The 462,845-nt window shown below is 41.4% G+C and overlaps 11 protein-coding genes and 3 long non-coding RNA genes across 40 annotated transcripts; 4 read left to right on the top strand and 10 right to left on the bottom strand.

The window, feature by feature from the left end:
* Positions 1–15,146: 15,146 nt before the first annotated feature.
* HOMER2 (homer scaffold protein 2) lies at positions 15,147–70,002 on the top strand. Its single transcript, XM_080607726.1, has 9 exons — positions 15,147–15,350; positions 36,294–36,450; positions 52,999–53,130; positions 59,252–59,344; positions 60,760–60,899; positions 62,448–62,604; positions 65,139–65,249; positions 68,295–68,375; positions 69,722–70,002. The coding sequence occupies exons 1-9, from the start codon at positions 15,256–15,258 to the stop codon at positions 69,908–69,910; spliced, it is 1,155 nt and encodes a 384-aa protein (XP_080463852.1). The 5' UTR covers positions 15,147–15,255; the 3' UTR covers positions 69,911–70,002.
* LOC308201020 lies at positions 65,262–83,558 on the bottom strand. Its single transcript, XR_013956000.1, has 3 exons — positions 83,384–83,558; positions 78,157–78,269; positions 65,262–66,439 (listed from the first exon to the last, which is right to left on the bottom strand). It is a non-coding gene; the product is annotated as an uncharacterized lncRNA (long non-coding RNA).
* Positions 83,559–84,989: 1,431 nt separating this feature from the next.
* WHAMM (WASP homolog associated with actin, golgi membranes and microtubules) lies at positions 84,990–98,794 on the bottom strand. The gene is made up of 10 exons (XM_080607618.1): positions 98,210–98,794; positions 95,974–96,147; positions 94,513–94,663; positions 93,815–93,984; positions 92,782–92,947; positions 91,632–91,819; positions 90,092–90,178; positions 89,912–90,007; positions 89,092–89,551; positions 84,990–86,317 (listed from the first exon to the last, which is right to left on the bottom strand). Exons 1-10 carry the CDS (start codon positions 98,750–98,752, stop codon positions 86,031–86,033), a joined length of 2,322 nt encoding a protein of 773 aa, XP_080463744.1. The 5' UTR covers positions 98,753–98,794; the 3' UTR covers positions 84,990–86,030.
* Positions 98,795–98,915: 121 nt separating this feature from the next.
* On the top strand, positions 98,916–122,318 carry FSD2 (fibronectin type III and SPRY domain containing 2). 3 transcript variants are annotated; one of them, XM_080607615.1, is made up of 13 exons: positions 98,916–101,469; positions 103,407–104,185; positions 104,267–104,362; positions 105,389–105,622; positions 107,014–107,036; positions 107,990–108,111; positions 109,183–109,338; positions 110,414–110,548; positions 111,015–111,168; positions 112,449–112,582; positions 114,784–114,916; positions 118,401–118,577; positions 120,856–122,318. In XM_080607615.1, exons 2-13 carry the CDS (start codon positions 103,448–103,450, stop codon positions 121,106–121,108), a joined length of 2,355 nt encoding a protein of 784 aa, XP_080463741.1. In that variant the 5' UTR covers positions 98,916–101,469; positions 103,407–103,447; the 3' UTR covers positions 121,109–122,318. The 3 variants fall into 3 exon arrangements, with proteins under 3 accessions (XP_080463741.1, XP_080463742.1, XP_080463743.1); XM_080607616.1 differs by having other exon boundaries at positions 98,916–101,780; XM_080607617.1 differs by lacking the exon at positions 118,401–118,577.
* LOC308200970 (uncharacterized protein) lies at positions 122,175–132,417 on the bottom strand. Of its 3 annotated transcripts, none has more exons than XR_013955966.1 (4): positions 126,079–132,417; positions 125,344–125,411; positions 123,206–123,426; positions 122,175–122,935 (listed from the first exon to the last, which is right to left on the bottom strand). XR_013955966.1 is itself a non-coding variant. In XM_080607619.1 (3 exons), the coding sequence occupies exons 1-3, from the start codon at positions 126,609–126,611 to the stop codon at positions 123,383–123,385; spliced, it is 645 nt and encodes a 214-aa protein (XP_080463745.1). In that variant the 5' UTR covers positions 126,612–132,417; the 3' UTR covers positions 122,175–123,382. The 3 variants fall into 3 exon arrangements, 1 of the variants encoding a protein (XP_080463745.1); XR_013955967.1 differs by having other exon boundaries at positions 123,294–123,426; XM_080607619.1 differs by having other exon boundaries at positions 122,175–123,426.
* A 1,430-nt stretch (positions 132,418–133,847) lies between these two features.
* Positions 133,848–263,919, bottom strand: PDE8A (phosphodiesterase 8A). Of its 2 annotated transcripts, XM_080607614.1 has the most exons (23): positions 262,456–263,919; positions 172,288–172,344; positions 169,632–169,822; positions 168,620–168,676; positions 166,140–166,197; positions 164,560–164,648; positions 164,252–164,330; positions 162,543–162,680; positions 157,040–157,128; positions 155,751–155,802; positions 155,608–155,650; positions 154,533–154,610; positions 153,210–153,280; positions 152,398–152,562; positions 149,753–149,801; positions 149,366–149,501; positions 147,052–147,250; positions 144,024–144,241; positions 143,022–143,154; positions 137,201–137,365; positions 136,093–136,222; positions 135,202–135,324; positions 133,848–135,119 (listed from the first exon to the last, which is right to left on the bottom strand). In XM_080607614.1, the coding sequence occupies exons 1-22, from the start codon at positions 262,714–262,716 to the stop codon at positions 135,215–135,217; spliced, it is 2,568 nt and encodes an 855-aa protein (XP_080463740.1). In that variant the 5' UTR covers positions 262,717–263,919; the 3' UTR covers positions 133,848–135,119; positions 135,202–135,214. The 2 variants fall into 2 exon arrangements, with proteins under 2 accessions (XP_080463740.1, XP_080463739.1); XM_080607613.1 differs by having other exon boundaries at positions 133,848–135,324.
* Positions 263,920–263,965: 46 nt separating this feature from the next.
* LOC308200971 lies at positions 263,966–272,613 on the bottom strand. 4 transcript variants are annotated; one of them, XR_013955969.1, is made up of 4 exons: positions 272,577–272,613; positions 271,044–271,192; positions 264,922–265,060; positions 263,969–264,763 (listed from the first exon to the last, which is right to left on the bottom strand). It is a non-coding gene; the product is annotated as an uncharacterized lncRNA (long non-coding RNA). The 4 variants fall into 4 exon arrangements; XR_013955968.1 differs by having other exon boundaries at positions 263,966–265,060; XR_013955971.1 differs by having other exon boundaries at positions 263,967–265,060; positions 271,044–271,166; positions 272,577–272,588.
* A 31,246-nt stretch (positions 272,614–303,859) lies between these two features.
* On the bottom strand, positions 303,860–328,451 carry GATM (glycine amidinotransferase). Of its 2 annotated transcripts, XM_080607605.1 has the most exons (10): positions 328,434–328,451; positions 317,489–317,609; positions 316,465–316,683; positions 310,603–310,798; positions 309,635–309,825; positions 308,251–308,388; positions 307,835–307,999; positions 306,959–307,022; positions 306,727–306,843; positions 303,860–304,858 (listed from the first exon to the last, which is right to left on the bottom strand). In XM_080607605.1, exons 4-10 carry the CDS (start codon positions 310,697–310,699, stop codon positions 304,746–304,748), a joined length of 885 nt encoding a protein of 294 aa, XP_080463731.1. In that variant the 5' UTR covers positions 310,700–310,798; positions 316,465–316,683; positions 317,489–317,609; positions 328,434–328,451; the 3' UTR covers positions 303,860–304,745. The 2 variants fall into 2 exon arrangements, with proteins under 2 accessions (XP_080463731.1, XP_080463730.1); XM_080607604.1 differs by lacking the exons at positions 317,489–317,609; positions 328,434–328,451 and adding an exon at positions 317,126–317,282.
* Positions 328,452–330,071: 1,620 nt separating this feature from the next.
* On the top strand, positions 330,072–332,798 carry LOC308200966. Its single transcript, XR_013955965.1, has 2 exons — positions 330,072–330,843; positions 332,465–332,798. It is a non-coding gene; the product is annotated as an uncharacterized lncRNA (long non-coding RNA).
* A 142-nt stretch (positions 332,799–332,940) lies between these two features.
* Positions 332,941–346,866, bottom strand: HDC (histidine decarboxylase). 2 transcript variants are annotated; one of them, XM_080607591.1, is made up of 13 exons: positions 345,125–346,866; positions 344,140–344,295; positions 342,472–342,644; positions 341,796–341,909; positions 340,285–340,407; positions 339,289–339,423; positions 338,212–338,355; positions 337,896–337,962; positions 336,901–337,063; positions 336,708–336,798; positions 335,475–335,573; positions 334,694–334,795; positions 332,941–334,490 (listed from the first exon to the last, which is right to left on the bottom strand). In XM_080607591.1, exons 2-13 carry the CDS (start codon positions 344,258–344,260, stop codon positions 333,729–333,731), a joined length of 2,094 nt encoding a protein of 697 aa, XP_080463717.1. In that variant the 5' UTR covers positions 344,261–344,295; positions 345,125–346,866; the 3' UTR covers positions 332,941–333,728. The 2 variants fall into 2 exon arrangements, with proteins under 2 accessions (XP_080463717.1, XP_080463716.1); XM_080607590.1 differs by having other exon boundaries at positions 344,140–346,866.
* A 141-nt stretch (positions 346,867–347,007) lies between these two features.
* On the bottom strand, positions 347,008–366,752 carry GABPB1 (GA binding protein transcription factor subunit beta 1). 4 transcript variants are annotated; one of them, XM_080607606.1, is made up of 10 exons: positions 366,438–366,685; positions 361,205–361,305; positions 360,422–360,529; positions 359,405–359,572; positions 358,744–358,938; positions 358,297–358,408; positions 357,827–357,940; positions 354,596–354,781; positions 353,669–353,784; positions 347,008–348,771 (listed from the first exon to the last, which is right to left on the bottom strand). In XM_080607606.1, the coding sequence occupies exons 2-10, from the start codon at positions 361,208–361,210 to the stop codon at positions 348,619–348,621; spliced, it is 1,158 nt and encodes a 385-aa protein (XP_080463732.1). In that variant the 5' UTR covers positions 361,211–361,305; positions 366,438–366,685; the 3' UTR covers positions 347,008–348,618. The 4 variants fall into 4 exon arrangements, with proteins under 4 accessions (XP_080463732.1, XP_080463733.1, XP_080463734.1 ...); XM_080607607.1 differs by lacking the exon at positions 361,205–361,305 and having other exon boundaries at positions 366,438–366,752; XM_080607608.1 differs by lacking the exons at positions 361,205–361,305; positions 366,438–366,685 and adding an exon at positions 366,692–366,743.
* A 2,960-nt stretch (positions 366,753–369,712) lies between these two features.
* USP8 (ubiquitin specific peptidase 8) lies at positions 369,713–394,790 on the top strand. 13 transcript variants are annotated; one of them, XM_080607582.1, is made up of 24 exons: positions 369,714–370,048; positions 372,771–372,911; positions 373,690–373,811; positions 374,895–375,000; positions 375,580–375,700; positions 376,471–376,641; positions 377,390–377,534; positions 378,146–378,231; positions 380,852–380,996; positions 381,509–381,566; positions 382,339–382,483; positions 382,808–382,970; positions 384,573–384,717; positions 384,907–385,127; positions 386,269–386,865; positions 387,610–387,699; positions 388,335–388,415; positions 388,805–389,067; positions 389,670–389,882; positions 390,442–390,652; positions 392,035–392,271; positions 392,944–393,086; positions 393,477–393,609; positions 393,841–394,790. In XM_080607582.1, exons 6-24 carry the CDS (start codon positions 376,538–376,540, stop codon positions 394,024–394,026), a joined length of 3,366 nt encoding a protein of 1,121 aa, XP_080463708.1. In that variant the 5' UTR covers positions 369,714–370,048; positions 372,771–372,911; positions 373,690–373,811; positions 374,895–375,000; positions 375,580–375,700; positions 376,471–376,537; the 3' UTR covers positions 394,027–394,790. The 13 variants fall into 13 exon arrangements, with proteins under 13 accessions (XP_080463705.1, XP_080463708.1, XP_080463709.1 ...); XM_080607583.1 differs by lacking the exon at positions 374,895–375,000; XM_080607585.1 differs by lacking the exon at positions 375,580–375,700.
* Positions 394,610–403,297, bottom strand: USP50 (ubiquitin specific peptidase 50; the record flags this gene model as incomplete). The annotated part of the gene is given in 8 exon segments (XM_080607566.1): positions 394,610–395,537; positions 396,568–396,619; positions 396,621–396,698; positions 397,106–397,233; positions 397,737–397,944; positions 399,336–399,627; positions 399,630–399,697; positions 403,257–403,297. Coding segments are annotated over 8 exon segments (1,059 nt in total). The 3' UTR covers positions 394,610–395,345.
* On the bottom strand, positions 402,238–457,210 carry TRPM7 (transient receptor potential cation channel subfamily M member 7). Of its 2 annotated transcripts, none has more exons than XM_080607574.1 (40): positions 457,077–457,210; positions 435,601–435,680; positions 433,390–433,428; positions 432,679–432,877; positions 431,452–431,665; positions 430,722–430,846; positions 430,269–430,440; positions 429,493–429,667; positions 428,166–428,289; positions 427,233–427,305; positions 426,872–426,972; positions 426,049–426,183; positions 425,817–425,870; positions 425,270–425,410; positions 424,603–424,737; positions 423,703–423,983; positions 422,990–423,218; positions 421,665–421,820; positions 421,375–421,518; positions 420,579–420,707; positions 419,367–419,651; positions 417,763–417,937; positions 417,064–417,196; positions 416,250–416,434; positions 415,406–415,538; positions 413,803–414,941; positions 412,063–412,139; positions 411,108–411,167; positions 409,698–409,779; positions 409,223–409,293; positions 408,683–408,720; positions 407,968–407,993; positions 407,598–407,648; positions 407,445–407,510; positions 406,540–406,823; positions 406,103–406,185; positions 405,573–405,778; positions 404,857–404,908; positions 404,656–404,762; positions 402,238–403,757 (listed from the first exon to the last, which is right to left on the bottom strand). In XM_080607574.1, exons 1-40 carry the CDS (start codon positions 457,077–457,079, stop codon positions 403,627–403,629), a joined length of 6,093 nt encoding a protein of 2,030 aa, XP_080463700.1. In that variant the 5' UTR covers positions 457,080–457,210; the 3' UTR covers positions 402,238–403,626. The 2 variants fall into 2 exon arrangements, with proteins under 2 accessions (XP_080463700.1, XP_080463701.1); XM_080607575.1 differs by having other exon boundaries at positions 414,226–414,941.
* Between the last annotated feature and the right edge of the window lie 5,635 nt (positions 457,211–462,845).

Here is a 462,845-nt window from a genome sequence, read left to right as displayed (position 1 = left end):
GTTTCCATGATGTAGATGTTACAAGTCTTTACATTGCTGACGATTTTCCACATTTCCTAAGCCAGTAATTTTAGATTTTTCAAACAGAGCATTGTCTCTTATGCTCTGTATTACAAAAAAAAAAAAAAAAAAAAAAAAAAAAAAAAAAAAAAAGGACATTTTGTAGGACCCTTTAAGATAACGATGGTTTTATTGTATTTTTTTGTATAAGCTCAGGGCCCCTGCTATGCTCACAGGCACTAGCAAAGCATAGAGACTGATAATCAAGTACATCATTTTAAAGAAAATACCCCAGCAACAGTGATAGCGGCATCCAATTCTCCAAAATTGTTAGACCAAAATAAGTGCCCTTTGTTTGAAATAAACAGAAATAATTACAGTCTGCTCTCCTGCATGACCTATAGCAGGAGTGTGTTGTCTCTTGTGGAATAGAAATGATGACCTCAATCCAAACAGCCTAATGCAAATATCTTAGCCTAGTTCTAAGCCAAACTAATTGTCATTGCTGCTAAAAAATAATATATTTTAGCTTATGTTTTCCCCACATAATCCCTGTTCTACTGACTGCCCTTTTAAACTGGGCAGAAATAAGTAGGGTTTTATTTCTTCCCCAGACATGTTTCATTTTGACCACTGGATATTGCAATTTCAGGTGTGTCTACAGAGGATTTCATGCATAAAATTCATAAGATGATCCTTAATACAATGGTAATATTGTTTTGAGACTCTAGTCTGCTGTTTCATGGATTACATTTTTCATTAAAAGAGAAAACTTATTTTAATATTAAACTTTTAATTATAGACTTGAGTCATCCATACATTTAAGCACATGCATAATCTAAGCACATATAAATGTTTTGAAGGCATGCACTGGTTGTAAACACCGTGAGCAGCATACTTCAGAAATTATAATTTTGCTAAGGTGCTCTGATCAGCATATTCCACATAGGAGAACACTTGCAGGGAATGGCTAAATCAGAGTAGTTCATATATATATATATATATATATATATAATTAAGATATTTGTGCTTTGGATCTTTTTCATGACGTGCCTTTTTGCCTGCTATAGGTTATAACATCAAGAAGGAGATCATAATCTGGGCAGTTTCTTAAGATCTCTTGTAGAAGTAATACTGAAGTTCAAACCGCATGTGAAAAAGCCAAAGTGACAGGTGATTTTTAAAGGAATAAAGACACACAAAAATGAATATTGGCACCAAGTAGGGCTCTCAACACCCACTAAGAGTTTCACATCACACATACCTACATAGGTGGCCAGGTACTTAAAAGGTCTAGCTCCAAGTGTTGTCAAGACTGAGGGCTTGATAATCCACTCTTGCAGTCTTTCTCCTCACTTCAAGCCTCTCTGGGTAATTAATGTGTTGTTTTAGTACAAACACAATCTCGTAATCAGCATCTCTGAAGTCTACTGTAGTGTGATAAAGCCTCAAAGGTTTTGCTTTTTTCTATCGATTTCATTATGTTAAATGTAGTACTGTTAGAAGAAGCTTTATCTTCTAATTTTTAAACTAAGAAATGTTCCTTTCAGCCTATTGGAAATTACTGGAGCTTTTGTACTGTGAATCTTTCTGACGAACAAAGGAACGTACACTAAAACTAGCAGACTCTTGTCTGCCCTGAAACAATGGGAAATTGCAGTTCTTTTTATAATTGTTTAGTATTGATAACTCTTACTGTTCTGTCACAAGACTTTGTGATTGACGTTTTACATAAATCCCCAGCATTGGGACTCACGTGTTTTCATTATATTCGGCTTTCATTTAAAAATTTATTTCTAGCCCTTGTTATTATGGTCACTTTTGGGGAAAAGAAATAAGTCTTTTGTACAGGAGAACCATCCCATAGCAAGAAGAAAACAGGAAAAAAATTATTAAAGTTTTATTTGTTTAAAGTCTTACATTTTTTACAATTTTTCACTTCTTTATGACTAGGTTGATTGCTTTATCTCAGTAGAGGTTGACAGCTGCAGCATTTTTAATGAAAAGTTAGCATGTATCTTGGTAGCAGGAAAAAAGGAGAACTATATTTTTGAACATTTCTATATCTTTAAACAGGAGGAACCCTTTTAATTCAATGTTGATATCTACCTGGAGAAATCAGCTAAGGAGTACAACATCCCTTGTAATTGTGGCCTGTCTGATCAAGGAAATTTTTTTCTATAAACAAATAGGAAGAGAAACCTCCATACACTGCTATTGATCCCGCTGTTTTTGTCTGTCTGTGTGTTTGTCTTTAAAAAACATACTGTATCTTATATTAGGTAATATTTTAGTGAAAATTTATCGTCAAAACTCTGATTTTTTTTTGTGTGTGTGTGTGTGCTGAATCTGTTCAGTGATTTCCTGTTAGCTAATTCCACACCACCACGACCCCCTTTTTTTTTTTTCCCTTTATTTTCTCAGTGTAACTGAAAGCCTGGTTTGTTTGCACAATAAAAACTGACTTCCCCAGATAATTCATTCTAGGAAATGGTGATGTCTGGCACTGTTAGAGAGAGCAAGGCTTTGTGTTCTGGCTAAAGGCAGGTACAAAGGGTGCGTGTGGCAGCCTTGTTATTGATTACACATGAAAGGAAAGCTGTGTTCCTGTGCGTGTAAGAGGCCATAAGACCACCAGGGGACATCTGAGTAACTAATGATGGTCAGGTATTTGCTGGATCATTCCTTGCACTGAGAGATAGGTGAGCAGAGATGCTCCTTAGCCGATCTCTAGAAATATTTAGAGTTGTGCTCTTTCTCTGGACCCTCCTGTGCTTGGAAGATCAAGTCTCATCATGGGGTATTATTCCTGTGGCTGGAAAGGATTATTGCCTAGATGAATCTCACTTAAATAACAAGAAAGACTGAGATATAACAGCTGTTGCTGACAAATGCCTCTGAAGCCCGTGCAGTAATTCTATCAGATCTCTGCCTTGCCTTTGCTGTTATATTGCATGGTGTCACTGAGCTTCAGAGTGCCTTTCACACACCTCCATATGGTATTGTAAAGCGAAGTCCATGAAGGAACAGACTGCACCGTTTCTGCCAACTTCACTAAACTTAATACAAGAAATGTTTCCTTCCCGTAACAATGACCTTTAAATGTTAACTGCCTAAAAAAATAACATTGTCCTTTTTTTTATGAGAATGGTAAAATGCGAGTCCTGGTGTTTGATTGTGTTACAGAATAGCCATTTTGCTGCTGTGGGGCCCAATTCCTTTGCATTAAGCTTACAACAGCGTAACTCTTGATTAAAAGGAATTTGTTCCTAATTTACGGCAGTATGAAAGGAGGCCTTTAATTTTCTTAAGAGCTATTTCTGTTATCAGTCTTTTAAAACTTGCAGTCACATTAAGTTATATTTCTAGCATGTTGTTCTTAAAATTAATGCAGAGGTGGTGTTATCTGACTGTCATTTATACATATATATATATATATATACAAATTAAAAATCACTACATTCTAGCTGCCTTCTTTTATCTTCACCTTTTAAACTGACTAAGCCAGCTGTGCCCTTTGGGGTCTGTAAGAATGAATCATTTTTATTATTTTTGCTCTCTTAGACAGTAATTACAGAGTAGTATGCTGTCTCTGTTTTTTAATATTATGGTGCCATTTTAATCCATGGTGCAACACCATTAACTTCAGCAGAGTTACACGAGAAATGAATTTGTCCCCAGGAGGCTTTTCCAAACGCTCAGTTCTTTCCTTATGATTACCCAGAGGAACGGACGAGAAGGCAAGACAGAGGGCCCTTTGATAGGGGGAATGTAGTTCAAAGGGAAGTCTTGTTCCTGCCATTCATGGTGCTCCATATGTTCCTCATTTGGGGTGGAGGTGGGTTAGACCCCGCGGAGGCACGCATGCTGTGGCTGAAGGGCAGGCAGGGGTTTTTGCGTAGCACATCTGGTGCACAGGTTATGTTCTTTCCCAGACGGAGGTACCACGCAGATGGAGAACGGTGGGAGGAATATTCTGAAAGCACACTTGTGTGGAATTGTTTGAAAGTCGGAAAATGGCGTCGCCAAACGTTAAGGTATTAAACTCATCCTAATCGTCAGACTGTCTGAACTCCAACCCAGCCGCTTTTTAGATGTCAAGCAATCCTGTGAGTGGGGAGGTATGAATCAGTGCTGCCATGGATTTGCCTATTGTAAAGGTACTTGCAAAATGTAAAGGAGGTACTTGCAGAAGTTTCTAGGACTGGATTGTATTCATACTCAATTTTCTGTTGTATTTTGATATCTCTTTTTAGTTTGGGCTCATTTCTAGTGCTCCTCTCCAGTCTGATACATTTAAATCTGCTGCAGTGAAATGCCGGCAAGTAAGTCAGATCCAAGTTAGCAGCACCTGGCTGAGTTTGGAAGGGGAGTGCAGGGAATTTCCTCTTCACTGGCGGGGGGCAGTGAGGGACAGGGAGCAGGAGCTGGACACAACAGCACAGAGGGTGGGGCAGGGACCCATCCCACAGCCCCCCAGCAGCCCAGAGGGACAGAGATGTCTGTGGGGACGAGACAAACCCGAGGCCAGTCGGGTGCTGCAGCACCCCTGTGAGGGGACCGGAGCCCAGGGCTGAGCTGGGCCCTAGGCAGGGGCATGGGGGAAGTGCTGGGGGGGGGGTGGTCAGGGCAATTAAGGCCTGTCAGTGCACTTGGGGCCCTGACATGCACATCTGGTAATGATTTGTGTTGTGTTTAAATCAGGGACTCGGGCCCTTGCAAAACCTAGGGTCTGGCAGAAGGAAATGGTTATGCCTTTTTAGTAAGCGTCTAGCATTTCTCCTGGGTTTGATGGTTTATGCAGTTTGCGTGTTGCATGGCAATCAGCTGCCTGGGACACAAAGCCAAATATTCAGCCTCCAAAGGGGATACCCAGGTCTCCCATTGTACCCCTGAGCTTACCAGGACTCTGTTAGTTAGCACAGAACTTGTCTCTCTTCTTTCTTGTCTTCCCTTTGCACATACGGAGACGTCTTGAAAGTTCTCCGCAGTTCCTCTTAAGGTTAAGGGCCATTAAAGAAAGCAAAGGCTGAAGTATAGGCCAACTTTATACTACTTCAAGTCTGGAGTGTATTCTTAATCTGAAGTAATTTAAAAAAAAAAAAAAAGTAAAACAGTATTTCTCTGAGAGACCGATTTGTATCGAGGCCACACCGTGCTAAAGCAAGATGTGGTGTAAAGCAAGTGCATTAGCTGAGCTGAGCTGAGGAGAAGCTTGCAGGATCTGTAAAGCTGGACAGAGGGGTCTGCTCCTTGCTCTGCCATTGCCTCACCTCTGCGCATCGCTCACCATATCCGTAATTTGGAAAGTGTGGCAGAGGACATCTTCTTATTTTATGTTTGTACAGTGCTGGAGCAGGTCCCTGACTTGGGGTCTAGGTCACCACTACTACCAGCAGTAATAACTCACCCTCCTGTTTCTAAATTAGGACCGTCGATCATTCCTTCCAGCAGACAAGAGTTCCTAATCTTTCAGGAGACTATGCCGTGGCTGCCACCCCCTGCGTCCCCTCCTGCCCTCGCCAAGACCTCGGATGTTGAAGCACATCGTCCTCGCCTGACCCAGCGCAGCTCTAAATCCTTCTCCATCTTTGCCCCTGGACTTGTGGCAGTTTCCTTTCCTGGAGCATTTCCACATTACTGCTCTTTTCCTGTCCTCCCAATTTCAGGTCTCTCTCTAGCACTTCCTTACATCATTTCCATTTCTTTCCCATCCCTGCACAGCCCGCAGAAGCTGTGCTATGGTGGCAACCCAGCTGATCAGCTTGCTAGCAGTCAGCTGAACGCTGCTTTCTAATGTTGGTTGGAAACCAGAGCATGCTTACTACTGAGGAGTATAAACTTAAAAAAATATAGAGATGTTACCTTGGGAAATGCAAAGCTCTGATAGTGCCTCTGATGGAGGCTCATTAAAAACAAGCCCAGAAAAGCTCACGCTTATATGAAACCACACAGTAATTTTGGGTGATACTTTGAATGTGATTGTTTCATGTTACACTATGACTGCTCATTTTAAGAATAATACACTGTTATTTTCTTGGTCTTAAATGCTGCTGTGGGGGTTTCACAAACTTCCTGAGTAAAAACTTTAATTAAAAAGCAAACGTTAATCTCCAAGCAGTAGCATCTGCAGCATATTGCAAGCTAAGGCTTTGCCAACCTGAAAATCTAAGCAAGATTCTAATTAAATCAGGGGGAAAAAGAGATGAACTAGATATACGTTTTATTTAGGGATGGCGGTTACATAAGGTAGCCAAGATCTCTCAGTTGCTATCTGATGGGAAATGCTGCTGCCAGATCTCACAGGCTATTTCCTGGGAGAGAAGCCCTTGTTCCACGGGTTCCGAGTACTGTTTTGATGCTGTCTTCAGCAGGGCTGGGACATCGCTGCGGCTCTCCGCTTGGCTCAGAAGCCACGTCGGTCCTGCTGAAAGCTGCAGATGATCCGGCAATGAAGCAATGCGACAGCACGGTGTGAGGAAATGCCATATTGCAAGTGGTGCCATCTTTCCAGTGAGGCACAAAAACAAAGTCCTGACTATTTATGGTTATTAAAGGTCCCAGCACACCTTTTGAAAAGTAGGGCTCTTAATCCCAGCGTGCTGGCCAAAATCTATTTTCAGAGGTTCCACTCTGGCTATCAGCATTTCTTTTATTGTTCCAGTTGGATAGAGTCTTGGCCTTTGCATCCTGTTCCAAACTGGGCTCCTCTCTGTTTTGGAACAGCTGACATTTTCCAGAGACAGCCACACCGTAGCGGTGTGTGAAGTGATCTCTACATATCCCTCACTTGCCTCACTGGAATGGAATGAGAATTAATCAATTATAATTAAATCATGATCCCAATGAAGTCAAAAAAAAAAAGGTATTTTTCCTCTGGCATCGTGGGGGCCAGGTTTGCCCCTGTGTGACTATTATTGTTTTGAGATTCCTGCATGTAAAATCAAATGAAAATGCAAAGCATTACCTTGTTGAAGGTGTCTGTGTAGTGAGAATTCCTCTAGCTAGAGAGCAAAATGCATCTTAGAGGCTGCTTCCTCAAGAGTATAGCTACTTGTCGCAGCAGGCGTTACAGTGCAGGAAGAAATTCCAGTCTGCCGAATGTGGCTTTAAGCACGTGGTGTTGCTTGGCTGGCATTTGTGGCTTTGCATGTCCTATGCATTCAAAACACGCTTTGTTATGCTTTCAGAGCTGGCTCCTGCTCTTTCCCCAGTTCAGCTAATGCTATGGAATCCTGTTGCAGAAAGCACGTTCCTAAAACCACCAAGAATTCAGCTTTAAATAGGGGAAGAAAGTTGATACTGAGTAACAATAACTGCTGGTTATTCTCTGTGACCAAATGTTAATTCTTGTGGGCAGGGGAACAGAGGATCTAAATAAAAGTAACCCTGGCTAGATTCCTGAGAGACTGCCGAGTATTTTCTGCTTAGATCTTTCGTTGCATACCACTTATGATGTCACATTTCAAATTGTAAATCAACTTTCAGTGTGGACAAATCATGTCACTGAAAAACGTTTTTGCAGGATCACCCAGCTTCTTCCACGCAAATATAATAATAGTATGTCTCTCATGCAAATATAGGAAAGAGTGGTCATGGACTATTTTGGGAAAAGATACTCACCAGATGGACATAGAGAGAATATTCAGTCAGCCACTGAGGAGCAGAAGAACAGTAATAAATATTATTAAAGTCAGATACGGATAAAATTAGCCTACCCCTGCAGGAAAACTATCAAATTAAACTTAGAAAAATGTTGGTACATACACAACATAAATCTTGTGCTCTTCTGCAAATGAACAGTAAATGAAAAATAGAGGATATGTGTCATCCGGACCTTATAGCGTTGACTTAATTTCATTTTCTCAAGTATGCAGAAAAGGTTTTGATGTGTGTATACTAGTACTTCTCCGCTGGCTACAGATAAATTTAAAACAAAACATCTGAAGTGCCTAGCTCAAAGCTTTTCCGGAAGTGTCCTGGCCTCCCTCCCACCAAGCCCCTGGAGTTAGGCTGAATTCCATAACTGTGTGCTTGGTGTCGCCTCCTGTGCTTGTGCACTGCGGTCCCTCCCCTGGCTCCAAAGCCTGAACTGAACTATGGTTGAAAAACTTGATATGATATTAATAGACGCTGCTGCTGCTGCCTGCCATCCTTTCGGTACTTCTTCAAAACCCAGCTAGGTGCTCTGGATCTACAGCAGCGCTCTTCCTAGTGATTCAGCTATAAACATGTCCCTAAAATTTATTTTATTTTATTTTTAATATTTGCAAGTGAATACACATTTTGCTTTTTTTTTTTTTTTCCCCTTTTCTTCCAAAATCTGGATTTTATACACCCCCTCAAGGACTATGAAATTTCTCTAGAAAAGTGGAATCTGTGTTTACCATTAGAAGTGGGCACTTTTTAAAGTTCCATGTAACTAGCATTACACAAACTTGGGTTTAAGTGTGTTGACAGATAGTGTTTTCTGAGAAGCCAGACACAGAGCTGAAAAAATCCAATTGTGTTTGTTTAACAGATTGGTAGAGTTTATGTATTTATCCAAGTATTGTCGCAGAATGAAGTTATGGTGCTGGGATTAGGAATGCAGAATCTCCTCTTGAGCTAGTTTTTTGAAGGGAGGACGTATCGCCCAGCTTACCACCTAACAGCCTATTTTAAAATGCATTTCCTCATTAAAATGTCCCTGGCATCTTTATTTGTGGGAGCTGTATTCTCATTGTTCTTTTGTCAAATAACTCTTTTTTACTTTTTCAGATTTTAATTGTTAGTGTAGCAAAAAGAGAACAAATTCTGCATGAGTTGTGGCCTTCTGGTTTCACTTTTATTATTGCCTAATTATTGTAGCTTAGCAAGACATAGGGAAAAGGACTAGTGCAAGCCAAGGTCTTTAGTTGTATTTGAAAGTGGTGTAAATTAAGCCCAGTAGAGTTTTTTCATCCGTTTGTTTGCTTTGTTTTGCTTTGCTTTGTTTTGTTTTGTTTTAATGCATTTTAGAAGTATGGAAGTGTTAGCCTACCTCTTCAGTGCACTTTAATTGCTTTTCGTAGGACAGTCTCTTGGGAAAAAATCTCAACACTTTTTCAGAGAGTGGTGCAAAATAGGGCTTGTATGGTGACAAATAGTTTCCTTCACAAATGAAAGTTGTCCCTGCCTGTGAAGGACACTCATAGCTAATTTCTGTGAACCAGTTTTGACTTCCCTGAAATCAAGATATTTTCCACAACTGGAGGAGGGAAATCTTGTGCTGAGGTCCTATTTGTGTCCTTATGGGCTTCTGAGAGAGCTTTGGGGTTCTCACCACTATACCTCAACGGCCTGTATTTGTAAATAGGTTTGAAATCCCCGTGGCCCTTGTACTGCTCAGTGCTTAGGGAAATACATACAGAAGAGGGATCCAAATACCTCTGCCCACAAGGAAATGTATCAACTTTTATCCAGTCATTGGGCATTCATGTAAATCAATCAGATGTCCAATGTACCCATGGAAAAGTCTAGCTTTCCTGGTAAGACAAGCAAGGAGCTGATTAAGAGGCTAAGTCCGCTGATGAGCAAGTTCTAAAGAAACACCAAGAATGAAGTATTTTACACCAGCGGCCTCTCGTCCCTGCTCCTGGCCCCAGTCACTGACCCGCACCCGCCACGGCAGACACTGCTTCATGCACCGCAGCGCAGCCGGGGCATCGGAACGGGCTAATTAAAAAGGCAGCATTTAAAATGCCACTCCGTGGTTGCTTGGAAATGTAATCCAACTTTGGTATTATTTTCGAGCTCGGATTTTTGAATCCAAAATTCCATGTGACGGAAGAGATGGGTATTTAAACAGATGTCTGCAATTTCTTTAAAAAATAGAGATTGAGTTACAGATGGTAAAAAGGGCCTGAGAATTAAAAACTCCTGAGCTACAAGAAAATTTACATGTGAGCAAAATGGCTTGCTGAAATGAATGGTCCTGCAATTCTGCATGTTTGAAAATTAAGCTTCTTTCACCAAAAATATGAATATATTTTCCTTGCTGTATTATCTGCTTCTCAACTAGTAGCCTTGGCTGTCACCATCATCATCACATCCAAGTTGCAATGTGAAAGTCCTGCTTCTAACAGACAAGGCATATAGTTGTTTCCTTCTCTTATCTCGTACAAATTGGCCTACCTGGACCAAAAATTTTGATGTGAATCACCTTAAAAATAAAATTAATCTACTCCATCTGCATATCCGGTTCCTGATTGCTCCAATTTCCATTTTATAAGTTGCAAATATATGGATTTTTGTAATGTAAGCCTGGGAGGAAACCAGAGTCATCATTTGTACTTGCAAGTGAAATAGATTTTTTTTTCTTCTGGTTTTAAAAGGAAAACCAAAATAAACCTAAGTGAAGAAGCTAATGACTTCTAAAGTAACATATGAAATGCAAGATGCTGCATATTGGGAGGAAAAAAAATGAATGTATTAGGGATAGTGTAGAGGAGCAATTCAGGATCCCACTCATCAGCTGAGAGACCTGTTCATTACTGTGAACTTTCTGAAGATCTCCACTCCTGTGCATTTGGGATAAAAAGAAAAACAAAGAAAGAAAAAAAAAAGCATTAGGATATATCTAAACAGGAACATAGTCTCAAATGCAAAAGGTAAGAAGACTGTTACACACGGTGCTCCTCACCTACCCTATCCAGTCCCAGTTTGTCCATTGCAAACCCAGCTCAGATTAGCACGATTTGAGAGGAGGGTAGCAAGAGCCACGAGGAGCAGAAAAAGCCATCGTTTGGAGGGTGACCGACCTTCCTTACTTTGCAGTGGAGTGGACATAACCAACATGTCTACATCAACGAACGGCATTAAGAAGGACAATTGGGAGCATCTATTTTCTCTGTCTTTCCTCATAAGGATGAAGAAAAAGGTCAGTTAAAGGGAACAAGGCATGCTCCAAGTGGGGGCCACCTTTACTACACAGTTCAGTGCATGCTCCCAGATGTGTCCCAGGCTGGATTTCTTCTGGTAGAGCAAAGTACTGAGGATGCCTAGAGGATTTGTCCCAAATTGTTTATTGATGATGACAAAGGTGTCTGACTAGACTAGAGTTATCAGAAATTCATCAACTTCATACAATTTTGCAGCCTTTAAGACTGCTGGGTACTTATAGCCTGAGACCTGTGGCGGCTGGTAGGGCATTATTCTGTTTTTGGCAGCTTTGTGGATGTCTTTATGTCTTCTCTCTCAAAAATCCTATTTTTTATTGTTTTTCACTAGCTGTATATTTGTCTTCATTGAGAAGGCAGCATCTACCAGAGTGTGATGATGACAGCTTTTTGCATTTACATAAAAATCTGCTTTAAGCTGATATTTGCATATTTTACAGGCCAACCTTTTTGAAAGTTAGATAGAAACCGCTTGTATACCTTCTATTACTACACTTAGACAGGAGCTTCCTGGCACCAAGTAATTATACATACAAGAATAAATTGCAAAGAATAAGAAGAGAACGTTCAGCCTACTCTTTTATAGATGATTGACAAAACGCTTTTAAAAATGGCCTTATCCTTTTTGCTTTTAAAGACACAGAAAGCAGTCCTAAACGATTGCTCTGGGATTATTTTGGTTTATGTCTGGAGGACAGTGGAGAGGAGAACTGTTTTTGCCTTAGAAATCACATGAATATGTCAGCTTTGGGTTTTCTTCTGCCTTGCTGGAGGACTTGTAGAAGGTCTCAGATGTTTATTGTGAGCTCTGACATTTTAATTGAAAGGACAGGAGTGTTGATTTTTTTTAAACAAATAGATCCCTTTGGATTCCTTGTCCAAATTATTTATTAGATATTGGGTTAAGTAGGTGTTAACAAAAATCATAAATCGGAGCGTTTGCAACAGTCTAACTTAAAATTCTTTCTTTTCTCAGTTACTCATCTTTAAAATTTCATATCCAATGATATTATAATTCCATTAATTCTCCAGCCATCTGGGGATGTTGAAAATTAATTCTCTGTTTCAAATGTAAAAATGAAGAATTCCCCATAGCCTTCTTTGGTTAAACTTCTGGATAACATTTAAAGCATGAAAATGGTTGGTTATTTGTCAAAGGAGGGAAAAAAAAAAAAAGAAGGAAAATGGCATGGTTCTGTTATAGTAAAAAAATGCAGATTTCATCAGTCTAGTTGAAAAAAAGAGAAAATCACAGTGTTGAATATTTTATTTAATACTATCTGCTACGGGAAATAGGGAGAAGACTGTCTTGAAGTATAATAGTTCAAAAAGACTAAGCAGCAGTTTTCCTGAAATAAAGTTATATATAAAATAAAATAGAGTGGCAAAAGATGACAATAGTGAAAGCCAAACAAAAGGAGAGAACAGAAACACTGAGAGAGAGGAAGAGACCTGTGAGCTTTTTGCCTTTCACAATGCAGACTGGGTACATACGCTTGGTTGCTAGATCAGCTTTCTGAAAAGGATATTCACCCTGTATCTAGGAATCAAAAATTATATCTTTAGGAGGCCCGTGGGAATAGGAAAAATTTCTCGTCTAAAGAAGTTACATCCATTTACAGAATGGGGACCTATTTATTGCTCAGCTTGAATCGTACTGAGGGATCCTGTGCCTTCGGTACTTGGAGTCTTCCTGAACCATGGCACAGCAACAAGAGCACACTTGTGAATGCGAAATGAGAACCGAATAACATCATGTACACATCCTGCGCTGGAGGCAAATCGGAAGTGAAATATCATGTTGCATATGAAAGCTTAAGAACTAATTAATTTTGATAGCATATTTATAGTTTTGTTTACAGAGATCTCAAAATACTCTAAGAAAATGGAAAACTACATCATACGAAAATCAGACGAATCAATGGGAACCATACACAACTTAGGACTATTTGTAGCAGTGCAGGAGTTAGGATGGAATCAGCTGTAGAGCAATCACTTGATCCATTACTGATAAGGTTAAACATTTTGCACGATACCTGGGCCTCATCCAGGTCCATGACACTTTTGCCATTGACTTCAGCTGGGGACAGGACTTCATCCTCTGCTTGGCAGCCACAAGAAGACACCAGTGTGCTACACTTCATAAAGGAGAATCTCTCATCTGTTTGGGGCAACAGAGGGAATTTCAGAAGAAAGTGTGCTTTGAGAAACCCAAATATATGCAGAAAGCTGGGGTTAACTCTCTCTGCTAGACAGCATAGCTCAGGATCCTTGAGAAGATGGGTCCACAACTCTGTCTCTTCCAGAATATAGATCTGAAAAGAGAATAAATCAAGGTTTACAGGTGGGCAAGACCTTAAGAACAAAGGCAATATACAAAATATGTCGTGTTCATTTCACAGCCAGATAAGCTTCCATAAGCTTAACCCTTTTTTTTTTTTGTAGCTGGGGATGAAAATGCACTTCAGTGCAAGATTGGAAAAGACTAAAACATTAGAAAAAGCTAAGAAGCTTCAATTCCAATTTCCAGTTTCCATCTTATCACGAAACATGCAGTAAGTGCATTACTCCATCTTGGTCCAATTCCATCGGATATTTCTAAGTCCCACACAGTGCTGGTTCATAACACACAGCGTTCTGACGCTCACCAAAATGAGCTAATAAGCCAGAGAGCACTAAGACAACTTCTCTCTCATGCGTGGTAGATGGAATTTAACGAAATGAAGTAAATGGTGCAAACCAGTGAGACAAACTCATACGACTTCTGGTGGGAGTTTTTTTCTACAAGATTGCCTGCCTGCTGTATTCTCCCCTCAGAGAAAGCCAGTCCTCACCATTTCCCCACAGAGAGGGAAGCGGTTCTGTCAAAGCAATATTCAAGGCTACAGACCATCATGAACGTGAAAGGATTATCACTTCTCCCATTACTATCCAGGGGAAACTCAGCGGGCAGAGCAGGACATGTGAGGTCTTCAGACTGCAGGCATTAAGCACGGATCGAGGTCCCCTTCCCATTGCAACTTGAAAAAAGCGCAGGTATGCTGGAGAGGTGCCACCCCACAGCCCGGGGAAACAGCTGGGCCGCTTCACAGCCCTTTGTAAACGTATTCACCCTGCTCTTTTTCCCTACTGCATTGACTTTATTTGAGCATATAGGATTGAAATTCTGTTTTGGTGCTCCAGGCATCAGGAGACATCCAACAGTTGGCTGTCAGAGAGCGAGGCAGCTCCATGGTGCGTAGCTGGAAGGTGTTAGGTTGCCGGTGAGGTTTTCCTTCCCTGATGGTCCCCATGGGATCCCCAGCTGATCCTGGGCATAACCCCGGTGACTGCGCACAAGGTTAAAGCACGCAAACGTAAAGCCTGCCCCACAGCTTCCAAACTTTCTGTGAAAGAAAGGATAAATCTACGCGAGGTAATAGGAAGATGAAAGTAATCCCTCTTGATGGCAAGGTATTAATTATAACTTTGTGTGGGAGAAGTTAAAATCCTCCCTGATGTGTGGATGGGGCGCCTTGTCCCCAGCAGAGAACAGCGGTGTCTGCGTGGTGAGGACCGGCACGAGCAGGGCCGTGGCTTTTGTATGATTTTGTATGATTCGTGTCCTGTGACAGTGCCACGGCAGTGTCACCCTGCCGGTGGGGCAGCCAGGACACGGCTCTCCCACGGTGATGCCATTTTGCCCTCGGTGGGAAGGAACCGTCCCAATTTATCGTCATAAAAATCACACGGGGCGGCGGGGCAGGAAAGGGGGGGAGTGGGATTTTTTCTTCGCTTCCCTGGCGAAAGGGATGAAAAGAGCTCAAAGGTGCCCCCCCCCCAGCTGCGTGTCCCCCCATTCCCACCCCCAGCAGCTGCGGCTCCCGGCAGCCGGACAGCGCAGCCGGTGCTCGGGTCTTCCCCCCCCCCCGCCCCGGCACTTCCCCCAAACTTTTCTCACCACCCCGGCCCCCCCCGGCCGGTCACCCCCACCCCAAACCCACCCCGCCCCCGTCCCCTTATCCACGGGGGTGGGCACCGAGAAGCCCTCGGGGGTTCCCCCCGCTTCATCCGCTCCCCCCGCCGCCGCCTGCCCATGCCCGGGGCCGGGGAGCTGGAGGGGTCCCGGGGCCGGGGGAGGGGGGGGGTCCCGGGGGGCAGCAGCGAGGGGGCGGCGGGAGGTTGCTCGGTGCCGCCGCCGCCCGGGAGGGAGGTTATGTAAGGGGGGAGGGAGGCGGCGGCAGGAGGAGGAGGAGGAGGAGGAGGAGGAGCGGGAGGAGCAGGACGCCTCGCCGCCGCCTGCCGCCGCCGTGCAGCCGCAGCCAGCCGGGAGCGGGATCGGGAGCGGGGCGGCCGCATGTGCGAAGTGGGGACGCGGCCGCCGCCGGCCGCCGAGCGCGGGGAGCCGCCCGGGGGTGCCGCCGCCCCGGCCGAGAGGTGCCGAGACATGGGGTGAGTCCGCCGGGCCCCCAGCGCCCCCCGCGTCCCGCCCCCCCCCCCCCCCCCCGGCTCCACGCGGGGGTGCTCGCCCCCCGCCCCGGCCCCTCCGCAGGTGCGCCCCGGCCGCTGCCGAGCCGGGAGGCGGCGGTTCGTTAAGGCAATTAATTCATTAAGCACTTAACCGCCCGGCCGGGGGGCGCCCACCCGAGCCGCGCCGGCGGGGGTGGGAGCGCAGCGGAGGGGAAAAATTTAAAAAAAATAAAATGAAAATAAAAAAAATACAACCTCAGCTCGGGCACGCTGCTGGTGGCCACATGCGGAGCTGGGGGGTCCCGGGCAGAGCCGGGGGGGCCCGGCGGGGGCAGCGCTGCCGGCCCCGGGGGGCTCCGCGGGCGCGCTGGGGTCGTGCTGGGCTCTGCCGGGGCTCCCCGCCGGGGGGGGGCCGCCGCCAACTTGCCCGGACCGCGGGAGCCGCGCGGCGGTGTGGGCAGAGAGCTGCCCCGCACACGCACCCCTCCTTTCTTCCTCCCGGAGAATCGAGCCTGAGCTTTCCGAAAATCAGCCGTGCCTTGTTCCCAGCCTCCAAGTTTAATAGGGGGCAAAAACCGCTCGCTGGCGTTAGAGCAGTTCGTGAACTGGACGGTGGGAAGGGGGGGGTTAACGTGGTGCTCTCGGCTGGACCTGCATGCGGGTTACAGACCCATCCTCTCGACCAGAATGTCTTGGGGGATTCCAAACCCACACGTTTAATTTGCTTGATTTTTATCCTATTGCTGTCCCTTACACCTTTTCCTTGCCTCTCCTCACCCCCCTGTGGCAAGGAACCGTTCTCCGCTTTCTGGGCATCCTCATGCTGCTCCCAGCTGTGCAGCCTCCCACTCGAGATGCGTTGATTATTGTCAAAGTGCTACCATTTGAGACGGTGTGGATAAATAATGAATTAAAATGCCACGCATGTGCCTGAATCGGATACCCAGCAGCACTGAATAGGAGTGCAGGGGCAGAGGGGAGAAATAAGATCCGAAGAGTGTCTCCCGATGTTTCACTTCAGGATTACGAGGGGCTTTTCTTCATTATGTGAAGTTCCAGTGGAAATAGCAGAGGTAGCGTTACAGCTTGGGGTTGTGGAAGGAAACACCAACGCCTGGCTGGAGCAGCGTGGCCCCGCTGAGCCCAGGCTGGACAGAAACATCCAGCCCAAGGGAACTCGCCCCCATTCTTTTTACCCGGGTGTCTCTAAAAACAAATAGTTTTGTCGTTGTTGTTTGATCCGGCTCTGTGCTGGTGGATGAGTGCAGCTGTGAAGTTTTGCTGTGGCGTGGAGGGAGCCACGGGGCAGGTGGCAGCAATGCCCTGGCCCTTGGCTCAGCACAGTGCTGCTCTGCCCGCGGAGCTTCCCTGGGGCCCGGGGGTCTGGAGTGCCCCGGGTGTGCTTGTGGCTGCACCCCTGTCTGTGCTGCCCTGCTCCACGGTCCGGTTCGATACCCCGATGTAACGTGTTTGACTTCGATTGAGTTGTTTCAGCCTGACACCGGTGCTGGGGAGGAAGATCAAGCTCCTGACACCATTCATTCCCGGGGCTTCAGCGTGGGTTGTACGCACTCGTACGCTCTGTATGGAGTGCAGGCGAGGTGTTTGCTGGATATACATTTTGTAAGTGTCTTCCGTCGTTATCTCACCATCCACATTTCCGATATAGAGAACTTCAGAGTCTGCCCGTGCAGGTTACTGCAGCAGGGGCTCAGCACACCTGACGCAGGAGCCACCCCTTGTGTCCTCCCTGCTCCACCTCCGCTGGCAAATCCTTTACCTGGGTGTGCTTCAGCCTTGCCTTCTGTGAAATGGGCACCTTTGTACTCGCCTGTCCCCGTGACGCACTCTGCGATGGGAGCACGGTGCCCAGCCTTTTGTATCTGAAGGAACAGGTTTTGTCCCAGGAATTCCAGCAGGATTTGCTTCCTGGGCACGCTCTGGTGTCACATAGGCAGGTTCTCAACGAAATTGCGACAATAACTTGACTCTTAGCACTTAAACGATTTTTTTTTTGGGGGGGTGACCATTGCTAATGATTCATTTAAATGCTGCCTATGGATTTGGCAGTGACTGATGGTGCTATGAAACCTGATATAGCTACTTGAGCTCAGCAAAGCTATTTAAATTGCTTATTAGCTGTGAGCTGAGCTATTTAAACTGTTGGTTTAGTTCAACTTAGGCAGCAAGGTAGTGTCAAGTTTTACAAAAGTCATTTACATGTTTGAAAAAATTAATGCATGTAATTCAGTGGATGTGAAAACAATATTTTTTTTTTTAAGGTGTTTAGGCAAAAAAGTCTGCCTCAGTGCTCATTAAAGTCAATGTGAAGGTTCCTGCTGACCAAAAACCATTGTCTTTGGGTCAAGCCATTGTTTGAGCTCTCACTGTACTAATGTTTACTTTGTAGAAAAAAACTTTTTCTAAATCACCGCTTTCTTCTACCCAACATATCTGGCAACTGTCCTTACCTCAACAGTACCAGGGATTAAACTTTAGCTATTTAAATAACCACAATGTAACAACAAATTTCCCATTGCAGAGGCTTTATTTTGTCTGAAAATAGCTTGAATTGTGTCTTGGTGTTGCAAACAAAGTGCAAACAAACCCAAGAAAATGGCAAGCTTGTCTAGGGCTCCGATTTCCGTGAGCTGTGCATACTAATCTAATAGCCAGCATCTGATTCAATTGACCTCAATTTAAGCAGTATAAGCTAACTTTCTAGTTAGAAAGATGCCTCAGACTTAGTTATTAGATGATTTTAAGGAGGTATTGGCTAGTTGCTTCCTCTGTGCTTACATTCTTTTACTATTTTCGTTTCTTTAGTGTCTTTGTATTTCCTTATCTGTCAGTGACAAAATATTTCTTGTTATGAGGCATGTGACAAGTACCCAGTTTGGATTAGATGTGGAAATCACTGCTGCTGAAGCTGTTATTTATATTATCTGTTGGATTAAAATTCCACTAATTTAAATATTCTCTAGCAATAAATTTGAGTTTCGAATCAGTTTTTATAAATCACATCAAATGAAAATCAGGCCTCCGACTGTTAGAAATTACTGCAGAAAGCTGCGTACCGATGTAAAAGCCGTATGAATGTGTATGTATATGTGCCTGCTATATAGGTTAATGATGAATTAGCACACATTTCTTGTGGCTAGTGAGAGCTGCTTCTCTGTGCTGCTTCTACAGGGGCTAACGTGGTGTGCTAGCCCTGGCTGGCTGGCAGCCCCCCAGCCCAGCAGGTGCCTCTGCCTGCCCCAGGTGGGCTGCGGGCCCCCACCTCCCCCAGGAAGGTGCAGAAGGTGAGTTTCCAAGCCTGGCTCCAGCGATGAAGTAACCTCGTCTTAAGGAGACTTCTGGACCCATGAGCAAAACTCTGCCCCTCCTGTAGTGTTTATCATGAAAAGGTACGGTTGGGAGCCTATATTTCTGAGAGCAGTCATATGTAATGCTTTTATTATGCAGTGACATTTAAGAGCACCAGGGAAGACTGCCTTGCACTTTTCCCTTCTGCTGTTAGCAGCAGCAGTGTCCATCGGCCAACGGATGGCTGCAGCCATCCGGGGAACAAAGACAGAAGGGAGGACGAGGAAAGAAAAAGGTGACAGAGGCAAAAGATGCAATGAAATTAGTGTTATGGGAAGGCATTAATTTTGGACGCTGTTCAAGCTGGCCTTTCCCGGTACCAGCAGTACTTTAGATACCATGGTGATAAGCTTCGCCTGAGACGCTCCATAGCGGGGAATGGCGTGTTGCAGAGGAAACTCACCTTGGCCTTCATCCAGCTCCCGCTGGGATCCACGGGAGTCTCGCGCTGCCTCCCTCCCAAGTTTGGCTGAGCCATCTGTCCCCAGGGAATGGGGGAACAGGGCTGGATGTGCCTGAGCAGCCACAGCACTGCGCTCCCAAAGCAACAGCACCTGGCTGCGACCGCAAAGCTGGTGTCCCTCAGACAGGGCTGGGGCAAGGCAGGCAGCCCAGTTGGCGCTGTGGGACTATTTTAGGGGGTTTTATGGTCTGCAGCTTCAGTTCAGATCCTAGCATAGCTCAGGGGGGTAGATTACACCAGGCAGCATCCAACTGGTGATCGTGTTGGTGTTCAAGGAAAGAGACTGGGACCCGACAGACGCTAAGGCTGTCAATCGTGGGATTTTCGAGGCAGCTTCCTGGGGATGCTTGGTTCTTCACAGCGTCCGTTCCTTATGTAGCTATTCCCATTTTTTTGCAGAGTGGGTATAAACGGCTGCTCTTCTGATTCAGGGAATTCAGCATCTCTGTGTGCAGATCGAGGAGGTGTTTGTACAAAATCCAGTGGAAAAGTCAGGTCCAGAGAGCTTTAAGTTCTGAAGCTTTATCTTGAGTTCACTGAAATGGATGGGAGAACTCAGTTGACCTCAATGGTGTTTATAAAACCTGTTCTCTGTAGCTCCTTTAACAAGTTTAACACAATTTTAATAAGGTTGGAGGGGCAGGGAGCTTGGAGACCTGGGGTGGAGACAATTTGGATAGACTGTGATAAGGATTTATGTGTGCACAGAGCTGGTGTGGTGTGGAGCTCAGGTGAGAGCAAGCCTCTCATGCTGGAGCTTTTCACCCAGGTTTGCCATCAGGCAAGAGCCCTTGTATCTTTATGCACAATTATCTGAGGAGTTTGTAACACTGCAGATAAATGCACATAACTGAATTAGGACAAAAATCCCATGGGTGAGTAAGAGCTGAGGAAAATGAGAAATTGGGAGAAATTGCAAAACAAGCTAATAGAGGAGCAGGAAGAAATGATGAATGAATGACTGCCATGAGAGATAGACAGTGGGTTTAGAGATAACTTCAACAAGCTCCAATAGGAAAAATCCACCAGTACCACAACTGGTTCAAGTGCCTTGGTGCAAATTTCACCAAAATTTGCTCAGGTAGTCAATGTTGAAGAAAAGGTGAACAAAAAGAAAACTTAATGCAGAGAGAGCGATCGTAGTCGTTTCTCTCAGCTACTAGCCTAATTAATTACTGCTGTTAATTTGTTTGTCACTTGAGAAGAAGCTTATAAATAAAATATCCTCCCCAAAGTTGGGATGTCCCTCAAGCCCCTCTTTCTATTTGAATAGAGGATGGTGAATAGGTCTCCTGGTAACAAAAGCATCATTTGAAATGTTAAAAAGTTATTTGATGTTCAGTTCCTTTAAACTGAAAGTTGTTCTAACTGGTTCAAGGTCTGACAAATTGTCTTAAATTGTTTGAGCACATTCCCAGCATGACTGAAAGGGGCAGAGAGGAGCAATGAGTTTGCTGAGAACCCAAGAGCAAGGGCATCAGCCTGGTTTGGCAGCGTGACTTTCTGCATTGCTTTTTATTCATTCTTTTGGCTGTATTAATGCAGTGCCTACAATAAATAGCCTCACCCCTGAAACTATATTTAAGGAAGCATAAGCATTTTGAATCAGCCGTTGGTTTTCCTGTTGACTTTTTGATAGGGAGTTTGCTGAGTGGGAAGGTCTTTGGTGCTGAAGCTTGCTCTGTGGTCAGATCCCTGCCTGCTTTCACCTTGAATGCCATCCATCACCTTTGTGCACTGCAAATACAGCACGCGGCTTATTTATACTGTGCTTTGGTGGTGGCTCTTTAGGATGTAAATGTGCTTAGGGAACGTATTTCAGCAAAGTTTCTCCCAATAATTCAGCTCTGTGCTGTAAATAGCTGACAATCCTGTTATTAAATCTCAGAATGTGGCAAGGCAAGGGCACTGCCTTCAAACAAAGACAGGAAGCATTTAAGCTTGAGCATTAAAGAAGCACTTTTAATGGCAAGAGCAATTAGGTAGGGAATAGGCCATTAACATCAGGGGAGGTTACTGCTGCGCCACAACCACACATCACCCGGTGCAGGTTAGGGACGGCGTGAGGAGGGCTTGTGTAACAGCTACTCATGCAAAATGTACAAGATGAGATTGGATGATGCAGTTGATCTTTGATTATATTTTTGATGACGCATCCTAGCTGCTCTCTGACTGCTGGTAGGAGAAAGATTTGCCCAATGCTGCTGGCTTGGATGCTCTGTGCTTAGCTCATGTGTGACACGAGTGGCTGGCTGCTCGCTCCTACTGACGTAGCAGCTGTTAGGGGCTATCGGGCCCTCTTGCATCACTGGCAAATGCTTCGTAATGGTAATTCTGCCACTGGGGTCAGGATTAAAATGAAGGAAATACTTTAAATAATTGATGCTCTGGGCATTTTAGGATTTGTTTAAAAAAAAAAAATGGTGTTGCTGGATGACATCACTAAGCGGGACAGCCTGCTTAATGACTCATATGGGAGCAGTAGGCTCTGCTGTGTAGGTGTTGTAGGATTTGTGGGCTTCATGGTGAAGGCTGGCAAGGCTAGGAGCTTTAGCTGCAAAACAACTGTGGCTTTATCATGGAGAAGAGAGCAGATTTGACACAGGGGAAAGAGGGCCTGGCAGTGGAGGTGTGAGCAGAAGTGGCTGCTGGTTACTGTGCAAAGCCTGTTCCCTTCTGTGGCAACTCATCCTCCTTTCCTGCCTCCCCCACACGCCAGTCTGATGTTATTTATTTGATGCAGCTTATCAAAATGCAAGATTGTAAGAATTTCTGAAGTGACAAACTGTTTTATTTCCGTCTGGAATTCTCACCGCAGCCTACAGGATTTAGAAACTCGAACCCTGCTGCAATTCAGAAAGAAATTTTCTGTAGAAGTTGCACTCCTCTGCCTACACATCCAGGGGCCTGAGAGAGCCCTCTGGAGCTGCTAGATGTTGCTTCCCATTAGGATTGCATTATAATAATAATAGGAGTCCTGCCACTGCGTTCTTATCAGACCAGGTTTAGTACATCAATGCAGCAAGACAGCAAAGGCCTCTCTGGAATACATTCAAGAATATGTAGCCAGATTGTACAATATTTTTTTCCTAAAGCTACTTCTAGTTGCGCTGAGGATCCTTCCTTGTGGACTGTGAAATGGTGTGTATAAGTGCCTACTGTGTAAATATTTGTTGTTTGCCTCTATTTCACACTTAGCAGTAGATCCTCAACAGATATGGAACACTGTATTTGGGGGAAAAAATATGAAATTTAAGTCTTGCAAGACTCAGAAACATTAATTTCATCATGTGGAGGTCTGAGCATCTTAATTTCAGTATTCATTACTGCTTGTTCCTGCCTTGGAAGAGGGACAGATAGTGTAGCCAGAGCTGGGAGTATTCAGCAAGGCTTTTCCTTCTGGAAACGTGGTGCTTCAACCAAGATGCACACGCTCTCCTTCGTATTAATTGCATTGCAGTGACTGAGTCAAGTTCTTTGCTTCTGGTGAGTTGCTCTATAGTCTGCAACAGCAATGCTTTATTGTTGCCTGTTTTATTGGGATTTTGTATTCAGGCTTCCCACTATAAATCTGTTGCGCACATCTAAAATGTCTCCCTGCAGTTGTTTAAGTGGGAACATGTGATCTGTTTTGTGATATTGAAAACTGTCAATGAGAGCATTTGAAAAAAAGAAAATAATAATAAGGGGGGGAGAGATGCTCTGAGCTGAGCCGTGCAACATCTCACCCACCAGAGCCCAGGGCTGCGCAGGGGCCGCTGTGCTGTGTGCAGGGTGCGCAGGGAAACGCAGGAGTGGGACACCCGATTACTGTCCCTATCGGTGATGGTGATGCCCAAAGATGAGGCAGGAACCCTGTTCTGGTAGGTAGCTCAGGCACTAGTGCAAAGCTTGCTGGTGCTACAGCTTAGGGACCTCGTGTTAGTTATACATTGATTTACATCTGCCTGCTCTCTATGTCCCCCTGCCTTGGTGTTGTCCCCTGTCTAACCGGGATGTACCTACATACTGCACCTCCAGGAGAGGGGTAAAGAGGTGCCCCCACCATACACCTTCCCCTTACGCCAAACCCCTGGCACCAGAAAGCCCGAACACTCCCAGACCTGCCAGGAAGCTTCTGCATAGAAGAGGCAGCCCCAAGGAGCTCACAGGGGAGATCAACAGCTGCCCTTGGGTATACAGGAGATAAAGGCATCTTTGGACGCTATTTATGTACACGTATAATCCAATGATTGTCATACTAATCCCCTCTTCCAGCTGGAAGAGGGAGAAATTTGTTCTTTCGTGGGACAATAAAGGAGATTTAGCTGCCTTAAATGTTATGGCACAGAGGTGAACAAGAGCTCTCCCTTCATGATTATTTTATCTTGCGTGCTTGACAGCTGTCTGTCACTTGTGTATAGTCCATTACAGGAGACAGCCCTGTTTCTGTTGTGCGTTTATAGAGGTGGTCTTCATAAGCTTGTATTTAAGGGATCTTCCGAGAACGCTAATACTTAAACAGACTCTAATTTGGTTTATGGTCTTTTTCAAGACAGACAGAAATTGGCTTGGCTGAGAACAGGGACTTGACACTTCATTACACCCACCCAAATTCAGGGCAATTCAGTTAAAAGCTTCAATCTCTTATCTCAGGCACAAGGAACCACAACAGCTGTGGGCAAGGGTCACGCTGCACGCTCCAGGACGGGAGCTGCTGGTTCGGGGAAGTGGCCTGGGGGTGGGCGGCGAGACTGGCCTCCTGCGCACATGCGAAGTCTGCGTGGGTCTGTGCGTCCTCCGTCAGCCTTCTCTCGGTGCCTCTTCCACCTTCCTCTGTGCTTCAGAGCAGGCAAATGGGCTTTTGTGCATAATGTAAAACCCTTTCTCTTTTGAGAGATCCGAAGGACAAATAACATCTTTAAAGTTTCCGCACAGCCCCCTTCACGTTGCGATGCTCAGAGACGTTCCCCAGATGCAGACAGTTCTGAGCAGCTGGTTTTTGAGGCCTTCAGAACTGCACATCACGGAAGATGCATCAGCTCTCAAGGACTTCATTAGCAGTACCCAGCCCGATGCTCCCACCAGGCTCTCTCACCCCGCTTCTCCTCCCCAGGCTTCTCTGCAATGCCCGTGGTTTTGCAGAGGGTTTTGCAGCCCTCTTTGGCTGCACTGAGCCCCTCGTGATGCCCGGGGTAACCACCTCTCCCATGGCTGTGGTCACCTGCTTTTCCCTCTATGGAGAAGGTCTGCTCTGAATTTTTGGTCTCCAAGCAGTAACCCTGCGTGTGCGTTGTTTAGATCTGCTTGCAAGAACTTCTCTCCATTGACTTAGAAATTAGCATTTCAAATTCTGTGGGGGAGGAATTGCCAAAGTTCTTATATTTTAAGCTTCAAATTAGAGTATTAGAGTTTGGAACGGAATCAAAATATCTAATCCACTTTGCATTCCCTGTTTGATCTTTCCTTTCTGCCTTATGAATTGGCACCATTGTCCTTAGGAGGTACAGCAAGATAGTGCTACTCTGGGAGGCTTCTCCCACGAAATACAAAAGCAGCGTTGCACTGATTTACAGTGCCCTTTCAAATAACTGTTAGATTAGCATAGATGACACGGGGTTGTACTGGAAAGAGTTTATGCTCGTCAGCTCCATTATTGAATGTCCTCTGAATTATTGGCCAGAGGAGAGAACAGGCTCACGGCGGCTGGGCACAGCTTGGACGGCTCAGTGTTGCCTCGTATTCCTTAAAAGAATGACTGATTTATGGGAGTTAAGCAGGCTGGTCCATGCTTTGCAGCCCAGATCTAAGTTTCTTGCCCTCCCTTCCATCTCTGTCTCCATCTCCTTCTGTCTGTCCTTGCTCCGTGGTGCTGCTGCATCTGGCTCCCTGTGGGGCACAGCCCAGCCTAGTGGGGCAGCAGCGTTTTGCTGGGGGGGCCACGTGGAAATAAAGGCAGCCAATTGTTTGTCTAGGGAGAAATGAGCAATTGAAATTTTTTTTTTGGCTGCTGCTTAAGGGTAGTAAAGCTTCCCAAAAGAAAACAGTGTTTAGAGATCTGTAATAGAGGTCTGATGAGACAAATCGATCGAATTCCTGGGGTGCTAAAGTGTGAACGTGCAAAAAGCCTAGTAAGAATTTCTCACCAATTGGCACCTTATCTGCAGCGGCTGCGTGAGCAGTTGATCCATGCTGCATGCTAACACCAGGCACTAATTTTAGACCACAGGGTCTATGAAGAGCACAGTTCCCAGCTCTTTACTTGCTATAATTTACTTAAGGCAACCGGGAAGCTGGTGCATGCACTTTGTCTATTCCAGCAAGGGAGGCATCTGCCTCCGCTAGCAAGAAGTCTCATACCAGGAGAGCACACTTGAAACAAATTGCTGTGTAATACAAGAGATGATTTTTAATCTTATTTTAAAACAAATGTTCAGAGTTCAATTCTGAAAATGAAGAAAAAATAAATAAATCATTGGAATTGTGTAATATGGCTTATTATTCTGGCATAAAAAGCCCATCTAGAATTTATTGAGCTGATTTTGCTCACATTTGTTCGGTATAAATAAGCAGTAACTTAAAACAGAGAGGATCAGCTCTCCTGCGTGCACTCTCCTGTGGTTTTGAAGGGTGAATTCGCCGCCACTTAAATCCTATAAAAGTTCAAAGCTCTACAGCTGAAGTATTAATAAAGGACATGGCCGTAAGCAGGTTGTGTCATCGGGGATGCGTGTCGGCCTGACGTATCATCCATGGAGTGCTTTGTTTGCCTTTGGTAAATGTGATGAGCTCCAGGCTTTGTGCTGAAGTGGCACTGGCGAACTTAGCCATGGTTTATCTGCCTGGCACTGAGCGGGATGAGCCTCTGCTTGCGATCCGGCCAGTCGGGGTGGTTTCACAGTGTTGCTGGAGCATGATGCTGCCCTCTCCAAGCTGGTTCCTCTCTTGGGAGCAGGTATGAGACAGCTGAATGAATGCAGTGCATGTATGGTCTTCCTGCAGAGACCTTGCTTCTATGTGTGGGGCTGTCCTCTGCGTCTGCATGGGCCAGGTGGCTGCCTTGAAAAATGTAAGGAAAAGAACACCAGTGTGTTTTAGACCAGAGAGAGAAGGGTTTGGAAAAGTAAGTACATGTACCAGTGCCGCCAACTCTCAGGGCAGCTGGAATATCAAGCAGCAGATAGTGGCAGCTACGCAAGGGCGATGCCGAACAGCTGCAGTGAGGCATGTTATCCTCTGGCTGTAGCAGCAGTGCTGTATCCGGCTGGGACCTGGTGCACCCGGGTGGTTTCATCAATAACAGCGTGATGCCCGCCGGCATCGAGCCTGTGCCGAGTGGGAACCCTGGGAGGGAGCCTGGCCCTGAGCACCAGCCCTTCCAAGCCAGTTGTTTTTGTCCCAGTTCATGGAAAAAAAAAAAATCTCATTCCTTTACACATTTTGGTAAGTGTTAATATGCTTTTGGTGCAGTGGAAATAATTGCCATATGGCTGCAAGATTTGCCATCTGTCCAGAGAGGCTGAAATGCAATTAGTCCATGTAGTCCATTTATCAATCCATAAGTGACAATATTCACAGTCCTGGCAACTTTGGTTGCTGACAGAATCAGCGCTTGTATAGGCCTACCTGTCTGCCCTTATTACAATCAATACATAAATGAGATGGAAAAAACCACATCATTCAGCCATGCCCTTCACCCCTGACAGAAAGGTAAAGAAGTCTGCACTGATGTAAATGAAAAATGGTATGCCTTAATTTCAGGAAGTACTGATTTGATTTTTATGTCCAGTAGGCCTTAATTTTAATAAGACAAAGCCAGGTTTTCTTGCAGTCTTTCAGTCAAGAAATACCAAGAGGACAGAGTGTGTCAACAGGGGAAAAAATGGCTATTAAGTGCTTTCTTGTTGTATTAACTTAGCAAAAGCTAAATGTTAGCAACATGAGAAACATGATCATTAGCATGATACATGGCAGCGGGTTTTATTCTTCCAATGGTTCTTGTTCGCCCCCCAAAAAGTGAGAAGATGGCTTCTCAGCAGAGGGAATAAATTCTGCAGTCAGGTCAAGGCTTTCTTATTTCTAAACCACAAATGCTCTGGCACTGTGAGCGGTCCGACTTCTCACTCTCCTCGAAGCTCAGCCCTGGCAGTGGTATGGATTGGCTTGGCCACGCAGAATGGCTGGCCTCTTCGAACCTTGGGTTAATTTGTAATGGCCTATGCACATCCAAAAAAAACCTTGAACAACTGATCTGGTTTACATATTATCCCGACACTTCTTGGACTGTTAGTTTATAACAAGAACGTGTGCTGCACTTTGTTCTACGGATTGTCAGCGAGCCCACGCTAATTTCTGCGACTCTGCTGACATAAGAATGCCATTTTTCACATTTTTCGCATCATAACCTGTAGTAATGTAACCTGCATCACGCGATCACTGGAAGAATGCTGTTGATGGAATTAAATCCTCACATAGCCCACACCTCACATAGCCCATGAGGCCTGGGGCAGAGGCACCCAGAAATCCAAAGTGTCGAGGGCTTTGGAGCTAAGGGAGTGGGACTGTGGGGATCTCAAACAGGTGGCTGTTGGGTTCAGGAATTTCTGGGAGGATCTTCTCCCAGTGTTATCCACAACACCGTAGTGTGCTCCACTGCAGAGTTAGAAGGTTGTAGGGGGTTAGTTTTGTGGTTTTGCTGATGTATTTTTGAAGGGGGTGTCTTTGTTGTTGTTGTTTTGCTTTATAGATGCTGTTTCTCATGCGCAACTTGCTGGTTCTGGTTTTCAGATTTAGTACTTTTTCCTCTCTGATGCTCAGGAGATTTCCAGAGGTTCTTCAGTATTGTTCTGGTTTTTTTATGCCAACAAATAAGTGTACACTTCTGAGATCTGTACTGTAAATCTGGTGGCAACAGATAGCTTTGTATTGGTAAAGATTAGATTTATCAGTGAATAATATTAGTTTCTAAATGTTTGAATTCCCTTTGTATTTTTAACTTGAAGCAGATAAAATATGCCATTCAGTGATCTCTAAGGCGAATGCGCTAGCTTTAAGAAGTATGCTCCTCTGCTCTTTAGAGAGGTGCTGTTGCATGCCAGCAGCAGCCAAAACGTTATGATCATTGGCATTATACTATTGAAATTCCCCAAGAAAGGAAGCCTGCCTTTCCCCATGTAGTCCAATTTAACCTGCACCGAGTGGAGGATACTCTCATTGGCAGCACTCGCTCGTGTCCAGCACCTTTCCATTCCAGGCTGAGCGTGGTGGATGCACTCAGACCAGTCTTTTCCGCTTCTCACATGCAATCTTTGGTGTTCCTGACTGCATTTGGTGATTTTGTTTTTGTCTTCTGGATGGCTTAATCTGGGAGGAGGTTGTAACGACAGACCTGGTGGAGCAGGGCAGCGCTGTTGCCAGCCCGCTGCTGTTCCTAGCACGGGCAAGCTGAAACACGTACCCAAAGCCCTGTGTGGGCACGGGTTTGCATCTTCCTAATCCTTTATAGACCAAATTGCTTATTCTTTAATTGCCTTTAATTTTTACATGCTTCAGCTTCAATAAAGGTGTGAATCCCTGTATTAAACCACCCATGGCACCTTTTTCATGTCCTCCAACAAAGCACCTGGCCATGAGCGTCCTCTGCGCTTCCCTGGTGCTTTGGCAGCGGCTCCAGTCACAGCGTGTACCCGGCACAGGGCCTGCACCCGGCCCCGGACAAGCAAAGCCTTATCGTTTTCTGCTGGTGTTATGCTTGGTGGAATTCCTTATTTGCCCCTTCAGGCAGCAGGTCAGACTTATCCAGCTTGTTCTTTAAACAGAACTGATAGGCTCCCCCTGCCCCCTCCAAGTTTAAGTGGAAGAAAAGCCTCAAGGGAGAGCGTTTGAATAGGGGATGGGAAAGGATATCAATAATTACATGTGTGGATTAGTGCACGGAAGAGTTCTTCTCCAAGGATCTGCTTGGTGCTGTGGTGTGTAAGATAATGGGGAGTTTAATCACATTATTTTGCAATAGTGAGGCTTTGATTATGCTGCTGATTAAAATCACCTTTTTTGGATTGGTGCGCAGATAACCTCATCTGCCGTTTAAATTCTTGTGATGTGGGGAAGGAAAACGTCCTGAGCACGAAGATGCTGCCCTGCTGGTGGCAGTGGGTTTGCTTGCACAAAGACACGCATGGTCTTTCACTCCAATGTTGTGTTTGTAGGTACAAAATATTTTGATTGTATATCCTCTGATATTTAACCTCTATTTTTCAAATGGACACCAAAGAGCACACACAACCTCAAAATATCCCTGACCTTCTGAAACATAGAAGGCATCTTGTAAAGGATTAATAATAATAATAGAGAGTGAGGGATTTTCCTGCTGGCTTACAAATGCAAAATAAATCACTCTTCCTCCAGCATTGTCTGCATTATTTTCTCCTCCTTGATAATTTCTCACCACAGTAACACGAGAGGGGTGCCAATCCATAGCGGCTGCATAATGCAAGGCCGGGGGATGCTGGCTGTCGCTTTCGGGTGCTGCTCAAGGAACTTGGCGTAGGGCACGTCTGCAGCAAGCTGGCTTCATCCTCCTCAGCTGGAGCAGTTGTGGTGCACGCACGTGGCTCTGCGAGCCGTAAGGAACAGGCGGGTGTCTCCTGCCTGGGCGGGAGATGCTGGCATCGGGGTGAGGTGGGGAGCCAGTCTGCCTCCCCCCTCCTACAAAACTGGCCTCTCCGCTCCAAGTTTTATACTTCCAGTTTGATCGAAGTCTCTCACTGAAATGCTACAAGGGGAGCGCTGTGCTATGGAGGAAGCTCTGCTAACAGCATTGATGCTGTTGGGGCTGAGGTGAGCCCCAAAGATGTAATTTTTAACCTATCCAGAGAAATGTGAAAGCTTCTGGGGGTCTGTTTATGTGCTGACACAGCCTTATTTGTCAACAAAGCTAGGAGGGTTTGGGTCTATCCTGGCAAAGGGGGTAAACAGAGTACTGTTATTTCCATTTTTTCCCAGTTTTATTAGCTTTGAATTTATCCCTGTGTACACAGGAGGCTGTGTAAACATTTCTAGGGGTGCAAATTTATGGAACCTCTTTCAGTGCCTGCTCAAGAAGGATCTGTGAAATAACCAGAGTAGCAGGACCAGTTTCACACATGCCCGAACTTGTTTTTTATTTTCAGAACAATCTTACCTATAGTGGAGTAGTTCAGGGTCTTTTCAGTTTCTATCCTCTGTGTGTGTTTATTCACGGACTGTCTTAAAAGGTGAATAATCATCTGGAGATAGCCCAAAAGTTAAGTGTGAACTTTTCCACTGCCCAAGCTAAGCCTTTTCGTTTATGTATTGACTTCACAAAGGCATCATGGTATTGTGAGAGCTCCCAGATGTTACAGCGACTTTCACACTGAGAGCTTTTGTCCTGAAGACTTATTCTTTTGGACTTACTCAGCTGTGAACCAAAAATGAGTTTAATTAACATCTGTACTTTTGACAGAAAATTCCTCTTTAGCTAGCTATTTTTTTTCTTATTTTTTTTTGTCTAAGTAACTGGAACTATTATGTTTCCTACAAATGTAAGAAGCACTTTTGTTAATTACATTGTCTGTTGAAATAATAATGCCTGTAAATGAAGGGAGCTAAAAAGATGTCTTTCTTTTGCATGAATTTAATACACTTCTGCAGGTGCAAAGATATCAAATCTAGCATAAAGTGGGCACTAGAGAGTTATGTCTGTAGTCATTTGAATAAGTTGCACGACCTTGCCCTTGGTTAGCACTGCTGCAACTTTGTCATCGCAGTCATGGTGAGAGAGAGAGAGAGAGAGAGGTCTGCCTACAGACCAGGGATTTCAGCAACTGCAGGATTGAAAAGAAGGACTTTGGGTAAATTTATATATTTTTAAATATTTTTTTCTCATTCTTTCCTTTTTGGGGGGGCAGTGTAATTTCTGTGCTAATAGTCTTGTTTTTCCAAGAATTGCTCTGTCTGCACTGTAAGTGACCACAGTCCACCCTGCGGCTCGGCACTGCCAGAGGTGCAGGGCTTGGGTCCCATAGCACTGAAAAATGCATTTGTAGGGGTGCCTGCATTTTCTTACAGGCAGAAAACAGCAGAGCCAAAGCTGAGTGCAGCTGTCCCCTGCTAGCCCTGCCTGTCGCTCTGGGCCAGTTCTCCCATCCACTGTGCACAACAGATACTCTGATTTTCTCTCTGCCCTGACACTGCCTGGCCTGTTTTGCTCAGGGTTGCTGCTCCGTCCTTCCAAGTAATTTGTGCGATGGAAGTTGCTGTGTTTGAAGGTGTGTTTGCATTTCAGGACCAACAGGAGCTGACCAGGTGCAGGAAAGTGTCCCACCAAGGAGCAGACCCAGTTTGCAGGGCAGTCATCCTGCCACCCCCAGCCTCTGAATTGTGCGGGAGCCATTGTTAAAGCCACCGGCAGCGTCCCTCTGGTCTGCGAAGACTGCTGGTTTTTACAATAGTCGCTTTTGTTGAGTGGTGAATATTCAACTATTGATTTAGATTTTTCCACTCATGTAGTCAAAAACTTCCCAGGGTGAGAGATCTGCTACCAAACCACCCTCTGATGTTAGCAATAGCAAAGCTGCGGAGAGGAAATGAGGCGATTTAATTTTATTTCCAGGCTCGCTACTGGCTCTGTTATCCCGGGATGCCATCTCGCTCTTTATGGCTGCTTCCTCAGGTGTAAAATGGAGCCATTACCACCTGCTTGCTCCGTGCTACCAATTTTGCAGTCTTGCACGTTGGAGCAGGCTCTCTGCTCCTGATGGCTATGTGTGCTGGCAGCCAGCATCCGGACTTGTGTGTTGCATCTGATGAGATTTGACTGACCCGAATTAATTAGCACATGCCAATTTGGGAAGGTAGTGAGCTTCCTCGTTTCGTAATGCTGGTTTGCTGATATCGCATCTGTAAAACATCCATGCTTAGCTTTTGCCTCTGCCCAGTTTTTTGCTGCATTACCTGACGGTGACAATGCATGCCTGAAAATCCCAGCTGCTTTTGCACGGAGAGCATGGCAGCACCGGTTAGTTTTTGGACAGCTGAGTCTTGCAGAGGTGTGTAAACAGCTTTATTTAAAATAAAGCAAAAATACCCCCCCCTCCACCTGCTATTACTATATTTAAGTGAAGGAAGAGGTGCCCTGCCCCATGTACCTTGCTCAGAAAGCTCGCAGGAGCTCACAGTGGGGACACCAGAGGGTCCCTGTCCCCTGCTGGCAGGGCGCTTCTGGTCACTGACCCCGTGGTGATGGACACTGAGTGTGTGGTATCTTGGGGCGTTGGGCTGCTCGTGACATGTAAGGAGGATGCACTCATGCTGACTTGAGCACGTGGGGCAAGGTTAGCGGTTCGAGCAAGGACAAAGTGAGCATCAGCACTAAGAAACTAATTCGTGTGGTTTTCCACTGCCTGGAAAGACTGCTTGGAGGACAGCCGGGCCCCTCTGTGTTTTGAACAAAGACAAATTCTGTGTGCCGATTACGTGTGACGATGTGACTGTAACTCCATGTACTTTTAGGGGCACTTGGAGGCTTCTGAGGCCATGGGGGAGCGAGTGGAGAGCTTTCTGCTCTCAGAGTGCAGGATGGATTGGTTCGGGTTTGTTTGGGACTGAAGGCACCGTGTTCATCAGGCTGCATTTAACAAATATATTTTTTGTATGATGATCAGTTGCAGTGATGGGGGGCATGTTGCAATGTAGGATTTTATCTTTGTACCTACTTTTCTTCTTTCTTGAAAGACCCTCATTATCTATTGCTCGTTGTAGCAAATCACTGCAGATCTGTCAGGCGGTGTAAAGCTCGGCGCGTGCACAAAGGTGGCCCGTAGCGGGAAGCACCACGTTCCAAAAACTCTACTCTGCCGCAAGGTCTGGAGGCACGTACATCCTCCACCCCATGTAAGCTATATGAAGATGTATTTAAAGGAGCTCGTCACACACTCGTAAAATTTGGCATGGTTATATGTTAACAGAAAGTGGCACTGTACCTCACTCAGCTGTGGATGAAGTTAGTTAGCTTTAGAGCCTTAGTTTTTGCTTTTATAATTCCTGTGAAAAGGTTAGTGACATATTCCTTAATTAATGGAGAATGATTGCTCATTATGTGAGGTTTGTCTCACATAACACAAGGATGGAAATTAAAAGTCAACTAAAATAGATAAAACCACGGCTTGAAAATTATTATCATATTTATAAAACATGCCAGCCACGTGTAATAATAAAGCTTATCAAAGTGCGTTCTCCGTCTTAATCTGCGTTATTAAACAAAGACCCATTAACTATAATTTAGGTCTCCATTTGCTAGATTTCAAGCTGCTTTGCTCGAAACACTGGATATTACTGTCAAATAGATTTCTGAACAGATTTTTTCTAAAGAGAAATTTATTTAATCGATCATTAACAGATTTGAGATTTTAAACATTCATAAATTCTCTGTTTTTTGATTTACACCTCGCATTTTGGGTGCCTGGCAGAGCCAGTGCTTCTCACCTGCACTTTCACATCACGACCAGGTTACAGGGGCTCACACACCAGCTGACATTGCCAACATGTCAAGCTAGCATTGCAGCCATTTTTAGCATAAAACTCGATAAATCTTGGCTAAAGTGAAAAGGAAAGAAACTGTGGAAAACAAAGTCATTCCTTAGTCAGGGAAGTGCTTTCCTGAATGTCAAAGTTTGCAAGTAATGTGGTGAGGCATTGATGGAATAAAGCATCAGTCTGGAGGTCTCCAAGGCCATGGTTTAGTTTAGGAAACAAACAAAAAAAAGGCTAACAGCATTTCATTGGAAAATTGAAGTTTTACAGTTGCCTGTGTGTTCTCCACTGGCTTCTGGCATCGCTGACAGCGCAGTGCAAGGGGAAGCCTTTGTCGTTGTTGAATAATCATAAGGATTAGAAATATAGTCGGCTTTTGTCTTTAGCTTTTAATGACAGCAACAAATGACTGGATAGATGGCTATCTCAAGTCCTGAATGTTATTATCCATTAATTTACCCACTCAGATGCATGTATAAAGCCCTCACTGCCAGCAGTAGCTGCTACAAGACTCCTGAAGGAATGGAGATAGATAGTTGTTCCCTTTGTTCTGCATTTGTTATCTCCAGATTTACTTTATATGGTTGCTGCTGCTGCTTCAGAGAGGCCAGGCGTAATTTTAGCAGTATTTTCTGGTATTGTTAAGGTGAATTAACAGAAATGTGTATATAAAGTTGTTTGTGAGTTGGGCTTTCAAGAAGGAGAAGTCTGAAACTTTTGAAAGTTTAGGCTGTGATATATAGGTCATATTGCCATTAGCAAAAACAATTAATATTACAATCCACTACAAATACAGAGCTAAGTAGAAGGCTAAATAAATTCAGAATTATTCTTCACTCAGAGAATGTACGTATTTTTTAGACCAAAACAGTAAGTAGCTTGGGGGAAACCTCCCTTGCTTAACCCTGTGTAATGTGTGATGGAGGTATCTAAAACATATTACGGAGCCCTGGCCCTGCTTTTCTTCCAGCTACGGACTGCAGTGACAGTAGCATGGGAAACAAGAGGCAGATTCCCTGCATTACTGGTAAGGAGGAGCTGAAGTAAATGATGCTCCTTCACAGCTGTGACATGACAGTCCCCTTGTAATTTAAATAGAAGTATTTTACGGTTTGGCACAGCTGTCTATCTAGAAGCATGCATGGCAGCCCCTGAAAAATGTAAAACCTTGCATATGTCTTGCAAGGAAAAAAAAATGTTTCGTTTTCTCCCTTCTGAGGCATTATGGGGCTTTGCAAGATCACACCAGCCTTCCTGAGCTAGCTCTGCAGTTAGATTGTTTCATCTGTGTGATGTTTATGAATTGCTTCCCTCAATTTTATTTAAAGTGTAATGATCAAGATTGTGCATGGTGTTTTGTACAGTTCCCACATACAGAACTTCAGCTTGTTATATTCTAAAAAACGTAGAGGTGGATTTAAAAGGAGCTGAAGATTGTAGAAATTAATAAAAATATAGTTCCAAAATGATGGGACTGAGAATAACAGAAGAGAATTATTTACATGGATATGAAAGACTGACTTGTGCGAGAGAGATCATCTGGCCTTTCACATACCTATCTTCATTTGCTTTGTGCAAAATTCAGCATGGCAGCCTTCTCAGTTTGCATGAGGTAAATATTTGTGGGAGCTAATAATGGAGTCTATTGCAGTACGGTTGTTTTTGAATATTGTCAGAATTCTACTAATGATAAAATATTTTGTATGTGATAAGAAAATATCAAGTGGTACACTTTATATATACCATTATATACTGTAGCTTTTAAGAACAAAAAGCATAAAAATATATACCATATATATTTATATGAACACGACGTCTTTATTTGCAGTTCACTTTTTCTAAACTTGGATTAAAGGTAATAACTTGAGGTGAATTTAGTTTTACGGCCTTTGAGTAAGTCTTAATTCCGATCTGGATGGCTTGGTGTGTATCACCAAGTTCTTGTTCTTTCAGTCCTGCATCCTCTCCGCTCCTACATGTGGTTTGCATTGCCACGTGTTCAGGGTGGAAACACTGCTCACAAAATGTTTTTGAGGAGCAGCGCTGGTTAGGGCTGGGGTGCCGGGGGCCTTACCTCAGCCCTGGCACGGCCCCTTGCACTGGCAGGGCCTTGGGCCTGTTTCTTCCCCCCCTCGCTCCCCAGGCAGATTAACTGCATTTGCATCTGATGAGCTTTTCAGGCACATCCACAAAATGGTGCAGTTCTCAGGACAGAGTTAGTACTTCAGGAATGGCACCCTGCCTTTGTTTTGGTAGCATCGGTGGTGCCTCCGCGGAGGGGTCCTGTCTCTAAGCAGGACCACAGCTCGCAGCGAGGAGCAGCAGGAGGAAAGCCGGCCGTGTGGGGTTTGTGGTTCTTAGGAAAATGTGTGGATGGGGAAGGAAAGCTCACATGTGAGTGTCCTTTCCTAGAAATAAGTGTTTGGAGGAAAAGGTGGGTTACGCAGCGTAACAAGAGGAGGAAAAATTGGCCTTGCGCTGCCTGGTCAGGTCTGGGCTTCCGGGACATTTCATCTTCCACAGACTCATGCATCCATTTCTCCTGTCCCTCCCTATTCCAGAGAACAGCCCATCTTCACCACCAGAGCCCATGTCTTCCAAATTGACCCCAGCACGAAGAAGAACTGGGTCCCCGCAAGCAAGCAGGCTGTAACTGTTTCCTACTTCTATGACAGCACGAGAAACAGCTATCGGATTATCAGTGTGGATGGAGCCAAGGTAGGAGGCTGATGGTACCCCGATGTGTTTACTGTGTGGAGAGGATCGTGGACGTCAGCCCTGGCTGGCGATAGACAGCTAGATAGATGGGCTGCATTGAACACATAAGTTCATAAATACTCGCTTTTTTTTTTTTATATATAAACCATTGTGGACAGTTGTAGTGACAACTGAAAAAACACAGAGCAACTTAAAAGTGATTTTTCCAAAATGAATTGACCTAGACAGGATTTTATCACCGACTAGTTTGACTTCAGTCCTAATGAGCCAAGAGCTTTAACTGCCAAAATGTTGTCTGTAGCACAGTATCTAAACACACCACCTGTGCTAGGTAGATAACACTGTGGCCTTTTTGGTGAAAAAATGTTCTTTTTAAGGGGAACAAGGAGACAGATATGTGTAGACAAGAGCTTTTGATTTAAATGCCAACTGCGTATTCCCTTTTGCATGGTTGAAATGTTTACAGGTTAGCACTTAATATTCTACTGCTTTTGCACTGAGGTTCATCAGCCTTGGGTGACAAATTAGGCATGTAGACATTCCCTGCCGTCCATGCTTTTTCTCTTATTTTGTTTTGCATTCCCAAACAGTGTGCTGAGGTATTTCCTGCAAGAATCCTGGTCACTTGGGTGGAGTGGGTTGCTCAGACAACCATTTTACTACCTTTAGCACCTCCTCCCTCTGATTCGTCCCTCCAAACTAACTTGTAAGGTGACCACTTTCACGTAGTAGATTGCAAAAGCGTAAGGTAAAACATTTCACTCTTGTACAAAAATCATTGGTCATTTCTGTCATTTCAGCCAAAGCACAAAATACAGAAAAATGAGATAAGTTTATAGCCTGCTCATCTGTGTTCCTGTTCAAATGAGGGTGTTTAAAATGTCACTATCCTGGGAGAGAGCTACCTCAGAAATCATCCCTCAATAAACTGCTTATATCTGTCATGCCTACTTCACATGCTTGTTTTTCCAAATATCCCCTGTGCTGCATTTGGTTATATATTGGCTTATAAATCAGCCAAACCGCCTGTTGAAATTGATGGTGATGTTCCATAGAGATAGGTACAGCACGAATACATTGCCATCGTTATGCTGTCAGTGCCAGCGTGCTCAGCTCCAGAAAGTCCCTGGTTTGCTGGGGAGCGCCCAGCCCTGCGCAAGCTGCTGGGGTTGTGGGTGTGCATTAAGAGCAATTAATGAAAAGCAAGCAATTATTGCTGTATGTGTTGGAGTGGGGGGGCTCAGGGCAGTGCATGCCCTCAGCCGGAGGGTCCTGCCCAGTGCTGCAGGGCATCCAAGCTCCACTCCTTCATCAGCCCAAAAGAAGGAACCAGTCCCCCCGGTCGCATGTACCCCAAAAGGCGGAGAGCCTTTCCCCATTAAAATTCTCTCCTGTGGCTTCCCAAGCGAGAATCAGTCACTCGCCACATGAATTATTCGTCTTGTATCGAACCTTTGCTGATTAAGGAGCAGGTTGAGAAGAAATGGTGCCTCCACGCTTGCCTCTGGAGAGTCCTATTGCCTGACGTGTCTGTTTAAGAGCACTGATTTGGAAAAAGGACGGTGTTTGTACCCAGCTAATGATAGAAGTTGCTTTTTTCCCCTCAAACAACTATTGCTTAGCATTGTGACCTACTTTTCTAGTCCAAAATGAAGCCTGGTAGGACTGTGAGGAAGAATATAGGCAGTGCTGGTTGGCTTTGTCCTGCTTTCCATTCATCTCACTTATTAGAATAGAGTCTTCGTGTGTTGGCAAGTATCAGGCAGATTAGCATCGCTGCAGGCAAAATTATCCCTCTTTTAATGACAAAAAGCCGAAGCTCAAGTGAAAGGAGGGACTTGGGCCTGGAGGGAAGGTGGAGATGAAGGACACATATCTCTTACAACTCTCCATCCTTGTCTTGGCTGCAAAGTGGCTGTTCTAACAAGTGTGGGACAAACACACGTGATGCACACTGGATTGAAGAGAAATCTCATTTAAATCCAACTCAGATGCAGCTGTTGGATTCTTTTTTAACCTTACATTGACTTAGATAGCAACAATAAAAATAAATTAAAATTATTAAGAATATTGGGTGCTTCACTTAAACATTGTTCTTGCTCAGTCACATAAGCTTCAGGCATTCAGCGTGTTGCCCTGGGCACTGCGTTGAATTGCAGGTGTGCAGAATAAGATGGGGCTGCCAAAACCCTCACTGTCCTACAGAGCACGGGGCAGGCTGCATGGCGTGCACCAAAGGCATGCTCAGCACCCTCCTGAGGCTCCGCCAACCTGGTGGGCTGTGCTTTGTGCATGGTGACAAAAAAGCCCTGCTGAAATGCCTGGGGAGTCGAGCAAGGAAAAGTGGCTACCCAGAATTCATAATAGCTTTTACCACTTTAATTCCTCTCTGGTTCCAAGGCTAGGAGAGAATGGGTTTTATAATTCCTACATCTTTTACAGAAAAACAGGTGCTGTGGACAGTAGATTACAATTTATAGCAAAAGATTTCACAGATAGGATAAATGCATGCACTGGATGATGTTAATCAAGATACCATTACCAAACAAGGGAATACATTACTGTATCTTTTAATTACATTATAATTGACTTGTATGCTGTCGAGAAAGTAATTTCATCATGATGTTTTAAGAAGTTTCCAGCCAGAGGCTGTATAAAGTGCAGCATAATGAGTGCTGGAGGAAATGATACACTAAAATGCAAGGGCACACACTGATCTGGAGTTAATGAGACAGCCAAGAGACTTTACCATATGAAAGTCCCCAGCATTGTGGGCAAAAGTCAAACCTGTTGAAAAATGACAAACTGTGGCAATGATACAGGGAGAACATGAACTCAGAAGTGCCTGGATGCTCTGCAGTGTGTGGGGGAAGCCACGTGCAAGGCTCCTCATTAAAAGTGACCTACATTATGCAGCTTTTTAGAGGTGAAAAGGAAGTTTGAAAGCATGGAAATTGCACAGGCCGATATCCTCTGTCATCCTCTGAAATAATGCATGGCAGTGTCCTGACCGGTGAATCTGTTTGTTTTTATTTGTTATGAATTGGAAGTATGCATTATCCAAGCCAAATAGATGAGGGAGAGGATATGAAACTTGTTTCCATACAGAGTTTGAGAAAGAAATGTAATCCTGTTGCACCTCAGAAACAAGCTTCTGCCCTCATTTTCAAATGTTCTGAAGTTATATGCCTATAAAACCTGGGATTGCAATAGCATTGTTTTTATATTTTGAAAATAAGTTCTTAATAAGGAACACACAGCTATCTTTAAAACTTAATATCCAGCAATAAACTTGAGAGTGGGACATTTTGAGACAGCTGCAACAAAGAAAACTGAGGCAGGAAGAGTCATCTCAGGTGCCTGTCTGAAGTTGTTGCTATGGGATATTTAGTCAGATGGCCAGAAAAGAATCAAAATTGGGGTCAAAAGACTAATAGATTGCAAAAGTAGTTTTGGTAAATACATGACACAGAAAGAAGGGGTTTGTGTTTCAGAGAAAAAAAAGGTCGACTGACACTCATTCCCAGTTGCTGGATGATTTAAAAGAATTTATTACCTAATGATTACCTAATGATTACCTTGAATATTAAAGATCAGCCACTAAGTTGGACATAATAGTGCTAAAGTATTGAAGAGAGAATAAGAAAAATTGCTGTGCTGGGAAAGCAAAATCAGTGGATCTATTTCTGAAGTAAATTGCAGTCAGTAAGAATACAAATACGGGCCAAATTTTGCCAATCGATATTCATATACTGTTACCCAAATTGAATACAGTACACGACACAGTACGGTGAAGCTGTTTGGTTGTTAAGTGGAACGTATGCCCTTACATTAGGATCTGTCAGGGCACATCCTGACAAGAACGGCCAGTGCGTTTTGGAGAGCAGAGCGAAGCGTACGGTGTCAGAGCCCCAGCAGCTTTTGGTAGCTGTTATTTGGGCCAGTAAGAACGGATGATGTGTAAATCTGCTAATCTTTGGTGTATTTCTGGCTGTCTCAGTTCCTGTACCAGGCCTAATTGGTACCCAATGTAATAGCTGCTCCACCCCACCTCATGACCATGCTTTTTCTGTACATGCGAATGGAGGCTGGCATCCTCTGTACATTTATAGGAAATTCTGAATTCTACCAGTTCTGTACGCAGAGATTCAAAACAAATAATTTCCTTTGCCCATGGAAATGAAATTATTTTAAGTCGGAGTTGTTAAAAATATTCCAGGGTACTTTGCCAAAAGGTGACTCTTCGATTTAAGGAGCTTTCCTTCACAGGGAAAAAAAAATGCGGGGTATAGTAACATGGATGAAATTCCTTCATTTGGCTAGTTTTTGTGTGTGTGGGTTTTTTTCTTGCATTGACGTAAGTTCAGCCATTAAACCAGTATCAACTGTTTCTCAGGAAAAAACTAACAAGTAATTTAGATATTACAAAGTTGGCACTGAATTAAAAGCAGGCTTCTGGCAACGTGTGCCGTGCAACAGCGCTGCACTGCTACGGTAGCCTTTAACTGTACCTCTAAGACCTCAGGGATGTGATTCGCAAGGAAGAGTGGTAGGAACAACCCCGACAGGGGTTGAATCACATTCAGAGTGGTGAGTTTCTGGTCCCGTGCTGGGTGAGCTGGCAGGAGCCAAGCAGCAGGCAGGGGCATCCAGGGCTGCGGCAGGGCGAGCGCGGGACCTCCCAGCGCTTCTGCAGCCTTCACAGCGCTTGGCTCCATTGTAAGCAGATAATGAGTTGTGTAATTTGGTACTGAAATGATCAGAGGGTGTTTTACTGCCTTGGGTAGCCAGAGAGGTAAAAGAATGTTAAAAGTGACCTCAGAAGGTGAAGTGTTCCCTCCACCTCTTTCAAAGCTCATAAAGAAATCCTAAATTAAATGTTACGATTTTGAAAGGTGTGTGTGAGCAAATATGTGTTTTGTCAAAGGGACGGAGATTCTTTTATTTCCCGTTTTGCCTGCCCTAGTTTTACACACTGTCACTGCCTGTCACCCGTGTCGTGTGCTGCCGGGGTCAAGCTGGCTGCCCGGTGCCTGCCAAAACGCTGAGAGGCCCTGCTCCTCACCCTGCTGGCGGTAGTACTGGTGGGGCTGTCACTTCCAGAGAGACCCTGCTGGTAAAATCTGGTTAAATTAGCAGAAAATACTTCTTATTCCATCTTCACAAGGCTTTTTTTCACTGCTGAGTAGTTGAGCTGGATATTTCTTTTTTTTTTTTTGCAAAAAAATGTATTTTTTTTTCTGCTGTGCTCTTCTTGCCCTTCATGTCATTTCTTCCAGGCTTCTTTTGTGGTTTTCCCAGAAGAATTGCTCACCATAAAATGGGGGGCATGAGCTCCATCCTACTTATACTTCTGACACTGAAAACCAACATGAAAAGGCCCTTTCATCAAGAGGGCAGCATGTGACACTTGCTACTCTTTGAGGAGCCCCAAAGGCGCATCCCAGCTCAAGAGGGACACTGCTGGGGTAAGGCAGAGGAGAGGTGAACGGGCTTTGAGCTCTGGAGCTCTGAGTGATGCAGTGTTCCTGATCCAGAAAGCTTCACGTGCCAAGAGATTTCCAGTACTGAACTAGCTCAGTACTCTAATACAGAAAAATGAGTGTATTTGGTTGCTTTCATCTTCTCTTTATCCCTATCATAGTATGTTAAGTATATCTTGAACTATTGCAACTAATTTCAACATGATCATTAGCGCTGGAGATGATCCTGGAGCCATAACAGGGTAATTCCAACAAATGGAACTAATCAACCCCCACATAAAAAAGAAGAACATCTTTTGAAATATGAAAACACAGTATAAAACAATTGTAATGCATAATTCTGTCTTCCAGTGTGCACAGTTTGTATGTTATGATAAACATCTTGCTGCTTTTCTGCTAGTGAGATGACTAGTAAGTGAAAACATCAGTTGTGGCTTTATGATCTTTATAAATACGTAAATATAATATAGACAAGTACTTTGTAGTTGAGACAGCAACTATAATCATACCTGTACATACATATTAAACTTCTGCAAATCCGTATTAGAGCCTTTAAAATGATTTGATGCCATTTAATCCACTGCCATCCGATCAGCTTGCTTGGTAGGGCAGCTGCAGTAGGGCTTTTCCCACTTCAGATTTCCAAGCAGGAGCTGGAGGTGGGTGCTCGTCTCCCAGACACCTCCTAGCACCAACTGCACCACACAAAGTACTTTGGAAGAGATGCCTGAACAGTCTCTAGCTGCTTCTCACCATCCCTTTTGGGCTTGTTGTTGCTGTAAATAATGAGGCTGGATGGGGTTGCTGTCTGAGAGGCAGATGCTGGTTTTGTAGCGAAGTTTTCGTCAGTTTTGTGTGATGAGCAGATTAAGAGCAGGAGATCATCTGTCCTGCCCTGCGTCATAGCGCACCAGTCTAACCCTAGCTGTGGTCTCTTTCACTCAGCAAAACAATTCACAGTAAAGAATTTGTATTTTTGCTGTGCTGGTTTTAACATCTATTTCCCAATTTCATTTGAAGATGTAGAGTTGTAGTGAGCTTAACTTCCAGATTTGTAGCATCACAGTGAAGGGCTTCAGGAGGGACTCTCAGTTTAAGGGAAACTTGCCACCAAACACGAGACACAACTCGTTCAGCCTACAGCATATCTGAGAGAAATGTGAATTTTGGGGTGACACCAGGAAAATGCCTCTGATAATCTGTCAGGCAGTGAGTCACTAAGCTGGCAGATGCAGCATGCGAATAGAAAACAAAATGCACATTTAAAAATGAAGATAAATAGCTATGTGCAGCCAGCACACCGAGGTGTGCAGTGGGTCCTTCTGTTGCATAAACCAAGACTTCATATTCTTAAACACTTCTTTGAAATAAGAGTGAATGAAATTAAGGTAAAATGACAACCCCCAGCGATCTTTAAATATTTGTGTTATCTATGTTTGTAGTGTGCCCCGCTTTACTAAGCTACTTATGTTTTTGTTTCTCTCTAGACATTAAAATACCTTGAGAATATTTTCTTTGAAGTTTGGTGGTGAGGAAATACAGCATAAGGGAGAAGCGGAGCTGTCAGCCAAGCATGGGACTACCCACTTGCATCATCCTTTATTTGCTTAAGGTGATATCAAATATTCAGAAATTCAGGCTGAGGGGACGTGCAGGGTTTCATAACTGGTAAGACAGTACTTTGCCTCCAGTTGTGTCTGCAGAAAAATTTTCAGCGGTTGCCAAGACTGGTTTGGATAGGTAGAGCTTGTAACGTTGGGTGCGCTTGTTCAGGCAGGTCCTTGAGTGAGGGGGGGGGGGAAAAAAAAAAAAAGAAAAAAGAAAGTGCTGTTAAGGCTTAACTGCAGCAGTTATTTCCGAATTGCTAATACCAGTGGAGATGAGCTGGGAACGGAGGGAAGCATTAAAAATGTTTGTGCAAACAAGACCTGGGGCTGTGAGTGAAAGAGAGCTTGTCAGAAGCTGGGAAATGGAGCAAAGTAAATACTAGGAAATGTGGTGGGTCCCCTGAGACCGCATCAGCCACAAGTCCTGAGCGCCTGCTGAAGGTGTGTTGTGGTTGGAGCTGTACAACTCGTATCGCTTCGATGTTTCTCTGTTAATCTCTTTCCAAGTTATTACATTTGAAATGTGAAAAATCCTCTGCTCATTGTCTGGATTATTTCTGGAAGGAAATCCTTCAGAAGCCAGTTAGTAAGCTGAGGAGAACAGATAACACAGTGCTGGCAACAGCTGTACCTTTAACAGAAGAATGGAAGCACATCTGCCGCTGCTTGATCCTATCTGGCTGATTTTCCTCCTAGCCTCTACCGTGCATGCATGTGCCACCGGCCCCGTGGAGAGAGCACACGCAACTGAATCACAGCATCAGTGCTGCGGAAACCTTCTCATAAACACAATTTATTACTCTTTAAAAAGTAAAAGTTAGAAATCCATGCCAGCAGATTTCTTGTTGCACCAGCAAACAGGGAGACTTCTGTCTTGACTGGTTTTCCCTTTTTATAACCTCTCCATAAAATTTCTTGGAAAAGCTCTGTTTCAGGTCACAGCCCTTGATTTTAGCAGAGCTTTTGAAGAATCCGTAACAAATTTTTTGAGAAAACAATCCATGACTGTAATGAGGTGAAAACTGAGAGGAAAAAAAACACAAGATTTTTAGTAAGATCATCAGCACTGGCACAACATGGAAGAGTTTGCAGAAGCTTTCCCTTACCTTTTTGGTTTCATTAGATATACAGAGCAAAACCTTGGGGATAGGTGAGTTTTTACCTCATAAAAGCTTTCATACTTGCTCACCAAAACTCAGGGAGCGTGGTGGTGCTCAGCTCGGGTGCAGGCTTTGCAGCGTGCTGCTTTTTTCCTCCAGAAGCGATGCTGAGGGGGTTGGTGCCCGGAGGTGAGCTGAGCACATGTTCTGTCCCCTTGAGCTTTCCTCAGCTTCATCCCGGAAGGACCTTGCTTGATTTGTTACAAGAAGCTCTGCCTCCTCTGCATTATATTAGGGACTTCTGTCAAGAATTGCAATGAATGCAGCACTCGTTAGCTGTTGGTTGACTAATATGAGATTTTTACTCCCTCTTTTTTTTTTTTTTTTAAGTTCAGCTACTGAAAGTAATAAAGGATGATTTCTATAAGCTGTGCTTTATGAAGCTCTAAGGATTGCTTGTCCAATGAAGCAGCTGCATCAATTATTTGTTCCCTTCTACCCCCTGCTGTAGTGCCAGAGGTATATAATACTTGGAAATCCCCACTCTGAGAGTTAACGTATCAGACGTGCTAATCAAGTCATGCCAGATGGAGTTTATAAATAAACTACACTGCATTGTGTATTCTTAAAATTTAAGCATCAAACATAATTCAATGTAACATTTTGCTAGTTCAAAAAATATAAATAAATAAATAAACAAACAACAATGAAGCAAACAACAACAGCAACCAAAATACATATCGCTCCTTCCTTGATTCTGGATTGTGGGGTTGCATCCAATGGCAACAATGTTGTTAGTTGGAAAACAAGGAATTGTATAAAAGACTGTCAACCACTAAAAATGAAATGACATCCAAAGTTGGTTCTCCCTGAGGAGTGAACAAAATGATCTCACGAGCCCCAGATAACCCCCACCTACCTTTATTTTCTAACAGCAAAATAAGCGGTGAGCCATCTCTGAGGACGCAGAAGGGTTTTTATTTTACATTGTCTCATGACTACCGCATATCTTCAGTTAGGTTAGCGTGTTGTTCCTAAGTGTTGCCAGACCTGGTTGCCCATGTCAGACTGTCATCTAGCCGTGACCGCTTTTGTGTGCTTTAGAAGATGCCAGGTAGATCCTGTCCTCTCCCAAGAACAATGTACCTGTTCTTCGTGGTCATTCCTCATGCCAAGGGACACTTTTCTCCAGATTTCAGCAAGGCAGTAGTAAACTATGTCATTGCTGACTGCTCACTGGGGTGTGTGGGTTATTAATCAGAATAGAGGAGTTTTTAAGGATGCCACTTGGCCATGGACTTGTCATTCTTCCCGTGTCATACTGCTCATATCCTACATCCCTGCTCCAGGCTGCTGGCTTCTCCTTCCCAGACATCATCTCAGCCTTGTCTTTAAGTAGTATTGGTCATCTTTTCTTTGTCTGACTCATTCAGTTTCTGCATCTTTAACTACTCCTACCTTGTGCAAGTGCTGTTGTGACACATAAGCACTAGGACAATTTGGGATCCTGGGACAAGTCATTTCTGACCTCTGCACAGGGGCCTTCAGGTTGAAGAGAATCGCAGGAGGATGTTGTGAGGCAGCTTCAAGGATGCAGACAATGATGTGTGCTTAAATGCTTCGTGTAGGCATTCGGTGATACTCTACACAAAGACTAGATGCTTTATTAAATCCTCAAAAGCATGAATGTGATATAACTATGTATTTTTTGTTGTATCTAACTGTAGATAATGTAACCTTCTCCCCTACCCTATTTGTAGTCACCAGGAAAAAAAAAAAAGGATCTCCACTGTGTTCTTCTCCAATCTCTGATAGGTTAGAAATCTTTTTTCTCATGTGAAAATAACACACAAGCATATTGGTCTGTACATTTTATTAAGCGTTGCATGAAATTCCTGGGTAACAATTTGTTCCAGAGCAGAGGGTCTGAAAAGCCTTGCTGTAGCTTTGCTTCATGAAACAGCTGCTGGTGCTCTGAGTCGGGTGGGTGGATGTGTGTGCTGTGCCGAAAAGGAAGAGAAATTCTAGTCAGATGTCAAAGCAAAAATAGGAGATTTTAGAGATTTAGACTGGGTGGAGGAGGTGGGAAACCAACTCTGCAGAGATGTTAATTACCTCAGGAAGAAAAAGAGCACAATGGAGTAGGTGTAGCAGGAGATTTGCTTAATAGAATTCACATCACTGTGAACCCACTTTTGTTGCATTTAGACAGGTTCTTGGTGAGGACTTTACAACAGAAATATTTTAATAGAGGAAAAACAGTTATTAGTCTTTTTATCTGGGGGGGAAGGTATTTTTACATCTCTTTTCATAAAGGAGGCCAAAAGCTACTTCCACATCCAAGTCATGCATGTTTTTTGTTTGATTTGTTGCCTTCTGGGGTTAAAAGTGAATTATGCTGGGGATGGAAGGTGGATCTCTAGGGGAAAAAAAAGCTAAATGCAGCTGTAGAAACGTCCCTTTTCCACACAGAGCAAGCAGCAGCAGCAGCACGTGAGAGGTGTTACTCACAAAATGTGAATCTCCTCTCTGTAGGGGGAGTTCAGGCTGAAAAGGAAATGCTTTGGACTGCAACAAGTCCTCTACAGCTTCTGAGGAGCCCTGGCGTCCTTCTGGTCGCGGCGTGTGTGAATCGCTGCGCTTCCCTTTCCACTCCTGCCTCCTTAGCACTGTGCAGTTATGGAAGCTTTTGAAAGCCATGGATGGGTGAAATACTTGCATCCTGGTTAACTGGGTAGAACAGAAATTCTTGAAAAGCAGCGGCTGGCCTGGCCTGCCAGCACTGTGGGGGTACAGTGCTCAGTGGCTGGAGCAAGAGGCTGGCAGTGGGTGTCCCGGCAGCTCCAGGGCCCCCAGTCATGTCCAAGTGATGCAGTGGAGCAGGAGGAACAGAAACACTGAGAATTTCAGTGGTCTTTTTAACATGTTTATGATGCTTCCAATCTACTAAACCCCTACCCTCAGCCTGTCCCAGGTGAAGCACCACCTATGTGGCAGATGCAGCAGATAAAGCAAAGCTAGAACATGTGCAGATGCTGCTTTCTGTTTTCCCATGCCTTTTTTTTTTTTTTTAAGGCCCTTCTACAAAGGCTTAGCAAATAGGGTGGGGAGAGAGATTTCATCATATCTGCTGGCCCTGATTTGTAAAACAACCATACTTAATCCTCCTGCGTTACAGGTTCGCTGTTTTGGCCAAAGGCTGTTCTTTCCTCCGTCCCAAGTTCTTGCTATGAGTGTATGAGTTCTTGCTATGAGTGTACCAAGCTGGTGAGGGGTCTGGAGAACAAGTCTTACGAGGAGCAGCTGAGGGAGCTGGGGTTGTTCAGCCTGGAGAAGAGGAGGCTCAGGGGCGACCTTATCGCTCTCTACAGTTACCTTAAAGGAGGCTGTAGAGAGGTGGGGGTTGGTCTGTTCTCCCACGTGCCTGGTGACAGGACGAGGGGGAATGGGCGAAAGTTGCACCAGGGGAGTTTTAGGTTGGATGTTAGGAAGTACTTCTTTACCGAAAGGGTTATTAAGCATTGGAACGGGCTGCCCAGGGAGGTGGTGGAGTCACCATCCCTGGTGGTCTTTAAAAGACGTTTAGATGTAGAGCTTAGCGATATGGTTTAGTGGAGTACTTAGTGTTAGGTCGGAGGTTGGACTCGATGATCTTGAGGTCTCTTCCAACCTAGAAATCTGTGATACTGTAATCTGTGATCTTTGTGCTTCTCCTGGTCCCCTCTGGTAGAGAGACTGAACTGGGGACGCTATTTTCCTTTTAGTAGTGCTGTCCTGGTTAACAGTGCATGTGTCTGTGCGCTAGCTTTGTAGGACTGCAGAGGAGAAGATCTGACACCTTGGGGTCACAGCTGAGCAGTTTACTTATGCAATCTGATGTGCAGGTGCTGCTACAGACTGCAGGTTACTTTTTTTTTTTTAATTTGGAAGGAGACAAAGAGCTCTAAACACCACACAGGTTAGCACCTTCCTCTTGATGTGATTTCACTCGTGTAACGTGCAGTTTCTGCCTCCTTAGGCCAGCAATACATTGGTGAGAAGACATTGCATGTAAGTCTGGAAGTTGTCAGCGGAGATACAAAGCATGGTAGATAGCAAAGGATAGTGCAAATCATGGAAATGTAGGTGGATAAATTCTATAAAGGAGTTGCTGAATGTTTGGGATAGAGGGAGAATTTCTCAGCAAATCCACCCCATCTCCTTGTCTTCGCATCCGGGGTCACAAAGCACTTCTGATTCGTGTCGACTTGGTGAGCTGGAAGAACCTGCTGAGCCTGTGATCGCTGTAGCCAGAGGACTGGCAGCTTCCTTCCCTCTTAATTCTGTTTTTAGACTGAGATACATCTTTACTGAAGATTAGCAGCCTGGTGGGTTGGGGAAATTAAATTTCACAAGGGCTGCAAACTGGAAAGCATATATTGAGAGGTGTGAAAATGAAACGGGGAGGTTTTAATGTAGTGACTTCTTAATGAGTAGATACTATGGTCTTGAGCCTCAGGGCTTTTCTGGAGGTGAGGTTACTTCAGAGTAACAGCTGATGTGATTTTAAAGGGGAAATTTCAGAATAATTCCTAACTTGGCACTATTATCCCAGAATAATCATCAGTGCGGTGTTGTGACACAGGGAGTTTAGGAAGGGACCCTTTAAATACTCGAGGAGTCCCCTAAAATAAAAGGCGGCTGTGTATATATACACTGCTCATAGGGTATGAGCGGTGTGAGCTGCCAATAACAATTTTTCTTCTGCACAGGTCATCGTGTGACCTCTCTGCTTGATTTATTTGGCAGTTTCTCTCCGTGGGAAGGCAGCAAGATGGGTCTGTTACAGCCTCCGAGTGTTCTGCTCTCCACCAGCATATTTGCATTGCTGTTATCTGATGAATATGCCCGGTGTGTTCCTAAACGTCTGGAGTCATTGCTGGTTGATGTAGCACTACCTTGTACTGTGAAAATTCTTCAGTGTCATCTTTAAATAAAAATTTAGATCTGTCAGGATTGTTTTTCTCCCAAAGGAAGTGAAATTAGTATGAGATTTTATTTGGCTCGTGCAGACATATCAGGAATGTTTGCCATCTGATACGCTGGCATCTAGATGAGAGCATAGGCAGATTTTTTTTTAACCACATGTAGACAACGCAGTCAGTGTGATGAATGAGTTTATTATTCTGTAAGGTGCTTATTATATTATGCTCCCCTTTGCCTTTGTCTATAGGGAGAACTCTTTAACCGCTTCAGGGACTGACTGCAGTTGATTAGAGAGCTGCTTGGCTTTTGAATCCATTCCCCTGGATGAAAGTCCACAAGTTTATCCAGTTTTCTGATGCAGCTGGAATCCCGACGTGTGTTATAGGAATGAGGACTGACCACAAAGCTGTCTCATAAGAGCACATTTGAATTGATGAGTGGACTCTTACAGGATTATGGTAATGGATTGCAGGTAGGGGTGGACAGGAGCCGGGGGGGGGAGGCTTCTTCTGCCAGGAGCAGCTTTCAGACAGTGCCCTTGCCCTCCTCCGCCATTCCTCTCAGCTCCTTCTTCCTTTGAAAGACGAAAATTCTGGCTCATCCTTCCATCCAAAAAGGAGACTTTCCTGCTGTGGTTGAGCACCCTTGGTGCGATGGCCACAGACGCCTCCCCTACCTCCTCCCCAGTCTGGAAATGTTGTTCTGGAGAGAGGGAGGAGTGGTCAGGAGCATAGCCCCCACTCTTGAGAGGTTAGCAGGTTTACAGGTGAGGAACTGAGTGCTCCTTCAGTTCAGCGTTACAGCATCTTCCTGCGAGGGTGGTGGGGTGACGATGGGGAGGAGGACCAGGTGGGCAAGTGCAGTGTCCCCCTTCTCTGGACTGTTCCTGTGCAGCTCTGAGTTAATCTCCTAAACTTTTCCTTAGGTTTTCACTTGTCTGCAGGAGTGCAGGATGTCTGGAGTGCCTGACTGACAGAGAGGGTTTGAAAAAAAGGTAGAGCTGGCTTCCAAGCAGTTTCGCTAATTGCAGCTTATTATAAATTTAACAGATGAACTGTCAGTTTCTTGAAGGTGTGTGATCACCACAACCTTTTCTTGGATTCTGCGCTGGCTATAGAAAAAAAATTAACCTCTAAGGTGCTAAGCTAATGCGCTTCATCTCTGTGCTCAATAAGATGTTTCACGGTTTACAATTTGCAGGCTTCTTTATTCTTCTTATCACTTCTATGATAATATTGGGCCGTGGTCTAAGTGATCTCTTTGGTGTGTTTTTTCTATTTGAATTTACTAAATTATTATTTTAGGAGGTATGGAAGAATGTTGCTGTTCTCAGAGGCTGCTTCTCATGGAGGACACTCTTGCCTTTCAATGAGAGGTCATTTTATTACTTTTTTTCCCAAAGATGGCTAATTTGATAGGCACAGGAGGACTGAAATAATACCTTTTATCACTTGAAATTTCTGGGTATTTTAGAGCTTCTAAAATAAATTCAGTAACTCAAGAAAGCAAGCATGTTTAAGTAGTTCATCTGTCTGACGTTAGATTTTTGAGTATACATATAGTACTTTCTTTAAAGTTTTGGGAAAACATCCTGATTTTTCTGGGTTGGTGGTAGCTTTCCCTCCCTTTCTTGTGACTCATTGTATCATACAGTCCTCCTATCGTCATCCTCCCTTTGAATTGTCAAAACCATACATAAAGTCTTTGACAGCTTTGATTTTCTTTTAATTTAAATCTCTGCAATTGCGCTTAGATTTTATATTGGCTGCATTTCTGCTGTGTGACTCAGCTAGAACAGAGCACATCTGGGCAGCTTTCTTTATGCCTCCACCTATGAGACAGCCACCCAAAAACAGGTTTCGTCTCCAAAAGCTCATTTCTATACGGTATGTGTAAACCAGCACTGGTTGAAGAAGTATCACCTCTCTCCCTTCTCGTCCCGATTCTTCCCATGAAAAAAACAAAACAAACAAACAAACAAAAAAAAAAATCACCACCCTACTTCAGGAGCATCAGCCACCTGGCCCTGCTCTGCTTTGATCCTTTTGGTTGAAGCTTTCAGCGACAATGTTTTCAGACTGCTTTTGAACTTGGTCTGAAGCGACTCATTTTGCATGAAAGTCATTACCTGTGCTCGTGGCAGGATGTTTGTTGGAAAGTGACGGTGCAAAGCAGGGGGAACCACTGAAGTTGAACAAGTTCTAAGGAAGAAAATAAAAGCATCAGCACAGGGGTCAGAAGTTAAGGAGGGGATGGAGGCAAGGAACGCTCTTTCTCTGTTAAATTTAATTCACACTTTTTGCTAAATGTAAGAGAGAGTTTAAGAAAAAAACTGCTCAGAATACATAGTAAATGATGTTGCCAGGATACTTCCTGATCATGTTAATTAAACTGTCCCACGGTTTTGGCTTAATTACTGCATAATTTGCATATTGGAAATGATGGTGCGCGTTACCGAAGAAAGCTTGTGTTCTGCTAGGAGGAAAAACATTGTGCAGAAATTCATTTCCAAGGGAAGGAGTCTCTAGACTCATATAACGATGTATCTGGAAAATAAAGTTACGATTTTTGATAATGAACTGGCATATATCTCATTCCTTTTTGTACGATTACATTTGATGCTTTTTCTGCTCGGTTCCTGAGAGACCTTGTCCCAGTGGCCTTCCTCCTGTTGGCTATTTCTTTAATTACAAGATCCAGTGCTGCTTTCAAGGCTGCTGAACCAGATATTAGTTAACTTGTGTAAAAGTGGCAGAATATTTATCTTGAAGACGCCCACATTTGAAACTGCATATGCATTGTTGGTGACGCACTTTATAACCCTCCCAAGTTAAGCTCATTGTTAAGCTATCAGTTTCTCCTTGTCTTGATTTTTTTTTTTCTATTTCCCACATGTGTCTGGCATCCTACATGTGGAGGCCTGAGGCCGGATGGGGAAATGCAGAAATATCTCCTTGCTTCTCCAGTTCGGAGGCAGGCGCTGCTGGTGGGCACCAGGCTTGGCGCCTGGCCAGGCAGTGGCAGTGGCTGCATGCTCCCACACTGAGACTCCAGCTTTGAAATGCTGAAAAAAAGTGGATTTTGAATCTGCATTTCTGCCAGGGTGGTTTTATACCTCCTGCCCCTGCTACTGCTTTGTGTTCAGTGGCGTTCCTGCAGTGGTGTTAAACTGCAGGACCATGATGGTACTTTGGAAAAAGAAGATAAGAAAAGATCCAAATTCTTACATCCAGGAAGACGATATATGAAACTGTTTGTTTCGGTAAAAATTCTTTGGAATGCAGCAATTTCCCAAGTCAACCTGCTAATTGCTTTGAATGATGTTGTTGCTAGGATATACATTTCCGATGTGGCTTCTGCTTTTTAATCCTTTTTTGATCTGTTTCTAAACAGGTGATCATAAACAGTACAATCACACCGAACATGACCTTTACTAAAACATCACAGAAGTTCGGTCAGTGGGCGGACAGCAGAGCAAATACTGTGTTTGGTTTGGGCTTTCCCTCCGAGCAGCAGCTGACCAAGGTAACGGGGCGCGGGGAATTTCTGCACAGGCTATTTTGTTTGCTAAGAGTGAAGAATTGCATGTATCCATCCCACCTCTTCCAGACTGGATGTTTCTGCATGTCCTTTTCATCCATGGAAGTTGAGTATTTCCTATATTTTTCTAGCGTCTGTATGTATAGAAGCAGGCTGTATTGCAAACTTCATGGTCAAAACCATAAATTAAATCGGATCACTGACAGCAGTACTGCTGTGGTGATCTTGATCTCTTGCCCAGTGTGGCTGAAAGCATTTGTGTTTCCAGATGTTTGCAGAAACAATCCAACTCTGAAGTATTTTGTGGCATCTCCCTGGCCTATTTGCTCATTTCTGCAGAGAGCGGCACTAAAAGCAAAGTGAACCACCCCTGTCCTGGGACTGCTGGCATTCAGCCATTGATTTTGGCCCAAAGCTGCTGGATCCTGGCGCTGGGCAGGGGATGGTGGGTGTGGGCAGAGCTGGGGGATGAGCAACCAGGGAGCTGGTCTCAAGTGTGGGACCAGGGCTGCAGCCCCCAGAGCTGCAACCCCTGGAGCTGCACCCTGACCTTGGTATTAACGCAGCGCTGCTCTGGGACAGGGACTGGCTGCAGCAGCAGGCTTGGAAAGTGTAGGGCTGCCTCTTGTAATGAATAACCAGCAGTTCAAAATACACTCTCTGTCATTAGATTAGTGGTCTTGCCAAGTGCTCATCAAATGGCTGAGATGTTTTTTTGTTCATGCAACAAAAAAGCATTACTTATCTAGCACATAGCTGACACTTGAAGCATGGCTACTTGGCACCAGGTTTTAACAGTTAACTAAACATTGTGTCCTTGGGCATGGCACACAGTCTCTCATGCTGCTGTCCTCTTGCATGCTTTGATTCAAAAGGAAGCCTGAGAACAAGAAGTTTCTTGTAGTGTCTCAAATAGCAGAGGCAGGCCACTGCAATTCAAGGAAGACTTTTAATCAATTGAATTGCTACAGGATTTTATTATTCTAAAAGTATCTTACCAAGTTCTTGCAATTTCCAAATAACTGGATTTTTTTTTCAAGCGTTTCTTAAATGCAAAGCATAGTTTACTTTACATGTTATTTTATTTTTGGACTTGAGACGTCCATAAAGGTGGCTTGGCAATAATCTGCTATCCTGGGTTGCTAAGGCCAGCCTATCAATCACATGCAGAACTTTCTAAAAAAGGAGATGTTGGTGACAGTTATGTTTTATGATTCTTAGACTTAATCAAATGCAGAGGAGTGCTCAGTTCACCTGTGGATATTCTCCATTCCCATGACAAAGAGACATTTATAATAGCTAAATAAGCAGTATGGGAATATGGGAGGGTTAAAGTAGACATAGGGCAATAGTTGGTTTTGAGTAGCAGATAAGCATGATACAATGCCACATTTGGACACCAAATGAAAGAATTAGCACCTTTGGAGGTCCTTGCACCCTAATGAGAGATTTTGCCATATTCTCCAGGACTGTCCAAACACACACCTAGAATAAGTTTAATGCTGGTATTAGAAATACCAGCCACAATGCTGGCCACTACGATGTGGGCAGACAGGAACGGATCTGATAAAAGTACTGTGTGGGCACAGGGGCCTCAGGAGCAGCTGTGCTCCCCTCCGGATCCATTTGCACATCTATTTGCACGGTGTGACCTGCTGAAGGGCCTGTTGCCAATACTACAGCCTTCTACTTGCAGGAAAAGCTTTCAAAACCAGCAGAAAGACTGTTTCTGGCCAGAATATTGAAGAGAGATGGCTTAAGGGGCACTTCTGAAAATGGCTTAAAATGATCTATTAAAAAAAAAAAATCTGACGGCTGTCTGTCTGGAAAATGTTAGAAAATCTGTCTTATTACTGCCATGCAAAGCAATGGGACAAAGATATCCCTTATCATCGTGCTCCTCAGTTTAATTATTAAACCATTAGTACAAAAGATCAGAGACGGTGAAGAGATTAGAGAAGTATAAGTGTATTGGGAATAGTAAAATCAAGTTTCATTTTATTCTGATGTCATTACACTCATAAAAGATACAAATAAAAGCTTGCCAGCTTTACTGGAAATAACTGAAGCTTTTAGCCAGGAGTTAGGAGGACATGCTAAAGCTCCTCTAAACCAGAGATCAATAGCCTGGCTTAAAATAAATAAATAAGTAAATAAAACTGAAGAATATCTGCTGAAAACAATGAATAATAATGAGACATGAGAAGAGGTTAGCATGCCTAAAAACTTCTGCACTTTCAAGCATATTGGCTGGCCTAATAAAAGATAATGCCTCTTTCTAATGCCTTGCCTCCCTGGAGACACTTAAGCATTAATCCATACCTATAGGGACAAGCAGTTCAAATTAAACATGAGCCATTAATGAAAACTGCTTTCAGTGACCTAGTAACCTAATTGCCATTCACATTGACCGGGAGAGTCCCAGTGTTTATAGTTAATGTCCTGCTCGGGGTCCTTTTCCCTCCCTCCAGCACCCACTGCTCCTTTCCCCCTTCCTGCCCCATGCCTCAAAAAGGTCTCAGGACATTACTCAAATGTTGCTACATGAAAATTGAAGCAGGAATCAAAACAGAATTAATGGTGCAGCTGGCCGTGATGAAGAGGCAGGGCTGATGCTGTAAAAGTAGTGATGTGTTTTGCACACCAAGCTGTTAAGCAAAATTTCTGCTATCAGTCAAGGTGCTTTGGCACAGACATGATAATCTGAGGAGCTGAAGGTGGCCAAGGGCATGGGAATGGAGATTTATACAGGTGAGAAGCCCAGCAAACTCAGACTTTGCACATCATAAAGTAACAGCAGACGGCTTCTGGGAAGCACCAGACCTTAAATTTTGATTGATGCATGCGTGTTTTACGCGTGCGGCATGCGGTATTTGCCCAGCAGGGCGCAGGCAGCCCACCCTCGCCCCCAGCCCGACCGTGCTTGCAGTGCCCTTGCTGCGCTGCAGCAAGCTCCCGGCCGCTTTCTGCAGCAAATGCTCTCGTCCCCTGCTGGTCTGCCTGGCACTGAGATATGTATGGGACTGCTGCGGGCGGGAGCAGCTGCTCCACGTGTCCGACACCACCACAATTTGTCAAGAGGAGACATAAATGCCAGATCAGGAGCTTAAAATTTACATGCACATAAATAATGCTTCTTAACGTATCAAATGCTAAGAAGGTCTCTCGCTATATATATATTTCTCCAGGTGACAGGCTGGCTGCAGATTTGAACAGCTTTTAAATAATCCGTGCAATGCACAGTAGCATCTTTGAGTCCCCACTAAATTTCCCTGGCCAAGACTCATAATCACACAGCGCTCTTGTGCTGCCATGTCCTTGGACTGAAGGGCTTTGCAAGTGTTGGGAGCCGCAAATCCATTCTGCGGCTTGGCCTCAGCTTCCTAGGGCAATGGGAGATGCATCAGTAGCCATGATGGGCCACTGACGTGGTGTTTGGCTGGTGTTTCTCCAACTCTGGTCTGTCTTCTGCTAATTCTGGGGAGCTTTGTCTGCCTGAGGACAGGGTGGAGGAAAGGCAAAGTGAAGGGAGCAGAGAAGGAGAAGGAGTGTGATGATTTCTATAGTTGATTTGGGATATTTACATGTGCTGTTTCCTCTTGAGACCACAGTTTTCATTTACAAAATAGAAGACTTTCACTTTTTAAACTAGGATTTCCCATTTTAAAAGCACTCTCTGTTGTTGCAGCGGTTTGATAGCTCAAAGCCAACTGACACATGAATTTTTTCATACCAATTACTTGCCAGTTATTTGCATTTGGGGCAGAGCAAGTCAGTTACTGGAGAGATGGCATCTTTCTGATTTCTGCCAGTGATCAGATACTGTGGTCCTGCCATCCCCCTCACAGACGGCCTCAGGATCGTGGTGGTTTCCGGAACATCTGCTCTGTCAGTGTAGCAATTAGTGTTGGTAACGCTGCACAAGTTTGGGCTGTCACCATCGTGTTTCTGCGCTCAGCAGAATAATCAAGCGAAGGCCTTTAATTTCATAGCAAGCCAAGTGATCCTCTGTAGCTTTCAAAAATAGACTGTGAGTAAAATCTAGCAGTTATTAATTAGCCAGGAATAAAAAAGGAGCAGCAGCAGAACTCTTCATGGACTGCTTCCAAATATATGGGGTAAACAAAAAACAGAGACGTCTTTCACTGCAGATTCTGCTACAGAAGTCTTTACGTTATGACAATGATAAGAATTAAGGGTAATATTTTGTCTCTTAAAGCCAAAGATCTGTCTCTTGAGTTGGTGAAAAACCCACCTACTGGTGCTTGTTTCTAAAAGCAGATGTGTTAAATACACGTGTTGGTAAACCCGGGACATGACTGAAATCTATTGTGCAAAGAAAACTTCATCAGTTTTATATTGAAGATTGGCTTTGTTTAGCCATATACAATTTTTATTGTGGAACTGTGTAAAGCTGTCCTTGTCTTCGTGGCTCACATTATGTTTCACAGCAGTCTCCCGTGTGCTTTATGAAGATAGTTGCAAAATACAATTTTTTGATAGATCACTTCCAATTCTTTTTGTTTTTCATACTTCATATAGACCATGAAGAACCTTCATAATTTTTTCATACTTGCCCATAAAGATTTATTGTAAAGGAGAGACTCAAAAGAGCTCTTTACTATTTGCAAGAAACCCAAGTGTAGAACTTACTGTTGGCACCGTATTTTAGAAATAATCGGTACACTGTAGCCGTTTTGTCACAGTAGGAGATATTTTATGTAAAGTTGGAATTAAATCATGGAAAGCCAAAATGTAAAGTAGATGTTCCTAATGATCTTTATGGAGCTACAGATGTAGTCAAGTCATTTGTGTGTGTAGGGACTGCACATGCCAACAGATAGCAACTAAATACGTTGCATATGCAATTCCAGCTGTTGTACAGAAGACAGCTGTATTCAAGAGCTCCATCTTCACTTATAAGCATCATTACAGACTGTACTCCACAATTCTTCATAAGTGACACCTGAAATTTCACTTGGCTTTGAGGAAGTGCTTGTTCGTGTGATTTAAGAATGTAATGCATGTGTTTGTTGGAAATTTCCACTCTCTGTGTGCTGCACAAAATACAGGTACCTCCACATGTATGTACGATTTCTCTTAGATCAGTTGGAGAAGATTGATTTTATCAGTATTTATAGTCCCAGTATTTTACTGAGAGAGAGCACGCTAAATACCAGCTGTAAATCTAAAAGGTAGAAAATGAGAATAGTAAGTGGATGATTCTTCCCATTCCTTGACTATGTAATGTGATTTTTGTCAGGCTTTTATTTACAATCTTGTTATAAGTGTCCCGAATTATCCGAGGATATAATGTCAGTCTGAGTGAGCTCATTTGCATTCTTTAATTTAATTGACTTGCTCTTAGGAACAGAAGACTGATAATAATTCTTTTACCCAAATATGATTCTATGATCTTATATACTAAACTTGAAACTATGGAATCGTATGTCCTTTCAACTATCAACACTGAGTGAGACAAAGAAAGGGGAAGAAATAAAAACCACATCATACCAAGGGGCACCAATAGCTCCTTTTTCTCTGTGGGATTTTACTATGGTCACCCAGAGCTGCAGAGATGTCCCTCTTTTAGAAACAACAGTGCTGTTCCTTTTGGAAGTACCTCCATGCCAAAGAATTAAAATGCTTTTTCTTGCCAAAAATTTTAAATTATCAAAATTAGTTGTTCACTTCTGGAGATCTATGAACCATATCAAGATAGTAATCTGAACAGTTTAATAGATGGTAAATCATTTTTTAAATCATAGATGGTAAATCATGTCTCCCACGTGCCTGGTGACAGGACGAGGGGGAATGGGCTAAAGTTGTGCCAGGGGAGGTTTAGGTTGAATATTAGAAAAAACTTCTTTACCGAAAGGGTTGTTAGGCATTGGAATGGGCTGCCCAGGGAAGTGGTTGAGTCGCCATCCCTGGAGGTCTTTAAAAGACGTTTAGATGTTGAGCTTAGTGATATGGTTTAGTGAAGGACTTGTTAGTGTTAGGTCAGAGGTTGGACTAGGTGATCTTGGAGGTCTCTTCCAACCTAGACGATTCTGTGATTCTGTGATTCTGTGATTTTAATAAGTATCTTTTATGCTTTTTCCAGTTTGCAGAAAAATTCCAAGAAGTGAAAGAGGCTGCCAAACTAGCAAGAGACAGATCTCAAGAGAAAATTGAGACCTCAAGCAATCATTCCCAGGTTTGTAATTTATCTTTAATACCTGTATGGATACAGGGTAAATAATTTAAAGCTAAATTTTCTAATGGACTGTACCAGCCTCTGGCAGCAAGCTGAGAGTATATCAAATGAAGATTGCCAAAGGTAATTGTCAGCTGCTGGACATTAACATTGTCAGAGGAATATTTTTCATCCATCCATGCTCTTTGCCTTCATTTAAATGTAATTTTTTTCAGCAGTTCTTGAAGTGTTATAACTTCTTTAATAACAGGAGAAGCTGTACATCCTTCGATTTGTACTGATACAAGTAGTTTGGGTCACTAGAAAGCTCATCAGCATAGTTCTGCAACAGACAATAAATAAGATTTATTGAGGTATTCCTTTTTGTCATGTCTAATCTACTTTCGTAGGAGTTCAGTTTGCCAGTGCGGAGGCTTGTTCATGGCCATTGTGTGTTTCATTGCCTAGATGTGATTAATTGAAAGCTGTGGTGCAGAAACAGGCCATGCTTTAGTGAGTAGCTGGAAGAAGCTTATGTTGCAATCTGTATAATATACTTTTTTAGGCAGCACACCTCAATAAAGCCAAGTGCCTCTGTCCAGTGAGAGCTGGGTTTCTTACAAACTGAGGAAATTGAGTGTTGTCCCAGTCTCTCTGTAATCAATTTACTGTAATTTCATGAGCACTGCATTAGCCAAGAATGAGCCCTGGTTCAGTGGGAGCACTTGGCCTGTGCTGGTATTTGGAGGAAGGTTAGATTAATTTTGTTCAGGAAATTCAGCTGTATGTTTAGAAAAAATATGTTGAATATTCACTCCTGCAACCAGCCTCCTTGGTGGGGTCCCCAAGTACAGCTCTAAGAGGCTGACTTTGGATACTGGTGTTTTTTAAAGACTTTGGTCATGGCCTTTATGGTTCTCTGCTGGTTCTGCATTCGTGGTCAGCACCAAGCAGTATGTGAAAGTCAAATATTTGGAGTAGCAGTATCTTGTATATTTTTGTTTGGTCTTTGTGTGCTTTCAGGGGTACCATATTGTTTCATTGTCTTAAGAAACACAAACAAACAAAAACCCTTTAGAAACCACAAGACATTTCAATTAAAACATACAAGATTTTGTATTATTGTTATTATTATTGAACATTTGAATCTTCTGTTTTGTGCATCATTATCATTCTCTCATCCTGTTTAAAGAGAACAGTTTTGCAATTCTTATGGAGGACATTATCTGTCCTGCTCACTCATACCTACTTGCACTGACACATTGACCTGAAGGACCCTTTTTTAGCTGACACAAAGGAAAGCCCACCATCCTCCTGTTGCATGTAGCCATTGCATGCAAGTTGTGCTGCCTTTGGGCTGAGGCAACCCAGGCTGTTTTGCAGGCTATGTAGGAGGCAGAAAGAAGCCCCCTGTTAATCTGGGTGTTGTGCTACAGGAATCTGGACGTGAAACACCATCTTCCACCCGAGCATCTAGTGTGAATGGGACAGACGATGAAAAGGCATCACATGGTGGTCCTGCTGAGACACATCTCAAGTCTGAGAATGATAAACTAAAAATTGCTCTAGCCCAAAGGTGAGGTTCCTTTAATACCTTAATTGCATCGAAATAGCATGCTGTAATTATCTGATGGCTAATGGTATTAACAGAAATTATTCAAATGTAATTGCATTAATTTAAAATGATGCAGCAGAATGAATGAATGAGCAGATTTTAGCAAGTACCTCCCGGTGTCTGATTGGGAGATATTTACTTTTTTCCTGCTCTGGTCCATGATGAGATTAGATCTCTTCCACTCTGGTGATGCCAACTCATACTCCACCTTTGCAGAGTTTTAGAGCTACAGAAATGACACCTAGGAGCAATTACTAGTGGTAACATGGGAAACCAGTCTGCTCTTCCTCTTTGAGTTTGCTATGTCTACTTCAATGCAAGTAGATTGGGATATTTAAAATTGTTAAAGGGAAAGAGCTCCACCATAAAAAGTTGAAGTGAAAAATATAGTTTCACTGGGCTGCTTAGAAGTCTTAGGGGGATGTTCCTGAAGCTGCAGACAATGCCTCTTGAAGTCACATATTTTGCTATTTACTTTGATAAATTATTGGAAATACTGAGAAGCGTAATTTGCTACCACAGTGAAAGCACAGGAGACAGAATATGCAAAGTTGTAACATTAAAATATTGCAATGCTCTTCTGGGATCTTATTGCCTTGCCTGCCTCTTGTGTGTGAATGGAAAGAAAATACATCAGGATCGAGCTACTCTTATATAGCCTTTTAAAAACTAAGGCAGCAGTGACATGAGCAGCGTTACAGAGTGACCAGCTCTAAGGCTGCACATATTACACTTAAAGTACGTCATCTCTTTATGGACATTTCAACAACCAAACCTGTTTGAAATCGTAAGGCTTGCTCATTCTTCCCGCTGAAGACACCTCCACAGGCACGCAGCAGCTGGTGTGGGAGGACTTTCAGAGCCTCCATTCACTCCTGGATCTCTGGCTCTGCACGGTAGCTTGAAGCTTTTGGGGAATGAGTAGTTTCATTCTCCAGCATTGTGTAACACTTTTCTATTTAAGGCTGAGCATAAACAGTTATAAGCAGTTACATGTGGTGTCCACCCCTTGACGTGGCCCATGCTGAAGGATCCCAGCACTGCCTGACAAGGGGTAGCGATGCCCTGCTGCGAGCTCCCATGCACCCAGGCCTCAAGTGCGGCTGGAGTACGGCGAGGCACATGCGGCTGAAGCACCACAAGGCACAGCTCTCACCTCCACAGGGCAGCAGGGAATGTGCTCAAAGCCAGGGTAAAACCCCTGCTTGCAGACAGCAGAGATCCCAGGTGATGGCTTAGCTCAACAGCCTGCCTTGGCTGCAGGACTGCTGTTCCAGAAGCACAGGTCTCTGTTGCTGGGGTTGGTGGATCCCTCTGTATTGCCAGGAGTCAAATCAAGGCTTATGTTCTCCTTAGGTGGGTAATCACTAGAGGCAGTTACATATATCTGAGGATGCTTGATGTTATGTCAGCATACGTGTGCCGCCAGTGGGTGAGTTTGTAGACAGGCAGAGAGTAATAACACAGGATTAATGCTCAGTGCACCTAATGGCGTCCTGTCCTTCCCAGTTCCTCCAACGTAAAGAAGTGGGAGACAGAGCTGCAGACGCTGAGGGAGAGCAACGCCAGGCTGACCACGGCGCTGCAAGAGTCGGCCGCCAGCATAGAGCACTGGAAGAAGCAGTTCTCAGCCTGCAAGGAGGAGAACGACCAGCTCAGGAGCAAGGTAGCCCCGTGCTGGCTGCAGCGAGGGGGTGCCAGGGTACCCTCATGCTCTGTTCTTTGTCAGCGCCAGCAAGCCAAGGCGCAGCGGTTTTGTTTGATGGGAGTAGCCAAAAATAGTGCCAACACTGAGATGCAGCCATCAGGTTCAAATTTGTGGTTTTTAAGATGTGGATACAAATGTCTGTTCTGGAGAGAAGGTGTCTGTAGTGAGAGCCTTAAATGAAATTGGGAAAGTTGTCTCCAGGGCACTTTGAACGCTGTTATGTGCTCCCCTTGTCTCACCTGGGGCAGAGCACGCACATCTCTTTGGGTTAGTTACTCCTTTCATTACTCTTTCTCTAGCATTTCTGCTGCTTTGTCTCTTCATGTGTGTTGGGGGACAGACGCTGTCTTTGAAAGGAAAGCTGTCCGGGGGAGCTAAGGCAGCAGGCAGGGGAGTTCAAGGGGCTGGGATCAGCAGGAGGACACGTGCTGCTGCGTCACATGGAGCTCCCAGCCTCTTGGCTTGAGCAACTCGGTGTCAGCTGGGTTGCTGGCCAGGGTGATAAAGGTGGTAAAAGTAGGATTACAGCTGCATACGTCTTTCAAAGCTCACTTCAACGCTGCCAGAGGGTGAGTGAGCAGAAGGAATGGTCATGGCGTGGTTACCCACATGAGGCCAAGCTGAGAACCACGCAGCAATAAAGCCAGGCCTGGCAGTGGGCAGCAGGGACAGGAGCTGCTGCAGCAGGGTGCAGCCAGGGCTGGGCTGAGAGCCCGGTGCTTCGGTGCTAACGCTGAGCACATGTTGTCCAGAAACCTGCAAGAGGGCATCAGCAAAAGCCTACTCCCCTCCATTATAGAACACATTTCTCAGTAGTGTAGCGATAGGAGTGAGCATCAGCTGAAACAGAGAACAGCTGAGAAGTTTAAGTTCAGATTTCTAAAGCTGCAATTTAGAGTATTCCCTGGCACTGCTCCTCAATAACACCGTGCTGTCTGCCAGGAGCCAGTGACAGCCCCACATAGTGATGGCACCAGCCTGAGCACGGGGGAGCTTGGTTTCCAGGAGCATCACTTGCAGGGATCACTTCACTCTATCCATCTCAGACTTCTTCAAAAAAGCTGCATCCTTTCCCTGTCTGCTTATGTGGATCTCCGGGATGTGGTGTAGAGATCAGGTTGTATCAGTCTGCTGAGGATTTTTGTTTGCTTAGTGTTTGCTTTCAAGGAAGGAATTTCATATCTTTTTGTATGTCAGTAGGCTGCAAATAGTATTTCAGCAGTGACCTGGGCTGTCTGTCAGCACTGAAATTCCCCACAAAGCAACCTTTTCCCCAGGCAGATATTCTCTGCCTATTTGCGTGTATTTTAGGTGTGCATAGTGGTAATTCAGAGATCAAATCGGAGCTATGTTAGCTGATGTTACACGAACAATATTAATAGCGAGATGATTTGGGTTCCTCCATCCAGCTTCTTTTTGGGTAGGGGAGAAGTGAAAGCCTGGAACAGCATGTTGTAAGAAAATAGCCTAAGTTGCAGTGTAGCTTTTTACTTTTCTGTATGGTTGCAGAGAGTTGTCCCCACCAACATTACCCAAGGAAATATGCCGCTTCCCAGTAGCTGTAGCCGAGATATGAAGAGATTATCAAAGCACCACCTTGCTACAGCTGCAAAGTCACCACGCCAGAGACTAGCCAGACCGTGCAGCAGCACTGTTTGTACAACACACTGTCTCTCTGCATGCAGAGAGGTTTTTCTCAGCCTTTCCCCACGCAGGTCCCTCCTCACCAGGCACTCACATCGCCCCGCCGCAGTGCCCTGGGAAGCTCCTTCCCCTTCATTAACTGGGTCAGCACTTTTTGCATATTGCTCTACCTTCAAATGAGTGAAGTTATAATCCCAAAGCAGTGTGAAGCTAAGAATTAAAATACACACTTTAATGAGCTGGTCCATCAGCCTGTGGGAAGTGCAGCTCCCAGGAGCGATGTCTGGAGAGGGGGAAAAGGAGGCACGAGAGGAGTAAAGCTTGTCCCTGGGCGATGGAGCAGCAGGGCAAACACTGCTCCCACTTCTGCCAGCAAGGGTTGGATGCCCTGTCCCTCTTACTGCAGCCAGAATGACAAGCAAACCCTGAGGAGGCCAAACTGGGAGTGTAGGAGAGATTTCTTCTCCTTTCTATGTTGAGAAGGCCCACCGTTACCATCCTGTGCAGGTTTCACAGAAATGAAGTGCAGATTTTATCCCCAGCCCCACTTAGATTAGCAGCTCAGTGTTTTGCACATCCTTGAGTAATTATATGAGATACTGTGCGTGAGAGAGTAAACACAGCCCCAGGGCTCCCTCATGGATGTGTACATGGACTCTTTCTAAGGCAAGAAACGATGATTTTGTTGCAGTAATCAAGTGCTATGATCTAGGAAACAGAGCTATGACAGCTAAATTTGTCCACGCTTCCCTGTGCTCGGTGGAGCAATGCTTGTTCACATCAGCCATGATCTGCCCCAGACTTTCAGAAAACTGACTATTTCACCTGTTGTCTGACATTTCTTAAAGATCGAAGAACTAGAGGAGCAGTGCAATGAAATAAATAAAGAGAAGGAGAGAAATGCACAGCTAAGCAGACGTCTCCAGGAGCTGGAAACAGAGCTTCAAGACAAAGAGCTGGTAAGTGCCATGATTACAGAACGCACATATGTTTTATAGTTTGAATTGGTCTGTCTCCTTCTCACTATGGATGTAGATTTGTGAACTGACTCACCTACAGCCAGAAAAAGTCCAACGTCTGGGGTGTTGCCTGTTTCTAGATTTTCCGGGCAGAACTCTTCAGCAATAGTTTTCCTCAGGTCTTTGTTTCGTGATGCATTATTGCTGTGACAGGACACTATTTTGGTGGTTTCTGTATGCAGTGCTTTACTCCTAATAGAAGAGCTGGAGTGGTGAAACGAGTTGCCCCAAGCCAGATAGATGTCCGCTGAGAATAGTTTCAGTTGCCGGTGCCTGTGTACTGTGTTCCCTCAGACATCAGGAGCAGGGGGACCTGTCATTAAAAAGACATCATTTACAAAGCTATTTGGCATTTGCGTAACAGATCCTCTTTTTTTTTTTTTTTTCTTCCCCCCAAATGGCTCCTGTGCTTCAGCTTTGCCATTTTACAGTCTCCTCTGATCTCAAGACTAATGCCGGGAGTGAGAAATTCAGATTCATTTTGAGTACCTCAGTTTGTCAATTTTGACGTACAGGGTGGTCATTTTTCTAAGGAGATTGATGTTGATGGCTTGGAGCCCCTGAACTGTGGGGAAAATAATGGGATCCTTGTCTTTTCCTTCATTACAGTGACCAAATGCTCTGTGCTGGCTGAAGAGAAAAAGCTGTCAGCAGGTGCAGTAAAGTTTGCCATGTGCCATTACAGCATCTCAGCTGGTGCTCTTAAAAGCAGTACTGTTAAGGGGCTTTAAGATGGCACAAGGAAATAGTTTAGGGAGATGGATTTTGATGCACTGTTATAAATATAATATGGTTTTCAGCACCATATTTCAAAGGAAAATGTCATGCTTTCTTCCCAGCCTTCCTGTGGTAATAGCATGTATAATAACCCTTATTTGCTAGCATTTTCCTCAAGATTCACATTTATGTGGTACCAAATGAACCAGAAAATCAATTGACTTGTGAATATCACAGCCTATCATCCATTTACACTGGCAATATATTAACTTGTTTTCCAACTGCATACTTACATTAGCAGGTTCTTGATTAGTTCTAAACCACCCATAAGCGACCTTTTCATGGTTTGCAATTCAAACCAGCGTGAAGTCCGCTCACGGATGTTGCCGTGTGGGAAGAACTGCTGATATTCTCTTCATGTAGGAAATGAGGAGAGAGAAATGTAAAGACATGAGAGCGAGGACAAAACTATCTATTGAAATATTTGTATAGACATATATATTGTATACCGTATACCATATGCCATATACCATATATATAGTGTATATATATGCAAATGCATACTATATATAGTCAGTATACAGTATGATAGTGTATATATTATAATATATTTATATTTTAATGTGAGCTCCCGGGTATTATGTGTATATATACATATATAAATATATATATGCACATGGGAACTTATACCTCAATATAAAAAGTAAATTACACTTTCCTTCCCTATATCAGTGGCTGGGATATTGCCTGGCTATAATTGCTCTTACATCAGTTAAACAAATTATTCAGTGCAGTTTACAAAAAGAATCTATTGTATTAAGTGATGTGTCTTTTTATGTGAATGTAAACTAATGCTGGAAAATTGGGAGGAAAAAATAAAAACATTTGGATTTGGAAGTAGAGAGTTTCTCAAAAAGAAACTAATTTATTCATGTAATGATGCTTTGGGCAAAACATAGAATCATAGAATGGCTTGGGTTGGAAGGGACCTTAAAGCTCATCAAGTTCCAGCCCCCCCCACAATAGGCAGGGATGCCACCCACTAGATCACATTGGCCAAGGCCCCGTCCAGCCTGGCCTTGAACGCCTCCAGGGATGGGGCATCCCCAGCTTCTCTGCACAACCTGATCCAATGCTTCATTGCACTTACAGTGAAGAATTTCTTCCTAATGTCTAATCTAAATCTATCCTCTTTTAGTTTAAAACCATTCTCCCTTGTCCTATCGTTACCTACCCAAGTAAATAGTCCTTCTCTATCCTTTTTATAAGACCCCTCTAAGTATTGAAAGCGTTACTGTCTGGCTCTGAGGAAGAGCATGAATTGTGTATCGTTACACTCGTATCATGCTGTAAGTTCACCTGTTGGGAAAGAAATTACGTTTCATAGCCAAGAAGTCTGCCTTCCAGAAGGCAATAGTTTTGCCGTGCTGTGTCAACACACACGTATTTGCTCTTGAGACCATGACCCATGTGGGCAGAGTTTCTGCAGGAGGATCTTTCACTTTCTTCAAGGCACAGAGTTTCTCTTGAGCCTGCAAACGTGCTTTTCACTCTGACAATCCTTCTGCAAAATGCACAGGCTTTCTTAGAGTCTTTCCCTGCTACCCGCTTTGGTGGTGTTCATTTGTGGTGTTAATGTAGTCAGCACTCTTAATTTCCGCCAGAGACACGGTCTCCTCTCAAGTCACATTGCTCTTTTCATGAACTCCTTTCAGCTAGTCCTCTCCATTTTGATAGCAGTGCCAGAATAGAACACAAATTTGGGGAGGTGTTGCTCAGTGCTATGCGACAGAGAAGAGCCCATCACAGCTGTGCTCTGTAATGATGCCGCTCTACATGCAGTTCATAATTTCGCTGGCCTTTTTTGCTGCCACATATCATTGAAAATTCATGTCTAATTTGCTCTTTGCTACCATCTATAAATTGCTTGTAGCATTACAGCACTTCAGATTTCCCTCCTATTGAATGTATCTTTCTCATGGATATGTGTTTTAGATTAAGATTTCATTAATATAATTAATGGCATTCATGCTAGATATTGGATTACATTGTCTGTTGTAGAAGAACAAAGTCAAAAATATAGCAAAAAATGTATTATAGCATAAAATTAGCATGTGTTTTTGAATGCAGACATGCTATTTTGATTATTTTACGTCCAAATACTGTGCTGAGTACAATAAAATATGCAGAGTCCTTTCATATTCTCAAATTTTCATTATGTTTTAAATTGAAACTTGCATTAATTATTTTTCTTTCATGTTTTCAAAGGAACTGGAAGAGCTCCGAAAGCAGGGTGAAATTATACCACAGCTAATGTCAGAATGTGAATCTGTATCTCAACAATTACAGGTACAGTTTAGCAATGAAATTAATTATCGAATAGTTGATTCATCTGTTTTCTTTCTTATAACTACATGCTTTTCTCTGCTCAGGCTTCAAGGTTTGAAGGCAAAGAGTTCCATTTTGCAAAACCAAAAAATGCTAATTCCTTGCAAAATCCACTGTGCTCTTTCCAGCACAGGAGTAAATAAATAACTCTGTTTCTTTGCGTTGCTGTTTGCACAAATTTGTTCACCCAGGTTCATGTTGCATCCATCTCCTGCCGATTCCAGGCTATTCCCCATCCTATATTTCCACTACTCCATGCTGGTGGAGCTGCCAGCAGCTGCCTGTGCTGAGCAGCACACCAAGACCCGTGGCTAATCGCTACGGTGACACCAGGGGAGGCTTTTAGGAAAGAAGCAGATGAGCATAGCTGCGTACCACCAGGGACAAAGTCCCCAGGATGCCGCATTTGCCTTCTGCATGTGTCTGCCTCATCGCAGCACCGCTGGCTGCAGCAGGGCTGGAGGTGGTCACACCCAGCGGGGCTCAGGGCTTGCCACGGCCAACACTTGTTAGAGTCGGGGCTTGCTCAAAGTGCAATAAATTAATACATGGAAGGAGGGCAGATATAAGCAGGCTCATGAACGAAATCACATCCAATCAATCGTGCCACCGCTCTAATAATCTAAGTGATGTAAAGTCAGTCAGAAGGCTACTGAGGGGTGGCAGGTGCTGCAGATGGTTTGATTCAGCGTGGTGAAGTATGATGCCTCTGGCTTTTGGGGAGAGTAGGCATGTGCCTACACTCGTGAAATGGAGAACAGGCAGGACAGCTCAGGAGCAGGAGCAAAATACAGCAAGGGAAGTGTTACTGGGCTGCCCCATAGCATGCCTGAGCTCTCGCACAGAGGCGATGCAGAACTTTAAAAAAGTACCACTAAATCCCAAAGTACTGAATAAAGCAATATTATTCCTTGGGCAGTCATTTCTAAAGCTTGTCTTTGAAGGTTAAACCGCCATAGATAATTCTGTATGTAATTGCTGGCACAGTGTCTAATTCTGCAAGTGTAGCAATGACAGAAATATATGCACACTGTGTGATTTAAATCCAGCTGAATTTTAAGATATCAACCAAATGACAAAATCTGATGCAAAGCATCTTTTCCACTTAATGTGTCCTTTCCTGCGTGGGCTTTTTTCCCCTTTAATCTGACTAGCACTTGTCAGTTGCTTCAGAGGTGCTTGTGTTAATCAGTTTGCAGAAGTTGAAGCAAACTTTTCTGATCTGGTGCCATTTGTTGCTTTACTCTGTTAAATGCTGTTCATTGTTCTTCTCCATGATTCATCTTACTGTCTTTTTTGTCTTTAAGGATGCTGAGAATAAGAACAAAGATCTTGAAGAGAAAGTCAGAACACTAAGGACAGAAGTTGAAGAGAGCAAACATAGGCAGACCAACCTTAAAACTGAATTAAAGAATTTTTTAGATGTACTAGACGGGAAAATAGATGAATTACACGATTTCCGACAAGGACTGTCTAAACTTGGGGTTGACAACTAGATGGCAATAGATTTTTGTAATCTAGCGTCTGGATGTTTGATGTTTTGTTGATCTCAAACGTGTGTTTTACGAAATATAACTAGAATGTTCCACCTGTTTGCATTATTTTTGTACATAGAGGCTGAAAATTTGCTGTGGGTTATTTTGGGTTTTTGTTTTTTGTTTGTTTGTTTGTTTGTTTTCCAAACCAATCGTGCTGCTCACTGAATTCTGTTGAGATTAGAAACTTTCTATATTGCTGCTCCGGCTTTGTGGGGTTGGGAACAGGTAGAGGGTTCTGTCTCAGGAATCTGGAACTAGATCTACCTTAAAATGAATATGCAGTTAGTTGTTGCAGGGAAATTTATATCTTTCTTAAGGGCTGTTGCAACCATAGAAACAGAAAACAAGTCTTTTTCTTGTCCGGACTATCAGCGCTCCTAGCAACATACACTTTTATTCCTTGGCGGAGCAAAGAGAAGATTAGATGGAGCTCCTGCATTTTGTAAATCAACCTGGTAAAATGCGCCTGTGATGAGCTGCAGTCAAGTGAATCACTTCACACGCATGCCAGTATCTTTAGGGACCATGTCAATCAGGCCTGATTCGCAGAAAAAATCCGGAGGATTTCATATAACCTTCAATTCAGGTAGCATGTGCTTGCCTGGGTCCACGCAAAGTTAACAGTGTAGAAATGAATTCCAGCTCTTACTTCAAGCCAAGCATCTTAACTGGTAGGAGAGAACAGCTTCCCTTGCTTAGCAAGATCATCTCTCTTTGGCCCTCAGTTTTGAACCTGTATAGTTCAGCCACTCTGTGTATCTGAAAAATGCACACCTGTGTCTTGGGACCAGATATTTATTTTGGAAGGAGTCGTACTGCTGCTTTGTATGCAGGGCACATGCACCTCTGTGCACCTTGATCACTGCTGTTCAGCTTCCACAGTGGCAGATCAGGAGACATTGATGTGAAAAGCGTCGTAAAGTTGGTAGGAAGGGTGTTACTCAGAAACAGCTTCCTGCTCAGGAGACTTGCAGGTAATGACTGCATGAAACCCAAAGTCTTTCTTTCCTATGATTTCTGCACTCCCCCCTCAGGGGAAAGGGGGTGGGTGTTAGTCACAAAGTTAGACTGTCAAAAAAAAAAAAAAAAAACAAAGGCAGAAAGGGTTGTAGTCTCTCACTGATTATTCAGCAGCTCTAAATACATTTTGAGTAATGCAAGGTCGTACATCAGGTTCCAGCAAGAAGGACAGTCTCTGCATCACCAACTGATGTACAGAGGACCAGGGAGGAGAATTCAGCCTAAGTTTTGCTTTTATCCCTAGGACTGCCGTCACTTTCTTTCTTTTCTTTCTCTGTATGCTTGTTTGAGATTCTGTTTACACAGCATCTGAATTCATTCAGGACAGAACTTCTGTTTAGGGGATATTATTTATTTATATCAGGTGAAAGCTTGGTTAAGCATCTGGTTAGTGCATTCCAGCAGTGACTCATATAAAATCCCCATGCCATGCTGTTTGCATATTGTTTTTAGGTTTTTTTTGTTTGTTTGTTTTTGTTTGTTTTTTATTCTCAGCACATCTCTATTTTAAAAGTGACCTTTAAAAGACATGTGGGTTATACATGAAACATGTATTGAATAATTTTTGCACATGGGCATATAACCCACATGCTGGAGATAGGTTCTGTTTGCAATTGTCCCTTGAATTTTCATTTCACCTGTTACTGTTGTGTTATCATCATTGCCTGTTGTTTAGACTGGAGTTTTTTGTATTTTTGCTTTTAATCCTTTTAAACAACAGATGTGAAGCTAGGACCTTTTACAACCAGTATGACCATTTAAGTCTCTTAAAAAAAATGCTGTAGGCTGTTGATACTTAAAAATAAAAATAAAAATCAGGTACATAGCACGTAGGAGTGTGAAAATTAGACTTTGCCAGCGTGGAATATTCAACAGTTGCATAATGCGGGGTTAGATCAGACTTCTCAAAACTGAAAATGACGTCAGAAACTGTGTGTGGTTGTGAGCAAGCAATCTCCGTTTTTAGTCTTCTTATTTGATAGCAAGTCAGACAGACTCGATCATGTAACAGGCAGCTCGTCCCGCTTCTCCTCTCCTCCCCTGCTGCTGTAGAGCTCCCTTGCGCAGCCGGTGCCTGCGTCAGCTGGGAGCCAGGAGACAGCCCCGTGAAGAGCTGCAAGCAACGCAGGTGGTCGGGGCCTCCCGTCACAGCGCTCATTGCTTTCGCATGGAGGACCCTGCTCCATCTTTTGCTTCCTTTTTGCCGTTGAGTGATCTTAGGGTTTTTGCTCTGGTTTTAATATAAAATACACTTTTTCAATGTCAGTCTGGTTAGAGGGGTGCAAAAGACCCTGTGAAAAAGCTATTTTATTGAGGTTAATCCAGATTCTTTTGTTTTTCTAGCTTTAGTCAGGTCTATCCCAGATTCAGTTCATTAGGAATGTGTTAATCCACTCTTAAATTGCAGGAAAAGTGTTTCTATGGGATTGCGTCAATCTAATAGATCAGGTTTAATACCAGCATGTTAAACCAGTGCATAGCTGTGACATGGGCAATTATTTTTGGCTGCTTCATGCTCACTAGAGGAACGATAAGGGATGACCTTCCAGGAATCCCTGGGCTGCCTCTCCTAGTCTGACCCCAAATGTCTGCTCTCTGTATCTGCTCTTGCTGTGATGTTGAGCTGTCAGGAATGCCTCTGCACAGCTGTATGATGTGGGAAACTCCAAGCATGTTTCCATCCTCCAAGCACCCAAGGTCTTGCTATAATCATCCCCTTTCTCTCTTTTTCCTTCCCAACCGCAGGAAGTTGAGAGCTTCTATGTATAACCCCTTTACAATCTCCCCGAAGCTCTGTATTTTTAACCTTTCCCTCTCTTCCATTCTATTTTTCCTCTTCTAAGTACAAAAGCACAGTGGCGGGGCATGCGCCAGCTGCAGCTCCTCTCTCCAGCCCCTGCCCCAGGGCTGGAAGCCCATTGATCCCACTGTGTGGGAAATGGGGGTACAAAACACCATTCCTTCCTAGAAGCTCTGTGAAGGTCTGGCAGCAACCCCCTTGTGCCAAACTGTGAGCCCCAGGTGGTTCCTTGGGACTTGTCCTGGCATCAAAATGCCTCCCGTCCCCCGGCAGCATCCTGCAGGCATGGCTATGGCTGTGCAGGAGGAGTTCCCCCAACCCACAAATGTCTCCGAAATGGCCTCAGATGCTGCCAACAGCTGCTCATCTCCCCTACCCAGTACAGAGCTTGTTTCTGTTCATTACTGCAACTCTGCAGCACTGTGCAAACCCAGATTTCCCCATGCCATCACTGATGAAGAAGGTTAGCTCTACTTCCATCGAGCCTAAGCGGAGGTCTCTTTATGCGAGGCTGAAGCTCACCTTGAGCAACCCTGGATTCACCTTCCAGACGCAGGTTTCTCCCTCCGAGTGGTTTTTGGCAGGATATCTCCTACCTCAGCTGCACGGTTGTCGTTGGCAAAAGCCTTGTGCGTGGCACACCGAGCGCCAGCGCCGCCGCCGCACCGCTGCCCGCCAGCTGTGTCCTGCCCTGGTGGCACCCACAGGCTGGTGGCTCGGGGAGCAAACATCCGTGCTGACCTCTTTGGACACCCGGTTAGAGAGTGTCTGTCTGTCTTCTGTGTTTTCCAGTGAGATATTCCTTTGACCTGGTGTTAGAGCTGCTGAATAATGTTGTGTTTTGTTCTTTTTCTCTCAGTTCTGTGGCCAAAATAAGGGATAAACTAAACAGTTCTACTAAAAACTTCAAAATGTTCAGCGACAGAAAAACACCTTGAGATAATTGCTGTCAAGGGGAATAAACTGCTTCATCAAATGCTAAATAACGTATTTAGCATTTTGGAAGATGACCTTAGCCGAATCATTGGAATAAATTATTTCAAAACAAAAAAAAAAATTAAAACCTTGTTTCACACACCAAAATAAAACAGTTTGACCTTTTGCTTTTTTCCTATTTGACTGAATCTTTATTTGCTGAATTTGAGTCAAATTCACAATTAGTTTTTTTTTTTGCCCTAAAAGTGCATTTTCAGCAAAGTCAATACTTTTCAGTGTTTTTCTGTCTGGGTCTAATTGGCATCTCTTTTACTAAGTGAACTAAGTGCAAGAAAACCATAGTTTTTGTAAGTAATTCAGTGCCTCCTCACGCTTTGTGTATCTGACCTTTCAAAGTACACTCTTCTTTTCAAATGGTTTTACACTAGGTGTGCAGCAAACACATGCTATTTAGGCAATACCTTTTTTTAATACAAACATCTGATTTTATTTTTAGTGAGAAACGTAGTGTGAACTTTTTTTAAAGCAGCTCGATGAACTGAAGAGAGCCAGGAGGGTTTCTGCTATCCATGACATCCCGTCATCACTTCCAAAGCACCACGTCCCCTCCAAGCCAGGCACAAACTGTCCCTGTGCTTTGTCACTCTTCTGTCACAACATTTAATTTTTTCCCTGAGTGTTCGCTTTCTCCCCATGGCTGCCTTATTCATTTCTGGTCACCTCTGACTGCTCCCCAGCCAACAGAGGACAAGTCCCCATCTCTGCCACTGCCATGACCTGGAGCGTGTCCTTAGGCTCTTCCAAACACAGCCCTTCAAAGGCATAATGGCTTCTAACAAATACAGCATTGTCTTCCTTAGCCTATGGGTTAACCAAGATAACGTCACCGTCAGGGTGAGGCGCCCCATTCATCTCAGTGCGTTACAGAGGCTGAATCCAAAGGAAAGAGGTGTAAGTTGCTTAGGCAGCAGCTGAGTTTGCTGATGGTTTTATCAGAGCTTCAGTGAAGGACGTGCTCCATCCGCAGCCCCAGACTGTCTAGGTGTAGGATGGCCACTGCCGAGCAGTCGGCCCCTCCCGCTTTGTCCGGGAAGTTCTGGGCTTGTGAAGCCTGAAAATATCAAAAAGTCTTCAGCATATCAGAAACATTGCGATGCGGGGAATGAGAGGCGAACACCCACCCACAGCCGAGCAGCACGAGAGCCTAGCAGGACCGATCAAACAGTGCTGGCTTACACTCAGAAACTTTCCATCAAGCACACGAAGAGCTGTTGTTGTCCCATGGGGGCTCTGCAGTGGGACGTTGAGAGAGGCAGGGAGGCAGGTTCAGCCCTGGGGGAGCATCTTGTGGTGGTGGGCACGGTTTAGCAGCTGTAAGACACAGAGCTACCCTACGGTCACACTTCTTCCCATGACTTATGCTCACCACACAGCTATGTGTCAGGCAAAGCAATACGTAGGCACACGGTGTTCAATCCAGAAGCAGGTCCAAGCGGAGAGTCACGAGACCTGTGGGCTGACCCACACAGGTGGCTGGGATGACACACACGCAGTCCTGAGGAGCTCTCAGTGCTTTCTACTGATTTTTAGAAGATAAACTTGACCGTTCTGTGAAGTCTGCTTGTCTTAAATAATGTTCTCTATGGTAAACAGTAAGACACCTGAAGTGAAACACACAGTCAGGAGATTAATGGTAAACGTGACGTGCTTCCAAAAGGAGGCTTCTCCTGCAGGCTGCAGGGCAGAGCTGGTCCTGGCCGGGGGCTTTGCTTGGGGTATTCCGGGATGTCTCACAGTTTGACTTTCTGCTGTGTTTTGTGTTTGCTCTTCTCTCTCTCTTTTTTTTTTTTTTTTTAAACAGACAGCCTAAACTCAGTCTTCAAATGAAGGTGCCTATACCTCCAAAAAGTTTTATATGCATATTTTGAAATAGATCACTTTTTCCTTTCTGTTCATTTAGTTACCTGATAATAATGGCACATACAAAGACAGGCACTTGAGAAAAATCTATCTGCTATTGTATTTTTGTTGAACACTGGTCAGCAATAATTATTTTAGCCATATACTAGCTAAAAAAGACTGATAATGCAAGTTTTGTGAACTAAGCTTGTAAGTTTGCAGTACATTGATAAACCTGGGTGTGTGAAAAGGGAGTTATGCTCAATAAAAGAGTATTTTGCAGCATTTAGATGTTTTCATTTAATTGCCTAATAGTGATCATGAACATAATATTCTGTAAAACTCATCATGAAGAACAAACAAAGCACATCGATTTTAACATAAATATATCCCTTGTAGTTGAAAGTTCTGGGAATGTTTTAGTGTGGTCTGCTATACCAAAATATTTAGATTATTATGAGATTTTAGTACTGAAGATAAACATACACCCTGTTTTTACTGTTTCAAGTAAAGTTTAGTGAATGACTGACAATTTGTTGATATACAACTGTGGGAAAACACTGCAGTGCTCTAAATGTACATTTTTCTTTGGTTTTGTTATATTTAGTATATGGTTTAATGAAAACTGAAGTGTTTACTACAGTTGGATCATTGTAAAAACATCTCTTACCTCGTCATTTTGTCTGCTGTGAAAAAGTACTTTCCTCCTATTATTTTTTCTCAAATTGGCCATGGACAGTCATTGTTAACATTTAGACTCCTAGTAGCAGTAAATGCTGGGTTTTATATATATAAAAGAAAAACTTGATTTTTTTCTTTATGAACTTATTATACAACTTTGTGATTTTTATCTGATTTTATTGTAACATAAAGTTGTTTTATGTAAAAATATATAGTTTAAGTAAAATCTCTTGTCTCGCTGTCTTCATTGACTTCAGAAAATGAACGTCCTTTCCCTGAAGTGTATCAGGTGGTTGTGACGCTGAACTCAAGGTAATCCTGTTATTTAATAAGAAGAATGTGATTTTGATCTATACATATGCTATAGTGCCTTAGATACACCCTCTTTAAAACCTTTTTTCCATGAGGTGGCGCTTAAAAGCCTTTGTCCTCTTTCACTTCTTTCAAACTGTTAGCACATCCAGGGCTGGACAGGTACATGCATGCTACACTGGAAAAGTAGTTTCTAGAAATACTGTGGCATGGAATTTGGGACTTAGTGCGTGCTGAGAAAGGTCTATCAGTAGAAGAAGTCTTTTTGTCACCGTTTTTGGAGGATGCTCAGGACCGAGCATACCCCAAGCCCCATGGGAGTCCCGTAACAGATGAAGCAGCCGCAGGGGCAGCCAGAGCTACTCTGGCATTTTCTTTGGAGGGACTAATAGGACTCAGAATTAACTCTTTGCTTTGAAATTAGGGGTGTTTTGACATCAATCATCTTCTCCATCAGCATCCAGAGGTTAACAAGAGCCCTCTCAGAGGAGTTTTTCCAAGGTCCCCACTGGTGTCTGCTGACACAGTCCTTGTTCAACAGCCCATCCCTGGGGAGAGGGTAACACTGCAGTGCAGCTATGTACATAAACATGCTCTCAGCATCGTTGTATTCATTGTATGGAAACGGTGTTTGCTGTCTTGGCATCAGCCCAGGCTTTCCCAAAGGAATTTAAAAGGCTTGAAGAATGTTAAATGGATAAGGCTCATTGCGCCTTTGTTACTCTGGGTTACAAGGTTGCAAATGTCAGGCTTGGGGTGAGCAAGAAGCACATCTGCCCCTGACCTTTCACCAAAGCTCTTCTACAAGGAGCCATCAATAGCTCTGACAAGCAGCTCAGCAAACTTGAGCAGTCTATGAGCTCTGAAAGCAGCTTATGTGTGCTGCGGTAGAATGCAAGTGGTCAGCGGGAAAGGCTGCTCCTCGCTGGCTGCTTGGCGTGCAGGTGATGAACGCTTCCAACAGAAACAGCCAGGCCGGAGAGCCGTCAGGGAAATCAGCTGCTGCGTGCCGATAATCCCTTCATTTTCACTTTTGACTGGATTCGTATCAGAAAGCTTGGAGAGCCTCCAAAATGGGGTTTGTACCTCTCAAGTTATTCATTAAACAGGTTTTTGCCTAGCTATGTGGTATCGAGCTGTGATATGCCACCTTGGGATTTCTGATGAAAATACGAGTGAAGGTGAGATGAAGTTTTGGTGTAATGTTTGACACATCAGCAGATGAATGACTTAGTAATACGTGCTCCTGGTATTCACTGCGCGCTCCCTGTATTCATTCAGCAACACAGGAAAAGCTTAAACTCTAACATCTTTCCTTTCAGAGGGAAAAACCACCACACCACCACCGGGAAGTGCTGTATAAAGGCAGTGTGTGTGGGGCAAGACCGCCAGGCAGGAGCAGGCTTGTACTCTGTGTGCCACATGTAACTGGTGACAGAGCTGGACTTACACAAAATCCCACGTTACCCTGTCCAAACACTTTTCATCTGCCACACTTTTCATCTAAAGGTATGCCTGCACCGAACAAGGGCAGGGAACCCAAGGTGTTAATTACCTGTTGTTCTCATCACTGTTTCCAGACTTCAGAGGAGACCTGGGTGTTGCTCACGCACAAATCCCATCCTTCTCACTGCCTTTCTGAACATCCTGTGGATCCTGCACACTTCCCTGCAGTAGAGACCCTCTGTCAGTTTATAAGTAGCGAAATGTCTGCATTTTCATCTATTTCTTTTTATCTCCTAAGTAGTGTCCAAAAGCTAGTAAATCATTTTAAAGATTATAAATATCCTTTACCTAATCAGCATTGCTAACCAGAGCAGAACAGCACACCAGTGAGCCTAACGTGGAACAGGCCAGCCTTGTCCTGTGAACAATTGCAATGTGTGTGTGAGATATCAATGTATAGCAGCAACGGCTGGAGAGGTAAAGCCAGGCAGTGAACGCAGCTCTGGCCCTGCCCTGCAGCTGTGCTTCAGCCACTGCACTGCCTGGAGCAAAGCCTAACCACCCCTTACAAACAGCAGAAACTACCCTACCGGGGGCCCTGCCAGATCTGATTGCAGTTGGCAGCACTGAAGGCGGCAATCCAGCCTCAGAAATGAGCTCTGTAAAGGCCAGGTGGGCAACCTGGAACGCCTTCTGATGGCGTTACCTGACACGCATCACAGCAGCGTGGCCATGTAGCTGTCCCACGTCCTGGCCTACAAAGGTCTGAGGGCTGGTGAATTTTAAGAGCTTGGTTAACCTTTACAAGGCAAACACCTCCAAGCTTATTGCAATCACGCATGGCTGGGAACATCTGCCAGACCGTCGCAGCTGAGTGGTACTTAACTCGCACCTCTGCCTGCGAATCCTTCAAAGCCCAATCTCCTTGCTAGCTCCCCTTCAGGTCTCAACACCTTCCTTTGAAATCAAATACATTTCAATACCTTGTCAGAACAGCTCAATCTATCTAGAAGCGCTGTCTGACATGATCTCTAGATGGAAAGCTGTTGACTTTCATTTGGGGTGAAAATAAGAAATCCTTGTTGCCGCTCGGTTATATTAGTGACAATTTGGGGCCCAGCCTCTTTAAGGCCCCATATGCACAGGAGCAGCAGCTAAAAACATTTTTCTGAGTCAATCCAGCCTGAACGGAGCTTTGGGGCCAACTAGGTTGCAATGCACAAGGCCTCTTTTAACAAATGCATGTTCTCGTGCGCGTGTGGACCAGCATCACCGCGCCAGTCGGCACACCGACCTCCTCCCCTGTTGGGACGGACACCACAGTCTGCACAAGGGCTTACATGCCCTGAACAACATTTTGTGACAGTGGTCTGCATCTAATTATTCACATTTATGAGCAGATGTATTCATCATTACATGAAGGACATTGATTTGAGTATTTTTTTTTCCTTTAATGTGCTCTTCACTCCTTAGTACTGGCAGTCTGCAAAAAAAAAGAAGTCTGTGTCTTGTTGTAATCAAGAGAGATCAAGCTCTTGCTTTTCTCCCAAGTTTCCATCATTGAATATGATTTGTTGCATATGCTTTGGATTGTGTTTAATGTATGCTGGCTGGAGGGAATTCAGACATACAGGGAATTACAAATAACACCCGGACAAGCAACCTTTTTGCATTATCATGTCATACTGAATTGTATCAGTTTTCAAAGCAATTTATTTTCAGGCTTTTGCCATTTATTTCATTGCTGCCATTAGCAACGGCTTTCATTTTTCGGCAAGTGCAGGTTTGCATTGTTCATTAGCCTGGCAATGAATGATGCCAAATGAGATCCTGGAGTTTCATGAAGAAAGAACCCAAGAAAGAAATTATTTATGTTGTTCAAATCCTGCTTATATACAGCAGTGCTGGGTGCATTTATAGAGATAATCCCTGGCTCTGAAACCTGGGAAAATGCAGTGATTCACTTCCTCCTTACGGTGCAGAGGTCCCATGGTCATCAGCACAGTCATTGCAGTGGGAGGGGAATAGCTTCAGGACAGTGCTGAGACACACACACAAATGCTGTTTAAAAAAAATAAAAAAGAGGCAGTGACACATTGCACAGCAGCATTGCTCTTCTCCATTAAATTGAGATTTTGTATGCCTTGTTGGTACAAACGGAAGATGAGGGGGGTCCAGGGTCCTGGCCCCTCCGTCAGGTGGGATGTCCCCACCTTAGGGAAGCACAGCTTCAGCTTTCCTGTTTTTGTATCTCACAGGTGGGAACTGGAGACCTGCCAAGGTTTTGAACAAATGCTGGACAGCTTTCTTCAGAAGCAGATATAGATGCTGTTATAAATTTGATTTTTCGGTCATTTTGGGATACAACCAGCATTGCTGATCAGGTCTCCTCTTTCAAAAAGAAACGTAAATGCATGGATAAAGTATTACTGACGTACAAGTCCCTGTTTTTTGTATTTGATAAAAACGTGAAGGTGAAGGGAGTGTTACGTGTGTAAACAGATAACACTGAGCATGAGATCCCCAGGGGATGCAGGATGCTGCCATGCTTCATGCCCCAGCTGTGCTTTCCAGTCTCTTTTTGCTGTTTCCTTCTGGCTCACGATGTGGCCAAGCAGATGACAAACACCCCCCCTCCTCAATGGTGAGTGTTTCTTCATAGGTGAGGCCAGCAGAGGAGGCATGTGTTGAGGGGTTTCTCTAGACGTCTGGTTCTCCTCTGGTCCAGATGTCTCTTTACCCAGCTGAAGGTTAATTATAGCTGTACAGATGACTGCAACCCTGCCAGAAAGCCACTCACATCGCCATGGGAAACAGTGCTGGCAGCGATCCTGCAGGGACAGAGGCTGGTCCGGTGAGGCAGGTGCCCTCACAGGGCAGGCAGCGGCCTTGTCCCCAAGAGTCCCCACGATCTGATTCCCACAGCGTTTACCTGTGAAAAGCACTCCTTTGGGCACAGCAGACAGAATGTACCTCTGCTTTTCCCCTCTGTGTGCCCGGCTGCAGACTTGTGTGTTCGTGCACACTTCTCAGCATATTTATTCTGAAGTACTTGGCCTGACGGCTCCGGAGGAGGGGACGGCAGCAGAGTTTCCGTGTAGGCTAGGGGACATGTAGGCGCTCGATCCCTTTTTGCCGTCACCGCTGCTTAGCAGGAAGAGACCGTGGGACGGGCAGTGACTCACTTGCTGATGAATATCGATTCGAGCATCTTTCCTGGAGCAGGACAGATCTGCTTCGTCACCCCAGCACCTGTAGTGCCCACTGCTGAAGGGCCAGGACCCCGTCACTGGTCCTGGTGCTCCCAAACCCGCCTCTGTGGGAGGCGGATGGAAGCTGGGACGGAGTGGGGGGGGTGGCTGCTGGTTCTGAGCTAGCCTGTGCTTTTGAACAGACATCTATAGGGTGGTGTTCAGAGGAAGGCAGGACATATTGCCCTGGGACAGAGGGCATTTGCAAGTGTTGTTATGACATTAAGAGTGACTAACTGAATCAAACTGGGATCAGACCAGTCTCCTGGTAGGATGCTGAGTGCGTTTTCCCAGCTGCAGCCCAGCCGGGAGGGAGGGGATGGTGGAAATCTGCACTTCCCTGGTTTCAGGATAATGAGCTGTTCACCATCAAAACAAAAGCCATGCAAGAGCATTTCCCCACACTCCACATCCTTTGGCTATCAGCAGGGCAGCTCTGTGTTTTGCTGTGGCTCGCTGCTCCCTTTTCCATTGGGATGCACTTGTTCAGGGCTGGCTGTGCTCACCTGCAGCCCTCTGCCCAGGAGGCTGTTTTTTGCCCATGTCCTCTGCTCTTTGCTGGAGATGTAATGGTCCCTGGGAGGTGCCATCACCCCCAGCCAAGGGCTGAAGCCAGAGGATGAAGCCCCAAAACTGTGGCAGATAAACCTGGAGGATTTGCCTGGGAGATGATCAGAGGGGAGCTTGAGAAGGGGCTGGGGAACTGGGGCAGGAGGGGGTGTCCGATGGAAAATAAGCAAGGGTAGATTGTGGTTAAATATATTTTCTGAGCACTTAGTGAATTGTTTTTAATGCTAGAGCAATGGCTTGCTAAGGATGGCTTGTTTTACACAGCATTTTCACTAGTAGCTGAGCTGTTAATGTCACTGCTACCTGAGCAGATTTAATTCTGCTGCTTCTTGCTTTCAGCTTAGCATGACATGCTGAGAATGAAAATCACACGCTTTTTCACCAGGAAAAAAAAATGCCATGTTCTGGAGCAGCTTCCAGTGTGTGCTCCCTCCACAGGGATTCGGTCACATATTGTTCTGAGCTGCTTCCACTGCCAGGCTCTGCCGTGGCATTTATTAAAAGATGCCTTCAATACCATTCACCTTTTATCATCGCTGTGGATTTAATTGAAATGATGCATTCCTCTTTCTCACAATACCACGTTATTATGGCATGCAGTGTGCAACTGTTCTCTCTGATGCAAACAGGAAGTTTGGGGATTAAAAATGCTTTTCAGTTGAAAGCATGCGTAACCTCAAATCTCATTTTTCTCAAAGGGTGCACACTTATCTACCCACCTCTTCCCTGTAAAAAAGGACAGCAGCAAGAAGCATTTTTCATCTTTTTGTTTTCCTAATGAATGCTTTCATACTGATCAGCTTTGTTCTTCTTGCTCCAGGTGTCCTGACATACATCTGCATTTTCTCATTTTAAGGGATAAAAGAAGTGACTGGAAGTGGGCGAAGGGGTTTCTGGGGCATGAGGGGCAGCAGGAGACCAGCAGCAGCAGCACCAGCAACGGGATTTCGGCCTTTGTCCAGCTGTTTTAACAAGAAGGCAGAGAAAGGCAAGTGGCTGCAGCTGTCAGGCACAGTATGGCCCTCTTGTTCTGCCTGCAGTGATGATCAGTCTTAAAACAGGCTAAAGAAGCAGGTAAATTCAACAACCACACCCTGTCGGATCCATCCATAAGGCAGTGAAGCCTTGGAGATGCCCAGTTATGGGTTGGAGAAGTGACACCGAGCCGGCAGACATTGCTCGATACCATCAACCCGGCTGCAGGCCCCGGGCCATTCAGAGCCATGGGGGCATGGGCACACAGGCTGCTCCCCGGCCTCTGCCAGCAGCACAGCTTAGAAATCAGCTGCGGGAAGGAGGAGCGCATGGTCTGAATGGGGAGAGTCCTTGGGGGTCTTTAACATTGGGTGAAGCACATTACATACATCAGTATCAATTGCCAAATGGTATTAAATGAATCCAAGGAGGCTCTTTGAGCTGAGACTACATGCACAAACTAAGTGACATCCTTCCTTAAGACCCCATTAGATCAGCCTCTGGATCACTTCGGGGTGTCCACATTCAGCCCTGACTCACCTAATGCAGTATCATTTTGCAGAAGAGTCCGTACCCAGCCCGAGAATCAGCCCTGTGTGCTGCCGGGGGCTTCTTCACAGAGGAGCTTCGTGAGGAGGAGCTTCGGAGGCGCTGGGTGCCGGCTGCGTGCGATCCTGCTCGTGCTGCGATCAAAGCGCTAGCTGTCAAAGGGAAACTCTCTCCATCAGACCAAATAGTCTTTGAATATATTAACTTTAAACCTCCCTAAAAATACCGCCAGCAGCTGCCTGGCCTGCCTATGTCTAGTTTGAGAGCTCACAAGCTGCCGGGACACTGACTGATTTGTAGGAACCAATTCTTTGCCTCCTTGCTGGGCTACAGCAGTTCTGTGCGCTATTAACCCTTTAAAGCCAGACAGCTGCATTTCTCAGGTTTAACAGATGGTCAGGGCAGACTATTCCCACTGAGAGGGTCCATTTACTAGCCCCGGAGGAGATGCTTTAAGAAAGGTATTACATTTCAAGAGCTGTCACAGCAGTTCTGAAGATTAATATTAATCCTGTCTGGCAGAGCAGCCCGTCACAGAGCCAAGCAGCCACCCCACTTTCTCCACTTTTTTGTCCCTGCATGGTGCAAATAGCCCGGTGCTAGCAGCACGGTACACATCACAGTCACAGAGAGCCAGAAGATAAATCTGAAAGTACTTCAGTAAGAAATCTTTTTTGGTCCTCTTATATTGGGGCATCTCAAAGAAAAGCTGCTGTGGCTTGGCCCTGTGGAACAAACCGAGCCTCACAGCAGCAAACACACGCACGGCCGCAGGGCGCCAGCGTCCCATGGGCTGCAGTGCGGCAGCAACACCAGGAACAGGCCTCAGGGCTTGCTGAAAACACAGCAGATTTGGAAAGATATACGTCGTTCTATTTTGTTTTGTCCCTTTCTTCAGTTCACCCTTTCCACAACCACACCTCCAAACATGAAGCTCAAGAGCCTGTATCTCATGTAAGCTTGAGGAAGAGCTCTCCATGTTCGCAAGAAGTTCTTGCTCAGCTTCATCCTACTGAAGGATGAGATTTTGTCCTCAGTCCTGTTCTGTGTGAGAAATTCAGCACATGGGATGCTGAATTCTGTGCCATAAAATACCCCTGCCCCTCCCCAGCTCAGTGAGGCCTTCACACCCAGCTGAGCTTGGCCTTGGCACACGGTGGCCCTGTGCGCACCAGCTCCCCTCTGCAGGCATCACATCAGAGGTGCCTCGTGCTGATAAAGCATAGGCCTGTGCTTCTGCTGCCACTTTTGTCTGCTTGGTTTGGTGTTAGTGGAGAGAAAAAAAAATCTCACTCCCAAAAAAGCAGGTGACAAAATGGTGAAAAATGAATCCCCACCTGTTGCTCCTGTCACAAAAATTGCTGCATTTACTAATTAAATAGATCCATTTACAGTAAAACAGGGATAAGGCACCATATTTGCAAACTTGCTATTGATTTATATTTCATATTTCAGAAAACAAGGGCATTTACATATGCTATTAGCATAACAACATGGCTGCTGTACAGTTGACATTATCAAAATCCAGAGTACTGTAGTGCAAGTGAATTTTATGTCACAGCAGAATCTGAAAATGAGAGCACACTGAATCCACTTCTGTCAGGATATATTTTTATTAAGGGTCAGTATAAATTCCAAAAGAAATTGTGAATAATTTTTTTTAACTAATTACCCAAAATAGAGCCTTCAAATGAAATGTGGTTGAATTTTTAAATAGTCAGGTTCCAGGCACAATACAAATAACTGTCATTTACAAGGCTATCAGGTAATTTAAATTCAGAGTAGCTAAAAACATGTATTGACATTCTCAGTGGAGAAATGCAGCTCTGTTTTACAGGGCTACATCCACAAAAATATTATATACAATATTTTGGCCTTCTCCCACACCAACAGTTCATTGCAGCTGCAAATGTATGAAAAACACTTTGCATCTAGAAACACTACATTTAAGCTTCTGGCTAAAAATTAAACTTTTTAGTAATTACTACAGTAGTTTTTATCTCAAACTTGATAGTAATTAACCCAATCAACACTGCTAAGCTCCTTTGTAAGCACACAACATGACCATGAGCGGAGTATCCAATGTAGTTATTTGAGTGAACTGTGTTAGACAAGCAACATTTTAAATAAATTTCTGGGCAACAGAGGTAGGAATGAAAAATTCTGAATTATGCTAAGTGTTCTGGTCTGCCTTTACCATCACATGTTGTGTTATACTTTTATATGACAAAATAGATTTTCAGTTTCATTTCTGAAGAGTTTTGTGTAACCTACAATGTAGTAACAAGCTAAATAATGTATGTTTTACTCTAGTATTTTAGCTGTCTTCTGACGCGGTGAAAATTCTACATACTTGAGCCAGAAATATCAAATAATGCAAACGTATTTTGGAATATATCTCATGCAAAAATAAGAATCTTGCAAGCATAATTTGGAGTATGATAACTCATGCAAAAATAAGAATCTGTAGCTCCTGTAGAAAACTATCAGGATCCTTTTACTCTACAGAAAATTTTGCACCATGAGAACACATACACACACAATCACACTTCTTTCATTTTGAAAGATACATTCTTCTACAGTGTGCAAAATGAGACCAATACTCTGTTCCAGTCAGTAGTCTGTTACTTTAAATTGGTTAGCTGTCCCATTCTCCATTATTCTGATCATTGTTTTCCTCTTCTTCAGAATCAGCAGACATTTTCTTAATTCTCTGGATGGCTGCCTTAATGCTTCTCTCCAGATCATTAGAGGATCCGTTACTGACATCTTTCTCAGTATCTCGATTCACTTTTCTTAGTTTAACTCCCTGCCGTATGGCAGAGAGGATGCTGTCTTTCACAGAGGCATACGGATTTGACCGTTCCACTTTGCGAAGGTGAACTTCACCACGTTTTAGAGAAGCCAAAACCTCATCCATTGTACCTGCAACAGATAAGTGTAATGTTACCAGAAGAAAGACCAAAATAACCACGCTTAAGAGGTAAAGAACCCTACCGATGTGCTCAGGGTTATTCCTCTCATCTTTACTACAGAGAGGAAAAAGAATGGTCCATTCTGGCACAGACTCTTACAAGCTTCCGCAATGCCAAGCTCTGGAACTGAAGAGTTGAACCTTTGTATTTTGAACTGAGAATCCAGCACCTCTTCAGCATAATACAAGGTTGTGCACTAACAAAGAATCATATACAAAGGAGAATGCTTCTTTTTCGTCATAAATTTATGGGCTTTCAAAAAAATTACTGAACCAAAAAATCTCTTGTACTTTGTATTAGAAACAATCTACCATTCCTACTAGTTTGCTCAGATGCCTGCTGAGTCTGTCAATTGCATTTTTGCTCAGTCAAGAGAAAAATGAAAGGATCTGAGTAGAAGAGCTTCAAACTACACCACTGAAGTCAGTAGGAGCTAGATCAGGCCCTAAGCAGGCAGGCAGCTCTTTTCTGTATGGACTTAAAAAATAATTCCCGTTTTACAACACGATTTAAATCTCAGGCTGTGTTTCTGAACTTCATACCATAAAGAACACCACATTAAGAAAGCTTCTACTTGGTCTCTTAATACATGGTGTAATTTGTGGTTTACTCCTTTTGTTGGATTCTTTGTTGCTAGCGCCAGACTGTCAGACAGGGAAGGCAGTTTCCCTGGACAGCAGTCGACTCCTACAGCCACAGGTCCAGACCATCTGTGCTTCACAGCTGAAAGTATTTTTGTCATGCGCAGTGCGCAGAGGGTTATGAGATTAACATCAAGCACTGAAAATAAAACGTTCTGCTGAATTCTGTGGTACCTTCAGAGTGATAGATATGCCAGAAAAGGATCAAACAAAGATGCACAAAGTTGTCTTGAAAAGCCTTCCAGTAAGTTAAGTCTTAAACCTATTAATTGAATGGGCTGCATGGTAAAAGAGTAGTCAGACTAACAAGTAATAAGAGACACTGCCTTTGGGAAGTATGATAACACATTAGACACTATTTTCAGCACCAGAATATGAACCTCTCCTGGCTTTTCATGTGCAAAGACAAGAGTAGCCAACGTGTAACACAATGTGTTCACAAAGCTGTCGCAATATGTTCTTATAGCAATAATTTATCAATTACTATTACACCAATTAACATGCTGTTTTTCTTCATAAAATGTGTATGCAACTTACTGGATCTCTCCAATGAGCAAAAAAGTATTTTTCTTATCTAAAATTCATGAAACATCAATGCTAGGCTGTGAGTGGTAGTAAATATTAGCTACTATCAAGGCTGTTCCAGTAGCAGTCAGAATACTCTGGTGTACAACTCCTGTTGCTCATCAAAGGTTTTTATGAGCATCTGTGGTACAGTAATCCCATGGACCTCTCAGCCTGAAGCTAACACACTGATCCACTGGATGCACAGTGGTTTGTCATGGTAACCTGACTGCATCTCAGCCCTTCAACTGCTTGTACTTCCTCACACCTTGGAAGAACTAAAAATGCTGAACTTTCCTCGTTGTTTCTGCCTGTGGTTTGCCTTTTAACTGAGGGGATACAAAGGCTGCTTAGATGTATTGTGAACAGTCTGAAAAGGAAAAGGAATGTACTACATTTAAAGACCCGCTTCAGTCTAGTATAAGCTCTACTGTGAAAAATGACAATAAAAAATTGCTGCCTTCCAACTTAGATCAATCTGCCTGACATAGTAAGAATATCTGCTTGCTTTAGAGGCAAAAATAAGCCTGTTAGCAGGATGTAACCAGCGCAGCCTTGAGAGGCTGCTGAACTCTATTCTCATTCAAACTACTGCGTTTCAATTGCAGAGTTCAGCCTTCAATTATACCTGCAGGATCTTACTAACAAAGCAGAGGTGTAACAGAGCAGAATTTTTGCCCTAGGAATGCAAGTATGCCAAAGCTATCCATCTGCCTTTCAAATCCTGGTTGAATTCTGCATGAATTCTCTTCAGAAACCTTTATTTAGAAACAAAGCAAACTGTAAATGGACACAGGCTGTGCATACCTTAGAAATGCAAGCAGCCCAGCTGCTAGCTCTGTAGTACGGAAATCACAAACACTAAAGAATAGCCTTAGCACAACCACAGATTTACCCACAGTAGTCCTTCTGACTGGACTGGACAGGTGATTAATCCACCATCAAAATGACACATTCATTTCAACTGCTGGAAAATTGTGGTAAGAGTAAGTCTGATAATAAAGACTGCTTCTCATCAGCATGAGTAACATAAATCCCCTCTCTCCTTGGAATTTCCTCTGACACCTTTCTACCTATTACACGTGTGGGATCATGAGAAATACAGGTCTTGAATTAAGATCTCCTCAGAATTAGTAGTGCTGTCATTAAGCATGATTTAATCTAACTTGTAAGGCTGTACTTTACGGATGTCAGATTACAGCAGAAAATCAAGTTCAAGCAGGGTAAAAGATTGACCAGAATGCCCAACTTGACAGCATTTCCCAAAAACACTGAGTGACACACTCTGGAAGTCAGGACCCTCGTGAAGCACATCAAACTGGATCAACAAATCAGTTACTCATTCAGGGTCCTGAGTAACAGTCAGTGTTATTGTATGTGGTCTCAATCAAGGCTTTCTCAGGGCTCCATTCCCTTGAGTGAGGGTGCACACTACTATTGGCCAGAAACAGAGGGAGGGAAAACTGAAAAATACAAACAATGAAAAATGAAAAACACCAGTCAATGTGAGCCTACTTACCTATGCAATTATTTATAGCCCTCATGGATGAGTCATCCTGTTTGTGCAGTGCAGAGCTTTCTGCAGGGCCATCAGCTCTAAGGGGAAGTGGCTTGTCCTCTACTGGAGATCGTGTCTTTAAATGGAGAGGTAAGGGAGGAGGTGGGGGGGGAGGTGGTAGACATGGCGGTGGTGGAGGGGAGGATGGAGAGACCACCAACTCTTCACTGTCCTTTTGTTGCTTTGATTCACCAGCAGTAACAAGAATTTGGACAGGGATATCTGCTGGAATATTCTCCTGTGGAGCTTCTGATGCTTTGGTTTCTACTATCAGCAAGCTCTTTGGCTGCTCTGGTTCTGGCCTTGTTCTTGATGAAGGTGGAGGGCACGGTACTGCAGCCCGTTGGGTGACACTTCGTGGCAACCCGTGACTGAGAGGTTGTGGACAAGATGTTTTCAGCACAACATGAGCTGGACACTTCTAAAAAAACAAATTGTAAAGCAGAGTCATATCTCCATTGGCTTGGCCAAAACAGCATCTCCAAAGAGACAAAAAGCCACAGAGCACAAACCCGTACCACTGAAGGAGAACACTGAACACTGACCACATTTAAAAGAACATAAAGGTATTTCTTTCAAAGTCATTTCCTCATTTCTATTCTTTGCAGCAGGCTCTGCACCTGGAAACTACTTCCTTAGTGGACTGAATCCTCATTACAGGCAATCCTTTCAGGCCACCCAAACAGTGGTCTCCGATTTGGATCATGCTCACTTGTGAGCTATGGCTACTTTCTGATGTGTTCTGACACCATTTAGGACTACTGCAGCTCATATTACTTACCTCCCTGAATGTCTTCAGCCTCTCCAGTGTTTTCTGACGTTCCTGGCTTATCCAAGCTTTTTTCTTTTTCTCCTCCTCTTTTTGCTTATCTCTTTTCTGCATTAAAACACAAGTAAGTGAGCATTTATGTGTGAAAACAAGCAGCTACCAGGTCCTCCAAGGCTGCTATTTAGTACTCACTATCTGTATGCTGTGATGCTGCAGGAAGCGTTTCTTGCTCTCTTCTGCCTGTTGCAGTCTCTGTCGATGGTTTGCTTCACACTGATCCTGGCAGAACAGCAAAATTCATGCAGTGCTTGGTCAGTTCACGTTCACCGTGTGCCATCTGTGCCACTAACTCCCATGCACAAGCCACTAACGATGACCAAGGCCAAGTGCTTGGCTGTGCCATGAAGGATGGCTAAGCTCAACAGGTGGCAGATGTGAGACCCTGAAGGTGATTTACGTGGGACTCCTTCATGGCTAAAGCCAATGAGATTTTTTTTATCCTAACTAATGAGAGGGTTATTCATGCTCCAGAAGGAGTATACGCAGATCTTAACAGATCCCTCTGTCTTACATTTAGACTAAAAAAAAAAAAAAAGGCAGCAACAAACTGAAGAAATTTCACCCAAGTACCACCTAGAGGAATGGGGCACTAAGACATGAGAAAGAAGGCAAGAAGGAAGTTAGAAGGGCACTGCACAAATACAGGGCTACTTTCCCTCTGTCCGTTATCTGCCATAGCTCTTATGTACAAAGGTGAGGGAAGCAAAGGTACGTGAAGCACAACAAATGCCTAACAGGGGTACGTTTTGTTAGTAACAAAGTGCCTCAGAGAAACTGCAGGCTTCAGGATTTTCTCCAGGAGTCGCTATTTGTCACTGTACAGAGGGGAATTATCCACATGGCTGTGTAAGCATTTGCAAATCATCTGGCATTCGGCTGTAGTGTTATGTAACCAATAGACAGCAATTAAGTGAACGAAAACAGAAGCAAAGGAAGTGTCTGCCAAGGAAGCAGTTGCAAGCAAGAGACAATGATCATTCACAAAGCATTTCCAGTGTCATTCCCACTTTGTCCGGGGCTAGCAAGGGGCAAATGGCCAGACAGACTTGAGCTTAAACTCTGCTCTCTGCCTCAGCAAAACTGTGCAGGTATAAGGTAAGCCCAGCTCACTGGGAAGGTTCATGAGAGTCAACTGTGATCTCAACTTGTGTCTTCCTACTGTTCTGCTTCAAATAGGAAAAAAGGGAAAAAAATGCCTTTTGCACAGAACTGAGAGGCTGGAGAGAGAATTGCAGTAGTCATATCTCCCCTTCCCTCTCATTCAAAGGTAACGTAAGCATCGCTGTGTGGGTTGTTCTGTCAGTGCAGCTTCCTTCATTGCAGGCCAGGTTTTCTCCTGTGCTGCAACTGCTTTGTGAAAGGCTGCCAGGGCAAAGCTCCAGCTGGCCACAGCAGGGCTTTGCACGAGGTTCAGCTCATAGGGGAACACCTCCTGGGTCACCCACGTAAGTCTGTGCTCTCAGTACACTTGAGAGGCACTTGCACCACACAGTGGAGAGTAAAGTTGGCTTAAAATCACATTGCCCCTCTTTCTGTTTAGGAGGCCTTGGCACCACTTCACGTATCGTCTTGAACGCTCCACCCAAACCCTTGTTGATTCCAGTCCATCCCTCGTGAGTCAACACTCATGACATCAGCTACAGAAAATGCACATCTCCAGGACTGCATTTACTTTTTTGTTCCTGAGGTAGGCTCTCCTCGCACAGACAGTCCCACGCTTTGTCTCCAACTGCTTAATCTTCTGCCTCAGCATCGTCATTTCTGACAAGTTAGCGTAATGTTGTTCCATTGTCTGTTCAATGACCTTGAGCTCCTCAGGATTTTCACATGTATCATAGTAAACAACTTCATCCTGTTTCTCTAGAAAGGCATTTGGCATTTTTTTAAAAACCCAAAAATTGCCACAGTTATTTAAACATTTAAAGAACTAATGACATTTTAAAAGCCACTGAAGGCAGTGAGTTGGTTATTAGAAAGTGTAATGCTCCAGAGCCGAGCTTGGTCCTTCAAAGTCTTACGCAAACACGTCATGTTACTCACAGGGGTGCTTTGCAGGATCAAATTTATGTTGTTAGCATTTGCTGTTATTTAGCTTCCTCTTTCAAATGTCTCTGTGCGTTAACTCCTACCTTCACCGACTGGAGTTTTCCTGGAAAACTCCAGACTGTTCTAATAAACACTGGGTGACTTATTTTATTATTTACCAGGTTTTAATTATGCAACAAGCAGGAGTGATGTTTACCTCAGGGCGTACACAGTAATAGAGAATTCATAGAGCAAGAATAAACATAAACAAGACTGATGCCTATTTTTGTCATAAATATGTTATGAACAGACACTTAAACGGGAATATAAGCAGCACTCAAGTAGCATCTAGCTACAATCACTTCTTTTTGTCATTACAGAAGTATTTTGCCATTTCTACATGTGAAATTACAACAGACTTGTGAAGAAATCAGGACCCATTACAGCAGGTCACAATTTCCACAGTTTCTATACAAAGATTCTGTAAATACATGATCAGTAAACGTTTTCAATGGAAGTTACTCCACATGCCAAACCAGTGAGTGCATGCATTTATCACAGCTGCTGTTAAGATGAGCTATCAGTACAGCTTTCTTTTTGAAAACTTGTGTTATCAATTAAGTGTCAGAAGGCCAAATAATAGATGCTACAGAACCTATGTTTTCCAGTGATGCTTTCTACTAGTGAGACTTAAGTAAGAAAAATATATATTTTTTTATTATATTATACAAAGACAGAGCTGTCATACCACCACTCCTGTGTTTTGGATATGTCCTTAAGTATTTCTTTAGTCTTACCTTTGATCTGCCTCCTTAAAGCATCCAACTGTACAATGAGCAGCATCTCTTCATGTTTCAATACCTCAAGCTGTACATTATATAATTCTAGTTGGGTTTCATAGTAATGTATTTCTAGCTCCTCCACCACAGTTAGATTCTCTTCTTTTTCATCAAGGTTCTCCATCTGTACAGCCCCAAATAGAAAAGCATTAATAACAAACTAAGCACACGGGAAACAAGCACACATGCATGAGTTAATCTACACAGATACCCAAGTATCTGCACAGAGCCTGGCCTAACTGGTAGCTGCTTAGGTGCTTTGGTAGGGAAATAACGTAACATTAGAAAAGGATTGGAGCAGAACTCCAAGGAGCAGAGTCTCATTAGCCTAAAATTGCAATTTTACCTGAAGTCTACCACAAAAGACTTGATTCTAATCTGCACAAATAACATTACTACTACTCTTGGAAAATAAAAATCAGGTATTTCTAGCAGCAGTTAGATAGCATCAAATAGGAAAGATTAGAAAATTAAAATTAAGTAAATATCTCAATTTTGAAGTGTCCACTGAAGATAATAGCTGCTCTTTATCTCCCTAGAACTAACGATTTTAAAGGTTAGTGCCATAAATGCTAACACGATACTTGAAATGTAATCGTTTATCTTAACCTTTCCTAAATGTCTTCATGTGTGCAGGAGCAATATAAAAAAAAGAAAATGGAAACAAGCATTTTTTTCGTAACTTAAAACCATGCTGAAAACCATCTAGTTCAAGCTGTTTGCTTGTTAAATTAAAAATTTATTTTTTTCCCTAAACTGTGCAGAAACACTAGGTTGTTATGGCTTTAATTTTGAAGTATTTACGCATATTTGGGTCAGCTCTGCAACCCTGTAAAATGCTACGCATAGAATGCAGGTGCTTTGCTGAAAGAGGCCTTTCTCAGCTGTTTCATAGACAAGGAGTTTGAAAGTCTCCCCATGACCTCTTTGGTAGATTTTGATCAACCTTTCACAAAACGTTGACAGAAAGGGAGGCTTTGCAGGGTCTTACATTTTTCTGAATGGCAGCTCTCTTCTGTTTCACGCATAGTTCTCTTGCCCTCAGATGCTGAAGGGTTTCTTTAGCTAACATACATTTCAGGTTTTCTAGTCGTGGCAAAGCTGATGCCCAGGTGGCTTTACCAAATCTTTCCTGATCTTCTTCCATCTGTTTCTGCATTGCTGCACATTAAAACATTGCAATAAGATGAGAGAAATGCAGTAAACTAACAACACTAGCGCATTTCTACTATAGCTGCAATAGTAAAAGTGCTGATGCTGCTAAACAATTTCTGAATCTCCTTTAGAAATTACAAGAATAAAAGATTGAATTTATGATTTTGTTCATGTAAGCAAAATGTTTCATTGTAGCACAGACATGCCGTAAGAGCTACACAGTGATCTACTCAGTTAACACACTGAAATCCTTGATGCTTGTACACCAAGGGTTAAAAGCATGCGTGTTTTTTGTTTAGAGATTTGCAGCTGTAAAGTCTCAGTCCTTGATAATGTTTGTGTGAAAGCAAAATGCAAGGTGTAAATCAAATCGGTTAAATGATGTAAATCTTAGGTGAATGTTTCTTTATTAACCTGGACACTCAACGTAACATCAGGGATCTGCCAAGGGAGACTAGTAAAGGTGCTAAGAGGAGCTACCAGTACCGTAGATCAAGTATTTAGGAAACCTTTTGTGTAAATCATTCTGATTACCTGCCAGAGCCTTTACAGTTTCCTTGAAGTAGTTCACAGTTATATCCTGAATGGAGCACACTGCATTCTCAGCTCGCTTAGTCCATTCTTCAGCATCTTTCTGCAAAGCTGCTACTCTTTTAGGCCCCAAATTATCATACTGCAAAGATTTCTGCAAGGAGACAGAATTCTCAGTTATCAGCTGGTTACCATAGTGGTGCAGCCCACATTATGCTGCGCTGACAGACAATTCAAGCAAGGCACAGCTCAGTGGCAAACATGACCTTCTCCTCACCTGCCACAAAGTGAATCACTGCTCATGCTTGTGCATTACCCTGTTCCTCATTCTCTGGTTAACTCAGAACCTTTGCTCCCTAACCATGACTTTAACATTCACTTTCGATTAGTGAATTGGGTTATTTAAGAAAAATACTTCTTAAAATATTTTTAAACTACCATCTTAAAAATCACGACCAACAGAAGTGGTTTAGTTGTTACTAAAAGTAACCCAGAAACACTCTTCTACGTGCAATGTTCTCTTCTATTTTTCCCCCACGTGTTGACAGCACTTCACACTGTCAGGTTCTCCAGCTTGGCAGACTTTCACATGGGAACAGGGATAAAGAAAAGAAACATAAGAGTATTTTCAAGTCCAAAGAGAGCACATGGGTACAAGACTAGTATTCAAATCCTTCTTTTTTAAAAAAATCTAGATTTCATGAGCCTAAGCACCCCTTTGAATTATTTATATAGAAGCCAACTTTGTGTTTCATCCATTCCAATTTTCATTTTACAGCATACTTACAACAGTTCAGCTCTTTTCTGGAACATTAACAGCTCATTTAAATTTGAACAGACCATTTAAGGAAAAATCAAAATAGTAGCTGGCACTCTTTTCCAGGGATATCATAACTTTCAGTATGTGTTTCCAGTTTAAGATGCACATAAAATTAAATTAACAAAGTGGTAAGTCTGAGTCTGTACTTCTAATAGGCTGTAGCAGCAATAGAGAACTGCTTTGGGTGCTAAGGTCTCCCCTGCCTTCTGTTCTCCTACCACAGCTGAGGTAATGTGGTGTCCCAGCACTGGGGGGATGGCATTCTCAACGTCACAAACTAATCCCACTGAACAAAGGCTACTTATATCTCTGTAAATTCAGCTCACCAAAGAATAACCCACAGACAGGTGGGGAAGTTTTCCTTTAAAGTCCTCAAAATGTAGGGAAGGGGAACACTGGTGGAATATGGTTGCATTTCTATTCAAGCCAATACCATGGACTCTGAGATCTCCTGAGAGTGGTTCTACCCTAACTTTGAATTTCTATGTCATGTTTGGTGGATTTGCAGAAGGGGGGGGGGGGGGGGGGGGGAGTAGGTGAAGACAAAACTAGAGAATTTTAAATAATTTGAGCCTAAACTGCTCCAAGAGCAGCCGATGCCCCGCTATGTAACTTGGCCTTTCACTTGATAAGGGCAGACCCACCAGGATTTCCAGTTTGTACAGTGTCGCCAGTTCTCGCATATCTCTGAAGGGCTGCAGCAAATACTGGTAGAACTGCGTCGCCATGGTTACCAAATCCTGATAAGCTTCGTCTTCTTCTTCATAAACCTTCATCAAAGCCACCATTGTGTCAGCACTTTTATGCTGCTGGAGAACCTAGGGGGATAAAAGGTAAATAAGAGTTGGCTGGTTTGCATTTGTGTGTGCTGACTGCCGACGAGCTTCAGTGGAAAGAACCTGCTGTTTATCTCTGGATGGAATAGGCGAGGCTTCCCAGCAAGCCAGGCAGTCAGTAGCCACCCCCAGCGGGAAATATCATTAACACCACACTCCTAAGGGCGCTAATTGCTGCATATTGCGTTAGGAGACTGCAAGGAACATCAGGCATGCCAGGAATTCCAGTAGCTGCGTGCAGGTGACTTGGTCACTGCTTTTTGGAAACATGAGTGGTAAATGGGAATTCTGCAGACTGGAAGGACAAGGAAAGTATTCTTAAACTAGTTTTTGCATCTCTTCCACAATTACTGAATGCCTGCTAATGAGTTTCTGGATCCCAAATTTCATACTTGGCAATGGAAACACCAGACTGCCATCTAAAAATAATAATTCAGAACCAGATTCCTACTCCTGATATAACCTGCAGTTAAGTTCCTTTATCATTTGCACAATTTGTGATAGCTTTCTCTAATCTCAGTCCTAGCAATATTACTTTGTAACCTGTAATCCTTCCAGTGAATGACTCTCTTTCTGACACATCAGTCCCCATCTGAGATCTTTATCTGCTCCTTTGACAAAAACGAAGTTGGGAGCTTCCCCTCAATTACTTGTGCTTATTGGCACCAATCAAAACTTCAAAAACCTTTCTTTGACAGCAGCTGCCAGAGACCATGGCGCACTACACACCAGGACACGGTGAGCCAGCTGGAGGAGCACAGCTGAGCTCCGCTGAGGAACACAGACCTTCCTGAAAGGACACTGCTTGCTCTACAGCTCCTTACGGGAAGGGAACAGTGGGTGCTTGGTGCTACAAGTGGGGGAAAAAAGCCTCAGAAACATGGGCTTGATTGTGCCTCAACTGAAAAGCACTAGAATTAAACTATCACCTTTGCTCTTGCCCACTGGGTCTGGGTAAGAAAGATCGCAGCTGCAAGAGTCCCAGCTGCAGAGCAACCTCCCCAGGGAAGGTCTGTGGAAGCAAGCTCAAGGGCACTGCCTGCCCATCCCCTCCCCAGGCCCAGTGCATTGGAACAAAAGGATACTAACTGCAGCATTTCTGGTAATCCCAGAAGTCCTGTGGCCCCTCACACATTTCCAGGAGCCCACGGTAGCTCACAGCCCCAGGGCTCACCTGTAGCAGTTTACCAAACACACACAGCATCAATGCCTAACAGAAACACAGTGGTTCACTTTCTGGTTCCCCTAGTCCAGCAAGCAGTGAGGGTCATGCTGCTCCTGGAGGATGTTTATAGTGCACAAAGGGAAATTATTTGTGAAATGCACAAGTCACCTGCTGGGAAAGGAGGAGCTTATGGTATCAAAGGGAGAAAGGGCTAACAATTAGTTCACACAACCGTCAGGCCAGACTTTGGCACTTAAGAACTCTGACCACAAAACACCTATCTGGCATAGGCCCGCAGCTTGGCTTGGTTTTAATGAATAACTTGACCAAGAAGCCCCCAGTGAAAGGCATCACTGCAAAGAGGCTGACACCTTCATAAAGAGGTTAGAGAGCTATGGCACGATTGTACTTTCACTTCTGGTTGTCATTCCACTCAGTGCACAACACCGCTGGATATTTTTAGCGACGTGTTCTTGTTGGAGCACTTGCAGCTTAAGCAAGCCCCCAATGCCTTACACTCGCTGCCGGCTGAGCTGGGTTATTCCCCACTTAATAAAGCCGGGCTTGCACAGAGCGAGGACGCTGTCCTTGAGAGCGCCGCCTTAGTGGTTCCTGGGCACCCGAAGTGTTTGTGTAAGCACTCAGCCGAGCGCTGGGCAGGCCCAGGAGCACGACGACATTACAGACACCCCCTCGCTCCCTCCCACCACCCCATCGTCAGCTGGAGCACCCAAGGCTCCTGCAGCTGAGCACCACGCCCGACCCCACGGCTCCACCACCGGGGTACGAGCACCGGCGAGCCCCGCTCGGGGCCACCCCGTGCCGGGAAGCGGCGGCCCCGCTGTCCCGATCCCCTTCCCACCCCCGTGGGGCCCGTACCCGCCGCAGGGCCTCCTTGGCCCGGGCCAGGTGCCCTCGCAGGGCCTTCCCGCGGAGCTCGCGGAGGCTCTCGAAGTACTCCTCGTCGCGGGGCCGCTCGGCGGCGAAGAGGGCGTCCAGCAGCACGCCGCCGCCGCACAGCTCCAGGGCCCAGCCCAGGTAGCGCTCCAGCGCCCGGCACAGCTCCTGCGCCTCCGCCTCGTCCGGCGCCGGGGCGCCGCCGGGGAACAGCACGGCCCAGAGCCCGCCGGCGGAGCGGGGCAGGGCGGGGAAGGCGGGCTCCAGGCGCGGGCACACGGCCGCCAGCTGCCGGTGGACGCCGCGCAGGGCCGGCGCCGAGAAGAGCCCGGCCCAGCTCCGCGGGGCTTCTTCCCCCTCCTCCGCCGCCGCCCCCGCCCGGCCGTGGCAGGTGACGGCGAACGCGTCCTCCGCGGCGTTCCAGCCCACCAGGAAGCGGAGCCGCGGCGGCGGCTGCGGCGGGGCGAAGGCGGTGTCGCGCACGGCCACCCAGCCCTCCAGGCTGTCCGCCCCGGGCTCCGCCATGGCGCCGCGGGGCCCGCCGGAACCCGGCCCCGGCCGCCTTAACCAGGGGCGGTGCACGGCGCGCCGCTCCCATTGGCGGGGCGCCGCGAGGGGGCGGGGACTAACGGGGTGGGGGGGGGCTACGGGGAGTGTGGGCGGGAACTCCGCGGGGTGGGCGGGGCTTCGGGGGTGGGCGGGGCGAGCGGCGCCTCACGCAGCGGAGTGGGAATAAATAAATAATGGCGGGCGAAGGGCTGTGGAGTGAGGGCTGAGGGATAGGCGTGTATGAAGGCACGGTGTGTGGAAAAAAACACATAGAATCGTTACGGTTGGAAAAGACCTTCAAGTTCATCTGGTCCAACTGTCCCGCTACCACCAAGATCACCCACTAAGCCATGTCCCTAAGCACCACATCCAACCTTTCCTTGAACACCACCAGCGACAGTGATTTCACCAGCTCCCTAGGCAACCCGTTACAATGCTCTGACTACTCTATTATTTTTATTAAATATTTATTATTATTTAAAATAATATTATTATTTTATATTATTTATTATTTATATTATTTAATACTAATTATTATTTAATAATATTTATTATTATTTTACTATTATTTTATTAAATAAAAATAATGATAAGAAAGTTGGTTTTTTTCGTGAAAAGCAGCGGGCAGAGCACATCAGCCAAGTGCGAGGCAGCACCACCACCTTCCCTCAGGGAGAGGGGAGCAGGTCGCACCTTAGGGGCCGCCGCCATCTTCCTGCACCTCTGTGGTGTCAGTTGTTCACTGCCCTGGCCACAGCCACAGAAAGCCGCCGTGTGCCAGCAGTCTTCTTTCTCTACAGCCACCATCCCCCAAATCTCTCTTCTTTTCTTCACCAACACAACCCCACACTCCTTCCCTGAGGTGCAAAATTTGAGGCGCCCAGTGGCTGAGGCCACACACCGCCTCCCCACACTGAGGCTGCCCTGGGCGGGCTCCCCGCTCCCGTGCAGGCTGGCAACTCTGGGGCTTTGTCTAAATCCAGTCCCAAAAGATGGTCCCCCAATACTGGAGTGCCAAATGAGGCCAGGTCCTGTAGAGGATTGCTCCTCAGCTTCGCAAATACCCCACCCTTTCTTGGCAGTTGAATGACTTCAGGAGGATGGCAGCGTGCATTGGCCTGCTCCAAGAAGGCCCCATGAAAGGACCTGCAGGCCTCGGAGGGGAGCGGGAAGTGAAGCGGCTTTTTGTCTAGCACATATCTCTCATTCTGGCATTGTGTGCAAGGCTGAATTTAATTTACGGTAAACAAAATGCTATGTGCTAGTCTTTGGAAGTAAAGCTGACACTACTAATTTTTCAACAGATGAAGGCCTGTGAGATTTTGTAGATGAACAGCACAGAGGCATAAATAAGTTCCCATCTGAAAAATTAATAAAATCTGTCTGACAGCATAAATGTTAACATTCCTGCAAAGGCGACATCAGTTACGTGAAAACATCATTTCTGCTCTGATCTCACAGATGATAGAGGCACTGTCAGCAGTAATGAGATCATGACTACATGGATAATTAACTTGTAATTCCTTTCTGAAACAGCAAACAATTGCATGGCTAGAAATGTGAGGAAATGACACGAAGTTTAATTGGAATGGAGGAAAACGCAGAGCTCTGTCAAGATGCAATAGACATTTCCTATTGCACTGTCTCCTGAGCTCAAGATGTATACACCGCAGTGTTCTCAAACACACTTAAAAGTCTGCCAGCAAGGTTAGCTCTCCAGCAAGTTCACAAGCAGAAGGTTTTGTATTCTGGACAACTGCAAGGGTTGTGGATTGCAGTGGGTACATAGAGCTCAAGTAATCGCAGTAATCACAATAATCAGTAATAATATATGTCTTATTTTTTATTGGGTGAACCGCTACTGAGCATAGACTGAAGTGTTACGTGCCTGTGAAAACCCTCCCCTGGCTTGGCCATTAGCCATTTTCTTCACTATAAATAGCTTTACAAAGGTCCAGCATACACATATGGGGTTTGGATGATGTACATGTGCAGGTGTATGGAACACTATGATTTCTGTGTTTTTCTAAATTCTGGTGGTTTTTCAATTTTCTTAGATATGTTGTCTAGACTCTGATCTTGATTCCAACTCTAATCAGTAGTAAAGTTTCTGCTCATTTAATACAGACTTTCGCCAAGGGCAGCACACACTTACATTTAACTGTTCAGCAATGCTGTATGCATCTGTCTATCTGTTTGAGTTGGTTTGTGCAGAGTGCACAGTCTGTGTATCTGACACAAGATAACCTGCCTAGAACCACAGCCTTGGAAATCACATCTAGAGTCAGTGACTGCACTCTGCTGGGTTTATTAATACCAGCTCAGAAACTGAGAGGGTGCTCTGGCTTTAGCAGGGGGTGTGTACGCATGTTCCAAGTACTTCAGGTCCAGGAATCACACGGAACCTTCAGAGCTGTTTCTCAGTAGATGACATTCATCCTGGTGACACTCAAGTAGCATGCTGCTGAAGGACAGCCGGGGCACATCTATATTTGTGCCATTGCTCATTGCTGGCATGTCCCTATCTGAGGAAAGAGGCGGTCTAGGGTTACTGCAATAAGTCTTCCAACTGCAGTCGTAGGAAAGTGGCAGGGAATTGCGTTTGTGTGAATTAATTTTTACTAGGGGAAATAAATGTGAAGTTTGATGTCATCTGAGCTATCAGAAGAATTTATGACGTCTTAAGATAGAAGGCAAGTTTTTAGGTAGTAACATTGTTTGCTGTATATTTCTGATAATTGACGGTGACGGACTTAAACATTCTTCACTGTAATTGTATCTGTCTCTGTAAACTGAGTAAACACATAATCTGAAAATCTTATTTAGGCAGCAGGGTTCCAGACAAGCTTAATTATGCTCATTCTAATTTATGTAATTTAATTTCATTTTGGTAGGAGAAATATTTGTTAATTCACTTTTCTAGTTAGTAGTAGCTTCTAAGGGAAGCCTTGTTGTTACAATTATGGGAAAAAAAGTCTTTCGGGGAGCCAGACAACATTTTCTGGTATGTTTCAAGACGTTTTCTCTGTTTAATATGTTAGAATTTGCATGATTTATTTTATCACCTTTACCATAAATAGTATTTCTGCATAACGTCAGTGTTTTTTATCCAGTAAGATATTGCTAGCTCTAGAATTCACATTCATGTTTGCAGTGCTAGAAGACAACGGTGAACTTCTTTGTGTGCTTTCTTACAGCCCCAGGAGGCTGGACTGCTTTCAGTCATTGATATCAAACCGGAGTGTGGAAAGTTTCTTACCATTTTTCACTGGTTCAAAAAGTTGCTTTCTAATAAGTCACTGAATTTGTTGACTTTGTTAGCTAAGTAATCCTCAAGAATATCAATAAAATATTGATGAAATAAATTTGAGGTGACACCAAGTACTTGAAACTATACAGACTGTGAAAAGTAGTTTGAAAGCAAAGCTTATGTGAAAGCTTCTGCAGAAGCTCTGATAACCTTGTTGAGTGACTGAACTTTGTGTTTTTTATTTTCTGTGAGAAAGTGGTTTCAAAGCTTTTATCTGTTTCGCTGAGTTAGAAATAGATATAACCATAGATTTCTTAATATTTGGCTGAAACGTTTCCATGAACTCTGTTGATTGTAGTAGCAAATTTCTAGGAAAATGGACCTGAGCAGTTTTGTATCCACAATTTTGTTGAGCAGCGGAGGGCTGTGGGAACATTGCAGCTCTGACAGAGCACCAGGTGGTCTCCCTGTACTAGCATTATTTCATGCACTGTTATTAATAGTGGGAGGGTGGGAAGGAGTGGGCTTGGGGAGTCAGCGTTAAGATTGCCTGTGTACCTTTAATGTTGTCCCACATGCATCTGCTTTATCATACAGCTTTGCATTTCACATCCACGTGCTCTTTTCACACCTCCCACGTTGCACAGGATGGATGAAGTGTGCAAGCTCCAGGTCAGAGCAAACTTCTCTCAATTCAAGGGTCAATGGCCTGCCTTGCTTCCTCTATGCTTTATCATGGGGATCATCACTGATCTTTTTCTGTGAACTTCATTTATGAAAAAAAAACAAACATTTTCACAACACCTGTGAACCCCCAAAGGGCAGTATGTATCCCTGTTTTATAGAAAGGTTTGGAGACCAGGAGTCAGAATAAAGTTAAAAGAAACGTCAAGTTTCAATTTCAAGAATGATCACTTGAAAATTCTAGAACAGGAATTTTCAGGTCATTTGCTAATGTATTATGGGGCATTTGTGGTCACAAGAGAGGGCTTCCTACAGGATGCCTGAGTGACAGTACAGAAACAGTGCTTGCCAGCAGCTGAAGGGTGAACAGACTGCAAACCAGCCCACCTCCGACTGCATAAGACACCTGAAGCACAGTCACAGTGTTGAGCTGAAGACAGGACTACTCCACAGTTAGGAAATTGGGTGTCAGGGTCACAGACGAGCCACTCAGAAAACACAGGATACACACCAAAGACACAGAGGCAAGAAAAGCCAAGCATCCTGTTAGGAAATTATGCTTTGGTTTTTCCCATGAATAATTCCAGGCCCTGAGCAGTCCTCAGACAAACCTATTCCATCAATACATTTTTAAGCAAGAAAAACTCATGCTTGAAATCAAAGTATGTAGCTAAGGATCTTTATTTTCTTTTACAGGACTGAGACTTGTCATCTCAAAAGCCTCACTGAGGATACCAATGTCAGCCAGATCTGGCAGTGCAAGACAGTATGAAACTAGTGGCCAGCTGCCTGGTCATTCAGGTTCCCCACCAATTGCAGATTCTAGTGAGACTGAGGCTGAAGGCTTGATATTTTATCACATGGATCTTTATGGATCAAAGGAAAGGTTTGATATCTTTCCCGAGGAGCCATCTGGTCAAGCAGACAGATCTCGGGGGAATAGCAGAAAGGAACCTGCATTGAGCAGTGAAAAAATTCAGCACTCACAAGAAGCTGGATATGACTTGGAAAAGGAGGTTGCAGAGCTGGCCAAGATGTATGGGCTTGATGAGGATAAAGAAAAAGAGCTTGCGCTTCTTGGAGGACATCTGGAGACGGTGGAGAGAAGATGGCCACCGGCTCACACACAAAAAGCAGGATCGCAAGGCTCTGTATACAGTGCGTCAAAAAGCAGCTCTCCAGTAAAAGATCAAAGTACCAAGCAACAGGGACTTCCTGGCGAGGCTTCTCAAGATGAAGATCAGAGCAAAGCCATAGCAGAGGATGACGCCGAGAGCCACATGTGGTCCAGAGAGGGGCTTAGCAGCGGTGGCATGTCAGATGAGCGGAGCAGCCAGGCTGTCAGCGAGGAGGAGGAAACAGCAGATGTTTTTTGCTCTACCTGCAAGACGCCAATCCGAGCCTTTGACAAACTGTTTGGTGAGCACAGAGATCATGAGGTGGCTCAGCTCTCCAATGCCGTGGAGAGTGAGAAGGTAAGACTAGTACAAGTGTGCTGTGGTGCCTCTAAAACAGTGGTTGGACATGCTGAGACTCATGCTGGGTTTTTCTGGTAGGAGGAGATTCATAAAAACATGTGCAAATTGGAAGAACAGATTGCTCAGATAGAAAACTTTGCCAGTCACTTGGAAGAAATCTTCATCACTGTAGAGGTAAGGCATTTCTCCTTGGGCTAACACTTTGGTACTGGGGCGTGAACGGATTTAGCAGAGTCACAGTATTCAGTTGTTAATGGGGTAAGTAATTAGAGTACCAGAACTCAGAGTTATCTTGGGGTTTGCCTAGACTGAGGTACTCAGGAAAATTCGTCCTAATTGTTTTTTTAAGTGGGCTGGTAAAACCACATTAAACCTTTACACAAAACTTGCATTCAGAAATAAAGCCATACCCACCCAGGTTTTCTTAGTTTTAAGTGGCCAAGGACCTGTGATCTAGCTAATCCATCCACAGTGCTTTGTGCTCACTTGGTTTCATTTACAGATCCAGGCAAACCCTTGGACCAGCTGCTTCGAGATACAGCACTTCAGGGGTTGTGCTCCTGCGTGGCTCATGTCAACTTGGCCCTGGGGGAAGGGGTCCAGCCGGTAGCAAGTCAGATTGAAGCCGTAACTCAAGGCACCTACTGTCTTTTCTCTGCTGCATGTGGCACAGAAGGACATCAGTGCCTGAGCAGTGGGCAGCTGCTGACAATAAAGCCTTGCCTGCTCCTTTAATCTTCCTTCCTAATGCTTTCTCCAGCAGCAAGTGAAGATATCAGCATTAACTGCTCAGCTCCCCCACGGTGAATCCATGGATCCCACTGGGTTGCCATGGTTTCTTTAGTGGAAGGATTTGCTTGATTGTGTAGGTAGAAATACAAGGGAGATTATGGCTAGGATCTAGCCCAAGTTGTGCTCCCTGGGCTTAGGTTGGAGACAGTTGCTTTGCATCATTGTTTTTATTAAAATTTCTGATGCTCTTGTTATGTCTGGAACCAAATCCGACAGTCTGTTGTTCCTCAGTGGGGGAGAAATATTAGAATGAACACCTGAAATGCAAGTTAGTCAAATAACACCTTCTGTGTACTGGCATTGCATCACTGTCAAGGAGAATTTTAGGCAGGCCTGAGAAACATTTTTCACTGACTGAGTTATGGATCGGGTCTGATGCTGAGGAACAAACCCCCAAATGCCTTGCAGGAGAATTTTGGGAGGCAGGAGCAGAACTTCGAGGTGCATTACAACGATGCAGTGCAAGTGCTTGCTCAGAAGTACGAAGAACAGTTGGAAGCTCTGGGGGAAGAGAAGAGGCGGAAGCTGGAAGCATTATATGGGCAGCTCGTCAGCTGTGGGGAACATCTTGACACATGTAAGGAGCTGACAGACACAACCCAGGAGCTTTACCTGGAAAATGACAAAGCCAATTTTATGAAGGTAAAGAGCTTTGATTGTCAAGGCCCCTTCTAAATGCTTTTTGCTGCTTGCAGGTGGTCTACAGCAACTTTATTGCTAGAGAGTATTTGGGGTTCCCAGTCTGCGTGCTGTTACTGCTCTAGGTGCTCGGCATGGGGGCATGGACTTGGTGGGGCAACACAATGGGGCCAAAATGCAGCGGCAGCAGAAATTTGTCATTTGGATATGCAATGATTTATGAGTCTTGCTGGGGTTCGGAGAGAAGATAGCTCTAAAAAAACTTGCCTCAGGAAACTCTGGAAACACTTAGCAGTGTTCATCGCCCCACGCAGGCTCAGCTCCCTTGCTCTGTTTTGGGCTCACAGGAAGCAGGCTGATGCTTCCACTTTGGAAGATGTTTCTTTTCCTTGCTCATTTTGTTGGACAGCTCAGCTGAACAGGAGGCTCCAAACTAAACACATTATGAGCGCCTGCAAAGTGACGGATGAATCCCACTGTTGAGGAGGTGTCAAGAGCTATTTCTCTTAGCAGGTAGAAAAATAATAGGGAAAAAAATAAAAATAAAATTTTCACTGCTGATGAATGATTGCTCTAATGCGAACTGTCCTGTAACTCGGATGAGTGGGAGTATTTCTATAGCACAGTTACAGCAACTTCTGAACTGGACAGTAAACGAAGCTCTCAAGCACCTCCTGTCCATTCCAATGGAAGGACTTGCAGGGGCAGCCCAACCTGATGAACTCTTTTCATGAGATGACTTTTCCATTCCTCTGCATCTCTGGGAATAACCTTATTTTCTCCTTATCTCGTAAACAGTTCTACATCATCCATAATAACCACTGTTCCAATCTTTCAGGGTGTGGGGCTGAGGCTCCCCTCCCCAGCATAGCACCAAGTGGTGAATAGCTCTTGCTCATGAGCTCTCAGCTGCTTAGGTCCTCCAGGGACTGTATGTCAGTCTTCGAGAGAAATTGCTGCACTGACTGCACATCAGTGCTGGCCTTTGGTCTCTTGGGATGTTCCTGGTGTGGCCCTTGGCTGGGTAAATTATGGTAGCAATGCTCATACTACCTCCAGTACAGACAATGTTCACAATGTTATTTTCACCAACCGTTGTTGGCTTTCCCTGGTGGGCGATTGAGGAAGGAAAGAGTCTAGAGTCTAGCTGGGCAGATGCTGCTCCCTGCCTGATGCTGCGTGTTGTCTTACTGTAAATGCCCCATGACCTGTCCATTTGAATGGGCTGTTACAGAGAGCTTTGCTCCTAGAGCTGTGCGAGAGCCAATTAGCTCACCCTAAGGGCTGCATTTGGGACATATAAGACAGGTCAGCAGCACAATGTAGTCTCCTCTGGCCTGATGCAAGAAATATATCTTTTCTTTCTGTAACACACACTCTCTTTTTTTCTACAGGCAGCAGTAACCATGGTTGACAGGTAGTATCACAGTTTGGGATTTCGTGTCACATTTCTTCTTGCTAATTGGAGCTGTTATTGTAGATATTTGCATGTTCTATATTCCCTTCAGGCACACAGATTTTAGCTAAGCTACTAGAGCTACGGAAACCTTTAGTATTTCTTGTCTAAACTGCTGCAGAAGAAGTTGCTCTAGGAAGTTCAACACTCAAAACTAGTTTTGAGCCAATTTCAAAAAACTCGGAGAGTTAGAGCATGAATAAATCACTGTTTTCAGCTGAGTCATAAGGAACCAATTTCAATGACTGAAAAACAGGATTCTTAAAGATCTTGATAGAAAGGCCCTGGATACCTGGATACCTGCCTAAAACCAATCACCCGAAATAGATTACTAACAAGCTAATTTATGCATTAATATAGAGGGGTAGAAAGTCAAGCTGTGAGTGCTCAAGGCAGATCATGAAAGATGTTGAAGCAGTTGGAAGAAATCTTAAGCAAGACTACATAATTTGCAATATATATATATTTAAATTGATTGGCATACATTTTGAAAACATACAGAAAAGATACTCCTTTTTTTCAAAGTTACAACACCTAAACCCAAGAGATCCTGAATTGGTAACAGAGTCATCAAAAAAATGAGATGAAAGTCAAGGAGCAGAGGGGCACTAGGGGAAAATCTCACGCACCTGCTCTGTGGCAGCACAGGCCACGCAAAGCATGGTCCCTCAGTCCCATCTGCATCCAGCTGCTTGCGTTTGGCATCTTGGACACTGATCTGATGTGGCCACACACCCAAGCAAAGGGCATGGGAAGGCTGAGCTTTAAACAGCTATGGAAACATTGTTTTAAGGAAACAGATGTTGATTTTGATTGATGAGCTTGCTGTTCCTGTCCTCTAAACAATAGATATCATAGAATGGTATCTCCAACACTGTGGTGCTTCTAATTAGACATTTTTTCTTATGTTATAGACTGGAAGAATTCTTAAAGAAAGAAGTGGATTTAGAGCTTTCAACACTGCCAGAATTTGAAGAGCGCATCATAGATTTCTCAGAAGTTGAACAACTAATGAACTCTATTAATACTATTCCAGGTACTCTTCCTATCTGATTATTATTTAAACCTATTTACATTCAATTAAGTATATGTATTAAAAAGAATTCTATCACTTCTTTTAAAGGAGAACTGCAAAGGCAGAGTTAGCTTCTCCCTAGCTTGCCCTCTAGATATTTTTAGTTTGCCTATATATGCAGAGACTCTGGAAGCTATTTCTGTATTTTTTTTCACTTGTTTTTAGTATAAAACTACCAGAACTTTCTAGTTCCCTGCTTTTGCTGGATGATTTCCTAGAGGACTCACAAAGCCACCCACCTTTTTGAGGAAGGGTCAGGCATGCTGAGCTGGTGATAACTTGTCTTTCCTTGTAGTTACTTGAATAAAGCAGAGAGGGATACCAGAACAATACCAATTATACAATCTCTCCAGCTTCTCTCAATAACTAGATTTCAGTGCTTTGTTTCTCTGCTATTTAGTAAATGTTTTCCTGTCACCCACGGGAAACAAAGCAAAATCCAAATAAATTCCTAATGATAAAAAAAAAAAAATGAAAATTTGAGAGAGTAAACCTTTTCTGGCACACCACAAATAGTCAGAAATAATCAGACAATATGCATTTTTTTCCTGCCCATACACTGTGGTTTTTAAAAGTAAAATAGCATTTGCCGCTTGCTCACTTGTGCTGCTGACCCTTTGTTGGACAGCTTTTCATTTGTCTTTCCTCCAGAGGATCTTCAGCAGCAGGGCTGGCCCCCAGGGGTGCAGTGCCTGTTAGATGCTGCTCTTGCAGGGCTGTACTAGCTGGCTGGGGAACAGAAGCTCTCAGAGACGGGGTGGTGAAGTTTACAGAGAAAGAGTGAGCTGAGGTTTTTGTTATTTTGTTGTTCTGATTTTGATTTGAAGAAAGATGAGTTTGTACACCAGAGACCTGATGATCATCTCCAGCTATTTACTGGGTCAGCTCCTAACTCTTCTCCATGTGAGAGGAATGTGACTCCACTCAATGCCTAGGCTTTGTGTTTACGCTTTTGTGGGAGAAGTGTTTGCTTGTCAACAACAGATCATGCTTCACATACATTCAAAAACCGATCTGTTTTCCCCTCTGCAGCTCCTTGTGCCCCTGTGATCAATCCCCAGGCTCCCAATGCAGCGACTGGCACTTCACTGAGAGTTTGCTGGGGCCTCTTCTCAGATGACACTGTCGAGTGCTACCAGCTGTGCTACAAACCAGTGAGCAATGAGAGGCATGGTGACGAGCAAGCAGGTACAGGAGGCTGAGACCCAAGGCGAAAACCTTGGTCCCCACTGTCAAAAACAGCTTGTTCCAAAGTGCCTCCGGACCTTGCTGTAGCAATCAGTTCACCTTCAGTGGCTACTCTGTCTGCCACCAAAATGTCATATATGCCACCGCAGCTCCTGCTTCCAGCTTTGTTACACTTTCCCTGCCAGGTCTGTCGTGCTGCCAGCTGCATCAGGACCCATCGCAGGAGCAAAGACAGGACCATGGGAGCAGCTGGGATAGCAGGAGTGGGAAGGAGGGGCAGTGGATGCAGTCAGGTCCCAATAGAAGCATTTCCTTTCCTGAGGGGCAGACACTGCAGCAGACACACATACACCGCATCCAGTGCAAAGCACGGTATTTTTAGAAAGCAAATCATCCTATTATCGGCACGCCCACTTAAACCCCCACAGTCATTTTACAGTTTATCTCAATGCTAATAATAGGTTGCAACTCCCCAACACCCACACACCCAAAAAAGAATCACAGAACCATTCTAAAATGTCTCAGCTTTATGATAAAACTGCATTTTCTAATAGTAATGTTTCAGAACCTTTACTGCAAACACCCAGACACTTCTCAGATATAAGCGGAAGCCTATACAGTGCCAAATGGCCAGTTCAGAAAGAAAAGCAGAACTGTACAAATTTTATAAAACAAAGAATGAAGAAGTTAGTATTGAAATTGCTTCAGCTCTTGTCCACTGCTGGGGAGAGCTGAACGGATAGCATCCCCAGAGTGGTAACGTGCAGGGTCTTTTAAAAAAAATAATCAGTGATGGGTGGTTGACCTACCTTTCAGTATTTTTTGTTTGTTTGTTTGTTTGTGTTTTTTCTTTTTTCTGAGTGATGTTGCTCCTGCAGAAGCTGATGCATTATCCAATTTTTCAGTTCTTAGAGGAAGGCATGGTGAAGCAGCCAAATCAGAGTAGGGAGCAAAGGAGCTCTTGAACTCATCACACAAAACAATAAACTGCAACTCCCATTATTTGATGAGGCCTTGGGGAAGGGCAGGTAACTGTAAAGACACTGTAAATGCTTTGTTTTTTTTTCCATTTCAGAGCATGTGCTAAAAGTCAAAGAAACTTACTGCACCATTACTAATCTCTTGCCAAATACACAATACGAGTTTTGGGTCAGTGCTTTAAATGCTTCTGGCATCAGTCCACCAAGTGAAAGAGCTGTTTATGTAACAGGTAAATGTATTTTGCTCATATGACTATGGGATCTTCATAGTGAAATCCACGGTAGTCTCTGGACTTTATGTCAGTAATGCAGGTCAGAGTGAGACCTTGAAGCACTCATTCCAGAGTCCTTTGACATCTTAGAGCAGAGAAGGGATGAACTTTTATGGCAAAGATAAAAACAATGACAGAAATAGAATGAGCATGCATAGAGACAGGTTATACATCCCTTTTCTGACTAATTATCTTGGAACCTTTATAGTCCAAATGAAGTTTTTGAATAGTACTGTTAAACACCCTGCCTGCTGTTTATCGTTCATGGGGGAAGCAGATTTCTTTAACCATATAATATTGAGTAAGCAACTTTGCTATATGTTTTAAAAATCTTTCAAGCATGCTTGTTGCAAATGTCTTCAAGCAAGCTTGTTGCAAACATCTTCAAGCAATTACTTAAATTGCTCTTTTGCCTACTTTTTAGCTCCTTCACCACCTATAATTAAGAGTAAAAAGATACGAAGCTGTGAAAATGCAGCACTGGTGTGCTGGGAATCTAGAGACATTAACCCCGTTGATTCCTACATGGTCGAATTGTCCAAGCTGACAGATGAAGAAAATGACGACACTATTACTGAGTGAGTCACTATTCTATCAAGTTTACAGCCTGTAGAGAGTAAACCATTTAAAGTCATGTGATATCAGGTAGCACTAAGAAAGGACCCTTTGGTCAAAAGCCTAAGACAATGTGTTCAGAAATGTGCAAGCCCAAGGATGTGCAGAACAACCTCTGGGGAACTGTGGACCATACAGGGCTGAAGAAATGAATTGTGCCACAAGAAGCATTTTAGTACCTGTGATTTGATTTGCCTGGGGTAGGGAGTAGAAAATCTCCATTGTGATTAGGAAATACCAATACTGACATTATCAGTAACAGGATCAGGCACACGTATTCAAGCTTTTGATTCTTAAAAAATGTATTGGACTAAAGTCAGCCCCAAACTACTTGGCTGTGGAGGTTCCAGAGTGGCACTGCAAGGAATAAGCAGCTGGGTTAGTTCTGCATTTCAGTATCTCAGCGTATGGTGAAAGAATACATCTGTGAATCTGCTCTTCCTTTTTTCACTATGACTTAGCCCAGCCAAAAGGAAGAAGTATATAAAAATCATAATATCCTATCACAGAAGTCTAGCTCTGTTACAATGGCATTGAAATATCCTTTCTCTCCCTGAAAAACAAGCTGTATATGTTAGATCATCCATTAACTATTAAGTATATGGGAAATTTAAATGGAATTTAAATAATTAGATGCAATTGTAAGTGATGGTTGTGTGAATATTTCATAACAAATTATTTAAAAGAACTTGATTTCTGTGTTTGGACGCTATCCATGAACAGCCTGTGGTATTTTTTCAATTTTACTCTCTGCTGGAAATGGTTTAAGGACATTTCCCATTTTAGAGTTGCAGAAATATCTTTCCATATCAAGCTTAAATATAAAAATTCAAGTTATGGTGCCTACTTGTGAGCAGTCAAATGAGATAATATTTTCTCCCTATCCTCTGTTTTGGCAGCAGCTTCTGTTAGGAATTGGATGTGACAACTTACAAGAAGCAAAGTTAAAATTTGTTTTACTTTTGTAGGAATTCACCTTTATAAACATTCCTTTCAGTAAACTTAATTGTATAATTGTTAATGGAAAATGAATATACAGGGCATGGGGAAAAGCGTAGAAACAAATGTAAAAATCTCAGAGTCTCTCTTACCGCTGGCAACTCTTACTAGAAAAGCTGAAATCTTGTTGAAGGTTATAAGAGAAGCCGATCATGTAATTTCTTCTCTGTTGTTCAGAAAAATAATCTCAAAGGCCCACCTTTGTTCTCTACCCTATCATTTTCCTCGGATTTATTTTCTATAGATCTATTGTTGGGATTCCTAACTGTGAAGTCCTAATTCACCTCCAGCCAATACAAAGCTATCGCATCTGTGTTAGAGCCTTAAACCTGGGTGGTTCCAGTGAAAGAAGTGAGCCTGTCCTGATACACACCACAGGTACTGTGCAGCTTGGATAACTCCCGCAGCTTGCCATAGCATCTACTCTCCCAACAGAAAGCTTCCTGCTGGCTCCAATGGTGTCTGGATCAGGTCCTAATCTCTTACATCTAATTACGCATCTGGTAACGTTTTAGAAATGAAAAAAGTCTTTTCGTAACAATAAGTGCATTGCTTTAGCTCTGTTATTCAAAAACATTTTTTTGCCCAGTTCATTTGAGACTTGAAAATTTCTAATTTCTAAACATTTTAAAGGAGTAGATCAGCCCAGTGCCCCCAGATATCACCAGCTCGCCAACTACTGACACACCAGGGAAGAAAGCTGAGGTGTGATTTCAGTTTACTTCAGAGATTACCTTGAATGCTGCTGCTGGAAGGTATAACTGAGGCAGTCAGCACTTTCCAGAGTAACGTGGGTATGTGAAGCCTTCCTGTGTCTATATTAGCACATCTCCTGCTTGGCTGGGGGAAGCTCTGAAGGCTGATTTCTTTATTTGTTGGAAAAAGGTGGTCCATCTTTCAGCTGGAAGTTTTGGGTTTTGGTAACTGTCACAGTATTGTATTATCCTCTCTGCTCTTAGTGCCACACTGGACAAGCATTAAGCTTCTCTGCCAAGGGGAAGTTGGAAGCCCTTGCACCTCCCAACCTCTAATCAGAGCTCATTTTAGTGCCTTATAATTACAGACACCCATTTTCATCTTTAACATTGCTATAATGATGCAGCAACTTCACTGGGGTGTCTCAAACCTCCCATGTCACTCACAGATGCACTCACACCGTACCTGTCTCTCTTTTGCACTTACCTCATGTGTGAGATTTGCAAATTTTGCTTATTCAGCAGGCTGACCACACACCCATGCAAGACGTTAGTCCCCGAACAAGCTTTAACACAGCTCTGGCTGCATTTCAGTTACACATCTGTCTGCTACATGTTGGTGACACCCCAGAAAAGAAACAATCGCTCTTACATCCCCAGAGAGGAGGACTCATGTTACTATTGTTTGTGTCTATTTTAGCTACTCAAATCAAACTCAGTATTTGAGATTACCATTTTTGCTAGCACAGCATATGTTTGTTTTCAGCAGCACATGCCTATAATTGTGCTGTCAGTTTGTGTTGTATTTGCTTTGAAGTAACTGCACTTTGATTACAATGATTTAATTTGGGATTAGCACAGAGAGATTTATCTTCTCAGAGCCTACATTATGTAAACAGCCGATGCACATTGTTCTGTCAGCTGCAAGCGCACACCTCCAGCGCTGGGAATGACCTTTGGTTCCTCCTTGCTGGGGCTGATGCACAAACACGAACTACCAACAGCATCTGTGATGCCGGTGCCTGCTCAGCTGAGCACCGTGTGCCAGACATGCTTCATGATGTCTCCAAAGGTGGCGAGGCAGAAGTGCTTTCATCTCGGGCTGGCGTAGCCGACCTGCCTCTCTGAGGGCTGCTCTGAGGAGGAGCTGCTGAAGCAGGAGGGGTGCTTGCTGTGTTGGGCAAGCAGCTCTCTCCCAAGCCTCACAACTCCTGGACAGAGGGGGGCACGCATTGCTGGGGCGTTGTGGCAGCTTTCGCAGCAGTCCCCTGCTGGGGAAGGCTCTCAGAGGGCTGCTAGCATCAGTCACATCCAGCCCGCGCTCCGTGAAGACAGGTGGGTGGGGGAGGCTGAACTGGGTGGCCTCTGGGGAATGAGCCCCACACTGGGGTGCTGCGTGTGGCACTTTTGTAGTCATCCCTCCTCTTCAGTGTGCCCAGCGTTTACGTGGATGAGTGGGGCCATGGAGAGGCCTTTAAACCTCTGCCTTTTCCTTTCAGTGATTAAAAATATATTACTTCAGCTCTGAGGAAGATGACAGAATTGGACAGTCTGTTGCAGGAAGGAGCTGTCATCTCTGAATAGCTGCTTCCTGTGAAATGCCTGCAGCTTTGAGCCTTGGCTGGATTTAAAACTAGGCTAAGGCCCATTTTCTGCTTTTCACAAGGCTGTTACTAAACAGTGTTAAGCTGTAAGTTGCTCCTTTAACACCCGTTTATTTGAAAAATCTGAAAATGGACAACCTTGTCCTCTCAGAGTCAGCCAGATTCCTTCCAGAATGCTGTTAATCTTTCTGTGGATCCTAACATTTCCTCCACACCCTTGCTGCAAACCACAATGCCATAAGGAGTTGCTGGAGTTCTCAAACATTCTTCTCCCTCGCAGGCACCTACTTCTGTCTTAATGAGGACACAGCCCATCCTTTATTGGCAATCCTAGATGATGGATTTACAATTGCCTGTGATGAACTGGAAAACCTGGAGTGCGATCTGCCCGTCTATGATAACAGCTTTACAAGGTACACAAAATTATTTCAGTTGCAACTAATGTGTATGGTTTGTGGCTGCTTCACACACCCCTACCGTGAATTTAACTCCACTAAAAAGGTGTGCTGGTATTGCAGCTCTTCTCACCTCCAAGCCAGGCACCGATCAAGTAAAACTTCCAGACCACGCAGTAGATTTTTCCGTCTTGGTTTTTGCACAAATGATTATGGTTGTCTTCAATTTTAGACAACTGTAAACATATCCAGAGGTATTTTTAAAGGACTATAAAATACCTTTTAGAAAATCAGATTTATTTTAACCTACGCCATATCTCTTTGTGTGATGTGTGCACCAACTTCTCCCCATTTAATTCCTTACAAAGCCCAAAGAACCTAGATAAATGTCACCAAAAAAAATAAATCAAAACCCATTTACTCTTTAAAAATCTTAAAATAATCTTCGTAATTATTAGGCTCTCTTTAATTATAGTGATTTAGCACTTGCAGATTTCCAAGACTCGAGGAGCTGCCACTCTCTGCTGGCTGTTTCTCCCTTGCCCCTGCCCCTTCTTCTGCAAGCTGCCAAGGTGATGCAGCCTTAAACATAATGTGCATGAGAGTCTGCCCACCCTTCCTTGGTCTCATTTGCACACATTGTGATCTGGGAGCTGTTTTCATAGAGCTCTGTTCAATGGAAGCCACTCAATGCATCTTACATAAAACTTGTTCACTACAGTGAATACTACAGGACAGGCAGAAAAAAAATAAAATTGCTGCTTTGGGCACCTGAGCCTCTTCTTTGAAAAGGACTTGTGTAGTACAGAGCACAGGCATTTTTAAAATAAATGCCAGGAAGTGTCTAATGGAACATGGAAAATAAGGAGGTGATAGCCAACATGGCTTCACTGGGAGCAGGTTGTGCCTGACAAATCTGGTGGCCTTCTACGATGGGGCTACTGCATTGGTGGAAAGGGGATGAGAAAGCGACATCATCTACCTGGACTTGTGCAAAGCATTTGACACTGCTCCCCATGATTATCTTTGTCTCTAAATTGGAGAGATGTAGATTTGCTGGATGGACCACTCGGTGGGTAAGGAATTGGCTGGATGGTCGCACTCAAAGAGTTGTGGTCAACAGCTCAATGTCCAGGTGGAGACCAGCAATGAAGGGTGTTCCTCAGGGGTCATTGTGGGGACCAGCACTGTTTAACATCTTGGTCAGCGACATGGACAGTGCCATGGAGTGCACCCTCAGCAAGTTTGCTGATGACACCAAGCCAGGCTGGATGGGGCTTTGAGCTACCTGGTCTAGTGGGAGGTGTCCCTGCCCATGGCAGGGGGTTGGAATTAGGCGGGCTTTAAGGTCCCTTCCAACCCAACCCACTCCATGGTTCTATGGTAATGGGGCTTTCAGCAGCTGTCACTGATTTTGTGAGCTGAAATCTCTCTCCCTAGTTAATCTTTGGAACTTAAGCATCCCATGGAAGTCAATGCAAGTTAGCAAAGAGGATTACAGGTGCAGACAGCCACAATTACGTGTAAATCTACTTACATGTTGGGCACCCTGAGCTAAATTTGAACAGGTATTATGCACCAAAGCAAATGCCAAAAAAAAAGGAGAGGGATACAAATACTTATTCCTTGCTGAAAAATATGGCTGAATTGGTCAACTCTTTGCTTAGCTCATGTTATTTGGGCCTACAGATTTTGGTTTTGAAACAGAATTAGGCCCTTTGCCATTAAAGTGAGAGCCTCATCTTGCCAAAATGCAGCAGTTTCCAGTCAGCACCACAGAAACAACATAGAAGCAGCACAGGCATCTGCAGACACAGGGCCATACGTGCTCACAACTCAGCCCCTTCATGGAAATGCAATGTCATCATGATGATCCTAAATGGGATTTCATCCACCCTTCCACAGGGTGCTTTTATGTTTCACATAAGCAGCCAGAGCTGGCACTCATCTCATTCTGAACTCTGAGGCTGTTTTTGATGCCACTGTGAACTCTCAGAAGCCTCTCTCATGCCCAGATGCTGTGAAAAAAAATAAAAAAGCCCTCAAGTTGAAATGACTAATGTCCACACAAGGAGATTATGTAGCAAACTCTTCTTACTAAAGTTTACACGATCTCCAAAAGGCTTATGTGTTTCCTAGCCACAGCAGCTCCTGCAGTCTGATTCAGGTTTGCCTTAGTGGCTTTGCAACCCTCATTACTATGGTAATATTTTGTTCACAGATGTTTGCCCATCCATTTTGCATCATTCCTTTTCAGGCTGTAGCAGCACAGCCTCTCTCAGGCTCAATTTCAGCAGCCTTTAAGCTATTCCCAGGACATACACATGCACTTCTAATGAACTGTACACTTACATGATTGCTGCCGGGGTGGCACAAAGTACAGCCCACCCTTGCTGTGCCTGTTGTTACACATCAGGCCCTCAGCATGCTGAGTGCAGTTATTTCTCGGTATTACCTGGAGGTAGATGAGCTGAGCCAGCAACATCCTTTGTCTCTCTAATTTACATCCTCAGACAATCCTACCTCAGAAATATACAGGCTGTGACTCCACATCCAAAACTTTAGGTGTGTTTTGAAACCTGCTATGCCCTTTGATGCAGCAATGACAGTTAATAGACTATCCACTTCTTCTGAACCAAAGCTGGGGTGTAGTCTTATAGGATTCATGCTGCCCTCTTAAATTGAGTCGGGGTGCTTCAGAAGCATTTGCCATGGGTTCTTTTGCCTGGTTTTCTTGCTTCAGAAACTGTTTTTGCAGACTTGCATCTTCAAAGGCCCCGGCTCCTTTGACTCTGAGGCTGTTCCCATAAAACAAGCTGAAGGGTCTCTGTGGCATGTTATCTCTGTCAGTCCCTCCCAGACATCTTTTTAAAGTATCTGTTTTACATGGTTCCTGTCATAAAGGATAGCAGACCGTGGTTCCTACCCTTTATGATAGAAACCACAATCTACTGTCAAAACTTTTAATTGCCCAGGTACCGAAGCATATTCCAAGCCCTACCACCACGTCCAATTCTTGGTGGTCTATCTACCCACAGCACAGGCTGGTCTCCCCGTCCCCAGCTGCCCCATGCTGTTACAGTGCTCCATTCCTGATGGTGGGTGACAGGTAAAATTTCTTCCCAGCTTGTTTGGGAAGAAAACACAATGTGTAGATTTTTTCTCTGCTACACTGGGGTTCACCAGAGCACTATTCTTTTCTAGCAAGTAAAAACTTCCCAGACAACCCAGGCAGCACAGGATGCTATTCTCCCTAGTCCTGAAAGTGCCCAGGGCATTCATTCGTACAAAGCCGCCCAAAGATAAAACAGGGTTGGTGTCACAAAGAAACCTGTTAGGTCCTCAGCATGTGGACTTCACTGTCTTCAAAAATCCACACTGCACTAAGGAAACAACAAACATTATTTACTGGTATGCAACATCCAGGTATATTACATAGCTAAGCATTTTAAATAGCATTGCAAAGAGTCCCTGCCAGAGCATATTCCTGTCTCTCTCTCAGGTGTATTGGGATCCTGGGCAGTCTGATCCCATTCCCAGGAAAGCATTACTGGGAGGTGGAAGCTGAGGAAGATACGGAGTACAGAATTGGTGTGGCTTTTGAAAACACTCCAAGACATGGTTATCTGGGGGCAAACAACTCATCCTGGTGCATGAGGCACATCATCACACCATCAAGGTAAGGGCTGTTGGAGGCTACAGGTCTCCTATGGGAATACCTCCTGCATGTACACCTGCAGACAGAGCAGCAGAGAGCTCGGGCTTATAGGGGTGGCCAGAGATCTTACACCAAAGTCTCGGCCAAACACTTAACCAGGGACCTGTGATTATTCCACCATTGGCACTGTAATCTGGTGTTGGATGGATACTGGAACCTTTAAGCAAATCCTACCGCTTCATGACATTCTCACGAAAGAGGCAGTCCCAGGAATAAAAATTTGAACAGAATCTGCATTACAGAAGTTAGCTATAAAGGCCTTGTTATAGGTCACTGAAACCCCAGTGGGAAGACAGCCAGTAATAAATAGATCCATGCCACTTAGAAAGTACAAACCTAGCTGAATCCAGCTGTATGCACCGTGTTTTGACCTCTGTTCTCATGGAGGTACTGAACAGCCGCACCTGCATGCAGAAATGCCAGCTGCCCCTTATGCTTCATCTGGGACCGCTGGCTCTCCCCTGGACAATGACAACTGAATTAACATCATTGCCGTAGAATCTCATGGGAGATTCAGGCACCTGTGAAGGACCCAGGAACAAGTCACAGGCATCCCTGAGTAACTCCCATAGCCTGTCTGAACGCCACTCAGCCTGCATGATTTGCCACTGTGGTGCTGGCTCCCCTTGAACAGGACGCTTGGGCACCACCTGAGTGCCCCGCATGCTCACTGTCAGCAGATGGTAATGATGGCACAGCGTGGTTCCAGAGCTTCCTGTCCTCACCAGCTGGTATACAGAGAGGCTTTAGATGCAGCTCAGCTGGCGGGAGCACACACTCCCAGGTGCTTGCTGCTCACAACTCCCCAGCCATCGGCCTGCTGCACACCCAAAGTCCTTAGCAGTGCTGGCATTTGCCTCCCACACAGCGAGAAGTGCTGCTTAATGAGAGGGACTAAACCCACTGAGGTTAATGACTCTTCCATACGCTGCAGGAAGGCTAATTTGATTTCCTTGCTACATTGAGCTAAGAGGTACATTGAGGTTTGCTCTTACTCTTCTGAAGCAATGAGCATGGACTTCAGGGAAGAGAATACAGAGCCGGGCCATTGCTCAGTTTGAGTCACTGTCATACCCATCTCTACAGGGAAATTTTCTCAGGTTTGAGCAGTGTGGGTGGAGGAGGTGGTTAGTGAAGAAGCTGGCCCTTGTGAAATACCAGATAACTCACTTTAGCTGAATAAATCTTCTCACTTCTGCTCAGAAAGGCACACATTCCCATAGAAGTCTCATATTTTTGGTTGCAGCGTGCCACACTAGGGAGAGCAGATTGAGTAACTGTTACAGGACCTCAGCATTACTCAAACAGTGATTACATATGGAAGAAGAGGTCTACCCTCACGACAAAGCAGTTATGTACAGTGCACCTTCATGGCCTCCATTAATCCACAGCTCAGGAATCATGATTAGAAGAGGTCACCCTCTAGTAAATGAAGACTGGAAATTCCCCATCTACACCCCCCCTGGCTGAGGAGGGAGCTGTCTTGTAGGAAAAGCAGCCAGAAACATAATTTAGACAACAGGGTTTGAAAAATGAAATCAAATAGTCTGGAGGATGCCGAGCCACGCTCTGAGTCAGTCTCTGCCCGTGGGATTACACTCCCTCATTGCTGCTGCAGACGTGGGCGTGAGCAGTTCCCAGTTCCTGTGCCTTTGGCAGGAAAGGGGGCTCGGTACCACAGGCCCCAGGGAGCAAGTGGGCAGCACTGCAGGGCCTGGAAGGATGGCTGAGTCACCTCATCAACTCTCCTTGGCTGTGCCTACAGCTCTGGAGCTGCAAGACTGAGGAGACAACAAGTGTTGCTCTGGGGCAAGCCTAACCGGCCTGACAGAGCACAGCTCCTTCATGCAGTAAGGGACGACTTCAGATAAAACCTAGTAGAGAAGAAAAATGAAGTCCCACAGCGTGCTCTGACCTCATCCTTTCCCAAGTGTCACCACCCAGCCGTTTGCAGCCAGCTGGGAACGTGAAATAAAGGCCTGTCACATGGGTCAGGCACGCAGGTCTGAGCACTGAGGGATAAGGTCGTGTAGAAAAGCAGCACTCGCCATCGGCAGGTAAACAGCCATTGCTCAGCACAGGGGCAGTAAATACGGGGCACACAGGAAGGATGGGACTGTCCATACCACGCATGTGAAGTGGGAACAAACCCCCTGCAACATGCCTGCGTGCACAAAGTGCTTCCTTTTGAGAAGCCAGGGTGCCCTTTGGTATTTCTGACTGTGCTTCTTGCCTACAGGCACAAATACGAATTCCTGCACAGCGGGATGACACCAGACATCAGAATTACCATTCCCCCCACAAGGATTGGCGTCCTGCTGGACTATGAGAACTACAGACTGTCGTTTTTCAATGCTGATATTGCCCAGCACCTTTACACGTTCAATTCACACTTCCAGCATTACGTCCACCCCTGCTTTGCTTTGGAAACACCTGGTATCCTACAGATACGTACTGGCATTGCAGCACCCCCATGGACAGCCCTCCCATAAGCCGTGTTCCTCTGCTGCCACATCTACATACAGCGTTGAGAAATGCCCTTTTTCAGCATTAACTGCTCAGTCGCACTCCCTATAAACCAGCTCTCTCCTAAGACAGACAGCAAAATATCCCTGACCCAAACAAACTCCCAGGCCTAAGCCTTAGACAATTCCTCTCGTCTTAGGCAACATCTCAGCAGAAAAACATTAGTCAGAAGATCCATCAGCATCCTGGAGCTGTTCTCCAAATTACTGAGGGATGAAATGACTACCATCCTTCCCACGAGTGACACTGTTACCAAGCAGCAGTGGCAACTGGATTACTGGTTCCCCCAATACCCATTTATGCCTGGGGAACTCCCTTATTCCACAGCAATCGTAAACTCCACTCTTGTGTCTGCTGAAGAGCTAAAAATTAACCGAAAAGCAAAAATAGCAAAACGCATAATCACTGTACAGCTGCTAGACAGAGCTGAAAACACTCCAAGCACGAAGTTGATCTCACAATCAAGTATTCTTGCCACTACACAGTCTGTGACACGAGATAATCAAAAACGCCTCCCTTGTGTGTGAACTGTTAGTGCATACCATACACAGTAAGTGGATTGAAACTGTGAAGCTTATTGAAATACTCAACCATGCCCTAGTCTCAAATATTTTACATAAATAAGAAGCATTTTGTAAGAATGCTTTTTATAAGGGAAAAAACAAAAACAGATGGAGGTGTTTTGCAGTGATTGGTTGCCCATATAGAAAAGTCTAAAGCACCTCTTTTTAGCTTTTTTGTTTGTTTGATGGCCATGCTCACCCCTGCCTTGGTATATCCTCCACACTCACAGATCTTTTCTCCCCTCAGCACTGAGAGCTTCTGACCTCTGATGCCGTGTCCCAGAAGCCCAGGGGCTCCAGTGTAGGCTGGAAGTAGCAGTCCAGCACTCAACTGAAATGTCCTTGTTCAGACTTCATTTCCAGACACGAGACAAGCACTGCCCCTCAAGCAGGCTTGTCCTGCTCTAAGCAGCCTCACTTGTGGATGTCAAAACTACCTGAGTTCAAACAAGACTCACTAACACAGAAAGAAGCTTTTCCATAAATTTATTGTACATTCATTACAAAAGTCATTGGTTTGAAATTTCCATTCTAGGGGTTAGTCAGGAACAGGTAGTCCCTACAATATACAGGGTCCATATGAATAAACAGAGCCTGGCAAAATTTAAAGAGACTTGGTGTAAACTGTGTGCCAAAAGCTTGTCTGTTCTTTCCTAAACTGCTGAGAGAGAAGAAATGCGTCTCGCCAAAACAGGCTTTGCAGAAAAACATGCAAACAGGAGCTGAATATGCTGCTATGGCAGGATTAGTCTCTTGAGTATCCATTTGTTTTGCAAGCCACAAAAGAAGATGGGTTTAGCAACACTGAACTATGCAAGTATAGCTTCATAGCCTACCAGGAATTCACAGATTTCCAAGGCAGAAAGGGTTGTTATGATTACCCTGTCACACCTCCTGTGAAGCAGTCCAGAGAATTTCAGTTGCTGTTTCTTGCAGCGAGCACAACGCGTGTCTGCTAGAGACAGGTGACTCAGCGAGCAACCACCACCAAGGCAGAGGGCACAGGGTGGCTGACACTGTAAGGCTGTACCAGAGAACAGCAGCTACAGTGTACAGCTCTGCCAGTGGTGAGATAGCACCACACCCCAAGTTGTTTTAACGCTATTTTTTTCCCTTTGGATAAAAATGTGTACCTTGATTCTGTGTCCAACTTCCACCCACTGGAGCATGTTTTACTTTTACCTGCCAAAATCGAGCACCACAATCTTCTTTACAATCAGAGGGAGACACCTGAAAGTAAAACACACAAGTGTCAGAGCAGGGGTATTAGGATGTCTGAACCCCCACCCACCAAGAACACCTTTCCTGCAGACAGACTGCCACGTGAACCAAAGGGTTCTGCTGAAAGCACTAAGTCATGGTGTGAACAGCCCCACCACACCACTCCCCACCAAAAGCTTCCGTCCCAGCTGTTCAAACCACTCCGTATTCTGGCACCAGGATTAGCTGTCCACCTCAGATGGTACAAGAGCCCCGTAACTTGGGTCCCAGGGGCCTCACCATCATCTCACAGGCATGCCGCAAGGACACATTTGATGAGTCAAACATGAGGTACTTGGACACCGCACAAGTGGGACTCTAAGGGTACCAAACAGCTCTGTCATCATGTTGCCAGCTCGATGAATCTGCTGGAGGTCGCAGGAGCAGCCTGCTTAGCAGAGCGTGACTCAGTGGTCATCACCAGGGATGGTACAGGACTGCTAAGGCAGCAACAAAAATATCTGAAAAAAAGAATAAATAAGCAATAATCAGCTGCCAGGCTGAAAACAGGATAGGAAATGAGTTTGCATGTTTCTGTTTAATAAAAGATTCACCTGTCAGCTGTAACCCAAGCATTTCCTCTCTTAGGAATCCTAACCTTGTCATTTAAATATTTATTCAGCGAAGAAAAAGGCATGAACAGTTTCAATTTTTTAAAACTGTCACTGTAAATCATCATTGTATGTGTCCTTTACAAGAAGGCCACCATTTACACTGCAGGTACTATTGATCTGAGCAGTAATGCACCCAAGCTGGAACCACAGAATATCCTGAGCTGGAAGGGACGCACAAGGATCATCGAGTCTAATTCCTGGCTTCACACAGGACCACCCCAAAAAATCAGACTAAATGTCTGAGAGAGTTGTCCAAACACTTCTCGAACTCTGGCAGGCTCAGTGCTGTGACCAGATCCCTGGGGAACCTGCTCCTGTGCCCAACCACCCTGTCAGTAAAGAACCTTTTCCTAACACCTAGCCTCAACCTCCCCTGATGCAGCTTCAGGCCATTCCCTCAGCATGTTCACATCAACCTTGTATTTCTGTATAAGTCCACCTGACAGGGAGATGTGCCGAACATCTGTTAAGGGCCAAACCCTGCACAGAGCTGGAAGCTGTGCTTCAGAGTAAAAGCGGAGTCCCTTAGGAAAGCCAGAAGGCACTAACAGGTCCTGCACAGCACCCCAGAGAAGACTAACACCAAGCGTATTCTGTTTAGATGGAAACCTGGGTAAAGTGCTCGTCTTGGAGAGCTGTGTTGTCAACTGAAAGGGATCTCAGATGACGCAAAACCTCTTCTCATCCATGGCCTACCTACAGACACTGGCTCACTGCTGAACTAGACCACATGAAAGGACAAAGGTTCATTAAAAGACAAGTTGCCTTTGTCTTTGATGAGTTATGTGCTGCAAGACACATTCTTCCTGATACCTGTTGGCATTTTTCTTTCTGTTCATTTCATTACATGCACTTGCTGGCACACAGAATAAGTTGTCTTCAGTGAAGGATGGGGGCTCATGCCTAAAGCTCTGGTATTGGCCACCTGATTCCCACAGGCTGGCCCCAATCTGCAGCAGTGATCTGCGCATCCCTGCAGAGGTTGCAGCAGCAGGAGCTGCCCAGAGGCTCTTGGGCTTAGAACAAGCTACACCCAAACCCCTTTATGGTGGGCAAAAAGACCAGAAGGCAATGCTGACCTGGCCTTCTGTACCTAGGGAGAATCATCATATTTGGTTTGTGGTAGGCTTCTGTGCAGAACAGCAGAGAGCAAGGCAGAAAAAATATAATAAAACCACAGCTGGCTGAAGAGATTAAGAAACAGAATCTGAGACTTTGCTGCAAGCATCTCTTGAAATCACCAAGCTGGCCAGAGTCATTCTCCCTCCGAGCACAGTTACTTCTGTGCTGACCAGAGGGCTAAGTCAATAGCAGGGTTCTGCAAGAAATCAAAGTGATTTGTTTTCTGGACTGCTTTTAGGCACTCCTTCCAGGGTTCTCTCAAGGCACCTTGTTCTCCCAGTATCCTGTAATAACACAGAAGCAGCACAGACTAGGTAACACAGGGACTGTGGCACAACAGGGACTTGAAACCACACTCAGGAGTCTTGGCCTCATGCAGAAAACAACAGGGTTTCCTCCTCTGGGAGAAACCACCTCCTAAGACCCAAGGTACCTTTGCATCTAGGGGTATCAAATATTTAGGATCACTTTTTCCAATTCCCTTCTGTCCCCTCTTGATTTAAAATACCAGTACACATTGTTGCCACTGGAGGGCATCGCACCAAGCCCTTTTGCAAGACTGCACTGGTTAACAGGTTTACGCCAAATGACGAGGGCTAAACACCCACTGCGACAAACAGAGTTAGTTTTCAGACTGGTTACCATAATCCTTCAGGGTGTCGTGTCCTTCATCACCCAGTCCCGGAGCCACGGACAAATGAACCCACGGGCTGTGAGCAAACACAGGTGAGAACATCAGAAGTGTAAGTGCAACAGCAGGCAACACAGCAGCCCTAGAACGTGGTGTGGTGTGTTCTATTCAAATCAAACCCACCCCGCGTTTTCTATACAAACACTTGCCTTTTAACCTGCTGTGATTACCATGAAAAAAAAACTTGTAGGTAGAGGAAGTAGGTCCTGACTTTATCTCACAGGCAGGCCTTGTTCTTCCACCGTTTATTTTAGGAGGATAGTATCAGTGGAGTCAATATAATGTCACTGGCTCCACTTTCTTAGTCCTCCAGCTAAAGCTCTGTAGGAAACTCGGGGCAGTCTCAGGGTGCGACTGGTCTCTTCTAGAGGAGGCTCCGGAGCCTGGCCGCACAGCCCGCCTGCCTCCCCCGGCAGGCAGCTCCCCGTCCTTCCCTCAGGCCCAGCGGCACTGCAGCAGCCCGCGTGTTTCCCAGCGGTACCGGCATCGCTCACCAGCACAGCACCGCCGGGCAGCCCGGCACCGCGCAGAGGCAGCGCCCCGCTTCCCGCTCCCCCTGCCGAGCCCCGCAGGTGTCCTGGAGCCGAGCCGGTCCCTGGGCAGCCCAGCCGGCACCGCTGACTTTTTTGTTGCATCTCCTCTCGGTTGCGTTAAGGCCGACGGGCTCACCTGCCCGCCTTCCTCACCTGCCACGGCACCGAGGCTCCTCCGCCAGCCGGCGGCACGCGGTCCGGGGGCAGCGCGGAAATGGCGGCCGGGAGCCGGGGCCCGTCACGGCGGCTGGGCTCGCCGAGGGCCGGGGCAGCCCCCGGAGGCCGGGAGCCGAGCGGGGCAGGCCTGGGCTCTGCCCACCGCGCCCGCTGCCGCCGGGCCCCCGCCGCCGTGAGGGGTCCGGGTCCCGCCCGGCCTCGCCCCGCGGCCGGCGCCGCCGCCGCCATTTCCTGAGGGCCGGGCCCCGCCGCCACTTCCTGGCGCGCCGGGGGCGGGGGCCGGGCCCTGCCGGCCCGGAACAGAGCGGGCTCTGCCTCCGCCCCCCTGAGCTGCCCTGCCCGGGGACCCAGATTTTTTTAGGAGGGGGCCGTGATTTTAATTTATTTGTTTTTAAAGAGAGTTCTGCGCCGGCAGCCCCGCGGGGCTGAAATGCAGCGGCCAGACTAGCCCTGAGTGTCGCAGGGCCCGTTTCTCGTTCTCCGTAACAGCCCCCTCCAAACGCTGCCATGTCGCATAGCGCCTGTCTGGTGGCAGAAGGGCCAGGCGCTGGCCAAGTTCCCGATTTATTCCAGCCCCTGTGCCCACAGCTCCCCCCAGTCCGTGAGGACACTAACTGCGCATGTAGGGCTGGGCCAATGGTGCCATCTGAGATGCTTTGTTTGGAGGTATTTTGGAGGCATTTGGTTTTCTCTTGATCTTAAAACAAAATTCCGTGTGTTCCAGTTGGAGGCTTTAAAAACACATGGTCAGGAGGGGCCCCGGACCCTTCTGCACCTCCTGCATCTGTTGCACACTGACCCGACAGCTGCAGGAGTACACGTGGTTAATGTGCCGGCACACTGAGGGTCAGATAGGCCTCGTGGCTCCCTGGGTAGTAAAAAGCTTAATGAAGTGAACATTGAAAGCCCTCACCATTTATAATCTGAGTTATAAAGCTTTCTTGTAGCCTCCCAGGCCAGTTCCAGGCAGGAAAAAACAGCCATGGGAGAGCAAGCTGAGGGGCAAGGCAGTTTCTAAGGCTCAGCACAGAAGCAGCTGTCACGCATAAGGCCAGGCCGCTGGGCTTCGTGCATGAGTTTTTATCCTTACACAAAGCAAAGAAATAGCAGTAAAGAGCAGTAGCCATAAACCACTTCTGTGGTCTCCATATTCCAGGGATAACAAAGCTCTGCTTGGCATCAGCAAAAGAAAAGCAGATTGCTCATCAGGCTTTTCTTCCAAGCAAAGTAAACACTGCCTACTGCCTTTCAAATGGCTTACCAAAGAGCAGTATCTAATCAAAGCCTCTTTCAAACCTGGGCTAACTACTGTTTGTGCTATTATTAACTTGAGGCAATTTGGAGGTAGGGGTCTTTGATTCCTCTGACATGAAAGGTTTAAAGAAGAGAAGGAAGTCACGGTATCGACCTGTGATGCCATGGCATACAGATAAAAGCCTAGCTGGCATTTTTGCCTGCAGAGCCTCACTATGACTTCAGGGTAGCTCAAGCCTGATTTATAAACTGCAGTTTTCCCCCTTGGGTCCCACAGAGCACAATCTTTCCGCCTCACCCACACCCCACAATGGCAGAGAGAAGGAGGTGGAAGTGTGTGGTCTATGGTAATGATTTATTAAGCCCCAAATTTCTGAGCAGGCCCAAAGAGATAACATGTATTGACATACAGGAAAGGACACTTAAGGAGCACTCTGACTTCCTCACCACCCATCAGATGTAAAATAAAGCCTTTGTTCCCAGTGCAGAACTTCACAACAACCATTTTAAATTCAGCGTCACAATGGTTATAGACTGCTCTTGCTTTGCATTCCTCTGCCTATGCATTAACCCTAGAGTTAATATCTGGCTCTTACAAAAGTTAAATAAGCAAACATCAAAGGATAAACAAAAATACAAATAAATTTACATAGGTCAATTTAAATTAGAAATTGATACTACTTTTTTCTTTTGCGGCATGTCATAAAGCAACCATCAGCTTTCAGGCTGTGCTGTGCCCTCTTGGTCCCTCAGTGGCTTTCTGCATATTGCTAGCGTATCTTGGCAGACTCTGGGTCAAGTGCGTTGTGGTTCCAACCTCCCAAGGGCCTCACATGATTTTAGTCCTGTGAGGTGGTCCCTCGCCCCCTAAAAAGCCTTGCTGTAGTCAAGGATAGCAGTGAGCCTAGTTTTTGCCAGACCTCAGGGAGCAGCAGCTGATCAGAAGAGGTGGAATGTGTTTGAACTTTATTCAGCCACAGCACTGTGGCATTTCAGATACAGACTATAATAATAGGGCTGCATTTGCAGTCTTGGGGCAGACAATTCAGAAAGCCATAGTGATAAAAGGAAGTGGATTTATGGGTAAAAAATAACACTTCAGAGGCAGAACATGAACTGAACTAAGCCAATGAAAGAGAAATATGATTTCACTGAAATCAGTACCTTAGGAAGGTTTTTTCTTGAAAGTCCTGAGGCGGGTCTGCTGCTCAGCAAATGTTTCTGTGTGACACTAAGTGGAAAAAAAAAAGAAAAACCCTTTTTTCAGATCACCTTCTAGAAACGCTATTGAGTCTTGTTACAACAAAAGCAGCACAAATACCACTTTGCTAATACATACTGAGCCAGATTTAAATATGTCACTGATAATTACTTAACAAATATTGTTAGGTTTGTACTCTATGGTGGTTCAAAAGAACATTTGCTTATTTAAAACGGTTTATTTTAAAACAAGCCTTTTTGTTTTCTTTCTTTCTTTCTTTCTTTTTATTCCTGGCATGATAGAGTGCAGAAAACTTTCTGCTTTCTGACCTTGGCTTGTCAGCAATTTGTCATAGCAGGGGACAGCATATTTGCACTGCGTCTGCCAGCATGGATTTTCAGGGGCTGGGAGAGGCTGCTCAGTTTTAGGACTTGGTTGCATGGTGAGGAGAATTTCATTCTGTTCTGATAATGTCCTGAGAACTGTCTATTCATGCAGTTGGGTGCTTTCTCCCTCACTATGCCCCAAAACCGTCTGATATGATGCATGCCATTCCCAGCCCAGGCACTGGCTCTGTGTGTCGGCTGGGCACCTTGCCTGGTTCTTAGCACTTACATTCACACTGTATCATTGCAGTCTTACTTACGGTAAACAGTGTCTGAAATAGCTGGCACCACCCACCGCTGGGGACAGGCGCTGGGACACGGTGTGCACACAGTGGTGGCTCTGGGCTCTCCCGTGAGCCTCGCTGAAGTTCAGCGAAGGTGGTGAGGGAGGGCGAATTTCTGGCTTCTCAGGAGCTCCGACCAGTATCTCTGTAAAGCGTCCGTGGCAAACCATTACGAAATCACCTGCTTTCCCAATTTCTCTTCTTGATTTTTTTTTTGAAAGTCAGCACGGTTAAGCCCAGAGCCCTCAGCAGGAGCCCAGCACCCCGCAGCTCCAGGCCAGAATTTCCCATGGGGTGGGTGCAGACAAAGCACTATGCTGCCCTGCAGCTTGTTTTACCCACTTGCAAGAGGGCTGTGGGGGTCTTCTTGTAAAGTACTTAGAGATCTATGAAGAAAAAAGAATTTTCTTATAAAGGAAAAATTTAATGTAAAGAAAAATATTAGTAGCAAAATAACATCTAATTTAGGCAAAAAGGGACATTTCCTGGTGGAAAAGCAATACTCACACATTCCGTGTTGAAAACAGTAAGGGAATTTGGTCAAACATCTATTCCATCTTCAGACTGAAGACAAAACCATGCCTCCTGCCAAGGAGCTAGGGAGCTGCAGGATCACTAGCATGACATCGTACTGCTTGGTTATAAAATGCGCTGCACAACGAACTTGGCACTCAGCGTGCTCAGGTTGAGCTGAGAGCTAATGTAATGAACTCTAGGGAAGGATTTACATCAAATACTACTCAGGAATATTAAAGACAGACAGGACCAACTTCTTACTTGAATAATTGCACACTTGCTAAATTCCTCCTTTCATTTCAAAGCCAGGCAATCACCTTCCTCACTTCCCCTCTAAAACTATATATCACTGTGCTATTCCTCGACCTCAAGAAAAATCTATGTGATTAAAGGAAGAAGTAACTTGTTAATTACCATGGACTGAACTAAGATTAGTTTTAGCTCTAGCAATGACTCTTGCCACTCGAGGGGGGGAGCAAGCAAACCAAGAAAGGCGAGATTCAAATTTCAACAAGTGTCCAAGGCTGCTTGTATTTGCTAACATAACCCCAGAGGCAGGGATGCCTGCAAACACTCCTAACTTCCATTTGTGTGTGGGAGAACAATGTAAAAGACCTTGCATACACGTCCACACTGCACGCAGTAGCAGTGCACTGCTCACAAGCTGCTTCAGTTAACTAATGCGCTCTCCTGTCTGTTGTTACCAGTGTAAGGCTTTCAGCCAATATGGGGTATTTTCCCTTTAAGTTGTATCAGAAAAAGAAGACTGCATTGTGCTAACAGTTGTTGCAAGCAGCAAGCGTCCGTTTGAACGGCAGGATTTAGTCCTAGTGTTAGGGCTGTGTGTTTGAGGGAGATCCACAGCCTGTGAAAGTTGAGGGAAGTACTTCTAGCAAATGGCGTCGGAAGAAAAATGGAAGACAAAGAAGCTGAGAGGGAAAAAATGGAAGATCAAAACATGAGAATCCTCTCCCTGGCCTGAGAAAGACCTACTGTTACTCCACAGGCTGGGCTTGAAGGTACAGGATCTCAGATGCATTTAGAAGTCTCAAGCCCATTTTGCTTAGTGGCTCTGAATCCTCTGGCCTTTTCTAATTCAGTTGGCTTGCTTGTTAAAGAGGATGCTAACATAACCAGACAAGATTTGCAAAGCTGAATTCGCTGAGGTTTGCTTGGGAAGTGTGGGTGGAGATCCTTATAGATGTTAAATAAGGAAAAAAATGAAAACATGAGACACTTTGCCCTAGTAACATTCAAAGCAGGAGTGACAGAAAACATTTAGTGGAGATACAACAAAGAAATCCTTTGCCTACAGAACCATAGCTTCAGCAAAACAAAAAAATATGTGAAGCACCTGGACATCCCCTTTGTTCTGAACCTGCAGCACAGGCTGCAGAGGGACATGGCAGTAATTTAAAAGCTTGTTTTCTGCATCCTAACATCATGTAAGGATGAAATGCAATCCATCCCACTATCATTTAACGAGCACCCCGGGACCACTGTACCTTGGAGGCATGATGTCACAGGTCAGCAGAGAGATTATTTGTTTTGAAGCTTGTGAATAGCTCTGAGACTTCATTTCGGAGTGCTCCACTCAGAGTCATGACTCAAACCCTTCTGGTCTCACAGAAAGACACAACTGGCTACAGTTTCCCTGTGCTGTCTCTGAGCATCCTGTGAGGGATTAGTAGATAGTTAATTTTATTATCCTTTCTGCTCTTTCATGTAGGAAAGGCTTTGTCATTGCTTGAATTCCTTCATGTTCATGACACATTTTCTCAAGCATCATATCAATGATGTCTCCATTGAAACAAGCAGAGACAGCTACCAAGAAAAGCACTGAAACAAAAACCAAGACATCCATTTAATTTTGCGTGATTTTTAATTTATATAGAGCCATTGGGAAAACTAGTATGAAATCCAGCCTGAGACCTGTGACAAGTTGGCTATGCACAATACCTGCCTGGTTTCTCCTTTGTAAAAAGCAGTTATTACCCAGAATTTTATACCTATCCCTTGAAGGGACCAAGATATTCATCTCAGGCAATTTTCTGAAGTACCAACTTTTTTTTTCTTCTCCAGATCATAATAGTTCCAGACTCACCTGGAAGCAACTAAATTGATACCCAGGTTTAGCAGCAGTATTGCCTGAATGAAAATATGCAACACAAAAAACAGCTAACAATTCTGAATGGTTCATTTAATGCTCAATTGCTGAACCTTATTCAGTTTTAAAACAAGCTGTAAGATTAAAGCCCCAGAGGTGAATAAAAGAACTCTCCATTATCATGTCTACATTGGAATTTACTCTTGTATTAGCATTAAACCAAGAATAAAGGAAAAGCGTAGATTCTGTATAAGACTGCCAGACTGTCTGAAATTGGGAATAATTTTAAACATACTCTTCCAGTTCCAGTGTTCCCCTTCCACAGTCAAGGACCATCAATACATCAATAAACTCATGGTTCCTGTCCCCAGCAGAGCTCCAACCCTGGGTGCCAGACTGAAAAAGCAAAAGGGATGTAATCCACTGAGACACTCAGTGGGAAGAGAACTTGGGTGAAGATCAAGCATGCTGGTTCCAGACTTTCTTTAATTATAATCTGTCCCTGGCAACAAGAAAATTTAGATGGGCAAGAGAATGAACAGAGCTGCATTCAGTGGCTGCAAATTACTGTTTTACATTAAGTGAATTTATTGTACAGCAATACGGGCATAAATCTAGCTGATACAGAGGGCTGATTAGCACAGCTCTACACTCCAAGTAATGGCATTAAAGATGCAGTGTGAATTTCAGGGAATTAATCATATTGTTCACATCTTTTCAATGATGATTCAGCAGGCACTTTTATAGCAGATTAACTGCTTTTACCATTCGTTAATACAACCCAGAACATTAACTACCCTTATGAAGAAAGTTTTTTACCCCCTTCCTGAAGGCATTCTCTGGACTCATATGCTGTTACTTTTCCTCTCCTATCCTCTTTGCAGCTTGTTAGTAGAGATATTGAAGGTCTGATGCAGCTTTCCTCTAATGGAGCCAGAGTAGTTTTTTTCCTTGAACTAGGCACAGGAGCCTGCATGCAATGGAAGAGATTAACACCAGGTGGCAAATTACAGCTGATTACAATAGATTCATGTATATGGAGACACAGTGTAATGCTGCCAGGAAAACAACACATCTGGCAGCTAACTCACCCTCTACTTGCATGTTTCCTTTGAAAAGAGGATAGAGTGGTTTGTTGTTGTTGGGTTTTTTTAACCTTCAGTAATGATTGTCAAACCCCTGGAAGATCGACAAGGACCCCGTACCCTCCATCCAACTATAATCACTGAGATATTGGTATGATCTGGATGTTCCTAGGCAGGGTCTGAGCCCCACCAGATTTGGCAATATGCAAACATCGATAAAATAAAGGGAATTAGGGAATTGCCTGCTGCCCCAGCACTTAACCCAGATACCAAGTAGGAAGGGAGAACACACAAGTACGGTGAGGGCAGCACTGACAGAAAGGCACGATGCAAACACAAAGAGCAGTGAGCTACAAATAGTAGTATATCATGAATATCATCAGCTAGGAGATGAAGGAGAAACACAGAAACAGGTAACAACTGGAGCGGTCACCTGTTCCTTTCTTACCTGCTTTAAGGCTCCTGCTGCTGCAGCCCCTGAACTGCTCACCGTCCACCTCTCCTCAGCTTGTGATTCTTAAGGAATGGTTCAAAACGTCCCTTCTATAAAATCAGTCAATTGCCTCTGAACTGACAATAGTTAGCAATTCCTTCAGTGCTTTTGGAGTGGCTTCCTGCCTACTGGAAAGGCTGACAGGATACTCCTTCAGTCCTTCAGTGGAATACAGCACGGCACTGCTTCTAGCTGTGTACAGTGTCTAAGTGCACAGAAGGGTTTGATAGGTTTGCCAAGGGCAGGCCACAAACAGAGGGACTTGCTAGCCATACACCACCTTTCATCACCCTTATTGCCAATCCAACTCCCTCAACTCCTCCCTTCCCCAGACAGCAGTTATTTTAAAAAGGATTTCATGCATCTGTTCATCTGCAAACTACAAAGTACGTATACATTTCAAATGAAATGGCTAGGACTTTGACAGTTCTTAAAATATACATTTTATTATTTTCTGGTGTTTGCTATGAAGGTTTCATTCAAATTGTGAAGGTACACAGCCTTTACAAACTTGTTGAGTTAAAGGTTTTTGTTGGAGGTTTTATGTTCTGTTTCTTTCATGGCAGAGGAAAATACATACACTATAAAATGTTGAAATTCATTAGATGTTTAGTATTACCTCTTCATATATGCTGTGGAATGCTTTGTAGAAATACTATATAAAATAAGGCAGACTTTGACAGGGAATTCAGTCATAAAATTTCATGGGAGAAAACAAAAAGTTCCAACATATTATCATCTTCTGTAGCCAAGGGAAGATCAGGTGGTCGTCACTGGTTTGTGGGAGAACTACTGCAGTTCTGGTGCTCAGACAGTATACATTTCTTGTTTATTCTACTATTCTCAAGTGAGACCTTTGCAATAAAACTTATTTTAATTAACATAAATCAGACAATATTTAAACATACACATCTATCCTTACAGTGCAATAAAAATGTATCATTGTATAGTATTTTGTATTTGCATTATGAAAATAAAAGGTCTGTACATCAATTAAATGTATATTAATGAGTATGAATCATGTAAATTTGTAATGCATCTAAAGTTGGCTTTGGCTTTTAAGTATTTATAAATTCATAGAAAATATTGAACATCTAACAAAATAAATAAAACATATCATTTTAATCATAGATGCTAACGATCAACCTCAAAAATTCTTGTGTTATTTTTTACATTTGCTACTAAATTTCTTAAAGAGAACTCACTTTCAGTAGTGCTCAGAAGTGAATGATTGCACCTTCTGTGATGTGAAAAAATAGAGTACATCTATTTTTCATAGATCAAAAATTCCTTCATGGAGAGTTGCATTTTAAACGTCTGATTGTTCTACGTAACTGTCTTAAGTGCTTATAAAAAGCATGTAGCTTTCTCATAAAAGCTGTGAGTCACTATTAATAGATATTTTTCACTTGCAGAATTGAGAATTATGCAAAATCTTCTGGTGAATGTCCTTTTTTTATGAGAATTCTTCAAGGTCTTCCAGCTTCACATACTGGTTTGAAGACAGCACAAAAATATGTTCACTAATGAACCCTCTTCAGTACGAGTACTGCAGCAATCCAGTGTAATTCCACTTGATAGGCTTATTTCATTGGAGTCCACACATGGTAGTTTGTGGAAGTCAACTGCTGACCTCATGTTCTCTTGAATTTGAAAGTTCCCCAAGTGCACGGGCTAGCCTTACTGTAATACTGAAGAGACCAAAACAAATCTCAAATCACATGAACAAAAGTGAGCTTGAATAAATATGCATCTGGTTAGTAAATTACACACCATAGTCTAATTGCTATTCTGGTGGTGGTGGTCGAAGACTCCGCAGCTTCCTTTCATCTAGTCCTTTCCAGTATTTAAAGTTATTATCCAGATGCTGCATTAAATTTGGCAGGTCTGCAAATGCTAGGGAAGAAAGGGCAGAGTGTATTTAGTTTGCAGAACTGGAACAGTCACATGATTCTGTCTGCTTAAATATCACTTGAAATGTCTGGGCAACTGTGTTAAGTAGGAAAGCTTAAATCTGTCATACTGGTACTTGAAATGTTTCTGGCTTTATAGCTCTCATCACTCATGTATCTTCCCAGGCTACTGAGAACAATTCTGTGAGTCTACTTAATACGGGTATTGCAAGCACCAGCAAAGGGGTGCAGTTTTGCAGGAGGGGCATAACTAATTATGCCTGTAATTATACTACTTTATCGAATCTCAGTCACGTCATGATCTGGCATTCAGGAGAGTCACATTTCTGACCACTTTTACCATGGAGGCAGCACTTGGAAGGAAATAGCTGCTCCCCCAAGCAGTTTCCAGACTGTAGAAATTTGTCTTGAAGAGTAACTGATATTAACACAGACAAAATGATTATGCCTAAAGTGCTATCAAAGAGAATGTGTTCTGTTCTCCATTTACAGAGAAGCAAGTTTTAAAAAAAAAGAAAGTTAAAAACTGCCTGAAACTAATATATTAAAGAGAAGCCACGAGAATATAGTTTGTAGCAGTATCAAAATACTTCTAAGCAATAATGAAGCTATTAAGCTTACTTGAACTGTAAAAATCTTTCCTTTTTCTCCCATTTTCTTTAGGAGCCATAAGAAAGCAATTTTATATCACAGTACTTTCAAATGCTTACAAAATGCTTCTTGTCAGGAAATACAGCAGAGTTTCACTTACCGTCCCAGGCATCAAACATATCAGTGATGAAGTAATCGATGAACGATATTTGTGACTTGGGGATGCTGCAAGTATTTCTGTCAAAAACTGGCATGACAACAGGTAAACCTTGTCTCTTTTCTTCATCAGTCTGCAAAGAACACTCTTGTGATTATTCCACGACACATTACATTAATGGATTCTTTTAGCAGCAGATTGTTTGACAGCAACTAGAGCATGCAACTGCTAAATAAACAGAGAAACCTCAAGAAATCTGAAGAAGCAGCAACTTAATCTTAAGCACCTACTTGCACAGGTTTCAGCCAAACAGTAGCTGAATAGTGCCTTCCAGTGTTTTGCACAAAGTGACATTTATCATCTGCATTTACACACAAAGCTGTCCTTAAGTTACTCTGTGCATTACTAATTGAAGTTATGACTGCTTCGGAGCTAAAACATGCATATCCATGGTCAGACTCTAATAGAAGAGAATTCTGTGCAAATAAGAGGTAGCAAAGTATCTTTTTTATCCTCTTTTTTTCTTTTTCTTTTTTTTTTTTTTTCCCATGGAGGTACCAAGGCCCAGTTTCAGTATTTGGTCTGTCACCAGTAATAATGAATCTGCCTGCCCCATGTTCTCATCTTCCTAAAACCCTTCTTCAGCATGGTTTACTAAGGTCTTAGAGTATTTTTTGTAGTGAGTGCTGCTCCCATGCTAACACTAGAACCTCGTAATCCTATTCTTGAGACATAGCCTGCATGTGGGTATTTAGAAGGCACCCTTCCTCTGCCTTGTGATGGGAACACATGCAAGCAAAATGCACACACACACACACAAAAAAAAAAAACCCACAACCTCCAAACTGAACAATTTAAAGGCTTAAGTTTTTCAAAAACTGCATTATAGTCTTGAAGAATTTGCATTGTAGATGTCAACTTTCTTCTGTCTGAAGGTATCTAGTATTGGCATGAGTAATATCCCATCATTTCAGATTAAAACAACCAGTATTTTTCAGATTGCTTAATGCACGCTTAGATGTTTTGAAACATTGGCAGTATATGCACGCTTCTATTTGTTTTTACAGAGATGCTCACCTGTAATGTCAGCAGCCCTTTTTAGCTGCCTTACCTGTGCAAAGTACTCCTCAGAGATGCGTCCAGCCCACTCTATACATTGCTCTATGGGTCTGCATGGATTGGAAATGTCTGCACACTTTATCAACATCCGTTTGATAAGGATACGGTTTTCAGGAGACGTGAGAACAGTTTTGATTGATTCTCCATCACCATTATTCTGTAACATTCGAGAATTAAAAGCAATCCATTAACAAAAAACTGTTAGCTGTTACTCAAAAGCTTTGTGCCTTGGGAATGTTTTCAGCAGATCCTATAGGGATCAGTCCTGTTACTGACTATCATATTTGATGTCCAGCTGAATTTATAGGGGGATTATGAAAGTTAGCCACAGCTCTGAGCTAGCACCGAACTCCAGTTTCTGGATTCATTCACTGTATTTGTGACAGATCTCTTGGGCATCTTTGGGCAAGTCACCTAATCCCTCTATGCCCTACCTGCCTCTAAAAGTGTGGAGAGGATCCATTTATCACTGCACACATAGTGATGAGCACTATGCAGGCAGAAAAATGTAATTCTCTGCTGAAATGCAAGGATTAATAGACTTGCACATTAACAGTGGAATAGCTGGTTTAACAAAAAAAGAACTGACACGACATGCACAGTCGTCCTCTGCATGCAAATCTCACCAGCATGAGCATCGATCATTATGACAGCGCTGCTGCCATTAGGAGAGCCAGATCCCACACTGCCTCTCAGGTGTGCTCCTCGTTCCCTTCCACTGCAGCTATGTTAGCCCATCAGTCTCTGACCTGACTGGGCATTTTGCTTTCTGAGAGTTTATCGGTATTAAAGCAATATATTAAAACCATGCTTCTGAACAGCCTCATCTTTCCTCTGCAAGTCTAGGAAAGGTTTCAGCCCACACACAGCTTATATTTGGTTCCCAGGCTGCACATACAAGCACGTCAACAGTACTCTATATTTGGAGCCAGCATACAGCTAATATGAGTAAAGGTTCCAAGGATCCAGATTGGAAGCTATTTTCTGTGGAGCTCTGATGAAGTGAGTTTCCAAAGAACAGACATTCAGGATTAAAATATCTTAAAAAATCGCATCTAAGGACCTTATTATTACCTGACTCTTTCAGGATGAGTAGGTACAGAAATTTATAAAGTTTCATCTTATACTTGGAAAAAAAAAAGAAGTGAAGCAAGGAATATACTAGACTTCTCTAGCACCCAACAAGTTTTTGGTCTGTAGTCAATGCAGTGAAGGAGTCACAGGAATAATAGCAAGAACAATAAGCCACCAGTTTCTGCAGCACTTTGCACAAAGAGGGAGATACTAGCCAGCTTCTACAAAGCAGCAGAAACATTCTGATCTTTTATTAGGACATATTTTTCAGAAGAAAGTTCTTCTGAGGAATAACGTTCTTTCTGAAGGAAGAAAATAATAATTATTAGATTATTAATTGTCATTTGGTAGGCTACTGGTTCAGAAACATCAGCTCCACAATTCCTACTGAAATGAGACTCTCAAACCAATTCTTTTCCCTCATTTTTAGATATGCAGAAGGGAAAGTACAGGGGAAACAAAGTGAGTTGCATACATCTCCAAATGCATAGGAACATGAGGCAAGAGAAAGTCAACATAAAGTAACAGAGGCTCCAGAAACAAAAGCAATGTGTAAAAACTAAGGACTGAAAATGAGTAGAGATCATTCAGCTAAGGGTAGTAGAGAATATCCTCCTAGGTAAACCACCAGGAATCAAGAAAGGATGTTTGCTTCCGTGATCCGTTCAAACCAAGGGCACAGCTCTACTTGCTGGATGCGGATGTCTTGGGAATAAAATGTGCTAACTGTGCTTAGTCCCAGCATCCTGCTCAGAGTGCAGAGGTGTCTCTGCATGTCAGATGTTGGCTTCCTGTCATAGGCTTAGGTGACATCATGAAGGGAAATGGGAGGATAAAGGATGCTGGAGCTGGAAAGGATTTTTTTCAGTTTATGAAACAAAAGAAGAAAGGAAGCAAACAGAGCAGCTTCTCAGCATGGCTCGTTGAACAAATATGTACAAAAATAATAAATAAAAAAAATAATAAGTGGAACTGTCCCATTTGGAACACACGGTTGGCAGCTCAGCCTGCAAACATTACACTGAGTCACAGCCATGACTGGAAATCGGGCCAGGAAACACACGCTGCCGCTGCAACCAGATATACGACCAGACTTGAAAGGGGATCTGTCAGTGTTGTTCTGCTAGTAACAAGCACAGCAAATGATTGGTTTCACCCACTCACCCATTACAGGCCTTTTAATAGGAACCTGCTGAACTGAGAAACTCCCAACTAAAAGAAGGAAAACATTTTGCTTCTTGAATTCGATAAAAATTATATAGCCTTTGTCTTTATACCCAATTTTGGGCAGAATTTGCTGTGAATCACAAATGCTTTGTGGGGCAGATTATTTCTCTGCAGCCCCTGGCCCTCAAGGGCAGAATCAAACTTAGTTTGATTCCTGTATGTCACTGTCCTTATTTTTACTGCCTGACTGTACAGGCCCAGGCAGCAGCAGCCATCCAGCTCTCCGTAACAGGCAAGGAGAAGAGTGTGCCTCTTTGGACAGACACTGCTGCTCAGAAAGTTGCCGCACCCCACGCCTTGAGGCTGCGAGGGGGCTCAGCGCACTGGGCCAGGCCAGGCCACAGCCCTCCAGCAGGACGGAGCACCCCAGAGCTGCACACCCAGAGTGGCGTGCTGCACCCAGCAGCAGCAGCCCCCTGCTTCTCCTCCGTGTCTCTTCCTCTCTCTGGGAACAGGCCCCCAGAGGGGCTGTGCCTTCTGCATCCCTGATGGCTATAAACACGAGCCTCTTCTAGGCAGTTCTGTAGGTAAAATTACTCCTGCCTTCGTGGATGGGCTAGATAATCTCTTCGCCCCTTCTACATTGCCTTCTACATTGCATCCCCTACTTCACAGGTTTCTGCAACTCCTTTTAGTCCTCCTTCCTCATCACAACAGCCATTATCTCCTCCTTGCTTCTGTCAGATATAACCATTACTCATCCTCCTTTCTTCCCCCATCTACTCCCTTTTTACTCCTTTTCTTTCTGACTGGAGAATAGCTCCTTAGTGTGCCTACATGCCAGGCTAAACTGGGGGCTGAGCAGGGCTGCAGTATGGTAGCACTGGGATGAATAAAGGAGCTGCTAAACAGCTCCTTCATCTGCAGACTTGTGTGCAGAGAGAGAAGTGCCCTAGCTTTTCCTGGCTAGCTCACTTACTTGTAATCTACAAAGAATTACTCCCCCTTCTTTTTCTCTTGTTTGTTACAATCAAGGAACCGAGCAGCGAAACATTTACCCTTACAATTTTCCATCCATTTTGCTGGCTTTATGTTTCCATTAAACAATCCTGAAACAAAAAATGTTTATCCAGCATCCAAATATATGTATTAGCATGCTATTTCTTACAATCGTTCAACAACAACAACAAAAAATCTACATCTACAGCTATGGTTGTAGGCTAGCCAGCAGACTGATACTCCACATCAAAAGATTTTGTTTAATACTGTCCATAATTGCCAACTGAAATTATTTGGTTGAAGTTTCCCCACCAGGTATCTACCTCATGCAGATTTTTTTTTTCTTGAAAATTGCAGTTAAAAATGATTTGGTGGCTTCTAAATATGAGATTGGGGAAATAAGGTCTTCATGCTGATGTTAAAAATTACTGCTGTTTCTCACATCTTCATGAATGAGGACCTGGAATTCAGTTAGAGGAATGGTTTTGGGTTAAGCCAGTCACCGTCTCTGAAAAGCTGCTGGACATGTTACAAATTTTGGAAAAAAAAAAAAAAAAGTGGTTTGTGTATATTCAATAGGGACTGCTGGAGCCTGGGTCTGAACAAGACTCTTGCTGCAACTGTAGTTCTTGGCTGTGCCGGATCAGACACTGTCCAAATCCAGGTTTTATAACTAAGAACAGGGAGCCTCTCTCTCCCTTATTTGCAGTAAACAAAACCTGCAGAAAAACAGCAGCAGAGAAGAGGAGGTTGTTGCCTGCTTTGAATGCAAAAATGGAGAAGGGAACAAGTAGAATGGCATAAAAATCCTGGGAGCTGTGAAAGAGAGAGCAGACGAGCAAGCCAATACCGTTGGAAGAAGGGAGGAAGGCTGAAACAGGAAAGATTTCATGAGTGCGAGAACTAGTGCAGGGAAAAGGAGGGAGAGGCAGAGCTAGTGAGAAGCCAAGGATCAAAATGGTGGGTGAGAACTGAAAACGGCATGACAAGACAGTGGGCAGTGAAGAGACTCAAAGAAGTCAAAGAAGAGTCAGTGAAAACAGAATCTGAAGATAGAATTCAGGCCTGAATGTACTGTAATGGGCATATAAATGAAGCCGCTACTTTGAAGAGATGGTAGTCCTTCCATTTGGTAACCTCTGACAACTTTACAATTTAAGCATGTTTTTTCACTATTTTTTCTGTATTTGTAAAAGGTAGGAGACCAACTGTGATAAGAAAGGCTTAGCTATTAAATGATGAATCTAAGGACAAACATGCACAAACTAGTTCTGGTCTTCTCTAGGTGCTGGTAGCAGTGAGCAGGCACTTAAAGTGTAGGCATGTCCTAGGTGGTGAACAACTACACAAGGTCCAACACAGCACCCACAGAAGTCAACAATATTTGTCTGTGACTTTAAAACCTTCTGCAACATAGAGCTGTCTGGGAAAAATACTTCACAGCCACAGAATTAACAGCCTTTCTCCTAGTTTAGTCAGTAAAACCAGTATCCTACTGGGACTTTGTCTCCACATTCATGTAGTTCTCATTAGCATCTCTGGGTGCCAAGAACAAAGCTAATTCTAGCATATACTCTTGTGGACAAAGGTACTTTCCTACAATTAAGCTGAAGTCTGCTTCTGATGGGTAAGGAGCAAGATCTGTCCCTCTCCCACCTTCTGATAATAAAAAGACTGCCCACCCCCACTGCACACAACAGTCATAAATGTGGCTTTCTAAAAAAACATTGTAAGAAAACACAGAAAACCATTACAGCTCCTGCAGGACATTGCCACTGTTGCAAACTTTATTATAACCATTTCTGAAAATCTTCTCTTTGCAAAAACCATTCCAACAAAATTATATGCTGCTCTTACTGGCAAAAAAATCTGCTGGTTGAAGCTGTTATTGAAACTGGTGTGGTTTTTTAGAATGAGTTCCTAACAGGCAATTTCATTGTGTCCATGGGGTTCCAGATGGTTATTGATTATGTCTATATGATACATAATGCCACCATGATCTATTTTAAAGATTAAAAAAGAAAGTAGGCAGAAAACCCATGAATGCTGCCAGGCAGCACTGAAAGCTGAGGGCCCTCATTTCCACAGACTGTGCCATATGGCAGTCAGTATACCTGCCCGTATGCTGCACCACCAGTGGTTCCCGTTGTGAGTGAGGGAGTAATTGAGCTTCTGTTCTGAGACAAATCTTGGCCCCTTTGCAGAAATGGCCAAAAAGAATGCGAGGTCTTGCTGCTAGCACTCTCCCCATGGGAGTGACTGGGTTCATCAAAATGACATTTTTAACAGGAACATATACAGGCTTCTGGTCCCTAGTACATGGCTGGTTCTCATAAAACGTCATAGTGCTGCAATATTAATAGGAACCGAGTGAGTCCCACTCATCCTCAAAATGGGCGATGATGACATTAAGTAGATAGGCATTGAAACCCAGAGGTGAAAGACACATTTCTAACCTCTCTTTCTCCATGTTTCTCATGAAATTTCTCGGAATACCACATGGAGATTTCCTACTGCCAAGGGTTCCCAGTCCCTGCTTATTCATTTTAAGGAAGATTTGCAGTGTTGCTTACCCCATTTTCTTCTAGCGCTGCCAAGGGTTTATTAATGCTGTTGACAAACTTGTTGACATGCTCAAAGTGCTTTGTCATTTCTGTTGCTAAGACCATGTCAATAATGGCTTGGCGAAGGGTTCGATACTCATTCCTGTTTAAAGAAGGAAACAATTAAGAATGTTGGCTGGTTCACAAAGGGCTGCTTGCTAAAACAAGTCTAACAAAAATGCTAAAGACCATTTGTGCTGCTGAGAGGTGTGAGGGGAAGAAAGAATAGTAAGAAAGGCTTGGGTAGTTGCATCTATGCTGGATGAAGTACCCTTTGGTGTGCAGAGACATATATGCTAGAGGCATGACTGGATCTCTGGGAGAAACAGCGTAGGAGCTGTGCAAAAGCAATGGCACCAGCTACTCAGGAGGGCTGCCAGGACACATCACACCGGTGCATTCCCAAGGCTTTTAACACAGACACTCAACCACAGCTCAAGCTCCTGCCAAGTTTCAGCAATACTTTTCAGCTGTATCTTGAATCAGCCAAGGCAGTGGTCATCCTCACCCTAAATGTCTTTCCTGTTCTGTGCTGGAAGGAGAAGAGCAGGTCCTTCACTATCCTTCCCATTGCAACAAGACATTTAATGTTTTAGTGATTCTTCCTGACTCTTTCCATCTTTGTTCTACCCAGCAAACATACATCCACTCAGCCATAGTTTATCTTCAGTGTCCAAGAATACAAAATGGGACTTTGCTAACATCAGGGTTTACACTGTAAGCTCCTTAGACAAGGTCTGTCTTTTCATTCACAGGATTCACAGGAGAAACTGAAACCATGGAATGACTCCTAAGCCTGTGCAGGACAGGCAGAAGTACTGTACTGTTTTAGAAGCAAACTTTCACAAAGGCTACATACAGTTATCCACAAGGCATGCTCTCCTCTAGGATGCTTGTTTGCATTATCTTGTACTACACAGAAGAAACCAAGAGATGTTAGTGGGCAGACAAGGACCCTGTGTTTAAGCTCACCTCTCCATGTTTTTAAATATATTGCATTTGTCATCCCGGGTGGTGAGCTGGAAAGCCAGGGCAGCATGATGGCTCTCCAGCACTGCGGTGTCATTGTAGAGAATTGCTAGCTCACTGCCAGCATTGCACAGGAAAGAATTTGTTCTTCCTGGGTGATCCACGTCATGGACTGTGGCAGCAATAAGTGCGGCAACCTCATCAATCGGATCCAAGGTTTGCTGAAAATAGAAAGATGCTTAGTTTTCCTGGCAGACTCATTAGAAACCCTACTCTGTCCATAAAGGTTAAGCCAAGTTGCTAAGGGAGAAAAGCCAGAACTCTGCAGATCAGTAAGGGTCAGATGTTCTAGACAGAGCAATGGAAAATTCATTATAAGCTTCACTGAACACTGCATGACTTTTTAAGTCATTTTGTTCCTCTTGAATTTTGCCTTAGCCACACCTTTCACAAAGCACATCAAATTAAATAAATGTGAAGTAATAAATTAGTTTGTGTTTTCTAACAACACATAAACCACCTTCACTCAAGTTAGGGAAATACCCTTGGAAAAAAACCTAACACTGCTAAATATAATTCTATTTCCAACAGACTCCTTCATTTCTTTTGGAAACTGAATGTGTCCTAATCATATTCCACGTATGTGTTGGCTAGGTTTGTGATTTGTAAAGAATAGTTCACATACATCCAGTTCTATAATAGCGTCCTGAGGCTACAGCTAATATGAGTTCTGTGAAGAATTCCTGATGGTTTATATCCATGGAAAAATTACGTGACATTGTTCTATGCTCGCTGTATCAGATTCAGATTCTTTTACCATGCTGCACTCCATGTTTTCTGTCTACTTGCACTGGTTATTGCTTTATGTCTAGTTACAATTACCCTGTCAGAAAACACAAAACTATTTGATTTTTAAGGTTTTATACTGTAAGTTTTAATACTGTACTAATAGCATAGAGGAGAAAAAACACCAAGGATCTCAGAAAACTTTACTGTATGCTTTTTGAAACTATCCTTTATGCTGTGTTTACGCTGCGCTTTTTGTGAAGGACCATAAATACAAAGCACTTATGTTAAAAAAATTTAATAAAACGAAAGAGACATGAGCAGAATTGTTCCCAGCTGACTCTAGATGCAGGACAGATAATTTCCAGTCCAATTAGCTTGAGTTAAGGTCCAAATTTTTTACTGACTTTGATTGTACCATTCACAATGGTCAGACTTTTCACTCATACTTTTTCACTCAGTAGAAAAGACTGTGCATACCTTATTTCACTGTGTGAAATTAATGCAGTGACTTTGATGGAGAAAGGATATTATTCACTGAGGACTGCAAAAAGGTTCTTGTAGAGAAAAAGAAAAGGCAAAGAAGTATTTCTACCCTAGGTTCATAGTTACCATTGTCTGAAATACTATCTCCTGTGTGTTAGGTTCTTCCTTCTTTCTTTCAGCAGCTGCTCATGGGATTCTAATTTTGAGGTATAAAGTTAGGAAAGAGGGATTTTAGAACAAGTTCTCCTGGGAAGGCCACACTGATCTCAGTCTGGCTGAGAAAGACTCGTGTAGATGGAAAGTGGCAAGAAACTGGAGAATACTTGACCTGTAGGGCCACAGCAATTATCTCATGCTTATTTCCTGAGTGTGACATAACAAACTTCAAAGGGATTTACAGTACCTTTACCTCTGACTCCAGGTCAAGGATTCTAACTTTGTCATGTTAACTCTGTGGCACAGAAGTGGAAATGATTCTGAGAATACTGCTTCAATTTGGGAGCCAGAAAGTTTTCCCAGACAAGAACTGAGTTCAATTTACTAAAAAAAAAAAAATCTCTGTGTGATTCTGAGTGGCAGAATCTGGCCTTCTGTATTTAACTTAAGTTGAACTCTGGACAACACAAAAGCAGCTGGGCTGTAAATCTGAGAAGATAAAGAGAGAATCTTGAACTTTGATTCTACTCCTTCTGTTGCAACATTTTTTTTTCTTTTGCTATGCCTACAGAGGAATGGAAATAACATTTTTGAAAAGGAGGAGGCAGTCATGCTTCTGTGGCATTGAAATGATTCCAGATCTCGTCTGCTTTTCATAGATGTTCTTGGGAAGACCAGTTAAACCTCTGGTAAATAAGGGACTGCAAATATCCTGTGAAGTTCTATTCCCACTTGGCATATGGTATCTGTGAGTCAGCCTCTGGAGAGCACACTAATAAGCTGCAGCTCCAGGTTAAGGGACTTACTACAATTTTAATGAGCTGTCAGAAGCTTGTTTACAATCACAAATGTCTCAGCCGAGTGCCCGTCACTAGCACTATCCTTAGGCAGGCCAATTCAGGGTAGGAATTTCTATCTAAAAATGCAACTCAGAAATACGTACTGCCACTCCACTGCGTACACTTGCAAGCACTGTTTTAATTCCCCTTCTCACACTCCAGTCTGCCCTCTGGGTGTGTGAGAACAAAGGCTGCTCTGATTTATTCTGCTTGTCAGAGGCTCTAATACACCACTGGGCATTATGGTACAAGGAACTTCAACAAGTAATCTGTTTCAACAATCTTCTCCAACGCAGTCTCTTTAAGCCTCAGGGCATCTCGTCCAGTGGGTAATACAGCTTTGGAAGCACCAAAAATATTTTACGGCCTATATTGTCCTGGGAGTCTTTTGCAAAATGACCATCAAAAGGCATACGAAATGATGATTGATTAAATCTGTATGTGTGGAGACCATCACAAAAATAGTGTCATTAGCTCATCTATATGAGAAAAATTAACTATACCAGGAATTTTTGTTTTAAAAGGAGGTTCCCTTATTCTGATCAAGAATAGCTCAATTCCTGTAATACTAGTATCTATTCTTCCACATATACTACACAACAGATCCTAGAACTTGTGTAAAGCAACCCAGTTCTTTGACCTCAGAGCTGCCACATGGGTTAGCACTAAGTAGACATATGGGTCTTGGCATCTTTTCTGAGAGGTCTTGCTTTAATCCCACCTGTACTTCCCACCTACACCGTTTCTTAGAAATGTGGACTCACCTTTACTCTTTCTTTAGACAAGAAATAAGCAGTGGCATGTAGCACATCTGCTGAATGAGTAGAATTATGATAGGAGTTGGAGGAATGGTAGTTAGCTTCAATAACTTGTAACCACGACCTCAGAGTTGATTCTGAACAGTTTAGGAATTCACAGATTCCAAAGCGAGCAAATATTTTGAGACCCAGATAAACCAAGGGCCTGTGGAGAAAAACAAACGCAAAGTTTTAAAACAAATGAGGTTGAAAGCACATTACATAGTGTGAATAGTATGAATCTATACTTTTTTTTTTTTAACCAACGACATGTCAGGTCAGTATCCAGACTTGCTTGTTTCAGAATTGCAATCCAGATCTGTAGAAACCTTCCTATCACATGCTGACTCTCAGAATATGCCAGTTCCTCACACTATCAGGAATATTAAGCAGGCTCTGTATTTATGCTGTACTCCATGTAGCAGCACTTTGGGGCTTGGGGAAACTATGCTGGATAAATGTAGACTGCAGCTAAAATGAGATAAATTATTATGTACTAAACACAGAACATTAGAGGAGGGAGGTAATCTTACTACTGCCAGTTTCCTAAACTAGCTTGTTTACTGTTAGGTTAAGTATATCTATACTATACATTGCTGCAAACAGTGTTATTTGTGTTCTGCAGAGCTGCTCCATTTCTTTCACACCCTCCACTTGAAGGTTTCCATTGCTCGTTGACTTTGTATGCAATAGAGGATGAGATATGGAAGCATTCTGGAAGTAAATGAAAACAGGTGCTGGCTGGGATTTCGCTAAAGTGAGATCTCCCTGACTGCTAGATCGTTAATACCACATGTACCACTGCCAAAGATCTCTCCAGGTTTCTGTGTCAGGGAACCGCAATGTCTAGTGTAGTAAGCTTAGATTTAATGAATTATCTTGGCTTACTACCATATGTCTGCTTAGGCTTGAAGACAGTACTAATAACATATTCATGGTTGTGATTCATTGAAGATCACCTTAATTCCCTTAATAAATGAATTGCCTTTATTTAATAGCAGCAGGAAGCAATCCTAATTATAATATCTTTAGGCAACAAAACACCTCCTTTGTCCTCCTGTGGCCTCTTCAAACCACTAAGAAAAGATAAACCTGTCTGGTCATCTCATACATGTTACCTGGGATATTTAATTCTTTAAGTTACTGCAATGTGCATATTAAAATTTGTAAATCACACTGACTACGTTAATTTTATTTTTCAATCACTGTATCTATAATACTTTATCAGAAATAAAAATGTGGAAAAAAAAGAACCTAAAATAATGGTGCAAATTTCTTTATTTACAAAGAAATTTAAAGTTGTATCACTTTAAGGAAGAAAAAAATTCTGAATGTTTTCCATCTTTTTGGCTCAAAAAACATTGCCTAAAATTGAAGTGTGTATGTGTTAATTAAATACCTTCGTGTCTTGTTTAGACATTGTTTTTCAAAGCTCTCATGGATCTGGGATTTTGATGGGGGCTTAAGATAGTCAATTCATTGCAGAATCTAGCCTCCAAATTACAATCTCACAGAAGATTTAAGCTAAGACAAACCATTATACATGAAACTAGACCCTGAGGAGAATTTTTGGTAGGCATCAGGAAATAAAACCAAGGATTTAAACAAAAAGATTGATTTACAATCATAGTGGGAGCACTTGCTAATGAAGTACAGACTATCAAAACTTTTGGAAATGTCTGTGATGGAAATTGGTATGCTTTACTTTTTATCAGTAAATATTCTTCAGTTAATCTTATACATAATATGTAGCCTACTAAGTTTTTAGAATAAAGAAATTCCTTTGATCCCAGAAATGAGAATTCTGCTGAAAAGCTGTATTTGAACTGTCCAGGAACAAAAAAATACCCGCTTACATAAAGAGAACATAAATCATGGTCTGTAACAACTGATCAAATTAGGACCAGTGTGTTGTCTCTGTGTGTAGTTGCACATAATTTGAATTTGAATCCCCACAAGATAACAATTTGATTGACAGAACTTTTCTATTTTCGAAAACAGAAAAGGAAGGCTTGTAAAATGATGTTGCTTTGTTATTATACCATATCAAAGATACATAATTTTCACTTATATCGACTGGGAATCTACAGGAAAGAACATATGATGAAGCAAAAATATTTAATCAGTTCATATACAATGAGAAAATTTCAAACATTTGACTTTGAAAATATAAGTAATTCCATTTGAAAAGCAAAGGTAGAGAAATTGAAGAGCTGATTACAGGATGACATTTAAGTCAATTTTCAGCAACTTGAATTTATGAGCCCTTGAGTCTACTGACCTTTTATGGGTGGCAGCCTCAAGTTCAAAAATATCAAAATCCCAGTGTTCTTCATTTTCCATTGCCTGTGTTATCCGTGGGGGTATGTCATTGAGGGAGATTGGAGAGATCAAACTGCCAGCGACCTGATGAGTTTCTGTTGAAGAATATATTTGCAGATCACTATTAATAACCTCAAGATACACTACTATTCATTGTACATGCTTTCTTTTCTGTACAAATGCCTAGCAGGTCTCATTTCTGTAAAGCTCAGTAATGTGCAGAAAAATGTTTATAAATATAAATAAAGTAAAAACAATGCTCATAAAAAGAACAACTGATCACTTTGCATATTTCTTAACTTTTTTAATATGCTAACATCTAATTAAGTGCCAAATTAAGACTTACGTTTTGCTGACAGTATGTATTCATTCCCTGATAATCTTCGCAAACCATCCTGTTCAATGAAAGTTGAGAATTAAATGCAGGGTATTGTAAAAGAGGTATATACGATGATGACAACAAATAGTAGCACAATGACATTAGAGAACCCTGATTACAACATATCATAGTCATCAAAACTGCCTCTGCTATATCTGTGTGCACTGTTAAGATTTGCCTGTTTTACATACAGCTCATAATGGATGAGAAACTGCAAGAGGTAGGATACAATATGAACTTTGATAGGTGCAAACTTGAGTATCTCAGGTGCAGACAGAAGTCTGGAATTACAGCTTCACATCCACCCTTGTTTGGACAACACAGACACCAGGTCTGGGTGTATGCCACAAACCAGACACCGTATGTCTGTATACTTCCCTTCAACAAGCAAAGGTGGGTGGTGGGAGGGCACAGATGGAGACATGTTTCTGCTCTCCTCCCCCTGGTATTGACAGATCAAGTCACCTCAGCAGCATAAGAATCTTGTGATTTGTTGCTGGGATTACAGAGCAACAAATTACTCTGGGCTTCCCTTCTATCAAAGAACGTGTGCTTGTGTATTCTCCAGCTCAATGCCTCCTAGGTGTAATTCTGGCATGATGCCTAATGTGAAAACTCAGCCAAAGGATTAAAACTAACTGAATGATCCATTTAATATTTACCTTTCTGCTCATAATTCTAAATGCTGTGGCTCAAATTCCGCCTCCTCTTTTGATGTATACTGTTAAGTTACCACACATCAATGTTTAGCTCATGATGTAAAAAAAAAGGTTATAAAAAAAAAATCAGTCTTTCTGAATGCAACTCCCTATGCTATGTACCCAAAGCATAGCTGAGGTAAATGTGGATGCTGTATCTGAACATGCAATGCCTGCACATACAGGAACGGTTACAACTCATTTTTATTTTTCAAATTTGGAAGCAAATTAATCTGAAGTTCTGAGATATAAAGGAAAGGGAGTACTACCACTCTAATTGGCTCAGCGACTCTTCAATAGCACCACTGTGAAACAAGGATTTGGTACGCCAGATGCTGTGCATCCTTTAGACTCAAAGATTATTTTTTTAGGAGTTGAAATAGCAGGTGTAATTGTATCTGGAAAATCCATCTTTGAACTCCAAATGCCCTTCCCATCATGAATTCTGTGTAAGAGTTCAAATCCAATAACCTACTGCTTGTCCCCTACAACTCAGATATAGCTTCTGAACATGAAATGGAATAATAAGATTCTGGTTCCCTTTGCTGGAAAAAAATATTTCTCCCAGATCATTTTAAAACGCAGCATACACCATATACCCTGAAATGGGTTTTCTCAGCTTTTCTATTGCTCTATAAAATATCCTTTGTTTTATATTCAGTAAGGATTTTGTATTTTGTAATTTTGTTACCTGCATGTTCTGGGACCATGGACTGAATTACAAGCAGAATACAAACGTATGTAAAGAACAAACAATCTACAAAAAGGAGTAGCCAGCTAAGTTTATGGACTGCATCGTCAACAGGAGAAAAGATTCACTTTGAGACTCTAATGCATTGCCATTCCAACAATATTTTTATGGTTAATGTAACAATATATTTTGTCTCCTGTGCTAGTAAATTCAACCCTGTGTGAACCATTCTGATCTTCTGGAATTCTTGAAGTCTCTCATATATTTCTCCTCATTAGACATTTGCTGTGTTATTGTACAAGGCAAAAATATATTTAAACGCTTTCAAGACTTTAATGGATACTGGAAAGTTGTCTTGAGCATGAAATCGTAATAGCCCAGAGACATCTCTGAAAAGCTCGCATTTTGTGAGCCTTTTGCATCCAACACGCTGTCTTCTTTTTTTCCTGAGGTAGCCTTTTATATGCAATCTACAGACTAATGGGAACACATATCCTGGAGGCACAGGTAACATTCAGCCAAGTTCATCTAGTTATCAAAAGGAGGGCCACACTCCAGACTGAGAAGGTTTGAGTTCAATTCTTTGCTTTGCTACATGCCCTTTGTTCAATTTTGGGTACAATGCTTCTTTTTCTAATGTCCCTGTTCCTTTTTAGATAACATAATAATATATGCTGCCTTCTTCAGTCCTTTTTTTGCCTTATTTATTTAAATTATGAGTTCTGTGGAGCATGATTTTGTTTTCGTGTGAACATTCATGTTCTTAGCTCAAAGCACTGATCTTTCCATGAGTCTCTACAAATTCAAATATAATCCAAGAAATAGCAACTCAAAAGCATTTTCCATTCTTCTGAAAACCCATACTTCTTATTTATACACTTTTTATATAGTCCATTCTAATCCTAATTAATAAATATACATGTCTATCTGTCTTTCTTTCTTCCTCTCCCATCTATACATTTCTAAAATGATACACATTGGAAAAAGAGTGTTTTTACTTCGCACTTCTAGTGAAACTAATGCTTCAAAGGGACTGGCCAATTTCATTCTAGAGCTACATTAATAAAGGGGGTGGGAAGAAAACACAAAAAAGGAGTGAGCAGTTTTTAATGAAAATTTGGCGATTTTAGGCAAAGCATCTGCCAGATAATAAAGATCAAGTAACCAGGAATATCAGGCAGCAGAACATTAATCAATAGCTGTTTGTAGCAGTATATACTTACTGTCATCAACCCTCCAACGAGGTCACTTGTATGTGGATCCTCGTCTTTTGTTCCCAGTTGTGGAGAGTACAATTCAGTGGTTCTTAATATCTCCAAAACTCGGTCTAAAGCTTCTGCAACTGGCATTGGACTGCTTTCTTGTGCAGCATTGATGATGTTTATTACCTAGTTTAACATCAAACATGATTTGAATTTAAAAGTAATTTAAGAAAGAACAAACACTCTCATCAATTATTATGGAAAACTCATAGCAATTAAATCAGATCTAAAACTTCAATCCACATGTGGGGAATCAAAGTGAAAGGGATGTTAATAAAACACTGATATTTACGACTACCTTTAGGAACAAGATAACAGCCTTAAAGACAGCAGCCTTATTAATACTTTCCTGTTCAATGCACAGCCCCAAAATGACTCTGAATGGATTCAGCGTAACCTTCTTCCATTTGCCTCTGCCACTTTATAGAAGAGCTGATTTTTGACAAATCCCTGAATGGTTTTAGAAGGCAGTTTATAATGCGTAAGTAAGAAGGAGGAACTCCAGTCTCCTCCTCCACACAGGCAAGAATCCTTCAAAAGGATCATGCTGTGGGCTGGCCACAGGGAGGGCACTCTGCTACACAGCCTTGGGAGAACTCAGTTCAAAGCATCTGTTTTTTGGAGCTCCATCAGTGGACAGGTAGAAGGGGGGAAGAAGTTGCACTGGAGGCCAACACTGCCTTGCTCCTCAGTCTAGATGCTCTGTTGGAGCCTTGGGCCATGGTATTCCAGTACAGCACAACTGACAATAGCCAGCAACAGTTGCACATTACCTTGGTAATAGGTGCTTCAATAGTCATGGAATGTATCCTGGCCATAGAAGAGTGCCTCCTTTGTGAGCTGCCTGCACGGGAAAAAAAGCAGAATTAGTATCCTGAATCCAGTGACGTGGCATGACTGGAGGTTTCAGCCAAGAAATCTAGATTCATTTTCTGAACTGCTTAACCTGCTGTGCCCTTCACAAGTGATCTACTATAGAATGCATACACATGCTTGTTATGCTGGAGACACACAGGTGCAAAAAGATGCCTGCTGAACCATTGCTATCCAGATTAGAGATAAGTAGCTGTAACAGCCTGGCAAAATCATGGCTTTGTTCTTGTATTTGAACTGATTAAAATATTTAAGGAAATACTGAGTTAAAAGACTATATAGATGTGTGTGTGCATAAACTGGCAGGCTCATGTAGGTAACAATTGCATTTAGGTTATTATAAGATACAAATACTTTTCCTGCCTGGTTCAACATGACAAGTCATAATGAGTCAGCCACCATGCTGAGGTAAATCAGTGAAGCTCTTATGAAGTGAAGAAAGCTATGCCAAATTAAAATAGCAGAAGTTCTGGCCCCTCATTCATTGAAAATTAAAAAAAAAAAAAAAAAGTTTTATTTCAGTTAGCAATTCTGTCTTTGTAGAGGAAAGGCCCCAAAGGGATTTTTCTATATAATTATGTTGTGCACCTATAAAACACAGACAGATCTCTGCTACTTCGTACTGAACACCTCTTTAGAAAAAGAATCAATGCTATTCTTCATACTGGGGCATGATTGTATTCTCACTGCCACAGACCTCCTTCCATGTTTCACTAGTGCATGCTCCCTACACTGTAACGATCCATGCTTTAGCAGAACCATGCAAGTATCAGGAAAAGTTTTCAATACGTGACTCATCTATCAAGGTTGGGGTGCTATGATGAAATACAGTACAATACAGTGCCAAGAAAACAAAACATTTAAGAAAATTTACATCATATTTTTACCGAGAGAAGAGGTAAGAAATGCAGTCATTTGTTAGGTTTAGAGTCTGCCATTTGTACTTGGAAGTACTTCTATTGAATCTCTTAAGGTCTTCCATGCACAATGATAGATGATAGCCTTCCATTCTTCATTGGTTCAAAAAATGATTCAAAGAAGTTCAAAAGAAGAAAATGGGGCTGTTCCACAAATATAAAGTTGTTCGTAGACCAATGACTTGCTATTTTTTTAGTATATATATATACACATATATACTTATCTGTATTTATATGTGTATGCGTGCATGCATATAAAAAATTGAATATATGTTGAAATGAAAAAAATCTGCTTGTTTAACATACCATCACTCCCTCGTGATGTTGTAGATCTGACATCTAGTGATCCTTTCCTCCTGTCTTTGTGTCTGGAAGTCTGAATATCTGTTGAGAAAATTATATTGTACGATGACATAAGCTCTGCCTAAGATGTATGTTAAAGGAACCGAAACTCAGAGAAGGCCTCACAGCAGCTGAGTGACATTTAGCAGAATGCTCCAACAGATGAGGGACAATTAAAACTCATTTTTAAACTCTTGCCCAATTACACTGTCATTGTCCCAGTCATGCATTCTGACAAAACATGGCAAAGTGTTTTTGCAGAATGGATCTACCAGAGGGAAAAGTTCCGCTCTTGACACAATGTATGTGTACTTGTGAATACAACTTATGCAACACACCCGAGTTCACTCAAGTGACAACTGCCACAAAGAATTGTTGTCCCAAAGTACAATACACACTAGTAAACTAGGCAATGCATTCCAGATCCCTGACAGACTCCAACAGATACAGATACAACCCGTCCTACCAAGACTACACTTAAGAAGTACCTGTGGCATGGATGCCAAAGATATCTTAACAGCAGTGTTGATACGTGGGATGAGGATGAACAGTAGTGGTGGTGATACTCATTTCCTTCCCCATGGAAATACTCCACAGTACAGTTAAAAGCAATGCAAGCAGACATGCCGCAAGCTATAGGTCAGCTGTAGCAACATGCTGACTAGACAGCATCCTTGGTGTCTTTAATTTTGCCACAGGGATCCACTACCTACAACTGAAACATGACACCAAATCCAGCGATACCACAACACCAACCTGGGGCTCTCTTATTGCATTTTTGAGGGTGGGTTGCTTTAAAGCATTTCTAAGACAAATGTGGCAGGTAGAGAGAGCTTGTATTTATTTTGCTGCCTTTTGAGATGGATTCCCAGTTTACTGCTAGCTAAATAGTACTGTTCAGACTGTCCTTAGCTAAGTACTACTGCTCAGACTCGGACTATCCTGTGCAGCTGTGGTTTTCAGTCACATTCTGGCAACTGGCTTCTTTCTTTCCCCAGGTACATTTTCCATTTATTATGACAGAAGAGATGTGTCATACCTGTCTGAGATTCAGCCTGAACACGTTCACATGTCTTCTCCGCCTACAAATCAGTATGAGAAATCCAGTTAGTCAGAACTTTTCCATTATTTTGTAGTATTTAGGGCTCAAACTAAAGCAAGCATATCACCATTTTCACTTACCTTATTGTTGTCATTGCACAGTCTACTAATTGACACATAGTGTCTAATCTTTCTGCAGGCAAAAAACAGCGTGTTAATTCCCATCCAAACCTCAGCTCTAATTCAGTGCTGATACACAAAATGGGTAATAGCAACAAATTAATATAAGACAAATCCTGTTCTGGCAGGAAGGCTAGGTAGGGAATGGAAAAAAGAACAAAACCAAAACCAACCCACAGTTCTGCTGCAGGTGATAGGGAATACAAAATGGAAACATCCTTTGCAAAGATTGTTCCTTCCTCTTTCTCCCTGCCCTCCCAGCTTCTTTTGGGCAACTGTAGGATGCTTCAGGTATGATATAACTGAAAAAATATGCAACAGTGCAGTCCAAGAACTGAAACCTTCTATAGGATTTAGGGACAGGGCAATCAATCTGAAAACTAAATCTTTGATTAGCAGGGAACTTTCTAAGCCAGTTTCAAATGAGCTTAGATTTCTCCTTAAGTAACAATGTACACAGTATATATTAGTTTTACAAGTTTGGCATAATAAGCTGGAAATGTCCTCACTCTATTGATGGAGACTAGGGAACATGAATTACTTCCAAGGGATGAAATCAACCTAAAACACTTTTTTTTTTTTTTTTTAAAGGAAGTAACTGCATGAAGAAGCTGCATTTGGCCTCTCCTTCACATTGACACAACTTCCTAAAGAAGTGTCTCAGCCAAGTCTGGAGATAATGCACAGTGCTTTTAATTAATGTTTGTGTTGCCTTAAAGGGATTTTTATACTGCTACTGCATGTGATTTGATCCACTTTCTTTCCCAATATCATAAAGATGTACTCATCACAAATGTACCAACAACTAACATATACCTGCATGCTCCAAAATGCTTTACCTGGGGACCAAGACATGCTTGAATTTGGACCAGGATCAAAGCACACAGTAACCTCATCACAGAAAGACACCTGACAACGGCCATGAGTACGTGAGGGACATGCTACAGGTGAACAGTAGAACAGGATGTAGGTTCTGGTGCTCCCCACACAACACACAGAAAGAGTCACAAGTGAGCACATCTGGATCTCTGGCTCCTTTCTAGGGAGAATTGGGAGAATTTCACATTTCTTGTACAAAACATGTAAAGGTGATTTTAACCCAAGGAATTAAATACAGAGGTCTGACGCTCCCTTCTTTGTATAAGTTTCCTTTATATTGGGATAGATAATCCAATGCCTGCTGACAGTAACTGAACTCTGAACTGAACCTTGATTCACACCTAAATCATGGCTTTAGCATTCATACTTACCCTCCCTGTCCGACAACAGGTAATATCTTCACATTTTGCTGTATGCTATCTCCATTTTTCTTTTTCGCATAGTACATTCCTTGCCATTCCTGAAAAAGGAATTCAAGCAAAAGGAAGTTCAAGATGTAATAAGCAAACCAAATACGTTCTTCTACATATTCTCCTTCATTTGGCAACTTGGAGAAGTGAGATAAAACAGGAAGAGAAGCTATAGCTTCATACCTTTCTTCACTGAAAACTGTTGTAAAATACAAAACCTAAGGGTACCCCCGTAAAGGCAAAGAGTACATCAGAGGAACATGTGACAATAAGAAGCAATTTGATGAAGATGATGTTGGTTCAGAGGTTATCTCATTCCGATCTGAAGTTACCACAGAATTCCTCAGAAATGTCTTCTTGATACCCTGGCATTTTATTTACAAAATCAAGTGATTTAAGTTCCAAACAGTCCTTGCATACAGCATAATTTAACTTCTTTTTTTAAACAGTAGCAGAAAATCTGAGCATCCTTTGTTACTCTTACATAGGGTGGTCATCCTTCCAAGTCTAACAAACATATGAACACATGGAAGGGCACTGGATTTTGATCTTTGGCATTGTAACAGGTGGCATTTTCTGAAATCCCAGAGCACGTTGGGGTCACCTTCACCAAGAAGACTGATGGTCTAGCAGAGAAGTCACATCACTCGTTAACATGAGATATATCTGTAACTTAGAGAGCTTTGGTATCATAATGCGTTTACTTTCCACACTGTCTGTTCAGTCTCAAACCACGTCAGAGATTTATCCTGTTTTTTTTAAGCAAAAAAGAGCTTAGAATAGCTACTGGATTCTGCCTTCCATCTGCTGACCTTCCCTCTAAAAGCTCTTTGCTCTCAGGATAACATTGAAGTAGACAATTTTTGCAGTATCAGATTGTCACTGCCAGTATCTTTTTTTTTTTTTTTTGATAAAACTCAAATGGAAAAAGAAAAAAAAAAAGGCGGAAAGGAATTTCTCATTTTGTTGTAAGGAGTCATTTTTTTCCTCTGGAAATGAGACATTTCTTTCTAGTGCAGAATGTAAATTTTTCCAAATCCTCATCTTTTCTTTCAAATGAGGCTCAGAAAATGACCCTTCTCCCTTGTTCAAGGCATCCTTTTAAGCGAAATATTGTTAAAAAAATCAGTTTTGTTATTTAAAGATTATAAAGCCAGAAGGCACCATCACGGTCCATCACCCGGCCCCAAACGAGCTGCCTGCAGTGGAGCCCACACCGCGCTGTGAAGCAGCAGAGCTCCCGTGCCCACACACAGGTGGAGCTGAAGGCAGCTCCAACAAACCCTTCTCCTCCTTACCCCTGTATTTCCCTCCAAATGCCCTCAAGACATCACTGCTGCTTCTCAAACTGTGCTACAAATGCCACAGCAAAGATATGCAACCCAGCACTGACAGACATCCCCAGGTCTCCCCTTACGTGTGGTGCCCAGGCAAGAATTGCCCCCTCACAGGGCTATTGAGGACATTTCAGGGAAAACAAGTTTGGAAAGCCCGGGTCTCCTCTGCTCATTTCTGGTAGCAACACAGCAACCTGAAACCTTCCAGCTGTGCCAGTCTCTTGTAACCTGGCCATTGACAAGGCTTACAGTCTTGCCTACGCATTTCCATCCCTTGAGTAGTTGTTGGTGTTGTGTTTTATTTAAAGCTGCAGATTTTGATCTGGGCATCTAATAAATACCAAATGATTAATAATTAATGAATCCCATATTGCATATTCACTTAATGCAAACTACCCGTGCCAGTAGCTGTCCCTCAGCTGAGCTCAACAGGCTTTAGTTCAGATCTTACCAATGTATGTGAAAATACCTTCACGAGGCACCCGATACATATTTATTTACACTGGACTGACAGATCTCACAGTCAAGCGGGCCAGAGCCCAGGTACAGAGAGAAGAGTTTTGCATCTATGCTAATTGAGCCAACAAATAAAGACTCCTGCCCGCAGAGAGCTGCATGATGACAGGCTGTGCAGAAGAAAATATGAAAGGCTTTTCCAAGGAGCTGTCAGAGAGAAGCACTGTGAATAACAAATTAGGAAGCAGACATAATATCTTCTCCTGTGAGCTGCATGAAGAATACAAATGAAGATAAGGCAAACATCACAAAATTCCACACTCTCATAATTACAAGCATGCATATCAATAGCTTCTTGACAACCAGGATGAGGCAGAGATGAATGATCGATCTCTAACCCAGGTAATAAAGCCAGAATATGCACAAAGGGGTGAAGTCATAAGGGACAGATTGGATAATTCTTGCACTGAAAGTGCATGCTTTTCAAAACAGGTTCGAGTTATTCACCAATGTGCTCTTCATAGTCAACAGATAGATTTTTCAACTTGTGAATGTCTAAAACCTGTGAAACTGTGGCAGCGAACGTGAGAGGGAAAAGGTCAGCAGAATTCCAAAAAATAGGAGGCCCAAGCCAAGCTCCTGCTGGTATGTAAAGTTCTCACAGGGATGTTACTTAAACATATTTTAAGAACACCATATGCTCTCACAGAGCCTCTGTCAGCAATCCAACAGAGAGGAGCTGCTTCACAAGATGTGCTGTCAGTCAAGTCATTTTATGGTTACGGTACTGCCACACAAATACAGTCATCAGTCATTTCTGCACAGCCTGTCAGGCTAGGCTCAGATGCAAAGTAAAAACCATACATAGTAAGAAAACAACACTTTCACCCCTTATACAGTATTCTAAAAATCAATGCTGTGATTTAAGACTTCATTCAGAAGGCCCTGGTACGCATCTATCCACCAACATCATTCATTCATGCATGACAAGTAATTCCCTAATTCAGCTTTCCCTTTCAGTTTGGGGGACACTAGACAGCAACGTTCAGCAGGCTCCTTGTCGAAAACAGAACAAACTAAATTAAACACAAGGTGTCATAAAAACAATTGCACAGAGCGTAACTCTGAGTTAGGAAGGAATTGCCACAGACCTTTTTTGCAGAGCTTGATGACTCCCCCACTCCCCCTGTAAAGACAGCTATCTTGCACACCATTCCCAAGGAGTGAGAGGAATTGCATGCCTTGTCTGATTTATCGATAACTATCTACCTCACTTTAGAAAAAGTGAAACTGAGTTAAAGATCTTTGTGTCAAACTGCAGAGATCAGAGGAAGCGAGAACTCTAGTCAGAAACAGCCCTGCACATTTCATCTTAATGGATGTCACTTGAATCATAAAAGGATGAAAAAGCACAACTTGTTTTTTAACTCAAGTATGGATACGTGAAAATGCCTTTCAATAACATCGGCTTCTTGCAAATTATAGCCAGTTATAGTAACAAAAAATGAACTTCCACTTTTTTTTTTTTTTTTTTTTTTTTTGCTAAGGGAAACAACATCCTGACCCACAAATCCCTATGCATCGTGCAATTAGCAATTTTTTGTGTATAATGTCTCTCAGCTCTTGTCTGGATACACTGAACTTGCTCACAGCATGATGTTTGTCAGCACAAGAAGGGAAATGCTGCAAGAGTTCATCTTCCCAAATTCCATGTAAAGACTAGATGTAGATTTTCTACAGCTTAGTTTTTCTAAAGATCGGCACATCTTACTTTCTATTATTTTTGTTACAGTACCATGTTTATTCAAAAACAAACAAAAAAAAACATTGAGAGGAGAATATCACAGAACACAGCTGGCTTTTTTAGTATGCTGTAACCTATGGTAACCAATATATAGTTGACTGTAATCAGAAGCAGACTTTAATTTAGGATATAAAGTAATCACAAGCCTGAAAACAACGAACAGACTAAATCAGAGTGATCCAGACAAAAGTTAGGCATTGCTGAAAATGCTGTAACACCTTGTCACAAATCATTTCAAACTAAAGCACCTTCAAAGGACTGCAGTATTTCAAAAGTTGTTCCGCCCAGTCAAGCTCTACTTGCAAGTACTTCCTGTAATAATTTCATTTGTAATACATTTTTCTATTAATATGTAGATGTGAGGCTACATAAATTGCATACTACAAAACATTCCAAAGGGAAATACGAAAACGTGCAAACAGATCATAGCCAGTTAAAACAGTTTAAGCTGTTCCAGACAGACAGGTTTTAATAAGTAGTATTTCATTAGCCATCACAGTTGGAAGTCCTAGAGCCAAGAGTGAAATATGTTGCAAGGAAAGAGATAGATCAGGGTTAGATTTCTATCATTCATAGAATGAAATATGTTTCTATTATTAAAGACATTTTTATCAGCACACTAAAATATTAAGAATTTGATCACTTCATATCTTGAGAATTGATGTTGTGGTTTTAAAGCCTGACATATCTAATGTGTTTGAATTATAACTTAATAATATATACTCCCTCATAACATCGGTTTTGTATTACAAGCATTTACTGAAATAATTTTGGTCAGGCAACAAAGGTACAAAGCACCGAAATCCAAGCTACTGTCTATTGCTTGGATCTCTTCCAAAAGACCAATACACACAGAAATGAGTTACACATTCTTGTTGAAATGCACATACAATCTGCATCCAGAGCGCAGGTTTTGGTAATGAATGCTTGCGTTAAGTACACAGTATGACTCATCACAACTTTGCATTGGTGCTTTTGCATCACTGCCTGGATACACGAGTGCCATGATTCATTTTAGCATCTCCCTGCACTTTGTCAATACTATGGTGCTTCCCAGCACCCAGTGAGCACGACCCAATTAGTTATCCTGACTCAGGTCTGAGCGTGGACCATGATGCATCTACAAACACACCAATTCCCCAATCTTTCTATTACCTCCATGGTCTCTATACAAGGCGACACGTTCAATGACACCAGAAGCACTTAGAGCTCGTTGTCAAAACAAGTGAAAGCTCCTAGATGGTCCTCACACTGCAGCCACAACAGTCCCAAGGGAACATTGTGGAGCTACCAGGCAAACAGCGATGCCTCTCTCTAGTGACCTCACTTGAAGCCAGCTGCACTTTCTCATGTACTTTCTTGGTGCAACAAACATTTCTAATGGAAATCCATTAGACAGCTCCCATGTCATAAGAGGATAAAAAGTATTGGCAGCTGACACCACCTATCATTATCAAGTGATATTGAAAATGTCTTTTCTGATACTTTCACATTCTGAAGTTGCAGATCAGCTTCCACATTTCACGTTAAAATACTTCCATGTGGTTCTTTTCTCATTTGCATCTTTCTGGATAACATGTGCTTTTAGACCGATTTTCTTTGGTATGCCTACACCTTTTGCTATATACAGCATATATTATGAACAAACACAGCAAGCCAATAGTTTTCATAAAACATGTAGCTCGTCCAAACAACTAAAGAAGAAGCCCTTAAAAATGAGCATTTTTCACTTCCTTGTCTTGCTTGAGTAATCAAGCTGCAAATGCTATATTGGGCTATAAAGATGCAGGTTATGTCATGTGTCATCCCTGGACAACAGTAACTTTTACAAATAGCAAGTGAGAAGCAACACAATGTCATTACTCACCTTTCCTATCTTTATGCAGGAATTAATAGTATCTAGGAAATCAGCTTTTTTTTCATTTATAGGCACTTCTGTTAATTCCTTTCCTATTAATTCACCTATTTGATAGCCCATCACTGTTTCAAATGCAGGATTGACGTACTGTGAAATAAAAACAAACCAACATTCAACAGAATACTTAAAACACAATAGAATCCCTTTTTGTCTATTTGCTAAACTTAGATGTCTCTTTCCTAACCTGAAATAAATCTCTGTATGCATTGTTCCTGAAAGAGATATCTAAATGTTTTTTCTTTGTGGAGAAAAACATGAATGTCCATGCTAGAACAGTCATGCAGAGTGTGTGCATGTGAGCAAAGAGAGGGAAAATATGGAACCAGCTGAGTATTGCACACCTATTGTTTTGACAGACAACATAAAACCCTGAAAAATTAGCTTTTTCAGTTCTCAAACCTAAAAAACTCAAACCTACCTCAGCGTTCCTAAAATTCACAAATTAGATGGTGGGATACCATAGACACATTAAACTTATCCATTGACGAATTCTTTGCCTTCTTGTGTGCAAGAGCCAACCACCATCACTCCCCTGTCCAGGCAAAGCTCAGCCAAACTGACTGGAAGAAGTGCAGTCTGAGAAAGCAACTTTCTCTCTCAGCTGAATGCTGCATTTCACTGTAGTTTTCTGGCCTTTGCTCAATGAAACTAAAAACTGGTATCTGTATAGCCCACACCTTCATGACTCTCACTAGCTGAGTTGTAGACACAGGACCCGTAATAACGGGATCTGAACACCTCATAACGTTCAATGTTTTGATGTGACAGATATGGAAAGGGTGCCACTGGATGCTCTCTGCTCCTAGCATTTCTCCTCTAGCCTATTATGGAAGAAAGGCCTGCCTGCTGGAGCTCCAGGACTCTTGCACATGTCAGTTCTTTTATATTCTGTCTGCAGAGTAACAAAATCTGGTCTGAAAAAGTGTATTTCCAAACAACTTAAGGATATGTTCTGTTCTTTTTGTAAAAGGGATGTAGAAAACACATCCTTCAGTGAAATTGCCATTGTCAAGATTTGGGTCAAGAGGGTACAATTTATATGCACGCTGTAACTCCCAGAGGCTTGGACTCAAGCTCTTTACTAATAATAAAACCATTCCTCACAGCCTTCATAGTGGAACTAACTCCCTTATAAAGATGATGTTTCTCAGGACTGCAGACCTAAGCACAAACTCTTTTCCATTTTTAAGCAACAATTAAATTCAAAAACAGTTGGTCCAAGAATTCTGATTCAACAAACAGCATCAGATTTATGAAAATAAACAGATAAAACTTCTTTTCTACCTTTATTTAGATAGTTAAACGATTTGGTTTGCTTTTCAAAAGCATCAGATTAACATACAATATTTTGGGGGAAAGAATGTAATCAAGTTAGCAGCTGCATTCATTTATGATGTATATAAAAAAAAACATTAAAAAAAAAGTAAATTCTTTTTTTTTCAGAAACAACTGTCCCTTAAAATTTACCTGATTTATGCTAGATATATTAAATGGAGAAAATTCTACTCTACAGCTAAATTCACTCCAACCTGATTAGAACCATTAAGTTAGGTTGGATTCTTGCACCATAAAAAAGAGTAAATATAAACGTGAATGAAATAAAATACCGTCAGCCCGCAGAGCAATTTTCTGTACTTATAAAAATAACTGGAACAAACCTGTATTACATGGTCTTCACTTGTGATCTCAATGGCTTCTTGACTTTTCTCTAATGCTGTGAATAATGAATTACAAGCCCTAGAGACAAAAAAATGACATCTGATTAGCTTTAATCCTCATAATTCTTACTGCATATGCTAATAAACTATTATAATTCCATACTAAATAAAGTTGTACTTTAAGGATTAACATATTTTCTTTAGCTAACTGACATTCTATAATTATCTACAGTTCAGTAAAATGAATGCTCTTGTAAGGATATGGCTGAACTGGAAATTTTTGTTGATGATGTTTTTGGTAAAATTACCTTAGTTTGAATTGTGCCCGCACCTCTCCAAATTCCAGCTGAATTAACTCATTGTAACAGGCCATTATATTGGAATTTTCTACATATCTCTGCAAATAAAATGTTAGAAATATTTCATTAGTCACATTTCTGTACTCAAAGGTATGAGGCTCTGTTTTCTTTTGCTTGATAGAAGATTAAAAAGGTGTAGAGATATGCCAAAAAATGAACATGTTGTAATGTAAGCAACTTGGTAAGATTACTTTCCGTAACTAGTAAAATTTTTCAGGTTACTGCATTTTGAAAAGGTGACAGAACCGCACAGCAATGAGGTTCAGACAAGCTGTTTATTCTGTGTAATTGTCAGCAGGATCAAAAGATAAGATAATCTACTTTTAGTGAATTTATAAACTTTCATGTTATTTTTTTAAAATAACAATCAAAAATAACATTGTGTCTCTGGTCAACAAAATTTAGGATTATTATGAGCTTCAAATTACTAATATTCCAATACACTGTATACATATAGGAAAGCAAAACTTCCCCAAAAATGTACCTGTTACTGGATACAATTATTCATTTGGGGCCCCATACAGCAAAGATCCAAGTATCTTTTCTCTGATGCTTTTTTGAAACTTCTTGTTTTTACCACGTAGAAGCCTGAGTGTTAAATCTTTGCTCATGATAAACTGATATAGACATTGATTTGGGGAACGGGAGGGTGGAGATTATCAAAGATAAGCCACCACATCAATGCTGCTAAACAAAACTTTGTGCTTTTCCATTAGACCAATCTCCAAGGCTCTGATCTATAAATAATTCAGAACCTGTGTTGGATTACTTCTGTGCCCACTGGAATGACTTTGTGCATACAAGTACAGTTGTTTTCAGGCTTTAACACTTCCTGTATTAGGAAGTTTTTACTACAAATAAGTAAATGGGTCCAGATGGACTGTGATGGGACAGGAAAAGATCCAACGAGCATGCAACCAAAACACTCTGAATTACAGTGGTAAATCATGCATATTTTTGTTCCATTGTCAGCTTAATGCAATAAGGAATCCACTTAACTGACACACTAATAATCACCTTTCCTGCTTAATTGGAATAGTTGCCAAGGAACAGATTCAATGTAATACTTTTCAGGTGCCTCCAAACAATAGATAATAGCACTTGACAGTGTCTGAAGCCTGTTTACAGATGTGAATTGGCATTTGATAGAAGAGATTTCCCACAGCACATTCTGTTGTTCACTGCAAGCTGCTCTTTGGTCCTGCTAGAGTAATTAGTCAATTTTGTCAATGTCATACATTAAAGCAGAGCATTGTATACTTATTTTGAAATAAGTGTATACTGAAGAAATGTCTCGGTAACACTTCTGGTATACCTAAGAATGTCCACCTACCTTGTCAGCATTATTCTATTTCTAACAATGTACAGTAGTTCAGAATTGGAAAATATGTAAGAATGAGAAGCATGAACAAGATCTACAGGTTGGATTACTGACACAAACAGTCATTGACAGCCACACTTCAGTATAGTTTCTTCCATGACAGTTCTGGAATGTCAGAGCTATCTAGCGGATTATAAAACATACATACCCTTGTGAAGCCAGCAGAGATCAGGGGCAATATTGATGACTCTTCACGATCAGCATGCCTTTTAAAGAAGGAAGATAAAGTCAGACATCATTTTTGTAATCAATTGAAACCCCAATTTGACAAGGCATTGACATACCTGCACACCAAATGGCATATTAAATGCTAGTACAGCTAGATCCTTACAGGTCATTACAAACATTTTTTTTTTGTTTATTACAAACTTACATCTTTGGCACAGATAAGCCAATATGTTATTTTCCTGTTTTTTCCTATTTGTAAGTAATGAGCTTCTTGCATCACAAAAAGTAATTCGCAAGACTGTTGGACTGTTCCTTCTTTTTTGTATTGGATTCTTTGTTGTTTATGCTGTCCCTAGTGAAAGATACACCTGAATGTTTACATGGCCAAAGTTTTAAGAAATCACTTGTTATTTGTATATACCAAATATTAGGTAGACAACTCAAGATGCCTGAATGAGGATGGATTTTCTACTGTTGATTACCCAGCACCTGCTAGTAGGTTACTTCATGATGACATACTCCTAAAATGAGATACCTGAATCATTCTGGAAAACTTGGCTATACTAACTGTTAAAAGACGCTCAAACATATGTGAATGTATGAATGGAATCTGGAGGGAAGGTCATTATGCTAGATTTCTGTAAATGAGCAGATGGAAGCTGGTCAAGTTTAGCAGATGGCACAATAGCTTTTATTTATGTTTAAAATTTTGGATCTTATGGCACCTCATTTTTGTTTTCCATGCACTTGTTTCCTGTGCACAAAGTGAATGATGCCTAGTAAAGTACAAGGTTTGCCCAAGATTAAGCAGAGAGACAAAGGCAGGTGTCAGAAAAATTATTTCCATTCCTCATGCCAGCTATCTGATAACGCTGCCTCCCAAAAGTACAGAGAAAGAGAGCAGGCATATTGCAGGGAGGAAAAAAAAATAATAAAAAAATGACAACACCAACAAGTGAACTGTAGGAAACTGAAGGAAGATAATCCTCAGAGAGAAGCCCTTCCATATGCTATTGGCTAAATGTCAGCCTTTTTCACAAATATGCTTCTTGCAGAATGGAAGAAAACGTGTGAAAGTTCTCACTCTGTGAAATCCTAAATGGCAACTACAGAAGGCATGTGTTTAGCACACAGGAACTTGAAACAATCAACTTGGTCCCAGTGAAAGGCAAACTTACTTCTGAAGTTTCCACTAGACAGGGATACCAGACACATCTGAAAAGTTTGAGAACTGAAGCTTATGAGAACTTGTCACTGCAGGGATCTATTTATCTTGTCCCAACACACAATATGAAAATTTTCAAAAGACAAAATGAATTGCAGAGAAAAAAACCTTTTGAGCAACTCCCTAATCGTGAGTGAGCAAGCCCACCTTCCAATCTCCTAGCTTTTTGAAAGGATTTGCTGGCCCACAGAACCACAGGTGTCTTTCTCTCTGATGTACATGAAGAAGCTCTTGAGTTCGTTTGCTATTTCTCTCCTGCTCCTTTTCTTCTCTTTTCTTTTGTATTACTTTGATGACAGACAATTCTGAATGCAGAAGCAACAGTTTTCATAGTCATAAGACTTTCTCACATAAAAACAATGACGATTATATTCACAATTGAGTCCCTTGAAATGTTTAACTAGGGTCTTTTGTTCCCTAGAAATGGTGGTGGAAAACTGCATTGTTAACAGGAAATTTCAACACCTCAGATTTGGATTTGGAATAAAAGTTTTCTGAGAAATGGACAGTCTCAAAATTGTATTTGGAGGAAATTATCTAAAATTCATTTCAAGTTAAATATATTGCATTTCTTCTACTTCTACACCTGTACAGTCTAAATAAACTCCACACTTATTTAAAGATATATAAGCAGTGTGTTCAAGAGGGAGGAGGAGGAAAAAAGCATATGCACTCCTTTATTGCAATGTCTTAGCAGCCTATTTTATTTGCAGAATTTCCATGGTCAGATGCTACTTGTCACTGCTCAAATCGTTCTGTACAATGTTTTTTGGTAACCCAACAGATCTTCTGTTTGTGCTGTGATCAATCAGATTGAAGGACAGATCAAGAGAGGTTCAAAGTGTTATTCTTACTAATACCAAAATACAGATCTATGAGACAGTTCCAGAGTTCTGCAAATGGTGTTGCAGAGGTTGTTTGAATCATGCTCCTAAAACCTCCAGTTATTAGGAGAGGGGAAAAAACAAACACCAAAACCAAGTGACACCTCTCTAGTAAAAACTAGAAATCAAAAATCCTGTCCCAATCCTGTAGCCAACAATGGTGAAAACTCTATATGATATAATTACATTATCATTAGAAAAGTAAGAGGTTCTAATTCAGTTTTCAGTTTTAATTCTAAGTTTAATTCTATTTCAGTTTTAATTTTATTTTTTTTTACTGTAGCATTTACATTTACAATGATAAGATTCACATTTTGTTGATCAGATTTATAAGTAAAGATGAGCATTTACCTTCGTACTACACCAATAATGACTGTATTTTCTGAGGGTTTAGTTGTTCTGATAGACCTTTAAATAAAAAGCAAGATCATTTAACATTTTTTAAAGTTCACATTTCAGAAACCATGAATGTACAGAACCTTCCTACAGTACTTTACTTAAAATATCTCACTAATTTAAGGATTATTTCACTTTACTCTGGGACAGAACGGTAAAAATGTAACAAGGCAAACAGTGCTGCTATATAGTCCATGACTGACAAAGATCTTACCTAATTACTTTATTTCAGCAAGGACAAAAGCCTCTGTCCCAGTGCCCTGAACCTACCACACTCACCCATGGTACATAATCTGACCCCATCACCCACACCCCACAGACTGTTATTTAGTCTAGACACATTCCCAAGGGGTATTTCACTGGAAAGTCATTGAAACAAGGCACCATTGCCTGTCAAACCTCTGTGGAGACACACAGAGAAGCAAATCCTTTTCCCCTTTTTTCATACTTTACAGCAGTTTGTGAAAGTATTTTTGGAGTCAGTGTGCAACTTTACTCCTCATAACAGATTTTCAGATGTTGTAGGTATGAAAACATGCACACAAAACATTGCCTACTTGCATCTGGAGTTACTCAACAGCAAGTGACATTTCAAAAAATTCAGAATGTTAATGAAGTGAATGTATTCATTAAATTGCCTGTGGTGGCACATGACCTTTGCAGTTAATTTGACGTGTGAACATGGAACCAGGTATTGGAAAAAAACACTTCATTATGGCAACAAATTCACATGCTGTGGCTCCATGCCAGACCAAGCTTCAAATGTCCTACCAAACAACTAAAAATGCTGCTAAAAATGCAACTAAAAATCATAATCACAGCATTGAGATAACATTAATTGATGCTGCACATGAACATTTGTCCAAAACCCAGCAACATTTCACAGGTTTTATAAAAGCAAAAAAAAACACTTTAATGATTTGTTCACTATATAGCTATGCATTAATTAGACTGAAGTGGTGCTTACCTGCATAATGCTTCTGCATCGAAGTATCTGGAATGTCTATGGTCAATAATGATAATTTCATGGTGTTTATCAAGAAAACATTCTAGCGCAGATTCAGGTGTCCTGGCAATATTACATCGAAATCCAGCTTTCTCACAAGCCCAACAGAACCCGTTACTCTGGTTATCTTCTTTGGCAAACACTAAAAGTACCTGGTTCAAAGACAGATAGTGAATCACTACAAACAATTCTTACATATATAGTATTCTGTGACTTATGTCCTTAACAAGTTTTTTAAAGCTACTTCCAAGGCTTAATTCATTGTTTTTAACATAATTGCTTCCTACAGACTACTGTTTTTTATAATTGTCTGTATACAGTTTTTTCAAGTGGATAAAATATTCTGCCAAGCCATCTGTATCCACATGGGATGAAGTGGCACTCTCTTCATTAGCTGCAGAGAGAGCTTAGGCAATCAGCTGAGACAAGATGCCTGTTTTTCAGACAACGTACACAAAACAACAGTGAGTCTATGTTTCTTCTGTCAAATTTCTACCACACATCCCTTTTCTTGTTTTTTTTTTTTTTCTTTTTTTTTTCTTTTTTTTTTTTTCCCTTCTTGCCAGGATCATACTCCAGCAAAACACTTGGATTACTCACCGGAGCATGCTTCACCTCATGTGAATTAATACTTAACAGTGCTTCAGTGGCATGATGAAAATTGTGCTTTCCTTTTCATCTCAATCTAGTTTCCCAAAATACTGGAAGCAGCCCACTCTGTGGGGCTTCTGGGAACTACAGACAGGCTGGTCAAGATGAACTCACGCTGGATGGAAATACCTCTGAACATGGAGTACAACCCCGCGCAACTCCTATACAAAGCTTGCCATGGAATATATATCACCCAAGGAGATTACCATGGCTGAAATCCAGAAATGGAAGACGAGATCTATGATCTGCTGTATCATAACCTATTGTGTAATTGCCAGTAACGTTACTCTCTCTGAGTCTCTTTAAAATCAACACAATGCCCACATAATTCAAAGTATGAGAAGGCCCAATTCCTTCTGAAATGTGTTTCAAATTCTAGGATGGAATACACTACAAAAGATAAACATGAAGTCTACTAATTAAGACTCCCACTGATGTGATTGTACTTTGCATCATGGTAATATTTTATAGAGGAAAATGTATTTTGTCTGAAAGAATACGGACTGGCAAAAAAAAAGATCTATGTTAATGCTGCTTTTGTGGATGACTCAGTATATGCAGCCTTTTGGGAAAAATGGATAAACCAAACCAGCATTTGGCCTATTGTCTCAGGACACAAATCTTTCAGTAATTTAATCAAATTGCACTTAAATATATGCTTTGGTTAGACAATAATTTGGAGCATGTGCAATGCATACCACATCCCACTGCCACTTATCTTCTGGGTGATTTTAGGAATTCCAGCACTGGTTACACTTTGGACCAGGTTGGTGGAATGTCTACCAGTAAATCTTAACGTTTCCATGTAGTGCATATTTTTGTAAGAATGAAGGACTTAGTTCTCATTTACTTCAGATTCCTTTTATAGCAACCTACTTTGTTAACCTGTTTGCAAAAACATGTCATAGTTTGGGCTATATTTAGTGAAGTTAATTTATAACACACTTAGGATTGGAAGAATGGTTTTCAGCAATAGCACAGAGCAGTCAGCAGATCTTATTTGTATACTCTGCTTGAAAAAATGTGATGTTGTCTAACTTTTCTTTCCCTTATACCTGGTCAGCTGTATTACAAGGTTTAACTAGAAGAATTAGAGACTGGCCCATGACTGGACAGAAATCATACAGCCATTAATAATGATAAAGAAGGCAGAAATATTCAGTGAACATTTCTGATTTATACGTGGGAAAAAGTTGAATTAGGCTGTCCTAGTATTTGATGTTAGGTGATAATAGTGTCTACTACAATAGGTCAGGAGGATTTTGAACTGCACCCCAAGACACATTTTCAAATAAGCAGGTCCAGATAAATTTCACCCAGGAGTTTTGTCATTACTGATTGAAGAACATTTTGGATTATTAATACTTCAGTATGCCTTGGGATACAGGAGAATTTTCAGAGGATGTTCAAAGGAGTCATGTATCTGCAAACCTCCTACCCATCCCAGACTAAATAAGGGGACAGCTGGCATATGACATATATTAATAAAGAGATAAAAGGAGTATGAAGTAATGCCAGTCAACAGCAAAAATAAAAAAAAATATGCTTTGCCAAGATCACTTTGTATCTTCTGCGATGATATTGCAAGTTTGGTTAACACTGGTAATAATGCTGGTGTAATAAACCTCAGCAGAACGTTTAGTATTGTTCTGATGAGATTTTGATTAAGAAATGACTACCAATAAAATGCAAAACATGGAACATACTAAATTGATTGCAAGCTAATTGATAGCAGAAATACCTGTAGATAGCTCTATTTTTATGATTTAAGACGTTTGGAGAAAAGAATTAGGCAGGACTTTTAGTATGCACAACAGAATGCTGTGATAAAAATCTGTTAGGTACACATGTATCACTTGACAAAAATGCTGTGAAGATCTCCATATCCAAAAAACTCCAGTCACATGTTTTTTTTAAGTTAACGTCTGTGTGTCTTAGAAATTAAGATTTCAGTTTCATCTGTTACCTGAAGTTGATCTTGATGAAGTCTCATAGGACCAAACTGCACATCTGTTACTGGCGCCTAGAAAAAATAAAAGGGAATCTTCTTAACACATACATACCTGTTACAGAAGACATTTTTTATTTACCACTGTCACACAGATATATTGCTGTCATTATGTGGCTGCTTCTTCTTGACTGTCTTGTTCTGCTTTTGTAAATTTATATGCTGAGCTGTGTTAACACGGTTACGAATCAACAAACTATTCTCCAAATCATTTTTAATTCTTATTTTAAACATAGTAATGGATTAGTCATGAAAGTTTTGTAGACAGATTATGTTTTATCATCTGTATCACACCAGCTGTTCTGCAGAATATGGAAGTGTTTTAAAAGCTGCTTTAAAAAAAAAAAGTATAAAAAAGCATCAAATATACAGGAGAAAGGCAGAAAAACATTGCTCTTACAATTTCACATGTAACAGGTGCCCAAAAGTAATACAAAACAACATAAATTTAATTTCTACACAGGTGCTGTGCTTCATGCCCTCCGTCCTGCCCAGCCCACCCAGGGAAGGTGTCAGGATGCAGACATTTGTACTTCATGTTGCATGCATTCAACTTGACTTTCAAAAGCCCTGTAAAAATGCTGTTGCAGTATGCCCTACTTTCTGCATGCCAGTGATTTCCACATTAGATACTGCTCAAGTAATGCAGGCAAACAGTTTTGCTTAGGATGCAAGAACTGATCTGGGATCTTTCCTTCTCATGTGTCTCTTCAAGCTACAGAGGTGAACAGCCGCGAGTGCTTTTTATCGCAGCAGTTCTCTGACACAAGCCATCGTTAGGTACCATTGGCTGGACTGCAAGCTTGAACATGAACAACTTTCCAAGGGGGTTGGAACAGACTTTGTAAAGCAGTCAAACACATAAATAGACTGGAGACTCTAATAAGATTGTGTAGGTTGGATTCTTTGGGAACTCCCGCTAGGCAAATAACTGCACCTTCGTGTACTTAAGTAGTTTTCATCTTGTCTGAGAAATGAAAACTAGAAATTAGGAATAACAGTGCTCCTGATTCAAAAAAGGGAAACAGTGTCCACCCAATGGCCCTTGGAGTTGCACAGACTCTTCAAAGATAACTGAAGTAAAAAAGCAGGAGAAAATTACTGTTAGCAATGCAGGAAACGGAAGACCTCTCCAGGTTTAGATGTACAAAGAAAAGATCTGTTGAGCACAAAGGTGTAATTTTTACATTCGTTGCTCTTCAAAATGAAACCACACTTGAAGATCAGATTTATTGCTTTGCACTCTAGAATTTTTCCAATAAGTAATTTTGAAGAATTGTCACCACATGCCACAGAAAAAAATCTTCTTGAATTACACGCTCTATTCTTTCTCTGACCTTATTGCTCCATTGCTCAGCCCTCGAATTTTCTTATCTGTGATTTTATTTATTTGTCAACTTGGAAATCATCAGGGTAACATTAAAAGAGCAAGAAACACGAATCAAAGAAAAAGGGCAATGTAACACCTGCAAAACCAAGCCAGGAACCAGCGTTTGCCTGCGTTATTTAAAAGGGCCCCAAAAAGCTGACTTTAAAATGACACAGGGGGGCTTCAGATTTACTCTCAGCCATTCTCAATCAGACTGGCTTAGTTTAAATACTCTCTCTCTGATCAGTTTTTCTAATTTTAAGACCCCAAATCTCTCCTCAGTTGGAAAAAATCACACTGCTTTATTCTCCCTTGTGGTCCATCATCCAATTATTGCAAATCTGCACCAGAAAAAACAGAAAATGCTTTTGCTGACAATGCACAGAGCAGGAGGGAATCCAACCCTTTTTACCACAGCGTTACTGGTTTTGCAGCACTGACAGCAGTAACGATTTGTTCTCAGTCAGTGAGATCAGCAGGAATGTCTGAAGAATACAGAGGGAGCGTATCTATTGAATAAGAGATGCCTTTTTACAGCCACTTCTCTGACCATAACCACACTCTAAATTAAATTTTGGAATATTTATTTTGTACTCTCCAGCTGCCAGCAGAAAGCAGCAAGTGTTTTCAATTCCACTGAGAGCTGTAAGGACCAGACCCAGAGCTGAATTTTACTGCAGTCTGGGGGTATTTAAACCCCAGGTATCAGAGCAGGGCACCCTCACGCTCTCAAGTCCTAGTCCAAGGGAAGAGATGAGATAAACACAGCATTGCCAGTTCTTGCTTTTCTTGTTTCTTTCTTTTGAAGTGATTGTGACTGACTGTTCATCAAAGCACTTAGAGGACAGGTGATCTGACCCAGCACAGACCTGAGCATCACCTGCTCCCACCGCAGCCATGCATCACTCAGCAGCACCGCACCCAAGGTGCTGAGTTTAGAGCAGGTACCGCCGTGCTCTGCTGGCACCCCCTGTGCAGCCTCGGACATGTGCCCTGTGTCCATCCCACTGCCTGCTTGTACAGATGAGCTCCCTTAAGCAGCCATGTCATGTGTAGCTGTGATTAGAGAAGTGCGCACACGTGCAGGCAAATCCTGCTCAGACCCAACACAAAACCAAGTTCCATGAAGCCACGCTACAAGGTTTATTCTGCAGGGAGTTCACAGAGCCTGGAAAACACTTCTAGGCCAGCAACCTGTGGCCATTCCTACACTGAAAATGTCCATGTATGCACCACTGGAGCTTAAGTTACAAGCACTGCCCAAGTGAGAAACTGCCTTGTTACACGTTAACTTGCTGTCCTGAGTAGAAGAAAAACCCTGCTCTGCATCTCAGCTGGAAAATTTTGGTGAACTCCAGTTAATTCTTAATCCTGTTGAAATCTGTTCAAATACCTTGATTAATCATTTCAGCTTTTTTGTATGCTGCTGGTAGCGCTGAGAAGCACCATGCTGATTAAGTGCTGTGTCAAAAAATCAAGGCTTCAGCAAGGATTAGATGAAACTCAAATATTGGTGAGCAAAATGAGCTTTTTAAGTACAAGCTCATAACAAAAGCAAACCCAGCCAAAGCTCACACATATTGTAACAGCACAAACACATCTTTATTCACTCACACATTTTACTACTTCTTCCTTGAACTTTCCTGCTTGAAAAAGAAAGACCTAAGTACGTTTTCAGATTGGCAGACATGACTTATGCACATGACAGCCCTCCAGGCATGCACAAATCTGTCAGAAAGTGCATGAGAAGGCAGAGGTACAGCCAGTCATAGGTTCTTGGAGCTGAGACTGAGCTGGGCTGCTCACAAAAGAGCCGCTGATGCAAACTTCATGAGTAACTAGAGCAGACGTGAATGTGGCAGGAACCAACTCCAGGCCACTTCAGTACCCTGACTACCAGCACAGGTCTTTTGAAAATCCTTCCCTGGCCAAACAGCCTTAGAGGCCAGCCTGTAACTTGGAGCCAGGGACCAACTCAGAGGGTCATGCTACAGACTTCTGACAGCTTTCGGAGCACAGCCTGCTCTCTTTGCAGCTCCACCTTCAAGCCATCCAAGGGCTCTGGCTGGTGCTAGAGCTCTTGGTCACAGTGACATCTAAATGCTTGAGTAGTTTCTAACTAACTAATTCTCAAGCTTCTGAAAACCAAACCTTTTTGGCTTCATCTGTGCTTACTGCAACAACAACTGCAGCTCAGTTCCTCTAGATCTGGGGAGAGAGAGATGCCTGTAATAGCAGGCTGCAGGTCAGCAACTACTAGTTAGCTTTAATTGCAGACAGCAGCTCAGCTACTGCAGCATCACATTTTACACCCTCTGCTTAGAGAGAGCAGATAATCAACTCCAGCCTACTTTACATGCTTACACACAGGAATTGCAGCCATTTCACATTCTCTGACCTGCTGGCTAGCACTTGTTTACCCCCAGATTTTTCTTATTTAAACACTGTATTTTAAGTCTGTCAAACCAGACCAGGCCCTGCACAAGGTGAGATCTGTCCCAAGACAGCAGCAGCAGCCATAAGCACAATACCTGTCGATGGGGAGGTCGTTCTGCTGAGTGCCACACGCAGCTCAGCGCTGCCTACAAACTGTCTGCATGTTGTAGCAGCTAAATTGAAAACACTGCAATTGCTCATAGAAATATTTCATGTTTCCAATGTCCAGAGATAAGAGCATGTTTGGTAAACAAAAACAACTGAAATAAGCTTAAAAATACAGACCCAAACAACTGTGACTGATCTGATTAAAGTACAACGAACTCGACATTGACCTTATATAACCCGGTAAAGTACTTCTCACCATGAGTCATTCACATTTTACCAGAACAGAATCTACAGGAACGCTCTGGTCATGGTTGCTGGTGTTTTGCTTTGTTTTTTCTTTTCTTCCTACATCTAGAAAAACCTTAAATGAGTTTGCCCAGTGAATAAATGTACTAAGGAATAAAGGGTAGAAATAAAGCCAGCTTGATCCACACACTCCCTATGGTGATAAACTGCCTGGTTGGAGCGTGGGACACATCAAAGCAGCCTGCATTCCACAGGTCTCATATCTTGGCTTTCTCCAAAATGCCTCTCCTACCATTACCAATTGGAGAGGAGAGCAAACCTAAAAGGGCAGAGTCAGCCCTCCAAAATCCCTTTGGCCATTAACTCCCATACAGTACTCCTGCTCTGGTGGGGCAAACACATTCCTTCTTCAGGGTGATTTCCTTAAGTCACTTTTTTATGAAGTTTTTGTGGGATGTTTTAAAGCAGAGCCGTGGGCAGCCCGAGGTAACCCTTGTCAGAGCCAGCACCACTTACTGGGCTGTCACGGGGAGCTGCAGGGACACTTGCTGAAATCCTCCTCTATGACCCACAACCGCTCCAGCACTTCCCACCTACTGCAGATGGGGCTGCGCAGGTGACAGGCGTGACTTTTCGTCTGGGCATGTCATCGCCACATGCAGCCCTTGCCTCCTGCTAGCATCCCTCCCCGAAGGGCAGCTGGAAGTCCTTCTGCTCCTGCTGCTTTTCTCGCCTTATCCAGGTTAGAGATTGAGGGAGAAGATGCGAAAGCTTGTGTTTCTGCAACTGACTTGAACAAAGAAGTGACAGAAACTTCTGCTGAATGGATTGCAGATGGAAACTGCTGCTGCACAGCTGACATCTAGGTTTAGAAAGCAGACAATGAGAAGTGAATTCCCGTCAGCAGTTTAATACCAAGTAACTGCCTGTTCAAATAAAGACTTCAACCTTAAAGCTCTGACTCATTATAATGTATAACACAGATAACTACGATGATAAGATACAAGACTCCATCACTGGTCTTAATGGACTACTGCCAGAAAAATTCATCATTTTAGATCAATATTTTAACACATCATAAAAATATATTTTATTTAGTTTTAAAATATATACTTAAGCTTTGTACATACACTAGGTGTGTGATATAAATCAGCATGACTTGACTCACTGAAGCAAGATTTGACAGTCTTGATCATAAAAACATGCTCGGAGCATTAGGACTGTTAACATAATCTGAATTTTGATTACTCGAAGAAATAAAAAAGGATTAATTTTACAAAGGAAAAGGTATCCTTTTTCTCAACCTGCTGTGCTAAGCAAAGATTTATCACCCCAGAGAATGAAAGTTCAAGTAAACTCACAGATTTAGACCATATCTCGAACTTTAACTGACTTGGGATCCATTAGTGGCAAAAATTGGAAGTCTACGTGATAATATCCTTTCTCAAAAACTTTAGCCAAGAACTCTTAGATGCTGAAAGACAGAAAGCAGCCCACTGGATATCAGCTGACACGACTGAGCCCAGGACGTTTTGTAAGTCTTCATCACTTTCTGAAATATATAGATATTAATCCAATTCATGATCATTTACCTACGTCTTTCTCACTGGAAATCTACCTAAGTAGAGAATTTAAGCCTTAGCTTCCTATTTTCCATGCACACTCTGCTAAACACTTAACATCACTGCTCTAATGCTCCTCGCAGACCTTGACAGCATTGTTTTGTTACAACAGTTGGCATCAGTGCAAGTTATATACAATGCTAGCTGAGCAAATCTTCCTAATTGTTTACAGCATAAAATGAGTTTTATAGTCCATGGGTTGGATTCCAACGTAATTGAAAATTCAGAGTAATTCCACCAAACACAAGGAGAATATGTTGGATTTACTTCAGTGTAAAGGAAGTGAGAGTCTGGCCCCATAGAGTTTGCTGTTTGGAGGCCACAACGGTTAGAATGAAGAATAGGAGGGAACAAAGCATCCAAGGTTATCTGCCTTTGCTCAACAGATTCAAGGACAGAGGTAAGCCAGGCTCTTAAAGACCCGGAGCTGTACGTAGTCAGCTTATTCTTTGCTGAAATACAGAGACAGAGTTCTGAAAGGCAACTACAATCTACCAAAACCGCTGTTCAACCTAAATGAAACCTGTTAATTCCAGCCCTTGATGTTTTTTCCTATTTTTGTTTCATAAAAGATGTAGACAAATGTCACAGAGTCACTAATTTACATAATGTAGCATTCTGACTCAGTGCAATTTGCTTTGATAAAATCTAGCATTTACATTAATCTAAATCTGGTTCCCACTGATGCATCTCTGTCAATAAAACAATACAGATTTATATCTGTATTTCAGGGTCTGAAGATCACCTGAGGTTCTGGTCTGATGCCTTTTTTTTTTTTTTAATCTATTTTCAGTTTTATATTAATTCCTGAAAGAATTGTTTATGATGCTGCCATTTAATGATACAATAGCCAACGTAAGTGATGAGATAACACACCCTCTGTTCTCTTAATCCGCTTCTGAAGTTTTAGTAAGAGTTGTGAATCAGTTTTACATAAGTTAGCTCTTGGGAGCCAAACTCTGGCCCCTGATTCACATGATTAGGAACAGAGAATTTGGAGAGCTTGCAGTTTTGTGAGAAGCTTTATTGAGCGTAGAGAGTTGCCAAACTCTCCAGCCAGCCTGCTGACCGTATCAGCCATGATACCCACACTCAGTCCTGAGCTCCTGATGACACCTTCACCACTCCTAAAATCCACCCCTGTTCCAACCAACAGTCTGGAGGTGAGCTTGAGGTTCTCCCAGGTCCCAAGAAAAAGTTAAGAAGGAGATAGTTACAGGAAGCTGGGACTCGTATATCAGGACAAAGCACTAAACATTGTGACTACTCTAACATCACCAGGGCATCGAGCCACTGGAGCTCCTTGAGACTTCACCTTCTCCAGAGATCTGAATCAAGGTTTAATTGTGAACACCCTGACAGAGGCCCCTGAAAGAATAACACATGCCTACTTAAAGTCAGTACGACCAACTGCCTGTCAGTTCTGGAAAGTACTGTGATTTTGGCTGTTGGTCTTGTTGCAAAAGAAGCCTCAACATTTTTGGTGAAACAGCCCCACCCGGGAGAGGCAAGGCTGAGGGGAACACTTCTGATGTTTGGCTGTGCCCTGCTTCTCTGCGGTCTACAAATGCCAGCCATGATTATATATGTTTGTTTGTTTGTTTGTTTGCATTCTGGATCTAATTCGCCACTGCCTTTCTTCAGTGTTAGCCCAAATGCAGTAAGTAAGGCTAAATTAGAACAAAACTTGAGTAATACTGTCATGAAATCAGCCTTGCTGCCTTCTGGCACACTTTAGACACAACTGAGAACTCTTGTTTTGTGCCTTTTATAAAATCTCCCTTTACTCGTTATAAGAAATTACTATTGCCACGCTGCAAGCATGACACTATCAGAAGTGAATCATTCCATTACTTTGGGGAAAAATTAATGATGCTGTCCAAAAGGGACTTTTATTCTTGTTTGCAATGTGGTAAGGCCTGGGTGGCCTCTGGCCCAGACCAGTGGCCCACTGTGGTAAACTTCGTACAGTTACAAACAAAAAAGCAGCCAGTAATCTCTACCATTGTTAAAGGTCAGAACTTTAACACAGAACATGGCAACAACTCTGGGGACTGCTTCAGCTTTTGCAGGATATTTAAATCAGAACTTAAACGTCGTTATCGCTTAGCAGGCCTACAGCACTATTACACAGATCTCAAACCTGCACAGAGGCCGGAAACCATCAGTGTTTCCATTTTTACATGCAGAGGACAGGAGACACTGAGAAAGAGCCTCAGCCCACCCCAGGCCCGGGCCTGCTGCCCCCCTCTGCGTGGCCTCAGGTCGCCCTGCATCCTTGCCAACAGGCAGAACGAGGCACCGCTGACACTGGCACCACCAGACAATACCTGGTATCAGGAAAACACCCACTGACTTCCAAAATCCAAAATGATAGTTTCTGATACTTCAAACACCATTTGGGTTATGACTCGGTAGCCCCAGTATTCCTGTAGGTTTTTAAGGCAACTAGATACAACGCTAGCAAGGTGGCCATGCAAATCTCATGTTAATGTACTTAAGATTCCTCACCCTTAATGTACCACATATAAAAAGGGACTGAATAAATCACAGTCAAGGAAGAAAAAGAAAGAAATCTATTCATGAATCTACAACACTTTTTCTACCCAAAGAGAACGATGTTGAATGGAAACCAGATCTTACACCAAAAGCTATTCAAATACAGCAGGTTGTATTTGCTGTAGCATCTATCCAATCCAGAGATCTTTTATAGATCTGCATGATATGCACAAGTACATTAGACTTGATGTCATCTTTTTTTTTTTTTTTTTTTTTGCATTAGAATATGAAAAATGTGAATTGTGTGCTCCATAACAACCCCGGAGATGAGAATACCCTGGTCTGTGCCCCATGGTCATCATTTGCCTCATCATCAAATGCCTTTATGACCAACTAGCACTGAGTTCAAAATGCCCTAAACATTCACCATCTTACAATCTGAGATGGCTCGCTGGGGTCTTCACTCAGGCTCCCCGCTTTCTGACTGAAAGTTCTTCAGGAAGTTCTCCATAAAGGCCACATACGCACAAACCTTTGCCTGGAGGCTGTGAGCTTGCCCTGCATTGGATCCCTGGAATGCTCACTCAACTATAGCCAAATATTTCAGTGTGGTAAGGCCATGCTGTAAAGCATTTGTACTTATATCCTGGCGCTAAAGAGAAAAACAGCGGCTTAAATGACCTGGCTTGTACTTTAGAAGAAATTTTTAAACCCTGTAATAATGGTTTGCTATACATAGGTTGCAGAAATGGATGCCTTTATCAAGGCAAAAAAAGTAGTAAGAACATTTTCAGCTGTTCAAAGCCTAACATGGTTTTTAAGCATATATCTTTTTGGAGAGTTCAGCTTAAGAATGTGCAACATGCAGAAAGTGAATTGCTTCAGATAAGAAAAGAGGACATCTACAAGGTATTAGCACCTAGCTCTATGTTTAATTTGTTTTTAACAAAATTCAACTGTCAGATTGAATACCCAGCACTCCAGAGAGAACATGTCCTCCAAAGGCAGATATCCTTGGTATTTTGGGGTTACCTCTCTGGGAAGCTACCTTGCGGCAGCTGAGCAGCATGTGTGGGTGGATGTCAGACCTCTGGAGCTACCCCCAGCAGCTATCCCCTTGTACCCCAACAACTCAAAGACTGCTCTCTTTTCCCTTCTGCAGTCAGGACCAGCCTCGCTCAATCTCACAAAATGTTTTAAAGGCAGCCCCGTAAAAACGTGCATCTAGAAATTCCCAGAGGCTCAGAGGCCTACTTCCTTGCCTCTTTACCCCTCACCTGACACAAGTCTGGCTGCTCCCCTGGCAGGGAGAGCTGTAACGAAGCTCTGGGGACAAGCTAGTCCCTTACACACTGCTGTCTATGTAAGTGGCATGGATATTACAGTTTCAGTGTGCTATCCTCTCACATCTATTGGCAGAAATAACCTCTACACAAATGTAAGAACTAGAGACTGAAAAGAAAACGGTCTTCAAGTCTTGTGGTCTTAAAGAAATTTCTTAAAGAAATTGGTCTTAAAGTCAAGACAAACGATCAGCCAAGACAAAACCAAAGCATTAAATATGTTGGGGTTTGCAAACAAATAAATCCAGCATTGGCTTTCCCAACATCTTTGTCTAACTCAAAAAGATCTCATTCACCTACTGCTGCCTCAGGTGTATTCATGTTGCAGGCCAGCTGCAACATTAATATTTTCCATCCCCACAGTTGTGCAGACGCTTTCATACAAATACTACATTCTTTAGACCCAGAGGGAAATTCTTGCTGCCTGCACTTTCGCAGTTGAGCTGCACAGCACTCTGGGAGACTTAAATACGGCACAGTAGTTCTATTGTTTAATAACATTAAAACTGCTTGTTCTCTTGTGATTCTGCAGAAGCCAAAAGATCCTGGAGTGTAGCAGTAAGCGCTAATCTGTTCTATACCTATCAACCAGTTTTCTTCTTCCTAGTGGCTCCCACTTGTTGGTTTTATTTTAGAGATGACTACAGACACATCAGGATACAATAGATCTCCACCACTGTCACTGTGAGGTTTATGTTTCTCTTTACACATATGAATTTCATTGGCATTTTTCATTGAACCATCTGGATTTAAACAGACTCAGCTGACTAAGAGGAAATTCCAGTTTATCAGGAAGATTTCCAATTGCTGTTTCTTTATGTCAAACAAACCTTTCATGCCTTTATCTACCAACACTGTAATTGCCACAAACAGACCAAGTAAAGCAAGAAAGTACAGTACAAAAATAGCATAAACCTGTCAGTGGATCTGCTAGACTTTCAAGAAGATCTCTGTTTTGTCCTAAGCCTCCACTTGTTGAGGAACAAACTTGCTTTTTGTTGTCATTAACAACCCACCGTTCACACTGACATGGTGGAAGCCATGCAGCCCCAACAAATTTAAAGTCAGAGCAAAACCACATCACACAAAGAACACAGGTAAAATCACACATGCAACAGGCTGACAGCACATCCTGCCTTCTGGGAATCTGGGCGTTCTCAGTTACACGACTTAAATTTCCTCATTGAAAGGCATACCTGAAATTTGAAATTGTGGGAAAGGACAGTTCAGGCTCTACTGACCATAATTTTTTCTATTTGCTGCCAGCCATTATCATAAAAAAATACATCTCCCAAGCACCGTCAAACAGCCTGCAACAAACTTCTGTCAGATCACAGGTAGCAGGTTGAGATTACCCCTCCTGACTGGCTGAGATCCGCACGCAAGCCTGTGTAACTGCTAGCTTATCTCCCAGATCTCCAGTGCTGGCCTAGAGCTCACCTTGGGGGCCATGCAAACACGTGCCCCCGGTGTCCAGCAGATCCACAGACACCCGTGCTTCCAGAGTGCCCATGTAGCCCATGTAGCACTCTGGAAGCACGGGTGTCTGTGGATCTGCTGGACACCGGGGGCACGTGTTTGCATGGCCCCCAAGGTGAGCTCTACCCACCTCCAGCAAGCACCAAGGCACTTGTGCTCTGTGCAGCATCCTGCCTGGGACTGTTCTCAGCGACAGCAGACACAGGCTCTAGATTTCACAGTCAGAGTAATGACAAAGTCAGTGGGGCAGAGACCAGTATAATGAAGAGAAATGTCCAATAATGATAGTAAACATTTCTGTATTTTTGTTTATTGAATCAAGGTTTGCCAAGCTGAATGCAACTGTCTATTAATAATTGAGAAAACTACAAGAGATGTTCTTGGCACTGAAACCTTTTCTAAATAGAAAACGTTCTGTCCAATATAGGACAGAAAACTTGAGACTGCAGGCATGTTCAAGGTATCTTTTAAATGTAACACTAGGAAATTCACAGTAGTGTGTCCTTTTTTCACTCTTCAGCATTAATTTTGCTTGTTCACACCAATGACTACTCCAACAGGTTAACTCCAGGTTTTATATGGAAGAAAACAGAAAAATGTATTTATGACTGCTGGGGATCCTTTCTTTCTTTTGACCACTAGGAACTTTACCAGCTGAGGGGACGAGTGACTGCTTTCCTCTAATACAGATGCCTCTTCATTTCTGAGGACCTACCGGGTAGCCTGAAACCTGACACGGGCCTTGTACTTGTGCCTGGTTCAGTAACACACAGTGCTTCTGCCAGCCCACAGGGCTCGTTGGGTATTACAGGCTCAGTAGATGGGATCACTTTTTTTTTTTTAATTAAGTACAGTAGAACCTTTTTACAGTTATGCCAATCTAAACTTTGCATGTCTTTACTGAAGTGTTTTTTTCATTATAATCAGAATTACAATTAGGCAAAATTGGATGCAGCAAAAACACTTTTCATTCTGGTTCTGCTGTAAACAGAATTTCACTATCTAGATTTGTGGTAGGTACACTCCAGCACTCCATTTTATTTAACTAAAAACAATGTTTAAAAAATTTAACTGTATTACTACTTTTGCTACAAAGCAATCTCCACACGTTCTGCCTACGAGTAACTTTTCCTTTCCAAATGAACTGTTGGATATACCAAAGGTGACACTGCTGGTATAAAATGAGTTAGTATGGAGCATGCTTTTCCCTCTAGAAATGCCTAAGCGACCAATATGTTACCACCTCCCTTGAAGTTGCACAGGACCAAAGCTGTGGCTACAGAGCAGAGCAGCCTCCCATGGGGCAGCTCCCTTTTAATCAATGACCCTTAAAGCTGCCCCTGTAGTCGATGACTGACAAACAAATTCAGCTAGGTGTCAGATATCCAACAAGGTAAAGTCTTGCTCACAGTGAAGTTTGTTGACTACACTACTGTTGGAAATACTCACTCTGGGTATAATATTTGTATTTCTCAAAGTACAAGAGCTGTAATTGTACAAATAATAATATATAGATGTTGAATAGCCTTACATAAATTGTTTCTTCTGTTTAACCTTGAGATTTCTAGGGAAGAGGGACAGCATTTGGAGATACCCACATCAGATCCTTTCGTGTGTTACAGGACGGCAGTGAAGCTTTCAGAGAGCATTGCTGCAGCGCCAGATTTTCAAGGAAAGGTCTGCAACACGCAGGAAGAAGAGCACAGGCCAAGACAGAAGGTGAAAAAACACTGAATAATCTATAACGTAAACACATGCATTGACTGCACAGGTAGCTCGCAAACTAAACAGATGCACAGCTAACTGCACTGTAAAATCACTACCACTTAAGAGCAGAGAGCTAGAGGTGGATAAGAGGCACAGCTGGTCAAGCAGATATGGGCCCTTCACGTGCCATTTGGACAGCCAATTTAAAATGCCCTAGGATGTAGCTAGGAGGTCTGGAATCTTTCAGAGTTTTTTTCCCCTCAGGTTACAGGTCCTCGTGCCCTGGAGCAGGCCCTTGCAGCAGCTGCGGAAGAGCTGGGCTCCTCTGCCACATGCCACTGAGCTCCATGCAGCATCACGTAGCGGCATCCTCATTTCATTTGTTTAACAACAATGAATTAGGAGAAGGAGCCCTCTGAAAGAAAGAAGCTCCACGTGGTCCTTATTTACCAGAATGGTGTCAACTTGTACAAAAAAAGGTGATGAGTTGTAAGGAAAACTGGCAGCCGTCCAAAGACAATCTCCCTTCAGATACAAATTCTGGCATCTGACAAGATGGAAGCTCGTTTAATCTATTCTGCAACTGTCCAAATATGTTTCCACCCTGGTCATTCTTTCTTTCTCACTCTGGTAATTTTTCTAAGAAAGTATGCTTGGGCCTAGGCGTTCTGTTGCGAGTGAGAGCGCTTCATGCCAAAGAACAAACAAGAGAAAAGAGACATTAAAGTCCTGTCTGGCGACACCATTAACAAGTTCACAGTCACCATTTCCTTCTTCCTCCCCTGCACCAAGTGTTTCTTCCCAGACAGTGATCCAGACTGCTGATAGCTCTGGCAGGGAGCTTTTACCAGAAATTTTAGCAGGAAATGTTAATTTGCAAGCCTCGGTGTCCTCCCTCAGGGAAGAGGGACGTTACATCTGCAGAGCCCAACTGCGGGGACGCAGAGCTCCTCTGACCTGCCTGCGACGTGCGAGAGAGAAACTTCTGCGTGGCTCTAGCAAAGCTGAGTAAAAAACCAACTGCACTCATTTGTTTTCTTTTTCCTTTTTCCCCCAAGCAATGAAATACTAGAAGAATGTCCAATGCACACAGAAAAATTCTATTAATGAAATATCCAATTTAGTGTAGTTTCATAGCTTAACTCTGAACTCAGACTGATTTCCAGGACCCAAAGCCTAGCTGGGAACTTGCAGGCTTGGAATTTTAAAAAACAACTATTTTGCTTTGTGTAAAAACTCTACATCTCTATAAATCAGTGTAATGGTAAAAAGAACTTGTGTGAAACAGTAAATATAACACAAACTACTAACAAATTAGATATTAGGGATAAATAGTTTTCTGGACTAAAGTGTAACATCTTAAGTGAGAGAAAGGAAAAGACAGACTCACTTTATGAACAGTTCCAGTAAGGCTACAGTAAAACTACAGGTTGCTTGCAAAATTAAAAAATAAACCTATAAACTCATTGAAAAACGATGCAGATAGGACTCTTGAAAAGTTTTATTACTTAGATCACCTGATTTCTTTTTCTTCCCCTATGAACTTTGAGCATAAGTCTGTAATTATTATAAGTGCAGGAGAGAATAGTGTTTTCGATTAGGAAAGCTTTTATCAACCATGAGAAGTTTCATTTGATTTGTTTTATGTGTTTGTATGTTCCTCTGAGCCAGGACAAATGTTCTTACCACATTCATATTTGTGTGGTTAGCAGATTTTTCTGCATCTCTTTTGTCCTTATCCTCCAAAGACAAAACAAATGTTGTACTGCTGAACGTTGAACTTTGAAATTTTTGTGCTGCATTGCGACAGTAATATATTTTGACTAACTATATGAGCCGCTAACATGTACAGTCTAGGCAGCTGCCATGGAACACCAAAGGTCTACTTTTTTTCTTCACTGCTAACTTTCAACCAATGTGGTACTCTGGATGACTTCAGAATATAGTATGAGTTGCATAATTTAATCCAGTTATATTTCTAATACAATTTTGCTAAGAACATTGAAGTGTATTTCAACAAAACAAACCTTCCATAGAACAGCAGGAAAATATTAGAGGTGGCATCAAACCACTGACCCATTAGATATAAATTACTCACAGCATGTTCCCCACAAAACAGAGTAACAAAATTTGCAGCCCGTAATATGAGGCTGTACCCAGAAATACTTTCCAGATGAAACAAGCAAGATTTGCAGTGGTTTTGTGACACAATCAGCAACTTCCTGCTATTGGAAGAGAGATTATCTAGTGCATTTGGTGCTCTGATTCTGCCTCCTTGTACACCTCCTTTTCCTAGCTGAGTGAGCCATAAAACCTGACGAGGATGCTCATACAAACATAAGCCCCATCACTGCTCTGGGTGTCCTTTCCTCTCTGTGCAGCTAGCTCTGAATGTTGAACTTCTGAATTACTTTTGTTAAGTAAATCTAGCAAATACAATGACTACCAAGCATGTGTGATATTTTAGCCCCATGGCTCTTCCTTATTCTACAAAGATATAGCCCTGTCGGTGTTACCCATGTACTCTTAAGAAGTAACATGTGGCTAGCTTATAAGCTTATAGTGTTTAAACTACCTATGACTGATTTCTATTTATTTATTCATTTACAAGAGAGGCACATCTATGCTAGGAATAATATTTTTCTGATATGGGTGACTCTGGTCATATCCCATGTATTACATTTCTACTTCAGACAGAGTTTTAGGGCAGAATTTCATAGTGTTTACAACAACTTAATAGCTTGTTTTGCTTTAAAATTCAGATTTATACTTTTAGCTTTTTTTTTTTTAATTTGCATGGCATTTATTCAAGGTAAAGTTTCTTATGCAAGAAGCAGCATTTCACATAGTCTGCAGCAAGAAACACCTTCTGATAAGTACAGACCTATTTTTGCAGTACAAGATAGTATATTTTCTTCCTGAAATGTTCCATTATTTGCAGTATTTCCATCGTGCAAGTTTACTTTTATTTTCTTTTAAATTCAGTTATTAGTGCAGTGCCTATCAGTTGTTTTCTTGATACAACTCTCCCAGTCTTATCTGGAACTCTCCCAGTTTCATCTGTTTGGAAAAACTGTGTCCCTTTGACTGCAAGCCACTGGCAATGGTGAGCATTTGTTTCATTCTCTGTTCTGTCGTCTAAGACAAGACTGAACAACTGGAGCCTCCAGCTGATTCTATCAGCACTCCAGGAGTCAGAGGCAAACATCTGGAATTTATTTGTTAGAAATAAAATAAATGACATCTTTTCAGGAGTTTTAGCTTGCACCTGTACTTATAAATCTCCTCCACAAGGACAAGTTATGAATAAATTCAATCCAGAGCAGGAGGCAGAGGGCTCTTTTGGCTCAGCCCCAGCGGAGGGCCCCAGGAAGGACAGCACCGAGGTGCCCTGCAGGCAGTTTGCTCAGAGCTGCTCTCTCCCACCCAACAATGAGCAATGTGCTGCATTAGGCCTCCTGGGGCCCGCTGGGTTTCCGTGCACGCATCCTGCCTGCTCTGTTCGACTGGGTCAGGGGGTCCCTGATCTCCTGGTCCCCTCTCCCCAGTGGAGTGCTCCATCCATGCTAGGAGTTAATTCCAGCTTTGCTGTGGGAGAAACGTAGCCCCGAAGGTCATTTTTGTTGCCTGTAATGCCAAGAGTGGTTCCAACTTCAGCAGAAGCTGCAAAAGGGAATGGAAATGAGGAACTAAGGGAGGAATTTAAGAGGACAGTACTGCAAAAACAGAGTAGTAATGGGGGAGCAGAGGTCAAAAGAATCAAACACCACCGCTGTTATCTGATGGGAGGGCACAAAGGTACAGGATGAACCTCTGAAAATATGCAGAGGAGGGAACAGGGAATACACAGAGAGGAAAAAGGGCAGCAGAGAAACAAAGAGAGAGAAGCCCCTGCCAATTGTTTGGATGAAGGTTACCTTTGCCTAGGCACTGCACTCATTGTCTGCAGCCGTCTCCTTTCCTGCTGCTTTCCTGAGCCTCCCTGAGCACAGACAGTGCTCGTTCCAAATCGGAAGGTGACTGATGTGGTCCTGTGCTATGGGCAGGTCCACACGAGGGACTAGATCAACTTCTCTATTTTTGCTTGTACAGGGTACAAGGTCTTCATTGCAGGGGTTTAACAGCCTGAAGTGAAAGCTGACTGCACCTCATCCAGCTTGACCTGGCAGACTGTCTTGGAGAAAATTCACATTTAGGGATTGGTAAGATCTCAGCAATACAACCCCATTGCAAATAGAACCAAACACCTGGGCATGCAAAGCAAATTCACACAAGTTTACCCATGGCTGGGTACCGCAGCCAGTTCATTTCTCCATACAGTGAATATGGGGCCCCACTAGTGAAGCAAGATGCTGCAAGAACAGGCACTCGGTATTGTGCAGGAACTAGCTATATTCCTTTCTGACCATAAGGGCAGGCAGAAGGAAACATCATTTTTGTTTCTGCAGAGACCCAAACATGAAGAAGTCAGAAAAGACCAAGAGAACACAGCATTGCTGTGAGGTGACAGCCCACACACTCCGCAGTCAGTACTTCGATTACATGGACTGAAAACATCAGAGAGACACTTCAGCAAAACTGAATCTAGTCATGAAAGCCATTAAACAAACAAACAAAGACAAACTCAACCACCCCAGTGATGGGCTGGTTCCTACAGATGACTCTAGCATACCCCGTTGGTCTGTTAGTCATCAGATGTTCCCTGACTTTTCCACTGCTCTGTAGGGCAACTCCAAATGTTTTTTTTTTGTTTGCTTTGGTTTGTTTTCTTAAATAAAGGACATTAGAAGATTCCTTACAAGAACTGCTTTCATGAAGTGATCAACTGCTCTTAACCAAGTACACAAGACGTTTGGGGAAAAGAAAAATAGTATCTGGAGGTGGGGTAATGCTAAGCCAGGGGAAACCATTTGCAGCACAGCAGACCTACAGAAGAGCTCGAGAAGCACAAGAGTCAAGCACCATAAGGCACACAGTGTGCCCCATTTTTGCAAAGGTTCTTTCTTTTTTTCCGATAGATACTTCCTCTTGCGGTGCATGACAGGAGGCTAACATGGTGATGCTGTCAGTATTATCGAGTAAAGCTGCCCAAAGCTCCATCTGCAAGAACTGTTGAACTAAGGTCTGCATTGCTCATCACTGGTTCTCGTCCAAGGGGAAGTTAATAACCCTGTGCCACCGGCCAAAAACCAGGCAAACCAAAAATGTAAGGGGATCAGACCCCTGGCAGAGCTTCAGTATTCCTGATCTCAGCAATCAGACTCCGCTGCACTAGCTAGCAGGGGAACCGGCGATGCGTGCCTTGCTGACAGTTCCTCAGCATTACGGCACAAGCAGCTTCAGAGTCAACAGTTTGCAGAATGTTTTGCACCACCTGGATGGAGGTGGTTTCACACATACATCATACAACACCAAATTATAAACCTCCTCAGTTATAAACCTGGCTGCTTCGGGAAGGAATCTATTAAAACAATTCTTACAACTCAATTAAAACAAAAGCATATTCACGACAGAATAAAGTTAAAAAGAATAATAAATCTAAAAGCCATTGAAAAAGAAAATTACTGTAACAAACATGGGGTTTTATCACTGCTCATCATTTAAATTGTCAGCTTTATCCTCATGGCAAGCAGGCAGCTCTTGTTCACAACTGAACACCTACTTTATTTATTTAGCTATGCTGCATTTAACCTTACATCCTGTCTGCTGGGTGCATCCGGCTCCACAGATCTCCATGCAGCGAAGCCTTAGCATAAGGTGGGGGAGCTACTTTCCACAAGCCAAAAAACAGGAAATTTGATGACATTGTTCAGTGAGCAGACGTCAGCAGAGAGTGATACAAAAGAGTAAACAACTTCCTAGCAGCAGCAGACAAATGGGCCGGAACTACTGGAATCCTGTGATGTCTGGTGTGTTTTGCATGAAAATTACTGTCTCGATGAAAGGGAGCGATCTTCATCCGATGCAAATTGGAGCTGCTCCCTGGAAATCAAGGAACCACACACCAATTTGGTCTGTTTAAGATCTGACCCCAAATCTTTACCTTTCTGATCATGAAAATACCATTTTTGAGAGTTCACATTGTTAATATTCTGAGTATTTTGTAAATATTCTTATTTTAAAGCACAAAAAGCTGATGTGAATAAAAAGAATAAATTTCAGTGAGTGTATGGACGGCAGTATCAGAAATGCAGATGCCATTTCCTTATGATCACGTTACTTTCAGTCTTACATATATTACAGTAATGACATATAAACATATATTCTTGTTAAAATATTGTGATATGAACCAAGCCCAGCACTCTGCCAATGGAACGGAACCAGTAGGTATGACATCTCCTTTCTGTATTTCAGTGTTTGCTTTGTGAAATCTTCTCTCATATTTTCCAACTATGAGCAAATGTCAAATATGATCCAAAAAAATAACCTCTCGGTTAGGTGTATGACTCAAACCCAGGTTACAGCAGGCAGAAAGGAAATGTAGGGAAAGACATTTTTGCTCTAACTGAATGTCATTCTGCCCATCTCTGTCCAATTTAATGATCCCTTAACTGTAAAGAGTGATATCTGACCATTGACCACAAATACAGAGCTTCACTATTGCATCCCAAACAACTACATCAATAAAAATTGTATCCTCTGGACAAAATCTTTTCCCTACTCAGCTACTGTAAAGAGACCAGTGAGGCATATTATTTTTCAGTTCTTTTACGTTGCCTTTTAAGCTATTCCTTTCAAAGGGTGGACGCAGAGAATCGAGTCCTATTCTAAACAAGTACGTTCTTAAGAGGAGCTCATGATAAACAGACTAGGAGGCTTCTGGGGGTTTTATGATCTTGGAAGATTTGGGGATCTTACCAAAAATACACAGGAATGTTCCCTGGGAGGATGCAATTCAGTAAGTACAATCCCAGGACTCTCCTCTCATCCAGGTATCCCTCCTAGCCAAAATATAAACAGAATAGACTCCTAAGATTAAAATTAGCAGCTAAATTTAGAGCTGTCCATGAGACTGCCTTACTCTCAGTAAGAGAGAGATGGAACAACAGGAAAAAGCCAGATGCTTCTCAGCGCTCCTCGCCAAATTCTCCTCTCCTTGGAGACACAAGAAGTAATATGTAATCCTGGGGAGGAAGACACACCAATAACCATGTCAACGCTGCAGTCAAATGACAAGGCAAACACACTGGGCCAAATCTATCTGTAATGTAACTCTAGTAACTTGAGCAGACTTTGTTCTTCCTAAATACTGGCAAGTGGCCATAGGCTAACAAACGGCTAGACAAAAAAAAAACAAAAAACATAACACCCAAACTGCTACAAATGCCTATAAAAAAGAGCAGGTCTACAAAAAAAGCAAAGCAAAACAAAAAGCACCAAAAAAAACCAACAAATTGCTTCTTATTCCTCACTCTACTTACATCACAATTTTCCTGGTTTCAATTAATTTGTGATTTGGGAAGAGTTACCACTAATTTGCAGTGTTTTGCTTGAGTAAGGGAAAAGAGAAGATACTGTTCCTTCAGACTTAACAAGTAAATGTGGGCAAGCAGTCTGGGACAGGCGGGCACGCCACGAACCCATAGGTTTGGTCGCATTTGCCAGCCCCTCCAGGCTGTGGTGGAAGCTCCTCACGGACCTCTCGAGCACCTGGCTGGTAGTGGACAAACAGTGAGCACTGTGCAAGCACGGCCTAGGCCACTTTCCCAGGACATGCCACTGTGCAAGCAGTCACCAGTAACAGCATGGGAACTCTCAAGAAGCTTACATTGGCTCGCGGCCTACGTTAGTACCTCTAACAACTCAGCACGTCCTGACTGGAGACTGGATGTTATGTGCCCACGTATCCCACTTCAGATCTGGCTCACTGAAGCCTCAACCGCTCTGCTCAGAAACACGCCTGTAACGAAAAGCTTTGGTGGTGGTTTCTTCTTTTAGGCGATGTGCACAGATCTGGCCAGGCATGGGAACACATGCAAGCCCACAGCCTCTGGAGGCCGAACGGGGCCTAACCCTGCCCAAGGCTGTTGAGCCGCATGAGCTCACTCCAGTTCTCTCATTCTTCCCTGGCTCCCCAGTTTGAACATAAAAACCAAGGGCTTAGAAAGCAAGCTCCTGTCTAACGCTGATCACACACAACTGTCCTCTAACTTTGGTTACATGATAATGTTTAAAAATATACGTTACTAGCAAAAACTTCCAAGAATAAACAAATCGATCTGGAGGAATGCCAAAATATTTATCAGAGAATGACATTCACTTGGGTGTGACAACAAAGTCAAAAAGTTAATAACTTATCTGAAGACCAGGTTTCTGCAAAACCTGCCGGGCTCTAGGATGAAAACATTATTTTACTACAACTCCCTTTCCATATTTTCTTTCCATTACAGCTTACGGCTAATAGATAGATATGGAGAGAGACCTTGCTCTGACCTGCAGCAACAGCAACGATGGTGTTGTGACGCAACCGAGTGGAGTTAGATGGCTATACAAGCCTGTCATCCACATGCCACTCTTATTTAGGGCCTTCCATTGTTAAGCCCTGATTTATATCAATAGAGGTGAGTGTGGTGACCAAGGGCAGACAGCACGTGGTTTTGAATATAAATGAAAGTATGGCATGCTATTGTGTGCGAGCACAGAAACGGGAGCAGCATAGGAAGGGTGGGTGGCTGCGCCGAGCCATCTGCTGATAGAGCCTACTGTCTGCTCAACACGGGGCCGTGGAAAAGGGCAGCAACCTCTGCAGGACCTCCCTCCCCGTTCCCGGTGGCCCGAGGCTCTGACCGCCAGGTACGGCCAAACGCGGGGCATTCTCCTGTCCTCTCTGCGATGCCACACTGCTGAGACTGACCCTGCAAGCCAGGCCACCGCCTCCTGATCTTTGCCATGCAGCTAAATGGAGATCTCCTTTTGCCTTCTGTGTCTGGAATATATGTCGTTATCACCTTTGTTTAACTGAATTTCTACATATTGGTTAGTTTCGTGGAAATGTATTTTGGAACTATACTTCTGCCGTGCAGTGTAATGGCACTTTCTAACCAGTTCAAATGAGTAACAAAAAACTAGTCTAGGTTTATGGGAGAGTTAAGCTGGAGGCCACTAGCTGTGGTATTTCCCCCATTTTACACCTATTTTGAGTTACTTTACATTAAGTTACAAATGGACTAAACTGAAATGTTTTCTGATATAAAAAGAGTGCTTGTGAGGAAAAAGCGACAGCTCCAAGGGTTAGATGCACCTACCACTCGCCATCCACAAAGGGGAATGTGTTTCTTACGGGCTCCCTGCACAGTGCTAAGCTTTGTTTCTGTAGAGATTTTGACATATGGCCGAAGTTAGACCTTAAATTAGAATATTCCTCTTTGAATTGAGAAATGATCTTTCTGTCCAAATGAATAGTGTATTCAGTGTGAATAAAGCTTCTGCTATTGCACAGCTCATCTTATCTACTGATGTCATTTCCTTAGTTGCTTCTATAATATTAATAATCACCATATAGCCAAAGAGGTCATATACTAGGAATGTATACTTTAAAATTCTTCGACATTGCAGAAAAGTTTGAACAAAAAATCTATGTTTCTGGCTGGATGGACACACTGAATGACTGCCAGGAAATGACGTTATGTCATTTAAAGGTGGGGATAAAGAAACCTGTCTACTTAGGGAAAAATACCCCAGATTGCAAGAAAAATACAAGAGTTGAAGATAGAAAGGAAAATCATTAATGAGTAATGAACCTAACCTCCCTTAAAAAGCAGAAAAGGACCATAAACAACGTAGTCACATCAATATAACCAAAGGATCACATGAAAATCACAAAGATATGATTTATGGATTCAGGATGTTTCTGATGCAATTCTTGATGATCCTCAGTCTAAAATGACTTTCAGCAGTGGCTTCTTTTCTCCTGAGCACAGTGGAAGAAGCTGCCTGGACGCAACATTTTCAGCAGTCAGTCCCTAGTTGCACAGGCACCTCAGTGATTCCCTGTTACCTACCCAGCTGAAGAGCAGAGGAAAGAAAAAGTGCCGGCGCCACCTCTTCAGAGCTCTGCCACGGAGGTGCACCACAGAGTGAGCACACCGGGCACATGCGGAGACCCTGCTCTGTTGGAAACCGAGGAGCTCATGGGACTGTCTGACCTGAGCTGCTGGCAGCGGAGCGGGCTCTGGGAGGACCTGCATGATCCAAATCATTCCACACTCTTCTCTTGAGCTTTAACAGGCTATCCACACCAAGGATATATATATATTTGAAATATAAAGTATATTTGAAAAATAAAGTTTATGTTTTAAAAAAAAGATAACCAAGACATTCTTTAGCATCTTTGATTTATAGAAGCCCTTCATGTCACCACATATAATTGTGCATGGAGCATATCTCTTCTTGAAAATTACTTTCTATTAACAAACAACTGTTTCTACATTGAAAGTTTAAAAACTGCTTAAAATTCTACATTAAAAAATGTAAATTTAAGGTGGTCTTTTACATAGACACTCTGACCTTTTATATATTAGAAGTCATTCTCTAAGGTATTTCAGAGCACAGAAATACTACTCTGGGAAAGACCAAGATACCGACTTGACAAAGTCTTTATAAACCAAGCAGTTTTAGACAGAATTTTCTTCCTCATAGTAGCTTGGGTATGTGTTCTCCCCTGAACATATTCTTTTCTCTTCACTAGCGAGTAGCAATGTTACCAGATCTAGCATCTTTTTAAGGGATCTCACAATATTTAATCTTTTCCTCAAAGCCAGAGTTGCAGTTCCTGGGGCCATGTGACTGCATGAGATTGCCAGCTTTCCTGGCAAAAAAAGGTTACTTTTACCTCCTGCAGCTGCAGAAAAAAATAAGCTCGAATTTTTAGGATTGAAGCAATTCAAACACCAAAACAGTAAGGAGAGAGAGAACCAAAGCGTGCTTGTACTTAAAATAGATTCATTTCCCATACCCAGTGCATTTTTTGACTGGAATAGAGATTTTTAATTCTCTGGAGTTGGCAGTACTGCACCACTGCAGCAGAAATAGGTCACAACTGCTGTAGGACTTTGATCTGAGCAAGAAAGGCATTAAGCACTAAGCAAAACAGGGTAAAAGGGCAAGGATCAGCCTGATTAACTCCTGTGCCTGAAGTCAGACCCTCCATCAATATTCAGAAATCTGTTTTCAGCACCCAGTTCCCAAATACAGGGCTGCCACTTTCAAAGGAGACACGGAACAGGAAAACGAGCATTTGGAGTATCACACGGCCTTATGGTCCTGGACAGACAAAAGTAACCTGGGCTAGCAAGTAGCACAAAACAAAGGTCAAAGGTGGAAAGCGCTGGTTCCAGTGCATGCCCCGCTACAGCAGCAAACACAGAAACAGGTATAGCCAGCACAAAAGGTAGCTGGAGACTAGAGATCAGCCTGCACATGGCGAAGAAGTAAATTAATAATTTACACTACAAGAAAAGCTTGTCCTTTCACAGGGCAGAATGTCAAATCACAGAGCTAGAACGCATCTGCAGAGGTTATCTAGATCGTTCTCTGTCCTAAGGCAGGATTCATTCAGTTATGTCACCCTTAACTCATATTTGCCTAAGTCTCTTTTAAACTCCATGACTCTCAGCAACCTACTGAATTGCTTCACTGTCTTCTCTGTTTGGAGCTTTTTCCAATCTACCAAACTCCAATATTCTCTATAATTAAGGCTCGTTATAATATCTCTTGTCCTATTCACCATGGACATGAAAAATTAATCATTCCCTTTCACTTTGCACAGCCTTTTGCAGATCTGAAGGCTGTTTAGTTAGTGGAAGTAAAGGACTTGCTACTTTTCCTTTAAGTCCAAGCATTTAAAAAAAAATAAATTAAAAACACACAAAAAGGTTGTAAACACTCATGGTAGCTGTATAAACGATGACTTGTGAGCAGTAGCTGGTCTAGCTTGAACACACTTTACAGGGATTGCAGGAGGGATGCACACGCACACAGAGAAGCAGCTGGGCACAGAAAACATCCTGGAGCATGATGACCCCTACCAGTTGGATCCCAATTTCTAGGAAGTGCCTAGAGAGTACAGGCACTGACTTCCATGGAAGCGCTTCTGTTGAAAACAAAGGCCCTGCACCTCCACAAAAGGACTGTGCCCAGGGCAACACACAAACACCTGCTCGTCTCTTATTAAAACTAAGAGAGTTTTAAAGTTTGTGCTTGTCTGCTTTGCTGAATCACGGCTTGGTGTTGTACACAAAGGAGGCTATAATACACATTCATTTTCAGTCTGACAACCTACACATTATAGGAATTATACAAATTACATCTTGTTCTTAGGATTGCACTTGGACCATTTTTGTCAGTCCCCAAAGAGAGAATTTCACTGGATGTTTATTACAACAGCTGGGATTAACAATGTGCTCTAGTAAAGACACTAGAAATCCTAGCAGGAGGTAACTGTATAATTACATTTCTCACAGACTTTTCAGAATGAAATACAAATCTCAGTTAGTGCTTACTGACATCTCCAGAGCACGTAAACTCATAAAAGAAGTTTTCATAGATCTATTAAAGGAAAGAGAAAAGCTTACTGGAAAACAACAAACTGGTCACACTTATCTTACTTAATTTGAATGAGGCTCTGGCAGACCAGAAAGTATAAAGGAAACAGTTGTGTAATGCTTCATGACTGCTTAGAATGGAAAAATGCTTCTTCTTTTATCTTGGCTTGTTATAAGGGATTGGGTCAGAGTACAACACGGCTTAAATGGGAAATTATGCCTATGATCAACTACAGTTTTTAAAAGTTGTGTGCACACATTGTACGGTACCAGGGTAGCTTTGAATCATGTTGAAAATAGAATAACTTCTATTTGATAGGAAGTTGTGGCTTTAACTTTAGAGCAAAAAAGCAATAAATTGAGTATCAAACTTTCTTGCAACTGAGACGAGGAAGACAGAGTACGTATTCTCATGGGAATAGGAAATAAATTCAGCAACATCTATTTGATTCTGGTAAATGCATACGCCATCTCTTTGTTCTCTGACTCTCCATACATTAACTGACAAACAAATTAGCAGAAAATTGTCTTTCCCATCAATTTACAAGGCTTCCCATCTCCATATATCTCAGCTCCTGATATGCACTAGCACTGCAGCATGTCATGGAGGCTGTGAACTTCACCCAGACGGACCTAAGTGGGGAACGCTCTGCTGTCGTTAAGGTCACTGCAGCATCCCAACCCAAAAGAATCGGGGGCTTCTGTTCTGAGCACTGCCTTAAGTCTCAGCCTTGCTTGGGAGCCTAGAGACATGTTGTTTCTCAGCGCAACCTCCCTGACTGTTGCACTGGTTGTGTTCCAACAGATGCAACAGAAACAAACAGTGAACATAGTCCTGGCCCGAACAGGCACAGCTCTCACAGTCTTCTGCCTGAGCTGCACCAGCAGGAAACTCTGCTCTATACCATAAAAATAGGCTTTGAGTTTTTCAAAACAATATGTTAGCCTTCCCATTGTGATATTATGCCATACGTTTCACGTGCCAGACATAAAAGTCAGGGTAACACGTACTGAGATTTTTACAGCTTCATGCCAAGAACACCCCCAGTGCTTTTGCTCTCGAATCTTGCGCTTCTTGTTAATTTAACTTGAACTCCGTGTCTTTTGAGGCAAGAGTACTGCAGTGCACCTACAGTTTATTGTTGTTACCTCTGCTCAGACAGACCTTATTAATAGGCAATATAATATTACATCAATGACTGTGAGCACCGGCAGCAGTAAAACTGACCCAGGTGAGGACCTGCCCCTTTTTATACCTTTACTTAGGAAGTTGCACCTTTCACAGCTGCAGCTGGCTGAAGTACATTTCATTGCCAACGGTTTTCTACATGTTCCAGCACTAAAAACTCAAGACTCGCAAACAGATGACATTGAAATCACAATACTTTAAAAAAAAAAAAAAAGGCAAGAAAAGCAACAATGGCAATGCATAGGCTTAGCACAAATCTCATCATCTGTTTACACTGGCCATCTCTCAAACCACTGGCCGATATTCGACTGCTTTTGCAATTATTAATCCCAAGAACCCAAATTCATTTAAACGTGAATGACTAGATTCTGATACTTTCTCTCCTGCTGTGCAGATCCTTACTCCTTTAAAAGTCTGGACAAAATAAAAGTGTCCCAATTAGCAATCTGATTTAAACTTTAAACAAATCTGGAAATTTCAATTCCAAGTGAAACTGTAGCAAAAATCCTTCACATTTAACTCTGCATTCACCCCAGCATTTCTACCAGAGCTGAACAAGCAGTCGGCAAATAACCTCGTGTAGGACCAGATCTTCAGGCAGCCACAGCCAGCTGTCGCTGCATGGGACTCCAGTGAGCTGCACAAACTTACACTAGCAAGAGGCCATGTTCAGAATACAATTTCTAGTGCCTGTGTGTGAGCGAACCCTTTTTTTTTCTTTTTAAACTTTTCACATGACTTAGCAATTACATTTTGTGCAGTGCCTCCAGACCGGCAGGCTGCATTGGGTTGGGACCCTGCACAAACCTACAGCAAAGCCGGTGCAGTGAGGGGGGTCCCTGCCGGGTCCCTAGCAGCTCCCCAAAGTGCCCAACCCCCCTATTTGACTGGGACAAGTCCTGTGGTGATAGTGCCCTTCCTGCTGGGGGGCAGGTGGCAGCCCAGAGGAGAACGAGGAGTGGGATCTCTCAGGGAGGCAAAGCAATGTGAGGAGTTATCTCCGACCAACATTTTAGGGATGACAACTAATTTCTACAGGAACAGTTGTGGGCCAGAGCAGATCACACTCCAGGGCAGACCAACAGCAATCAAGTCTTCATTCCAACATCTTGTAGACATCTTCTTGGGCCCCAGAGCGTTGTCACAGGTAACAAAGGCCTAAGGCTGCCCTAGGGTTAATGCATCCCTTCCCAATTCAACATATTCTCCACTTGGACATTGTTCCTGTGACAGATGAAATCCATCCCTTTCTTTTCTTTGTTTGTCCTCAGACAATAAAGAAATCTCACAAAGGGTCAAGCCGCATCATCCCTGTTGCCAGCTAACAATTCCTTATCGCCATTACTCATTTATAGTGTTTGTGTTTTCCCCTTGCCATAGCAACGACGCAGCCCGCTACAAAGAGCCTGCACGAAATAAATCAATGGAGTCTGCGGCCCGGAGAGCTGCCTGGCTGAACAGCGGTTCGTGTCGAGGGGAGAAGGTGGGGGACAAAGCCTGCTAAACATTATCATACCCGAATCACAGATTTTTATCGTTCATACGCTAGTAATTGGCAAGCGCGATGTCCAAAGAAAACTGGCTAGTATAAAATCTTACAGGGAATATAATACGAGGAGGACATGCATGAGATGGTCATGATTATTAATCATCATTGTAACATTAAATGTTGATATTACACGTAAACATCAGAAATTTGGCCTCTACATCAGTGACCCTGCAGTCCATGAGACACAGGCCTTGATCCCTCCTTATACCTGTGTCCTTTATTCCTACGAACAGCCCTGCTGCATGAGATGTAAGACTTGCTCAGTCAAAACTTTACATGATAGACAACACAGATTCAGGAAAAAAAATGTACTAATGGTACAAAACACTTTAAGGAAAGCACAAAGGATATCTAGGCCAGTTTCATTCACTTCGTTTTAGAGCTTTTAACCCACTCTCCCTGTTTATTCCTCTCCTCAAATATCAAGCTTCACTACAATTCTCAAAATATATTTACTGTTTTAATTAAGAAAATCAGGATGCTGATACACTAACAAAAATGTCCAGAAACAGAACCTTTAAGATCCACAGACATTTTAATTTAAACATAGATGCTCAGTGCCGCGGACATGCCTGCTGGTCCTGGAGGTTGTTCACAGGCCGTGTGTTATGCACACCGCGTAGCAGCCCTGGGGATCTTCCGTGCCCTGCTGGGCACTGCAGTTGGCACACAGCAGGCACCGCTGTTTATGCGATGCACAAAGTCCCCCGGTGCCTCCGCAGTCAGCGGCACCTAACCAGCACTTACCAAGTGGTGTAACGATCACAGTCTTAGATGAGGAGACCTAAACCAAGCCTCTCTTTGCAGGGTTTGGCTCCTTCTAACAATCCTTACTGCTGTTTGTGCAATAGGAAAGCCTCAAGTGCCTCTGCAGCTTTGCTCTTCCATCGGCTCCACTACTCATGTTTATTTGTACTGCCCAAATATCCAAGAGCCCTCTTCATAGACTGGGATGTGGTTGTGCTATATCAACACAACAAAATGATGGGCAGCATCTTACAGAGCAAATGTAACACATGGAGCAAACAATGGAGACAAGCAGGGTGCAGTACAAGGAAATAACACTGGCCATAGTGGAAGGCAGTGCTTCCAGCGGACCAGGGACAGACGCAGTTAACTGGGTCTAGCATGGCTGCTTCTGACACCGCATCCATCAGCAACACTGGCAAGCTTTTCAGAACAGTGAATAAGCCCAAAGAATATCCAATGACAGAACGATCTGGATTTCTGATGTGAAGTGTCCTTCCTCCCTGCCGTTTTCCAGCTTCCACTGTGTAAGCCTGTGAACAAGTTTACAGACTGAAGGCAGAAAGGATACATGGCTGCTCTCTATCAAAACGCTGGGGCAGAAAAACAGCAGGAGGGAAAAGAACAACTGATGCCAAAGTAAAACCTTAGCACAAGAAGAAATAGGTATCAACTCACCATGAGTAGGTTTAGGCTCGAAGTAAGGAGGATTAGAAACCTTCAGAAGAGGAAGGATCTGGAAGAGCCTTCTAATAGAACAGGGAAAGGCTGAAAAGTAATTAGCTTTGAGATGGTACAGGATGCATTTATGAAAGACATTTAATGCTGTGGCTGACCATAATAGCAGAGGAGTGACCTCCACGACCCAGGTCATCCCTCCTACTCCAGTAATTGTCTATGTCCCCAGAACACAGAAAAGGCCAAAACCATGTTTGTTCAAGGCCCCTCTGCCGATCTGCTCATTTTGTCCTTAATCCACTGCTCTACGAGCCAGTGGAATAGTGAGCAAGTCGTGTGGAAAAAAAAAATGTTAATCCAATAAAATGCATTAAACAAAAATAGAGTAAGTCAGGATATCAAAACCAAAATGTGTTATACTTGAAATTCAACTTTTTAAATCTGCCATCCCCAGCTCCAAAGCAGAAAAATGCAAAAATGATTGGGGATTCAAATCTTCAGGTTTTATGTTTGGCATTAAACAGGTCATAAAAAAATATTGACTTTGGCTCTTTAGGCCTTTAATACTTTAAAAATAATTACAACCATGCCCTGACTGAAAAGTAATCTCAGAAGTCAGCATGTGAATTTAGGGTTTTGAAAAAAAAAGCAACTGCTCAGCAGCGCACAGAGCTCACCCCAAAGAAAAGGAGAGTGCAGGCTGCACAGCCATGCACGGCCTCCAGCTCAGGGTGCCTCCCGTTTTGAGAGCCTCAGGTAACAATCCTACAGCTCACGTACAAAGGGGACATAAATTCAGTGCTTACTTCCTTAGCTGGCCAGGCAGTGTGACTCTCCATTTTGCTGCTCGGCACACATGACACTGCACACTCCATGACAGCCTGCAAGATCTGCTCTGGCATGGCGAGGCAATCCTTGGGGACCTCGGGCTCCCTGCCTGCGTGCTGCTGATGCAGCCTTGCTTTACATCTGCTCAGCTCAGCTAACCTGCCTTAACACTGCCATGGCTAAAGAGAAAATTCATCAGAATTAAAGATTCCACAGAAACCAATGAATTCGGCATCAGTAAAATTCAGTTAAAAAAAGATTTCATTTTTTTCTGTTTACAAGTTCTGTGAAGCCCCAAGTTCAGCTTGCAAACTTCACATAAAGGCACCCAAATGCCCTTTAGAGCTAAAACAGACTCCCACTGTCTTCAGCGCAGTCAGTAAGCCCAGTGAGCATGGGATAATTCGGCACCTATATAAACCTGCCTGAAGTACTCCTGGGTAAAAAACGTAATTAATGCTTAAGTCCTTCTTCGAGATCACCTTATCCATCCTGGAGTTAACACCACGTGGGAGTCTTATCTTACTCCCTCTTACTATTTCATTCAAAGCGCCGACTGAACTGCAGGCTTAGGAGCACCCAGCTTTCAAAACTGTAGTAACCACCTTCAATCGAGATTGTACAAAGTAACCTGCTCGTTAGAGTAACCTGCTCGTTAGAGTAACCTGCTCGTTACCCCTCAGCTACAGCAGCCCACTCTGAACATATCCCCCGCATAAAGTCCTGCCGCTGCCCTTCCCAATTTCAGGCATTTGTAATATTGTCAGCTTTTGGAAGAGAAGTTGTGCTGGGTTTTGGCAGCAAAGTAGGAGAGAAAACAATTTTCAAGGACTTCCCAATGTGAAAATATATGCAACTTTTAGTCAGTAGAAGTCCAGTCAGGGATGTGGCAGTTTAAAGTCTTCAAAAGATGTAGTTATAAAACTTGTCTGTTCACTTCTCCCATCCTCATGTTCTTTTCTGGTAGCTGTCAAGCTGGTTCAGTAGCTGTAGAGCAGTTGAGAAGGAATCTATTGGGTGAGAACACCCATCAATGCTATTTCTTTTGCTATAAGTACATTAATATTATCATATTAACCTTATCACGCTGTGTTATCAGACTGAAGGCATACACTTGCGCACAGCACAAAACTACCAAAACCTTGTTACACCATGGAATGAACATGCCGATACAACAAAGCAGTGTAAATGTTCTTCACTGGTCAAGCACAAGTAAAGGGGGATACCCCACGGCCCCGTGCCGCTTAGACCATGGGCAGCTAGGAGAGGAACCTTCCCGTTCCTCGCCTTGCCTCAGCTGGAGCCTCATGCAGCTCGGCGGGGCCTGGTGTTCGCACAGCGTCTCTGCGGGTCGCTTTCAGCCCCGCAGTCCCAGCAGTCCTGCACCCCCTCCAGAGCCCTGACACCTCCTCCTGCCCCCTCCAGCTGCAGAAACGAAAGTCTCGGTAATGGGCCCACTGCGGCTCCAACCACGCGGATGAGAGCTCCTTCTCTTAGCTCGTCAATCCACCTCAACACCCCAGCTACTTGGGCTGACTCGTTCTTTTGTTCCCCTCCGAAAAATGACTGCCTACAAACTCCCGCAACCAGTTCACACCTTCCCTTCTGGCAGAGAGGAAAGCGGCTTTCAGGCACAGGTGTCGGCGGTGCCGCTCCTTCTGCCTGCCCCAGTCTCTCGTGTCTTACTTTACAAGGGACTCTCCCTGGCCCAAAGCAGCGTACCATCCTAATGGCAAGTCCCTTCAGGAAAAAAAGCAGGTTTTACAGTTTAAGGCTAAAACCTCATTTAGAGAAGAACATAACTCCTTCTCTTCCAGTGCAAGGAACAAAGCACAGTCTATGGGGTGCAAGGGAAGCTTCACTGGTCACAACTCTTCCCTTTTTTTGGCCATGAACATGTCTCCAACTAATGGTTTCTGGCAAAATGTAGCTTGAACACCATGTTACACTTTTACAAAGATTACTATGTTATTGTTTGGCAAAGCTTTTAATTGACTGCTAGATTATTTTTAATGAGCAGGAAGTAAGACAAAATTTGCTACTGAATTTTACTTTGAAAGACATTTTTTTTAACATGCTTCTACATTTAACTGGCACACCGCATTCAGTGCAAATGCATGCACACGGCAGCAAACACCTTTCCTGCTAGCAAGGAAGTTTTGTATTGCAGTTATCACAATGCAAATGGTCATAAATTTCCAGAAAAAAAAAGGCACAAGCAAGACAGGAAGCAGAGTCATAAGATGTAGGGCATGGCTCTGAGACTGAGCAATAAGGTCCAGAGCCCAGCTCAGAATGGGAAAGCACTAGGTAATGGATCACAAATTGGTGCAGTGGAGGAAAAAAAAAAAAAAAAAAAGGAAAAAAAAGCTTTGGACTGGTTCCTTTTTAACCCAGCCGTAACTGAAGCAAAGTCCACGTTGCCAGGCCAGGGGAGCAAAGGGAGGAGTCTGACACAACTGCAAGGCAAGCCAGGAGCTCAAACATCCCCGGACCTTGGAACCACTTGCAAAATCCTTTAGTGCTGCAAACCCCACTGACCATACTGAGCAGCACAGACTTTGAATCCCTTCACACCTTGTCTAACCCTACTGTGACCAGTGTCCGGACCAACTTGCCATCCTAGGTGCCGGCAGTGTCAAACAGTACGTTCGATAGCACAGATTTCTCCCTTCCCCTCCCCCTGCCTATGTATTATCAACTCCGTTTGACTCGTTCACACTGGGAAACAACAAATAAACAAACCTGAACTTCCCCTTGAAAGAGAGGACTTCTTGTAAGGAGCCCTGGGAATATGAAGCAGAGGGACCAACGCTGGGAAGACCAGTCCTTTCCAAAAGCACACAGAAGCAGACAACCTGGAGACAATACTAAAACCCTGAAAGATTTGACTCCACAGACATCTCTCTTAGGGAAACAGGACACTCGGACACGGCAGAACACAGATTTTTCCAGTTTCCTCCATATGTACAAGGCATCTGCCCTACTGGGCATCCAAGAAAGCCACCAGGACAATAGGAATCTTTACTTTGGCAGAAAATGGCACATAGCATATAAACAACATGAAGACTAAGATGCGAGCTGGCCTTCCAGGGTTGCGTTCGTTATCCGTGACTCCCATACATGGCTGTGTGTTATCTTGCTTTTGATTTAGTTACCTTTACCTCATTTTTAAGGGTTTATTTAGAAAATTCTACAAGGCAATAAATTACTAAACATCTAGGGGACCTGAAGAAAACTGCACACAAAATGCCTCATTTACAGCACATATTCCGACTCCTGCTGTCTACTGTATGTGATTTGTTGCTAAACCATATAGATTCTGAAAACTTCTGCTCTGCTATTTAATTTGTCCAACAGAGCCTGTTTTGTTGACCTCTGGGCTCCCTGCAAGGCCTGTTTTCCCAGACTCTCAGAGGGATGGATTGAGCTGGCTTGAATGAGGAGTGTCATATTTACTGTGGGCTGGGAAAAGATGAGGGCTTTGCTTAGTGCTGACATGTGTCAACTTCAAACCTGTAATAAGTGCATTTTTAGAAACAGAATTGTCTGTAGGGTTTTGTCTGGAGCTGACTGCGTTGTATCACTTAGAAAGAGGCACAAGAGGATTGTGAGGCCACATAAAACTGGATTATGACAGTGAACCAACTGGGCATTAGGAGTAAGCTAATTAGAAAAGAAGAATCTGCATGTACACACACATCTCGCTAATCAGTGACTGGGAAAGAAAGTACTGAGAAAATATATGGCAGCTAAACAGGATTTTAACTTGATATTAGAAAGAAAAAAAGACCCTTCCTTCAAGGACAAGCAAGCAGGAAAGCAGAAGATATGGTTGGTAAGAACAGCCCTGCCACACAAACAGCAGGGCTGGGCTCACCTAAGTTCGGGAGAGACTACGGACCTCAGTCATCTCAGACCCCAAAACAGCCACCGTAACAGCAGGAGCCCTTGGAAACCTGCATGGCTTCAGGTGCAGCTCCCACAAGATGACACTTTCCTGTTGATACGACTTCATGTTCATAAGGGATCCGTCACAGTGAATCCCGGAGAGAGCTAGGGATCTGTCACAAATCCCAGAGAGCCAGTGGCACCACAAATTCCTGAGTGAACCATGCTGACGCATTAAAGACAAAGAGGAACAGAATTATATATCTCTGCAGAAATGTCCTGGCCAGGGAGCTGCACCCAGATTTCCCTGGCAGTTTGCTGACACTCATGGTGTTTACACACTAGGTTTTTTCTGCAAAGCTACTAGGTTCTCCCCTCAGACCAGCAGTGCCTTGGAAACAGTATACAATAAACTACCTAACATTTTCCTTCTTTTTCATTTTTTAATGACTGAGGACAATAGCTCCTTAAAGCACAGTATTAGGCCTTTAAAAAAATTGTTCCAGGCTACACAAGAAGGCTTCTTAGCATGCTGAGCAGCACTAACACCATGATCCTACACCCAGTGATACCTGAAAACCAGAGTTAACATGGGATATAACTAAGCAACAAGAAAATCTAGCCCTGGTGAAAGCAGTAAAGACTTGTAAATTGACATCTAACACTCGGCAGCTGAAGTCACCTCCCTAAGCTAGAGTCTAGGCGTACAGTTGCAAGGTTCACATTGCAACAACAAACATCATCCCAAGAGAAGGCTCCGACTCCTGGCTTTGTACCATTCACAACCCACTGGTGCTGTGTTCGTACGGCTTACAACGTCAGCCGAGACCCAGGAGTATTTTCACTCCAGGGGCCATCTGTTATCCTCTGCACAACAACCACTATTAACTCATTGTCACTGGGAAATCATTTACTTAATAATACATTGAGTTGGCTGTTCTTGCTGCAGAAGAAAGGCGTTCCATAAACATGATGAAGTATTTCCAAACTTCAGTATTCACCGCTGGCTTCCCTGGGTATTCCAAATTCTTTGCGGATTTTTAAATCTTCTCTTGTGATATAGACTTTTGGGAAGAAACGGTTTATTAATAGTTTGCTTGTGGTCTTGACTAGACCTGAGAAACAAAAAGATCAAATCAGTATTTCCCAAACTACTTCTCAAAGTAGAGGAGGAAAATAAGAGTGTTCCCATGCTATGCCAAAGACCGGCTGGAACTGAGTTCATTCTAATGGCAGAGATTTGCTCCCTTCACCTGCTCCCCGTAAGGTTATTTACTCATGATATGTTCTTTACACACTGGGGCCCTTGATCCCGCAAACACTCGTGCACTGGGTAGCACACTTGATCTCGGTGGGACTCATTCACAGATACAACTCGAGGGAAATCAGGGCCACAGCGGCATTACTGAATGCTGCTGGAGTATAAAGCCTGCAAAACCCAAAAAGACACAGCGCCAACCAAAACCCAAGGTGGAGCAGCTCCCTGACTGCTGACCGAGCTGCGCATCTCTGAAGGACTAGAAATGATGCAATCCTGACATTTCCATTACTTTACAGCTGCACTTCTAACTGGAAGGGCACGGTGGCAAAACCAGATTTAACGTAAGCAATGTTCCTCAGCACCCCTTTAAAAAACAACACGAAGCCGAATAAACAATTCAAGACAAAATAATAATCTGAGCTGACTTTGCAGTATTGAACTTGCTTTCAAAACCAGTTTGTGTTTTTAGAAAATACTGCGGGTTCTGTACTCTCTGTGGTATTTCCAGCGGACACAGCTCTTCCTGTGGTATTAGACCTGGCACTGCCACAAGAACTTTGCCCCTGATTGTCTCAATGAAAACACCACAGAAAGGAACACTTTCCACGACTGACTGAAAACATCTAGAACGCATATACGTACAGAGATACATTTATAGATATAATTAGGAAGGGGAAACAAAAAATCTGGAAAACAGATGAAAACGCAATGAACAATTTTACCAAAATAAGAGGGGGGCGAAAAATGAAACGAGGATTTGAAGAAGGATTTTTGTTTGTTTGTTTGTTTTTGTGAGAGATTCCAGTCAGGCTCAAAAGCTTTGCTCATTTTTAGCTGGTGGATTGGAGCCAGAGCCTCTCCTTGGCTGTGGCTCAATTCTGCTCTATAGCTCTGATTCACTGAACCCTAGGCTTCAGCTGGGGGAAGGGAGAAGCGCTGGTGCTGCTCCGGCGCGGGAGGCAGGAATTGGAAGCGCCTGTTGCCCACCTTCTTCCTCTCTTCCCGCTGCGGCCTGGGGTCCCTCATTCCTGGAAGCCGTTCAACTATCCTGCCTTCCAGACGGAGTTACCAGCTCATCTAGCCTGCCAGGCCGCTTTTGATGTGCGAAAGCAGACTCAAAGGGGACAAACCAGATTATATATAGATTATTACAGCACTTCAAATGGGTTCCGATAATGTCACGCTCCTCTGTGTGCTGGTGCAGATGCCCTGAAGGCAGGAGCCAGATACCTTCCATACCCTGAGAGGGAGCGGGGAACCTCAGGTACACTTCCTGACCAGAGGCTGGCTTTTTTTGTCAAGTACAACCAGCGCTTGGCAGCACAGCCCTGGCAAAACACCTCAACCCCTGCCAGGAGGGACCAGCTCCGTGGATGAGGGGGAGCTGTCCTTGCTCCTGCATGTCCCCGTGCTGGGCCACGGCCCTCCCTGCAGAGGCTTACCCGCAGGTGGGCAACCTGCCTCCCAGGGGCTGCTCGGGGACCACGGGCTGACACATGGGCCAGGAGATGGCTTTGCAGCTCAGCTGGATCCAAAGCGATGATCTAAACTCTGCAGCCTTCATTCAACCATTTAGTTACCCGAGTCACACAGTTCCCCCTGCGAGCTCAAAAAGAACACATTATAAAGAAAGAAAATTTTAAAGGGAAGCAGGTCAGCCAGCCAGCCACGCACCCTGTGGGGCACGTGGCAGGGACATGCAGAGATAGGCAGAGCTCAAACAGCTAATTGCAAATTGCTGCTACTACCATATTATTCATGCAGCATAAATGCTGTCAAGTAACAAGCTTTATGGGAACAGACTCTGATTTCTCTAACAATGCCAGAAAGTGGCTTTGTGGCTAAAGGCTGTAAATTAAGCATTGTCAGGGTTGACAGAAATATGTCAGCTGTCAGCTGCACCTAGCAGAGGAGAGGGGCTATGTTTAAGACCGTCAGGCTAATTCTGCAAATATGGCTGAGTGCTGCTTGGGACACCATGAACAAAAGAGAGCAGGAGGCACAGAGGTACAGCTTGGTGGCCAAAGGACATATGCCTGCAGGCTATGCTTGCAGAAGCCCTGAAAAGCTCTTCCTCGAGGTCAGAGTATCCAAAACCTAACACTGCTCATCTAAGCATTATCCTCCTTTTGGTACAACTCTCAAGCAGTGGCTGAGAAGCAAACAGAATCCACACTCTGTGCACATGGAGATTTCTCTCTCCAATGATACTCTCCATTAAAGAACCTCTTCTCTTCCTTTATGCCTCAGTGCTGCATACAAAGCGTAAAAGTACAGGCTGTGGGCATTAAGCAGGCTTTGTTTCCTTCAACGGAAATAATCTAGAGATTTTTTCATGTTCATTTCTGACTGCATAAATGTCTGAGCTAGCTCCGTTTTGCTGCGCTCTGCAGTAAGCAGCATCATGACTCCAAAATGCTGATTTACAGCTTCTCATTCAAGAAGTCTTGAAGATGGGAGTCAGATATTCTGCTTTCTGGTGTTTATCCCCATCCAAAATGAATCTATTCTTAACAGTCAAGCAGTAACGACAAGAATACAGACACCCCAAGCAGGGAGTTTCAACAGAGAATTATCATCCCTGAACCTTCAGCAAACTCACATTTGTATTACTGCAAGGTTCCTGATGAGGGACCTTTCTCAGACCCTCCCAAGCCAGCCTCCTTTCTATCGCTTCAAACCAGCAGCATGCAGCCCTCCCACTCCTGCTGATCAAAAAGGGCCAGAAGTGTCTGCATAAAACGTCGGCCAGCAAAAATAGACTGTAACAAGCAAAAAATGCAACATTAAGATTTGAGTTGCAACATGGTGAGAGCCCATCACTCCAGAGCAGTAGCTAAGCAACAACAACTCTGGTTTGTTTTGAAATCTATATGAGGAATAAAAATACCACCAAGCTTTAGTAAAGCCGCCCAGGAGAGGCATCTCCTCCTCCAAAGCAGCGCGGCGGCAGCTTCCCAGCAGGTGAAGCCTGCAGCGAAGGCAGCCTGGTCTGCACCCACCGCTGTGCCCCGAGGGCAGAGCTCGGCAGTGGGCTCTCTGCTCCCAGACCCCACTCCTGCTTCAGAGCAACACCTCGGCCCGAAGAGGGACCACCACCATGCAGCACTGCTAAAAGAAAAGGCACTGGCACGCCACACGACAGGCTCACCCAGGCCAGCATCTCCACTCCAGCAGTGAGGGATCAAGGTGCATGGCTTGGGTGCATGGCCAGTCTCTGCTTCCTGCAGGTAGAGGCTCGTCCCACAAGCCTGTGGCTTGAGGGGTTCCCCCAGCACAACACGAGCTGCACATCTCTGTGACAGTACAGATGAATTTTCCTTTTGCTGACTCCTGTATTCAGTTCTTGGATCTACGTAAAATTTGGTCATCTGCAGCATCTTCTGAAACTGAGTTCTAGCTTCATGCAGTGCATGAAAAAATGTCATCTTCGTTTTAAACCTGCCATCTCAAAACTTCCTTTGACAACCTTGTTCCTGGCCTTTTTTTTTTTTTTTTTAATATATATATTAGGCTGTCAGAGTGTATATTCGTGTGGATGAATGTACAGGTCTGTGAATCCACAGCACTCTTACAACCAGTATTGCCAACGCTGTTCCACCAATTGCACTACTGTCAAACCAGAGAACGGTCTTAGGACCTCCCCGCTGCCCATTCAACATCTCAAGCAGCAATGAGAGACTTTTACTGAGAGCAACACGAAAACCATGTATTTAAGGTAGGCCTGCTATTCTTGAATAACCTGTTAGGAAGTCGAAAGCCTAGAGTCCATTCACTAACAGAAATAAAACCTCCCCTGGAAGTGATATGAGCTTATATTTACTGAGTGGCTTAACCAAAGGCAGATGGCTAATTAACTTAATGAGCACTACATTAAAACCAGGAAGTTCCAAATACCTGTCAAACGTATTTGTCAAAGGAACATTGTCCTTTCCAAAGCCAAATGTACTCTTGTATCCATGAAAAGCTAAAATAAATTAACCCTCAGGTAAATTCTGATGCAAGAACTCTAAAACAGCGCCCAAGATAGGACAAGTGGCTTACAATATCACACGACAAAGAAATGAAAAGTGCTATGGAACTGTTTAAGACAGTACTGACCACTTTCAATATTTCAAATGACAGACCCTTTGCCAGCAGTTGGCAAGACCAAGACAAGGCACAGACACAAAGTCAGAGCAATGCTCCTTGCTCCTAGAGCCCTGACCTCTTTAGATGCTGATTGGAAGGACAAGGGACACAGGGAAAGTCTGCAGCTCTATGCAAGCATACCAAATCCTCACCGGTCCAAGCAGAACTCAGTTCTACTGCTAAAAATATCACAGAATCCTAGAATCATCAAGGTTGGAAAAGCCCTCCAAGATCATCTGGTCCAAGCATCCCCCTACCACCAATGTCACCCATTGAACCATGTCCCTACGCACCACATCCAACCTTTCCTTTTCCAACCTTCTACATACTACTAACTCAAAAGAAACATGAATCCCAAGGGATGAAGATCCCTACCAGACCCATTACAGATAGGAATAAGAAATGACCAAACAGTCTGCAAAGGCTGCCGCTGTGCTAGCCCTGCAGGACTCCTCTGCCGAGCACAACCAGGGCAATTCGGGGGAGCCAGGGTCTCTAGCAATGAGCAAGTTACCATCTGGAATGGCCGCTTCGCCTGCCAGGAGCCTCAGCACGCCTGCTGCCATGCAGCAGCAACCTCTCCTACAGAAGGGAAGGAGACTTAGCAAAAGATAACAGAAGAAAGTGGGGTTAGCCTACTAACCTCTGAAATTCGCATATCCCTACTGAATTAGATGACAAACAAACACAAGTGATTTCAAGGTAGGTTCATAATCAAATGATTACTAGGCTGAAGTTTTCTTACTGAACAAATACGGGGACGATCTTTATAGGTCTTTAAGCACATAATGACCAGAGAGGCGATTCAATTTCCCGAAGCATCCAAGCAAGTCACACACGCATTAAATGAGTACCACTGAAAATCCTAGTTGGTGTCCATATGCATTTTGGGAACCTGTCAAAACCTGTCCCTTAATTCCTCATGTTTGATTTCATACATTTACTGAAATCCTTTTATCACTGGGCAGTTTTGAATTCCCTGATGTAATATAAAGATATCTGACAACTGAAAAAAAATCATTTTCTTTGCCTTTTACATGGATGTAACTATCACTATCACTGGAAGAGAAGAACCTGTCCCAACATTAATAAATAGTATTCTCCCTTTGTCATATGAGTGGAAGAATATTGTGACCTACTCTGTCAACATTTGTAAACACATTTCATCCAAATCACAGAGTAAGGTTCCAACAGATAGACCCAGGAAACTCCCTGTTACACCAGTGCAGCATGCAATGTCCTCCCTGAAGCAGCAGTGCAAGTCTGGAGGTGGAACACCTCCCTGGAGCAGGCACAGGGCCGTGCAGGCATTGTGGAGAGGTTGCCCCACTCCTGCCAGCTCTTGTGGTGTCCGCAGGGTAACTCCTTGCAGGTGAGGAGAGGTGAAGGCTGAGAACTCCCTGGTGAAAGAACTGTAGGGGCAGAGAGCAAAAGAGCCCCCGGGAGGAGAAATGTGAAGAACCAACTTCTGAAATGGAGCTCCCAGGGGGCTTATGCACCTCCCTGCACTCAAGCCCCTGGCAGGGATGTCCAGCATGCAGTTTGTGTAGTTTGGTCCAAGCAGGACAGAATGTCAACTGTTTCTAGGGCCCAGTTCTGTTTCTTACTGAGGTCAGACTGTGTTCCCTCTGCTTCCAAAAGGAGCTAGACTGGATCCTAAGTGATTTAAGTCGCACACATTTTTCAGTACTCCAGCCTGTCTTTAAGGAAGCAGAATAGATGTTTGAGCACCTGAAAAAGTCTTGCCATAATTGTTGTTTTCCAGTGAAGACAAATTTTCTGCCCCCATGGCACAAGCAGAACACCAAGTCACTGCTGTTGCTAGTGTGGGTTAGACTGAAAGTAGTGGATGAAGACACAGCTAAAATGAAGTTAACAGTTTCACTGTGATGGTTCTTCAAACAAGCAGCCATTGGGGCTATGCCCTTCTCATTCCAACAGATGGAGACAGAGACCTTTGGGTTTAAGCGTCATGTCTCAATCTCAAAATCTAAATATTACAAATTTAGATATTACCCTAGTGTATCCATGCTCATTCACAGAAGCTTTAGACTCTCACATAACTTTCTAGCAGAGGAACATCAATAATAAGAAAATCAGATCCGTTCACAGGGTTATGTACAGAAATAAAACGGAGGAGTAAACTAACCAAAATTCATATCTTTTTTTTCCCGCTCTCCTACGGAAGATTACATCCAGTCAAGGTCAAAAAACAGTGTTAAGAAGCAATAGGTTTGCTTAAATTGTATTTAAACAACTTAAGTAATAACACTCTCCTGAGTTCTGGGAAACAGCCTGACACTTGGAGGAAAAATCCCAGGTCAAACATTTTCACTATTTATTGTACTTTAAAGTTTTGGGTGCTCTTTGTGCTTCAGAAGTGCTGACCATGCAACTGAAGCTAGCGAGGGCTCTGAGGTGCTCTGTACTTCAGAGGAGCGTGTCATGTCCCCAGAATATGCTGAGTTCCCAAAATTAACCTTGTGAAGTTAGCACAGCAAACTATGGAAATATTCCAGTAGGTCCAGTCCTGTTGGCATTGACTTCTTATGGACTCCAAGCAGACTGCCTTTCTCAGCAATGCAGAATTCAGAAGAAACTGTTTTTTTCTGGGTCGTGTAAGGTTACTGAACTCAAGATACCCTTCAAAATGCATTTGTCTCATATATTTGTTTAATTCAGCCCCCTCTCCTTTTTCTGGGAATACATAGCAAATGTACAATCATTTGAACCATGACATCTCCCCATCCTACCTCCATTCTGAAGACATCTGTCTAAACATTTTCCAAAGAATTGCAATTCACTGTTATTGCAATGCACTATTTCTTTTTCCCCAACATGATCTTTATGCTTCCAGCTCCTGACATTCACTGTCGCAGTTGGCATGCTTTCCTCCCTCTGAAGTGTTTCACCTTCAGGAAACATCCCAGCTCCTCTGGCCAGCAGGATAAGAAACCTGCATTGGTTTCTGTACTTGGTTTGGTGAAACAATGCACAGCACTGCCAAGTTTCTAGGCTGCCCACTTGAATCTCAAACCTAGGACTACATACTACATACTTCGGACCTATTCCACAACCCATAAAGGAAGCAAACAACAGAGACGGTTCTCTAATTAAAAAAAAAAAAAAAAGTCTAAATCAGTGTGGTTTTGTTTGTTTGTTTGTTTAAAGGCAGGAAGACCCTGCTTTAAAACTGTTTTGTCCTGAAGATAAAATAAAAACTTACAGGTGTTTACAACATCAGCTTTACAATCAACTTGCAAAACTAGACAGCACAAATTGTGTCTAAATTGCAAAACTAGACAGCACAAATTCAGTGTCTAAATCTGTCCTCTCTCTCTTCAGCAGCTTCAAGCTCTGCACTTGCTGACTGCTGAGACGTTGTCACTGGTTGGCCATCTTGACTGTCCTTGCTTTTCTTTGTCCGGCTTCCCTGCCTCCTGACTCTTCTCCACTCCGCCCTGAAGTGAACTGCTAAAATCTCCTCTGAATTTCTCCAGTGGTTTCCTGTTATTACTGCAAACTCAAAAAGCTTCTTCCTCAGTTACAATACTCTGTATGTTTTCCACACCAACTACATCTTTGCTCCCTCCAACTCCTCCCTTATCATTGTCCCTGCTATTATTTTCTCAGCGTTGCATCTTTCGCTTACACCCAGAACAGCTTCTCACTTCTCTTCAGCAACCTTTTTCTCCTAACCTCATCAGCTGGTCTGTTTATCCAGGACCATCTTTTTTCTTTTCGCTCTTTACTCATTAACCACCAATACTCTAATCTTAACACACTTCTTCATGGCTTGATTTTGCCGCCCTACATTAACTTCTAAACTCTTCAAGACAAGAATCACATCTTGTTGTTTGTTTCTGGAGCATAATTTCAAAATACGCAGGGAAGAAAAGGTTGGAACAAATAACCCAAATGCCCCAGGAGTTTCCTGAAGACAAATGGATTGAATCCAAGAGGGAGTTCTACTTTACGTGAGAGCAAACAAGCAGCTACAAAAGAAAAAACAGAAGATACTCTGTGAAGGCAATCACTAATGCAGTCACACAGTTACAAGAAGAAATTGTGCGTGGAAGTAGTTTTACTATTGCAAACAACTCAAAGATGTGCATCTTGTGTATTTCTCAATTGGCATAACTGTGCTATGTTTTTTCACTGAGATGGAAATAGCACAGCCTTAGACATCGCATGAGACAGCCACCTCCTGCACAAATCAGTGTTGCCAGCCTTGAAGCTGACCATATTAATAGGGAAAGAAAGGATGTAGGTTAACAGCTTCAGTGTTAACTTCAGTGTAAAACTAGTCCCTTATTTCCAATTTCTAACACTAAAGTGTTGTTGCATTTGGCAGATGCCGTCCAATTTGATGCTTATTTTAATGGAGTGACCACAGAAAGCCAAAGCAATGGGAAACAGCCTGAGCAAAATTCATCACCGTCATGAAGAAATGCAGTCAGTCTGGAAGCTCAGTCTGTTGTCTTTCTCCGGCAACCTTCTAGTTGTTATCCAGACTGCCATTTCACTAGCACGTTTTGCTTGTTTCCGAAGGCACCGATGAAAAATGAAGCTGCAAAGGTTAATAAAGGTACGCACAATGTTTCACTAGGGACAGCTGCAGCTCGTCTAAACCTGCACTTACTCTACCGCAGTCAATGGAGCAATAACAGTTCTCCAAGGCTGAGGCTTTGCCTTCAAAAGTCTACATGGGCTTTTTTCTGCACTCTATTTCATGCCAGAAAGAGTGTTGATTGGGCAAATCATTCAGAGTACAGTTGTACCATTCAAAACCAACATAAACCGATGAAGAAACAGATCAAACAGAAAAACAAAGGTGAGTATAAGCAGACAACCAACCCACTGCCAAACGGAACCACCAAAGATTGCGCACAGCAGAGCTGTAAAACGTGCGAGATAATAAGCGTGATGCAGCATGCTGGAGAACTAGCTGCAACTCATAACTAGGTTGTAATGTGCTGACTTCAAAAACCCCTCTAGAAGAATGAATCATAACAGGTTGCATGCAATCACTCATGTACAGAGACTACAGAAATATTAAGCTTTCATAAACCCTTTGAAAATATCTGGAAAACAAGTCAGGCAATATTTAAGTAAGGCTATAAAGAAAGCGCAGAACCAGTAAGTCATATCAAACTGTCACACACGCACAATAAAGACTCTGAAAATACGCTCGCAGATGACTTCCTAAAAAGACAAGAGATCAAAACCAGCACTTTGTATTTTACTCGAGTAAAGATTAAATAGATAGCAAATTCTACAGGGTAGAAACACAGCTGTTCGAATTCGCCTTTTTTTTTTTTTTCTAGTCATAAAATACCACACTGCTTCTGCACAGGAAAGAATGTAACTCCAGATAGAAGCAGGGTTACAAATGTCCGGAGGCCAAATGCTTGGAGAGATCAAACAGACTCCTCCATCCCTTCCTTGGTCACTCAACAGGCTGCCAGCCCCTGGCTTCTCGACAAACTCCAGAATGACAGCGAAATATAGATAAAATCTGGTGCACTGCATCGACCCCCCCCCGCTGCGATGCAGGACGTTGTGCAAGCCCCCTCCGACACTGCAGACTTCCAAAAGCGCGGGAGGTGCCCGGGCGCAGCCAAGACCCGAGGTAGGGTGAGACCGCTCGGTGCTGAGCCCCGCTTCGCACCCAGCTCCCGGACCACTCACCCGTGACACAAACATCTCTCACAGACGTCAGGGGCATGGGATACACGCAAATTTTCCTCATATACAGCGCACACACCACCCCAGCGACTAAACAAGCATGAAGTGAAGCGCATTTGGCTTTCCCCGTAAGAAGAGCGAGTTTAAAAAAGTAGGAAAAAGAGCAGTCAGGGAACTGAGGAAGCCAGGGTTCAAGTTCTTGGTCTACCACAGAGTTTCTCTGTGACCCCAGCTGAGTTGTTTATTCCCTGTGTGCCTGAGCAATGGCTCCGTGGGTGGCTCTGAGGAGAAATACGTTAAAAACTGTGAGGCATCTGGATATGGGAATACCCAAGAGCTCTCGAACTGGCATATTTATACAGACAGAAACCACTCCGAGACAATAACTCAGACAGCAGTGAGTTACAAAATAATACATGCATTAATCTTGACAGCAAACGTTGAAGTAAGCATGAGCAAAGGAAAATATTAGAGGACGCAAGAACTGTGATGATTTCCCCCAGCTAATTACACGGTCTGAGAACTTAAGGTATTTTCTTACAAATGTAAACTTTGTTTTTTTTTTTTTTTTTGTGAGGGATTACAGCTGCCCGTAAAAGCACGGAGCAGAAACACGTCTGTGCACGGCGTCGTGTCTGACCTGCAGGAGTGCAGTGTGAGGAATGGGCACTCACCCCTGCAGATGCACCCAGCTTTAGGCAGGCAGATGCTGCTGTAAAGCTCCGGAGCACGAGTTAACTCACTTCCTAATGCAAACGCAAGCTGGCTTGTATAACCTCTGCCCGGCAGTTAAGAAGAAATCATAATTAATCAAAGACAAGAACACGACTCTCATTCTAGAACCTCCTAGCTCTTCTTGGGATTTTTCTGTTGAAAAAAGCCAGAATGTTACACTTCACCAATGCAAACCAACAAGTTTTAACTTTCTACAGCTTTTCTTTTAACTGACCAAAATACTTGTTTGACAATTACTTTCCTAAATGTGAGAAATATTTTAAGTTTAAATACTGTAGCTTGCCATGGTATAAACAAACCACAGGTAACTTCTTTCAGAAGTAAATTCTAACTGAAAAAAAAGGATGGCTCTTACTTGGAGCACATTTCCTTTCACTCCTCCCGCTAGGCTGATGGGGCAGTTTTGAAGAAAAATCACGACAGAGAAAAATAGTGTGTGACTAACTTTTGCGCCCTGCAAAGCAGTTAAAGCTTTTTTTTTTTTTTTTTTTTTGTTAAAATGTATACATTGGTGCTAAAGCAAAGGATATTTTCCTTGATATTTTCATCTTTGCTCTTCAGCCAAAGGAACATGATGTTAAATTCTGTGCAAATATAGCACAAACCACAGTCCTTTGTGCATGTTCTTGAACTGTTTCAAGAAGCCCTGGAGATATCACACATTATCCCATGATTCAAAGCTTTAACCTTGAGGGAAAATACACAAAACAACTTCAGATTTTTTCCAACTCAATACAGCATTGTAAATACTATAACAGTTATTTGATAAACACAATAGAAGGGTCTTTAAAGTGAATACATCTCGTTTGCCATGTTTATAGTAAATGACTCAGTAAAAACTGTTTTAAAATGCAAAACACCATTAACTACTCCAATATTTTTACTGAATCTACTCCTCTGTGTTGTCTGATTTCATTTGCTTTTAAGAGAAATCTAGCCACGTTTCCATTTTAAGAAACAGATTATAAATTTGTTTACTAAAAAATGCTTTATATTTTCTAAAACTAAATAAACTTATTTCAGATCATCTTTGATTGATATAAAGAATATTTCAAATGAAATTAATTTGTTCCAAGTGCCTAAAATAAATCTAAGGGTTAATACAGTGAAGAGCTCCTGTAGCACAAAGGAAGGGGGACGTATACCAAAGCCCTCCCTTTGTGCTTATGCCACTTGTACTGGATGGTGTGGATTTATGTGATGTGCTACATCAAACAACCCATAGAATATAACCTCTTACTACAGTTTAGTTTGCATTTCACAGAAGAGATCCGATTTAATGATAAAATTTCCACTATAAAACTACACTGAGATACCTGCAAATAGAGTACTAGAATATTTTTTGACATGGTGCCTCATTTTTTGTAAAGAGTCTTAGAAATTTTAAAGGGTAAAATATCTCCCCTCTTACTATGTTGCTTTCCGATGCACTCTTTTTGGGTAGAAAATATACCAGATTCTTCAGGAACCTTAAGGAATTTAAAGTTAAATGTCAATTTTCATTTCATCATCATTTACTCTGGCTAGAAACAGCTAAATACCAAATTCCCTTTTCCTGCCTTATTCTGAAAATTAACTTTCAAAAAAATTACAGAAGTTGTGGCAAAGATACAATCATCACATCTTCAGAGAAAAAAAAACAACCACACAAAAAAACAAAAAACACCAGACTGGTAGCCTGAAATCATCACTGCCACCCTTTGCTACAGCATTGTGAACTCTTTGGGATTATTGACATGGAAAAATACCTTTGTAGAATGTTTTCAGACACCTCTTATTCCTGTAAATATCGAAAACTAAGCATGTTTTAAACTCCTATTCTGCTGGGATATCTGGGAGTCAAAATATGCTAATGTGACAATAAATTTCAGGAAATTCTTCCTTCTGCATCATTTTTTCAGTACATCAGATAAACCCCTACACTTCACATGAAGAGGAGCAGGTAACCTCAAACAGAACGGGAGCCTTTTCTACCAGCCCGAAGCCTGTCACAGTCAGAAGGAAACCACAGCCGCCTGCGGCCTCGGTGCTACCTGGCCTGCGGAGCCACGTCCAGCCTGGGACAGCAGCAAACACCGGTGCTGTTGCAGGCCTACACCAGACAAGGGATTCTGCTCTGTGAGATACTGACCCTTCAGTGGCAAGGAAGAACGGCTGCCTACAAACCTTTTTCTCCTGCAGCATCAGCCTCCCACTCCGGTTATGTTCCAGCAAAACTGGGAAACTGCCAAGCAGCGTGTCAGCACACTGCTCCAGAAAGAGGTTTTCTGGTGCTAGTCTTGGACACGGAAATTATTCCCCAGAAAAGAACATCACCATGGGGCTCACCTCAGTCAGAACTAATAGGGCTGAACTTTTATTTCTTCCTTCACTTTCCACATGACTACACAGCTATCGGGCAATTTCCTCCATAACCTGGGAAAGAAGAACGTATTTGTGAAGTATCTGGGAGGTGCACACACATTAGCTGAATGGCAAATGCCTGAAACAGATGGGTGGTGCCGGATTAGCCCTGCCAGCAAGAAGGGATGAAGTACAGCAGCAGGAGAAAGAGAAGGCCCAGAAGACTTCGCCAGGAGCATCACCAGCCCCACGTCACCCGGTGCTCCTGAGGCGCCCTGTGCAGGGAGGCCCAGGACACCGCCACCTCCAGGGCTGGGTCTTGTCACCTTTGCTGCACGAGCCCTCAGAAGAGAAGTACCTCACGTCTGCTGAGCGGGTTCAAGAAACAAGGAGAGAAAACAGGGGAAGAAAAGACTGTCCAGTCTAACCTTTATTTCCTTCCCTAGCAAGACCCTGCTGAGCGGCCCAGAGGGAGACGAGCAGTCCCCTCAGCCCACCCGCACTGCTGCGGCCAGGAGGAACGGGGTGGAGATGTAACACGGGAGCAAATAGCTGGGGTAAAAACTTCTGCTCAACAGGACCGTGGAAGAAGCCTGCAGAAATCCATGGTGTTTCAGAGCAACCCAGACATTTCAGAACCACTACTATATTCATTTCCTCCTACAAGCATTAATAATTTACCAACTTTTTTTAAAGGCAGCACTGAAGCTGCATCATTGCATTCCAAGCAAATGCTAGGTATTCACACAGCTATTTGTTTTCCTTTGTCTCTTGGTTCAGTCTTGTGTTCCAGCCCCACTCGCCTTCTGTAAATCCCTCAAGAAAGCTAGTCGGAATGAAACCCAAGATTTTATTAAGCTACAAAAGAAAATAAATAATGTTGAAGCTTATGTGAATATTTAGAAACTTTTCCAAACACAAGGATGAATGCGCAGCTCTTGTGATGAGATACAGGAAAAAATAATTCCATTAAAGGGCCACTTATGCCCAGAAAGAACATACAGAAAGAGATGGAAAAAAAAATAAAGGCAATAACATAATTTTGGGGCCCTACAAACTCCCTTGCCTGTCCACCAGGGACAGGACAAAGCTTTCCTGGGAAGAGCTGTCACCTTTGGCACAAATGGAAGAATTTCTCTTCCTCAGATCCAAGCTATCTCCTTCTGGGTTGCACAGCTAACACAAGATCCAGTCGCAAATCGTAACCAGATGCAGAGCTGGTTTCTAAGCCTCACACAAGAAATCTCACTACCTCTGCTGCTCGGAGCAATCCAGGACTGTTTTAAAAAAATGTTAGAAACCTGCTGGAAGGATCCACTCACCACTCAGTGATTATCTTGACAGACTTCTCACAAAAAAATACAAAAAAAAAAAAACATAAAAAAAAAACAAACAGTGAAGGCTCCTTTTGCACCTCAGTCCATAGTACAAAAGGTAGGAGGGAAAGCACAGTGAAGAGAAATGGAGCAAAACAATTTGTGTTGTGTAATGGGCACACCAGAGGGACTAGCAACATCTTTAAAGTTATGAAGGACACAATCTTCTGACAATGCTGCGAGGCGGCACGCAATGAACACCGCTCAGCTGCATCCTTTTCCTTGCAGGAGATGTGAGCCTGGTTTCTGACACCACGGTCACTAATCCAGGATGGAAGGTAGTAGATGAACTTGAATTGTAATGCTGATATTTGAACATGTTCAACAAGCCTGCTCCTATATTTTAAAGATGCTGAGTTACCACTCTATATTTCACATTACAGCAAGCACACTTGCTAATAAGCAGCACTCCAAACAATGTATTTAGCTAATGACATTAGAAGGAAAAGTGATTAAGAAACTGTTTCAAATTTATTTTTATTTTTTATTTTTTAATTCATAGGCCATGAACATATTTAATGAAACACCAGTTACTCGAAGAAGCTGCTACTTTCTTACTGGTGACACAGATCTGGCCAAACTTCGAAGGTGATTCACCTGCCACACTGCACCCTCGATCGGTGGGGGGCTGCGGCCACCCACCACCCGTCCCTGAGCCGCCAGCAGCCCCTGCCACCAGCCTTGGTGCCCAGCCAGCCTGCAGCAGTGCCCTGTGTGGGAACGGGGCCACCTTGTCTGCCCAGAGTTCAGCACCATGCTCCTCCTGCTCAGACCCCTGTGATTCAGAGCCGTGAGATCTGGTATGTGGCTTTACAGCCCTGGTGTTTCCGCACCACTGCATTAGAAGGAATCCTAATCTTACTGATGAAAATGGCAAAGTGCCCACTAGATCGCAATGTGGTCAGAATCTGGCCCTCACAGCCTGTTGTGCAAATGGTCGCAGTGCTGCAAACAGCACGAGGAAACGCACGCACCCATGGGCTCTGCTCACTGCTGGTTCCTGCAGAGAAGAGCTGGTGTTTGCAATGCTGGGAACCCTGCCTGAAGCTTCTCTAGTGCAGACAATGGTTAAAAGTCTCGGCAGCAGAGGAGAGATTCCTCCAAACGAATTCTTTCCTGTTGTGAGATATTATTTTTTTTCCTTAGCAGACATCAGAACTATCTCATTTGCAAATACATGTACAAGTCTCCAGAGAAAAGCTTGAACTTATCCTTAAATTACTGAAAGTTTATTATTACTTTCTCATGGAAAAAGTCACGGATGTCTTGTAATCCCTCATGTTCCCATCTTCTAAAGTTGAATGCATCTTGACCCAGAGAAAAACTTGGGAGACCACTAAAACAAGAGGTAAAAGACAATTCTGAAGATGCTCTTTCCTTCCAGACTTTAATGTTATGACTCACAACTGGGTGCTAGAAATCCCCTTAGAGGAATAAGAAATCTATACGTTCACTTGATAAACCTTTTAGAGCAGTAATGGGATGTTTATGTGTTTTGTAAAGCAATACAACATATTGTGCGTCAGAGCTAACCCTCCCCAAATTTTGATAGGGCTGCCCAGTCTGGGAGGCTGATCCTCACAGCACCTTTGTATATTGGGATCAAAATACTTCTGCATTTTCACAGGATGGAAAAGGGAAAGGGTAGAGGTTCAAAGGCTAGTGGTGTGCCAAAAAAAATTAACCATGATTTTAGTCTGTTCTGTAGTGTCTTCTGTGTTTTCTTAGGGCCTTATCCAAAGCCCATTAAAACCAACGGGAATCCTTCCAGGCCTAGCCTTTAGCCTTACACTACTGTATACATTTTTATTATTAACTGCAATTACATTCTCCTAACATCTGTGGGCAAAATATCCATGAGAGGGTCTGTTACGTAGAACAGACTCACAACAGTTCTGCCATAGGAAACTTCCAAGTTTGTTTTCTTGACTTCTACACAGTGTCCAATGTTCTGGCTAGGAAAGCAATGAAAGATTTTTGCTTTCTGTATCTTAAAATGACTTGAGAGAGAAATTGAGAAAAAATGAGTGACGGGATTACAGTTAACCACTAAAGTTGGTCCTGCCAAGCATATTGTGTACCTAGATGCCAAACAGTTTGCTCACCTTACCATAAAACTGCTCATTAATGCCATCAGCTGCACTCGTATCCTAGAGCTACTGCATTCCTCCGGGATGTCAGGGCCAAGCTACGCTTCAGCCTGTACAGAACGCGTCTCCTGCCTGCACGCATGGGAGATGGCTGGCAGCAGGTACCACAAACCGGCTCAGAGAGCAGATCCTTACAAGAAACAGGCAAAGACAGCTGAGAATATGGGCTCTTGTACCTCTCTAGCCAAAGAACCCCTTCCTCATGGAGCAATCCACTGACCAGCGTGCAAGCCAGAATGTCCCACTAAGAAAAATTACTTCATCTGTTCATTCATTTTAAGAAAATGCGTAGCTGAATTGTTTCAGAAACACACAGCAGACTCACATAAAGTGGATTTTTTTGGATCATTGTTGGTGGAGCATGTAGAAGAGCCAAGTATTGGGCTATCACCAAGCATGCCCAGGTTCTAGTGCAGTTCTAGTAATACCGAGACAAACATCACTACTGTACATGGTCTGGGCTCACTGTTGGTAAAGGAAAGCCTACTTGGAGGCTTAGAATTAGCATCGGAGATTATGGGTACTATGTAGGTGAGATATTATCTTACTAATATTACATCTTGTGGAAAATATGTAAATATATCAGGTTACATGTGCATATAAAAACATTTCACAATTATACTGGATATTTAGACAGTTGATGCCTCACACAACAAATACAAGTGATACAAACTCTTACAACTGCATGAAACAAGACTCTGCTTTTTTTGCCAAATTAGCTGGTAAACTAACTCAACAAGCCTTATCTTGCTCTTATCAGCCCACCTGTCTTTGCCCCTTTAATGTAAGACTTAAAAGAGGAAATGAGTACTTAACTGATAGTGCTTCTTCAAAGGAAATATTTGCTTCAGCTACCTTGCATTTTTAATGAGATTGTTTAGTCACAGCTTGGCATCAGTTCATAGTATACACCATGTCAAAGCTTTTAGGTTTTCAAAGCACAAAAAACACATGAAATAGTTTGAGCCAGCAACAGTGAAACTGTTCCTGGTTGGCATTTAATCATGGAGAAGACATTTACCTCCCTTCCTTGGTCAGAGCAGAGACAGAATTAGCAGAAGAAATCTGCTCCTTTAATTCCAATCCCTGTGCCATCTCGTGGGGCCGGCTTATAGAAAATTCTCTGCAATTCAGATTCAGCTGAGGGATGAAGCACCCAACCAAGTGCAATATGCTCATGTTTAAAGTGAGGGTGAGGGCTGCTGAAGTGGTCTCAGGGCACTGATGACCCTAACTTAGTATTACGTCACTCTGTTGAAAACTTAGTAATAGTGTACCTCCGTGGCTGGGTGGCCTCTTTTGTTGAAAGGGACGATAAAAGATGTTATAATGTTTTTTTATTGGCTCTTTGTTTTCTAATAGGCTATAGATCAAACATTTTACTTTTTGTATTGCTCTGACTCAGAGCACAGTATGTGCATTTTTGACAAGCAGACTTCTATCATGCGCAAAGATAAATGCCCTGAGAACTTGTTTCAAGTCACTGTGCGACTTAAGTCAATACTTAGTACAAGTACTTCCCAATACAGTACATTTTCATCTTTTTTTGTTCTCCCCCCACCTTTATTCTATTCTCCTTTTTACTCCCAAATTAGTGAAAACGTTTGTAACAGCACTGAAGCTGTCGCTTATAACTAAAGAAAAAAATGAGTGCCTAATTTGACAAAACTGAACCCCAGCTCCGCAGAGCATCCTGTCGTCCGCTGCTGCGGCACAAATTTGGATACTTTCTTGTTTACATAACTTACTGCCCTTGAGCCTCTCAGGAAGTTGGTCTGAGGCTTGTGTCTGGTTTGCCCCACGTCAGCAGCAGCAAACTTTCAAATGCTGGACATCACCTTTGTGTTCTTCCTGCTCGTCAGCAGCTGACTTGGGGAAGAGAAGTAGAAAGAGAAAAGCAACATCCAGGAAGTGCCATTTCTTGTCAGCTTGGATCAATACATCTGCCGTGGTGCTACTGTCTGGAAGGACAGCTAAGAGAACAAAACCAAACAAAAATTGCAAACTGCAGAAGGAATGAGAAAGAAAATCACAACAGGCTGCTGGGCACCTCTTTGGGAACAGCTAGGGATGCAGCTACACAGCACCCACCAAGAAGCGTTCAGCCATGTGCAAAACAAAGCGCTTGACAAGAAGAGATTTCTCAGACTCAAAATAGATTTGACCTTAGGATTCTCTTCTGAACGCCCAGTACAAATGAAGTCATCATATATAAATTCTTCTGCCTTTTGAATGCCTCTTGAGCTCTGTACTGGTGCTAGGCTAACTAAGCATCCCAAGCAAATGCACTGTCTCCCTCAACCTAAAGACTCCTATTAAATGAGTGGGACGCCATTAAGTGCCGATGGCTCCTCACCGAGCAAGCGGAGTTAGAGCTGTGAAGATGTTGGCAGCATCTCGGGGCAGCAGCAGAGCAGACCCTGAAGACACCCGGTGCTCTGCATGCTCCCCTCCCGCTGGGCACAGGCTACCCAGGTTACGCAGGGTACCCAGCCTGGCAGAAAATGGTGCAGGGCAGAAATGCCAGCCTCAAGAGCAATGATTTCAATCACAGACTTCTTTAGAAAGAGGAAGGCGCCACACTACCAGGCACCACTGAGGGCCCGTACTGATGCCTATCTCCATATCTTCACTGTGAAGATGCACAGTGAAACATGTGTGCTGTTGAGAATTTATCAGGATTCCTCCGCAACAGCAATGTGTTGGCCCAAGATTTTCTGTATCAGCACCTCCTCCCATGTATTGCCTTCTGTCAACAACTTCAACACTATTAGCTTCTACAACAGCTAATTCCGCATATTATCAAAACAAAAGCCATAATGCTTTTCTTTCTTTTAAAATTTCTCAGTCAGTGTTAATTCTGAGGCCATGATCCAGCTGTCTTTTCTCCTTTCCCAGATATCGAAATAAAACTAGTGCATAAAGAAAAAAAATTCTTAAAACCACACTGAAAGTTACCCTCACATCACTGAAGGATTATTATCTGAGTGCCCCATTTTGGAAAAGGTGGCAGTAGACTTGGCTTTAAAACAAGATAAACCAACAACAAACAAACAAAAATCCTATCTAAATGTAATATATAGTTTCTGTGGCAAACAGAAGCACGCAGCTCAACGAGTCACCCCAGTCTCAGTTCCTCTGGAGCAGCATTTAACAATATGCTTCCTCCTCTGATTGAATGGATTCATTTATCTGAATGGGCTCTGGATCAAGCAATATTTAAGAAGGAACTGTTAAAGGAGCTTTCAAATACAAAATGAGTAGACAGGTAAAAAAGCAGATACGAGGTTTTTTAAATGCAAAGCTGGAGAATGAAACTAGAGGTTCTGTGCCACGCAAGCTGGCAGCGGTCGCTGCAGGCCTGGGGTATTTCTGAGAAGCTTTTTTTTTTTTCTTCCCACCACAAGTGGGAAGAAACATATCCTGACTTCCTCTCTCCCTGCAGTGAAGACAACATTCCCAGCAAATGGCTTATTAGAAAGGGTCCAAGAAAAAATAATAAACACATATGCATTTGTATGTATATTTGCATATACATAAGTTGCCCAAAAGACCAGTTAGATCTAAAAATTCAATACAGTGACCCAACTACTAAAAGATGAAGAACTGCTAACAAAAATATGAGGTTTCTCAGTGAAAAACAGCTACAATTTCAGGGGACTAGAGAATAATAATTATGGTAAACAGATATTTATTTTTTAAGTCTATGGGCAATCCTGGATATTTAGACCAATGACCCTGCAGTTATGCCCAGCAAAGAGCTTGAAATGGTAAAACCACAGTAACATCAGGCCTGCAAAAGGATGGCACAAAAAGTAAGGACCCGTATCTCTACTCTATTCAAGGTCTTTGAGCAGGTCAAGTAACGTAGTGTGTATAAAACACACGAACACTAATTTAGACCTCCAAACTGACAAGATCCCAAACAAAAACGATAACCTAGAAAGCAATCATGGGCTAAGTGAAAGTACTGCCATAGATTGAAGATATAAGAGGAAGAATCCAAAAAAGAGGGAAAAAACGCACACTTTCAACTATCTAAACGAGAATACATCATTTCGTGCTACTATTTGTTTTCAGCACTGCATTTAGCAGTGACACTGCCAACGCAGACACAAGCAGCAGGGTGCCAGCCCCAGACCACCGAGCTGCTCACTGCCCCGTGCTGCCCATAACCAGACGGATGCAGCACGGCCATTCCCATGTGGGTCAGGAAGCTTTTGCTAGTCTGCCACAGCTACATTAACACTGAACTCCTCAATCTCCTTATATTTGTTTAACGGCATGTGGTGAAAAAGCAGGGGAAACACTTGTCTGAGAAATTCTCATTAAATAAGGTCTAACTTGATATGCAGGTGAGTTAGGCTCGTCCATGTGACTGGGTCTTAATCAGCAGAAGCAGGATTTCAAACTCCTACCTGATGTATAATCTTTTTTATCTTATTTTTAAGGCTGAACCAAATCAAGTCTTATTTTCCATCCTACCAGTTATGCTAGAAAGCAAAGGCAAATAGCTCTGGGGCTTAGTTTAACATGGCCTCTTATAATTGCATGAAATTAAAAGTAATAATGTGTTGACAACCCTAGAGATACCACAGAAAAAAACAGAAAACAATAAGGTACGGAAAATATTTTGCACTAATTTACAGAACTAGGTTTGGATTTCTAATACATTAAGTGGTAATTGTGGCATTGTTAACTTCCAAAGCCAGCCCTTACAGTTGCTTGTGCGTAGCCTACTTAGGATCTCAGCCTTAAATACTGTAAGTAACTGGAGCAGAACTCCTTCAGGCAAACAGAAGTACTTATTCTGAGGCTGATGCCAAGGAAATTCCGGCATATATGTCCATAAAAGAGGAGTTAAGATCTCGCAGGGCAGCCAACCAGTACAACCGCCACCTACCTACTTATTATTCATTACTTGTGCTGTGATGGAGCCCAAGGACTCTAATGGCACGCCAGAGCTCACTCTGCTAGATACTGTACAAACACATCATAAAGAGTCCTTAGCCCGAGGAGTTCACAATCTGATCTTCAGTTAGTAAAATCACTCAGCCAAAGACATGGCTGTATATCTTCCTTGACCATAAACTCACCTTTTATCTCGTTCTAACAGCACTACCCTTGCAAGATCTGCAACGAGCGACTGCTGGATTTCAATTTGGAAAAACTAAATCAAGAGAAAATTAAAGCCTTGCCAAGTCACCCATCAACACAAACGTGTACCTGTAAGCACAAAAGGAGTACCACCTGAAAAAGCACTTTTCTAGACTAGTCTGTGCAAAATCCTATTCTCTATCTGTCCTTGGGCTACTCACTTTTTTGAAATGCAAATAAATTAGCATTGATCAGCATGATAAAGAGCAGGAGACAGTAGGTTTTGCTCAGGACTCAACTTTTGGTGACATCCTTAAAGAATGATATCATATGGCTATAATTCTTCCTAAGACTCTTCACATTAAATCATTTAGCGATTAGATTTTTGCAATGCTATTGCATTTCTAGTAGCGCAGACTCAGGAGCACACTAAATGTACTTCAATCCACCCACCTGTTAAAACTCCTCACCACTATCAAAGCACATTTATTTGAACGTTTTTGAAAAACTTTTCTCACCAGATAATTCATGTCTTCAACTTAAAAAATTGGTTTCACCCTTCAAAGAGAATCCTTTTTTATCTCTAAATTGAAGAGTTTATTCCACTGTTTTTCCATGCAAGCAGATTTAGAACTAAAATAAAAAGCAGCCACATTTCCTAAAGTTTTGATCTGTTTTGAAATGAATCTCCATAGCTGCCAGTCCACGAAAAGGAAAAAAAAATGCTACCCATGGCAAATACTCAAAAAAAGTGTGTGCGCTCTGCAGTATTCAAAGCATAGAGTTTGAGGTCTCCCCTCAACGAAAGCTAGGACAGAAACGTTCAGATTTTTTCTTTTAGCAACTGCCAAATCCTTGGTTCATTATTTTTCACATGGGGCATATTATACATGATACACTCCAGTTTTCTCCTTCCTTTCTATCCACTTTCTCTAGCATTTCTGTTCAGCTTTGGTCTCCATTTTCTCCATGCTCACTTTCTCAAATTCATTTTTGTTTCCCACAGAATCCTTCCAATCTTTCAGAATACTTTGCCTATTTGGATTTCTTTCCATTTTTACAACCACAGAGCTCTCTTTTCACTTCCCTCCCCACATTGTCTTGTGCGTCCCATTCTCGTGTCTGTCCACTCCCACCCCCCAGCTTTCCCAGTCAGCCTGGCCCAGCAGCCCTGGGAGACCCAAGCACCTTCCCAAGGGAAGAGGTTCCAGCGTGGTGGTGGCTGACCTGCTGACAGCATAGGTTTGCGAGTACCACTCTCTAAACCTGAGCTGACGATGCTTGAAGTGTTGGCTTCAGATTTCCACAGCAGGCCAGTTTCCCCTTACACTGGTCAGCCTCCTGCAAAGCTGAAATCTGCATCTTTTAGGGTTGTATAGACTGAAAAACCTCAAATATTTTCTGTGGGATAGAGCCCTAAGTAAGAGCTCTATTCACCTGAAATGTGATGCCATGGGCTTCCACAACCCAGCGTGTAGGCAGACTATGCTTGATAAATGTCTGTTTATCGTAACTGCAGAAGTCAGCTCTGCTTTTCCAGCCTCTCTCTCCCTCGAGATTAAGAAGGTAAAGGTCACATTTAAAAAAGACAGGCCTTTGAAACTTTTTTTTAAAGTGCTAGCAACTAAACTCTGTGTGAAAATATCCCATCCTTTTCCACTAAATTAAGCCGCACCAAATCAACATACTCTTCTTTAAAGAGCTGGTACATTACTGACAACGACTTAAGAATAATTTAGTTACACTGATACATAGAAGGAAAGAAAAAAAAAAGGGTTAAAACCAAGCCGGCTACTGAAAAAAGAAAGCCAACCACCACCACCCTGCTACTGGAAGAGGAAGCCCTAAAATACATAACTGCAAATTCCAACATGGGAATGCATTAAGATCATATTCCAACCAAAATTCTTACACTAATTAGGAATTGATTTTTATGAGGCTTCACATCCTCTGTGAATCAGGGCTAGGTTACCGAACAGCTAGTTTTAACACTTCTCCTCTTCGGGCAAAGATTTATTTTCTGCTCAAATCAGTATAGAGTATCTGCTGCACTCAAGTTGCTATTACACCTTTCAAAGAAACAGTCACAATCTGTTTAAAAGAAAGAGACACAGAAGTCTTCACCAACATCCTTCTTCATTAGTAGGCAGCAATGCGGAGTGGCACGGAGGCACAGCCATTCTCAGCCCCAGGGAGGGAGCGAGACTTGTGCCGTCCCCTTCTGCATGGATCTAACTTATTTTCACCATCTATGCTGCACCTTTGGCCGACGTGCAATGTGTTTCTTTTCAACATCCAAAATATGTTCATATGTTTTCTTTATTCTCTATTTATTCTTAAACATCCAAGGGTAAAAATGCTACTGATAAGCACGAGGAGAATTTTTAGTTTCTTGAGAGCACATTCATGCAGTCAGAATGCCATCCTGACCTGCCATCACTGCTTCTTCTGCCACCTCTCTCCCGATTTTCCAGGCAAGGAGCACACAGCCAATAACTCTACCCTCCTGACTACGCCTTGGGCTCTGGCAAAGAGCAACTGAGAAGAAAGACGTTTTACATATTTATGATTAAAAGATAACCGATAACCAGGATCCAGATGTTGGTCGCTGCTGGCCAGCGCACAGTGCAATTATTATTCCATTTATAGAAAGAGATGTTGTCCTCCTTTTCCAGCCAACCAAAAGGTCTTCCATAAAACGCTCAAACACTCTGAAGAGAGGCATTCAAAACAAGGAACGAAAAGGGAACGAGCCACATTTGCTCCACAATTATCGCATTATATAAGTCCAACGCGGCCTCAGTCCGCCAGCGGCCTCCATTCCCCCAAGCTCCCGGGCTCGCTTTGCTGCGGGCCTCCTGCGGGCCCCGCACCAGCTCCGCACCCGCGGGGCCACGCGACGGCAGCGCCGGGGCCAGGCGGGAGGCGAGGCCCGGCCCCTTGCACCCCTGCTCCGGGGCTGCTTCTAATTAGGTCAGTGGGAACAGGCCCAAATTGTTTGAGTCAAATGAAGTCTGAAAACGCTAATAACGCTCTGCTCTCCCTGAGATTGAGCTTAAAAAATAAAAACACTTCTGAATTTGACTCTTTACAGAACCCGATAGTCTTTAATTATCTGTGGTCCTGGCAAGGAGCACGCTAGCCAAAGGGTAGCTTGTCTTTTTGGGTGTTTTGCTTGGTGAGATTTTGGTCTGGGGGAAAGGGATGGAATGAAAATAAGTAGGGCTGAAAGGCAGAAGGTTTACAAAACGCAGAATGTATAAAAATGACAGCTCCCAAGCTGAGGAGTAGCCCACAGCTTCAACATGCACATTACAACTACCCTAACTGCTCCGCAGCTGGCAGCTGGCTGTAATATTTTAATGACATCTTAATAAATTGTTATTTAATAAATCCAGTTGCCATGTGCTACCAGTTAGTAATACGTTTTGACAAAAAAGAGTCCACAATACCATAAAGGAAAAACAGGCTTGAAATACTTGGAAAAGATATGATAATCACTACAAATTAAAGTCTGTGAAATTTATAGCTGGATACTGAGTGCTCATAGTCCATACACCAATAATTTTATTTTTTTTTTCAGCTGTGGACAGGAAAATGTATAAACTGTTAATCCATTACATACAGCCATTTCCTTTGGGTATTTCTAAACAATGGAGAACAGAACTTACTGAAGTTTAAAAATAACTTTCTGTGTACCAACATTTCGGTTTACTTTTAAATATGCTTCTTGCAACATTAGAATCATTATATATGTGGATTTACACACAGAATGCTCTTTTTTATTAACTGCCATAAAAAGTAAAAAAGATTAAATTATGTGTTTCCTATTAACATCACGTTTTTGTAATTATATTGTGCACATCCTTCTCAAGCATTAGTGGAACTTGACACAAATGTGATTTCTTCAAATTCTTCTGCAGTTTTTCCCTTCCCTGCGAGCAGCATACTTATTGAAAAGTACAATATACAGCAATTTCTCCCTCGATTAAATAATCTAATGTTAATTTTCTCCTCCCATTGTAAACACTGTTTGTTCCCATATAACGTCAACATCATTTATATGATAGAAAAATATTTACAGTCAGAAAATTAAAACAAACAAACAAAACTAATAAAGAGAGCCACCCATCGAGAAGAAATTCTTGCCCAATGTTTCTTCGACAGGGCCTCACGTCAGATACGATTCTTCAGGACAGCCTAGACCCACCAAACTACAGATAACTGTCAGGTTCCTGGTCCCAAGGTATTACAAATTTTCACAGGAAACATTTCCAGGGCTTTAACATGGGCCAAATAAGTCTTTCATAAAGGTACCACACCTACAAACAATGGAACCCGTTGGGCTGAAAATTTCACACACAGCCAAGCACAAACACACGTTACCCCTGAGGCAGACCCCAAATGACAAATTAAAGCCAATGCTTGAAGTCTGATAAAATAACAATAAAACAAAAAAAGTGCTTGCTAGTGAACTGTGTCAGGAAACATTTACAGCAAATGACTCTACAAACCCCACCATAAAATAAATTCCTATAAAATTACGTCTGTTTTGGCCTCAGTTAATTTAAAGCAATTTCAGTTGAACCTTACTGGCTTCAGCTTCGTGAGGTCTCTCAGGTTTTTACACAGGGCAGGAAACCAGGTTGACTTAGATGAGCTGCACACGAGCACTACTGGGAAAAAACTGGCTGCTGACCCATCACTCCTTCCATTGTCTCAGCGCACTTCCCACGGACGTATGGCATTAAGAAAATTCTCTTAGTTCAGAAGAAAACATAAACCAAGTAGTAGGTATGATACAGAAAGATTATATGAAGAAAAGCAAGGATAACACCCTTCAATTGTTTTAATTTTAAAACAATATTGGCATAAAAGGACAAAATCATTGCCCATATCACAGTTCCATAACAGAACAAAAATCTTCTGAAACTGCAAAAATATCCCAGAAATTATACTTTGAGAAATAAAGCTCACTAATTAACTCATTTCCTAAAGGCAGTATTTTCTGGATATCTCCCTTTTCACTAACACCATATTATATAACTACTTTATTACTGTTTTTATTTAAGACTTTGAAAGCAACATTCTGGATGGCAATGCAAGCACTATTAGCTAATTTAATGGCAAACTCTTCCAGGACTCGTCATTTCATTTCAGCTGTTTTTGCAAATTCACAGCTTTGTTGTTACCTGCATTTGAAGAATTACTATTTAAGAAACTGTTTTTCATTCTCAAAATGTCCATATGGGAAAGATTAGGTAACATCCCTTGTTTTAAAAGTCTGGATTTATTTTTTTTTTCCTTTTAAATCAGAAACCTTGTCCAGATATCCAAGCCATCAGGATTATTATTTTAATAGTGTATTACTGGATAGCTCTGAAGTCTCTAAGACAAACAGAATGGTTAAAAACATCAGAAGGAAAAAAATAATTTAAAAATAGACGCCATAAGTAGCACTACTATTAAAAATTACGATTTGGTTGTCTACACAAAGTTTCTAAGGTAGCTAAAGAACATCACAAACTGCTATAAATTTCAGAGCTCTGTGTAACAAGATGTTATATTTCCATTCTCAAAAATGTTCTGTTAATATTAAAAAGAGGGAAATAAATAGTCTGGTATTTTGTTACAAAGCACCAGCAAGTCTAACATTACACATACAACTGGAAAGCTGCAATGTTTATAGAAAGCCAGTCGTTTAAACCTCTACTGAAAGCCCTTAAATCTTCCTTGCTGACAGTTCAGAAGACAAGTAAGAAAAAAAATGCCAGAATCCACTGTTTTAAGAAAGCAAGACATTCAATCGGTCCAATTTTTGCTAAAAAGCTCACTGAGTTTGAGTAGAAATATGTACCATTACACAACAGAAAACATGCAACAAGAGATGGGGGGGGATTATAGAAAAACCCAGAAAATGATTTCAGAAATGCTCTTCTCATCCAGGTAGCATTAGCTTCTGCTTCTGATTTCACAGTCCTTAAAGAGACATTCCTTTTTTTCCAAAGGAAAATGACACTGGGTTTAAGGATATCCCTCTAACACAGAAAAGATGAAAATGCTCACAGTCACAGGGTTCCAAAAGTTGCAAAAAAGTTCAGTAATTTGTACTCCTCCCAAGAACTTAATCTTTTCTGTATCTAAAAGTAATTAAAGATTTAAATTACCTTTAATACTCTATTGCTTAACTGCAGAGATAGATGCTGTTTCTCAGGCACAACTTCTTTTTTATTCAAAGATATCAAACTTTGCTTTACTACAATTTTAGCCTGACTTTATCAGTTGCTGACCACCTCCTATGTAGCACAGCGCACTTTCACCCAACAACTGAATTAAGCATATACACTCAAGAGGAAAAACACATTCAAATAGGCTCACTCCTGGCATCCCTGTCAAAGTATCTACAGATTTCACTCGCAGAGGGGAAGGTCTGAGCATCAATTATTTCCCATTGCATCAGACAGTACCGACAAGGCTATTACCACACTCTCACAGCCTAACCCGGAGTTATCTGTAACAAACGTGTGATTCAGGCAGTTGCACGAGTGACCCATGAGTGTACCCAAAGCAGCTATGCTCCTTTTCCCCACAGGTTTTCTCTTGGCCAACCCACCTCTGGTCCTCCTCCCTCCCCAACCCATTCCTGCTGCTGGTTTTCTAAAGCTTATCTGAACGTGGAGATTGTCTAGACACATTTTTTTTCCAAATTTTCCTTTTTCCTTTTTAGAACAGTTAATTATCTGCAGTGCAGGTTATATGCAAAAAGACTGGTATATGGTTGTTTAAAATTCCTTTTTCAATAAGATGCATTAGCAAACAAATGTATATTCACACATACGATGAAATGCTGATCATTCCTATTGCAGACACAAAACCATTTTTTTTTCAAAAATAATTTGGTTTAAACCTTGCTAGTGCTGAGTGATTGGGAAAAATTATTTATGTATAAGTGATTTACGTCCTTCTAAAACCATTTTGGTTTAAAATTGTTTTGCTTTAAATCTCAGGCCTGGCATTGAATAAAATTTTACTCTGTTTGGTTAGAAAACATATCAGCTTACTATTTCTTTCCCTGGATATAATGATTTCAACACAAAATTTGGTTTATGTTAAGAGCAAGTCTTGACTGACTTTAAGACGAGAACGGACACATTCACAGCCTTGTATAATCTTTTTTCCTACGAGTTAACTTTTTTCTTAAACTGGCTTCTTACTAAACACCACACACTGACATTTTGCATCTCTTCATTGTGTACGTAAGAACTTGACCCAATTGAATACACTTATAAATTGCTTTATTTTTCTTAGTGACATTTCTTTATTATTTTTTTTTCACAGCATGCTCTTAAAAAGCAAGTTTATTATCTAGAAAATATGCCATATTTGCAAACTCTTTTGCTCCACTTGCTTTATGGAAAGGAAAAGAGCCCTATTTTCCACAAACGGCTGTGGTTTTCATGTCACTGAAGGGCACATATCTTGGCTGCACACCCTACCAACTGAGTCATCAGAAACTGGACTTGGCTGCAGAATGCCATTTTTCGTTAGATCCACATGTGATTGACACAGACCAACAATCTTGGGTAGAGGGCTGATGCTAATCAGCCACATACACAAACAAGAGCACTCACCCCACAGAAGTTTATCCAGTTTGCAAGGGCCAGAAAATAGCTTTTCATGTCCAGAATGCTGATTTTTTTTTTTAAGGACTACTAACTATTCCTTTTTTTTTTTTTTTTACCTTTTTTTTTTTTTCTCCAAATGGCTCAAGAGCCTTGTTTAAGAGCCACTAGAAAAAATGTGGAAGCTTAATTTAACAAACTCATCTTCTTTTAATACCTGGAATCTACCACCATTTGATCCAGGAGGGCTTGCTTTCCCAGGCAGCTAAGACAGCAGGTACCTGGCAGCCTTCCTTCACTCTGCTGCCAATGACCCTAACTCTGACAGCACAGTTGAAAGTCTACCACTTCTCATTAGCAATGTGTATATGGCCTGAGCTACCTAAGGTTGTACAGCAAAAAATTGAAGATGTATATGTTGACCATTTTCTTAACTTCTCTATATCTGAATAATCCCAAAAGCACAGATGTGTCAGCTGAAAGGTTAATTCCACATCAAAAGGAAGAGCTAAGGTATTCATTCAGAGTATTTGTACACTATACAGATCATCAGAAATGCCACTTGGCTGCTGCTTTATCCAGAAAGTGTTGTCTCCTAAATCAGCATTGGGTACTCATGTTTTAATTCAGTAAGGAAAAAAAAAAAAAGACTTTGATCAGAAGAGATACCTATCTTCATGCGTATTTTCGGTACTGTTGGTTGTGGGAGCCTGCAGAGCTTCTCCAGGAATAAGCCTTTTACAATGATTTAGGAAGAAGAAGAAGAGGTATCCTCTCCCGCAGCTCCCCAAAAAAGCTTGGAAATAGAGTCCATTTTCCAAAGGAACGGTATCAGCAAATTGAGTGTCATGAAGGGATACTTTGCACAGAAGCACGAGGCAGTCTGAGCCAGAAAGTTTCACTGAACTCCCAGCTTTAGTTAAACTATTCCAGAAATATATGGGAATAAACAAACAGATTAGGGGAAAAGGCAGAAGAAAGTAATAATCTTCACTGTGAGGAATGGGGTAAATGTAAACTGAAAGGGCCTCAGTCTGTAACAAACAGAGACTATAAAAGGCAGGCTGTTTAGTGCAAAATCTGTTTTGTGTAGGCTTTGTAAGAAAAAAAGTCACACTAGCATCCCCAAACTTTACACCTGGCAGACGAAGACATTTGGTCTAAAGAAGAGAAAGAAATAACGAACCCCAAACTCCCACTGAACCCAGACACTGGACCCTTTGAGTTGATAACTTTGCAAGAAGAACTAGCGGTGCTAGAAAGATCACAGCAAATCACGTTCCTCTGCCAAATTTAATGAAATAGCCACGCTGAGCCTACGGAACGCAACACTTGCCATTGGTTAAGAGATCACTGTGGCAACACAGTCGCCTTGATTCACAGCTTGAGCCCATGAACCACAAGGGCCCCACAGAGGGGGAAACCTCAAACTGGCAGTGTCTAATTTGGTTTTGTTTATGTTCCTGTGTTCACTATTGATCTGCTTGGGGCTTAGAATCAACAGCAAGGACTAACAACCTCCACAGTACAAACTTCATAGGCAAAATAATCTCCAAATGATACTTCCTGCTCCAAATCAGGACAGACAGCTGGACCCAGCAGCAGGCAGTTGGAAAAGAGCTTCAAAGTCGGTTCAGTACGCAGCTCCTCACACCGATAAGTGCCCATTTTAATTTATCTCATTGCTGCAAGCTGGGCTTTCTGTTGGACACAGCAGTCCTTGCAATGAAGAGGAATGAGCACTGTCACTGGAGGTAGGACATAAACCCCATCAGGGGGTGAAACAGGTTCTTAGTAGAACAAATATACTGGGGAGGAGAAAGAGCAGAAGAAAAACAATGTTGGAAATAATCCTTTGGGAGCAGTTTAACCCTCAAGCAAGTATTACCGGAATCTCTAATTAATGGAGACACTGACTCCAAAATAAGACATGGGTGTCTATCCTCTAACGAGGCTAGAGGCTGAAGAGTTTAGACACTGCACATAATAAATACTTGCCAGCCACTGAAACATGCCCTACTGGAGGAGTCTTCACTGGTTTCTCAGCAGACTACAAATGCATGACTATCTACATAGCAAGACACAGTCTTGCTCCCACTACAAACTAACAGCATCTCATTTTTTCCACATATCTGTCTCCTATCTGCTCTCCATAAATTACAATGCAGAAGGCACGCTACATTCAGGCACTAGAACAGGCTCCCCACAGAAGTGGTCACCGTCTCAAGCCTGCTGGTGTTCAAGAAGCATTTGGACAACACTCTCAGAAACATGGTTTAATTTTTAGGTAGTTCTGTGTGGAGCTATGAGTTGGACATGATGATCTTTGTGGGTCCCTTCCAACTCAGGATATTCTGTGATTCAGTTGTTAGAAAAGCTCCTTTGCCTTCAGTTAAAGGGGAAACAATGCAGTTAGGAAAGGCAAACCAAAAGGCACTGCTTACTGATTTTCTGTAAGATACTCAAGGGACTGGGCCACACATGCGAACAAGCAGCAGGTCCACCAAAAGAGAGGCAATGCATTTTGGAAGTTCTTCCATTTCTAAACAAGGATACCACAGATTTCAATGTTGTCAAATTAATTCTCAGAATACAGGCACTGCCTATTCTTTAAAACAAGAGTCCCTCATATCCAGTGTGTCCCCTGCACGTTTCAGACTACAAAGAAACCAGACGATGAAATCTTCCTACTGGTATCAACCACACTGGTTGATATGGAGTCCCTGGAAGGCCATATCCCTTATACTGTCATAATGCAGAAATTTATTTATCGCTAGCACCAAATAACGTATTTTCAAGTTTGTGATAACTGTATTTCCAGCTGTGATGTAAGAAATTCTGGCATCTACCAGTGTACCCAGGTATGCCATCATTTAACAGATGAACGTCCAGCTTTCGCGCATGTACCAGGCCACTTCCAGTCATGGAGTAACAAATGGGCTTTAGCACCTCCAAAAAACAGAGTAATGAAATACTAAAACAATTCAACTGTCCCACAGTTTGCTGCCTGCCCGTGTGTGAGATCCATGAAGGCAGATGAAAGGCAGCCTGCCTGACATGGGCACATTATTCTGACGGGCCAAGTCAGGCGGCAGGCCGCAGCCTTGCTCCAGGTCAAGGCCTAGTGCTGGGCCATGTCCGTGCAGAACAGAAAGCCGTTCTCCTCCCCCAGCTCCAAGTTGCACTTTCAGGGTTCACATGTGCTGATTTACAATACTGTAATCTTTCCTGTTTGCTTTTTCTCCATTAAAGTTTGTTCTCATTGCTAACAGCAATTTATTTGCAACAGCAGTGGCAATGTAGGATAGCTTGCACAGGCTCTGCTCTTGCATGGGTTGGCATGATCAATTCCCTTGCCTTCTGCACCACCATAAGCAAGAATAAGTGCCACAATTAAAAAGCCGAGAGACATCCCACAACTCCTCTCAAATAGAAGATCAAGGAAGCTATCACAGAGGGACTGCATCACTCTACTGCGGCAACAGCCTTTTCCACAGTTGATATGCTTTTTCTCTATCTTCAAAAGACACTGCCTCAATTTGTGAAATTTTTATTTTATGGTACTATAAAATACTTGTCTTGTTCACATCTGAAAGTTAGAAGTGAAAGGGAAAAAGATAACAGATTCTTGTTAATAGGACTAATGTACACTAGATTTTAAAATTACACTGCTACTTCAAAGGAGCATTTGTCTGTTGATAACAATCTCTGTAACAGTACGAAAATGACAAACAGCAGGAGGCTGGGAAGATGGATAATCCCGGTGACAGACTGCAAAGTAAACAGATTAAAGTTAAGCAGATATATTTTGCATTTTCCTTTAAACCAAAAAGTTTCTTTTTTTTTTTCTTTTTTTCAAAATGTAGTTGTCACCTCTATGAAGGATTAAATCAGAATAGAAATTGCATGATGCTATTGACGAAAGGAAATAATATTAAACAGAGGGCATGTAACAAGAATGGATCCCGTCAGCAATTAAGTGGAGCTTTCAGAATTCCATGAGAAAAAAATCTGCTTGATAAGATATGATTTAATGTCTGAAATTCAAATATTGGCACTAAAACCAAGGAAGAAGGAGGTATGTCCTATAACATGGAATATTTTTGTTGCAGTAGTCAGTAATGCATAGTAAGTTGCATAAGCCTCAACAACACTTACACAGCGAGATCCTTTTTCCTTTACCTAGGCAAGGGAAAGAGCAAAGGCTGATGATGTTAAAACAAGCACTTAGTTGTTTCAGTAGTGCTTGGTCCAAGATAAGTCACCAACAAGAAAGAGCACTTTCCTATACATCTGTTGCCGTGGTGACATTTCTTTGAGACCTAATCTTGCTAACTTCGCTGACAAAAACAAGCTTTTACTACTGTTAGCTCTGCAAAACCAATATAACCATGGCTGAGCGAGCTGGAATTTTTATTACTGGCAATGAAGTAAGATTCAGACAGAAAACAGCTTGATTGTCAAACCCAAATGTGAGAGTTTGAAATATTGGCTGTTAGAAAAATCACCTTTTGACTTGTAAACTAAGCAAAGTTTTATCTGAGAGTGATTGAGAGAGAACAAGTGTAAGAACCTCCTGCTGTCATTTTTACAGAGTCACTTCTGGAAACAGTTCCACGGCAGGATAACCACAGCCTGTCCTCTTTGCTTTCTGCCAGCCGGCATACACCATTTGCACGTGCAACTGGAGGCACAAGGTACAGATCTCCAAATATTACTGAGGTATGTCAAAATCATATGGGAACAATCAAAGAGGTAAGAGACATGGAAGAGAAGGTATGCAGCTTCTTGGAAAGCCTAAACTCTGCCCTGTTATACTCTGAACTCTGCCACTGCCCAGCAATTTTTCCCTCCTTCACAAGACCAAGCATAGAAAAACCCCTCACGGGCTTGCTGACCTCCCTGTAGGATTCCCACACACTATACTCCCCAACCTTTGGGATTTAGTGTGCTCCTGGCGGGAGCTGCACAGGCAGTCTCCTCCCACAGTGCCAGAGACACCATGCCCTGCCATGGTCTCAGAGTCCTTGTCCAGGTTGCACTGAACAGAAAGGGCTCCGGGCTCCTGCCCGCACCTCATTAAAGGCTTGGTCTTCTCAACTTTTTGTGAGGGAATCAACATAGTAGGACACAGGGCGGTGAATATCAAAGGTAGCGCTGACTTAGCTTGCTCTGGTACTGGAAGCAGTGTAGCTCTATCACTGCAGTACTCTGCAAAAACGAGTCCTGGTGTTTACAAAACTCTCCTGTTAACCCAGGCTGGCCTGGTCATTCCAAACTCATTTACGCTCCTCTACGTATTAGTACTCTACCTCTGCCCTTTAGATACCCTGAGAGATTTCTTCACTGGTTCAGATGAGGAAGGATCAAGCTGTACAAAGCCGTTCCCATGAACAACACCCTCTGCAGCTGGATCAGACACAAGTCTCCCGTGCTTCCCTGGAAACAAAAGAGTACTGCTCTTCGGTCCATATTAAGATTTCTTCCTACATCCTGGGAAACAGTTATTTAATCTTTGAGCTGAGAACATGAAATACATGACAGTCTTTTACATACCCAACTTAATCCCAATTTAATCATTTAAAAGCTAAACAAATACCATTTCTCCCCAGGGCATTAGGCCCCTCTAAGGTCAGCGCTCTGCTGCAGATGGCGCTGCTGGCCACCTCAGCCACCCGCTGGGGACTGCTCGCTCAGAGCTGACATTGCCTTTACGGGCAGGAAAGAAGAGAATTGTTATGAGAAGTTGAAGTCCCAGCTCAGACCATGCTGCTTTAGACCATAGTTTAGAATATCTTACTATCAAGACCTACTTCAGGCAATTCCTGTACTACAGTTAGGGTCTAAGATCTTACCAAAGATACCCCAAGTACTCTTAATTATTTTATAGCTCCTGCTTATTTTCTAACTGCCAGAACTACCATCTCAAGCACTCAGGCTAACCTGGAAGCTGCAATGCCAGGGCTCCTGGCCCACGCTGTCTGGCAGCAGAGCCGCAGGAAGCACAAGGGATTGCTCCAGCCAACACCTGGGGCACTGCAAAGGCTGGGGTTTAGGAGGCTGTGGTGAACTGTCCCCCTGGCTTTGTTTTTGAAGGAATACAGTCAGCGTATATTATCTAGTTCTGGTTTAGCATATCGTGTTTCCTAAGAGACACCCAACTCAGCAACCACCAAAAATGTTTCAGCTTAAAACGTCGGGATACATTTTATTCTGATAAACCTGTTGGTTTCTCTCGGGCTCGGTGCAACAGGTCAGGAAAACCACTTTCTATGAACAGAGAAATTCATCTGGCTGGCTCGCTTTCAGCTGCCCCTAGACTGCTGTGTCCTGCCCTGGGAGGGCTCTGGGCCGGGCGGCTCACCCGCAGTAACACCACTGACGTCAGCCAGGGCAGCCGCGGGGAGGGCGACGCCATGTACTGGGGAGCGCGGTTGCAAAATCAGATGCAGAAAACAGCTCCGCGCAGCCAGCGTGGATTGTCTTCATGCTTTTCTCTCTCTTTTTTTTTTTTTTTTTTTTTTACTTTAAGACATCAGGGATTAAAATTCATTCCAAATACATTTGATTATAAAAATATATCCATGCAAATATATGGAAATGAGCAATATATTTTTTTTGTACATAACAAGATTGATTTTTTTTATCTCCTGTTGATAACTGCAGTTTGATAGCTTTAGTGCTATTTTTTTAAAACTATAAATGACTGGGACACTGAATACCAGTGCTATCATTAATTATGCCAGCAGATGAACAAGTCATCTATTACTGAACTAAATTACTTCTAATTGCACATGAAACTCTTGCACTCTCCTAATGCATAAATAAGAATGAGTTTAAAAAGAAAAGCATATGTCATTATGGAGAGTGAATTAACAGAGGATCCACTTCCTGCCATCATCATCACTGGTTTTATTTTATTTTTACATTTGTATTATGTAAGCACTGAACTGCACAGCAGCCCTATAAACATACAGGAAAAACTGATTCCTGTCCTAGCAAGTTTACACCTTAAAATGGGATTTCTTGTTAGTGCTAATTCTTTCCACTTTTTTGGACTGGCTACCAAAAACAATTATAAAGATATCTACAAGCTACATGTGCCACCTATTTTTTATGTGCTTCATATTTGTGCTAACACAAATATGAGGGCATTAAGGCAGTACCATCAATGGCACTTAGACAGTTTCATCACTCGTTTTCCTTCCCAAACCAGTTTTCTTCACTGAAGCATAGCCCTCTCCTCTCTGCCCTCGCCAACAACTCACCCACAAGAACAGAATTTACTCAGCTGTAGAGTCAGTCATTCCTGAACTATTGGAATGGGACAGTTTTCAGATATTTTATATACTTATATAAATATATCTTATATTTTTTTTTTCAAATATCATGTTGATTATGCCTTTGATTAACACTTTTCTTCAGCAAGACTGGCTATCATTTGCATCTAGGGGGAAAAAGAAAGAAAAAAAGCTCCAGTCACAGAAAAAAGCTCCTACAATTTAGACAAAGCTAAATGAGAATTTTTAAGCTAATAAATGTGTGTAGTCCTTGCACTCCAGATGCTTATCTGTCACAAAGCAGACAAGTTATACTATGGCCTTGACTGACCACTATACATCATTCAAAGTTAACATTTTTCTATTTGACCATCTTATCTTCTTGCCTGAGCAACGCAAACCCACAAGTCACTAAGTAAAACATCCTTCTATATTCCAAAAATTTCTGCCAGGGCACAATGTGATCGAGCTCATGAATTTTTAAAGAGGAATCTGGTGGTTGTAAAGCAATCTCTGAAAATACTGAAGGCCTTTCTCAGGAAGCCCTATTAGTTTATCTGTGCTGCATTTGCTGTTGCTGTGAAAGTTTCTTTCTACTGTCGGGTAATTTCTAATTCTATGATACTAGGCTTTGCTTGGAAAGGTGCTGGAAACTTTAGAAATATACACTTATTAGCCTTAAAAAGCTGTTATTTTACTAAGAGCAGCTAGAATCAAGCAATTGCTTTTCCTAAAAAGAGAAGCATTTTCAAAAAGCAAGGAAGTGCTGACCCATTGATGTACTCCAAGTGTGAAACAACATCATGTGAGTGACATGAAAACAGACTAGGGACTCTTGATCCCAGGGCACATGAGGACTTAGTGTACCACAGAGACTGAGCTTGCTTAGTTTCTGGTTGGAGGACGTTTACCCTGCAAATGCCAGCTAATGCACAGCTATGGAAAATGCTGTCATGAGCTTCAAAAATGTAATGGCCTAATGTTTATAGATGGCAAGGTATTTTGGAAAGATAATATAAAAAGCGGGGAAAAAGAACAAAGAATAAAATATGCACAATAATTAGATTTTAGGTTAATTTCCCATGGGCTGAACTGGCATATTATAAAAAGAAATAACTGCTGGCTCAACAAATTGCTTCCCTACAACAAGCAAACCTATCTCCTGCCTAGATGAAGCTACTGCACCAATACGCACTGCCATGGCTTTGTGCTAAGCCTAACTTTACAGGCTTCGTTGTGGCAACATTACAAATTCACCTATATTAACTCCTTTTATTATATATTTTCTGTCATTTCTGCTCTTGGCTGCATGTGGTATTAATGATGACCATGACCATCCCAGCAACCGACACCCAGCTGACTTCCAAAAGGCTGGAACGTTTTGTTCAGCACCGAGCTCTCTGAGCCAGCAGGGGTCATTCACCTATGCTCTACCCTGCGTGCACACTGCAGCTCTAACATGGCACCAGTTTTCAGTACGCTAAAACCATTACGGACCAGCCTCCAGTTTTTGGCAGTGCCATATTAGACAGGAGAAGAAGAAGAAAAAGAAAAAAAAAAAAGGGGCCAAAATGTCTAATAATGGCTCTAAGAAAACCAGCCTTTCAGGTAATTCTATGGGATTCAAGCTCCAGTGTACGCGTATAAAGACCTAAGTAAGAGGCTTTGTCTCACAAACTGGCACACCACTCTGTTTTCTTGTGTAATATCACTTAAATGAAACTCCCTCCCCATCTCGGTGCAATCAAGATGAGAGTCAGGCCTCTCTCAGTCTACTGACACTACTCCCAAGAAATCAAAGAGGAATGGTTGGTGGCCCAAAACCCGACTGCAGAGTAGGGAGTTATGGGATGCGGCTCCATAAGCAAGAAGGCACCCATGGACCACCTGCAGTCCTCTCTGTAATGGTCACCAGCTCTGCGAGTGCAAAAGAGAGAGGCAAATCCTGAAGGGTATTGAAAGACGTAAAATAGCAGTTAATTACATCAGAGGCACAACACCATGGCCATTGGAAAAAAAGAGCTGGCAATGATGGCAGTTGTTGGGAGTACGTCTGGAGGAAAGGTAATGATTCCTCCCACTCGGTGCTTGTCAGAAAGCAAGCTGCCCCAAAACTAGCTTGAGCTTCAGTACTTTGGGAAGCCACGTCAAGATCCCTAGTAAGGCAGAAAAACGATTTCCCAGCGAGGAAACAATTCCTGATGTTTCCAACTAGTTATCTCCTATCTACAGTCTAACATGGGAAAGTTTGTAAGCCATCATCACTGGGCCATGGGTAGTTCCCAGACACCGGCAGGCAGTCGTCATTTTCCATTTCAGAACAAAGTTCAGTTTGATCACAACTATTTGGGTAAGTATTCCCTTTTTGCAGCAACTATCTGAACTGATGTGGTTACAGAAAGAGAGGGAAAATGTCTAATCTTTACTATGAAATGTGTCAGCACCAGCTGAATCATACAAAACTGGGAGTCCATGCTTAACATCATTTATGACAATCTCCCTTCATATTTAAATAAGTCAAATTCATATCTCCAAACTATAATTAATGTAAACATCAACTAATTATTTACGCTTTGTGCTATGAAAAAAAAAATAGCCCACGACACGTTACTTATTTTGGTTAAGCAACACAAAAACATACCTACAATTTAAAATGTCAGCAAGGAAAACATTTTAAGCACAAAAAAGCATTGCAATTTTGAAAGCTCAAAAAAACCACATTTTTCTAGTATGGCAGACTAGAATGAAGTTTACTGCCTTTTAGCTGAAGTTAAGAGAAAAAATGCTTTTCTGGTTTGTTTGATTTTGTGTACACAACTATGAAAATACTCTTCCAATATCATATTGATTTATAATAATGGCATTTTAAGGGCTATTGACCTTGGTGCAAATCATTAACAGTGTACTGTGTGTACTAAATAAAGAATTTCAGGGAGAGATCTGTTTACTAGCTACGCTTCTTTGTAAACAAAAAAAGATTCTGTCATATCTAGGGTAGTGTTGTGGGCCACTGGGTGGGAAGAAGCTAGACTTTTTTTAAAGACCTTAACCCAACAAGAGCACTTCATCAAAAAAAAAAAAAAAGAAGAAGAAAAAGTGCTGAGAGAGGAGCTGATGTGAAATGTGTCAGTGAGACGAGGTATACTGCTTGTGAAAAAATAAATTATAGGTGCATATAGGGGCATTAGAAACATAAAAATGGCAACCAAAGGTGGAAAAAAATGGCAAAAGCAAGAAGAGGGAAATGATTTTTAAAAACTGCATCTCCCAGAAGGGGCTGCAGGAAGGAACCTCCACTATATATAACTGAACGAGTTAAAGATAAGCTACAGACCATTTGGATGCCAAAGTTACATTGTCAAGCATCAGAAAAGTTGTTCTGCTGCTGCAGAAGCAGCTGTGGCATCACGGCACTTGTATCACAAGCTGCCTTTTTGCATTACTATCAAATTGCCACCAAATCATACCTAGTAAATTGGTATCTTCTGTACAGTAATCATCTGTCACATACTTAAACACAAATCTAGGACAGCTTCAGGAGATAATTATTAACAGTCTATTGAGTACTAAACAATGCAATTAATTAACTGAGAGTTCAACTTTTCCTTAATAACCTGAAGCTGCAGAATGAAGAGCCACATACTTACAGCAAGTTCTGAAGAGCAAAGTGTCCAACACTAAAAGCACAAAAACAGCAACAGAGGACAAAGGCCATTAACAATCACTTATTTGTCCTGATTCAAGGACTGTTCCCTGTGTTTGTTCTACTGCCTGGCAGCTTTGCTGACAAAAAAAAAAAAAAGCCTTTTCGTAGCAAAGGTTTGCAAATACCTTAGAATATTAGAATTTCATAGGTTAGCCAATTTTTTTTCCCTGCTATCACTTTATCTGTAACAGGGATTTTGCCAGTAAAAAATATTTTTTTTAGAAATCCAACGCCCTCACTGACATTTCAAGGCTAGGTAACATTCCTTGTTCAGTCCTAGCCTGGGCTGTCCTAAGACTTTGCTGAAATCAGAAGCATCAAGAAACACAGGAAAATCTTCTATTACAGAAGTTATACCACTGTATTCATACTCTCAAATGGCATAAACTATGCCGTCACAAGCACATTAGTATCAGTATTGCTGCAGTTACTGTAGGGCTTTACCCTAGCCATGTCAGTAAGAAATCACAAACATTAAGGACAGACCACGGCAATATTAACGCAAGAGGTGAAAGGAGGAACCCCTATCTAAGACCCTAGATACTTGCTTCTGTAACATACGATGGGATCTTTTAAAGTAGGGTTGTGGGCAGCCAAGGTTTGCAGACTTCTGTGGAACAGCATGTACTCTTCCTCCAAGGCCAAGCTAAGAAACCCAGCTAGCTAAACTCAAGTCAGAAAGCTCAGTACCCATTACCTTCAGCAGGTGTTTTATCAGCTCTCAGCAAGACTAAATTTTCTGCGCAATCAGAGCAGAGAGGGGGGAAGGACAAAGCACAAGAATAAACCAAATCAATTAATTTATAAATACACAGGTATCAGCGAACTATTCTCTAAGAAGGAATTGCATATTGCACATTAAAAAGAAAAAAGTTTTAAAAAAATTGCTGTAGATCTCTTATCACTGTCACACAGCAGCTGCAATCCATGAAAATCAAGCCCAGCCACTGTCCTCACTCCAACGCTGCTATCAGCTTGGCAGCACATGTAAAGCAGCTCTGGCTTCAACATGCAAAGTGGTATCTGCAGTGGGCAGCGCTATGTAGGACTACACTACAGATCAAAGTATTTTCAGTATCTGTAAAAGGAGCCTTAACTGGTTTTAGAAGGAGCAGGACTGCAGTAATAAATCTGATCTCTTGAAGCCTGAGCTGGAAGTTGTACCCTCTTGTCAGCAGGTTCACTGTGTGATGTATTGTGGAGCTTTGGCTGCAGAGACGCCGTAGCCTGCAGATAATGAGCTGTTCAAAGTAGCTGTGAAATTGTCAACTTAATTAAGCCAAGTTTAGTTACCAGTCATCTTTCAAAAACTGTGTGTGAAGAGGCAGGCTTTGAAAGTGCCCAGCTATGCGCTGTAGGAAAGTGCTGTGTACTTTTCTGAACCGAGAAATTGAAAGCTCATGTGATGAGATGGTGCTACTTCACAAAGTGTCTGAAGAAAGCCCCCTGCTTATCCCAGCATGTCTGGAAGCTACTTAGTTTTGTTTTTTTTTCCTTTTTTTTTTCTATTTTTAGAAAGTTAAGATGCATAATCACTTGAGAACAATCTGCAATGGTTTATTAAGATAGTCTGACCTCCAGAAAAACATATGATTTGGAGAGAGGAAAGAGAGCCTCCTGAGGAAACTTTGTGAAGATCCAAGCCTCAAGCGCTCAGGACTGAGCTCTGCAGATGGGTGTATCGACACGACAGCCATGATCTGAGGGGCCTGTCCTACTCGGATGAAGGCAGAAAAACTCAGCATCATGAAGGCCAGGCTGCTCTGTACTCCCTAAATGTATTTCCTCACTGTTGTTCATGGCTTTGAACAAAGCACTTCAACACGTACTGCTGTCCTTCCTGTATTTTAGCCAGGTTTGCGCATTAAAGACCCTGTCCAAACTAGATTCAAAAACAGGACCTAAGGGTATTCCAAGCTAAGCTATTGTTTTCTATTTAAACCAACTGCAAGCTAATTGACAAACATCTTGTACTTGCATATTCCTCTGGACAGCCTGCTCACACCTGTTCTAGGACAAACATGTCTGTAGTAACCAAACCGAGTTATACCAATCAATTAATCTGAGTTTAAGAACCTGTGTTTAAACAAACCATTAACACTGGCCTCAGTTCATTCCTCAGTACAGAGGTGAAGGTTTCCCAAACATGACTCAGACTCTTAAGGACATGAAGATCTTTTGCAGCACCCAACAACTGCAGAGGTGCAGTGCTGTTAGCCATACAGCTAACCCTATAGCTTTACCCTGCCAATACTCTGTCACGCTTTTACCTCTCCATGAATTATTTTGTTGGTTTACCTTAAAATCATTAAGCTATTTCAGAACAAGCCGTGGAGATCCCTCCTTTAGGAAAATCTCCTAGGAATTCCTCCTGCTGGCTCGGGACCTCCCAGTGCTGGGAAAGCTGCTGAAAAAAATGCCAAGCCCTTCACCCACACCCACCTCTCTGCAAAAGGAGGGGGGAAAAAGAAGGGAATGAGGTACTTTAGAGGTCCTCATGACTCTTACAAAATAGTGTGAAGCTAATAGTAGCCAAGCATTTAAAGATCCCCAGGTAACATTTCACATGAGTATTTGCTGTTACTTACTGTATTGTTACAGGGGTAAAGGGAAAGTAGATCCTAGTGTAGTCAAAGTGATTGTCCACAGCCAGGGAATCGCAGCTGTTTTCAGACACAACCAACAGAGTGCTCTTCCGTGGTACGTTTTTCCTGAAATGCAACAGCACTGGCACAGGGAATCCTAACGAGCGGATGCAACTGGGCACTTCTCTGATCAGCCAGCTAGACTGCCAGTCAGCTGGGGAAAAAATGCAAAGGGCCAGAAGTATCAGGTTTCCTGAGAGGGAATTATATTCTCCGCAGGTCATCCACGGAGAAAGGGCAAAAGACCACATGGACTCATTGCTAAACACACTTTAGGAAACGAGTAATGGAGACGGTGCCATTGCTCCAGCTGATGATGGCAAAATACAGGAGGTTTGTTTCTCAACCTTTTAGGGCAAATCGCTCCCATTGTTATGTGAAGATTCCTTGCCCTAAGCAAACAGGGAAAGGCCACAAAAATTCTAGGACCTCAAAGGAGACCCTGCTCTGTATTATTTCTGTGGACACAGCAGAGACTTCTGCAACCTACCAGCAAAAACATTTGCCATAGTGACCTGCAAGTCAAGCACTGGATCCCATCACATGGATTCTGCACTGGTCTCCCTTCTTGACCTCATGATTAAACTTTGGAGGCAATGCAGAGTAGTGCAAGGTATCAGGGGAGGCATCTCCTATCCCAAATAACTTCCATACATACAATAAGGAATTGGACATCACAGCTATATCTGAACACCTAGAGCCTGTACTTTCTATCATAGCTCAAAGGCTCACAGAAGAAAAGGAAAAAAAAAAACTCCGTTCACTGAATCAGTACCAGGTTTACTTCTCTTCTACAGTCCTTAAACTTCGCTACTTCACTAAGACCAGCAAGGTTACCCCATGAGGCAAAATCTACCCCATGAACAGTGTCCCACAGAGTACAGCAGAAGCGAGTTTCCCCAAAGGGCACAGGAGACCCTTGTAAGAGCTGTTAGGAATCAGAACAGCCAAAATTAGCTTGGGAGAAAACTTCAGAGCTGTCTAACCTTCAAAAAGAAGTTCTTTTTAGTTTAATTGGCAAAATAAGAGATGGTATTTTCAGCACATTCTTTTGACAGTCCAGCTATGGATCTCACTGGTTACCCTGTGACTTGGGGCTATGTCTGGGGATCAGACAAGCTGTTAGACTTCCCACACCTCACATCAACCACTAGCAGGGCTTGCTCCCTCCCCCACTCTAACTTTGAAGTTTTGCACTGATTAAAAAGAAAAAAAGTCAAACTTTATATGAACAGTGACAGCAGAACTTTGTTCTTTTTCAGTAAAAATCATAAACTAATGCATCAGTATTTAGCTTTAGGCACCAAGAGTAAAAAATGCCCACCAAAATTCCATGTTTAGTGTTTTCTACCAAGCCAACAGGCTGATACTACCTTCTTGTCCTTCACAGGCAAGCCCTGTCCTTTCCTTTCTCAGCAAAGCCAGGTGTGAGAGCATTAGGTCAGCTTCCTCACTAAGCACTTTCATGAACTTCATGAGTTTGTATTATTATTATTAACAAGGATCACAAAACCTAAATCTCTCTTCTGCCCTAGAAGGTGGTTCTTGCTACCCAGTCGCAGTGTCAGAGGCAGGGTACTGTGGAAAAGGCTACGCAAGATGCCCGTTGGAGACACCTTGGTTCCCAACATCCTACTGCTCTAATACATTCATTTTAAAAAGCTGTAATAAGCAATAATATTTCAGAAAACATTACGAGGTGTAGGGGCTGTGAATGACAGCACCACCGCTTGTGTGACAGATCTTGGCTCCATGGCATTGAGCAGCAAGGAACAAGACTCATCATCTCCAGAACTGGGGACACACGATAACACAGCTCAGTGTCAGCATAAGCAGAACAGCCCTTTTATCTGAAATTCTGCAGAAAACAGATCACTTTGACAGCAAAAGGCAAAAACAAAACAAATACTAAGTCAATTAAGAGTTGCAGCAGAACCAACGGAGGCATTGATTCTGAGTTTTCAGGACTTACTCTTCCTCTCAGTGCAGCTGATATCAAAACAAAAGCTGTTTAGGTTTGCAAAACCCTCTTTGCCCAGGTTCAGAAACGTTTTGTCCCTCTAAAGTATCAATGTACCCCTCAACATTTTTATCCATCTGCAGGATACTCTGCTGCATATATGAAAAAAAGTAACTAGCTTCTCTGGTCATGAAGATCCTCTTCAAAATGTAACCCTATACTTGGTTACAATTCATCCCACTTGCAATCTTTTAAACACTTTTATCAGTTATTCTTGGTCCCTGCACCAGGATGTGCAGAAACCAATACACGAAGGTTCCACGCTGATGGTGTGTCGGTGGTAAGCGTGCACGACCACGGCAGAACGGGGTTTGGAAATCAAAAATTCATTTAAAAATTCCACTTGAGAGCACAATGTTTTTATTGCATTTGTCAACTTAGCAACCACGTCTTAAGGAGATAAAATTAAAATATCATTATCATGCTACTTGCCAAAATTGTGAAAAATGAGAAGTAAATCAGTATGTCCAGACTCAGTCCAGAAGAGGAACAAGAAAAACTCTTCTCATTTTTGTAACTTTAAATAGACTCTTACATCTTTCTCCAAAGCACATTCTGCTGACTGCAGATAGAGATGAAGCACTGTGTTACACGGACACAGTTTGATCTGAGAGCAACTCATGTTCCCGGGTACACGGTGGCCTTGATCCTGCATGACACATAATTAAGATCAAGCGTGCAAGCAGAAGCATACAGCGACTCGTCCAAAGAGATGCCCAATAACCCGCTGGCAGCCTAGATCTTCTGACCAGGTCAGTACCTCCAGCCTTGGCCACACTGCCGTGTCGGGCTGTCTACAGACTGTCTATAACCAGAAAACACCAAGCAACCTAACACATCCCAACACACTTCAGACGTAACTGGATAACAACACAGGTACATATGTACAAAATTAAAATCTTCTGAACTCCAAGAAATTCAAAGTTTTAACTTCGACAGCCAGTATGCTTAAGATCAGCAGTAGCCTCTCACACTAGTATATGGAATATAACCTGAAACCACAGCAATTTATATTCTTTATACAGCTCCTACTTAATAACTGTCCCCACTGTTATATGAAGCTGGAAAAAAAAAAAAAGTATTTGCTATCCCATTACTCCTATCATTAGACAGTTAATAGTATCTGTTATTGGAGGGTTTTTGCATTAGTACAGATTAAACAATCATAAAACAAGGTACCCAACCATAAGGGCACATACCCTGGTTGCACTTAAGAGAATCCAGGTACGTTTTACTTACAGGCCAGAGACCAAACTCTGGCTGTTCTGAAAATTTTGAGAACTTTGCCAGTAACTTCAGTATAGCCAGGAACTTGCCTACTGAAGTTACACTGATGCCTTTCTGGAATGACAGAAAACAACTTATCCTTAGTACAACCATTATTGCCACTATTTTCATTTCCAAAGCTTGTCTCCAACAGGGAGCTGTTTTCTACACCAGCGAGAGGCAAACAGAGCAGTCCAAGCCCTGCCACAGGTACGTCCCTCGAGCCCACAGAGTTTAAAGGGGTTGAACAACTAACTTTAGTCAGAATTTGACCCTCCAATAAACTTCTTCAGTACGTGAAAATAGTTCTTGGCTTTGTTTTGAAAAATTAAACAGACATCTTGCCAGCAATCCCAGTGCCATCCACATTTAAGTGTATGGCAGAGCTTCTTTGGGGTCCAGTACCCATGGACTTCCCGGTATTGCTCCCCACCCTGAGCTATTTATCACTAAATTACAGCTAGTGGAAAAGCACAGCTTCATCAGCAGTTAAGCTGCAGGAGTGTATGGAGCAAGTCACTTTTGCTTCAACTTACCAAAGTACTAGGTGTGGTTGTCCTCAACCATTTGTGGAATTTCTCACCAAAGTTTTTTTTTTTTTTCGTAATAAAAAAGTCTTAAAAACTGAACCAGCAGACAGAGTATTCAAAAAAGAAGAAATAAACATCTGCAAACTCAGGCTTCAAAGCCTGACAGAATCCTGACCCATCTACCTATCACACGGATACATTTATCCATTTAAACACTCGGAATTAAAACCACTGTTGCAAAAATAGTGTTCGGCACTTCAGCGTCAGCTGAGAAGCAAGCACGGTAATTCAGTACAAATACAGCTTCTATCTGACAATGCACATAACAGAATACAGAACACATTAAGATCATATTCAATGCAAATTGAAGGTTGCGTTTTTATTGTTGTTGTTGCTGTACTTTAAGTAAAACATAAGTATAGATTTTTTTCAAACAAGATCTGTACCAGGAAAGTTTACTTTGCTGAGCACTTACTGAGGCTATTTGTCTGATGAAACTGCATCAGACACACCAGAACCTCAAGCTTAAAGGCAGAAAGCTATGGTAAATAGATAACTTCGAAAATGTGTTGTCTTTTAGTGGCAAGTAAGATGGGGCCTCATAAAATTTCCACTGCATCCCAGTAGGGAGCTAAAGGTCACTGCTAACTCAAAGTTAAGAACAATGGGAAGCAGAGGATGTCATTCTTTCATATTTGCCCAGTGATTCTGTGTTTTCTTTGCATGGATTTACTTAGGAAACTGGGAACTCTACAAACAATGAAAAGATTTCAAGGTTACCGTTTTTCCCTTAACAAAGCTGGGTATCAGAAATCTGTTTGTAGACTTATGCAAAATGTTTGTTTTATAAAGAAAAATACTTCCTACTTTGATCTTTCCAAGTATAGAAAACGTTCATTTTCCCATGCAACTTCAAATTAAAATGCAAAATAATTCTGCTTTCGAAAAAAAAAAAAGAATTCTTGTTTCCAATAAAGAAACAGATACAACTTCAATCTGTTCAACATTATTTAACAAATGGATTTATTTCTATCCTGATCAGAACAATAGAAATAATGTCCTTGAGATGGTTTTCCATTTTGTTCACTCAGGAATGAAATACTATCTGATTAACAAGGAGACTCTCTTTACATGAACTAAAACGTGTCACCTTAATTTCTAGAGATCTAATGCTCAAGAGTTGGCTATAATGTAATAAAGTAACAGAACTGAAAAGCTGTATTTCCTCCTTTTCCAAGCACAGATGGGAACCCTAATTAAGAGTCCCTCACGCTACCATCAGTATTTTTCAATAGCAACATTATTTTACCCCAAAACTTCCTCTAAATCTTGAATATCCCTTTCCGAGTCAAAGTTATTTTGCCTTGCTAGGACATCCTCTCTCCACATATATATGCAGACTATTTTTAAACACATAAAAGACTATCAAAAACCATTACAAACTACCTTGTCAATCACACTCAAAGTAGATATAACTTAATTCAATGCATTTCCATTTCAAAAAAGTAGGTTCCAGCCCTCATCCTTTCCGCTGAAACAAAGCCACACACACGGGAGCTGGTTTATAGGATGCTAAGCTTTTTATATTATGTACAGTGACATATTTACAGATTTTACAAGGAAGAGGAGAAAAGGCCCTGGGAGTTTGATCCAAGGCCAACAGTTCAGCCCATAGTAAAAGGGGATGGTCTGGAAGAATGCACAAATTAGAGACTCCGCTATTTAACTTCACAGCGTATGTATAATCATTTCTTACATTTTGGCCTGAACGTGGATTTTAAGAAAGAACCTAAAAGGGGCTGGATGTTGAAATCTTTGAAAAACAGAGGACTTCAACAACATCGCCTCCTTGATGCCTCTGAAAGCTTAAAATCTGACTCTGAGCAATCAAACTATTCAGTATGTCATGCACATGAAAGCTATTCAATTTGCATCTTGTCATCCCATGCCAATTTAAATTATGGTTAAATGAAGATACCTAATTATTTTACCCAATGGACTGATAGCAATGAATAGAATGTCACGGGGCCAAGCAAATTCCTAGTGAAACTCTACTGAATTAATGGGTCTGAAATAAAAAAAACACCGAACACAATTCACACAGAAAATCGTGCTTTGGACATAAAATCACGTTTTATGTGCAATCACGGAAACATTACTAACAATGATTTAGTTCCAGCCACGGCTGGTAAAGCTGTTTACACCATGAGTATATTATATCCATGCACACCACCAAAATAGAACACAATGCTAAATTGTTCTCCGAGGTATGCAGGTGCTTGCACTGTCCCCTGACAAAACGATGACTTACACAAAGCTTATATTGAAACAATTTTACCTCGGGGGCAATTTGCTCATTATCATATTTGCTTTAGGTTTCTTTTACTTTTTGTTGCAAGCTAATCAGAGCTTTAATTGTCCATATCCCTAAATATTTATTTCCTCTTTGAGGACTCATTTGAAAGTCACTTGGCATGTAGCTGCTCAGAAAGTGGAATATTTTTAGTGTATTCTTAGTACTGCTTAAGCCCAATTCTGGAGTCCCTTCTCAAGGTAAAAGCTGAGAGAGGCGAACAGAAGTTCATATCATAACTAAAGTAAACCAATAATTTATCACTGCTGGTAGTGGCAACTGTTGCATAAAAAAATTTTAATGGCTGTTAAAAATAATTATCATTCAACCTCTCATTTTCTTAATATGGACATTTACTCGAAAATGAGAAAAGGATACTAAAATATAATAATATAAGCAAAACAGTATCTAAAAATTATTTTTTCTAAGTTTCAAGTGGACTGCGAGCACCTTTCTTAATGAAACACTCTTCATAATCACACAGATTGTAAGCCAATCTGAAATCTTGAACATGAAGTATCTGCAAGTGGGTGTAACCATTTCACATCTTTCATTTATATTTAGATGCAGCATTTTGGATGCCAAAAACTGAAGTGCTGGCACTTTGAATGGTGAGGTGATGCCAGCACCTTGCACCAGCATTTCACACCACAGGTAATACTGGGAACGGTAGAAAGGGATGGAGAACTTGTATCACCTCCAGTTCTTCTGCATGTCTTACAAGCAAGTAGAGTTTGACAAGTAGAAAATTTCTCACTCTGAAAGAACTTGCATTTTAATCTCAGCAATACAATTAAGGATACAGAGGGTAACACAGTAAGTTAAATAAATAGAACTGGAGAAATAAAGGTTTGTTTTCAATATTTCCTCTACTGACACATTCAGGTGGCAGAAAACGTAAAGCTGAGAAATCAGCAACTAAGTCTAGAACTGCCAGGCAAGAGATATAAAGCAAGTTCAGACCGGGGCAGTGAAGAACAGCACAAAGGGCAGAGAGAAGACAGCGTTTCATGTCTAACATGAATTTATAGGTGGAAGGAGTCTCAGTGGAATTTCCACCAACAGTAAGTACTCCAAAAATTCAAGATCTAACCTTGCTCATCTCAGTCACACAAGAAGTTGCCTTCAAATGCAGTGGCACATTTTGCATGAGCTGGTTTTCACGACCAGGAGAGGAACTAAAAACCGATGGTTTAAAAGTTGAAAACACATCTTAGGCTGTCTTTATAGCGTAGCAATCTATATGCTGTGAGTGATTTCCAGTTCTTTTCCAGTTTACATTACAAACAACAGGAAATTAAAAAGGTTTAAAAAAATAGAAAGAAAGAAAAGCCTTAAATATTAACCTGGGCATGAATATGGAAAGGTCACATGTTACTGCATCAGTTCACTCCATACCATTTAAAAACTAGACCCCTCCGTCCCCTGGAGAAAAGGGTTCATGCCTTGCAATAAAAGCATACTAACATCAGGCTGGAAGTCTCGAGCCATAAGGACTCAGCGAAGTTAGCGTATCTCAGCGTGGGAAGGATCCTCTCAGTGGGAGCAAGGATTTCTGTACGGGAGGGCTGACGTCAGTGGAAGTGGGAGGGAAACGGTGAGGGGAGGTTTGCTGGGGGAACGGCTGAGGGCAGTTTCAGTGGGAACAGGGAGGAATCGAGAGGGCTGGACGGCCTCACTGGAAGTAGGGACAGTACGTGTGGGAGTTTCAAAGGGAGGGAGAGCTGAAGTGTTGCAAGGGGAAGGGATTACCAGACAGGCAGGAAAAGAGCAGACGGCTTAGCAGACTAAATAATGTGCTGTTAAATGCTGAGATGAGATCCATTTCAGCACTGAAGGTACAAGTTAGCATACGTCCTCCTATATATACAGGATTATGCAACCATTGGTTTGCAGTGACTGTAAAATTCACAGACAATTTCACAGGTTTTGAATGAAGGAAACTTGCTGGCTGTAACACCACAGATCTAAACCACTCATCCCATATTGGCTGATAAATCAAAAGGCTATTTCAAATTTAGCCCTGCTGGCTTAACTCTACTTTTAATTTGTAATAAAGGAAGTTTGGATTTACTCTCCGATCCCCTTGCACCCAAACACACACATTTCTGTGTTAAATATACACGACAGGGAGAGTTACACAAGAGAAGAGGAAGGAAATCTCACATACGTAAAAGAATGAGAGGGCAAAATAAATGTGCAATGTATGTGCTACAGTGCATACCAATGCAGTATGGAAGTGACACACACAGGTTGCTGGGACAGCATCCCCTTATGATTACCCACAGCAGTTTTACATAAATGCCCATCAAGTCCTTACACCATGCTAATCCTTATTTATGCTAAATGTTAACCAGAGCTATTACCCTAAAAGAGTATACGCAGATTTCTATAAAGCCAAGTACCCTTACCACAAATTCAGCTACTGAAATTTCTGCAGAAGAAAATCATAACTAATCTATATGAAAAGGCTATCGCAATTCTGAATCCACTTTCTTGAGACTTTTAGAGCTGAAAAAAATCAGGAAATGTCTCCTTTGCAACAGGACTGATCTAAGTTTTCTTTGATATTTTTAATGTAGCCCTGGATAATCAAACTTCAGTCACTGTTACTGAGTAAATCTCGCTCATCTTCCACTGGGAAAAGGACAGAGTTTAAGCTGTGGAGTCTATCTGTTGAAAATTAAAAGGAGGGTTTTCATGGCTGGTTCCCTATTTAGGTACAGCACTGATTCCAAGCTGCTCATGAATTTTCAAATGAAAGCCACGCATAAAATTACTAATCAGGGAGGGAGATACAGGCGCCATGACCAAACAGATTTATCTCCTCCACTTATCGCATACTATCACCATACGCATATATACCAGGTCTAGGTACTACAGAACTTATCTCTGCACACACACACTTTCAGGGCTCCTCTGCAAGTTTACCATGGATTAACTGAGCCTTCTCCTTATTAGGAAAGAACAGGATTTTTTTTAGCTACACTTTGTAAATTGGTGCAAATCCCAAAACACTCACACCACACATCTGGAGAAGTGATCCTCTGCCATTCCAACAGCACAAAGACATAATAAGACATAAACATAAAGCCAGAATAAGCCTGGGGGTTAATCAGCAATATATATAAGGCCATTTTACAATTAACGTGGGTTATTTCTTCTTATGACACTGCCTGACTTGAAAATATGTGCGCTATAGCTAACAAATTGATTTGATAAAAGTCACTGTGTTACTTATTACACTTTAATAATAAACTTAATGCTAATACCAGCTGAAGTGAAAATGCAAGGTTTACAGCCCAGGTTTTGTTCCTAGCTTTCACATAGGACTTTTTTGCCTTTAATCTGTGCATGTATGACAAAAGAATGTATGTGAATTCAGTTGCAGTGCGCTGAAACAACAGGAGAATGCCATTCTGGCAGTAAACTGGCTGTGCACACGTGTTCTGACTGCAGCACCAAAGCACAAAAGGTATGCAGCATCTTCTGCTCAGGTGAGGGTATCCCAGGTGCCATAAAGAACAGCCATAGTTTGTGGAAGCACCCAAATTCATAGGACCATAGATCTCAGAGTTCTTTCTCAAATCAAAAATCCTTTTAACTCCAAAACTGCCCAGTGTCCTGCCCAATGCTCTTTTTGGCTTCAGTGATTTCAGGCTCCAATCCCATACCTTCAGCACTCTCACCCTTTATTTCTTTCTAAACAACTTCACTGTACCATGACAAGTGTAGCTCTCTCTCCAGCACAATTTCTGAGACAACACAGTTATACTCTAGCACAGGATGAACTGTAAATCTGATCATAATATGCACACTAATGCTAAAAGCAGAGAATGAAGCACATTGCTGCTTTGCATCTCTAAAGATAGGATTTTACACACGAAAATCATGTAGATGTGATGTTTCAATCAGATTTTGTACTCGACTGATCACAAAGAGAATTCCATTCTTATTTCTAAAAACCCAGGCAATGTGCTCAGAGTGATGACAAGGGCAGAAAAAGACCGAGTGATAAAAATCAGAACAGCTGCCAATGAGGTTAGAGCATGTACACGAACCAAAATCAACCGTATAGCACCTGGCCGAATTACCCAAACCAGGTAACAACAATTTTTACTAAGTTCTTGAAATCAAACAACAAAACTAAGGCTGCTTTCCATGGTTATGCTTCTGGAAACAGTCCTTGGAGTTGTTTGTTTGTTTTCCCCCCCATAAGCAAGCACACAGAAGACAAATTCACACAATATAAACTTTACAAAGTTTAAAACCAAAATATTGTTAATGTACAATTATAATCACAATTAAAAATAAAGCTATTAAAGCAATTGTCAGGATTCTGATGACAACTTAACTTTCCCCACTGCAGTTACCATAAGCACGACCACTGTGCGTGAACAGAGCTGTACAGTTTAGTTTCCTGTACAGTACTAGCACTCAATTTTACGTTACTACAACACCGTTGACCTTCATATTCTGACTTAGGTGCTGTTAATTCCTCCTTCGAGTCACTACATACAGCATCTTCTCATTTTTTCTACACCTTTTTTAAACTTCTGTGAACTGTACTTACTAAATCTGGAGGAAAATAAAGAAAATCATCCATAGTACTGAAGAAAATTGCTTCGGGTCAATATTCTAGAAGCCACCTTAATAAGTGTGTAAAAATCCTCAGAAATCTAAAAATTATTAGTTTCTCCAGGTCTGGAAAACACTTGACATTTTGCTAGTTCTTGCCTGCCCTCAAGCCTGTATCTTGTATTTACGGCGTGCGTATCTCAGTCCTTATCACAGTAACCCAGAGCTCATCAGCCATGTTATACAATATCCCCCGGGGTACTGCATTTGAGTTCATTTCATTTTTTTTTTTAATATTTCCAATTACTTATTTTTGCAAAATACAGATAGTTCCCTCCCCCCCAAGGGAGAAAATATGGAATAATCAAAAACTCTAGCAGTAGGAAGTAAAGTATAACGCATAAGCCAAGAGTACATCAATGGAAAGCAAACTGACATGCAACTAACACTTAAAAAAAATAATCACGGATTGCAATTTTTTTCAGTATGTGTCTGTCAATTTCACACAGGTCTTGTGTTGCATCTCTACACAGAAGTATACACACTGAAACCCATGCAAAAAATAAAAATTAAAAAAAAGACAAAAACTCTATTTGCAGCAACAGACAAGGTCAACAAGTTGTTAACGTACACCAGCACCCGGAGCAAAATCTGCTGCCCCTCTTCCAACTTTCTGAATGGAAGAGCTACGCGAACCGATCAGCCCACCGACCGGATCGCTTCTGGCTGCGGTCTGCCTGCTTCCACGGGAGCCGAGCAGCACGAGGGGCGCTGGGCAGCCCCCCACGAGCACACCCGCGCAGCCCCACGGCCGAGCCCACCGCCGCGGGCCCGCTGCGTGCAGCCAGCCCTGCGCCCCTGGCTCCAGCGAGGCCGCTCGCACCGCTCCCCTTCCCAGCCTTCGCCAAAGCCCTTTCGAGGAGCGAAGAGGCTCGGGAACATCCACAAAGTCATCGCATGAGACGGATTAGTTTATAAACGAAAGTAATAGCTCGAGCCAGGAAAAGCTCCCCCGCAACGCGTTACTTAGGCGGGGGGACTCCTTGGGTTAGACCGCTGCAGCCAACTCGTGTGCTGAGAGAAACAGCGCTCGTGTCTCGCACCCTTTTTACCTTAACACTGGATCTGCTGGTCTGGGTCTCTGCCTCCATGCTCTGGCTGTTCTCCCTCTTGTCTTTCTTAGAGGAATTAGTCCTCACCTTATAAGTGGATGTGTTGGAGGATTTAATGAATAATCCTGGGACGGGGTTGCCTTGCTGCTGCTGAGACATGGTTGTGTTGGTCTGGTGAGGGGAATTGCACTCCTCAGACTCTTTGCTACTGTGATAGACCACTCTGCTGTCAGAGATGTGGATGCTTGGAGCACAGCCCATGCTTTGTGGCCACCTGGGGAATACTTCTAAATTGTATATATATATACGTGCATATATATATATCTCTTTCCTTCCCGTTGGTATTTCCCCCTGCTTAATTTTTTTTTGTTAACAGGTTGAATCTTTTTCCTGCGTCTCCGCTACACTCTGAAGCACTGCCATCGGTCCCTCGCACACGACAGGCTCGTGTCTGTTCTCCTCGGCCTCCACGAAGCGGGTCCTTTTGTCGCCCCCTCAGCGGTGGGCCGGGGGGGCTGGAGGGGCGGGTGGGGGGGGATCAACAACTGGTCGACTTCATGTTTTCACAGGTTAGTGCTGATTTTCCTAAGCCATCTGAGAAGCTTGGGAGGGCTTGCTTTCCTTCGGGGGAAGAGGAAGGAAAAAAAAAATAAAAAGGAAAAATAACCCCGAAAAGCCGCGAAGCACACGCACAGCCCCGGCGCTCAGCGCGGCCGGGGGCTCGGCACCATCTCCCCCCTCCTAGCCCGGGGCTCGGCGCATTCTCCCCGCGGCGCTCCCGGGGGGGGGCCGCTCCCCACCTCGTCCTCCGCGCTCGGGGCCGCGCTGCGGGGCTGCTCGGAGGAGCCGGCGGTGGCGGAGAGGGGGTAATTATAAAAAAAAAAAAAAAAAAGACCCCCAAAAAAAAAACCAAATCCCGGCGAGGAGCCCGGTCCGCCCCGGCGGCGCTCGTCACGCCGCGCGGGGCACGTCGGCGGGCGGCCGCGGGGGTGACATTGGCGGTCCCGGCGTCCTCAGGCGGCGGCAGCCCCCCTCAGGCGGCCCGGGCGCTCCCCGGCCGCCGCAGCGGCATGCCGGGCCCCGGCCCCGGGCGGGGCGGCGGCGGGCGGGCGGCGGGGCGGCTCGGAGCGCTGCCCGGGGCCGCGGGAGGAGGCGGCGAGGCTGGCGGAGGCATCAAAGGGCCTCCATGGTGGGGGCAGTGCGTGGCCGGAGGGGTGATGCGGGACGGAAAAATAATAATAACGATGATAAAAAAAAAAAATAAAAGGCGAAAGGCGAGAGAAGCGGCAGGAAAACGATCCTAGCGTCCCGGCTCGGCGGAAAGGCTTGCGGCGGCGAGGGCTCCCGTTCGCAGGGCCGTGGCGGCGGCGCGCCGTGCAGCGGGGAAGTGCCGGTGCTCGCAGCTCCGCTCCGCGCCCGCCTCTCCGCACCGGGCGGCGGCGGCCCCGGCCCCCTCCCTCCCGCCCTCCCCTCCCCGCCGCCCCCCGCCCCTCCCCTCCGCACCCCCCCCCCCGCCCCCCGCCCGCGCGGCCCCGGCGCTTGACAGCGGCGGAGCCAATGGCAGCCGCCGGCGGCGCTGACCTCCGGCCCGCGCTGGCGTCAATGCAAATCAGCCGCCCCGCGCCAATGGCGGCCCGCGACAGCCGGCTTCAAACCGCCGCGTGCGCGCTCACGGCGCCCGCTGAGGGCTCCGCGCGCGGCCGGCCCCCCCCCTCAACGAGGGCTCGGTGCCCTGAGGGGAGCCGGGGAGAGGCCGAGCCCGCCTGCCCCTTTAGCCGTGGCCGCGCCGATTTACTCGAAAGTGGTTTTGAGGGTAAAGGTGCCGCGGGTCGAGGCAAGACCCCAGGACTCGGGCATCGGACTGCAGAACGACTTGGTCAGCAGCACGCACAGACATCAAGCTGCTTCTGTTTGCGAGACCAGATGCTCCTCACGTTAGGAGGACAACACACGAGACAGACCGCAGCTGTAACGCGTGTCAACAGAGAAGCGGAGTGCTTGAGGCGCTGCCAAGGCCATGCCCAGCACAGAGCTAGGTGCACCACTGACACTTCCCAAAGCACGAACCCCAGCGCAGCTCAGGCTCGGTGGCAGCCTCCGACACAAGCGTACAGCCCCGTGTTCTCGTTCCACAGGTGCCCTCGATCCTGGTTGTGGCACCCAGGCTCGCTCTCCGTGACTCATGGAGGTACCTCAACCACCCGCTGTCACCCGGCGAGCAACAGCAGTTTGGGGAGGGCCAGATCAAACTTTAGCTTTAGGAGCACAGAATATCAGCGAAATGACTTCTGTAAATGACCTCCCATGCCTAAGGGAAAAAAATGAGGTGTTACAGGGAAAATTGTTAAAGTTCCTACAAATGCGCATCACGACGGGTTTTGTGCCCCCGTCAGTCGCAGTGTTTCAGAAGCAGCCGATTCGGAGCGCCCTTGTGTGCGTTCGGAACAGCCAGGCTCCGAGCATTACCTTAGCTACATGGGAAATGCCATCAGGTCGTGATTAAAAGGAAGATGTGCAGATAAGCGATGACTGTGTCAGCAAAATAGCAAAAAGCAGCTCTCCGTTCATATAGGTCACAGCGTCGCCTGATGCAGATGGCAGCACTCTATAAGGCCAGGAGATGCAAAGCCAACAGGCAGTGCTTTTGAGAAATGTGGTTTTTCAGGATAACCACAGTACTTGCACTGTCAAAATGCTTTTATTTACTTCTAGTAATTGCTAGGGTTAAAGGCTGGAAAATGAAGTCTTTCCGTCCCTGGTCTCCCTGCTACTGTGCAGTTTCAAACATAAGCAGTCACGTAAACTTCATCTACCCCATTAATTTAGCTGCTCCATATCACCTGTCAGAACTAGAAAATTACTCCGGCTTCCTGTGCTCTCATCGCTTCGGATGCCCACTTAAGATAAACACTTAATAATAAATGAAGGAAAAGGCTTAACAGACCTGCTTTAAACAGTGGGCATTGGTGGGAGAGGAATCTTGTCCTCATTCTTTATGTTAAACTTCTAATTTTCTAAATCCCACTGATAAGAATGCACTTAAGTGCAGTGTCAGAAGAGAATGCTGAAATTCCTACTCGTGCCATTAATCACAAGTGTGGGCTCTCTTCTTCAGCCTTAATGGATCTGTCAGCAAAACTACTACTGCACTTAATTTCTGGTGGCACTGGGGGAGTCAGAGACAGCAAAACTTCATTTTCAGAGCTCCACATTCAGTTTGCAGTGCTGACACCTAGAGTTAAGCCTTCTACTTGTAAAACAAATAGGTTTGATTTGCAGCTACATGGAGATGAAATCTACATTTCATGGTGTCATTTCAAAAACATGAATGTTAAAGACATCTCTGCTTTCCATTTCAGAGGCAAATTCACATTCAACCAATATTTTATCAAAACGACAGACAAACGAGTACTGGGGGGGAAATGCTTTGTTCAACATCACATAATAGCAGCAAGACAAAACAACAGTGTACATGAGATGTGATGCATGTGACCTCTTTGCCCTTTTTCAGAAGTTTTTCCACTCTAAGCCTATGAGACTATTTCTGAGTATTTCAATCTAGAGCCTACTTCAAACAACAGAAATTAAAGCTCCATTTGCAAGTTTTTCAAGTGAGAATTCACGCTGCCTTGAATTGGAGGGTGAGCTGAGCACAAAATGCATGAACAATTCCTTAACAGTCATTAAGCCATTGAGAAATTACCAGAATTGTTGCTACACTGATGAAACTCCAACTAAAGACGTAAAAAATCTATTTGAGCAAGACACTGGCACAGTCATTGGCTTGTTTCTCTTAAATTTGAAAACATTACTGCCCTTTTTTTTTATTGCCAGTAGGAAAATACTGTTGAAAGTCTAGGTTCACCTGTAGCCTAGAATCAGGGAGAAAAGGTGAAGATATCAAAATCATTGCCATTGGCAGTCATTTTTCACTATGCTACATGAGTTGTGTTTGCAGATAAAGGGGCTTGTTCAAGCTTATTTGCTGAAGTGCAGCTCAGGAAATGGTGGGCCCTATTATTCAAAAAAAATGAAATAGTGCAAAAGAGCAGAGGAAGAATAGGAGCGTAGACACTGGCAAATTAGGGCTGTGGGGGAAGTGCAAGGTCAGTGCAGAGTCAGTAAGTGAGAGGTCAGAAGAGAGCTAGCTCAAGGAGACAGCTGGGGAATGAGAAAGGTTATTTATGGAGAATAAGGTTGAATTTCATTCAGGATTACAGAATAAGAACGAAGGCTAGGAAAGAACTTGCAATGATTGTTATCAGCTTGGTCTGCGGACAAGTGGGAGCTATAGAAGATCAAAGCACTTGGAGAACAAATACATTAACTTAAAATTCAAAAAGAATCAAAAATTACAGTATTCGGCCACTTCCCCATCCATCTCCAAGACAAATTAAATTGGATACTTCATTTCTTGACAAAGAACTGAAATGCATGCTGACTCCCAGACCTGGGTGGGACACGGCACCCTGTCTGCCCCCTAACTCCCACAAACAAACTCCTCTCCCTTGGTGTGCTAGCAGCAGGCATCCATTGCACATTGTCCTTGACCGCTTCCTGCCGCACATTGCAAGAGTTTGTGCGTGAGTGCTGGGACAATTTGCTCCTGCCCAGTTACACAAAAATGAAGGCCTAGAGAGAAAGTGTGGTGCCAAAATCCAATTCTGGTAATAATTCAGAGCCCAAGACGCTGACAGGCAGAATTATGCAGAAGAAATGATGGACTAGCACCTGCATAAACAACAAATACCATGCTGCTTTGAAAAACATTTGTTCAGTGGTAGAAAAAGCATGCCTGCAGTCCTGTGAGCAGACAAGAGCAATCTTGATACAAGATTACTCTATGTTGGTTTAATTGCTTCTCCCCCCAAGTCAGCTGTATGTTCCAACTGTGTCTTCTGGCCTTCTGAAGATTAGGCAATCCCGCTCGTCTGTAGGCCAGCAAAGGAGGCAGTGGGGAGGAGGAGAGGGAGGAGGTGGGACTGCGGAAAGTGTGCCAGGACACAAACAGCTGAATGGGCTCTACACTGTTAACTACTGCGACATGCAAACTGTGACAGAGCTCTTCTCTCCAACCCCAAGACACTTAAGAAAACAGGGACCACATTCTGCCTTAGCCACAGGTAGCACTACACCTTGCGAGCAAGGCAGGATATTTCTGCTTGCTTGTGTATAAGGGACAGGCATCCTGGAGCTAGGCACTTTCAGATGACAGAAGACAAATATAAAATTTATCCTGCAATAGATCATCCTCAGGTCCTAGGAAATGTAGAAATACAATGGGTTTGTTTTCTTCATCACTTTCCTGGTGTCCAAAAAAAAAAACAAACACCCAACAACAAAAGCAATCAACACAAACCCTGCTCTGAAGGCCTTGCAGGCTGTCTGACTTGCAGTTGTTGCATAATGCAGATTGCAGAATACAGACAATTGTCTGTGCCACTTGGAAATCAAAGTCCTCAGGACAGTCTAAGTCAGCAACTTTTTCAACTCTAGCACCAAAGACATTTGAATCTAAAGCTCAGACACTTCACGTACGTACAAATTTCATCTATTTTTTTTTTAATTACAAAACTTCATCTGCTGTTTTACTGCTGCCAAAATGGCTTTCTATTGCAGCTGTAGTGTACATATCACACTCACCACTGCTCAGTGATCAGAGGGATAGATAGTATATCTGGGAGGAAAATGTACACCCTTTCCCATTTTCTTTACCTCTCTGCTGTCCCCACAATGTGGAGGTCTCTTTCCTCAAAAATTATCTTCCTCTTCTTCCTTGTTTCTCATCCTTTTTCCTACCTTTTCCTCAAATCCTTTTCTTTCCTTCCCTAAGTACCCTTTTTTTCCCCCATCTGGTTTCTCTCACCATTTCTCCCCATCATGTCAAAATCCTTCACCCTGCCCCAAAGCAATTCTCATCCCTTTCATTTTCCCAAAGCTTAGTCAGGCCCCTTAAATCTCCCACAAAAGTTCCCCACTTTTCCTGCTTTCACAATTGTCCATCTGTCCAACATTTCTCAAGTTTTCTCCTGCACCACGTCTTCTCTACTTTGTTGTTTGTAGGCTGTCCTGAAGTCACCCAAGAGCAGCACCTGCTCGTTTAGTAGATGCAGAGCGGAGGTGTCCAGATCTCTCTGCCCCCCAGCTTAAAAGACTGGCACAGGGCTTCCGATGCTGCTGGCTTAGAGCAGGCTTAGCTGTAGCCTGATTTCTGTGGAGCAAGACATATGCAGGGAAAAGGGTGAGAGCATGGTCTCTGAGTCTCCTCTGTCCCCAAAGGCAGCTTTGTGGATCCAGAGGCAGCTGAGACTGACACTCACAGCACTACTGGTCTCTAGGCACTGCAGATACAGATCCTTGAAGCAATCCAGTCCAAGGATCTCACAGGTTTTCCTCTCCCTCACAGTCCTCTGCTCCCAAACGTTCACGTGCCCACCACCTAGGAAACTGCCACCTAAGCCCCATCCTACCAGTCCCTTAGCCCAGACAACGCATCCCCCACGGGATGCAGGAGGCAGCACCACAACACCCAGCTGCCACCGCAGCGCCAGCCCCGGAGCTCAGCGGGAAGGAGAGCAGCTCTGTGAGCAGCCGCTGCCAAAGCGGCCTCCAGCAGCTCCCACTGCCTGGCCATGCCTCGAGTCAGCCAAAAATTTGTGGGGAAGGGAGGAACAAAGCACTCTCGTCCCCACCCACTCCCCTATAATTATCCCGTGCTTCACAAGCAAGTTTATCTATCTGGAAGCACAGTGCCATACAGCCAGCTGTGACCATAGGGAATTAGCTGTTCCCCTCTTGCAGAATTTTCCCTTCCCTCTTCCCAAGTATTTTTAAGCTAACTCACATTCATTTAGTATGCATTCCTTTCAGGTTGTGATTTACTAAGCCACGGATGAGAACTGGTCTTTCTCCTAGAAAACCGGCCCTTAGTTCTTACATCCTGCAGGCCTTGCTGCCTGTTGTCGCTCTGCTTCCCAAGGCTATGGGACCCCCACCCCAAGCTAGCCAGCCTCTGGCCCAGCCCAGCAATGACCCCAGCCTCAGGACCCTTCCAACACGTAAATTGGGTCCTGATGCTGTAACACCCAAAACCACATTGTGGTCTGCCTGGATCCAACAAGAGAAAGTAAAAGACAATCAAAAGAAACAAGCAACCTGGCTCCTCCAGCAGGAGGTCAGTCTCATTTGGTCATCAAAGCCACAAGGACCAGCGCTTAGTGTGGGTAAGCCAACCTCAGCAGCTAACAACATCAGTTCAGGCTCATGCAGGAAGGCTCACTCAGGAAAGGCTTTCAGATCCACAGACAGAAGTCCCTCTGACTCCCCACATCCCCTCTCCGGGGGAAACAAAGGGCCTGGGTCCCAGGACAGGAGTCCCCTCCTGCCCAGCTCCTCGTTAACCAGGAGCATTAGCAGTTAGCAGCCTTCATCGCTGTGCCAGCATCCTTTCCAGAGATGTGTGGGGTGAGAGTGGCAGAGAGAAAGATGTGATACAGAGCTAGAAACATATCCCTGCAGTATGGCAGCAACAGGAGCTGAAAAACTCACTAAAGTGTCTGTTTAAGACAGGCTGTCCACCTGAAAAATAGATGGTTTCCATTGGTTGCTGAATTTATTATTTAAGGAGCACATCCATCATCCACAGTCATGTTAAGAAGTAATTTATTTTATATTCACAGCAGCAAGAAATCCCATGTACTGGCAGTGACACGTTCCTAGATCACGCAGACATCTGAAAAAAGTCACCCTACAAACACATCTGAATGTAAGGCAGAGAACTGGACCTAATCAGAACACTTAACATCTGTTAACTGTATTCTCAAGGACATTTCCTTTCTTTGGGCCAAACCAGTACCTTTAAAAACACTCAGCTATATTTGCCTGCATACAACCCATCTCCCTGATGCTAGGTCTTTCTGTGGAACAAGGTGGCTGAACCCCCAATAAACTACCATAAGTACACCCTACCATCAGACAGATGACTTGAGATGGCCGTGCAATTTATCTTTCTCTTCAGATGTACCCCTGTCTTCCAGGAACGTCTGACATCCCGTTCTTACACTGCAGTCAGGCTCTGTGAGCAATGTTTCATTCATGATTCATGTGATTTTTCCAACTGCATTCGTGTTTCTCTAGGCTCTCATCAGGGAAGTTACGCTCCCTGCCACTTGCCCACATGCAGCTCTGCGTGCAGACAGCTGTAAGGAGGAACGCACAAGAACCCGACCTCTGCGGTGCCATGGCACAGCGCTCGTAGATCATGAGCCTTGTAAACTCCGTTTTACGGCTGTCTGCACATGCAGCAGAGCAGTGGGAAGAGCAACACCACAAGAATTGCGAGAGGAGATGACAACTTGGGGGAAAGATAAGGAGAAACCACACTGAGGGCAGGTGGAAAAACCAGACGGTACAAGTTTTCTGGGGATAGCTATTAAAAAAGAGAGAGAGAGACTCTCTCAGGATGTTTGGGGGAGATAAATCTTCTGAGTTTTTGAAAAAGGGAAGGCAGCCCTTGCAGATTCACTCACCACAGCCCTAGCAAACATAAATCTTATCCACATGGGCACCATCCTTCCCCACGCGCTCACCAGGGCTGGCTGTAGTGCCGCTATCACGGAAGGATCTGTCACATTAAGCAGAACAGCACTTGGCAGTTTGTGTGAGTTATGGTCGCAGCCAGCACAGCTGGGTGCTGCAGTGGTTGACAGGCTCTGTAACACAGTCACAATAGCAAACACTATAAAAAATAAAATAAAAAAATCACCCAAATGGTTTGAGAACAGAGCTGAAAAACAGTTTTAAAATATGTCCTTTAACCTCATGAGAGAAGTGCAGACTGGGGGGAGCGATGAACCCACTGCTGAGGAGGAAGGCTGATCTCATGATTTCTATTCGCCTTGGCAAGTCTCTCCCAGCTACGCACTTAACGTGTCCATGTGAATGGATTCCTCATGCTCAGTCCAGAAGCTTTTAATCTCCTCTCACTTGAAACAAGCTGCGGTACCATCCCTTTCTCTCCCCGATATGCCTCCAAGGCATGGTTCTCCACTTCCTATCCCTCTGCAGAAATAAGACCTCACACTTCGGCAGCCACAGACACCCAGGAGCAATGCCGCTCCTCCCCTTATCTCTCACCCGCTCCCAGTGCTCAACACACCTTTTCCCACAGCCCTAAGCTGGTTTACACTTCTGGTTTCAGGGAGTTTCAGAGGAAACTGGCGGACACAACAGCTTTACAAAGAATTAAAATAACCAAACCAATTCACTACCACAACAGATATACCAATCCAGGCAAAACAATGAAAGATTTGCCCATCTTCATGCACTTTTGGAGTTGATTAGGCAAGTGTCAGAGTGATTTGACTTCTCTTCCAACCCCTGTGCATAAAGCTTCCAAGCTTCCATCCTGCTCAGGCAGTATAAGTACACATCTTCCTTTTGAAAGGCTTGGGCACAAAAAGAAACAGCCATTGGGAAAAGAAAAAAAATAAAGCACAGCTCTGAGGACTTCTGATCTAAAGCTACAACCCCATCAGAAGGAAACCAAGTTAGTGACTGCCCATTTCACAGACTGACATGGGAAAGGACATCTGGCCTTTTAAGACAGAAAGGTAAAGTGAAGGCATATCTAACACATAAGATGCTTACAATAATCTCACCACCAAAACATTTTACAAACACAGCCATGCTTGCTTTCAGCAGGAACAGCAAATCCCAGCAAGGTCTGTTTTCCCCTTGGGGACAAATGCACCTATACAAGAAAAATACTGCACAACTTAGCAATCTAAATTCCGCTTATCCACAGAAGGTGAGACAGACTTAGGGCCAAACCTCAGCAGTTTCTCTCCTTCTCTCTACCCCACTCAGGGGTCACTTCTGCAAAGCTCTAGGAGAAGGACATTAGGAAACACTTGCCTTCTGCTGCAGGTTTCCCTGAAAAACAACATCATTGCTTTTGCAGCAGATTAGCCCGAAGTCACACCTGCCACTGACCAAGGGGGACACCATTCACCTCTCCACCAAATGCCACATGGAGAGGGAGAAGAAAGATGTAACAGATCTCTTAAAGGCTCTGTTAATTTAGTGTCTAGGCAGGAGTCCCATCCCTATTTTCCCCCTACCTTAAGCCAGCAGCAGGAAGAGGACACAGAACCAGACCCCATTCCCAAGCAGTACTTCTCTTGATTTTTAAAACCACTTGCTCATTTACCAAAAACAGCTGGAGGCATCTCACAGTTGAAGCTGCACTTCCAGCTGGGAGGTATTTCACTGATTATGTAAGAGATGATCAAAAAGAAAAACAAATTAAATTAGAAAAAGGAATATAACAAATTCCATCCCTCATAGCATTTGTTCAAGTTTTTATTAATATAAGCTAAATAACAGGAAAAAGCATACGGGGAACATAGGTGTATATGGTAAGTATAATATATCAGCTTCTTTCATGCAGATGCAGTTTTTACAAAACAAACCAGAGACATGCAAACTTCTGACTGGTAGTGCAAGTTGTTGCACATTTAAGAATAGAAAAAAGGCACTAACCTATAGCCACAGTTAGAGATACGCATCGCTACACAAATTACCTGCAACATTAGACACTCAGATAAAAATCACCGACACACAGGTTTAGATAAGTGGGAGCAGATCCCTTGTTTGCATTCGCTTTGTAAAACACACCATTTATTATTTCTTTGCTGGCAAGCTGTGCAGGCTGCTCCTTAAACTGTGGGAGAGAGAAAGGCAGGACCACCTGAAGGTGACTTTCTGGGGTACGAGGGACCCTGCTGGATGGGCAGCCGTGCTGGGAGGTGGGAGTCTGTGTGTGCTCCCCGCGAGCAGCACAGCTTTGCTGCAGCCCTTAATAACTCGGCGGTTCAAGCCTCGGTTGCAGGTTTTTAGTGCGGGTCAAACAGAAGGAAATGCTTTTTCACCATAAGGTTGTTTTCCAAGAAATCACAGACTTTCATACCTGCTGATTTCCTATCGCTGATGAAGTTAGGTTATAGCACCCAGAATCCCTCTTAAAGGTCACCTTCGTGGTCACAGCATGGCACTTAGGCAAACAGATAAATTTAAATCAGATTTGCTTTTCTTTGGCTGTTTGGTGAAGCTCTGCATTTTCATTAGTTAGGAGAACTCCATTAGGTCAGCCACCTTCACTTTTGCCCACTGCTTTAGTTTCAGTCACTTTTACACTAACACAATGCTGCAACGCTCATCTTAACACAGCATTAGCCATATTTTTAAAAGCTTCCTGCTAGTCCTAAACGTTTTGCTCATCAGAGGAAGAGACGGATGTGCTAAATGTTCCAGAATTGTTTACGATAATCTGGTAGGAATACAGACTTGGAAATTACACTTCAGTGTCATTGCAGATGATGACTTAGTTTAACAATTTCTAAGCCACCAGGTTCCCTTTAGGTTTTACTGTTTAAGTGGGACGACGTTGTTACAACTTCTGTTTTCAGCTCAAAGAAGAAGCTTTCCTTGAACTCCCCTTCCTCTCTGCCAAAAATCTTTTCTGCTTTATATTGGACTTTCTATGTATGCTGGTAATTTGTATTCAAACACTTGCTCACTGTCCTTTCCTTTTTTTTTCTTTCTTTCTTTTTTTTTTTTTTTTTAGAAATTTGTTTGGAAAACAAGCTTTGCCTCTAGCTCACAGCTGAGGTCTCTGAAATCTGCTCAGTCTTGAGAGGTATTTCCATTAGGGTTTTCACAATGTCAGAATACAAAAAAAAAAAAAAGGACTGAAAAGTTGAAAGTTGCCCTATGTAATTAAGAATGAATTAGTCCCCACCCCAACCCTTTTTCTTGTGGGGAAGCAGCTTGGGGTAGGGGCTGGAGCAGCAGGAGGGAGATGCTGCACTCCCAGCCCAGTCTCTACGGGTGACTGTGTGTGCACCGCATTTTTCTGCAGCTGATGCTTCCTCTCCTTGTTCCCATCAGTGCTTCAAACTCAGAAACTGGACATGGGGGGAAGCCGTGCACAGCTCTACGTGCATGTGTGCAGGGAAGCTGGTGAGAAAGGGTGAGGCACCTGGATAGCCTGGGCTGGGAGCAGGTGCAGCAGCAAGACCCATTTGGTAGCAAGCAAAACAGCTCGTATGGTCTCACAGCAACCCCTGAGCACTCCAAGCCACCCCAAAGCATGCTGAGTAACTCCTCGTCCCATGTCTCTGATGCATTAGGATATTTATCAACAGTATTTTGTAAGCACTTTCCCACATGTACCTAAATACTGGTCTATATGAGGAACACATAAACACTCATACGATGAGGGTTGCTGGTTTTCTCCCTTTTCAGGATTTCTGGTTTTTAACTTCTTTCCCCTCCCGCCCCAACTTTTCTCACCACTTCACCACATGATACTATTATACTATTTTTTATTATCTTGATAGAGTAGCCTATTGGTAACACCAACACATTAGTAAGAACATTTTCCCATCTGAGGCAGCTGTTGGAGCGGCCCTACTTAGGGCAGAGGGATCCCACATCGATCCCATCGTGGTGTTTTGGTTATGTTGGCTCCTTGAATTCGTGCAGGGTTGTGCTGGCCACACCTGGGCACCCCCAGGCTGCCTGGAGACTCTGGGCACAAAGTTCATCAACCTTCCTCTCCTTCCCAACTGGGTTTTCTCAGTTTGCTGTGCCTGCTCCTAGGCAATGAACTTAACACACAAAGAACTGAAGCAGAGATGAAGATTGTAAAAAAATTACAAGAGGAAGAAAAAGCAAATTAATTAAAGACTGAGGCAGGAATAAAAATCCTCTATAGCACTGCAGATTTCAGACAAAACTGAAGACCCAGGCTAGCATCCAACCAGAGTATAAACTACATTTGCCATTTCTCATCAATTTAAAGCCACAGTGGTAATTTGTACAATGACAGTGTATTTACTAATGAAAGCAGTCTGAAAGGCATTTGGGGAAAAGGAACAATGTCATCGCACTGAATTCACACTGTGCAAACACTGATCTTTAAATGAGGTTGTCTGTGCCCCCTGCATTATAGAAATAAAGCTGAGGTAGCTTCCCTATTATACCCTTCCTAAATAAGGCAGGAATTACTCAGCTCATCCTCCACTTGAGCAGAACGTGAACTTCTGATGAAAAGTTTGCTTTTGTTGCTCTGCCAAGTGCTAGGCCCAGAACCTGGGAGGATTAACAACAGGAGCAGGCTGGGGACATGTGATTTAGCTAGCCTTGTTTGCAGTTCGGCTCCTTAGCAAGGTACAGCCTGACCTTAGGTGACTGTGGCTAAAAGGAACAATTATGGAGCTCAGCAGTGGAAAAAGAAAAAAAAAAAAAAAGTAAAACAAAAACAGACAGACAGGAGCCATATAACTAAAAGAATTTAAAGTGCTCAACTAAATTATGCACATTAGAATACCCTACATCCAGGCTTTATTAACCACTTCAGTGAAAACAGAACCTCAGAAGAGATTACATAAACCTTAGATTTCTTCTAAAAGAGTTACTATATTGCTTTCGTTTCTCTCTTGAGCATCAGAAGACAAACTTTCATTTATTTACAGGTCTATGGTTCTATCACAGGCTAACTGGAACACATCGTAAATATTGACTGATCTATGATTCTAATTCCTTACAGATGGGAAAATAAAAATTGAGGGACTTGCCCTAAGTCACAAGTGCTTGCCATAGCCTGAAAGTAAGGCTGTGAACTGACTCCCTTTGCAACTGTAGTATCCGCCTTTTGTAATGTCAGTGGTTTCTGGACAATTGCATATTTAAAATAGTTAATATAGCCACCTAAAATTCTATATTTTTGAAGTATTTTTAACATAACCTTCAATTACATAGCATAGCCTGGCATCTCTTAGAGTTTGCACACATTTGTAAAGACCAGCAAAAAATTGCTTGTTGTCCACCACAAGCTTGAACTGGCTAGTGATCACCTAAAAGGTTTTTAAACACCACAACTTTCTGGTACTTATTTAAGATTGCACTTCTCTGAAGGTCAATATATCATGAAAAGGCTAATGGTCAATGAAGCAAGATGGCGCTTAGTGTAGCAGATTTGCCCCTAGAAAGGAAAGTCTCCACACTTTGTTACAAATGGGAATTACTAAAGAAAAAGGAGCTGGTGCACTGGGGAGACAAATGCAGTGGGCTTGCTCAGCATCTGACCTGTACAGTGGCAATAACATGACACTTAAGGAGGCTCTGAAACCCACGGGGAACCTCTCCACGGCTGTACAAAGAAATACTTCTCACCTCCTTCCAGCTCTGCTGGTTTTGAAGGCTTCTAAGTTCTTGTCTGAGCATGGATCTGTTGGCATTTTCTGCATTAGCAGATTCCTGTTCAAGAAGAACTTCAAGAGGAGCCCTTCTAGCAAGGCGAGCAGCAGGCGCAAAAGTGTGCTGGCGTGCTCTCTCTGAGCCTGCTCATGGCTCTGTGCTGCCAAATAGCCTGGAGTGTTTGGGTGCTGGTACCCATGGTAGAAGGAGCTCTAGGATCAGAAGTAACTCCACTGAAGCCATCAAAGATGATCTTGGTCCTCTCTGCGATGTCTTTCAAATGCTGTTTGTGGGCACATCAAAACACCAGAGGCATGTCTTTGGGATGTAGTCATCTAGACGCAGGCATCTTGGGACGTTTATAAATGCCCAGTGCAAGCCACAGAACACAGGCCTGCCGCCTGCTGATCTGCGTTGGGGAAAATTGCTGGGGTTGAGGGAATTTATTGAGAGCCATACTTCAAGGGCCGCCTGTGGCCAGGCAGATGGGCCGGATGCAGCTGGGGTGCTCCCTCCCCTTCTGGAGCACAGCAGGGCTGGCAAGGGCGAGCTTGGCTTTGGGACGTCCCGGCAGGGCTCTGCACAGCCCTGGACACAGTGTCCAGGGGGACAAGCCGCAGCCCTTCCACACCCCTGCCGACCAGACAGGGAGCCAGTGGGTGGCATCCACAGCCGTGACACCCCCCCAAGTCCTTCCCACTGAAAGCACCTAATTAGTCCTCTTTTAAAGTCTGTTTCTTGAGAGTTAAATTGCATGAGTTTAAAATTGGGCTTAGCTAGCCAGGGTGGCTGGACCCTGACAAAGAGCTGCCAGGCCTGCCCTGTGCAAACACCCAGGGTTTTAGGGGAACGTGTTGGAACATGAAAATAGCTCCTTGCACTGGTCTGACAGGTTACTGACTGTAATTCTCGGCAAAGACAACAGATTCACATAACCACAGAATTTAACGCGTTTCTAGGAAGATTTAGTGTTGCCCATAAAGACAAGACAGCGCCGTGCACCAGCAGGGGCAGGGACAGGATTTCAGCAGCGCACGGCTCCCTCCGCACACCAGCGGCTGCGCGGAGGTCAGCTCATCCCGCCGGCTGCCCGCGCTCTGTCAGACAGGCGAGTGCTGTGACCTGAGCCAGCCCGCCAAGCACCGATGCCAAAGGAGATACAAGGCACAGGGCTTCCATATAAGGGGAGGAAGGAGTCAGGAAAGCTTAGATGAAAAAGAAGGAACAAAAAAAATTGCAGAGGTTCAGCTCGTATCAACACAGCCTGCACGGTGCCACCTTTGGCCTGTTATCCCATAGAACAAGAACAAAGCTAGATCCAAAAACACAGCTAAAAGGAAAGCATACTATCTGGACATACTATCTCCTCTGTAGAGCACTTATTATTAACTTTTGGAAACCACAATAATTTATCACTGAAGTAAAAGTACAGTGAAACCCTAAAGAGCATTCTCAAGAACCAGCAATACCCTGTGGCAGATGGATTCGCCACGGCGAAGTATTCAAGCTTCAGACAGTAGATGATCAGTGGCCAGACATATTATTGTTTGTTTTTAAATATAAGTTGCACCTTAAGCCGAAAGGAAAATCTTGTGAGATGACATCAGAATGCCCATCGGGAACCAGGCAGTGAAGGAATGGCCACAGACAGTGCAGTTTTAGGGAGTGCATTAGCGAGCTGGAGCAGGCAAGGTTATGGAACAGAACAGTCTACATGAGCTCAGGATGTCTTTGCAGAAAGCACGAGCTCTCTTTTACTGGAAATAGTTTGATGCTTGTCTGAGCAGGGGCTTACTTCAGAGCGCTGTCTCATTAGATCACCTCTGGGCATAACAGGTAGTTGTCACTTGCATGGAAATGAAACGGAGGTCAATGAACTAATTAATTCACTCGGAATTCAAAAATCCTTTCTTCTATCCACCCCTCTGCCCATGACTCCTAAATAAACTATGTAGAAAGGGGTCTGATTCCCCTGTGTCTCTGACTTCAAGTATATACACAGTGCTCCCTCTTCATACGGCTATCTTTGATGTGAAGCCACCGTGTGCTGGCTACGAACTCTCTAAATCCATTATAGGCACCCCTTGTATAATATGCACCTTGCTTTAGCACGCAAAACATTCGGTTCCCAAAAACATGATAGGATGGCTAGAGTAACCACTAACCAGACACGCTGGAATGCCTGAAAGTGTCCAAGATTAGTCATTTGGCAGTGATCCTGAGGAAATGCAGTTTTACATATCCCACTCCGCACAGAAAGGTTTAGTGCTCGGGGCCCGCTGACAGGCCTGACCCCACTCCTTCCCCTGCAGAGCGCAGCACAGCTTAGATCGGTCGCAACTCCAGCAGCCAGAGATGGGATGCAATTGCCAAAAAAATACGTATCATTCACTTTGTCAAATCTGCCTCCAGCATATTCTTTTCTTCACCAAAAGAAAAAGAAATCCAAAACAAAACAAACCCTTTCCTATACTTGGCTGAGCGTGGTACTTATTTTTTTCCTGGATAATTTCAGCTTCTGTATTTGTCAATTGAAAGAAAAATACATGTGTCAGATGCACATTGATCAGAATTCCGGTGGGTGTTCATATCTTATACAAGAGATCAAAGGCTGGAGAAATTTAATTCTGATTTGAGGGCAACAGAACAAGGTTACCTAAGAGTAGCATGCGTGCTTGTCAGCCATACACAGCAAGGAAAATGCAAGACTGCATTTGGGTGTTACAGAGCTGGCAGGACCAAGAAACAGCATTACTCAGTCAAGTTCAACGCAGGACTTGCATGGATGCATCACCTCACCCTGTGCTTTTAAGAAGGGATCCAGTCACCTACACATAAAGAAATGTAACGTATTTCTTAGGCCACATCCACCCAAGGTAAGAGAGCACAACACAGCGCCTGTACCAACCCTTTCAGCAAGCCAGCACATCCAAATGGGCAGCCAAGTGCTGCACGGAAACAGCTCAGGAATAACTCACAAGCAGCGCAGCTAGCACGGCATGGTCTGGCTGCTAGGCTTGTTGGCCAGACTCTCAAAAGGACCAGGTTTCTGGAGTGCCGAGTGCCGAGCTGAAGCAGAATTAGTCCCACTGGTTCAGGAATTGGCACGCTCACCAGACCAGAGACCTGGGCATCATGCTGTGCGAGGCTGCCATGGCCTCAGCACTTCTGCTCAGAGCTACAGAAAATAAACCAGTTAAAACATGCAGAAACTGGCAGCTGTCTTCATGTTTTTCACATATTAAGCTGCAGAGCTGGTGCCAAGTACTCCCGCACTCAGGACTGCGCAGATGATATTGCTCCTTCAGAGCATGACATTCATGGAACGTTCCAATCGGGAAATAAACCAGCACAAGCGAATGGATGAATGGAAAAACGAATTACTTCAAGTTGATTTAAAGAAGATATTTAGTCATGCATGGGAATGAAAAAAGGAAAATAGGTGACCAAAATAGAATGAAGCAATTGGAAACAGCTGATGTTTGATGAAAAGGAAGATAACTTCTGGGGTGAGAAATCTAAAAGCCTTAAGTATTTTGAAGGCCAAATTGTGCATGACTTCTTAATCCTCTAAATGGTGCCAGGCCATCCAGAATCCATTCCAGAAAGGTTTCCGAAACAGTTGATTCTAGAACTAAGCCAAAACCTTCAGCCAACTCTGGAAAATCTTCTTTAGTGTCAGACTAACATTTTGTGAGCTCATGTCAATGTTGGAAAATGACTCCAGCTGTAAGCATGAGGGAATAGTTTTGCAAAGGAACCCCTGAGCTTTAGTCTGGTTTTATGATTTGCAATACGAAAAGGCAGAACAGGGAACTAAAAAGAAACCTTGACAGAAAAAATTAAAAAAAAAAAATAGAAGGGCTGAGTTGCATTTTCTGACAGAGCCATTACTGCCCTTCCACTTCACAGAGTGGGCAAGTTTCATGCAGCACTGGAAGCAAGAGCAGGGCTTTGCTTTACACGAGCTTTACATTAGCACGCTCAGCAGACAGAAGCAGAAGATGGCTCCTCAGTCATGCCCACAGCACCTTATGACTTGAAGTATGACAAAACCTATTTCACTGCTCCAGCCACTGTCCAAATCACATGAATTGCTTTTAAAAATCTCTGCCAAAATGGCAGCTCAGACAACACAGTCACCCTTAAGCAGATAGAATTCAGGTGATAAACTCCATGGGACACAGGGAAGGGGCTGTCACAGGCACCACCAAATTATTTTCCCAACACAGCTTTTTTTTTAGACTTTGAGTAAACTTCTGGGCACATCTCAAGCCTGAAAACAGCGGCATCCTAGTCATTCATGTTTCTCATCACCAGCTGCTCTTTATGTGCTGTCAGTCTCCCCCTCTCTTTTTTTTTAAAAAAAAAAAAAAGCCCAAAAGTTAGTAGATAAATAACAGATCCTGCTTTGTCCCTTTAATAAATCATTGGCAGAAATGGATGAGCATTTTGATTCATATGGACTTAGGCAGCAAGCCAACCAGACAGTATATTCCTATTTTTCATAACAAATACTGATGTTTTCCTTCCATGAGTGTCCACATCTTTTTAAATGACAAGAAAGAAGTGTGCTGTAATAAGCAAACCTAAGGTCAGACAGTCTTGGCTATATCAAGCCATATGGGAGAAGAAAAGAGGAGCTATGTGAAATCCGTAGCATTTGGGAAACATTTTGTATAGAGAGTCTGAGAAGAGTGTACGTTGCCAGCCTGGCAGAGAGGACATAGATATCCCAAACAGGAGCCTAAGCAAACAGACAAATCAATATGTATTAAATTCACCCCCAACGTACGATTTGTGGGGCACCAGATCCACTTGGAATCCAAGTCAAATTTGGGAAATGATCGTGAACACAGACAAAAATTCAAAACAGAACTGTATATAGCATATTCAAACATGCTTTGAGCAGAGGGGTTGGCGTAGATGCTCTCCAGAGGTGCCTTCCAACCTCAAGTATTCTATGATTCTGTGAAATGTTTTGCTTTGGTATTTTCTAAATTAAATGGTTTGGTTTTGATTTTTTTTTTCCAAAATGAAAGGGGACAAAAATAAACAGCTTATAAAGCAACACCAGGCATTCTGTTTAGGACCGAACAAAACATTTTGCAAAATTTATTTATTTTTTTTCCTCCTAAGCTCATCAATTTTCTCCAAAGAAACCTCTGCTTTTGTTTTCATTAAACTTGTTTGGGTTTCGTATTTGGGGTGGGGGGGTAGGGGTTTTAGACAGCAAACCAAAAAACTCACCATTTATCCAGCTCTGCTCCCAACCCCTATTTTCTTATTTCATGGGGGAAAAACTGCAAAGATGATAAAACCTTTCAGATGCACCCCAGTTTTTTCAAGGATTAAGGTGCAGAGCAGGCATCTCTGCAGCCAACGGTAGCAAACAGTAATGCGACAAACACCAACCTTGTGCGTTTCCATGGCCATGGTGCCTCAGAGACCTCCTCTTTCATCCACATGCTCCTCCTCTCCAAAGGCACCTCCTCGTCTCTCTTTGGCTGGGGAGGGGTGACAATTCAGACGTACTCATTTCCCAGTAGATTTGGTTCCAAGGGAAATAAAATAGGTGTTTCTGCTCTTTCATTCTTTCCCTGCCTTTCTTGTCTCCCTGGCTCTATTTACTCATCCAATGTGGTCACTTACAGAAGAGAAACTATTTGCTTATGGAGCAGAGAGAAACAGCACAGGGAGCACCGTTGCACAACCAGCAGCCACCAGGGTCGAGATGATGTCCCCAGGGCTATGTAGGCAAATCAGAGCGGTATTTTCCTATAAACACTGAAGGCACTTGCAGTTAAGCCTTGTGCTTGGGCTTGTCCCAGAGTAACAGTCTTGTGTACATCACACCAGCAGATCACCTACACCAGAGACTGACTCGAGTCCATTTGGGGTAGATGGCAACTTTGGCTAGCTGTGTGCTCACAGCCAGCGTTGACTGGTGAGCTGCTCCCAAGGTACGAACAGCGCTCTTGTGCACAGGCTGATCCCAAAACACACAATCCCTTGCAGCTGGAGGTAAATCTGGGGGCAGAGCTCTGTACACACTTCAGGGCTTTGCTCCCAGATTTACCTCCTGAGAGAGAGAAAGGGAATTATTGACCCCTTCGAGCCAAACTCCATCATCCAACTCTCGCCACCGCCACAGATAAAAATATTGCTAAGAAAGCATCCTCTGTAATGGCCAATATGTCCTTCAGAGCAGCTATACCAAAAAGGGCATGATTGCCGCAGCACAAATCTGAACTTGCCAAAGCAGCCAGCCAGCCAGGCAGATGAACACTGCAGAGAGCAGGCATGTGGAGTGGGCAACAGAGCCCAAAAGGTGCCCTCCGTACCCAAAGCACAAGCCGTTCTGGCACTGCAGCACGTTGCTGTGCCACTGGGGAGAAGCTGTTTTGTTGTGTATTCTGCCAAAGATCCTTACTGTAGTCCTGGTAGGAATTAGCCTATTAATTTCTGAGGGTTTTAAAGGTTATGATCACTCATTTCCTTCTGATCCAGCTAGTCTGCAAAGAGCAAGCCAGGGTCTGCCTGTGTGCCCTGAGAAGAGGTATCTTGAGAACCGTTTTCTCCTGTCTACATGGCCAACTCAAATCCTCTTTGTTTTTTAAGGAATAATTTATTAGACCTAAGATCACTACCTGCTGGAGCTGCTCTGCAGCCTGGTTCTCAGGACAGGACGTGTGCGTGCGTCGGGGAAAGACGTCAAACCCCCATCACACTCCGATGCCTGCTGCTCCTGAAGTACCTCTGCTGTGCATTTGCGCAACGCCACTGTTTCACCTTTTTTATCAAAAAATCTCAGACCTCTGCTGCAAACATGAAGGCGCTTCAACAGACCTAGGCAGGAGGTTTGGATTGGTACAAACAGGGAAACACGCAAGGAGAAAGAAAAATGCCAGCCTACGGGAGGCGAGACAGTGGAGCTCAGCTCATCACATTAGCATTTGTTTGCACCCAGCAACACTTCAATACAAAGAAAACCAAATCTCCATTATAATCTCACATTTTTGGACGAGGCTCCTGCGTATTAATTCCTATTGATTGACACGTGGAACAGCACACTTTGATCACCTTGTTAATCAAGTATTCTTGCAGCAATACATGACGCAGTTTAAGTAAGTCAGGTTAAGTCCATGTGTACACAAGGAAGCTATTATAAGAGAACCCGATGATGAAACTGCTTTTAGCAAGAAGTAACCAGAGACTGAGTGCCATGTATGCTTTGGAAAATTTCACTTCATTTGTATCGTTTTTCGTGACTTTCTGCATAGCATGACATGGTGTTGTCCCCCAGGCCATGACCGGTTTGGCTTGAAAGTCAAGGTTTTGCAAGCAGGACTGGTGAAGCCCCCCGAGGCTCTAAGCTTGCAGGGAACTCAGCACCTTCCTTTTGAGGGAGCATCTCCTTTACATAGTGTGTCTTGGTCATTTTAAATACTGGCCATTCTTGAGGCTACAGCGTAGATGCATGGCAGTACTTGGCACACAGCTGCTGAGCTTCTGTGGCCCTGTACCATGCTCGGGAGAAACGGGTACTTCCCTCTGGGGTACCAAGGAAGGTGGCCCCAGCACTGCCACCAGGGAAAAGCGCTGGTGCCATACAAGGCTGCCAAGCCCACACGTGCACCTCACTGCACAGCTGACCCCATTGCCCAACCTCCCAACAGAATTACCTTTGCAAAAGCATCTGATTTTCAGAAGTGCTGATCAGCCCCAGCTCCTATGGATGTCAGCAGGGACTACAAGCACTGGGGTACCAAAAAATCAGAGCGGTATCACCAGCCTGTGCCTCTCTTTCCCATTTACAAGCATGGCTCAGCCTCTTAGGGACCATAACTAAGTCTTTATTAAGCCCTTGGATGAGTTTTACTGCAAAACAAAGCTAAGAATGAGCACACACAATTACACCAGGACAATAGCCTAAACTTAACAGCTTCCTGTAATTGTCTGAGGCAGCCTGTAAAACGGAGAATCACCTCATGATAAATCCTTGCTGGTCATTTACCATCATTAATCTATACTGTCAGAATGAATTAGCTGCAGAGGAGCATGTTAATTACAACATAGATGACACTCTAGCTTTAATTATCAGGACTTCAAAGTAAACAGTGTCAGATAATCGGCCTCAATCACCATAAATGGGTGTTGGAGGAAAACCCTGTTAAGCTGATGGTACCGATGTCCAGCGTTCAGGGTCTGCAGTTACAAGGCTGCCATTATATCATTACTTCTCCAAATTGCTCTCTATTTCTATCCACATTAGTCAGGTCCATGGGCCACTTTTTCCATTGCCTATGACATGCCTTAAGTTAGGGGTGACCAATTTTGTCAATATGTAGCAACCTAGCTGTATTTATAGAACACTTCAGATTAAACAGCAAAAGCACCCACTGTCCTTTTATACCTTTTCATTTTGCATTTAACAGCTACTTATTCATTTTACTTACCAACTAGGGCAATGTTTATATAGCTTGTGGTTCCCATTTCAATATTATTTTATGCCATTTTCTGGAGGGCTAGGATTATGGAATAAACCTAAACACCCAGACAGTTTGCAAGGCACTGGGGAGAGCAGCCAGCAGTGTTGCAGAGGCCCCCTAATCCCATCAGATACACGTAGCCCTTTCGGTACTGCAGATCTTTAAGAGCATGGTATAAGGCAGCTCTTTGTTTTGAATTAAGAGTAACGTAAGCTTTGTACTCTCAGGAGTTTCTCACAGAGTAAAGTCCTGCGAGAGCCCATGGATCAGAAAGCAAAGCTGGTCGGAGAGCTGCGACCACAAGCGAAGCGAGCGGGGTGTCACGCAGCCGTAGGGGAGGCAGGCTCGGCACCTGGAGCCACCTGCCCTCGCTGGGCCTGCCTGACACATGGAGCTTCCTGGGGACACCTCGTGCCCGGGGTGTCCGCTGCAGAGCCCAGGGCTCACACGGGCTCTGGGGTGCTGGACGTCACACAGGTGTTATCTCCTGCTGCTCACCACACGCTCCTAAACAACACCCTACCTTTTCCTCCAAACCACGTGCAGAATGCAAAAGGCCAAGGAGATACAAGTAGCCTGTGAAACATCCTGCTTTTCTCTTTCAAGGAGAGCAAACCAAGGAAATAAGGAGCTAGAGAAATAACCCAATAAAGCAAAATTAAGGTGGGGAATTTAATCACTTGGAGGACGGGAAATTCAAGGTTATGGTACCCATGGCAACTAGCATTTGTCCACAGAACATTAACCTTAACTCCATATGCGGAAACAGAACGAAATTATGGGACATATCACGTATGAATGCATATTTCATGCAGCAAGCACTCTGCAATGGCTACTGTGGAAGCAATAATTAAATTTCCTGACTGCAGAACAGGTAGGATCATGCACAAGCAGCTCTTCTGAGACACAAGCTAACGTCACCAGCCAGAGCTCCCAGCTCAGCCCCCCAGTTCAGACAGGGAAGATTCAAGGTCGCAGTTTGGCCACAGAATCCAGCCCTGCATTCTAAGCTCCTGCCTGACGTTCAGATTTGTTTTGAAAATTGCCATCTGTTGATTTAGGGAATGTTGTGATTTTTCTTTCAGTTGTTTGGGCCAACAAGAATTCAGCATTTCTTGTATGTTTTCCTTTTAAGCAACTAAAGCAACATCCATAGTTCAACAAGGCAGAAGTCCAGCTCCTGCCGGGTGACCAGTTTATTTGAATGTGAGAACCAGATTACAGCTGAGTTACACAGCAAACAAGTTTTCAAAACCTGAGAGAGTTTTGCGCTTGTCTTGAGCTGAATTTTAACCACAAGCTGGGTGTTGAGGAGTCAGATTACTTATGTAAAGAGACAAAACCAAAGCCAGATAGACAGCCACCCTGTGGGCAGAACTGTTCTCCTTAGAGATTCAATTTTCATGTGATCTTTGACAAATTCTTACTGGTATATCTCTTTTTGCTAAAATTTGACAGACCACAGTTTATAGATATAGAAGCCAACTGCAAAAATGTAACAGCTGAGAAGATTAATCACAATCTGGGGGCCAGGGAAGAAGAATCAGTTTAATAAAAATTACTTCAATCTTTTGTCACCTCCATGGGGCACAGAAGCAGGCAGTCTGCTTGGTTGCAACCTCCCTCCTCTCCCAGCCCAACTTTGGAGGTGCCACGTGTCATCTCCTCCCAGGGCTGGAGGAACCCTTGTGCCAGAGCCTGAAAGGGAAGAAGAAACCCCTCTGGGTTTCACTGCTCTCCAGCCCATCACATTTAATAAAGTGATTTGACAAATCCATGGCACCAACCAGGATAGCTCAGATCTGACCTCTGTCACCACTTTATAGGCTGATAGGACAAGGCTAAAATCCAGTCAGTGCACATGGAGGGGCCACAGGAGTCAACAAAGCAGAAGCACTCCTGGGCAGCCTCAGATGCCTGCATGCCTTGGGCACCTTCGCACCTCCGGTCGGCAGAGCAGGCTTCTCAGCGCCTCTTGGCGCCTCACCGCAGGGTAGGTTTGAGGTGGGACAGGGCCGTGTGCTCAGGTCGAGCTCCCTGCAAAGGGAAGGAGGGGGGCAGTCTGAAAAGCACCAAAACTCTTCCTGCACAGCAGCGTCCTCAAAGCAATAGCACACCAGAAGGCTTCCATCCTGTAGCTTTGGACATATTTTACCAAGCCAAGACCACATCTATCTGTCGGCAGTTCAAAGCAAGGAGATCTCCCACTGCAGAGAAGAGGGGTTCGTTGCCCTTCAAAAGAAGAGGACTCACACGAACTACCTCCACCAGAAGACCATCCCAGGGCTGTCCCAGTGACAGGCAGCTCAGAGGCTTAAAACTCACAACATAAAAGACAATATTTATTTATATATATATATATCTCCTGCATGAAGGAAGAAGTATAAGCTTAGATTCTTCAAAATACCCCCAAGAGCCACACAAGAAAAGTGCCAGGGTCAGACCCACTGAACCAGAGCCAAGTCAATATATCAGCATTCTTCATGCGACATCCTGCTGCAGGAAAGGGGAGGACGCCCAACAGCAGCGCTGCTCTTAGCTCCTAGAGACACAGGCACTGTCCTCTGGTGGGGTTACCATTGCTAGTGCAAACCCCAGACCAGACTCATGCAAGCTGGCTGAAATCACTGACCTAATTTCCAGAGAGCTGGAACTCTCGGACTCTTGGACTCTTTTACACTGTGTGTACCTTGAATATGAGCTATTCCTCATCAGAAAGAAATCAGGACTTGATATTGCACAGCAAAGAACAGCCAAACAAGCCAAATCTTGAAAAATGGCTGCATATGTTTCCACAGAAGTCAAGGTATAAAATACCTCAAAGTTCAGGAATTAAACTGGCCAGACACCATGACAGTGTCTGTATGCTAACCTGAGTCCAAGCAGGTTTGAACACTCCTGAAAAATCACACCCTCCAAATGATTTCCATGTCTGAATCTCTGACTTGCCGTGTATGGGAAAAGAAAGAAGTGCAATGATGAAGTAAATGAGTTTATGAAAGCATTACGGTTACCTTTCTACTCTAACAGCTTACAGTAATGACTTTACCATCCGTATTTATTGCTAATCAAGATCAGCGCTGGGGGAGGAGGCATTTCTGCCATGAAGTTTGTGGTAAGTTAAGACAATCTTTCCTAACCGTGTGAAAACCCTAGCCCAGCCAGACTTATTTGCAGCCTGTTAATGGCTTGGAGTACCCTTTTTTTTTTTTTTTTTCCAGGAGTTAGCTTTTATTTCTTACAACTGCTCAGATTTTCCCGGGCACCTCTTCCGCAGAGCAGCAAGTGCAGCCTGAGCTGCAACAGAGCAGCAAATCTGAAGTGCTCAGCAAGCTTCACTGAACTTGTGTTTAAGGAGTTTCCTAAAAAGCAGCACAAGGTATTTTGCCAGCTAATCTTTCCAGCCTGCAGCTACAGAGCAAAGCACAGCTGTAGACCTATGTCAAAGGTACATTTGTTAACACATTTTCCCCGGAGTGCTAATTAACATTTACACCAAGCACTATGAGGGAAAAACCTTCAACACAAACACAGAGCAGTGAAATGCAAGGAGCAAATTCTCTCTCCCCACCAGATGCAGTGTGCTGTTTGCCCTTCAAGAGCTGGTGAAAATCCAGTTTGTTTTGTAATCTTCTGTTCTCTAAAATCAGATATTTCTGCAAGTTAATAACTAACTACCTTCTTTTTATTTAAAAACCCTACAAGTACATTTAAAATTCTATGAAAGCAAGGCCCTGCTGGCACTGGTGCAAGCCAGCCCGCATGCATGTCTCCCTGCTGAGTCACAGCACAGGCTCCACATCTTCTAATTACAGAAAAATGACAATATTTTATGATTTTATAATAAACAAATAAAAGAACAGCAACACACTTTCGCTTGCATCTTGAAACGAGAGTGAATCCCTTTAAACTAAACACTAAGATAGGGAACAAAAACAAATATTTGGAGCTGGATCTTCAACTGCCACGTTTTGGGATGCTGACAAAGAGGCTCTAATGAGTAACATTTGTACCCACAATAAGATGAGAACAAAGCTATTTGCAAACACAAATTCGCACTTGAAAAAAAAAAAAAAGTAACAGCAGTTGCTGAATGGCTGGTTAATAAGCTATTCTCAATATTATTTCTCAGTAATAATTGGGAAGAATGTGCTATCGCATTGCTGTAATTTTTTTTAAGACTGCAATATAACTTAGATAAGGTTGAAAATATCCTCTAGGTTTTTCCCAGGGAAAATGTTTTTTTTTTCCAGTTTTTAAAGCAAAACTAGAAAATTCCAGGTTAATAGAGGGAAAATCACATTGTCTGAGCCATGATATGGTAGTATGTAAAGCTTCACCTGTTCTGTGAACTTTCAGGCCATGAGAGAGTGCATATTATTATTCAATATATTTTGTAGGATGTATGCCACAACCATACATCCTACTCAGGCTCCCGTGAACTCAAATCCATATGTCTAAAGCATTGCCAGCATCCCTGAAGCAATGCACGCTTGCAGATGTGGAAAATTTTGACTGAGCAAGGGGCATAGCTACACACCACTTCAGAAATCAATTTCTAACTCTCCACCTCCACAGAAATGAGAATCCAAGATGGATAAAACAGCAGCAATACATGGACGTTTTGGTTGCAAACTGGTTTAGAGTTCTGTGAACATGTTTTGTTATCATTGCTCACTTGCCAAATATTTGGGGTGAACAACTTTCACCCTCAATGTTTAAAAACTTCTGCTGTTTCATCCCTGTTCTTTTTTCTTTTTTTTTTCTTTAATGTTGCTTGCTTCTGCCTATTAACTGGATATCTAGCCTTTAAACAAGAAAATAAAAATAACAAACAGTGAATGCAACAACAACAAATATTTTTGTTGGAGATACTCAAGTGAAGGACCCTGAGCACTAATACGAACAACAGTCTGGGCAGGAAATGCAGTGATCAACGCCGAGCAGATGTTCCAACAGAAAAAGGTGATTGTGGGTTTTTTTTGTTGTCCTTTTTTTTGTTGTCCTTTTTTTTTTTTTTTGCTTGACCAGCTCTTGAAAACAAACATATTGACATGTTGCCATTAGATACATACATTTCTGTATTCATTAAGAATGTTTTTAATGTGCAGCAAACATGCAGATATTTTGCAAGTTCCCAGCTTCCTAAGTTCTCTCCCTTAATTTCCAGTAACTCCCATAAAGAAAGGGCAAGTTTGAGCTAAAATCTAAACTGCCACATCCTGACACAATCTCACAGAGACTCTCTCCAGAGCGTGAATGTCTGGACTGAAATTTTGGCCTCAGCGCAGGCAATAGCAAAACTTCCACCAGTCCCCTCCAAAATTTGAAAAGATGAGAAAAAAACTTTTTTTTGGGGGGGGAGAAACAAGATGGAGGTAGAATGCTCGGATCCCAATTCACTAATCTTTTAATCTCGTGTAACAGGATGAGATTAATACAAACATGCTAACCTGTCCAAATTGGAAGTCTTTCAAATTTCAAGCACAGGAAACAACAACATTTTTTTTCAGACAGGATGTCAGAGTTGCCCCTGTGGTTATATGTGAGCTGAGGACAATGTTGTTACATGAGATCAAGTTACAAACACAAGCAAACAGAAAACAATCTCTGAACGTCACTGCTCAAGATTTGACAAGAAGCACAGCTGACCTGTTAGGAAGGTTAAATGCTCTCGAGCGAGCTCTGGGAGAATATTAGGAGTTCTCTGCTGGACACCGAGTTCTGTGCAGTTAAATTGTCAATTTGTTTGCCCAAGTTAATGCTTATCTTACTTTATGCTTGCTGTGGTTTTACTAACACATTTGACCTGCAGATCTTAAAGCAGTGGCTTTGCTAGCATAATAAGAAGTTTCTGGATTTTCCAGACACCTAGGAAAACTATTTCGGTAGTTTCCACAGCACAGAAACCTGTAGTTACTCATATATTTGAAACTTCCAGTGAGGTGGATGACAGTTGCTTAACCACAAACCTTACCATTTCATTTCTATTTCTACTGTTTAGCACAACCTCACTCTAAGGAGTTTCTGAAATTGTTTACAAAGGCTGATGCAGAGGTTGTATGCAGTCTGGTCCAAGGGCAATGGTTTCCCGAAGTCGCTTGTAAACAGCAGAAAGAGATAATATTTTCTGTAATTGGAAAAAAAAAAAAAAAAAGTCCTCACCTTGCACCAAGGACCATTAGAGACAGGGCGGTTTTCCAAAATATCTGCTCCTTCGTTTTCTTCCATGTCTGCTTCGTTGAAAAACTTTGGTTTCCAAAGAAAAACATTAAATCACCCTCCAGGCAAAATCAAACCAAACTATTCAGGCTCTAGTATTCCAGTTTGCTAAATCCCTGCAGTAAACCACACAAAAGCTTTATGGTCACTTGTCTAATCCAAGGTTTCAGATCCCTGTTTCTTGCTGGATTTCAGAGGCACAAAGCTTGGCCTTTCTGTTAAAGCCTCTACAGCTCCTCTTGTCAGGTATTTATCTCCTTCAGGCCTTACTTGCGGATCCAGGTTTTCACATAACAAAAGGCAAATGTTTACCAGAATATGGCTTCCCAGGTACTGTAAGAGAGCTGACACTGAACCTCTGATCATCTCAGGAGAAACTTGACAATGAAGTGCAATAGCATAGCCACACCTCTCCACTGCGAGAGCTGGCCGAGACCATAAAATCACAGACAAGGTCACCCAGCAACCAACCATTCCACGTCACTGCAGTCATAAAGCTAACTTACATTCAACCTATTGCTTGGGTAGATAAATATTTTTATTAGATGAAAGAAATCCAGAGAAGATGGTGGGGGGCTGGCTGTTCTTATCTGAAATACATTTCAATCAATGCAAAGCTCGCAGCAGATATCTGAGCCACATCTGCAAATCCCATTGGGGTAAAAACCCCATAAAACATCACCCTTAGTGTGAGCAGCGCCGTGTGCCCCAGCAGGCCTGGTGGATAGTGCCTTCAGGGCCTCAAGCAGGAGAAAGATGATGAGCTCTTGTTCAGGTGCCTACTAGGCTTCCATCTGCCACGTGCTCAGCTTAACAAAGCTACGTTCTCAAAAGTCTGCATAAAATAGGGACAAGTTTACAAAATAGCCTCAAGTCCCCTGCCAGAGTCCATAAAAATCAGGTTACATGATAAGGCAGCTTTTTCCCTACCTGAGGGAGCTTTCTCAAGCAAATGGATTGTTTTTCTCAGGGACTGGAGTACCATGTGCCTAAAGGAGCACGCTCACTTCAGAAAGAAATTCCAAGTACATCGCACATGTTATAGAAAGGGGCTACAATAAGAATGAATAAAAGCAGGTAACAAAAGATCAATCCTCTTTGTCCTGTTTACATTGCGTATCAGGCAGTGCAATTGCAGATAGCTGGTGCCCTAAAATTTCGAAACTGACTGTGATCTCTGGCATCTATTTAAAGACACACATGGCTTCGTTTTCCACGCAGCTGCTTGGCCCTCTCAGGAGAGGCCTTTCCTTTAAGGATTCCCAAAACGGAGGAGTCCAGAGGCATTGATTACTCTGGATAAGCAAGGCCACCTTTCCCTGTCCCTAGTATGTGAACTTCTTTCTGGCTGAGCAATTCTTTATATCTATATGCTTTATATCTTTATATTTATATGGCGACATTTTTTTTTCCAGTAGTAACTGTAGAGAAAGATTAATTTTAGTTCTGTCAAAATAGAAAATCTTTTAGTCAATCATTCATATTGGCAGCATCCTTAAAAGTTAGAGTTTTAGTCCTCTTTCTGTCATCGAAGCACAAAGTGCACAAGTGATTTACTCAAGATCACGTGCTAGATCTATGTACTCATCTATTCATTAATCAAATTTGATTTCATGAGATATTTCTCAGCAGTTTAATTAAAATTGGTCTTTAAGGAGTTGGAGATTACATTTTACAAAATGGTAACTAACTAAAAGCATCAATCTAGGTTAGGACATGAATAGAAACGCTGTCACTAGCGCATGTCTAGCCAGGTGTGTGCATTACTGATTACGCATTTATTTCAAAGAAGTGAAGTCAAAAGTGATAAACAAAATAGGCAATAAGCATAAGGACACAGGTGTCTCTTTATGGAGAGACAGGAAAGTGAAGGGTAAGAGCATGAATTTGGAAGCCAGTGACCCGGTATGTCTTTACTATTGATCCTGTGATGTTGAGGAGGTAAACCAAAGCTCTGCACCTCAGTTTCCCCACCTGTGCTGTGAGACAAGCAATACTCAGCACTACTGTCTCACAGGAATAGCAGGCTGCACACTGAAGATATTCAATGTCTTTATCAAACTTGCATTTCTTCCTACCGTCGTGTGAACTCCTTATCCTACCATTTGCCGACATAAGCCCAAGGAAAGCAAAGCCAACATGCCCCACAGGGTGCTACACAAGCGTAACACTATCCCAGCTTTCTCCCAGTAGCCAACACAAGTCTACAGTGCTCAAGGTCCCAGGCACGTGTTCACTCCACTGCAGTGGTGTAATTGAGTCTCAGACAGCAAGTTTTGCCTATTTTGAAATAACTCAAGGCCCACGTGAGCACACTATCCACACTAGCAGATGATCAGCCAAGTTCCTGCCTGCCCAGCTGGAAGATTCTGCTGCACACAGGTTGGAGTTATACCAGTCTTTTCCCAGTTATTCACAAGGGCTCTTTATAACAACAGCTTTAAGGACTCTCTTTTATGCCATTCCTTTGACTTGGGCAAAAATCTCTGATCACTAATTGCTGAATTTTAAGAAAGTAAGCAAAGGGCCTGGCTGAAATATCAAATTTCTTTGTTTTGTTCTTTTTTTTTTTCATTTTCTCTTTACAGGTCACCCATTTAGTGACACATTAGCCATGTCCCTGAGTAGGGGAAACTAAACTTCCGAAGTTTGCTTGCATTAAATAGCAAGCAAAAGTTCTGCACCTAATTATCCACGTAGGTGTCCATGCTACGCCTTCTGCTTTGATGATGTTCTGTGGCAGTAACTGTCAGACTTTTTCTGGTTTTGAATTGGCCATTTCCTAATTTAAAACAGAGCAATTAAAGGAAACACTTTCCCCATACACAGCATAACATACGATAAACTTTCCTATGGTTGCTGTGGAGAAACAAACTCAACAAGCTTTTCAGCTTGAACCTTCAGTGTAAACCAGCCATCTGTTCCAGGCTGTGTCAGATCACAGGAAGGATAGCCCACAGCTTGGTTTACTCCAGACTAATTTAGGACATCAGGACTCTCCCCATGGATTAGTCACTGACTTCTTGGGCAATGACAGGCCAGACACATTTGTCTCTGTAGCTCAGTGGTTTTCCCCTGTAAAACAACGGTAACGTCTCTTCCCTGCGTCAGAAGGTGACTTGAGGTTGGAGGATCTAGCCCCAATGCCGAGGCAGAAACTAAACTTTTCAGCCCATTTGTAGTTCTGCAGTCCTGACCGTCAAAGTCAACCAGAAAAGGGAAGAGGAGGAAAAAGAAAAGGAAAAATGCAGATGGGTCTAAAGATGGCTTTGAAGTCCAGCCCAGGAGTGGAGATCAGGAAGTGAGAACTGTAATTGCAGCTGGGTATCAGTTTCCTTTTTTATTTCTGGAGAGCCCACAGTATGGTGCAGTTTTTCTGTCTTTCCCTCAGCAAATAGGCAGGAATAACATTTACCTCTGCAGGAGAATGGTTGTTAAACGGAAGGGGACATAGAGACAAAACAACTCTTTGCATTTCTAATGCGGAAGCAAGGAGAAAGCCTCGTGAACATGTCTGAAACTTATTTCTTTTGGATCAACAGGGAAAGCTGTAAAGTATTTCTCATTTTGTTTCCTGAAGAAATTGCACTGTATTGCTTGTGGGCTCTGCCCGAGTTCCTTGGGAGGAGAGCCAGCTTTAAGCAAACTCAGTAGAGAGGAGATGTTGGGTTCATGAAAATAGGTGGTCTGGCAGAGGGAAGGGTTCCTACAAATGCCCCGCTGAGTGAGAGGCTCCAAGCTGAGCTCACACCATCTGGAAAACTCACATGAGAAACTAGAGGGAAGCTGCCAGTGCTACAGAGATGTTATGTTTGACTTCAAGTTGCCCCAAACCTGGCACTGCTGGGCGGTTAGTGACACCCTGGCGCTGTTCATACCTCACTGAGCTGGGTGCTCGGCTGAACGCACAGTAGGCATGAGCATAAAACTCAGACCACAGGTCCTGCAGCCTTTGACCCGAGCCCTGATAAGACTGCCCATTACAGAGGTTGCCCTGGCCTGTGAGTAACAAGCTGCTGCCACAACAAAACATGTCAGAACAGGTTAATCGACATCGCGCTGTAACTTTAACACTATTAATCAACATTAAACAAAGGTTTACATTTTTTTTCCTTTCTGAGATAAGCTGCAAGGCAGGGATCAGGGCTGCTGTGAGAAAACATGGACTCGATATAGTGAAATAAACCTGTTTGTTCCAGTTAAAAGAGCTTTGTGAGCTGAACTCATAGGCTGAGTTATCATAGAAGTGACCGCATCTTGAAGACCATTGCAAAGGGTTTAGTTTTTGGTATTTGCTAGGCATAACTTGAATGTTTGGCCATTATAAATCTCTTCTTGTTTAGGAAAGAAATCTCATTTTGCATCATACTGTTCTTATCTTTTAGCAGAAGCAGGGGCAGGATCTGAGTATGCTGGTGTTTGCAGACAGCAGTGGTGCAGCACAGCCCGTCTCCAGGCTTCACAATGAGGAAAATGAGCTACAATTGTGAAATCATTGCCTAACAATTGATAAGGACAACCACTGCAGTCCTCTTCCATGCCCTTTCTTTGCTAGTCTCCTGTTCACCACACATAGCTGGATATATAGAAAAGAGAATGACAATATGGATAAAGTACATGCCACACTCGTAGAAGACATTACTTATGTCTTGCCTGATTTCCTCTTTCCCTGTGACTAAGTAACCTAGTCTTTTCAATTCATTTTTTTCTTCTTAGGATTATATTTGTCATCCTCTTGACAGCCCTTGAGCTCTCCCAAGGAATAGGGATTTGTAAATAGGGTTACAGGGAAGAAGCTGGAGAGATCTATTCCTTCAAAAAGAAAGGAGGTACATTGAAACCCACATTTCCCCCTTCTTTTCAGGAATTCCCTTTGGTACCACAAACACCTTGTGACATGAGATCCTGATGCCAGCTATCCCAAGAAAAGTCCAGCCCACCACAAGGCCAAAGAAATTTGGTTCAGTCTTTCTTGCCCAGAAAGGAAGAGTGGATGTGTATAAATCCTCAGTCTTCAAAATTCCTGAGTCTCGGGAAGCAAGCACACCCAGAAGAAGTCACTGTTAGCAAAAAGTCACTATATTGAGGGATACACTGACCATTTGTTGCCCGTGAGAGAAGAAGTCTGTGGTAAACAACATACTTCTATGTGTGAAGTATTGGGTAAATACTGACATCATAAATTGCCAAGTAATTATACTTTTAATATGCTGTAAGGAAAATGTTATTTCTTCCTATTCCACAATGATGTCACACACTCAGTGACAATCACAGTGCTTACTAGTAAACTGCGGGGGAAAAAACAAACAGGTCTGGTATAATTTTTACAAGAGCTGTGTTACAGAGCCTGGGTCACTGAACTCTAGCTCCCTTGAACACAGTTCAGCATTACAGCTAGCCAGGGCCAAACTCTACTCAACACCCTTATAAACATCAAGCAAGTCACCTAACAGAGTTATTTCAGTGCCTTGCTGACTCAGAGGTAATATAGAAAGAAGAGTACAGAGGATAGATTCTGTTTTAATTTAAATCTGCTGTTCAAAATTGCATCACTGATGTACTACTAAAATGAGATTTCAAATCTGCAGAAGAAATAATGTGCAATTCACAAAGCAATTGCTGCTTCTGTAGAAACTTAAATTGTGCTTTGTGCTAATGACTTGGAATTTCTTAAGGTTCACGTCAACAGTTTCCAGTTCATCTTAACTCCTGGTTCTTCCAAATATGTTTATATTTCTAAAAATGAGCAGTATATTTTGATTAACAGAAGGAAATATTCTGAACAGTAATCTGAGGGAACAGGAACTCCTGAAATAAACCATGTTACCCACAGCAATCTCACCTGTGCCAAAGCTTAATAAAATAAGGATATTTAGCCTTAATTTTATATAGAAAGAGAGGCATAACTGAAACCCAAGGAGGGATCTAAAAGAATGGGTAATGGCCCCATAAATGTATGACTTTTGAGCCATATTTTTTTTTTAACTAATGGCTATGTTGATACATTTTTGTGGTTCTCAGCCCACGCAAAGGAGGTTTCAGAAGGCAGAGATCAATCCCCATTTGGCCCTATATGTCATTTCTGACACCCTGTACAAAGCTAAGCAATTCAGCTGACACTTAAGGAGATATCTAACTGTGTCCTAGCACTCCACAGCAATCACTTTCACACATAAGATATGTGAATTTTTTGGCATTGACAAGTAGTACTTTGTGTATGATCAAACAAAGGATACCTACAGGAAAAAAAAAAAAAAAACATTTTTAGATATTTTTACTTACTTTGATCGAAATGTCAATAGGAACAAGATGAATAAACAAAAACTCTTCTATAACATCCATTATGGTAGACTGGAGAAAAGTTACTAGCACCACAGTAGCACCCTCTACTGTGCTGCTGTCATTGGGATTTGCCAGCACTTCCTAGATTAAATCTAGTATTTTGTGTCAGGATGCAACTTCACTCTTTCAAGGGTGAACAGTCCTTGAGGTTACCGTGCAGGCTAAAGGCTGGCATACAGGACTCTGCCTGCTGAGAGCCCTGCACTCACCGCATCCCAAGGGCCCATCAGTGGAAGCCACCATGGACTGATAAGTGGGCATTAGTCCCTGTTGTTCTGTGCAAACCACCAAACAGGTTTTCAGGCTCATTGCTCAGTTTTGGGAAGGGGTCTTGGTGAGGCACCACCGTTTCTACACCTCCTTTACTTCATGGGGATAAGGTTTACTTTGTAAATGCTTGCTGGTCCTTCCAGGTTGTCACAGAGGTAATGCTAAAGGTTACCTAATGTTGAGCTCTTTCTAGGTTATGTGCCTTGGTGAATGTTTCCATTGACACAGAGCTCACGAAAAGGGCAGAATATCAACACCATCTTGTGGACAAAACGAAACATAGATGACTAAGGAGACAAATCAATCATTATTAACAAATATTTGAATAAAGAACTGCAAATATTTAAGATCTTTGTGCTGTGTTAACAGCACCTACAGCACAGTACAATACCTCCCAAGCAATGAGAAGAAAGAGCACTACAAAGATAGAGATTATTTTTTCATTGTGCAGTGGAAGAGAAATGAAAATACTCCCACAAGTTTCAAACCGCATAAAGATGCAACTCCTAAAGTAGCTACTGTCAGTCACAGCAAAATAGGTGCATAAATCCAGGTCTATAAGCTGTCTAAAAATTAATCTGTCACTGTGGTATACATAAAAAGATAGAGGCAAGATAGGGTATGTAAAACAGGGTTGGTGGGAAACCATACACTATACTTTAGATGGGGAAGGCTATGTAAGATTTAAAAACCACTTATTGCTCTCCTGAAGCAAAGCTGAGTCCGAGGTCCCTAAACTATCATCCATGTAGATGACAGATAAACCAGCGTAGCTGAGGGTGTTACCTTAGTCTCTGCCAGTTCCTCCTCCTGCTTATCCCTGCCAGCTAGAATCACCTTCATGTTATCCACTCCGGGTCTCAGCCAAATAGCTTCTCCCTCTCTCTTGTCCTGCAAGACATAAAGTGAACAGAGAGATGGTATAAAGTGTTATAGAGCATGCAGTGGACTTGATAGACTATTTTTTTTTTTGTAGCACTGTCTAATTCGTCACACTACCAAGCTTATGAAAATACCATTCCAGTAAGAAAACATTTGGAAAGTTCTGTTTCTCATTCATACAACTGACTTCACCAACACATAAATCGTGACAATTTGCTATAAACTAATGAATGAACCACTAACTTTGGACATCACTCATTATCATAGAACTATTTCCTGCCTGCTCAATTAAGCTCCAAGAATGCTCTAGCATAAGCAAAGCAGAAGCAGATACTCCTGGGAAGCTATAAATGCCAGAGGCTGAGGGGCATCCCGACAGTTTCAGCAGAGCTAAACACTCTGGGTCTTGCCGTAGCAGGAATGAAGAGCCCCTGCCACTCTGGAAGGCTGGAACAGGGAATTCAACTCTGGCAGTATAACTGACTAGCAGAAATATTTGTGGATCCAACAGTCTAATTTCCAACAGCAGCACATAAAGCAAGACAAATTTCTTTTCCCCAGTGGGCCTAACTTTTGATTTAAAAAACAAAACAAATTTTATATGGAGTTGCACAGACATCAGCCCACGCCTCTTAAGCATCAGCACAGGAGTTGCAGTGCTACCCACCAATCTTTGCAGTTTGTGCTATTAATCAGATGGATACCAAAGTAGAACCAAATGACAGTATTTTAAACTAGATAGCAGGAAGATTCAGGAGTAATCAAAACCAAGAAACAATCATATTCTGCTAGAACAGGCACAGCCTACAGGAACTGACTGGAGAGAACCATTCTTTCCCTTCTGCACATTAAGTAGGGAAAAAAGGCTCTCCTTCCCCTACTTTGTATACCACCGGCACTTAGCGTTCCCAGCCACAAACTACAGGTATGTTGCAAGAGGCTGTTCCTACCTAAGACTTCACCTTCTTTCTACATCCTCTCTGATTTGCCACTGGTACTCTAAGAAACATGTCTAAGCTAAAAACAATAGACACAAAGAACCTTTATTGCAGGCGTTTACACAAATGCAGCACATGGCTTCTTATAACCAGCAAGCCTACTGCAGACAAGTTTCAGAAGCAAAGTGCAAGGGAAATCCTAGCCCTCCAGAGCCACTGCCTGGAGCGTGGCTGGCTAATTCCCTGCAGCTGGGCTGAGCCCACCCTGAAGATCTCTCTCTGTAGATTAGGCAACTGATTTATCACCTTTCCTTAGGGCTTCCAGTCAATCCTGTGTTTCTGATGCTTCTTTTGAAACCATTTATTCTGAAAGCTAAAGTGCCCCTCTGCCAAGCAATACCAAGTATTTAAGGCCTTCTCAGACTGAAAAACAAATTATGCAAAATTCAAGTCCAGCCCATATTTAATTTGTTTTATTTACATATAAACTGCAGCCTGGAACAGAGGTGGCCAAACACCATCACGCCTGCTTCCTCCATCTTGCCCAATAGCAAGGCCTGTTGCCTGCATGTAATTTGGCCTCCAAAAATTGCTTGTAATTGGATATCAAAGCAGAAACCAAGCGCTCCTGTTTCTCACCATGTATTCCTATTTCCAGGGTCTTGTCTAACCAAAACCAACTGTGACATGGGCTGACCTCCCTCTCTGCAAGAACAAAAATAACTTGGAAGATTATAAGTGTCAGCATTATGTGGTGGCATCTACCAGAGCAGTATTATATATCATATTCCCTTCATCATTCCTCTTAAGGTTTTGCTGTCTCTGCATCACTCCCTTTTGAATGGGTTACTGGGGAAAATGCTGATTCTCATCAGCATTTTTCCAGTTCTTCCACTATAAAGAAAACCTACTAGAGCTTTAAAATATACATTTGATTTATTTTTTTTTATTTTTTTTTTGTCATTGCGTTGTTCACTTCATAGATTCTCTCCTATAGCAGCATAATCATATCTCTCAATGGCACTGGTAAGACAGAAGAAAGTGTAAGAAATGGTAATTTTACATTTGGTATACAGAAGTGCATATCAACCCCAGAGACATTTGCAAGCATACTTGTGAATACATTTGCATATGTACTGCACAACTGGTGGGAAAATATTGCAGCTGCAAGATAGACAGAAACTTTGTTCTCTCTGGTCTTGTGCTGCAGGAGACTTACACAGGATCCCAAAAAGTCTTCAGCACTTTTGCAAACTGAAGCAGTTTCCAGGCATGTATTGTTTAGCCATCGCTACACTTCATGGAATACTTAAGCGTGGTTCTCTTTTTCCTTATGTGGAAGTAAATTGGCTAAGTGACCAGCTAAAGTCAGTCAAGGAGACAGATCTGAGAAGGTCTCAAAAATATTCACACTACCAGCTCCTCTGTCCCTAAATGATGGTAGCAACACTTCACTGTGTCAATGCATTTCTCCTAGTGTGTCTCGCCAATCTGCATTCTGATGCCACTGCTGAAACTGAACAGAAAGCTTCTGATCATATGGAAAAACTCCCCTGCCTTCCTTGTTGAAGGAAACATGAGTTGGAGACAAATCTATTCAGCCAAAACCTCCAAGGATTAGGTAGAAGAATACGTATTACTGGCAGAAAACAAAAAACAAACAACTTCAGAAGCATAGTGGTGGTTTGCAGACTTAAAGACTTGGTACTGTGTGAGCAGTTTAAGGTTAAAAAATATACATATTTTATAAAGGATAAGCAAAAAAGCTGGGAAAAGGCTGACATGCTCATAAATTTTTTGCACCTAATTTGATGTTTAATAATATCCTTTTTGAAAGTCCCACCAGACATAATCAAGGGAACTATTAATGGAAAAGAAGAATTCTGATCCTTTGAGACTATATACAGATTTTTAAACACAGTTCAGCTTGCCCCAAAGCGTACAAAACAGTAGAAATTCCATCTACACTGCGTGTTAACTTCACCTAAGTAAAACGACAAAATGCTTATGAAAGAAAAACGGTACTAATTCTTGAAGTTGCTCTTCATCTAAGTACTAGAACTAAGACTAAAGCTAAATTTCACATTAGCAACTTTCAAATCGATTTTTAGTCATGGCCTAAATAGGAAAGCATTTCCTGTTAAACTAGAAGCCTAAACTCCCAAGTCAATACGTTTGTTCATTTGGGTTGGTTGTTTCTTTTTCTGAAAATGAATTGAAGAAAAAAATCAGCAAGACACATTCACAGGCCTGCTGTAAAGACAGCTTTGTTCCAGCATTAGGGATCATGTATTTGTCATCAAAGTAAAGATTACTACACTTTCTTTAAAACCCAAGCAGAACATGTGAGCCTTCAGTAGATTCAAACAGGAGTACAGGGTTCTTCGGAAATGCATCACATGCCTAAAAAGAAACAGCCCACAAGCAACAGGGCTTGTGAGAAACACAGTGATGAAAATCACTATAATTTAAAAAAAAAAAAAAAAAGCTAAAAAAAAAGAATTCTAGCATTTTTTCCTTCAAACTGAAAACACTGGGTTTAATACAAAGGGTGATTTACAGTCCTTGTTTTGTTTTGAGCCGTTTGCTTTCTACATTCCTCCCAGATGGGTATAAACAACTACCCGAGAGTCCTTGTAATTTTTCAGTCATATTCATCATTGGATACCAATGCCTTAATTAAACACTACAAATCAAAACAGGATGGTAACTGAAAAAAACTTTACAGAGTTTAAGCATTTGTTGGGGTCTAAAACTCTTAGTCTAACATTGGATATAAATGTGTCTTGAATGTTTTCTCCTGTGAAGTCAAAATCTCTAGTCTACGCTATTTTTGAAAGAGCTACCTTCATTATTGGAATAAACTGGTAGAAGACTTCAGAGACAGGCCAGCCACCCCGCCTATTCTTCCTTTCCTATGGCTCTAAAGAACATGCAAGAAACAGCTGATCACATCAGAGCAGACAGCAGCACGTTTTCCAGAGAAAGAGAACATTAAGGTCGGTGCACATGCAGCACCTTTATCACTGGCAGGTCAATCACATTTATTGTGTGTGCATGGGAGGGAATTGTGCTTACAATTGCTTCAGAAAAGTATACTGAGATGAAGTCAGAGCATCTGTAACGTTTACATAAAGCTACACTGTACTATCAAGTAAGGGTCACGTATAACAAGATATGAAAGTAGTCTCCATCATTGTGGATGTATCAGAGGCACTTGTATCCAGTTATCAATCCACGTTTGGCCAAAGCTTTTAATGCTTTCAGCTGTACCGTGTGATACCTTATGCTGTGCACAAATATACAGATATCCACTTCAGCACTAGAGCATGCAGAACAATGGCAAAAGAATGCCTTGGAATGCATGTCCCTCTACCCAGCTGTTTAGGCTAAACGTCCAGCTCCCTTGTCATTAATAGAAAGCAAAACTAATTTATAGTTGTAGACTCTGATGAATTTCAACTGCCTAAAGAGTCTTGATTTTAAAGTTAAAAGAGAGAAGCCATCTTTACTCAGTGAAATGGTGGTAGCCATGTTATTAGCTCTTCCAGTGTAGCATCTTACAGAATTCTAGATCATCAACATATGAAAAAAAAACATGTTTGGTCCCATGCAGCTGCTGGCAAAATACGACAATGGGGCTTTATAGTTTGTTGATAACTTAAACGTGAGCATGTTATGCCTGACAGCTGATTTTGCAAGACCTTTTCTGTGTAGTTGCACGGTATTGTGTGGAGTAGTAGCTTCCTCCCTACTGTGATAATAAACATCTATTGAGAGTACTCTCCCCCACCAGTCCTACTTCTGGACAAAACACAAGCAACAACATGTTACGTGAACAATATAGTACAAGGATTTCCTGCATTAAGATGTTCCATATTTTACAGAAAAAGCCATGTGTATTTTCTATTTCCAGCTGTATGCTGGATTTTACAAGCACCTAGACATCCAGATATTTCATGCTTACTCCATTTCAGAAGAAAGGCAACACAAACAGAGAATGCAAAAAAGTTTATTAGCATAAAAAGTACATATTCAGTAATCAGTACTCAAATCGCGGTATCTGCTACAGATGAAGGAGGTTGCGTGAGTGGTGAAGGAGGTGTCAGCTCTTTTTTTTTCTTTCCATTTTTTTTTAGTTACGTAAACAATTCACAGCAAAACCTGTAGATGCAGACTATTAGCTACCATTTGTACACTTTAAAAAGTTAAATAAAAGAACCAATTTCAGCAATACAAAAAGTAATATAAAAAAAGTGTTCAGATGCATGACAAATGCATTAGAAGAAAATGTAGACGGACATCACAAGTAAATGAAAATAATGTTTTAAAGTTAGATCATACTGGAAATTCTCTGAATATCTGTATGGCCCAACATGAAAAGCATTATAAAATTACTTGGTTCCATAAGAGATCTGTACAGTCGCATCTGTTTTAACTGCATTAAACACTAATATATTAGAACAATAAACCGATTAAAAGGAATAAGAAATGTTAATTCAAGTTTAACATTTCAAGCTGCCTATTTGATAGAGTATCAGACAGAGGTAGATGTCCAATGTTAGTGACCAAACTCATCTAGCAAGAGCCTTTAGCTATCTTGTCAAGTTTTTACATTCAAAGCCAATGTGAGAGGACTTCGTAGATGAAGGATGTCTTTCAAAAAGCCAGCCAGAAAACCTGTATTGCTGATGGAAGTAGTTTCAATTATATTGCTTAAAGTGAAGAGTACCTAAGAATAAATCATTCCCTAGACCACTGTAAGGACACCACTGATCAAGCACTAGAACAAATTAATTTCATTTTTGTTAAAATGGCTGCATGAGCTCATTTCCTATGCTTATTTTAGAAGCTGAACTATAGCTGCCTAGTTGGCTCATGACTAGTCAAAATAAGATTGCAGGGTACCACGGCGGCGGATATCACATGTCCAGCAATGGAAACCACCTCCCAATGAATTGGCATGGCGAATATTCACTTTAATTGTAGAAATGCCTGCAAGAAACATACATTGCATACTTTTAAATGAAAATCTCAGATTCATGTGGTAAGCTTTGATCAGAACATTAGATAATCTTTTATCAGATCATAGAAAGTATTTCCTACTCATTTGTTAAGAATTTCTTTCCCCCAAATTCTAGGCAGAGAACAAGCCAGGAACACAGCTAATTTGTTTATTTCAGCCATACCCTCAGGAATAATACAGTACCTGGTGCACAGCTGGTGTTTGATGTGTTATGACATGTCAGTCAAAAAGAAAATCATTTTCTTCAGCATGTGAAAAATTAGTTGAAATGCCACTACGATATGTGACCAAGGCACATTTACATAAATCTGTGTGAGCATTTACAGTTCAGTCGCTGAATATACTCTTTCAAGTAAATCAGAATTGAAAGTACAGATCTCCAAGACCCTCTTTCTCCAAGAGGGGGAAGAAAAAGCTTTTATACTTATTACCTAGGTTAAGTTAAGCTTCCTCCCACTTCTTTTCAGCTCTGATTTTTCAGCTGTGGCTCAGCTTACGCAAAGTCCTGACAGATGGATTAGGATCAGAAGACTTTTCTGTTACGAAGCTTGACTTTTTCTTTCTTAGTACTTTTGGGAGATCAAGAGCAGTTCAGTAGAATCCACCATCTAGGTCAGAAATGCTTTAATTCCCAGCAGACCCATCACAGTCCTATGAACTTACTGACTACAGAATTTTATGTAGAACTTGCACAGAGTAAAGTTCAAGTGTGAAGGATGTGTCACGACTGGCATTAACAGCCTCATTTTCTAAGTATTTTAAAGTATTTATAGATACTCTGCTCCTTGATCACGCAGAGAATTAAACAACCCAAGACTAGAAAGCTAGAGTTGTTCACTAACAGCTGTACACCCAGTCATTTAAAAGTAGAATAAAACATTAGATTGCATGGTTCTCATCTGTGAACTGTCTCAGATTTGAGGGAAGCTTCAATCAAGTGCTCTCTTCCATGAACAAAGCAGCCTTTCTTCTAGGTTCAGTTATCTTTCACCTTCGGTTCATTCTCTCTCATTAGTCTTCTGCTTGTGGGAGTATTCCTTCTCATTCTCCAAAACATCGATCCCTCACTTTGCTTGATTTTTCCTTTTCCTTATTTACCCATCAGTCCATCTATCTGTCAACTTTTGCATCACCATGTGCAGCAAGAGTCAGCTGGCTATAGCACCAAGCAAAAGTAGACTACCCGCCTACTGACCAGCTATGAGCTGTAAGTAGACCTACCCAAATCCTTCTCTCCCGGAATGATGGGAACAGTTGGATTAACTGCATGAGTTCAACAAATTAAGTCTATTTTATTTGTCTTTCCAGGGAGCAGTGCATAGACTTGGATTTTTATATTCAATAATAGTCATCCTGCCACTGCATATCTAAAGGAGTTCTGCCCTATCTAAGATTATATCTTGCAGGAGAGAGATTCTCTGTAAGTGAGCAGAAATACCTAGGTTAAGTAGTCTTAGACAGTTTGAAGTATAAAGAGAAGGAAAATCTGAAGCATTTTGGCAGTATCACTCAGCAATACATATACAATCCCTCTAACACAGATTTTGACTTTGAAACCAAACAGTTTCACATTAAAGAAGTTCATTCAAAAGCTCATGCTATAAGCAATTTTAATTACTACTCATACCTTCTTTTGCTTCAAGCTGTAGGTATGTCTTAAGCATTCAGGAGAGAAATCACTGAACGACTGTTATTTATTAATCCGATTGTTTGAATACCTTTCTCCAGTGCTGGTTGCTTTGACTACTATCAATGAAGCCTCCATTCATCCTGATGCACGCAGTTGAGCTCAAGATCATTTCATTTTAAGTGTATGTTAAAATAAGTTAGGACGTACCCAGTTTTTCAAACATCTTGTGAATTGAAGTCTCATTGGCATCGACCATCACACGTTTCTCATCCAGCATTAGGACATTCATGGAGAGCCATTTAGAAGACATCCACAGTGGGTGATCTAAACACAGGAGAACAAACCTGCTACAGTAACTGTAGACTTTGAACCAATGTTGCCCCATAAGAACACGCTTAAGAATATTATGGAATTATTAGAAAAAAAAGTATGAATATACCATCTGGGATGAGTGGCACTGGGGGGTGAATCACTGTCCAGCCTGCTTTCTTGAAGAGATCAATCTAAAAAATAAATTTAGTTAGATTCTAAACGGGCTTCTTAAAGCATCACATTATGTCATCCAACCTATGCCACATTTTCACAGGGTAGTTCAGTGTATACAACACCCCCTTCCCTTGTGTTCCATCCACAAAATCAATTTTTGTACAAGAACATTTTGAAGACCTTTTCCAACTTAGCATACTACTAGCATAGTTCTACTGTTTTTCTTAGTATAAGCTAACTACACAAAGATACATTAAAAACAAAGACGATATATGCAGTTTAGAGCCTGTCAAGTGAAAATGATATTTGTAAGAATATTGTAATAACGTGTAAGAATGTTAAATAAGTATTATATTTTTTAGGATTATTAATTTCCCTATAGGAATCACTGATATGAATTACAGTGCTCTTTATAGAAACCAGCAAAAATACCACAAAGTTACTTCTGCATTGTACTTCCTGAGAAGCTAAATATGCAGTCTATTTAACAAAGGAAACAAAACATAGGTATCCGGTGGAATATGTTTCTCTCAGAATAACACAATTAAGTTAAAAATAAGAGGAGGATAATTTGGCTAAAGAGAATCGACTTTTCAACCTCATTTCCCGAATACTTGGAGGAGCTCTTTATTCACGTGTAACCACGAGAGGGAGCTCTAGTCCTAAAAACTCAGTAAGCAAACCAGCCTGCCAGTATTTTTAAGAAAAGCTCCTCTTCACCCTCACTTCAATGATTTAAATCACTCAGTGATTTAAATGATGAGTAGGGATATCTGAATCATTTAAAAATATCAAACACTTGATACTTTCTCCTTTGCTGCAATCTTACCTGGTAGCAGGGACGGTCTGGGTTAGACAGCACAAGACCAGGTCCAATGATATTAAAAGTGGCATCAATGTGCATAGGGTTTGGATCCTTAAAGGATATTACATGCACTCTATAGTCTGGTGCAAGATGTCGCCTCATCCATTCAATGCCCATGTAATTAGTAACCTAAAAACAGAACAAAGTTTCACTAGGCTAGAATATAAATGACATCCAAATTTAGTTTATATAAGGTTTTATTTAAATAAATATTTAACACCAAAATACTAGAACCCTGTGCCTCTAGCTAATATTTAACAGATACTCTATAAATACCAGCTTTTGTCAATACAAATTTTAATGTTGTTTAGAAATGTAAATATAAAAATATCAATCATCAAAGATAGATAACAACACTGTTGGAAGAAACCTTTGTTTACCTGACTCCTTTGTACAAAGATATCTCTTCCAGCTCTAATGAAGTCAGCAGCATCAAAGCATGGCTCAAATTCTGTAGTTACAAATTTTCCCTGAGCAGCCAGTTTGTGCCTGTCTTCAACAGAGCAGATGGGATAATCCTAATTCAGAAAGGAGATAACTTTAGGTTGGAGCTGGTAGGCGAAAGTTTTCAAACCATTTCCTACAGACGAGCATTTTGAAATGAAGAAAATATGTTTATATTGATAGCTAGTATGTTCCATATGTTCCCTTGGAGTTGGTTTGTTTTTTTTTACTTCTAAATAAGTAGAAGAAAAAGTGTAATTATGGAATTTTAAATAAATAGAGTTTCAATTACATTCAAGAACAGGTGATGGTATAAGAGAAGAGTTATATCAAGAAGTTAATTGTTTGTCAGAACCACTGTCTCGATAGTATACTGACTTGTGCATTGAAAGTATTCATCACCAGTTGAGTTTAACTACCAGTCCAACAAATTATTGCACAGGGACAGAAATACTTGTATGCAAGCTATTTCCTAACACAGGTGGACTTTGCACTTTTTCCACATTTTAGATTGAAGCACTACTTTAACTTAGAAGGTAAAATTTCAGGAATTAAAATACATTTTAGAACAATGGAATTAAGAACAGATAAGGTGGAAAAAACAGCACAAACAAAAGCTACTGGATAAGTAAGTATGCTTCACAATAGGCTCTGGATGTTTTCTAATATTGACTGATTACTCTAGGGTAATTTCATTTAATGAAGACTTCCTTGCATCACTGGGAAGTTGTTGCTGCTCCCAAAAAGTTATAATCATTTCACAACCAATTTAGCTGCACCTATTGTAGATGCTACCAAGATCCTAATGCAAATGGGAGCCTACAGAAAACTACCAAAATTGTCAAAGTAAAGTATTACAGAAGAAAAAAAAATCACTTATATTCAGAAGGTAAATAGTCACAGTTTAGATCTTTCACTATTTCTTCATGTAGCTTCCAAAATACAAGTCCTTCATGCAAAACAAGAATTGTGAGGTCTTTTTGGTGAAAAGAAATATACACAACTCTTTCCCACCTTCCTGATATATTCAGGAAATATTAATTCTTTGAAGTACTCTTTGTGATGACCTTCGAGCATTCTTTCCTCTTTAGCAATGCTAAGTTACAGTCAGTAATCAAAACAATTCAGAGTAGACCTGATTCCAATAGGCACAACTTCCTGTTTCTTATTACACAGGTGCACACTCAGTTTCACCTGGATAGACTGTAGAAAGTTTTCCAACATTAAAGAAAACACAAATTCACTTATTTCCCTCTCTCTTTGTGAAACGGATTTCCGGTTGAAATTATCAAAAGTTCTGAAGCAAAATGAGAATAATACCTGATCATAGAGCTCATCTGCCATTGTGGGTTTGGGAGCAGTTGTCCACTTAGCACCACAGTTGAAGTACTCTTTAATTATTCGTCTATACGCTCTGTACTCAAAGAAACGAGCACGCCAAGCCATAGGCGCTTCAATAATTTCATTTCCCACCACCAGCAGGATGTCTCTTGGCATGGCAGCATACATACCTAAAAGGAAAAAGTACATGAATCTATGAAACAAATAGGCTTTTCTCAGATTTTTCAGGTTCTTCACTTTTTACCACCATTTTTACCATTACTTCTCTACCTGAAAGACTTGCAAAGAGCATCTTCACAAAAGTCAGGAAAATAGGCCATAATGAGGCTCTTATTGACAGTCTTCAATTTTTCAAAGTGACATTTTCCATTCAAAATACTTGCAACATTTTGCTACAAAGCCTCATTCATAACAAGTTTACAGCTAGAAGGAAGTCATCCACAATCTACAAGTCTCCACAATCTGATTAATGGAAACTAACTAGACATATGCTTATGAACTACTCAGAAGACTTCTATAAAAGGTAAGAGGTAGTGGGTTTTCCAAGTGGACCTCATTTTTTATGTCATCCTTTTAAATAGTAATAGCACAGGACAAGAATTTGATGCAATGCAGAACTAGTCCCAGTAGGGTATGTAAATAAGTAACAAGCCAAAAAAAAAAAAAACACCAACAAAAACAAACAAAAACAGCTTTGTTATTATATTGCTAATAATTTTCACAATTATTACCTGGTCCCCACTGAACTTCTACTAGTAAAAACTAACTTAAGAACATGCTTGCCATGAAGGGGACCTGGAGACCACAATTGATACAAAGTTGAGTAGGATCTACCCTCTCTGGATACTCCCGCTCCAAGCAGGAAGTTAGACTAGATGGTAGCCAAAGTGTCTCAGACAAGAGAGCTAAACAGACTATACACCCTTCAAGAGCGGAATAGTATTTACCTGTAGATTCAAAATCAGGTGTTTTATACTTCACAGACCAGTCAATTGGATCAGGCCTCTTGACAATTACACCTTCTTTTTTCAAAATATTGCACATCTCCTCAATTTCAGCAATAGCTTTTTTTACGTGGTCTTTGGGGAAACTCTGGCCTCCAAATTTCTGATAAAATCCCCAATACTTCTCATATGTGTTGGCCTAGAACAAAAGGACAAGTGACAAAGAATAAGCATCGTGTTTTTTTTTTTGGCAAAGTGAAATAGATGTATAACATACAATTCTTCATGTTCAGTTCTCTCACCATCTCAACATTGCATTGTATAAGTTACCACATAGTGCACCTTATATTTGATTCCTGCTCTAATGTGAGGAGTTGGTAAAAGCTGTTAATGGCCTGCTGATCCTTCTGAAATGAAGGGCTGGGGTGAGACAGTGGAAGGAAGGTAGAAGATTCAAGACTTCAGATAAATGCTGCCAATTATTCCCTGTCAAGAACTCCTATCCTAGAAGCACTCTGCTGCCTTTTTGTGGTTACCTCTAGCTATTAATACTTATCACTGGCAAGGTTTTTCTCAGATGTTTTATGATGTGCATGTGTCCAGTTATTAAATATGTTTAAGTGCAGGTGTTAGACTAGTTGTGAATAGCTGATGGTGTCTTCACCAAATAGTTACACACAGCAACAGAATTAAGTTTCAGCTGTACATGCTGAGAAGACTCACTCAACTAGCACGCAGTTTCAGTACTGCTGATAGACTGTACACAGGGCATGATGCCCAAGAAAAAGTCCTTTGATGAGCAGCAGAAAAAGAAAAAGGAGAAATCAATTCTGGAAAGGGGAGAAGTACACATTTCATTCATATTTGCAAATTTAGTGTTATGACTTTTAAATGGGATTTTCAGGGCATTTTCTTTCCTCCTATTTTTGGATATAGATGGATCAGTAGCTTTAAATTCCTTGTTCCTATGGGTGGAAATACTACTACAAATAACGTAATTAATTCTTTCTTTACAAGTCTTTTCCCCTCTCTAGTCATAGCCCCATAGAAAGTCTCATTATTATCAAATCACAGACGAAAACCAAGACAGTCTACATAAACAACTCCTATTTACTCTTCAGTGAGTATTTACTAGCTGGTGCTGCCAAGTGGCCATGACAGATTTGGTCCTTGTTACGCTAGACCTGTACAAACACACCAGTCATAAAGGAAACCCTATAGACATGTTATTTAATAAGGCTAGCAAAAATTCACCTGTCTGTAATCACCTTGTTAAAACCTCACTTTGGTACTGTCACAGTAGTGGCATCAGGAATTGTAAAGCAGCAACAGATGACATGCCCTGTTGGCTAGAAGTGGCCATACTTCAGGTAATGCAGAAGTCTAGAAAATGCAAGTGATAAATTCATCTGTCAGGGTTGGGTTAAAACAAGTATAACACTTACAGGCCAAAATCCTCTGCTCCTGAAATCCTCTGACAGTCTTCTCAAATTAAAAAATAATAATAATAATTCAGAATTATGTCCTTGTACTCATGGTTGAAAAGAAAAAACAGAGATTTTCAAAACCGATTAGGCTGCTTCAGCAGCGTGTCTTTGGAAGCACTTCATTCAGATTTATAAGCTGTTGAAACCAGCAACTTTGATGGGTCTCTGCTAACACTAGCATGACAGGTGAACACGTGCAAACGTATCCCTTCTGGAATGACAGCAGAAAGCATCAGAAACAGTAAAGAAAGAGGTCAGGACCTCCCTCTACCAATTCTGCTCATTCAGACAGCATGAGTGACAGCAACGGGACACAGGAGAACCTTGCCCTCCTGAACATGAGAAAGACTCATGCAATTGCAGTCCTTATTGCCTTCCAGAGAGCACCGCTCTGGACAGAAACAATGCAATGATGAACCCCCAACAATGAATGTTGCTAGTATGGTGTATGAGTCCCAAGTAGGCAAGGCAATTCTGCTGAAGGCATCGTGCCTGATCTCCGTTCACAATCCAGGCTATCCACTGCGCTCTCTACTATTTCTGGTTATTTGCCCTCAAACTATAGAGGTAAGATAGAAGGGGGAAAAATTTCAACTTTTTAGACATTCTTAACATTTATACAGAGAGCCCAAGCAAAGGTCTCAGTATGACCCTCCTGCTCCTCCACTACTGAAACATATTCCCATCCTTCCTGGGGGAATTTATTCCTTCCCTGCCCCATGCCCCACTGCTACCCCTCTCCTCCCCCCAAGGTCTTGGGTGATTTGATCACCTCAGATTTGCCAGCTGTTCAGAAGTCACATGCAGATCATATGAACTGCCTAGCATTCCCATGGACTCCTGTTCTGCTAATGAGACAAATTTGTCCTATGGAGTAAAGCTAGTTATTTTCAGAGCCACCCGTGTTATATTTGAATCTCTTTAATTCCTAAGAGGTATAGCTCTCCTTTACTACTGCTCCTGTTTCTCAAATGTGAAAAATGACACTTGTGGTGCCCTAATCTGATAGCGCAATCCTAAAATTACAACAAAGTAAGATGAACACCATAACACCACTCCTATTCCATACCATAACAACACTCATATTCTGAATAGATGGGCAAGAAACTCTGTCACTGGGACATCTATTTTGTACTAATTCAGGGTTGAGATTTCAGGCCCCTTTGACCACATACTTACATACTTGCAATTATTTCAGACTTCTCTAAAAGTACCATGACCAGGAAATAGAAATGAGCTTTAATTAATATTCTCAATGCACTTTATGAGCTATAATCTGAAAGTACATGAAAAACTGTAGTGGTATTTGGGTGGGAGGGGGGAAAGCAACATTATCTTTCTGAAAGAAATTCAAGAATGTGCTGTAAGAAAAAGATTATCTTTAAGAAAAAGGATAATCACTCCCTACAGTTGATATATATTTAAAACATTTATAGTGAGGAAATAATTAACGTTATCAATATTATGCTCTCTAGACCTACCTTAAAGATAGCTTCTCACTGAAGATATAATGATCTGTTGTAATAATATCTCTTCATCAAAAAAGTATTATTTAAAAAATATACTGAAAAATCCTTGTGAAGTACAAAGCCATAAAGCTCAACTGTTTGACTAAATGTCAACTGCTTCAGAAGAATACAACTGAATAGTGAGACTTGATCAATGTGCTTATTCAAAAGAGGCCATCTTCCTAACTGATGGAATGCTAGATAAGATTTCCTATGTTTTTCCAAATAGTGCATTTCCCTTTATGTAACCTACGCATGCCATTTCAAGCTCCCAAAAGGATATGCAATAAAGAAGCTGTCCAATGTGTCAGCTTATTAACATTCCTCAGATATTTAGAGTTTCCTATTAAATTCACTGATTCCTCCTCCTTATGCCAAGCGCATCATTTCTACATCACAGGAAAAAGGCTTTTGTTGTACTTTGAGATGTGCTTTTGGTATACACAACACCTGAACGCATCCATACTTCATGCACTTAAGTATTTCGTATATAAACATTCATACAGTTTTAAAACATGACAAAGAAGCACCTCAAAAGCCAGTATTTACGAAAACAGCATTATGATTTGAGACGTTTTTCAGGTACAACAGTTTAGTTTTTCCTTTATACAATTCAAAATTGCTAGATTTAAACTGCAGTTTTATAACTGATAATCCTCATTCACACTTGGCAGAAGCCATGTGATATACAGCAGCCCTAGTATTGCCATTTACAGCAACATAATAGGGAAATAGATTCTTATTTACCTCCCCTACCTTTCAGACACATGGCAGAGGTTTGAATAACATCTGAATCTATTAAGATTTTTTACTATTGGCAAGGTAGGATTTAGACTACTGCTTGGATTATTCAACAACGTCCACAAGGTAGAATTACCTTAGCAATTTCTACAGCACAATTAAGACAAAAGCAGAGAAAACTAGAAAAAAAATCTCAGCCAGCACACACTATTCCTATTAACTGTTTTGGCCAATGTATTCATCAGACTAGGCAGTTTACATAAAGAAAAGCTAAAAGTAAAGGTTGCTTTAACCCCCAGATAGTAAGTCTTCAAATTCCAGAATTAATTCTATACTTTGACACTCCTCATCAAGCTTTTAATATTGCATAGAACAATAGATCTGAATGACCTGAGCTCATTTGTTTAGTTAGGGCTTAATAGGCACTAGAACAAGGCTATGAGTAAAGTATGTGACATTTCAGCAAGTTAGACATTTGAAAGAGTATTTTTTTTCTGATATTAAAGTCCTTGGTCACTACTTAAGAACATAATTTTGCTCCAACGTGATGTTAGAATGTAACAAAGATAGCTGTTGGGTTTTCTCCATACTCTTTCTGTCCATTCCTTATGGCAGTTTTAAGTACATAAATGCACACACACATATTTTATATTAAAAATCCCAGTCCTCATTAGCTTGTTTTTCTGAAGCTGCTAGAATTTCTCTGGAGTGTCTGGAACAGGATTCCAGAGGTTGGTAAGTGAGCTAAAGCTTTCAAGGAGTATTTTACAAGTCATAATGAAGTCAGTGGCAAATTTTCATTGAGCTACTGGGGCCAAGGTATCATCTCAAATATCCCAGTGTATGTCAAAGGATTACTCTTCTGTCTGGGGATTAGAACCACCAAGCTGCAGTAATTCATTCAAACTCCTCCAAACACTTTTGGCCAGAATCATAGCCCAAGTTTTAAAGAAAAATATACAAAGCTAAAATGGGCTGTAGGAAGAAAAGTTTCTTTCCACAAGTACATCCAAAGCTTCCTCTAAACTACCATTTCCAGCACTTTAAACATCTTTTCAGTATCATCTCTCCTACTCCAAAAGAGAAGAATTCCTGTGTGTGTGTGCATGCATCTGTGTCATGTCCCCTCCCCCTTTTAACACTGAGGTCTTCAGTCAATTTTGTCAAGGTATCCTGTAAAATTTTACTAAGGTCTCTCCAGCAGCTGTATTATGCCAGCTCATTTTGGTGGGATAGCCATGCATTGCATGTCCCTCCTCTAAGGCAGCAATGTGGCATCACGCTGTATCTATACTGTGACACTAGAAGAGAAAAACTCGGGATTATCCCCAGGAATGCAGGTAACAACACATGTTCAGCATTTTAAAGTCCAGGTAAAGTTCACAAAAAGAGTTCGGAGCAAGCCCAGAATTTAAGCATTTCTCTTAAACTAGAGAATGAAAGCTTCTGCTTAGTTTAAAACCATTCAATAGTCTAATGTTCTGTGTAAAGCTTTTCTTAAACATATATAAGAAGCAAAGCAAGGCTGAAATACAAGATTTTAAAGAGCAAAGAAACATAGTTTTAAGTTACTGTTATAGTTTTACGCACACATACATAAAAAAAAAAATTGAAAAGCAGGAGAGTATACATTTCCATACAACACTTACTATAGCACATGGGAGTTCCAGTGAGCTATTTAAAAGCTATTTAAATAGAACAGTCTTACAGCTACAGACACTAATCTCTCTCAGACCATTAAGTAGACAGCTATACTTCCTTTTCCTTCAAGTTGTAACCCTACTTGGTTTCATGCCCCAGCTCACCAATTATATCAATCCTGCCACCTATCTCAAATGCTACAATGTGTGTAGCCTGATAGTGTCTGGACTATATTACCAGATCATGCTGTACATATTAAAGACTGTCTCTACTACGTAGTGACTTCAGTTAAAAATTAAATCAGTTGAAAGTGGGAACAAAAAGCATAACCCCCACCAACACAGCTGAGCTGTAAAATAGATGTAAACAACCAGCATTAGAGAAGAATTTTCATGGGTAAATACCATACCTTGTGCACTGTAAAGTTTAAGTTGCATATATAGAAACTGCACTACTTTCCATTTAAAGTTGTTGTTTTTCTTGTTTACCTTAACCTCCACAGAAAAAGGAGGAACACAAGCATTTTCAGCTCTTCCCACAATGACTTCTTCCAGTGGGTCCCATTCATTGTATGAGCAAACAGGACTGTCCTGAGGTACAGGGCTTGTAGCCTTAGTGTCATCAGCAGCACAGGTGTTCTGGGAGGCCGTAGCTGCCTGGGTGCTCTGGAAAGATCGCTGCACCCATCCTGTAAAGACTCTTCCAAGCTTAAAATAGAAATAAAAATCATGTTTCCCTTACAGAAGGCAAAAAGTAACAGTTCAGAAGTCCACAAGGGCCTTACACTGCAATCCGAAAACAACAAGCATTATGTGGAACATTAACAGTAACATGCTGTTTATTAGAGGCATTCTAATTTATTTGTGGCATAGTATATGCTTAAAAGACAATTTGCCTTTTAAAATACATTCTGTCTGGAGGAATAACGGCATGGGAGAACAAAACTGACAGCGATGACCGATGTCACTGAACTCAGTGCTGCTGAACGGGGAGGATGCCCGTGCGAGCCCCTGCCACAGAAACCAGTACCGTGCCCACACTCGGCGCATCCCTGCGTGCCCGCGGCCACCGTGGGCGCGCCCCAACCCTGTCGGAGCGACCCGGACCCCGGCCCCGCCGAGCGTGGCGGCGGATCAGCGCGGCACCAACCCGCGAGCCGATGAAATGCGCCGCTTCGGCTCCGCGGCTCCCCCCGCGCAAGCACCGCACTCGCAGCATCTCCCCGGGGGCTGCCCAGCTCCGCGCCGCGCCGCGCCGCCCTGCCCGCGCTTTTACTGCGCCGGGACACGCCCCCGGGCACGCCCCCGCCATATATGGCCTGCCCCAGGGCGCGCCCCTAGGGCCGAGCCCGCGCTGCCCGGGAGCGGGGAGAGCAGGAGCGGGGGGTGCAGGGGGGAGCGGGGAGCGGCAGGAGCCCTCGGGCCCGAAAGCCGGGCAGGGGAGACGTGGACGTGGTCTGCCCGGATGGATGAGGCAATCCTCAAAGCCGGCTGACAGCTGCTTTCGACATACCTCGGTCCCACCTCCGCAAATGACTCTCCAGCAGCGAGATTTAAAGTTCTTCTCTAAGAAGCGCACTGAGGCCCATCGTAGCTGGTTCTAGTCACCAGATACGTACTCTTCATTAAACCTGCTGTAGACGACAGGAATTCAATTTTACAGAACAAGTCACTAATTCATTGCTTAACAATTCAAAGTTTTAGACAACAATCTAAAGATTTTGTGATTCTCCAAAAAATAATAATAATTTGAAGGGGTGTTTCTATAAAATCCCAACCAATTTCAAATTCTGGCTTCTTCAAGTGCATATTGTGATATGAAAAGTCATCTTAAAACGAAAGCCTAAAATCATTAGCTCCTGGTAGACTTACACTTTTTCCCCTGCAAAATCGCTCAGTAATAATATTACCAGAAAGAGACATATCTTCTAAAATGCTTCTGCAATAAGAAATTTGCTTGCTACCAGCTCTACTCATACTTGGTAATAAAAACATTGGTAATAATTACCTAATACACGTAGTTTTGCATTTTCTCAACTTTACACACAAGTTCGCTTTTAATTTTGCCTTACAAAAGTAAAAAGACAACATAGGAAAAAATAGTTTTACCCGAGATATTTTTGTTTAAAATAGTAGAGGTCTACATCTTTATTTTAACCTTATTATTTTTGGTTCTGCCTTTATCACCCTTGCTGTGCCATTTATTCAACTTTACTTACTCCTCTTTCAGTCAATGCTTTGTTTTTCAGTGCTAGTGCTGCGGGGCATGTCCATGAATAGACATGATATTTAGCATCACATCTATATATATGTGAGACCACAAGCAGCGCTAATGAACTCAGCAGACATATCTATAGCAGGGAGAAGGTAAACATCAGTACTACTAATGTATATTAAAACTACAGTCATAGCACAGAGCAAAACAGCTACAGTGTTAACACGCCTTAGACACAAGAGTAAGCAAGTTTTACTCTACTGGGTAATTAATAAATCAACAGTTTGCCTTTTTGGCACAGATAAACACTGCAGCTTCCCAGGAGAAATAGGACAGTGCAGTTTCTCTCATCATGAATTTACATACTTTGGGGAGAAAAGTTAATTATTTTAGCTGTTATGATATCAGACATGTTTTGTCCTGTTTCAAATGAAAGCAGAACTTTTTCACATCTTAGTTTGTTAGGACTCGCGTGTAATATAGTTGCCTCAAACTATATTTCTTTGTATTGAATGTTTCCTTGTATCAAAAAGCTTATTCTTAGTTTCAAAAAGGAATTTTCTTGATGTTACTTAATTTCTAGTTACCAATTTTTGCCATCTATTTAATAATAATAATAATAATAAAAGGTTATTCTAGTTATGCTCATATGCTTGTTATGTGATTCAGTTGATTTTGCTAAGGTCACTCTGCTCACATTGACCTTCTAAAAGAATTAATGATTGGCTTGAGGCTAAATCCAAAGGTCTTGCTTCTTTTCCTGTCCTTCTCAACTTATCAGCTAGTTTTGGACCTTTGGATCATTCTTTCTCAACTCAGTTTACATAGTTTTTCTGACTCTGCACAATACTTCTTTTCCTACTTACTACATATATTTGATACTCCATAGGGTCCCTAAAATTGTTGCCACCATCATTACAGTGGGCTTTGCGCTGAGTGCCCTGTCATTTATTTATTTTCCTGATGGACTGCATTTTTTCTGCTCACGTTTTTTCAGTGAAAACATCCTTTCCCATATCTCAACGGTCTGTTTCTTCCTGTCTTAGGTATGGTTCCTCCTGGCCATAAGCCAATCTTCATTTGAGTACAGTCAAAGCAGGAATCCTTTCCTTCTCCTAACTGGCATATATTTTGTCTGACGTTGAAACCTTTATTCATGCTTCATTAGCATTTTCCTTCCAGCCTTCGCTGAGGAACAGTCATTTGACCCCCAGGTTGCCCTCACATGGGCCTTGATATCTGTAACGATATCGATGCACCACTCATCTAAAATGCAACCTAGCGGTATCCTTATGCTTCTTTCATCACTTGACCACCTACTGTGTCACTTGAAAATAAAAAATTTAAAATGTCTCCTTAAAGTAGCCCCTCACATTTCTCTGCACACCTCCTCTTATGGGTAAGAACCTCCCAATATGGGCTTCATACGGTTCACATTTGTGGTGTATGAGAAGTGTCACTCTTCACAGTTCACTCTTTTGCATCAACACGAGAGTACTCCTATTTTTGTATGCTAGGTAGCTCTTTTTATCTTCCTCCTCCTCCTCCACGAGAAGGGCTTTATTCAACAATGTAAGTTTTAACAGTGACAAAAGTCACGGAACATGACAGTAACAATTACTCAAATGTAAATAAAGCTGATTTCATTCATTCAAATACCAGAAAGTTACTTAAATTTGGGCAACTCATTTGTTACCCAAATGAAATTCCAGAATCCCTCAATATTGCATGAGTCTGGGTTTATCTGCAACATTTATTTTTGTGTTCTTTCAGGGTTTAGTTGGACATGTGGTTTACTAAGCAAGTGCTGAGCTCTTTGGATTGAAAAGTTCATTGTAGAGCTGTATGATTATTTTTTTTTGGTAATATTCTCTCCATCAGTTTTGAATGACAAAGTGCCTTGCAGGCTTATATACAACCATATCATTCTGACAACTATGTAATCCATTTAAAGCAACGTGGTTCCAATTACCAGCAATATTCTGGCCCAAACACTAGTGTTAACAAAGATCAAAGTAAAAAAAAAAAAAAAAAAAAAAGATAGCTGAGCTTATAATTAACCCTCTAATATTTATCTATTAGAGAAACAAAAGTCTCAAGAGGTTACACCACTGTTTAAATGTGAATTTCCATCTGGTCATGAATTGACATCCCACCTTTCAGAGCATCTGTTGTTGTCTGGAGTTGTAAAGTGGTACAGCAATGTGCCTGAAGCACTTGGTGGACATGATTTTTAAGGTTAAAAAACAGCTTATCCTGTCCTACCAGTATTTCTGCTCTATAACTGATTACAATGTTTTTGTAGAGGAAGCCTGGTCTGAGCTGGTCTCAACATTTGCATATATTCAATAGTTCTTACTTGTGATATCTCTATTCAACAATAAAATTGTGAGAGAGTTCAGTTCCTTGTGCCTTGTCAATGATACTGCTCACTAAATTCCAGCAGAATACAACCACGAGAAGAGAATTTGGCACTGCAAATCTTATCTGTTAGCTAACAGGAACAACGCAGGGGAATCCAATATGCTTCTTAGAAAGCAAGTTTCCAAATTCCAGAAGTTCAGAAATCTGGACTGTTAGAGTTGGGAAGAACAGACGCATCTGAAAATATTTAAACTACATATTATTTTTTCCCTTTTAAGCTCATAATTTAGTTGTCAACTCTAAAAAAAAAGAAGTCTAAAAAGAGTCGAAACATTGTTAGACATGATTAAAACAATTTAATGTAATATATTTCACTTTAACTTGTGACCTGTAATAAAAGCTGAAAATCAATGTACTACATTAAAAATCCTTTGAAGGTAATCTCATTTTGTGTAATTAAATAGTATAAAATCTTTCTTTATCATTCTTCACAGGGAAAAGAATGATATAGTAAGATCTAATCTCTTACCTGACCAAACAAGCTACGTTTTTCATATGTAAAATGGTAGGAAATTCTTTCTCCCAGCTTTACCCACACCAGTTTAATCTTTATACTTGATGAGAAACTTTAAATGTTCTGCCTATTTTATTGCTTATAGTTATTAAAGGGCAAATCCTGTAGCTTTTTTTTTTTTAATTAATGAAATAGGTGTTGGAATTGAGTGCACCCTCATTAAGTTTGCGGCTGACACCAAGCTGAGTGGTGTGGTGGGTACAAGAAAAGGAAGGGATGCCATCCAGAGGCACCTGGTCAGGCTTGAGAAGTGGGCCCACATGAACCTCGTGAAGTTCAGTGAGGCCAAGTGCAAGGTCCTGCACCTGTGTTGGGGCAATCCCAAACATCAGCACAGACTGGGGGATGAACAGATTGAGAGCAGCCCTGTGGAGAAGGACTTGAGGGCACTGGTGGATGAGAAATGGGACATGAGCCAGCAGTACGTGCTTGCAGCCCAGAAAACCAATCAAATCCTGGGCTGCATAAAAAGCAGCATGACCAGCAGGTCAAGGGAGGTGATTCTCCCCCTCTGCTGCCCTTGTGAGACCCCACCTGGAGCACTGCCTTCAGCTCTGAGGGCCCCAGCACAAGAAAGACAGGGACCTGTTAGAGGGGGCCCAAAAGAGGGTCACAAAAATTATCAGAGGGCTAGAGCACCTCTTCTACAAAGAAATGCTGAGAGCTGGGGTGCTTTAGCCTAGGGAAGAGAAGGCTCCAGGGACACCTTATTGCAGCCTTTCAATACTCAAAGGGAGCTTATAAGAAAGATGGAGAGAGACATTTTACAAGGACATTCAGTGATAAGACAAGGGGTAATGGTTTTAAACCAAAAGAGTGTGAATTAGATTAGATATAAGGAAGAAATTCTTCACTCAGAGGGTAGTGAGGCACTGGAACAGTATGTCCAGAGAAGCTTTGGGTGCTTCATCCCCTGGAAGTGTTCAAGGCCAGATTGGATGGGGTTTTGAGCAACCTGATCTAGTGAAAATTGTCCCTGCCCATAGCAGGGGGGTTGAGTATTGAGTTTTTAATGGTCCCTTCCAACTGAAATCATTTTATGCATACACCCAATCCCTATGCACACACCCAATCCATAGTCATATAACCTTAAGTTCTTAGGCAGCAAGACTGAAAGTTTCATTGCCTTTAAGAAATCAAAAGAGGGGAAAAAAAAGATCTCCGGCTTGAAAATGGGTGATGTAGATGTTTTATGTAAGAAATTTAGGTAGTGATAAATCAAACTTTTCTAAGATTCCTAGCACACTGGCATGATTCAGTTCTTAGTGTATTTTTCTATTCATGCAAGCATTGCTCCTCGTATTTCTTTGTGTTAAAATGTCTCAAATTGCATTCCCAAATTCTATTAAATCACATATACAATCAAAATGCATATCAACATATGTACATCAGAAGAACATATCAATATAAATATGTAATGCACTAAATCTCAATCATGTCTGATAGTTTAGGAAATCATTTAACTCTTTTTTAGGGGAAACAAGGTAATACTGTAATACTGGAGGGCTGTGAAGAAACACCCCAAACCCCCACCCAAAACAAAGCCCAGTAACTGCACAAAGGAAACAGCACAGGTAGTAGAGGTGCATATATGTGAAGGGCAGGACACCAGCCAACAAGGAGATAGAAGTTGCAATTAAATAGCAAACAATGACAGAGTTCGGGTGAGATAATCATTAGACAAATTTTTGGCTTAGAGCTAGTCCAAAAGAAGTTTTGAAATTTGAGCAAATAAAATAGTCCTTGTTCACTGAATCCAGCTGAGTTCAAGACAGGACTTTCTACTGTCCTACCAGCTACTCACAAGTCATGATACATTACAGAAATGATTGCCTTACTAACTCAATTAGTTTCCTAGTAGAGCCTGCAGAAATGCACATTCTGACTAACTACACTGTATGTGCACATAAACACGAGTACAAACATACATATGTAAATATCTGTTTTAATTTTAGATGTCACGTTTCTATTATAGGAAGGTGACAGTGCTAAAGAAAGTTCTGTGAAGGCAAGGGATTTAGTGATCATAATCCATGACATTTTACTCTCTGTCATTTCCAGAGACAGTGCAGTGCTGACTACTGAAAAATGCAGAAGGTTCATGCAGCAAAAGGCACATCACTTGGTCGGATAGATTTCATTCAGACCACTATTGCCACGAATACAGTAACATGATCTGCCAACATGTTCTAGGATCAGGACTGTGACAATACTTTCTGTCCGGACTGCCAATTGAACCGCATGGCTCTACAACATTTGAAGTCTCATTAATCTCAGTCATATGGTCTTTGACATACCCTGTTTTGCATTAGCATGTAAAGTTTCAAGACTGCTTTACATTTTGTCTTGAAGAATATTTATAGAAATTACTAGTAGAACTTTGCTATGCCCCTAAAATATCAGCTGCAGCCAGTTTTCTTTTCACTCCCTGTGGAGTTAAAATTGTAGCCATATCACATCGTATCTCTGAAAAACAATTTCAAAAATCCTGGTTCCTTCAACCACTGTATGAGTGGCAACTGCAAGTAAACTACTGGCCTCTTAATGTGAAGGTTTGCATGATTTTTGTGTCAATACTTAGCATTTGCTCCACCTGTTTTATTTCTTGGAACAGACAGAAAGCATCAGCCCTCCAGCAACCTCATCCATCCAAAGCTTCAAGGAGAGAACAGCTTAATGCATAGAATCATAGAATATCCTGAGTTGGAAGGGACCCATAAGGATCATCAAGTCCAACTCCTGGCACCGCACAGGTCTACCCAAAAGTTTAGACCATGGGACTAAGTGCACAGTCCAATCGCTTCTTAAATTCAGGCAGGCTTGGTGAAGTGACTACTTCACTGGGGAGCCTGTTTCAGTGTGCGACCACCCTCTCGGTGAAGAACCTCTTCCTGATGTCCAGCCTAAATTTCCCCTGCCTCAGCTTAGTTGTTAGATTTCTATTTATTTTAGGAAGACTGCTACAAAAAACATCTTTCCTCCTCTTCGCCTTTCCACACTAAAGCAGAGAATGCCTTGAAGAGACTCTCTGACAAAAGTAATAAGCTACAGAACCTCAGCCAACCTGTGCATTTTTTTGAGCTTTTAAATATTCTCTTTGACATACGTGTACTGACTCAAGCATTATGTTATAGTGTATGCAGGCAGTTTATTCCTGTGAAAGAGGCTGAAGAATCCCTGGACTAAACAAGACCACAGATCTCATCTGTTCAGTTTGCCATAGCTCAGTAAATAAGACTGTAAGAATAAAGCTTCTTTTTACCCCACCCCTTTTCCAAAGAAAACACAGTTCCTTGATAAGCATATTCCATCACTCGATGCTCTTGTTGGCAGCAGCTGTGACTAATGCTCAAACTGTAATGCCTCTTAAAAGTCTGTCAAGTATAATTTGAAAAGTGATTTCATAAATTCATTGTGATTTATACACTGAATCTGATTCAAGCCTAAATTTAGTGGTTCAAAAACAACACTGGATTTGGACACATGGATGCCATCTACCCTTCCATCATAAAAGAAAAAATAAAGCAAAGGCAAAATTGTTGAAAAGGGGTAATTTTAAATTCTCCTGAGGTCAAGGCTCAGCTAAGTTATCTGCTTAATGCTTACCCTTTCATCTCCTCTCACCCACTTCAGTTCTTGACAGCTAATAAGCTCTAAGCAGCAGAGAGGAGGGAGCAGGTAGCTTGCACGCCATCGCTCGTATACCCCTACTAACATAATTATCTGAACTCTGAACCAACTTCTGCTGACATAGCTCTCGAAGGAGCTTGGCTTTGCATCTGCAATGAACTAAGAGAATTCTAAATCTATTTATGGGATGGAAACATTCCCTCAACTCCACAAAAGAACATTGAGCAAGACACCCTTTGGGGTTTCTGTATTAGGAGACAGGATAATTCCTGAGCTTTGACGGCTCCCTTCCCTGATCTTGAAGAGCACATCTGTGATCTGCTCTGCTGAATTCTAACCATCTCTGTCCAGGGAGGATAAGGATGGGCTCAGTACCAAGAATCCAGCTACCATCCAGTGCCAGGAATCTCTCACATGTCATCGTAGAACATTACAATTTGATTCCCAGAATTTCATACCAGTTGCTTTTAACACATCTACAACAGAAAGATGAGTTACACTATGAATCAGAGAGCTTCACCTTCAGCCAGTTGTAACTGAGCAGAGAGCTGTGTGTGAGCTGGCATCTCAACAGAAAATAGTTCGCTGTTGTAACTTTCATAGCTTAGAAGTAAACATGGCATTGTAAGAAGATTTGGTGGGAAGTTTCATACCAAAACAAGTTCTTAGTTGCAAAATGACAATTTCTTGAAACGAGAAAGTTTCATTAAGAGTTTTTAGATCCAATATATGTAGGTAGAACATATGAAAGGTTCCTTTCTCTTCTCCCACTTCCTGCTCCAGTTTTCCATGCAGGCCTCTGGGAAGACAGATGCTCATAGTCTGCCATGAGTGCTACATGTGTGCTACAAGCCTTCTGGCTTTGCAGCAGGATCAACTCCAACAAGAACTGCTGTGCCCACACTGTCAGAAATCTATGTGTGGCACATAAATCTAGACCCTCTATATGGTTTTGCCTAATGAGTCATGCCATGTTTATTCACAGCCAGGTTGCACCTCCTTTACCTTTTAATAGTAATTTCGTTAACACAAAGGAACATAAAGGAACTTGGGACAGAGTGCAGCAAAGCAAAGGTACCCTGCAACATACAGATTTCTTGTGGGGTGTTTTTTTTTGGCGGGGGGATGGACAGGGGAGCAGGGAGAACAGAAGGACTGTGCAATCCATCAGACAAAACTTTCTTGAAAATTCTAGGGTCACAGGAAAGGTTCACTCACTTGGAAAAGTTTTTTGGAGACTGTTGATCACAAAGTATTTCAGTGAACAGAGGTGTCAAATTAGCTGCAGCTGAGACCAGCAAGTCAGCTTGCCTAGCTGATCTACTAGAAATCCTGATGCATTACAAATTTGTAAGCATCACTCACCAGAAGTGGGGAAAGATCTGGAAAAATACCAATAAACTGCTGATGTTAGCACAGTTTAAGTGGTGCCAGCGCATGTATTTCACTGACCCTCATCTCCTGAACCTCTGCCAGACTGCGAGGCCAAAAATGGAATGGCTCGAACTTTGCCATGGATAGGTTCACTGACTTATCTCTCCATATACTATGAGCTTGGTTGTTGCATTCATGATTTTTTTTTCCTGGTTAATAGGACCAGTTGCACCTTGCAACTCATATAGAAGAGGGAAGGGAACAGAAGGAGAATTTGAGACACTGCATCTAGGGAAGGAGATTGAGCTGCTGCTTATCGTCTCCTCACTCCCTCCTTTTCATTGTTCATAGTACTAATATGAGCCTTGATGAGCCAATTCTACTCTGTGAGTCAGCAGGGAACTCACCCAGCAAAATATATTCTGCTGGTTTAGTGAGCTGGATTGGTCGCTGAAGGGTCAGAAGAGCACTGGAGCTGCAGTAAGGGAGGCAGAGGTAGAAGGCCACATAAGGATGAGAGGGAAACAGAATCACCCCTTTTGGCCACACCAATGAATTAGATCAGGTCAGCCTGTCTCATCTAATTGCAACCTCACAGAAACACTGAGATAATACTGCAAATAAACCCTTAAAAGCAACTGCAAATTTGAAAATGTGTCAGGTAGGCATTTCAAACTGGAAACTGAAGATAGATTTCAGCTTAGCAGTCCTGAAAAATATCCCATTGGGAGTGTCAGGTGAAGCAGACAAGAGAAGAACAAACCCCAGCTGATTTGTTACACAGACTCACTCAAACCGCAAGTCTTCCACTCTGAACCCCATCTCAAAAAAAAAAAAAAAAAAAAAAAACAAACAAAACAGGAAAGCTGCATACAGAGTGCTGGGCTTTCCCATGATTCCTGTCCCTTAATTAGCAGAACAGTGAGCTTGAATCCCAAATTAACAGAGTGTTCCAGCTACTTTTTACCCTCTGGTGACATCTTGTGGAAAAAACAAAGATACCCCTGCCTGCTGCCTAACACACCGAAGCCACGGGTGCCTGAACCTGTAGAGTGGGAGTCTCTTTCCCAAGTCCACAGGAGCGCTGTAGCATTCTCTATGTTTTAGTTTGTCTTTATTTTTTCTTTCCCTTACTGTTCTATGGATAGTGCAAACGAGCACTGTAACAACAAACCCTTTACAAAGAACTGAATATAGAGGTATTAAAAAAGCAAATAGGAGAGTAGAGCACAGAAACTGAGAAATGAGGAGAGTAATGAACTAATTCCTTGAACTATGTTTTCTACTAATAAACATATCATTTATATTTTCTAAAGCTGAGGATAATCAACTGTTGAGCAATTAGGGTTTGATAGTTAAAGTCAAAGGGAACCTACAAACTGCTTGCCACAGTGGCAGGAGAAAGCAAATTATCAGCACCACACAATCAAAGATCTTTGTACACCCTGAAATACTAAGCGGCTAACCCTCCCAGGATGCTTGTATGCCATTGACAGAGGCTAGAAGCAAGAACCCAGCTCAAAATTAAGTCCAGACACTAAGAAATGGAAAAGGTTAGTAATACTTCGTACCAATATTATTTTGGAGCCTCCATTTTGAAATATTTTATGTTCTTTATGAACAACATAAAATTAATTTCTCATATTTCTTTAACTGCATATGTCACCTGCAGAGGTGTAATTTTTATTAATCTAGCAAGAAAACTTTGTATGAAAGATTATTCACTGTTCTTAACTTCATGGTCCTTAATTTCTGCAGCCATTCTAGGAAATTTAATATTTAAACTTTTCAACAATCTATTTCTCTACCATAGTATATTTTTAAATAATTGAATGCAAGTGATCAGCTGATGTTTATGGCTTTCCCAGCTTATTTCTTACATCTACTCTGAAACTACTTTCTGAAAAACTATTCCAGAACAACTTTCCGTCAAGATATACTTATTTCAGAACATGAATTTCTAAACAAAGAGTTATTCCAAAATAGCTGTAGCCCTTTAAAGTCACCCCCTATCTTATATCACAATAATACATACCAAAGATGTAACACTCCTGTTCTTGGAAGGAAAAACAATTTCATATCTTTCTAATATAAAAAAAAATCATACCTCATCAAGAATAACCACCTATGCAATAGAAAATAGAATAATCTTCTCCTTAGAAGTTCTGATATATGATCATCCTCAGCAAAGATGATGAACATTTTGACAGTAACTTCAAAGGAAACAATTGAGCCAGTGTTCTCTAACGTTGTTAATCACTGAACTTATTATTATTATTATTATTAAAAACAGCAACTCACCAATGGGTAGTAATCTGCCATCCTGCCATTTTCATCTGCTACCTCTGGACACCTACATTCACCAGTGTAAGTGGATGTTATGCTGAAAACAAAAGTAGCTTAGGTTAGACTCATAATGTTGGAACAAAATCACAACTACATAACAAGAAATACATTTCCTTTTGAATTATGCTGGCACCTTGAAATGTAATTCCACAGAGAATATTGTTGCAGAGAAAAGAAAGTTCCATGAACATCAGCTGTCATGGAGATATCATAAAAGGATATATCTGTGTTTCAAGTGCTTCCACAAAACATTAGAAGAACGAAAGCTGGAAAGAACTAGACTATGGAGGGGAGCATACATAGGAAATCAAACACTCGTTAACAGAGCACCCACTGAAGCCCCAGTGATCAGCTGCAAGCAGCCTCTTGTCTCCACACAGACTGACTGTGGGGGCTCTGCAGGGGTGCCCAGGCAGTGTCAAACACTGCCAAGAGGCCTTCTGCAGCGCCTGACCCAGGGGCAACGGCCAGCACTGCTGACTGCTTGCAGTAGGTGAGGCCCTTGACCAGTTTCTGGCACAGCCTCAAGCACACATGCTTCTTGTAACGCTAAACACGTGTTAACTAGTCACAGAAGACTCTGTCAGCTTTCTAGAATAACTCTAGATTTGCAGTAGCTAATTGGAAAAAAAAAAGGGGGGGTAGGGAGGGTATTAAATAGTGTTTACTGAACTATGAAACTAGCAAACAAGTCAACAAAAAAGCACTTCTTGTCTCTAGGCTAACAGTGTTTAAACTGATATTTGGATTAGTAAACCAAGATTCCTGGAATAGCAATTCCCCCACAAAACATATTTAAAAACCAGAAAAGCACCAAACACTTAAAACCCAGATCATGTGTGTGGTACATTTCATGATATATTAGCCTCAAATGACATATGAAATAGCAGTTAATTACCTATTAAAACTGCTATGATAATAAGAAATACTTGAACACACAAAGCTGTATCTAGCAGTGGACTAACACACCTCAACCCCTTGGGATTATTGAAGAAAACCAGATTGTCCCAGTGTACAGCGCAGACTCATTCCTAAGAGGACTTTGCTTCATGATTTTAAAGAACAAAACAAATCTTAGCATTAAATCAAAACTATCAGAAGGAGCAGTATAAACATAGGTAGCTAGGGCTTGGTAAACATTAGAGAAAATAACAGGAACTCAGGAAGTATAGTGCCTAGTAATGCTGACGTAATTACTGCCTTGTGGGTAAAGAAGTACCAGATTTGACATAGAAGAGCAGAAAACTGTGACTGAGAAGGCAATAAACTGTTCCCTTGGTGGTGAAGGAAGGAAGGAATTAATCTTTCTTCACAGCAACAGCTACTTAAACTTCACTGAGAAAAGCAGCGGTTGCAGGCTTATCAGAAGGGCGAAATTCTGGCGTCAGGGTTGTCAGAGTAAACAGTGTCTCTCCAAGCCCTCGGCAGGAGCAAGACTGAGAGACTGGGGCTGTAAATCGCTTTTGTGCATCTAAAATACTAATAAACATGTTTATTTGCTTCAAAATAATAAAAATAAATAAATAAAACAAATCACCCCCCACATTTTCAGCTGACTCAGCTCCTATTTACCTATTTAGTCTACTTACTCCCCAGTGAGGAAGAGCACGAGGACTGGTACATCCCGAGAGGTAGGGAGCACGAAGTACGTGCTCTCCAAGTCAGCTCACCCCTTGTCTGCCTCATCCTAAATTTCTCTCAGTGGGACCCTTGACTAGGCTTGGCTGCCTGTGTCCCTGGTGGCTGGAGGTTGAAACTCCAGATGATCTGAGCCCCCTCAGGCTGCGTTCTGCCGTCAGAACGAGCACCAGTCTCATTCGCAGTGGAAGGTGCCAGCCTCATCCGAGGGCACTGAAGACTGAGGAGGAGGAGGAGGGACGGTGTAGGTCAGTCAGCACCTGCTGGTACCACGGTGCGCTGCTGGGCTGTGCCTTGAGGCGCCGCCGGGAGAAGGCAGGCAGCACCCAGAGCTGAGGGAGCCCCCTCGCTGAGGACAGACACACCGCCCGGCCTCAGACGGGGACCGAGAGAGGACCGACGGCCGCCAGGAGGCGCGGCAGGAGGCGGGCGCGGCCGTTGGGCCGCCCTCTCCTCAGCACCAGGCGCGGTTTGGCGCCCCGCCTGCCCTCCCGTCAGCGCGGGGCCGGGAGGTCGGGGCGGCCGGGGAAGGCTTTGCGGCGCTGCTTCCAGAGCAGAGAGGCTGCTGGCGGCCTCGGGTGAGGAGAGCGGTGCTGCTCAGGTGCCGGGGGAGGGAAACGCCGCCCTCGGGCCTCTGCCGAGCCCCTCTGCGGGGCCTGTGGTCGGTGCCGGGGGTGCCGAGCAAGGTGGGCTGCGGCGGGAGGCTCCGGCTGTGCCCCGTCCTCCGGTAGGTGAACGCGGGGGGCTGAGAGGCCGAGGCACGTCAGGTGAAAGGAATAAGTTGACGAATAATCAGAGCCGTATTTGTGCTTTTCAGATCGTGTACGAAGTGTAGTAAATTGAGCTCAGGTGCTTTGCTATTTATGCCAGTACAATCACCAGATGTCTGCTGTCTGTTATCCCTGGAGACACTGGTGGCCCAGCTATGTATCTCTGTGCCCTGCTCACCTTATATCCTTTGGATGATAACCTTGTTGCCTTCCACCAGTGGCTCAAACTGTTTATAATTGGCAATAGAAGAAAGCACACATGAAAATATTTTACACACAAACCGTGGTTTAAACCAGATACTTGTGATAATTTTGATTTTGTTGGATTGTGACATGTGAGGGATATCTCTGAGTGAGCATCCCAGGCTAGACTGTGGGACAGAAATGCTCACTTTTTGTATAAGGTTAACAGGTAAACAGGTTACAAGCTGTGGTACATTCTCACTGCTGAGGAACATATCGATTGTGTTAACAGAGTATCTGCCTCATAGGCATACTCGCCTATGCCAGCTCTCCCTATACTGTCTCTTGACTTGGGGTAAGAAGGGATGTGTGCTATACGTATATTCCCTACTTAAACAAATGCAAATGAAAGAATAAAGAACATACTAAACAGCCTTTTGGTCTATTTTGCATTCAAAGTAAACAAGCGTCTGGTTACTAATTCCAACTGAATCTTTTGGTTGAGGGTTAAGCCCACTGCAGCCCAGCCAAGTTACATGGAAGTAGTTTATACAGATGGTCACCTTCTAAAGACAAGTCTGGTGTCAAGTCTAAGTTTCCTCTGTAAGCACAACTAATGTGTCATGTGTTTACAGGCAGACTGTTGCTTCTGCATACAGACTTGTTTTTCCAAAGTCTTTCCAAAGACTTTCTAAAGAAGGAAGATTTTCATAAAATCTGTCATCTACTATTCTGATACTAGGCTTGGAAAAGAATTTCGTGTCTAACATGATTAAGGCTAGTCTTCAACTGGGCATTTTCTTTGCTCTTTTCTGAGAATAATCCTACTGCTTTTTGATCTGAAAACAAGATACAGATATTCTAACAGCATACAGTGTCATTAATGATCTTCCTATAGGGGCAGCACTCTATAAGATGGCTGCATCACTGCAGAACTGTTACTCTTTAAGAAGTTAATGTTGCACCCTATTAGTGGTCTGAAAAATTTGTTTTTAAGTTGGATGTGAAGTTCACAACTGAGTTTTAGCACATAACAAAATGATTTTCTGGATCAACACTGTGACGCTTTCTGACTAAAAGTTGAAAATAGCATGAGTAATGTTACTAATGTTTTCCTGCCTCATTTAAATACTGCAGTAAGAAAAGTCTTTCATTAGTCTGTTTCTGTGTCCCCAACACTTCTTGCGCATTCAGAATAATTGAACTATTGAGTATGTGGGCCAGTAATTATCATCAGATGAATGCAGATGGTTTATACCTCTGTTAGTAAGGCTTCAATTTCTACACTGTATAGATTTTTTAAAAAATATGATTCTCTTTAAACTTAGAAAATTTAATCTAATTCCCATATTATATGATGATGTTGGTAAGTACAAGTGTAATTTTGTTTTGCAGAGTGCCATTGAACTTACAGCAAATCTTAAGTACCATAAGGTACAACTAGTGGAGGAGGGTTTCAATCCAGCAGTTGTTAAAGATCGCCTGCATTTCCTGGACGATAAAGAGAATCTCTGCGTACAAATGAACCAGGACATTTATAACTCAGTAAAAAAAAAAACATAACTTCAAATTGTGAGCATGTCCAAAAATACATGTTTTATAATAATCAAGTTTTGAAGGATCTGTTATTCTAACCGTGTTGAGAAATTCCATTTATGAATATTAGCCAATATTGGTATTTGAAATAAATGTGAATATGAGATTGACGTAATAAAGCAGAACTTTTCCAACTACACATGCATCTGAGCCTGGCTTTTCCTCTCCTTTGAATTTCTTAGCTACCATCTTTGTGCTCCTTTCCTCTTGAGTTTTGTTTTCTAAGCTGCCTGCTCTGAGGGCCCTTTCATCCTCCACATCTCCACTCTTCACAAAAGTGACTTTGATTGCTGACCTATCCACTCCTGTACTTCAGTCTCAATTGACTGTTACACACTCACACTAGGAAAAGATATAAGCAGGTGCTCCCCTTCCTGAATTATTTTCTCAAATGGACTGCGCTAGGACAATTCAGAGTTAATCAGATGGACACAAACACAGTTTTAGGGCAATTCCATTCTTGTTTTCTTGAAATATGGTTACATAAAGCCTCATGTGCACTGTTAACTGATTAGCACAGATGGAATGGCAGGGCTGCTCTGTTTTTAAACTCAAAAGCTGAAAATTGCCCTAGTATAGTAAGTCACTTAGAAAGGTTACATCCTCCTCTTTACGCAATTCAGAAGTGATGTTGGCATTGTCTACATACACATATCCTCACAGCAGCCTAGAGAGTTCAAGTCAACGTATTAAAAAAATAATCAATGGTGCAAAGAGAACTGAATTGTTAACACCCTATTGAGGCCAACGTACGCTGTCAAAATGTTTCTAGTTTACCAGCTCTCAGTCCTGGTAAAGGATGGTTTACAAGGCAGAAGTTTGCATTTTCTTTACTACAGTCTACAAAGCAGAGAGTTTAATGTTACATGTCTACAAGATTTATTTGACATTTTAATCTATAAATACACAAGGTTTTACTCCAGTAAAAGCACAGGAATTTTCTCGGTGGTCATTACCACTGCTTACATATTGAACAAAATAACATGTAGTATTGCATATGAATAAGCAAACTTTGGTTCTCTTTCTACCTGGGGAGCTCTTAAGCACCAATCTCTTTTACTTGTCAAACAATGGCTTGCAGAGGACAACAAGGCAGCTGAAGGCCACACTGAATGCTACACTCTGGAAAGTTTGGGACACTGTAGAACTTAATTAATTTTTTGAAGGCACTTTTTTTGAGCATCATCACCTCTTCAGGCAGCCTAGAAAGGATTCTAGCATTTGCGTGAGATTCTTTCTTGTCAGTGGCTGCTGCTTTGGGGTTACATTGCTCAAGAAGACCAGTCACTGGGACACTGTTGCAGCTAAGGGAACGTGATGTCTTTTTCTTGCCTTGAACAGATAAATAACTGAATAAGAAAGAGGTTAACTTATGTTTGGTAACATCTTGCACATCTTCTGGAAAACAGTCATCTAGAAGGTCCCCTTGACCTTTCACTTGCTGACTGATCACACATGTATTGTAACTCATTGCTACTTTCTTAGGCTGAACTACTATTTTTCTGGAAGGTATTTTGTATTTTTCTTCCTCTATATATAGCTGAGAAGCATTACTGATAACATTAGAATTATGTTCCGTTACCATATTAGGGATTCTTGCCTCATCACCAGAACTGATGTGGTGTAACCCATAATTCTGGCTAATGATTTGGGCTGCGGTATGTTGAATGATGTTCCAGTCTTGCAGAATATCTTCCCTAGTTGTGAACTGAGATGTTACAGTAAAGCGAATGATGAACTTGTCATGAATGGTTGCTGGAACAAGGAAGAGCTTGCCAGAACTGCTTAGTTCTTTCAGGAGTTTTTCTGTCAGCCAGTTGGGACCCTGTTTTAAACATGCATAGGGAAAAGAAAAAAGTACAACTGTTACAGTTTCCAGTGACATCCAAATATCTTTGTAAGAATTTCAGCATTACCAATTCTTATATGAAAGAATATTCGTAGTTCTTAATGCCTCTGGAGAGATCATCTGTAGTCAAATAATTCATGGAAATAGTCTAAAATAGATGAAAATAGCCCATTTTTTACCTTTAAACGAAATACAACCAGTCCAAGATGTCTCTTGGCAGGAATTTCAAAGAGTGGATCACTTTCAACCAAAGATTCAAAGAATTTGGCTGTTTCAGTACCCTGTAATTAAGAAAAAAAGTAGTTATGTATTGGTTCATCAAAAACACAGTGTAAGACACTAAACTAAGTAGTTAAAAAAAACATCCCTCCTCATTAAAACAGATCACTCTATTCATTTCCATGTATGGCAGCAAAGCTAAGAACAACAACAAAGCTAAGAATTTTTAAGACTGTCTCTATTTGCCCAAACCCTTGACAATGTACAAGAGTAGCTGGGCTACATATAGGAATTTTGAGAAGGTTTGAAAACTGCATGTTTCTTTTCACAGATTAAATTCCTTTTGCAGCAACCATTGATCCACAATATGATACATACACTCCATCAAAGACTTAAGCCTGTGAACCCATTGCAATGGGTTCAGCCATCCTTCACAGCTTGCCTCCCAAACAGCTGCCACCTTACCTCAAGGAAAGCCTCTACAAACTTACTCGATGTGCAGAGGTATTGACTTATCAAGTTGCTTTCCATTGCCTATTGCTTCCAAAAAGGGTACAGCAGACGTTTTGTCCACACAGTCAATCTTTACAGATTAGTTAAAGTCAGCACATGTTTAACGTTCACAGGCAAACTTTGTACATGAAAGGATTTGTTACTCTTCTTTGCATGACTGAATTTAATAAACTCCACTACTGATAAATCAGCATAATACACATATGCTCGCACTGTTAATGTACATACATGCCGGATGTGAGCTTGAAGCTTTTTCACCCCAAATGAACGAATCACAAACCACAGCTTCAAAGAACGAAATCGACGACTCAATGGAATTTGCCAGTGCTGTGAAAACAAAACAGCATGTCAATAAGGGCAAAAACGACAGAAAGGACTGAACCCTTACACTACAAGGTCTGTTGTTTCAGACCTGTACTCAAGTCAGAAATCTTCACTGAGACAACAAATTGCATGTTACTGAAACCCAGCTAAGCCTAGGAAATAGCCATCAAGAAAACGCTATGTCTACAATTATTTGCAAAAATAAGATTTTGTTTGTTCCCCTCAGGGAACAGAGGGGTGTTGTTTAGGATTTTAATTACCAGCATATAACAACGGCTGTTTGCACTTAAAGAGCGTTATCAATTTAAGATGTGTCCATTAACACTCAGGATTGAGTGCTGACTTCAGTTCCTGTAATCTGAATATTTAAGTGCCATCCTGAACACCTTCCCAAACCAACAAGAATTCATATGGGAGTAAATACCTACTGTATGGAGAAGAGTGACAAAACATAAGAGTACTTCTAAGGAGCTACACAGTAACATGCAGGGTCCTATTCAACCACAAGAGGGACTCAGTGATTTTTTCTTTTCCCTCTCTACACTTACACTCCCTCTAGTGAAAAGCATCATTGATTTCAAGAAAACAATCATCTTTTCAGGGCTTGGGTGAGATCATAGCTGAAACAATTGGCAGTTGAATATTCTTTTGTTTTACTGTACTGAAATCTGCTATAAAATGGATATAAATTGAAATGACTCAGCTCTCCTATCTATACATAAATCTGAAGAAAAATGTAATTCATGTTACTGTTGTTTCAGAGCATGGTGTTTCCATTGCTTAATCATTTCTCTATTTTATCACATATCAAAGGTACAAGAAAACCACCCAAAATGTCATCAGTAGGAATTATTTTAACAATACAATGCACATAAAAGACTCTTCTAACAAAAAAGGCTAGGCTAGATCCCCACCTGTGTAAAAATCTTGAATACTTCAATCTCTATAAATTAAAACAATTTTACAACCAATTATCATAACCACTTCAAAGTTTTAATCTGCATTAAGACCTCAGTATGATTGTTTTTATGCTGTTAAGTAGTAAGGCCACCTAAAAACTAACTCCAGAGGAATTTGGCAGTCTACATCTAAACATTTTATAGACAATTTAAAATATCAACTCAAATAGCAACTTACCATAAAATCAACAGCAGCTCCTGAATTGGGATGTCTGAGGTAGACAGGGTTTACACTGAAGGTTTGATGTAACTTGTATTTATCTTTAACCCTATCAATTGTAGAATGAACTGTATTTAGCAAAAAAAAAAAAAATGTGCAAAGAAAGACTTTACAATTTGCACATTATCCTTCTTGTGTTGTCTTTACTCACCAAAATCCAGTGCAGTCAAAATGAACCATCATCCATTTTGAAGGGTTAAAAGTAAAGGAATCTGCATACTCAATTCCATCCAAGAACAATCGAAATTCAGGACACACAAATGCTGTTCCTGCATATGCAGCATCAATGTGAAGCCAGAGTCCCTCAGCATCACCTGTTAGAAACGAAATCATTGTTATAAATGAATCAGAGTATGTGCTTAGTTAAAGAAGTACCCTTCTCTCTGAAAACTAGGCATACATTTTTGCAGGAGGTGGACAGGTTAACAAAATAAAACACAATACAAGCAATTGACAATCAAGTTATATCATAAAGCCGTGGAACTAGAACCACAAAATATGGAATAATGCTGAATCCAGATGGAGCCAACTCTACAAAAATTCACTATTCCAAATTTTGGATGAGGCTTTTTAACATTTGATTTCTGTCAATGCCTTTTTACTAATTGAAATTCCCCAGTATAACTCATTCACACAAAGCCAAAATAAATGCAAGCAAAAAGGACTCGGAGATAGAAGCCATGCTCTGACATGTAACAGAAAGTTCCATAGATCTTCAGCACTTACTTGTCAGAATTTACGCTGGAATAGAATCTGCAACAATATCAAATTTACCTATTGAACTGGTGACCACAAAGGATGTCCTACCAATCACTACCTTCAAAACTCCTTTGCTAGGTTAAATGTTTAGTATCCGTCCTGCAGTGGTACTGCAGTCGGTAGCATATGCTCTGTGTATTCCCAGAATAACCACATTAAAGATCTATCAGCTGGCAAGTGTCACCCATCTGGAAACGAATATATTTTAGCATCCTAACCTTATAGAAATCACTTCAGAGACTTATACTGACTCCACTCATCTTTGAGACACATTTGAAAAACTCCGCTCATTAGTCTTTCTACTCTCCTTGGTTTTGACGTGAAAAATTGTCATACTATCTTCTCTGTGCTATCATAGTTTAAAATCGGGGGGAAAAGGACACTTACAAATTGGGCCCAGTTCTGAGAGATTGTCAAAAGCGCAGACACCAGTTGTACCCAAAGTTGCACAAACCTAGAAGAAAAAACTGTTCAGATGGCTTTTTTGTTTTTAATAAATGGATGCAGCATTTTAAAACTGGGGAGGCTATTAATGTAGTAAAAATGAAATGATATCAACATTCCTGAGTTCAGTAAAATGCTAAATTCTCATATACATTTTCATCTTCAACTAAAGTATTTTAACATAGTAAAATTATATCTAAGACATTTCTTCTGATGACATTAAGAATATCAATACTCCCAAACAGAAAGCTGAACATACAAAGATGGGCACTAGGCCTTTCTTTCTGTCTTCTGCAATGGCTTTTTTCAGAGTTTCACCTCTGAGGGAAAAGTTCTCGTCCACAGGCAGAAATTTCATCTTCACAAGAGATATCAAGCCAGCCTTTTCTACAGAAGAATGTGCCTTTAAAAAAAATTTAAAAAAAGCATTAAGAAAGCAAGCTCTGAGGCTCAAAAACTGTGATAAATTATGGTCTTATAAAAGACAATAAAAGCACAGATAAAGTCGTTATTATAATCCAGACTAACGTAAGTCTGAAAGTTTGTTCCTTGTCAATAACAAAAAGAAAGAACACATTGTAATTTCAAGGAACACATATGATCCATTTATTTGTGTTCTGGTCTCTAAAAATCTTATGAGGTATACTTATCTTGTGTTTGGAGGGCCATTTATCAAAACTCGAATCTTAAAGGACTTTCTAGAAATGAAGCTACCTTAACATATTCCCTCCTCACTATCTGAAGACAAAAAGTCCTGAAGCGTGCCTAGTTTGGTGCTGGCATAGACCAAAACACCTCACAATCAAAAACCCTTTTAGTTACATGAAGGGAGAACCAGCATGAGTGTGTCTCCTGCTGCTGTTTTCACAGGGGAGTATGATTGTTCAGTTCAGGAGCCAAAGGACAGAACAGGTTTGCAGGCAGAGTCACATCACTGTGTAGGCATTTTCTCCAAGGACAAGTTCATAGGCCTGGAGCAGAGACAACAATCAAGAGCAATACTGAGGATCTGAGTATCCTGTCTCCAAATGGAAGGAGGATGTTAAGAAACAAGAGCTGAAGCAGCATGAGATCAACACTTAGTTACTGGAGTAAGGGTTTGTGAGAAACAGGAAAGAAGTCTTTTGGACTGCTGGGACCCTGCAAAATCTCATCTCACACCAATTTCATTTCCCCATCTGCAGAAAACAGCGTTACAGGGTAACAGCGTTAGAGGGATTCGTTCATGCTTGTATTTTTCTCTTGGTACAGTAATGTAAGTTCACATTGTCATCTGTATGGTCTGGGTGAGATGGAAGTAAAATAGTTTTTTTTTTTTGTAACTGTAACAACCTACTTGATCAGACGCATATGCGATGAGACGAGAATTGAGCAAGGACTCATCAGCGTCTGGCTCAGAAAGCTTCATCTCCAGAATTTTGTTTTTCCTTGCTGCCAGCAGCGCGACCAACGTTGATTCACTCACAGTGCTCTGAAAAGACATTGCTCATTTACTGCAACGTTTCACTATTTTATTGCTGTTTTGTCAAGGATTTACTGAAGTCACTGAAATGCTCTCAACTACCTCCCCCTCCCACTTTTGTTATTTTTAAATTTCCACAACTGCTTTCCTCAGATGCAATGGGAATTCACTGAATAATGAACGGCTCTCTGGGCCAGCAACACAAAACAAAGCTTTTTAACTTCTGTATATTTTTAATGTAGAGGACTGAAGTGCATGACTGAGTAAATAAATTACTTTTGTTCTTCTATAGATTAAATGTACTATCTACCACAAAAACTACAAACCTGAGCAAAGCTCCTTATAATAACACAGAGCCTTAGCATTGATTCCAGGGAATACTTGCTTAGGCTGTATGAAAGAAGGTTCAGGCCTTGGATCTTGCAACTTCCAGAGACACAAAGTCAACATCAGAAGAAGGGAAATGAATTTATGTCCTTCTGCCAGCAGTCTTTATTTGCTGGCAAGACAGAGACAAGTCTTCCCCCTTCTCGAATTGTGCAGGAATAACTTTGGTGAATACTCTAGTGATGTGAAACAGACTGAAAGAAACCAAATCTGATTATCTCATTTATCCTTAAGTAAGTCCACAAAAGTACCTGCTCCTAGTCCATAATCCAATCAGGACTAAAAGCAATAGTAATTCCTACTCCATAATCATCTAAATTTAATCCTAAAATCTGGGAAGGAAACGCCAAGATGAAATTTGTCCCCATATAGACTTATATGGCAAATCTTGTGGATTTTGCCTCAAGGAAAATGATCACCTATAGGGAAATTTACTGCAGTGAACACAGAAATGTTGATGAGGCCACCTCTGATCTCCCTTACCTGTAGTACTCCTCCACCCACACTGTCAGGATGGTGGTGCAGGAATTTATCTGGAAGGCCCAGCATTTTAGCCAACCAATCCATCACATTCATTTCCAGTTCTGTACAGGCTGGACTGGAGGCCTAGAAAATCAAACAAAGAGAACAATGTTCTAAATTCACCCAGCAAATACAATAGTTTAACCCTTAGAGAGCATGCCACATATCACATTTTAATTAACAGCTATTAACACTCTTAATTGCCTTGGGAGAAATCTTACCTAGACCCAACAAAGGTGCAGATTATATATCTAATGCTACAAAGTTTGTAAACAGCTAACCCTATAAGGCTATGGCTCATACCTGGCAAAGTGCAACACTATTATAATAAAAATGATGTTATTTGGTGAGTTCTCTAATACAGACTTTGATGCTGAGATTACAGTTTAGGTGTCTTGCTCATTCTCTTATTACCAGTTGCTCTCTTGCAATATCAAATACAAAGACTCTTACCAACCTCCTTAAAATGTTCTCTTCAGCTTCCTAGTATCACCTCAGCGCTGAGCTTCTGAACTACCAATAATTTTAGAGTCATTAAGAAGTCACAACAAGCCATTTGAGGCTAAAATGCAGAACTACAGTTCAGCATGAGCATATGCTCTCGGTTCCTAAAGGGAAAGGAGACTGATCCGTCTTTCAGTTGAGGAGAGTTAAGGGTGGGTTTTTGAAGAGCAGCAAAAGAAAGATAGAAGTTGTTCTGCAGTGCCAAGCTTTCCACTTATGAAAGAATCCATTTACATTGCAAACTTAAAATTCTGTCAAAACTAGATAGAGAACATGGAAAATGGACGTTCCTGTATATGCAATGAACTAATCATATACAAGTACACGGAGACCGTAACCAAATTCTTATAGGTTTATGAGTTTCTACTGTTTTCTTAACATGGAGACATACATCTAAAGATCTGGGCACCTTCACCAATGGAGAAGACATTGGCTTCAGAATGCCACTGAGGTCTGTAGAGTCATAGCCAAGTAGCATTGGGTAGCGGCAGGAGGACACCAAATGCTCAGACATTCTGGGACAGGCTGCCAAACAATCACTTTTAGAAGGAGAAGAACAGTAAATGTGTTCTCTCAAAGGATCAGGAGAACTGAAATGAAGCCCAGCCTAACTTGCAGTCACGGGTGCTTGCTGCTCTGCCTGCAGTGCAACAGTCTTAGCACTGGGAGTAAATAAATCATCAGGGAACAATGCCAACTGTTTGGATATGCAATTAATTAGAAAACATACCTTTCTAGTGGTGTTTTTTCTCCATTCAACTCTGATTACTAGGTAATGTTTGGTTTTATATATATGATTTATTTTTACAAGTGACATTCTTCAATTATGCAAACAGCTTACAATACAATGGTTTACAGTAAAAAGTTGTACTGACTCACAGAACCAGAAAGAATGACTATGACCTGTTCGTCCATAACATACACAGAAGAAGGATATCTAAAGTAACAAAATAAAAAGAGTAGTTTACCCATGTGAATCCCAAGCAGTTAATTGCATCAGCCAACATATCTCCGAGGAGTGAAGGCCAAGAAGTAAGAGCTGGAAAGTAGGCATGCATGTGCGGACTTTGCCAATGGACAACCTAGAACAAAATTATCTGGAAGTTAAGTCTGAAAATGTGGCAAAATTCTGTATGAGATGTAGTGATTAGCATCTGTTTTAAGTGATGGGAAAGGATCACAGCAGCATAATACGTGCAATTCTAGAACAGCTAGCAGAAAGCTACGGAGATAACATCAACAGGAGTGCAGCAGTAGCAAGTGATAACACTGTGTCGTTATTAGATAAATTCCAAATTATAGCAAAAGCATTTATCTGAATTAAACAGGCAGACAAAGATTTTGAACAGGAAAGAATGATCTTTTGAAAATTATTGCACAAAGTCTGAAAGACTTATCCGTATATGGGGAATCCCCAAATCAACTTTGTTAGTTGCTCTTGCTCATTGCATCAGCTTGTCTTTAGCTATACGCAGCAATTCATAATTATATAGCCCTCCTCTCCCAAGGAAACTTGTATGCTGGACACTAATGTAAGCATGTATCTAAACAAATGTTCAGCAGAATTAGTGCATTCCCAGAATGTGGGTGTTCACCTCAGGTATTTGTGACTTTTTCCTGTCACAATTATAATTTATTTCTTACCCCAGGCATAATAATCTTCTCTATATCTCCAAAGATGTTGTCCCAGCTGTCTGGGTCCATCGGGGCAGAATCCGGCAGCTGAGCCCTCATGTAACCTGGCTGTACATCAGGAGTCACCCGTCTCTCTCTCACATTGCTCAGGTACTGGCAAATGTAATCCACCATTTCTTTCCCTGGAAGAAGCAAACCAATGCTTTGCTTTGAGTTTAGACTGCAGATAAACCGATTATCACGACTAGCACTTCATGCAATCTGTCACTGGCATTTGACAGGGCTTGAAATACTGCTCCCAGGATAGCCACGGGAACTAAAACACCAAACAGCCCACAGCCCCACCGAAGCCCCACTTATCCTATCCACAAGTACTTCAGGAGATTCAGAAGCAAGGGATCCAGCACATCCCTCAGTCTCACCGCTTCTAGTTCTTATCATACCTGAACTGCAGAATGGAGCAGAAACATACAAGAAATTCATGTAAATCTCATGTTGCTAGCTGGCAGCTACAGAGAAGGCCGAATTTAAAAGTCCATTTTACCACATCCATTAACAATTTTGAAATAGATATAGAATTTACAAAAAAAAATTAGATATGAATTTCTGTTCAACATTCGATTCAGACTAGTCCTCTGAGTCTTAGCTTAAGGCTATATGAATCATCAGCAAAAATAATACTTGTCAGCATTCCCTGAGAATAAACTCATCACTTCGCTCATTTAAGAAAATACAGCCATATTCCATAGCACTAGTCACAATTCACTGTATCATGAACCAGTCTCACAAATTAATGTTCCTGCTTATCTGGGAACACACACACAAAACCCCACACATGGGAGCTGTATGACCTTCTGAAGGTTTCCGATTATTCGGAGTGAACATCCTTCTACAGAAGAGACGGGGCGGCAATCAGGAGACCTGAATTAATCTCTGGCTCCGTGACTAGATGATCTAGGAAAAGTTACTCAACCTTTACACCTTACCTGTCCCATCTAATAATTTAGGGACACAGCTTCTAGAGCAGGCTTCATAGGGACGAAACGGATTCCTGGGGTTACTTCATTGTCATTACTCAATAGCTCAAATATGTCTTTAAAATATGATCATGGGTACAGTTACAGTCTGTTTGATTAGTGAGGTGATATTTTCTTAACTACAGATGAAGTGAAATTGCATTCACAAAAATTTCCATAATGCCTCATGCTTCCCTATTATTAAGGCATAACTCCTTTTGCATCCTCTGAAAACAACTACACGGCTCCACACCTAATCTTTCTCCACTTACTAGGCAATTTTCTCCAGCCATGGGACCAAAGTTCGCTCCCCATCTCCAGAACTGCACCAGTATCAGTAAAGTTTCATGGTATCAGTCAAGGAAGAGCCATAGTACATAGCCCCTTCACATGTTTATTCAGAATCAGTTTTGGAGCTTTCCCACAGTATTTTAAATGAGAGATCAAAAAGCCTAACTCAACCACTTACTCTAACTCCATTAAATCAAACTCAGCCCATGGATATATTATCATCTCAGCCCCAGCAGATCTAAAGCCTCAGGGACATGTGTCGTTAAAAAGTACACAGCCCACCCTCATTTCTGGGTACCATTCACAGCCCTACAACAGTTCTTCCCCATGGGCAAACGCTACCTACTTCCAAGAGCAGAGGATCACTCACCTCTCTGTCTGTACTCCTCAGGCTCCATACCGACTCCTTCTAAAAGCACCTCTTCACACTTGGCCCGCAACCCTTCAGTGAGCTGTGGACAGTTCAGTCTGGTGCCCTGCCAGCTGCTCATGCTTTATAGCTCTTGTTATCTCAGACTCAGGCATTCTGGAAAAGGTTTAACGTAGGCAGGTTATTGGTGAGTGTTTATCTAACTCCTCCCAACTGAGGGCTTTTAGTCTCTTGTATGTTCTCATCTCTGCTCTTTTGATGTGTAAGACAGTACATCTCTGAAATGAGCTGCCTCTGCTCTGCCCCAAAATGGGACTGCCTTTCCCATCTTGAAAGGATCTTTCAGAAGTCTCACATTAATCCATCATAAATACAAGACACATTAACATCAGACTCATGGGAGAGGAAGCTCAAGAACTTCCAAAACCAAATAAAAGCAGCTGTATTACTTTTGCACACTGAAACCAGCACTAGCAGTAGTCATTGTAACAAAGGGATGAGTATGTAACAAATTTGATACTGCAGTTCTAAGTGGGGACTTTTTAAAAATAAAAATACAGAAATGAGTTTTACCGAGAAGAGCATCCCAATTCATCAGTCCCTCACTGATGGAAGGAAAGGCAATACAGTCGTTACCAGTCCCAGAGCTGCAATACAAAGCAGTGATCCTCTTTATGGAAATTCTGCCCTTCCAGATCAGACCAGGTTATATTGCACAGTTACACTCCTCCACTGGTATCACCTTAGACTGCTGAGCTGGGAAAACATATCTTTGCACATCGTGCTTGCTTTTCTCACATGATACGCATAAGCACTGGGATATGACCTTATATTTCCAGAATTCCTCCAAGTCCTCCACCTGGATTGTTCTCGGTTTGGAAGAATGGCCACAGAGTCCCCCTTGTTCCAGTTTTAGGGACTGAAAACACATCCTGACCTGTTTTGGCAGCACTACTTTTGACACTATTCAATGTTGAGCACTAACCGTCTTCATCAGAAGGAACTCACTCTACACTGATACCAGGCAGTCCTGGGGAAAAAGAGAAGTAGAACTTAAAGATCTTAATGGTCTAAATAGACTAAACACTAGAAATAGAAATTGTTATGTAAGATAACATATGCTTGCCTTATTTTTGCTATTCCTGGGGCTCCTGCTTACAGCAAGCCACTGTTGGAACAGGATACCAGGCTAGGCAGCCCCTTAGTCTGGTACATTGCAGCAGGCTCTCTGTTCTCATGATACAAAAGGGAACTGGCTGTCAGAGAAGCTTTGACTTGCTGCCTCATGTACTACAATGCAGTCTGAACTCTTTCATTATTCTAATAAGTAGTTACTGCTTCCTCCACAGCGTACTTTCTACAGAACAGTGTGAAAACCATTCCTAGTTTCTGCTGTGATTAGATACTTGAGAAAGAACTGTTTCAGAGATACAAAGATACTCTGATACACACGCAGATTAATATACTGAAATAAGAAAATAAATTGATAAAAAAGGCATTGAAAGAAGAGTGCAAAAAGAGCACACAGGAACATATCGTATGCATATTCATTTGCTTTATCTCACATTTCCCTGGAAACATCAAGAAAAAATTAACAAGATGCCCCCAATACTTAGTATGAATTTAGGAACCTCTCTTGACTTTACTGTAAACGCTACCATAAAGGGGAACAAATAAAGTGAGAAAGGGAATGGCCTGACCAAGTCAAAGAGAACTTAGTTCTCAAAAACTGTGACTATAGCTCATTACAAGTAACTGATACATTATTTTAAATAGGAAGCATGCCTGTTCAAAGAAAGCTGGCAGCTAATTACATTTTTGATTTCAGTTCGGAACAGCAAATAAGGAGCAATATTTTCAACAATGCTTTCAGAGCTGAACTACACAATAAATATTCCACATGACATATATCCTACGTCTTTTGCTCAAAGCTGATAGTTTGACCAGGTTGGTCTTTCGTTCTGTACAGAAGAGAACAAACAGCAGGTCCTGTTTGGAACTAGAATAAGATAGGTGATAACACATTACAGGTAGGGTAAATATTACTAGAGATAAATGTATTTTTGTTTTAGCTACCCTGCACTTGGAATGATTTTGTTACAGACCGTGAGGAATAGAATATTTGCTCACAGGAAGCAGAACGAATAGAAAGGGTTCTCTTCATTGTTTGCTACAAAGGTCCGTGCTGTAAAAACCGTGGGAAATTCTCCATTTGGACATGACCATTACCACTATCACCACTCAGGCTAACGCTGAAGTTCTTATCGTTATTAAGAGTTCACACAGATTAAACTGTAGTTAAGTTTGTGGGATGTGAGGACACAAATGTTATTTTGATCACAGAATAATTCAGTTGGAGAAATGTCTAACCAGCACATTTAACTTGACTAATTTTTTCCTGCTTTTACTAGCAACATAATGGATAATTATTAAGAAAACCCTAAAATACACTAGGTTTCCAATTAGTCACTGCAGAAGGCTTGCTTCAAGTTCTAGGACAAACTGAGTACTATTACATACTCGGAAAACAATCTAAAAACCACCACCATAGATTTGCATTGCTACCATCTCTTGATTATTTTCAGGTCCTAATTTACCAATTTGGATCATATTTGCCAACTTTACATCAATATTAGGCTTTTTTCATAACTAACAATTCTACAACCTCACATCCAAGTTTGAAGGAGAAGGATTGATGTTGTTTTGTATAATGCGATTCTGTGCCCACTCTTCCCTCTTACCTTTGTGGTATTTTCTCAGCCTAACACTGTTTTTCCATATTCTTTTGACGCATCTGTCTAACACATCAGTTTTGACCTTCCAGTGCAGATAAAAACAATTGAAATGGAATTGATTCTACACTACATATATGTGGAAAAGATATTTAATTGTAAAATAGAAAAAGTAGGCCAGAGTACAGTTTTAAGGGTAATTCTTCTGTATACAGTATAGATAAACTAGACTTTTTGCTTAAGTTTATATAAACAATTCCATAAAAGCAGTGAAACATGGAACAACAAAGCAAAGCACAAATAGTTTTATCTTACAAAAAAGGAATCTGCACAGTAGTTCAAAATGTATGTAACACAGCACTGAACAATCTTAAGGCAGCTCAGTCTAAGCACAGGACTAGAAGCCAGGAACTCCTGAGATCCATTCCCAGGTCTACCACAGATTCATGTGGTCTTGGGCCAATTGTTTAACACTCCCTGTGTTGCGCTTATACCAGTTATAAAATTGAGACAATAACACTCACTCACCTGCCTCAGGCAGTATAGTAAGGGTTCTTTAAAAGATTTTACAATGCTCTGAAGATGTTTTATATAAATCTTAAGTATAATATATCACTGCACAGACACACACAAACACAGTATCACAGTGAAGAACAATGATGCCAGGTAAGAGCAGCATCACTACAACATAAAAAATTCCTTGTCCAATTGCATAATTAAAACAGAAAAGTCTGTTTAGAAAATGCATCAATGAAATAATGTCAAGGCTATTGGGGAAAACAGATCAACAGAATATTCTAAAAGAATATTCTCTTTGTGTTCCAGTGGAGACATTCTTTTCTACTCATTACCGAATTTTAAAATGTTTGTATGTGAAAACTGTAAGACACAAAATTTCAATGCCTCCACTATCAAATTTTGCCTGTTATGTAAATTAGGATTTTCTGTTTTGTTTTGATTACAAATTACATTCTTTCAAGAAATATACCATCCACAATAAAACTGCCTGCTAGCTTACTTCAAATGACCTATAGGCTAAACATTTTTCTCATAATTTTTCCTCATCTTTGCTGAAAAATACTTATGCTAGATGTATGTGTAGAAATTATAAAAACATGCAGCATATGTACAAACTGAAAAGTTTAAAAAATATTAGCTTCATATACAGGTAAATCTACTTGGATATATTTGAAATTAAATATAAAAATTTCACCGCCTAAAAAAAACCCAAAAAATGGTTTTCAGAGAATCTGAGACAACTACTTAAAGCTGTACAAAGATTTCCACCTGGAAATGACTTATTCAGAGAAGTTTAAGTTGTTACCATGTAGAAATAACTGTTAATTCATTTTGTCACATAATTCATTTTCAATTTGTCAGCTTAAATCAACATCACCCTTAAAACTGTCCTGTTTTTCAGAAGTTAGATTCATACTAAAATCAAAAATTTCACAAAAACATTGGCTTCTCATGTTTCTGGATCCCTTCAAAAAGATTTATCAACTTATTTTGAAACTGTAAAAAAAACAACTATTTACAGTATTTCATTTTAAATACTTTTCACAATTTCTAAATTCAGAATTTTTATGTTACAAGAAATTCATCAGAGCTCACGGCTTAAGTCCAGTTATCAACTTGTAGCATCTTCTCTATCATGTAATCCTGTGTCTGTACCTATACAGTGTACAGTTCAAGATTGTACTGCAGGTTTTTGAAAGTAACAGGCTTTGCAGTATGTTCTCGTTTATTAAACAGCTTCTTTATTAGTCTGGAGGCGGTTCATTGCCTCTAACTTCTGCCGATAGGCCTCTGCTTCTTGCTCTTTCTTTAGAAGCTGCTGACGATATTTTTGTGCTTCTCTGTTTGCCTCATCCAGCTGCTTCTGAAGAGTTTCTCTTTCCTATTAAAAACAGAACCAGCAATATTTTGTCAAATATGTATTAAATGCAAGTTAAAATGGCAAATACTTTTTCTTTACATGCAGGTTAAGCGTTAGGGCATCACGTAGAAATTGTTCAGTTCTTACTTGGGCAAACCTATATGAATGCTGCTCAGTAAGTTAGACATGAATCTTGACACAATTTCTCACAGTAAGACTTGAGGTCTAAATATAGTAAAACTGAGTTTCTTTAGCTGCAGAGATAAGCAAGTCTTCAAAGAAAAACGGTGCAGTACAAAAACAGACAGTGATCAAATACTAACATGACATAGTATCATTTTCCCAATGATTCAATTCCCTGTGATTTTTTTAAATCAACTTCTAATAAGAATGGAATCCAATCTAACAGGACTATCAATTTCCATTGTATTTCTGATCAGATCGTACTGTCTGTTACAAAAACTGATACCTATCAGCAGTGTGCACTGGAAAGTGACAGCTACTTACTAACTGGAATATATACATACGTAGTTTCTTAAATGAAGTCATTTAAGTGATTGATACCATGCAATGCAGAGGTATAACAACATCCCCAAGGACACTGCAGATTTATGAATTAACAGGTATTTAGTGAGGTAAGCTTTTTGAACCCAAGAGGACTAACTTATGCACCATTCTGCATACAAATCATATGGGGATGGCTATAACATGGCTTCCAAGCAAAATATGGAAAATGCCACTTCCTACGAAGCTTCCACAGGAACTACGGAGAATGTATTTCTATCTGCAGTGACATCGATACTATAATTTTGTTTGATGCTGTACTGAGCCTAATTGAAAAAGCAATTTGCTTGGAAAAACTGTTTTGTTTTGATCTTCAACCAAATACTATTTTATTAAAGTAAGTGTATCATATTTTATGAGTAAGGTAGTCTTTGATTTCACATCATTTTTTCCACTGTAGCTGAAGTAGCCACAGGAAGGAGGCTGTCAGAGAAGCAATCTATTTCCCTCAAAAACAAAACTGTCAAAAACTGAGACCCAGCAGAAGTTGCCTTTTCACCTTATCCCCATCTCAGCAGTTCAGCATCACATTCCCATTTAATACCTCAAACAGTTGTTCAACATTTCTCCCCCCACCCCCAGAACAGCATCCCTGTTCTTCACCTCTTTGATACACTCACGTATTTTCATGATCAGAGCCTGAAAATACAAAATACTCTGCCTCCCTTCTACTTGCTACAGTTCTCAGTACTTGTCACAGCCACATTTAGCAGTCACATGCTGTGCTGAAATACAATGACATAGGTGATCTGATCATTGCTAACAGCAGCATCTGTATATCAAAAACAACAGCTGAAGGAGCAGTATTATTAAGTTTAGAAAGACTAGCTATAAAACAGAACAGCGTTAACTCTGTAAATGAAACCTGATTTTACACAAGGTTTTAAGAGCTAAAAGAAGCTAGCATTCATGGATTTGCTTCATTTGGAGCATATGCTCATAAAATGAGAGCTCATCTGATCTTGTTGCTTATTTGAAAAGGATGTTCAGCCTCCATCTCTGAAAATTTGGATTCTGCTTTTTAAGTAACATTATAAGTGGCCAACCCATGTAGCTACTAGAGTGACCAGTGCCAAATGCTAAGGCAAAATGAACGGTGAAGCCTACATCTCACAAAGGATCTGAAATACACCAGTGTTGTTCCAGCACCAGTCCAACCAAAACATACTGCTATTTCTGTAATTATCGATGTAATTTAAGCAGAGCCAACAAAGCTTACATAATACAGCCTTGGGGAGTACTAAGTTGGGGAAAAGTTGCTACAGACAATTCTTAAAGGAGTAGTCAAAACAGTGGATCCTGCTACACATGCGAAGTGGGCCTTCCCTCTTGTGAGCACTGAGCTCTGGCTTAATCTGAGCTGAGCACTATCTATCTCACAAATTTGTCACACAATTAAATGTCCTACTGTCAAAAAGCAGAGCTGGTCTACTGGGCTGCAGAAGGGTGAGAACCAGCAGCAGCTCATTGGCCAGAGGCTCTGCAGCACATTACAAAAAATAAGGCACTATCACTACTGCAGCCACATGCAGACTGTAAGCACTCATGGGCAGAGATCAAACTCAGAACAATTCTTGTGAGCACTTTCCACAGAAGGGAGAAATAGAGATGTACAGCCACATTGGGTGTAAGCACATTAAGAAAAGGATGGACAAAAGGAGAAAAAAATGAGTCTCAGTGGCAGAGACGGTAAGATAAAACCAGTAACTATCAGACAGACTAGCAACTCAAAGCATGTAGATTTGTCAGAGAACACACACATATAGTTTTCATACAGACCTAGTCTTTATGTAAGCAGAATAAGCTGAAGAACTGGGGCCAAATATACTAACTATGGAAGCGGACAGAAACCAACGCTTCTGGAGGAACATTACAGACCTACTGTGGACTGAACAGTGAAAACTGGTTCCTTAACTTTGTCATCTAAGATTAAGGACGACTATAACTGGGGTCTTAATTTCAACAAATCTAGAAAACGTTCTTAGGGCACTCTTCAGAACACAAGAGAAAATGTTTTAATTCTCTAAAATCCTTTTCTACCATATAAAAGCTTATACAGATAAAAATCAGGTTAGAGAAGTTTCAGTGCTCTTAAGGAATCTTCCATTTTATAAGGGAATTTTCTTTATTACATACAACTTTCCTCAACAGTCTACATATTGAAGATAGAGGTACCTATAATTAAAATATAATTAAAATTACCAAGCTAAGCAGGAAAAAGCAGGAATGTGAATTCACTAATACAATTCATTTACAAACAAAATTTTTTAGTCTAATTGTCCTGGTTGTTTCTAAAGCATGTCACCTTTTCAACATGCAACAAGAAAGTAACATTCAAGAATGAAAATACAATTCACTGTATGTTAATGAAATATGCATGAAAATGAAAAACAGACCATCTGCATGACAGTGTTTTTTTGCTGCCATCATATGTTTAATTAAACATCACACAGCTTAGGAAGACTGCTATCCCTCTCGAAAATGAGCTGCAATGATTGAATTTAACAGGCAAATGAGAAAGTCAAAAAACATCACTACAGTATTAATTATTCACAATATTTTCACAAGAAGGTTTGTCACCTCACGAGTGGGAGGGAGTTCAACTTAGATTTTCAAACTACAATTAACTGTTTGTACACTGAGTTTAAAGCATCTGAAGACAGCACTCTTTGCCTCAAATCAAGTCTTTATAATGAAATAAAGGAATGAATCACCGATGAGGCAAAGAAACCAATCATCAGTAATAAAGGTTTTCCACATCAAAAAATTATTTTGAAGTGGGAGGGGTCCCACTCCCTCCATATCCAGATATATACTTCTACTATGATAAACTTGGAAGTAAACTGACTTCCCATGCACTTCCTTAATGCCCCAGTTACCAAAGACAGGGAGCACCACACCAAGGCTCTGGAAGTCAACCGGCCTCTACACAGGGGCAGAGGTCTGTATGTGTATTTCCAGTTGTATAATCAGGGACAAGGTCAGTCATCAAAACTAGCACTTAAAGGAAACAAATAGAGTCCTTCATTTTCACCAATTACTTTTAAAATTCTATAAAAGTATTTAAAATATCTAATTGAAGTTGGCAGTCCCCTTAAAGAATTATTTGCATTATTATACCAACTATCTGTAACTAGGAACAGGTCAATTTATTCCTTAACCAATCTGGATTTTTTTTTTCCCCTTTACCTAACAATTATTATTTAAGGAAAAGTAATTTCCTGTAGCAATAATTCAGGCAGATGTTTAAAAGTGTGAACAAAAAAAAAGTTTTTATTGTAACAGTCATACAATTTTAAAAAACGCAGCAAGAAAATTTTAACTGTCATGATAATCTGTAATGACCACAAAGCTGCAAAGGCCAAAAGTATTTGATATGACAACTTAAGGACAGAGAAAGTCAATGATGAAAGGTGGTAATTATTGTTACTAGACATGGACAAGGCATAGCACACACTGTACAATAAATAATATTCAATTGCGCACAAATTGTTATTCAATAATGTGAACAGAAGTCAGAGAATACAACCTTTGATAAATGAAGTAGCATGGAATTGACAAAATGAGAACTCACAGCCTAGTCAAGCCTGACAGCAATTTTCATAAACTTTTGACCACAACTAGTCAGCACAGTTAGAATTAACATAGAAGGGGATTAGATGGTTGACCTATTGTTGTAATATTTTTAAAAAAAGCTACAGTTTTAAATTGAACGGCTGTATCTATTCATCATATATGAAAAGCCCTCTTAATGTTGATAGGTCATCTATGTTGTAATTTCAAAAGACATTATGATGCAAAGATATGTAATAGAAAACTGCTCCAGAATTAAAAAGGAAAAAAAAAGAAAGATAAAAATTGACAAACCCAGAATCTTACTGTTTCATATTGCCATTAACAGTTATCTAGTTATCATGAATGGTAAGGAAACGTTGCTAAGAATGTGATCTCACAATCAGGACAAGCATATGGCCATAAAACACAGATGAGGGGACAGTATTCTCATTCACTGCTATCACGTCAAGTTACGTGATAATATGTTATCAGTATCTAGTTTTAAAAGCTAGCTAGTGATCTTAGAGGGGAAAAAAATGTTAAACTACCAAAAACTTCAACGAATGTTATTTTCATGTGCATGACCAGAGGATGAAGCAAAGGGCACTCCTGTATTCTTTTTACAACAACCTTGTAACAGATAAATTCCAGTAACAGGGGAGACTGAACAAGTTATTGTATCACACTCTTCATTCTTCTGTTACACAGAAACTTAGCTTTAAAACAACACCAAAAAGCACAACCACATATTCAGTGCTGCACACTCTGGTTAATACACATCACGTAAGAGACTCCTTACTTCTATTTCTGCAGACTCCACGCGATTTTCAACAATCTCAATGCACTGTCTCTTGACTGGCGGTTCTTCACTTATCACAGTTTCTTCAGCAATATCTGTTGCTGGAACTGTTAATACTGAAAACATTTGTACATATAAATACACTTTAGTTCAAACAATATTTGCACAATATAAAACTCAGACAGATAATTTTATTAACAGCAGTAAAATGCAAAGTCTTTCCCTTAAAAAAAATGCAACTCTATACAAGTGCATTATATAGCCAGCTCTACAAAAGTGACTTACAAAGCCAGTGCAGAGAAAATACCCTAAAAGCTTTAGCTATTTATATGCTGCTGAAGAATGCTTTCTGACAACTAGCTGTACTTGTTCATACAGATGGTGGACCAAATCATTTGTCTCCAATGTACAACTCTTCAAGCTTCATACTTGGAATCCCCATGAAAAAAAGAGAAATCACTTTTGCCTAAATAGCACTCATTGGCAGAGCATCTTGAAAAGAAACCATCCAGAACCCACACTTGCCACAAAACAGCACTTGTTACACTAACAGCTTCCACAAACAAAGTACATAGGGCCCAAGAGGGACAATTTTTGTCATCCTGGCTTCACTGGTTCTGAGACTGACCCCTTCCAAAACCCCAGACTTACTGAGGGCAAAGCAAGCATTTACCACTTTGCCCCTGTATGTGCCATTTCTTACCCATACAGTTTAGTAATTCTTTTGTTCTTTCTCCTAATGCAGAAGCTCAGCTGACACATGGCAACTCACTGAACTGCCATAGCTCGTATGTCTGAGCTTTCTGCAGTGAAAGGATTCAAAAGTGTATTCAAACTAATTACCACACAGATTTCCAAGCTATTTGCATCTAACAACTTATTACTATACGTAAAATGGATTCTCAAACTGTGCAAGTTTCCACCTACCTTGCTGTCCATCTGGCATGGTCACGATGATTGGCTGCCCTATTCCACTGGTTGGAATTGAATGCAGATTACCAAGCTGAATGCCATCTGTAACTATAGTAATAACTTGCTGACCTCCAGAACTGACAACTTGCTGAATAGCACCATCCACAGATTCTGCAGTCACAACTTCTTCTGTCGCCACAACTATCAACAGATTAGCAAAGGAACTAAGTCAATTTATAAGTTAAACTTTATGATTTCAAATGCATTTTGCTAAAGCCAAGGAAGAATTTCTTCCATGTCATTTCAAAGGTGATCCTCCCCCAAATTAATGCATTACTACACATTATGTCATTAATGTAAAAATTTCACCAGGCCCATACAAAGCAATAACATTTTGAAATATATATGCAATTCTGTTCTGTTTTACCTTGCTCGGTATAATCTATTTTTATTTAGTAAGTTTCTTAATATACACACCCCACTCAAAAAAGACTACTTGGGTTCAGTGTTAACATGGCATCAAGAGTTGTTTTAAGAATACAAATAATTTTTTGCAACGTACACAGAATTCAGCATTCAGAACAACAACACATACCACAGCTTGCACTACACACCGTAACTGAGGCCTTACACTACCACCCTTATTTTCTTAAAACAACATGATACTGAGACAAAGAGCAAGATCACTAGGAACACAATCAAAGAATCTCAAGCACTTTAACTCTGTATTTTATTTTCAATTTGTAAGGTAAAAGCAAAGCCTTTGATTTAAATAATAGACATTAGAGTGCTTCCCATCTACAGAGATGGAATTAAACCCCTATAGGCTGTGTTGTGATGCTTCAGATGAGAGAAGGTAGATAAAACCCTGAAGCTTTCATCTTTTAAATTAATTACAACATACACACAGTCACTCTGTAGTTCAAATGACTGCAGTCATTGCCCTCTGAAGATCTTTATGTTCAGAGATTACTGTCCTATAGCACTGCTTAAATATTCAGAGAGTGTTTGTTCCGTACACCAAAACAGTAAGTTGTACATGAATAAGTGGTACTGTATTGAACTTGATTTGGCTTCCAAGTAAGGACGTTGAAGTAAGAGACTACTGTGACAAAGAATTCCAAGTTGCAACTGCCAATACTAGCTGCTGTGGCAAACAGCTCTGATCTTTCAGTTTCAAACTCAACGCTGGGCTTTCCGTTCTGGAAGGAGACATTAGGACTTCTGCATGAGACCTTAGAATAAAAACCTTTGAGATTTTGTCTGAAAACATATTTATGGGAGTATTTTTCGTTAACATGAATAAAGTCCTTATTCTTTCTTCACTCTTTTTATTTATATCCCTATAAACCTTAATTATCACACAATTTCATATGATAAATGAAACTTTAATTTAAAACAGAAGCACTGATATATTCAAGAATTTCTAAATTAATGTGTGTTATTTTCTTCTGCAGCACGCACAAGGGAGAACTCCTGCATGCAGTGAGATACGCCTTGTTCCACTACAGCACACCAAATATTGCATTCCAAATACACACTTTAAACCAGGCACTTCTCTAAATTTTCTCCACTCAGAGCTCCATACACACATGAATCGTATTAGCACGTAACATTCATCTTCTCATACACACTTCACTTGAGTAAAAACTAACACAAGCATGATTCTACTCAGCTACAGTGAGTAGCATATTTCTTTCTTTGATTTTACAAAATTAGAGTGTTTTTAACTGTAAGCCATGAGGAACTAGAGGGAAGAGATCAGAGAAAAGTTCACCTGGAACGGAGAGAAAAATCTAGAAAGGAACAACATAAACAACATAAAAGGCAGAACCTAATTGCTCTATCCAAGCTTATACAACCTTAAATACAGGAGGCTAAATAAAACCCAAAACCAGAATTTTCACCTCTACAATTTTAGGAAATGTAAGTGGACTGTTTTTATTTTATTTTATTTATTTATTTTTACAAGATGAGCACAACAGAGAGGGTACATGGCTTTGAGGTTTGTTTTTTTTTGTGTGTGTGTATGTTGGGTTTCTTTTTTTCACTTGAACACACTTACTGTTGATGCACAGTAATGAAAAGCTGCTTTTGTATCCTTTATAAGCTGTTAAACGGGTAAGATTCCAGGAAACCATTTACTGTAAGTAAGATGCTGCAAGACTGCCCATGCTTCTGCATAAAAATCAAAGTACAAGAACTGAACTACACAGGAGGGTTAAGTATGATGGACGTTGCATTACTGAAGGTGAGAAGCTACTGCATTAAAGTTTGAAGTGTATTTCTTCCTGCCTGTCATCTCCTGCCTACACTCTAACAATGTTTTATCTTCAGTGGTTTGCTGACATGTAATGTCGGTTACAGCAGGGCACTGCAAGGGTAGGCCCATGAAACATGAGAACACTCAGCTACCAAAGTCTATCTACTACTAAGTTCTGGGTACACATCTAATACTGCATAATCCTACACAATCCCTTCTCTCAAGTTTCTCTCTCCTACAATTAGATCTGAGTTTCACTGAAATACATGAATTGATTGAAAACATCATCCGCTTTTTCTGTAATGAAAGGCATCACATTTTGGTTTTGAATCATCCACTTCACTTGCAATATATAAATGTCATAGAATAGTATAGCTGCACTTAGGCACTGCTCTAAGAATTAGAAGAGCTGGACTAAGCAGAAATTCTGCAGGACTTCAAAATACTTGGAGGTGACAACTCGGATATATGTTAGGATGCAGCTGTCATGCCAGCAAGTCTGGGAGTCCTTCCACCTCCAGTGAAAGCTGTGTCCTTAAGAATGATGTCTATTGCAGAGCTGAATTCTGTGAGAATTAAGCACCAAAGATTTTGGCCTCACAAAGTATCTCATTGGGGGCCATTTCCTATAACTTAGCAGAAAGAAGCATTCAAAGGAAGCAGTCTCAGACCAAATGCAACTAGACTGCACGTAGACAAAGATGTGAATTCAATCTCCTGAATTATGCTCTCTTTCAGCAAGAATGAACGTTAATAGCATTAGGCTGACAAATTTCTGACCAGATGTGGTCAGAAGTCTTATTAAGCAATAGTTGTACACATGTATCTACCAATCTGTTGGGTGAAAGAAAAGGAAAGTTTTTGTTAACATTGGAAAAAAAAAGTCCTCACTTCTGCATGAACTATATCACAAAAAACCCCAGTTATGTACTTTGTTTTAGTTTATTAAAGAAGATAAGCTGTTAGTAACATGGCTTTCTAACCTGGTGTTTCTGAAGAATTAGACAACGGTGCTGATGCTTCCGCTAAAGCCGCTAACGTGGCTAACACAGACGTTGATGAATTTCCAAACTGCACAGCAGACACTCCTGTCTCATCTAGAAGGAGGAAAAAAAGTTAGTTGATATTTTAACAGCCAATGAAATCCCATTTACATTTTTATTGTACTGAAGTTTCTAATACACACTGTTCTCGGCAACTTTCTGCTAAACCAAAGTGCTATTCTGAAAGCACGTTTGTGAAATAAATACAACTGATAAAAGAACTGCCTTCATAAAGATAAATTAAGTACTTAGGTATATACAACACATAAGGAACACTGAAGAGTTATATGTAAGTACTCTATTCTTACCATTATTTTTCCTAAAGCCTTTTCACTGAATGTAAAATCCTAGCTATCCTATAGGCAACTAAATATCCATTCCATCTGATGTATTTGCAGAAGATACCAGACCTGTTAGGTTCACCACCCCTCCAGGTCCAATGATGAACTGTGGTGTTGCTGCATGTATTGTCACAGTATCCGGACTCTCTGGATTCGTATTGATTTGGTTCTGCATTGCAATCTAGGAGACAAAGGTAGTAATATCATTCCAACTGTAGATACAAAGAATTATTTACCTTCTAAGAACTAGAATAATTGAATATTACACACAAACAGGGAGGATCTCCCTAGTTATATCCATGCAATAAACACACACAGTGTCACATCCTGTGCTCTGCTAAACACATCAGAAACATTTTTTGGCTGAAATCTAAAGACAAGCATGTTGCTAAGTATGTTAATATTGGCAATATGGCAATACGTTAAATTTTACAGCTATATTAAAACCTTAGCTGATCACACATGTAAACAAGTACTTTGCTATAAATTCCCTTATCATCACGAATTAAAAGTTACCTGTAATATTTCAGCAAGGTCTTCATTTCCATTGTCTATTGCAATGTCCAATGCAGTTTTGCAAAATTTGCTCTGAGCATGAACATCTGCTCCATACTTTATTAAGAGTTCTACAACTTCTTGGTGGTTATGTTCAGTAGCCCAGTGAAGTGCAGTCATTTTGAGCATGTCCTTTGCATTGACATCGGCACCGTGCTACAAACAAGAACATTGAGTAAACTATGTCATTAGAAGTAAATGAATTAAATAATGCCACTCATGAAACAAAGCCCAAAATTGTCTCTCTCTAGCCGTAGTGTCCTGTTACCTTTCAAGAAAACTATAAATGTATAAGGTCTTCAATCTAAGTACCACATGTTATTTACCTCAAAGGACTGAATACTCCCCAAAACATAATCTTTCTTGGTTCTAAAAGCTGTTACTCACATGATACCAAGTTAGAAAGGAATATTTTTTGGAACTGCAATAAATAATTCACCTGAAATCATGATTTTAATTAATATTAAAATAAATTAAAACCGAATAGGAAAACAAAGCTCCCAATACATACAGTATAAATACAACGTTTTGATGTTAATTTCACAACTAAAAGGAAATCACACATTTTTATCACAAACCATTGTAATATCTCTGGCTCAGACCTTGTTTCAGCAGTTCTTACCTTAAGTAAGACTTCGACTATGCTGGCATGGCCTTCTGATGCTGCCATATGTAATGGAGTTCTGTCCACTTTTGTTCTGGCATCACGACTTACACCTGCTCGCAGCAACACTTCTGTCGTTGAGTAGTGTCCATACTGTGCTGCTAGATGAAGTGGAGATGTTCCCAACTGTAATTTAACAAAAAAAAGTGGACTTTTAACAGATGTCAGTATGAAGTATTTCTTCTTATTCTGAAGCTATCAAACTCGGGTGTTAGGCCACCACTTCAAATTATCTTCCCTTGCAGCCACAAGGAAAGAAGCTATCAGGGCTTTCACAGAGTATAAGGAGGAAAAAAAGTTTAACTTTTTTTCAGTAATCACAACACACTAGAAACAGATCACTGTTTTAGATTTTTTCCTGTCTTTTTAAGGTGTGATGTTTCAAAGGGCCTAACCCTGTTTTTAGTATTGGTCAACATACCATAACATCCAAAGGGACCTCTGGAAGTCATCTAACTCCAATCTCCTGCTCAAAACAGACTCAACTTGTCAGATAGGTGACCACATAGATTAAAGTTCTTAAGGGGTTGCAAATACCCTAAAGTTTTAGATACCTGCCTTAGTCTACATAACCTACTTAAAGCATAGGCACCTCAGAGCACCTATATCAGGAAACTCTCAAGTGCATGTATTAGGTAGCAGGGACTGCTGTCTTAATTCAGAACTCTTGCTATACTAAACATATAAACACTGTAAGTAGGATGATTGTTACTTCCCTTATTAACCACTCCAAAGTTCATTTTAACAGCCATCAGAAGGAACTTTTTCAGACTGTTACAAAATTTAGTAGAAGATCAGACCATATGAAGAAACAACGAAGTTTAATTTTGAATTAGACATCAAATGTGACCGCAAGATTTCAAAAAAGAAACTCCCAGGGCCAGCAATGTAAATGCTTATTTGTAATAATCCTGTTTTCTTTTTCAGGTGAGGGAAGTAAAAGAATTTACTGAACACTGCAAAAGTTTTCATTACCCAATCTGTGGTAAAAGGCGCTCCATTTGCCATCAAAATGCGAACTTCATCATCTTGTCCTGCTCGTGCAGCTTCTAGAAGTTTCTTTCCCAAATCTACTAGTGACATCTAGTGAAGGACATAAAGGAACATACAGAAAACAATATATACATAACATTAATACTGTTTTAAGTGCACAAATATGGCTGTAATGTCTTTTAATGACTATTTCTGAACTACTCTGAAAGTTCAAAAACTTTAAAGTTCAGACTTATAAGCTGGTATTTTAGCCATGACCTTGCTTGACTGCAAGAAGCAGACTGATTTAAGAATTACTTTTGTCAGTCAAACAGAACTGACATTGGGGTGAAGATTTCCGTATTACAATGCTGTAACCATAGCAGCCTCAACATTATATCAAAGCAAAGTTAAACTGGACTAGCTGCATATTTCTTAAAAGAAAACGTGGTTCAGCAGCTCTCACCTGCTACCGCAGCCTTCTGTAGCTTTGTCCAGCTTTCAAAAGGTACTAAGTCAGAGATGCCATGCCACATGTCCAAAGACACTACCTTCACTTATCCAAAATGCCTATATACATTTAAGAAATTCAACTATGCAAATGCATTTAGATGGATAAGAATACAGCACCTTTCTGGCATCTTGTCCATAACTATCATTCATTTTGTTCACCTTAAAATAATTTCTGTATTCCTTGATAGAGCACAAAGCAATAGGCACATATTTTTGTGCTATCTGCATGAGACACACAGACTAAAATATCACCCTGAACACAAATGTTACTACCTCCATCAGCTGCCTACAGCTACTAAAAATGTGCTAAGTTTGTAGACTTGAGACACTGGCTGGAAAACCTTCGTGTCATCTTCAGGTAATCTCCTATCTCCCTTTAAAAAAAAAAAAAACATGTAAAAGATGTGTAATTTAGAGCATGTAAAATTATATATAAACAAAAGACACCTATCTACATTCCTATTGCATCAAAGATTTAAACCCACTCTGCTTCACACTTGCTATTAAATATGCTCAATAATAAAATTTAGAACTAAATCATAACTCATGCTACTAACCAGATTATTAAACGTTCAGTCCTGTCTCTATGCTTTCCACTACCAGGATGTCAAGAACAGAATTACTTTCATCAATTTGCTTTCCAGTCACAACTAAGAGTTAAGCCTTGATGACTAATAACGGCAGCAACAAGGTCGTGCAGCCCATCTCCTATGCAGTGTCAATGTATGAGTTCAGAAAGAAATCCCAACAGGATCATTTCTTTTCTTAAGCCTATACTTCTATCACAAAACCACCTTATTTAGAAAGTTCTCTGCACCTGGGTCAACTGGCAAACTGTGTGTGGCGTGTTGCTAAATGAGCTGAAAGTTATTGATTTTGGAAGGAACGAGAAGGCAGGAAGGGGGAAAAATACTGCAAACGCAGAACTCCAGCATGTATCAGTAGAGCCACAAACGGGAGCACAACTGACTGCTGGCACCAATATTCCCTCCACCAAGATAATACTCCATTTACGTCCATCCTAGCACGCAAGCACATTTCGACTTAGCCAGCCAGAAAAGGAGAGAGGAGCAGGAAGGTGGCAAGGGCAGGCCAAATACAGACAATGGGAAAAGGAAGGAAAGAAGGAGCACACGGTCAGGTGCAGAGGAAGGGACAAGCAGCTGGCTCTCTGCCATGAAGAGAAAAAGCAAAAGAGAAACAGGAATAAGAGAAAAACCTACTACTTGTCCCCGTTAAAGGGAGACACTAAGGGTAATGATACAAAACAGTAGGGTAGAGACAATGTTTGTCAAGTGCAGCAGTGAAGTAAAGGAGCAAAGTCTTCCCTCTATATGGCACCCTTTTTTTTTTCAGGGGTGTGAGGGATTGCAATTTAGGAGGGGAAAAAAGCACACAAAGACTTTTCTGATGGTCTAATACCACATCAAGAACCTCAGAAGTGAAAGAAAAACTGTAACAATCCAAATTACTGAAGTTAGGAACAAATTCAGAAATACAATTCATTTTCCTTGTACCATCTATACTGGTAAAATTAACTGCAAAGCTGTTATCAAAGCTCTATACAACAAAAGCAGCAAAATAAAAAATCAATTACATTGGCCTGAAAAAGAAAGAAATGAAATGTTCTAAGGAAAGGAAAAAGAGGGACCTGGAAGATCATACATGATACGACCTCCATTACCGTGTATTTTTACATTAACTAACGCTCTCTTCGGTTGATATAAAGTGTTTGTGTTTTAAACTAGCACAAAACATCACATCAGTTTACATGTGTGTGTGATGTAGAACTTTAACTTCAGTTACGATGATAACATTTATTTCAGAAATGAAGTTTCAGATCTCCTAGAGAGCTTGAAAGCACGCTCAGGCCATCTAGTGGAAGAAAACGACAGAACTAGCAGAGCTGCACGCTTGGACTCAAAAATAAAAATCACATTGTACACCAATAGCACACTGCAGCCGCAAACGATGCCTTTCTGACAAACTACTTGGGCACGTTCAGCCACTTTTAACCAACCAATACCAGCATTTATGACATTTCTCAGGACTAATCAACCCCAAGCTGACCTCTACTTGGCAGACCCCTCCAAGGACCCATACAATAAGGTCAGCAACCCGTTAAGTAACAAACACCCCGCATTTTCCCCCAAGCTCTTTCAGTGCTAGTACCGGGACATGCCAAGGGTCTGCAGTATCACAATTTCCTTCTGCCAAAAGAATCCTTCGGCTGCCCCCTTGAGACCATTTTGTGGCACTACAACAGCACAGCGATACGATCAAAAGTTCTGGGTATAGCACAATAAAATATATTTTAAATCAAAATGAGATTTCCACTTCAAAGCAGCACTCGCAGGTAAGCACCACTGCTGCTCCCTACAGTGATAGGAATCAAGTCCGCTGCATAGCGCCGGAGGGAGCTCTTCTGCAACCGGCATCTCCATCCAGCCCGGGCAACGCTCTCTAAGAGCAATCTTTCAGACACCAGAAGCATCAGTGGCTCTGAAATAGTCTTGAGACTACTGGATTTATTCTTATGGCAATCCGAGTACGTTTTCAGACTTGTAACAACTCTCATGCGCTGTGTGAGCAGAGGGGTTTGTCTACCACGGGGTAAATAGGGAAGAGCCTCTGCTGGGTTTGGGCTTCTCAGCATTCACTGCCTCCTGAACTTCCACACCGCGTTACTGCAACGCATTCTGCTGAGTGCCGTTAGCCAGGTGCCACAATTAACTGGTTATTAAATGTACATCAAGTTACTATTGCAATTTCACTTTGGTTCGAAAGGAAACCATACTGCTCTTCAGTATCTTAAAACTTAACTTAGATGTAGGCCTTTTACATTCTCTAAAGCTCTGAAGGTCACGTCGCTTCAGAGGGGTACACAACAGCAGCATCTTTCGGACCAGCGTCCTGTCCAGTGGGTGCCGGATCTGGCCTTTGCTCCCCTTCTGCCACTGTGGCACTGAGCATCAGCCGGTCAAAATCAACCGGCACAAAACAAATAGTTGTTGCAGAACACCTGCTAACGTGGAGATATCCCAGCTGCTGGTGCACTTCTAGCAAGGCATGCTCCTAAGAGAGATGTACTTACACGAGAACAGCATGAGTGCAGCAGTGCAATTTACCAGAGAGTCAAGTGAATCAATATACGCCACATCTACAATGACAATCTGTAACCACTTCTACAAACCCCAAGACAAGCGAAGATCTAGAAAATGGTAAGAGGCTCCCCCTACTCAAGTGGCACACAGCAGGATTATACATGGAAGATAGCTTGAAACCCATCATTTCCGGCATCCATTTACACCCAGAAAAAGAAAGGCCTTTTCAATACGCCTTTTTCCTTTTCTTATTTCAAAAAATTCAACCTCCTTCCCCAGACCTGATCTTCAGAAATGTTTTTACCCCACTCATTTCAACGTTGCACAGTACCTCTCAAAACTGAGAATAGCAATTTCTAGTTAATTTTATGCGCCTACCCACACCACATAAAAAAAATATTTTTAGAATACAAAGTTTAAACAGTTAGCAGCAACTATTTAAATCTTTAATCAAGCATTCAGTTTTGATCACTATTAGAATTGAACTAACAGGTCCAACTCGTTTTCTTCTCTATTTTTCCATCAACAACCTGAGTGAACTTAGAACAACTCTTCTAACCCAACTTCTCATTTCAATTAGTTTTGTAACTTTTAAAGGAACTGAAAGGCCTGCATTAAACCTAATTGTAGAATCAAAGAATGCTTTGGGTTGGAAGGGACCTTAAAGATCACCTAATTCCAAGAAAGCATTCATTAATAGTAAAATGTTTTAATTTCAGTGCTTTCAGCTTTCCTCTAGATTGTGCTGTGCTCATTAAATTCCCCCTCACTTGTTTAAACAGAAACATCCCCTTCATGTTGGACCATGTCAGCATCAGATGAAAAATACCTAAGAGAACAGATCAGAAGAGCAAACACGTAGCTAGATAACTTTGTGGTGAATGTATTCAAGCCTGTATTTATGCAGGTCCATATTCCAATTCGGTTCATACATTAAATTAAATTAGTACCCAATCATCAATGTAATTCCATTAAACAATGCAAGCGTTTACAAAGAAAGTCTTGCCCTTAAGAAGAAGAGTAGAGATTTGGCCCCTATCGGCAAAATACAACATCTGCAGCATCTAAGAAATATTATTATGCAACAAGGGTGAACCACTGGCACCAAGATTTGGGTTGGCACTGCCAGCAAACTACAAAGCTTTCACAGATAGATTTGGCACTAGATAACACAGAGGTTATATTACAGCAGATAGGATTGAGATGCAGAGTATAAGGGTTTGTGATGTCGCCTTTGAACCATAACACAACCTCAGAGTCTGCCTCATTCATCAAAAATGGAAGAAAATACTTTGAAACAAAAATCACCAGTCTCTTTAATTAAAGCAACATTTTTATTATGAGGAATCTTTCTTGACAATTTCTTGCACACGGGTTGAAAAAAAGAGCTCATAAATAAACTGCTTTTAGGAAAGAATGTCGGTCACGAGGGAGAGTTGATACCTAGTGTACAGCGATCATTAGGTCCTGCCACGTATGTTCTTAACCTTACTCACAGCAGATTTCTGTACCCCTACAGGCACCTCAACCAAACAGCTTTTAGTCTTATTAGCGCTTCAAAACTCAACAACAGTTCAAAAAAACCACTACGCTAAAGGCCTCCAATGGCTGCACTCGTAACTATCAGCACGTTTACCATGCGGCGTTCGCCGTTAAATAAAAACCACCTTAGCAAACAGGCTGAAGGCCTCCACGCAACCGCTTTAAGTTAAAAGCTGTGAATGAGGAAGCCTTCCTACGGCACCCTCCTGCAGCGTCCTATCGGACGGCCTGGCCAACAGAAAGTACTGGGATTACCAGGGAGGGAAGCGAGCCCCGGGCCCGCAGCAGCGAGCCTTGCCCCCGTTCACCCCCCACCAGCTTTCCGAGGCGCAGAGCTGCGGCTGGCGGAGCAGCTCCCCCCGGGGCCCCCTCCAGCTCCGAGCCCTCCCATGCAGCTCGGCGGCCGCGGGGCTCCCCGCCAGGCCGGGCCCAAGCCCCACGCGAGGCCCGGGCCCACGGGGCCGACCCGAGCCCCCCAGGACAGCCGCAGGGCGGGAGGCCCCACGGCGGCCCCGGCCCCACGGCGGCCCCGGCCCCGCACCAGGCCGCGGCCCGCCGAGGCCGAGGCCCGCTCCCGGGGCCGGGCCGCCGCCCGCGCCCCCCTCGCGGCGGGGTCCCCGGAAGGCCGGCCGGCCCGCCCGCTCTCCCCGACAGGAAATCCTGGCTGGGCTGGGCGCTGCGGAGGGAGCCGCGGCGCCGGGTTCCGGGGGAAGTGGAATTATTTTTTACCAGCGAAGAGATCGACTTCCACATCCGGTAACGGGGCCCTATACAAAGGCGCTGACTGACCTGGAAAAGCTTGAGCCGGCCCGGGAGAAGGGTGTGGGGGAGAAACGGGCCGCGGGGCCCGGGAGCCTTACCGTGCCGCCGGCCCGCCCGCCGCCGCCGCCGCAACAACCGGGGCCGCCGGAGGCCGCCGCTCATCGGCGCCCAAAAGCCCCACACAAAAGTCCCCGCTGCTGCCCGGCGGAGGGACACGGCGGCTGAGGGGCGGGGAGGGGCGCTGCGGCTCGCCGCGCTGCGCCCCCCCTCCTTTCCCCGCCGCAGCCGCCGGCCCGCGCCTCACCGCGGGGCGGCCGAGCGGGCGGCGGCGGGAGGGGCGCGCGGCACTTACCCTGCGGCGGGCAGGGGGCTTTTACACCGGCACCGCCGCCCCGGCCGGAGCGGGGGGGTGGGGGGGAAGCGGCGGAGGGATACGGCCTCGGTGCCTCCCGCCGCGCATGCGCGGCGGCGCGGGGAAAGGCGGGGGGAAGCGGGTGGCGGGACGGGGCCGCCATGTTCCCGGACCGCCGCGGGCACGGGCGCGAAGGGGGCGTGAGGGGCTGCACCGCCTCGCGGCCCCTCCTTGGGGTGAAGGGGGGCTTCAGGAGGGTGTGGGGGTCGGGGAGGAAGGGCTCGGGGCGTGTGGCGGCTCCAGAATGGTCCTGAGGCCTCGCTGGTCTGTCAGGCTGCTCTGGCCTTGAGCCTCAGGCTCGCCGTGGGGGTGGTGTCTTGGGCCCTGAAACGCTTCTCCTAGGCTGGTTGGTTGCAACCCGGTTGGAAAGTGCTCACGCTCAGGTTCTCACCAAAACTATTACAGCACAAAAATTGGGGACCGTGGTAAAGCGGAGGTCCCATAATCTATATCCTTCAGTCAAAGGATATTGGTGATAAAACTCTCCTTGTTATTTTTTGGAGATAACTATACCTTCTTGATACTCTTCATCTGATACATATTTGTATCAGTCTTTACAAACTCATTATTTTAGGCCCTTGAGTTGTCAAACACAGCTTTGGAGAAAGCACAAATCAGCTTCCGAAGAACAAGCATCACCTCGCAGGTACCACAGACCTGGATCCTCAAGGCGTTACCATAGCAGATCTGCTCGGTACAAGAGAGAAAACACATTTCCTACATGGGGAGGCAGCCACCCACCTGGTCAACGCATTGGCAGGGCTCACACTGCCACAGTTGGCCGGGCTCTGCCTGGTTTTTGCAGCACTTTTGAGTTCAGCTGCAGGCACGAATTCTCCACGTGCTTTCTGGAAACCCAGTTAATCCTTCTTTAAATGTCACCTCACTCAAGGACCTGTTGACAAGTCCGGGCCAGTTTAGTTATTTTCCTGGGACTGGCAGCCAAAAGGGGGCACTAGAGAACAAGCCGAGACACTTTGGCGGGCTGTCGCATTCGTCATCGGCGCAGAAACCTGAAATCCAGCCTTCATCACATTTCTTTTCCAGTGCTGATACGCGTTTTTTGTCTCAGGAAGCATTTATCTTGCCATATCATTGGTTGTCATTTACACAGTAGCAGTAGATTGTGCAGAAAACGTTACAATGTCCTTACAGGCCTGCACCAAGGAGTGGGAATTCTCTTTGATGTTAGCTGCAGTACTACAAAAAGTGAGATGTACTACTGACAATCTTTTACAGAGGTGAAGAATCCAGTCTTCATTTAGTCAGGGTTCCATTAGCACTGTATGTGAGTTTTCATTAGCGTGATCACACTTCAGTCTTTAAAATAGTTCTGATTTTTTGTTAGAATTCACCAAAGCTGCACTTAAGCGAGACGTCTCATATAGGCAAGTCAAAACACGGTTCACATCTGTAAAGGACGTAATTTCTTCCATTTTATTTTACCCAGCTGTATAATATAGTAATTTTTAGCTTTTGTTAAGTAAATACTCTTAATACTTCTTATTAAAAAGCACAGATTTCTACTGTTTAAATTCTTTTTTTTCATTTATTCAGTACTTCTATACAGTAACATATGAAGATAGGAAAAAGTGTTTTAACCTAAGGCAACACCACAGCATGTTACAATGCAATCAACACATTAGCATGTTTTAACAAGTTTTTGAATATGGTAAAACTAATTGTACAGGCAGATCCTCCCCTTTCTATATATGGTTGGTTATATACAGCTTATATGTATGGTTACGTGCAAGTAAGACCAAAGGATTTTCTAACTCTGTGTAAGAGAAGCAGTAAAAGGTCCCTTTGGACAAAACAGACTGGGAATCCATTTTGCACAACAGCTAGTGTGACACTCAACAGGCGTTTTTCCCATTCTTTGCACCTTCATGACCTCCCTGTGTCACAGCCACCTGATTTTCCTGAAGAAGAGGATCTGTCTTTTGCAGGCTTCATTCTATAGAGGATCCTGCAGCATGAAATGGTGTTAGGACCCTTTCTTCCTTTGCCATCTCTAGAAGTACAGAATCTCCAAGACAAACTCAGCCCTCACCTGGCCCTGTTCTACTCAAGCATGTTGCAGGAAAGAGTACAGCTCACCTCCAGTCGCTCTAACCGCCTCCGCTGCTGAAGGAGAGAAACAGCCTGGGTGGATAGCGCTGCGCTGGGTGTGGCAGCAGTGCTGAGCGGGTGCACGGATGTCACCATAGTATCAGAGCCTAATATTTAGTTATCGTGGATGTTTAAAATCACATTTACAGTACTTACAAGCCTGTTTGTTGTAGGTAACACATAGACGCACACTTTGCACAATTATATTGTCAGTCTCTACAAGAATCAACTGACCTGAATTTAAGTATGCTTCAAGCACCCGGTATTAAAAGGCATACTGAAACACGAAACTTCATGCTGCAAAATGCTGGTTAAGGACCAGTTTCTCCAGTCTACAAGGTGGACTAAAAAATGGCCAAGCAAAACAGTTCCGGTTCATAATTCCATTGGCAAAATGGTGCTGTAGATCAAAGTGTCATTGCATTCCCCCACCTTGAATCAGGGGAAAGAGACTGTGGCAGGACAGAGCATCTGTTTGTGCAAGATCCCAGTGACACGACTGCTCGGAAACAGCTCAGCACCACGCTCTCCCAGCGTTTTAAATCCCAGCGTGACTATACCAGCACGTCCACGTGTGCCTGCCACCCCTAAGGTATGCTTGAAGTGACACCACAAGCTGCACAAACACTACCAACAACAGAAAAAAATGAGATCTGAACTTACAACATCCCCAGTCGATGCAGTATTCTCTAGGGAGAAAAAAAGAAAAAAAAGTTATTTTTGCAAGGCAAGGCATCTCACCCCCCCACACACAGCAGCAAGAGGGCCGGTTTTACACCCCCCACAGACGCTGGATGCCCCACAAAATCTGAGACCCCAAGCTTGGTGCCTTGCCCTGGGTAAGGCGAAGCGAAGCCGGGCAGGTGCGGAGCCCCCGGGGGCCTGGCGACGGGGCAGGGCGGCCTCGGCCCCGCTCCGCTCCCGGCTCGCAGCCACGGGCCGAGCCTGGGTAAGGCAGCGCGGGTGGCGGCCCCGCACCGAGCCCGGCCCCGCGGCCCCGATAGGAGCGCCGAGAGTCCCCGCCCCCGCGGGGGAGCGGAGGCCCGGCGGGGAGGGAGCTGAGCGAGGAACGCCGCCGAGTTCCGCCCCAGCAGCCATGGCAGCCTAGCGAGGTCTCCGCGGCAGCCCCGCTCGGACATGGGCCTGCCCCGGGCCGGCGGGCTGAGGCAGCGAGACCCCGCGGCGGTGAGTGGGCGCGGCCGCGCCGGCTGCCGGCGGAGCGAGGCCTGCCCCGGGCTCGCCTCACGCCCTGCCCCGGCGGGAGGGGGGCGGGCGCCCTTGGACGGGAAGCCCCGGGCCCGGCCCCGCCGCTCGGAGCCCGGCTGGGAGGCGGCCCCCGAGGGGCTGCGGGGCGGGAGCGGGGCCGCGCTGCGGTCAGGGGGCCCGGTTCGGCCCGGCGGGTACCGGCAGCTCTCCGCCCCGCCGCCGTGACCTTGGGCGGCCGCGGCCGGGCCGGGCGAGGCGGGGACGGGGCCGGGGGAAGCCCGGCCGGAGCCCGGGGACGGCTGGAGGAAAATGGCCGGGGCCGGCCGGGAGGCGGCCGCCGTGTGAGGGGCTGGCGGCGGCACCGCCGGGCCTCGGGGCGGGCCGGGGGCTCGGCCTGGCACCTCCCCGGCCCCCCGGCTGTGCCCGTGCGCTTGGAGGGCGTTAATTGTCTAATTAAGAGGTGAAGCTGGTTGTTTTTTTACTTAGGCTGAATGGCGTCCGAGCTAACTGTATAAAACCTAAGTTTTTTGGTTTTTTAAGTTAACTTTATAGCGTCTTGCCCCCGCCCGCCATCAATGTCAGTTAAACTGCCGGGTGAGTGAGCTGTCAGAAGGGATTTAGGTGAAAGGAGAGGCTCCTGCGCGGTGCTGTGCGGGGTCTGAGCGCGGTACGTGGCCGGACAGACCCTCAGTACGTGGCCCCGTGCTACCCAGAAAATGACAGAACTCGGCGTGCCCTGTGTAAGCGTAATGGCTGTACGAGGCCCTAATGGGTACGGGCTGCTTGTGCACATCAGGTTACAGCACCGAGGCCTGTGGTCTTAACAGTACAGGAGCCTGAAAGAGAGCCAGAGGCCTCACAGCTAAACGTACTGACTGAGGTGGGTGTTTCACTCCTGTGAAAATACCGCATTTCCAGATTAATACTGCCAATCTTAACAAAAGCAATTCTTGTGTACAAAGTGCAAGCGGTAAAACTTACTGATAAATGATGCTCGTGAGAAACCCATTTCTCATTTGCTTAAGTCTTAGAGAGAAAAATAAATAGGTGAATAATACTTTATTACGTACCTGAATTGATGATGCACAGGACTTAGCATGTTAACTTTTTTCAGCCCGTGTTAGGGTATGCTGCTTGCAATATAACTGCTTCTGTGCGTCGTTCTTGCTGTTGTCATTCCACTTAGAGCTTACTCACATCCTTAGTGAAACAGGCACGGCAATTAGATGTAGAAAAACCTGTTACCAACAGGTATGCTTCCCTGTCAGTGTAAAACTATTAATTTTAAGTATTTTAAATGTCCATAGATACCTGAACATGATTTCCCATGTATTTTTGGGATGTTGGCCGTGTTTTCAGCTTTCCTGAGTATAATAATGAAGTCTGAGACGATGCTTCACCTGTCAAGGGAATAGATCCACACGCTTGTGTCTGATCTTCATTTTTAAGGAATATAGGTTGTTTACTCTTCCTCACAGAGCTGACTAATAGTAGATTTAGGTACCGTAGCTTCTTCAATCGCTTGCTTTATTGACGGTTTCATGATCCAGTTTCATTTTCTTGTTGGGGAAGGAGACATTCTCTCCTCCTTACAGATGTGAGGAAGACACACATAATCTGAAGGGTTCACTGATACCTCAGCATTGCCGTTGTGGTGATTTTAAGTCTGGAGGGAAAGGAAATACTGGGCAAAAACAAGCATAATCTAGTCAGAGCAGACTGGACCGGCAAGAGTGTATTTTGATAAAATTGATGCAATTCTGATAAGAAAGTGCAGTTCATTGCAGCTCTTCTGGTGGAAACAAATAGAGACCTAGAACAGACTTGCAGCAGCTGGTCTATCTCCATGTGTTTCACTGCTGTATGCTAACTTCTGAGTGTCTTTATTTGTGCAACTTCTTTTGCTGGAGGAAGCACAAAGACCAGGTCAGTTAGGAATTCAATATCTGCAAAAAGTTAGGTTCAGAATCAGCTGGTTATTTATGTATATCAAAGAGCAGATTATGGTTGTGAAATCATAAATTCTTCCCAAAGCCCTATCAAAGGAGGAAAAAAAAATAAGAACCTCATTCAACTGAGATAGCAAATGCAAAATATCAGGCCAAGAGGAAGTTTTTCATAAATGGAAATGAGTTTTTAGTAAAGAACAGCAGCATTTCACTTCAAAACAATAATTTGAACAGAGCATCTGATGATAGTATGGTAAAAAATGAGAACCATAGGGGGTAAAAGGAATTGATAAAGCAGAATAGTTGGAATTTTTTTTGGAAAGTCTAAGAAGTAAGAGCAGTTAGGGCTAGGTTGCTATGGAATCCTATACTCAAGGAGGATTAAATGCAATAAAAGAGAGGAAACATGTCCGTGTGCAAAAAGTGAGCAATTTGTTTGGATTTAGGAAGATAATTGTAGTGTCTGGCCATTCCTTCTCAAGCTTTTCTTTTCTCAAATACAGTTTGTTTCATGAACTGGTTCTCTTGCCTCTGTTTCTGTAAGGCTACCAGCAGTAAAACAGCAGCAAGCTGCAGTTCTTTAAGAAATGTCTGGAGACGAGATAGGAGGTGAGGAGGAGGAGGGGGGATTCCAGACCTGCACTAGGAGACTTGGTGAAAATGGTATGGATGCATGCCACAGGGCAGCAAACAATCTGTGCACATAGACTGGCTCAGAACATACAGTAACACAACAATTTACTGTTTTTTAGGAGGAGAGTAGGTAGGAGAACTTGGGGGCGTGAGGAAGAAGTACTGCTGTTCTTGGATAAGCTGACGTCCATTACTGTTTTCAGATGTTCTCGTCCCTTCCTTGCTTTTTATCTGTGGAAGAGAGGAAGACTAGCAAAGAAGTATGGTACCCATTGTCTGTATATCTGTATTTTAATTCATGTATTATATAAGTGTCTGGTCATAGATCAGCTTCTCTCTATGCAGGTAGCAATACTTCACAGGGTAACTGCTCAGCAAGCCAAGCCTTTCTAGCTTGCCACCAAAGTAGAGTCTGCCTGAGAATGGGTTGAATACCCAGCACTTCACCTCAAACTAAGTTTTTATCACTCAGTATTTTAGAAATACTGTACCCAAAATGCAGAAAACTTGCATATTATTTCTGCTTCAAAAAACTGTTAAGAGCTTGTTTCCTTCTTCCCCTTTTATTAGCTGACAGGGAGAGACTTGGAAGTTGTCACTGTACGTCACATTCCGAGTTTTGACATACATTACAATTTATAAGTTAAATGTAATCAAGAGGGCTATTCCGCTAGCTCTGTTCATTACTTTTCCCAATTCTAAAACAACCAGTAAGAGTCACAGATGTTCCTAGAAACAGTTGGTTAATGTTTTCCTATTGCTACTTGTTTTTTCAGACTAACTAGCACAAACTTTTATTTGGATCAGTGTTATTGTGAGTGTGGAAGCCTTTGTTAGCCACTAACTCTGGCTGCCTCTGTTTTGGTGACACAGAGCTGTGTTCATTTAGGTTTGGTCATTAGGGACCTCAAATGAAACCTTATATTAACTTCTGATATATGCTGCATGTAATTCCATTAAGTAGGCTATTGAGAATTTGATTATTTTTTTTTTCCAGAAAATGTTATTTCTAATCTATCCTTACTCATTTTACTGCAGCATCTTGTATGGATTGCAGTGCTCTGGGAGGTCGAAGAGTAATGTCTCATTCATCAGCTACTGTGGTTAGCAGCTCATGTTTTGGAAAGGGTGTAGAAATTTTTTCAAATCAGGAAATAAAAGTAAGTTTAGTGTTGTGTTTGGCAACTTAAAAACACTTAGTTATAACTCTTAGTAACTGTAGCAGAAAAACATGGAAAGTCCATTTTTGTTCTTGGCCAGATCTGAGATTTGTCTGTTATCCAATAGTTCCCCATGTGTAGAGATGAGGTCCCAGAACTGCCTTTATCAAGGTGTGTCAGCAGCACGTGAAGGTTTACTAGCATCTTCTGCCTTTCATTACATGGCTGCTTTTCCACATAATCTTGTTTTTTTCCTCATACACAGACGCAGTAATGTTATATTTGCATCTTTTTCACAATACATATTTAGTTACAATATTCTGTCTGAACTCAACCAAATGCTGCCACTTAATCTTAAGAAAATACTGATTACATAACAGAGCAAACATTGAAGATATATTTAGAAAGGACTTAAAGCTTCAAAGAAAAAGTCTATTTGCAGTTCCAAGGAGGAATAAAGAGCCAGTTAAAGACACGTTCTGAAGGTATGATTAGACAAGCAACGTTAAAGCCTTAGTAAGATTGAGGCCTTTTCCTGCAATTCTGTAAGACTATTAAATAAAAAAAAATATATATGTCTAAGGCAAAAAAGCTTTTAGATTGGGAAGGTACTTTACTTTGTGGTGGGATGTGTCTGTTTTGTTTTGTTCCTACTGAATGTAAAGCTTTAATTAGTTTTCTGCCTTGTTTTCAGCAACTAAATATCTCCTGAAAGTTAAAGTTGAACATAAGGTACTTTGTAGGGAGGGGGAAATGTTCTTAAGATGCATGAGGTACGGGATAAATTCTTGATTTTATGTACTAAAATTAGTATTTGAGGAATTTATGATATACTTCCTAGAATTATCTGGAGTGCAATCTCATAGGAAGGATTTTTTTTTTTCAAACTTACCAAGTTTGCACAGATGCTATGTAATTAGAAAATTAGCAAGCATAGCATCTGTGTTGAGGCAGTAAGTTAGCTGGCTGGTACCAGCACTGAGCCGCAGGAAGGCATCCCATTCCCATCTCAGCTGCTCATTCCTGGCTGTGCATGCTGACTGCTGTCCTTGCACAAGCTGCAGAGCTTTTCTGCCTCTTCAGCAAGCTGCACTGGCTCAAGAAGAGGCCGGAGAAGTACCAGGCCGGCATGAGAAAGACAGAGGGAAATCAGAACCTCCTCGTTCGGTAACAGTCAGCTACAGATCAGGTCAGTTGTGCAAAACTTCACTCCAAGGTTACTGGCCGATGGTGGTTTTGGTCACACTGTTGTGCTGATCCTCACCTTGGGGTGTAAGGGAAGAGCCCTGCCTTCGTCATGTCAAAGGCTGTGTGGATTTTCGCTTCCTTCTGACACCTAGGAAATTTATTCGTGGGGATCATTTGAGCATCTTTCTTCTAATTAGTTGCCCTGAATTTATTTGGTTTTGCTAGCACCAGAATGTCTCACTGGTTGAGCAGAGCTCTTCCCCTGCCATCCCCAAGGGCTAAAATAGCTCACTGTATAATATATGCAAAGGTTTTAGTTAGACTATCTGTATGAGACTTAATGGACTGCTGCATGCAGAATGTCAGATGAGATGATGTAACACTCCTTTCTGGCCAAACTCTGCTTAACTACGTAACAGCTTCTTGGGGAATGCTTCCAAGTGGCAGCAGAAAGACAACTGTACCTGGGAGTTTAGGACCTATAGTACGTCCAAGACATTTTCAAGCAGCCTTTAACAGTTCCTTTAACGTTCTCTTTATGGCCTTTTTTAACAGTCTGCTTCAGTGTTCCTTTCCTCAGCTCGTGTCTTACCAAGACATAACAAGCCACCTTTCCATGGGCGTAGCATCTATTTGCAGAGAGGCTGGTGCTAAGGTAGTTGTAAAATAATTATCCAGCACTAATTTCACAGTGCAAATAGGTCAGTTGATTTTTGGTAATATTTGTTCAACTATAAAGTTGAGTAAGTATTTTCTGGATAGATTCATTTGATCATCCTTAAGTCAGCGTTTCTTTTCTCCTTGTTTTCCTTAGTATTCTGGTATTTGAAACACAATGCTCACATTCTTGACAAATTACCCAGAGTTGTTTCAAATAACTATTACTTTGGCTGAATAATTAACTGTATAAATTAATCCTCCTAATCTGCTTGCATCAATAATGCATACAACTGATAAAAGAGGACCCTTACAGATGATTAACATTTAAATAGTTGCAGTTTAAGCATTATTCCTCTTTTGGACAAGAAGTTCCTGTTTGGTTTTGACTCCTGGAATAATTTTTCTATTTATGCTCTGTGCTACAAATAATTGCCCAGAGTGAGATTTTTTTTTCTTTTTAAATAGCTGCCTATTATGTAAGTAATCCTGGTTTTAATGGTTGTAACATAGCTTAACACCAAAGGCAGGTGCTGATGCTGTAGCATTGAGTAACACTTCAGATTGTAGTGGACCAGATCAGGTACTAGAGCTCTGATTGATTACATGCACTTAATTTGCCTTTAGAATTGTTCATTATAGTTTAATCTTTAACTGTGTAAGTTCCAGATTGTTCTATATTAGTGCTGATTCATGTAACATGAGACAGGTTAGGTAATAACACTGTACTGGTAACAATAGTAACTGTTTTAAAAGTCATTGATGGACTATACTTGGGCTCTTCCTACCTGATGTGTTTTTGTTTTGTTTTCAGAACAATATTGATAGAGACTTCTGAGAAGCTGTACCATCCTAGAAGGGACATAAGTAACAACATTAACATGCCTGCTGTGGCATCTGTACCTAAGGAGCTCTATCTCTGTACTTCATTGAAAGATCTCAACAAGAAGACAGAAATAAAACCTGAAAAGACCAGTACAAAGAGGTGTATATTTTAATTGATTTGGGATCAACTATTCAAAATACAAGTCTTAGTAGTACATAGTAAATAGAATTTTGATACCTGTGTAAGTTAAATTGTTTCCTTATGTACTAAACATTAACGAGTTTCCCTCTAGAGGAACTCTTAGTATTAGAACTGTTAGTGCTACTCTTCTGAGCAGATTCCAGCTCAGATGATTATGTTTTAGATCTAAGTTTTCTCAGTTATTACTTAACTATCAAATCTTTGATAGCCTTATGTATGACAAGCTATCACATCAGATATGCTTACTGCCTACAGAAGGTAACTTCTTGAGCATGGTGCCCATGACAGCTTGAGTACTTTGAGAAAAGGCTACATAAATAAAAGTTCTTAAAAATTAAAAGCTCTGCAGATGCATGAATAGAAAATATTTTGCCTCTAGCACTTTCAGACAGTCATTTTGTTTTACTATGAATTAGTTTTTCCTCAAAAATGTTTTCAGAAAAGTACTTTTTTCTGTGTCTCAGTATGCTATTTAAATATGGAAGATTTTAAATAAGACCAGAAAAACAAAATAGCAAAGAGAAACTTCATTTGGAGGAGCATAATTGCAATTCATGTTAGTAAAAGCCTTATATTAAGATGGTAAAAATCAAATGCTTAATATATGGGCAGGGGCTGCAAACACCTAAAATGGCATTTTTTAATTATAAGATGTTTGGGGACAAGTCAACAATCGTGGGCTTTACTCTTCTTTTTTTGATTTTAGTTATGTGCAGAGTGCCCTTAAGATTTTCAAAGCAGCAGAAGAAAGCAGATTGGACCGAGATGAAGAAAAAGCTTACATCCTATATATGAAATATGTGACTGTTTATAATTTTATTAAAAAGAGACCCGATTTTAAGCAGCAACAGGTATAAAAAGCTTTCTGACCTTTTTGCTTTTTTGTAGAAGCATTAGAAGCACAGAAAATTGCACGAAGGCACATTCAAAGAATTTCACTGATATGAAGTAAACTGTCTCACTTGTGCTGGCATTTTTACTTCCTATTTTTGACAAGTCTATTGTTAATTGCTATTACAGTTTGCTCTTATTAATTATACTTAAGATATATAAATAGACAGATGTGGATATTTTTCATGGAAAGGTAATCCCGTTGTCTTTCCACTTCTGACTTCTTTTGGTGCAGTGCTAAGGAGTTTGGGGATTGAGGGAGAGTGTTCCTTTTATTCAATTCAAGCCTACTTTACTGAAAATGAACAAATGTGCTTTTAGCTTCGGTCTTGCAACTAGAGCCGTGTGGTAACAAACAGGGTTGCCTTGCCTATTTGTTAATGCCATAGAACAATTTTACTTACAAACTCATGTTTGAGGGGAAAACACTTAACTCAAAACAGTTCCTTTTTTTTGGGCATTATTATCACTATAATACCAATTTTCTGTAGAGTAGCTGTTCTTTATATGCACAGAAATCAGCATTATTAAGCTGTACCGTTAATATGTGGGCTGATGCTTGTAATTTTAGGATTATTTCCATTCAATTCTTGGACCTACAAATTTAAAAAAAGCTATTGAAGAAGCTGAAAGACTCTCAGACAGCCTTAAACTCAGGTATGTGAATACAATAAATATATAATGTGGTTAGTTATACATGAAGCCAGTACGCATGCAGTTGCAGGTTTTCATGCTGTATAGTAGTAAAGGATTGTGCTTGCAGTACCGTCTAGATACCTGAAATTCTTGAACTTAAATCGTGTACCCACAGGAGCCTGCTTTTATAGCTTATTTTTGTCATCATGTATTCCAATAACTTGCCACTGTTTGTTTTCTCAGTTCTTGGAGACTATGATTTGTTGGTTCTTTCAATGACTGATAGAAAGAAACCACAAGATAATATAAGGTGTATGTACTCCAGAATTTATCAAGAGCCATTTCCTGCTCATGCTTTTCATCATAGGGTCACCTAAGGCCAAATGTACTAACGCATGTTACTAGTATTTCCATATGTTAAAAAGCCCTCCCAATTGGGACTTGGTTTAAACTAACAAAACACATTTCTAAAGGCATTTTTTTATTCTTTAGCTAGCTGCTACACCTTTTCTTTACCTCTACCACTTGCAGACACATTTATGGAAATGCAGTTTTGCTAGTATGGAACTGAGCTAAGGGGCTTTCGTTAGCTCATTTGCAGTTACTGAGTTACAAGTCTTTGTGCCATAAGCCATGAAATCGCGTCAGTATATTGTAAGATAGGCTCTATCTTTACATGGTAGTTAGTACAGTTTGTCTTGCTTCTAGCAGCCTTTTTTGCTTTTCACATCCTCAGCAACTGCCTGTCTCTCCCTTCCCACCCTTTCAACTCTGTCTCCTCAGTTAGGCACATTTCCCTTCCCCGGGCCCCACCAGAACTACTGTAAAAGCTTGTTCTATGCCCTTTGTAGTGCTTAATCTAAAAAGAGAGTTTAGGTGAACAAAGAAATAAGAACGTAGCTACATGTATATGAAAAGAGACATTCTAAGGATGCTTGATGATACTATACATTAAATAATCTTTAAATCTTCCCTGTTTTTAATTGTCTTACAATTCAGCAGAGCTACAAATTCACTTTAAGGGTAAACTTGGATAAAGCTATAGAAAACCGAAGTTATTTAGAGACTTGTTGTTTAGTAACTTATGGTTTATCATGAAATGAACTGAGTTTTGAAATTTGACACAGTAACTTTTAACTACTCTGGGCAAAATGTATGCGTGTTTAAAGGGAAAATAAATGAAACATGACTCCTGCGTAACTACAGAAGTGGTTTCATAGAAATTGTTATTGTACAATTTCTCTTCCAGGCAATAGGCCAGCAAACAGTTTAACTGTTAATTATTAACCAAAAGTGGAGCTGCTGAAACGTCATTTGTATAGGCTTAGGAATACTTACATGAATGAGCTAGTATGTGCTTCAAAGGCATACCAGTAGGTAAATGGGAAATTGATGGGTAAATATCCCATATTGACCAAATTCAATGAAAATCTTAAATATACTTTTGTACCATTAACTCCAAATAAGAACAAAATGCTCTGTTCTAATTTATGATGTCTTTGCCAAATCAAGAAGCCTATTTAAGAAATAGAATTACACTTGCTGCTTGCTTCCTATTGGTGGAGTAGAGTTTGAGGCAGAATCTGATGTCACGATATAGTTCATTAACACAGTGCTCTTAGTATGAAATAAAATTGCATAGTAGTTGTCCTTTTGGTCCTGGTTAGTCAAGATATAATTAAAATGACAATTACTAATGCAATTCAGTGTTCAAGCCTCACTACTTGGCTCAGTCATCAATATTGTTAGTTCAAAACATTATTTTTTGCTTTATGGATCACTAATAACTGTTGTCTTCTGAGTTCTATTAACTAGAGTGCAATGTAGCAGCAATGTGACTGTACAAGCCTGCAGCTGGTGATATAAAAGCTGTAGTTTGGAGGCTACTGGTTTACAATATTGTGATTGTCCTTAAAATGGCAAAGGGCTGGAAGGTTAACTTTAAAGGGCGAGGCTTTATGAAAGGGACATCTGTATGCAAGACTTACACGCACCGAAAGTTTTGAGTACACAGGATTCTTGCATTGACTTCACTGTAGTTGCACTCTTTGAAATAAGCAGCAGGGGTGGTGGTGAGGATGTAATAGTATTATAAAGTCAGCTTACATCCAAAAGGTGACTGCTACTGTATTGGTAGTTGTGACCCAACTTCTCAGAAAAAGGAACTTTAGAGAACTGAGCTAACTCATTTTTAACTACTATTAGGACTGTTGCAAAACCAAATAAAATACCCTGGATGATTGTTATAATATGTTGAAGTTTACCTGTAAGACACCAATACTTACTCTTGTTTCTGTGAAATGAAAAACCTATTACTTTTAGTGACACCATAGCTAAGCATGACCTCAGATTTAAAGAAAAAAATAGTAAACCCTTAAGAGCAGTGGCTATGAAATAAGAGCCAAAACAGGATTTAAGGATAAGAAAACCATCCCAAGAGTGGAAGAAGTTGTATCAAGCAGTCAGGGAGGAAAGTGGGCTCTGATGCAGTGAGGGGATGTTGGGGAGGATTTACTTTAAATGCTTCCTGTTTCATGGCCACCCCCACCCCCCGCCTTGACTTGATGGTTCTGGTGCTAGCCGATTATCCAAGGCTAGCCGATTATATAATATTGGTTGTGGGGAAATATGTTTTCCATAGATATGAAGAAGCTGAAGTTCGGAAAAGACTCGAAGAGAGGGACAGACAGGAGCTGCAGAAAAAGCAAGAACCAAAAGATGATGGAAAGAGTTCAGCCAAAAGCTCATCAGAAAATACAGCAGATTCCAAAGGAAAAAGCCAAAAGGTAATTGAAGATGTTTATGGATTCTCAATTCAGTCTGAAGGTATAGCTTTAATCCTGCATGTGGTATTTATTAGTAGCTATTTCGAGTTCAGAATCTTTTTTTTTTGGCTTGTTTTGGTTTTTAATTTACTTTCTATTCCCCATAACCTTTCTTTTGAGTCTTCTTTGGAAAAGGTAAAATCCTACCAACCTCCAGTTCTTGCTTAAGATACACTAGCTTTTTGTAAAGTCAAACTCTATATTACAACTGTGCTTTCCACCATTGCTGGAACTATCGGATTAAGAAACATGATAATAAATTTGTTACATGACTCCTTTCTAGGAGAGAGCTGACTAATTAGCAATAGTGTGGGGAAAAAGAAATGTTTTTCCACAAGTGCTTCATGAATTTCACCCAGCAGATGCTGCTGCAGGTTGTATTGCCTTTTTAACTGCTTTCTGTCTAGGTAGAGCAGCAACCTTGGTGTCTTCCTAAATTAACTAGCTTTTTTTTTTCCCTTCTTGCAACACAGATTAATGGTGAGAGCAAGCATTCACTGGAAAGAAGGGATCAATCCGAAAGTCTGAGTGGTAAGAGATGCAATATTCACACAGGTGTGAAAAAAGTCTCCATATGCTTATGCACCCATCACTTTGGCAGCTGCAGTTCTTTAAACAGTTACTTCACAGTCAGAGTATTTTGATGAAATTTTGATATGCTTTATTTCAATAATAGCAACCTAGTAGTAAAGCTCTGTATTTAAGCTATCATCACGTCTCTTGAACTTAGAAAGCTGTTCTGAGTTTTTCAAAACTTTAGTAACTAAAGCTGGACTAACCCCAGAGTGGTCAAACAGAAAGAAAAATGTTTCCTCGACTGCTAAGACAAATATCTGGACAAGGCTGAAATGTGTCGACTTTCTCAATTAAATAAGAAATTTCCCTTTGCCCTTCCTAGCCTTGTTTTTTGTTCTTGTAATAAACGTGAAAATGTTCCTCTTCAGCTGAGAAATCTAGAGAACATCTGCAGCATGTAGTTCACGAGTGCTTGCCTATATAGCTTAAGTTAAATGAGATCATGAAAAATTAACTAGTTTATCACTGAAGTATCCAGTATTGTCTAATTTAGCAGATCAGCTGCTAATCATTGTAGTAGTGGGAGCAGAAGAGCCAATCTGTTCCACAGTGTCTCAGCTCCATGACTTTGTGGGAAGGATATATATATAGGTATATGAATGTATTCTGTATGCTTTTCTGTTCTATCATCTGGTTGCAGTCTTGATTACTCCAGTCAGATGCGATCATAATTATCTATTTTATTTATAATGTAGCTTTTAGCATCTAATAGCTTTTGTATTTCAAGGAGCAGTCACAGCTGAGAAACTGTTTGCAATGATGACGGACAAAAGCATTGAATTGATTATAATGGATGCTCGAAGCTCGAAGGATTATCAGGAATCCTGTATTCCAAGATCTATCAGTGTCCCAGAAGAAGCTATCAGTCCTGGGTATGGAATAATGTTAAATGATAGTGAAATGTTTGATTTCTCTGAAGTACTGTCTTACTGGCATTCCCTTTTGTAAAGTGACTGAAAAAAAGAATGCATTAGAAGGGTCATATGCTTCTACAACTTGTACATTTAGTTTTAGAGTCTCCGATACATACAAATTGGTGAGATGTATCTGGACAGTGCTGTTTTTGTATGTACTGCCTTGAAGTCAGAGCTTGTGTATTTTATCCAAGCACATAAGCATGTATAGGTTGGACCATGTATTGTTGGGCTAAGTGTTACTTGTACATTTATCTTTAAGTGCATGTTAATACATTTCAGAGTTACTGCTAGCTGGATTGAAGCTAGACTCCCGGAAGATTCTAGAGATCAATGGAAGAAGAGAGGACACTTTGATTATGTTATACTCCTGGACTGGTTTAGTTCTGCAGAAGACTTAAAGCTAGGAACAACTCTTCAGAGCCTGAAAGATGCGCTTTTTAAGGTTGGCAAGTTCCACACTTTATATTACTTCATCTCAATAAGTAAGGTGGTCTTAAAGTATGTATAATTACAAAGTATGTGGAAGACAATGACGTTCTGGGTAAACACTTTGGTTTAGTTTTCAAAGACTGCTTATTTTGATAGCAGAAATTTAGTCTGAAGCTTCACTTTCTGCTGCTTATGCTGTAGTAGTGGAAAGTAACTCATTAAATAAGTAAATAGTAGAATGATTCAACTGCCCTCCTCAACAGCTAGCTCGTAAACTTTAAGTTCTTGGCCGACAGAGTTGTTTGAGAAAGTACTTAGTACTGTTTGCCAAAGACATTGCTAATACATGAAAGCATGAGACAACTAAGTCCACGTTTATGGGAACTGGCTGGCCACCTGCATAGGCAGGTTGAAAAAAGTTAACTTCTCTGCAGTCCTATCAAGCCAACACTTTCTAGAATGGAAGAATCAAGGTAAAAGAGACACCAGAAATAATTTGAAAACTATTAACTTTTGTACTTCCTTAAATACATGTTTTTCCAGAACTGATATTTAAGTTTGAGCCTCATCTTTGGAAGGAGCTAATAGACTCAATATTAAGTTGCTAAACGTTTAAAAGTCAGAATTCTGGCTATAGCTGTGTTGTCCCTACTCTTTATAAAGGTGGCTCTTGTGAGAGACTGCACGTGTTTCTGGTACTTAACTATTCAAGAGGGGTTCAGAGATTAGTTCAGGCAGTTGAGCAATAAATCTCCATTTATTGCTTTACAGAATAGTCTCTGAATTTCTGTTCATGTTCTAGTTAACATTATTATACTTTCCAAAGCCAACACCCCTAATTACAAAGACAATCAGAGGGCTGGAGCACCTCTCCTATGAAGACAGGCTGAGAGGGCTGGGGATGCTCAGCCTGAAAGCTCTGGGGTGATGTCATTGCAGCTTTTCAATACTGTAAGGGGACTTAAAAAAAAAAAAAAAAAAAAAAAAAAAGACAGGGAACTTTTTGCTTGGGCAGATAATGGTAGGACAAGGGGGAATGGTTTTAAACTAAAAGAGGGGAGATTTAGGTCAGAGTTTAGGAGGAAATTCTTCACTTGGAGGGTGGTGAGGCACTGGAACAGGTTGCCCGGAGGAGTTGTGGATGCCCCATCCCTGGAGGTGTTCGAGACCAGGTTGGACGAGGCTGTGGGCAGCCTGATCTAGTGGGTGGCATATCTGCCTGCAGCAGGGGAATTGGAACTAGATGGTCTTTAGGTCCCTTCCAACCCAAGCCATTCTATGGTTTTATGATAATCACTCAGTAAACTTACCTGATAAGAAACCAAATATTTTTCTGCATGGAGGATCACTACCTGAACAAGTAGTAAGTGGTTCTTTCTGTATTGGAAATATTCAGAGCCTGTTTTAGTTACAGCCAGGAACCTCATGTGTTGGGCATTCTCCAAACCCTGTTCCCTAAAGTGTTTTTACAGCCTGATTAATTCTTACTTAAAAATCTCAAAAATAACCTCTTAGTATAATGACCAGACACAGAAATCTCAACAACAAGGTTAAGATTGAAACATTTCTTTGCTATGTTTGTCACCTAACTTCTTTTTTTTTCTTTTTTTTATAGTGGGAAAGCAAAACTCTACTGCAGAATGAACCTTTAGTTCTAGAAGGAGGTTATGAAAACTGGCTCCTTTGTTTTCCCCAGTACACAACAAATGCTAAAGTAACTCCACCTCAACATAGCAAGATTGAAGCAGTAACAGTTTCTTGTAAGTATAATGGAGACTCCCTTTCCCCCAAGTGTTTCTAATTACTGGACGTAACTTCATTCAAGTACATATGAGAGAGATTGAGATCTAGCTCAGAACAAGGCTAAATTTTAGGGTCTGGTGGAACTTGAGGGTCACTTTGGTTTTGTTGTAAGAGCTTTCCCATGTATTTTTCCTCTCCCACCCCAGTGGATTTTACATATCCATCTTTGGAAGAGCCAGCTCCTGTTCCACCTGTTGCCACTATAAAGACTTCTGTAACAGAAGGGATTGAAAATGAAGAAACAGAAGCTAATTTGGAAGAGAGACTAAAATTACTTAACAGACCAAGCGTAGAGGGTGCTGCTGTTCCAAAACCTGACAGTTCATTTGTAGTCAATCCCGTATCTATTACAAGAAGTATCCCTGAGGTAAGTTGTGTTTCTTTGTTTCAGATTTAGTATAGGGTTAATGTACTAGAGACCCACCACGTGCAGACCTCCACAGAGGTACGTTCTCAGTATTTGTTTAAGCCTTGTACACAAGTACATTGGTACAGAGACTATTGGTGGTCTGTGAAGCCGTGGTAATAATGCACAGAACTTTATGAAACTGAATACACTTGACATAATTGCTGAGTTTTCATTGAGGATTTTGATGTGAGTGCCAGAGAAGATGAAGGTCAGCAATTGCTCAGTAATTCAGAAAGTCTATTAGTAAGCTTTTCTAATCAATACATACATATGATGAAATAGTCAGGGCAATTAAGTTATGACTTACTTTTGCTATTCCAAAGCTCTGCTTTCCAGCCACCGTATCTTCCTTCAAATAAAAAAACACTTAAGAGGCTTTTCAGTTGTGGTCCAGTAGTGAAAGTATGGGGACTTGCTTCTTCTTCTTCTTCGGGGAAAGAAATTTTCTAGAACGCCTTTGTAGAGTCCTTGCACTAAAATAACTTGTTTTCTTTGGAAGATAAGGCTAAAAATATCCAGCTCTTTATCTTTTACCTTTTTAGATACTTCCTTTAATACAGATTTTCATCTAATGGACCCTAAGCTATGAAAAAGACCGTACTTATTTTCTTCCCTTTGTTTTTTCAGAACTTCTATTTCAGTATCAAAAACAACCTCCTCTCCTAGGTCTGAGCAGAAATCGTTCTTAAATACGTGTTTCCATCAAGCAGATCTGCCTTAATCAGATGACAGAGCATGTGATTGAGAGAGCCAAGCCCAAGTTAGGCTGCCTGATTACCTTAACATGTTCACCTTTGAAAGCTTGAAAATAAAGACCCAAGTTGTAGTAATGTGTGTTTAATGCTGTCCTTATGGTTCTGTAAGGCTTGCTGATTGTTATCTCACATCTGGAGATAAAATTAATTATTAAATTAAGTATTAAATTAATACTTAGTTAATGAGCAATGTGAATTACCAGATTTACTGAAATTGAAAGTTGGCTATATCTCTGATAGAAATCAACTTTATATGATCTTTATGCTTTTATAAATTTTTCTTAGAAGTTTAGCTAGCAGAGCGCTAGTAGCTTTAGTGAGTTGTTCTATGCTTTGTGTTACAGGTTGATCGTACTAAAAAGCCTTCAATAAAAATTCCTGATGATAACAGACCGAAATCTGAAAGTACACTTGGTGACAGCCAGCCTATTGAGAATGGACAAATAGTTCCAGATCGGTCCACAAAACCTTTACGTGATGTAAAGAGCACCCTGACAGAAGAAGAAAAGAGCCATATACATGCAGAAACTGCTGCCCTGTTAGAGAAAAACAAACGAGAAAAAGAATTGCGGGAGAGACAACAAGAGGAACAAAAAGAAAGACTCAAGAGAGAAAAAGAAGAACAAGAGCAAAAAGCAAAGGAAGAACAGAGAGAAAAGGAACACAAAGAAAAGCTGCAGCAATCCAAAGAGGAGAGAGAACAGAAGGAGAGAGATGACCAGATAAAAAGAGAACAGGAGGAAAAGGAAAAAGAAAGAGTGCGCAAAGAGACAATAGAAGCAAGAAAACAAAATAAAAATGAACCAGAAAACATTGGTGCAAAAAGGATTGAGATTGACAAAGTATCTGCGGAAGAAAGAGAAAAGGGAGTTCGAACACCAGATATGCAGAGACGTGTGCTGGGTGATGCATCTCAGACTTCTGTGTCTGTTCCAGGCAAGGTTAGTGAAAACGGGAGCGTGGGGTATTCAGGATGATTTATTTGGGTGCCTCCTGAAGTGAGATGGTATCAGTCTAATTTCTAAATACGTACGTCACTGGAATCTTGTTTAGGCCTGCCATTTTTACATAGACGTAGGGGAGAAAGTTAAAACCAAGATACGTGTGGTTTTATAGGGCGGCTTAGACTAGCTTGATCCTCGTTTGCAGGTGGGCAGTATGGAGTTCCCATAAGATAATAATAATTACCACTGGCGTGGAGGCAGAGTGGATGGTTCATGGTCTGCCATCTTCTGTTTCAACTATAAAATGCTCCCATGCCTCTTTCTCTCATACCAGCCCAAAATATTTGCTATATTGTTGTAACAAACACTATGGACAGAATCACAGTATCGTAATAAACTAGTGTGTCCCCAGACGCATAAACACTGATATAACAGGGTTTTGTTGTCTAGTGTAAGAAGCAAAGCAATACCCTAATCTATTATTTTGAGACTATTTCTGAGATCTTGAAACTATTAACAGTCTATCCTATATAACACAACATTCAGTTACAAAGGCTATTCCAACAAATTGCTGCATAGCTGAAAAAAGTGATGTGGAACTAGCTGCAGTAGTGACTTCAAGGCACTTGCATTCAACGACAAAAAAAAAATAACTCTGCTTCTTCCCTATTATTCTTTATCAGCTATCTTTACTGACATTACAGATGAAAATTGAAAGCCTTCTCTCAAAATCTTTTACAGCAAACTGGGGTTAAAGGACAACCAGACAGTGGAGCTCAAAAGCCAGGACCCCTTAGAGAGGATTCTGAACAAGATACTGAAAGACTTAAAGTAAATACAATGTGTTGTATGTAGCTAAAATCAATCAAGCACAGATGCTTTATGATTATTATCTCATGTTAAATTCCACCTAACTTTATTTTTTAAAGTTGTAATCCTAAGAAAAGACTGTGCCATTTTTACAGCTGTTTGTGTGCTTTTTCCATTTGTCACGTTCATCTGCAAATAAATACTTAAAAGTTTCACTAGAAATTTTTCACTCCTAATGCTTCTGATGGCATTAACAAGTCTTCCACTCTTGGTCGTCATCTCATGCGTACTCCATTGCATACTACTTTGGAAGGGAGAAAAGATCTTCCCTATGTGTTTAACAGAGGTGTTTATTTAAGTGGCTTCTTTAGGGAAAGAATTGAATAGTCAGACGAGTGAGACCGAATTGTCCTTTCTTTTTTTTTTTTTCCTGGAGCATGTTGACAAATGAATTTTGTTTAGATTGAGTAATACAAAATAGTATTACTATGTTACCATTTTTGTGTCCTCCAGTAAGTTCCATTTCCAGCTATAATCAAGGATTTCTTATTGAACTGTTTTGCATTAAAACATGTAACTGCATAGGGAAGTCACAGACAGCTTGCTGCTCTTTATAAGTAACCATACATACCTCACATTTCCACTGTATTTATTAGTCTCAGCGGGAGCCATTGATGAGAGCACGAAGTGAAGAAATGGGAAGGATAATACCAGGACTGCCTCTGGGTTGGGTAAAGGTAACTTCCTGTTTCTGATACTATTTTCTATTTCCAATGTTATAATCGAGTTTCGTGGGCAGTTTCACAGCGCATTTCAGTTCTGTCATATTATTAAGTCAGATCTCGTTTTATTTTTGTCTCTCCGATTTCCACACACAGGTACTTCCTGAATTTTAACATTATTTGTAATGAAATTAGGGGAGTTCATCTGCTTCTGGTGCTAACCAGTTGTTTGATATGCATTTTGGTGAAGGTGGTACCTTCCGCTAAACTTAATCCATTACGTATTGAGGTCAATAACTACTGTTAACAACTCATTGCTTGAGAAATTCATGTATTGTTAGAGTAGTTAAGGCTAACGATGGATTTTTACCTGACTCTAAAACACTTTTTTTTTCCCCCCTAAGTTTCTGGATCCAATCACTGGAACCTTCCGTTACTATCACTCGCCAACAAACACCGTTCATATGTACCCACCAGAAATGGCTCCTTCATCCACTCCTCCAGCTACCCCACCAACGCATAAACCCAAGCCACAGGTGACTATTGAACGAGAACGGGAACACTCCAAACTGAAGCGCTCCTACTCTTCCCCAGATATAACCCAAGCCATTCAGGAGGAAGAGAAGAAAAGAATTCCCGTAACTCCTGCAGTCAATCGTGAAAATAAGTATGTTTGATAAGTTATATCACAACTTACGCAATGTGATAGCATATAGGACTTCATTTGTCCTTATCCAACTGAAATTCATTAATATTTTATAAATATTTTCAAAAAATGCACGAGTTTTTTTGATAGACCTAAATTTCATTGCTACACATCCAGTGTATTGGCAGTTATCTTTTTGAGAATTAATGTGATTATTAAATATTAATAGAAATTTCAGAGGTCAGTGTAATTGGACAACAGTTGCTTTTTAAGTGTTGTTGGTATTATTTGTGTTAACATAGAAAATACTAATTGTCTTGCAGCTTCTGAAATAGTTTTTAATTTTTAAACTAAGTTAAATAAACAGCTAATTCTTCATCTGTAAATTAAAAAAAATAAATACTGATTTAGCCTATAAGTCAGCCTGATTATAGGACAGTATATATAGATTTCTCACTATTTCACTGACTGATCTTGAGTACATGAAATGATTTGTATTTGATAGCTTCTTGTGCCAGGATATTTCGTTCCCTTGGAGGGAAAGTGATTTTCTTAAGTTACGTGCACAGTCTTGTCAAGTCTGAGACTGCTTAAAAAGAAATAAAATAATTTCTTCCTTACAGACCAATCTATTACACTAAAGCAGAAATTTCAAGACTCTCTGCATCACAAATTAGGAATCTTAATCCTGTGTTTGGGGGATCGGGACCAGCTCTTACAGGACTTCGTAATCTAGGGAACACTTGCTATATGAATTCCATATTACAGTGTCTGTGCAATGCACCTCACCTGGCTGACTATTTTAACAGAAACTTATATCAAGATGATATTAACAGGTAACAATATCTTATTCTTATCCTTTAATTTCATGTGAAGGAAAAAAAAATCTGACTTTACATTTGTTAATTAAAAAAATCACTTAATAGAGCTAAAGACTTTTTGTTGTTTACTTCTTTTAAATAAGAGAAATATTAACTTCTAAATCTTTTGAGATTTTTCAGACTTTAGACATGGGACAAAATAAGCATTACCGGACAATCTTGAATTGTGCTTTAGCACATTCATAAATAAGTGTACTACAATCTCTTAAAAACAAACAATATTTAAGTAGCAGTTTGCAAAACAAGCTGGAAATAACTGTACCTTCCATCAGACCAATTTTGAATGTGGAACCAAATTACAATGCCAAAGTAGACAAAAGTTTTAACTTAAACAAACAACCACATTTGCTTGATCTAAAGAAACTACTTCAAAATTGGGAGAAAGTCTTGAATTCATAATAAATCTTAATTGAATAGCTCACTATATATATATAAAATACATTTATATATATATATATATAGAGCATATATTTGTGTATATATAAAAACATATTTTGTCTGTTTAATTGTATAGGTCAAATTTCCTGGGGCATAAAGGTGAAGTGGCTGAAGAGTTTGGAGTAATAATGAAAGCTTTATGGACAGGACAGTATAAATATATCAGTCCAAAAGACTTCAAAATTACAATTGGGAAGATTAATGACCAATTTGCAGGATATAGCCAGCAAGACTCCCAAGAATTGCTTCTCTTTCTAATGGATGGCTTGCATGAAGATTTAAATAAAGTAAGCAATACATGTTACAAAATACACATCTATTAAATGATCAAGAGAAATAAATTTTCTCATAGCTCATAGTTCTTAAGAAAATTTAAGTAACAAATCTTTGTGCCAAAGCAAACAGACAAACTTTTTTTAAAGCAGCTTCTGGATAGGGTTGAGTAAGCATTTGTGCTGAATTCAGCTCCCCACTGCTGTGTGGAGACAAAGTCCCATTTCTGTGATATCCCTCTGTTTGGGAAGTCCTGGAATTACCAAAATGGCTTGCTTTTCTCATATTCTTCTTGAGTAGGAGATCCCGAGGTCTATATAGTTCAACACCTTCCGTGTATCTTCAAACATCCCTTGCAGAGTCTAGCTTTTGTAGCTGTTTCAGGCCATGTAGTTGGAGAGTCTGCGCCCAAAGATTCTGTGGTTTAGGGAATAAAGACACAATTAGGCAAAGAGAAAGTAGAAATTTACTTTCAATTGTCTGGGCTGAGGTGGAGACGGCCTTTTCTTTAATGATTTTTTTTAATGATACGTACTGGTACCTCAGCCTATTCACCTGTATGAATTCAGGCTCCCACAAGGACTGACACGTATGCCTTGTATCTGGAGGATGTCTGCTAAATGTTTTCAGCCTGGAGACTGAACCATTGGTGTCTGCAGACTTTTTTTTGTTCCTCAAGAGTCTGCTAAGAGTAAGAGAAGCTTGCTAGGAGAAGCAAGTTTTATGCTGTAACCGTACACATTTTTCCACCTCAAGATTGTGACAGCATGAAAGAAACTCTGAGGTGAAGCAGGTTTTCTTAAGTACTCTTTACCTTACTGCTTTTAAACCTCAAATCTCAGTTGCTGTATGTGTATCTTCTCTTTCAGAATGGGGAGAGTTGTTCAAGTAGTAATAACTTTTGGGAAAATGCTGTCATTCCCTTGTACTTTTCATCACTGTGGACAACTTGTGGGTGGTGGGGGACGTATTAAACTGGTGTGAGTCTTCAGGGGCAGGGTAGGTACTTTAGACAAGTTCCAGAACTATTATTGGTATAGCACATGACTTTTGCAAGAAATCAGTCCCAAAGTAGAAGTTGTTTATAATCTAAATTAGTTTACAGGGGACACGTAGTGCTGCTTGTGTTACTGAAACCTTGTATAGAAGTATTCAGAAGTATTTAAGTATTGGAATTCAGTATTCAAGTATTCAGAATTCTACTGTTACAAAATCAACCTCTATCAGGTACTGAAGGGAATGGTGGAAGACAACTAAGCAGCTAGGAAATGGATGGCTATGCTGGCACATTCAAATATACTTGCTAATATTCAATAGTATACTTGCCTATAGATTAAACTTCCTATTTATATATATGTTAATGTACAGCTAAGGTATTCAAACTTCTGTTATACAGGCTGACAACCGGAAAAGATACAAGGAAGAAAACAATGATCATCTTGATGACCTCAGAGCAGCAGAATTAGCCTGGCAGAAACACAAACAGCTCAACGAATCCATCATCGTGGCACTCTTCCAAGGCCAGTTCAAATCTACAGTGCAGTGTCTCACATGCCACAAGAAGTCCCGGACCTTCGAGGCTTTCATGTATTTGTCATTACCACTTGCATCCACTAGTAAATGTACACTGCAGGTAAGGTGGCACTAGAGAAAAACGGTTTTTGAAACAGTAAAAACATTTCTCTTTGTGACCTTTATGATGCTACTTCTGCTGGAACAGGCTGTCCAGAGAGGTTGTGGAGTCTCCCTCCCTCCTTGGAGGGACACTGTCCTGGACAACTGGCATGAGGTGGGGGTTTGGACCTGATGCCCTCCAGCAGTCCCTTCCAACCTCAGCCATTCTCTGTTTCTTTGTTCAGCCTCTTGTTGAAGGGGTACATCAGTGTTCCAGCTTAAATTACACTAACCTGAAACATGAACAGACCCAAGTCTATTTTTTTTTTAATTCTTCTAGAATTTAAAAAATTAGATCCCTTCTTAACAGTTTTAAAATACAAGCAGGATGGAATATTGAAACCACAGTGACAGAAAAAGACATGTCTAGTATTTGTTTTTGTATGCCACAGTATAAATGTTGTGTTTTTAAAAGAATATATTGTCGGTACAGTTTGAAAGACTTGCAGATAACTAATATATACAGTAAAATTTACTTCTACACTTGGACTTAACTCAGTTTTCCCTATATTTGTGAAACATGGCAAGTAGATAACTGTTGCAAGTTAACAAGCAAATAGGAAATAAACATTTTTGGTACACTACCCTAAACACCTGCCGTTCACAATCCGTATTTATGTTTTCTTTTAAGGAATGCCTTAGATTGTTCTCCAAAGAAGAAAAACTCACTGACAATAATAGATTTTACTGTAGCCATTGCAAAACTCGAAGGGATTCTTTGAAAAAAATAGAAATTTGGAAATTACCACCTGTTCTTCTCGTGCACTTGAAACGGTAAGTGAAATTACGATATATGAAAATTAATTAGGGTGACCAGGCATTGATGCAGATTGATTGTTCCAGTGCAGTAACTAACCATTTTTAATTAGAGAAAGTTCCAGATGTATTTCCAGTTGTAATGTTGCAAGAATTTCATTTTCACCTGATGTCTGCTTTACTAGGCTGTAGTTTACAAAGCGCTTCTACAAGCAGCCTCTTTTCATCAGTGCTAAGAAGCATGTGTGCAAGCATTAACAGATTCGGAGCCACATGCTGTTTTTGAAACAGTTCAGTCTTTAGCTGAGATCACGTATGGGTTAAAAACAGAGAAACCAAACATGGCTTAATATTCTTAAATAGCATGCAAATGACTCGTAACTTAAAATGATGCTTTTTCATCTCTAGATTTTCCTATGATGGAAGATGGAAGCAAAAACTTCAGACCTCTGTAGATTTCCCATTGGAAACTCTTGACCTTTCACAGTATGTTATCGGTCCAAAGAATAACTTGAAGAGATACAATCTATTTTCAGTATCAGTAAGTAACCATGTCACGTTTCAAAGCTAGCTGATACTTATGCTAAGAGTAGGGGCAGTCTCTGTGATTCATCTGGGTTTCCAGGCTGCCTGCCTGGTTGCAGATGAAGCTGTGTTCTAAAAAGAATGAGCAGTGTTTAGTTAAAAATCTTACATTCTAGGTTATTTTCCTTAACCAGGTAAGAAGTGGCAACTTTCAAGGTCATCGATTCTTTTCTTCTTATGTTCACAGAATCATTATGGTGGGTTGGACGGAGGGCACTATACTGCCTACTGCAAAAATGCCTCAAAACAGCGCTGGTTTAAGTTTGATGACCATGAAGTGTCTGAGATCTCAGCATCATCTGTGAAATCCTCAGCTGCATATATTCTCTTTTACAGTTCTTATGAACAGCGAGCAGTGGACATGGCCACATAAAGTAGCATGGGTTAAGAAAACTGGTTTTCTTTTTATAAGAGCAAAGTAGGTATTGGAAGATGCATAAATATGCAAAACTATGACAAATGTAGTCACTTAAAGTTACGGGGATGGTTGCAGCAGCTTCTCTGCAAGCAAGCTCTTTCTGGTCAGTACTCTTGCTTAAATCAGACTGATTAATAATGCTTGTGGTAACTGCCATCTGTGAAACCATTTAAAAGCATACTTGCGTTACCATTTATTTAACAAACAACTATATTTTTAGTCTGCTCCAAAATTGAATTCTAGCTTAGTCATCTGAAATCTATTAACAAGTAGTTTAAAATGTCTTAAAATCCCAAGGCATATCTTTATTTTTATCTTTTTCTTTCACTATTATGGCCTTTTCACATTTCTAACCTTAAGCTTGATTCTACTGTGAATACTCTAGAACGATGTAAACAGTTAGGAATGTAAGTGTACATATTGATTGCATACTTGCACATCAGAACTATGTATATAATAAAATGTTGTCCTTTTTGTGAGAAACTCTAAAACTCAGAGGATTGCTTTTATTTGCCAGCTCTAAGTAATTGCAACACTATTTAATAAAAAAGCAGAGCTGTATTTTTTTTTGTTAGCTTTGGTCAATATTTGTGCACATCAGAGTTATTCTAAACAAACAAGATTTTTCCTTTTTAATTTTTTAATATAAATTTTTCATGTATACATGCATTAAAGACCTTAATGAAGAAATGATTTAAAAATATATCCTATTAAGTGTATATTTGAGTTTGTTTTCATTCTCAACTAGTTCTGTAACGGTCAGGATTCTACGTAACGACCGCCTGAATCATATTCACACAGTTTAAAGGCTCTTCAGATGAAAAGAATACTGTTTTGCCTAGAACTACTTAGTTTAGAAATTGTTTTAGCTGAATTTTGTGCATTTCCGTGGTCTGGATTTGGGTTAGTTTTCCTTTCCTGATTGGGTTGGCATTCAAAAATCGAATCTTACAGTCTGAGTTTTTATCTGTCTACATACATATATAACCAACAGAGAAACAGGAATTTTCAGGTAAGCAAATCTGTATGCTCAGCATTTCTGATATTTCGAGGGATCTATGAAGTTTGTCATGAAAAACAAACATTAGACACCGTGGATGTGCATTCCATAACAGGCTTGGAAGTTCTAACTCCAGCCCTCTCTCTAGAAATTACTTCCTGCAATACCACAAGCAGATCAGGTAACTCGAATGCTCTGGTTTATTGATGAAACAGAATTTAGCTGATGCTGCCAGTGAATTCTAATTGCAGATGTACTCACTGTTGTTGCTTTTTCATGACTTGTTGCTTTCTTTGGGTGCAGAAAAGGCCTGACAGGTGTAGAATAGGAGATAAGCTCTGTCAGTCTGCACTGAGGAATTTGGGATCTTGGTAATCTGTGAATCATCAAAGCTGTACCAGTTTTCTTTGACTGAGTGCTTGCAGAATGCTGTGTAGTGGCCACCATCCAGAAAACCAGAGTGGTTCTGTAACAAACAACATGGTCTGTTAGAACAGAAGGCTCGCTTTCTCCTAACAGAGAAAGTTAAGAATTGGCAATCGTTTTCTGTTTGCACTTGGAAAAAGAGAGCGAGAAGATTCTAGCCACCTTTGGCCTACAGAAAGGAATATTAATTCAAATAAATTCTTTAGAATAGAGCAAACAGACACTTCATAGATGATGATTATGCCTCTCTATTCTGCAATATTAAACTTAGCTATTAGCCCTGATACAGGCCGTACTTGCAGAGAGTAATGGAAGAAGAGCCCACTTAGTCCTTGTTTATGGCCAGGATCCTTGCAGTATCTGCTGAAAAGGCTGGGGGCTGCAGCCAGGTGTTATTGACTAGGAATGCATGCTTTTTAAAACTGGGATGTGGTAGGGGAGAAGAGGGGAGAGAAGTGGTTACTTCTCTCTGGTTCAGTTACATACTGTCACTGTATTGTACCCCTGGCTGGAGAAAATTAATTTGTATGAAAAACTTGCATCCATTGACAGCAATGCACAATAGCAGAAGCCATGTATGATAGGTTTAATATTACTTGTTAAGCTAAATTATAATTCTAAAATCAACTCTCTATATAGTTTTATATATATGTATGTGTATATATAGACATGTTACTCATAGATTGTTAGTCAAGCAAAGAGGGACCATCCTCTCTCACATGTTCTGAACTGTTTGAGGCAGGAAACCAAATGCCCTTTTTTCATTAGGGTGCGTACGTATCACCTTCTTACTGATGAAAACTGTGTTCAGTTAGTGATGGCTTTGTCCAGGAGACACTTAGCTCAAGAGATGCACTCGTAGTCAGAACAGAGTAAGGATAGATCAGGAGGGGTGGGGGGATGCTGGCTGTTTTTTTGTATATATATTTGTGTGCTTTTTAAAACCACAGAATTTTTAAGTGCCTGGAACAGAGAAGACTGTTGCTCTGATCAAGTCCAAGCTACCATAGGCTTGCTTTGTCTGCATTAGGCAAGGCATTACAAATAAAAGTCGGAAAGGCAAAGCTCACCACTAGAGCACACAAGCTGTACTCTGGGTTCTTGTGGAAAAGTGGGTAACTCTGGAGAGAGGTCTAAATTGCTGAGTGGATAGCAGATGTCAGCTAAGAGTTTCCTTTTGTAGTTGCCTTGCCATTCAAACCTGAAATAAAATTTTGAACTATTTTAAACTTCTTTCTTTTATTGTGGTGGTTGCTTAACTGGCTGTCCTAGGGGAAGGGAAAATGACTAGTGGCTACCCTGGGTTTGAAACAGATCTCTGTTAATATTGAGTATTACAGGCAACTGACAGAAAACATACAATGCCTTTAAGTGCTGTCTAGCAAGAAAAACAAAGATCTTGCTTCTTGATCCTTCTGTCTATTAGAAATGGACACAGGTACTAAGAGCAGACAGAAGTCAAGCCTCGGCATCGTTGTCACTGTGTCCTAAATGTTCTGGACTGCACTGTCATTGTCAAGTCTTCTTTCTTTCTAGGCTTCATCCCTCTTTCCTTTGTAACTTTTAGTACTACACCATACTTTTAAACTTTCATAACTTGGCCATTACCTAGCCATATTTATACAGTCAAAGGCTGTAACTAGGAGCCACAAGTTCTTTTTCAGCATGTCAAGAAAAGCACATGCTAAATGGGAAATTAAAGAAAAATTAGTCTGGGATGGTTGAGCTTCTCCGAACTGTTATATGAAGTTTGCATTTTTAAAATTTTATTTTTAATATATGAGCAGTTGATAATAAGAAATTCTTGATAATAAATTTGGTATCAGCCACGGATGGCTAGTAAAGTATGCCAAGCAGCAGCTCTTATACTGAATTGCAGCCTTGCGTAGTATATCCACTTTAGACATGATTTAGTTAAGGGATGAACAAAAATACAGTGCCTTAGCTGCAGCAGTGACAAGCAGAACCCTCTTCCCTTCCCACCCCCCAAGGGGTAAATTTCCCTCATCCCCTGACAACTCAGGAGAATTGCTTCCATAATTTTATCAGTCTCCACAGTCCAGAGAGCACCTCAGAAACCCCACTTAGCACCAGATCCCCTTTGAAAGAATAGAGATTAAGGCCCGTGGAACCAAAGTAACTTAAATCCTGCATCTTTTTAATAACACGTATCATTTTTAGCCACCTATTCCCCCACCAAACAGAAACCAGCAGTTTGGGAATATATTAGAGGTCATACCTGCAGAGAGCATGTGCTCTCAGAAGGAACGGGCAAGGAAAGGGCAGTGAAGATCTCAGGTTTATCAGTGGAAGTCTTGCATTCTAGACATGTAATACATGTAACATCGTGACTCGGTTGTCCCTCAAATGACTGCATGATAAGAGATGTTTCACTGGCAGGCCCAAGCCCTCTGTTTTCTTTTGCACCAGTTATGCATCTTCTTTTGCTTGACTATACAAGAGAAAAAAAAGTAGATAGCCAACTGTTTCAGAAGTGCCTTCAACACTTTTAATGGTTAGAATGGAAGCAAATGTTTAACGTGGCTTGACGATCAAACCTGCAAAAGACACTGAGAACGAACGTGTGATCTACAGCACGCTAGGACCGCCATATACTGGGCAGTTCTTTGAAAAGAGGTTATAGGCAGTAACACTGTTTTACATAGTGTTGATAGCATCTATACTATTCTGTGCTGTATATTGCTAAGACTTCAACTGTTCCCTGTCCATTACTGCAATGCAAGGGAGGGAGACACGCTCATTTGCAATGCAGTAGGGGGTCATTAGGTCTTGGTGGACCCACTGCAAAATTCTGGTGGTTTTATAGTTTGTTGTGTTTTATTTTTATTTTTTAATTTTTTTTTAATTTTTTAATTTTTAATTTTAACTAAAGAAACTACTTAGAGCTCTGGTTTATTTGTAAAGAAATAACTGATCAAGACATAATCTAAATGTAACCAATATTTGAATAGCTTTAAATCTGGTGCAATTATCAGCACCTCCTTCCAGCTACAGATTAACTCAGAGGCCCTGGGCAGACAGGCCCACACCCATGCTTACGTGACTCACAGTAGTTATCCTGTCATCCCAGCAGCTACTTGCACATAAAATCAAACAAGTCTGTCTTGGAAGGAAGAGGTCTGACTCATTCTTAGCTGCACAGCTTTTGTTTTTCTAAATCTTCAGATTCAATGTTATCCTTACCCACAAAAACCCTTCCTACCCTACCTTACCTACAAAAATCCCCTTCCCCCCAGCAGATATTCTCTTTGTTGTAGGAACCAACCTCCCAGCTCTTTTACAACAAAATTCACACTAGCAGCAGCTTCGAGATCTCTGTCCTCCAGCTCACTTCCTCCATAGCACCAAGCCAGGTACAAAGGACACACTGTGACAGGGTTTTGCTTGCAGTTTACCATATCTTCTTTTAAGCAATGCTAAAACTAACTCCTGTGAAAGAGAATGGTGAGCTTTACAAGAGACTGGCTGTCTGCTGCCCACGTAGGCTAGTATTCAGTCTGGTCCCAGAACTTGGCTCTAAAGTTCTATCACTTTACTTGATGTTTGCAGTAAACTAAATTACTTTTCTGAGAGAAATTAAACAAAAATGTAACATTCTGGACATATGGGCAGGAATGAATGATTTAATTGCCAGCAAAGTCGTTTATCAGAGGAACTGAGCAGACATGGGGGCATAGCAGACAGATTTTAGGCAGATGAAAAGGGGGAGGAACTAAAGCATGGAAGGGCAAGGAGAGGAAGAGGTGAGTATGATGGTGCTACAGACAACATTAGCATAAGATGAGGGGCTGCAATTTGACATAGCATTAGATGTAGCTAATGAATTATTGTGTGCATGTGGGTATGAAACGAAGGATATGACAATTTTAGCAACCACATCTTGTAGTTTGTGAGAGGAGAATAGGTGATTATTGCATGAAGTGCTAAACCACGAAATGTAAGGAGGAAACAGCTACAGCCCCAAAAACATCCCAGCTGCACTCTTACCTTCTTGAGGGCCTCATGGAGCTCATTCAGCACACAGATCAGAAACTCCTGTGCATCCTGCTGAGTCCTCTTGCTAAAAGTTGGGTACCGCTCCCCAAGAACTGAATGGAAAACTGGGGAACACAGTCAGACTCTCCAAGCCCCATACCAGACATCAGATAGCCAAAGGCAGTTGCAGATTCACCATACTCCCTCAGGAAAAATAAAAATAAGTTTCAGGTAAAGCAGGAAAATATGGTGGCTCTACCTTCAAACAGGAGCATAATAAACTTAGAAAACCGACACAGGTACAGTGCAGCTCTGATGGCCTCTGTTCCATCAGTTCTGGCAGAGGCAGAAAGAGCCTGGGCTGCCTTGGTCTCCTTCCAGCACTTTGCCCAAAATAGTTAGCAAAAGGTGGGCATCTGCTGATGCCACTGCACTCAGCATCTCAGCCTAACCCAACTTTATTCGTGTTTGCTCACACTTGTATTAATTTTTATTATTCCCATGGTAATATGCATCATTCAAGAAGACAACAGAATATGCTTAGTACTACTTTTTGTGGATCCGAAACAAGACCTGGATTATACTGTTTTTAGCATTACACGATATAGAAATCCGTATCTGTGCTACCTTCTGCAAGCTCCAGGGCTTAGAATTAACTTCCTGTTACTTTCAGCACAAGAGATTACCTGCAAGAAAAAGTATTAACTATAAAGTAATCGAAAGTCTTTTCAAAATCATTGTTACTTATTTTCGTTTTCCAACTGACTGTTAGCCGCATGCAACGTGAATTGTTACTACCAGGCTTTTAGCTGTAGGCTTTTCTCATCTCCAAATTCTTGTAATGTTAAGTGGTATATCATTTAGCAAAATGCAACCACGAATAACAAAAGTGTAGGAAATCACTGTCACAGGCTTAAAAACCAACTCTCTCCTTTTCCTGATCACAAGGCTACCAGGCAGTAGCTAGGAAACCAGCTCCCCAGTAGACTCACCTTCATGTATTTCACCACAACATATTTGGGATTGTTTTTTCTCTGAAATGTTTCAGCACCTAAAATACTGCAGTAAACCACTCAACAATGCTGAGTTTGCTGGATTAATTAAGCAATGAAATTAGTGTATTCATATATTTGAAATTTTTGTATAAAGAAATGCTATGGCTGTAGGAAATTAAGTGCATTTTAAAACAGAAGTTACCTAAGTAACCAACACTACTATGCAAGTACATAACACTCTTAACACTCAGTTTAATCTGTTATTCAATCAGTTTTTCTTCTAACAAAAATATCCTTAAGATGGTGGTAGGCAATCAAAGCTATGCAAGGAATGAACGTAGCTTACCTATTCACTTATATGAAAGACATTATTTAAATAGGTTAAGCTAAATGCCCTTTTAGTAGGAAAGTCACTGAAGCATTTACAATTGCTACTAAAAACTATTGGAGAAGGTTTGAATTAGTATTCTTGTACTTAAAAGCTATTAAAATAATGATATTGATGCATGCCAATATTTTGGTTTTAGGCAGTTAACAGGTTCTGATGTTCAGTACCGCTTTTTTTCCTCCTCAGAAATCTTGAAGAAATTTAAATGCTGACGGATCACAACTCTTAACTATTCATAGAGAATAATGGGCATGCATTTCAAGATTGATAAGGTTTTAAAAGACGAGTGGCATTCGATGTTATCAGCCAAAATGCACTTGTTCCCACAACCTAGTTTTGAAAAGTGCAACGTCAATAGGATAAGGTATTTATGACCCCCTAAGGGTCAGGATACTTCTTCAAACCAACTCTTACTTGCCACCACATCTTTCCAATGCCTTCCTTGAAGAATACTTACATCTATGATTGTTTTCTGTCCGTCTGAAAGAGATTGTGAAAGTTGCAATTGTCTTCTCCTCAGTTTACATATAGGCCTCTCATATAATTCTAGCTGTAAGTCTCCAGGAGTAAGCTATTACTCATGACAGGAAGATGTATAGAAATATGTAAAGTTAACCACTGATAACCACACTGAGTTATCTATGTGTTCCTCAGCCCTATTTGACCCTTTCTGTCTTTGAAAGGCTTCAGGTCCTAGGCACTACAACACTGACCAAAGGAAACATTTCCCCCTGTCACAAACACCCACCGCAAACGTCACATCTGTTTATTTTTTTAAGGAATTAGTCACAAGCAAAACTACTGAAGACAGTCATCATGGTTGTATAAGTGAACTGTGCATTGTTAAATATTGTCAGGAAACAATGTTTCCTAACTTTCATGTGTATTTTTCCCAAAACGGTTATCCTTTTTTATATACTAAATTTGGTTTATAACACTTGAGGCTCCCCTAGGAATCCTTCCCAATTTTAAGAGCTAGCCTCACTAATACATTGACTATTGCTTTTACTTGACAAAAATACAGAATTAAAAAGTTATAATTACTATCTTGAATAGATGTCTATCACTGACAACAACAGAAGGGGATGCTGGCAGGAATCGAACAAGGAACTACAAATTTTAAACAAACACTATAAAGAGCTTTAAAATATTTTGTCTCATTTACTCATTAATCCTATTACATAAGTTTGTCCACTACAGGTGTTCTCACATTTTTTCCCCTAGTTCCTGGTGTTACCAAAGTTGAGATACTCCAAACGTGGACAACTGCTTTGGTCCAGCACAGCAAATTCTACTTTTCTGCATAAAGAGCTATTCAAATTCACCCAAAAAGCCTTTCAGACTAAGACAGACAGCAGAAGTCTGTAAACAAGAATAAATTTATTTTAGATTCTTTAAAGATTTAATGATATACAAAATGTATACAGTATTATATCCTTATAACATTTTACCTTTCCCCGTCAAACATAAAACACCATTTAAACAGCTATTGTGTTCGTGCCTTAAGTCTGTATCTATAAGATACACTACTGAATAAAAAAATTTATAGAGCTATATACTGCCCTTTTAATTAAAAATTACAAATTAGTACCTATGTAACAAAAAAATCGCAGCATGAAACTTCAGTTGGACAACAGTTTTTTCTTGCTGAATGCTCAACAATATTTGGGACAGTTAAATTACATTTTATTGGCATGAAGGTGCATTGCAATCTCCCGTACTTTACATAACGCTATTCCAACCCTAGTCTCTCTTAAATAAGTACCACAAATAACATAACATTAAAGATGTTTTCTACACAATTTTAAATACATTTAAAAGTTATGTGTACATTCAGTTTGATACACTGGTTTTATGAGATCTTTGGAAGGCATAACTTCTGAAGCAGTCACTACGTACAACAAAAAGCACTTCCAACTTGTGTTCTCACAAGGCAACTTATTTGGACCAGTACATACTATTTCTTCTATTAAATATGATTATACCAGTCTATCATGGCTTTGTTTGTTACTATTTCATGGTGACGTGATAAAACTGAAATGTATAAAACAAGAAATCTCATTATGCACAATTAGGGCTCTATTCCACAAAAAATAACAGCTTTACAGCTACAAAGCTGAATCCTGATTCAGGAGACTCTCTCTCTATTGGAACAGATTAAGTTCCTACCTTCAACCTCAACCTACTGGCATCACATACACACCCCTCATTTGGCTCTGTCTTCTTCAAAAAGCCAGAGTAGAAGACATCTGGTCAGAAAACGTTAGTGGAACCGTTCCAAAAACGCTCACAGAATACTCTGGCATCAGAGAGGTAGGTGCTTTCTCCTATCTTTTACCGACTGACAGTAAGACAGCTGCCAAAGAGGCAAATGCTTTACCTTAAAACATCAACTACCAAAATCCTTTTGGTTGAAGGCATATTGCACACCACAGGACTACAGAGAGAAAATCCTCCACTAAACCGAAACAAAATCAAAAATAAACCTTCTGCTAAAAAGCCCCTTTTAAAAGCATACCATAAATACTCATCATTATTCAACCTCTAAAACGATCAGCTGCCAAGCTGTTCTCTGTAGATGGTTATCACAAGTTGTTAGGTCCTTAGATAATGGACCAGCCAAATTCCACTTATAACACAGTAATCCTTGTTTTGATGCATCTTTCTTTTAATTATGGTGGAGGAAAGATAAGTGACAACTTCGTGACATTCCATGAAGTTTGGATGAGGCCACTGATTTGGTCACATCATTAGAGCATCAAACGAATAGAATTAGCTGAATCTGATTCTTTGGTGCAGCTTCCAGGCTGAATTGTCAATTCAGGGGAATCATCCTGAGGAAATATAATCTTGTCAGGTGTGTAATCATTCCTCTTCAGATCTAAATAAACAAAATGAAGTCATATCGGTTACCATTTCTTTGGAGTGTAGAAACAATGAAGCATAAGTTATTTCAAATAACTGGCTAGGCATATGTACTTATAAATAAGAATTCCTCAATATGTATTCAATGCCACAAAAGGATGTTTTATCGTATATGTAACAGGAAGCACATAGTTCTGCTTTAAAAAGTGATGGAAACTTAATTATTTTATTTATAGATACTATATAGCAAGTACCAAATCAACTTCTAATGGAAATCAGACCCTTTCATGATACCCTTTGATGCTACCAGGAGTTACAACTCAAATTTAAAATAAAAGACCTCTCTTCATATGAGAAACAACCTAAAAGAGTAGCATTAAACAGGCAGGATCATGCAAGTTCCTTAAGTTATTCTGGAGTCTAAAAGCCTGATACAGAGAAATAATTTCAAAGTTTGATATGACTGCAGTGTAGTCCATGCAACTAAAACGTTCAGAATTGAATAGTTTAATAGAACAAATTTATGCAGACCTAGATATGTATAAAAAAAGGGCAAAGCCCCCCAAAAAAACATATTCCAGTTTTTGGCTAAAAAGTCTCAGATTTTGCAGTATCTTTACCTCCTTTTCCTACTTTTTCTGGGAACTCATTATTTTTTACTGCACCTTCTGAAGTCAAGATCAATCTAGTCAGCCTTCTTCAAGTACTGTGCATACAAATATAGATTACACATTGTTAAATCCTTCAACTAGGATTTTTTATCTTAAAATGACATATCTTTTTAAAGTAAAAATACAAAACTGATGTTTATTACTTACTCTACTTTCATGGCATGACATTACTATTTCATTATGCATCATACAAAACATCATGATACCCGAGTGCCTCAGAAAAAAATACAGCACCACTCTTACCAGGAAGTTTAAGTTTCCTGCAGCAGGAATTACAGTGATGCTTTGCTCTGAAGTTTTTTATTGCATCCTCTCCCAGATTGGCTGGACCAAACACCATATCATATGACCTTAGAAATAAAGAGTGTGTAAACATGGATTGCATGTGTTCTCTGGCAAAATTTTTACAGTACTTTTTTTCTTTAAACCCTTCTTTGACCTTACCTTTTTTCTCCAGCTTTTATCACAGAGGGATCTGTCAAGTTTTCACCAACACCTTCAGACAGCACATGAAGAAAAAATTAAATCTGATACATTACATAAATAATATTGAAAAGCCTTGCCATTGTTAGCTGACTTCTCAGCTTTCCCAAGAATAAAGGCAGAAAGAATTAAAATGGTATAGAATACTCTTTATTCTTACATGAATTGCTCCTCAACAAGCACTTAGTACCTCTCAGATTTCCTTCACCTAATTCTACATCTGCCTGCAATTCTTAACTAATTTTCACCTGAGAGAAAAAAGTTTCCTATATAGAACTTCTCACAGCCAGAATATCTGACACACAATTAAGCATAAATACAGCTTGCCATATTGGCACTATACAAATGTGTCAACAAATATATATATATATATATGGCACATATAATTGGGAAAACTCCTATATATTTATATTCTCTGTAGTGCTGTAAAATTTTTGTGCCATATTTAATAAACCCACCATTGATTCAGATGAACTAGACTAATACACACTAAATACTGCTTATTGCATATAAATACTGCTTATTGCATATGAATTCTTAATAAAATGCTATCACAAGAGAGTCCAGGAGTTGGAATCAATGACCCTTATGGGTCCTTTCCAACTTAACTCTATGATTCTGTGAGAAAGACCCATATACCTTGGCTGTTGACCCCAATTTCAAAATCGGGACATTACCTTGCAGATCTAGTACCAGCAATTCCCCTCTTGTATACTCATAGGTCCAATGGCTGAAAGCTAGCATAACCTCCTCTAGCATGTTAGTTGGAATTATTTCATCACCATTGTTGTTGTTATATTTTCTGAACTCTCCTGTCATGCACTCTTCAACTGCAAACCACTGGCCAGCAGAGTGGCAATATAACAGGAAAACTTCCAGGAACCTAGTAAAAAGCATACTTTATGAATATATTTCCAAACAAATGACAATTTAGTCATTTACTACTAGACAATTCTTTGATTTACTTATCATTTAAAACATTGGAAACTACTATATAAATTCATTAATATTATCACTCTAGGCTAGAAGCAGTGCAAGAAAGTATCAATGAAAACACTGCCAAGAATATTTGTCTGACACATTCTTTAATGTTCAGAGACATATTCACGTATCAGTACCTTAATATATTTGAGCTGTATGTCCACAGCCCTGTAGGCATTATTCTGGAAGAAAACATGCAATATGCTAGAAGTTTAAATTTACTCACCTTGGAGAGTATGGTATGGATTTGGGCTTCATTTGATTGAAAGCAAAAGTGAGCTTCTGTGCTGCCCTCTGCTGCTGAATTTCCTAGAATTCAGAGCCCATACTTTATTAGCAGCATTATATGAAAGGAATCATTATGGAGCCAAAATACAAAACCAAAAAAAAAAAAAACCAACAGCAAGAACAGTAACTACTGATTCCCCCAAGACAGTGTAAATTTAAAAGCAAGCAATTCGTTACATTTTAAGACTTCGAGCTTTTTGAATTAGTAAAACATACTGTAGCAGAGTTTTAACCCTTTAGTTCATAGAGAACAGAAAATTAACTTTTTTTTCTTTTGTTATATATATATATATACACACACACACACACACTATTTTTCAGGTGGGAAAAAATAATGCCTGTCTATGCTTAATAATTGACAAGAATAAAACTTACTCTCAAGCACAAGTGTAACACAGTATCCTCTTTATAAATGCTTGACCAAGTATTCACAACTTCAGGAAGAAAAGACTTGATGATATAAAGATGACCTGATTTGAGGATATCATATTCTGACCACGTGCATACTACTTTAAGAGCTCGACGTAAACCTCCTCCCATCTCCTCTTTACTTAAAAATTCAATTTTAGCACAGAGTCCTAGCTGTGACCAGGAAGACATGCTGTTGTTCAAGATGTTGGGAGAACTTTCTTCAAGGCGATACACAGTGACTGGTTCACCTGTATTACAATACAAAAAGCAATTACCACATTTAATTTTCAAATTAAAGCACTGAATATCTTCAGTTTCTTAGATCTCAACACATATGAAGTTGTCCCTCGCATTCTGAATCAGTAAAAAAATGAAACTAGCCAGTAGAAAGACCCCTCTTTTCTTTCATAGAGCAGCACAGTAGTACAGCGTTTTTGTCCTCCTGATTAGAACTATTAATGACACCATTCAAACAGCATTAAGAACACTGAATAAATGCTTACATACACTTTAGATGAGTCAAAACAAGCCCTAACTTAAAGGAATACTTGCAGAATAGTTTGCTATAAAAATTGTTAGTACAATTCTATCACCACCATTCTGAGGACAACTACAATTAATCTAAATTTCATAATCAAGTGAGCTGCCCTAGAAAAGGTGTCAGACATTTAAATTTTTGAGCATTGCAAGAGAGACACTATTTTAGGTCACTAGTTATAAGCAAGCATGAAATTTGTCTTTATAATTTTCTATTAGAAGAAATTTGTACAGGGATTTCTTTTGTTTTCTTCCCCAAAAGACCGTACTAAACAAGCCCTTTGAACTCTGACCCTCCCCCTCCACTCACCAACAAGAATTACAGTCTTTACCTCTTGGAGGCACAGGAGTGAAGGGAATGCTCTGTGATAACCTCATCAAGTTATTTCTTTCTACAGCTAGAGAAAAATCACAGCATTTATTAGATTTTAAGGTTCTAAAAAGTGTCATTAGAGATATGAACTATAGTTATAAGAGGCACTGACCTGAATAATAGTAATTGATATCCATGATAGGCTTGAAAGGAGAAGCGATGCCTGAGAGAGATCAGAAATAATGAAAGAGACACTGCCTGCTACCTGTATTGTGTATCAAAATAACCACGTACAAAGACCACTTCCCAAGTGACTAGAGCTTGAAAAAGATTTGCTATGCAGAAAATTAAGGATCTCGCTTAGATCTTCAGTACTTTAGAAGAAATTGTAGTACCTGAAGGTAGGCTGTTAAAAAAGTAATCATAGTGCTACCTCTCCATTAAGCTCCAAATTATCAGCAAACATATTCTCATACATAACCCAAACAGTTGCTTGTATGAAAAAGCTCCCAGCTTGTTTATAGCAGAAACAAAAAACTTACCATTCAATGCATCTTCTTCAGATGGCCTGTGAAATGTCACAAAACCAACTGTTATTGCTTCTTAAGAACTTGTTTTTATATTTACTGATTTTGACACATCATCCTAGGTCACCTTGTTAACCTCACAGTAATGCTTTTATCTTATTTTTCAAGGGCAGAACTGCTGTTTAATTACAAAATGGTAATGGAAGGCTGTTAAGTAATCTCCTGGTTTTAGAGCTATACTTTAAATACCACCAAGTCACGCACAACATTATGTAAAGTTTGCATCACAAGAGCTCATTCCCACAGAGGTGCTTAATTAAAGTGTGTTCACAACAGCTTACCTTTCTGTTATCAGATTAATAAGGTAATGCTTTTAACAGTTAACTCAGGGGATAATTGTTAACAAGAGCAATGACTGCACAATTTCAGAGAAGGTTTACAATTTGGAAGGTTGGGTAAAGACCTTTGCCAGGAAGTTAGCTCATTAATAAGTGTCAACGCAGACATTTTCATGTAAGAGCATGTTTTGCCCTCTGATATGTGACTCAATTAACTTAAATATAACCTCTCATAGCATTCCAGTGAACACATTCAGTTATTTATTAGAAAAATCCTTAAACCTTGTTTTTTCATTAAACACAGCGGAGTAACACTGCAGCCAAAGACTACAACCAAAAAGAAAAATCAAAATATATAATGGAATTTCTTCATTACTAGAAAGCTTACTTACATTTGATTGCTATTTGAAGGTCTACCTTGCAACCAATCCTTTAAATCAAAGGGGGAAAAAAAAAAGAAGGCTTCAATTTTGTAAGAAGAACACCGTATATTTAATTTGGGGGGCAGGGGAGTTACGTGTTTTAAGATCTTGCAGTACAGCCTGCTTATTGGAAAGATTTCACTAAACTGTACTGAACTGCAGTTGAACAGAAAGACTCAAATACAACTGAGGATTGGTAAATACAATTAAAAGACCAGAAAAGTCTATGTTCTTTGTTTTATAGATCGTATAAGCATTTTTGTTCTTAAACAAAAAGGCTTGTTTTACATAAGCAGGAAGCACTGTATGTTTTCGTAGTGAGAACATGCAAAATACGTAGTAGATAATATGTACAACTTCTTCCCTCAGTCAAAACAGGTCCCCTCCTGTTGCCTCCTTGAACGAATAAGACTACAAATCAGTATTATTCTTCATGCAGTCTGTTTCTTCACCTTTATTTGTTCACTTTCTAGTTCTATTTGACAACAACAAAGAGACGAGGATACAAACCGTCAACAAGGCTGCTTTAGAATCTACTTGCTGAGTATCTTCACTTGACGCTCTTCTACTCTTGCTGTATACTACAAATGAAAAAGATTAATAACTGGACAAAAAATGGCACGTGTCTTTGTTACCTATTTTCTAACAGAGTGAGCAACTAGACAGCTTAATTGGTCTCCTATATAAAAAAGGCCTGATCCACAATTATCTACTGTTAGAAGTTTCCAGCACAGTTCTGACTGTATCACTTACCTTTTTATGATCTAGCTATTTGGGTATTTGCTGTTGCAAACAGATGTAGCAATTTAGTTGGCATGAGGAGAAGAATCACAGTGAAACATGAGAGCCAATTTAAATAGCACCAATCATGAAAACACTTCGAGATGGTTTAACTTTTTCTGTTTTCCTTGCACCCTCTTGGAATATGCATTGTCAACAAAATTGAGTGAGAAAATTAGGCCACCTGAATCAATGACATACTTACATTGTTCTGAATGGACTGCCAAAGGGTCAGTAAACCCACAGCAAGAACTAGACTGTCTTAGACCACAGTCAGTTTGAAGACCCTACAAAAGAAGTACACATATCATCATTATCATTGTTCTCAACTACTACTTTTTTTAGCACTACATTAGAAATATATATGGTTTTTAGACTTGTGGATGTACCTCAAATACCTTGCTGCAAAAAAATGCTTACGTCAAGTGCATAATTCAGCTAAAACACTTTTTACAGTATCAGCTCTAACATTTTCAGTTGCTTATTAAGACTATTGATCTATTTGGAAAAAACACTTTTAAAGAGAACGTTACAATAAGATATGATTGTAGAGATGTACATTATGCTAGATCTCTACAAGCACCGCGTTCAGCTGTTCTGTTATGTATCTTCATTAACTATCAATTCTCATTTGAGAACTTGGCTCAGGCAGAAACTAAAGTTCAGTTTGAAAAAGCCATTGAAACTAAAAATAAAATCTAAGTGTTGCCACAAATGCCTACAGTTTATGAAGTGAATTTCCCCATGGACACATTCCTTAATAATAATTACATACTTTGAGTATCTACTGAAATGGTCAGCTTCAGACAACAAAACGTTTATTTTGCAAACAAATAGAAAGACATCTTCATCCCAAACTGCAACTTCACGTACACTGCAATGGGACCAGAACACTCCTCACAATCAGCCTAATAATTCCAATGGTTATCTGAATGAAATTTTAAAATTCAAGATTCTGTAGAACAAAAAAACCTTGAACTTAGAATGGTATGCTCTGCTTTCATTTCAAGACTTGCCACAATTAGGAAGTTGCTACCAGCCTTTTTCACCCTTCAAAGGCACACACCCACGGGTATGTGTACAGGTGTGTGTGTGTGTATGTGTACGAAGTGTGTGAGTATATACATATACTATTTGTGTATGGATACCTATGAGAAAGATTATTTTTTTACATCCCTAGACAGAAATACTTCACTGAAATGTACCAGAGAATGCTAAGCCAAGATAACAATGCATGGCTGCCAGAAGATGCATACATCCTCCCCTACCCTTCTGTGTCTTTATAAATTCTATTACTCTATATGTACTGTGTCTGGATATCGTAACTTTAATGTCATACTTTGTGAAGACATTTGAAGGCAAATTCTGTATTTTTTTTGTGGAAGAACAGACTATAACTACCCCTTACACAACTGGCAAACTTCCCAAAGTGTGTTGTTTCTTTTTTTTCTTTTTTTTTTTTTATTTTTTAAATCATGACAAGGGTTCATTATATCTTTCCCCTGCAAATAGTGATCTATGAAAACAGAGTTTCTTATCTTCACTGTAAAGAATAAATTCTACCATCTGGTGAAAATTGTCTTTCTAGAATAAAATGGAAACCTTTTGCACTTACTTGAAGTCTGGTTGTTTCTATTCCCTCCAATATAGCTTTTTTGAAGTCTTCCTGTTGCTCCTATTAAAAAAAAAAAAAAACACACAAAGCAAATTGTAAACATTATTAAGAGTAGTACCGGAATACCCACACACAAAAAACTTTTTGGTCACACATGATACTTATCAGAAGGCGTACAAGGAACAACTCAGCAGAAGTTTTGACATTGCAAATGGTCATCATGCAATTCTCAAGTCAGATTCTCCCCCCAGTGAGGGGTAACCGCAAATGGAAGCTTTTATATATATATATATATATATATATATATATATATATGTATATGTATACATATATGGTGTGTGTGTGTGTGTATATATCACCTGGAGGACAGGTTTGACACAATTAATAACTTCCCAGTAGTTATTTGTAATATTCTTTTATGAAAACTGAAATTATACACCATTTTAGTTGACAAAGTTTAGTAGAAAGGCCTTTTCTTCTTGGAAGCACAACAAACAACCTTTGAAGCAACTGCAGTCACTTTCAATCATATACACTTATAATATTACACGTATAATATTAGTGTAAATCACTTAAATCTTCCTAAACACCTATCTTGAAATTTACAAGTTTCAAATGTTTCTTATTTAACTGTGGGATATATAATTTTATCTTAATTTTAATTTACAGTTATATTAATTTCAGCTTTCATAACCTCAGAACTTCTTTAATATTTCATTAGTATCATATTATGAAACAAGAGCACTTGATGTGCAGTTAAGGTTGCACAAGTTTTCACTCCATTGCTAATCATAAGAGATGCATTCCTTCCAGGCTGCATTTTGGAAGTTCTTTGATTGTATTTGCTCTTAGACTTAATCAAGACATATGGTGAAGTTACAATTGAAAAAAAACACAACCACCAAAAAACACTATCCTCATTAATCATGGAAAGACTTTCTGAAAAACACGTTACCTCAATATCAGCACTTCTTTCTTTAATTTTGCTTGCTGCTTCTTTAAACCGCTGCAACTCCATGCTGTCTCTGTGACCTTTGACACAGTGAATTGAAAAAGAGTATTCAAAATCAAAGGCAGACTGACATGTTCTGACCATGCCAATAGTTTGTATCATAAGAACAAAGGGTTACAAACCATCTAAATTCTGTGTGCCTGACTGCACCAGGGAACACTTTCCAAACACAATAAAATTGGTGTAAAAAAATATTAATATGAAACCACTGCTTTTCCCGCATTGTGTGGACTACCACAATTCAAAATGTGAAAATAACATTTTAAAATGTTAAGTGTATGCTTCCCACAAGAAAGGAACTACATAGTCTGAATCTTAGTATTTTTAAGTGAGCATAACATATGAAGGAAAAGCAGACAGTTTTCTGAGGTAGCTTTTACAATATACCCTTCATCCTCCCAGTTGCAAGACAGCCTCCAGAATTTTACCAAGCACGTGGCTTTGTAATGAATGAAAACCTATTGGGATTGGCAATGGAAAGCTGCCCTTCATCTGAAGTTTTGTAAAACCTGGACAGTAAGAATGAAGAGTATGTTCTAAATGCTAGATGTCAGAGGACCACACACTAAAAATTTCACTCCAGTAAAATAAGTATAGTTAGTATTCAAAGTTATTAGTGGTAAAGAACATTCACAGATTAGCTAGAGTTATACAATCACTGAGTCCATTATTTCTGTTTAGTCTTGCTTTCTGAATCAAAAGAAAAAGGGGACGTCTTTTTTTTTTATATATATATCATGAGAACATTATAAACAAGTAACTAGTGTACACAAGCCTGTAGATACTCTTTCTACACATAAACAAAACTAAAAATGATAATGTATGTAGGTATCTTCTTAGAACTCCAAGTTTCACAGCAATAAACTCTTGTCTAAAGATTTAAATCTTTACATTCTCAACAAACATTTGAAAAACACTGAGGCATCCCTGAACTGGGGCAAGACAAAGCTTCTGCAGGCAACCTGTCAATTCCAGATTGTGATCTACTATACACTAAAACTATTTAAAGCATTATCTATTTCACAGAGATCGGTTAGTAAACCCACACCTGTATTTTGCAATGAATCTGCCACTGTTTTACCATTCAAACACGTAGGTAACTGTAACCAAAAGCATGCAACTTTTTACTGTTAAGCAAAACTTGAGGGAAGGCATAATGCTGTTATTTAATTAAAGGATTTTGGAAGCTGCCAAAAGGACTGCTAAAAAGTACATAGGCAACAGTGGAAGATCCCAATTACAACAGTGTTTAGAAACACAGTATAGGAGGATCCCTCAGTTTGATACAGATACCACAAGATATTTGTCCAGGATTCCATCAGCCTAAGAAGTCTTCTGTAATTACGTCAAGAAATAGACAATATTTTTAAATGTATGAAATGAAAAGATAAGAGCTTCATAATGAGTTGCAAAAAGTTTATCTACGATGCCCACACCAAGTTGTAGAGCTGTTAATTGCATAGAACTGCTATACTCAACAACTGGCCACTGTTTTTCAGAAAAATATTGTCTATGTGACAGAATTATAAAGAAATGATAATTTTTGAGTAAAAATAAATAAATTCAGGCAACATAGGGAAATTAGAGATGTTAAAAGCAAAAAAAGCAGAGCAAAATGGTAGAACAAAGTCACCTGCAACCGGAATACACCCAAAATACCATACAATTCTTGATAAGTCAAACCTTGTGGTTTAGATTTGGTCCACAGTTTATGAAGTAGTCCCATAAGGATGTTAGAACATAAATCTTGGTTTTGGAGTTCCATTGCATGGACATGCTGACTTTTGGAAAGTTCATCTTTAATATTCAATTTTCCATGTGAGCCGCCACAGTTGACTGTTGACGTCAAGTCGCCAGTTGACAAAGACAACTTCGTTTGGGGTTTGTTCTTCGATAAGTTGACAGAGGACTGGTGATCACATTTGTCAACTCTGCAGCTGTAGTTATCATTAGTGTCACTCTCATCATGAATAAAACCACAATTAATGTATCCTCCATTTTCAACACAAGGTTGGGTGAAAGCAAGGCAAGCAGAGCCAGAAGCAAGAGGATAAGAGCAGCTAATTATGACTTCAGGACATTCAGAATCTACTTTGTTATACTTACCCACAAATGCACCAAATTCTACATTATTATCTCCTTCTGTAGCCTTAGAGCAAACAGTCTCTTCATGCTTTGCTGAAGAATCCAGCTGACTTTTGCAACTGGGACGAGATGGAGTGCTAACAAAAAACTTAGTTGTTGGGGATGTTACATGTGGCATGCTGTTGGATGAATTGCCTAATTTTTTACTTCTACTAATGGATTTTGAGATTTCTGCAGCCTGTATTCGTTGGCGAAGTTCTGGAGGGGGAACAACATTGGAAAATAAGGCACTGCCTGAGGAACCTGCCTCTTGAAAGTTTATTTCTTCTCTTCGAGGAACTAGAGCTAACTCCTGACCAATAGTCTTATGTTGGACTTCTTTGTCATCACGTATAGAAATGTTACAGAGTAAAGCATTATTATTTTCAAGGCCTCCTTGTGGAAAAGAACCGAAGACATTTCCAATGCTGTGCTTTTTCCACACAGATGATCTTAGAGAGCCATCATCAATGAGGTTTTGTGCCAAGTGTTTTGAAATACTCAATTCCCTCGTAATTTCATTATGAACCTTGCTAGCTTCTGAAGCTTTCTGTGCAGTCAGTGTTTTCAGAGTATCCACAGTTAGAGCAGAGAGATCCTGTAGGTGGCCAATCTGTGAATCTAAAGACTGTAGTGACCGTTTTATGTAGTTGACACGATCACCAACTTCCTTTATCTGAATGCACATTTGTTCCACCCTAAGAAAAAAAATCAAATTACGAAGTAGCTATGAAAGATATTATTTTCTATATGCAAACAAAGCATCTTTGCAATTCTTTTTGCGCACATAAGAAAAAAGAACTCTAAAATTTCAGGATGGTATAAACTAGAGCATTTGGCTGCTTTGTAATACAACATTTGTACATACTTTTGAATCATAGAATTAGCATACACATAAACAAAGGCCCTACAGCACACTTTCAAATGCATTAGTTTACAATTGCCTCAGCTTACCAACTGTAGGCAACGCTATTCTACAGATAAGGGAACAAACCACATTAGCGGCTTCTGCATAGCATCATCTAAAGTTTGCACAAATACATAGTTTGAGTATTTTCTTTAAGTCTATTTTACCCCCTTAAAGCAATTAAAAACCACAAAAGTTCTAAGCTTCTCTATTCAGAAGTTTTATTTGTAAAAAATTTATTTGTAAAAATTTTACCGTTCAAATGTGACTCGAATCCTCTCCTCGCTTCCAGAATGAAATTTATCATCTTTTTCATTGAAATACATCTCAACACACAGTTCTTCAAAATCATGAAGTTTCTTTTGATCTTCTTCTGTTAGGAAGAGTTCTAAAAAGAGATTAAACAGTTCAGAAGATGCATATGTAGTAAAGTTTTTCAGGCACTGGAAATTTATAGCCACAAACTTACAAAGGGTGTTAAAAGTAAAACACATACAAAAATAGAAAACAGTGCCATCTAGGACCTTTCCTCTCCTTGCAAGACAAAAAAAAAAAAAAGAAAAAAATTTAAATGTCAAAGACTTTGCCTAAAATAAAAATCAAGATACTACAGGCCACACACCCCCATACACTTTAAGACAGAGGCTAGATTCCTCAGCTGTATTTCTCATCATCTGTGAAACAATCTTTTTTTTTCTTTTTAAATCTTCAAAGTGTTTCAAGTAAGACTAGTCTTCCAGGAAAAAAAAAAGTCCTTCATGAACACTAACAGAAAATCTAATTTTGTAGCGTTCTGTTTGCTTTTGCTATAACTTAATCTAACCGGAGATTTTCCAGGGGCTGTGCATTATATCCTTTGTAAAAACGTGGGAACTTTGAACAGAATGAGAGTCTTATTCAATATTGAGGATACAAAAAATTAAGACCTACTTAGAATCACAGAATATCCCCAGTTAGAAGAGACCCACCAGCATCATCAAGTCCAACTCCAACTTTGTTGAGAACACACATTAAAACCAAGAAGTCTGCACGTTCCTGACAGTTTGCTTTAATCATATCAAAAAGTTATCATAATTTTTTGGATAATAACTGTTCATACTTGGCCCATCTGAAGTCTTGTCTGTCTTTCTTCTTTTACATATACAACAGAACAGGGAAGCCATGTGGCTAAGAATAATAAGTGGTGGAGGCAGAACAGGTTTTTCATGATAGGCCATAATGAAATGATAGCGTTGATACTTCCACACGATGTTTGAAATCGCCTTTACCTGTAAATATACATTGCTGAAAAGGAAGAAAAAAAGAATTAAACACATAAGTTTTTTGCTGTTGCTGTTGTTTGTGTTTATTATGTGTTTAAAAAAAAGACAGAAAATCACATACTTGTCTTTTATTGTATAAAATAACAGTGTAAGTTGGAAACATTCAAGAAAAGGCTATGTCCTAAAGCAGGGAGAGGATTAAATAATTCTCTCATCTGCTATCATTTCAGTACCTTTCCTCAGACATGAAAGACACTGAGATATTTCAAATTTGTCAAAAAGGTATTTCCAACTAAACACATTTTTAATTATTATTATTACTTTTAAATCAGACCACACTAATTCTGTTGTCTACCATTCCCCAGTATTAGTGAGCTGTTTATTCCTGTATACAAAACACTTGCAGAGAATTCCTTATGGATTTATGGTTCCTTCGGTCTTACAGATGTGACACGTACCAGACACATCACAAATTTCCCTTCCTTGTCATGGTGTTTGCAGTGAGGAAGACCAGCCCTTGAACCTGAAAATGCTTCCACCAAATAGGATTGCTTTGAACTGTTATCAGTTATTCTTATCTTCTCATCTTACTAAGGTGAAATACAAAAACTTAAAGGAATAGCAAAAATTAGCAATTGTTCATATACTTACTTGAAAAATGCAATAAGGAGATTAACCATAATTATGTACTGTACAAAGAGGTAGACAGCTTGAAGAAATGGGGTCAACCACGTTCCTGGCCCACAGAGATGAGCAACTTGTGACTCAGAATTATTTGCACATACTGTGTTGGGGGGGAGGGAGGAAAAAACACAAAATATGTAAAGCAGATTTTAGAACTCAGAGCAGATATAGACAAGAAAAAAGATCGCTCAAAGAGTGTACAATCACCAAGCAACATGCACTGTTCTGCAACTCAAAATATCACTGTGCATTTAGGAATATGGTAGAAAGATACAGGAGACAAAGATTTCAGTTTATACTAAGGTATAATCATATTACTGGATTAAAATAAAAAAGAAAGTATACTACCTCCACAGCAAAAAAAAAAAAAAAAAGGCATGATATCTATGTGGAAAAAATCTAAAGTATTGCTAGGAATAGCCTGAAGAAAAACCCCAATTAAGTAGAGTTTTCACTCTAAGCCATTCATTCTTAATAAGGGATAATGGAAGAGTCAAATCAAGAAGTTATATATCTACAAGTCACAAAGAGGAAAAAATCTAGTAAATGGAACAAATGGCAACAATACTGGGCATTTCATTTCATAAAATGAAAACTTTGTAAGACCTTAAAAAGATCTCATGAGAATAAGCCTTCTTAGTTGCTTCAAAAATTGTAGTGTCTTACCATCAATTTCATAGGCATACACTTCACCAAAAATCATCCAGTATGGATGAAACACAATATCTCTAGCAAGAGTCCAAGACGGTGCCTCATTAGGGTACAATATTGCCTTCCTGGGAACACCAAAGCTAAGCAGTACAAGTGCCATAATCACCACAATGTAAAACATGTTGGCCACCTAGAAACACAAAAAAGTCAGTTAACTCACAAGGTTATAATTATGCTTTTACAGGGACAGCATAAGCTCGATGAATTCTCTATATCAGCAAAAGATCTAGGACCCTTGTACTTCAGTCAGAAAATGTTGTCAAATAACAAACCCTTTTAAAAATTTCTTATTTTTTCCCTCTCATTTCTTACAGAATGTTTGCTACTCTTGGCCAAAAGGTAGTTTCTTTTTAACTCAAATACCCATTACGTGGAAGAGTAGCAGCTGATAAAGAAAGAGAAACATTCCTTCCCAAATTCACTGAATAGCTGTACAAAGTACAGATGTAGTGTTCCAAAGACTGAGTAGTGTGAAAAACAGAACCTATTCTAATGGCAAGAAGTCAAAGTGAGAAATGTAAGCAACCTGATGCCCTCCTTTTTAAGGAATGACAGGGTTCAACTTTGTAGGAGCAATTTTTTTTTTTGTTTGGGGGTGTGTGTGTGTACAACACCCTTTCTCCCTTCATATATATGACTCCCAAGGGTTAAAATCCTGAAACACACATACACGCACACTTCATTCCTATTCTGACAACTTTTTCATTTAACAATCTCTCAATCTTACTGTAGAATTCTACCTCCACTCTAGCAGTGTTACTACTAGGAAGACCATAAGCCCTAGCATTAGGTTCCCTTTATTACAGCAGAGTTATACATTGATTTTTTGAACAAAAATGGATCTCAAAGATGGTTTTGTAACTACCACTCATCAACTACCTGCTGCAAAATACACTTTTACATTACAGAACACAACTGCACTGCACGACTAGTTTTGAACACAGTTGGAGTATGCCTCAACACTGGACATCACATAGCATGTCAAAAAAACATTCTACCAGGTTGAAGGAAAGAAAATTTGAAGGCCACATTGTCATGCAGGGGAAGCTGGAGTGTACGAGTGCACACAAAACTGAGCGTATGAGAAGGCAGCCTGTGGGGAGTGTACTCTCAGCACACAATCTTAAGAACAGTTGCAGAAAGCTACCTAGAAACATTTAGCACAGTTCACTATAAGTAACTAATCTTCCCTGTAAAAGTGAAAATCTTGCACTAGCTAGCACAAAGGCAAGAAATACTCAGGACTATAAATAAATCTGAAACCCAAAAGGCATTATCATATTCCTTCAATTCTCACACATTTAACAGAGCACAGAAGGAAGATCTTCCGTCTTGTTACAGATTTAACAGAGAAAGCTCCATAATAAAGAACACTTCTACTCAGTGCTTGTTTTCAAACACATTAAGTTATACTCCAGCTAGCTACTTCTGCACAAAGTTGCTGACACACCGGAACAGGATAAGCAACCTTTTACTAAATAAAGCTTTGAGAAATTATAAATAGATGCAGCAAAATAAAGGTATTTCAACTGAAAGAAAAATAAAAAAATAGTACTTACCATTTTCCCAATCATCATAACATAAGGGCCAGCCTGCTGGTTTACAGCTAAAAAATCCAGTAATCGCACATACCAAAAAATTATATTGAGACAGTATGTTATTCTTCCAGCAACAAAAACATAATTTTCTCTGTAAGTGTTTTCACCAAAATTCCCCTTTGCTCCAAATCTTAATGCAAACCCAATGAAGAAAGTGACAATAGCAACTGTGTCACTGATATTGAAGTAATCACTGAACCACACTTTAATCTTCTGATTAATCTTCCCAGCCTCTGACATAAAAATCTGCAATAACAAAAATAAAATATTCAGGTCTGCTCATGTTTACTCCACTTAAAATAACACTGAAACGTATGAATCAGTAAAATTCTTACACTCGCAAAAATAAAATACGTATCTGAATGGGTAACTCTTTTGCACAGAAGAACCCAAAAAAGTGTTTAACTGTGCCTGCTTCACAACTATGACAAGGAAATATTTCCTTCTTCCTGAACAAGTTGTGAAGGAACTGTTTTCAATTTGATTGCTTTTTTTTCCACCTTCTTCTTTAGGAAGTCACTATAACAAAAATGAGTCTTCAATTCTGTTTCAGTTGGACCTGCAGTATCCAGTTAGTAAACTGGCTTTTCTCTCCCATTTAAAAATTCTTACAGAACTACTCAAAAAACTCTTGCTGATCAGCAACATTATGGTTGTGGTAGCTATCCCACCTTGATCAAGATTTTTTGTTTCATCTTGGTCCTAGGCGCAGAGTTTGATTGATGCTAACAGATACATATACATTTAATCCCTCAAAAATGTAAGGCTGTTTGTTAGAACCTGATTAGACAGTAAGCCACAGATTGAAAAAAAAATCAGAAAAATTTGAAAAAAAAAAATACACATACACCAGACCACGATGTCGTTGTCAGGTCCTTGAAACTTAGGAGAGAAAAAAAGAAAAGCATTTCCTTTTAAATAGACCACCCCCTCTTCCCCATTGGAAGCAGAAAAAAAGAAAGCAAGCTATGTCCAACCAATGAAACACTAAGAATCCAAGAAACACTAGACTGCTGATTTAGATACTATACCAAATATAAAGGTATTACACATCATGTGTTCCAACGTTTAAAGTTTCTTAGGCTGTCTTGTTTATAAACACAGTTTAAAGCATACTGTTGTAATTGTAAAAAAAAAAAAAAAAAACACACTCACAGACTGTTAGCGACATACCTCACGAATTTTCTCAATTGCTGATGTGAAAATGTAAGCAATAACAATCCACTCTTGAACAGACGGTAATTCTTCCATTTTTACAAGAACCACAAATGTGTAGAGCATGAGGAATCCTAAGTATGCCAACTAAAAAGAGCAATTAAAGTTTTTTATATATATATATATATACATACATACATATATATATATATATATATACACACACACACACAGAAGGGTTCCTTATAGATGTCTTTATATTTTTTTTTTCATGTGGTATATGATAAAACCTTCGTATAGGATCACGGTACTATCTTTTACCGCTTTAAGCAAACAGGTTATTATTTATAAAGAGGGTATAAATATTTTCTTAGAACACAAATTTTAGAGTTTCTATTGCAATAATTTAAACAAAATTGTGCATGAACACTTTTTAACCTAGTAAATTATGATAGAATTTCTGCTGATGGAATTAACTACTGATGAAATTAACTACTAATTAACTACTGAAAAACTGATGAAATTAACTACTCAGATCAGAATAAAGATTTTCAAACCAACTAGTCTTAGCCTAAAAAACAGGTATTTTTCAAAACCAACATCATGAACTTTAAAAAGAAAAAAAAGCACTGCATATGCATTTTTTTCAGAATCAAGTACTTCTCATTTCCAGTTTAGTAGAGCAAGGGCTTTTTTGATTGTTTTTTAAAAAGTGCTTAAGCTTTTATGCAAGTCGCAGAGGTGTATGTTAGAAAAAGAACCCAAAGATATGCACTGCATTTCCAAATAAAATACTACATAGAAAAAAACTCACCGTATTAAACCAAAACTTCACAATTGGTGCATGATAAAATGCGTAAAACTTCTGTGTAATCGGAAGTCTTTTAGGTTTTGCAGGAGTCTCCATATCATGCTTCTCTGAAGTACTGTCCAAGATCCTTACTTCTTTAAACACCTCCTAAAATGAAAGGACTGTTAACTTTACTTACAGAAATGCACGTTTTCGGAGATCCACTTTAGCTCTTGCTTTAATTTTAAAATGTAATTATTTATTTTAAATTAGAAATACTGGTCTTTAATGGCTGCCCCCCACCCCCGCCTTACCATAGGTATTTCATCTGCTGCAGTCTGGAAGTTGTTTTCACTGTCATCCATTGCCATTTGATGTGCATCTTGAGATTGAGGAATATGTGACATTTCAGCCTTGGTCTTATATTCCAACAGAAGTATAGCAGGAGGGAGTAAAATACTCAGTATCACCTGGAAAAAATGAAGACTAAGTTCAACTTGTTCACAGCTACGTCAAAATATCAGAATATACCAATACATAAAATATTCCCTGAAAATATGTTACCCATATTTCCCTTGCCTGTTAGTGAGGAAAAAAATGTAGGAAATAATTAGCTATTATTACTTATATACACACTTATGAGGCTAAGATGACAATATATAGCGCTTTCCTTTACTTAAAAGATACAGGAAAGGGGAAGAATTAACAAATTCCAGAACTAAAAACCACAAGAAAGAATGCTCTCCGAGCCCAAAAATAGAGATATTCTGTTTACACTCTTTTCTTTAATCCATTCCCAGAAACTCTGGAACTGTGTACTATCAAGGCATGTTTTAAAAGCATACGAGTGGGGCTTTTTTTCAACTCATGGTTGAAAAATGAAAGCTAAAGTATGGATGACGGGAATAAGCTAATGACAAAAAATAGCTTTTATTTGTTACGAAGTGAGCAGGAAAATGGTTACTCAGTTATCAAAGAGGATTTTAGTATGTCACAAGTTAAGCAATGCTTGTAGATATTTTGTAGGGAAATGGTCTTTCACTATATTCCTAGCAGCAGTAAGTTTCCAGTACACCAATTCAAAGAAATATGCAACTCCCATGTTGGTTCAATTGATTTGTATCAAAGGGCACCATCAGAAAACCTATCCCCGATTTGCCTACCCTTGTTTCATTCTGTGCCCTCCTTATGCTCAGCTTCTTCCTCCAAAATAGAATATATACAAAGCTTTTCTACATCAAGTCTTATGCATTGCCTGTAAAAAGCCAAAATGCATGAAACTATATTCTTACAAGTAGGTTTTCTCTCTGTTAATTTTTTTTAACCACTATATTTTTAGTAGTGGATTAGTATTCACATGATCTCTTTAAGCCTCTGATGAAAGGCTACTTGCCTGTTTTTTGCCTTCTATATTTCTGTACCTTATTTGAAAAGATAATAGAGTGTCAAAAGAAGAGTTAACAATAAATAATTCCAGTTTTGATTATGTTATAGGAGACAGTTTTACAGGGTTTATTAACACAAGCTATAGTGATGAAAGCTTTATACTAATATTGTTTAAACACATAGTTTCCCTTCCAATTAGAAATACATTCCATTGATCCTTTTTATACCAATAACAAACTGTGACAAAGCTTACTTTGTACCATGAATTCTTCCTCATATTCAGCCTTCCCATCCACATATCTGATAACAACATTTGCGTACAAGTATGAGCTACAAATGGACGAAGCCTTGAAGACACTGCTAGCTTCAGACAAGTTGAGTTGCTCCAATTTTTAAGCTCATAAGTTAGTAACTTCATTGCCATAGTTTCATCTTGTCGGAAGGACTGTTCTAACAGTTCAACTGCCAGCTGACCAAACTCACTAGAACAAAGAAAAAAAAAAGCATCAAAACAAACATAACTTAGTATCCATAAAGTTTAAGCCAAATTTTCTTGTCCAAACACATTCCCAGTAACGCAACTTGAATGGACTATTGCCCGTCCCTTCTGGTAGATACATTTCTATTATATAGTAATTTGCAAATACAAGATGTGAAACTGGGACTTCTGTTAGAAACATATGCATACTACAAACAGCTATTAAAGCATTACGCAAGAAAGTCACATGTTTTCAAGTGACACATTCAGTGACATTTTGATTTAACTACAAATCATGATTCGTAACAGCTCTCAAAGTGAGCAATGTCTAATACACAACTTTTACTAGAGTGCCATCAAATCCTTTCTGCAAAAATGAACTGTCTTTGAGACTGCTAATGCAATAGTTTTAGTCTGTTGATAATATAGGCTTCTATTTTTATTGGAAATTTCAAGAACAGATCTTTAATGATATAAATGTAATTTACTTGGAATACTGTTTCAGTTCTTCTGAAGTATCATCAACAAGGTCACTTTGTTTTGCTTCATATGCCATTGAACGATACACTTTGCAAGCAACTAAGGCTTTTGCCATGGACTCCTCCCCATGCTGCCAGAAGAAAAGGGCCATCTTCTGCCTCTTCATTAACACTGCCCAAAGTAACAGCTCGTTGAGAGGATAAGCAAAACGTCTTGTTTCAGGATCATCTATGTCTACTATTTCATCTTTGGTTCTTTTCTTTTTTCCCTCTTCTGCACCAGTGTCAATCTTTAAAAATAAAATCAGAAAGTTCCATTTTAAATCTCTAAAGTTAATCATTACATAATTTGAAGCAAAATGCTGGGTGATCTATTGTCAAGTGATATGTATTTCTAAAAACAAAAATGAACTTCTGAATATTTCAAAAGCAGCTGGAATTTTTGTTCAAAAACTTCAGTTAAGTACAATTCATTTTTAATAACAGATAGAATTAATTACTTTGGTTTATAGATCAAAAGAAATGCAGTAACTAACCTACAATAGGATGAAACTCACAGAAACTCCTTAAAGTAACACGGCCAAATCTTGCTTCATCTAAAAAAATCATGCAGATTTCCACCCCACCCCCCACCCCACCGATAGAACTGTGCCAAAGATGAGCCTTTTACTGGCTAGCAATCAGAAACTATCTAGAAGATTAATGTTGAGATGAACATTCTTCATGGAATCCCGTAAGTGTGATAGATGGTTTATAAACAAGTACAAAAGGATGAAATCCCAGCTTTACTGAAGGCAGTAAAACTGCTGCTACTCACTTCAGCTGCACTTGGACACTTGGATTTAACCAGGTTCTCCACTCTTAACTGCTTAATATAAAACCCACCACTCTCCCCTTAAACATCTGTACCTTTGGTTTGTATGGCTGCGCTGTTTTGATGAAGTGATTATGTCGCATTTTTTCTCTCTTGTCTGCCCTGTTACCAAAAGACTCATGGCTTTTACACATCTGAGGAGTAGTATTTGAAGGATTTCGCCCAGATCTCTGACAAGAATAATAGAAAGAGGTTTGGCTTGCTTTCTTTACACCCACTTACTAAATAGTATATTATCAGCTGTTTACAACTAGATACTTAGTTAAGCAATTAAACAGTTACTTTGCCACTGAAACAGTGATGAATTTATACAATGGTAACAATTAAGAGTTTTCACTGATATTTAAGAAGGATTAATTTTTCTTTATTTAATTTAAAGTCACAAAATAGTAAAGCAATGACGACCAAGAAGCTACAGTATCTGCATCCCAAGACCCAGTGAATCTGCATATTTAATACCCATTCTTCCCCTCTATGAAGGGACAGAGTAACAGAAGAAATTTGCATATGCTAGAGTAAGGAGGAGAAGAATAATAAGACTTTATGTTTGTGATCAAACAGCTACCAGTTGCCCTCCTAGGCTGTAACACTGCCTTTAAAAGAGCCAATCCCTTGACAAAAAGAACAAAATAATATGGCTCCAATTTTATTTTAATTGTGAACATAGAAATCTGCATGTTCCATTATCCAACTGCTACATACCCGATTGTTCCCACTGAGACTATTGTATATAGCTCTAAAGCGTTTTCTTGTGTAGGTGCATCTATAGGTTCCTCCCATCAAGTATTCAATAACCAGCCCCACATCAATCAGGTTGATTTTATATCCTGGAGGAAGATTTCCCTAAGAATATAAAAGACATTTTCAGTTTTGCAAATTATAATTTTAATTTAAATTTGCTTAGAATGTTTCTACATGTTACATCACAACTCTAAATAAAAACAAATTAAAACAAATTAAGCTGTTCATGATTTAAAAGGAACACAATGCATCTCTCAAAAAGCTAAACAGTCAGAGCTAATATGAAAAAAGACATCACTTATCAGGTTTAACAAATATCTTTGTGGCAACAAGGTACTATTAAGCACACAACTGCAAATATCGGAAACAACAGAATAACTGCCGATGTAGTTTACTGCTTCAGTAAAACCAAATTAATAAACTCAAGATTAAATTGACAATCAAACATAAGAAATCATAAAAAAGACTAGTGTTGCTACTGTGATAGATTTTTACATTTACAGCATACCTGTTTGACATCCCGAACAAGATGGAAGAGTGTTGGGTTAGTTGGGCCTTGTTTCTTTATAAAAAGAGGGGAGGAAAAAAATTAGAATGAGAAATCAGAGTGCAATGAAAACATGAGAATATTACAGTATAAGCCCAATATTTTCAGATGTTGGCGTTAACAATAAAAAAAAAAAAGGAAAGGAAAGAAAGAAAGAAAGAAGAAAAAAAAGAGCAAGCAACCATTCACTTACTGTGTTATAAAGTTCTTCCAGCCTAGGAATTGTAAGAAATTTGTGCATGCTTACTCCATTTTCAATTAGAAGTTTCACAAATGCAACTCTATCCATCACAAGGGCGTCTAACATAGCCTGTTCCAGAGACCCAACCTACAACAAGTAAGTACAGGGTAGAGCCTAGAGAGAACCGTAAAATGGAGTATCACAGAATTAAGTGTACTTGGTTTACAAACCAACCTCATTCATTCACAGGGCTGGAACAGGGAAACCTTACATATCTACAAATACCGAGGCTACCTTTGGTTCAGAAAATCCCCTAAGCTTCACACAATTACATGATGAGGGAATATTTTAATGACTTAAGCATTTTCTCTGATCTTACACTCTTCCACAGACATCTCTTACTGACACACTCAGGAGTAGTATTCTGGACTAAATAGGCATTTGGTTTAGCATAGTTAAGATGTTTTCATATAATGATATTGTATCAAAAACATGAAGACATCAAACATTTGAAACTACAATTTGCTTCAACAGAAAAATGCTCAGAACTGCTATTGCATCTCACTAGCATCAATTCAGCTTTCACTTTTTGCAGTCTCTTCTCCCCTAGTTATTCAGAATGCCTTACATTTCTACAGTTGTTGCACCTTTTTCAATTACACAATAATAAAACAGCTATACAACTACAAAGTATACAAAAATTACTGTCCTAAAAATAAATGTGTCAGTATTCTACAGTCCGTCTCTATAAAAGAGAAAACATTATTTCTTTACAGTAAGTTGAGTTTTTTCTCTTAGAAAATACCATTCTGCTTAATCTAGGCCATATACATACCAGCCATTGTTGCCCATAAACAAAAACATGATTTTTGGCAATGTCAACTCTATCCCATGCAAGTGTAAGAACAAGCTGGTCAAATGCAGATGCATTCGTGCCTTAAGAAGCAAAAACAATGAGAAAAAAATAATTACAATATAATAAGCAGTTGTTTTTCCTGCAAAATCAAGTAATCCACCTCAACGTTGTGTGGTATATTTCATCAATTATGACATAGATTAAGGTAGTATAAGATGAGAAAATATAGTGGATAAGTATTTTCTTTAAACTTAAATATTTCTACAGATTTTTATAAGTAATCCATCATATAATCACTAAACAACAATAGCTGGGGGTTCCAAATGCACTTAAGTCTCACCTTTTAACAATGCTGTAAGTATTGCAACATCAATGTCCTGATGTTCATCTGACCCAATATGAAAAACAGTAATCTGTTCAAAACAGTAAAATAGGGAAAATAAGCTTAAAATTTATTTTCAGGTAAAGGTGATTAGCTTCAGACTTTTATGTCAGGAATTGAAATACATTTAAAAGTCACCTTATCTTCAGTGCAATTTAAGTCTATACTCTATGTAAACCTACCTTTAGTGTACACTCTGCACTGTTTCCCTAACTAGGGATCACACAAGACAGTCTTTGATAAGAAAAAGGACAGCAGAAACCCTTTACACTCTTCAACCAATCTTAACTTCTTTTTCCACTATGATTACAATTCTCTATGGGCTATAAACATCACATAGCATTCTATTTACTCCTCCAGTTCAATCTGTATTACAAGATTAACCTGTCAGCAAATATGTTTAGCTGAATATGACAATTTTAAATGTTAGAACAGCACAATATGATTTCCAAATGAGACATCAGTATCCAAATATAGCCCGTATGTAAAGCTCTATTAAGTGTATTTGCTTTAAGCATCCAATGATAAAGGTACTTCATCAATACAGCAATAATTAAAAGACTAAAAAAAATCCAGAGGCTCTCAATAATCAAAACAAGAAAGGAAAACAACCCACATATAGAAGACATACACACTATGAACAAAACAGAATCCTGTCAGCTGAAAGCAAACAGGCTTGGAAACATCAACAAACCTGAATTACCAGAAACATCTATAAGAATGTAGTCTCCCTTGGTGACGAGATAAAGTACCCACAAAAACTGTATTTGATTATCTTCTATAATTGGTAAGATGCACTATGTCCAGAAACAATTTTGAATGACACTTGATCATACACAACACAAATGCACATACCCTACATAAAAATTTTCTATAGCAAGATCTACTTACAAGTTCTTTTTTTTTCATGCATTCCAGCAGTGTCTGAAACAGATGAACCGCTTCACTTTGACCAAAGTTAAATGTCTTTTTGATAGTTGAAATGATTTCAGGCTCAGCACCCTCAGGAACATTCCTGAAATTGAAAATAAACATGAAAACACATTGCTATACACGAATAGTAAGAATGATGTTATACTTAACAGTTTCAAGCTTCTTACTGTTTCAGTGGCAAAACCTTGGACAGCCTTTAGAAAGAAGCATAGGTTGCTTAACCTACAACTTTCTAGTGTGACCTCCTAAAAGTAACTCAACCCCTCTCCCTTTCCTTTACATAGCCACTTCTGAGATAATCTCAACTAAAATATTTTGACACAAAACACTACACACTCACCCCTCTGAATAGGGATGGTTGGCTTGTGATTTTGCTGACTATGGACAAAGCTCTTTGGTTCAGTGCTACATTTGACCCCTATCCTCCTGGTTCTGAGGCAGTCCCTGAGACTGAGATCCAACTACATTTAAGGATTAATGCAAGTCTGACAAACAACTAGAAGACACTAAATGTTGTGGAACACAAGCACATCCTTTTTATCAGTTGAAGCTATGCTAAAAACATATAAATGTTTTCTACGCTAAACAGAAGTGTGTTAAAAGTTTTGTTTTAAGACTCTTCAGAAGGAACAGTATATGAACTCCTTCTAATCTATTTTCAGAAAAGTTGCTACTAAGCAACAGCTGACTGCATAAAAATATTTCAGTTCATTGTAGTTGAGCGATATTTTCAAGCAGTTTGGTAACTATTCTCTGGGTTATTCTTATATTTCTGGAAGGCCTGGTCTGCTCTGACTTCTTGTGAGCAAAAGTTTATTGTGTACACTTAAAAACAGTCACACTTATCATTTAAGGTACTGTGGTTCAGTTATTTAAAACCCGGATTGAAACACACAGAGCATTTAAACAGAGAGCTGGGTCTTCTAGTCACACTGGTGTAACAAAATTATCGTGCTTAAGTTACATGTTTCTCCTGATTTAGTATATAGGCACATACACCTTTCCTATCCTTATATAAGCATTGCTAAAGCAAGCATATTTTCAAGAATTTGGAGCAACTTGTACAAGGTATGCAGGAGGAGCCTAGAACTAGAAAAGAGGTCTTGGTCTTCAGCCAAAGCTATTATTGCAGCTGACCTGGAAAGCTGCATCACATGAAAGATTACTCTCTCTGCTTTAAGCTTTTATCTTTCCATAGATAAAACTCTTGCCCCAATTCATTAAGGACCGCACTCAGACCCATCTACATATAACTGACAGTTTGGCTAGCAGTACTAGGACTTACCCTCCCTCCTCCGTTTGCTTGTGAACATATGCCAGTATGTCTGCAGCTCTACCTGTTCCTTCACATACTACCACTGGCACAGGAGGACTTTCTTGTAGGAAGTCTAAAACTGTAAGTATGACGTTGGGCCCACCTTCGAATACAAGTGCTACCACAGGCACACCTTGTCCAATTCCTGTAAAGTTGTAAATAAATTTTTTTTTAAAGTTTTTTGATTAAGTCTTATGTTTTCACCATTGTCAGTATCAATGGATATGGTAAGCATAAAACAAAGTATTTTATCAGGTCTAGCAAAAGAAGTTTCAGTGCCAGAGTTGCAGGAGAGACATACTAACAGAGATTGTTACATATCCACACACAAATGTTAACTAAGTTGCCACTTTTATTTGCATACATATAACAAAGGTAGACATTATAGATACGTGTGAAGTAGTGCTGATATTAAGTGTGCAAAAATATATTAGTTTCAAAATATCATTCCCATGCTTTAAAAAAAAAAGGAAAGAAATTAGACAATGGCTAGCCACAGCTACAGCACAACTATTTTGTCATCAGCCATCTGCACTGACTGCTTTTTCAGCTCTGACCAAAGCTTCAGTTGAAATTTGCAAAACAATCATTCACACTTGAAACATATACAGAAGATTAATTTTTGTGTTTTCTGTTTTAAATAAATTTCTGTTTTAAATAAAATTAAGTTTTGTGTTTTAAATAAAAGTTTGATGCAAGTACCTTGTTCATTAAAGCATAGTAACACTCAGCCCAGAATTACTTACTTGCATGTATCCGTTGCAAATTAATAGTTTTTTCCAGTTCTCTCCGCAATTTAACTTCTGCTCCATACTTCCCAACTGTTCCATCATCCACCAGAATGAAATGGGAATGGAGATTATTTAGGACATTTAGTTTACTCAATGGGTTTAACAAGGTTTGATATGGAGCAACCACCTAAGTATAAGCACACAAGAATGTATTTGACTCGTAGAAATTCAAATTTGTCTCTGTGAAACTTAAATATTTTTCTAGACACAACATGCAAGCAACGTCTAGTGCATTTGCATTTTGCAACATGTTTACGCTAATGATCTTGCATAAGTCACATATGTCAATGCATCTTCATGGTAAAGCAAATACTTCAATGATGCAAAGCAAGTGAAAAAACATGCTTGAGCAGATTTGTCAAAATAAAGTAGGTAAATAATTATTTCAGTTAGATTATTTATCCTTACATCTCTTCCAACAAGGTCATTTCTGTTTTCAATCACTCCCCATGGAGCAATCCCAATAGTGCAAATCTTTCGAGATGATCTGGAAGCATGTTCTCTTAGAGCATCACCAACATGTTTTGCAACACCTGTTTGTGCACACAAAAGATGTACTGAATGCCACATCTTATTAAGAAATACCACTGTTTTATTAGTTAATCGGGCCTGTAAAGATCTGGGAACTTATTTTACACAGAAATCATAATCTGAGTTGGAAGGGACCCATAAGGATCAAGTCCAACTCCTGGCTCCACACAGTACCACCCAAAAATCAAACCGTATGTCTGAGAGTGCTGTCCAAATGCATCTTGAGCTCTGGCAGGCACCCATACTACAACTATCAGAATGGGACAAAGTACTGTGTACTAGTAATTTGACAAAACAAATATTAGCCTAGTAAGAACTAAAGAGTCTCCAGTACCATACTATGCTTATGTTAATTGCATCAAGTTTTCTTTCTTGCAGGTTCAAAAACTGAAACAAACAGACCCAAGTCAACACCACCACCTTCATGTTTTTTCTCCTTGCAGGACAACACAGCAATGCACTTCCAACTACACGTGTTCAAAATGAATTGTTTTAATTTCATTTGACCAAACTACATTTACTTTAAGATGTAGCTATTTATTCACTAAATCTTCTGCCTTTTATAAACCATAATCTAGTTAACTATGCACATTCATTGGTACTTTACCTGTGTTCACTCCTCCAGTTATAATCCAGGCTCCTGTTGTTACTGCAGCTTTAATAAGACCCTTGCCAAGCAACTGTTTGATGCGTGGGTGAAGTTCAAATTTCTGCATGCCCCCATGTACAGATATAACAAGCTTTGGCAACTCCATCTGCCATTCTTTAAGCATAAGTTGCAGAATAGCTTCAGGCTTAGTGTCATATGACAACCGCACATACTGCAGACACAAGAAGAGAGATAAAAGATTCTTAAAAGAAATAATCACAGAATCAATGAGGGGATAAAAAAAAAGAACCACGATGTATTTCAGGATATATTCTCCTATTCCTGGCTATGGAAAATGCAATTATTTTTCCTAAACCATGGCAGAGATGATCTAATCTAGCGCACCAGGCTGTCCTTGGGGGATCAGCTTCGTCATTAAAATGCTTGATTTTGGCTATAGGAACTACACTGAATCAAAACTCATTGCAGGCTAAAACCATGTGACCATTAAGCAATTTCTACCACAACTAGAAACCCTTCACAAAATGGTTGTGGAGCATACGTCAGAATTTCCAGATCTCCAGCCTTTCCCGTGCACGTGCATTTGTGAATTAAGTGTTCTTTTCCAGAATTTCAATCTACAGGCATAATTGTTTTCAACCAGCCGCTCCCCCCAGAAACTTGGTTGTTCTGATTGGTCTGATTATGCTTTAATCATCTTGAACAGATCTTGTAAAAAAGCATATTCTACATCCGTCCATAATTGCAAATGATTTTTCAGAGTTTGAGAATTAAGAATAGAAGGATAAGATAGCAGGTGTTATTTAACAGATCCTATAAAAATTTAACAGTAATGAGTAAGCAGCAGCACTGATGAGTAAGCTGTATTTTAACAATGTCTGAAACAATAACGCTGAATCCTTAATGGAATGTTTTGCTGAAGGGATTAGGAATTCTTATCACCATTTGCAATAAATATAAAGGTAAACTGTACATGAATGCAACTAGTTCTGATAGATGTAAGCAATTTTTGTTATGAAAAAGAAATTTAAAAAGGAAATTAGACAGAATTCAGACCACAATAAAATTATTATGATAATAGAGGGAACTGGTTTGTCACAATGCAAGTGTGATCACAATTTCATCCTTCAGGCTTCAATTTCAAAAACTAAATGAAGGATCCACCATCTGTATCAACATGTTTAAAGTAAGAAGTCCTAGTTTAGAAGTAAGCATCATACATACCTTAGCCCTGTAAGAATGAGAGCCACCTTGAAAGTTGATGACACCATAAGCATCAGTAGAGGTCTGTTCTGTATGTTTTTCCACTGACCATTCTTCTACTTCCTGATTATAGTTTTCACCTAGCTTCACATCAGAGTATTTCATAGCAAGACTTGCGGTAAAACAAGCATGTTGTCTGACCAAGCGGCCACAACAGCACCTGCACCCAAACATATAATTTAGAATACTTGAATAAATACTTCATTAGAAAATGAGAACACATCTTTTATCTAGAACAGAGACCAGTTAGTTTTCAAAAGCAAAGATTCTAAATATATAAACCTCTTTTCTAGAGCAAGCTTATCACCACAAATATGTAGCCTTGTTACCATAAATATTTAAGACAAGAATTAATTACAATAATATACATAATCATTATGCAAAATGTTGAAGCTCACTGAGATACCAAGTTGGAGGCCAAAAGAACTAGAATTAGTCAGGACACTAAAAACTGAAATTGATTACTTTAGCCAAGTAATTTATATAACTTCTATAAACCGATGATCTATGTAATGCAGGCGGCTCTTCACTTAGTTATATTTGTTTTATATCTAACCTTTCACTGACTTGTCATCTGCAATACTGATCAAGAATTTTAAAAACGTTATTATGAAAGTGATTATTGAATGGAAAAAGAGTATTCATAAATATTGTAATTAAAAGAACTCTTACCTGACAAGTTGCTGACAAATCTGACATCCTGGAAGGCATCTATAAGAAATATTTAACTATATGAGTAAACTTCAGCTTAAATGTTAAGGTGGGGGGAAGGGGGAAAACAAACAAAAAATGGGAAGATTTAAAAAAAAAAAAAAAACAACTCCTACCACTTCACATGATTACAAAAAGATTACTGCACTACAATAAATGGAAAATGCTGCAAAAGTTTGAATATTTTAATTACGGTAACTTGTCTATTTTATGTGACTGCTGTATATGCATCAACCAACAGTATATCAACGTGTGAAGGCTACAGTTGTGAGCCTTGAAATTGGTTTTCAGGCTTTGGATCATTAATATCTGAAGCCCCAAAATATTTCAGACTGGATTATGCAGTACTCAACCAGAAACATTTTGCCAGACACTGAGAAGTTACTTAAACTAGCATTTTCTTTGACACATTCAACTATACCTTGTTGCAGCTGTTCAAAAAATTTACCCCTCTATTACGCATCCAAGTTGGACTGCCTGGGTGGGAAGGCTATTTGATCATTTCAAATATGAAATTTTTTGCATGTACAGAGAAAGAAGTTTGAACAAACATACAATAATGTCTTAACACACATACACAAACCCACAAATCTTCATTTCTACTCTGTTCCATCTTAAACATTTCCCTTGTTTTCCAGCTAATAGTTTTATTAATATTTAAAGATAGCATAGCAGATAAAAATTTCTATCACTGTTTTCTGTAATTTTCATAAGTATTTGCCACTTACAGCCACAGTAAGAGCTGGTATGCAACAGCATAAAACTACATGTTTTATATAGGCTGCATTTGATTCTTTTATGCACAGCTCATGAACAGCAAGCAATTTGTCTAAACTGAAGGACAACGTCCGATGGGAAAGTTGTAAAGTCCCTTACATACTACAACAGGTTAACCCAAAAGGGCAAGTGTTGAAGACCATTTTGTTCCTTGGGAAATGCTCTGGGAATTTTAACAGCTTCCTAATTACTTTGTTTGCATTTGTAAATTTTCCATGTGCTATAATCATGGCTATAAATTCTAAAAGCTTCTCATATCACGTGGTTTCAAGGAATGTGGTGAATTATTTACAATAACCAAAAAATTCTAAAGATTTTCCTTTGTTCTTTTTCTGCCTAAAAACAAATTCTTAGAAGTAAAATAATACCTTACTCACAAAAAAAAAAAAAAGTGATTTATAATTTCTTTTCATGGAAAAGACTGAAATAGAAGTTTTCCAAAGCTCAGAAGAAGGTTTCTCAAAAGATCTCAAACATATGAAGCTAAAGAAAGCTGATCTGAAATCCACAAGGGCATCAGTTAACATTTTGGTTAGACATAATTGCCTTAAAATACCAATTTAGAATCTATTTTACTTTGATGTGTGACATAGATGTCATGACCTCGCCTATCAAGTTTCAGGCATTGTAGGAACTCTTAAATTATCCCTATGGCACTTGGTGAAAGTAAACGCTTACATATCTAATGTTAGAGCTATCACTGACTTGATTCCTTCCACATTTGTGACTTAGTATAAGTTAAGACAGCACCCAAGATATACAAAGTATACTTCATTTAGTCTCAATCTCCCCTCTAAAATGTATTTCCCCATTTTTCAATCTCATTTTTTTTTCCTTACAGATCTTAAAGAATGAAAAATGATTAGAAATGACATGGAATCTTTTGATAACTGACCTATTGTTTTGTTTACCTTCCCTGGAACTGATGCTTTCTCCAACCTCTGTTTTGCAAGTAACATCATGATTCTCATTTTTCTTTATTCTACTTTCTACAAATACTTAATCCCTTCTTACTTCACTGTCAGGTCTATTTTTACATGTTACCATACATTCACACTGCTCTTTAAATTCAAGTAAAGTATCTCTCTGAGACTGACTTTCCAGAAATTTGCCACAAAAAAAAAAAAAGACAAAGAAATCCATACTGTAGACACACCACAGACATCACTAGAAGGACTGGTAAGAAGAAGTAAAGAGAACAGGGGAACATCTATTGGCAATTTCTGCAATGCCAAATAAGTTCAAGAAAAAAATATCCAAGCTAAAGAAAGAGTGGCAATGCCCAGACAAAAAAGACTGAACTAAAAACAGTACTTTATACAGATGGAGTAGTTAGTCCAAATATCTATTATACAGTCTTGCAGTAACAGCTTTCTTGCAGCATTTCTAGTTTACCTGTGGGGGTCTTTTGAACTTGGTATAATATACACACACTCCCTCTTGGTGAAAGTATTTTCTATCCAGGATTTCTGGGACTGGAGAAAAAAACAAAACAAAACAGTATTATAAAATACAAATCATAAAACTTTACACTGAAATATACTTTCTAAAAAAATAGGTACTAGGATGTGAGGGTTATTTTGTTGTTGTTGTTTAGTATTTTCAGCTTAAACTTGAAACATATTTCAACATGAAATTAACAATACATACTTCCTCAAATGCTTACCTATTCTAATAGGTGGACCTGATTTCATTTCAGTTTGTTTAAATAACCACGTAACACTATGTTACACGATAACCTCAAGATTACATGCTAAACAATATCCATAATGCCCTATGCCTACGTCAGGTTTCAGCAATACATTGGGAAAGGAACTTGGATGGATTTTTATCGACTAAAAACAAGAAGCAGCTCTGGCATGGCAATCTGCACCTTATGCAATATTACTTTAAAATCTTATTAAGATTATATTAAGGTTTCTTCATTGCTGACACCTGTTTTACACTTACATTTTACCTTCAGAATGCTTTGAGAAATTTCATACCTGTTCTATTCTATAACGAGGAGGGAAAAAAGACTGGTGTATGTTATTCACAGGTATCTATTAGAGTTCTGTGGTAACTATGAAGAAACCAACGTGTTTTTTTTTTTTTTTCTGTTGTAGCACAAGATTCAGTAAAGACATACTGTTTTTCCACTCACTGCAATTTGAAGATCAATTTAAGATAACAGAGAAATTATTACAAGTAGGACTGTAGCGGCTAATTTTAAAATAGGCCCCTGGAAAATTGTTCCTCAACCGTCTACCCTCTTTCAAAACCTTTCCCAGACTCAGCAGATCTTTCCCACATTACTCATTATCATTTCCCTCCAATATTTTGTTTAGTGAACTTTGACAATGAATCTGTCGAGACAGCAACAAGCTGCTGCTCCAACTGCTGCCCTAACACTGCGAGAGCCACCAGCCTCTTCCAAGGAGAACGGAAAGGTGCAGTGGTACTGACGCTTCTCAAGAGAGAAAGAGGAGGGGGAGAAGAACACAAGAGGTATAATCCCTAGGGAAAAATCCTGGGTGGGAAGAGGACTTGCACCCAACAGAATGAGAACCCACACCATATATTTTAAATTTAAATTAATATTTTAGACATCTGGGATAAATAGCCAAGGCTGTTATTTGCTCCTGTCCTATCTTCTTTCCTTATACAGAGGAAAGGATGCTGTTGTGACGCAGGAAAAAAGAAAAGGCTATAGAACTGCAGAACATCAAATATTACATGCAATCATGGTGTTAAAAAAGATTTCATACTTATGTGGCTTTTCTTTTTTTCCGTTCTTCTTTAATTTCTTCCTTCTTTGGAAGAGAAGATAAAGATTGAAGTGAGTGACTCTTTGCAGTCCTAGACACCTGTGCCTTACACGCAGCTGGGCTCAAAACAGCTTTAGCTCTTCTCTGTCTTTTATCAGAAGATTAGCAGTGTTATAAAAATAGATTTGATATATATATATCTATATCTATTTTATATGGAAAAAAATGTATATTAGGAAGGCCTAGGGTTTTTCTCCCCCTTCTCTCAGTATTTTTAAACACTATTAAGCTCTCACCTTGGCCTTTGTGATACGAATCCCAGTTCTGGAAGTTGCTTTCTGCTTTGTCAGGGGTCCCCACTGTTTATAAGTATTTCTGTACTGCATTTCTTAAAACTGAAGTCTTTGTACAGATCATTATTTTAACACTGCAATAGTTTAAACTTGCATAGGAACTCTGCAGATCCTCCAGAATATAAAGATATAGAATATAAACAATTTAATGCCAAAAGCTGGCTAAAACCACACCTTGAAGCAAGCTTTCACAGGCATAACAAGCTAGTTATTGAAATCTGAGGTACATAAACCACATGTAATTATGTCAACTGCTCCACGCAATATTATTGTTATTATTAAGTAATGATCAAAGCTGAGGACAAGGAACACTAATTCATAACGCAACACCAGTTCTCAAAATTTCAAGAAAAATACTATTTATTTTTTTTTGATCTTAAAGAATGTAGTTTCACTCTCCAAGGATTTCTGTTTATTCTTCAGCAGTGAAAGCGTCCTCAGTAGAGCACAGGTACATCTATACTACTTGCACAAAGGAGGATCTATATCATTAAAACATACTTGGAACTTTTCATCTGGTAAAACTAGATCTTCTCCAGAAGAACTCCTGTACGCTAATTAATACTTATCACTAGAGATTTTATACAGAACCTGCTAATTACAGAGTCTTGTTTTCAGCCAAGGGGCAGGGCAGGCAGAGGAAAAAACAAAAAGAACAGAGAAAGTGAGAGACGTTTCCCATAGACGGGTAAAGATCACATGAAAAAACCTGGGAGAACTGACGCGCCTTATTTACAGGGAATGTACTATCAACTATTAGCTAACACTCCTGTGATGACCGGAAGGAGAAGGAAGATGACGTGAGGACACCGCTAAGATAAGGAAGTATTTCTTAAAGGAAATTACTGCAACTAATTTGTCAGCTAAAGATTAAGTTAAAATAGGAGATCAAGTCTGTAGTCAATCGTAAGAAAAAACAACACATAATTAATCTATTATAAAAAATTCCTCGCTCTTATTAAAGCTTTTTAATCCTCTCTACAGAACACAACCACACCTTTTAAACTTTGCTTATAGCAACTGGACAACTTCTGTTAATCACAGTGATGTTAGTCTGTTTTGCCGGTGTGTTTTAGAAGGGGGAACCTTCATAATGGCTACAGGTAACATGGGTCAGCTCTCATACGGGGAGCTCTGTAGCACTGCTGTTCAAGAAAAATCAAGCAGAAAAAACCCACAACCTATAAACTAGTTTGTAGGGAACTATAACCCCCACATCCCCTCAAAACACAAAGGTCAGATATCAGCAAAAAGCCTAAGTGGTATAAACCAATGCACTGCTTTTTGTCTCTTCACTTTCTTTACTTTCAACCTTGCATCTTGAAAAAAACAGCTTTCCATATTCTCTCCCACGCCTTTTCAAACCTCTCTAACTTAACAAAATTTAAGGCTACAAGAAAAACTTTAATACCATTAGTATTACTCCAGAACAACCTTCACTATCTTTTCCTACAGGCAAAAGTTACCTATGAAAGTTTTACTTGATTAAGACTTGCAGCAATCAATGTTGGCAGGATTTCATCTGCACATGAAACAAAACTTGTCTTTCACTTTTTGGAAGATATACCACAGTAACTACTCATTCTTGGCCCTGAAGTGCCTGATGACACTTTAAGCTGTAGAGGGATAAGCAAGATACCTTAACTCTGGTTGCACTGATTTCTCACTAGACAAAATTCACGGCATATTTCCACACTTCTGAAAGAACTTCAAGAAACAAAACACACGGATCTGATTCAGTAAGCTAAAAGAGATATATTAACCCTGGGGTCACGGTTAAAGGAAATACTTTAAACTACTTCCAATAAATAAGTCCTTTCAAAAGTTTTGTAAGTGCTGAAACAATTATAATTGACATTTGAAACAAAATGCGTACAAGTATTTGCTGAACTACCAACTACAGAGAACGTACCTGACTACTAGACTTCCAACTTCTGGAAGGATCTGAATGCCAACATAACCCCACAGCCTTTTAAAACAGGTAGAAATTTTCCCAGGACCTTCTTAGGCATTAGTTATTTTTGCTTCAGCAATAGCATTAGCACTCCAAAGCATCAATAATATAAATAATTTAAGTATCCCTGCCCAAGATTTGCGGAATTCTTTATGTTATTTTTAGTGAAATTCATGACGGATACTTCTAGTAAGTCTGTTTGTAGAATGAAACATTTATCACAAAGTTACCTAAAGTTCATGTTTGTTTGTTTTTATATAACAGTTTACAAATGAAAAGAAGCAAAGTACAGCATGAGATCAGGTCTCAAAAGAAAAAAAAAAAAACTACAATGCCTTATCAAGCTACTCTGAAATTCTCCAAGTTTATCCAACAAATTTGGTCTGAATTAATTTCCTGCCAAACAGAAAAGATCTATACAGATCTTAAAAAAAAAATGCAGGATTCAATGAACACAAATTTGACAGATGTAAATATACTAGTACAGCTGACAATCACAAATTTGTTCACATACAAAAGGATTCCAACTTACTCTTTCTCCCCATTTATAGTATTTCATACTGTTGAAGGATACTAAGTTATAGAACACTTGTTAAAAAAACTAAGTTTAAACTTCCCCCAAATATAGACTGTTGAACCTGCAATACTACATAACAACCTAGAAGTGCTGCTGATAATTTTTTTTTTTTTTTTTAATAAAGCAAAACCGCTCAATCAGGAAGCTGACCTGGATTTAAAACAAAAATCATATTACAGACTATTACTTTTGTGGAAGGCTGATAATACAGATTTCATCTACTGATCGCATAGACCTTGCTTTCAAATTGAAAAGTGATATCCACTTCTACGGCATCTCATATTCCAACTTTCAAATCTTTGCTTATACCATATTGGAGTTCAATAAATGTGCAATATTGGAGTTCAATAAATAAATAGTTTTTAAAGGAAAAGATCTCCCAACTTTATTTGTCCTTTATTTAAAAATAAGGAGACTATATATTCTTTCCCTACTGCCTCCAATTTTCCAAACGGTTGAGGTTTCTATTTGGGCAAGAAACAATAATGGAAAGTCTCAGCAAGTCTGAAAACAAGAAAATACAACAGAAAGCCTCTGTAGCATGAATACTCATGCTAGCGCTGCCACAGAGCAGTCCTATCAGTCTAGGCATCTTACAACCAAGAAAATAAATTTTAAAACATCTACATAAAGACATTTTGTACTCAAGAATGTCCCTTAGCTTGTCTATTCAAGGAAACATCCACAAATAAGTTACTATTTTTTATGTAACTACATATACTGCACACACACTCTACGATTTACAAGAGAATCTCTTATCTAAGAAACCCACTCCATTGGTCAAACGTGGTGTGTCATGGGACTGAACTGTGATCCCTGCCCAGCTAACACCTCCTGGAGCACGCAGCTCCTGTAGCTACAGCTGAAAGGCAGAAATTCCATACAAACCTTTGTCTTATCGCTTTTGTACTCCATGGTTGAATAAAAATAAAGAAAGCCAAACAACTAGGACAACCATGGTTTCAAATTAAGTTAATGCATATCAAATAGTTTAGAATTCATAAAACTTCTTGTGGGAAGAAGTGATGCAAACAAAATCTGTGCTTTATGTCACTGCAAAGATTTCCAGCAGGGGCTTCCAGCCCTTACAGCAACGAGAAGAGCGCCAGACCTGTTCTCACCACAGGTTAACTGAACAATACTGAAAACGCGCGGTCCAGGATAAGCCAGGAACAAAGCCCGCATACGGGGTGGAGGTATCGGAAAGGCAGTTATGCATACATATCCCAAAGAAAATATCTAACGTTTTGTACTGAAAAATCCTAAGAGAGTACAACTCATTTCCTCAAGGAAATGTTTAACCGCTTGCAGCAAGTCTTCAGAACTCCTTTAGCTAACATTCAGCGCATAAGTAGATGGGAGGAGAAAAGAAAAAGATAGGCAATTTGATGCTATGTATTTGCTAGCATTCATTTTAAACTCTTGGCTCCAGCAAACCAGACATTTAATTCACTTGCTTTCCTTGCAATTTAAAATTATATACCTCTATAATTACTGTTTGCTTTGTTTTGCCTTTTTTTAAAGGAGGGGGGAAGAATACAAAACATTTAGTGAGCTAGCATTAAAAACTATATATAAAGACTACCGAAGAATAACAGCACTTCCTCTCCACAGAATATGCAATACATGCAAAAAGGCTTCAAAATTTGTTCTTGAATCAATTATTAGAATATCACTAAGTCTTACCAATTGTTCTAGTAACTGGGGGATATGTGCGGTACCAGAAAAATAATATGCCTAAATACCATCATAATGCCAAATCATATTTATACAGAGTGCTTTGATATATCCCCATGGAAAATGGAATACGAAATGTCACCCTAAACAATGAGGGATAATGTATTAACCTAAAACTGTTGTTTAATGCTGTAGAAATGATTTTTTTTGCAAGGGTATTTTACCTGAGTCCAGGGTTATTTTATTATTACTTTGAAACAACTAGTAGCCGCATCTACAAGAAAAAGTTGTTTCATTTATTTTCCCCCACACACACACATGCTGGGACACCTTCTGCCAGCGAACCTGAATGGCCCAGACACAGACAGATCCCACTGCACACACTGTGTCTCGGCTGTGTTGAAGATCCTGTTCTGAGCAGCACAGTTCACCTGGCTGAACTCCACTCCTAAGAAACTGAACAGCTCTAGTTTTCTAGGTCGAAATGTTTCTCCAGTGAAGATATCACTAGAGTCCTGAAAATACTGTGCTCAACAGTAAAAACAAAAAACAAAAACACACACCATTTTTACTTTAAAAAAATTGTTGAGGAAACAAGGAGGGAAAAGGGTACTCAAAGAACATCATCTGCCGATTCTACTGCACAGCACGTTCAGAAACAGACCTCAACTGAGCCAGCAAGCACAGATAGGAATCTTCGTATCAATGGCTCCCTTAGTGCTGAAAACAGATCTTCAACAATCCTATTCTTTATTAAACAGCTCAGGAGATTTGCTCTGAACAGTCTTCACAGCAATCCAGGTCTCTAACAGAGTGGCTATTGTTTTGTCAAGTTCTTCTCTGACGTAACACGGTCACCGCTTAACTCACCAAATCCGTCTGCAGTTTTGGATGCAAAGAATACTTTGTCAAAAAGGATTTTTACAGCACTCCCTCAAACTTGATGAAAATGATTCCAATGTACTATTTAGAAAACGGGCAGCTCCTGTGGGAGCTTCTCCACCAAGCAATCACACAGCATAAAATAGAGTTGGTTATACTTGGTAGACTCATTCAAGTCAGGCAACCGTAAGTTCATCTACAGAATTTAACACTCTGAAGCCCTTATTTTTAATCCTGATACACCAGAATAAAACCCACAGATCTTGTATTTTTGGGACATTTTTACTAAGTTCAGACTCGATTCATTTTACCCACATTATGGGGGGAAGTTATTTTCTAACTGCAAAAGAGATCTTGCAATGGGCAACTCTGAGCAAATCCAAAGCAAAGTATCTTATATGTGGGAGGAGAAGAAGGAAGGGGCAGATGCTGTATTTGCTTTTTGTGTCCCAGCTTTAATCAACAGAAATTTGGAATTTTGTTAAGAAAACCGAAGAAGGTAAAACAGTTTCACTGCTGGAAACCGGGGTAAATAAATTGATTTCAACGCAGTTTACATTTTGAATCCTCAATACTCTCGAAATATCAAAAAAAATCATTTTTTTAATTAAAAAAAAATTATCTCTACTGAAGAATCTAAAATTGGTTTTCTATGAGCTTCCATACCAAACACATTTCAATGTATTCCACAAAAAAAATTCAAAAGCATATATCAAAGCTATCATGTAGAAGCAACAAACCAGGAATTAGCCCACTGAGTTTTCAAATGAGATAAAAGGAATTCTTCACTCCCCAAAATTTAAAACCTTCATTTCTGATGAGATTCCTGAAACAAAAGGATAGAAAAAGAGCAAGTGGTAATAAGCACACTGAAAATATAGATACAGCTTTTCGCCCAGCATTTTTAACTTTAATAGCCACTTCACTTTGTTCAAATGAGAGATTCTAAAATACACAGAGTAAAAGTACATACCTTCTTCAAAACCTATTTTTAAGGATTTCCAGTCGCTAATATAAACCAGATCCAAATGTCTTACATTTTTAAAGACACAACCTACTTTTCCTTCCTCATCTACAGCGATAAAATCGTGTACTTTGCATCATCTTCACTTCTCTCAGCACTGATTTATCTGCAGCCTATTGCTGTTCTAATCTTACTGCTTGCAGACTGCAAGCCTACACACACTCTTAAATAAGACCAGTAGGAAGGTAAAGTTAAGTCAGCCTACTTAACAACATGGCAAAGAAGTGATGCCAAGTGGGTCAAATTCATTTCTGTGAGCATCAAGGATGGCCATTCTTCCTGCAGGGCACAGTGGGCCATACCGGGCATGTCTGCTGAGATCCCTGCATTTCCTGGCTCACCAAATTTACTGCATGAGATTTACTGCTTAGCTCAGTTCATACTTCACATTTCTGGCAAGTGCTGGGCTTGCTTACCTCGCATACGTCACACAGGATGTACGAACAGGCAATCCTATGAACTCCTTTTTTTTTTTTTTTGAAAGAGTAAGGCTTGGAGCAAGTTATCACAGGTAAAACAATCTGCATAGCCTGGATCTGTTGGCTGTCCTCCCCAAGCAACTTCCAGTCCCTTCCCCATCATGCAGGGAGTACAAATCACAGATGTGAAAAAGGAGTTAGCAGTGGTCACCTCAGGAAATACGGTGCTAGGAAAAGGTTCCTGCCACCAGCCAAGTAATTAATCCTACCTTCAATTTTCTTCTTAATTGTTCCCAGATGAAAAAAAAAAAAAAAAAAGCTCAGCTCTGTCGCTACCCATAGACAGCATACAGGCTGCAAGTTCACATCACCTAATGCAAAGACACATTTCAGCTTTATTTGAGGTGCCGATTCGAAGGCGGTCCTCCCTTTCTGGTTCATGAAGTACATGAATGTCTGATTAATGCGTTTTATGCTAAAGCATGTCAGAGCTACGAAAGCAAACTGGAATGGTGTATGTTGTTGGTCTTGCTCTACAACTTCTTAGCCTGTTCTGTTGACATATCTGACATATTTTTAATGTCATATGAAGAAAGGGACTTCTCTGTCATCACAGTATGGATTTTGGTGCCTGCTGACCTGTGTAGGCTATTATTAACTCACTAGAGCAATGGAAACATCTTATCACTAAGGGATGGTTGACATAGCTGGCCTCGGACAACCCTCCGAATACCTTAAAAAAAAAAAAAAAAGCAGGAAGCCTTATACTTTAAATTACTACAGATCGGTATTTCTCTGAGTAGCATAGGTGAGAGAGAAGAGGAAAAGAACATATTAGCATACATGCAAAATAGGTGACAGCATCAGATCACTGCTAGGGATGATGAAATTTCACATAACTTGCCTTTAGACACAGTTAAGGAGGAAAACCAATTTATGTTTATAATCAAAACTACCAGCATTAGGAAGGAGGCCTATCAGCAAAAATGCAAAGAACCATCTGAAACAGATCAGGAATTTTGTTTGCTTTAATGGCAAGTACTATTAAAAAAGCACTTTATATAAGTTACAGAAGTTATCTCAGAGCAGAAAAATCATTAATATTAGCCTAGTATTAAAATGTAAGCATTCAACATGATGTCTGAGGGAGACAGGAATTAGTCATATGATCTCTGAACCACCTTTGCTCTCTTGGGAAGTGGAACAGATGCATTACTCATGGATAGGACCACGCAGGTGTGACAGGGTAGATTGTCTTAACCCCTGTTCTCTATATTGTACCTGCCTGTACATGTGTGCACACAAAATTTGCCATTATTTGCTAGCTATACTAGGGGAAGCAACCGTTTCGGTCAACTCTCTATGGCAAACAGAGTTGTTAGAGATTAAAATAGAATGGAGAAAGTAGATTGATTGGGAAGAAAGAAAACAAGAATTTGCCACAGAATAGCTCACCTACTATAGAATTATGAAAACTTCACTATTCTTAAATTCAGCTCATTAACAAAGAGCTACAGGTTCAGTTACGCTTTCATTGCCTGTCAGGACAGAGCACTAGCTCTCATAACAGAGCTAGATAAGCGGGCAATTGCTCAAGAGTGCGCGCTGACTGCAGCCCTCATCTCCGGGCCTAAGCAGCGTGACAGCATTCTAGAGACATCCACGGGCCGAAACCCTTATCAGAAGATAAAGTTCCCCACTAAAACTATGTGGGTAGTTTCTGTTTATTCTAGAAAAGTGCAAACAAAAAAAATTAACTGGGTTTATTTAGGCAAATGTTAAAGCAGCTAGTTATTGCCTGAAATAATACATAATGCTCATTAAGGCACTTCAAAAATTTCCATCCTCTGCTTTTGAGAGGAACAATGAGTTGTTTGAGCTACTCGGTCTTATTTTGTTGACTTCTCACAAGGCAAGTCTTACATAAAAATCAAGCTCTCCACCACAACCTGATGCTGACTGCTGAAACACTCTTTTACACTAACTCTCCCATTAGCATTCAGCCATTTTATTATTAGTGGGTTTTAAAAGTCTCAACTACAGTTTTACATCCCTCTCCCTGGATGCCTCTTTCAAAGATCATAGCCAGAGCTGTAAAACCTACGCAATGCAATGTACTGTGTGAGAGCTTAAAATCATTCATTTTATCTTCAAGTCAATACTCAGGCTGCTAAAGTGCTCCATTTCACTGCAAAAAACCACTACACGACTTCCTATCACACAACCCTTCATATGCACATTGCAGTACTAATTAGGATATCTGTGCTTGTTTTGTAGTTCTTAAGCACAGACTTAATCTAGCTCTGGTCAACTCCAATGCAAGAAGTTTCTCTCTAATCCTGCTCTTACTGGGCTGCCTCAGCAAGCCTGAGTCCCCAAGCTAAGTACTCAAATCAAAAATACAGCTCTCTAATTGAGCACTTGTATGGACTTGAAATGCTCTGATTCACCAAGTTAGACTATGTCAACTAAAAAGCAGAATCACCTGTGGGGACAAAAACCCCTTTTTGCTCCAGTAGGGAAAACTAAATGCATCCCAAGAAGAAGAAGAGTTTGTAATGTAGACAGACATCCATTCCAAATGGCTGCTCACTAACTGAAAGTACACTGAAGCAATGTGGGTAGCTCCCCAGGATGTACAGTTTACTGTCTTAGCCCTGTCACTTGTTTTTTGTTAGATGCACAGTGATAAAGTTATCCTCTACTTGAGCAGATGGAAGAAACTACAGTTTTTCCAGCTCTCCCACCAAACGTTGATGCGGAATAGCAGGCTACCCAAAGAACCAAGCTACCTGCAATATAACTATGTTAAGCATTGCAAATCTAAATAATCACACTCAAATTATATATATGATTTTTAAGGTGTATTCTGAAAAGCAAGACGCCTTTCTTTTTTTCTTTTCTTTTTTTTTTTTTCAGGGGGTAGGGGGAAGGAAAATAAGTGATATTGAAAGATCACAATGCCACTTGCACTTCATTAATGTTTTCTGTTTATTTTCTTTTTTTTCTAACATACTGGCTTCCAGTAAAACTCACCAATGTTGAGGGACATGTGGCACAAAGCCCTACCTATGCTGTCGCATACTACGCTGAGCTTCTTACTGGCTGACTGAGGGAAAGGAGTGAAGGCAGACTAGAGTTCTAGAAAAACAGATGCAAGAGTAAGGAAGTGGAAGTCCTGGCAACAGCAAGACCAAGATACATAGGAAAAATCCTTGTTTTAACAGATGCAATTCCTAAAATTATACAGCAAGGGCTCAGTCAGAGAGGACAAGCAGAGCAAGTCACCACTCTGCTCTCCCACCCTTTCCCCAGACACGTGCCCCTGCCCCTTCCTCACACCAGCAGTCACATACTCTCCCTTTGGAGAACTGATTTGTCTCCTAAACCAGCACAACGTTATTTCCAGTAAAACACCGAGTAGCTTTGACATCAGAAAGAGATGATTCAGATGCAAAAACTAAGGCAGGGGAAAGGACCACATGGCCATTATCACGGTGGGAACAAGGGAATTAGGACAGCCCCTTTGGCAGCGGTAAACTACTGGGCTAGCAAACAGCACGAGCTGATCTAAGCGTACTGTCAGGATAAAACAAAATAATCCCCCAAAGCACACATACTCGAGGCATCCAAGAAAAGATCACAAATCTGTCATTCAAAAAGGCTTTCTTTTTAAGAAAAGGCATCCTGGTGTTCAGGAAGGAAAGGTAGCTAAGATGGTGTTTACTTCTCGGAGAGCTGCCAACAAAGCAAGAACGTATTGCCTAAGGTCACGCGTTAGGTGAGCAGATACCCTGCGTTTGAGAATAGCTTTCATTCTCATCTGGCACTGAAGACGTTCTTTTCTTAACTCATTGTATAATTAAAACCCAACTAACTAATACATTAATTATTCACAAAAGATTTTTCTTGTCCTACATACAAGCTCTTTATATGTGTCAGAAAAACTGTGAAAAATCCAGTAATGACACCCAAGAGAATAGTCAAAAAGACTAACTTTAACTTAGCAATGTTAATTTTTCTAGGTTCTCTCTGCAAAAAGAAGCAAAGAGCTGCTCTGAATCCCCCTCAGTCTCTGCTCAGCAAGCCCAAGGAGACTCAGAGCCTCATCAGCTTCTGTGAATAATCCTCCCCCTCTCTGCAAAGTCTACCTGTATCCTGCAGATTGCCTGTATGCATGTGATCAGAAAACATTTTTCTACAAATAAAAAAAGGATTTTTCTTGAAGGCACAAGGTGTCTTGTGTATTTCCTACACCAGGAAGGAAGCCCAGCTTTTTTTACCGTGTAGTCCAGCAAGGTGCTATGATTATATTCACGCCAAACACCACTTCTCATAGTCTACACAACAGCAAGCACAACCAGACAGATGCATCCAAACAACGACTCGTTTGTTAGCAGCAGAACAGTCACCTGTAACACTAGCTTGGGGCCGAAACCAGGACAAGAATGATTAGCGTTTTCTGTCCTATTTCCCTATATAACCAACCTAACAACACCACATTGTTCTATTAGTGCATAAACAATTACAAAGAATTTAGCAGTGAAGAGTCCCCAGGTTCTACACAAAGAGGTAGAAACGATGAAGAAAACTGCATGCAGACAAACTGTTTTTCCTATAGCTTGAAAACTTCAAAGGATTTTTCTGCATAAGATTTTTATAAAAGAAAGAAAAAGTCAGGCAAATTGCTCAATGAGGCAAAGGCATAAATCCTCATCAAAAGCATTTCTGAAGTTGGAACAAATTAAAAGGACAAAGGTTAGTTAGGGGATACTTCACTTTTCAATGCCTCTGGCTGCAAGGCCGGTTTAGAAGGTTAATGTCCGTCCCAGGCTGCACAACTTTGCTTAGTGCCTCTCACACAGGCCAAGGTACGTGCCAAAAGGGCTGCCCCATGGACCAGTGCACAGCGTAACCCCACAAACACTGTCAGCAGCATGGTGAAGGAGTCAGTAAACTACAGCTTGTGAAATTGGGAAGAACAAGCCTCTTCCAACTAGTTGTACAACCAGAGGCATCACAACACCAGACAAGGCTAAGTTCCTCGAAAGTTGTCTAGGACACCTGTCAGCTTTGGTATCAGTGATTTACTCCCTCCCTAGTATGAGATTACTACTATGAGCAGGAATTCCTCCAAGATAAATCACAAGCTTTTTGGGCTGAGGCTCACCCCCAGCCAGAAAGGTTTCCAGTGCTTTCAGTTACGTTTCTTTTTAATTTGCTGTTTAACAGAACTCTGGAAACTACCATTTGGGCAGCACTGCAGTCAGGGAACTGACGACAAACTGGCAATACTTTGTAATTTAAAACATCGTTAACTGCATCCACTTTTGTAGATTAACTAATTTTTATAATTGAAGAGAAAGTTGATTAACAGTTCTGCAATTACACAACTGGTATTTTTAGGCTCCAATCATGTCTCACTTAAGCACATAACGACCTACTCAGGTGATTGAAGTTATGCCCAGCTAGGCATTTGCATGATCACAGCAGTCACTGGGACAGGCTTTGAAAGGAAGCTGAGCTTTTTCAGACTGGCTCTAGCCACAAACTACTATACTGGATTGAGCTTACTACACAAAGCTAATTAGACATGCAGTTTTAATTATGCGGTACGTCAACATGACCGCCTTTGAACTTGGTCACACGGCTCCTGTGCTGAGCTTTATCGAACACATTAGCAGAACACAGCTCCACTCTCTCCTACCCCAAATGAACTGGTTCAACTTCTTCAGAAAGTTAAACAGGGATGGGAATAGCCCTAAAAAACAAATAAGTAGCATGTTAAGATCATGGAGAAAAAAAAATCTAGAAATATTTTGTTTTGTGAGACAGGTTACCGGCAGTGGATCATTTGCAAATAGAAACAACTTGATGGGAGGAGTCATACCCATCTCGATGGGGGCTCAGTTCACAAAGAAAAACTACAGCACAGTGGATCTGGGAAAAAAGGTTACTTAACTTATATTTGGTAGAACGCATTCAAAAAGCAAGGTCAAGAAAAATGTCCTCTCTAAACCAGAATGTAGATACATAACTATGCCAGCACAGCTACCACATGCCTACAGTACAATTAGACAAGGTCTGCAGTGCAATTTGGTTTGTATTTTGAAGAGGCTACAGAACCTGACTCGCGATGGCACAGCTCCATCCATGGCAGCACACAAGGCTGTAACATTGAGAAAACACTCATGAAGAGTAACTGACACGCAGACTAATCGGAACACTTACTAATGTGATGGCACAGATCAACTCTCAGGCATCTCAGAGCAAGTTTTCGCAGCAAATTCACACCTGATGTCAAGTTTGGGGTGTCACGCCCCATTTTTCTAAGACTCTGAACATGATCCAACTATCTCACACCAACACTTGCATTTATGCAGTCACGTGGAGAGCCGATTCAGGGAAATGACCAGCAAAACAATTAATCCTCAAAGGGAGAAGGAAAAAAAAAATAAAGGAAGTGATTAGATTAGATTTTTATTCATTCAGATCCCTGAAACAGCTGAGTGACTGAGCGGAGTGAAGCATAAAGGGAGGGGTGCAAGGGTGACAGCCTAGCTGGGGTTAGACCGAGCTACAACCACACCTTTCAGATGACTTTTGGCAGATCTGGGAGTGGCTATTAAAGATGTTATGGTCTTGAACATCAACCCTGCTCGTATCTGAGGTTATTACCCTATAACACACATCCACACCTCGGGTACTCTGGGTCAGTCTTGGGAAATAAGCTGTCAATGAAGCGAGTAATGATGGGAAGACCTGGACTGTTAACTAATACTACTTCTAAAGGTGCCCCGAGTCTAGAAATTTTTAGGCTATAAGTGCTTCTGAAATACAGCATTCCTAACAGAGCAACTAAAAATTCATTTACAGAAGGCGTAAGTTTATATGTTAAAAATTGAGTTTGTCAAGTCTGCATTTCATAAAAATTGATTAGCATTTTTGCAGCATTAAGATTAGGAGTAGGAAAATTTGGCAGGTATTAGGATAAGAACTGTCAAACACGGACGTCCAACAGAGTGGACTATGAAGTGAAAACACTGTTTCTGTTCTTAGCAAAGGTGAGAAGAATCAAGTAGATAAGATTAAGAAAATAAGCACCTGTCTACAGAGAGAGAAGTGGGAACAATGCATGAAACAAAGGCTAGTATTCGATTGCAATAGCCATTGTGTTACGTCTGACTAAGCTGTAACCCACACTTTCCCAAGCCCTGAAGATTACAGAGTTACGTTATGGTGAAAGACTGAATTAGATTAAATTAATTTATAGCTGTAACTGAGAAAGTATTCTCAATCAGGAATGTACTGGTGCACAAGAGAAAATATATATTGTAGTAACCACTGCCCAGGCTGCCACAGACCTTGAAATGGCTCCAAAGATCTCAAATCCAGAGAGAGGCTTCCCCTGCCTTACACACACGCTCACATCCACGAGTGCCAGCCACATCAAGGGGTTTCTGCAACCCAGGGCTTCCGCAGCCTGCGGCGCCAGCGCTGGGTTAACAACGACGCTCAAAGCTCGGGGACCTGCAGCCCCGGGGCCCTGCCAGCTGCTATCAGGACCCCAGTCGCCCCCGCTGCAAGACAAGCTTGGGTGCAAGGTGTCTTTCCTTCGGGGAGGAAGGAAAGCAAGCAAGAAAGCAAGAAAAGAGGTAACCCATGTGATGAAGGATGCATCAAAGTCACATATCTGGGAACTCTTCCAGCTGTTGGAAGAGATTAAAAGGAGCTTCAATGTCACTCGGCAGCTGCAGGGTAGCTGGGAGTTCCTTTGTCATTTCCAAAGTTCAGTGTCCAGAATAGTCAATTCTTTTTTAGTTGGCCAGCATGTTTTAACCGAGTTCAGATCTTTCAGAAAATACATCCAAGAACTGTTAAGAATACATTTTAGAACTGTTAATCCTGCATCTGAGCATGTTCTACATCAGGTTCAAATGTCACTCTCAAAAGAAGGGAGACAACTTCAAAAGAAGACAAGCAGCAGTGTTGGCTTAGAGATAAGAAATGGCTCTTGAGGAAGAGCTTCAAAAGTGATTCCGTATTTCCCCTCTAAACCAAACATGCCACTGAGTATATTTTTTCTAGGTCTGTTACTTTTGTAGTTCGCTTCAAAGTGTGAAGTCCTGAGTTGCTATTATACGTGTTAGCAGTGAGTCTAGACATTGATAAAATTCACAAGTGTAATTTTCATACGTAGACAAAGTACATGCATACATCTACCCATACTCTTTGTATATATTAGTCAGTTGCAAAATCACCCTTTGCAAAACACATGATGTGCATTTGAACAAAATAAATACTGTTAATAACATTAAATAACCCATAACTTTGATCTGACTTTACTGAAACAAATTTTTAGGGAAATAATGTGCATTATTTTAGTATTTATTTAAAAAAAATCGCAGAATTAAGGTTTAATTCAAACCCACCACCTCAGTAACACCTGAATTTTCTTCTAGGTAAGGAGGAAAATGCCTAACTTGGTTTATAGATGCAATCAGTTCTAACATGCTGTCAGGTTGTTACCATACTTTCCGCTCTCCTCGACAATCAACCACTTCATTTGTCTTACAGACTTTTCCTGCAATGTCCTCACATTGTATGTTGTCAAAGCACTTTTCACATTTAAATATTCTAGTCCTTGAATATGACAACTTTTTGGAAACATCAGCACCACAGTCAGCAACACAGCTAGCGTTCTACCTGGATCTCCCATACATTTAAAACATTTTTTCCCCCCACGTCTTGGGAAGCAAAAAAAGGATACAGTTACGGATAATTGAACAGTGCTTAGTGTTCAGTTTCTGTCTTGATTTTCTATTTCATTATCCCATCAGGAGTACACTGCCCTCTCCTTGGAAAGAACAGAGGGGCAAGAAATGTCCTCTGCTTGCCTAACAGCTATTAGACAACCTGTGTCTCCCTGCTGCTGTGCATGAATTAGAGCAGCTGGGGAAAACAAACAAAAACTCGAGCAGCACCGTGGCTCCAGCAAAGCTGGTAATTAAAGAAAGTAGCTTGCACCCCTGCTTCAAACAGCTTGCATCCACTTTACACATTAGTCAAAATATAGGTGTAAAGAAGGCTGAGAAACAAACAAATCAACCAACCCCACGACCCTACCATTCCTCAAACAAACATGCTATCCTCAGACAGTGCAACAGCTGGGATGGAGCTCGGTCTCCGGAATGCCGCTGCCAGACCTGTGGACCCATAGAGAGAGACAGACACGAGGTTTGAAGTGCCAGGAGGCCCTGCCTGCTACCAGGAGGTCTCATCCTGCCTCTCGTCCCGCACAGCAGCAGCGATTCCCACCTAATCCCATGGTGAGCCAGGCTAGCCGATACACAGGTATGGGGGGATTACTTTTTTTTGTTCTTTTGTCAGGTAAACTTTGTATTGCTTTAAATGCAAATACATCTACAATTTAAGTGAAAGAAGAGCTGAGCTTAGCGTAATAAAAATAACAGAATCTAAGGATTAGTTAGATCAATGTCAGGATAGGTTGGATCATGATATTATTAACATGACACCATTACCTGCACACTCTACTTATCTGAGCAAAAAAGATGGGATTAAGCCAAGTGAACTCTTCCCTTTTAAATTTCATTAGACAGGAAGAGGGAAAATGACCTTTAATCAAGAGAGTAACATTTACTCTGACTGGGTTACTACTTTCTGATGATCAGTCAAGCTATTAAAAAAGCACATCTTTACTTAAACACACAAATTCAGAAAAAGTGATATTACAAGGTCAATGGTACTATAGTTGCTTCCAAACAGAGACAATCTTAAATTAAGAAACAACTTCAAGACAAAACACCAAGAGCGTTTTCTCTGCCAGTGTTTGAAATTTGGGTGTCAGTAGAAAAGACAATTTCTAGGATCCTCTAATAAAGAGCTGCTATTTCTCTTCCCCTACTCTCCAACTGGTTTAGCAAAAGAAGAAACAAAAAATCCACCTTAATGTAATCTGTTATGTTAGCTAGAGGATGAAGCTCAGTAAGTAGTTTTTCCCCTTCTTCCCCTATCCCTAAATCAATTGAAAAAGTCCAAAGATCTCTCCAAAGCGCAAATGAACAGCACAATGCAATTGCTAAATTCTGCATAAAAATCATACTCCTTTAAAGACTGCAAAAGCAACCGACCAGGAAAAAGCAGAGTAACAAGATCGCAGAGCATGCAATGGAGGAGAAAGAATGTGGGGCCAGGGAACGAGAAGAAAGTAACAAACTCCTTTAGAGTTTGTCCACAGGTCAGGCAGTCCTACCCACTAGTTTCTGGGCTGATTGTGGAGCATACAAATCCATTTGTCAAGGGCCACCACTACTTGTCGGCATCGGAGGTAAGAAGCGACGTTATCTTTACTGACCATAAACCTGTCTTATCCAAATACACACGTGGCAGGAGATTATTCAATAATCTATTTGCTGAAAAGCCAGCTGGAATTTCAACCAGTGAGGCAAAAACGCACCAAGTAGCTCTTTTACTTGATGGTTTAAAAACTCCTAGCATAAGTATTTGTTAAGTTTACACAATGCTGAATATTTTGACTGCTTAGGGGGAAAAAATGCAAGAAAGCTAAAGTGGTGTCTAATAAACCAAATGAGACAATCAAGGACTGACTCATCAGATGACAGAAATTGAACCTTTTTTTTAAGAGAGGTTTAGAAATCAATTATTTAAAATGTCAAGCAATTCACCTCCTCAGTCTCCCTGAGAACAAATTATTCAGATTAGAAACAAGAAACATGACCTCGAAGGTAACAATTCTGGAAAACATACACGTTATTTTACTGCCTGCTTTCCTTTCAAGAAGTGGAACAAAAAATAGAACTTATGTTACCTCTTTCAGCAAATTAATATGGCACACACTATTGCAGCCAAAGTAGACACAGTTAAAAGAAAAGAGATTCCAAAGGAAATAAATGTCTGTTAAAAAAAGAAGATAAAGATACATTTTTCAGGTTAAGTATATAATTTCATTCTCTTGATTTTTCAGAGCCAAGCCACAATTTCAAAATCCAACCCCAAGCCTCTAAAGTCTGGAACTTTGGGCTTGTTTTGACAATATGCTGACATTATCAGAAGTTTCGAAGTGTCACTGCTAGTGTAACCAGGTATTAAGCTCCTAATTAGGCTAATCAGGGTCTTTCTGGGAAAGAAAATTCAACTTACTATGCAAAATTCTGTCAAGCACATAAGTTGTAGACCATAAAAGCATCTCCCTTCCCTTCACACAAACCTTTTGACAAATCTTCTTCGAGATTTATTTACATCATTACAGGTGTAAAATTGGCAAACCAATATGGTCAAACCCAACTCTGTCAGCCTAAGTTATGTAAATTCAAAACAACATTGGTTTGTTTAGAAAATACTCTGCTGCCATGACTGTCCACAAGAAGCAAACCATTAATAGAAACGGATCTCACGGAGGGACATAAAAGAGAAGCAGGAAAAGTTCTAGGCTTAATGCGAAACTTCCAGGAAAGGGAAAGTACAGCAAACAGTAAAGATAACCATGAAAAAAGGAGAGGAGTTTGGATGCTGAAGTCTATCATCAGATCATCAGCACAGCAGAGAAAGCAGGGCTGATATGATAACACAGAAAGGTGAAGGCAGCAAGACAATAGCTACAAAAATCATCGAGGGACATGAAAAGAAGGTTAAGACACAATAGAGTACCTCTATCCAACAGATAACTTGGAGGATGATCTGACAGAATATATTTAAAAATACCTGATAACTGTTAAATGTAAGGTTTCATTTCAATGTACCTTCAGATGTTTCTATTTGTACGGCAAGTGAAAATTATCCTTCCAAGAACACAAACAAAAATCAAAGTAAAATACCAGGAAACTTGGGTAGAAATTGTCCAAGAACAGCCTAAACCGTTTCACATGTGCAAAAGGTTTTTCCCCCACTTTAAATAGCAAAGTCAAGAATGGCATCATACCAGAAGGTATGAAGGATGATCTAGCAGACACTTACCACCACACACATGTTAAAAAAAAAAAAAAAAAAAACTGAACTCTCAGGACTACCACACTGAACAACTCTCTTTAGAAAAAATCCTGATTTAATGTTGGACACTATCCAGCAGCTCTTAAAAACTGCAAAATGTCATGGAGCAGTGGGGAAATTTAGTAAAATGGACTTGCATAGAATGTTCTACAACAGGTCGTGTGCCTGAGTTGAATAAAGAGTAATTACAAAATACCACGCGATATCTGTTATGACAGATCTGTACATTTCTAGGTCGTGAGCACTAACACAACAGCAGAACCAAACTCAAAAATAAAAATCCCTCTGCTGAGAAGAGCAAGTACCAATCAAGTGGAAGACAACAAGTACTCTTCCAAGTAAAATTGGAAGGCTGCTCTTTCAGCTTCTTCCTAAGAGTTTTGGATCTGCAGACTCTAGAAAAAGCCCACATTTCTATACAGTTGACAAATATAATAAAAAAAATATTATTTGAAGGTGTGAATCCATGTGGTTTTGAACAATACACTGCAAAACAAAACATCACTTTATGTAAAGCTAAATAAAGTGCCTGACTAGAAGTTCGAGCAGCCTGTAGAAATCCACGGCTTTACACTCCACGTTGAGATTCTCAAAATGATTTGAAAGCACTCTGCGCACTGGTTCACTCTAAATTCTGTAAAGAATTAATCTTTCAATTAAGAAATAAACTTATAGGGACAAAAAACCGATTAGCAGCCAGGAAAAGAGCTGGAATTAAAACCGTTTACTTTGCAGAGGTTCATATGCTTCTTTGTAAGGGTTTATACTCCCCGCTGTATATGACAACGGGGAGAAATTTCAAAAATTAAATGGTCGGGAAGACTGAAACGGAGGAATGGCTGCACCCCTGAGAACTGGTAAGTCTACCATACGGATTCCGTTCGCCAAAAACGTTGTGAAGGGTTGAGACAACGCTGAGACAAGGAACGAAAGGCGGTGTCCCAGCGGAAAGGGCAGCCGCGGTGCCGGCCGTGTGGAGGAAGGGGCGAGGGGGGAGGCCGGGCCGGGCTGAGGGCAGCAGCAGGGCGGCGCTGCCTCGCCCCGGGGGCACCTCACGAGGAGCCCCGGAGGCGGCGGCGGGAGCCTCGGCCCGGCGGCCGGGGGGACCCCGAGGGAGGGCAGGGCCCGGCCGGGCGCGGAGGGGAGGGCGAGGCCGGGAGGTGACAGCCCGGGGGGGGGCCGGGGAGCTGGGGCTGGGGCAGGACCCTCACCATTCTCCTCAGGGCCGGGCTGGGTCTCGGCGCCGACTCTGGTTCCCCTCGCGCCGGGCGGCTCCCGCTCGTGGTTCGGCGTCGGCGGTGGCGGGGCCTGTCTCCATCTATCGGGGCTGAGCTCGGCGGCTGCGGGGGGCTGAGCGGAGAGGAGCCGGGCGAGGACGACGCTCCCGAGCCGGAGAGGAGAGCGGGGCGAGGGGGACGGCGCTGCCTCGGCTCCGCACCGGGACCCAGCGCTGGCGGCGGCCTCGGCCCGGCGGCTCTTTCTCATAATTGTGCGACTCGGCCGGCGGAGCGCCGCGGCGCTGCCGCGTCAGCGCGCACCGCCCCCGGGAGGAGGGGGCCGCCGGGGCGCTGCCCCTGCTCACGGCCGCCCTCGGGGCGGAACGGGACGGGAGGGGGCGCCTGGGCCTTCCCGGCCGGCCCCGGTGTGCTGAAGGAAGGGGGGGGCCGGAACGGCGGCGGGGGCCGGGAGCTTCCGGACCTCCGCGCGCGAGGTATCGGCAGCGCCACGTTAGGGACGAACCAGTCTGAGCGGAGGCACGCTTCAAAGGGAGGAGTGCTGTTCCGGAAAGCCCGGCACTTTTTTAAAATTTAAAAAAAGGCAAAGGCTTATTTTTAAATAAATAAATAAATGCAAACCTGTTCGCGTTAGAATCTTTTAAACTTCAAAGTGTTGGAACACCTTTTGTGACTCAGGCTGAGGAGAGCGCCTTTTGGCGGGAAGAGGCGGGCTGCACTGCGCCCACGGGCTGCTCCGGGCCCAGCCCGGGTGAGGAACCGGCCTGGAGTGGCTCTCCACACGTAACTGGCAAACTCGATAAGAAGTGTCACTAGCGAAAAAAAAAAAAAAAAAATCCCCGGAGACATTTCATCATTTATCTTTCACAACACTTTGTATACTAGAAGAAAAAATAAGGGAAGAAAAAGCGATTAAGTATGGATCAAATTGTGTTCCCTAAAAATAGAAAAGTAGAGATTTCCTACACAAATCACTCTCTGAAATCAACGTCTGATACTACCTTTTACCACCATTAACTTTATTTAGGACATTCATAGTTATTTAATGCTGTTTCCTTTCACGATTAAAACAGTGGTCAAAGGTCCTGACCCCATTTCTACAATACCGTAGCCTCACCTGAGAGTTCATTTTGTACACGCTCAAGCAGAAGGCACAAATTTGTTTAAAATACCATGGCACTTGGATTTTCAGTGTCAGGACTTACTTGCCTGTGCTGTGGTGATTTTATGCTGAATCTGGCCTTGCTCATCTCCTCTTGCTGGCAAAAAGTCAGCATTAACTCTGCATAGCATTTGGTTAAGGGGATAGAAGTGCGAGCCTGCACTCACACCTGAGCCGTCGGTTGTCCTCATGGGTCACCAAGCTCTGCCCACTCTCACGGCCCAAAACCAGTCAGCCTCAGCATGACAGAAACTGTCGCTGAGAGTCTGAGCTTCGGCACCCTGCAGATTTACTAGACCAGCTCCAATGATTAGAGGAAGATGACCTAAATCAAACCAAGCATTAACAAAAGCAGCAGAACTGGAAGCTAGATGGCAGCTGTTGTCAGCTTTACTTGTGGTCTGTTTGATGGATGCACCCATACTGGTACATTCCTATCAATGCTATTCAACATCAACAACAATAGAGCAACCAGCAACCGTGCCAAACTTTTTACACATACACACATGAAACTGAATAACAAAATTTAACCTGATATGAACCAAATACTATGAAATACAAGTTTTAATATATAATAATAAAATTAATCTAAACTGAAGATACAAAGAAATTAAATGTCCTTGCATTATCAGCCATTTGACAGGGTAAGTCTGGCAGTAAATTCCAGCAGCAGAACCCATTTGCTGCAAACAATAGGCGCAAATTTGAGAAAACCCTCACAACCAGAGGCATTCAGCTCCATCTTACAGTGTTGCTGCAGGGGAGTTCCTAATGCTTGCTTTTAGTTAACTTCAGAAGAATTTGTGGTATCTTACACAGGTATGAAGATTAGGCTCCTAGGCCTCTTAATTTTCCTGGAGTAGGAAAATTAGGTGTTTCCAAGGGGCGATTCAGGACACCTAAATTACGTTCTGAATACAAAATTTCACAAAAACAGGTTAAATTTACTCTTACTTGAGGAGAAATCCAAAGCCTGCTGATCTGCAGCCACTTGTTCCCACCCAGATTCCCATGCGCCAGTGCTTGTCCTCCTTACCAAGCCGCAACGGGAGCAGCAGTGAAAGCCCAGCAAGATTTGCTGGAGGTGGTTCAAAAACTTTCCAAAAGAAAGCAAAGAAAAAGGGGGACTTCTGAGTTCTTCAGCTAACAGTGTGAAGCTCTTCTGATAATCTGCCACAATCCTGCTTCCTCCCTTCCTCTTTTTTCCTAATTAATCTAAACGTCTTTGTATCTCAAATGCAATTTATGAGCAAGTTCTTTAATGACTAGGTCCTCTCTACAGACATACTGGGCTATACTGACTTGTTTTTCATGGTTATCACATTGGCCTCTAGGTTTAATATTTGTAAATTCACGAGCTAGAAGGAGCAAGGAAATTCAGAAAAAGTAGCTGGAGGCCAGCCTGGACACAATGTGAGACTTTTCTTGTACAAGCTGTTGTTTTAGGAGAACATGCTTGAGGTGAGGAATTTTCTATGTCTTTTTTCCTGTTGATCCTGCAAAACTGAAAAGAGATTGACATCAAATTGTTTGAGAGTTACAGTGCTTGTGATAAGCTCAGATGGAGAGACAGCACATTGTTTCACTGGAACAGCTCGTGAAGAAAATAAAGGGAAAATGAGTCATCAACATCCTCTCTGCCTCACTGTCTGGGAAAGAGTGTCAGCCTTCAGAAAGAGTGTTGTGAAGGGGGGCAGGACATAGCACTACAGTGAAATAAATCTCTGTGACCTAGAACTGATGGCACATGGCATAAGGAAGTCACCTTACATCCTTGTATTACGTTGTTCAATCATACAGAACATGACGTGTTTTGACCCTAAGATAGCAGCATTAGTCATCCAGAAGAAGTGAATTACGGCACATTCAGATGTTCAATCTTGTTTTCATCACTGAACCTCAACCTCAGAGGGCTAAGCAATAGAATATATATTTGATATATACTTGTGACCCTAAGTGTTACCTTCCAACCACACCAATAGTCAGCTCAGAATCCCCCTAATATCCTCTTCCAAATGAAGAGCTGACAGCTGTGAATTAGAAGGCAACAATGAAGCATTATTTCAAATTAATCGTATTCAAAGACATTTAACCTGAAACAATCTTCTGTTATATAAAATAACATGTAACTGGTTTAAACAAAACTATGTGGTTTTGCTATGTGGTTCCTGTATCTACTTTGTATACCTCAAAGCAAAGTATCAATCTGTCACTTACACTTTATGTTCAGCAATTATCTGTTAAGTAATCATCACCAGAACTAGTAAAATTTGCATTAAACCAGCTGTAACTTGATCTCACTGCAATAAGCGCTAAAGGATAAGAAAAATTCTTTAAGGAAACCCTTATCTCACTATTGCAATATCCAGTAGCCAGAAGAAGCTGTTTGACTGCTCGTTCATTCACCCTCAAGTAGATGAACTGAGTCGTGCACAGAAAGAAAAAGATTAAAATACTTATTTTCTCACAGAGATGAATGCTATGAGTAACCATGAAATAAAAGTAATGGGTTTTGACTTTTTTTTTTTTTTGACTCACTATAAGGTTTCCCAGAGATGCAACCTACTACTCTGCAGCTGCTCTTTTAAATATGCACTGGGATTCATGTAGTTAAATCAGATGCAAATGCCAACTGATAAGGAGATCTAGGTAATATCCTACTCACGGTCAAACAGATTCTGTGTAGAAACGTTTTTCCCCCTTACTGAAGTCACCTATGGCAGAAAAGCAGTATTATTGTTTCACTTTTCTTTAAGAATGGTGAATCCCCCCAAACCCATATTTAGTCTTCCCCCCCCCCAGGTTTGTCTGTTTCTCATACATCTAGGTAAACCAGCTCTCTATGTATAGCTAAGGTGACAACACACCAGTTTATATTCTGACCATTCCTCTTTTGTAAGCATGAAGACACTTACTTTATCAACATTAAAGATTGTCAAGTAAGGCAAAAAAAAAGTGTACAATGACCCAGAATAATGGGATCTGCAAGTCCTCCCTGTTATTTGTGAAGGGGTTTTCTAGTACCGGAGTTACTGATGTTTTTGTGAGAACATTTTGCCCAATACCTCTCAGATAATTCACCAAATAACACTGCAAACATCAAACTTATCAGGGATTCAAAACATGTTCTTTCAAAATGGGATGAATGAGAAATAAGTTATTGCTATTAATCATGCGACTTAGGAAATATAACCTAACAGAAGGAAGGTTGTTTCTGTTGAAGACAGAGAAGATAAAACTCTAAAAGCATGTAACTGCACAGTTTTAAAACTGTTTAGAAATTGTAATCACTTTGTTGGTATGTGTTATACTCCAGAGTTACACATCATCTTCTCAAGAGGTTCCATAGTTTTATTAATCTTTTTGCAGTACACCAAAGATCCTAAAATCCTGTTTTAAAAGTAATGAATTTGAACAACATGTTAGCTTTTACATCTGAGAAGATATGTATTTCCTCAAAGGAACAAGTACCTTAGCTGCATACATTCAAGAAATAGGTCATAAAATCTACTAAAATTTCAAGACGCATCTGGAAAAAAAATGAGTATGCAAAATTTTTACAAAATCAAAAAACAAATTATCCCCTGTAACTGATTTAGGTTCCAATTTCACAAGCAATTTATGTATGATTTAAGTCATAGTGACAGAACTGCTCACGTATTAAAAATTGGCAAAACAGTGTTGAGATCTTTCTGTGCAAAGGGAGTAATTATAAGGAGTGTGGAGATAGCATGTCTTTAGAGAGTAAAGAGCTCTGATGTGGTATCATCCAAAGGCCACCTGTGCAGTTCACCTTACATTTTAAGAGACGACCCATCACAAAAGCATGAGGGTGTTTTCCACTTATCTAGTGTGTTAACTACAGAGCATTATTTCACTTTCAAAGGCAGCCATTTATTTTGCAATGCAGATGCAAGCAAAGCTATGTGAGGCTATTTAGGTTTACAGGGCCTCCCCATTTTTTCTGGGACTGGCAAATTATCGCCAACACTAGGAAAGGATTCCGGAATGGTTTTTCTGATGGCAATGCAGAGGGCCCCATGACCTACCACTCCAAGCTCAGAGTGCAGAACCAGTAACTCAGGTTCAGCTTTGTGGCTTGTCACATCCAAATTGGGCAAATGAGGGTGTGGGTTATTCAGTTTAGAAATCAGCATTAAAGATTTTCCATATTAATAGGAAGACATTCACACTGATTAGCTAATTAAGGTTGAGTACATACGGCTGTTCTGAGCAAGTAATTCTTCCTTATACACGTTCCAGAAGCGTAAAGAAAGATACATTACCCAACCCATCATCCCAAGTATAATACAGGCATCCTGTATTTGTGGATATATTACTTACCGCTTAGAATACACTCAGAGTTTAACCAACACAGGCCGAAGTCTTGCACAGAACTGCCAAGGGTGTGCCTCCAAACACCTCTATTTACATGTGTAAAATCAGTAGCTGCCAGGAACCGTATGGGAACAATTACACCATAATGGCTGACCCTTTGAAAGATTTTATCAGTGCCTGCCTTTAAAAAAAATAACTGAAGCAAGTTTATATCAGTTTTGCTTCTTGTAAACTCCCTCCCCCCC

This window comes from Anser brachyrhynchus (genome assembly GCF_964034855.1).
Source record: "Anser brachyrhynchus genome assembly, chromosome: 11".
NCBI lineage: Eukaryota > Metazoa > Chordata > Aves > Anseriformes > Anatidae > Anser > Anser brachyrhynchus.
The sequence above is the reverse complement of the archived record's forward strand: the minus strand, read 5'-3'. Positions and strand labels throughout refer to the sequence as shown.

Bases quoted from the DNA above. Each gene is read 5' to 3' on its own strand.
- GABPB1 (XM_080607606.1), bottom strand. The intron at 353,785-354,595 runs GTAGGTGGAAAC...AAATGTTTTCAG, and splicing joins CATGCCAGATGGACAGCAAG to TATTAACAGTTCCAGCAACA. The intron at 348,772-353,668 runs GTAAGGAGTCTC...TGTTTTTAATAG, and splicing joins TGGAGTCTGCAGAAATAGAA to GAAAGAGAAACTCTTCAGAA.
- FSD2 (XM_080607615.1), top strand. From the start codon at position 103,448: ATGTCAGCCAGATCTGGCAGTGCAAGACAGTATGAAACTAGTGGCCAG. The intron at 104,186-104,266 runs GTAAGACTAGTA...TTTTTCTGGTAG, and splicing joins ATGCCGTGGAGAGTGAGAAG to GAGGAGATTCATAAAAACAT. The intron at 118,578-120,855 runs GTAAGGGCTGTT...TCTTGCCTACAG, and splicing joins CACATCATCACACCATCAAG to GCACAAATACGAATTCCTGC.
- WHAMM (XM_080607618.1), bottom strand. From the start codon at position 98,752: ATGGCGGAGCCCGGGGCGGACAGCCTGGAGGGCTGGGTGGCCGTGCGC. The intron at 90,179-91,631 runs GTAAATGCAGTC...CTGTTCTGCCAG, and splicing joins CCTACCTCAGGAACAAAAAA to GATCAGTGTGAAGCAAACCA. The intron at 90,008-90,091 runs GTGAGTACTAAA...GTTTTAATGCAG, and splicing joins AGCATCACAGCATACAGATA to AAAAGAGATAAGCAAAAAGA.
- GATM (XM_080607604.1), bottom strand. From the start codon at position 317,194: ATGCTGCGAGTGCGGTGCTTGCGCGGGGGGAGCCGCGGAGCCGAAGCG. The intron at 316,684-317,125 runs GTTGGTGCCGCG...TTCTATTTTAAG, and splicing joins CGCATTTCATCGGCTCGCGG to CTTGGAAGAGTCTTTACAGG. The intron at 309,826-310,602 runs GTAAATACTATT...TTTTCCTTTTAG, and splicing joins ACCTGATTTTGAATCTACAG to GTATGTATGCTGCCATGCCA.
- HDC (XM_080607590.1), bottom strand. From the start codon at position 344,260: ATGAGCAGCTGGCAGGGCACCAGACTGAACTGTCCACAGCTCACTGAA. The intron at 338,356-339,288 runs GTAGGTTGTTAC...TTTTTTTTAAAG, and splicing joins TCGCATATGCGTCTGATCAA to GCACATTCTTCTGTAGAAAA. The intron at 337,963-338,211 runs GTATGTTCAGCT...TTTTTCTTCTAG, and splicing joins AAGGCCTAGTGCCCATCTTT to GTTTGTGCAACTTTGGGTAC.
- HOMER2 (XM_080607726.1), top strand. From the start codon at position 15,256: ATGTGCGAAGTGGGGACGCGGCCGCCGCCGGCCGCCGAGCGCGGGGAG. The intron at 62,605-65,138 runs GTAGCCCCGTGC...CATTTCTTAAAG, and splicing joins ACGACCAGCTCAGGAGCAAG to ATCGAAGAACTAGAGGAGCA. The intron at 68,376-69,721 runs GTACAGTTTAGC...TTTGTCTTTAAG, and splicing joins CTGTATCTCAACAATTACAG to GATGCTGAGAATAAGAACAA.
- TRPM7 (XM_080607574.1), bottom strand. The intron at 426,973-427,232 runs GTGAGACTTAAG...TTGCTTCTTAAG, and splicing joins ACTTACAGCATTGTTAAAAG to GCACGAATGCATCTGCATTT. The intron at 426,184-426,871 runs GTATGTATATGG...TACTTGTTGTAG, and splicing joins TTTATGGGCAACAATGGCTG to GTTGGGTCTCTGGAACAGGC.
- LOC308200970 (XM_080607619.1), bottom strand. From the start codon at position 126,611: ATGGCAGCGTTTGGAGGGGGCTGTTACGGAGAACGAGAAACGGGCCCT. The intron at 125,412-126,078 runs GTGAGGAAGGCG...GTTTGCTCACAG, and splicing joins GAGCCTCGGTGCCGTGGCAG to CCCGTGGGTTCATTTGTCCG. The intron at 123,427-125,343 runs GTAACCAGTCTG...TCTTTTTTTCAG, and splicing joins CGACACCCTGAAGGATTATG to ATATTTTTGTTGCTGCCTTA.
- USP8 (XM_080607588.1), top strand. From the start codon at position 376,538: ATGCCTGCTGTGGCATCTGTACCTAAGGAGCTCTATCTCTGTACTTCA. The intron at 382,484-382,807 runs GTATGGAATAAT...AATACATTTCAG, and splicing joins GAAGAAGCTATCAGTCCTGG to AGTTACTGCTAGCTGGATTG. The intron at 385,128-386,268 runs GTAAGTTGTGTT...TTTGTGTTACAG, and splicing joins TTACAAGAAGTATCCCTGAG to GTTGATCGTACTAAAAAGCC.
- PDE8A (XM_080607613.1), bottom strand. From the start codon at position 262,716: ATGGGCTGTGCTCCAAGCATCCACATCTCTGACAGCAGAGTGGTCTAT. The intron at 169,823-172,287 runs GTAACAGATGAA...TCTTTGAACCAG, and splicing joins TTCATCAAGATCAACTTCAG to GTACTTTTAGTGTTTGCCAA. The intron at 164,649-166,139 runs GTATGTATGTTT...TTTTATTTGCAG, and splicing joins TCTCTGCTGGCTTCACAAGG to AGATATGTAGAAAATTCCAA.